General features: G+C 36.3%; 1 protein-coding gene across 1 annotated transcript; it reads left to right on the top strand.

The window, feature by feature from the left end:
• The first annotated feature begins 150,383 nt into the window (after positions 1 to 150,383).
• On the top strand, positions 150,384 to 503,962 carry LOC128645900 (vascular endothelial growth factor receptor kdr-like). The gene is made up of 30 exons (XM_053699216.1): positions 150,384 to 150,807; positions 248,784 to 248,880; positions 256,237 to 256,463; positions 288,671 to 288,798; positions 307,595 to 307,760; positions 329,218 to 329,351; positions 330,724 to 330,883; positions 335,278 to 335,395; positions 337,351 to 337,526; positions 365,195 to 365,345; positions 381,385 to 381,511; positions 406,149 to 406,260; positions 417,421 to 417,714; positions 418,771 to 418,917; positions 419,257 to 419,385; positions 419,546 to 419,652; positions 421,689 to 421,824; positions 426,645 to 426,749; positions 428,911 to 429,024; positions 447,888 to 447,976; positions 453,783 to 453,936; positions 457,888 to 457,985; positions 460,285 to 460,407; positions 462,608 to 462,719; positions 472,111 to 472,210; positions 476,428 to 476,533; positions 478,201 to 478,325; positions 479,360 to 479,438; positions 483,793 to 483,893; positions 496,325 to 503,962. Exons 1-30 carry the CDS (start codon positions 150,747 to 150,749, stop codon positions 496,533 to 496,535), a joined length of 3,987 nt encoding a protein of 1,328 aa, XP_053555191.1. The 5' UTR covers positions 150,384 to 150,746; the 3' UTR covers positions 496,536 to 503,962.
• The last annotated feature ends 72,754 nt before the right edge of the window (positions 503,963 to 576,716 follow it).

The raw sequence follows: 576,716 nt of genomic DNA, 5'->3' as shown, positions 1-576,716 counted from the left end.
TAGTTATATCCACTCTATATAAATATTTAAATATCCAGTGAATTGACTGGACTATTATATTACTATAAGTAGCCTGGGTACTTAAGTTTGTATCTTACACACTGTCTTCTCCTTCTTTAATCCTGTGTTCTACATTTGTTCTTAAGGTATTTCACAGAAAAGGCTTGAAAATAAGTAGATTCATTGAGCCGAGAGGGTTGGGCTGAATTCAACAAATAAATCCACATACACTGCGCTTGAAGTAATTATTATTAGTAATTTATTTCCACCTCTCATCCCTAACTGAATTTTGTGTATACCAATATATTTCAATTTTCCAATTGTTTGGAATGGTGGTGTCTTAGAAAATGACTTGCAACTGAGGTTATATTCTTTCCATCTTGAACATCTCTGGCTATAATTCTGATGTTCCTAAGGTGTTCATGTAATCTCTTTTTCATCTTTCTTGTGGTCAAAAGCAAGTTTAATTGTAGTGAAAAAAAAGTTTAATTTGTAATTGATGCAAACTGATCATTTATAGCAGCCCCAGGAGTTTGCCTGTCTACTTCTCCCCTGTGAAATTCTGTTTCCCAGAGAGCCTCATTACTTTCTCTGGAAGGCATCTCGTATTTCTCTGGGACTTCCAGGTTCTGCCCTTTATTGTTATAGAATTCAGCCCTTGTGAAGTCTGCACTATAATTTCTCTCCATTCTAGAGAATCTTTGCTTATCAAGCCCATAGAAAGTAACAAAACTATCTGGGAAACTGAATCTGTTAGTTTTCAGTTTTATTTTAAAAGAAGAAACACAAAGTGCAATGTAATTTGTAAAAGATATGCATAAATATACAAAATATGATCCTAATTTACACAGAAAATGTTAATTAATAATGAGAATTTGTAAAATCACAATCTTAAATACACTGCAGTATACAAAATAAAATACAAAGTTTAAATGTATTTAAACATAATCAAACATGTAAAGTAATATTAAATACAAAGCACAAAGTGTACATGATGCAGAGATATTATGTCATGAACTGCTATATTGCACTGGGCTTGTCTCACCTTCACATACAGAAATGCAGGGAACGCCCTTGTAGAAGTAAAGTAAAATCTGTGCTTCTCTGTATTTTTATGAGCTTTTTAAGTCTTTACAGCTACGTCTCTATCATATAAAGATTTTGAATATAAAAACTTCACGTTATTGCACTAATGGTCAAATTACCTATAAAAAAGTCAGTGTGGCAACAGGGGGGTAAAAATCATTTTTTGATTCATATAAACTAAATAAATGATTTCACATTTAAAAAGTAAATTTAAAACAGCTAAATAGCGGATATGCCAATTTTTTTGTTCAAATGCAGCAACCCATGAAATATTTGCAATCTCTCATTCCATAATATTTTGCCAACTCTGGGCCAGATAACAAGTGGTGCGCTAATGATAGCACGGTCCCAATATGCAATATCACTGGACTGCGCTAACATTAGTGGGCAACTTGCTATTACAAGTCCATGGCCTAGCACAACCTATACTTTCAATAATGAAACATGCTCTCATATTACAAGTTGAAAGTTATAGTTTGTGCTCAAACGAAAGCCGAAACTGCAATATAAAATTTAGTGTAACTTGAGACTTGACGTAATGTGTAAAGGTCAAAAACAATGTTGAACAAAACACATCAAAAACGTATAAAAAAAAAAGTATTACACCTGAGTAATTTTCTTGTGCACTAACTTTATACTTTAAACTTGTAAGACGCATGCTATTGCAGCTGAACTAATTTGTTTACTTTAAGCGTGGTTAGTGCTCATGCGGAAAAAGATTAGAGCACCACTTTTAATCTGGCCCTCTGTCAGAGCAGAGAAGGGGTTAAAACTAAATATTTATCCAGTTAACCTCATTAGGTACTAATATAACTCAGCACCTTGTGAAACAGTATAGTCTTCAGTAATAAGAGTCTGTTAAGTTGACCTGCATCATGTGTGGTATAACTTGACAAAGACTATATTGGTGTGCATGAGAAACAGTGTGAGAGAGCATTCTGAAATGCCACAGTTTAAATGCCTGGGCCAGGCCACTTGGGCAATACTCCCTAAAGCTATTGTGTCAGCAACAGATCTGCAAGAGTTGATAGTTATGTAATATAGCCCTGCCCAGTTCACAGTTTTATGTTACTAAGTTATTTATTGACTGCCAGGACAATATAGTGTCTGAGGATTATATAATTTACAAACAATTCTGAAGATAAATTTACACTCGTGGTTCTCACCGCCCTAGTAACAGGAAGTGCTCTAAAGAAAATGGAAACAATTTCAGTTAATGTGTTAATTGTTTGCAATGGCAATATATGTGTGGAATGTTATGCAGCATTTAATATAAGAATTCATGAGAATGGCTTCTAGGTAAGTTTCATTATATTTAGAAAAACACTACAAAGGTCACCATGCTTTACTGAACTGATCTAAAATACATTATGCAACCTTGATGAATTCAAATTATTTCATAAGACACCAATACAATTTTGAATTCTAACCTGCGATCTTTAATCCAATAGCCATATTAAAAAAGTTACTGACAAAATGTCTGCATTATTTACAGTAAAATATCATTGTCAGTCTCATCATTACCTGATTTTTACATCCATAAAAATACTACTCTACAGAAGGACCTTTGTGGGAACTTATTGTTGCCTTCAAGGATGTGATGGAAAAGGAAGATGTTGAGGAATATAGGATGAACCCCAAAAGTGCCAAGTCAGCAAAAACACAATTCATTTGTACTTGCAAAGAAAACATTTAGCATATAAAAAAATATATAAAATATAATGTTTAAACAAATAATAATAGTTACTTGTTCTGCAGAAAATGTTCTGAAAATGAATAATTTAGACAAGTCGCATGGCAAATCTAATGCGAAAACCCTGCACGTGATATGGCTTTTTCGCATTTTGCATAGCGCTGCCATTACACGTTTGTAAAAAAAAAAGTATTTAACGCGCACGTTATGCCGGATACCCCACAGAAACCGTTCTGACTTGGCGTGCACCTGCATGTATTTCCCCATAGAGATCAATGGAGAAAAAATGTTGAAAAAAAACCTTACAACCGCTATTGCGAAATCGACATTGCATTTTCGCATTCCCTATTGAAGTCTATAAAGATTTTTTTTTAGCAAAAATCTAACACCCTACCATAAGCCCCTAGTCTAATACCCCCTAATCTGCCATCCCCCCACATCCCAAAGACTAAATAAGTCTATTAAACCTTAAACCGCCATCCCCTGACATCGCAAAGACTTAATACATCTATTAACCCCTAAACCGCCATCTCCCCACATTGCAAACACTAAATACATCTATGAACCCCTAAACCACCATCCACCCACATCGCAAAGTATTAAACTCATAACTAAACCCCCTAACCTAACACCCCCTAACTTAACCAAAATTAAAATACACTTAAATTAAATTAAAAATATACTAACTACCTTTAAAAAAAAAAAAACTTACCTGTTAAACGGCTAGATTACGAGATTACGAGTTTTGCGGTAAGTTTTGCGGTAAGAGCGGTGTGGTATTAATTTGCACATTATTGTCACCGCTCACTTTCCTACAGCGCTGTATTACAGGTTTTCATAAACCGTGCATTAACAGGCAAGAAGTGAGCGTAGAGCAAAATTGTGCTCCATACCGCACTCCAATACCAGCGCTGCTGAAAGCCACGGTGAGCTGGTTTTATGTGCTCGTGCACGATTTCCCCATAGACATCAATGGGGAGAGCCAGCTGAAAAAAAGTCTAACACCTGCAAAAAAGCAGCGTAAAGCTCCGTAACGCAGCCCCATTGATTCCTATGGGGAAACAAATTTTATGTTTACCCCTAAGACCCTAACATGAACCCCAAGTCTAAACACACCTAATCTTACACTTATTAACCCCTAATCTGCCACCCCTGACTTCGCCGACACCTATATTATACTTATTAACCCCTAATCTGCCACTCCGGACATCGCCGCCACTATAATAAACATATTAACCCCTAAACTGCCGCTCTCCCGCCTCGCAAACACTAGTTAAATATTATTAACCCCTAATCTGCCGCCCCTTACATCGCCCCCTCCTACCTACATTTATTAACCCCTAATTTGCCGCCCCCAACGTCGCCGCCACTATACTACATTTATTAACCCCTAAACCTAAGTCTAACCGTAACCCTAACACCCCCTAACTTAAATATAATTAAAATAAATCTAAATAAAACCTACTATTAATAACTAAATAATTCCTATTTAAAATGAAATACTTACCTGTTAAATAAACCCTAAGCTAGCTACAATATAGCTAATAGTTACATTGTAGCTAGCTTAGGGTTTATTTTTATTTTACAGGCAAGTTTGTATTTATTTTAACTAGGTAGAATAGTTATTAATAGTTATTAACTATTTACTAACTACCTAGCTAAAATAAATACAAATTTACCTGCAAAATAAAACCTAACCTTACACCTAACTTTACACTAAAATAAATTACCTAAATTAAATACAATTACCTAAATTACAACAAAACCCCCCACTAAATTACACAAAATAAAAAAAGAAATTATCAGATATTTAAACTAATTACACCTATCAAAATTAAAAAGCCTCCCCCAAAATAAAAAAAAACCTAGCCTAAACTAAACTGCCAATGGCCCTTAAAAGGGCCTTTTGTGGGGCATTGCCCCAAAGAAATCAGCTCTTTTACATGTAAAAAAAAATACAAACAACCCCTCCAACAGTAAAATCCACCACCCACACAACCAACCCCCCCAAATAAAATCCTAACTAAAAAACCTAAGCTCCCCATTGCCCTGAAAAGGGCATTTGGATGGGCATTGCCCTTAAAAGGGCATTTAGCTCTTTTTCTATTGCCCAAACCCTAATCTAAAACTAAAACCCACCCAATAAACCCTTAAAAAAACTAACACTAATCCCCAAAGATCCACTTACAGTTTTGAAGACCGGATATCCATCCTCAACAAAGCCGGGAGAAGTCCTCAGCGAAGCGCCAAGAAGTCCTCAACGAAGCCGGGAGAAGTCTTCATCCAAGCCGGCAGAAGTGGTCCTTCAGACGGGCAGAAGTCTTCATCCAGACGGCATCTTCTATCTTCATCTATCTGGCGTGGAGCAGGTCCATCTTCAAGACATGGAGAATGCTTTTCAAAGAAGTCTTCTTCCCGAATGAATGTTCCTTTAAGTGACGTCATCCAAGATGGCGTCCCTTGAATTCCGATTGGCTGATAGAATTCTATCAGCCAATCGGAATTAAAGGTGAAAAAATTATATTGGCTGATGCAATCATCCAATAGGATTGAGCTTCAATCCTATTGGCTGATCCAATCAGCCAATAGGATTGAGCTTGCATTCTATTGGCTGTTCCAATCAGCCAATAGAATGCAAGCTCAATCCTATTGGCTGATTGGATCAGCCAATAGGATTGAAGCTCATTCCTATTGACTGATTGCATCAGCCAATAGGATTTTTCACCTTTAATTCCGATTGGCTGATAAAATTCTATCAGCCAATCGGAATTCAAGGGACGCCATCTTGGATGACGTCACTTAATGGAACATTCATTCTGGAAGAAGACTTCGTTTGAAGAGGATGCTCCGCACCGGATGTCTTGAAGATGGACCCACTCCGCGCCCGATGGATGAAGATAGAAGATGCCGTCTGGATGAAGACTTCTCCCGGCTTTGTTGAGGACTTCTTGCTGCTTCGCTGAGGATTTCTCCTGGCTTCGTTGAGGATGGATGTCCAGTCTTCAAAGTGGATCTTCGGGGGTTAGTGTTAGGTTTTTTTAAGGGTTTATTGGGTGGGTTTTAGTTTTAGATTAGGGTTTGGGCAATAGAAAAAGAGCTTAATGCCCTTTTAAGGGCAATGCCCATCCAAATGCCTTTTTCAGGGCAATGGGGAACTTAGGTTTTTTTTAGTTAGGATTTTATTTGGGGGGGGGGGGGTGGTTGTGTGGGTGATGGGTTTTACTGTTGGGGGGTGTTTTTTTTTTTTACAGGTATAAGAGTTGATTTATTTGAGGCAATGCCCTGCAAATGGCACTTTTAAGAGCTATTGGTAGTTTATTGTAGGCTAGGGTTATTTTTATTTTGGGGGGGCTTTTTTATTTTGATAGGGCTATTAGATTAGGTGTAATTAGTTTAAATATCTGTATTTTGTTTATTATTTTCTGTAATTTAGTGTGTTTTTTTTGTACTTTAGCTAATTTAATTTAATTAATGTAATTGTATTTAATTTATTTAATTATAGTGCAGTGTTAGGTGTTATTGTAACTTAGGTTAGGTTTTATTTTACAGGTACTTTTGTATTTATTTTAGCTAGGTAGTTATTTTCTATATTTTGATAGGGCTATTAGATTAGGTGTAATTAGTTTAAATATCTGATAATTTCTTTTTTATTTTGCGTAATTTAGTGTTTAGTTTTTTTTGTAATTTAGTTAATTGTATTCAATTTATGTAATTGATTTAATTGTAGTGTAAGGTTAGGTGTTAGTGTAAGACAGGTTAGGTTTTATTTTACAGGTAAGTTTGTATTTAATAGTTAATAACTATTTACTAACTAGTCTACCTAGTTAAAATAAATACAAACTTGCCTGTAAAATAAAAATAAACCTAAGCTAGCTACAATGTAACTATTAGTTATATTGTAGATATTATGTAATCATGCAATTTTAAGCAACTTTCTATTCTACTCCTATTATCATTTTTTCTTCATTCTCTTAGTATCTTTATTTGAAAAAGCAGTAATATAAGCATAGGAGCCGGACCATTTTTGTTTCAGCACCTAAGTAGCCCTTTCTGATTGGTGTCTAAATGTAGCCACCAATCAGCAAGTGCTACCCACTATTGTCAATTTTTCTTCGTTCTCTTAGTATTTTTATTTGAATGTAAGCATAGGAGCTGGCCCATTTTTATTCCAGCGCCTGGGTAGCACTTGCTGATTGGTGGCTACATTTAGACACCAATCAGAGGCCTAGATTTAGAGTTCGGCAGTAGCCGTAAAAACCAGCGTTAGAGGCTCCTAACGCGGGTTTCTTACGCACTCCGGTATTTAGAGTTTATTTACCGCCACTCAAAATACACCTAACGCTCACCTTTCTACCGCCACCTCAGACCCAGTAGTAAACATATACCGACAAAAAAAACATCCACGAATCACAAAACAAATATTACACAAAGTACACTTACACTCATACAAACACGACACTATCTTTATTTTTCATATTTTTTTTTTTTCGTTAAAATACAAAGGATTAAAGTTGCGAGATCTCGGGTGTTTGAAAAAAATCCACTCTAATCCATTTTCCCATTGACTTACATGGACATACGGGAAAAGACCCTCATATACCTACATCTAACGAATAACATTATCACAAACATACACTCATCGATGCATACAAACAATATACACCACATGACATACACAAAATATTTATTTATTACAAAAAGAACACGATTTATTTACTTTTTCACACAAGATCATGACGTCACTCACTTTACGAGGAAAACCAGTCTTAGAAAAAAAAATTAGAAATCTTTTGAGCCTCCATTGACTTCTATTGGGAAGACGTGCTCGTGCACGCGAAACCCTCATTTCCCTAACGCACGCAAATAGCGTAGACTGAAAAACTCCAAATACCAGCGCTAGAAAAGACATGATTTCATGCGTTAGACCCAGCTATGATAAATAGATCAAGAAATGACTATTTCCCTATGGTGGACTTATGGTTTTTAATTATTAAATATTCACCACACCATAAATATTTTTCACACTTTTAGATTACATCAACTACAAATCCACATCACTAGTAACACATTATTATTTCAATAAAATTACATTTACAATTAAAATAAAATTCAATACACATTTCTGGATTCACAAACACTACACAATGGGAAACATCTCTCATTTACCTTTATTATTGCATTTCAGTTATTCAACTCATATGCTTGCAGCAACTGCATATCTACATAGGCTTAACACATAATCACTCATGGATGCACATATATTACTTTTAACATTCACTCATACATGTGCATTCAAATGATGGGGGACAAACACATTACATTCTCTACAGGAATCACAAAACACAACATATGGATTTGACTGTACTTGTAACATCATGATTCCATCACCAGAAACCATTAGGAATTACGTACAACACGAACATCATTACACCAGATTACAGATGTCACTTTATGGGAAGGAACAACAATGCCACACCACTATATAGAAGTCAGCATATGTGGGACACAATCACAATATATACGTACATGTACATAACACGCATCACCCATCACGCAACCACAAAGCACACATTTAGATTTTATTCAGCACACAATAACAATGTAGCACAATACAACAACACAATGAGGATTTCACAACTACATAGGCAGGTTAATAATATCATGACGTCATTAGAAGATTCAACCATACACATCACAGATTCACCACTGTACCGCCCCTTTAGGAACTTTAACACTCAATACTACAATACAACATATACGTAAACCACACTTTTGAACAACATTATTATGGAGATTTCAATGGGACAATTAAGAAATATTGTCAGATCGCAAATCAATTATATATACAATACTACAGATGACAGCCGGAAGTTATTCAGTATTCGTGCAATTTTTATGGGACGCATACAATATTGTCAGATATAAAATCACTTATATATATAATACTACAGATGACAGCCGGAAGTGCTTCAGTATTAGTGTCATTTGAAAGGGACGCATACAATATTGACAGCTCGGCAATCACTTATATATACACAATACTACAGATGACAGCCGGAAGTTATTCAGCATTAGTGCGATTTGAAAGGGACGCATACAATATTGACTGCTCGGCAATCACTTATATATACAATACTACAGATGACAGACGGGAAGTTCTGAATTCTTATTGCGATTTGAAAGGGACGCATACAATATTGACAGCTCGGCAATCACTTATATATACAATACTACAGATGACAGCCGGAAGTTATTCAGTATTAGTGCGATTTGAATGGGACGCATACAATATTGACATCTCGGCAATCACTTATATATACAATACTACAGATGACAGCCGGAAGTTATTCAGCATTAGTGCGATTTGAAAGGGACGCATACAATATTGACTGCTCGGCAATCACTTATATATACAATACTACAGATGACAGACGGGAAGTTCTGAATTCTTATTGCGATTTGAAAGGGACGCATACAATATTGACAGCTCGGCAATCACTTATATATACAATACTACAGATGACAGCCGGAAGTTATTCAGTATTAGTGCGATTTGAATGGGACGCATACAATATTGACATCTCGGCAATCACTTATATATACAATACTACAGATGACAGCCGGAAGTTATTCAGCATTAGTGCGATTTGAAAGGGACGCATACAATATTGACTGCTCGGCAATCACTTATATATACAATACTACAGATGACAGACGGGAAGTTCTGAATTCTTATTGCGATTTGAAAGGGACGCATACAATATTGACATCTCGGCAATCACTTATATATACAATACTACAGATGACAGCCGGAAGTTATTCAGTATTAGTGCGATTTGAAAGGGACGCATACAATATTGACATCTCGGCAATCACTTATATATACAATACTACAGATGACAGACGGGAAGTTCTGAATTCTTATTGCGATTTTAAAGGGACGCATACAATATTGTCATCTAGCTAATCACGTATAGATACAATACTACAGATGGCAGATGCTAACAATATTGCAGCAACATTGATCGATCACATTCGATGCACATTATACACAACTATGCACTTTCATTCATGTTAGCCTGGACGTGTGCTTGTTACTATAACATCGCGTTTAAGAAATATTGATTACGCATATGAGCAAACATTACAAACATGCACTGTATGTGTGATATTTGACACTTTCACATTGAGATTCATTGTTGGAAAATAACATTTCAGCAAACAACAAATAAACGCCCACTGTGAAAGCATTCGCGCCGCTCACATACAAACAGGTGAATACAATCAGCAATCATTACAAACTCACTACCATTGGACTAATTGTACTATAAATCCCCCAAACAACATGGCCAATGCATCACTTGTGATCCACATCAGATCAAGTGCTTACCTTGTTACGCTGTTTTGAAAGATGGATGACGATGACATGGTAGACGCTGCTGGTGGTGCTATTGGCGAACTAGCTGTTGGTCGAATCAGGCAGCCTCGGCGGCTCAGACCGAGACGAAGGGGTCGTCTGGTTCGAGGTCCTCGTGTCTACAGGGTGAGACCCACCTTGGAAAACATGAGCGACTTTGAGGTTTTTGATAAGTATCGGCTCGATCGCGAACAGCTCATTGGCCTTTACGATCTTCTTAAACCTCATTTGGAGCCACGTATACAAATAAGGACTGCTGTTCCCCCCATGAGTAAGATGCTAAGCTGTCTATACGTCCTGGCCTCCGGGAGTTTTCAATCCGGAGAACTGTACATGCATGGCCTGGCTCAAGGTACATTCTCTGGGGTGTTTGATAACTTTCTGGACGCCATGGTACGTATCAGTAAGCAATACATAGGATTCCCACAGAATGATGGTGATTGGAGGCGCCTGAAGCGGGAATTCTTTGATATTGCTCAATTGCCCAATGTCTTGGGAGCCATTGATTGTACCCACATTGCGCTGCGTGCTCCAATTGATGACTTGCCCTTCAGAAATCGCAAACATTTTCATAGCCTCAACGTGCAGTATGTTTGTGACGCACGGATGAGGATTATGCATGTGTATGCGAATTTTGGAGGGGCTTGTCATGATGCCCGCATCCTCTCTCTGTCGTCCCTGTGGAGCCAGTTTGAGGAAAGACAAATGCCCCCTGGTTATCTCGTTGGTGAGTATTTGTGCTCAACATGGTTCATTATTTTGACAATTGCCCCTGTATTTTTTAACTGTTAGCGTCATGTTCAGCTATAGGATTAAATTTAACCATTTCTTATTTACCGACGCTAATGTCTAGTTTTATTGAAAAGCAGATATGTAGCATGTCTTACCTTAAGTGTTCAGATAGAGAATGCAATGTAACCATGTAGTTAGCATTTTACACAAGGTTTGGTTTAGGAGAAATACGCATATGTAGCATGTCTTAGATGAAATGGCAAGATATTATCTCATGCAATTTAACGCTGTCATTGTCTTTTTCCGCTAATGTCTAGTTTTATTGAAATGCAGATATGTAGCATGTCTTACCTTAAGTGTTCAGATAGAGAATGCAATGTAACCATGTAGTTAGCATTTTACACAAGGTTTGTTTTAGGAGAAATACGCATATGTAGCATGTCTTAGATGAAATGGCAAGATATTATCTCATGCAATTTAACGCTGTCATTGTCTTTTTCCGCTAATGTCTAGTTTTATTGAAATGCAGATATGTAGCATGTCTTACCTTAAGTGTTCAGATAGAGAATGCAATGTAACCATGTAGTTAGCATTTTACACAAGGTTTGGTTTAGGAGAAATACGCATATGTAGCATGTCTTAGATGAAATGGCAAGATATTATCTCATGCAATTTAACGCTGTCATTGTCTTTTTCCGCTAATGTCTAGTTTTATTGAAATGCAGATATGTAGCATGTCTTACCTTAAGTGTTCAGATAGAGAATGCAATGTAACCATGTAGTTAGCATTTTACACAAGGTTTGGTTTAGGAGAAATACGCATATGTAGCATGTCTTAGATGAAATGGCAAGATACAGAATTATATATAAATTTTTTTTTTTTTTTTATGTTTCTGACAACTTTTAATATGGATTATGTTTTTAAAAAAATATATTTCTACAACAATATACTAGTTTAAGTATTCTGTTTGAATTATGTTCTGTTCTAAATTTATAGGTGATTCTGGGTACATGAGCCGGCCTTGGCTCATTACCCCCTTGCGTAGCCCAACTGATGTGTCTGAGGAGCGCTACAATAGGGCTCATAAGAGAACCAGGGCGGTGGTTGAAAGGATGTTCGGGCTCCTGAAGATGAGATTCAGGTGCCTGGACCGTTCTGGAGGAGCACTCCAGTACAACCCAAAGAAGGTGGCTAAGATCGTTGTAGCCTGTAGCGTCCTGCATAATATTGCACAGCGGGCTGGGATGCTGCAGGCCGTCCCGGTGGACAGAGACCTCCTCAGAGATGAGGAGGATGATCCTGTTCTAGAGGGGGAATTCCAGGACGAGGGACTTGATGTCAGAGCAGACGTCATCAACCGCCACTTTAGACGGTAAATAATAGAAGTTACACTGGAGTATTTTCAATAGATGTGAACTCTATGGAAATGACAAGTAGAGAATTGTGCAAACATGTTAGTATTGATCAAATGTTAGAATAATCTTTATTTTTCATAATATAGGTGATGCTCTGGGCATTGGGTCCTATAGCGAGTCTTTGCCACCTGGTTTTTAAAGAGGACATCAGATGGTAAGTAGAAATGTATGGACTGTTGCTGGCATGATTTGTACACAAATACATCATATGGCATACATTTTAAAAAATATAATTTTGTTTACACATTACTTAAAATGTACATAATCAGAAAGGGATACTCTAGAATGACTATGGTTCAATGTCACACAGAGGTTTGTTCTGCTCAATATGACTCATCTTCACACTTGATAGAAAATAACACAGGTTCATACACAGGCTTAGTAAGCTAGTGATAGATATTTATTATGAAATGGGGGGTGGGAGAGGGGTACAGAACTGATTCACACACTTGTATGAAATCTTTATATATAATTTCTTACATTAGGGAGATGACTTAATCTAAAGACTGAAAGGGAACAATTTGAAGCATGACAGTGAAGATTTCCAAGACTGACAGTGGGGAAAAAGCCAAGATTGAAATTGAAGTATACCAATGGGATCATGTCTGGCATTATATTTCAATTCTGCTGACCTTGAAAACCATACAAATACATGTTCACATGGTAAGTGCAAACTATTTGATAGAATAAGGCTGTGGAGACATCCTATTGGAGACACTTAGATGATTTTCTATTTTGTAGATGGTATTTCCCAGTCCTCTATTTAATGAACTGATGAATAAGACACCTATTGAAGATCAACTGTTTACCCCTGAATTGACTTTCAAAGACCATGCATTGTCCAGGTTGGTGTACCAATGCATGCTAGTGAAGACTGTAGAATATTAGTAGCTTACATACATTAGTCATATTTAGTTCTTAATGAGATATTTAGGGATCACAATCAGACACTTAGATGATTGTACTTTTTTAGATGGTATTTCCCAGTCCTCTATTTAATGAACTGATGAATAAGACACCTATTGAAGATCAACTGTTTACCCCTGAATTGACTTTCAAAGACCATGCATTGTCCAGGTTGGTGTACCAATGCATGCTAGTGAAGACTGTAGAATATTAGTAGCTTACATACATTAGTCATATTTAGTTCTTAATGAGATATTTAGGGATCACAATCAGAAAAAGGAATACATATTATAGTTGATATAGAGGTATTTGAATGGACATGAAATATTACATTTATGTTCATCATACATATATTGTTTACATGTGATATACATTATTATGTATAATTTTAATTTTTGATATTTAAATATAATTTTTAATCAACAATATAATGGTGTATGTATTTAATTAATTTAAAATCAATGTAATGATTATCTTTAAAAAATGTTGATCAAAGTTAGAGCATAGACACCATATGATTTTAAATGTATTTTATGAATATTTTACAACGTGTGTATTAACTTTGTTCCATTTTTATTATTTGTCATTTCAGATTGGCATCTGATGACTTCCTGGAATATTTAATTATTTTCTATTAAATATATGTTTATTTTTAACAGATTCTAATATATATCAATATAATCTGTAAATAAAACTTGGACTCCCTTGACTGGTAGTTGGCTATTTGACAAGCACATGCATAAGAGAAAATAATGCATTAATAGTAGAAAATAAAAATCTTACGAGAATATTAAAATATATCTTTTAACATTAATTGGGGAGTCAGATTCTTCAATGCTTTTATATAGAAAAAGTATATATTAAAAATATTTAGGATATGTAGTAATATTATGATTGTTTTAACATTTAATAAGGTGAAGTGGTTCAATTACATGAAAGTGACAGTGTTGTTGAATGTAAAAAGAATTGTATAAGATCATGTATCTTCCTTAGGTATCTCAAAACATTATTAGAAAATATTTTACAATTATTACATTTATAAATGGTAGGTCATTTAACTTGATATTTTTAACAAATTAGTTATTGGATGCCAGGTTAATCTATGTAATTTTCTAGTGGAGTCATTTAACTATACTTAGTAATATTATGTATTTATTACAATCTTACCTCTTGGGTTAGACATCAAATATCTATATAGAATGTAATTTCCCCTTTAGTTTATTTTGTCAATGTTAAATCAAAATACAATATGTTTGGGTCCTTAAAGGGGTCATTCAAAATGTATATTTTGTATAGATTGTTACAAATATCATACAAGAATTTAAACATATTTAGAATGTACTATAGAATTACATTCAGTCTTTAAATATACTTGTTAAAATAAAAATAAATGCACATATCTTAGTCAATGATATAAGGCATCTATATGCAAACAACAATCAGCATCAAAATAGCCTATGTAGAGATGTATTTAATCCACGAATATATATAATTACAATATAATGATTGAATAACAAAACATATTAAGTTGGTCAAATATAAGATTATTATACAAAATGCATACATAACATATAGCTTAATGTCCCTCTACGCTGAAGGCTAAAAAAGACCTCATTTAATAAATATATTTCAGTCAGTGTGTAAAACAATCTAGAAGTTAATCTAAATTTGCTTTACTCATATGTTAGACTCATTTAGCAAAAGGAAGGTGCCTAGGTTTATGATATATTAAGCATTATTGTGAAATGTTTATTTAAAGGGACATGAACTCAAAATATACTTAAAGGTAGACAGTTAAAAAATTAATGATTTATACATTCTGAATGAGTATTCTATTTTAATCAACTTTAAAACTTGTCTCATATTATGAATGCTCATTGTGATGTTGCTATCATTACTTTAAAAATAAGGCAGTAAATAGCTAATTTATTTGCTTCAGTACTCTGGACAGAACTTGATTGTTTGGAATAATTGATGCAACAATCGTCAAGGACAACCCAGGTTTTTATTAAACAATTGTCCGTAATATAAAATATCATTATTGATTTGCAAAGAAACATAACAAGATAACTGTTAACATTTGATAATCGGATTAAATAATAAAGTTGATTAACATTTCATGCTCAATCACCAATGGTAAATTTGTTTGGACAGTGTCCCTTTAAGAGATTTAAAGAGTGTATTTACTTCTCTTCCTATCTTGACATACTTTGCTTGAAAAGCATATCGAGATAGGCTCAGTAGATGAAGATTGGAGGATGCACAGAGATGCCTTATGTGATTGTCTCAACCATGTGCATTTAAATTTCTTCTGTTCAGGATATATAAATACTAAGAGAAAATGATTTACATTTTAAAGTCTAAACAATCTTCTATCTCTACAGATCATTTGATACAATTGTTTGTAATGTCTCTTTAAAACTAAAGACGCCATTGCACAATAACATATATGAGCACTTCAGACAAATACAAGCTCGAGGTTTATTTGCGAATAACAAATCTGTAGTTTAACATTTATAAACAGATTATCCAAGTTACTGACATTCTAACCGGAATTTTAACATTAATAAATATTGCGTGGGAAACGCATCTTCAAACACCAGATTAGCATATTTAAACATTGTGTGCTATTGCGTGACATTAGACTCTAATCAATGTGCATTATAAATACATTTAATAGAGCAATGTCAATACTTCACAATAAATTTATTTAAAGAACAATAAAGACATACAATATTAAATGTGTATTTGTATTAAAGAAACAGACCGTTATTAAACCGAGAAATGTCTACAACATTAATAATGTGACAGTATTAGATTTTAAAGAGTATTTAATCATTAATATTTCACGGATCACGGATATTAAATCTGCGTCACACATATCCGCATGACAGGCCCATGAGTTACAAATAAGTCTACATGAAAAATGAAGTTACAGCACCACCAAGCGGTATGTGTAAGGAAGTTACTAAGATATGAAACATTAAGGAACGGCCAATCAGAGTTCATCACACAAACACAACTTGAGTCAGGATGGTCTCACAGACATTATAACAATATTTCAAACTTTTATCCAATCAGATGTACAGATAAATTGTCCCATGGTGCATCTCATGTTTACTTCACCATATAAAAGTCCATTACACGTTGCCATCTTTGTCAGTTCTCTAATGCCTGCAGGCAGTATATATATTTATATATTTATATATTATTATCAAACCGAGCAGGCATGTCAGTTCCCAGGTTCACCAAGGAGGAGAGCGCTGCACTGGTCCACGCCGTCAAGGACTTTTATCCCCAGCTGTTTGGGAACAAGAGGAGCTCGACAGATGCGCCTGTTAAGAAGGCCCTCTGGGAGTCTATCACCAATGCGGTTAGATTGGTGTGTGACGTCCAGAGGACCCAGGATCAGATCATGAGGAGATTCGGAGATATGAGGTTGCGTTTATCGAAAAAAGTCAACCTCATAAGGGACTGGGTACAAGCCCGTAAGAGAGGGGGCCAAAGAAAGGCCCCGCGGAAACTGTACCTACTCCCTTATGAGGTGACTTTATGCGAGCTCCTCAATCTCCGGGTCCCCAAAAGATTTAGATCCTCGCCATCCTCGGCCTCCTCTTCTTCCCTCCCAGCTGCGGGATCTGAAAGTCCTGACGCGGGGGACAGGGCAGATGCTTCTCCGTCCGGTGGCCTGGGAGGAGCCGATAGAGAATCTGAACCAGGTAATTATCCAACTTCATATAATATTTTTTATTTTAAAAATCAAATATGTGTATTTAGTCAGATACTAAACCTATACAGATCTCACAACATACACTACATATGATGTTTAGATATCTGATTTTAGATTATTGACACATGAAATAGGAATGATGTTTCTTGCGCTCTACAGAATATGCGTCACAGAGCGGAAATGTAATTTCGCATCCACGTTAACATGGGTTTGCGGAAAGTGGCATTGCTTTATACATGTTGTTCAAATGACGGATGCGTAATTCCGCTTGGAATCATTGCGCAATGATCGCGAAAATGGCATTTCTCATCCACGTTAACATGGGTTTGCGGAAAGTGGCATTGCTTTATACATGTTGTTCAAATGACGGATGCGTAATTCCGCTTGGAATCATTGCGCAATGATCGCGAAAATGGCATTTCTCATCCACGTTAACATGGGTTTGCGGAAAGTGGCATTGCTTTATACATGTTGTTCAAATGACGGATGCGTAATTCCGCTTGGAATCATTGCGCAATGATCGCGAAAATGGCATTTCTCATCCACGTTAACATGGGTTTGCGGAAAGTGGCATTGCTTTATACATGTTGTTCAAATGACGGATGCGTAATTCCGCTTGGAATCATTGCGCAATGATCGCGAAAATGGCATTTCTCATCCACGTTAACATGGGTTTGCGGAAAGTGGCATTGCTTTATACATGTTGTTATAAATTAAATGGAAATTCTTAGATTAGTGAAGAATACAGTATTCTTATTTTAAATATTATAGCTAATAAAAAACGAATAATACAAATAAATTATAACATATGGCCATCAATTGATGATTATGTAATAACAAGCAGATATTCTTAAAGATACAGTAAACAACACAACTGATTGAAAATAAGAGTCCAGGATATATTTATCATTAATTTAATTCCGGAAACTATTAACTCATGGGACTACCAAAGGATTAATATTTTTCTATTGATTTGTTATTAATGTAAATATTTTAAACATGGCATGATTAGTATTAATGATATGCAATCCTCATTTAATATATTACAGATATGGATGTGGCTGCTGGATCCTCAAGCCAGGGCTTGTCACAGTATGGTATGTCTCATTTTAATTGACATTTGTCTTCGAAACATGGACTGAACATTACATACTAAATACACATTGTTCAATATTTATATGTAATGTCTATTTAATAGATGAAAATTATATAATTATTCGGATATCCTTAAATAACATATTTGATTTTAATTGCATGCTCAATACCATTCATTACATCAACATATGGAGTAGATAATTCATTAACAAACAACAACATTGTGGAATCTATTTAATTTTAGATTAAAGGGATACTGAGCTACAATTATTAATATTGTCTTTCACATACAGTATGCAATATTAATAAACATAAAATATAATACTATCATCATATGTGACATATTCTATTGCTAAATGTAGTTTAAAATAAAGAAAGTACGTTTATGTGCATCTAAATATTTGTTGACCAACCTGGGTTTATATTGATGATTGGTGGATACCTTCAACAAACAATATTTATTGAATCCAATATTCCTTATCTGCCTTTAAGATTAATATCGAGCAACATTCTAATTATAATAGGAGTCAATGTTAAATCATTTTTTACAGTTTGAACATAGAAATCAATTATTTAAATTAATCATGTCAGTGTCCCTTTAAGACAAAATAGATTCATTCATCTTTACATTCTTTTTATTAAAAACTATTGATATATAAATCTAATTATCTGTTGGAGTTACTTTATAGATATCTGCATACTCTAACAGCACCATGATTACATATTTGTAATAATCAATTTTGTTATGTATTGTGATAAAAATGTGTTGTGTCCTAAACAAGATTACTGTCCATTGAAAAAATGGGTCGATGTGACACATGTTTGTTTAGATTTGTCAACAGATGCTCCTCAATATGTGGTTTGTGTGTATTCTTGTAACTTCTTAAGGACATATGACGGAATTATTCCGTCATAAAACAATTGAGCTAAGTGAAAGCTGTGTCCTTAAAGGGTTAAGAACATTGATCATTGGGTATATTTAGATATGCAATAGCAGCATCTGAGATGAATTTGATGTCTAATGTAGTCTGACATTAAACATATGTTCAATACAGATATGTTTACAGAATCCCCTTGATTCAATCAAGCATTTTCTGGTGTAATGACTGCTCTATTCTTCACATTTTAAAGTTGATTAATGTTAAAATTCTAGACAGATGTGATTTAGTGATATCCAAAATGTGTTTAATAATATATATCTATATCATTCATAGAGAGAGTTGGTGTGGGAAGCCCACAGGAATCCAGCAGTGACATAGAGCCGCCTTTGCGGTCTCCTGGTAAGTCCATTGACTCATTTATATGTAATTGAAGGTGTATTGCTAATCAATATTATGATCATGATTCCGATGAAGCATAACATTATAAACAATCATAAAATTTATCTTCTGATTATATATTTCTTTTTTCTATTGAGCGATTAATAATTTCAACTTTATTAGTCTACACATTTGTTATTCATAAGATGTATAACATATGTTTTTCTCTATTTGATTTTTTGACAACAGTCATCAAGTGATACACACATGAGAAATCTTAAATGTTCTATGTACTATGCTTTTATGAATTTAACATTAAGACAAACAATACATTAAAATTCTGATTTATTGACAATAACAAATCTATTGTCATTTGTATGCTCCATCAAAATGATGTAAATCATAACTTTGTGTGTGTATATCTTTAATGCAACATTGATGTGCGTATTTGAGCAACAGTAACATATGTTATAATATCTGATCTTAAGGTGTACACAACATGTTATGTTTTACAGAGATTGATGTCACATGTGGGATGGAGGAGGAAGAGGCTGCCTTGGAGTCTGATGGTATGTGAAATATATCTATCATGTTTCCAACATGTTTCTTTTTTGGAAATCATTTTATTGAAGACATTCAAAGTCTACAGCTTTTTCCCTTTAAAAAGGAATATTATTTGTCTGTTCAAATACACTACTGCCCCCTTTCTATATCAGGCAGCATGAAAATCTGCTTGTATATTTTTTTTTAAGAATATATAATTCATGCCATCATTATGTCACATGCATATTCCATGCCAAAACACAATAATAAGTTTCAAATTGTACAGACAGTCATTGAGATTCATCTGAGTGCCTATATAGATACCATATCCTCATTTCAGAATAGTTTACAGATTCAAACACACTTCGAAGTATATTGAAAACATAATCAATTTGAAATGCGTTGATTTGATGTCAGGATGTATGAGATGTTAATATATTTTATTTACATTTTCAGATGGATCCACCACTTCTGGTCATCTGGATTCCGCCCCTGCCCAGTCACAGACCCCTCCCCATGCACACACCCCTGACCATGGCCACACCCCTGCACACACCCAGAGCCCTTCCCATCACCAAACTCATGAACATGCCCCGACCACTGCCAGCCCTTCCCATATTTCATATCCTGTCCCTCCCGAAACACGCCCATACACCCCCCTTCGCCGCTCTCCCCGTATTCTGGCCCGTACAGCTGCCCAGACCCAAACTCCCCACTCCCCAGCTGTACGGCCTACCCTGGAGCGGCAGCTCACCACTCCCCAAGCCATTCCCATCCCTCCCCAAGCCAATCCCATCCCTCCCCCCTGTTTAAACCTTCATTGTCCTGGGTGTCAGATTGTCCTTCCCAGGCACAGCTGTAAGTATCATTCTAAATACACTTTATAAGATACTTAAAGGTACAGTGAAGTTAAATTGTTTAAATTGTGATTCAAATCCAGCATGCAATGTTAAGCCAATGTATAATAGAATACTCTTATGAATTATTCGTCATTCTCTTGATATATTTTTGGAAAACAACTTATTCCTATAATTAGTTTAAACAATAAAATAAATGTGGCCATCATTTCTTTATTGTTGGATGAATGTATCCATCAACCAGCATGCACAAACAAAGTTCATCAACAAATATTGGCTTCCATAAAAAGCAACATTCTTGCATTCAAAATCTAGCTTGAGAATTAAAACATATAATGAATATGTGTAATTTCTAAAGATTTGTCATGTCATGCTCTATCTGAATCAGTCCATTAAATATTTAGGTTCAGTGTCCCTTTAATTGGATATCACTACATATACCAAACACCACTACTTGGATCCAAAATTTTATGTACAAATGTGGATACATTATCTCTTGTCTAACCCAGTGGGAATGTAATTTCTTCTGGTTGCTATGTTTACACAGCTTGTCCTCAATGCCAAAATGTTTAAGGATAGGTGTGCCTACCACAGTCTAAATTGAATTTTTAAATTGCTGATGTAAGTACAATGTAAATCCTTTAACAACATTTGATACACTCAAGCTGTATAAGTGGATCATCTAAAACCAATTAAAGGGGACAACATGTTTGAGTAACATGAGCCTTTAATGATTTCTGTCTGTCTGAATAACCTAATTCATGTGTAAAGAATATATGAAAATTAATTTTGGTAAATAATTATTTGTCTTTATGATGACAATGTATGTATAAAAAATTTTTATTCTGTTGTGTAATTATCCTTAATATTTAATTTTATTTTATTTTAGGCTGTGACTCAGCATGGCTCATGCTAGAAGGGATAGCAAGAGTAGAGCAGGCCGTGTTGAGGAACGCAGCTGTCCTGAGAGGGATGAACGACACCATGCAGGCCCAGCTCCGGGTTCAGGACTTGACTCTGCGTGAAATTATGCAATTACGTTCAAGGCCTGAATCTGGAGCTGGACATGCACAGGACAATGAAGAGGATGACCAGTAAGTGGAGGATCTGGATATGCTCCATGGTGGCAGATAATAATCCTCCGTCCACATGTTGAATTTGTATTTATATTGTTGCCATTTGGCCTTTTTATCAGTTTATTGTTGTGCCTGTTGCACTCTTTTACCTTGTCATGTGTCTCCAATGGGGCTATGCTGGCCCTTGGCAACTCTCTTCATGGACTGTGATGCACTGTGTTACCTTGTCATGTGTCTCCAATGGGGCTATGCTGGCCCTTGGCAACTCTCTTCATGGACTGTGATGCACTGTGTTACCTTGTCATGTGTCTCCAATGGGGCTATGCTGGCCCTTGGCAACTCTCTTCATGGACTGTGATGCACTGTGTTACCTTGCCATGTGTCTCCAATGGGGCTATGCTGGCCCTTGGCAACTCTCTTCATGGACTGTGATGCACTGTGTTACCTTGCCATGTGTCTCCAATGGGGCTATGCTGGCCCTTGGCAACTCTCTTCATGGACTGTGATGCACTGTGTTACCTTGTCATGTGTCTCCAATGGGGCTATGCTGGCCCTTGGCAACTCTCTTCATGGACTGTGATGCACTGTGTTACCTTGCCATGTGTCTCCAATGGGGCTATGCTGGCCCTTGGCAACTCTCTTCATGGACTGTGATGCACTGTGTTACCTTGCCATGTGTCTCCAATGGGGCTATGCTGGCCCTTGGCAACTCTCTTCATGGACTGTGATGCACTGTGTTACCTTGTCATGTGTCTCCAATGGGGCTATGCTGGCCCTTGGCAACTCTCTTCATGGACTGTGATGCACTGTGTTACCTTGCCATGTGTCTCCAATGGGGCTATGCTGGCCCTTGGCAACTCTCTTCATGGACTGTGATGCACTGTGTTACCTTGTCATGTGTCTCCAATGGGGCTATGCTGGCCCTTGGCAACTCTCTTCATGGACTGTGATGCACTGTGTTACCTTGCCATGTGTCTCCAATGGGGCTATGCTGGCCCTTGGCAACTCTCTTCATGGACTGTGATGCACTGTGTTACCTTGTCATGTGTCTCCAATGGGGCTATGCTGGCCCTTGGCAACTCTCTTCATGGACTGTGATGCACTGTGTTACCTTGTCATGTGTCTCCAATGGGGCTATGCTGGCCCTTGGCAACTCTCTTCATGGACTGTGATGTACTGTGTTACCTTGTCATATGGCTCATATATTCCTTATTTTTACAAGATTATTTATAAACGTTTTGTATGTTTTCTTACATACTAATAAAATACATTTTATTTCACAAATCTTTGTCCTCATTCTTCCTGTTATTTTTTGAAAGCTCTAGTTTATGCTGTTGATCCTTAAAGGGACCTACCAAATATATTTGTTATAATGAAATCATATATGTAAGACAATAGTAAATGACTTTAAGATTAACATCTAACATTGTAATCTTATTATTTGTGTTTATATTATTTTCTCTTAGCTCTATCATTGCCTGATTATGATTAGCAGAGTAATTTCTTTATATATGTATATATATTTGTATTTGTGTATATATGTATATTGAAATGTTCTGATCCATGTGTGTATTTATAAACTCTGCATGAATTGATGCACCTTTACCAAATGATCTGAGTATTGATACAATGATATAATCCCTGTAAAGTGTTCATTTTATTTAAATAGTATTGACTATGTGTATGCTCTTTTTAAAAACAAAATAATGTCCCTTTAAGTGATGTTGATCACAATTGTTAATGAATGTATTTCCATTTGTAAAGCGTTTTTGTCCTTTTTACAAGAACAAGGACATATAATTTTATTAATAAACAATCTTATTGTAATGTTGACAGCACCTGTATTTCATTTTCAAATCTATATTATTGTCAAAGTGTAACCAAATAAATCTCTGTGTGTAATGCAAATAATGTAGATGATGAATATTAGTTAACTAATATGTTAACTAAATACATCTCCTCCCATTTATGGCTATAGGTAGGCTGACAATAATTAAACTTGAATAAATGACACGTTTAATCAATCCATGTATAACTATTGTTATTCAACAACAATCCAAACATATCTTAAAACATCAATGGCATATGTATTTCTCATGTGTATCTTTTAAATGTTAAAGATATACACCATAGCTATAGTTCAAGGGACAGTCAAGTCCGAAAAGATGATTCTGGATTTGTTGTCATTCCTAGATAGCAATCTACACACATACTAGTTCCTAAAATATAAATACGTTTCTTAGTGATATGCCAAGATGTCACTGAGTCCTTGTATTGTCTGCGGTTTTTCAGCGATCTCGGATGCGCCATGTTGCTTAAGACGTCACCTGCCAGGCTGTCCAATGATTCCTTGTATTGACTGACGTTCTTACGTGATCAGGAATATGCCTTTTATTGGATTGCGTTTTGACGCGATCAAGGATGCGCCTTTTTTTTTGGGCGTTCTTACGTGATCAATAATGTGCCTTTCATTGGATGGCGTTCTTACGTGATCAATAATGTGCCTTTCATTGGATGGCGTTCTTACGTGATCAAGGAAGCGCCATGTTAAGACGGCACATGTAAAGGTAAAAAAACGTCTGATTGGATTGCGTAGTCCCGCAATATTTGTGCACGTTAAAAACGTTTGTGACTGCATGCAATTTTAAAAAGCTTGCGAATATGTATTATTTGCATCATGTTACATTGTTGACCCGTAGCTGATAAAGACCACCACATTCTCTTTTGCTGGATGTCTGGTTGAATCAACGAACGAAAGCAAAATGTTTTCATGCATAGGATATTTATAGGCAAGTGCAAATCTCTACAGTCCATGTTTAATATGTTTGTCAACAATGTTCCTTTTTCTGAAAAATTACTGTTGTGTTTAATGTTGAACATATCTAATTAATAAATATGCGCTATTGTGTTTGAATAAAGTAATCAATATGCATTTATCATATGCTAAATATATGATGCCGACTTCTTCTAAATGTAATTTCGTTGTATATTTTATTAAAGGTTCATTAGACACTCACATTATAAATCAAAATCTTGGATTTTGTCTCTAGTTAGATAGTCCATTGTTTAACCAATAGGTTTATTTTGTCTTGTGTTCTAAGAAAATGTAAGTAATTTTCTTACTCCTCGCAAAGCCTCTGAGTTTCATGTGAGTACCATCTCCAGCTTTGTCCAGTTTGTGTAAAGGGTCTTTTCAGATGTTAATGATGGTGTATTGTGTTGTTTTACGGTTGTAATGGTGGTTCATCTATATTTTCAATATAGCTAACCCTATTTTATTTGCAAGTGTTTGAAGCTTTTTAATATTGATATCAGTATATGTTAATCTTGTTGTTTGTAGTAGTGTCTATTACATACAGTTATGTAAAAAATATAGGATACTGTCCCTTGAATGCAAATGTTGTTTTTTGTATCATGTATGAGATCCACATAGTTTAATCTTCAAATATATTTTTGTTAGCATATTTCCCCCCCCCCCACTCCTAAAAGGACTTTAAACCATATTCATTGTTAAAATAAAAATATTTACAATAAAATATTAACACAATAATGTCTCTTAAAGAAAATAGACTTTATTTAACACGTCAATATAAATGTGATTTTAAAATTTATTTTTTGACAAAGTACATGTAGATATACCAACAAGCTTAAAATATGTGTTAGCATATGTAATGTTGTTAAAGGGACAGTTTAGAAAAATTTAATTTTTTAAAATTATTCGAAAAGTCAATTCTGTAATATCAAGGATATAAAATGTTTCTCAACAATTGAACATTTGTCTGGGTTTATTTAAATTTGCTATCTAAACCTATGAGGTTGGTGTGCTCATTTCTTCAATCTTGAAGAGTGCTTGTAATCATTATACAATTTGAGCACTAGAGGGCATTTGGATAGCATTTGTATATGTAAAACCTTGTGCTCATACAGCATATTATTGACCATGTATTGATAATTGATATCTAAAATGTTGTTATGTCAGAACAACAAATAAGTGGTCATTTTTCATAGTCATAGATACAAGGGTAAGCACATAAGTCACACATGTATTTCTCCATGTTTTGTTGTTTCCAACTTTATAATGCGTAATACAGTGTTTTCTTTGTAATCAATAATTTTCTGACTGTCCCTTTAAGCTGTGTTATTGGCATTCAAACAGTAATATGCCATCATGGATAATTGTTATGGTAATTTAGTTAGCGATTCGGGAAACAGTTTGGACATCACATCACAGAAACCAATCAATATCATGAACAAGGATAGGTATGTGATGATGTGGTTTTCACACACTTATAACCCACACTCTGCAAACAATCTTCCTCCATGGACCCGGTCCCATAGAAGTCGATTATATACAGAGTGTGGTCCACAAGTGTATGAAAACCACATCATCACATACCTATCCATTACACATTACATAAAAAAATAATTTGAAGATGGAAAAAAATACTTACTTCCTCTTCCTTCCCCTCTTCCCACGGGGCTGAGGCTCTGGGAGAGGCAACTGCCGACTCCGAAGAGTCCTCCTTGGAGCTGTTGTGGGAGGAGTGGAAGGAAGAGTACTGGGACGACCAAGGTGAGGAGTAGATGGCTGAGGAGGAGAAGATGGATGAGGAGGAGAAGATGGCTGAGGAGGAGGAGGAGTAGATGGCTGAGGAGGAGGAGGAGTAGATGGCTGAGGAGGAGGATGAGATGGGCCGGCAGGAGGAGATGGCCCAGCAGCAAGAGGCCCAGCAACAAGAGGCCCAGCAACAGGAGGTAGACCAGCATGCGCCTCCCGGAAAAAAGTGAACATTTCTTGATGAAGCTGAAACATTCTTGTTTGTCCTTCTTGTATTCTATTCAGTATGCTGATTATTTCATTTTGTCCTTGAATAATTTGATTCTGGCCATCAAGTATTCTGTGTCGTCCTTCTATATTTTCTATCCGGGAGGTACGCATCTGGTCTATGTACTCCAGTAGAACTCGCACCTCCGCTATTTCCTCTTGTTGTGCCTGTTGAACCCGTGCACGGCGGGGTGCCCGTGCACGGCGGAGTGCGGGTCTTTGAGGGACCTCGGGTTCCGCGGGTTCAGCGGGATCCTCCTGTGCTTCCGGGGCCTCTTCATCATCTCCCGTGCGCTGTTCGTCACGGGGGGCCTCTTCCCTCCGAAGTTGGAATTCCTCACCACCACTCTCATCCCGGGGAGATGCAGGAGGCTGTGCTGCCTCATCCCCAGACTCTGTATATAAAAAAATAATTAAAAAAAATATATATATATATTAGCATATTTGCAAATAAAGGTTTAAATGACTTAGCTTGCGATACAATTACAAATGCAGAATCATTAATCCACTTTGAAATCTAACAAACAATCAATACGATTTCCGCTTTTTCTAACCCGTGTTTGTGATATCTGTGGTCAATGTGAATGTTTTAGCGTTTGTTTTCAGTCTGTTTAAATGCACACCTAACCTATAGCCTAGATACTGATGTAACCGCAAAGTAATAGAATGCGTGTAAACAACGTTATAGCATTAATCTGATCCTTAACACATGAAACCCAATGTTTTATCTTTCATGATTTAGAAGCATACATTTAGTATCAACTTTCGAATGTACTTTTCTTATCTAATTAGCTTCATTCTCTGGATATTCTTTGCTGAAAAGCATATCTAAATATGCTTCTAAGATGCTGATTGTTAGCTGAATATAGCTGCCTCCTGTGATTGTTTCACCGTGTGCATGGCTATTTCTTCATTAAAATATATCTCAAGAATGAATCTAATTAGGTAATTTAAGTACATTTGAATGTTTTGTCAAATTGTATTCGCTACCTCAATCATGAAAGTAAATGTTTGCGTATAGTGTCCATTGAAATACATTCGTATGTGAAATTATTGTTCAATGAGCTTACCGTCAGATGAGAGTGGCAGGTTCCCGGTATCGATTCCTCCGATACCGACTACTTCCACCTCGGAGATGCTGGGCCGCAACATTTCCTCCCATCGGCAGTACTCCATTTCAAGGGCAGGGCCGCCACCGGTCCCTGCGGCATGTCGGGCCTCCAGGCTTAACTTTTTTTTAAGTTCAAGTTTACAGTCCCGGTACCGATGTTTGATAGAATCCATATCCCGGTTCCGGCCACCCACTGCATTGACTGCATTCCTAATCTCGTTCCAGAGCCTCCTCTTGTCAGTCGGGGTGGTCTTTTGGTGCTGCAGCATCCTATGCCTGGCCATATAGGCCTCTACGAGGGCCTCCTTCTCCTCCATCGTAAACCTCGCCTCCCTAGTCGCCTTGGCCTTCCCCTGTGACGATGCCCTCTGTTTCCGGGACTGTGAAGCCCTACTCTGACCGCCACTGGGCCCAGCCACTTGGTCATCTTGAACCAAGTGGCTGGGTCCACCCACCGCTTCCACCCCCGCTTCCTGCCCCCCTTCCTGCCCCCCTTCCTGCCCTGTTCCTCTCCCCCTCCCTCTACTCCCCCCTCTACCTGTCCCCTGCCTGGCCTCCATCTCCTCCCTAAACTAAACCCCAAATAATCAAACAAAAAGTGAGTGTGATGAAATGAAAGGGGCTCAAAATAAAGAACTAAAAAGACAAAAAAGGTGCTTAAAGTGTGAAAGATGTAAAAAAACAAAGAGGGTAAGGAGTATTTAAATAAACGAAAAGAATAAGACTAAAAGGAGGATATGTAAACTAAATGTAACTAGGGGATGGGTATGGGATGGGTATGGGGTATGGGATAAGAGTAAATGGGATGAAAGGGAATGGGACTACAAGGAATGGGGTATAGAGTGTAGTATGAGGGGGTAGGGGGTATGGAGTGTATGTAGTGTTATTGATAAGTGTATGTATGTATTGAATGTGTTTGCGTGTAAATGTGTTAAGTGTACAGATAAATCACTCGCTCGCTAACTCACACTACTTCTAATTCTCACTAACAAACACTCCCACTAACGCTCACTAACTACCACTAACTGACGCTCCCACTAACAACTCTCACTAATAACTCCCACTAACTCACTCACGCTCCCACTAACAGACTCTCTCCCACTCCCACTAACTCCCACTAACTCACTCACTCTCTCACGCTAACACTACCAACTGACTCTCTCACGCTAACACTACTAACTGACTCTCTCACGCTAACACTAACTCACTCTCAAAAATTCTCTAACTCTCTATTCTTAAACCTCCAATCTCCAAAGACCCACCAGCAACACAGTCAAAGAAGCCATGCTTGTGTGGTGCTTATATACCCTTTGTAAATGTTTAATGATGTCCCAATTTCCATTGTAATTAGTGTTCAGGTGTGCTTTATTAGCAATTAATATTATTGCAATGTGTATTAGGTGTGTGAATTTGCGCATGCTCATTTCGAGTTGGTATTTGTGGAATGTGTAGAATGCGATGATGTCATAGTGTTCGTTTTAGCTTTCATTGTCCAAAAGTATTCTTATTAAATGTGAATTTGCGATGGTGTGTTCTTCGTGAAGTGTTGTATATGTATGTTTTTCATAATATATAATGATATTGAATGCGATTTTGTTTCTAGTGTATGTATATCTTTTTTAATCCTTGTTGTTATTGTGCGATTTTCCGCATCTTAAAGTATATGCGTATTCCCCGTATAAATAGTATTAAAACTTCCCCCGCTTGTGAATGTGTAATGCTTGTGTGCTTTGTTGATTGATTGTTGTTGTGACATTTGCGGCGTGTTATTGTTGTGCATGATGTGGTATGCGTCATATGACCGAGCTGTGCGTATTCTCGCGAGATCGAGTGTTAGATTAAAAAAGGCAATTTTTTTGCTTTCCCATTGATCTCTATGGGAGACTGTCTAACGCGGGCAGGATTACGCGTGTGACATACACGCGTTAGGAGCATCGTTAGATGGTCTTATCTTAACTCTAAATACCGGAGTCAAACATTGACGTGCGTTAGACATAAACACGCGTGGCGTTAACAGCCCATCTACCGCCGAACTCTAAATCTAGGCCAGAAAGTGCTACTTAAGTGCTGAAACAAAAATGGGCCAGCTCCTATGCTTACATTCCTGCTTTTTCAAATAAAGATACTAAGAGAATGAAGAAAACATGATTATAGGAGTAGAATAGAAAGTGTCTTAAAATTGCATGATTTGGGGACGATTTATCAAGCTCCGTATGGAGCTTGATGCCCCTGTTTCCGCGCGAGCCTACTCCGAGGTCGCCTGCTCTGAGGCTGCGGACAGAAATCAACCCGATTGAATGCGAACGGGTTGATTGACACCCCCTGCTAGCGACCTGTTGGCCGCGAATCTGCAGGTGGCGGCATTGCACTAGCAGTTCACAAGAACTGCTGGTGCAATGATAAGGGCCAACAGCATACGCTGTCGGCATTTAACATTGCACAAGCATTTCTGGTGAACTGCTTGTGCAATGCCACCCCCTGCTCACTGGCGGGCAATCAGGGGGTTGTAATGTTAGGGGGTTAGTGTTTTTTTTTTTAAATAAAAGAGCGGAACGCTTTAGGGAAATGCCCTACAAAAGTCCCTTTTATGGGCTATTGGTAGTTAATTTTTAGAATAGTTTTTTTTTTTCCAATTTTAGGTTGTGTTTTTTTTTTTTAAGGGGCATTAGAATAGGATTATTATTTTTTGTTTTTGTTAATTTTCGGCTAGATTACGAGTTGTGCGTTAAGGTAAAAAACCAGCGTTAAGAGGTCCTAACGCTGCTTTTTTACGTCCGTTGCTATTACGGGTCTTGAAGGTATAGATGTAACGCACACTTGTTTGGCCTTACCGCAAAACTACTTACGTAAACTTCGTAAAGTCTTTTTTCTATGGGACTTCCATAGCGCTGGTATTACGAGTCTGTCCTGGGAGGCCAAAAAGTGAGCGGTACACCCTCTACCTCCAAGATCCATAACGCATTTTAAAGTCAGTAGTTATGAGTTTTAGCATAAAACTCATAACTAAAGTGCTAAAAAGTACACTAACACCCATAAACTACCTATTAACCCCTAAACCGAGGCCCTCCCGCATCGCAAGCACTATAATAAAATTTTTAACCCCTAATCTGCCGCTCCGTACACCGCCGCCACCTACATTATATTTATGAACCCCTAATCTGCTGCCCCCAACATCGCCGACACCTACATTATATTTATTAACCCCTAATCTGCCGCCCCAATGTTGCCGCAACCTACCTACACTTATTAACTCTTAATCTGCCGCCCCCAACGTCGCCGCCACTATAACATATTAACCCCATAAACCGCCGCACTCCCGCCTTGCAAACTTTAGTTAAATATTAACACCTAATCTGCCGTCCCTAGCATCGCCACCACCTACCTACATTTATTAACCCCTAATCTGCCACCCCCAACGTCGCCACCACTGTACTAAATGTATTAACCCCTAAACCTAAGTCTAACCCTAACCCTAACCCTAACATCCCCTAACTTAAATATAATTAAAATAAATCTAACAAAAAATTCCTATCATTAACTAAATAATTCCTATTTAAAACGAAATACTTACCTATAAAAATAACCCTAAGATAGCTACAATATAACTAATAGTTACATTATAGCTAGCTTAGGATGGATGTCGGAACTTCAAAACTGTAAGTCGATCTTCAGGGGGTTAGTGTTAGGTTTTTTTAAGGGTGTATTGGGTGGGTTTTATTTTTTGGTTAGTGACTTTGGGCCGCAAAAGAGCTAACTGCCCTTTTAAGGGTAATGCCCATCCAAATGCCCTTTTCAGGGCAATGGGGAGCTTAGGTTTTTTTAGATAGTATTTTATTTGGGGGGTTGGTTGTGTGAGTGGTGGGTTTTACTGTTGGGGGAGTTGTTTGTATTTTTTTTACAGGTAAAAGAGCTGATTACTTTGGGGCAATGCCCCACAAAAGGCCCTTTTAAGGGCTATTGGTAGTTTAGTTTAGGCTAGGGGTTTTTTTTTATTTGGGGGGGGGGGGTTTATTTTGATAGGGCTATTAGATTAGGTGTAATTAGTTTAAATATCTGTATTTTGTTTATTATTTTCTGTAATTTAGTGTGTTTTTTTTGTACTTTAGCTAATTTAATTTAATTTAATTTAGGTAATTGTATTTAATTTATTTAATTATAGTGTAGTGTTAGGTGTTATTGTAACTTAGGTTAGGTTTCATTTTACAGGTACTTTTGTATTTATTTTAGCTAGGTAGTTATTAAATAGTTAATAACTATTTAATAACTATTCTACCTTGTTAAAATAAATACAAACTTGCCTGTAAAATAAAAATAAACCCTAAGCTAGCTACAATGTAACTATTAGTTATATTGTAGCTAGCTTAGGGTTTATTTTATAGGTAAGTATTTAGTTTTAAATAGGAACAAATTAGCTAATTATAGTAATTTTATTTCTATTTATTTAAATTATATTTAAGTTAGGGGGTGTTAGGGTTAGGGTTAGACTTAGGTTTAGGGGTTAATACATTTAGTATTGTGGCAGCGACGTTGGGGGCTGCAGATTAGGGGTTTAGCGGCAGGAAACGCGTCGGATGTGGCTGTGAGGTGTGTGTGGAGTGGTGTTCACCTGTTTGTTCATTCGAATAAATCTACTGCAATGATTTAATGCTCTGTCTCTTATAAGACTTTTATTTTAACATATGGTGAAAATTGGTTAAAAATTGCAGCATTTGGAGGTTGCTGCCAAAGGAAATACAAGTCACAGGCTTTCCACAGGTAATGCTGTCCGGTGAAACGGTTTACTACAGTAACTCCGCCATCTTGCATGAGTGAGGCCGGATAACAGTGAGTAACCAAGCTTGTCCATTGTTTACTTTTTGAAAAAGTTGACTTCAAATATTATCACTACTTCTGTATATCAAGAGTGATACAAGATCCTATACCTGTAATAAGAAGTATGAATATACACCTATAACGAGAAATGTGACAAACCTTGTGTTTTGCTTTTACTTAATGCATTTGCTTAAATACCTGAAAAAAACCGAAGTGGAATATCCTGTGCAGTGGTTTCTAGTCCTGACAATATACCGGCTATATTTACACTGTTAGAGAGTGACAGTGTTATATTCTATTACGGATTACAAAATAGCTAAAGGCATTGTATCATATTTTTCCGTGGTTTGTAACACAGAGTGCATGAGTTTGTATGTTTATGCGTTAATAAATGTAGGTAGGTGGCGGCGATGTTAGGGACGGCAGATTAGGGGTTAATAATATTTAACTAGTTTTTGCGGGGCGGGAGTGCGGCGGTTTAGGGGTTAATATGTTTATTATAGTGGCGGCGACGTTGGGGCGGCAGATTAGGGGTTAATAAGTGTAGGTAGGTGGCGGCGACATTGGGGACGGCAGATTAGGGGTTAAAAAATATAATGTAGGTGTCGGCGATGTTGGGGGCAGCAGATTAGGGGTTCATAAGTATAATGTATGTGGCGGCTGTGTCCGGAGCGGCAGATTAGGGGTTAATAAGAATAATGTAAGTGTTGGCGATGTTGTGGGCGGCAGATTAGGGGTTTATAAATGTAAGATTAGGGGTGTTTAGACTCAAAGTTCATGTTATGGTGTTAGGTGTAGACATAACTTTTATTTCCTCATAGGAATCAATGGGGCTGTGTTATTGAGTTTTACGCTGCTTTTTGGCAGGTGTTAGACTTTTTCTCAGCCGGCTCTCCTCATTGATTCCTATGGGGAAATCATGCACGAGCACGTACGACCAGCTCACCGCTGACTTAAGCAGCGCTGGTATTGGAGTGCGGTATGGAGCTCAATTTTGCTCTACGCTCACTTCTTGCCTTTTAACGCCGGGTTTGTAAAAAACCTGTAATACCAGCACTGTAGGTAAGTGAGCGGTAAGAAAAAACTGCATGGTAGCACCGCACAGCTCATAACGCAAGACTCGTAATCTAGCCGTTTGTGTCTTTATTTTTTGTAATGGTAGGGGTTGTTTCTTACAGAACTATAACTTTATTTAATAAAACAAGTCTGACACTACAACCAATTATAATTGAGAACACAATCTGACATAAGAAAGCTCTGTAACCTAACCTCATGTAGTGTGTGCTGCATCCATCACTATGTTGTTTCCCACCAGACTTATAAATAAACAGTATGTGCAGTTTTTTTTCTGGGAGCAGTCACAGGTTTAATCTAGCTTTTCCTTCCTTCTGCTCCTGGAAGGCCTTATCCAAGAACACATCAGTATCTTCCTGTTACATCCTTGCCTGTCCTAAATAAAGCAGAATCCAAAGTCCTTGGAAGCGTAGGACTTCCTGTTTTTTGTTTGCAAAATTGTGTTATCCTATCAATGTCACAGAAGGTTCAAAACATTTACGTTCCCATGCTTTAAATTCTGCAATGTTGAGGCTGAAATAATACGAAATAGATGACAAAAAAGTAAATTCTTGGACCTGTCTATTAATATATCAAGAAAATAAAAAATGACAGTAGGGTTTGTGTACTTCCCTGAGTTTAAAGTATAACTGGTGATGGCAATTGTTGTTTGTAATGGAAAATATTAGATGATTGTGACAAGGATATTATTTCTTATTGTAAAGTTACATTTTGTTAACAACACTGTTTGGGGTATGAAGATATACTGGCCAACTTCAGTACTATTTTTGGCCATAGAATATTTGTTCAGGGAGTCTGTCCCACATGTGCCCTGAGGTATAGGCTTGGTAATAATTCTTTGGCTTGAGTATTTGTCTATCATCGTGACCTAAAGATCAAAGGGTAGAAGGTTCAAGAGTAATTAGTGGAAGCACTTCTTCAAAGAAAGGGTTGTGGATTCATGAAATAAAGTTACATTAGAGGTGGTAAAAAAAACACTACTGGGGTACTTCAATAATACCTGGTGTAATGAAAAGCTATCATACAAACTCATTTAACAAAACTGTGGGTAGACTTGTTGTGCCAATGGTTCTTATTTGTAGTCAAAATATATATTTCTAGGTTGAGATAAGTGAGGGTCTGCATTTGTGTGTGCAGTTGAGTGTTTGTGTATGCAATGAGTGTACTTCTTTGTGTGACAGTGATTGTAGATAAGTATACACCTGAGTGCACATGGGTAGAAAATGTATGTGGGCCCAGGAAAACATAGAACCTTAAAACACCAATGAGCATGCAATAAAGTTAATTGCCAGCATCAAGGACAACTCTTGGATTTCCCTTTCTGACAAACACATATAGATTGATGATTAACCCACCTTACAGGCAGTTACATAGAGCAGTGTTTACCCTCTAAACAACCCTTCTGAAAAAAACAAACCTCACCTGCACTATGACTGTGACCTTTATGTACATGTCACAATTTATCTATGTGTAGCACAGAGCAACATTAGCTGAATGAGGCAGCATGGGGCAGTTTGTTAGGGAATACATGCAGAGAACATGCAACCCTCCATCTACAAAACACCAGGGAGAATATGGTGAAGTGGTTGACAAACCTCCAATAAAGATGCTGAATTGTGGTACTTTATATAAATGATGTTATTGTGCAATCCGTGGTTTATTAATGGTGGCCCTTTGCAAGAATACCTAAGTTACAAGATGGAGATGTGGTGCTGACCTAATGGCGTTAGTAAGGGATTAAATGACTTTGTAAAAGCTGCAGGCACAGGAAGACAATAAAATAGCCTTGTCGGTAGTAGCCATGTAATTGTACCCAGCAGTTTAATGTCCCTTTAAGTTCCTGCCTTTAGTGATACCATAAGCAAAACATTACAATCTCAGAATCTGCAGTTAGCTAAATTTCAAACCTCCATTTATCCATTTATTAAACTGTAAAACATGACACTTGTATGTGCACAGTAAATGTCTACATACCCCATGAAGACTCATTATATATACATATACCTTAAAGCAGGTGCATGCCTCTGAAGCCTATTTTCTATGCACATTTGCTGTCGCTCATCTCCCCAATAAACAAGCTTCACAAGGTACCATGAAAAATGTGTAAGGAGCAATAAAAAATAGATTTATTTTTACTATGGGGGCACACCACCTCTACTGTGATAAAGAAGATGGATTTGAATATGTATATAAATTAGTAATGTTATATAAGTTTCATATTTGTAATCATAAACAAAGATCTGAAATAATGTGTTAATCTGTACATATAAAGTAGGTTACACTAAAAATAAACATCTAAACACAATATACAGTATATGTGTCTGATAACAATGAATACAAGTTGACAAGAAAGGATATAAAACAAGTCCCAAAGTTTGTATGGTAAACAGGGTTTAGGCAAGGTCGGCTCCAAAGGGGGGGCATTAGGTGGCAATGCCCACCCAAATGGAATGCTGTGCCCCCTCAAAACATATTGATATGATCAAACGCTTTAAAAATAATAAATAAAATAATGAATTGTTATGTAATGCTGCATGCTGGGGGCAGAGTTAGTTACCGAACTGTGAGGTTGCATCACGCATCTACAAGGAGCACCGTGTCTTAACCTCTTATTTGAAATTGGAAGTTAGAGACTTTTTGGACTTGTCTTTAACCCTATTAATTTTACCTATCGTCAGTTACTCATTAAACAATAGACCATTATAAGAATATGACTGTATCATATAAATATAAGTCTATAAATGGCTATCAGCTTCTATCAATGCCTCAAAAGTGCACTGTGATCTTAGGCTGGTCGATAGAAGCCGGTAGCCATTTATAGACTATTTATATGATACAATCATATTCTTATAGGTTCACAGTACATAGGTTGTATTAATTAGCCTGATATCCTTTAATTATTGTGAAACAGGTATAGCTAAATCCAATCTACAAAATTACCACTATCTGAAAACCTAGTATCCTCACTGCTATTGCTAATAAAGGGGTAAATTGCATTGGGGGGTTTGGGGTGCATGGCAGTTTAGGGGACATGATTGAGATTTGAGAATGAGTTTAAGGGTTTTGGATCATGGTGATTAAGCGGTGAATTGTTTTTAAGGAGCTATTGCACTGGAGGTCTCAAGTTTAATGTCTCTGTTTTAGTACACTGCATAGGATTTAGACTTCATTCTTTTACCTAGTGATTTAGCACATATTCTCCAAATGTTAATAGTAGGGGATAAGCCAGTCAGAAGCTACACTTTCCTGCAGAATATGTAAGTCTGCTCTTATTTTGACTCTCATACATGCTTTGTAAATGCGTGCCCCCTTGTGAAAAAAAAATACCCCCCCCCCATTTAATTCATTCTGGAGCCGACCCGGGGTTTAGGTAATGCTGAGAGGCTTCTCCGCTTGATACCACAGGTGAAGAGGTCAATGTGTATGTATAAAAAAAGAAAGAAAATGTTGTGAAAATGTTAAAAATCCCCAAACAATAAGAATTCACTCTCACAGTTGTGGTGGCACCTGAGGGAAGTCGGTGCAACTGGGTTACACTTGCAGTTGTCAGTTTGTTGGACACTTGTGACGATGAACTCTGAGATCTGGTGCGTGACTCACTGGATGCAAACTCTGTGAATCTGGTATCACTCACTGTGGTACAACAGATGATTAATGATATGTCTCAGGAACTACAATCTGTGTTAAGATCTGAATCGGTATGTGTGCATATGACAAATAGAAGGGTGAGCGCACACCCCAGTGACAAGTTGTATTTGGATATGCTAAAATTATAACAACTTTAATGCTGGTAGCAGAGGATGGTTACTATACATCAAACTCTGGGTTATGGGCCCATAACCCCATAAAACCATTAAAGTTGTTACAATTTTAACATATCCGAATACGACTTGTCACTGGGGTGTGCGCTCACCCTTCTATTTGTCATATGCACACATACCGATTCGGATCTTAACACAGATTGTAGTCCCAGAGACATATCGTTAATCATCTGTTGTACCACGGTGAGTGATACCAGATTCACAGAGTTCGCATCCAGTGAGTCACGCACCAGAACTCCGATTTCACCATCACAAGTGCCCAGCGAGTTGACCGTTGCAAGTGTTAGCCGGCCCAGTTGCACCTACTTCCCTCAGGTGCCACCACAACTGTGAGTGCAATACTTATAGTTTGGGGATTCTTGATATTTTCACAACATGGCTACGCTATGAGGCACCCCTTTATTTATTTTTGTTTTATATTCACGAGGTACCATGTCCACTATGGGGGCACAGTCATTCATTCCTATCATTCAAAAATGCAGTTGCATGTAAAACCTCTTTCTTCTCTCTCATTGGTGCTAATTTTCCCTGTATGCTGTGTACTGCCTCACATAACACAGGACCAATCTAAACATACTGGGCTAGATTATGAGTTGAGAGATAATTATGGCTCCTGCAGTGCGCACATTACAAGTTAAAAGTAAAAAGTTTTTGCACAAGATTATTAACGCATTCCCCCGTAGGGGCCGAATTATCAAGCTCCGTATGGATCTTAATGCCCCTGTTTCCACACAAGCCTTCAGGCTCGCCGGAAACAGTAGTTATGAAGCAGCGGTCTAAAGACCGCTGCTCCATAACTTGTCTGCTGTCTCTGAGGCTGCGGTCTGCAATTCGCCCGATCCTACACGATCGGGCTGATTGACATCCCCTGCTAGCGGAAGATTGGCCGCGAATCTGCAGGGGGCAGCATTGCACAAGCAGTTCACAAAAACTGCTTGTGCAATGATAAATGCTGACAACGTATGCTGTCGGCATTTATCAATGTGCGGTGGACATGATACACTACATCGTATCATGTCCGTCCGTACTTTAATAAATCGGCCCCTAAGTGTGCTATCCTTATGAGCACTGTGTTATTAACTCTGGGCAGGTTTTGCTGGGGTGTGGTTTGCCTTGACTAACCGCTGATATATTGCCCTCTCTCCCAGTTTGTTTCATTCTTTAGTGGGGCTTGCTTTGCGGTTTAATCTCCCAGCTTTGGGGTTATGTAAATTTATTATGATATTTGTACTGAAATTGTATGCTGACAGCAATAGGAAATATTTCTCTTGATCTTATAGAAGTGATATATACTTTCTAAGAGTGCTTGATTCCCTGAGGCCTACTTATCAAGCCGCCAACCGCAAATACGCTGGAATTCCGCAGCGTAATAGTGGAGAGCTTGATTCCCCTTAGTTATCAAAGCCTACAGACCGGCAAAAGTTGAAATCTGTGACATAACATATGATCCGCCGGTCTCAGTCCGACACATATCGATGCTTACGTCATTACAGATGTTCTGAATGCAAATTCGGCACTATCTGACTACTTTTGTTAGTTAACAAATACCTACCAGGTACGCACGCTACTATTCTGGCCCAGCGTACCTGCTTTTCAATCCGCCGCCCTGGAGGCGGCAGATGCCATAGGAATCAATGGGAGTCTGAAAGCAGCGAAAGCTCATGTTCGCTGCTGCCCGATATCCCATTGATTCCTATGGGAGAATAAAACTTAGTATTGTACACAAATAGAGAGTTAGTAAGGGAGACAGGTCAAAATAGAAAAATTTGGAGAATACACTTCTAAGTACAATTGGACCTAGAACGAAGGGACCTTATATGAAGGTAACAGTGTGCAGACCCTTGAGATAAGATAGTTACCTACGATAGGGTAACTATCACACAAGACAGGGATTTCAGCACAACCTTATATGTATATGCTTTAAAGAAGCAGTCTCACCATTAGATATGGTTTATTGTGTATTTTCCCAATCTCGCATTCACACATCAGTATGAGAAACAATCCCAGCCCATGAATTGACAAAAGAACCAAAGAAAAGTGTACACCAAAGGTTAATGCATTTGAAACAGACTTACAGTCACTTTATTTACAAAGACAAAGAGCACATCTTGCTCTATGACCTCAGCAGATGCAACACAATACAGGCAATGCCTCCACTAGAGGATGAGCGCTAAATCTGACCATCATAGTGATCCATGAGGATCTATGCCTGTAGAGATTAGGACAAACTTAAATACATAAGCAAAGGAATGGTAATCAAAAAGCCCAACAAATATAACTTATATCAATATACTGCAAGTAAGTTATATGTATTGTGCACAATACCTATATATCAGTATTACACAGGACCTTAATGATCCAAATAAGAAGACATCACGGACTTAGGGAATGTATACAACTCCAATTTCAGCGGGCACCACCATTAGAAATACGGTATAAGGTGTCATGAAATACAAATGTTACAGGATCTATGTATACAGACCCAAAGCTAGTCCCAATGTGTCTTAAAATAGCTTATGTAAGTACATTATAGCGAGTTGCGTATATCACATGTACAAAAAATTGCAGCTACAAAATGCAGAGGAGACAATTCACACATTCATAAGTGAAAGCAAACTGACAAGTGAAAGTTCCAAAAAGTATCCATGTGTTTTAAAGGCAGTTGATACTTTTAAGCTGTGAGATTCTTTCTAAACAATGTATCCATCAAGCTCAACGGAAAAGATAACAGTTCTTGTGCCAGAAATGTATACAGCCGTTCAGGCGTTATCCTCCTTCATTGTGCCGAAGTTGATTTGCAACGGACTCAGTCACAGCAATTCCCTGTATCCACAATCTGGCAGGTGTTACGGTAAGTAAGAAATCCACTTTGGAATGATGCCACAAAACAGCGTGGTGTTAGAGACGCCAATGTTGTCTGCAAACGAACACATCAACCTCCAGGTACGTCACTGCTGAAGCGCGTTTCACCCCCCACGTGACCTCAGAGTCATAGGGGTTTCCTCAGGGCAAACGGTTCTTCAGGGGTTAGTGTTAGTTTTTTTTAGGGTTTACTGGGTGGGTTTTAGTTTTAGATTAGGGTTTGGGCAGTAATAGAGCTAAATGCCCTTTTAAGGGCAATGCCCATTCAAATGCCCTTTTCAGGGCAATGGGGAGCTTAGGTTTTTTGTTGTTAAGTTTTTATTTGGGGGGTTGGTTGTGTGGGTGGTGGGTTTTACTGTTGGGGGGGTATTTGTATTTTTTATTTACAGGTAAAAGAGCTGATTTCTTTGGGCAATGCCCCGCAAAAGGCCCTTTTAAGGGCTATTTGTAGTTTATTGTAGGTTAGGGTTTTTTTTATTTTGGGGTTTTTTTTTATTTTCATAGGGCTCTTAGATTAGGTGTAATTAGTTTAAATCTTTGATAATTTCTTTTTTATTTTGTGTAACTTAGTGTTTTGTTTTTTTTGTAACTTAGTGTTTGTTATTTTTTGTAACTTAGTTTTTAGTTTTTTGTAACTTTGTAATTTTTTATTGTAGATTTAAATTATTTGAGTAGGGTTAGGTGTTTAAATATATAATATAGTTAATTTAATTTGTAGTTTAATGTAATTTTAGTATGACAGTTAGGGTAGATTAATTATTATTATCCATAGACAACTGCCGCTCCAGTCCGTTGCTGGCTGTAGACGCCACCGGAAGTCACAGGGGGAATGCAATTGGTGTGAAGCCACAGGGGGTGCAAGCCGAAAAAGCGGCCGGTTCCGCCGCAAAAATAGCAAAAGAAAAAAGGTAATCAGCTGCACTAGCGGTTGTAATATAAAAATCCAAAATTTATTAATTCAGTTTAAAAACAAGGTACAAGCAGGCTAGGCAGACAGAACATCCTAACATGTTTCGTGCCAAACACGGCACTTAATCATAGGACAGGTGTTCAAGGTATGGCCCCTTCCTTTTAAAGGGGCCATATCCAATAGTATGCTAAGTACAATTTAAAAAGACAGTACTTGGAAAACCTATGCACTAGAAGGGAAACAGGGGGAGACAGATGCTGGGGCCAAATGGGGAAGTAAAAAAGGACATCATATGAATCACCCCATAATGTAGTGCAACAATAAATAAGTAAATACATAAATGAATTACATTTAATAATGCTAGTATATTATGTCTAAGGGCAATAAGACTGCTATTACTCTGATTTAAGCCTAAGGTTCTCTTAGAGCAACATAAATGGTGATGATGTAATAGAGTAAATGCACAATAGGGCTTGCTATAGCATGTGTATTGACTATGGTGCTTTAAGTATATATATTTGAATAAATGAATAATAAAAGAAAATAGATGATCAATGAATTATTATTAAATTAAAGGCCTGTCATTATCTATTTCTGATTGGGATACAAAAATATACAGATATATACAACAATAACTCCTTGGTGGTACCCCAAATGAATGGTACCGGTATGTTTAATGTTTTGGGGTACCACCAAGGAGTTATTGTTGTATATATCTGTAATCAGAGTAATAGCAGTCTTATTGCCCTTAGACATAATATACTAGCATTATTAAATGTAATTCATTTATGTATTTACTTATTTATTGTTGCACTACATTATGGGGTGATTCATATGATGTCCTTTTTTACTTCCCCATTTGGCCCCAGCATCTGTCTCCCCCTGTTTCCCTTCTAGTGCATAGGTTTTCCAAGTACTGTCTTTTTAAATTGTACTTAGCATACTATTGGATATGGCCCCTTTAAAAGGAAGGGGCCATACCTTGAACACCTGTCCTATGATTAAGTGCCGTGTTTGGCACGAAACATGTTAGGATGTTCTGTCTGCCTAGCCTGCTTGTACCTTGTTTTTAAACTGAATTAATAAATTTTGGATTTTTATATTACAACCGCTAGTGCAGCTGATTACCTTTTTTCTTTTTTTTTTTTTTTAGATTAATTATTAGTTTAATATAGTTTAATGTAATTTTAGTATAATAGTTAGGGTAGGTTAATTATTAGTTTAATATAGTTTAATTTAAATCTAAAGGTAAGTTTAAATTTATTATAAGATAGGGATGAGTTAATATTTAATATAAAGTTAGCGGGTTGTTAGGTTTAGGGGTTAATAGTTTAATTTAGTTTATGGCGATGTGGGGGGCTGGTGGTTTAGGGGTTAATAGGTTTAGTAAGTGGTACTGATGTGGGAGGCCAGGCAAGGTTGATACCTTTAGTTAGTTGCGGTGGGCTCCGGGAGCGGCGGGATAGGGGTTAATCACTTTATTAGAGTTGCGGTGGGCTCCGGGAGCGGCAGGATAGGGGTTAATAACTTTATTTAGTTGCGGTGGGGTCCGGGAGCAGCGGGATAGGGGTTAAACAGTTTAGTATAGTGGCGGTGCTTAGTGACAGTATACAGATAAAGCTGTGAAAAAGCTGAAGAGCAGCGAGATCGATGACTGTTTAGTTAACAACAGTCAGCTGCTCATCGCCCCGTACTTGGTGCGCAGCTTTTTGAGAGCTTTTTATATAAATATGGAGATCGTATTCAGGTCAGCAGCCGTGATGTTAGGTGATGTCAGGCGAGCGTATTTGTGCCGTTGAATGCAAGTAAGTTGACGGCTTGATAAGTAGGCCTCCCTGTCTTCATATGAAGGATTTAATTTTATCCATCAGTGTGTCGCTTTGTTTTTGAAAATCATAATCTGGCAAATACTGTACATGTCTCTGTCCATGAGTGAATGAGACGAACAATATAAAGATAACTTATAAATGAACCCACATAACATATACATAATACACAATAAGAATATCAACATAACAGCTCATGTAGTATTGGAGGTTTTTCAAAGTACATAATAAAATTTAGATGGTTATCATAATCAAATGTTATTTATTTATTTTTTTGTAATATATTTGATATAACAGAGGTCAAACAACAGGGATTAATTAGAACATACTGTACATAGTTGTGAATTCTCCTTCCTGTACAGCTGTCATCATGAGTTAATCGTCTGCCATTATGACATGTTTGAGGAATAATATTTGGAGTGTATTGACTAAATCATTTAAGTGATGCAAACTCCAACTAATCAACTCATTCCTTTGTAGAGTTGTGAAGGAAACCAGTACACTTTAAACTAGAAAATCCCCCAAATGTAAACACTGATGTCAGCTGTATTACTAGACAATTGAACCCTAGCAAAGTCTATAGAGATTTCTGGAAATTGCACTAATTATAATATGTTTTTATACAAGTTGCTTGCACATGGGGTTTAAAGACATGGTGTTCCCCAGTGTTTAGAAGTTAATTTAAAAACAAACAAACATTAACCCTTTCTCTGCTTAGCCACTCCTGTGCTGAACCCCTTTATACTCATTGATTTAAATCATGATTTCTGTGTCTTTTTTTTCTAAGGAACACAGAAATTCTACATTGTTTTCTTAGCAGACCAAACACAGGGATAATAACTTTATTCTGCAGAAATGTACAAATATGGAGGGAAGTGACAAAATAAAGTGCAAAAAAAGCAAAAACAAGTTTGAGTATTTTACGGTGCAATTGATAAACAACAGAATTTGAGTTATTGTTACCTTTATTTCAAACACACATTTTTGGTCCCACATTTTACATCAGTTAATCTTCCCAAAACTCACAAATTTAGAATACTATATCTGTGTGGCCACAGTGACAACCTAATAAACACTTAAACATGTGACCCCTCATTTGAAAAAGACATCTACCCTTTTTCAAAAGTCGGGTCACTTGACCAATAGAAAACATATATGGGGGTTTCAGAGTCTTTTTTAGCACCCTAAAAATCACCTAGTAGACAGTAGTCTCATGTCTCTTGAAGTTTGAGGTTTATGCCATCTTTAAGGGATTTGGAATCTTTGGAAGCCACTATACTCCATAATGTAAATAAATTTTATAGGTGCTTGTAGATCGTATGGCACTCATCTACTAATAACAAGGGTATGAGACCCTGAATGGGGGAGTGATCTTCTTTCCAAAATTGATTATCGGGTTAGCGATAATCCCCCTCCCCCGTTAAAACTCTCTTATTTCTAATATAGCAGCCATTACCACTGAGATAACATGCAAAGCAGAAGGGGATATAATCCGTCTATCAAACATTATTTCAGATAAGGGAGTCTTATCTCTCTGTAAGCGAATTAGAGGGAGAGAAAGCAGCTGAATAAGTCCTTCCTACTCCATAAAAATTGACATCTCATTTGTAGGACAACAGTGAGTCAGTGCTTTTAAATAAATAATAGGCTACACAGGGGATATTTATAAAACAGGGGATATATATAGCCCCCTCAAAATAAAACTGATTTTACCAGCATTCTAGAAGTTTACCTCTCTCCTGACACTGAAAGGTTCATTTCACATTGAGTAAAATATACATAGAAATACTTTATGATGCTTTATTTGTCGCACAAAAACATCAAAAGTAGAATCAGAAATTGTACAAATCACAATCCTAAATTCCATCCTATATATAAAACCTAAATTCATTAAAACACAAAATAGAAAGTACATGATGTCATTTTAATTCAATTTAAAGCAAAAGATCTGAAGTCTAAAGAAAAATAAAATAAGAGGCTCACTTTGTAAATGTAACAAAACTTCCATGTCTTGCAGTGCTATATTGTACTTTGCTTGAGCAATTATATTAGTGTGCTAACTGCTAAATGCTCAAACACAAAAGCAGCATTATAATCTGTTACAGTGCTGGTGTAATTGTTATTTTAGAAAGCAATGAGCCATGTGAGGTAGGCAGTGCAGCCATGTGTGTAAAAGAAAATACATATTAGTAACCAGTGAACCACATAATCAGGCACTGCCTCCCTTTTGCTTTTACTGTGCCCATCAGTGGCATCTTTAGGTTTTGTGCTGCCCTAGACACGGACAAATCTACTGTCCCTCAACTTCCTATCTAGATCCATTGTAGCTCATTTTTGTCTCATATAAGTTTATTGGTACCTATGCACAAGTAACAATAAACACATGCTTATATAATATGGCATTTTGAATTGTGCAAGGTGTAAATAAAATGCAACCAATATCTGGTGGTAGCAGTCAGGTGTATAATGATACAGAGATTCCAATGTTTATCCCAGAGAGCTTAAAGGGACATAATACTCAAATGCTAAATAACTTGAAAGTGATGCAGAATAACTGTAAAAAGCTGACAAGAAAATATCACCTGAGCATCTCTATGTAAAATAAAAAGATATTTTACCTCAAGAATTTTTTTAGCGCACCAGAGTAAGTGCTGTGTAAACAGTTAAACTTCAGCAGCTGTAAAGTTGCAAGTTGAAATAAAAAACAAAAAACAAAAAAAAAACAATAGCCAATCAGCTTTAGCAGTTCTGAGGTAATGCTTTACCTTTGCTGTGTACTTAAAGGGACAGTACACTGTAAAATTGTTTTTATATGAATGTATTTTCAATGACTTGTTATACCAGCTGCAGAGTATAAAATGTATGAGAAATTGCATTTTCAGGTTTATTTGTGTATATGAAGTAGCTGGTTTTGTGCATTTAAACCACAGCCTATTACAATGGATTGAGCTTCAGGTACTATCAGATCTCATTATGTTATCACTTTGTGTACACACACTTGCTTCCTTATCTTATATTTGTCTGGAAAACTAAAGCTCAATACATAGAGAGAACAAAAGAAAATAATCATTTTATTACTTAACTATCCTGCACCCCACTGGGAGTGTTATTTCTTATGTTGGCTGTGTTTACTTAAGCTATTCAATAGCTGAGACTCCAGTATCAAAACTTTCAGTTTAGGTTGGGACACCACAAGCTAAATCGGCAATTTCAAAGGCCAAAATAGGGGTAAAGGAGCTACTTGTAAACAATGTAATACACTCCAGCAGATAAAATGGATCATTGGGAACAATTTAAATGGGAGAAAATATTTGGGTGAACTGTCCCTTTAAACTGAATAGAAAAATAACATGCCTGTGCCTGCAAGTGACAGATGCACACCCCCCTAGCTTATCTTGGTACAAGTGTCCTGACAGGCTCTTTACAGTGGGGTGTGAATACTTAGGAAAAATGAAGTAAAATATCTTCCTTTTTTACAAAGAAATTTCAGGTGATATTTTGTAGTTTTCACAGCTATGCTACATCATTTGTATGTGCTTCAACATTTGGTTCTCATGTCCCTTTAAGAGCAGTGGAAGTGCTATGTGGATTCACAAGGATACAAAAGCACTCTAATCTTTTACTTTTCCCCTATTGAGCTGATTAGGAGGGTAAAAAAATGGCCCTATCTGCTGCTGTCCTTCAGCCCTAGCCACACCCCTAGATTTATTAGCCACACCCTAAACCTCTAATCCAAACTCAAAGATAGCCCAGCTCCTCCTACATAACAACCAATGACTCCACTTCTATCCACAAAAAAATTGCCAACAGCCTCCCTGACTTTGCCCCCAGTTGTCTGATCTCTGCACAGAGCTCTGCAGTACATAGCGCAGAAATACATTTTTGAAACCACCACTGCTGTAGATAGGCCAGATGATATGGCTATACCTATTTGAGTACAGGTAAGTCAGCATTTGTGTCTCATCAAGCATGTCCTTTCTCCACTCCTATAAACAGTGGACATGGATTGTTACTCATAAGTAGTAATGTCAAAGAGAGTAACTGGAGAAAGCTTGGCTGATACGTTATTCTATAGCAGCTCAACATAAGAGTCTTGTAATTACAAGGTTTTTACTGTCTCTTTAAATAAATCTATCTGCCATGTCTTTCATACACAGAATACCTATCTCTTATCTTCCCTTCTGTGGGCTAGATGATGAGTGGTGCACACAAGGGTTTATCGTGGTTCTTCGCGCACGTCAGAAATAGCCTGTGTATTATAGGTTGAAAGTAAACGTGTTCACTTGAGCGCAATTTAATTTAATGCACATTTGGTGGTTTCAGAGCTCTGGTTAACTGTTACACTTGACTGAAAAGTTGAACAAAACACATCAATATTATATTTAAAAGTACAGTTACACAGTATGGAAAATGAAAAACAAAAACAAAAAGGGTAAATTTGAAAATTCAACTCACCCTGTACTATATTGAAAGCACATTATTAACACATATATATATAAGTATAAATATATATTTTACCAACAATTCATTATATATATATATATATATATATATATAAACTTTTCATGTAGAGAAGAGGCACACACAGGTCTTAGTAAACATGACTGTGAGGACAGAAACGTTGACTGAATTTATGAACCAATAAAATGTATGTTTACTAAGACCTGTGTGCGCCTCTTCTCTACGTGAAAAGTTTCTACCTATCTACCATAGAGAGTACCCAGGCATTTCAACAAACAGTGAGTGCTTGGATCCCAAAACCATATATATTTATATATATATATATATATATATAAACAAAATTTAAAGGAAAAATCTAGTCAAGATTAAACTTTCATGATTCAGATAGCGCATGCAATTTTAAGACATTTTCTAATTTACTCCTATTATCAATTGTCTTGGTATTTTTATTTGAAAATGCAGGAATGTAAGCTTTGCAGCCATCCCATTTTTGGCTCAGTACCTGGGAAGCACTTGCTGATTGGTGGCTACATTTAGACATCAATTAGCAAATGCTTCCCAGGTTCTGAAGCAAAGATGGGCCGGCTCCTAAGCTTTACAATAAAATAAAGATACCAAGAGAACAAAGAAAAATTGATAAAAGGAGTAAATTAGAAAGTTGCTTAAATTTGTATGTTCTATCTGAATCAGGAAATTAGAAAGTGAAATATTAATATTTTAAGTCGGGTTAGTGCACTTGGTTAAACGTGATCAGGTTTGCAAGCTTCTCACACTCCATTGAAGTCTATGGGGTCAATTTATCAAAGTGCGAGCGGACATGATACAATGTAGCGTATTATGTCCGCCGCACATCGATAAATGCCAACAGCGTTATCATTACACAAGCAGTTCTTGTGACCTGCTTGTGCAATGCCACCCCCTGCATATTTGGCTGGGGGTGTCAATTAGCCCGATCGAACAGGATCGGGCGTATTGATGTCTGCAGCCTCATAGCAGGTGGACAAGTTATGGAGCAGCGGTCTTTAAACCACTGCTTCATAACTGCTGTTTCCGGCGAGCCTGAAGGCTCGCACAGAAACAGGGGCATCCACTTGGAGCTTGATAATTCAGCACCCATATCTCAATCCCAATAATAATACAGAGTACCAGAAAACCACCACTACGGCCGCAAGTGGTTTGGCACAGTAGAGACAGTACTGGTAGGAGGGGACTTAAAACTAGATTGCTTCACTGCAAGATGTATTACTGGTCACATTATTGTGGCATATCCATGATGTTGCGACTTAGCGTGATACCAAAGCTCCCACTTCAACTGCAGACTTGCGTTTCACACCTTAGTGGCCTAGATTACTTTAAATAAAATACCTTCATGTTAAAAGATACTCTAATATTTGTTCTTCTGTCTTCATATATTCTATACATTTTTATTCTGCTTTCTTCTCTTTAACAATCATTTAATTTTGCATTTTGCAAGCATCACATCCGCACTATAATGAGCATGAGCAATGTCTGTTGTCTCACTGTTCGCTGTGGCTTTACTGATAAGAGGCCAATTAGGTCTTAATTTGAGGTTGTCTACTAGGAGGATAGAAGAATTGTCAGTTAAACATGTGCATTGCTATTTGAATGAATCCAAAATATTACTGCTGTATTCTTTACATTTTTTTTAAAACAAAAAAGAGCGGCCTCTTTAATGAATAATCAAAGGAATAAATAATGAAAGGAGTCGTTAAAACTGTTACTTTAAAGAGGAGAAAGTTTTTCTTTATGCAGGAAAGGGCTCAAAGGTTCAGATTTACCCTATAATTCAATAACTATATCCAGCAATTTCATTTTCAGTTGATTGATCCCTGTGTCAGTCAACAAGAATGTTCCACTTTTGTTCTTGGCCAATCCTGACCCCATAAAAAAATACACTAGTGCTACTGCTAGCTACTACTTTAACTTTATTCAAGTGTAAGCTGCTGTCCAGCTGCTCCTCTGCTGCCCTGAAGAGGTTGCCCATAGAAAATAAAGGGTTAATACATGTCTATTAACAAAGAAATAGAGCCAGATTACAAGTGGCATGCTGATGAAAGCGCAGGATGCAATAAACAATATCACTGGACCGCACTAGCATTAGTGCCCAATCCATGGTAAATCCCATTTACCAGAGAATGGTTAGCGCAGATTAAATCTTTCTCTAGCGCAATATATACTTTCAATGGATATCGTGCTCATATTACAAGTTAAAAGCTATAGTGTGCTCTCAAGAGCAAGCTCAAACCGTGCTATTTACAACAACTTGAGACCTGAAGTAAAGTGTAAGAAAAATCATCAAAAACATATTAAAATAAATCACTACAATTATATATAAACTTTTAAATAAAAATATAATTAATTTAAATATTAATGAAAAGGTTTTAAAAGGGTTAAAAGGGATATGGTATATGAAAAAAGTGTTTGACTAGAAAGTGCTCCAATGTATGTATATATATATATATATATATATATATATATATATATATATATATATATATATATATATACTGTACAGTATATATATATATATATATAAATATATATATATATATATGTCTAAATATGTTTATATGTGTGTATACATGTGTATTTATGTGTTTATATGTGTAAATATGTAAGGCTACTCTCATAGGGAAATCAGCAAACAAACTGGATACTTAAGATGTGGTATTCAAGCTGTTATAAAGAAATTTGAAGAATCAGGAGAGGCTAAGGACAAAAAAAGGACTGGAAGGCCAAATTTTTTTTCAAAATCTGATGAGAAGTTTCTTCTTTGAGAGACCGGAAGGAGTCCAGCAAGGACCTGGCTCAGCATCTGGCAGCTTCATCAGGATGCCAAGTTGATCCTTCTACAGTCCGAAGAAGCTTGATCAGGAATGGGCTTTGTGCAACAATGTTTCTTTAACAAATGGTTGAAAATAATAAAGACTTATCCGCTTCCCACACAATATATACTCACCAAAGGATTTCAGAAATCTGTATACTTTGAAGGTCTAATCTTACGTGACATATTCCCAGTATCATGGTACTAATAATCTATCTTAGAGGGTGGAGGGGATGGGGAGAGGGGGGAGGGGGACGATGGAGTGGAGAGGATACCTTTTCCTTTTTTTTTTTTTTAAATCTTCCTTCTTTTTTCTTTTTTCCTTTTTTTTTTTGAGTTTATTTTAGGATTTATGTATGAAAAAATGTGTCAGCAATGTACTAAGAATCTATAAATATGCTTATTATGTTTGTTAAGATATATATAACCTTTTCTTTTTATTTTGTATATCCTCTGTAAGCGTATACTTTGTTTTTCATTGCTGACCTTAAAATAAATGATTTAAAAAAAAGGAATGGTCTTTGTGGACATGTAGCAGCTAAGAAACCACTTTTTCAGAAGGGTAACAGAGTGAATAGGATAAGAGATGCTAATGCTCCCAAAGATTGAAATGAAGATCAGTGGAAAAGAGTATTATGGAGTGAAAAATCCAAGTTTGAAATTCTAGGGTCCAATAGTCGACAATATGTGAAAAGAAGAGTTGGAGAGAGATATAAGAATGAGTACTTGCGACTTTCAGTGAAACATGGTGGAGGTTCTGTCCTGGTTTGGGGCTGCATTTCTGCCAGTGGTGTTGGCGATATTGTCCGAATTGATGGGATCATGAATGTTGAATACTACAGACAGGTTTTAATTCATCATGCCAATTCTCCTGGAAAGCGCCGATTGGGAATGGTTTTATTTTTCAACATGATAACTATCCTAAGCACACTGCTAATGCAGTGAAATCATATTTAGAGATAAAAACAGCTGATTAATTACCGACAGTCATGGACTGACCTCCACAGACTCCAGACCTGAATATTATAGAGGCAGTATGGGGGTCACCTGGACAGAGAAATAAATAAAAGACAACCTAAATCTAAAGAAGAACTCTGGGAAGTGCTGAAAGAAGGAAAAACAAAGGAGTTCAACGGTTTCTTCATGAAATAAAAGCAGCCTTTATTGGATTCCTTAAAAACACACAAAGCAGCAGACATGGAGGATGCGATGGGGTGCTGTGTGTCAGACTGGCTTACGCATTTCGGTGGAAGCCATAATCATAGCCTAGTTAAGCTGCCACACAGTACCTATTTATACTCAGGTAATGCTGTGTCATTGGCTACAAACTAATTGAAAAAAACACACACACACATATAAGCAGATAAGTGCACAGTGCAACATTGCCACATAGAATAACAGCACAATATATTTCCTTACAAAAATGAAAAAGGATATAGATAGATGATAGAAAATAATAAATTAATTGTACCTGTTCATCATAACGAAAAATTATTATAGTATGGAATACAATTAACTGATTTACTGTATATACATGAATTAAATCCATACTTAAATGAATGCAAACAAGTGGAAAAGATATGTGTATGAAGCACACATATAAATAATTCATTAATATATACATAACACATTCTAAGATGAACCTATTATATACAAAAGACCAACAGAAGCATATATATGCATACTTATATGTTCCATCACAGTGTAGTAATAATAATAATCAAGATCAAAGAAACATACACATACTGTATATGCTTTTTCCTAGAAGTGGTAATAAACTCCTTAAGTAAAAAAAAAAAACATTAAACACTCAATCAAGTACAAACACACAATAATTGATTGATACTGGGAATTAAAGATAAACAAATTAAATTAGTATAAGAGAAAATAGAAGATCAGGGAGGCTAAATATAGCATCAAGTCACAAAAAGACACAAAGATATGCACATGAGAGCACTAAAATACATAGGTCAATTACAGATGTATATAAACAGTATAATACACCTGTATGACACCATATACTTCCTAATCAACGTATAGAAATGAATTTGATATTGTGATCTTAAATGTCAACCTGATAATCCATTAATCAGTTAGAGGGAAATTCCAAAAAACCTTTGAATACTAAAAAATACACACAAGCTCATGAGTGTATATTTGCATGTAGGAGAGGCAGGAGATACTACTGCAAGTAATTGATCAAATCATACTCTGAGTTTAATCCCCATGGGTTACGAGTTCTCAATTTAAATATCCAGTACATCTCCTGCCTCTCCAACTGCTTAATCCTATCTCCTCTCCTGTCCACAGCTGGTATGTGCTCAATAGCACACCAAGCTAGACTGTTGCTGTTTTTTTGATGTACCTGCACAAAATGTTGCACAAGTGGAGATTTCGCCTTTCCAATATGAATTGTTGAAAGGTACTCTCTAATGCAGGAATTAACATTGTTTTTATGCCTGAGGAAAAGACCAGTTATTGGTCTAGAAACGCGTAGCAATTCTTATATGGATTAAAGATTTCAATTTTTATCTTACGGAAGTTGTCTTTGGCTTTCATTTGATCCTTCCTGGAAGGGTGTTCTATCTTTTTACCTACCGCAGTCTCTAACACACAAGCTGCACAGACATCCTGTCACTTCAAATCAAGCCATGCAGAGTACCACCTGTATGCAGTATACCTGAGGCCACCCAGTGTGCTAACCACTGAGAGTGTTAGTCTGCCTGCTAGCACCGGTTACAATACGGTGCATAACCTTTTGGTAAGCCTTTACAATTATTCTCCCTTATTGCTTTGAGTCAACAGTATCACGCTATGTGGCGCCCTCTTTTCTACTTCTAATTTCCAGAAATCTTCACGCCGAGGACCAGAGGAGCTTTGCCGCTTGTACATTCGGCTGCACATTGTCTTTTTATCACCATCCGTCTTCACGAAGGTTTATGGTTTGTGCACAGTTTTGATTGATTTTATCCTATAGCGCACCCCGCTCTCGGTTCCCCTCGGGGTTCCTTATTTGTCATGAGACCCACATATTGTAGGGCACATAAAATGCAGGTAATCAAATTAACCACATATTTACTAGTGCAGTTTAGACAAGCCTTTATGGAAAACTCTTCCCCAGTGAATGTGGTTGCAACCAAGAGGAGTCACTTTTCTTTTTCGGGAGCTTTGAAGGTGACACATAATTAGCAATCATTTTAGATCTTTTATATGCACATCTGATTCCCTTTTCTACTGTTGTTACCAAATGGTCATCAGCCTCAAGAATTCCAAAATGCTTTCGGTCTATCTTGCACACTTGGTCATATTGTGTGCTTTAGGTAGTGACAAAAGTTACCCCCTTAAACCTGTGTTTATCAGGGACTTCCTTGTCCTGTAAAACCTATCAAGGCTGTCTACCTGTCTTTTCGCACGAGTAATGACTGACCTTTCGTTACTTTGTTCTTGTAAAGGTTTGCTTAAATTCTGAACTTTTTCAAAATGGTCATTATCTGCACAATTTCTCTTAATACGAGTAAAATGGCCTTTGACTACAGCATGCTGCACATGTCTCAGATGACAGCTATTTGCTCTTAGTAATGTGTTACCCGAAATGGTCTTCCTGTAAACCTCCGACCTGATTTTTCCATCCGACAAACCTGTTAGTTTTAAATCAATAAAACTGATGGACACCTTGTTATAATCAGAGGTGAACCTGAGGCCCAGATCATTGCTGTTAAACCATTCCACAAACAAACTAGCCTGTTCTTGACTGCCTGTCCATATAAATAGCAAGTTGACTATATATACTATATTCATGTGCTGTAAAAAATGTTACAATATGACCAGAGGACACTGTTGTACAAAAAGGAAAAGACAACATGAACACAATCTCATCACAACATTTACCCCTCTACATAAGGTACTTGAAGAATCTATTAGAAAGAATTGGGATATTGTGAAAACTGACAAACTACTTCAATTTACACAAGCAGATGCTCCCCATATAGTATATAAGAAAGCTCCCAACCTGAAAGACATCCTTGTACACAATGATCCAGTTAAATGCTATCAGAAGGGCACCTGGATTGATGGCAAAAAGAAGTTGGGTTGCTATAGATGTGAGGATTGAACCACATGCAACAGCATGCTTACAGGACCCCAGTTCCATCATCCCCGGACAGGGAAAAAGTCTAAAATCTTTCATAGATTATCATGCACCAGCACTTTTGTGATTTATTTTCTGATGTGTCCGTGCTCCCTTGTTTATGTCGGTAAGACCTCAACCACTTTTAGGGAGTGGATGGCCAATCATCACCATGCCATAAGAGCTGCCATTGACAAACAGACATCAGACCAACCTGTGGCCAGGCATTTCATGCAAGCAGGACATACTGCTGCTAGCCTTAGAACTATGATAATTGATTATGTGCCACCTTTGAATAGAGGTGGAGACAGGCATAAAAAGATCCTACAATTGGAAGTGTCATGGATTTATCGATTGGATACTGTGACCCCTAGGGGGTTAAATGTACAGCTGGACTATAATGTGTTTCTGTAGCTGGATCTTTCTATGATTGGATGATCTAGGTTTTTTCTGGCATCAGGCAGAATAGTTGCCAGTGAATACTCTACATCTTTTTTTCAACACATATTCAATCAACTTGGGCTATCATAATCAATGAGTGTGTATTCCGCCTTTAATAAGTTTCTATCATACTGCAGTAGACACAAAGCGAATCAGCCTCCACAACGTTAGGTGTTTTCTTCTTCTTTTTTAGATCTTCAGATATTTTAAATCTGGAGTATAGTTTAGCAATTAAAGTCTTTATCTATGTATCAAGTTTTTAATTTAGGATTAACAGAGTTCCGGTAACAGCCGTGCTAATGTGAGTATTGACCGCATCAAAGTAGATGAACAGTGACGTATGTGATTTTTCATCACTGGAGGCGAGGCTATGCAAATTAGCCATGCGATCTTATTGCAAGCTGTGTGAGTGATTACCAGTGATGTGGCATACGCGCAGTAGCATTGCGTGACCGGAAATCTGAGCACGGTGGGGTTTATTAAGGATGAGGTGTGTGTGGGTTTGTTAGAGAACACTTGGGACACATATTGAACACCCATTGAAAAAGGTACCAGTATGGTACCGAAACGTTTGGGGTATTTGTACTTTTAAGATGCTAATTTGATGTGAGTGCAGCATTTTATTCTTGAACAGGATAAATGTTATTGATGTATTCAGTATACGCAGCACCCTGGCTGTTGTCACTTTGTAACAGTGGGTGTACTTGAAATTGGACGTCTGGGGTTGTTGCTTCCCTTGTTCAGAGAAGAATTGCCTGGTATTTCGGCGCTGGACTGTTATTGGACAGGATCAGACTGATATGCTACAAGATATTTTTTGTCTGTGAAGGGGCATAGTGTGCTAAAAGAACCTGCACCCTGAGTTGTAAATATAAATGAACAGGCATGGAAGTTATTCTAGCTTTTGTTCTATCTCAGGAGTGCTGTTCTCTTTCTCTTTTCACACACACACACACATATATATATATATATATATATATATTTATATATATATATATATATATATATATATATATATATATATACATATATACAATATACTGAATATCTGTTTATACAATATATCTGTATATATTCATATATATAGGTAGAGATATATATCTTACAAAAAATATACAGAAATATATAGAATATATTTTTTTATATTATAAAGAACGTTTTCTTACAGTGAAGAACATAGGAATGTAAGGTATTCCTAGCACACCTCCGGCTTTTGCACAGTTTATCTAGCACACTGTCGAGTTAGCACACAAGCGATAAATAGAAAAGGCTCTCTTTAGTGAGCCACATAGAGTTAGCGATATCCATATCCATATTATGATCTATGTAAGAAGAAAAATTTGTACATTATATCAATGTTTTACTGGGTTTAGGTGCTGTGTACTATATACTAAATATACAAAAACAGTACTGAAAAGAATGTACAACTTTAAGCACTCACTTTCCCTATGGCTAATACTTGAACAAGTAGAACGGAATGCAGAGTTGAAATTAAAATTAAAATATAACTTTTATTAATGCAATGTTAAAACAATGGTAACACATTAACCCATTAGTGATCAGATCACTTTTAAATTTTCTTACTGTTAAGGACCAGAGCTGTTTTTACATTTTTGAGGTCTTTGTGTTTAGTTCTAATTTTCCTCTTACTCATTTACTGTACCCACACATATTATATACCTTTTTTCTCGCCATTAAATGGACTTTCTAATGATACCATTATTTTCATCAGATCATATAATTTATTATAAAACAAAATTATAAAATATGATGAAAAAATTGAAAAAACACACTTTTTCTAACTTTGACCCCCAAAATCTGTTACACATCTACAACCACCAAAAAACACCCATGCTAAATAGTTTCTAAATTTTGTCCTGAGTTTTGAAATACCCAATGTTTACATCTTCTTTGCTTTTTTTTTTGCAAGTTATAGGGCACTATATAGTATAGGGCAAAAGTACAAGTTATACGGCATAGTACAAGTAGCACTTTGCTATTTCAAAATTAGCGATAGTAACATTGTAACACTGATATCTGTCAGGAATCCCTGACAATCCAAAGTATTGATCTAGGCCCGTTTTGGTATATTTCATGCCACCATTTCACCAACAAATGCGATCAAATAAAAAAATTCTAAACTTTTTCACAAACTTTAGGTTCTCACTGAAATTATTTACAAACAGCTTGTGCAATAGCAGACATATATGGCTTTGGCATTGCTTTTTGGTAATTAGAGGGCCCCTAAATGCCGCTGCGCACCACACATGTATTATGCCCAGCAGTGAAGGGTTTAATTAGGTAGCTTGTAGGATTAATTTTAGGTTTAGTGTAGAGATCAGCCTCCCACCTGACACATCCCACCCCCTGATCCCTCCCTGACCCCTATCAACCAGCTCTTTTCTCTCCCCCATCTTAAGGCTGCCAGTACTAAAATAAAAAGCTTTTTATGTATATATATATATATATATCTATATATATATATATATATATATATATATATATATATATATATATATATATATATATATATATATATATATATATATATATATATATATATATATATATAGGGAGTGCAGAATTATTAGGCAAGTTGTATTTTTGAGGATTAATTTTATTATTGAACAACAACCATGTTCTCAATGAACCCAAAAAACTCATTAATATCAAAGCTGAATAGTTTTGGAAGTAGTTTTTAGTTTGTTTTTAGTTATAGATATTTTAGGGGATATCTGTGTGTGCCGGTGACTATTACTGTGCATAATTATTAGGCAACTTAACAAAAAACAAATATATACCCATTTCAATTATTTATTTTTACCAGTGAAACCAATATAACATCTCAACATTCACAAATATACATTTCTGACATTCAAAAACAAAACAAAAACAAATCAGTGACCAATATAGCCACCTTTCTTTGCAAGGACACTCAAAAGCCTGCCATCCATGGATTCTGTCAGTGTTTTGATCTGTTCACCATCAACATTGCGTGCAGCAGCAACCACAGCCTCCCAGACACTGTTCAGAGAGGTGTACTGTTTTCCCTCCTTGTAAATCTCACATTTGATGATGGACCACAGGTTCTCAATGGGGTTCAGATCAGGTGAACAAGGAGGCCATGTCATTAGATTTTCTTCTTTTATACCCTTTCTTGCCAGCCACGCTGTGGAGTACTTGGACGCGTGTGATGGAGCATTGTCCTGCATGAAAATCATGTTTTTCTTGAAGGATGCAGACTTCTTCCTGTACAACTGCTTGAAGAAGGTGTCTTCCAGAAACTGGCAGTAGGACTGGGAGTTGAGCTTGACTCCATCCTCAACCCGAAAAGGCCCCACAAGCTCATTTTTGATGATACCAGCCCAAACCAGTACTCCACCTCCACCTTGCTGGCATCTGAGTCGGACTGGAGCTCTCTGCCCTTTACCAATCCAGCCACGGGCCCATCCATCTGGCCCATCAAGACTCACTCTCATTTCATCAGTCCATAAAACCTTAGAAAAATCAGTCTTGAGATATTTCTTGGCCCAGTCTTGACGTTTCAACTTGTGTGTCTTGTTCAGTGGTGGTCGTCTTTCAGCCTTTCTTACCTTGGCCATGTCTCTGAGTATTGCACACCTTGCGCTTTTGGGCACTCCAGTGATGTTGCAGCTCTGAAATATGGCCAAACTGGTAGCAAGTGGCATCTTGGCAGCTGCATGCTTGACTTTTCTCAGTTCATGGGCAGTTATTTTGCGCCTTGGTTTTTCCACACGCTTCTTGCGACCCTGTTGACTATTTTGAATGAAACGCTTGATTGTTCGATGATCACGCTTCAGAAGCTTTGCAATTTTAAGAGTGCTGCATCCCTCTGCAAGATATCTCACTATTTTTGACTTTTCTGAGCCTGTCAAGTCCTTCTTTTGACCCATTTTGCCAAAGGAAAGGAAGTTGCCTAATAATTATGCACACCTGATATAGGGTGTTGATGTCATTAGACCACACCCCTTCTCATTACAGAGATGCACATCACCTAATATGCTTAATTGGTAGTAGGCTTTCGAGCCTATACAGCTTGGAGTAAGACAACATGCATAAAGAGGATGATGTGGTCAAAATACTCATTTGCCTAATAATTCTGCACTCCCTGTATATATTGCAGTGTAGGATCCCCCCTTACCACCCAACCAAACTGATCCCCCCAAACAGCTCTCTAACCCTCCCCCCTCTACCTATTTGCCGCCATCTTGGGTACTAGCAGTTGTCTATCAGTACCCAGTTTGCTAAATTGTATGCTTTTTTCATAAAAAAAATATAAAAAAACAAATTTATTCTGTAGTGTAGCTGCCCCCCTCAATACCCTACCCCCTCCCAGATCCCTTTCCCAATGCTTATCTCCCCTCTCCCTCCCTTTCACTAAAAATTCCATAGTGTAGCGGTCCCACCCGCTCCTGCCCCCTCGCGCAAGTTCCCATCGTCATCCTAGGCCATTTAAAGGGACAGTATATACCTTTTTACTGCATACCCTTCATTAATTAACACAACTAATGTAGTTGAATACACAAACCTGGTCTAACTTTCTTTCCTTGTGGTTTTAATGTGTTACCATTGTGTTAACATTGCCTTAATAAAAGTTATATTTTAATTTTAATTCTTCATATTACATTCTACTTGTTCAACTACTAGCCATAAGGAAAGTGAGTGCTTGAAGTTCTTTTCAGTCTTGTACTGTTTTTGGAAAAAATAGTAAATGAAATCTGGCCCATAATCGGGTAGAATCCAGTTTTTGTTTGTTTGTTTTTCAAATTGGAACAATGGGATCATCCTTTAATAATAAAAAAAACCAGTAAATGAACCATTTGGTGTTGCAACTTTCCCAACAGCTCCTGGTCACAGAGTAAATAAAGACAACCTATAAAAGTAAAAGTCTCTGGCGCTCTAACATCTGACGGTCTTATAGTGCGACCATGCTAAAATGCCTCTCCCCATAGACTTTTATGGGGTGTGCTACAAAACCCTGTTCTGTCTTTTGCTTGAGTGCTAGCCTGAAGGTGCATTAAGTTTAAGTGCCTTAAAGCTGAAGGTGTGTTAAGAAATAGTTTAAATAGCATTGTTCTCCACTCAGCAGAAAATTTTATTTTATTATTTATATATATATATATATATATATATATATATATATATATATATATATATATATTTATATGTGTGTGTATATATATATATATATATATATATATTTGTATGTGTGTATATATGTATATATATATTTGTATGTGAGTATATATATATATATATATATATATAGTATATATATATATATATATATATATATGTGTGTATATAAACATACGTAAAATACACATACATACACACACACATATATATATATATATATATATATATATATAAAAATAATATTTTTATTAAGGTTTATATATGTCGAGCATATATATAGCATGACATACAGAAATATGCCAAATTGAAAACATCTGCTTTAGACAAATACATGGTATAAATATCATTACACTATAACAATATAAGTAGAGGTAGTTATATTAAATCTGGTACATCAACCTTAACAATTTCAAAATAAACACTAATTATGTTTATAAGCTCAATAAGGTTGTTAAAACTAAGTAGTAGCACGCTCTGTTAGTGAAATATAAAATGTATGTTTATTGAAACACTTAAAATTACAGTGGTAAACCAAGCCACCACAATACAAAAGACACTGTGAAGAGCGCAGCACAAAGACTTACGCGTTTCGAGAGAGTCCTGTAATCATAGGCTATGATTACGGGACTCTCCTGAAATGCGTAAGCCATTGTGCTGCGCTCTTCACAGTGTCTTTTGTATTGTAGTGGCTTGGTTTACCACTGTAATTTTAAGTGTTTCAATAAACATACATTTTATATTTCACTAACAGAGCGTGCTACTACTTTGTTTTAACAAGTTTATTTGTCCGGCATCACGCTCTGTCACAGCGTATCTGGCATACCGCAGGATTTGACAGTGAAAGACCCCCCCCCCTCCAATGGAGACCGTAGAGTTCACGGAAGCAAGATTCACAGTGGGACTAGCACAAAGGAGCGCCTAATCAAGAGCCCATGCAGGACGAACTCCACATTTGGAATACAAGGTATAGCCTGTTTGTTCTTTCTAGTCCATGCTTTTGGAAGGCAGCACGTTTGAAAAATTAGCTCATGAAGTGCACATCAGAGGCTTTGGAACCAGCGGATAACACAGAGAGGTATGTGTCCTGTACAATAATCAGTGAAAAGATTGCCTTTTCAGACACGAGATTGTCTGTCACCTGAATCGTACAAGGAGTGCGAGTAGGAATATATCCTGGGGTTAACACTGTATACTTCCAACCTATGACCAGTCCTCTGCCTACTTGCTCATACCTACGACATTTTTAGGGTGTGTGTGAAAGTTATATCCTGTGTTTTCTGTTTGACTGTTATTAATATATGCTCTTTGGCTGAGCTAGCGACTAACCTGCATCCTAACTTTACTTGTATTCTATAAGCTCAATAAACCCGATTTTTTAATAAGTTTAAAACCTTAGATATGTAAAGAGTCTCTCTAGACCTTAGCGCTGTGGAATCTGTCGGCGATCTACAAATAACCGATAATAATAATAAATAGACCTACTTGACGGCCACTAGGACAGAGTAAAAAACGATGCAAGCGAAAAATAAGAGGGAGTTAAAACTAATAGATAAAGGAGATAGGGGAAAGAAAAATTTGAAGGCTTCCTTTGGACCCAAACCAAATGTATAGCAAGGTAAATAGCGCCGCAAACAAAACTGTCTATTGATATTAGAGTAGATTGGTAAACTATGTGATCATAAAATTATGTGGTATCTTATTGAGGATAAATATATGGTGCAAGATCGTACAATAGTTAAAGTAGTTGCGACTGTAAATGTAAAAGCAAACTTCTTACTATATGAATGACCACAGAGGACAGAAGGACCAAATCTTGTACCAGTATAAGAGCGATTACAAGAATATTGAAGAAATTTGGTTTGGACTGTTATTCCCTACCTGCTGCCCCTGCCGTAGGCAGCAGATCCAGGGATATATTCATCCAAGAAGGACAGTTTCTAATCTAATTTGAATTAAGACACTCTAAATCTGTAGGCGGGGGGGGGGGAGAGGGTGACTTTCACTTCAAACTCATTATCTTGTTAAAATACCAGTATGGAGAAAAAGAGAATGCAACATCTATTACAAGCTTTTAAATAGTAGTAGCACTAATAATTAGGTCTTAGCCCTTATGTTAAATGTAAGGCTTGAGGGGGAACAGTCTCCCAACAATAGCAAATTGCCATCAAAATGTAGCAGGTGATGAAAGAAAATAAACAAAGATTGTAATATTGTTAAGAACATTACACTAGGGGGCATCCTGTTTTAAATCAGCCGTCTAGGATATCAGCCCTTCCTAGTCTTATTTCATAAACACATTGAAATGGGATTGTAGAACCTTTGTAAGAATTAGTTAAACTACAATATTAATGTAAAGTAATAATGCGTGATAATGATCAAGTTAGTTCAGATCAGCCATTTCATCCGTTTGTAGGTACGCTTGAGCTAAATAAATTTGAGGGATCTTGAAAAATGTAAGATACAGAAGAAATGCAAGTATTACATTTTCAAAATAAGAGTATTTCAGCTTACGTTTGCTCTATATGGAGTGATCAAAATTTCCCAGGACTGCTTTAGTAGTGGGTTGCCTAGTCTGTACCAAATCTGGGTAGGAGACATAGCTGTAGGCTTGGTATTCCGGACTGATATTAGCCCGTTTTGTAGATAGTGGCCGGATAGCATTTTATATGTTGTAAACATCCCTATTTGTATGAGTGTCCTGTTCGGCGAGCTGCTGTGCTTGTCTTCTACTAGTCAGTTGCAGTGAGGTCAAAGTTGCAATTGCATAGTGATTCCCGGAAAAACTGTACAATGGAGGGATTATCTCATTAAAGTATTGATATTATTACGGTATCTTGCAGTTGGTATGTTGGAATATCAGCTGCCTGACAAAGCATCTGGTATATTAGGGTGCTGTTCCCTGTCATGGTAGAAGTCTGATCTAGTGTAGGCTCCCCATATACTACTCTTGGCTGTAGAAAACAGAGAGAGAGAAAACTGCGCCACCTGCAATTCAAGTGTAAAAGGTAAACAAACAAGTGGACTGCTGTCATGTTAGCACTGGTATTACAAATGGACTGCTGTCATGTTAGTACTGGTATTACAAACTGCTGTCATGTTAGCACTGGTATTACAAGTGGACTGCTGTCATGTTAGCACTGGTATTACAAATGGACTGCTGTCATGTAAGCACTGGTATTCCAAGTGGACTGCTGTCATGTTAGCGCTGGTATTACAAGTGGACTGCTGTCATGTTAGCACTGGTATTACAAGTGGACTGCTGTCATGTTAGCACTGGTATTACAAGTGGACTGCTGTCATGTTAGCACTGGTATTACAAATGGACTGCTGTCATGTTAGCACTGGTATTACAAGTGGACTGCTGTCATGTTAGCACTGGTATTACAAATGGACTGCTGTCATGTTAGCACTGGTATTACAAATGGACTGCTGTCATGTTAGCACTGGTATAACAAATGGACTGCTGTCATGTTAGCACTGGTATTACAAGTGGACTGCTGTCATGTTAGTGCTGGTATTACAAGTGGACTGCTGTCATGTTAGCACTTGTATTACAAATGGACTGCTGTCATGTTAGCACTGGTATTACAAATGGACTGCTGTCATGTTAGTGCTGGTATTACAAGTGGACTGCTGTCATGTTAGCACTGGTATTACAAATGGACTGCTGTCATGTTAGCACTGGTATTACAAGTGGACTGCTGTCATGTTAGTGCTGGTATTACAAGTGGACTGCTGTCATGTAAGCACTGGTATTACAAGTGGACTGCTGTCATGTTAGCACTGGTATTACAAGTGGACTGCTGTCATGTTAGCACTGGTATTACAAGTGGACTGCTGTCATGTAAGCACTGGTATTACAAGTGGACTGCTGTAATGTTAGTGCTGGTATTATAAATGGACTGCTGTCATGTTAGTGCTGGTATTAAAAGTGGGCTGCTGTCATGTTAGTGCTGGTATTACAAGTGGACTACTGTCATGTTAGTGCTGGTATTACAAATGGACTGCTGTCATGTTAGTGCTGGTATTACAAATTGTCTGCTGTCATGTTAGTGCTGGTATTACAAGTGGGCTGCTGTCATATTAGTACTGGTATTACAAATGGACTGCTGTCATGTTAGCACTGGTATTACAAGTGGACTGCTGTCATGTTAGTGCTGATATTACAAATGGACTGCTGTCATGTTAGTGCTGGTATTACAAATGGACTGCTGTCATGTTAGCACTGGTATTACAAGTGGACTGCTGTCATGTTAGCACTGGTATTACAAGTGGACTGCTATCATGTTAGTGCTGGTATTACAAGTGGACTGCTTTCATGTTAGCACTGGTATTACAAATGGACTGCTGTCATGTTAGCACTGGTATTACAAGTGGACTGCTGTCATGTTAGCACTGGTATTACAAATGGACTGCTGTCATGTAAGCACTGGTATTCCAAGTGGACTGCTGTCATGTTAGCGCTGGTATTACAAGTGGACTGCTGTCATGTTAGCACTGGTATTACAAGTGGACTGCTGTCATGTTAGCACTGGTATTACAAGTGGACTGCTGTCATGTTAGCACTGGTATTACAAATGGACTGCTGTCATGTTAGTACTGGTATTACAAGTGGACTGCTGTCATGTTAGCACTGGTATTACAAATGGACTGCTGTCATGTTAGCACTGGTATTACAAATGGACTGCTGTCATGTTAGCACTGGTATAACAAATGGACTGCTGTCATGTTAGCACTGGTATTACAAGTGGACTGCTGTCATGTTAGTGCTGGTATTACAAGTGGACTGCTGTCATGTTATCACTGGTATTACAAATGGACTGCTGTCATGTTAGCACTGGTATTACAAATGGACTGCTGTCATGTTAGCACTGGTATTACAAGTGGACTGCTGTCATGTTAGTGCTGGTATTACAAGTGGACTGCTGTCATGTTAGCACTGGTATTACAAATGGACTGCTGTCATGTTAGCATTGGTATTACAAGTGGACTGCTTTTATGTTAGTGCTGGTATTACAAGTGGACTGCTGTCATGTAAGCACTGGTATTACAAGTGGACTGCTGTCATGTTAGCACTGGTATTACAAGTGGACTGCTGTCATGTTAGCACTGGTATTACAAGTGGACTGCTGTCATGTAAGCACTGGTATTACAAGTGGACTGCTGTAATGTTAGTGCTGGTATTATAAATGGACTGCTGTCATGTTAGTGCTGGTATTAAAAGTGGGCTGCTGTCATGTTAGTGCTGGTATTACAAGTGGACTACTGTCATATTAGTGCTGGTATTACAAATGGACTGCTGTCATGTTAGTGCTGGTATTACAAATTGTCTGCTGTCATGTTAGTGCTGGTATTACAAGTGGGCTGCTGTCATATTAGTACTGGTATTACAAATGGACTGCTGTCATGTTAGCACTGGTATTACAAGTGGACTGCTGTCATGTTAGCGCTGGTATTACAAGTGGACTGCTGTCATGTTAGCACTGGTATTACAAGTGGACTGCTGTCATGTTAGCACTGGTATTACAAGTGGACTGCTATCATGTTAGTGCTGGTATTACAAGTGGACTGCTTTCATGTTAGCACTGGTATTACAAGTGGACTGCTATCATGTTAGTGCTGGTATTACAAGTGGGCTGCTTTCATGTTAGCACTGGTATTACAAGTGGACTGCTGTAATGTTAGTGCTGGTATTACAAATGGACTGCTGTCATGTTAGCACTGGTATTACAAGTGGACTGCTGTCATGTTAGCGCTGGTATTACAAGTAGACTGCCGTCATGTTAGCGCTGGTATTACAAGTGGACTGCTGTCATGTAAGCACTGGTATTACAAGTGGACTGCTGTCATGTTAGCGCTAGTATTACAAGTGGACTCCTGTAATGTTAGTGCTGGTATTACAAATGCACTGTTGTCATGTTAGCACTGGTATCACAAGTGGACTGCTGTCATGTTAGTGCTGGTATTACAAATGGACTGCTGTCATGTTAGCACTGGTATTACAAGTGGACTACTGTAATGTTAGCGCTGGTATTACAAGTGGACTGCTGTAATGTTAGTGCTGGTATTACAAATGGACTGCTGTCACGTTAGCACTGGTATTAGAAGTGGACTACTGTAATGTTAGCGCTGGTATTACAAGTGGACTGCTGTAATGTTAGTGCTGGTATTACAAGTGGACTGCTGTAATGTTAGTGCTGGTATTACAAGTGGACTGCTGTCATGTTAGCACTGATATTACAAGTGGACTGCTGTCATGTTAGCACTGGTATTACAAGTTGAAAGCAAAATGTTAGTTAGAAAGCAAAAACCTAAAGTGTTTACAAGTATATGGAGTAAATCAAATGAAATATGCTTTTATATATTCAATTGTGCTTTGATTTATTGTGGTAGAACAGTGTCCATATGTTTACAATATTGTAATGGGGGGATCATATTTTCATTAGTGGTAAAGAGGGCATGTGTGATATTTTATTTGATTGTAAATGTTTCAAAACATGTTTAACTCTTAGTGTTCCTCAAAACAAAGCACAAATCATATTTTGTTGTTGGTGAAATTAGAGGAATTTTGTGCACAATTTAACTATAAACAAATCTTTAGGTAGGTAACTTGCATGCAAACACTTTTTTTTATATCTAGAAACAGTGTTTTCCATATTTTTTGCTGTAGGATACCAATGATGTACTCCCTGCATTTTGTGACATACCTGATTTATATTTTATATGCCTTTAATATCCCAAGAACTATTCTTCTGTACTATTCTTCTGTAAATATATTAAAAGAACTGTAACTACTCTAGAGGATCAGTACAGAAGCTCATTTACGTATGCCCCTAATTGTCTACAACAAAGGAGATAAGATAAACAACACTCAAGAATTTTCAAGGGTTTTCAATGGAAAACAAAGCAGATTTTCCTAAAAAATATAAAGATAGATATTTAATTAACTAGATAAATAGATAGATAGATAGATAGATGATAGATAGATAAACATCAGGAAAAAGGATTAGCTCCATGAAAGTTAATTCATGTTTTTAATATATATATATATATATATATATATATATATATATATATATATATATATCCATATATATATATATCCATATAAATTGTGAGGAAATATCTGCAAGCATCAAGAAACTCTCAGGTACATGGCAAGTTCAATTTACTTTAAATGAACATGAAACCCAAGTTTTTTCTTTCATGATTTCTCTCACCTATTGGTTGAACTCGAGCAATTTTAACACACAATAGTACTAATATTTTTGCCCTCCACTTGTAATTTAAGTGAAAAAGTCTATATAAAACTATATTAATAGGCTTTGTCACATATTGAGATAATTATGTACTGGTGATAATTTATCCATATAAAGTGCAAATGTAACTTCTGAGTGTGTTACTGTTTGTCTATTCTTTTTTAACAGGTGTCGTCCTACAGTTCTCAGCTTTTGTAACAATGGGCACACAGCTGATCACTTGATGCCAAACTTTAGCATTACCGGCTTGTTCATTCTGACCGTTTTATGCCTTTCTGCTCACCTGGTCATGTGGTATAATCTCATGAGCAGTCATGTGATGTCTAACTTGAAGTTTCCTCTTGAGTTTGACAGCAAATACCAAGCTCTATTCATTGAATTACAATCAAGTGTCTATTAAAATATCCTCTGTTAGTACGGTCAATGCTATAACACCAAGGTCATTTGCACAAAGAAAACAAGATATGAAAAGGATTAATTTGGTAAGAGATAAATCTTAACAGCATGCACTGACCTAGGGTGCAGCCTCATTTAGCCCACATTCATAAAGGAGAGTCCAGCACTAAAATACCAGGCCATTCTCTTATGAAGGATTTCCACGGCTAACCCAGGAAATTTGTTGCAATGCCGCCTATATGGGTATCGCCATATTAATATTTTGAGGTGAGAGGTCTAGCAGAACTGTTGCTTGACCATAAAATTTTGTGTACAAAATGGCATTACCTATGGGACCACAGAACAGAAAGCACTGCAACCCTTTTATTTTTAGTTATTCTTTATCTCATATCAAAAGTTGTTACTCTAAACAGATGGGAACAATTATGTGTAACACTCAACATTCAAACCTCAAACCTCAACATATATGTTACACAAAAGGTTTGCCACATGATAAATTTGACCAAATTTGTGATTAATTATCTGAGGTCTCTCCAACAGTAATTAACTACAGAAGTCATTAATGTTTTGATGAGGAGTAGATCACCAGTACAGAGAGGTCATGAACATTCTCTTGGCTTCTTTCCTAAAATAGCTTTTCTGCATTATCACAAGCTTCTCTATGAAAAATTAAGGTTAAGCTATAAACTTTGATAACTCTCTTATTTTTGTTCAAAATCGACCTGATTTTCCCCTTTGAGGAAATGTAGAAGCGCTTAACTGTTCCAGCAGAGAATTTGATGATGGAGTAATTTATTTTATGCTAACTCTACACACAGATGTAAACAAAACACATACTCATTTTTGGTATGTAGCAGGGTAGGTAGGTAACAGGGTGGACTGGGACAAAAAATAGGCCCGGTCATTTTAAGGAAGAGCAGCACTCCAAACTGTTATTTGATCATACACCAATTATATATATTGATATATATGAATCATGCCCCTAATCAATGTACAGGCCCTCACAGCATAGGAGTGTATGCCGCTGAAAAACTGTAATTACTTTTACTCAACGTGTTTTTGCTAATAGAACAATATTGCACAAATGCTTCTATTTAAAACTGAATTGTACCCATGCATATTTCAGTTTTGACATTTATATCCTTTTAACTAATACTGCCTGTCCAGCACACATGTTTACATTATGGCTGGGCTGAGTAAGGAAATGCAGAGAGAGAAAGATAAAAAATGTAATTATAGTCCAACTGTAAAGTGTTGTAAAAGGTAATACACATACTTTCATACAAAACACACACCACACACACTCATATAACACACACCACTTACTCTCATACAATATACACCACAAACACTCTCCTACAACACACACACTCTCCTACAACACACACACAAGTCACGACCCAGTAAACATTGTAATGTGACCCACTAGTGGGTCCCGACCTGTGGTGTGAAGAACCCTGGTATAAACTTGCTCACACTAGAAAAGATATTGGGGGATATCTATCAAGCAGTCAACTGTGTTGCATTCGACGGCATCAATACGCTCGCCTAACATCACCTAACATCGCAGACGCGTATCTCAATACGCTCTCCATATTTATAAAAAAAGCCGGCAAAAAGACGTGCACCAAGTACGAGGCAATGAGCATCGGACTGCTGTTAACTAGCAGTCATCGATCTTGCGTCTATTCGGCTTTTTATCAACTTTATTTATACCCTGTCACTAAACGCCGCCACTATACTAAAATGTTTAACCTCTATCCTGCCGCTCCCGGAAAAAAATAAAGATATTAATCCCTAAACTTCTGGCCTCCCACATCACTACCACTAACTAAACCTATTAATCCCTAAACCGCTAGCCCCCCACTTCGCCATAAACTAAATTAAGCTATTAACCCCTAAACCTAACAACCCACTATCTTTAAATTAAAATTACAACATCCCTATCTTAAAATAAATTTAAACTTACCTGTAGAATTAAAATAAACTATTTTTAAACTATTAATTAACCTACCCTAACTATTATACTACAATTAAATTAAACTACTAATTAAATAAACTAAATTACATATTAAAAAAACCTAACCCTACTCAAGTACTATTAAACCTTATTACAAATGACTAAATTACCAAACAAAATAAAAAAACCCCACAAAATTACAGAAAAAAACACATGATCAAAAAATAAATAATTACACCTAATCTAAAAGCCCTATAACCCCCCCCCCAAATAAACCCCCCCTAGCCTACAATAAACTACCAATGGCCCTTAAAAGGGCCTTTTGTGGGGCATTGCCCCAAAGAAATCAGCTCTGCTACCTTTAAAAAAATACAAACACCCCCCAACAGTAAAACCTACCACCCAACTAACCAACCCCCCAAATAAAAACCCTTTCTAAAATAACCTAAGCTCCCCATTACCCTGAAAAGGGCATTTGTAGGGGCATTGCCCTTAAAAGGGCATTTAGCTCTTTTACCTGCCCAGACCCTAATCTAAAAATAAAACCCACCCAAAAAACTTAAATAAACCTAACACTAACCCCCGACGATCCACTTACAGTTATTGAAGTCCCGCTTGAAGGATCCATCCAGCCGACAAAAAGTCTTCATCCAGGCGTCCTCTTCCTTCTTCATCCAGCCGACGAAGTCTTCATCTAGACAGCATCTTCTATCTTCAACCATCCGGCACGGAGCGGGTCCATCCTGAAGACATCCGGCGCAAGCTCCTCTTCAATACGGTCACTGCCGTAAACTGGAACTTGAATGCAAGTGACGTCATCCAAGATGGTTGGCTGAAAGATTTCAATCAGCCAATAGAATTAGAGCTGCTAAAATCCTATTGGCTGTTCCAATCAGCCAATAGGATTTGAGCAGCTCTCATCCTATTGGCTGTTCTGATCAGTTGTCAAAAGATATATAGATTTTGCGCTAGTGGGTATAAGCTCCTTTCACTATTAGAAGCTTCCTCTATGCTTTTCAGGGGGCATTGTAAGAAGAGTAGTTTATAGGAAAGGGGGCTCTAAATAGAGCTAATACCTTATGGAGATTTTTAATATGTGAAAAATATGAACATATAAAAAATATATATAAAAATTGTAAATAGAAATCTATTCTATGACACCAGATAAGATTTTGTACAGAATAAAAATGTATTTTTTATTTTAATAAAAACAAAAAAGTTTTTTTAAAACATGTGATTTTGAGATTCTTATGTACAAATGAGTCTGATAGGTTGGCCAACCTTGCAATCTCAATAATCTTAAATTGATCTAATATTGATTTCTTGCGTAACAGTATCAATATTTGACAAATTTCAATACAGCAATATTTGACAAATTTCAACAAAGCTATTTTCAACAAAGCAATTTTAAAACCCACAGTTATATGATAGGCTGCTGATCTAATCAGGAGTTTAAGACTGTATACCTGAATTAAAATTGTATAAACAAAATTGCAATTTTCAAATGAAGTTTATAGAGTATGTATAAAAAAAAGAGTCAGTTTTTTTAAAACGTGATTAAAAGTCCATCTTGAGGTAACCCTTAGGTAGTATCCAATATGAGAGTCTATGATGTTTATAAGAAATTTTCTTGGCTGCAGCCTAAGTTTATAGAAGATATTTTTTAAGGTACTATGTACCAATATCAAATGCGGTAAGGTAAGCAGGTGTGTAGATCTAACCTTATTATCCTTGCTGAGAGGTGTTTTTGTGACCAGCTTTTCTTAATTAATTTTTAAGTGGTGTGATACACAAATTCGCCTCCTATGTCTTATGGGGGCTGAGTCTTTGTATATTATGTTGCAGGTAAGGGACTTCCGCACTTCTACTGTTATTTCCAATAGTAGGTATCCTGTAGGACTTTGGATTGTCTGTAATAAAGAGTAGATGGACTAGTTCACTTCTACAGATGACAGTCCTGGAGAGTTTTTGGAAGCGTTTTTGGCAGCATTTGGTGGCAGCGTATTCTTAGCTTACTCAGTCTGCTTATGCTTCCTCTGCTCTGCGGCTCCTGTGTGAACCAAGTGTTAGGGATGAAGGATCAGTGCAACGCGTTTCAGCTGTGATAAGCAACCTTTTTCAATCATCATGCCAATAGGATGAGAGCTCAATCCTATTGGCTGATTGGAACAGCTGATAGGATTTTAGCAACTCTAATCCTATTGGCTGATTGAAATCTTTCAGCCAATTGGAATGCAAGGGACGCCATCTTGGATGACGTCACTTGCATTTAAGTTCCAGTTTACGGTGTCGACCGTATTGAAGAGGAGCTCTGCGCCGGGTGTCTTCAGGATGGACCCGCTCCGCGCTGGATGGTTGAAGATAGAAGATGCCATCTGGATGAAGACTTCACCGGCTGGATGAAGAAGGAAGAGGATGCTCGGATGAAGACAGCTGGATGGATTCTTCAAGCGGGACTTCAATAACTGTAAGTGGATCGTCGGGGGTTAGTGTTAGGTTTATTTAAGGGATTTTTGGGTGGGTTATATTTTTAGATTACGGTTTGGGCAGGTAAAAGAGCTAAATGCAATGCCCATACAAATGCCCTTTTCAGGGCAATGGGGAGCTTAGGTTATTTTAGATAGGGTTTTTATTTGGGGGGGTGGTTGGTTGGGTGGTGGGCTTTACTAACAATATGAGAAGTGTGCGCAGAGCCCAAACACCAAACTTCCAAAAGTCCTAAAAATCCTCTAAGATTAGGATATGAAAGTAATGATAAAAGATCTAATAAGATGTACAACCAAGGGAGTTATTTACATATTACAATGTACTTGCAAATTAATTTACTTTGGTGAAACCAAACGAATGCTAAAAGATAAGATTAGGGAGCATATCCTCTGTATTGAAAAAAAGGTAGACGATACAAGACTGTATAAACACTTTAAAGAGGTTCATGAGGGGAGAGTAAATGATTTGAAATATTGGGGCATACATAATGTAAAATTAAACTGGAGGGGAGGTAACATAGACAAATATCTCTTATTGAAAGAAGCAGAATATATTTATAAGTATAACACTCTATATCCAGTAGGCTTAAATTCTGAACTGAATATATCGCATTTCCTACTAGATTGAAAATGTCCCTTAAATGTTGTTCCTCTATATACATTTTACTTCACAAATATCTTTTAATTTCATATATTAAAAGTCTTAGATTGTTTTTATAGACACATTGCACTTAATTATTATTTTTTGAGTAAAATTCACATTAAGTTATTTTGTTACTATTATGCTACAACAAAAGTGTAACATTAGATTTTGATAACATTGTCTTTATATTTATATTTTTTATTTTTTATTTATGTTAATTATTATGATAGATTTAATGTTTCAGTTTCATTTTTTATTGTTAACACCACCTTTTTACTGGTTTGGTGTAATACGCCAATATCAAGTTTTTATCTGTTTGGTACAATATTGCCAATACCACCTTTTCACCTGTTTGGTGTAACATTGCCAATACCACCTTTAATATTAATTAAAGAATCATGACCAATGGAAACGTTTGCCTACATTTAAAAGGAAGTACTGGACTGCAATTTCTTCATCTTGAAAAAGCCCTCACGTAGGGAGAAACGCGTTGATGTTTTGCTCTATGCAGCAAGAATAGTTGTCACTATTTGCAATTTCTGCTAAAGTACTCTGTGTTAAAAATAGAGGCTTTATTGGGACTTTGTCCAAGACTTTCATCCAGGTCGGAATACCGTAAAATCTGGTATAACATCCCCAAAACCTGTGACAACACTCACAAAGCCTGCACTGTTTGGTGCCAAAGACAAGTTCAAGTTTTGCTGAAATTTCTTTATACACTTTAAAGGATCCTCTAGTATCTAGCGTACTATTGCACTAAGAGCGGATACATTTTTAATACTGAGAGCGGATAAGCGGACCAGCTGAAGTGTTTGAATGTAACACTATCTAATTGGACCGGAGCAGCTTACAAGATCCGACACACGTGACCTAACAGCGAAAGGCACAGTACATATGGAGTTTAAGCAGCTAGTAAGTTTTGTTTGTGCGATCCTGTGCTTACTATCACTCCGTCATCCAGGTACTGTGTAATATTATTATTTACTTAACGCCTGCTCACATATATTCACTGATTTATGCTCTGGATATATACAATTGCCTGGGACATAAAATATTCAGCAACATTGTATACCCCTTGTTCTGGATTTATACAATTGCCTGGAACACCAAATATTCGGCAACTTTGTATACTACATCTCATTGACTTTTTAGTGGTGGCAATATATATATATTTTTTATATGTTCATAATCAGAGACGTCCGATTTTTTACTGTTTATTGCTACAAATGCTCAATATACATAGTTTGTAGTGCTGCTATATATATATATATATATATATATATATATATATATCTTTTACACATCAGGTAAAATAAATATTAACTTTCTCTGTATCTTGGGTCGTTTATAGTTTCCATATAGAGCAATATAGCTATACCTTTTTTGGTAGTTTATTGTAGGCTAGGGCTTTTTTTATTTGGGGGGGGGCTTTTTTATTTTGATAGGGCTATTAGATTAGGTGTAATTCTTTTTTTTTATTTTTGATAATGTGTTTTGGTTTTTTTCCATAAGTTAGTGTTTTTTACTTTTTGTAACTTAGCGTTTATTTTTTTTGGTAATTTAGTCATTTTTAATAATGTTTAATAGCAGATTTAATCATTTGAGTAGGGTTACGATTTTTTAATATGTAATTTAGTTAATTTAATTGGTAGTTTAATTTAATTGTAGTATAATAGTTAGGGTAGGTTAATTAATAGTTTAAAAATAGTTTATTTTAATTCTACAGGTAAGTTTAAATTTATTTTAAGATAGGGATGTTGTAATTTTAATTTAAAGTTAGCAGCTTCTTAGATTTAGGGGTTAATAGCTTAATTTAGTTTATGGCGATGTGGGGGGCTGGCAGTTTAGGGGTTAATAGGTTTAGTTAGTGGTAGTGATTGGGAGGCCAGAGGTTTAGGGGTTAATACATTTATTTAGTGGCGGCGGGGTCCGGGAGCGGCGGAATAGGGGTTAATAACTTTATTTAGGTTGTGGCGGGGTTCGGGAGCAGCGGGATAGGGGTTAGGTTGCGGTGGGGTCCGGGAGCGGCGGAATAGGGGTTATTAACTTTATTTAGGTTGCGGCGGGGTCCAGGAGCTGCAGGATAGGGGTTAATAACTTTATGCAGTGGCGGTGGGGTCCGGGAGCGGCGGGATGGGGTTAATAACTTTATTTAGGTTGTGGAGGGGTCCCGAGCGGTGGAATAGGGGTTAATAATATTATGTAGGTGGTGGCGATGACGGGGGTGGCGGATTAGGGGTGTTTAGACTCGGGGTTTATGTTAGGGTGTTAGGTGTAAACATTACATGTTTTCAACCATAGAAATCAATGGGATATTTGGCAGCATCGAACATAAGCTTTCGTGCTTTCAGACTCCCATTGATTTCTATGGCATCCGCGAACTCCAGGGTGGCGGATTGAAAACCAGGTACGCTGGGCCAGAATGTGTATTCGGAACATCTGTAATGACGTAAAGCATCTATCTGCGTCGGATTGAGACCGGCGGATCGTATGTTACGTCACAAATGTCAACTTTTGCCGGTCTTAAGGCTTTGATAACTAGGTCGGATCAAGCTTGCAATAATTACACTGCAGAAATCCGGCATATTTGCGGTTGACGGCTTGATAAATATCCCCAATTGACACAATAAACATACACACTAGAATACACACAAATATGCAAAAAGTAAATTATGCAGAAAGTATACATACATGTAAACACACACTACACTACATTTACACTAATTCACACACACATAGAACACACTACACAGCAAATTTACACACTCATATATACACATACACACTTATAAATACATTTACACATACTCATATACAGGGCTAGAATACAAGTGAATCGCTAATTTATTGTGCACCCACAAACGACAAATTTAGATAAATAACCAGCCATTAAAAGTGGTTGGTTATTACTTCATATTAAATATGAATATTGCATAAAAATTATTTCACATGTTTTAATCTACTTAACTGCAAAGGACTCCAATGCACTTACATATATCAGTGGAAGGGACAGTGTTTGGTCCTGAAACGTTACTACACGGAATAAAAATTTTCTGTTGACACTGATATCTGAAGACCAGTGAGTGCTTATTACTACAAGGTTTATATATATATATATATATATATATATATATATATATATATATATATATATATATGTGTGTATTTATGTGTTTATATGTGTTTGTGTTTTACTGTATATTTTCTGAACATATTTCCCATTCCAATGTTCTTCACTTACACAATAATTTTATTTTTATTTTTAAATACATATATATATATATCTATGCCTGAATGTGAAAAACTTTCGGCTAGATTACGAGTTGTGCATTAGGGTAAAAAATCAGCGTTAAGAGGTCCTAGTGCTGCTTTTTTACGCCCGCTGGTATTACGAGTCTTGAAGGTTTAGGTGTACCGCACACTTCTTTGGCCTTACCGCAAAACGACTTACGTAAACTTCGTAAAGTCTTTTTTTCTATGGGACTTCCATAGCGCCGGTTTTACAAGTCTGTCCTGGGAGGCCAAAAAGTGAGCGGTACACCCTACCCTGTCAAGATCTCTACCGCATTTAAAAGTCAGTAGTTAAGAGTTTTATGGTACAATGCCATAACATAAAACTCATAACTAAAGTGCTAAAAAGTACACTAACATCCATAAACTACCTATTAACCCCTACTGAGGCCCTCCCGCATCGCAAACACTATAATAAAATGTTTAACCCCTTATCTGTCGCTCCGGACACCGCCGCCACCTACATTATATTTATGAACCCCTAATCTGCTGCCCCCAACATTGCCGACACCTACATTATATTTATTAACCCCTAATCTGCTGCCCCCAATGCCGACGCCACCTAGCTACACTTATTAACCCCTAATCTGCCGCCCCTAACGTCGCCGCCACTATAATAAACATATTAACCCCTAAACCGCCGCACTCCCGCCTCACAAACATTAGTTAAATATTATTAACCCCTAATCTGCCGTCCCTAACATCGCCGGCCCACCTACCTACATTTATTAACCCCTAATCTACCATACCCAACGTCGCGACCACTATATTAAAGTTATTAACCCCTAAACCTAAGTCTAACCCTAACACCCCCTAACTTAAATATAATTTAAATAAGTCTAAATAAAATTACTATCATTAACTAAATTATTCCTATTTAAAACACAAATACCTATAAAATAAACCCTAACATAGCTACAATATAACTAATAATTACATTGTATCTAGCTTAGGGTTTATTTTTATTTTACAGGCACGTTTGTATTTACATACAGGTAGCCCTCAGTTTACGCCGGGGTTAGGTTCCAGAAGGAATGGTTGTAAATTGAAACCGTTGTAAATTGAAACCCAGTTTATAATGTAAGTCAATGGGAAGTGAGGGAGTTAGGTTCCAGACCCCTCTCAAAATTGCCATAAGTAACACCTAATACATTATTTTTAAAGCTTTGAAATGAAGACTTTAAATGCTAAACAGCATTGTAAACCTAATAAAATAATCACAAAACACAAAATATACAATTAAACTAAGTTAAAAGAACAAAAACATTTGCTAAACAGCATTATAAACCTAAAAAAATAATCACACAACACAGACTTCACTTGCATTTTTCTGCAAACAGTTCTTTCTATGCATTCCAATCTAGACTGATTTATAGACAGGAAGATCTTGTTCGTTTGAAATCTGCTTGATAGCTCAGGTCTGGTTAAACTGATCAATTTCAGCTTGCTTGGCTTTGCTGCAACACAAGCGGACAGCTCCACCTACTGGCTATTTTAATAAATGCACTGCTTCTCAATGCTTTTCAATAGCAGTCACATGACTGGAAAAAAGGTTGTTATTCTGAAACGGTGTAAATTGAAACGTTGTAAAACGAGGGCCACCTGTATTTACATATTTTACATATTTACATATTTTACATTCCTATGTTCATCACATAGAAAATAATTAACTTTTTATTAAATATATATTTCAATAGATATATTATATTGTTCATGTAATATATTTATCTATACCTATATATCTATAGGAATGCATATGCAAATATGGGTATAGACACATATATAGAAATATGTATTTAAAAATAAATAAGACATTATGCAGTAAGTGAAGAACATCGGAATGTTAAATAGGTACAGTAAATATACAGTAAAATGCATAAATACATATGTACACACACACACACACACATATATATATGCATACATATTTAAATATGTATATGTATGTATCTCTATGTTAAAGCCTTTTTCATGCCTTTTTTTTTCTAACACCTGAGACCGCATATCTATGAGCCCTTATACCTTTTGTATGCATTTTTTCAAATTAATTTTATTAGACAGTGTTATTATGAGTATAACTGTACGTTTAAATACATTTTTGATGATTTTTGTAACACTTTTTATTTGAGCGTAACAGTTAACCAGAGCTCTAAAGTCGCACTAACCTGACGGGCATTAAATTTAATTGCTCTCGAGCGAATGTGCTTGCTTTCAACTTGTAATACGAGCACTACCTCTGACGCACGTAAATACCCTGTACGTCTGTACGATTTTCTTCTAATAATAGCACAGGTCTTTCTGCAGTGGCAAAATACCTCACTATTAAGTAAACAATCCCCATAGAAAGACCAGCGATGAGCAAAGTAAGTCGCTGGTCATTAAGAAATTAATTTAAACTTACATAAACAATTGTTGCCCCCAACTTGTTCTCCAAGTAAAATGCAATAAATTACAATGATATTTGTCTATTTTTAATGCATTTATATCTTGTTTGCTGTAAATGTTTTTCAATTGCCAAACTCCCCAACACCTTCGCCACTTTCCTTATTTGGAGAAGCCAATCCAGACTTGATACTGGAATATACACAGCTAGTCACAGCTTCTTATCTGATTATCTCTGCTGCATGCAATTAGGTACAGCTATGTAGCAGGGATTGGTGTGAGGTACAAATAAATCATTTAAGTGTAGAGAGTTGTATTACTATGCAAATTAAACATTTCAAATTACAATCTCAAAATATTTCATGTCTGCTTAATATCTCTTCCATTTTTATCAATACAATGTGATTGTTAGCATCATACTTCCAGCATTTCGGTGACTAGTCCTAAGACGGTTGAAGCAATAAAATAAATTCTATTTAAAACATCTTCCTTGTATATAGTCGGCATTTTATTTATAATTCTGAGGAAGACGTGTGTACTGTAGCAATGTCTCAAATCCTACAAGACTTCCTGAATAGATTCTTACACACGGAGCTAGCAGGATGCTGTAGTTTGTACAGCATCCAGCCTGGCACCAATAGTTTGCGCAATTTATTCCTACCTTACCTTGACCGCATGGTTTTGTGTCACATACTAAGGGAGTTGCTTCATCCTTGCTTGTTACGTTGCCACAGACAGCCAAACCCATCCTGTCTTGTTATATAAAATTAAACATTTTATCCCACTGACGGAAACCATATTGGTTGTCAAGTAGGTCAGTGGCAATGACAAAAATTACATTTTCTTTAAAGGAATTGATTTTCTTTATAAACAACACGGATTATCAATATATAAACCTTAAACATCCAACAGAAATCCATAGCATGGCTGTAAAAAAAGGAGTCAAACTATAAAGAAAAAAAACCCAAACGTTCATCTTAAAGGGGCATGATACACAACATTGAAGCACTTGAAAGTGATGCAGCATAGTTGTAAAAATTTTCCTCAGTAGTCACATCCCGTTGTAAAGGGACAGCCTATCAGGATTCTAGTCCCTGGGCTTGAAAGGGAGCATGCATCTAGCATGTGAAGCCGCTATAATTTTATCCCCCCCCCCTCTGTTTAAGGAATTTTACTATGAGATCTTGTGAGATTCATTGAAATCTCACAAGAGCACAGTAAAGTGTGACATCAGCACTGATAAAACTGGTTGGCTGTTTTTTTACAACATGCAGCTGACAGTAGCTGAAGGATAACTACTCACAGAGCACTTACTCTTGTGTGCTGAATACATTTTAAGGTAAAGGGGTATATTTATCAAAGTGTCAATCTCAGTGCATTCACTGGTGTCAATACACTTCCCAGACATCACTGCCACGGATCTGCATATGATACGCTTATTTAAAAACGTCAAAAACACGCGTGTCAAGTACGGTGCGATAAGCATCGGACTGTTGTTAACTAACAGTCATCGATGTCGCAATTATTTGTTTTTCCCCCAACTTTATTTATACCATTTCATTACTGTCCATTAACAAGCACATTTCTCTAAAGCTAATCTTTTATTTTTCATCTGTTAATGTCCAAGAAATAGCTACATTTATACCTCAACAAACAATATCTCATAGAAAGTTATTTTTATATTTATTTGTTATACCAAAAAATCTGTTATATGATACTTTCACATAAATTAATATGTATTTGTATTTCTAGAAGCCATGATATGTGTTAATTTCATGTTGTTGTTTTTTTATAAATGATTATTAATGCTAGAATTTGTACATATATCTTTGCACATACTTGTGTATATATACAGTATATATATATATATATATATATATATATATATATAATATATATATATATATGTGTGTGTTATGTCAGAAATCTTTTGCAAACATATTTACATGTCCCTAAATTCCTTTTTAGTTCAAAACAATGTTGTCTTTCATATGTCTGTGTTTATTTATACCACTATATGTATATAGTGTAAATTTATTATTATTCTGAGCGGGAATAATTGAGAATATAACATGTAATCAGAGTATCATATGTATTTATTTGCAATCAATGGATATTTTAAGAGCTGGGCCAGTTTTCTCTCTGTACCTGTGTAACCCCTCCTGATTGCAATCTAGTTTTAAAAACCACTCCTTCACAGGTGTTATAAAATGGGCTGGCATATAAGATGACATTTCTTACTGAAAAAGAAATGTAAGAGAAGGAAGAAATACACTGAAAATACATGACAGTAAAGAGGTGATTTTAATTTCCGCTGTATCTGAATCATGACAGTTTAATGTTAGGTGGGCTATCCCTTTGAGCTGTCAGCTTAAGATTATATTCAATCAAACATCAATTCGAATTTTAATATCATTGTCTAAAATATTACACTGTGTGAGGTTTATCTTTAATACTAATTTCAAATATACATACTTTCAAAGTACAATACACAATGTAACAAATGGCAGTTCTGATTAGTGATCAATGACACAAGTATCAAGCAATTTGATTAGTTAGTGATAGTTTAAAATGTATATTTGAATCAGATTGTCTGATGTCATAAATCATGTGATTATGCATATTCCAATCAACAGTGGTTTAAAAATTGTGTGTGTGTTGTTTTGGAGTTTGCGTCATAATTGGTGCAAAAAGTGTTGAGTCAAAATCGGTGCGAAGTGGAGAGTGTGACCTTGTATTACATAGCTTAAAAATGGTGCACATAGATTTTTCACAAAAAATAAAAAGGAAGTTAGCTATATTATGTTGTGTATTTATTTCATTTTTATCTCTATATCTATTAGTGCGTCAAGTTTGGGGCAAAACTTTTCAACAAATTTGTAGAAATAATATTGTCCCCTTGCTTTGTAATGAGAGAGAAATTTGTAGCATAATCCATAAGTAGTAATGTTATTTTCATTATTATCCCTATATCTACTAATGCCCCAAATGTGGAGCAATAATATGGTTTGATTTAGAAAGGGTATACAATTTTAATAGAGTTTCTAATTTTCTTTTATTATGTAATATACTTAATTTTCTTGCAGGATCGAACATAAGCTTTCTGTGTTTTCAGACTCCCATTGAGTTCTATGGCATCCGCGACCTCAAGGGTGGCGGATTGAAAACTAGGTACGCTGCGTCGGAATACACGCGAGCGTACCTGTTAAATGTTTGATGAAGTGGAAAATGGGTCAAATAGAGTCGAATCTGAATTTGAAACAACTGTAATGACGCAAGCATCGATCTGGGTCGTATTGAGATTGTGGGATCATATATTATGTCACAAATTTCAACATTTGCTGATCTTGACACTTTGATAACTACAGCTGATCAATCTTGCGACAAATACGACTCGGGATTTAAGCGTATTTCCAGTTGACACTTTGATAAATATACCCTATAATGTCTTCCTTCTTAACACAGAGATATTTTGTTGTCAGCCTTTTACAGTTATGTTGCTTCACTTTCAAGTGATTTAGCATATGGGTATTATGTCCCTTTAAGGATTGAAAATACAACTTGACTTTTGTCAAGTTTTAAAATAAAAGCAAGTAAAAAAAACTGTAAATACCAGCTGAAAGTATTCTTAACTTTTTAATAGCATTTTTTCCAAATAAAGTATGTCAGCAATTACATACAGAAATCTATATAATTGTGGTATTGTGCCTACACATCAGAAATTAAATAATGCCTTCACAATAGTATTACTCCATTTTAATTCTCATTTTCTATTTATTTTGTTCACAGTTAGTAAACTAGTCTTTGACAGAAAGATCAGCTATAGTCATTCTAAAAATAAATCAATAAAATAATTTAAAAAGAAACATCTTGGAATATACACACTACATTCCCTATAAAAATATGTGCTGAGTTAACATCCCAATGATAAAATAAATACGATAAACATAAGTTAGTGTGTGGAGTATGTTTATGTTAGTTCACCTTGTGGGTCAATGATGAAATTATCTGTGTTAGAAGGAAGGTCTCATATCTACAGAGTTATAGGTGAACCTCTAGAAGGAGTAAGTTATGTGTTTTATATATTCCCCTGCTTCTTCAATATGCTCTGGGGCATTTATTGGATATTTTGAAAGATAAGTAATATATATGGGCATGTACTCTTAAAGATAGAGAATTTAATAAATGTATCAAATTTAGGCATGACTGTATGTGTTCCATATTTAACATTGCCATGTATGTCACATTGTTCTACAAGCATCTGTTTTGTAAGGTCTCCTATCAGGTAGGGGGTTTATCTGAGTTTAATAGTTTGAGAGTTTGTTATATTATGTTTTTTAAGAACATACTGTTTATAAACTGGAAATGGTCTGGAGAAGTTACTTTAGATACCTACATGTGTGGCAGGTATAGTCAGCATTTTCTCCCAAAATGTATGCAAAACCCAGGTTCTTTGTGAACAGGCTTTCTAATGGGATCGCACCTTTGTTATCGCAAAGCCAAAACACGTTCATAACAGTGTAGCTTTCCAGTTCTTGCACCTACATTATTGAACTGCTGGTCAAAAAGCCGTGATCCTGTTTGAGTGGTCAATAATGTAGGCTCGAGAACTGGAAAACCATTGTGGACACTGACCATTTTGAATAAAAAGGAAAAATATTTATCGGGAGCAGATAGCCTTTAGAATTTGATTAAACGCAGAGGGGGATATTTATCAAAGACTCATCTTTGTTGCATTCGCCGGCACCAATACGCTCGCCTAACATCACGGCCGCGTATCTCAATACGCTCTCCATATTTATAAAAAAAGCCAGCAAAAAGACGTGCACCAAGTACAGAGTGATGAGCATCGGACTGTTGTTAACTAACAGTCATCAATCTCGTGTCTATTTTCCCAACTTTATTTATACCCTGTCACTAAACGCCGTCACTATACTAAAATGTTTAACCCCATCCCGCTGTTCCCCGACACCGCCGCAACCTAAATAAAGTTATTAACCCCTATCCCACCGCTCCCTGACACCGCTGCAACCTAAATAAAGTTATTAACCCCTATCCCGCCACTCCCCGACACCGCCGCACCTAAATAAAGTTATTAACCGCTATCCCGCCGCTCCCCGACACCGCCGCCACTAAATAAACGTATTAACCCCTAAACCTCTGGCCTCCCACATCACTACCACTAACTAAACCTATTAACCCCTAAACCGTCAGCCCCTCACATTACCATAAACTAAATTAAGATATTAACCCCTAAACCTAACAACCCGCTAACTTTAAATTAAAATTACAACATCCCTATCTTCAGATAAATTTAAACTTACCTGTAGAATTAAAATAAACTAATTTAAACTATTAATTAACTTACCCTAACTATTATACTACAATTAAATTAAATTATACTACCAATTAAATAAACTGAATTACATATTAAAGAAACCTTACCCTACTCAAATTATTTAAATATACTATTAAACATTATTAAAAGTACTAAATTACAGAAAAAAACAAACACTAAGTTACAAAACCCCCCACTAAATTACAAAATATAAAAAAACTAATTATCAAAAATAAAAAAGAATTACACCTAATCTAATAGCCCTATCAAAATAAAAAAGCCCCTAAATAAAACTAGCTTAAAATAAACTACCAATGGCCCTTAAAAGGGCCTTTTGTGGGGCCCCCAAATAAAAATGGTTGGGTGGTGGGTTTTACTGTTGGGGGGTGTTTGTATTTTTTTTACAGGTAAAAGAGCTGATATCATAGATGTAAAGTGTAAATTTCAAAAGAAATACCTGAAACTGATGGCTTGATCCATAATATCAGGTGCTAGATTACAAGTGGAGCGCTAGAGTGCTAATTGCCCTAGCGGTCAACCCCATTGTGTGAGTTGGGTTGTGCTGTTATTACATTTTTAAAGTTAAAAATGATTGCTCTAGCGCTAACCCGACTCGCAAAAAAAACACCCAACTCGCTTGCTCACCCAAATCACCATAAGCATAAGAAAGCTTTCATTCTATTGGCTGATTTAAATTTGAAGAATCAAATAAGCCAATAGGAATGCAAGGGTACCCCCATAAAAAGGGGTACCTCACCTTCACAATTCAGTGTGCGGCTGGGCACTGCATAAAGAGGAGCGTCCTATACTGCGTGTCAAGATGAGGACCACTGTTGCCTTCGGGAAGAAGATGGACCAGGGAGTAGAAGATGGATGAAGGAGTGCCGCCACAGCCATCATCATCGGTGAGTACCAACTTGGGGCTTAGTGTTAGGTTTTTATTTTATTTTTGTGGTGTTTTTTTATTTTTTAAAAAAGATTCGTTTTCTTATTTAATTTTACTGGGCAGTAGAAGAGCTGAATGCCCAGCCAAATGCCCTTTTCAGGGCACTTTGTAGATTAGTTTTCTTTAGATAGTTTTTATATTTTGAGTGGGGGGTTAATGTTAGAGACGTTAATGTGTGTTTTTTTGTATTTTTTAAAGAGCTGGCTTTAGGGCAAAAGGCCCTTTTAAGGGCTATTGGTAGTTGAGTTTTAGAATAGGGTTTTTTTTTTTATTTGGGGTGGGGGTTTTTAGAATCGGAGTAATTTTTTTTTGGTAGTTACTTTGTTATTTTTGGTAATGTAAGTTTTTTTTAAATTTATTATAATGTACGTTTTATTTTTGTAATGCTAGGGTTTTTTTTTAATGCTAGGTTTTTTTATTTTTAGTAATGGTAGTTTTTTATTTTTAGTAATGGTATGTTTTTTTTCATTTTTTAAGGTAAGATTAGGTTTTTATTTAATTTTACAAGTAATTTTTTGTTGTAAATTTTGGGGTATTTTATTTTGGCTTAAGTTAGTGCGTTTCGATTACTTAGCGATGTGGGGGGATAGCGATATATGGGTTAATAGTTTATTTAGATAGTTTGTGATCTGGGGGGATGGTGGTTTAGGGGTTCATAATATATTTTAGGTATTGCAATGTGGGGGGATGGCAGTTTAAGGGTTAATAGTTTATTTAGATACGGCTAGATTACGAGTCTTGCGTTAGGGTTAAAAAGCAGCGTTGAGAGGTCCCAACGCTGCTTTTTAACGCCCGCTGGTATTACGAGTCTTGAAATGACAGGCTCACCGCTCACTTTTTTGGCCAGACTCGGAAATGCCGCAAATCCACTTACGTCAATTGTGTATCCTATATTTTAAATGCGACTTGCATAGCGCCGGTATTACGAGTCTGAACAAAAGTGAGCGGTAGACCCTCTCCTGTCAAGACTGGTACCGCATTTAAAAGTCAGTAGTTAAGAGTTTTACACTACAACGCCGTAGCATAAAACTCTTAACTAAAGTGCTAAAAAGTACACTAACACCCATAAACTACCTATTAACCCCTAAACCGAGGCCCTCCCACATCACAAACACTAAAATAAATATTTTAACCCCTAATCTGCCGAACCGGACAACGCCGCCACTATAATAAATATATTAACTCCTAAACCGCCGCACTCCCGCATCACAAACACTAGTTACATATTATTAACCCCTAATCTGCCGTCTCTAACATCGCTGACACCTACCTACATTTATTAACCCCTAATCTGCCGCCCCCAACGTTGCCGCCACTATATTAAATGTATTAACCCCTAAACCTAAGTCTAACCCTAACCCTAACTCCCCCTAACTTAAATATAATTACAATAAATCTAAATAAAATTACTACAATTAACTAAATAATTCCTATTTAAAACTAAATACTTACCTATAAAATAAACCCTAAGATAGCTACAATATAATTAATAGTTACATTGTATCTATCTCAGGGTTTATTTTTATTTTACAGGCAACTTTGTATTTATTTTAACTAGGTAGAATAGTTACTAAATAGTTATTAACTATTTAATAACTACCTAGTTAAAATAAAGGCACATTTACCTGTAAAATAAAACCTAACCTAAGTTACAATTACACCTAACACTACACTATAATTAATTTAATTCACTAAACTAAATACAATTAATTACAATTAAATAAAATAATCTAAAGTACGAAAACCCCCCCACTAAATTACAGAAAATAATAAAATAATTACAAGATTTTTAAACTAATTACACCTAATCTAATCCCACTAACAAAAAAAAAGTCCCCCAAAATAAAAAAAGCCCTACCCTACACTAAATAACAAATAGCCCTTAAAAGGGCCTTTTGCAGGGCATTACCCCAAAGAAATCAGCTCTTATACCTGAAAAAAAAGTACAAATACCCCCCCAACATTAAAACCCACCACCCACACAACCACACAATTCTATCAGCCAATCGGAATTAAGGTAGAAAAAATCCTATTGGCTGATGCAATCAGCCAATAGGATTTAAATTCAATCCTAAATTCAATCCTGTTCCAATCAGCCAATAGAATGCCAGTTCAATCCTATTGGCTGATTGCATCAGCCAATAGGATTTTTTCTACCTTAATTCCGATTGGCTGATAGAATTCTATCAGCCGATCGGAATTGAAGGGACGCCATCTTGGATGACGTCATTTAAAGGAACCTTCATTCAGTCGTCGGATGAAGAAAGAAGAGGATGCTCCGTGTCAGATGTCTTGAAGATGGACCCGCTCCGTGCTGGATGGATGAAGATAGAAGATGCCATCTGGATGAAGACTTCTGCTCGTCTGGAGGACCTCTTCTGCCTGGCTTGGATGAAGACTTCTGCCCGTCTGGAGGACCACTTCTGCCTGGTTGGGTGAAGACGTCTCCCGGTAAGGTGATCTTCAAGGGGTTAGTGTTAGTTTTTTTTTAAGGGGGGATTGGGTGGGTTTTAGAGTAGGGTTGGTTGTGTGGGTGGTGGGTTTTAATGTTGGGAGGTATTTGTACTTTTTTATTTCAGGTAAAAGAGATTATTACTTTGGGGCAATGCCCCGCAAAAGGCCCTTTTAAGGGCTATTTGTAATTTAGTGTAGGATAGGGCTTTTTTTATATTGGGGGGCTTTTTTATTTTGTTAGGGGGATTAGAGTAGGTGTAATTAGTTTAAAAATCTTGTAATTATTTTATTATTTTCTGTAATTTAGTGTTTGTTTTTTTCATACTTTAGATAATTTTATTTAATTATAGTTAATTGTATTTAGTTTAGTGAATTAATTTAATTATAGTGTAGTGTTAGGTGTAATTGTAACTTAGGTTAGGTTTTATTTTACAGGTACTTTTGTATTTTAGCTAGGTAGTTAATAAATAGTTAATAACTATTTAATAACTATTCTACCTAGTTAAAATAAATACAAAGTTGCCTGTAAAATAAAAATAAACCCTAAGCTAGCTACAATGTAACTACTACAGTAGTTATATTGTAGCTATCTTAGGGTTAATTTTATAGGTAAGTATTTAGTTTTAAATAGGAATAATTTAGTTAATTGTAGTAATTTTATTTACATTTATTTAAATTATATTTAAGTTAGGGGGGTTAGGGTTAGGGTTAGATTTAGGGGTTAATAACTTTATTATAGTGGTGGCGACGTTGTGGGCGGCAGATTAGGGATTAATAAATGTAGTTAGGTTGCAGCGACATTGAGTGTAGATTAGGGGTTAATAAATATAATGCAGATTAGGGGTTAATAAATATAATGTAGGTGTCGGTGATGTTGGGGGCAGCAGATTAGGGGTTCATAAGTATAATGTAGGTGGCGGCGGTGTCCGGAGCAGCAGATTATGGGTTAATAATATAATGTAGGTGTCGGCGATGTCAGGGGCGGCAGATTAGGGGTTAATAAATGTAGTTAGGTTGCGGCGACATTGAGTGTAGATTAGGGGTTAATAAATATAATGTAGGTGTCGGTGATGTTGGGGGCAGCAGATTAGGGGTTCATAAGTATAATGTAGGTGGCGGCGGTGTCCGGAGCAGCAGATTAGGGGTTAATAATATAATGTAGGTGTCGGCGATGTCAGGGGCAGCAGATTAGGGGTTAATAAGTGTAAGATTAGGGGTGTTTAGACTTGGAGTTCATGTTAGGGTGTTAGGTGTAGACATACAATGTATTTCCCCATAGGAATCAATGGGGCTGCGTTAGGAGCTAAACGCTGCTTTTTTGCAGGTGCTAGGTTTTTTTTCAGCCGGTTCTCCCCCATTGATTCCTATGGGAAAATCATGCACGAGCACGTTTAGCCAGCTCACCGCTAACGTAAGCAGCGCTGGTATTGAGGTGAGATGTGGAGCAAAATTTTGCTCTTCGCTCAATTTTTTGCGGTTAACGCCGGGTTTATAAAAACCCGTAATACCAGCGCTGTCTGCAAGTGAGCGGTGAGCATAAACTGCTCGTTAGCACCGCACCCCTCCTAACGCAAAACTCGTAATCTAGGTGATAGTTTGCTATGTAGGATGATAGTGGTTTAGGGGTTAAAAGTATATCTTTTTTTTTGGTTAAATTAATTTTTATTCGGTTTTAGAATGAAAGGTAACACTTGGGGACACGCAGGACCCCTGTTCAAACATACACAAACAAAAGGATCGGACACGCAGGTCCGGTTGCAATAGTTGTCAAAACATTGATATATCATAAGTAAATTGCAGGGATTTGTGGTGAAAATAATTCACCAAGATTGAACCCTGGTGTGGGCTCTGAATATGGGGGGGGGGAGGTGATGCTTATAAATTAAATGTAATGCTCCAAAGAGCAAGTCAGGATAAGTTGCTGTAATATGTATTAATGGGTTTGTCCATATAGATTGAGGAGCAGGTTCTGCCAACATCTTGAAATGTAGGTAACAAAAAATTCCAGAGACAAGTGAGATGCACATTGTACCTAGTACACACTGTACTTAGCACCCACTGTACCTAGCACTCATTGGGCCTAGCACACACTGAACCTAGCACTCACTGCACCTAGCACCCACTGCACCTAGCACTCACTGCACCTAGCACCCACTGCACCTAGCACCCACTGCACCTAGCACCCGCTGCACCTAGCACCCACTGCACCTAGCACACACTGTACCTAACACTCATTATACCTAGCACACATTGTACCTAGCACACATTGTACCTAGCACACGCTGCACCTAGCACATGCTGTGCCTAGCACACATTATACCTAGCACACATTGTACCTAGCACACATGATATCTAGCACCCACTGTACCTAGCTCACGCTGTACCTAGCACACGCCGTACCCAGCACCCGCCTTGCCTAGCACACGCAGTACCTAGCACACATTGAACCTAGCACACATTGTACCTAGCACACATGATACCTAGCACACACCGTACCCAGCACACACCGTACCCAGCACATACTGTACCCAGCACATACCGTACCCAGCAGATACCGTACCCAGCACACACGGTACTCAGCACACACGGTACTCAGCACACACAGTACTCAGCACACACAGTACTCAGCACACACAGTACCCAGCACACACAGTACCCAGCTCACACAGTACCCAGCTCACACAGTACCCAGCTCACACAGTACCCAGCTCAAACAGTACCCAGCTCAAACAGTACCCAGCACAAACAGTACCTAGCACAAACAGTACCCAGCACAAACAGTACCCAGCACAAACAGTACTTAGCACAAACAGTACCTAGCTCAAACAGAACCTAGCACAAACAGTACCTAGCACACTCTAATCCTAGCACAAGCAGTACACAGCACGGTTCAAACCAAGCACGAATAGTACCCAGCACACACAGTACCCAGCTCACACAGTACCCAGCTCACACAGTACCCAGCTCACACAGTACCCAGCTCAAACAGTACCCAGCTCAAACAGTACCCAGCACAAACAGTACCTAGCACAAACAGTACCCAGCACAAACAGTACCCAGCACAAACAGTACTTAGCACAAACAGTACCTAGCTCAAACAGAACCTAGCACAAACAGTACCTAGCACACTCTAATCCTAGCACAAGCAGTACACAGCACGGTTCAAACCAAGCACGAATAGTACCTAGCACAGATAGTACCTAGCACAAACAGTATCTAGTACGAATAAAAGCTATCACACACTATACCTAGCACAAACAACACCTAGCATAAGCCATACCTATCACAAACAGTACCTAGCACACGCTGGAGCTAAAAAACCCCAGTTCTTATCACCATTATCATGTAATAGTAAAGTCAAGCTAGAGCCACCTCATGAGAAATCAAACAAGTAGTGTAGAGAGACAACATAAAAGGGTTATATGTTATAGAACACGTCCAGTATTATGTGAATATTTAGACTCTAGGTGCTCTAAACCCAAGATACGAAATTGGTGTATCAACAGCCTTATCTGCTTCACTATCCCTGTACATTTCTTCAGGGGCCACCTACCAACCCCCGAAGACTGCTGACATGCAGAAGTGATGGTAGGGTATTAAATGAAAAGCCCTATGTATAATGTTACCTACTTGTAAGTTTGACACTAGAGCATCATATTTATGTTCTCTATAATTTAACAGCTAAATGATATTTCACACTTAGAGGACTTAAATGCACTAAAAATGTGCTTTACAAGGTATCATAGAAGTATCTTAAATGGCGGCATATGAGAGAAGTTTGTCTACATATATGGATCATAAATCAAAGATTCTACTAATATATCACGTATACATTTCACCTTAAAGGGGCAGTCTAGTCAAAATGAAACCTTCATGATTCAGACAGGGCACACAACTCCAAACAACCCCCCAATTCACCTCCACCATCCAACTCGCTCAATACCCCAGCCATCCCCCGCTGAAGAAACAGCAATGCACACGTGTGAGCCAATCACACAAGGCCTCCACGTGCAGCAACCAACCAGCAGCTACCGAGCACATCCAGACACGCCCCTCAGCAAGCGATACCAAGAGAACAAAGCAAATGAGACAACAGAAGCAAGCCAGAAAGCTGCTCAAAACGACACGCTCCCCCTAAATCACAAAAGAAAAAACCTGGGCCCCATGTCCCTCTAAGCTATTACTGAATTGTATATGATATTAAGTAAGAAGGTCTAACTATACATATAGCCACTGATAACTTCTACAGACTGTGATATGTGATCCCCCTACTCCCTCGCTGGCTGCATGATCAGTAGAAAGAAAAACAGCTTCCCCACTATGTAAAGAAGCATGCAACAGCCTTGTAAGATAATGTTGCCTTAAGCTATATGTAACAATAAGAAAAAAAATACAGTATAACAATAATTGTCAGGATGTCATTACACAATATAAATAGCTTAAGTATGGATAATGGATATATACAGCCACAGTGAGTAGACTAATATGCATGGTAAATAAGTTTACCTTGTAACTTTAAAACTTTAGCATAATAATGAAAAATTAAAAAGTGGAGATCTCACTCAGTTGGTAACAGGTTATATGGACAAGTTATTACAGTATCAGCAAACTTAAAAGTGTTAGATCTGTCCTCTAGCAGTTTGATTAAAATATGAACTGATGAGCTAACTGACTCCTGCCCTTACATAGTGTGTCTTCATTATTTTCTGTAAGTCCTTATTGAAAGCACTGTCCATCAAAAAATAATAGATCTCTTCAACCATCGATTAGATATTGTGATAAAAGTACTCAGTTGCATAAGAATTGTCAGGCCAAAATTGTGAACTTTCAATGGCTGGCCCTTCTATAATTTGCCAGGAGCCCTCAGATATCTGGCCTCGCAAATGTTCTCTCGTCTCAATGAAACCCTTGATGATGTTATCGCCAATAGAATATTTCTCAGCACTTGGCTGAATCAGATCCTCAGAAGTTCTTAAACTGCCATTGCGGTCTTTTATACTTTCTTCCGGCATGCTCTGAAATGAATTACAGGCATATCTAAGCTCTTGAATAAGAGTGTATTGATGGCTGTCAATGATGTTCATTAAGTTGCGCAGTGTGCCAGCAATCTGTGACTCCATACTGAGTAAAAAATATGACTGCTTATAGAACACGCGTCCGTGAGCTAAAGGGAGAGGTGTAAGTTACCAGCTCATTACCCCGGCAAACCAGGGGGGTAATTTACACTAGGAGCCGTAACGTCTGAAGCACTAGATGATGTAGCGTAGGGGTATTGACTCACTGTATGCAGCAATGGAAAATAATTTCAATCCAATATGGCGGCTCGCATTGCTTCAGGGTTGTCTTCTCCATTTGAAGCCGTGGTATGTTGAGCTTTAGTTATATGTTGTCTCAACGCCCCAAATAGATTGTCCAAAGTTCTAGGACCCAATATTGCTGAGACTAGTTTAGAGAAGGCTTTTTCTTTACTAACAATATTGGGGTTTTTTAACTTCCAGGCTGTGAGCTCTAGACAAGCAGGTCTTGTTGGTTCGGCTGCTGGCTCCTCCCCCCAAAAGTATATTTTAGGTATTGCGATTTGGGGGGTGGTGGCGTTTTGGGGTTAATAGTTTATTTAGATAGTTTCCAATGTGGGGGAATGGCAGTTTAGTGGTTAATAGTGTAGTTTAGTGTAACTGTATCATATGGACAAACTCTTTACTCGAACTTTGATGTTGCGTAAATAGTTTGAGTGGTAAATGTGATTGCACTTGCTTTCAACTTGTAATATGAACACAAATTAGTGCTTTATGCTACTCACAGAAAATATGGGGAGTGCAAATTACTGCGAGTTTACGCAAATAAATTTACCATAATTATGATATCTCGCCACTTGTAATGTGGATTTAAGCGTAAAGAATACCGTGACCTCACAATCATGTTTATGCTCCTAGCGCTAACAATATCACTCCACTTGTAATCTAGCCTCAAGTGTTTAAAAGTTAGGTTAGGTTTAAAAGTTAGGTTATAATTATTATTTAAGTAGAACGGTTCATAAAATAAAGGTACATTTTCGAGCCATTTCACTTCAAAATCATCAATGAAGGAACATTTAATTATTTCTTTATATTCAGGCTAGCATCTGAATAACACTACAAATTACTTTAAGCCATTGTGATCTGCATAGATAAGGCTGGATAGAAAATCTTAAGGTGCAGAAGCAATGATCTGTAAAATCTGTTAAAATATGATACAATAATGAGCTGTAAATAGTATAATATTATAATTTAATTAGGAAAATAGTAAATCGGAGATGTTAGGCGAATCATTTGGTGTTTTATAATATTTACTTATTTAGATATGGAGTTTTACCTTTTGGGAGTGTTTTAATAAGTAATTCAGTTACTATTTAGGGTATTTAGGGTTTGTACTTGATGGGATGAGTATTCTTTGCCAATTTTCTTTTTAATTATTTGCCTGCCTAGGTGATGATCACATTTGGTTATGCCATTCTTTTAAATGTACTTGGTAATACATAGCATTGGGACCATTCCATTTAAATAACTTCAGTCTGGATGCTTGCTGAGCCTCTTCATACAAAAGTCTACAGTAGGCTGAAATTTCTAAATGCCTGCCAAAAGTTCTGGAAAGTAATTCTTTACCTGCTTATTTCCACAAAGGAGTAAGATTTCATCATGTACTCTTAATAGTTGGATGTTGTCTGGAAATTCAAATACTTAATTATGATCTATCAATTGTCATGATTGATATTGGTTGAATTGAGCCAACTCACTTCTTCCTTTACAAGCCAATTATGCAGACTCTCTGGCTGAATAGGTAGAACATGAGAGGAAAATTAAAGAAGATACACATTTTTAACAGGTTCTGAGAGTCCCACCTGACAAATGTTGTTTCTTAAGCACCTATTTTCTAGGTCATCTTTTATGGAGGGAACTCTATTAAGTGAGATTTTCAGTCTTGCAAGTGTATTAATTGTGTGTATCTTTCACATTAGAAATAAAAGGCTTCTCTTATTCTAGTCTGGTGGTAAATAGGTTAAAGTCTTTTCAGATTTTGCTGCAATGGATGTGGTGCTCAGGGTGTAAATCCTGTTCCTAAATATATACAGTATATATATATATATATATATATATATACTGTATATATAAGTGTTTTAGGTGGGTTCAGTCAAAGATGTGTATGTTTTACCCCTCTTTTACGGGGCAGGCTAAACAAAGCCTTTTTTATCTATCGCTTGAGCGCTGACCCGAAACTGCGCTAGACCAATTGTGCTAAAGCTGAAGGTGCGTTAGGAATACTTCACATTCCTTTGTTCTTCATGAAGAAAATATTCTTTTCATTTATCAAAAAAAAAATATTACTATGTATGTATAAATATATCTACTAGATAGATTAGATAGATAGATAAAGATAAATAGTAGATTTAATTTTGGACAAAACTTTCATTCTGAATATTCAGGGAAATTTGTTTCCTGAATATTCAGTGAATTCTTGTACTGAGCACTTATTAATGCAGCAGAGTCTATAGGAAATATCTACGCCTCCTTATTTCCACAAATTATAGTAAAGTAGAATGGGGGCTTCCCCCTCCACTCACCTAAACTCTGCAGCTCCGGTCTCTGAAATGTCCACCGTCCCAACAACTGGTGGCCTGTCCACAGGGAAAACAAACCGGCTACCTCAAAACACTGGTCCAGTCGTAACAGACAGGTAAGACCTCCGGTTTCTTTGCTCCCCTCCTAGGTCCACTCCGCAATGGTGTGTATGGCGTGTGACGTCATCCGGATTCTCTATCTTCCGGTAGTCTGCCTTGTCTTCACCGGAATAACTGCTGATGAGGTAAGTGAGAGAAAAGTGACTCGTGCAAGGTTGAAATCCCAGCAAATGCCGTGCAATCCTCCGTTTCTGGATAATCAATGTTAGGTGTAGATAAGGAGCACCAGCACGCAGGATGCAGTTAAAAAGCTTTTATTGTGAGTTCAGAAAAACATCCTTATAAAAGCAGGAATACACACAAGTGACAATGTGGGTGACATAGAGGACCCTCAAAGGACTGTCCGCTGATGCGTTTCAGCCTGAATGGTAGCTACGATTACGGCCATTCAGGCTGAAAAGCGAACTCACAATAAAAGCTTTTTAATTACATCCTGCGTGCTGGTGCTCCTTATCTAACCTAACTTTGATTATCCTGAATATTCAGTGGCTGCATTATTTGTTTTTGTTTAGTTAAACTTAAACTTAAAAAAATTAAACGAATACTGAATATTAGTTAGAGCGCTCCCAAGAGCATGTTAAGGTAAGTATTAACCCCTTAAAAAATTAAAGGAAATGAATGAATACTAATGATTTTGTCAGTATTTTTTCATTTTCCTTAATTTTCTTTAGACGTTCATTCAGAAAATCTGATTTTCTTCACAAATGTGTATTCATGACAAAACAAATACAAATCGAATATATATATATGTGTGTTTATATTTGTATATATGTATGTGTGAGTGCAAATACATATTTATAATATAGATACATATATATATATATATATATATATATATATACATATTGGTGCCCTTTCCAATCAAACACCTTGCCATATATCATATCCCTTTTTAACCCTTTTAAAACATTTTTTTATATACATTTTTTTTTAAATTGTGTATATATGAGTGTAATACTTTTTCTATCGCGTTTTACAGCTTTTTTTTAAAAACTTTTTTTAACCATTAGAGGCCGAATTATCAAGCCGTCAACTGTGCTGCATTCGCCGGAACCAATACGCTCGCCTAACATTGCGGCCACGGACCTGAATACGATCTCCATATTTATCAAAAAAGCCGGCAAAAAGCTGTGCACCAAGTACGGGGCGATGAGCAGCGGACTGTTGTTTACTAACAGTCATCGATCTCGCTGCTATTCGGCTTTTTCCCAACTTTATTTATATCCTGTCACTAAACACCGCCACTATACTAAAATGTTTAACCCCTATCTCGCCGCTCCCGGATCCCACCACAACTTTAATAAAGTTATTAACCCCTATCCCGCCGCTCCCGGAGTCCACCGCAACTTTAATAAAGCTATTAACCCCTATCCCGCCGCTCCCGGACCCCACCGCAACTTTAATAAAGCTATTAACCCCTATCCCGCCACTCCTGGACCCCACCGCAACTTTAATAAAGCTATTAACCCCTATCCCGCCTTTCCCGGACCCCTCCGCAACTAAATAAATGTATTAACCCTTATCCCGCCGCTCCCGGACCCCACCACCACTAAATAAATGTATTAACCCCTAAACCCCTGGCCTCCCACATCACTACCATTTACTAAACCTATTAACCCCTAAACCACCAGCCCCCCACATCGCCATAAACTAAATTAAGCTATTAACCCCTAAACCTAACAAGCCGCTAACTTTACATTAAATATTAACTCATCCCTATCTTATAATAAATTTAAACTTACCTTTTAGAATTAAAATAAACTATATTAAACTATTAATTAACCTACCGTAACTATTATACTAAAATCACATTAAACTAACAATTAAATTAACTATATTACATATTTAAAAACCTAACCCTACTCAAGTTATTTAAATCTACTATTAAAAATTACTAAATTACAAAAAAATAACATTTAAGTTACAAAAAATAAAAAACACTAAGTTACAAAAAATAAAAAAACTACAGTATCAAAAATAAAAAAGAATTACACCTAATCTAAGAGCCCTATCAAAATAAAAAGACCCCCAAAATGAAAAAAAAAAAAACTAGCCTACACTAAAATACCAATAGTCCTTAAAAAAGCACTTTGCGGGGCATTGCCCCAAAGAAATCAGCTCTTTAATCTGTAAAAAAAAAAAAAATACAAACACCCCCGCAACAGTAAAACCCACCACCCACACAACCAACCCCCCCAAATAAAAACCTATCTAAAAAACCTAAGCTCCCCATTGCCCTGGCATTTGTATAGGCATTGCCCTTAAAAGGGCATTTAGCCTTTTTTACTGCCCAAAGTCCCTAACCTAAAATTAAAACCCACCCAATACACCCTTAAAAAAACCTAACACTAACCACCGACGATATAATTACAGTTTTCAAAGACCAGACATCCATCCTCATCCAAGCGGTAGAAGTCCTCAGCGGAGCCGGCAGAAGTCTACATCCAAGTGGGCCAAAGTCTTCATCCAAGCGGGCAGAAGTCTTCATCCAGTCAGCATCTTCTATCTTCATCCATCCGGTCGCGGAGCGGGTCCATCTTCAAGACATCCGGCGCTGAGCATCCTCTTCTTACGATGGTCAAAGACGAATGAAGTTTACCTTTAAGGTACGTCCCTTACATTCTGATTGGCTGATAGAATTCTATCAGCCAATAGGAATTAAAGGGGAAAAAAATCCTATTGGCCGTTGGTTATGTGGGTTGTGGGTTTTACTGTTGGGGGGGTGTTTGTATTTTTTTTTTTACAGGTAAAAGAGCTGATTTCTTTGGGGCAATGCCCTGCAAAGTGCTTTTTTAAGGGCCATTGGTAGTTTAGTGTAGGCTAGGGTTTTTTATTTTGGGGGGGGTCTTTTTTTATTTTGATAGGGCTCTTAGATTAAGTGTAATTATTTTTTATTTTTAATACTGTGGTTTTTTATTTTTTGTAACTTAGTGTTTTTTATTTTTTGTAACTTAGTTGTTATTTTTTTGTAATTTAGTAATTTTTAATAGTAGATTTAAATAACTTGAGTAGGGTTAGGTTTTTAAAAATATTTAATATAGTTAATTTAAATGTTAGTTTTATGGAATTTTAGTATAATATTTAGGGTAGGTTAATTAATAGTTTAATATAGTTTAATGTAATTTTAGTATAATAGTTAGGGTAGGTTAATTGATAGTTTAATATAGTTTAATGTAATTTTAGTATAATAGTTAGGGTAGGTTAATTGATAGTTTAATATAGTTTAATGTAATTTTAGTATAATAGTTAGGGTAGGTTAATTAATAGTTTAATATAGTTTAATGTAATTTTAGTATAATAGTTAGGGTAGGTTAATTGATAGTTTAATATAGTTTAATGTAATTTAAGTATAATAGTTAGGGTAGGTTAATTAATAGTTTAATATAGTTTATTTTAATTGTAAAGGTAAGTTTAAATTTATTATAAGATAGGGATGAGTTAATATTTAATGTAAAGTTAGCGGCATATTAGGTTTAGGGGTTAATAGCTTAATTTAGTTTATGGCAATGTGAGGGGCTGGAGGTTTAGGGGTTAATAGATTTAGTTAGTGGTAGTGATGTGGGAGGCCAGGGGTTAATAATTTTATTACAGTTGCGGCAGGGTCCGGGAGCAGCGGGATAGGGGTTAATACATAACCTGTCTGCCTGCTCTAAGGCGGAAGACAGACATCGCCAGAAAACACCCCGATCCAATACGATCGGGTTGATTGACACCCCCTGCTAGCGGCCTATTGGCCGCGAATCTGCAGGGGACGGTATTGCACCAGCAGTCCACAAGAACTGCTGGTGCAATGATAAATGCCAACAGCATATGCTGTCGCCATTTATCGATGTGCAGCGGACATGATCCGCAATATTGGATCATGTCCGCTCGCACAATGATAATTCGGCCCCTAAGGCTAAACTTTCTGTATGCTCAAGGTCTGGGTCCTCCAGTCTACCACTCTACAACATATCTGTGAAAGTTAATACCCACAAAGCTACCAGACTTAATGAGGGTCATAACTCTAAGTTTTTGTTTAGCATATATTTGCAGGTTTTTTGTTTAAGCAGTGAGGCCTACTTTACTATGGATACCCTGCCCCATTAGAGTAACGACTAGATGAGTATCTGTGCTGCAAATACCCACTAACCTTAGGAACTGCCTATGATGACTTTAGTGTCAGATGACTTAGATTCCTAAACCTATATGGGACAGTTACCTTACACAATGCTGACAACTTTTGCTATATGGTTTGTTTTAGAGCATCAAAGTTATCTGTTTCTATTTTACACATATTACAAATGTATGCTAAAATGTTTAATGTAGGAGAAACTCATATTGTTATAACTTCTTAAGAAATAGTTTTAATCAAAGATTATCTCTCTTTAATGGCTTAATAGTGTGTCAAGCTGTCGGTGGCTGAGACAGTGCGAAACAGAGAGTCATTGTATACTGATCTACGTATATAGAGAAATAGTAGAGATGTATTTTACTAAGCAAATGTTTCTCCTTGCATAAATATACTATAACTAACCCCACTGAGGCTCTAATATATTTTATTGCACAGTAGAAATATTATTCTTGATACATTATGAGAAACAACACCACACTGATATGGTGCACGGTAGTTATTATAGCCTGCCACCAGACTTACTCTAATATATGATTACCTTACCTATGGTAAGATATACATCAGTTAACAGACGGCTTAATATTAATATGATACAGGGGCAGATAACCATATTTTTGTCTCAACCTCATATATAGTTAATAGACACTTCCAAGGAATTTGCCCCCCCCCCCCGATTCTGACTAGGAAAGTAGTCATAATTTAGTAACATCTAGATTACGAGTTGTGCGTTCGTGTTTTAACGCTGAAAAAAATTGTAATTTCAGTGTTAAAACAGCACTGCAGCCATTACAAGTCTTGTCGGTATAGCTATATCGCAAGACTTTTAGCCTGTAATGCAACGTCAGTCCCGCACACGTAAAAATTACGTTTTTTCATGGGAATTCCATAGCGCGTATTGCAAGTTTTGCGGTGAGGCTAAAAAGCTTGCGTTGCAGCCTATACCGACAAGATCCGTTTCACAATCTGAGAGCAGTAGTTATGAGTTTTATGCTACAAAACTGTTACATAAAACTCATAACTAAAGTGTTACAAAGTACACTAAACACCCATAAACTACCTATTAACCCCTAAACCGAGGCCCTTCCGCATCGCAAATACTATATTAATGTTATTAACCCCTAATCTGCCGCTCCCGACATCGCCACCACTAATAGAATTTATTAACCCCTATTCCTCCGCTCCCCGACATCGTCACCACTATAATAAAGTTATTAACCCCTAAACTGCCAACCTCCCGCATTGCAAAACCTACTTAAATATTATCAACCCCTAATCTGCCGTCCGCCCACATCTCCCCTACTATACTAAAGTTATTAAGCCCTACACCGCCGCCACTATAATAAACCTACTAACCCCAAAACCGCAAGCCCCCCAAAACAAAATATACTAAATTAAACTATTAACCCCTAAACCAAAAGCCCCCCACATCGCAATAAACTAATTTAAACTAGTAACCCCTAAACCTAAAGCCCCCCACTAACTTTATATTAAAATTACAATTTCCCTATCTTAAATTAAATTAAGACTTACCTAAAGCCCCCCACTAACTTTATATTAAAATTACAATTTCCCTATCTTAAATTAAATTATGACTTACCTGTCAAATTAAAAAAACTAAGTTTAAACTAATTTAAACTAATTAAACTAATATAACTATTTAACTAATATTAAACTAACTACCAATTAAATTAAACTAAAATACACATTAAAAAATCCTAACACTACTCTAAAAATTACAAACTATCTAATTACAACAACAAAAAAATACTAAATTACAAAAAATAAAAAACACTAAATTAAGAAAAAATAACAAATTTATCCAAAATAAAAAAGAATTACACCTAATCTAATAGCCCTATAAAAATAAAAAACCCCACCCAAAATAAAAAAAACCCTAACCTACATTGCCCTAAGTTAAACAGCTCTTTAACCTGTAAAAAAAAATACAAAGATCCCCCCAACAGTAAAACCCACCACCCAACCAACCCCCCAAAATAAAAAAACTAACTCTAACAAAAACCTAATCTACCCATTGCCCTGAAAAGGGCATTTGTATGGGCATTGCCCTTAAAAGGTCATTTAGCTCTTTTGCTTTGCCCTGAAAAGGACATTTAGCTCTTTTACCAAAAGGCCAAACCCTAAACTTAAAGGGATATGAAACCCAAAATTTTTCTTTCATGATTCAAATAGAGCATTCAATTTTAAACAACTTTCTAATTTACTTCTATTATCAATTTTTCTTTGTTCTCTTGATATCTTTTGTTGAAAAAGCAGGGGCGTAAGCTTAGAAGCCGGCCTATTTCTGGAGCACTATATGGCAGCACTTTTGCAAGAATGTTACCATTTGCAAGAGCACTAGATATAAGTACTATTTCCTGCCAAGTAGTGCTACAGATGCCTACCTAGGTATCTCTTCATCACAGAATATCATGGGAACAAAGCAAATTTGATAATAAAAGTAAATTGGAAACTTTTTTAAAATGGTATGCTCTGTCTGAATCACATAAGAACATTTTTGGGTTTCATATCTCTTTAAAAAAAAGCCCACCCCAAAAAACCCTTAAAAAAAACCTATCACTAACCCCAAAGATCCACTTAAAGTTTTTGAAGTCCCGCTTGAATGATCTTCATCCAGGCGGTGAGAAGTCTTTATCCAAGCTGCCTCTTCTATCTTCATCCAGGCGGCGAAGTCATTATCCAGGCAGCGAGAAGTCTTCATCCAGGCAGCTTCTTCTATCTTCATCCAGGCGGCATCTTCTATCTTTATCCTGGCGGCGCGGAGTGGGTCCATCCTGAAGATATCCGGCGTGGAACATCCTCTTCATACGGTCGCCGCCGTACACTGAATCTTCAATGCAAGGTACACAATTCAAGATGGCGTCCCTTACATTCCTATTGACTGATTTGATTTTGGAAATTCAAATCAGCCAATAGGATGAGAGCTAATGAAATTCTATTGGCTGATTTTAACAGTAAATAGAATTTCAGAAGCTCTCATCCTATTGGCTGTTTTGAACAGCCAATAGGATTTCAGTAGCTCTCATCCTATTGACTGATTTGAATTTACAAAATCAAATCAGACAATAGGAATGCAAGGGATGCCATCTTGAATCGCATGCCTTGCATTGAAGTGTCAATGTGAAGAGGATGCTCCGCGCTGGATGTCTTCAGGATGAAGATAGAAGATGCCGCCTGGATGAAGATAGAAGAAGGGGTGGGTTTTTATTTTTAGATTAGGGCTTTGGCATTTCATAAAAGAGCTGAATGCCCTGTTAAGTGCAGGAAAAAGAGCTAAATGCCCATACAAATGCCCCTTTCAAGGCAATGGGTAGATTAGGCTTTACTTTATTTTTATTTTGTGGATTTGGGGGGTGGGGGTTTGTATACTGTTAGAGGGTGTTTGTTTTGTTTTGTAGCAAAAGAGCTGTTAACTTTAGGGCAATGCCCTACAAAAGGCCCTTTTAAGGGCCCACAAAAGTCCCTTTTAAGGGCCCTTGGGAGATTATTCTAGATTAGGCTTTTTTTTTTTTTTTTTTTTTAAAGGGTATTAGAATAGGAATAATTTTTATTGTTTTGGATAATTTCATTTGTTATTTTTTGTAATGGTAGGTTTTTTTATTTTTAGTAATTTTAGTGTTTGTTATTTTTTGTAATGGTAGTTTTCTCAATTTTTTGTAATGTTAGGTTTTAGTGTAAGGCAGGTTAGGTTTTATTTCACAGGTAAGTTTGTATTTATTTTAACTAGGTAGTTAGTAAATAGTTAATAACTATTTACTAACTAGTCTACCTAGTTAAAATAAATACAAACTTACTTGTGAAATAAAAATAAAACCTAAGCTAGCTACAATATAACTATTAGTTATATTGTAGATAGCTTAGGTTTTATTTCACAGGTTTTTAGTTTTAAATAGGTATTATTTAGTTAATAATTGTAAGTTTAATTTAGCTCTATTTTAATTATGTTAAAGTTAGGGGGTGTTTGGTTTAGGGTTAGGTTTAGGGTTACGTTTAGGGTTACGTTAGGGTTAGGTTTAGGGGTTAAAATATAGTTTGATTTAGGTTGTTGCGATGTGGGGGGCTGGCGATTTAGGGGTTAATAGGTTTATTTAGTAGCAGTGATGTGGGAGGCCAGAGGTTTAGGGGTAAATAACTTTATTTAGTGGCGGCAATGTCGGGGAGCGGCTAAATAGGGGTTAATAGATTTATTATAGTGTGGGCAATGTTGGGGTGAAATTCTATTGGCTGATTTGAACAGCCAATAGAATTTCAGAAGCTATCATCCTATTGGCTGTTTTAAGGGCTATTGGTAGTTTATTCTATATTAGGTTTTTTATTTTGGGGTGTTTTTTTTAAATGGGTATTAGAATAGGAATAAATTTTATTATTTTTGATAATTTGTTTGTTATTTTGTGTAATGTATTTTTTTCGTTTTGGGGTGGGCTTTTATTTTTTGATTAGGGCTTGAGCATTTCATAAAAGAGCTGAATGCCCTTTTAAGGGCAGGAAAAAAATCTAAATGCCCTTTTAAGGGCAATGCCCATACAAATGCCCTTTTCAGGGAAATGGGTAGATTAGGTTTTACTTTATTTTTATTTTGGGGGGTGGGGGTTTGTATACTGTTAGAGGGTGTTTGTTTTGTTTTGCAGCAAAAGAGCTGTTAACTTTAGGGCAATGCCCACAAAAGGCCCATTTAATGGCCCTTGGTAGTTTATTTTAGATTAGGCTTTTTTATTTTGGGGTGTTTTTTTTTTTAAAGGGTATTAGAATAGGAATAATTTTTATTGTTTTGGATAATTTCATTTGTTATTTTTTGTCATGGTAGTTTTTATTTTTTTATTTTTTGTAATGTTAGGTTTTAGTGTAAGGCAGGTTAGGTTTTATTTCACAGGTACGTTTTTATTTATTTTAGCTAGGTAGTTAGTAAATAGTTAATAACTATTTACTAACTAGTCTACCTAGTTAAAATAAATACAAACTTACCTGTGAATTAAAAATAAAACCTAAGCTAGCTACAATATAACGGTTACGGTTAGGGGTAGGTTTAGGGGTTAATATATAGTTTAATATAGGTTGTTGCGAAGTGGGGGCTGGCAGTTTAGGGGTTAATATGTTTATTTAGTGGCAGTGATGTGGGAGGCCAGAGGTTTAGGGGTAAATAACTTTATTTAGTGGCGGCGATGTCGGGGAGCGTTGGAATAGGGGTTAATAGATTTATTATAGTGTGGGCAATGTTGGGGTGCAGGGGAATAGGGGTTAATAACTTTAGTATAGTGGCGGCGATGTTGGGGGTGGCAGATTAGGGGTCAATAGCTTTATTTAGGTGGCGGCGATATCGGGAGCGGAAGATTAGGGGTTAATAACTTTATGTAGGTGCCGCTGATGTCGGGGGCAGCAGATTAGGGGTGTATAGACTTAGGGTTTATGTCAGGGTACAAAACAAACTAACACCTTACCCTGCTGGGAATGAGTGTCAAAAGAAAGGGAGGTGCGCCAAATACAACAAACAATTGGAACAATATGTAAAAGAAATTAAGTCCAGATAGAATGAGTGAGTGACAAAAAGTCCATACAAACAATTCCTGATGCTGGGGAATTTGGCAGCTCTCTCCACAGATTATCGATACAAAAACAGTTCCTGAAACACAGAAAAAAGAGAGGCGCTCTTCATGTAATATATCCTAAAACGGTGTCACCAGATATAGTATGCAATGGAAATATACTCACAAGCGACCATGCACCCACAGTGCAATAACGAGCAGGCCGAAACTTCGGAGCCGTTCGGCTGACTCACTAAGGCGATAGGCGCTTGGGATCAGAACGAGGCTCACCAGAATGACCACTTCCGTTGGCGTGTGGGACCCAGGATACCAAACTGCTGGCAAATGTGAATGTTACCCTTGGTATGGGAGCTCCAACCAGGCGGAGGTCCCAATCGTTAAAGGGAAAAATATAAATCCAATGTCCAGAGCAAGGATAAAACAGTAATTTCTTTATTTAAAAACAATTAAAAATTGTTGCTTAGCAACGCGTTTCTCGGCTAAGTGCCGTTTCCTCAGGCTAATATTGAGACACTGATTCCTTGCTCTATTTGTACGCCCTTGACCAATCAAGGTTTAAACATAACTTTATTATTCCCTATAGACATCAATGGGGCTGCATTACGGAGCTTTTCATTCTGTGATCGCAGGTTTTAGGCTTTTTCTGACCAGCTCTCCCCATTGATGTCTATGGGGAAAGCGTGCACGAGCACGTCAAAACAGCACTTGTATTGCGTGCGGTATGGAGCGCAACGCAGCCATATCGCACGCACAAGACGGCTGTTTGAAAACATTTAATGGCTGTGCTATAGGGGGTTAAATAACGCAACTTTTGTTGCGTTCAATAATTTCCCTATAGCGTGCATAACTTGTAATCTAGGTGTAAGTTATTTAAAATTAAAAAGTGTGTGAGCCTGGACTTAATTTATATTATTTCCTAATGACACAGATTTTCATCTGGTACACTACATTCTGTTCTATTCTATATGGCTCCCTAAACTCCTATAGTACTATTCTGCCAATCTTACTCCCCCCCCCCTCCACAGATACAGATTACTAGATAAGCCTAGGAAAATGCATCCTACCAAAACCTTATCTTTTTTCCTTGTTTCCCCTGAAATCCACCCCAGTTTGATAACAAGTTAGAGGTCCATGAGAGACCCTAGTCTACTATTCAGAGATAACATTTCATATACTGGTTACTTATAGTTGAAGGGGATATGTGATTCTATATACTGTTTTAAAAAGTATATAATTCTATATACATAAAATGAGGTACTGAATCACGTGCTTAAGTACTTCATACAGACCATCCCATCTTGAGACAGTCCTATACTCTTGGATATTGTATAGACCAAATCTTCTAGATTGTTATATTTTGTAATATTTATGCTGTTTCATGGAATCTTTACATTCGCAGATATGATGAGATACATTGTATCATCTATCACTTGCTCATTTGCGTAACAAAGTTTACTAACGGTTCTCCTGCATATTCATTGTGTCTATTACAACTTGCTTACGGAATTTAACACCATATGTTCTCTGATGTTTATTTATTTAGTATTAAGTTAACTTATCTTGATTCACAGTCAAAACTGTTACACTCGACAATACTAATTCACTCTCATCAGTCCTGCTACATTTATATTGGACATATTGAATTGATATGTTTCATTATCCTTCAATATTCTATAACCTATTATTTTACTACTTAAGTATCACCCAGATTTATTATCATATTATCTGGGATTGCTTAGCTAGCTACAAAACCAAATTTCTTTTTTTTTTATTCATGTTGTGCAGGTGAGAGCCTTACACCCCGTTGCATGATATTGTATCGGAAAGGCTTTGTCCCAATATTTCAGTGTTTGTTGAGATGTAAAGTGCGTCTCCTGTAACATAATAATGTGGCCTTACTGGCTTTGTAATCTATAATAGCTTTTTTCCTCTTTGTGTATGTATGTAAACCTCTAACATTATGAGATAAAATTTTACTCTATGTCATTATATGTGAGGGTAGTTATGGGTGATAAAGAGGTGACTAGGAACAAACTTACAGTTAAGACGTACATGTTCATACTGGGGGTGTCTCTCCTTCCTTTGAGGTGGGCAAAACCTGGTAGGAACCTGAACTGTTTCTTGGTCACCCATGGATGTTAGGTAATCCATGGGTGACCAAGAAAATAGAGAAGAGTATTGGGGAAAGAGAAGAAATATTAGTAAAAATTAAGTTAAACAATAAGAAACAATAGTATCGGTATGTGATACTTGAACATTTATAACAACTTCACTGAGATAACGATGCAAATAAAACAACAATTACATAACTATAAGTTATTGCAGACTGAGTTTTGTTGTTTTTTTTCCGGATTTTTCCTCTATGTGGGATCACTAAGCACTATTTTTTATTTAAAATATATAAATTTAAGCAAGGAATAGGAAGGTCTATTTCTAATGGACTTTTACTCATAGGGCTTAATTAGGACCCTGAAGTTGCTTCTACCTCTGTGAATTGAGGTGAACAACGTTGGACTCTTTCCAATCTAAGGGTATTACATAGGATAAAATTATTTCCCCCCCCCCTTTTTATGTACTGTTTTTTTATTTATGTTACTTTTTGTATTATTTTCTCTTATAAATGGCGTCTACCTTGTGGGTTGGCTGTAGAAAGAGTCAGTTTGTCTCAGTTAACACAATAACATTTGTAGGTGAACACCACTCAGCAAACCAAGGAATGGGACTAATGGATTGACAATTTTCCATAGCTACAACAATAATAACTTTAAAACATATAGAATCTTAAAAGAACAAAAATATATTGAACAGGTGACCAGTATATAACTATGAAGACAAAATCAGAATGTTTTTGGAGATGGAATAATAAGAAGTCCAGCTCCTCTTTGCATTTTTCAACATGAAATCAGTCAGGAAGACTACGACCCCTCGAATGAGAACATTCTGAACAATGACTAATTATTCTGTTATACATTTTAAGGCACCAAAGTGTCAAAATAACAATAAACCTTTATCAAAATACTTCTTGAACCTCAGCCTGATAGAGCAGTCAGGAAGACTACGAGTCCTTGTGTAAGAACATTCTAAGCAATGACTAATTATTCTGTTATACATTTTAAGGCCCAAAAGTGGCAGAATAACATTATATCTTTATCAAAATATTTCTAGAACTTTAGCTTGATAGGGAAAGTATAAATGAAGTATGAAGAGGACTACAGATTCAGTTCCAAGCCTGGTTCATTGCCTTCACATTAGGATTAATTTGATGGGAAATGAACTCTCATTCAATCAGGAAGAAGTTGTTGATGTGGAGTCTCTGGAGACTTTGTTCCAAAGGCGCTGGACAGATTTTTGAGGGGATCTCTGAGGAAGAGGTTTCAATTGGTTATCTTCAGATCCTTGAAGATTAAGTCTCTTCAAAAGTTCATATCCTTCTTCAATGTTGGTGCAGGAGTATGTACTCTTGTTAGCAATGAACATAAGACGAAAAAGGTAAGCCCAACAGTATTTAATTTGTGCTTTCATCAAGGTGGATGTTATAGGTTTAAGTTCTCTTCTTTTCCTTAATGTAATGGGAGATAAGTCCACAAAATATTGGAGTTTGTTCTCATCAAATTCAACATGTTGAGCTTTTCTTGTTTCTAGCAGTAATGATTCCTTTGTTGTGTAATAGTGGAACTTGATGATGAAATCCCTGGGTGTATTAGGGGATAATGGTTTGTTTAGTGCTCTATGAATTCTGTCTACTAAATAAAATGATTCCTATACATTAGGTATTAGTTGGTGTAAAATTTCTTCCAGTACCTCTTTTAGGTACACGTAGTCTTACAATTTGATCTGCGCGACCTGTTCTCAAGGTCCTCTAGTTGATTTTCAAGCTGCAGGAATTTTTAAGCTCCTGTAAGGTGTTGTCTATGCTTGGTAGGACTCCAAATATTTCGTCCACTTTGTCCTCTAATTCAGAGGTTCTGTTACCAATTTCCAAGATGTCACTCCTTAATTCTTTTATTGCAGACTTCAATTCAGTTTGAAATATTTATTTTATCTGCTGAATAAAGTCTCTTGGAAAAGGATGTAAGTGATCAGAGGATACTATTTCTGATTTGGATTCTAAATCATCAGGCTCCATTGTTGCTGTGGATTTGGTCACAGTGGTTTTATTATTTGCCTGAGCATCAGAAAGACAGTCTTTCACTGATTGTGTTTTGCCTTACAGTTTTATAAGTATAATTCTCAGGGGCAGGAGTACCCAGCCGTTTGTGTGTTGAATTAGTAGAGTATTTTAACACTAACACCCAGGGAGGGGGCTCGGTACACTCTGCAATTTATAGGATTCAAATAGTCATGCCCAGCGATTACATAGTAGACATTTTATTATGTTCCAAGAAGATTTACCAAAAAGGATGATAATCTCAGGTACTGGCGAATGAGATGTCTGGTGATCTCAATATCAATGCCACTGTGAAATCAAGGCAGATGTAGTATATAGGTGGATATATCCAGTAGTTTATATTGTCACATTAGTTAGTCTCCGGGTGGGGAGCCCAGATTTGCTCATGTTATGCTTTATAAGGTTGATGTAAGGTTTTGACTCTGATGTCGTTTTGAGCTGAGTCTGTGTACCGATTTAGAATGGTTGTTTAAATCTTGTGTATCCTTGATCAATTTAATATGAAATGTATTTTGAGTTCAGCTGTTTACTAGTTATGCTTATTTATAAGCTGCGTGAAGTGAGTATCTAAGATGGTGGAATTACTTCCCAGTTTCTGCTGCGTCACTTGCTCTGCAATTAGCGTGTACAGTCTTTCACTCCTAGGCACTTGTTGTACCATGGAACTGGGGTTCGTTGGCTATTGTAGGATCAAAAACTTTGTGTGTGTGAAGCCAGCGGTATATGCGAGAGATGTGTCTTACCCCACTGTTTGCAGCTGCAGAAGAAGTGTAACTCACCCCACTGTTTGCGGCGGTACTTCGGTATATGTTGATGGCTGCTGTCAGGTACCTGTAAGTGGTTCTTTAGCTGAAGCCAGTAGATCCAGGGCACCACCGGAGTGGAGCATCGACCCTCCGGTAGTGTGATCCTTCCTGAACTCGATTCGTTGATACTGCAGGCTGAGTAGGCTGTAAAATGTCCTGACTCCACCGGCCACAGACAAAGCTCGAAAATGTTGTAGACAATACCTCTGCAAAGTTAAGGTGCTCCACAGAGATTAAAGTGTAATAAAAAAATGTTGGATGGCTCCAAAAAGTATACTTTTTTTAATAAAAACTAAGAGAGCTCTGTAGAGAGACGTCCTCTCACACTTGTGGCACTGGCTAGCTGCATACAAATATCCAAAAATACAAAATATGCTGCATACAAATATCCTGTATTTTCTAGTTGTATTCTAATAAAGAGACTGAAAAATAATTATTTATGGTCATTATACCATTGCTAAAACAACAAATCTAATAGTGGTCTAAATCTTTTGTACAGTACTGTATACATATATATATATACATATTTAGGCATATTATCACATTTAAACAACCGTGATAAACCCTTTTCCACTCACGCGCAACAGTTAGACCGTCACTCATAATCTAGCCATAAGTGTGGCTTATACAGAATATATTGCTTTAGATCATCTTAAATTTCCTGTTTTTATTGAAATATTATATAAGGTTAAAAAGATACACTTTATTAACATATATGCAACACATTACATTTAAAAAACACAGCTAGTGTCCCAGATGCTAGTGGGTAAATCACTTCCACTTTCTAAATGCTAATCTGGTGTCCGGCTGCTAGTTAAAATAAGGCTGCGTGAACTGTGAGAGACTCTGGAATAGTAAGTGCCAGTATAGGGATACAAACAAGCATACAAATTCTATGCACTCAAAGGCTACCTCCTTCCTGCCTACTGCTGTGATTGAACACAGTTATCCGATTTCTAGCTGTGGTCCCTAATACTTAAAGGCATAGATTCAAAGGATTTCTAGAGCTTAAGTTAGCGCTCCCTTATCATGGAGTGTATCATGTAGCTAAACGTAGCAGCATTACACGGAGTAACCCTTAAAAAAGATACACATGCTCTGAATCAGACACATCAGAGGAGGAACAAACACCCATAGCATCAATAGGTGCCTCAGCTCCATTAAATGAACCTGTAATTATAAGGATTTTTTTAGAGAAAGATCTGTTCCCCCCAAGGAGGACACTAAGAACAAGGCAGCAATACAGGGGCAGACAACACAACAAACAACAATAGATAATAAAGATTTTCAGATAATTAATCTGGCTGGGGTCCCATTGCGACAAGAACATCATACACTATTGGCTAAGAGATTATCTTTCATACCAACAGCAAAATACAGTACATTTGATTGGGTTAAAGACATGCATCTATTTGCAAGAAAATTGGCATTACACAAATATCACAAAAATATAAGAAGAAATAAGCTTAATGATCTAGGGATTGAAGTAGAAGATCATGATATGGTCCAGGCTATGCTCGAGCTACTAAATGAAAATTAGAACCCCCTAGAGGATGGTAATAAAAGTGTAGTCAAAGAAAAAAGTACATTTATGCCAATGATCTCTAAATACCCCATGATTGAAAAATGTGTTTCCCTAGTAACAACTGAATTGAAAGCTCTAAACACAAAAAATACATCTGGCAAAAATCTGAGTTTTAAAGAGAGAACAGCTCTTATGGAATTAAAAATTAATACAAACATCACATTAAAAAATGCTGATAAGGGGGGCAATACAGTAATTATGACTAACGAAAATGATCTGAAAATGTGTAAAGATATACTAGATAATAATGAAAATTACTGTGTTATCAGAACAGATCCAAGGAAAAAAGATGTGGAGCCGCTGTAGAATAAAACCAATTGTTTATTTGAAAATCTTTAAGATTTGGGAGGCATCCTATGAAGCATGCTATGACTACGGCCACTATGGTCGAAACATGTTAGCAGCTGTGCGTTGCCTACCTATGCTTTGGGATGCCTCCCAAATCTTAAAGATTTTCAAATAAACGATTGGTTTTATTCTACAGCGGCTCCACATCTTCTTTTTTCCTTGTGCTGCTACTAGCTCCGGAACCGCTGTGCCTGCCTGGTCGGGTCTGCTGCAGTTAGCCCAGGTACCTTGTTCCTTTTCTGGTCTCCCCCCCCCCCCCGCGCACATACGCCATCGTGGACGTCAGTGGAGCCTCACTTCCAGATTTCAAAGACGCATTTGGAGTGCGCACGCCGAGGACAAGCTGAACTAGCTGCCGAGTGTATCTCAGCCAGCGGAGGATACAGACACAGTCGGGCAGAGTATTTTAAAGAGCCTTGGTGTCCTCTTCGCATCTACTCAGATCAGCCTTCAAGGTATTCCTTCTTATTTCTATATTGAGGTAGGGGGGGGGGGGAGCAAGGACAGTGCTTATGTATATTAATAGGTCCTGGTGAAGATAATCACTATCATTGGATTACTCTTGATTTATCACGAACCAATGCAGTGTGCCTACTCTCTTCTACTTCAAATCAGAACAGATCCAACAGAAAAAAATACAAAAGAACTGACTTCTATGTTAGATTGGGGATTCAATGAGAGATTGATCACTAAGGATGAACACCAATATATGACTGCGATCTATGTAGAAGTATAGATTTTGTCTCTACTTCTAAATTATATTTTTAATCAAATGATGATAGGGAAAATAGAACATGATTTTCTTAAGAAAAACATATCCCAGTATGACTATGCTTCGATATAAGAAGCTTTATAAAGGCTGTCCTCAAATGTTCTTTATTGAGTAAACAGATCAAGATATTCAATATCTGTAGATTAAAGTGTTAACAAGACTGACAAACTGTCTTAAATATGTGAGTGTTCTCTGACTATGCTCCATAATTTGATCGCCAGGCAGTAAACACTTCTACCCACGTGACAGGTTACTATGGAAACATATACCTATAAAAGAAGCAGAGCTGGGTGACACCGCCCCTAAGCCCTGACGAAGTCACGCACAAGAAACGAAACGCGTCAGTGGGCGAGGCTGTGAGAGGCGTGAATGTTTACACTAGAGCTTACTCAATACATTTGATATATTTTGTAACAATGTGTAGCTTTTAAGCATTACTCCGCTGATTGACGATTGAATAAGCCTGCTAATGTGAATGATTGTGTAATGCTGCTACGTTTAGCTACTTGATACACTCCATGATAAGGGAGAGCTAACTTAAGCTCTAGAAATTCTTTGAATCTATGCCTTTAAGTATTAGGGACCACAGCTAGAAATCGGATAACTGTGTTCAATCACAGCAGTAGGCAGGAAGGAGGTAGCCTTTGAGTGCATAGAATTTGTATGCTTGTTTGTATCCCTATACTGGCACTTACTATTCCAGAGTCGCTCACAGTTCACGTAGCCTTGTTTTAACTAGCAGCCGGACACCAGATTAGCATTTAGAAAGTGGAAGTGATTTACCCACCAGCATCTGGGACGCTAGCTGTGTATTTTAAATGTAATGTGTTGCATATATGTTAATAAAGTGTATCTTGTTAACCTTATATAATTTACTATAATAAAGTGCAATTCAGCACTGGGCTTAAAGCCCCAAATCCCTTTTTTTTTGGATCCCTAATGTAATTTTATTGAAATATACCAGATTCAGCAACTGCAATAGTTTTTCATTACATTGAACAGATGGACTATATTATTAGTATTATTATTATTTTATTACTCTTCTTCTTATTTTGCATCAGCCTTTTTTTATTTTTTTATAATGGACAGGTAATTACATGATTACTATATAATATTTTGAAACATTTGGAGCTTTAAATAAAATATTAATACACATTGTGTCTCAAATGTCTGTGTTTTGTTTATTTTTTTCATTAAACTCTTAAAGATTAACAAACAAGATATAAAGTTTAATCAAAGAAAAAAAAAACAGCCCCCCCCACAAACTGTCCATAAGAACATTATGGTGAGGTTTTCTGTTGTCTAGTTAAAATAATAAAAAACAATTACAACAGTACATATGCAAATACAAATCAAATTAGTTACATTTATGATAGCCTAGCTCCTCTATATAAATAAGCATTTGGCATTCATTATTTTAAGCAAGGAAATTTTTTTTATTTGTTTTATTGAGGACAATATAAATATATAAACAACAATAATAATAGACCGTTTTACAACAATCTGGCATGTTTGATAGGTTGCTTAGGGAAAAGAACTAGGAAAGGGAGGTATAGTTTATATAACAGATTAAAATCTATTTTAATTAAAATCCAAAAAGTGAGGAAACAGAAAAATACATACATAATCTGTCCAAAAAAGAGCTGTGGACTTCTCTCCTCCAATTGGCAAAAAAAAGGCCTTGTTTAGGAGGGCGCCTTTTTTCAGGACTTTGAGAAGAGCCAGCAGGACTGATGTCAACACACTGCCGGACATGCCAGAGGAAAATGCCCCCAAGATTCCCGGCCGATAGCTGGTTACCTCGGCATCGGGTGGGGACACCCTTCACACACCTCCAACAGACTGAAAATGAGTTAAACATGACTTTTGGAGTGAAGGTGACTTTTCAGTCTTTTCTTGGTTTAAAAAAGGCCCGTATAATGGCCGAAACGTGCCACCTTGACTCCATAAGTCCTGTTTAACTCTTTTTCGGTCTGTTGGAGGTATGTGAGGGGTGTCCCCACCCGATGCTGAGGTATCCAGCTATCAGCCAGGAATCTTGAGGACATTTTCCTCTGGCATCTTTAGCAGTGTGTTGCCATCAAAGAATGGAGGTGGCGCCTACGGCCATCTAACAATATATGGCAATCACTAATTAAGTATAGAAAACTATATAGAAAACTATTAAGAAAAACTGTTAGAACAAAAAATAATGATAGTAATAATATAAAAAATAATAATAGCAATAATATAAAAAAGGAGCACATGCAAATTGCTATACTGAAAAAATATATTCACGTTTATCAGATTATCAGAATTTTTAAAACTGTATAAAACAATCATTCATTGCGGACTAGATAATAAAAAGTATCTCCAAATTTAATAACACCGGTGTTAAACTAAAAAATAGAAAAATGTCTAAAATTACTTCAAAATCACATCTAATCGCATTCAATAGTAATGCCAGTACAATTTCAATCAGTTAAAACTCTAAAATAGTAGAATAATAAAGTGGACCTCTCTAGATCACTCTGATATACTAATATGCAAATAGGCCATATACAGATGTATTTTAACGGATGGCTGGTAATTTATCCAACAATATAATGATCACTGAAGAATTAAACAAAGTCTTTAATTGTAAGCCGGTTCTTGCAATTCATATATCGACCACAGTGGTAATAATCCTTATTTTAAAACTTCAATTTGTTGTGAATGTGAGTCTTCTTGGATATTGGGTTAAACAAAAGTCTCAATATGTCTGGTAAAAGAAAAGCCTCAAGCGGTGTCTCACACTTGCCTAATAAATTAGCTGTGGGGCGGAGTTTCTATTTCTGCCGCTTGTGTTTGAAAAAGATCCAATTTAATTGAAATGTAAGGCTTTTAACAACGTCTCTATTTTTTAGTGTGCACACTTACAATTATTTTTTGTTCTAACAGTTTTTCTTAATAGTTTTTTATATAGTTTTCTATACTTAATTAGTGATTGCCATATATTGTTAGACGGCCGTAGGTGCCATCTCCATTCTTTGTTTGTTTTTCATAAATCCCCCTTTTTAACTGCACAAGTTGTGAGAAGTGCAGTTAGTGAGGTTGGCAAGTCTAACATCAGCTTAAGTCTCAGCTCTCACAAATCTTTGTTACCTGAGTGTGTTGCCATCAGTTCTGCTGGCTCTTCTCAAAGTCCTGGGAAAGGTGCCCTCCTGAACAAGGCATTTTTGACAAGTCCACAGCTCTTTTTTGGACAGATTATGTATTTATTTTTCTGTTAGCTTACTTTTTGGATTTAAACTCAAATATATTTTAATCTGTTAAATAAACTTTAGTTTTAAAAATAGTTGCACCCTATAGCTCCCTTTACTAGTTCTTTTCCCTAAGCATTCAATTACCAAGGAATTGGTAGCACCAGGGGATTCTTTTTTACCCCTGTCATTTCTATAGTAATATGTTAATCCTGTTATTTCCCTAAATTGTGCCACTTCTTCCCCCTCCTTCTCTAATGTTTGATAGGTTGCAAGATTTTATCCAAGTCCATAAAGGAGAGTTCAGACTTGAACACAATAAGCAAGATGTTGCATAAAGAAGAAGAAGAACTGAAGTTTTCATTGGATATCTGTAATGAGATATAGAATAATAAAATGTTCTTCTATGGCAATAAATCATGTAATTATCCAAATATATTTTGTCATGTTATTTTTATTTTTAAGTGGTCATAGTATATTTTTAACCATGCAAACCAATATCCATGTAGGGAGAGGGATGGTTCCAAATGGAGAGTATTTGTTCATGTATCAATGTCCCCAGAATGTATATATTTCAGAGAATTAGTTAAGCTGTTTAACACAAAATATTTTATTCAACAACATTGTTTAACTTTTAGTCAAAATACATCGAGATATATGTAATGAACTTATTAGAGAATGTAAATACATCTACACACAAAGAAAATAAAAAAAACTCTCCTTCCTTAATTACTATAAAAAAGCCCCTCCCTCTCCTCCTCCCAATCATCACTCCGCTCCAACCTCTCAAAAAAAAACTTTCAAGTAGCACCTCTGAATCTGCAGGAGCAGATCAAGGTAGAGTCTGTCTTAATGTAATGTTCCCATTTTTTTAAAAGGGGCATAATCTTATTGAAACATATAACTTAACGTCATATTTTTATATAAACTGTTGTTTCAACAATCTACGTTTAAAACCTGCAATAGTAGGTGCTTGTTTATCTGTCCAGCAGTACAGAATGCAGAGTCTGGCTATTAGGATGCAATGTGTCAATATGGGATGTAATTTGGCAATTGTTTTTTCCCAGTCAAATAAATAAATCGTCATATCATTCAAAGATATAGATATTTGGAAGGTATTTTGAAACCAGTATTGCAATTGGCACCAAAATATTTAATTTTGGGAAAATCATAGAAATAATAATAAAAATCTGGGGTTGTCATATGACACAACAGATTGATTAGGAACAAATTATTTTCTTAAGGTGGAGTATACGAATTTGGGATTCCCTAAATTTGTTTGAGAGATTAGACCCCTTAACTTTGTCTAGACTATTTCTAATTTCCTGGATGGAGAGATTCACAATTCTTAGTTTCCATGTATCTAGAAGTCCCAACGAAGAAAAATACCAGTGCAAGAAGGGTGCATATATGGCTATCAAAATAATGCTCTATCAGAGCCGTGCTGTCTTCATGGGGGCCGACTTATAAGGCAATTGTTTGTCATGCAAAATTTATTTCAAATATGTGGCTTACCCGGTCTTAGGGGAGAGACTAACCATACATACTCTGGGACCACTATTGTTTTTTCAAGATTGCCATGTCCTCACTTGGCCTTCCTCCCCTCTTTCAGGTAATCATCCATTGATCCTGCCCGGACCTCTCTTTTCCCAGCACACTGATGGTCATGTGACTTAGTTTACTAGCATAACTACTGGCTCTCTGTCAAGATCATAGCCAATAGGAATTAATATTCACTACTGCACAGCGAGAATGTCAATAAAGTGGATTCTCCAAAACGGTCCATATATAAAGATTACAATCCAAAAAGGAAAGGAGATCCACAGCAGTATGGTGCCATAAAAATAAAAAATCCTTTATTCCACAAAGTTAAATGGTTCAATACAGACAATCCATCTTGTGTAGTGTCAAGCAAAATCAGCTAACATGTTTTGGCGTTTGCTGTACTCATAGCGGCCTGTATATTTATCTAAAAGTGTCTCCTGTAACTTCAACATATTGGAACACAATAAAGTTTGGTAAATTTCTGAGAGAGAAAATGAACCCATACAAAATGCAACAGGAGTTAGAGCGAAGGGAGATTGATCCCAGAAATGAGGATCATCTCCTCTGAGATTATCAATAAAGTGTCTAACCTGAACGTGGGACTGCTATGGGGGCAAAATTTGCCCCCTCCTATGCTAACCTCTTTATGGGGTGGTGGGAGCGGTCCCATGTCTATGGAGGTACCTGTATCTACTCGGCTACATGCATTGTTAAATATATGCGCTATATCGACGATCTGCTGTTGGTATGGTCGGCAGATTCATCTAAAGCAGCTGAGTATGTTGATTATTTGAACTCCAATGATGTTGGTTTACAATTTACATATGAATGGCAAAAAAGCACGGTGTCCTTTTTGGATGTGTCCTTAACTGGGTTATCTTGTGAAAATAAGATGGTTTCAGCTCTATATAGGAAGTCCATTGCTGGTAACAATTTGTTGCATGCAAGAAATAATCGCCCTGGGCATGTCTTTAAGGGCATAGCCAAAGGGCAATTTTTAAGGCTTCGCCGTAACTGTACCAGAGATGAGGTCTTCCTTGAGGAGAGTAAAAACCTTAAATCTAGATTTAGGGAGTGGGGATACCCTAATAAGATTGTGGACAAAGCATTTGCTATGGTTAAAAAAATGGATAGGAGTTCCCTTTTGAATGTCTCTAAGCCTAAGAAACAGATATATCAAGTGAGACAAAGGAAAACTAAATTCATTACTGCCTATTCTAATCAGTATGAACAGATTTGTCGAATTTTGAATAAAAACTTACTGATACTTATGGGTGATAAGAAACTCAGACATACTATTTAAAATTATTGTATGTTTGTAGCTAAAAAGAGTGCCTCTTTGGGTAATATTCTGTCCCTGAGTGTGCTCAAGGATGGCACATCTAGAAATTGATGGCTACGTTGCCAAGGTACCTATAAATGTGGTAGACGGGTGTGCACTTCTTGTGACCATGTCCATGTTGGTAAAACCTTTACGGTTCTTCACACAGGAGAGATTGTACACACTAAGGGATGTGTCAATTGTAAGAGTACTTTTGTCATCTATCTAATTGAATGTACACAATGTCATCGTTACTACGTGGGTAGGACCACTAGAGATGTAGGTAACCGTATCAGAGAACATCTCTCGTATATATCAGGAGAAAAACAATGCTCCGCTTTATCCAGACATTTTTTGGAAGTACATAACCAAGATGTGAGGACATTCAGTTGGAGAGCAATTGAATAAATTAGAAAGCCAGTCAGAGGAGGGGACAAATTGTCAATACTTTGTTGTTAATTCAATTCTGAATATAATATCTTTAATTATTGGCAACACTAACTATTGTTAAGTTATATGTATAAAGATGCTGAGAGTAAGCAATTCTTTGTTTTGGTGCAGATATTTTACCAACTTTATTGTTGGTTTGATATATAATAGTATTTATCATTTCCCTATACTGTATATTTAGCAAGCTATTATTTATCAAGTAGGCACTGTCCTTATTATAGTTACTAGTTTAGTTTTAAAGCTCTATGATCAATTAATATATAGAGGGATTACAAGGGGTGGGTTTGAATTACTCAATAGGGGGGCTAATGTCCTGATGCAGGATTTTGCCTCCTTATTCTAATAAGTATGATATACACATTTATTGCAGGATACCATAAACTTTATATATAGCATTTAATGTTTACTTAAGAGCATATAATGTTTATTTCTAGCCCATAGGTAGTATGCTATTTATGTTAAATTTTGGATACTCTATAAGTGTTATTAGATATTGTGCAACTGTTATATCTATCCCTGGATTTGAATTCTACTCGTAATTGATCAAGTATATGTACCATTAAGAAACCGTTGTTAATCTCTAGCCATTGTTCTTATCCAATCATTCAATAGTGTTTTAGCTTTAAATAGCACACACCTGTGCTTTTCTGGTATGCCTATGACTACGGTCTTTTTGACCGAAACCGGTCAGATGTGATTTTTTGGCTTGACTAAGTATTTTCCTTTTTCCAATATCCTGTAATCTATGCTTTAATTCATCTGAATAAAATGGACTTTTATACATTGATTTGCGAGTGAAGACTTCTGTGAATCCTTCCTTTTCTATGTCTAACCTGAAGTTAGGCAAAAAAGTGGGTCCATGCTATGTCAAATTGTCTAGCCAGTTCTTGGAAGGTTTTCAAAGTATGTAAATTGTGATCTAAAAGATCTCCAATTGTTTTAATTCCTATTTCCTTACATAACAAAAACTGGGTGTGGTCTCAGAGCCCACTGGGAAATCCATGTTGCCTATAACAGGCATGAACCTAGGAGTCGGGCTACTGACACCGATAAGGCTGGTTACTAATCTCTATGCATGGAGTGAATCTTTGTATAGTGGGTGTGTTTTAATATGTGGAGGGAGTTTAGTAAGGTTAGCATATGGGAGGTAGGTTAAGCCATTGTCTCCCAAAATAGCTTGTTCTAATTCTCAATGACAGAAGTGTGTCGCATCAAGTTGCCAGTCTAGACATATTAGGGTTGCCTAATTATATAGCTGAAGGTAATTTTTTAGCTGCTATATGTGTTTTTTTTTTTATCTTTTCAGATAAAGGATCTATTCGATTTTTTAATCCTGAATAAGTATTTTTTGGTAAGTAAAAAAAGGTAACATTAATAATGGGTATAGGATGTGAGGAAGAATGACCATTTTAACCAAATCAATCTGTCCTGTTAAAGTTAGAAGGCATTTAGCCCAGTTCTGTAGTTGAGTACATAAATTAGAACATTGTTTGGTTAGATTAATATCATATAAACCATGAGAATCTGCATGTAAATGGATACCCAAATATGTAAGAGTAGAAGTGACTACCTTGAAGGGATAGGAGATGTTTTCCTGTGAGTTTTTATATAGCCATAAGAATTCAGATTTGAACATATTAACCTTGTATCCTGAGAAACTGCCAAAATCTTGTATCATTTTCAAAATAGTAGGTATATTTTGTTTGGGATTATCTATGAAACGCATCATATTATTGGCATAAAGTTCCAAATGTTGCCGTGAGCCTTGAATGTTGATGCCTGGGTAAGATTAACAGAGTTTGATTGCCAAAGGTTTAAGAGCTAAATTAAAAAGTAATTACAAAGTAATTAAAATGAAATTAAAAGGTAATGGGGACATTGGGCATCCTTTCTGTAATTGAATGTCATTAGAGAAAACTCCATTAGTCATTACTCTAGCAGTCGCAAGAGAATATATATTGTTAATAATGTTAAGAAAAGGGCCTTGAAAATTAACATGTTTCATAGAAATCAAAAGATGATCCCACTCAACCCGGTCAAAGACCTTTTCCACATCTAACGATAATGGAAAGGCTTCCAACATCAAGCTCCCCAGACCTTCCACCCTGTGGGACCAATAATAATTAATAATATGGAGAACCCTTCATAAATTGACCCCTGAGGATTGTTTAAAGACAAACCTGTTTTGTCAGAGTGCAGTAGAGAGGGTAAAATCGGTTTAAGGTGATTGGCTAATAGTTTCATGAAAAATTTGTAATCAGTGTTTAGAAGTGAGATTGGGCGAGAGAGTATGATCTTTACCCGGCTTATAATATGGATCGAAGTAATTATTAAAAAGTCTTACCAAGGAAGGGGAGAGCTGCTGCTGTAGGATCCTATAACATTCTATGGGAAGTCCATCTGGACGTGGTGTTTTGCCCAAAGCTAAAGAGGAAATGGTATTCTTTAGTTCTTCTCCAGTGGACGTGTATTTAGTAAATCTAATTGATCTTGAATGAGTTGTGGTTTCTTAAGAGAACTCCAAAATATGGAGCTTTTCTTCGATGAACATTTCATCTGCTTAATGTATAGCTCTGCAAAGAAATTATGGATCCTGCCAGAGGACACAATACCCAACACATTTCTTCCAGTATCGTCTGGACTTTATCAAGGTTACACTTTTTCATGCGTGAGGGTTCGTAATATTTATAGCTGTTAATCTTAATCGTAGTGGTTTAGCAGAACTACCCCCTGCTCCGCATAAGGAATCATATGGATACCTTTATTTTATAATAAATTAACATTTCTATATGACAGCAAATATATATTTATATAGAAACAACAAAAGTATATTTTATATTAAAACCTAATTCTCACTTAGGTTTAGTTGAAATTTTGTTTTCACATTTTAAATAATTTAGATTCATATAAAAGAGCATTGACCTTAAAATGTAAAAAGTTATTATTATTATTAGAGAAATAGGAATATTGTTAAAAAATAAAAATAGGAATAAAAACAAGTCAAAGTGAAAACAAATAAATATTAGATCGGTTTATTTTCATTTTAAACAAGTCCAACATATATCTTTTATAATCAATCTAATGTATATGGTATTTCACCATTACATCTATTTTGTCTTTTCTTAAATCAATTATCAGCTTCTTATATGTAGGATTATAATCTTAAACCATTCCACAGTTATCTAAATTATATATATTAGAAAGTACTTTTCCTTTTCCACTTTTCTGTTTTTTCTTTTATTTTTATCTTTCATTTACTGTATTTAAATTTATTTTATTATATTTAGTTAATACATGGAGTTATCCACTGTCCTTACAAGCTATACTACCTCCCCATATGTTTATATAAAAGTCTGAATGTCCAAATCAATATTGAAAAACCTAGGATGTAAACTTTTCAATTTTTGGATCCAATCAATAACTTGTATGATTAATCCTCTATTAGATCCTCCATGTATATTCTTAAAATGCTGGGACACACTATGATTATCAAACCCTCTTTTGATGTTATACAGATGTTCACTAAATATTTTCTTAACTTTCCTTTTTGTGCGCCCTATGTAGATTAAATCTCATCTACACTTTAAAAGGTACACCACAAAGGTGGATTCACAGTTGCATCTGTGTTTAATATAGAATTGTTTTGAATTATCAAAATTTGGAAAACTGTCTCCTTTCTGTATATAATCACACATATAACATGTTTTTTTACCACATGTATAAGTCCCATTTGGTACAGTTAACCAGTTGCTAAGGGAATTGTTTTTTCACAGGAATTAATTTACTGGGGGCTAAATCATTTTTTAAATTCATATTTTTCTTAAATGTAACCTCTGTTTTTTCTCCTACTACCCCCCCGTAATATAGTATTCGAATTTCAGATACAGTACTGACAATTTGACAATTTGGATTCTTAAAGCGCCTTATTGAAATATTACATATAAAATAGTAAAAAATGTATATAAATAATTAAAAATGAATAAACATACTGTAAACTATATAGATATATTATATGGATTATTTTGAATATTTTACAATATGTTTATTCATTTATAATATTTATATATATATATATTTAAATATTTTATATGTAATATATCAATAACGTGCCTTAAGAATCCTAAGTTTTCATGTGCGCTAACCTGAGCACGTTAAAATCTAAATTGAGAAACGCAATGCTCAAAAGGCATATGTTACATTCTTATGTCTTTCACATAGAAAATAATGTCCTTTTTTTTTTAACGTATTTTATTTGAGGTTGCAAAAGTGATACAGGCAAAAAGATAAGAAAAAAAGAAAAGCAAAAGCAAAACTTCACAGTTTCAATAACATAAGAGAATAACTGCACTGTTTACATGTTGAGCGTCATTTTGAGTAAACGATTAAACGCCCGATCATACAAATAGATGTTAACCTCTAATTTTTCTATTAATAAGAGATATCCCCTTACAACCTGGTAAATAGTCAAAGATAATAATTTCCCTTACTGAAACATAGAGGTCTCTTTTGTACCTCCTGGTATAGAATTAAATCAGGGTAGGGAATATTGGGGGAAAGAAATAAAATAACAGATGGGCCTCTTTTGGACCCCAATTGGAGACAAGTACTTATAATGTAGATTTGATACAGAATGAGAACATTTAAATGACCACAGAATAATTTGCATTATACTCTATTAATAAGGTAGGGAGAGAGAACTTTCAAAAGGTCTGTCCTTGATGTATAAGTCTGTTATGCAGCTGCAATATTTAAGTACTCAGCCCAATAGCTAGTGTTAACACAGCTATGGATGGAGTTAGGAGGCATGGACCTACATTGTATGTCCCTATGAAACGATATGGAGAGATGAAAGCAGGTCTATTAGACCCTAGTGGAACTTTTATAATAGCAGGGCTGAGTGGGTATCATATAAATAGAGCTTTACTTCTATCTGGTGAAAATACTTGGTGGCTATGTAAGGTAGCTTGCTTGCCACACCATCTACCTAGGGATCAAAAAGGTAACGGTAAGTAATGCATAAGGGCGTGAGCGTCTTGTCAAATAGTCAGCCCCAATTCACAGTTCAGAAGCAAACTTGAGTACATATGTAAAATAAAAAATGGTCACTAAATGGCTAAAGAGCAGATTTACAAAAAACGAAACCCAAGTATATGACACAAAGAACTCAAAACCGCCATTGAAGTATTATTCTGTGTTTCCTACCAAAGGTTGCAAGGGCAACGCAACTTTAGGCTAATCAGGAGTGTGACTTAACAATATAGCCTGTGGAAATTATATGTCCCGATGGTAACATACCTATTAGTAAAGTCACAGTTATAAAATCTTCATAGACAGAAGGGTGCATTGACTAAAACAAGGTTAATGCAAGCAACCCTTCTCCATAGGTACATATAAACATAGTAGCATAAGCCAGGGTATCAGTCTTTAGCACCTCGTCTCACCTAACCCACGCCATGTCTCACACATTGAGGAGCACTCTCTAGGCAAAAAACAAGGCTGCATAACATTAAAGATTTCCCAAATGTCACACAACATAAGCCGTTCACCCCCTTCAGGGCATCCCCAAATATCTCACATGGCTGTTTTGAGGTACAGGTGGCCCTCGTTTTACAATGGTTCAATTTACACAGTTTCAGAATAACAACCTTTTTTTTCCAGTCATGTGACTGCTATTGAAAAGCATTGAGAAGCAGTGCATTGATTAAAATAGCCAGTAGGTGGAGCTGTCCGCTTGTGTTGCAGCAAAGCCAAGCAAGCTGAAATTAATCAGTTTAACCAGACCTGAGCTATCAAGCAGATTTCAAAGGAACAAGATCTTCCTGTCTATAAATCAGTCCAGATTGGAATGCATAGAAAGAACTGTTTGCAGAAAAATGCAAGTGAAGTCTGTGTTGTGTGATTATTTTATTAGGTTTATAATGCTGTTTAGCATTTAAAGTCTTAATTTCAAAGCTTTAAAAATAATGTTTTAGGTGTTACTTATGATAATTTTGAGAGGGGCCTGGAACCCATCTCCCTCACTTCCCATTGACTTACATTATAAACTGGGTTTCAATTTACAACGGTTTCGATTTACAACCATTCCTTCTGGAACCTAACCCCGGCGTAAACTGAGGGCTACCTGTATTTTCTTTCACAACCTGCGCGAGGCTAGGATCTGTTAAACCCAACCGCTTCTTCTGAAGCACAACACTCCAGCCAGTCTGGGTGAATACAGCCGTCGCTCCTTCGCAGGATCGTGACAGACGCTCCGCTTCAAAAATTACAACTGGCGACCCGATTCCATACAGCACACTGCTTCCAGCGGAGGTATAGTAAGTTAGTGCAGCACTTGCTCTCTCGCTCTGTATTGAAAGCCTTTGTAAATTCGAAAGGATTAAGAGGCTCCTGCTTGCTGACTTAAAAGGGATCTCTTTTCTGTCCAGGGCCTCATTCCGGTCTCCATTTTTTGTTTTAAGTTGTGCATCCAGTAATCTGGCAAAAGTAGCCATTAGTGATGTATCTCTATCATCTATTTTGTATCAATATGTGTGATATTTTCTCCCACAAAGTTAGGGCACTGGCCGTGCAACAATGGCACAGCAGGTATGAGGACAGATGAGGCCTCAGTGATAAGGGAAGGCCTCATGTACAAAGTCCGGTACTGATGGCACGCAGGCCACACTGCAGTCCAAAACCCCTGTTTTTGGGTCAGAGTGCCTTCAGCCAAGCTTCTCCACCTATTTAGATTGTCTGTCACCTAGATTTAAGTGAGATTTTAGATAAAACTGGTGAATAACTCAGGAGCTGAAGCTCAGTGCAACCAACAAGATGGCCGCTGCCCGGAAGTCCCCAATAATGTCCTTTTTATTAGGAAATATATTTATATATATCTCTGATACTGTTCTTTTAAAATATATATCTATACCTATAAATAATAAAAGGAGTACCCAATAAGAAAATAAAAAGATTATGAATGTGAATAATCAATCAATTAAAAGTGGTTTGGATAAACAGTGCACAAGTTCTATAACTATTGTTTCTCCTCGGCCCAGGCTGCTCCTTGGTCAGGGACATAGCTAACCTTGATGGCGAAGAAATTTAAAACACAAAGGAAACAATGGAGGAAAAATGGCCTATTACAGTCTGTATCAAGTCAGACTTGATGTTTGCAGCATTCTGTTCCAGCATGCAGCTAATGTTGTACACTTTTTTCCAAGCATTTGGAACGGCCTAATGAAAAAGTCTGTGAGGCTGAGAAATGTGTCGCCTTTTAAGTTTTCAATAAAGATTTTTTGCAATTACACCTTGCCACAAAGATCCATTTTATTGACATCTGATGATTGAATATTGGAGTACCTGTGTATCCTACCACTTGGAGTACCTTTCTATCCTGCTACCTGTGATCAGTCAGCTGGTTACTAGGAAGTTACAGCTCGCTATTAGAGCGCCTCCTGGAGGTACTCTCTTTTTGCGAGTATTCTGTACACAATTTCATAACTTTTTGATTAAGACTGTGCTAGGCCATTTTGGCACCCTTGTTTCCTTTATGTTGTAGATATCTATATCTATAGGAATAGATATGCATGTATACATAAACACACACACACACACACATTTATATACATATATATATATATATATATATACATACAGTATATATAAAATATGTATTAAAGTATAAAAAGGATATTATCCTGTAAGTGAACTTTGGAATGTGAAATATGTACAGTAAATTTACAGTAAAACACATAAATATATATGTACACACACACATATATATATATATATATACAGTGTGTATATATATATATATATATATATATATATACAGTGTATATATATATATATATATATATATATATATATACAGTATATATATATATATATATATATATATATATATACACATTCATAGGTAGACACATAAGTGTTACTTGAAGTATGATGTTTGGACATTAGATAAATATTACAAATTGGGAATAGTCCTTCGAGGACTAAGGATTAATACGTTTCCAACATTCATTACAGAAGATACAGAATTCATCAAAGTCTGAAATAGGACTTTGTTGGACTGTTCCTTCAAATTAATGTTGCTATTGATAGATTACAAAACAAAAATGTTAAAGGATGTGCCCAGGCAAATTGATACTATACAGGCTTAATTAGGTCATCATAGTCAGGAAAGAAAGTATGCAAGCTTTGATCAGATTCTTAAAGAAACAGTATTAGAACCCAATAAGCTACTAATGGAGATCAAGCATGGGAAATATTTAAGAGACCAATCTGACTACGATACCAATAGAGTTTACATTTGGAATATGAGGGAGAGAACACAGTTTAGGAGGGAATTAGATAGAGGAAGAAATTACAATAGAGGACGATCCAGGAGAAGAAATAATATTGGCCCAGATAGGCAGAACAAAGAGAGATCTTCTACCCCTCATGAGAGGATGACCTTCTTAGAAAGTGAAGTGGCTCAACCAACTATAGACATAATGCACTTTTGTACACCCATGATAAGGCATCAAAATACCAGTTAGGGCTATCTCAAAGAACAGGGACCACAGGTATATTGAGAGATTCAAACCAGGCTGATATAGCTCAGGTTTTTTTCCAAATCCCTAGGAAGACCAGAAGGGGGGGGGGGGGAGAGGAAGAAATACTCAAAGACAGGACAGATATCCCATCAGGAGGGGTGCCGCATTCAGATGAAATACAGGTAAACCTAGTAATTCATCTATCTAATCACTCTCTGACAGATGTTGAAACAAAGGTTTTGAATTGGGATTGAGTGTTGTTCCAGCACAGGATTTTGATTTATTTCAAACATTGCTGGATGTTAATAAATTAATAAAAATCTCACTTTGAAGAAACATTTTTCAAAGAGTGAAACCATCGACTCTGCAATTTCAGGGAGACAGACACCAAGAGTAAGAGAAAAACAATTGGTGAATCTTGTGATTTGGCAACTCTCAAGGAACTACTTGTTAAAGGGGATACCTCTGGAGGTGGGAACCCAATGAAGATTCTTCCAAAGTTCAAAAATCCATCAGATCTTTATCCCATACAAAGTAGAGGCCCTGTTCGGAAAAAAATCAGAAAAGGGTAGAAAGTGATTTGACACAATTGGCATACACCTCTAACAATAGAATTGAATTTAACAAAGATTGAGAAACAAGCTTTGAGAAATCTAACCAATAACCACGATTTAGTGATCAGAGCAGCAGATAAGGGGGGCTCAATAGTGGTAATGAACCGAAAAGATTTCATTTTGGAAGCTTTTAGACAGCTGAGGGATATACAACAATACACTATATTAAAGGTGGATCCAACTTTAAGATTTCAAAGTGAATTAATTCAACTGATTGATGATGGTTTTGAGGAAGGATTATTTGACCTTCATACTAAGGAATTTCTATATGTAAGAAATCCCACAATTCCAGTTTTTAATTACTTGCCCAAAATTCATAAGGGTTTGCAAAATGTTTTGAGCAGACCAATAGTGAGTGGCATTGGATCATTGACAGAACATCTCTCACAATGGCTAGATGAGATACTCCAACCTATTGTGCAATAACACTCAATAGATGACAGAGTAACTTTTGTCACAAAGTATCGCAACTAATATTACTAGATATGTGTGCAGATAACAAACTCATTGAAATTTCCAAGAAGGGCTGCAGATATGCCTTTAAAAAAGATAGCTCTATAGGCAATCAAGTGGCACCTACAAAGTTGAGGAGCAAGGTGGAAACGTCTAGCCCATGGCTTAGATTTAAAGGGACATTATCTATTTATAAAGCCCATAAAGTTTTTTTTTTAAAATAAATGTATAGTTTTGCTTATTTTTAAATAACATTGCTCTGATTTTCAGACTCCTAACCAAGCCCCAAAGTTTTATGTGAATGCTGTCAGCTACCTTCTCCGGCTTGCTGCTGTTTGTGTAAAGGGTCTTTTCATATGCAAAAGAAGGGGGAGGGGGGGAGTGTCTTATTTGCCACTTGCAGTGGGCTTTCCAGCTACCTTTTCAACAGAGCCAAACTGACAGCTTCTAAGTTAGTTTTTAAACAGTTTTATACTGGATTTTTATATCAGTATCTGTGCGTCTTATTCTTTATAGTAGTGTCTATTACATGCAGTTATATGAAAATGAGTGTATACTGTCCCTTTAAGGGTATATATCACTGCAGCAATCTTTCTTGTAAAGCATGTGAATTTTTGACCATTGGAAATTCCTTTAAAAGTATGAATACAGGGGAAGAATTTCAACATCAAATGTGAGCAAATTGTAGGTCAATGTATGCGGTTTGCCTTATAACCTGTGTAGAATGTAATCTACAATATGTATGACAGAGAATAAGAGAACATGTAACTAACATAAAAGGGGAGTCTTTCTAAACTCACCTAGTTCAACATTTTAAATTACAGCAACAAAAAAAGTCCAAACAGTATGAGATGGACAATTATTGAAGTAGTGCATAGTGGAAATAGGGGACAAGACAAAGACTCCAGACTGGCATAGAGATAAGTCTATTGGATACACAGGTTAAAAACCAGAGTGCCGTTAGGATAAAATTCAGAATATGAAGTCATACATTTTTGGCATTAATATTGTTCTTGTAAACCAGTTTTCTACTTAACAAACCATTTTAAATGAGTACACTAATCGATATAGAAATTTGGTAGTATCTTTTATTGAAATTTTCATAATATTTTATACAGATGAGGCAGATGTTGGTGGTAGGAGACTCTATTATTAGAAAGGTTTATAGGTTAATTTGTCATCCAGACCCTTTAAATAGAACAGTTTGCTGTCTTCCAGGGGCTTGTGTTAGGCATATTGTGGAGCATATTGATAGATTATTAGAGGGATGTGGGTGTGATCCTGCAGTCATGGTACATATTGGTACTAATGAAGGAATCAGCAGGAGATGGAGAGTCCTAAAAATGACTTCAGGGAGTTAGGTAGCAAGCTTAAAGCAAGGACCTCCAAAGTAATATTTTCTGAGATATTACCAGTGCCGTGTGCTAACTCAGTAAGGCAGAAGGAGTTAAGGTCTGTTAAAACATGGTGTAAAAATGAGGGGCTTGACTTTTTAGAGCACTGGGCTGACTTTTCACTTGGGTACAATTTGTACAGTAAGGATGGATTGCACCTGAATAACATGGATGCAGGAGTGTTGGTGGAAAGGATGGTAGCATGTTTAGAGAATCTTTTAAACTAGGCAAAGGGGGGAGGGTCAGTTAGAACACAATAGAACAGAGAGATCAGTCTGTGAATATGTCACTCCTATAATATCTCAAGGAAGGGATAACTTAAGAAATGTCACATTAGAAAGTATGGAGGAAAGCACACCAAGTATCAGCAGAAAGCACATGAAAATTAAACTTATAACAACAAAATTGGGGATCTGGAGCTCTTAGTTGCAGAAGAGGACTATGATATTATCAGTATAACTGAAACTTGGTGGGATGATTCACATGACTGGGCACTTAACTTAGAGGGGTATACTTTATTTAGGAGGGACATAAATAATAAAAGGGGTGGAGGAATCTGCATGTATTTTAAACCTAACCTTTAACCTACAATAAGGGAAGATATTTATGATACAGGTGACAATGTAGAGACCCTGTGGGTTGAAATAAAGAATGGGGGGGAAATCCTAAAAACATATTACTTGGAACATGCTGCAAGCCCCCCAACATTAGTGACCTGGAGGAAACTCAATTACTAATGCAAATAGGTAAGGCTGCTAATAACAGTGCTGTAATTATGGGAGATTTTAACTACCCTGATATAAACTGAACCAATGAAACTAGTAATTCAGCTAAGGGGGATAGATTTTAAAATGTTCTCAGGGATAACTTCTTGTCACAATTAATAGAGGACCAACTAGGAGTAAAGCTATTTTGGATTTAGTGCTATCAAACAATACAGATATAATATCAAACATAGAAGTCAAAGAACATTTGGGTTACAGTGATCATAACATAGTCACATTTGAAATATCTTTTCATAAGCAGTGTCTTAAAGGGACAGTCAACACCAGAATGTTTGTTGTATTAAAAGATAGATAATCCCTTAATTACCCATTCCCCAGTTTTGCATAACCAGCACAGTTATAATAATACACGTTCTACCTCTGTTATTACCTTATATCTAAACCTCTGCAGACGGACCCCCTATTTCAGTTCTTTTGACAAACTTGCATTTTAGCCAATTAGTGCTCACTCCTCGGAAAATTCACGTGCTCAAGCTTAATGTTATCTATATGAAACCCATGAACTAATGCCCTCTAGTGGTCAAAATGTATTCAGATTAGAGGCGGCCTTCAAGGTCTAAGAAATTAGCATAAGAACCTCCTAGGTTTAGCTTTCAACTAAGAATACCAAGAGAACAAAGCAAAATTGGTGACAAAAGTAAATTGGAAAGTTGTTTAAAATTGTATGCCCTATTTGAATCATGAAAGTTTTTTTGGACTTGACTTCCCTTTAAAGGTTTAACAAAGACTTTTAATTTTAAGAAAGCAAAATTAAATGATTTAAAGTGTCAGTAAACGTAAAAAATAATGTTATATAATTCTGCACATAGTGCAGAATTATATAACATTATATTAGCCTTATCGTTATAAAACCTTATTTGCCCTTTGAATTTTTTAAAAATATGACAGGTTTTCAGACCCGCTCTCTGCTCTCTGCTGAGTGGGTCTGTTTTTTTTACACAGCGCATCGGGCCAGCTGTATAGTCACAGCCCGGCCCGACCGCGCCATAACACTAAGTGCAGCTCGCTCCTGCTGTCAGACAGAGTAGGAGCGAGCTGCACTAAGTATTATGGCGCGGTCGGGCCGGCCTGTGACTATACAGCTGGCCCGATGTGCTGTGTAAAAAAAACAGACCCGCTCAGCAGAGAGCAGAGAGCGGGTCTGAAAACCTGTCATATTTTTAAAAAAATTCAAAGGGCAAATAAGGTTTTATAACGATAAGGCTAATATAATGTTATATAATTCTGCACTATGTGCAGAATTATATAACATTATTTTTTACGTTTACTGTCCCTTTAAGGAAATCATTAAATAACATAAATTGGGACAAAGTATTCTCTAATAAAAATACAGAGGATAAATGGATAACATTTAAAACTTTGTTAAATACATATACATATCAACAAATACCATATGGTTATAAAAATAAAAATAAAAAATCCAAGCTAATGTGGCTAAATAAAAATGTGTTAAGAGAAATTAGGAAAACACATAGGGCATTTAAATTATTCAAAGAAAATAGTACAGCGTCAACATACCATATGTATAAGGAATATTAAAAAGCATGCAAAAAAATCAAATCAACCAAAATTGAAATGAAAAATTAATTGCAAAGGATTCTAAGTCTAACCCTACAAGGTTCTTTAAGTATATAAATAGCAAAAAATCTAAGAAGGACAATATAGGTACATTAAAATGTGTGGAGAGTAGCATGGTTAACAGTGACAGGGAGAAGGCTGAGGTACTAAACCAGTTTTTTTCTTCAGTATACACAAGAGAGGAACCAATGGACGATACTTTGGAACAAACTAGAACATGCCAGCCCATACCATTAACTGGGATATGTATAGAGGATATCAGAAGAAAACTGGATAATATTAAGGTAAATAAAACTCCAGGCCCAGATGGAATACACCCAAGGGACTTAAAGGGACAGTACACTGTAAAATTGTTTTTCCATAAATGTATTTTAAATGACTTGTTATACCAACTGCAGAGTATAAAATATTTGAGAAATTGCATTTTCAGGTTTATTTGTGTATCTGAAGTAGCTGGTTTTGTGCTTTGAAACCACAGCCTATTACAATGGGTTGAGCTTCAGGTAATATCAGATCTCATTATGTTATCACTTTTATGTACACAGACTTGCTTCCTTATCTTATATTTGTCTGGCATACCAAAGCTCAATACATAGAGAGAACAATGGAAAATTATCATTTTATTACTTAACTATCATGCCCCCCACTGAGGGTGTAATCTCTTCTGCTGGCTGTGTTTACTTAGGCTTGTCAATAGCATATACGCCAGTATCAAAACTTTCAGTATAGGTTGGGAAACCACAAGCTAAATCAGCTATTTCAAATGCTGAAATATGAGTAAAGGAGCTACTTGCAACCAATTTAATACACTCTAGCAGGTAAAAAGGATCATTGGGAATAATTTAAAGGGGAGAAAGTTTTTGGGTGAACTGTCCCTTTAAGGGAACTTAGCACTGTTATAGACAAACCTACTCTTAATTTTTCAACACTCATTATCCTCAGGCATGGTACCCCAGGATTGGCGTAAAGCTGATGTGGTGCCACTCTTCAAAAAGGGAAGCAGGGATAATCCAGAAAACTATAGATCAGTTAGTCAGACATCAATAGTGGGGAATATATTTAAAGGGATTATAAAGGATTAAATTGATGAGCACATTCGTGTAAACAAGATTATGAGTTCAAATCAGCATGATTAATGCACAAAATTAAGGCACTGGGAATAGCGGAAAATGTTAGCTCATGGATAAATAACTGGATAAAAGATAGCGAGCAATGAGTAGTAGTGAATGGATCATACTCAGATTGGACAAAGGTAATAAATGGAGTTCCCCAGGGATCAGTACTGGACCCTGATCTTTTAAATATTTTTATAAATGACTTGGAGCAAGGATTAAGTAGTGACATCTCTATTTTTGCAGATGATACTAAGTTAAGTAAGATCATTAGGTCAGAGCAGGATGAACTTTCGCTAGAAAGGGATCTGCAAAAATTAGAAGTATGGGCAGGTAAATGGAAAATGAGATTTAATACGGGAAAATGTAAGGTTCTACATTTTGGAAGTTAAAATAAGCAGGCATCGCATTATTTAAATGGGACAAGACTTAGCCCAACAGAGTGTCAGGGTGCCAGGAATCAGACAAGACGAGAAGTGCAAAAATAATCACACCTTTATTAATAGCAAAAAATAATAAAAAGTCCACAAGTCAAATAACAAGCCATGAATCAAAACCAGAGCTGGTAGTCAGACGAGCCGAGTCAGGATCCAAAGCGAGTAGTCAGATGAGCCGGAATCAGGAACAAGGAGAACAGCAGAGTCAGGAACAAGCCAGGGATCAGAACCAGGAGGGACGTCAGACAGCCAGGTAATACACAGGAGCTCTCACAAACAGGTCTGAGACAACGCAAGGGCAAAGCATACTGAACAGAGGCCCTTTAAATAATAAGTGATGACATCACAATTATGAGACTGCACCCTGTCTCACACGAATGATGTACACCAGTCTAGCCATAAAAGGAAGTGCAGGAAATGAGCAGCATCACACAGTATGCACCAGAGTCAGCAAGAGAGGTGAGTAAAATGTCTGCTAGCAGCACATGGCAAACAAAGCAGGGAAAAAACCCTGACAGTACCCTCCCCTCAACGACCCCTCCCCCGCAGGAGGACAAAAGGCTTATTGGGGGAAACGGGCATGGAAGGCATGGAGGAGGGCGGGAGCATGATCATCAGAGGAGGGAACTGATGAACGCACCGTAGCCCCTCCAGTGAACCAAATACTGTACGCGGCCCCTGGACATATGAGAGTCAATAATGCTGCTGACCTCATACTCCTCATGGTTGTCAACAAAGATAGGATGGGGATGAGGCAACACAGTGGTAAACTGATTACAAACCAATGGTTTCAAGAGGGAGACATGAAAAACATTGGAGATGCGTATTGCAGGAGGAAGGTCAAGAGCGTAGGCCACAGGATTGACCCGTTGGAGTATTCAAAAAGGACCAACATAACGGGGAGCCAGTTTATTGGAAGGCACACGAAGGTTCAAGTTGTGGGAGGACAGCCAAACTCTCTCACCAACCTGGTAGGAAGGTGCAAACAGACGCCTACGGTCAGCCTGGAACTTTTGGTGCTGCATAGAATGATGAAGGCAATCCTGAATCTGCACCCATGTGGAACGGAGTTGCCAGAGATGCTCCTCCAAAGTTGGAATACCCTGAGACATGAATGAATCAGGCAAAAAGGATGGTTTAAACCCATAATTCGCCATGAACGGGGATAACTTGGAGGAAGCATTAAGAGCACTATTACGAGCAAACTCTGGCCAAGGTAACAGTTCAGACCAATTATTGTGGTGATCTGAGACATAGCAACAGAGCAACTGTTCCAGAGCTTGATTAGATCATTCCGCAGCCCCATTGGATTGAGGGTGATATGCAGAGGAGAAGGAAAGCTGGATCCCCATTTAAACACAAAATGAACTCCAAAATCTGGAGACAAATTGGCTACCCCGGTCCAACACTATCTCCTTGGGTAACCCATGTAAATGGAAGACCTCCCGGGCAAAAATTAAAGCAAGCTCCTGAGCGGTAGGCAACTTCTTCAAAGGAATGCAATGTGACATTTTAGAAAAACGGTCAACCACCATAAGGATAACAGTATTGCCATAGGAAACAGGGAGCTCGACAATGAAGTCCATGGAAAGATGTGTCCAAGGATGCTCACCATTAGCAAAAGGGTGAAGAAGGCCCACAGGAAGTCGTTGAGGAGTCTTACTCTGTGCACAAACTGAGCAGGAGGCAACATACGCAGCAACATCAGAACGAAGACCTGGCCACCAGAATTGTTGAGTGACAGACCAAATCATTTGGTTCTTGCCTGGGTGACCTGCGGCTTTAGGATAGTGGTAAGTGTGCAAAAGTTTAGTTCAAAGATTCTCAGGAACAAAACACTTACCACTAGGTTTCTCAGGAGGTGCATTGGTTTGTGCAGCCAGGATCTCCTCCCACAAGGGAGAATTCAAATTAGTACGTATGGTAGCCACAATATGGTCAGGAAGTATAACTGGAGTAGGTACAGACTCCTCCTTGGACAGAGGCAAAAATTGTCGAGAGAGGGTATCAGCCCTAACATTCGTACTACAGGCAGGTAGGAGACCACATAATTAAACTGAGACAAAAATAGCACACATCTGGCCTTTTGGGGCGACAAACATTTTGCTTCAGATAAATAAGTTAAATTCTTGTGGTCAGTAAGAATGAGCACTGGCACGCTAGTACCCTCGAGAAGATGCCTCCATTCCTCGAGTGCCAAAATTATGGCCAGTAATTCCCTGTCGCCAATTTCCACTGGAGACAATTTCTAAGAGAAGAAACCACATGGATGCAAGGAACCATCAGGCGTAGGACGTTGAGACAAGAGGGCACCTACTCCAGTCTCAGATGCATCGACCTCAAGAATGAAAGGCAGGTCAGGGTTAGGATGAGCCAGAACTGGAGCGGCAGCAAAGGCAGTCTTAAGACTATCAAAGGCCTTAATGGCAGTAGGTGACCAATGGAGTGGATCATTCTCTTTACGGGTCATGTCTGTGATAGGTTTGACCAAGGAAGAAAAGTTTTTAATAAACTTTCTATAATAATTTGCGAACCCCAAAAAATGTTGAATAGCCTGAAGACCAACTGGGCGAGGCCACTGCAGAACTGCAGATAACTTGTCAGGATCCATGGAGAACTTTGCAACGGAGATAACATAACCTAGGAAGGTTACTTGAGTCTGATGGAACTCACATTTCTCGAGTTTACAAAACAGGCTGTTCTCACGTAGTCTCTGAAGAACCCGTGTAACATCAGAACGATGAGCCTCAAGTGTGGGTGAGTGTATGAGGATGTCATCTAAGTACACCACAACACACTGTTGCAACATATCTCGTAGGACATCATTAATAAATTCCTGGAAAACAGCAGGAGCATTACATAGGCCAAAGAGCATTACAAGATACTCATAATGCCGGCTCCTGGTGTTAAATGCTGTTTTCCATTTGTGGCCATCCTTGATCTTAACAAGATTGTACGCTCCTCTCAAATCAAGTTTAGTAAAGACCGTAGCTCCCTTGAGGCGGTCAAAGAGTTCCGTAATGAGCGGAATAGGGTAAGCATTCTTAATGGTAAGACGATTAAGACCCCTATTATCGATGCATGGTCTTAACTCGCCACCCTTTTTCTTCACAAATAAGAAGCCAGCCCCTGCAGGAGAGCAGGATTTGCGGATGATCCCCTGCGACAGAGCATCGGCAAAATACTACTCAATAGCACAATTCTCCACAACAGACAGAGGGTAAACCCCGCCCTGAGGATGAATGGCTCCGGGTTGTAGGTCTATGGCACAATCGTAAGACCAGTGAGTAGGCAACGTACCGGCATGCACCTTGTCAAAAACGTCTAGGAACTCTCGGTACTCCTCTGGCAATTGAGATACCGAAGAAGTGCATACGACTTTAACTAATTTCCGAAGACAAGAGGAAATACATTGCGGAGACCACTACAAAATTTTCGGACCTGTGCCAGTCGAGACTGGGATTGTGCTTTTGGAGCCATGGATAACCAGGAACAATCGGAAAATGCGGAGAGTTTATCACCTGGAACTGGAGGATTTCAAAACAGCCATGGATAATGGAGCAGTTTCGTGAGTAACGAGTGCGGGCTGAAGGGGCCTGCCATCAATGGCCTCAATAGCAAGCAGAACGGACCGAGGCAAAACAGGAATGGAGTGCTTTGATACAAAAGCACTGTCAATGAAATAGCCCGCAGCACCGGAGTCAACAAGAGCCTGGGTGACTATGGAGGAGTCCACCCAGGAAAGGACAACCGTGACCAAAGGTTTCTCCTTTAGCGGTTCCGGGGACAAGGATAAACCACCAAAGGTCTGCCCCCGATAGGACCTTAGGTGTGAGCGTTTCCCGGTCATGTAGGACAAGACTTCAAAAGGTGGCCCTGTAACCCACAATAGAGGCAGAGCCCCTCCCTCCTCCTAAAGGCCCTCTCCGCCACGGAGAGATGCGTGTGAATCCCAACTGCATCGGCTCAGCAGTACCTGGTGATTTGGGACCAGGAGGCATGGGAGGAGAGGGAGGCATGGGTGGGAACGAACACATAGGAGACAATGGTACAGGAGGCTTCCACAAGAGCTCCTTGAAAGAGGACCTCTCACTTAGTCTGATGTCAATTAGGATCAAAAGAGACACCAATGCCTCAAGATCTTCTGGTAAATCTCTGGCAGTAACTTCGTCTTTAATCGCATCAGAGAGTCCATGAAAGAAGGCGGCAACAAGGGCTTCATTGTTCCAACCTACCTTTGCGGCAAGCGTATGGAACTCAATGGCATACTGAGATTTTGGCAACAGATCTTGTACCTTGCTGAATGGAAATGAGTCATTTAGCAGCAGAGGAGGAGCGAGTCGGAACATCAAATACCCTTTGAAAGGAGGCCACAAATTCAGGGTAATTTGAAATCACAGGTTTATTAGTCTCCCACAAGTGATTAGCCCAGGCAAGAGCTGTGTCAGAGAGTAACAAGATGAGAAATCCCACCTTAGCTCTTTCAGAGGGAAACGCCTGAGGTAACATCTCAAAGTAAATGTCCACCTGGTTCAAAAACCCTCTGCACTGATTAGGATTGCCTCCATATCGCTGAGGTAGAGGTGCACAACCGGACATGCTCCTGGTAGGACTAGGTGCATCAACGGAAACAGGAGCAGCCATAACTTGCGGGACACTTTGGTCCAAATGTGCAGTGCGAGTCAGCAGGGTTTGCAGGGCTAGTGCAAATTGATCCAAGCGGTGATCCTGTTCATCCATCCTGGAAATTATGGCAGGTAAAGGTGGATTATCAGCACCATCAGGATTCATGGCCCTTGCGTAATGTCAGGGTGCCAGGAATCAGACTGAGACAAGAAGTGCAAAAATAATCACGCCTTTATTAATAGCAAAAAATAATAAAAAGTGCACAAGTCAAATAACAAGCCAGGAATCAAAACCAGAGCTGGTAGTCAGACGAGCCGAGTCAGGAGCCAAAGCGAGTAGTCAGATGAGCCGGAATCAGGAACAAGGAGAACAGCAGAGTCAGGAACAAGCCAGGGATCAGGAACCAGGAGGGACATCAGACAGCCAGGTAATACACAGGAGCTCTCACAAACAGGTATGAGACAACGCAAGGGCAAAGCATACTGAACAAAGGCCCTTTAAATAATAATTGATGACATCACAATTCTGAGACTGCATCCTGTCTCACACGGATGATGTACACCAGTCTGGCCATAAAAGGAAGTGCAGGAAATGAGCAGCATCACACAGTATGCACCAGAGTCAGCAAGAGAGGTAAGTAAAATGGCTGCCAGCAGCACATGGCAAACAATGTAGGGAAAAAAACCCTGACACAGAGGAGGAAAGGGATTTGGGAATAGTAATAGATAACAAGCTAAAGATGGGTGCACAATGCAGGGCTAATAAGATACTAGCATGTATTAAAAGAGGCTTTGATTCAAGGGAGGAAAGCATAATTCTGTCTCTATATAAATCCCTGATAAGACCTCACCTTGAGTATGGAGTGCAGTTCTGGGGACCGATTGCAAAAAAAGATATTGCACAACTAGAAAAAGTTCAGAGAAGGGCCACAAAGCTAAAAAGGGGAATGGAGAATTTAAGCTATGAGAAGAGGCTAGCGAAACTGGGTCTGTTTTCTTTAGAAAAAAGGCGCTTGAGAGGTGAAATAATTACTTTATATAAATATATTCAAGGCCCATATACAGAGATGGCCGAAGCTCTGTTTATTCCAAGAAAATTGTTTGTGACAAGAGGTCACAATTTAAGGTTGGAGGAAAGGAGATTTAATCTCCTGCAACGGAAACGTTTTTTCACTGTAAGAGCACTGAAATTGTGGAACTCATAACTAAAGGAGGTAGTGAATGCCAATACCCAAGATACATTTAAAATTGTTTGGATACATTTCTGTATATAAACAAAATTCATGGATATGATTGCTAGTATTAAATGGGTCACCTTTCAGTGGGATTATTTAATTTTAACTGGAGCTTTTTGTAAGTATTTTAGATTTGTATAGGTTGAACCCGATGGACTTCGGTCTTTTTTCAACCTCATCTACTATGTTACTATGTTACTATGTATTACCAACTATGACACAATACTTGTAGTATGTTCTGACATGTCATATACATCTTCAGATCAGGTACTTAATAATTAAATGCTTTCTTATTTTAAGTTATACAGGTTACCATAAGAATAGTATAGAATTTGCTGTATCATCTGTTTACAATAATTGCAGATACAAAATTATAACAGTTTGTGTGATATGTTGGAATCATTGACATGGTGTATTGTGAATACTTTGTTGAGGTTGGACTGATAATTATGAGAAGGAGAACACAGTGTGTGGAAGAGAGTAACAATGACATTGGTTACTGATGTGACCAATAACAACAGTGTTTGGGTTTTAAATAATTGAAAAGTGAGCAGAGTCCTTTAGCTATGATTATGGCTAATGCCGAAACGTGTTAGCAGGATCTGCACCTACCTCCTCTCTTAGGAATATGTGCTTTTACCAAGTTTTTTAATCCTTGCTGTCATTGCTGAATAAAAGTTACATTTTAAGGACCTATTGTCCGGTGCTCCTTATGGTCTCTCTCAATATGTGTATGTATGTATGTATGTAACTAAAATGGTGGATACTATCCACCACAAAGGATACATATATTTAGCACTCTAGGTTCATCAATGTATCATATTAAATCATACCGTGTGTTCAAACTGCAATAAGGTGTGTTTTGGTGCAACTTAAAACACAACTTTTACTGTCACAAAATTAAAAATGGGAAAACCATAAAAAAACCATCTTTAAAGGTACTGTAGAAGAGGCTAAATTATTTTGTTTGAATCTCAATGATAATTCAATGGGTATTCAATTCACTTCCAATATTCAATCAGAAAAGATTAAATTTTTGGATTTAGTGCTGACTTGGGATAAAGAAAATAATATATCTACATCAACTTTCTTCAAGTCTGTTGACTGCAATAATTTTCTTCATTATACCAGTAACCACCACCAACAGTGGAAGAACAATATACCCTACAGCCAATTCTGTAGGATAAAAAGGATCTGCAGTTCAATGGAAATGTTTTATGATCAATCTAACATCTTAATTAAAAGATTTGAGGAAAAGGGTTACCCTTTGAATGTTATTCTGAATGGATTTGAAAAAGCCTGTAAATTAGATAGATCCTCTATCGTTCAAACAAAGAAAAAAACAGATAATACCGAAAATACTATAGACGATACAAAACAACCTTGTTTTGTCACCCAATTTAATTCAAACCATAAATGCATAAAAAAGTCTTACAAAGACATTGGCCTATTTTATTGAAGGATCCTATATTGAAAAGAAATTTAAACAACAGACCTAACATTGTTTATAAAAGGGCGCCTACAATTAAACAATCTCTGGCCCCGAGTAAAGTAGTTATCTCTAAAAAATCGATTAAAAATAGAACATATAAGAATTCAGCAGGTCGCAAGGGAGTATATAGATGTGGAAAAACAAGATGCCACATGTGTAAATATATAACACACCGAGCAAAAACAATTAAAGCACATACGACTGGCGAGACCTTTCACATTGAAAACTACCTAACATGCAGCTCATCCTATGTTATCTACATATTATCTTGTAAATGTGGACAGCAATATTTGGGGCGCACTATAAGAAATGTCCGCACCCGCTGGAGTGAACATCTCCGTAACATTAAGAACAAATCAAATAAACATAGTGTATCTCACCACTATATACATGAACATGAGGGAGAAAATTGTCCATTCACTATTACACCACTTGAAAGCATTCCAGCTTCTAATGGTTTCAATAGGTTTACTAAGTTGCGTCAAAGAGAGACCTATTGGATATATAGGTTTAATTCCTTATTTCCCAATGGTCTGAATGAAGTCATAGACTCTGCAGCCTTTTAGTCGAAATTATGTCCCATTTATAGATATAACATCAAAATATACTAGTCACTTTAATATTTTTAATACACTTATTAACTATACACATTAATATCACCAATGTTATATTTGTTAACCAGTGTTATAAATTAAATTTCCTTAATATTGTTAAAATCACTTCTAAATAATGTTATTGTCAATGTCATAGAGACAGATCCCACTTCAGTTTTTATCCCCTTGGCACATATCACTATTTGTATAAATATTTAATTTAAATTTTAAAACACCCCAATATTTTGATACAGGTTTAAATAACCGTAATCTCTTATTTATAGATTCCACATGTTATTATTAGTTACCCATATATCACACTAGATATGTACATCACCAGAATTATCCATAACGTAGTTCACTGATCAGATCACAAACTTAGAATTAGTCACATATATAGAAAGTTAGACTGCAATTATTAAAGTGATAAGAGCTATACACATGTTCATTACATTTTTTATATAATTATATGTTATGGATATCAGTATAGGAGTTTCCGTATCCACTACTGCATAAAGTTATTTGTAAAGGTACAAAATATCGGGTACTCTTTAAGTCATTAATATCCCTACATCGGGTTAGATCCGACAATTAGGGTTCAAGTTCAGATATCAAATAGTACTATTATATAGTAGAGCGTCCTAAGGTTATAACTTTTTCGGCCATTGAGTATGGTATTTTATATTCAATATAGCGTAGTCTATAATATAGTCTGAATATATACATGATTTGTGTATAAAATTCTGTATAAAATTGTTTATCCCAATGGGAATGTCACAGAGTTTATATGATGTACCGGAGTAGTGTGCAATCTCATATAGCGAATGCTGGGGTTATGCTTATAGGTAGAAAAATAAGCATTTAATGACAGTAAATTTTGTAGTATATGAACCCCTCATCTCTTTTGGATATTGTAATCCGTAGCATCTGGTATTGCACACTCCCCTGGAGTCCTACATTCACATTGGTTAGTTGGTACACACCCTTCTTAGAGGTGTGTCATTTTCAGTCTGGTAGTGGCGGCAATAAAAGCCGGTTTTAAACTGTGTTAAGTATGCCTGATGAAACAGCCAGGAGAGCCGAGAAACGCGTTGCAATTGTTATATACCAAATCATATGCTTGTTATTTTTTATCTTTGCTAAGGCTCAATTTGCAGAGCTTGCAATAAAAAGTTGTTTTTATTACAATTGGTGCAGACTTGTTTTACTTGTAGCGCTTTTGTATGGGTTGACCTATAGCTCCTGTCTAAAGCGGGTCCCCAAATGCCCGCGGTGTGCAGTATAGTTTAGAGATATAATTAGATAGGAGCGCCAAAGGAGGCAAGGCCAAAGGTTAAGGGAATAGTTGGTTTGATGTAATCGGGATTGGGATTAGTCCTGTGTGAAGATAGACCATAGAGGTTGGGTTAGTCCTATCTGATGTGTTAGTAGATTTATTGAATGCATGAAGTCCAAGCGTATATTTCCTTAGACTGGGGGTTGTGATAACATTCACTAAAAATGCAAGTTTAAATGCAAGTTTAAAATTAAATGTATATTATAGTGAAGAATTGCTTGATAGGAACAATAAATGGCACAGAAAATACGTTTTCCAAATAAAATATCACAATTTAATACAAGTTACATAAGAAAATATAGATCCATATCAATATTAGTATTATCTTAAAAACAATATTTCGGTATAAACCTAAAACATTTAAAATGAGTGAAGTCTATCTGACAAGATCTTCACGTATACAAGAAAGGGGGAGCGAAATATGTTGTCAGGTTATTCTCTAATAAAAACCTGCTGGATGTCTAAATGTGCAGGAGTGTAAAGTTGGCAGTGATTAAAACATATGTGTGAAGGTAGAGTGGGCTAAAATTAATAGATAGTGTAAACCCTAAGGTTGGGGAATTTACCTATAAGTAGTATACTTTGAAAATCAGCATGTAAGCGATATGCTTTGGGAGATCAGCATATGAGCATTGTAATCTGTTGTGACAATTACATAACAGCTGTATAACAAATACTAAATGTTCTAATAAAATAACAGTATAGATATAGCAGTAAGAAAACAGATATGGTGTGGAAAAATAATGTGATCTCTAGATAACAGTGGTGAAAATCCAAATTGGTGGGAGGTAGTTCAATCCGTGAGAAAACATAAAATCCAAAGGTTATGCAAAGAAAAATAAAATCCACACAGAAATGTATTTCCAAAATATATATTTCCTTCAAAAATGGTGATGTCTCAAAAAAATGGAAAAAATATAAAAAATGTAGCTAGTGTGTGCACAAACTAGTGAACGTGATCACTGAGAAAACAATAGAAAAAACTTCAAAATATTTTAAAAAACTTCAGAGAGCCTGTGATTCTCGAAAAATAGTTAACAATCAGCTTCCTGATAGTATATATTCCTGAGATGGCTAAAACAATAGTTCAGAAAAAGAAAACAAATAGAATTAAAAAAATAGAGTTCAAAAAATAAAATTCAAAAAATAGAATTCCAAAAATAAAATTCAGAAAATAAAACAAAAATAGAAGAAAATGTCTTGGGGAATCCTCAAAACCTGTAAACAAAAGATAACAACATAGTGTGATATTGTTATTGATATCCAATAGTTAGAAGGGATAATGCTCACCATATACTTGTCAACGCGTTTCGGCCTGCAATAGAGGCCTTTCTACTATGTTGTTATCTTTTGTTTACAGGTTTTGAGGATTCCCCAAGACATTTTCTTCTATTTTTGTTTTATTTTCTGAATTTTATTTTTTGAATTCTATTTTTTGAATTTTATTTTTTGAACTCTATTTTTTTAATTCTATTTGTTTTCTTTTTCTGAACTATTGTTTTAGCCATCTCAGGAATATATACTATCAGGAAGCTGATTGTTAACTATTTTTCGAGAATCACAGGCTCTCTGAAGTTTTTTAAAATATTTTGAAGTTTTTTCTATTGTTTTCTCAGTGATCACGTTCACTAGTTTGTGCACACACTAGCTACATTTTTTATATTTTTTCCATTTTTTTGAGACATCACCATTTTTGAAGGAAATATATATTTTGGAAATACATTTCTGTGTGGATTTTATTTTTCTTTGCATAACCTTTGGATTTTATGTTTTCTCACGGATTGAACTACCTCCCACCAATTTGGATTGTCACCACTGTTATCTAGAGATCACATTATTTTTCCACACCATATCTGTTTTCTTACTGCTATATCTATACTGTTATTTTATTAGAACATTTAGTATTTGTTATACAGCTGTTATGTAATTGTCACAACAGATTACAATGCTCATATGCTGATCTCCCAAAGCATATCGCTGACATGCTGATTTTCAAAGTATACTACTTATAGGTAAATTCCCCAACCTTAGGGTTTACACTATCTATTAATTTTAGCCCACTCTACCTTCACACATATGTTTTAATCACTGCCAACTTTACACTCCTGCACATTTAGACATCCAGCAGGTTTTTATTAGAGAATAACCTGACAACATATTTCGCTCCCCCTTTCTTGTATACGTGAAGATCTTGTCAGATAGACTTCACTCATTTTAAATGTTTTAGGTTTATACCGAAATATTGTTTTTAAGATAATACTAATATTGATATGGATCCATATTTTCTTATGTAACTTGTATTAAATTGTGATATTTTATTTGGAAAACGTATTTTCTGTGCCATTTATTGTTCCTATCGAGCAATTCTTCACTATAATATACATTTAATTTTAAACTTGCATTTAAACTTGCATTTTTAGTGAATGTTATCACAACCCCCAGTCTAAGGAAATATACGCTTGGACTTCACGCATTCAATAAATCTACTAACACATCAGATAGGACTAACACAACCTCTATGGTCTATCTTCACACAGGACTTTATTACAATTGGTGCCTTTGATTCACATACAACAAGCAGCCTCACTTCCAGATGCTGAATTCTATCCAGGATAGCTGCAGACCGGAGAGAGCCAGCTGGTCAGCTCTGATTACCAGCTCATATCCACAAGCACACTGGTGTGCTTTGAACTATTGTGAGTACCCTGTGTAAAGATCATCTGTAGTTCGTCCTCACACTGTGCTTTCTGATACACACATTTGTGCGCCTCTTCTCATCCTTGTTATAAAAATGACCTCTCCTGCTTCTGAATAGTTAAATTGGATTGGTCATGGTCTCTTATATTTAAATAATTGAATCCTCAAATGAGGAATTCCACACTAAATATGTGGAGTTTAAGATGTTTTGAATCCCTTATAAATATCAGTGCTCCAAAACTGAAGTTAAATCTGATTTGCCTGTAATCCTAAATATTGTATCTTATTGCTTCATGCCACCAATAGATCAATGAATAAATACATTTTCTTATTGATCAAATTAAGGATCATACTGAGCAACCATATACATTAAATAATACCCTCTGGCTATAATTACTAGTAGTTCATGTCCCTCCCAATATGATAGTAATGGCCAAGGAGTAATACCACTTTAAATAACTGGGATCATTATAGGATTCACATATAAATGAATGCTGACCTTATCAAAGTAATCATTACAAAGCTTGATAACATAAGCTGGTTATAGCTATGTTGTATCTTCAAACATTACAAGGCTTCTATTATTAAAAATATGCCCCAGCAAATAGCCTGCAAATATATTGTTTGAACGTAACAAACTGACTTCTCCACGCTTGTAATTGCTGTTAATAAACCCAAATTCTTTCTTTAATAATTCAGATAAAGCATGCAATTTTAAGCAACTTTCTAATTTGCTCCTATAATCAATTTTTCTTTGTTTGCTATCTAAAAAAACAGGTATGTAAAGCTTAGGAGCCAGCCCATTTTAGGTTTAGCGCTTGCTTATTGGTAGCTACATTTAGCTACCAATAAGCAAGCATAACCCAGGTTCTGAACCAAAAATGGGCCGGCTCCTAAGCTTTACATTCCTACTTTTAAAAATAAAAAAATAAAAAAGATAGCAAGAGAACAAAGAAAATGGGATAATAGAATTAAATTAGAAAGTTGCTTAAAATTACATGCTCTATCTGAATCATGAAAGAAAAAATTTGGGTTCAGTGTCCCTTTAAAGAAAAAAAAAATTTGGTTTAGTATCACTTTAAGGGATTAAATATATTTGGCAGCACGCCCAGAAGGAAATTGTTACAAGTGTATCAGACTGGCGTTTGTTCAGGCAGCCATAGAAGTGTCAATTTGTCTTTGATATTTAGGAATCTTCCCTTATTATGCAGCTGCTTCACTTGTATGTAAACGAACTAAGTTTTAAATATAATATAAATATCAAGATCTCTTGCAGTGATACTGCATCGCATATAGCATAGCGTGACAGCTCCCCACAATCTTGCAGTGCTCTATCTTCAAAGAGGCTCTAATTATATTAAAGGGACAGTACACTGTAAAATTGTTTTTCCATTAACGTATTTTCATTGACTTGTTATACCAGCTGCAGAGTATAAAATATTTTAGAAATTGCATTTTCCGGTTTATTTGTGTATAAGAAGTAGCTGGTTTTGTGCTTTGAAACCACAGCCTACTACAAGGGGTTGAACTTAAAGGTTATATCAGATATCATTAATGTTATCACTTTGTGTACACACACTTGCTTCCTTATCTTATATTTGTCTAGAAAACCAAAGCTCAATACATAGAGAGAACAATGGAAAATTATTTTATTACTTAACTATCCTGCATCCCACTGAGAGTGTAACTTCTTCTGCTGGCTGTGTTTACTTAAGCTTGTCAATAGCATATACTCCAGTGTTGAAACTTTCAGTATAGGTGGCTATAACACAGACTAAATCAGCTATTTCAAATGCTGAAATAGGAGTAAAGGAGCTACTTGTAAACAATTTAATATACTCTAGCAGATAAAATGGATTATTGGGAATAATTTAAAGGGGAGAACATTTTTGGGTGAACTGTCCCTTTAATACTAAAGTAAACCGAAGCTTAAGATTCTTTAAAAACAAGTTTAAGAGCCCCCATCAACCCTTCTCACATCCTAAAAACATGTTTTGCTGCATACGCGGTTTTCTCAAAATACATATGTTCACACATATAAATATAAATAAATAATATTTATATATACTGTATATATACATACATCATACCTCCCAACTGTCACGATTTATGCAGACAGTCACAAATGTAGGGGTCTGCCTCGCCAAGTTAGCCTTCCATCCTGCATTGCACCCTCCCCGCACACCCCGTTTAATCTGCTCCAGAGAGCTACAGTTGTTTACAAAAAAAAAAAATGCTGTATTGGCTCCTTGTTAGATTAGCACTGCAAGGACCTAATCCTGGGACACATCTTTTATATTGAAATTATTTTTAAGGCTCAATCTAAAGTAGACAAGAGGGCTCACTGATGGGAGGGCCGGGGATGTGGGTTATTAGGAGCAGGGTTGGGGGGCACACACAGTGCAGCCTGCAGGTCCATCATTTAACAAACACTACGATTTACCATCACTAAAGATCAAGGGGAGTTTCACTAATCAAACTTCTAAAAAAGGGTGCTAAACTCACCCTTTCTGTGCCGTTACACAGCGCTAAATTCAGCGTCACAGGCCGCCCACGGCACAACAATCTCCTTCAATGAGGTGACGTTTGCAACTTTGAACCAATAGCCAATGGTTTAGAGGTACAAGCGGCAATTCATTGGTAGAAGATCGTTGTGCCGTGGGCGGCTAGAGCCGCTGAATATAACGCTGTGCAATGGCACAGAAAGGGTGAGTTTAGCACCTTTTTGTACAAGTTTGATCAATGAAACTCCTCTTGATTTTTAGTGATGGTAAATCCTAGAGTTTGTTAAACGCTTGGATTTAGCATCCCTTTAAGTACCTTCCTTTTTTAAATATAATATATAATTGTGTAAGTAATTATTTAGTGAAGCAGTAGTTGACTATGTAAAGTGTGTTGCTGCCCCGTGAGAATCCTGTAAATAAAGAAAAACGTCTGTGGATTTGTCATAAAAACGTCTGATCTCCTGTTGCACTGTAATGAACCTATTGTATTCCAGAGAGCCACAGCACACACTGCTTGTAATGTCTAATCTCCTGAAGCACTTTAATTGCGCTCAAGTGAACCCGTTTACTTTCAACTTGTAATACGCTATTTCCGATGCACACAAACATCCGGGATAAACCCCTTATTGCTCGTGTGTAACAGTTAGAGCTCCAGTCGTAATTTGGCCCTATGTGTTTAACACCTGAAATGGAGCTAAATATATATGCAAAGTAACTCTTGTGAGCTGTAATGCATTAAGGCAGTGACACACTGCATGCGATGCAGCGCGAGGCGAAGCAGCTGCTTCGCATTGTGTCGCTTCTGAAGTTCAGATATATTTTATCTCTAAACGCTCAACTATGCGACCTGACAAAGCAGAGTGCTCAGAGATGAAAAGGCAGGACACACTGAGCGCGCACAGCTGCATCTACACGCTGCGCACCGCTCCGCTTGCAGTGTGTCACAGCCTTTATGCTCATGTGTGTAAAACAAGTGAGCCAATCAGGAACAACAAATACAAGAAGCAGCCATTCACTGACTGTGTCTGCTCAGCCTCTGGAACCGCTTGGGAGCTGCATTATTACAGGGCTTAAAGTAATAAAATGCTCTAAAGAGTTAATATACAGTATATATATATATATATATATATATATATATATATTTTTTTTTTTTTACTATAGACTTTCCCTTAAAGCCTGTATGAGTTTTTTTAACTTTATTTATCTAAAATCTGTACGATTATAATTTACTATGTAAAATATGTTTTAAAATTAACTCTTGGCAGAAGTGTTAATATTAAAAATATACATGGGAAGACTATTGCTCCTGGGATTACAGGAAGTAGGATTTTAATTTTAAATAGACTCTGGCTTACAACAGAAAAGTATGAAAAAATGCACTGGACAATTTTGTTTCAACAAAAGAAATGTTAAAAATAGTACACATTAGAGTATATTAATCATACAATATTTAAATGATGATACTTCTGAACACATTCCAAATTTATGTATGGTTTATTTTCTTTCTCTTTTAGTTAAGTCATACAGCATGCTTGCTTACAATAATAATAGACAAAACCTTGCTTGTAACCCTACTGAGGTACTAATCATTATAATGGTAGATCAGGAATATATATATATATATATATATATATATATATATATATATATATATATATATATATATATATATATATATATATAATGAATATATGATAAGCAGCTTTGTAAGCAAATATGCAATCAGTAAAATACAAATTACGCCTACATCATCACATATTAATACTTCATATATTGGTCATATCACTTTTATATACACACTTTCTTTTTAAAACAGTTTAGCTTTATATACTAATACTGACATATAAATATGTATGATGTATCGTTATATAATTGAACAAAGTTAATTGTTCAATCAGTTCAGCAGAGTAAGGGTTAAACACCTTGGGCTATCAGTGCTGAATACCTGCAATCTGCCTGTCAGTGATCCATCTATGAGGGCACAAAAGGGCAGCATAAAGATTTCAATGAGACCCTTAAAAAGTTTTTTTTTTTTTTTTCTTTGCAATTTTTGGCTTTGAGAAAGCTGGGAGAATCTGTCTTGGAGGCAAAGGACACAGCAGGTTACAGTGACTGGCTCTGACGTATCTCTTTCCTCTTGTATAAAGCGTCTCCGCTTGTAGCAAACATCCCAAGAGCAAGACACCAGAGGGGCGAGCAACTTCTGGTCATGCACAACAGAAGCCTGGATTTACTGCTCTCCCCACGTAGAGCTGTTAGTCAGGGGTCTGGCATCTGACAGAACTTGTGAGGCAGCGCTTGCATTGTGGGATGATCAGCACCTGCACTTACTAGGAGCCGCTCTGCCACACCAAGGAGCACACAGACTGACTTCCCACATGCCTGGAAGAACTCGTCCAATACTTGCTGCTGAGTGAGATACATTTTACAGGAATTCACTGGAGTCAAAACTACTTTTTTGTTTTTAATCTTGAGTTCTGGGGATCATTGATCTGATACTCTGTTACTGTCTAGTGATATAAACCTATACGATGCATCTGCAGAGCGTCCTATGCCTGGCTCTGCTCTTCTTGCAAGGACTCTGTGCAACAGGTAAGGGATTGGCTGCTCCCATTTATCTCTTTTATGTTCAGAGGTTTGATTAGGTCATTGCAGGTAAAAGGTACATTTGCTGTCTGGTGATAGGATGCTTGAAAATGAACAAGTAAGGGGTTAAACTATTCCTGAAATATATATGTATGCCCTTTATTGTGAAAACTGACTCATATTTATGTAAATGATGGCCAATTCAGGATATAAACCGCACTGCTATTGGAGTCGTTTTAATGAAAGACACCGAAGACCAAAGGTCACATATATGAATAAATGCTATGTACATTGTTATTATATGTTTTATATACGAATGCATTATTAATGATGAAGTCTGTACTTTGTTTGCAAAGCTGTGCTTTGTTTTAAAAAAAACTTTTTAAAGGTTAAGCATTAGCTTGGGTTGTATTACGCATGGGAAATAGATGACATTTTGTAAACTATTGCAAGATTGTTTAAAGGGACACTACAACCATTTTTTCTTTCTTTCATGATTTAGATAGAGCATGCAATTTTAAGCAATTTTGTAATTTACTCCTATTATCAATTTTTCTTTGTTCTCTTGCTATCTTTATTTAAAAAGAAGGCATCTAAGATTTTTTTGTTTTGTTTAAGAACTCCGGACAGCACTTTTTTTTATTGGTGGATGAGTTTATCCACCAATCAACAAGAACAACCGATGTTGCTCATACAAAATGGGCCGGCTTCTAAACTTACATTCTTGCATTTCAAATAAAGATACCAAGAGAATGAAGAAAATTGGATAATAGGAAAAAATTAGAAAGGTGCTCTATCTGAATCATAAAAGAAAAAATGTGGGTTCAATGTCCCTTTAAGGTGAGTCTTCCCTTGTTCTCTGTTCAATGAGCAATTTCTATAGTCTTCTTCGGTACAATAAAATCACACTATAGATACTTTTGTGCAATAATCAGTTACTTCTATACATATATATATATATATATATATATATATATATATATATATATAAATACCTAAACGTAATAGATCTCTGTACTGTATTTTGGAGGTATACAGTTAAACCATTAATTTGTGCCCCCTTTATTTTTGTTTGGTGAAGACATTGTGTAAAATGTTAACCCCTTACACTTTGGATTTCTGCATATTCCATCTGATAGCAATTTGGGAAAAACAGTCACAGCATTTTGCAGGTCTGTTTGACCTGACATAAATCACCTACAAAACGTGATTATATCACAGAATACATACTCTTCTTCATAGGTTTTGTAAACTATTGTCACAGAGGGAACAGCACCTTGCATGTGATACAAACTGCTTGCACTACAGCATTATATGCAGCGTTTGATAGAAGTATTTATTAATAATTATTAGTGCAAAGGGATTTACACACCCTGCAACATGAGTGGACCTGTTCTGACCTTTAGTCAAGTTCTGAATTGCCACAATATTATATTTGTTTTTCGTTATGAATAAAACTATTTTTCCTAGTTGGAATGGGACTTCCCCCTTCTGGATATGTTTTCAATTACTGCTAAACATTTTTCTGAACTATGATGCACAGTTAGTTCTCATCTACTAGGTGGCGTAATTGTTTTCTTTCTTATAATTCTTTGTAACCGTCCCATATCTAGTTGTGGAAGAAGAAAAAATAAGAGCTGAACTGTTGTGCCTAACCTTTCATTGTAAAAGTGACCCTGTAATGATTATGAGACAATTTCATGCTTTTATATACTAATATGGATATTAAACACTGAGATTTTTTATATAAAAATGTTTAAATATGTGCAGTAAAAAACATTGCAATATACTTTTCATTATCTATTTTGTTTTTTTCCCCCTGTAATTTAATTCTGAACAATGCTGTAACTTAGTTTCCCCAGTTCTTATATTTTATTTCCTCTTAGCTAAAAAAACACTGACAAAGTAACTTTATCACAAGTCCTTTTAACATTGTAATATTCCACCCAGCTATTGTATGCATTGTATCTCTTTTATATCTGTCACTAATCAGCCTCAACAGAAGAAATTAGATAATAAAACAGGTTTGCCCATTGCTTTACCAAACTAAAAGTTTACATTTATTTTTTTAATACTAAACAACCAATACCAAACGACAGTGAAAATAGTTGTATACACAAGTGATTGGTTCTTTGAAACTTGGGAAATGTATTAAAAAGTCTTTCTGCAGAATTTAATTAAATTGAATTTTATATAGTCTGGAAATTCAGTTATAATTTTCAGTCTTTTTCAAGAGTAAATACTGTATTTATTTTAATATTGAGCTTCTGGCAAACTGTACTACTGAAATATGCAGCTTATGTTAAAATATATACTTTGAATTACTGTAGTGGAAATGAAACAAGTGCATTGAACCATTTACTATGATTTTCTTATGTGCAAACACCTTTCTTCAAAATACATAAACAAGTTATTAAAGTTATTCTGATTCACTGTTTATTAAGCATTATTTATATTGTTATAAATTGTAACATTTAGTTTGAGTACCTTTTATTTTCCTAATATATATATATATATACACAGTATTTTGTCTTGCAGACTTAAAGGGACATTATACACTACATTTTTCTTTATAGATGATCCATTTATATAGCACATCTGGGAGTGTTTTTTGTAATAATGTATAGTTTTGCTTATATTTTTAAGAACATTGTGCTGATTTTCAGACTCCTAACCAAGCCCCACAGTGTCAGATGTATACATGTGTTTACAGACTCCTGCTGGCTCCTGTTTATGTTTCTTTCTTTTTTTTTAATTCTTTTTATTAAATATTGAGTCAAAAACAATATACATAAACAAATTTTCCAGTTTGACACATCCAAAAGAAGAAAATAAAAAAACAATTCTGCAGTTCTATAAAAATTCAAGCAAATCATAATCATATCAACAAAAAAAGGCTTATTAGACATATCAACTGCCTGTAAATCTTCTCTCGAACATTCTTAAATACAAGAGTCAATCTTTTTATTATATTAAACACATTGTCTCCTCTGTCCTAAAACAAAAATAAAAAATAATACTATTTTATCTTGCATTTTCCACCCTAAACTCCCCTCCCTCCCTCTGTCTTTAGAAAAAAAGGGGCAGGGATCACTGAAAAATCTATCCCCAAAACAAGTCACCTCTTATTATAGCATTTTGAACCTTATCCGTATTAAAGAAGGGTGTCACATATAGTTTCCGTAAATTTAGAGGTAATGATTGGATAAAGTGTCCCTATTTACTGAAAAAAAGCCTGGATATCTAGTTCTGAATTTAACATAAAATCATATTTTTCAATTTTTATTAATGATTTAAATTTTTCTATAAAACTAGTTGTTGTTTTTCTTTCCAGATTTCCAGGAAGAGAAAATTATGTTTCTGCCATTTAGAATTGCTACATTTATAAATTTCACATTTACATTGCAAAGAGACTAAAATTAAAAAAAATATTCAACATCTTAGGAATATTTACCTGCAAATTACTAATAAAAATTAATAAATCATCCGCATATAATGCTATTTGTATTTCTTTCAGCCCTAACTTAATTCCTTCAATATTATATATAATTTTAAAAGCCAAAGGTTTCTATACTAAGATTAAATAGTAAAGATGATAAAGGGCAGCTCAGTCTTGTCCCTTTAAACAAAGACAAGCTTGAAGACATTAACTGTAAGTAACAGTGTTGATAAGGGTTTATGATATAATAAATTAATATAAGAAGTAAAAGAGCCCCAGAACCCAAATTGCTTTAGTGAACTATATAATTTGTCTCTATGAACTAAGTCAAATGCCTTTTCAGCATCAATTGAGATGATTGCCCTGTCTATCAAATCCTCTTTCTTCCCCTTTAACTGGTTCCAGTAGAAATCTGTTGTTAAATATTCCTTCCTTAGATTACTAAATGATTTTCTACCAGCCATAAACCCTGTTTGATCTGCATATATCAGTTCACTCATAACTGATTTCAATCTTGTGGCTATGATACTTGCAAGGATTTTATAATCTGTGTTTAGTAGGGAGATTGGGCTATAAGAATCTGGATTTTCTGGGTCCTTTTCCTTTTTTAACAATTAAAGATATAACAGAACTCATAAAATACTTCCACGTCTTAATTTCCTGTGTATAATAGTCGCTATATAGATTCCTTAATGGAGAGATTATCTGTCCAGCTAAAATAAATTATCTGGGCCAGCCACTTTATTAAGAGCAGATCTATCAATGGCTTTAACCAGGACCGTCTTTAACACAGGGCAAAAGGGGCAGCTGCCCTGGGCACAGTCTCTGTTGAGGGGCCCAAGAGTCCTTAAAAAAAAAAAAAAAAAAAATTTTTTTTTTTTTTTTTAATGGTTCATACCAGACTGCTGATTTGACATGGGGAACACACACATTCAGTCCTAATACTGTCACAGTCAAAAGTACTCTGCTTATATATAACTGTGCCAGACCGTGCCGGTGTCATGTGACAAGCCAAGCTAGTGCCATGTGCTGTTTTAGATGTGCACTGTGCAGCACTGAATGCAAAGCCCTTACTCGGCATCCAGCCATTTCCCACTGCATCAGAAAAGGTCCTACTGGGGTTACCACTGTTACCAGGTAACTGCTCTGGTGGTGGGGATTGTTTCTGGGTAGGGCTAACTGTGGGCGCATGCAGCAGAAAGCTGGAGCGGCAGGCACATGAGGATTTGAGCATCTGTGCAGCTGCATACACTGCTCTCTTCAGTCTTGAGGCTGTGTGACTCATCTCACACTGTATCCATGCAGCCTTAGACAGACAGCATCCAGTCTACTGGCCCCCTTAGCCCTGCTCTTTCTGCTGTGGCCCTAAGATCAACTAACTGAAGTTTGTTAGGGGAATAGTGCTTTGTAGAAAGGTGTCAGTGGGAAGAATAAGTGAGTGCACACACGCCCCTCCCCATGCAGCATTGTCTAGTTCAGGGTGAGAGGGAACTTGTTCCTAGCAAAGAAGCGACATGTGCTGGTGTGGCTGATGTATAGCGTCATGATGATACTTCCCACATTAATGTAAGGTTTATTTTTATAGTTTTTATTTTCTCTCTGTCTCAGATTTTACAGCTTCCCATAGTAGTTCTGCTGTTCCAGTCAGTAAACTTATATTTGTCTGCACCTCCATGCTTCCTCCTTTACCTTGCTTTGCTCCTGTTGGCTGCCCTAAATCTCTTTAACCAGCTAACCTCACACCAGAATCACATTCAAAAGAATATTAAATGAATCCACAGTGGAGGAATTTATATATTTATTTACTTATTAGTACTACTTAGGTCCAGTTTCACATATTGAATTTTTTTTTTTTTAAATGATTAGCCCAGCAGTGGATGATCCACCGCTGGGCTAATAATAATAAAAAGAATTGATTTAGTTGTTTTTTGGGATGTTGGGGTGGAGAGCAAAATTGCATGGGGTGGGGTGGGGGGGCCCAAGAAAATGTTTGCCCAGGGTCCAATCAATATTAAAGACGGCCCTGGCTTTAACAATTTCTTCTTCTGATATAGGTTTGTTCAGATCTGATAGTTTGTCAGATGATATCTGAGGCAGTTTACAGTTTGCTGGAAGTCTTCTTGACTTTCTATACATATCCCCTCAGCCTTATAAATATTCTTAAAATATTTTGTTAGTTTTAATTTAATATCTTCACTTCGAGTTAATCTTAAATCATGTACTTTAAAACCCTCTATAAAATTAGACCCTCTATCTTGCCTGTTTAAATTAGCTAATAATTGACCCATTTTCCCTCCAAATCTATATAGTTTAGCATTCCATCTCAGCAGCTCCACTGATGCATTTTGCTGCATAAATATCTCCCTCTTCTTCTTTACAAGCAAATATGAAGCCCAATTTTTCCTGGAGGGATCTCTCAAGTACACATTATACGAGTTGACTAAGTGATTAGCTATCTGGGCATTTCTTAAATTGCTTTTCTTTTTAAACCTGCCCATAAATGAAATAATCTCTATTTTTAGAACTGATTTGGAAGCCTCCCAGAATATCTCAGAATGATTTACTGAATTTTTATTTAAACTATTATACTCTAACCATTTTGCCTTCAACTAATTCTTAAATTTGATATTAGAATACAAGTACATGGGGAAATAAAACCCCTTGATCTGTTATCAATCTTATATAATGGTATACTTCACTTGATTGGTGCATGATCTGAAATAATAATAGGGACAATTTCTGATTCCAGACCTTGACCCAAAAGTTTCTCATTCACTAAAAAGAGATCAATTCTTGAAAAGGATTTATGGGATTTAGATTCACATGTAAACCCCTGTAAGTCTGGATTTTGAAATTTCCCTCTTAGGTACTTTATCCTGAAGTTTACTTGGTTTAAAATGATCCAATGGAAATTGCGCAATTAGATTGAAATCACCAGCTACATTCAGGTTGCTATCTGTGAAATCCAACAATTTATTCTGTAATTTACCACATAAATTCTTATCATAACCATTGGGACCATAGACATTACAGAAAATATAAGTTTGACCATAAAGTTTTAACTGTAATAAAATATACCTCTCCTCTACATCTTTTTTCTGTGACAGAATCTCATATTTTATATTCTTGTTGAATAAAATTGCAACCCCTTTCTTTCTCCTGGATCATGGTGTGGCAATCAGCTCTCCAACCCAGCCAGTTTTTTATTTTATAATTTCCTTTTGTTTCAGATATGTTTCTTGTAAAAACCCAACCTGAGTTTGAGCTTCTTTAAATGATTAATTATCATCTTTCTTATTATTGGGGTGGAGCTGCCCTTTTATATTCAATGAGATTATATTACAAGCTAATATAAAAAAATGGTTGTATTAACCTCATCACCAAAAAATACACTTAGAGGATTGAAAAAAAAAAAAGGGATAATAACAATAATAAAAAGGTGGTGGAGAGACAGAGGATACACTCCCCATACTGCAACCAGAAACCCAAACCAAACATTTGCAATTGACCATGGCATTCCAGAGACTTGAACATCCTAGACTACAATCATTCATAGTTTACTTAAAAAACTTTGGTTCCTCTATACTATTCAAAAAATATTTGAATCTTAATCTTTGCAGGAACATAAACACATTCAAACCTTTTTGTATTAGAGTAGAACAAAATGGGGCCATCTCTTTTCTGTGATTAATGGTCTCTGCTGAGAAATCCTGAAATAACATCAATCTGTCTTCTCCAATAGTCAGTATTCTCTTTTTTCCTATAAGAAAACATTTGTACTGTGTCTTGAAAATTAAGCAATTTAGCTACAATTGGTCTTTTTTCCTACAACATCATCTGACTTTGTCCTAATTTTGGCCTACTAGATCAGCATGTTCTACCACTATCTTTGAGGCTGTACTGGGCATACCCAATAGCTCTGGCAATTTTTCGAATATAAAAGTATTTAAATCAATACTGAGGGAGTCAGAAAGTCCTACTATCCTTATATTATTCCTATGTGTGCAGTTTTCCATTTCATCTATCCTTTCCTGTAATGTCCTAATCATCTGAGAGTGATGAGAAACATCTTTATCTTGTGAGTGCACCCTATCTTCTACTTCAGATATTCTAGATTCAGCTAATTCTAGTCTATAAGTGAATGAATGTATTTCATTGGACAGACTAGCTAAATCAAATCTCAACTGATCAAACTGTGGTCCCCTTATAGCACTTCAAATTAGCATGCTAGCAAATATACAGTTATCAAATGTTCTAGCAGGGAAAATATTTGTCTCTGTTCCAGGATCTTTTCACTTTCTTTTCAAGTATTGGCCTTATTTCTTCTTTTCCCCTCTTCCTCCTTCTTACACCTCCATTCTCCTTTTCTTTCTTAAAATAGATCCAATTAGCTTTTTGTTCTTCCCACAATATTCACAGGGATCTATCCATTAGCCTTTGGCTACTTCAACCTTATCAGGGCAAACACTTTATAGCCAGTAGTTTAAGATGTACTCCAGAAAGCTATGTCCTGTTATTAGCTTAAAGGGCCATTATACACCATTTTTTCTTTACATAATTGTTTTGTAAATTATCTATTTATATAGCTTATCTGGGAGTGTTTTTGTAACAATATATATTTTTGCTTATTTTTTAATAACATTGTGCAGATTTTCAGACTAACCTAACTCCTCAGTGTCAGAAGTAGACACACTTTTCAAGTCTACTGCTGGCTTGTCTTTATATAATCTGTCTTTTCATATGCAGGGAAGGGTGGGGGGTCTGATATTAGCCCCTTTCACTGGGTGTTCCTACCAACCTAATCAACAGTGCTAAACTTAGAGCTTATAAGTAATTTTTTAAAAAGGTTTTATACTGGATTTTTAGATTAGTATCTGTGCATACTCTTCTTTACAGTAGTATCTATTACATGCAATTATATGAAATTTGGTGTATACTGTCCCTTTAAGCTAGAACATTAAACTTCTAGACCAGTAGCACTAAGAGAGTGATCAAAAGTTATCAGGAGAATACCCTGTTATTTAGCCCCAGATAAAAAACAAATTGCTTCACTGAGATCTACCGATAAACTGAAGCACACCACCATTTAACTTATATGTTCCAAAGAAGAACAGGGCCCAGCCCAAACTGCCAGGGATTATTACACTGTTAAGTCACTTTTGTCAGTAAAACCACACAATCCTTTAGCCAGTGTACTCATCTCATATGTCCATCAAACTTCCCCTTGTGTGTCAGGGCTTCTGGCCTGTGCCTTGGGAAGGAAAAACCAAATATTTAGGTCTAGGGTAATTGAGAGTGCCTTTTCTATTTCGTCCCTGATCGCTAAGCAGTAGGATTGAGCGATGGGGCAGGTCCACCAAATATGAGTTGGGGTACCTTTTATGTTGCAACCTCTCCAACAGGTTGGGGAGGTTGTGGGGAAAATTATATGTAGACGGGAAGGAGTGTGATACCATCGGCATCAGAAGAACATTCATCTTTAGTGTCTATATAGAAGAAGAGGATTTGGTCATGGAGGAAAAGATATGTTGCCATATTTTTAGAGCCTGGTGTGCACCTATCTCTTTTTCCCATTTGTCTGCGTAAGAAGGGGGTGAGGTGGTATAAGATTGCATGAGAATTTGATATGAGGTTGATAGGAGACCCTTATTTAAGGTTTCTCTGATGCAGATGTTTTCAAAATTAGTTAAGTTGCGCGTGAGTTGGGTTGTGTGCGGGATTCTCATGAGGAAATCTGATATTTGGTGTAGCAAAACCAATTTTCATATGCGGGGCCTAAATGAGGGATAATCTCGATTTGGGTTTGCCGTTGTCTATGAGGACATGACAAAGGATAGATTTGATAATATGAGGTTGCGGTGTTGTTAGCTCTGGTTGTTGGAAGGGGAAATCTAAATTTTCTGAGATGGGGGTCGGGGGGAGGGTATTGTGGATATGTAGCTATGTTTTTTAATTAATTTATCCCATAAGTGAAAAGTTTCTGCAATAATTGACGAAAGATGGGTGGGTAGGATATTCCAGCAGATCTTTCCATGTATTTAAATCATGTCCTTCATAGTATAGAGGCAAAAATATGCGTTGTGCTTTGTTTAATTTCCAACCACAACCTGGGTTTTTGTCAGCAGTAGGTCTAAGGCAACTAGACAGTATGCTAGATTATATGACTCTCCACCATCTGCCACTGGATGAACAGAAACCGCCGATCATGACGTCTCCACAGTGGGCACCGACCTGATACACTCCACAGTGAGCCAGACTCAGATCACTCTTTGCACCATTGCTGTCTCCCCAAACCTTCGGTTTGTGGTTAGAGATGTCAGCGTCTTCTTGCAGGAATCGGTGCACACGGGACAGTCCCATGATTGGCCTCAACTGGAAGTCATCTCTTGTTTGTGTTTTCTGTATTTTCATATGCAGGGGAAGCATCTGCTATTCCTGTTTTCCCAGGCCATTTCAGTGGGTGTCGCAGCCTAACCTTATCAACAGTGCTAAACTGGGAGCTTCTAAGTAAGTTTTTAAAGGGTTTTATACTTGATTTTTAGATCAGTTTCTGTACATATACTTCTTTATAGTAGTGTCTATTACATGCAATGAAAAACAATGGAATCCAGCCTCTTGTCAAAATTAATAAAACTTCTTTATTGCTTCCACATCATGGGAAAAAGGACAGAAGCTGGAAAAGATAAAATGTAATTCTCAATTAGTAAACATAAAAAAACGAAACTCATCTAGTGATATAGAGCAGATCAGTTTATTATTCGAGTTTAAGATGTATTTGAGTTGGTAGAAACATAGATTTTTATAGGAAAGGAGAAGGAAGAAAGGGGGAAGGAAAATTGCAGGGCCTGCAGGAAAAATAAATAGTGAAATCAAAAATGTTTTATAATGCTGAAATAAACATTTTGGGTAAGATTATGAGTGGTGCGCTATTTAGCGATGACGCGCTAACTGCACTAGAAGTAAACGTTTTGCCCGTGTCAGGTAGTACTAGTAGTGAAAGTAAAAAGTTATTGCTCACGTGCTAATCCAATATGCACAAAAATCCGAAGTTAGAACATTGCATGCACGATAACCTACTCTCCCATGGAAGTCAATGGAGGACAAAACCTGAACGCATGTTCTCAAGTGCGCTAACCCGACATAAAAATATTAATAACTCCATCATTACCCCTACCCCACATGCCTGATGTCTTGGGGTCACACTTGACTCAGATCTTTCTTTCACTCCTTACATTCAGTCCTTGGCTAAATCCTGCCACTTCCATCTTAAAAACAATTCTAATGTTAGACATTTCCTTACCCAAGACACAACTTTATCTACTCTCTCATCCTCCTCGATTACTGCAACTCTGTCCTCTCTGGTCTCCCCAGCTGCCGCCTAGCTCCTTTACAATCCATAATGAATGCCTCTGCCAGACTCATCTTCGTTACACTTCGCTCTTCATCTGCTGCACATCTCTGCCAATCTCTTCACTGGCTTCCTCTTGCCTCTAGGATTAAACACAAAATTCTCACTCTGACATACAAAGCCCTCAACTGCACTGCTCCCCCCTATATCTCAGACCTTGTCTCCAGATACTCTCCCTCCCGTCCCCTTCGCTCTGCTCATGACCTCCTACTCTCCTCCTCTCTTGTTACCTCCTCACATTCCCGTTTGCAGGACTTCTCCAGACTGACTCCCATTTTGTGGTACTCTCTGCCTCGCTCCACAAGACTCTCCCCTAGTTTTGAAAGCTTCTAAGGCTCCCTAAAGATTCTACTGTTCAGGGATGCATACAACCTACACTAACCTTTCTTTATACCAGTTTCTCTCCTCCATTGCTATCCCCTGAACCCCCTTAGCATTTATGCCTAGAGTCCAGCTGTTTGTAGATCACCTTCTCAAGAGCTGACTACAACAGTGCGACTCTTGGCAGGGCCCTCTACCCATCTGATCTCTATAAAGGTTTCCTTGTATTCCGCCTATGTTTATAGCGTTGCAAAATCTGTTGGCTCTACAAATAACTGATAATAATAATAATAATAATAATAATAATAATAATAATATCTCACATTCCAATGTTCGTCACATAGAAGAAAATATTTTATTTATTTATAATTACATATTTCTACAGATATATGATGCTAATTTGGTACAATATATATATATATACCTATATACCTATATATAGATGATTATATATAGGTATATATATATATATATATATATATATATATGAATATCTATATATAAATACTTAGAAAACATTCTGCTATTCACAGAACATTGGAATGTTAAATATTTACAGTAAATACATAGTTAAAACCTTTATTAAATATGAATATTGCATAAATATGCTTTTATGTCTTCTTGACAGAAAAGGGCTCCAATACACTTATACATATATGTATATGTACATATGTATTAACCCAATAACGCTTGCATTCAAAAAACAATAAGGCACCATTTGTAATCTGGCCCTTTATGGGTAATTAAAGATTGGATTTAATATATATTCATTTCCCCACTATTGAAGATAAATGTGCAAATCTCTTTACCACAACAATTTAGCTTTATCTCTGTTATTTAATGATGTACTATATTGTCTTACACATGAGCTTGAGTGTTTATAATTCATTGAATTAACAGACTGGTTTTTTTTATGCATATTTCTATGTTCTCAACTGACAGAGTCTGTATTTCTTACAAGCTGATGTTTTGTTTTGTTTTTTCTTTATATCATGTGTTACTTTTCTGGAAGAAAAACTTTTAAGATGAATAGAGATATATAAAACAGCGCTTGGACTTAAAACACTTTTGCCTCTCTCTGTAAACCCCCTTCCTGGTCAACGAATTTTAAAGATAATTTGTAATGGAGAGTGGCGCTAGTAAAAGCTAAAAAGTGTTAAAAACTAGGAGACCAAATAAATTAATTATCTACTGAATAAGCTTTAATTGTATATACTTTAAATAATTTACATAGAAAAATAAATATAAATATGTATATACCACTGTTATAATTGGATAGATTATATGAATAGAGTACATCTATCAATCCTCAATTTATATTTCTATCCAATATTCAAATAACAGTTATTTCAGGATTTGATTTACTTCAGTCTATCCAATTATAACAGTGGTATATACATATTTATATTTATTTTTCTATGTAAATTAAAGTATATACAATTAAAGCGTATTCAGTAGATAATAAATTTATTTGGTCTCCTAGTTTTTAACACTTTTTAGCTTTTACTAGCGCCACTCTCCATTACAAATTACTTTTCTGGAAACCAGATTGGTTTCCTTTAATTTTACAAACATGCCTAGTACAGTGTGTGGGTACTTTTGCATCTAAAATGGTATTCTTCATGCATTTCCACTGTTCCTTTGTTCCCTTAAATGGACACAAAACCCATTTTGCATGATGTATCTGATTATTTAATGAATCTGATAGAGCACGCAATTGTAAGCAACTTTCTAATTTTACTCATATTATCAAATTTTCTTCATTCTCTTGCTATCTTTATTTGAAAAAGCAGGGATGTAAGCATAGGAGCCGGACCATTTTTGGTTCAGCACCTGGGTAGCACTTGCTGATTGGTGGCTACATTGTGTGTCCCTTTAAGCAGTGTGTGCACATTTAAAGAAATCAGTTCAACATAGAAATCACCCATTTTGTATGAACATTTTCTTATGTCTTTGGTAAAGTAAATAGTCTTTATTTTTTTATGTAGAATCACTAAAATCAAGAATGATACCTACCTGCTTGTAACTGTTTATCTAAGTACAGCAGAAATGTTTTGCAGACAAAGTCCAGTTACTGACATACAAATAACACTAAATACATACGGCTAGATTTAGAGTTTTGTTGGTAAAGACCCGCGTAGCTAACGCCACTTTTTTCCCCAACGCACCCTTAAGACAACACTGGTATTTAGAGTTGTCTGAAGGGCTGCGTTAGGCTCCAAAAAGGGTGCGTTGAGCCTAATGTACCGCCACTTCAACCCTCAATACCAGCGTTGCTTACGGTAGCGGTAAGCAGCTAAAACGTGCTCGTGCACGATTCCCCCATAGGAAACAATGGGGCAGTTTGGGATGAAAATAAACCTAACACCTGCAAAAAAGCTCCCAAAGTAGCCCCATTGTTTCCTATGGGGAAACACTTTCTACGTCTGCACCTAACACCCTAACATGAACTCCGAGTCTAAACACCCCTAACCTTACACTTATTAACCCCTAATCTGCCGCCCCCGCTATCGCTGACACCTGCATTATATTATTAACCCCTAATCTGCCAATCTGTACACCTCCGCAACCTACATTATACCTATGTACCCCTAATCTGCTGCCCCTAACATCGCTGATTCCTAAATTCTATTTATTAACCCCTAATCTGCCCCCCCCCAATGTCGCCGCTACCTTACCTACAAATCAGCCAATCAGATTCAAGTTCCATCGGATTGGCTGATTGGATAGATTGAGCTTGCATTCTATTGGCTGTTCCGATAACCCAATAGAATGCGAGCTCAATCTGATTGGCTGATTGGATCAGCCAATCCGATTGAACTTGAATCTGATTGGCTGATTCAATCAGTCAATCAGATTTTTCCTACCTTAATTCTGATTGGCTGATAGAATCCTATCAGCCAAACGGAATTCGAGGGACGCCATCTTGGATGACGTCATTTAAAGGAACCTTCATTCGGCAAGTAGGCGTCGTGGAAGAAGGATGGATCCGCGTCGGCTGGAAGAAGATGGCTCCGCTCCGCTACGGATGGATGAAGATAGAAGATGCCGCTTGGATGAAGATGTCTACCGGTCCGGATGTCCTCTTCTGCCCGGATAGGATGAAGACTTCTGCTGCTCCGGATGTCCTCTTTTGGTCCATCGGTGCCCGGCTGGGTGAACACAACTCAAGGTAGGGAGATCTTCAGGGGGGTAGTGTTAGGTTTATTTAAGGGGGGTTTGGTTTAGAGTAGGGGTATGTGGGTGGTGGGTTGTAATGTTGGAGGGTGGTATTGTGTTTTTTTTTACAGGCAAAAGAGCTGATTTCTTTGGGGCATGCCCCACAAAAAGCCCTTTTAAGGGCTGGTAATAGAGCTGTTAACTTTTTTAATTTAGATTAGGGTAGGGACATTTTTTATTTTGGGGGACTTTGTTATTTTATTAGGGGGCTTAGAGTAGGTGTAATTAGCTTAAAATTCTTGTAATCTTTTTTTATTTTTTGTAATTTAGTGGTTTTTTTGTAATTTAGTTAAGTTTATTTAATTGTAGATAATTGTAGGTACTTGTAGTTAATTGATTTAATTTATTTATTGATAGTGTAGTGTTAGGTTTAATTGTAACTTAGGTTAGGATTTATTTTACAGGTAATTTTGTAATTATTTTAACTAGGTAGCTATTAAATAGTAAATAACTATTTAATAGCTATTGTACCTAGTTTAAATAAATACAAAGTTGCCTGTAAAATAAATATAAATCCTAAAATATCTACAATATAATAATTTGTTATATAGTAGCTATATTAGGGTTTATTTTACAGGTAAGTATTTAGCTTTAAATAGGAATACTTTAGTTAATAATATTTAATTTATTTCGTTAGATTAAAATTATATTTAATTTAGGGGGATGTTAGGGTTAGGGTTAGACTTAGCTTTAGGGGTTAATACATTTATTAGAGTAGCGGCGAGGTTAATAAGTGTAGGTAAGGTAGCGGCGACGTTGGGGGGGCAGATTAGGGGGTTAATAAATATTATGTAGGTGTCGGCGATGTTAGGGGCAGCAGATTAGGGGTTCATAGGGATAATGTAGGTGGCGGCGGTGTGCGGTCGGCAGATTAGGGGTTAAAAATATTTATTATAGTGGCGGCGATGTGGGGGGGCCTCGGTTTAGGGGTACATAGGTAGTTTATGGGTGTTAGTGTACTTTATAGCACAGTAGTTAAGAGCTTTATAAACCGACGTTAGCCCATAAAGCTCTTAACTACTGACTTTTTTTCTGCGGCTGGAGTCTTGTCGGTAGAGGCTCTACCGCTCACTTCAGCCAAAACTCTAAATACCAGCGTTAGGCAGATCCCATTGAAAAGATAGGATGTGCAATTGGCGTAAGGGGATCTGAGGTATGGAAAAGTCGCGGCTTGAAAGTGAGCGTTAGACCCTTTCCTGCCTCACTCTAAATACCAGCAGCCAGCCAAAACCAGCGTTAGGACCCCTTAACGCTGCTTTTGACGGCTAACGCAGAACTCTAAATCTAGCCAATAGTTTACTTTCTCTTTCAGGTGCTATACCCTCAATTTGCCACTCCCCTACAGGACCTAGCAACCATTCAGGAATACAGAACTCATAATGTAATATAATATCTAAATTGTATTCCTATGTAATTTCCTGAATTTCCTAATAATGAGAGCAGAGGTACATTCTGAGCATAGAAAGAGAAAATCAGGGCCTTTGGCCTTCCTAAGTTGTTAGCTTTGTTGGCAGAACTACTTTGAAAGTGCACATTTACATACAAAAGTTACCAATAGCATATTATAGCTACTACACCATTCTACTTACAACTGTAGATAGACTTGATAGTTTCAGGCAAGAAAATAAATACATTTAGCTTCACTACAGCATGGGTGTCCATTGCTTGCTATGTGTGCACCTTTTAAAGCCCTACATCTCCTATGTGTTTTAATTATATCTGTTTATCATTTCGACAGCCTGATGGATGAACAACGTGCTGCTTCTCACTGTTGCCTAGTTAACAAATACGCTTTTCTCTGTCCTCACTGCTAACCTCTTCAGTACTGAGAAAAGCAGATGTAAGTCTGACAGTTATACACCAGACTTTTATAGCCTTACTTTCACTTACGTAAGATAGATGTGACTTTTTGTAATTTATATATTTATCATGTAAAATTAAAGCATGGGATGCAATGGTTTTGTATTTTTTCTTCATACTTATTTCTTACACAAGTATTTGATTTATTAAGACTCTCTTTAAAAATGGTCCATGAGTCTCACAAGAAAAAAAATCCTTATTTTCCATTTTATCAACAAAAAAACTATAAAATATTTTCCTAACTATATATATATATATATATATTTATATTTATTTTATTTTTTTTAAAGTATGTTTTTGGACAGTAACAAAGAAAGATAGAAAGATAAGTTATAGCATGGCTAACATTTAAAAAGTCTCCACAAATCACCTTTAATAAAAAGTGTAAATATATTGGCAGGCAACAAGTCCCCAAACTACAATCTCCAACAGAAGAGCTTTGCGGTTACACCAGCTAAGAAGGCCACTACCCATTTTCCACAGCAATTTGTACTCAAGTATCACTGCCTGTGACACACTGAGATTAGCCGCACAGCTTCATCCATCCCCTTGTGTTCTTGTTCCCACCTTTTTTTCTGAGGGCCTAATACCCTGCCAAAGCATTTTCTTGACTTTGTTACTGCACCCAGCCAGAAAGTGTGTCTGTTAGAGTCCCCCATCTCTGATAGTTGTCTTGTGCAACTTCACTGCATGCCAGGACAGAGCATTAGTGGCCAACACAGGCAGCAGGGTTCCCTGGAAAGAATTAAGTGCCTCAAAAGTACAAGCATGAAGCAACTGACTCATTACTCCAGCTAAGGAGGTACTCAAGGCCTAGCTTCCTCTCCACTGGAGCCTTGGAGAGAAGAAACTCCTTAGTCAATGTGCCTAAAAAAGTAGATACAAACAGCCAAACCCAAGAACAGCAAACAGAGGTGGGACACTCGCAGAAAGGGGAAAGGGAAGAGCCTCCAGCAATCTGCCTTTATACAACCTATTGCCTCTCCTACCCAGGCAGCAAGCAGGCCTAGCTTAGCTCTGTGGTAACTACAGCTACAAGACCGTAAATGACCAATAAATAGAGTAGAATTAAATACTTAACAAATACACAATAAAAAGACAATACAATAGCACTTTCTTTTAATTTTAAATGACAGTAGAATATTTTCTGACTTATTTCAAAGTTAATACAATTTCCCCTTACCTGTATCATGTGACATCAATCAGCTAATCACAAAATGCATATATGTATATATTGTGCACTAATGGGCCATGGTTCTAAACATATCTACATTTTTCCACTAACAATTACAAGTAATACAGTTCAATACATAGGGTGAAATACAGTATTATGAATCACTACTGTGCAAATAAAGAGTTTTTTCCCATCTTGATTGTAGAAAAATAAAAAATAAATGGTGTAGTTTATGCATGCTGTGAGGTTTGATGATTATTTTTTTTTCACAATCCTTGTAAATGATTAACTAACTGAGGAAATTTAGGAAACATAGCTAAGACTGTAAAATAAGTCATTTAAAAGTGTAATTTTTTTCATTTATAAAAAATACCTTAGAGACACAGATTGTGTCTGCATTTAAGAGTAATGTCAGTCATATTTAGCAAAACGAATTGACTTATTCTGTATATCCCATGTGTTCTTACTGAAAATGTTTTCAAATATGTTTGCTGAATAGCTGTTTTGTGTATTAAATACAAATTTAATGGCAAATACACTTTTGTAAGCTACATTTTGAAATACAGACTGGATTAATATTCTAAACAGTACAGTATTGTGTAAAATGAGACAAATAAGAAGGATTCAAACTACCTATCAGGTTTTGATAGCAAATTGGGTCTCAGGGGTCTGTTTTTCAGAATACACATGAAAAAGACTTTAACCAACCTGGAAGTCTGTTAGCTATTAGTTTCTTATCACTAGGTATGGGCATACATTTGGAATTTTTCTTTGCACTGCTATTTGTGTGTTGCAAAACACTAATATATCCGGGGCCCAAAATAACTGAATACTGCTGCACGCGACTATATTTGGCATTCATTTGTGAAAGGAATTCCCGAAATCTGAATTTATGCACATAAATACTAATCAGAATATTGCATCTAATTAACATAAAAGTTGGGTCTGAAATGTTTATCACCTTGTTACTGCAGTAGTCACAGTTATTATCCATTGTTTTGCAGTTTCTTATCTTATAATCTCTGCTGAAGCCAGTTAGGGACAAATACAGTATCTCACAAAAGTGAGTACATCCCTCACATATTTGTAAATATTTTATTATATCTTTTCATGTGACAACTGAAGAAATGACACTTTGCTACAATGTAAAGTAGTGAGTGTAAAGCCTGTATAACAGTGTACATTTGCTATCCCCTCAAAATAACTCAACACACAGCCATTAATGCCTAAACCATTGGCAACAAAAGTGAGTACACCCCTAAGTAGAAATGTCGAAGTTGGGCCCAATTAGCCATTTTCCCTCCCTGATGTCATGTGACTAGTTAGTGTTACAAGGTCTCAGGTGTGAATGGGGAGCAGGTGTGTTAAATTTGGTGTTATCGCTCTCACACTCTCTCATACTGGTCACTGGAAGTTCAACATGGCACCTCATGGCAAAGAACTCTCTGAGGATCTGAAATTTAAGAATTGTTGCTTTACATAAAGATGGCCTGGGCTATAAAAAGATTGCCAAGACCCTGAAACTGAGCTGCAGCACAGTGTGCAAGCCCATACAGCGGTTTCACAGGACAAGTTCCACTCAGAACAGGCCTCACCATGGTCGACCAAAGAAGTTGAGTGCACATGCTCAGCATCATATCCAGAGGTTGTCTTTGGGAAATAGACATATGAGTGCTGCCAGCATTGCTGCAGAGGTTGAAGGGGTGGGGGGTCAGCCTGTCAGTGCTCAGACCATACCATACGCCACACACTGCATCAAATTGGTCTGCATGGCTGTCGTCCTAGAAGGAAGCCTCTTCTAAAGATGATGTAAAAGAAAGCCCACAAACAGTTTGCTGAAGACAAGCAGACTAAGGACATGGATTACTGGAACCTGTGGTCCAATGGGACCAAGATAAACTTATTTGGTTCAGATGGTGTCAAGCGTGTGTGGCAGCAACCAGGTGAGGAGTATAAAGACAAGTGTGTCTTGTCTACATTCAAGCATAGTGGTGGGAGTGTCATGGTCTAGGCCTGCATGAGTGTTGCTGATACTGGGGAGCTACAATTCATTGAAGGAACCATGAATGCCAACATGTACTGTGACATACTGAAGCAGCGCATGATCCCCTCTCTTCGGAGATTGGGCCGCAGGTTAGTATTCCAACATGATAACGACCCCAAACACACCTCCAAGATGACCATTGCCTTGCTAAAGAAGCTGAGGGTAAAGATGATGGACTGGCCAAGCATGTCTCCAGATTTAAACCCTATTGAGCATCTGTGGGGCATCCTCAAATGGAAGGTGGGGGAGCACAAGGTCTCTTACATCCACCAGCTCCGTGATGTCGTCATGGAGGAGTGGAAGAGGACTCCAGTGGCAACCTGTGAAGCTCTGATGAACTCCATGCCCAAGAGGGTTAAGGCAGTGCTGGAAAATAATGGTGGCCACACAAAATATTGACACTTTGGGCCCAATTTGGACATTTCCACTTAGGGGTGTACTCACTTTTGTTGCCAATGGTTTAGACATTAATGGCTGTGTGTTGAGTTATTTTGAGGGAACAGCAAATTTACACTGTTATACAAGCTGTACACTCACTATTTTACATTGTAGCAAAGGTTATTTCTTCAGTGTTGTCACATGAAAAGATATAATAACATATTTATATATTTGGAGGAGTAAAGAGGACTCCAGTGGCAACTTGTGAAGCTCTGGTGAACTCCATACCCAAGAGGGTTAAGGCAGTGATGGAAAATGATGATGGCTACACAAAATATTGATGGCTCACCAGAAACACAAGGTATGAAGCAGTGGTCTAAAGACCGCTGCTCCATAACCTGTCCGACTGCTCTGAGGCGGCAGACAGACATCGCCGGAAATCAACCCAATCGAATACAATCGGGTTGATTGACACCCCCTGCTAGTGGCCGACTGGCTGCGAATCTACAGGGGACGGTATTGCACCAGCAGTTCACAAGGACTGCTAGTGCAATGATAAATGCTGAGAGCGTTAGCTGTCAGCATTTATCGATATGCAGCAGACATGATCCACTATATCAGATCATGTCTGCTCATATCATGATAAATAAGCCCCTTTGGGCCCAATTTGGACATTTCCACTTAGGGATGTACTCCCTTTTGTTGCCAACGGTTTAGACTTTAAAGGGACATAAAACCCAAGTTTTTCATGATTCAGATAGAACATACAGTTTTAAACAAGTTTCCAATTTACTTCTGTTATCAAATTTTATTTGTTTTCTTGTTATCCTTTGCTGAAAAGCTAGGATGTAAGCTCATAAATGTGCACGAGTCTACAGCACTATATGGCAGCAGTTTTGCAACAATGTTATACGTTATCAGGAGCACTAGATGGCAGCACTATTTCCTGTTCTGTAATGCTTCAGGCATGTGCACCTAGGTATCCCTTCAACAAAGAATAAAAAACAAAGCAGATTTGATAATAGAGAATACAATTTAAAAAAAGTTTCCAATTTACTTCTATCTGAATAATGAAAGAACATTTTTGGGTTTAATGAGTTATTTTGAGGGGATAGCAAATTTACACTTTTATACAGGCTGTACACTCACTAGTTTACATTGTAACAAAGTGTAATTTCTTCAGTGTTGTCACATGAAAAGATATAATAAAATGTTTACAAAAATGTGAGGGGTGTACTCACTTTTGTGACATACTGTCTGCAATGTGTTTTTCAATTTAATACGCAAGGGTGCGCTAAATCCCTCACATTTAAGACTCCTATAGGGAGGAACTGAAAATATATGGTATATATATATATATATATATATATATATATGTATACACACACACACACACACACACACACATATATATATATATACACAGAGAAAAGCGCACTCACAGGAATAAACATCCAGCTTAATTAGCCTGATCTATGGCAATTTCCCGCCTGGGTGCAGCTTCTTTTAGCCCAGTAATGCTTTTCACAGAGTAGAACTTTCCTGTAGTATATCAGTCTGATCCCGCCTATTACGGTCAGTCCAGCACCGAAATACCAGGCAATTTCTCACTGAACAAGGAACGCAGAAGACGATAATTTCGGCCTACACACACACACATATACACACTTACGACCGCTGCTTCTTAATTAAGTTTCAGGCGGACCGGAAACTTCAGGGGTAGATCGCAGCATCCATAGCTTGATAAATCTATCCCAAGGTCACAGTTATGCTCCACTTGTAATCCATGCCCTATTTATTGAAGCCTCTGCTCTTGATAAAGGGAAAGATGTGAGATTTTCATATTTGATATTAAGATTATCATATTATAGTCACTAAAAACATTATGCCTTATCGCCATAAACTGCTATAGCTGTTAACATAAGACTTGTTATTTGAGATGATAAAGTCATCAGGTCCTTTCTCTGGAAATTACAAGTCTTGTCTTTATATTAGGATGAAACTTAGATCCACTTATCTCTATTACCAGGAGCCTGAAGACCTTGGGCAAGATTACATATGCAGCGTCGCCCACAAAAGTCGGCGATGCCGGTTTTTACGTGGTTTCACCTGTCGCCCGTAATTTTTACTCCCATAAGCTAACATAGAACCGCGTCGCAAATCGGTATCACATATTCAGCGCAAGGACTTATGCGGCGAAAACTGAGAAATTTGACTCCATTTTCACCTCGCCACACATAGGCAGGCGCAGCAAGCCTTACGCTGAAAATGGGAGCACCGTAACTCCCATAACTGCCTAACAATATTAGCTAACACCTAACGCATGCACAATATCTATATACCTGTCAACCGCCAACCCCCACTGCAATAACTAATAAAATATATTAACCCCTAATCCGCCATTAACCCACATTGCAATAAACCTAATAAATGTATTAACCCCTAATCCGCCATTAACCCAAATCACAATAAACCTAATAAAACTATTAACCCCTAATCCGCCATTAACCCAAATCACAATAAACCTAATAAAACTATTAACCCATAATCCGCCATTAACCCACAACGCAATAGACCTAGTAAAACTATTAACCACTAATCTGCCAAACCCACACAATGCAAAAATAATAATAAATCTATTAACCCCTATTCTGCCAAACCCCCACAATGCAAATAACTAATTAAATTACTAAACCCCCTAACCTAACACCCCCTAAATTAACCACAATTACCTAAATTAAAAAATACAAAGTTACAATTAAAATAAAAAAGCTAACATTACTTAAAAATAAAAAAAACTAAGATTAAATTAATCTAAGATTACATAAAAAAAAAAAGTCTAACATTACATAAAATAATAAACCAAATTATCAAAAATAAAAAAAATTAAACCTAATCCCTATGAATATAAAAAAGCCCCCCCAAAATAAAAATCCGCCCTAATCTAATACTAAACTACCAATAGTCCTTGCTAAGAAAAGGGTACAGTGGACTTCCAGTGGGCGGAGCAAGCACACATAGTGTGCGTACAGCAGGATCACGCTTCCCCACAGCACGGCATTACCTCCAAGAACCGCCGACTCGCCTGCTTCCTTGACCGAGATACTATTCCCTGGCCCGGATACATTGAAGCCCCACATCGGTGGGACCTGGCGAGCGGAAGTCTACACCTGGGCTGATTGCCGGTTAGCCGCAGCACACCATATCCAGACACCTTTATTTATGCTCTGTCACGCATAGGAGCTTGGAAACAGCGTTAGACTGCAGACCGTCAGAGTTTTATTGAGCCGACTGCTCTAAGGCAGGTAACGGGTAAAACCCAGAGAGGAGAGTCGCCCGACACAGGTGGTGTAAACCAATAGTCCTTAAAAGAGCCTTTTGTAGGGCATTGCCCTAAGTTAAACAGCCCTTTTACCTTAAGAAATACTAAGTCCCCCCTCTAACAGTAAAAACCCCCACCCACCAGACCCCCCAATATTAAAAGAAAATCTAACACTTAACACATCCTAAACTACCCATTGCCCCTAAAGGGGCATTTGTATGGGCATTGCCTTAAAAGGGCATTCAGCTCTTTTAAGAGTGCCCAATAAATCCCTAACCAAAAAAAAAAAAGCCTAAGTCTAACCCCCAAATAGGTACTCGCTGTTCCTGAAGTCCTGTTCCAGGCGGTGAAGTCTTCTTCCAAGCGGCCGATATCTTCTTCCAAGCGGGACCTCTTCCTTCTTCATCCACGACCAAGCCGGCGCGGAGCGGAGATAAGTGCGGAGCAGGACCGGCGACCGCAGAGCCATGGAGCGTGGAGGATCCTCTTCGTATGATCGCTGCCGTACACTGAATAGTGAATTCAAGGTATGCATGTAAATATTTCAGTAGCTCTCATCCTATTGGCTGATTTGATTTTGAAGAATCAAATCAGCCAATAGGAATGCAAGGGACGCCATATTTAAATGCGTACCTATTCAGTGTACGGCGGCAATCATACGAAGAGGATCCTCCATGCTCCATGGCTCTGCGGTCGTTGGTCCTGTTCCGTGCTCATCTCTGCTCTGCGCTGGTTTGGTCCTGCTTGGAAGAAGATGGACCTTCTTTCCCGGACTTCAGTAACAGTAATTACCTGTTTGGGGGTTAGACTTAGGCTTTTTTTAGGGATTTATTGGGCACTTTTAAAAGAGCTGAATGCCCATACAAATGCCTCTTTAGGGGCAATGGGTAGTTTAGTTTTTTTTAGTGTTAGCTTTATTTATTTTGGGGGGTTTGGTGGGTGGTGGGTTTTACTGTTAGGGGGGACTTAGAATTTTTTAAAATGCAAAAGAGCAGTTTAATTTAGGACAATGCCCTACAAAAAGCCCTTTTAAAGGGCTATTGGTAGTTTAGCATTAGATTAGGGGGTGTTTTTTTTTTTGGGGGGGGGGTATTTTCATAGGGATTAGGTTTAATTTTTTTATTTTGGATAATTTTGTTTATTATTTTCTGTAATGTTAGACTTTTTTATTTTTGGTAATTTTAGATTAATTTATTTTAATTTAATCTTAGGTTTATTTTTCTAATTACTGTTAGGATTTTTTATTTTAATTATAATTTAGTATTTTATTATTTTATGTAATTTGGGGTTAATTTAGTCGGTGTTAGGTTAGGGGACTTAGTAATTAAATTAGTTATTTGTGTTGTGGGGGTTTGGTGGATTAGGGGTTAATAGGTTAATTAGGGTACTTGAGTTGTGGGGGGTTGGCGGTTTAGGGGTTAATAGTTTTAATAGGATTATTGCGTTGTGTGGGTTTGGCAGATTCGGGGTTAATAGATTTATAAGGTTTGTTGCGATGTGGGTTAATGGCGGATTAGGGGTTAATAGTTTTATTAGGATTATTGCGTTGTGTGGGTTTTATTTTTTTTAGGGAGCGTGGGACAAAGCACAATTTTTACACAAATGAATTAGGTGTTAGATGTCCCTTTAAACACAAACTAGTTAATAGTAGGTATAAGTCTATGTTGTCTTTGCTGCTTCCCATAATCAGAACTAATTTTTAAAATAATGTAACGCTGGTCTCTCTCGTGGTAACATTTTGTGTTTAGTTAGTGCCAACATATGCTTTTTTTGGAAGGAAGTGCTGACACTCCGGAACCATTGCTTCTGTCTTGCAATTCCACCTAGCATTTCGCAGCCCTTGCTTTGTTCCTGGAAAGTGTGGGAAAGATGCTGGGAAGGAAATGCACAGGGTGTTTGTACAATCACGCTAGGATTTTGCTTCAGCTCAAGGTCACACAAGTGGGACACCTCAGACAATATGCTGAGTCTGGAGAAGCCCTGAGAGTCTAGGACACAATGGGTCTTTTTTTTTAATCAAAGGTTAACTGCTTGGACCATATGTATATTAGGGAATAAACACAATGAAGGAATTAGCAATCTGAGAAATGATATGATCTTTGTTTTTCATGGTTTTTTTATACAGTTGGGAATTTATCTCCCCTAGTGTTACATTATTAATTTCTATTTGATGCAAATAATTTCCCATGTACTGTACAAGTGGGGAGCCACTTAATTTGCCAATGATGTGTAACAAATGAATCAGCAGTGTCAGTCAGACAATCCTGACAATTAGTGTATGTGCCTGTTCAGGACCAGCACTTGTCTTGGTTTTTCACTATGTGTTTAACACCATTGTAAGGGTTAAACACATATACTTACAGGGTCAGTAGAGCTTTAATTACCTGTACATTTTTAGCTACAATATCCCTTTGATAGAGGAACATGAATAATATAAAACCTTTCTCCAGACCTGGGAACATACATACAAATGTATACATACAAACATATATCTGCACACATACAAATACACACACACACACACACACACATACTATATACCTTTATATATAAATTGCAGTATATATATCAATAGAAAAACATAGTTTAAAACTCCGCTATTTGACCTATAGCTTAGTGTACCTTCGACTTAGCACTCAATTGATAGCCTAAATCATAGAAGTCTATTATATGAAGGATTTAGTGCACCTAACACTATCCAACATGCAGATAAAAAATGCACCCTTTGCTTGACTGCTAATTTAATACTTTGAACTTGTAATATGAGCATAAAAATAAAAGTGTTATTGAGTTAACTTCAGTGCTGTTAGCGCACAATAGCGTTAATATTTTTGTATTCCACTAGCAAGTGATTAAAGAACAGTGTCCCAGCATGCACGTGTTCTTAGGCTATAACTATAAATTTCATTACTGGAAAAGTGCAAGAACACACAAACATATTCTTCTCACCCACACAGAATCATAAGTTTAGCACAGGTAATTGCTCAAAACTGAAGAAAAGTGACAGAATAGAAAGGATTCCAGTAAAATTAACACAATAAAGTAGGAAATATTGACAATAGTACAGTAATTGCAAAATAATGTCAATTATATGAGTCATGCGCATACTTTAATTAATACATTATAAAGACATATTTACAGTGGTAAAAGTTTCACATGTACTTGCAATGAATGAAATTATTTGATACATAATTTCCCTTTACAAGACAATTTTGTGATCATCTGAATTTTCTTTGCAGATTTTTATTGCGGCTTTTATAATAACTGAAATGGAGTAATAAATGGAAGAGGCCAGTTTGTATGTGGGCGTTTTGTGCTTTTAATGCAATTGCATTGAGCTAATGAAGAATTACTTCATCTTATAAAAGTTAGCTTAAAGGGACAGTCTTCACCAGAATTTTTATTGTTTAAAAAGATAGATAATCCCTTTATTACCCATTCCCCAGTTTTGCATAACTACAACACAGTTATATTAATACACTTTTTTCCTCTATGACAGGGGTGTCAAGCTCAAATTCATCGTGGGCCGCATCAGCAGTTTGGTCACCCTCAAAGGGCCGGTTGTATCTGTAGGACTATGTGTCCACTCTTTATTATCATAAATTATTGTCACTGCATTCAATTATTACTGTTTTTTGTAATAATGTAAGTAATAGCTAGCTCTGAAAGCAGAAACATAGTCAGAATAATGGCAAGTAGATATTCAAATGTACAATTATTGTACAATTTATTGAAAAATGATTTTTGGTAACAGACAGTAATTTATTTTTTTTTAAACATACAAATATTGCCAAACACTGTTTATTACACATATGGCAAACACAAGGCATTAACTTTTTTTTTAACTTTTCTGACTAGATGGCTGACATCGTTTTCCTGAGGTCAGTTTATGGTCCCTATACCACTGTAAAGTGACACGGAAGTGGTCAGTATATCCAAAGTTTACCGCTCAGACTTTTAAGCAGAATAATAAGCAGACCCCCCCTCCCCCCCCACATACATCATAGGTACTTACAGTACAGGAGAGAAGGGTTCAGGCAGCCGTTGGATCTGTCACATCACAGGATGGCATGCGCTCAATATAAAAACAAGTGGAGGTTTCCTGAATGCATGTAAAGTGGAGGTTTCCTGTGTAGAACGGCCGGCGCCGCTAGAGGGCTGGCTTGAAGGCTGCCGCGCATGCGCTGAAGAGGCGGCTTTCTTTTGTCAAAAAAAAAAAAAGCGAGAATAAAAGGTGAAGGCTGTCGGCCGGCGGCGGCTACACGGGCACACCTGTGCTCTATGACTACCTTGTATCTAAGCCTCTGCAGACTTCTCCCTTATTTCAGTTATTTTGACAGACTTTAATTTTAGACAATCAGTGCCCTCTTATAAGTAACTTCACAGGCGTGAGCACAATGTTATCTATATGGCACACATGAGCTAATGCCCTCTAGCTGTGAAAAACTGTCAAATGCATTGAGATAAGAGGCGGACTTCAAGGGCTTAGAAATTAGCATATGTGCCTACCTAGGTTTAGCTTTCAACTAAGAATACCAAGAAAACAAAGCAATTTTGATAATAAAATGGAAAGTTGTTTAAAAATGCTTGCCCTATCTGAATTATGAAAGTTTAATTTTGACTAGACTGTCCCTTTAATATTTACAGCTTGTCCTTACAAACAGAAGGAGATGTGCAAAATGTACTGAGACTACAGAGTTGTAAGGAGAAATTTTAAGAATACACACATTTCTAGCCAAATCATATTCTTCATAGTCTCAAGTTCTAATGTGTTATTAAATCTATTTGATAATAAATGATTATCACTATCCTTAAAAAAAATCTGTATTATATTGTTACACAGGATAAATATAAAAAGACCTTATAGTGACAAAATAACAAGATGTCATTCTATCACTAGCGACACTACAAATCTATCTGTTTAATCTCCACAAATGGGGTTAACAAATGGGGTTAAAGTACTATTCAGTACGAACAGTAAAAATAAATATTATAAAATACTTGTTAAATATTAAAAGTGACAATATAGACATTGGACAATAGTAGCTAGTATACCCATAATTGTAATATTTAGTATACCTATCATGCCTAGATACAACTTGCATTCAGATTGATAAGCAGTGGTGAGGATGGAAATGTATTGCAATAGATTCCTTTTGAACTCACGATTGTGCGATCCCATTTGAAAGCCTGGTATATGAAGACGCCAGTACTTTTAGTGTCAATCACAGCAGTCAGAGTGTGACCTTAGGCCCGATTATCTAAAGGTCTCTGGTTTGGTGAGATTCTATAAGAATGCTCACCAGTACCTCTATTTCCCTGTTGGAATGATCTAAAGCCACTTGTTACCCTGAAACCAGGATGTCTAAGGGACATATACTGCATTTTCATATGGAGATGAGATGCAGGCATTACAAAAGTGCACAGTAAATATTTTTTTTTTTTTTTTTTTTACAAAATGGATAATTGAACCATTCACACAAAAAAGTGCAGATTTTTTTTTTATTATTAAGGTGCATCAAAAAGCGTAACAAAATTCTTCACCAAAAATGTAAATTTTGTATGTAAATAATAAGGAATAAATCATATTAAAGGGACAGTAGAGTCAAAATTAAACTTAAATGGATTGGATAGAGCATGGAATTCTAAACAACTTAAAGGGCCATAATACCCAAATGTTTAAACACTTGAAAGTGATGCAGCATAGCTGTAAAAAGCTGATTAGAAAATATCACCTGAACATCTCTATGTAAAAAAGAAAGATATTTTACCTCAAAAGTTCCTCAGTAGCCACCTCCCATTGTAAAGGATTTCTAAGCAGCAGTTTAGTGTGTCTGTCCTGGGACATCTGAAGGGACTAGCATCGTGCACTCTCATATTATTTCACCAATCAGGTAAAGGAAGCTTACTATGAAATCTCATGAGAGTTAAGTGAAATCTCATGAGATCACAGTAAGAGTTCCTGACCTCAGCACTGCTGATGCTGATTGGCTGCTGTTCATTTCTTCATTTTTTTAAATTTGTTTACCTGCAGCTGGGAGCAGCTGAGTATAACTTTTTACACAGAACTTACTCTGCTGAGCTGAGGAATTGTGAGGTAAAATATCTTCCTTTTTTACATAGAGAAGCTCAGGTGATATTTTCCTGTCAGCTTTTTACAGTTATACTGCATCAGTTTCAAGTGATTTAGCATATGAGTATTATGTCCCTTTAATTCTCTTGGCATTCTTTACATGCATGTATCTTTAGCCATCTGGCAGCAGTGTTTGCAACATTGGTAATACCAATGAAATGTAAAGTTTTAAACAAAGCTACCATAGACTGCTAAAGACACATGTACACTCCTAAACTTTTATCAGCCTACATAGATTTACTTTTCAACAAAGGATACAAAACACATTTGTTAATAGAAGTAAGTTGTAAAGTTGTTTAAAAATGCCTGCTGTATCTGAATCATTAAAGTTTAATTTTGACTTTACTATCTCGTTAAATATGCACAGCGTACAGTGGATGTGCAAAAATCACAGAAATTTCTACTTTTAAAGGGAAAGTATACTATAATATTGTTTTTCCCTTAATGTGTTTACAATTACTTTTTTTCAAGAGCGCTGCTCCATAACCTGTGCGCCTGCTCTGAAATATCAAAGCCCTGTCTCATTTTTATTTTAAAACAAATTATGTTATTTTTCTAAGTCTTTAACCTGTCATTAAATTCATAGTCAGAGTGGCTGTGCCCCTCTAGGTGAGGACACAGCCAGTGAGCAAATTAGAAGGAATGCACGTGAATCCTCTAATCACCGACTGTATCCACATCTGGCACAGAAAAGGGGTGATCCAGATGTGACACTTTAACTACACGTTTAACCCTAATTAATTAAGCACATAGTAAAAGTGAATTTGATTTCAAAATCAAGATGGACTAGCAAAATATTCAAGTTCACTATTTTTTTCAGTAGAATGTCCCTTTACATTGTGACAAAAATGAAAAGTAACAAAACTGTTTCATAGCTGCTTTAAAGATAAGCCCATTAAGAAAATATTTATTTACAAAAGAACCATGCTCAAAATGCCTGGTGCCTACACTCTTATACTGAACATAGAGGGGCCGATTTATAAATGTCTGTCCGTCATGATACGCTGTAGCGTATCATGTCCGACAGACATCGCTGAATGCAGACAGAATACGCTCTTGGCATTTATCATTGCACAAGCAGTTCTGGTGAACTGCTTGTGCAATGCCGCCCCCTGCAGATTCCCGCTAGCAGGGGGTGTCAATCAACCCGATCGTATAGGATTGGGCGGATTGATGTCCGCAGCCTCAGAGGCAGTGGACCAGTTAAGTAGCAGCGGTCTTAAGACCGCTGCTTCATAACTGCTGTTTCTGGTGAGCCTGATGGCTCATGCGGAAAGAGGGCGATTAGGGGCCATTCGGCCCTTGTTATATCGGCCCCATACTGTAATATTTTTACTTTAACAGTTTGTGCTTCTTATATTTCTGCAGTGGAAATTAAACCTCTGAGAAAGAAAATGGATTCTTTCCTTTCTCAACAGGAGTTCTAGGCGCTGATGTTAAAAGGATCGTCAGACCCACAAAAAAATCCCTTTATGGCCTTGCCATTCTCAAAATCTGTGGGTCCAGAAATATTTTAAAATGAAGTGGACTGACCCTCTCTGTTCAACAGGGTTGCAGATTCAGTAAATGTCCACCAATTCCACCAGTTACCTCAGAACTCGGCGGTGTGTGTGTGTGTGGGGGGGGGGAATGTGTATTCAAATTATGTTTACACATAATAGACTGTGCATTCACAAAAAAAATAATTCTGTGTAGTAACACTTCAGATAATGCATATTTAACTTACGTTTCACTGTACATTCATTAGATTTCTCACAATGGAAAATCTCGCCATTGAGGGCTCGATTTATCAAGCCGTTCACTGCATTAAGTATTTATCAAGCAGCGATCATCCTATTCTCCACCTCACCTCTTAGGGGGAGAATTTCAATCTCCCGCTGGCAGGAGGCGGTATTGCACACAAGCGCAAAATAGTGCTCACGTGCAATGGTAAATTCCGCCAGCGGATTGTTGCTGCCAGAGGCGAGCTGGGGCAGACAGGGATGAAAATGTTCACCCCTGTCCACCCTAGCTTGATAAAAACTTGCAGGACTAATATGGCTGAAAAGGTACATATAAAATAGAGGATAATCCTTTTAAAATTAGAAACTCACTGCCATTTTTCCCCATTAAAATACAAGTTACTTCCATGGAATGCCTCTATAATCATTATGTCTGCAATCTCTATTAATAAAGAACAAAAAAACAACAGCTTATTATTAACCTATAGGTCCTTGGAGGTGTGGGTATATTAAACTTGTGTATACAGTATTTTATTTATATGTATTTTATTGTATAATGCTATTTTGCTTTTAGCGTGTTTTTTTCTTTTTTTAGGAAAATTTTGTGTTAACGATATTAAATTTTCATTGAAGTCTGTAGCCGTGACTTTCTAGTTTTATTTTTTTATTGCTGATATAGGTTATAACTGTTCTGAACATGTTATACTTATAATATTGTTACAGCACTGTAACAAACGTCTTATTAATAGAGAACACACCGAAAGCAAAATACACGATTTTATAAATCACAAGACTTAAAATACATATTATAGCATTATACAATAAAATACATATAAATAAAACATTGTATATACATATAAAATATATCTACAATCCCCCTGCTCCTATAGGTCTATTATTGATGTCCTCGGTACACTATTGCATTGTAACAAAAGTGGTTGAGTTTCTGTTGACATGTACATTGTATTGCTGTAAAATATTGTCTAAAGGGATCATTGACATTACTCAATATAGGTGGCGCTGCTGCTTTCAAAATTTTATCAGAAAAGCATCATGACCAGTGTTCCCTCTAAGGCCAGTTTTGTGTGTGGCCCAGCAGTGAAATAGTTAACTAGATTAATTAGCAAACACTATACAATGCAGACTGCAAGGTGTGGTTTCTTAAATTAACTATTTGACTGCTGGGCCACTCAACAAATCTGGCCTTAGAGGGAACACTGATCATGACCCACAGAAATGTATAGTAAAACACCTCTCAGCGAGACAGCCTTCAAACACTGCTTTCTGCCCTTTCTAATGATTTACAGGCAACCTCTATTGCTCAATGGATCTCTTTTTAAAATATCACCTTTGCCATGATGCTTTTAACATCAGGGCCCAAGACTGCAACTTGACCTGAGGCCACTTATTATCTCCAAATGGCATCCACCACATATATTCTATGGAGTCTGTGCACTATACTAGCTAGGCTCACAAGTGGGTTTTGTTTTATTTAAATTTCATGTTATCTCTCTGCTGTCAAAGAACTGTAAAGTATTAATTGTCAAAATGTTTTTTCACTTTTTTATCTTTAGTGAATATAGTGTATTTTTGCTTTTCATACCTTCACTTAACTCCTTGTATCTGGGAGATATTAATAACTAAAGCTAAATTCCATAGTCCTCAATTAATAATCTTGTATTTTGTCCATGTATAGTCTTTGACACCCAACTCCTGCATTTTCACATTACAAACAAACTGAGAATGCAGAGTCAAAAGGCCAGTATAGAGCATCCAACTGACCAGCAGCCAAAAAACGGCAGATACAGTCTGCAAGAGGAATTTGGGGAATGCTGGAGCCTCTCTGTCATTCTGATGTATGCCTGGGAAACGGCTGTAACTTAAATTAAGAGTTATGACTGAAGAAAAGCGAAACCACGCGCTTAGTCTGAACATCATTCATGTCTAACATAACTGATTTCTCTTGTTATAAATTAGCATAATCCTCTTAACACATGTGAAGAAGTACAGCACATGGCCCACCTACTCTAACTGTTTTTTATCCTGTAATCCAAACTAAGCCTCTTTAAACTCTATTTAAAATCCAAGATAAATTTAGGGATGCTACTTTAGAGGAAGGATGGTACATTTGTGAAATAGCCAAGGTTAAATGTATTTTCCAGCATTCTTAAGAAGGAGAATGTATGGGGTTGGGGCATTAGGTGACCCCCCGGGTTAGTGAACATGTCTAGATTCTGATACTGGGAATATGCAATAAAAGGCTGTGTAATTCAGCCCCCTTTGCAACTCGAGGGGTGTGTGGTCCCTCATTGGAAAGAGGAGAATCTTCTCTTTCAACTGAGGGAGTTACATGATCCGATGGTTATTATGTGGTCAATGTCAAAATGCCAATTTTCTCACCGATTAGACACCAGGTTTAGATTGATTTAAATTGGAGGTTTCTGAAATAGTGCCTCTATCTTAACAATGCATAACACCATAAACCTATGAGGCAATTAATTTAGAACAGGATTATCTCCTGTTTCAAATGTGGGTGTCAAGACCCTCTAGATTGCACAAGAGAATTATAAAACAGTCATAATGTCTTTATTTGAAAAGCAGGAAGTTAAGCTTAGGAGACAGCCCATTTTTGGCTCAGGACCTGGGTAGCGCTTCCTGATTGTTTGCTAAAAGATACCAAGAGAAAGAAGAAAAATTGATAATAGGAGTAAATTAGAAAGTTGCTTAAAATCACATGCTCTATACAAATCATGAAATATAAAAAATGGTTTAATAATTCTTTAATAAATGTTTTAACTATGTATTTATTGTAAATATTTTACATTCCTATGTTCTGCACATATGTTCTAAGTATTTTTAAATAGATATTCATATATATATATATATATATATATATATATATATATATATATATATATATATATATATATATATATATATATCTGTATACATCTATACTTATATATTCATGTGTGTGTGTGTGTATAAATATATATATATATATAGGTATAAATATATATTGTACCAAAAAAACCTCAGCTATCTATAAATATTTATTTATGAATAAATAGAACATATTTTTCTATTTGAGGTACATTGGAATGTGGGATTGGGTATGTGCGCTAGTTGGGTGATTTTTTTTCCACGTTTTTGCTCCATTGACTTCTAAAGGGAACACGTTATTGTGTGCGCAATATTCTATGTTCAGCTTTTTGTGCTCGTCAGGTTAGCCCAAGAGCAAAACAGTTTACTTTCAACTCATAATTTGAGGGCACTCCGATGTACCCAAAAAGCTTACTTGTAGCATTGTTAATGCTCGAGTGGGAGCGTTGAATAACACTCCACTTGTAATCTGGCCCAAAATGTCTGAACTTGTTAGATAGATATAACTAATGATTTATTTTGTTCTTATTTACATTCCAAATCTCTGGTTTGTAAATTGTTAAATAATCTAATGGCTAACTTCTGTTCTTTCTATGCTAGTGAATCAAAAACTCTGCTATTAAATCAAAATTTATTTCTAGGTTCAATCTTCTTAGTATGATCTCCTGCTATAAAATATGTTCTGTTTGTCTCTCTGAACATGAATATCAGATACTTTTCTTCCTATGCTATTATTGAGAAATGTTTTCCATTGCAGAAGTTGAAGGGTTTTGTAATCAAGAAGATATGAATTAAAAGATGGTAATGTCTCTATTTTTTGCTTCATTATATCTTATGTTGGACAAAACACATCCCTTCCCTTTATTGGCATTTATAAAACAAACAATTCAAATTGATCTGTACCTAGAGAATTCCAAAAATAGCTACAACCACAATATGCACTGTAATATGAGGATGGAATCAGGCTGAGTGCATGCAGAGTCTAATACTGAAGAGAGCAGTCCAAATGGGCTGTGGTTAAAGAGGCACTGTTGTATAATTCCTAGCATGTGTGTATGATAGAGATACATATTGCTTATCTAAGTCTTGTGTTCCTTTGCATTCTAATCACCTCAAAATGCACATTCATTTTCCTCTGAATAACAAGTAGTTTTGTGCTCGAACCATTATTTTCACTCTGCAATAGATCCGTTTAGAACTGTGCAAAATGAATGTAAAATAATATTTTGTAAAAGACCAGTATTGGGCAATGTGTGTTGTTTATGCAGATTGTGAGATCTTGAAATTCCAGCATGGTTTTTTTATGCTTGCATTGTTTTTAAACAAGAGTTTAACTTAATGAGTGTGTGTAGACGTGTTTGTGTATTTGTGTGTGTCTGTGCATACTCGTGTGTGTACTTTTGTGCATATGGGTGCAAGTGTGTGCGCTTGCGTGTGTATGTATGCTTGAGTGTGCGTGTGTACTGATGTATGTGTGTATGTATGTGCTTTTGTGTCTTTGTGTGCCCCTGTGTAAATGTATGTGCTTGTGTGTGTATGTGTGCTTGTGTGTGGGTGTATGTATGTGTGCTTGTCTGAGTGTGTATATGTATTTGTGTGTGTTGGTGTATGTGTACTTTTGTGTGTGTACTTTTATGTATGTGCACTCATTTCATTAATGTTTGCTTGTGTATGTATATGTGTGTGTTTCACAGCAGTGATGTTTCAATTTCCATCACTACCAATGCAATACATCCCACTGGCAGCAGATGCAGTGCTTGAATTAAAGTGCACAAGACATATGTACATATGATCACTAAACCCAAAGTTTTTACTAGAAGATTGATAAATTTGTATTCCTAATTAATATGTATTGCACAAATGGTTCTGTTAAAAAATGGAAAGGATGTCTTTTAAGAAAAATGTATATTATTAAGCACTACTTCAAAATGTCCCTTTAACAACAAAGAATGTTGTTTCTTTTTTTGTCAGTAAACAAAACCATCTTACTTTAATAGTTTGTAAATATCTAATTAGTGAGGCACAAGACATAGATGCAGTAACATTACCCTTTATGCACACATCATTTATAGGCTACAAAACCATGGTTTACATATTTTATCCTGTGGTAAACAGTTTTATTGGCAATTAAATGTTTTTTTTTTTCTGATATAAACATTTTAAAGCCTTTTATGAGCCTTTTAGTAATGAAAGAACCATTGAGTGGTTGTGTCCATACAACAGGGCACAGTGACAGAAATGCACCCACTGACCAATATTAACTGATTAATTAACAAGATATAAAATACCTTGCAATTACAAGATGTTTCTGAAGTATTGAATTTGCATTAAAATTAACATACAATCGGCTAGATTACGAGTTTTGCGTTAAGGTGAAAAAGCAGCATTATCCGGTTATAACGTTGCTATTTCACTACCGCTAATATTACGAGTCTTGCAGATTTAGTGGCACGGCAAACTTTTTTGGCCTTACCGCAAATCAACTTACGCAAATTGCGTATAGTCTTTTTTCAATGGGACTTCCATAGCGCTGGTATTACAAGCTTGTCCTGGGAGGCCAAAAAGTGTGCGGTACACCCTATCCTGTCAATATTCGTAACGCATTCTAAAGTCAGTAGTTATGAGTTTTACATTACAAAGCTGTAGCATAAAACTCATAACTAAAGTGCTAAAAAGTACACTAACACCCATAAACTACCTATTAACCCCTAAACCGAGGCCCTCCCGCATCGCAAACACTAAAATAAAATTATTAACCCCTAATCTGCTGCTCAGGACATCGCCGCCACTAGAATAAACATATTAACCCCTAAACCACCGCATTCCCGCCTCACAGACACTAGTTAAATATTATTAACCCCCTAATCTGTCGCCCCTAACATCGCCGCCACCTACCTACATTTATTAACCCCTAATCTGCCGCCCCCAACGTCACCGCCACTATTCTAAATTTATTGACCCCTAAACCTAAGTATTATCCTAACACCCCCTAACTTAAATATAATTAAAAGAAATCTAAATAAAACGTACTATCATTACCTAAATGATTCCTATTTAAAAATAAATACCTGTAAAATAAACCCTAAGCTAGCTACAATATAACTAATAGTTACATTGTATCTAGCTTAGGGTTTATTTTTATTTTACAGGCAAGTTTGTATTTATTTTAACTAGGTAGAATAGTTACTAAATAGTTATTAACTATCTAATAACTACCTAGCTAAAATAAATACAAATTTACCTGTAAAATAAAACCTAACCTAAGTTACACTAACACCTATCACTACACTACAATTAAATTAAATACAATTAAATACAATTACCTAAATTACAAAAACAAACAAACACTAAATTACAAAAAATAAAAACAAATTACAAGATATTTAAACTAATTACACCTAATCTAATAGCCCTATCAAAATAAAAAAAGCCCTCCAAAATAAAAAAAACCCTAGCCTAAACTAAACTACCAATAGCCCTTTAAAGGGCCTTTTGCGGGGCATTGCTCCAAAGAAATCAGCTCTTTTACCTGTAAAAAAAATACAAACAACCCCCCAAAAGTAAAACCCACCACCCACACAACCAACCCCCAAATAAAATCCTAACTAAAAAAACCTAAGCTCCCCATTGCCCTGAAAAGGGCATTTGGATGGGCATTGCCCTTAAAAGGGCATTTAGCTCTATTGCAGCCCAAAGCCCTAACCTAAAAATAAAACCCACCCAATAAACCCTTAAAAAATCCTAACACTAACCCCCTGAAGATCCACTTACAGTTTTGAAGATCCGACATCCATCCTCAATGAAGCCGGGAGAAGTACTCATCGAAGCGGCAAGAAGTCCTCAACGAAGCCGGGAGAAGTCTTCATTCAAGCCGGGAGAAGTGGTCCTCCAGATGGGCAGAAGTCTACATCCAGATGGCATCTTCTATCTTCATCCATCCAGCATGGAGCGGTCCATCTTCAAGACATCCGACGCAGAGCATTCTCTTCTTTCCGACGACTCCCGACGAATGAAGGTTCCTTTAAATAGAATTTTATCAGCCAATCGGAATTAAGGTTGAAAAAATCCTATTGGCTGATCCAATCAGCCAATAGGACTGAGCTTGCATTCTATTGGCTGTTCCAATCAGCCAATAGAATGCAAGCTCAATCCTATTGGCTGATTAGATTGCATCAGCCAATAGGATTTTTACCTTAATTCCGATCAGAATCTAAGGGACGCCATCTTGGATGACGTCATTTAAAGGAACCTTCATTCGTCGGGAGTCGTCGGAAAGAAGAGGATGCTCCGCGTCGGATGTCTTGAAGATGGACCTGCTCCGCGCCGGATGGATGAAGATAGAAGATGCCGTCTGGATGAAGACTTCTGCCCATCTGGAGGACCACTTCTCCCGACTTGGATGAAGACTTCTCCTGGCTTCATTGAGGACTTCTTGCCGCTTCGATGAGGACTTCTCCCGGCTTCGTTGAGGATGGATGTTGGATCTTCAAAACTGTAAGTGGATCTTAGGGGGTTAGTGTTAGGATTTTTTAAGGGTGTATTGGGTGGGTTTTATTTTTAGGTTAGGGCTTTGGGCTGCAATAGAGCTAAATGCCCATTTAAGGGCAATGGCCATCCAAATGCCTTTTCCAGGGCAATGGGGAGCTTAGGTTTTTTTAGTTAGGATTTTATTTGGGGGGTTGGTTGTGTGGGTGGTGGGTTTTAATGCTTGGGGGGTTGTTTGTATGTTTTTTTAAGGTAAAAGAGCTGATTTCTTTGGGACAATGCCCCACAAAAGTCCCTTTTAAGGACTATTGGTAGTTTAGTTTAGGCTAGGGTTTTTTTATTTTGGGGGGGGGCTTTTTTTATTTTGATAGGGCTATTAGATTAGGTGTAATTAGTTTAAATATATTGTAATTTGTTTTTTATTTTTTGTAATTTAGTGGGTTTTTTTTGTAATTTAGGTAATTGTATTTAATTTATTTAATTGTATTTAATTTAGGTAATTTATTTAATTGTAGTGTAGTGATAGGTGTTAGTGTAACTTAGGTAAGGTTTTATTTTACAGGTAAATTTGTATTTATTTAGCTAGGCAGTTATTAAATAGTTAATAACTATTTAGTAACTATTCTACCTAGTTAAAATAAATACAAACTTGCCTGTAAAATGAAAATAATCCCTAAGATAGATACAATGTAACTATTAGTTATATTGTAGCTAGCTTAGGGTTTATTTTATAGGTAAGCATTTAGTTTTAAATAGGAATAATTTAGGTAATGATAGTAAGTTTTATTTAGATTTCTTTTAATTATATTTAAGTTAGGGGTGTTAGGGTTAGGGTTATACTTAGGTTTAGGGGTTAATAAATTTAGAATAGTGGCGGTGACGTTGGGGGCAGTAGATTAGGGGTTAATAAATGTAGGTAAATTGCAGCGACATTGAGGGAGGGAGATTAGGGGTTAATAAATATAATGTAGGTGTCGGCGATGTTGGGGGCAGCAGATTAGGGGTTAATAAGTATAATGTAGGTCGCGACGATGTTGGGGGCAGCAGATTAGGGGTTCATATGTATAATGTAGGTGGCGGTGATGTCTGGAGCGGCAGATTAGGAGTTAATAAGTATAATGTAGGTGTCGGGGGCGGCAGATTAGGGGTTAATAAGTGTAAGATTAGGGGTGTTTAGACTCGGGTTTATGTTAGGGTGTTAGGTGGAATCATAAATTTAGTTTCCCCATAGGAATCAATGGGGCTGCGTTACTGAGCTAAACGCTGTTTTTTGCAGGTGTTAAAATTTTTCTCAGCCGGCTCTCCCCATTGATGTCTATGGGGAAATCATGCACGAGCACGTACAACCAACTCATCACTGACTTAAGCAGCGCTGGTACTGGAGTGCGGTATGGAGCACAATTTTGCTCTACGCTCACTTTTAACGCCGGGTTTATAAAAACCTGTAATACTAGCGCTGTAGGAAAGTGAGCGGTGAGAATAAAGTGAAAGTTAGCAACGCACCCCTCTTACCGCAAAACTCGTAATGTAGCCGAAAGTTAGGGGTCGATCACAGTATATAGTCCAATTTATTGGTGCGTTATCAGCCAAATTGCACTTTTGAGGTGCATACTGTTTGCATTTATCATTGCACAAGCATTTTCTAATTCGCCGTCAATCATCCTGACCGCTGCTTCTTAACTTCCATTTCAGGCAAGCCTGAACTGATTGGCGTAGAAAGCAGCATCCACTGCTTGAGGAATCTATCCCTCTGTTTCAATGTGATCACAATATTGGGAATGCAGCTGTTTCTGAGAATGTGTTCCCAAAAAACCCTAATTTTAACCTGGAGATTAAATCAAATCCATTTTCTTGATACTTTTAACCAGGTTTTCTAGACCATTTTATACCCAAAGGCACTTAAAGGGACACTGAACCCAAATTTTTTCTTTCGTGATTCAGAGAGAGCATGACATTTTAAGCAACTTTCTAATTTACTCCTATTATCATTTTTTCTTTATTCTCTTGGTATCTTTATTTTAAATGCAAGAATGTAAGTTTAGATGCCAGCTCATTTTTGGTGAACAACCTGGGTTGTCCTTGCTGATTGGTGGATAAATTCATCCACCAATAAAAAAGTGCTGTCCAGAGATCTGAGCAAAAAAAAAGCTTAGATGCCTTCTTTCCCAAATAAAGATAGCAAGAGAACGAAGAAAAATTGATAATAGGAGTAAATTAGAAAGTTGCTTAAAATTGCATGCTCTGAAAGTGAGATTCGGAGGAGGAGCTAGAGCGTAAGTCACGCTAGCTCCCCACAGCCTCGCAATTGCCTCTAGGTGGAGAAATCGCGTCTCCAAGCCCACGTGACTTGGGCATACTCTGCGGATGAGCAAAGAACGCTCGTGGATCTCAGCAAGGGGAAACCATTCACCTTGGCGGGGGAAATAGAAAAGGCCTCCGGGGCGCTCTCCTGCAGCATAGACGAACCCGGCTCGGGGAAGCCAGGCAGTCTCTCCCTCCCACTGGTGCTGCGTGAGGGAGATTGATAGCCTGATAACGGGTCGACTTCTGGCAACGGGGTTCCACTTTTGGCTGGGTCACTGCACCCGCTCCTTCTGATCCATCCTGCTGTGAGAGTTGAAATACCCCCCTTCCCACTGGTGCTGCGCGATGGGCAATAATGGTTGGAACTCAATCAGGCATAGGATCCATTCCCTGGAGATAACTACAACCAGAGCTGCTGGTCCTTACCCCGCTTCACACTGGAGCGCTTCCCTGGCAGAGAAAACCTTGGTGCTCAACTAAGACTCGTTGTCAGTAAGGTAACTCCTTCCCCCTTCATCACATAGGAGACCCTGAAGGTGAGACTCTTCTTATGCTTAAAAACTGGTTTTGCTTACCCCTTACTGCTCCCTACTGATTCCACTCTGCTGTTTGCCTTCTAACCCACTAAGAGCTTTTTAGCCGCTACTAATATAACTGCTTATATTAACTTTGCAGCCCAGCACAACATTACATTTGGCTGGGGTTCATATTGGTAAAGAGCAAAGGAGGGGAGAAGGAGAGGAAACGTCAGGAACAAGCTATACTAGATCTGGCTGAAAAAGTTTACTATCAACTGCTGACATAATGCTGACATAATGCTTCCTTTACTTACTTGCTAAAGCTATACCTGAAAGACTCATGAGAATCTCAGGACTTGCTACTTTCTCTGCACATAAATTGTTTTATTGATCTTAAAAAACGGAATTGTTTACTCCTTGCTGCTCCCAATTGATTCCACACTGCTGCTTCCTTTTCTAACCCACCAAGAGCTTTTTTTTTCTCTTTCTGTTACTAACATAACTTGCTTTATTAACTTTGCCGGCTCAGTACAACTTCATATTTGATTGGGGTTCATACTGTCAAGGAGCAAAGAGGGGAGAAGGAGGGGAAATGTTAAAAACAAGCTATATTGGACCTGGCTGGAAAAGTTTACCATTAACTATTGAGTTAATGTTCCCTTTATTTACCTGTTAAGCAATAGCTGAAAGTCCCCTAAAATTTTTGGACTTGCTATTTTTTCTGCACATTTCCTCTTTCATGTAAAGAGAAAAAAAGCAAGGGGGAGAGTCATTAAAGGAGCATCCCTCTTTCTGTCATAAAGGGAAGTTGAAAAGAAAACATCTTCAATCCAAAGTTTATGCCTCAACTCATTACTGAAATTCTAACCATTTAAAAGGAGACTGAAGGAACTCTTTTTGTGTTTTTTTGTCTAAGCTCAAAACTTTTCTTATCTAGATTCTTTCTTGAGATTATTATCTCATCTAAACCTATAAAAAAAAAATTGAAATTGTCATATTACTACAATGCTATATATTGAGCGTAAAAGGATTAATTGATTAGAGCATTACCTGAAATGTCAAGTTTGTAAATTGTATATCCGATTCTAAATTAACAAAAGTGATCTCTCATGTTATATATTTGCTAACAGTCTTATTATTGATAAGCTACAACTCAAACTGGAAGACCTGGAAAATCGTTCCAGGAGAAACAATATTCATATCATAGGTCTCCCTGAAAGCAAAAATCAGGAAGACTTGATTAAATTTATCTCCATCACGTTGGTACAGTCATTGGGTATCCCGATTCCTCAGTCACCTTTTCTGATTGAGAGAGCACACAGAGTGGAAAGCTCAATTATGACTGGGAAAACAAACTCCAAGCCAAGACCAATCATAGCCAAGTTTCTGATTTTTCAGGACAAGGTTTTTTTTATGCAACACAATCGCAGAAATCAACCTATTTTATTAGATGGGTCCAGAATACTACTCTTCCAGGATTTTTCTTACGAGACATCCCTTAAGAGAAAAGAGCTGTCCCCGCTCTGTACTAAGCTCATCAATCAAGGGATACAGGCCACCATATTGTATCCAGCTAGATTTAGAATATTAGTCCAAGACCAATCTTTTTTTTTATAAAATCAAAGATGCAGAAGAGTCTCAGGTAGTTAAAAATATAATTGCAGGAACTAGTTAAAGGGCACAGGTTAAGCTGTTCCCCGGTATAACAACTCCCATGCAGTGGGTCTTTTCTAATTTTATTTGGGTTAAGAGATATGAGCAGTGGCCATGTGTGGGGGGGATGGGACTGGGGGTTTATTATTTCCCCCCCCCCCCCCCAGGGTGTTGGCTTATTCTTATCTCTCCCTGAAGAGTTTTGAGTAGAATTACCTCATTAAATATTATTTCCTGGAACATAGAAGGTATCACGTCCCCTATTAAGCGGAAAGCCATAATAACACATCTTAGAAAACTGAATGCTGATATCGCAATTCTCCAAGAAACTCATTTAGACATTGAAGAAATAAAAAAGCTAAAATTGTCTTGGGTAGGAAACATAATCGCCACACCTAGCTTGAATAGAAAGAGGGGAGTGGCTATTCTAATCGGAAAAAAATCCTCCACAAAGTTATACAGGTGGACACAGACCCGGAAGGCAGATACCTTTTTACTAGAATAAAGTTGGATAACATGATGCTTACAATTTGTAATGTGTATGCTCAGTTGAGGATTTTGCAGTTCAGACAGGGCTACTTTTTACTGGGTGGGGATTTTAATATGGCCCCTCAATCTCTCCTTGACAGATTTAAATATAAGAAGATTTTGACTAAAACTAAAAGAGATCGGTTAGAAATCAAATTATTTGAAACCATTTTTAAAAATCTCGCTCTGCAAGACATATGGAGGACACAAAATCCTGATTTTAGAAGTTATTCTTGCTTGTCAAAAGCTCATAAGTCACTTTCTAGAATAGACTTATTTCTAGTTGACAACAACATTGCCAGGCTATGAGTCAAAGCTAGCATTTACCCCATATGCTTGTCTGACCATATCCCGATCCTCCTACAAATTCACTACAGAAATTTTAAGGCTCATTTCTCACGTCTCTACTTCCCTAAATATCTATTTACTAACAACAAGTTTAAAAATTGACTTAAAGCCAAATACAATGAGTTTCTACATTATAATAGAGAACACCTTGATAAGCCCGACGTATTTTGGGAAACGAGTAAGGCGGTTCTTAGAGGTGAAAATTTGGCATATAACGTGATTTTGAAAAGGAAACACTTAGAAAGAGAGAAACAGGTTTCTCGCCTTGTTGTTAATTCATACAACAGATATCTCCAGTCAAAAACATCAGCCAATTGGCTCAATTATAATAGAGCTAAAAAAGAAAGAGACTCTTTTTTGTTAAAAGAGAATACTCGGAAAGATCTTATGGTTCAAGCCAAATACTACAGGCATGGAAACAAATCAGATAAACTATTGGCTTTCCTAGTCAAAAATAGCAATAAATTCTCTGTAATTGAGAGATTACAAAAGGAAGGTGATAGTGTTGAAACTCCTGATTAGATTCTGGAGATTTTCACTGATTATTACTGGGAGATTTATACATATAAAGAATCTAACCAAGCAGATAGGGAAAAATATTGAGAGACAATAACTAAACCTTCGCTACCATCAGATTTAGCAAATGGCATAAACTCCCCTATTACTGAGAATGAGATAACTAGAGCGATTCAAAATCTATCTTTAAATAAAGCATCTGGACCTGATGCATTGTCAAATGAATTTTACAAAATTTTAACACAGCAAATAGTCCCTCATTTGAAAAATCTCTTTAATTATTTCTATATTGACAATAAACCAATGTCATCTAACTTTATGGCATCTCTCACGACTTTATTGTTAAAATCAGCAAAAGATGCACTAAAGAAAGAATCGTACAGAGCCATAGCCCTTCTCAATACCGACTACAAGTTGTTAACGTCCATCTTAGCCTCCAGATTGCAATCAGTATTACCTATCATTAATCATAAAGATCAAGCAGGATTCCTCAATAACAGAAATACGGCAGCCAAAAATCAGGGAAGTGTTTTTAACCGTTGATTATTTTAACTCATTAGATAATCAAGGCTTAGCAAAGGAAACTGGTGAATCAGATGCAGTGATTATTTCAATCGACGCAGAAAAAGCCTTTGACTCAGTGCATCACAACCACATTGTAACATCATTAATTCATTTTGGCTTTAAAGACAATTTTGTCGAATTTATCAAAAGAATACATCACAATCCTCACACAAAAATGATTGTTAACAACTTGGAATCGGTGGGGATAACATTGGGTCGGGGAACACGCCAGGGGTGTCCTCTCTCACCACTGCTATTTGATATTGCGATCAAGCCCTTGCCCGTTATGATAAGACACCAATTAGATGGGATTAGGATTAGACAAGTTGACTTGAAAGTAGCCTTATACGCGGATGATATCCTTCTATTTCTATCTAACTTTAATTCCAACTTTCCTAAACTCTTCTCTATTATCGATAAATTCAGCTCCTTTTCTGGCTATAGAGTCAACGCTTCCAAATCAGAGATCCTGTGGCTAAAGAAAAATCTGGACTCTCTTTCTGATATTCCTTTTCAGCCAGTAACCAAAGCTTTCAGATATCTAGGTATTTACATCTCTCTCCACCCAGCATTATGGTACAACCTTAATATCAATGGATAAAGGGTGTGGTAATCTAGCGCTAAGAACTCCCTAAGCTGTAAACCATAAGAGGGGGGTCTAACCTCCCCCCACAAGAGTATAAGTAATGGAAGAAGGGGATGGATACAGCGCCAAAGGCCTAGGGGTGGATATACAAACTGCCACTAAGTAAAAGTACAGATTTATTACAATCAGATAAAAAACAATAGATGACAATAGATAGTTAAAATGAAATAAAATCAAATGATGGTATATACAAAATTAGCAATAGGTCTAGAGAGTAAGCTAGCTACGTATACAATATAGACCAAATATTTGAAATTCCTTAAGCGGAGAATTTAAAAGCAATAAATTAGTCCCAAACGCAGAGACTATCTGAAATACTGATAATCAAAGAGGTGTAAAAATATCTATGACTGACCATGCCAGCTAAGCACTCAGAGGTAGTGGAGAAGCTGAAAATGGGGCTGCTGGTCAGATGATAAAGTGTGTCAGTTATGGATCCATAATATAGTGTGCAAAGTTAGTGAAATGACAGGGAGGTGCGTGTAGGATGTTGTAAGTGAACCCAAATACAGAACAAGCCGTGGTACAAATGCATAAAAAACAAATAATTGGATAAACACTCCAATGCAAAACACAATAAGAAAAATAAAAAACAAGAAAAATACAAAAATAGTATATTAAGGGGAGACCTTGGTGGGGAGTGGTTAATGTCCCATATGAATGCCGAGTGGTTACTAATAACACAGGAGACTCTGACACAACTCCAAAAAGTCAGACACAGCTCCAAAAAAAAAAAAAAAAAAAAAAATTTTTTTTGGTGAAACAAATCCAAAACTGTTGTTCAACAAAGGGTGGCAAAGAATAATGTTAGTGAAAAAATAGTAAAAACAATAGTTAATTTGTAATCCAAGTGTAGTCAAATCAAAAAGTAATAAGTGGTGTACAAGGAAAAAACCCGGGATCCAAATATGACTTTGTGGCAATCAGCTGCTCCTTGTAACGTCCCTAGTTGATTCCTGTAACCCAGATATATTTGGATCCCGGGTTTTTTCCTTGTACACCACTTATTACTTTTTGATTTGACTACACTTGGATTACAAATTAACTATTGTTTTTACTATTTTTTCACTAACATTATTCTTTGCCACCCTTTGTTGAACAACAGTTTTGGATTTGTTTCACCAAAAAATTTTTTTTTTTTTTTTTGGAGCTGTGTCTGACTTTTTGGAGTTGTGTCAGAGTCTCCTGTGTTATTAGTAACCACTCGGCATTCATATGGGACATTAACCACTCCCCACCAAGGTCTCCCCTTAATATACTATTTTTGTATTTTTCTTGTTTTTTATTTTTCTTATTGTGTTTTGCATTGGAGTGTTTATCCAATTATTTGTTTTTTATGCATTTGTACCACGACTTGTTCTGTATTTGGGTTCACTTACAACATCCTACACGCACCTCCCTGTCATTTCACTAACTTTGCACACTATATTATGGATCCATAACTGACACACTTTATCATCTGACCAGCAGCCCCATTTTCAGCTTCTCCACTACCTCTGAGTGCTTAGCTGGCATGGTCAGTCATAGATATTTTTACACCTCTTTGATTATCAGTATTTCAGATAGTCTCTGCGTTTGGGACTAATTTATTGCTTTTAAATTCTCCGCTTAAGGAATTTCAAATATTTGGTCTATATTGTATACGTAGCTAGCTTACTCTCTAGACCTATTGCTAATTTTGTATATACCATCATTTGATTTTATTTCATTTTAACTATCTATTGTCATCTATTGTTTTTTTTTTTTTGTTTTTTTTTCTTCCTTTTTTCTTTGTTTTTTTTTTCTTTTTTTCTCTTTCTTTATTTTTGTCTTTTTTTTCTTTTCTTTTTTTTTTCTTTTTTTGACAAAACTCCCCCCTGATGTGATTTACTATCGTGACATTTTTGTAAAAAAAAAAAAAAAAAAAAAAAAAAAAAAAAATATGGGAAAAAAAAAAAAAAAAACCCCACCCCCCCCTAAGTTAAAACCCAGGGGGGGGGATACATGGTATGGTTATTCAGAATAATTGGTAGCAAGCTTGTCTCTTTCTGTCATCACATGTTAGAGTTTGGAGATGTCCCTATACAGTTATTAAGAATTAACTCTTCCCGAGTATTAGGCTTTTCCAGCAGCTTTCTCCTAACTGGGACTTTTATCCATTGTGGGCCCCTTAGTCTCTGTGTTACACTTATATTGGATGGATTGATAATCTCCCCTCTCTCTTGATTGTTGGAACTGTCTGATACAGGAGTACTGATTCCTAAAGTGTCACAGAAAGTTTTGAGGTCTTGTAACGATTTTAGGGTCGCAGACTTCCCATCCACTGTGGCTCTTAGGCCAAAGGGGAATCCCCATCTATAGGGAATTTTTAGATCATTAAGGTGCAAGGTGAGAAATCTGAGTTCTTTTCTTTTTTGTAAAGTCCTTGGGCTGATATCAGTGAAAATTTGAATGTGATGGCCTTCAAACGTAATATTTTGATGTTGTCTTGTCGCTTGTAAAATGGCCTCTTTGTCTTTAAAGTGTGCAAATTTAATTATTACGTCTCTGGGAGGTTCACCCTTATTATATCTGGGCTTTAAAGCTCTATGGCACCTTTCTAGAGTCTTATCTGAGTAATTTTCCATCCCTGTTAGGGTAGTGAAGAATTTTAGCAGGAATTTTTCAAGGTTTACTGGGGGTATGTCTTCTGGTATTCCCCTAATCCTTAGGTTAGACCTCCTCTGCCTATTCTCCATCTCCTCTAGCTGATTTTGTAGGGATGTTATAGCTTCACCTTGCTGATGGATCTGAAGAGACATGGTGTCTATATGGTTAACCCATACTTCTTTGTCTTCCTCCAGTTGGGCTACTCTGCTCCCTATCTCCCCTATGTCTTTTTTAATTGCGCTGAATTCATTTTTAATGCATAATTTCACTTGATTGAGTTCCTCCAGCAGAGTTTGAATATCTGCTTTTGTAGGTAGACTTTGCAGATCAGCTTTCGTTAAAGGGGGTATAATTAATTCGGGAGAACTCATAGAAGTATTAGGTGAGGCCCGTTCTATTGATTGATTCAGTGAGGAAGATTCGGTGGCTTTAAAAAAGGAATCTACCTTTGAAACATGAGTTGACTTAGATTTCCCATTTTTATCCTGTTTAGCTGTTCTCTTTGAGGTCATTCTGAACCCTTATTATTATCTGTCTCCTGGGAAGCTGAGGGTGTATGGGACCCTTTTACCTAAGGCTTAAAATACTATAAGCAATTTAGGTTTTATCCCTCTGTGCTGGAATTTTAGCAGGTTGGAGGCATACTGGCTCTAATGTGTTAACACATATATAGGTTCTGCTGAGTTTAATAGAGGAGTTTTTTAAACAATCTTATATGTTCCCTTCTATAGACCTCTCTGTTGCCTGTAATGTCTCAAATTTACAATAGTTGAGGCAGCCAAGTTTTTAAATTGTCCCAGTAGGGGGGAAACCAGGGGAAGAGAAAAACACATGGGGGGAGAAAAAAAGAAAAAGACCTTTACCTTTCTTCTCTTTACTTCCTTACTCTCTTCCTCTTCTCCCCCTCCTCCTGCCCCCCCTCCTCTGGGGACAGGTAGATGAGAGATGTACCTCCTCTGCAGCTTTGGTGGCCCCCTTAGGCTTTTATCTGCCTTAGTGCCGCTCTGCTTATTTGTAATCCAAAAGTAAACAATGAGAGGGCCCCTCGCTGGTCCTGAGCCTGTAAAGATGTAACAGGATTTTCCTCCGTGGGTTATCCTCTTGGCTGTGATGCCACTGTCTGTCTGTGCTGAGGGTCTCAGTGTCCGCTGCTCCTCGTTATATAAATCCGTATCCCCCCTGCTACCTACTCTCTTTCATAGGTAGCACGGAACAAATGCTTACTTGAAGGGATGTATACTATTTTATCTCCGTGCTGCTGTGCATGCGGTGTGACTCAGGGACTACCTTTTCCAGGTTCCCCAATTGCTAGAGAGAGAGCTGTGTGATAGGCAATGGTGAGGTCTCGATTCTTCCGACTTCTCTCTTGTACTACCCAGCAGCTGCAGAAGATTATGCCTCTCTCTCCTTCCTCGTGAGCGAGGCTCTCTCTACTCCCCTCTTTCTCCTGCAGCAAGGAGGAGAGCCGGTTACTTTACCAGGGGGAAATCCTGCCTGTCCACAAGTGCAGTTCTTTATGTGCGGCTTCTAACTCAGTGTGGTAGCCACAGGTAGCGAAGATTGTAAGCGGATTGACCTCTCCGCCTCCTATAGTGTACCTCCGGGCTCAATCCCCTCCTCCTCCTGCAGCGTTTCACCGGGCTACTTAGAGAGCGGTATACCTTCAGGTCTTGCCCTTCACTGGGGTGATAGCTGTATCGGGGTTGCCGGTAAAGTCATGCTCACAAAAGTACTCCCGCATACAGCAAAGAACGCTCCCGTCAGCATAGGCTGCACCTCGCTCCTTCCACTGTGCAAAGCACTTTCTGCTTCTTTCCTCCTCCTACTGCTTTGGAACCAAGGAGGATTATCGAATACCTTGCACAGGTGTAAGTCCTGCCTACCCACAGGTGCGTTTCGTTGTATACAAGTTCTGTTTGTAATCCTTTTTACAGCTTACGGGTCACAGAGTTTATAAACTGGGGTTTAGCTAATTTGACATATACTGAAAAACCTTAAATTAGGACATAGAAAGGCTTTTTAAATTGCCAAATAGAGGACGGTTAAGCAGGAGCTCTAAAGGTGTGCGGCCATTCTCAACCTCGGCCGGCTCCTCCCCCCCCTCATCTATTGTTTTTTATCTGATTGTAATAAATCTGTACTTTTACTTAGTGGCAGTTTGTATATCCACCCCTAGGCCTTTGGCGCTGTATCCATCCCCTTCTTCCACAACCTTAATATCACACCGGTCCTAGAAAAGATTAACGGATGCATGAAAAACTGGCAGAATTTTCCACTCTCTTTATCTCGGAGACTTGCCTTATTCAAGATGATTCTTTTACCAAAGTTTTTGTATGTCCTTCAGAACACTCCGGTCTTACTTAAGAAAAAGGATCTAAGTGAGATCAACACGGCACTTCATCGCTTTATTTGGCAAAATAAAAGGCCAAGAATCTCCTTGAACAAACTTTTTTTGACAAAGGAATCGGGAGGGCTGGCTGCTCCAGATTTGAGACTCTATAATTTGGTGTTTTTGTCAAGACTTATACCCAACTGGATATTGGAATCTGACTATTTCACCAACAAAGCTCTGGAACGTAATATAGTCCACCCTTATTTTCCTATTTCCCTTGTTCACTGTAGAGCTAAATTTATACCTAAAACCATCAAACAGCTCAAAACAATTTACAGCTCCTCTCTTTATTAGGTGTTGATCCTCATACTCAAGGTTTCAAACCATCAAAGGCAACCCAGAATTTCAGCTAGGGTTTCAGTCTCCCCTATTTACCAGATGGGAACATCTGGGATTATGTAAGGTCTCTGCATTAGTTGACTTAAACCTACTATCAATCAAATCATTTGATTTGATTAAAACTGAATACAACCTTCCCAATAGCGATTTTTTTGCATATCTGCAAGTGAGGCATTATGTGTTTAGTCTTGCTAGTGAACATGGATGGATTTGGTCCTAGGGACATTTTGAAAAGTGGTTAACATTAGTTAGAATTGAAATACATTCAATCTCATTATGGTTTCAACTTCTACTCTCCAAAAGAGGTGATCAAAATCTCTTTGAATTATCCCAACAATGGAATGCCCATAATTTTCAATTCATTATTGATCAGGGGATAATTCAAAAATCTATTGAAGTAGTTGCTAAGAACGCGTTGTCCTCAACATGGAGAGAGTCCCACATGAAACTGTTGCACCGGGCTTACTACACCCCAGCTAAAGGAGCCAGATGGGGGAACTCGACTTTCTGTGCATGTCCAAAATGTTCCTTCTATGCGGCAGACTTGATTCACATGTTATGGGGGTGCCCCAGAGTTAGACAAATGTGGCAGAAACTAGAGTACTGGATCTTCAGGGTTTTGATGCTGTCTTATAGTGGCTTCTCCTTATTTCATATCATCTTTCTCTGGGGAGGAGAGCAAAATCATACACACAAGAAATTAGTCAACATGATCATCCTCTCAGCTAGAAATTTAATTTTTCGTTATTGGAAAAAGGGTAATATCCCCAGTCTCGTAGAAATTAAAGGTTATCTGGGAAAACAATGTATTATTGAACAACATGATACAGATATGAATAATGATCGTAATGTAAGTCTTTTTTCCAAAAATGGTCCCCATATTTAAAGAGTTTACCTCTTGGAGAAGTTGATCATTTGATATTTCCATTTCGGAACTCAGAATTAGTTTTATTAGGGATCTGGTGACTCAACTTTTTTTTTCTCTCTCTCCTCTTCTTTCTTTCTTTCTTTCTTTCTTTCTTTCTTTCTTTCTTTCTTTCTTTCTTTCTTTCTTTCTTTCTTTCTTTCTTTCTTTCTTTCTTTCTTTCTTTCTTTCTTTCTTTCTTTCTTTCTTTCTTTCTTTTCTTCTCTCTTCTCTCCCCCCCCCCTCCAGTGGCCACTATTTAGTTGTACTGTCCCACTTTTTGGGACACTATCCATGCTTATGGCCACCTAGTTTTTTACGAATTTCAAGTGCAGCTAGGTTTGTTAATCTAGGTGACTAGTTAAAATCTTTTCCTATGTTTATTTAAAATCTTGGAAAAAAATAAAAAGGAAAGGGAAAGGAAAATAGAAAAAAAAAAAAGAGGGAAACAGGTTTAGTTCTTTTTTTCATATGATGCATCAAGAGCAATGCACCATAACGTGTAAAATTGAGGTACTATAGCCAAATTAGGCTTTTTTTGTTTTAAAATTTTACTTGCGACGCAACAAAAATGTTGTCGCTGTTAAACATAATTGTCAAGATTTTGTTGTTTTCATCCTTGTGTTCGCATGTTAATAGGTTTACTGCCTCTGTAATGCTCAAAATATCAAGTACACCAGTTGTAAATTCTCTATATTGATATTTATTTGCCTTGTACAAATCTGTGAACTTCAATAAAAAGAAAAATATAAAAAAAAATAAAAAAATTGCATGCTCTATCTGAATCACGAAAGAAAATTTTTGGGTTCAGTGTCCCTTTAATAAAGTCCTAAACTGGCATTTTCGAGATCTTCTGTAAGTAATTCCAAGACAGTTTGGAATAATTCTACTATGCAGCACATGTGCAAGACATTCTAAAATGGCCACAAGCCTCATTTCAAAGGTGTAATTATATGCACAGACTTAATTTATTAAAGCTCTCTTCATCGATATTGCATAGTCAGTCTGCAGTGATAAGGCCACACATTTACATAAGTAGGTTATATATAAGTAAATTTACATATGTTTATATATTTAATGTGTGATATCTCTTACAGCTAAGGGGATCTTCAGAAAAACTGAGACTGGGAACTTAAAATCTAGAAATGGTGTGTAGCAATCACTTTCTGTAAATGTTTGTTTCTAATTCACACTGCATTATTGTGTTTGTCACTTTTAGTACAGCTGTCTTCATAACCAGGCTTTCAAACAGGATCACGCCTTCATGAATTTCACTTTGTGTGGGTTTTCAAATTGGATTGTGCATTTGGGACGGCCTTTAAAATGGGATTGTGCCTTCGTGAACAGGCTTTCAAATAGGATTGTGCCTTCGTGAACGGACTTTCAAATAGGATTGTGCCTTTTTGACGGCCTTTCAAGTAGGATTGTGCCTTTGGGCCTGCCTTTCAAATGGGATTGTGCCACCGTGAACAGGGTTTTAAATTGAATCACGCCTTTGTGACCATGATATCAAACAGGATTTCACCTTAGTGACCACAAAGACAAAACCCATTCACGGTTTCCTTTCTTTGCGGCTACATTACATCCCAGTAATTAAGGCACAATCCCATTTAAAACCCTGGTCATGAAGGAGTAATTCTATTTGCACTTTTTCTTTTTATTGCAACATTATTGCAATGAAGTGGCTATTATTAAGCACTACTCTAAATTGTACACTTAACAACAAAGAATGTTGTTGTTTTTTTCAAGTTTTTTTCTCAGTAAACAAAACTATCTTACTTTAATAGTTTGTAAATAGTCCATTAGTGTAGTGCAAGACATAGATGCAGTAACATTACCCCTTATGCACACATCATTTACAGGCTACAAATCCATGGTTTATATTTTATCTTGTGGTAAAAAGTTTTATTGGCAATTAAATGTTTTTTTTCTGATATAAACCATTTTAAAGACTATGATCCTTTTAGTAAGGAAAAACACCATTGAGTGGTTGTGTCCTGCTTTGTACTATTTAGGGCCATCTCTGTGAGATTCATTGCAACATACAACAGGGCACAGTGACAGAAATGCACCCACTGACCAATATTAACTGATTCATTAACAATTACAAGATGTTTCTGAAGTATTGCAATAAAATTAACATACAGAGTTAGGGGTCGATCACAGTATATAGTTAATTAATTTTTGTCGGGTTTAACGCCAAATTGAGTTTTTGTTTTTAATTTGATCACAACATTTTTTTTTAGATGATTTTTATCAGACTGTTGATATGAGTGTAACTGTACTTTTACATGTATTTATGTTTTATGCAACTACTTTTTTCTTCACCTTTCCTTTAAGTTCTGAGGTCACGCCAACCTGATACCTGTCAAAAATTCTATGGTGCTCAAGTGAACTTACTTTCAACACGTAATACGTAAGCCGGTCAAAACCACAGTTAGCGCTCCACTCATAATTTAGCAATAAATGAGTTACAGGACTTTTCTGATTGATAAACATGATCTTGGCCGACTAAAAAGCCAACATGCTTTTGTATTTGTAGCCAGTAATATGTATAGGCTATAATACATAGGACAGTTATTGATACACTAATAGAACATATAGATATAGTGTTTATTAATATTGTAATCCCACATTCAGCTCAGACCCAAAAGAAAACATACACTGCACTAACCAGTCACATACTACTACATGTAAAAACAAGGTAAGTGCAAAGCAGGTATGGAGGATACTAAGATGAGGGATGATGGAAAACAGTAATGAGAATGAAGGGTCTGAAGGCCTATTAGCACCTATATGAATTATATCTTAACTGTGCTTAAAGGAACACTGTACTGTATAATGTCTTTTCCCCTAAATGTGTTTCCAATGACTTGTTACAGGGAGATTGTTCTCTCTCTATAGCAGTGCTTTCCAAACTGTGTGTCGGACACACTAGTGTGTCGGCAGCAGTGTGTAGGTGTGTCCCTGTTTCAGCACAAATTGAAAAAAAAATTTTTTTTTTTGGGGGGGGGGGGGGGGGGGGGGGTTCTGGCTTTCCGCCGTGGTTGACACGTGATTGATACCTAGTGGGTCACTGATCATCTTAACCTATTGGCGCAGCTCAGTGGGAACTGAAACTATTGCCATTGGCGGCTTTGGCAGCACATTGGCTCCTGACTTCACGTGTAGTCTCCTTAATTGGCTAGTGACTGTATGTGTAGTCAGTGAGTGGGATAGCAGTGCGTTTGTAGCACAGGCGGTAGTCAGCCGGACTCGCAGAGCCCTGAGGGCAGCTGCTTAAACGCTGAGCTGAAGTCAAAAGTCAAAGTGTTTTTTTGGGTTTTTTTGCAGCAAGCTCCCAGTAGTGCATTGCTGCTCCAGCTCTTGATATATGGATAGGAAGTGGAAGCTTAAAGGGACATTAAACCCAAATATTTTCTTTCATGATTCAGATAGAGAATACCATGTTAAACAACTTTCGAATTTACTTCTATTATCTAATGTGCTTCATTCTCTTGATATTCTTTCCTGAAAAGCATATCTAGATAGGCTCAGTAGCTTCTGATTGGTGGCTGCCCATAGATGCCTCGTGTGATTGGCTCACCCATGTGCATTGTTATTTCTTTAACAAAGGATATCTAAAGAATGAAGCAAATTAGATAATAGAAGTAAATTGGAATGTTGTTTAAAATTGCATTTTCTACCTGAATCATGAAAGACATTTTTTGGGTTTAATGTCCCTTTAAAAATCTCTGTTTTTCATCCCTCTTTTCCTCTTATTCCATGTCCGTCACATCATTAATCCTTTATGTTTTTCTAGAATAAAATCTTTACATTTTCTTCTTAGTTTCCCCATTCCTGGCTTGGGGCCAGTTGATAAGGCTTTACTGAGCAGCTGTTGACAAACTGATCTAACTCTTTAGAAACCATAGAAACCTGAAAAGAATTAGCTATCTTAGTCACTGTTTTTGGCCTCTGTACAATCACAATAGGACACCACAAGCGTGGCTGCTGAAACAGTCAGTGGGAAGAATGTTTTCTCATGGTAATCACATGTGGATGCCAATAATAAGTAATGTTTGGCCACATGAAGTCATTTGTTGCTAAAAATAATCTTTCTTTTTTTTAAAAACAGTGGTATTACATATTGAAAAATCAACACAACCTGAAAAGCTATTTTTCATTGATGAAGTCAAATGTCAAAAAGCTTTGATTGTGTTAATTAACCTGATGCCTCTACAGTAATACACACTCCCACGTCATTTTTGTATTTTATTAATAAACCTCATGCCTTTACAGTAATACACACTCACATGCCATTTGTTCTACTCACTAGTAGTTTTCCAGCATAATGTGTTTGCTTTAATGACTGGTTTGTAGACAGTGTATTGTACTGCACCCAGAGACTCACAGATGGACAAACAGGTAATAGAAAAGACAAATAAACAGTTAAAGGCAATGTACTAGCTATTTGGGATGTTTTGCTCTTAGTAATTTCCTAGCTAACCATACTTGGCTAATATAGTAATCATTGTTATAAAGATTTCTAAGCTGTGTTGCGTTCAGTCTCACCAAACACATCCCATTTTGGATGGATACTCATGTTTTTTGGACTTGCAGTATCCCAAGAGCATGCTGAGGTACAAAGTGATTCATATCTTGGAAATTCTAACCATTACATCTTAACTCACTCAAGCATGAAGCTCCAGTTTAGTGTATTAGTTATTACAATACACACTGAAGACATTTTTGGAACCAATCAAACGAAAGCCTTTGTTGATGTGGTATTTTCATGGAATAGTCATATTTAAAGACATTACTTTTATTAACATTCAAATGAAAGACACATACAAACTTAAAGGACACAAGACTTATTACTTGAAAATCAAATTTACATTACCTTTAATACTTACCTTTAACATTGTGCCCAAGAAAAAGTGTTGTTAATGTATTTTGCAATAAAACAAACCCCCTATAACTCCAGTTACTATGCATGCATGGCCATTTTTCTGTCTTCAAGAGGCAGAGCTCTAAACCAATTAGAAGCTGTAGCTCTCTTCCTCTTGCATGGATGTGCACACTGTCATAGCATGGCAGTTCTCTCATTTGAGAACGCAGAGGCTGATTGTCTGTAGTTCTCAGCTTCTTGGATAAAAATAAAATGACTAGCAGGCCTGGGACTAATGCACATAAGGTAAGTGAGGGTAAAGAAGTGTTGATTTTATTAGAAAAAAGTAAATTAGGTCCATAGTTTAGATACTCATTTTGGCAGACAAGATGCACCTGTTGGTTGCTCTGCCATTAATGCATATGTATATGGGTGTGCAGTATTAATGGAGTGTAGGTAACTGTCTTGTTCCAAGTTCTCATAGGTTTAAGTTAGTAGGAAAAATAAAACAGAGATAGAAAAGAAGTCTCCCAAATATACATAAATAAAAGACAAAAAATCAGAGTAGCAGGAACTCCTTGTACCTTATATAATATAGAGTTTTGTTTTCTTAGAGTGGGATGTAAATTGTGTAAATTTATATCCTACTCGCTAACCACAGATTATGCTATAGTGATGAATTTAGGTTTAATGAATCCTGACCATATATTTTTTTTATAAATCTAAAATGGTAAAATGGTCCCACACACCTGTTGAAAAGTATTGATTATGACTGTCGAAGTCTCTGCTGTCCATGATTCATGTGGGTGACTTTTCTGATATCCTATCCAATATTTTTTCAATAGGTAAACAGTGATATTGTTTACATTGTGATCATTCTGATGTTGAAAAATGCATATTGGGAGCCGAACAAAAGCTGATCAATAAAGTTATTAGCTTCAAGGGTCTATGGTGGTTTCTGCGTAACAATCTAAATCATATAAATCTAATGGGTTTTTTTGTGTGTGGGTCTGAAAGTTTATTACCATGTGATTCTTATGCTGAAGTTTGATTAATGAACACACCAAAATCATTACCCTGTAGAGGTTATGGGGCAGCATGAAGTAATGGCGTAGTTCTTTTGAAGTCTGTGTATAGAAACCTTTGAACAGACCATAAGTCAAGACTTTTTTTTCTGTAGAATGCATTTACATATTTTTACAATCTGGCATTTCAACCCTATATTTTTTTTTTTAGAGAAAGTGCCTCTTGGAACATAATTGGTTATTTCCTCACGTTCAGTCTTCTGAATGACTATCTTAATGTTACTTTAATGTTGTTTTTAGGATATTTTGCTTTTAACAGACTTCATTGGCCTCTAAACAATCAGTGCTTTTTTTTTTTTTTTTTTAAATCTTCTAAAACTGCTTTAGTGCAATGTCTAATAGGGTTCTAAACAGAGCCTACCTTTTCAGGCACCATATTTGTGAGAATTTACCCTCATGGGACCTGCAATTTGAATCTGAACTTCCTTTAATATTTCTTTATAATGAAACATGAAGCTGTGTGATTAAAAGGAGTATATCACTTCAAAACTATTTGGCTTTTTTTTTTTTTTAATTTAAAGCAGTTTAATATTTTATGTAAAATATACCTGTTTACCTACCTAGCCACACCGACATTCCTCCTTGCGTTTATTCATAACAATCAGTTATACATTCAGCCCTATTGGGAGATCACAATTATTCAAATTTAAAGATGAATTTTATTTTTGTACTGTATTGATTCAGGTTATATTATTTGTTGAATGTAGCTCTTCCTCTACATAAAATATAGTTGCTAGAAAACTGGATAACCTGGCACCTCTTTAACTACAGCTTGCCAATAGGAAAATTAGCTTTTTAACGTTGCAATTACAGCACTCTTTGAATGCTTGTCATTTACACACTGGCTTCTAGTTATCAAGCCGTCAACCTCAAATACGCTGAAATTCCGCAGCGTATTTGTGGCGAGGCTGATTCACCTAAGTTATCAAGCCCTACACACAGGCAAAAGTAGAATATAGTGACGTAAGCTTCGATCCGCCGAACTCAGTCCGACACAGATCGATTCTTACGTCACTCCAGATGTTCCGAACGCAAGTTCGGCACAATCTGACTACTTTTGGGAGTTATAAAAAAACTAGCAGGTACGCTCGGCACTTTTCCGGCCCAGCGTACCTGGTTTTCAATCCGCCGCCCTGGAGGCGGTGGATCCCATAGGAATCAATGGGAGTCTGACCATAGCGAAAGTTCATGTTCACTGCTGCCCGACATCCCATTGATTCCTATGGGAGCTGTCTACACCTAACACCCTAACATGTACCCCGAGTCTAAACACCCCTAATCTGCCCCCCCCCTACACTGCAGCAACTTAATAAATGTATTACCCCCTAAACCACTGCTCCCGGACCCCGCCGCAACTATAATAAATATATTAACCCCTAAACCACCGCTCCCGGACCCCGCCACAACTATAATAAATATATTAACCCCTAAACCTCCGCTCACGGACCCCTCCATCACCTACATAATACCCATTAACCCCTATCCTGCCCCCCCTATACCGCAGCCACCTATAATAAATTTATTAACCCCTATCCTGCGGATCCCGGACCCCGCCACAACTAAATAAATTGTTTAACCCCTAAACCGCCGCTCCCGGACCCCGCCGCCACCTATATTAAACTTATTAACCCCTAATCTGCCCCCCCCTACACCACCGCAACCTATAATAAAATTATTAACCCCTAAACCTAAGTCTAACACTAACCCTAACACCCCCCTAACTTAAATATTAATTAAATAAATCTAAATAAATATTACTCTTATTAAATTAGTTATTCCTATTTAAAACTAAATACTTACCTGTAAAATAAACCCTAAGATAGCTACAATGTAATTAATAATTACATTGTAGCTATTTTAGGATTTATATTTATTTTACAGGTAACTTTGTATTTATTTTAACTAGGTACAATAGCTATTCAATTTATTAACTACCTAGCTAAAAGAAATACAAAATTAGCTGTGAAATAAATCCTAACCTAAGTTACAATTAAACCTAACACTACACTATCATTAAATAAATTAAATTAATTAACTACAATTACCTACAATTAAATACAATTAAATAAACTAACTAAAGTACAAAAAATAAAAAAAACTAAGTTACAAAAAATAAAAAAAGATTACAAGATTTTTAAGCTAATTACACCTAATCTAAGCCCCCTAATAAAATAACAAAGCCCACCAAAATAAAAAAAATGCCCTACCCTATTCTAAATTACAAAAGTTAACAGCTCTTTTACCAGCCCTTAAAAGGGCCTTTTGCGGGGCATGCCCCAAAGTAAACAGCTCTTTTGCATGTAAAAAAAAATACATCCCCCCCCAACATTAAAACCCACCACCCACATACCCCTACTCTAACCCAAACCCCCCTTAAATAAACCTAACACTACCCCCCTGAAGATCTCCCTACCTTGAGTCGTCTTCACCCAACCAGGCCGAAGTCTTCATCTGATGGGGCAGAAGAGGACATCCAGACCGGCAGAAGTCTTCATCTTCATCCAAGCAGCATCTTCTATCTTCATCCATCCATCGAGGAGCGGCTCCATCTTCAAGAACTCAAGCGCGGAACATCCTCCTTCCCCGACAACTACCCGACGAATGAAAGTTCCTTTAAGTGACGTCATCCAAGATGGCGTCTCTCGAATTCCGATTGGCTGATAGGATTCTATCAGCCAATCGGAATTAAGGTAGGAAAAATCTGATTGGCTGATTGAATCAGCCAATCAGATTCAAGTTCAATCGGATTGGCTGATCCAATCAGCCAATCAGATTGAGCTCGCATTCTATTGGCAGTTCCGATCAGCCAATAAAATGCGAGCTCAATCTTATTGGCTGATTGGTCCGGATGTCCTCTTCTGCCCGGATAGGATGAAGACTTCTGCCGGTCTGCATGTCCTCTTCTGCCCCATCGGATGAAGACTTCGGCCCGGTTGGGTGAAGACGACTCAAGGTAGGGAGATCTTCAGGGGGGTAGTGTTAGGTTTATTTAAGGGGGGTTTGGGTTAGAGTAGGGGTATGTGGGTTTTAATGTTGGGGGGGTTGTATTTTTTTTTTACATGCAAAAGAGCTGTTTACTTTGGGGCATGCCCCGCAAAAGGCCCTTTTAAGGGCTGGTAATAGAGCTGTTAACTTTTGTAATTTAGAATAGGGTAGGGCATTTTTTTTATTTTGGGGGGCTTTGTTATTTTATTAGGGGGCTTAGATTAGGTGTAATTAGCTTAAAAATCTTGTAATCTTTTTTATTTTTTGTAACTTATTTTTTTTTATTTTTTGTACTTTAGTTAGTTTATTTAATTGTATTTAATTGTAGGTAATTGTAGTTAATTAATTTAATTTATTTAATGATAGTGTAGTGTTAGGTTTAAATGTAACTTAGGTTAGGATTTATTTCACAGCTAATTTTGTATTTCTTTTAGCTAGGTCGTTATTAAATAGTTAATAACTATTTAATAGCTATTGTACCTAGTTAAAATAAATACAAAGTTACCTGTAAAATAAATATAAATCCTAAAATAGCTACAATGTAATTATTAATTACATTATAACTATTTTAGGGTTTATTTTACAGGTAAGTATTTAGTTTTAAATAGGAATAACTAATTTAATAAGAGTAATATTTATTTAGATTTATTTAATTAATATTTAAGTTAGGGGGTGTTAGGGTTAGTGTTAGACTTAGGTTTAGGGGTTAATAATTTTATTATAGGTTGCGGTGGTGTAGGGGGGGCAGGATAGGGGTTGATAAATTTATTATAGGTGGCGATGGTGTAGGGGGGCAGATTAGGGGTTAATAAGTTTAATATAGGTGGCAGCGGGGTTAGGGAGTGGCGGTTTAGGGGTTAATATATTTATTATAGTTGCGGCGGGGTCTAGGAGCAGCGGTTTAGGGTTTAATAACTTTATTTAGTTGCGGGGGGCTCCGGGGGTGCCGGTATAGGGGGTAGAACAGTGTAGTTTAGTGTGGGTGCTTAGTGACAGCTTATCAATAAAGCTGGGAAAAAGCTGAAGAGCAGCGAGATCGGATGAGTGATAACTATCACAGTCCGCTGCTCATCGCCCTGTACTTGGTGTGTGGCTTTTTGACAACTTTTTTGATAACTTTGGCGAATGTATTCAGGTCCGCAGCGGCGATGTGAGGCGAGCTTAGGCGGGCGTATTGGGGCCGGCGAAGGCAGGTAAGTAGACGGCTTGATAACTAGAGGCCACTGTGTACAGTAGATACCTTTGAGATCAGGTTCCTATTGCTTAAATGACAGGCATGTAAAGAGTGCTGTAATTGCAAAAATTAAAAAGCTAATTTTCATACTGGCAAGCTGTAGTTATAAAGAGGGCGCGAGAGATGCACTCACAGGAACGAACAACCAGCTCAATACCATTGTTAGCCTGTTTTATGGCGATTAACCACATGCTTTTTAACCCAGTAATGCTTTTCACAGAGAAGAACATTCCTGTAGTATATCAGTCTGATCCCGCCTATTACGGGCAGTCCAGTGCCGAAATACCAGGCAATTCCTCTCAGAACAAGGAACACAGCAACCCCAGACAATCATTTCAGCCTTCATTGGGCCTCGTGAGTGAGGTGTAGCCATATTCCTCTAAGCACACTGAGCAAGGAAGCAAGGAGTCCACGTCTGGTTGCCCCTTTTTCCCATAGGGAGACTAAATACATACAGAAAGAAGTGCACTCACAGGAACGAACAACTGGCTCAATAACATTGTTAGCCTGTTCTATGGTGATTTACCACCCGGGTGCAGATTTTTAGTCCAGTAATGCTTTTCACAGAGAAGTTGCACCCAGGTGGTAAATCGCCATAGAACAGGCTAACAATGTTATTGAGCTGGTTGCTCATTCCTGTGAGTGCATTTAGTCTCCTTATGGGAAAAAGGGGCATCCAGACGTGGACTCCTTGCTCAGTGTGCTTCGAGGAATACTGCTACACCTCACTGACGAGGCCAATGAAGGACGAAACGATCATCTGGGGTTGCTGTGTTCCTTGTTGAAAGAGGAATTGCCTGGTATTTCCTTGCTGGACTGACCCTAATAGGCGGGATCAGACTGATATACTACAGGAAAGTTCTACTCTGTGAAAAGCATTACTGGGCTAAAAGAAGTTGCACCCAGGTGGTAAATCGCTAGAACAGAACAGGCTAACAATGTTATTGAGCTGGTTGTTCCTGTGAGCGCATTTCTCTGTGTGTGTGTATATATACATATATATATATATATATATATATATATATATATATATATATATATATATATATATATATATACACATATTTATATTGTTTGGTTTGGAAGGAGGGTAAAAGTTTTACCAGAAGTAGTGCTAATCCTGATTTTATGAGGGTATAGGTTAGTACACAGAATTATAGATGTGTTGCTTAAATGGATTATAATCATGTACCAGTCCAACTCCAAACCATAAAAGCACACAAATCTATTAGTTCTTTTGCTAAGGAACAATATGCAACACAATGTAGGCTGTGTGAGGCAGTCTTAAGTAAAATTCTGTTTGAGGTATGGATACACTATAAAAATGGCAAATATGGTATTCACATCAGACATATGAATCAGATGTCTACTTAAAGGAATACACCTCAATCGCATGAGGTAAGGAATGAGCCCAGCGGAGAGTCAGGGATTATCTTGTGTCCCACAATAGAAAGAACAAGCAGCAATCCCACACCCTTACTTCCCTTACTTACCTTAGCCTCTGCTCTAGTGCTCTTCTTCCCTCCTGACCTGCCCGCAGGGACGAAGTGAGGTGACTTGTCACTACCACCAGGATGATCACTTCCTTCCTCCTCCTCTCGATGAGCCATGATCGCCAATCGGAATGTGCGACTGTGATGTCACCACATTCCTGAGCGCACACCACGTGACGGGTCGCAGAATCCAATTGAACAGCTCAGCAGCCTGTCAGATTTTTTAGCCTTCGCCAAATCGCTGCTGTTCTTTTATCAAGTGCTGCATGGATGTGACAATGACATTGAGACAACTGAGAGCAGTGGTGGAGCTGAGCGCACCTCTCATGCGCCCCTAAGAATTATGCGCCTGGGGCAACCGCCCATGTGGCCCCCCACGCTACGCCACTGCACACAGTATATGGTTTAAGTTGGTCAGGGGAAAATGCTATGATGGTTAAAGTTGCAAATTGCTTTTCACTTCAAATTAATTTAATACATTTTGAGGTATCTGTGTTTAATCTCACTGAAGGAGATATTCAATAACACAAAACAATTCAAGGACATGAAACCCAAACTTTTTCTTTCATGATTCAAACATAACATGATTTTAAACAACTTTCCAAATTACTTCTATAATCACATTTGCAAATTACTTCTATAATCAAATGAAGCAAATTTGATAATAGAAGTAAATTGAAAAGTTGTTTAAAATCACATGCTCTTTTTGAATCATGAAATAAACATTTTGGTTAATGTCCATTTTAGCTAATTTGTAACCAGATTTGGAAACTAGAAATGAGAGCTATTCCTATTAATCTAAAATCACCATCTTTCTAAATGGTTTCCCTCAAGTGATATTCTAGTCCAGTTACACATAGATTAGCAAACATGGTTATAGTCAAATAGTTCTCTGTTTTAGTGATAGCTTTATGGGCTCCATGTACTAAGCAGCAGATGCAGCTTTGGAGCCCTCTGAGATGGTGTAGATTAATCACCCCAAACATGTTAGTTTGGGGTGATTGACAGGCCCTATTTTTGTACTATATTTCATATGGACATGTCTGTCTCCCATTGCTATTTTGTTTCTACAATTTCAGTAATACCTTTAATACAATTAAAGGGACAGTCAACACCAGAATTTTTGTTGCTTAAAGGGACAGTCAACCATAGAATTGTTATTGTTTTAAAAGATAGATAATCCCTTTATTACTCATTCCCCAGTTTTGCATAACCAACACAGTTATATTAATGTACTTTTTACCTTTGTTATTACTTTGTATCTAGGAACCTTCTTCCAGCCCCCTGATCACATGACTGTGACTGTTTATTATCTATTGTCTTAAATTTAGCATTGTATTGTGCTAGATCTTAAATAACCCCCTGTGCCTGAACACAGTGTTATCTATATAGCCCACGTGTACTTTCTGTCTCTTTGTGTTGAAAAGAGATTTAAAAAGCATGTGATAAGAGGCAGCCCTCAAAGGCTTAGAAATTAGCATATGAGCCTACCTATGTTTAGTTTAAACTAAGAATACCAAGAGAAAAAAAGCAAATTTGATGATAAAAGTAAATTGGAAAGTCAATTAAAATTAAAAGTCCTATCTGAATAATGAAAGTTTAATTTATACTTGACTGTCCCTTTAAAAAGATAGATAATCCCTTTATTATCCATTCCTCAGTTTTGCATAACCAACACAGTTATAATAAGACACATTTTACCTCTGTGATTACCTTGTATCTAAGCCTCTGCAGACTGCCCCCTTATTTCAGTTCTTTGGACAGACTTGCATTTTAGCCAATCAGTGCTCACTCCTCTGTAAATTCACGTGCGTGAGCTCAATGTTATCTATATGAAACACATGAGCTAACGCCCTCTAGTGGTCACAATGCATTCATATTAGAGGCCGCCTTCTAGGTCTAAGAAATTAGCATATGAACCTCCTAGGTTTAGCTTTCAACTAAGAATACCAAGAGAACAATGCAAAATTGGTGATAAAAGTAAATTGGAAAGTTGTTTAAAATGACATGCCCTATTTGAATCATGATTTTTTTTGGACTTGACTGTCCCTTTAAATAAATAAAATGTGCAGGATTCACAAAATCTCTGCAGAAAGCAATCATGATTAATGTGTGCTTTTCCCCAACAGCAGTAAAGATAAAATGCTGAGTTTGACGTGGACTTCTGTTCCTTTAAAATGTGAACATATTTACAATATATTTACAGTTGTAGACACCGTTCTCATAAAAGAAATCACTGCTTCTCTTATAAATTTTAAAGTGTGTGCAACAAGCTGTTGCCATCTGTGCAAGCTCTGAATGATCGTCTGCACGGTGTGAGCGTCTTTTGTGGAAGTGATAACTTATAAATGAAATATTTGTTCAAACTGTGAGTATATTGTAGAAGAGTTTCTTAACACTATAAAATGCACTGCAGTAAATTTCAGATTTAGCTTTTGTGCCACGTTATTTTGTAAGCAGCCTCCATCCATTCTTTTACCTATTTCCTGATAAATAATAGGAAGACATTGTTGGTAGCCAGAAATCCTCAACATGATTTTCAGTGTTTTTTTCTTCTTTTTTTTTAACTCTTTTCTGCTAATAGTGAAATAAAGACAAACAGTTTTGAGTGTTCTCGAGTGGTTAAGATGAGTAATGTTAAATGACTATTCTGCTATTCGGCATGTGACTTTTCCAACAGTTCTATGGACATGCAGTGCAATTTACTGAAATGTACTTGTGACTCTGACCGCATAGAACGTAGGTGAGAAAAAGGACAGAGCATAAAGTAATTGATAATAAATAAAATATAATAATATTAAATCAAGAAATCACAGAGAGGTACAAATGAAAAATCTTACTGCTAGATTTAGAGTTCTGCGGCCAAAGGGGTGTGTTAGCTACGCATGCTTTTTTTCCCCCGCACCTTTTAAATACCGCTGGTATTTAGAGTTCACTGCCGATCGGAGCTCACCGCTACTCTAACGAAATAAATTAACTCTTATTAAATAAATTATTCCTATTTAAATCTAAATACTTACCTGTAAAATAAACCCTAATATAGCTACAATATAAATTATAATTATATTGTAGCTATTTTAGGATTAATATCTATTTTACAGGCAACTTTGTATTTATTTTAACCAGGTACAATAGCTATTAAATAGTTAATAACTATTTAATAGTTACCTAGTTAAAATAATTACAAAATTACCTGTAAAATAAATCCTAACCTAAGTTACAATTAAACCTAACACTACACTATTAATAAATAAATTAAATAAACTACCTACAATTATCTACAATTAAACCTAACACTACACTATCAATAAATTAATTAAATACAATACCTACAAATAAATACAATTAAATAAACTAACTAAAGTACAAAAAATAAAAAAGAACTAAGTTACAAAAAATAAAAAAATATTTACAAACATTAGAAAAATATTACAACAATTTTAAACTAATTACACCTACTCTAAGCCCCCTAATAATATAACAAAGCCCCCAAAATAAAAAAATGCCCTACCCTATTCTAAAATTAAAATAGAAAAGCTCTTTTACCTTACCAGCCCTGAAAAGGGCCCTTTGCGGGGCATGCCCCAAAGAATTCAGCTCTTTTGCCTGTAAAAAAAAACCATACAATACCCCCCCCCCAAAATTACAACCCACCACCCACATACCCCTAATCTAACCCAAACCCCCCTTAAATAAACCTAACACTAAGCCCCTGAAGATCTCCCTACCTTGTCTTCACCACACCGGGTTCCGATCTGTCCAGAAGAGCCTCCGATGTCTTGATCCAAGCCCAAGCGGGGGGCTGAAGAATGACGTCCATCCTCGGGCTGAAGTCTGGATCCAAGCGGCGGCTGAAGAAATCCATCATCGGGCTGAAGTCTTGATCCAAGCGGGCGCTGAAGAAGTCCATAATCGGGATGAAGTCTTCTATGAAGCAGCATCTTCAATCTTCTTTCTTCCGGAGCCATCATCTTCCAGCCGACGCGGAACATCCTCTTCTACCGACGCCTACTCACCGAATGACGGTTCCTTTAAATGACGTCATCCAAGATGGCGTCCGTCGAATTCCGATTGGCTGATAGGATTGTATCAGCCAATCGGAATTAAGGTAGGAAAATTCTGATTGGCTGATGGAATCAGCCAATCAGATTGAGCTCGCATTCTATTGGCTGATCGGAACAGCCAATAGAATGCAAGCTCAATCTGATTGGCTGATCGGATCAGCCAATCGGATTGAACTTGAATCTGATTGGCTGATTCCATCAGCCAATCAGAATATTCCTACCTTAATTCCGATTGGCTGATAGAATCCTATCAGCCAATCGGAATTCGAGGGACGCCATCTTGGATGACGTCATTTAAAGGAACCGTCATTCGGCGAGTAGGTGTTGCTTGAAGAGGTTGGATCCGCGTTGGCTGGGAAGAAGATGGCTCCGCTCCGCTCCGGAAGAAAGAAGATTGAAGATGCGGCTTGATAGAAGACTTCATCCCGATGATGGACTTCCGACTTCAGCCCGATGATGGAGTTCTTCAGCCGCCGCTTGGGTCAAGACTTCGGACCCTCTTCTGGACTGATCGCTGAACCCGGTGAGGTGAAGACAAGGTAGGGAGATCTTCAGGGGCTTAGTGTTAGGTTTATTTAAGGGGGGTTTGGGTTAGATTAGGGGTATGTGGGTGGTGGGTTGTAATGTTGGGGGGGTATTGTATGTTTATTTTTTACAGGCAAAAGAGCTGAATTCTTTGGGGCATGCCCCGCAAAGGGCCCTTTTCAGGGCTGGTAAGGTAAAAGAGCTTTGAACTTTTTTAATTTAGAATAGGGTAGGGCATTTTTTTATTTTGGGGGGCTTTGTTATTTTATTAGGGGGCTTAGAGTAGGTGTAATTAGTTTAAAATTGTTGTAATATTTTTCTAATGTTTGTAAATATTTTTTTATTTTTTGTAACTTAGTTCTTTTTTATTTTTTGTACTTTAGTTAGTTTATTTAATTGTATTTATTTGTAGGTATTGTATTTAATTAATTTATTGATAGTGTAGTGTTAGGTTTAATTGTAGATAATTGTAGGTATTTTATTTAATTAATTTATTGATAGTGTAGTGTTAGGTTTAATTGTAGATAATTGTAAGTATTTTATTTAATTTATTTATTGCTAGTGTAGTGTTAGGTTTAATTGTAACTTAGGTTAGGATTTATTTTACAGGTAATTTTGTAATTATTTTAACTAGGTAACTATTAAATAGTTATGAACTATTTAATAGCTATTGTACCTGGTTAAAATAATTACAAAGTTGCCTGTAAAATAAATATTAATCCTAAAATAGCTACAATATAATTATAATTTATATTGTAGCTATATTAGGGTTTATTTTACAGATAAGTATTTAGTTTTAAATAGGATTAATTTATTTAATAATAGTTAATTTATTGCGTTAGATAAAAATTATATTTAATTTAGGAGGGAGGAGGGTGTTAGTGTTAGGGTTAGACTTAGCTTTAGGGGTTAAAAAATATATTAGAATAGCGGTGAGCTCTGGTCGGCAGATTAGGGGTTAATGTTTGAAGTTAGGTGTCGGCGATGTTAGGGAGGGCAGATTAGGGGTTAATACTATTTATTATAGGGTTATTGAGGCGGGAGTGAGGCGGATTAGGGGTTAATACATTTATTATAGTAGCGGTTCGGTTCGGTCGGCTGATTAGGGGTTAATAAGTGTAGGTAAGGTAGCTGCGACGTTGGGGGGGGCAGATTAGGGGTTAATAAATATTATGTAGGTGTCGGCGATGTTAGGGGCAGCAGATATGGGGTACATAGGGATAATGTAGCTGGCGGCGGTGTACGGAGCGGCAGATTAGGGGTAAAAAAAAATTAATAGAGTGGCGGCGGTGTGGGGGGGCCTCGGTTTAGGGGTACATAGGTAATTTATGGGTGTTAGTGTACTTTAGAGCACAGTAGTTAAGAGCTTTATGAACCGGCGTTAGCCCAGAAAGCTCTTAACTACTGTTTTTTTTCTGCGGCTGGAGTCTTGTCATTAGATTTCTAAAGCTCACTTCAGCCACGACTCTAAATACCGGCGTTAGAAAGATCCCATTGAAAAGATAGGATACGCAAATGGCGTAGGGGGATCTGCGGTATGGAAAAGTCACGGCTGCAAAGTGAGCGTTAGACCCTTTCCTGACTGACTCCAAATACCAGAGGGCGGTAAAAACCAGCGTTAGGAGCCTCTAACGCTGGTTTTGACGGCTACCGCCCAACTCTAAATCTAGCCGTTATTTTGTAAAAAGGACAATTCAATATGACCCTCTTAGTAATATCAAGAAGTAAATAAGATGCATTTTTCTTCTCCTCATTTATTTGTCGTGCGTCAACAGATTCCAAAGAACAAGTTATTTTGCTACTTATGGCTACTGGTGTGTTTGTTCTGACTAACAAAAAAGTAACAATGGGGCCTAGTTATCAAGCCGTCAACCTCAAATATGCTGGAATTCCGCAGCGTATATGTGGCGAGGCTGATTCGCCTTAGTTATCAAAGGCTCGAGACCGGCAAAAGTAGAATTTTGTGATGTAAACTTCGATCCGCCGGACTCAGTCCGACACAGATCGATTCTTACGTCACTCCAGGTGTTCCGCACACAAGTGCGGCACAATCTCACTACTTTTGCTAGTTATCAAAAAACTAGCAGGTACGCTCGGCACTTTTACGGCCCAGCGTACCTGGTTTTCAAACCGCCACCCCTAGAGGTGGCGGATCCCATAGGAATCAATGGGAGTCTGACCATAGCGAAAGTACAAGTTCGCTGCTGACAGACATCCCATTGATTCCTATGGGAGCTGTCTACACCTAACACCCTAACATGTACCCCGAGTCTAAACACCGCTAATCTGACCCCCCCTACACCGCCGCAACTAAATAAAGTTATTACCCCCTAAACCGCCGCTCCCGGAGCCCACCGCAAGCTACTCTATACATATTAACCCCTAAACCGCCGCTCCCTGAACCCGCCGCAACCTATATTAAATGTATTAACCCCTATCCTGCCCCCCCTACACCGTCGCCACCTATAATAAATTTATTAACCCCTAATCTGCCCCCCCTACACCGTCGCCACCTATAATAAATTTATTAACCCCTATCCTGCCCCCCACTACGCCGCCGCCACTGTAATAAAATTATTAACCCCTAAACCTAAGTCTAACCCTAACCCTAACGCCCCCCTAACTTAAATATTAATTAAATAAATCTAAATAAATTAACTCTTATTAACTAAATGAATCCTATTTAAAACTAAATACTTACCTTTAAAATAAACCCTAATATAGCTACAATATAAATAATAATTATATTCTAGCTATCTTAGGATTTATATTTATTTTACAGGAAACTTTCAATTTATTTTAACCATGTACAATAACTATTAAATAGTTATTAACTATTTAATAGCTTACCTAGCTAAAATAATTACAATTACACCTAACACTACACTATACTTTAATAAATTATTCCTATTTAAAAATAAATACTTACCTGTAAAATAAACCCTAAGATAGCTACAATATAATTAATAATTATATTATAGCTATCTTAGGATTTATATTTATTTTACAGGTAACTTTGTATTTATTTTAGCTAGTTAGAATAGTTATTAAATAGTTATTAACTATTTAATAACTACCTAGCTAAAAGAAATACAAAATGACCTGTAAAATAAATCCTAACCTAAGTTACAATTAAACCTAATACTACACTATCATTAAATTAACTAAATAAACTACCTACAAATAACTACAATTAAATACAATTACATAAACTAACTAAAGTACAAAAAATAAAAAAAGCTAAGTTACAAAAAATAAAAAAGTAAGTTACAAACATGTTAAAAATATTACAACAATTTTAAGCTACTTACACCTAATCTAAGCCCCCTAATAAAATAACAAACCCCCCCAAAATAAAAAAAATCCCTACCCTATTCTAAATTAAATAAATTTCAAAGCTCTTTTACCTTACCAGCCCTTAAAAGGGCCATTTGTGGGGGCATGCCCCAAAAAGTTCAGCTCTTTTGCCTGTAAAAGAAAAATACAACCCCCCCAACATTAAAACCCACCACCCACATACCCCTAATCTAACCCAAACCCCCCTTACAAAAACCTAACACTAATCCCCTGAAGATCATCCTACCTTGAGTCGTCTTCACTCAGCCGAGCCACCGATGGAACTGAAGAGGACATCCGGAGCGGAAGAAGTTAATCCTCCAAGCGGCGCTGAAGAAATCTTCCATCCGATGAAGTCATCATCCAGGCGGCGCTGAAGAAGTCTTCGATCCGGCCGATGTCATCTTCAAAGAGGCGCTGAAGAGGTCTTCTATCCGGGCGAAGTCATCTTCCAAGCCGGGTCTTGAATCTTCCTTCCGCCGACGCGGAACCACCTTCTTCACCGACGGACTACGACGAATGACGGCTCCTTTAAGGGACATCATCCAAGATGGCGTCCCCTCAATTCCGATTGGCTGATAGGATTCTATCAGCCAATCGGAATTAAGGTAGGAAAAATCTGATTGGCTGATGGAATCAGCCAATCAGATTGAGCTCGCATTCTATTGGCTGTTCCGATCAGCCAATAGAATGCGAGCTCAATCTGATTGGCTGATTGGATCAGCCAATCGGATTGAACTTGAATCTGATTGGCTGATTCCATCAGCCAATCAGATTTTCCTACCTTAATTCCGATTGGCTGATAGAATCCTATCAGCCAATCGGAATTGAGGGGACGCCATCTTGGATGACGTCCCTTAAAGGAGCCGTCATTCGTCGTAGTCCGTCGGTGAAGAAGGTGGTTCCGCGTCGGCGGAAGGAAGATTCAAGACCCGGCTTGGAAGATGACTTCGCCCGGATAGAAGACCTCTTCAGCGCCTCTTTGAAGATGACATCGGCCGGATCGAAGATTTCTTCAGCGCTGCCTGGATTATGACTTCATCGGATAGAAGATCTCTTCAGCGCCGCTTGGAGGATTAACTTCTTCCGCTCCGGATGTCCTCTTCAGTTCCATCGGTGGCTCGGCTGAGTGAAGACGACTCAAGGTAGGATGATCTTCAGGGGATTAGTGTTAGGTTTTTGTAAGGGGGGTTTGGGTTAGATTAGGGGTATGTGGGTGGTGGGTTTTAATGTTGGGGGGGGTTGTATTTTTCTTTTACAGGCAAAAGAGCTGAACTTTTTGGGGCATGCCCCCACAAATGGCCCTTTTAAGGGCTGGTAAGGTAAAAGAGCTTTGAAATTTATTTAATTTAGAATAGGGTAGGGATTTTTTTTATTTTGGGGGGTTTGTTATTTTATTAGGGGGCTTAGATTAGGTGTAATTAGCTTAAAATTGTTGTAATATTTTTAACATGTTTGTAACTTACTTTTTTATTTTTTGTAACTTAGCTTTTTTTATTTTTTGTACTTTAGTTAGTTTATGTAATTGTATTTAATTGTAGTTATTTGTAGGTAGTTTATTTAGTTAATCTAATGATAGTGTAGTATTAGGTTTAATTGTAACTTAAGTTAGGATTTATTTTACAGGTAATTTTGTATTTCTTTTAGCTAGGTAGTTATTAAATAGTTAATAACTATTTAATAACTATTCTAACTAGCTAAAATAAATACAAAGTTACCTGTAAAATAAATATAAATCCTAAGATAGCTATAATATAATTATTAATTACATTGTAGCTATCTTAGGGTTTATTTTACAGGTAAGTATTTATTTTTAAATAGGAATAATTTATTAAAGTATAGTGTAGTGTTAGGTGTAATTGTAACTTAGGTTAGGATTTATTTCACAGGTACATTTCTCTTTATTTTAGCTAGGTAAGCTATTAAATAGTTAATAACTATTTAATAGTTATTGTACATGGTTAAAATAAATTGAAAGTTACCTGTAAAATAAATATAAATCCTAAGATAGCTAGAATATAATTATTATTTATATTGTAGCTATATTAGGGTTTATTTTAAAGGTAAGTATTTAGTTTTAAATAGGATTCATTTAGTTAATAAGAGTTAATTTATTTAGATTTATTTAATTAATATTTAAGTTAGGGGGGGCGTTAGGGTTAGGGTTAGACTTAGGTTTAGGGGTTAATCATTTTATTACAGTGGCGGCGGCGTAGTGGGGGGCAGGATAGGGGTTAATAAATTTATTATAGGTGGCGACGGTGTAGGGGGGGGCAGATTAGGGGTTAATAAATTTATTATAGGTGGCGACGGTGTAGGGGGGGCAGGATAGGGGTTAATAGGTTTAATATAGGTTGCGGCGGGTTCATGGAGCGGCAGTTTAGGGGTTAAACTATTTATTTAGTTGCGGAGAGGTGCGGGATCAGCAGGATAGGGGTTAATAATTTTATAATAGAGGGCGACGGTATAGGGGGGGCAGGATAGGGGTTACTAGGTATAATGTAGGTGGCAGCGGTGTCCGGGAGCGGCAGTTTAGGGGTTAATACATTTATAAGACTTGCGGCAGGGTCTAGGAGCGGCGGTTTAGGGGTTAATACATTTATAAGAGTTGCGGCAGGGTCTAGGAGCGGCGGTTTAGGGGTTATTAACTTTATTTAGTTGCGGGGGGCTCCGGGGGCGCCGGTATAGGGGGTAGAACAGTGCAGTTTAGTGTGAGTGCTTAGTGACAGGCTAGCAATAAAGCTGGGAAAAAGCCAAAGGGCAGCGAGATCGGATGAGTGATAACTGTCACAGTCTGCTGCTCATCGCCCCGCAGCTTTTTGACAGCTTTATTTAATAACTTAGGCGTATTTTTTCAGGTCCGCGGCAGCGAAGGTAGGCGAGCTTAGGCGGACGTATTGGGCCGGCGAAGCCAGAAAAGTAGACGGCTTGATAACTACCCCCCAATATCTGTTGATAATTAAAGTGAATTTAATTGTGATGAGCCAGTGCCCGTTTTTTTAATAATCCTATTAAAAACAGGGGCACTTTCATTCATCAAACTTTACATTTCACTAATTCCAATTATCATTAAGGGAGTTTGATATCATATTATACTAAAAAATAAAAAAGAGTTTTTTTCAATAAGGGTCCATGAGTGGCCCTCTCCAACTTATGTTCACCTACTTTATATTCTATTTACGATAACCCCATATGGCCCAAAAGTGGCCGCTTGGATCATATAGTAGGTCTTCAGCTAACATGGTACTTACTGTATAATATGAGACAGTAATTGTCATTCAATCGTTTGGTTTACTTACTTGACACATATGTTTGCAGCTTATTCTGTAATAATCTTCTGGTTTTTTTTTCTTTATATTGTGTATTGACAATTACCAATTGTTTATCTTGACAAAAAAACCTCAATAAAAAGTATTATAAAAAAAAACAAAAAAAAAACAAAAAACTTTACATTTCATTGGTTTTGTTAAAATACTTACCTTTTCTTCGTGAAAGCCGCTCCAACGCTTCCCCCACCCGTCGCAATCCTCTTCCTATGTCAGAAATGACTATCCCGGCCTTCCTCCAATCACGGCGTTGCTTTAGGCAATGATTCCTCCGGGGGAAAGCCGTGATTGGAGGATGCCGGAATTGTCATTGCTGATGTATGAAGTGACGAGCGACAGGCGGGGGAAGCGCTGGAGCAGCTTTCAAGAAGAAAAGGTAAGTATTTTAACAAAACCAGTGAAATGTAAAGTTTGATGAATGAAAATGCCCGTTTTTAATAGGATTTTTAAAAACCGAGTATTCATTTCGCAAACTTTGCATTCACTTTAATTGATATGAAACCCAAACTTTTTCTTTCACGATTCAGATAGTGCATGTGATTTAAAACAACTTTCTAATTTACTTATATTATCAATTTTCCTTGCTCTCTTGGTCTCTTTTGTTGAAAAGCAGAGACATATGCTTAGGAGCCCTGCCATTGCTAGAGCAGTATGTGGCAGCAGTTTTGCAAGAATGTTATCCATTTGCCAGAGCACTAGAGGGCAACACTATTTCCTGTCATACAGTGCTCCAGATGCCTACCTACAGTAGATATCTCTTCAACACAAAATATAATAGGAGCAAAGCAAATTTGATAATAGAAATAAATTGGAAACTTTATTAAAATGATATGCTCTGTCTGAATCACAAATAGAGAATTTTTGGGTTGCTTATCCCTTTTTTTATTTTATTATTTTTTAATATCTTTATTTTCAAAACTCAGTCAGAGAAATACACAAGAGACTTTGGTAATCTTGTACCAGGACAGATGCGGTACTAAGAACATGCACATTTACATAGTTATAACTAGTTAGATAGCGAGGTACATAGGCAATTTTGCATTAGTCTCATCAGAGTTTATTTTTTAAACAATTTTAATTGGTACCTAACCAGGGGAGAAGGGGGAGAGGAAACTAGAAGAGGGAGTTTTAATGGGGGAGGGGAGAAGGGTAAAGGTGCGAGTGGGTTAAAAAATGGCTCAGTATCGCGTTTAGTTACTCCTGACTGTATTGTCAGATACTCATGGTTAAGAGCCTGTTGAGGCTTGAAACGTTGTAATTTTCTACTCAGGACCCTATGTGAAATAAAGGTCTTTTAAGAAATTGGAGGCTGGAATATTCTTTATATTTGGTATTGTCAGATACTCATTATTATTATTATTATTATTATCGGTTATTTGTAGAGCACCAACAGATTCTGCAGCGCTATTCATGGTTTCTCTAAGTAGCTTTTTGTGGAATGCTGTTAGTCAGGCTGGTGGTTAAAATTTGACACATTCATTTAAACCTGGACGACTTGCAGTTGCATATCCCTTTAAAATACATTCATAGAAAAAATATGTAATGATTTTTCTACAAAATTCAACAATAAAGTATCTGTGGATATTTGTAGAGAAATCATTTTGTAAGCTTTTCTAAAGGATTATGATTGACCCTAATATCCATGAGCAGTACATGAACACTATAACCCTTTAAAAGGACAGTCAAGTCCAAAAAAAACTTTCATGTTTCAAATAGTTTAGAACAGAAAAGAACTTCAGCCAGCCTCCAGACATATACAAAATGTATACTTTATTAGTTTGACAAGAGCATAAAAAGTATTAAAAACAAAAACACCTCAGCTGTTAGGCTGTTTCAAATAGGGCATGTAATTTTAAACAACTTTCCAATTTACTTTTATCACCAAATTTACTTTGTTCTCTTGGTATTCTTAGTTAAAAAAGCTAAACCTAGGTATTTCATATGCTAATTTCTTAGACCTTGAAGGCCGCCCCTAATCTAAATGCATTTTGATAGTTTTTCACCACTAGAGGGCATTAGTTCACGTGTTTCATATAGATAACATTGAGCTCATGCACGTGAATTTACCATGGAGACAGCTCTGATTGGCTAAAATGCAAGTCTGTCAAAAGAACTGAAATAAGGGGGCAGTCTGCTGAGGCTTAGATACAAGGTAATTACAGAGGTAAAACGTGTTTAATTATAACTGTGTTGGTTATGCAAAACTGGGGAATTGGTAATTAAGGGATTATCTATCTTATAAAACAACATAAATTCTGGTGTTGACTGTCCCTTTAAATAACAAACATTAGATACAAATGTTAAGGAGCTTCCTTGTGGCAGATGTTTAGCTATTCCAGGAACAAACAAATAAGCACCCTTCTAGGCACACGCTAGTGTCTAGCCTTAAAGGAATACTGAACCCAATTTTTTTTCTTTCATGATTCAGATAGAGCATGCAATTTTAAGCAACTTTCTAATTTACTCCTTTTATCAATTTTTCTTCATTCTTTTGGTATCTTTACTTGAAAAAGCAGGAATGTAAAGCTTACAAGTCGGCCCATCTTTGGTTCAGCACCTGGGTAGCACTTGCTGATTGGTGGCTAAATGCAGTCACCAACCAACATGAGCTATCCAGGGTGCTCAACCAAAAATTGTCCGGCATGTAAGCTTACATTGCTGCTTTTTCAAATAAATATACCAAGAGAACAAACAAAAATTGATAATAGGAGCAAATTAGAAAGTTGCTTAAAATTGCATGCTCTATCTGAATTATGAAAGAAAAAATTGGGTTCAGCATCCCTTTACTGTAATGAGTGTAAACTATAAATCTTTTATTTTTATCAATTGGATGTTATTGTGAATGTCTTGTGATAAGAAGGTATACACATTATTTTCTATAGGCAAGGGGGCTTCATTGCTAATGGGGTAAATCATAGATACAAGCTGTCAGTAAGAGCAGAACTGAACTATTAGCAGGTAAACTATAATAAAGTACACATAAAAAAAGATATTCCATATTTAATCCATATTCATGACATATGAATAGATACAGTTGTTGATCTTTATTGGAGAATATAAGAACACAGAAAGTACTGGGATTCATTAATTTACTCCGACAATACCACTCAGTCTGCCATTGTGCACATAATCTGAGTAAAATACCCAGAATTACACTGAACAGTGAGAAAGCAGACCTGGGTGTTATTAATATTATCTTTATTTGTAACACACCAACAGGTTCCACAGAACTTTCTAGAAAAAAAGAGAACGGTGAGGGATAATCACACTGAAAGACTAGAGGACCCTACTTATAGTTTACAGTCCAAGAAATGTAAAGAGGTATAACTATGACTGAGTGCTATAACATTATCCTTTTATTTACACCATCCTTAAAGGGAATATGAATTACTTAGAGACTGTTATATAAAATATTTAATTATGTTTATTTAAAAAATATCACATTATTATATATTTTGTCTCCATTTCCTGTAATTGAATTCTAAAAATTGTAGGCTTTCCAGTTCTAGAGTTAGAAGTGCACACTGCAGACTTCCCAATCCAAACAGTGCTATATTCTACACAGCCATTGTTTGCTTAATCTAGTAATATGGTCCCTAATTAGCTGTACTAATCACAGTAGTATAAAAGGGCTGCTGTAACTTCAATATAAATCCTTCCTCTGTTTGCCTCCATTGGCCGCCTCCACTGTAGCACTATCTTTTTCTTCTTTCCTTCAGAGGATGCTACAGCCAATAACAAGGTTATCAATCGTACTATTACACTGAATGCAAGCGCACTCTCGTGCCTCCTTAGCCTATCCGAAATGACATCTAATGCATGTGCACATTATGCCCTCACAGACACATACACACACACAATATAAATAGTATGTGTATAGCAGTGTGATTCACTGTTTACTAATGTGGCGGTTTGCCAGTACTGAGCGAAGAGAATCCCTTTCTGATTCACAAGTAACTATATAAAACCAAATTGAAAGCTAAGTGAAATCGGGCAGACAACAAGTCACGGGAGCAAGAAAAAGAGGCTGTAGCGCTCACTGGCAACAGTCCAAAGCTTGAAGCTGCTGATGGGGGCAGACAACTAAGGATTACAGGGGCCAATACAGAATGTATTATAAAATGTGAATCTTTTAATATAGTATAGTTTAAGAAATAAATGTACAAACCTAATAAGATGCACATATGCAGCCTGATTTCTAAAGTTTACTGGCATTTTAAATATCCATGGTCATACAGGATAATTGTAATCTGTGGTCTTAATGCATTACTGGGGAGAATAGTTAAGGATTTATATCCTCAAATTATCATAAAGCATTAGTATAGTCTACTCTTGCAAATCTATTTTACAACATTGTATTTGCTGCACTCACCCCATTAGGGGACTGCTGTGTATTAACACAGTATTTGAAGCAAAAATCCTGAGAGGTTGCATATCTAATTTGCATATCTTTCCCAGAATCCTCTTGTGCATCGGTTATAATGTATATGGAGTTTTACTGGGTAAAGGCAGGCGGGGATACTTACCTAGATGTGCTAATTGCCTGTGCAATCATTTCTATTGATTTACTTTTGCGATTTGGAGGATTTTAATCTCATGCTTTTTTCTCCACCATAATTTTAATGAACAACAATATTGCAAAACACATTGATGTATAAAAGTTAGGGCAATGCTATCAAGTGCAATTTTTCAAGATTTTTAGCAGTATTTTTGCCTAATGTGGGCCAGATTGAGTGGAGCGCAAACGTTTACGCGTAAGCGATAAGGGGTTATCGTAGGGTTTTGTGCTTACCGCTGCTATTACGAGTCGAAAGTAAACATAATCGCTTGGGCGAAATCACGTTTTACGCAAGAATGATTACCGTGATTTCAGAGCTCTGGTTAACTGTTTTGTGAAACTAGAAAGTTGCACAAAACACATCAGATATACATTACACAATACAGTTACTGTACACTCATAATAACATCATCTAATAATAATTATTTAAAAAAAATATTGCACAAATAAGATATAAGGGCTCAAAGATATGAGATCTCAGGTGATAGAAAAAAAAAGGCAGGCAAAGGGCTTTTACATAGACATACATACTGTACATATACATGTCTAGAGACGTGTATTTACAGACATATATCCAAATACAAGCAAGGGAATTTCCAGCCGTGAGTAGATTAAAACTTGTAACTTTATATATACAAAACATGGGGAAGTAAAAAGGGCATCAGATCAGGTCAGGTCTTACGCGTTTCAGCTCCGTTGAGCCGTACTCATAGACCTCTGATCTGGTGCAGTAATTGCACAACTATATACACTTCATATGCATACATCTATACATATGTGTGTGTACATGTATGTATAGATGTATGCATATAGACATAAATGCATACTTATACACATATATACATACACACATACCAGTACACAGACACATATATAGTATATATGTGCATGCATGCATGTGCAAAAAAAGTATTCTCACAAAAGCTATGATATATTTTATTATTAACATTTAGATCAATGTATTACACAAATGTTTATGTTTATATTTTAAATACACAAAGGTACTTATTTAAAATTGGAATTTCCTGTCCCTTTAAACATTGTGTGGAGCCTCTGAGTGTATATTGTGTAAGAAGTCCTACAAATATATACAGAGAGATAAGGAATGTGATTTTAACTTTTGACATAAAACCAAAGCATGGCATTAATTCCCTAAAAATGATTAACAACACTGTACTCAGGGAAATAGCTTGTCTGAAACTGACTTGAAACTATGTACATGAATAATATTAGCTCAAGAGGGTACAGATGTTGTGTAATTGTTATTCATCTGTATTGTTTTTTATTTATAAAGTGCCAAGAGATTACTCAGACCTGAACAGTGGAAATGAACTTAGGTTACTTCAGGTTTCATTACATTGCAGCAATTTAAAGTAGCAATTGTGGATTCATATGTATATGAGAATAATGAGGTCCCTGATTTGTTTTTTTCAAAGAACTTACATTCTTACTTCCCTTTTTAACTAAAACTTGAAAAGGCTGCAGAAAAGTTGAGCATAAGTTAAAGTGTCAGTAAATGACGGTGTGTTACGGCTCACATATAGTTAGACTGTAATGTTCTGAGCACTAACATATAATTTTTTTTAAATACGATATATGTAAAAATTCAGTTAGAGATTTTTAAAATTCCCTAAAACGATAGTTATGTAATTCCTATCTCGCCCCCCCATCTAGCCGATCCTGCAGTGGGAGTGTTATCTCGGCTCACAGTTCGTCCCATGGGAAGAGCTAATAACGCCCCTAGTAACTCCCATTAATCCTCGTACACAGTCTATTTGCAGACAAGCGATTCTTGCCGTGAACTCAAAGGGGGGTAGTTATCAAGCCGTCTACTTTTCTGGCTTCGCCGGCCCAATACGCCCGCCTAAGCTCGCCTACCTTCGCCGCCGCGGACCTGAAAAAATACGCCTAAGTTATCAAATAAAGCTGTCAAAAAGCCGCGGGGCGATGAGCAGCGGACTGTGAGAGTTATCACTCATCCGATCTCGCTGCCCTTCGGCTTTTTCCCAGCTTTATTGCTAGCCTGTCACTAAGCACTCACACTAAACTACACTGTTCTACCCCCTATACCGGCGCCCCCTGAGCCTCCCGCAACTCAATAAAGTTACTAACCCCTAAACCGCCGCTCCTAGACCCTGCCGCAACTCTTATAAATGTATTAACCCCTAAACCGCCGCTCCTAGACCCTGCCGCAACTCTTATAAATGTATTAACCCCTAAACCGCCGCTCCTAGACCCTGCCGCAACTCTTATAAATGTATTAACCCCTAAACCGCCGCTCCTAGACCCTGCCGCAACTCTTATAAATGTATTAACCCCTAAACCGCCGCTCCCAGACACCGCTGCCACCTACAGTATACCTAGTAACCCCTATCCTGCCCCCCTATACCGTCGCCCTCTATAATAAAATTATTAACCCCTATCCTGCTGATCCCGCACCTCTCCGCAACTAAATAAATAGTTTAACCCCTAAACCGCCGCTCCATGAACCCGCCGCAACCTATATTAAACCTATTAACCCCTATCCTGCCCCCCCCTACACCGTCGCCACCTATAATAAATTTATTAACCCCTATCCTGCCCCCCACTACGCCGCCGCCACTGTCATAAAATTATTAACCCCTAAACCTAAGTCTAACCCTAACCCTAACGCCCCCCTAACTTAAATATTAATTAAATAAATCTAAATAAATTAACTCTTATTAAGTAAATGAATCCTATTTAAAACTAAATACTTACCTTTAAAATAAACCCTAATATAGCTACAATATAAATAATAATTATATTCTAGCTATCTTAGGATTTATTTTTATTTTACAGGTACCTTTCAATTTATTTTAACCATGTACAATAACTATTAAATAGTTATTAACTATTTAATAGATTACCTAGCTAAAATAAAGAGAAATGTACCTGTGAAATAAATCCTAACCTAAGTTACAATGACACCTAACACTACACTATACTTTAATAAATTATTCCTATTTAAAAATAAATACTTACCTGTAAAATAAACCCTAAGATAGCTACAATATAATTAATAATTATATTATAGCTATCTTAGGATTTATATTTATTTTACAGGTAACTTTGCATTTATTTTAGCTAGTTAGAATAGTTATTAAATAGTTATTAACTATTTAATAACTACATAGCTAAAAGAAATACAAAATTACCTGTAAAATAAATCCTAACTTAAGTTACAATTAAACCTAATACTACACTATCATTAAATTAATTAAATAAATTAACTACAAATAACTACAATTAAATACAATTACATAAACTAACTAAAGTACAAAAAATAAAAAAAGCTAAGTTACAAAAAATAAAAAAATAAGTTACAAACATGTTACAAATATTACAACAATTTTAAGCTACTTACACCTAATCTAAGCCCCCTAATAAAATAACAAACCCCCCCAAAATAAAAAAATGCCCTACCCTATTCTAAATTAAATAAATTTCAAAGCTCTTTTACCTTACCAGCCCTTAAAAGGGCCATTTGTGGGGGCATGCCCCAAAGAAAACAGCTCTTTTGCCTGTAAAAGAAAAATACAACCCCCCCCAACATTAAAACCCACCACCCACATACCCCTAATCTAACCCAAACCCCCCTTACAAAAACCTAACACTAATCCCCTGAAGATCATCCTACCTTGAGTCGTCTTCACTCAGCCGAGCCACCGATGGAACTGAAGAGGACATCCGGAGCGGAAGAAGTTAATCCTCCAAGCGGCGCTGAAGAAATCTTCCATCCGATGAAGTCATCATCCAGGCGGCGCTGAAGAAAAGTCTTCGATCCGGCCGATGTCATCTTCAAAGAGGCGCTGAAGAGGTCTTCTATCCGGGCGAAGTCATCTTCCAAGCCGGGTCTTGAATCTTCCTTCCGCCGACGCGGAACCACCTTCTTCACCGACGGACTACGACGAATGACGGCTCCTTTAAGGGACGTCATCCAAGATGGCGTCCCCTCAATTCCGATTGGCTGATAGGATTCTATCAGCCAATCGGAATTAAGGTAGGAAAATCTGATTGGCTGATGGAATCAGCCAATCAGATTCAAGTTCAATCCGATTGGCTGATCCAATCAGCCAATCAGATTGAGCTCGCATTCTATTGGCTGATCGGAACAGCCAATAGAATGCGAGCTCAATCTGATTGGCTGATTCCATCAGCCAATCAGATTTTTCCTACCTTAATTCCGATTGGCTGATAGAATCCTATCAGCCAATCGGAATTGAGGGGACACCATCTTGGATGACGTCCCTTAAAGGAGCCGTCATTCGTCGTAGTCCGTCGGTGAAGAAGGTGGTTCCGCGTCGGCGGAAGGAAGATTCAAGACCCGGCTTGGAAGATGACTTCATCGGATGGAAGATTTCTTCAGCGCCGCTTGGAGGATTAACTTCTTCCGCTCCGGATGTCCTCTTCAGTTCCATCGGTGGCTCGGCTGAGTGAAGACGACTCAAGGTAGGATGATCTTCAGGGGATTAGTGTTAGGTTTTTGTAAGGGGGGTTTGGGTTAGATTAGGGGTATGTGGGTGGTGGGTTTTAATGTTGGGGGGGGTTGTATTTTTCTTTTACAGGCAAAAGAGCTGTTTTCTTTGGGGCATGCCCCCACAAATGGCCCTTTTAAGGGCTGGTAAGGTAAAAGAGCTTTGAAATTTATTTAATTTAGAATAGGGTAGGGCATTTTTTTATTTTGGGGGGGTTTGTTATTTTATTAGGGGGCTTAGATTAGGTGTAAGTAGCTTAAAATTGTTGTAATATTTGTAACATGTTTGTAACTTATTTTTTTATTTTTTGTAACTTAGCTTTTTTTATTTTTTGTACTTTAGTTAGTTTATGTAATTGTATTTAATTGTAGTTATTTGTAGTTAATTTATTTAATTAATTTAATGATAGTGTAGTATTAGGTTTAATTGTAACTTAAGTTAGGATTTATTTTACAGGTAATTTTGTATTTCTTTTAGCTATGTAGTTATTAAATAGTTAATAACTATTTAATAACTATTCTAACTAGCTAAAATAAATACAAAGTTACCTGTAAAATAAATATTAATCCTAAAATAGCTATAATATAATTATTAATTATATTGTAGCTATCTTAGGGTTTATTTTACAGGTAAGTATTTATTTTTAAATAGGAATAATTTATTAAAGTATAGTGTAGTGTTAGGTGTCATTGTAACTTAGGTTAGGATTTATTTTACAGGTACATTTCAGTTTCTTTTAGCTAGGTAAGCTATTAAATAGTTAATAACTATTTAATAGCTATTGTACATGGTTAAAATAAATTGAAAGGTACCTGTAAAATAAAAATAAATCCTAAGATAGCTAGAATATAATTATTATTTATATTGTAGCTATATTAGGGTTTATTTTAAAGGTAAGTATTTAGTTTTCAATAGGATTCATTTACTTAATAAGAGTTAATTTATTTAGATTTATTTAATTAATATTTAAGTTAGGGGGGCGTTAGGGTTAGGGTTAGACTTAGGTTTAGGGGTTAATAATTTTATGACAGTGGCGGCGGCGTAGTGGGGGGCAGGATAGGGGTTAATAAATTTATTATAGGTGGCGACGGTGTAGGGGGGGCAGATTAGGGGTTAATACATTTATTATAGGTGGCGACGGTGTAGGGGGGGCAGGATAGGGGTTAATACATTTAATATAGGTTGCGGCGGGTTCAGGGAGCGGCGGTTTAGGGGTTAATACATTTATTATAGTTGCGGTGGGCTACGGGAGCGGCGGTTTAGGGGTTAATATGTATAGAGTAGCTTGCGGTGGGCTCCGGGAGCGGCGATTTAGGGGGTAATAACTTTATTTAGTTGCGGCGATGTAGGGGGGGTCAGATTAGTGGTGTTTAGACTCGGGGTACATGTTAGGGTGTTAGGTGTAGACAGCTCCCATAGAAATCAATGGGATGTCTGTCAGCAGCGAACTTGTACTTTCGCTATGGTCAGACTCCCATTGATTCCTATGGGATCCGCCGCCTCCAGGGGTGGCGGATTGAAAACCAGGTACGCTGGGCCGTAAAAGTGCCGAGCGTACCTGCTAGTTTTTTGATAGCTAGCAAAAGTAGTGAGAATGTGCCGCACTTGTGTGCGGAACATCTGGAGTGACGTAAGAATCGATCTGTGTCGGACTGAGTCCGGCGGATCGATGCTTACGTCACAAAATTCTACTTTTGCCGGTCTCGAGCCTTTGATAACTAAGGCGAATCAGCCTCGCCACAAATACGCTGCGGAATTCCAGCGTATTTGAGGTTGACGGCTTGATAACTAGGCCCCAAACTGCGAATGCCTTGCACTGGAGCGTAATGATAAACAATGCCTGTCAATCAAGGAACGCGCATCCTTGACACTCAAGGAGCTGCACGATCGATTCATAGGGGATAGGTTAGGCAGATGCAGCCTAAAAAAAAACCCATAACATAACCGGCATTGGGCAGCTAGAGTTAAGAATATGGAAGTAAGTTTACTGAATATTTTAATAACTTTCTACAATGTTTGGAAAGGTGAAATGCAGCTATATCATTATATTTACATGTGGCATTTAGAATTATTTAAAGAAAAAAGCTAAGTTTACTGTCCCTTTAAAGTGTGCTGGTGTATAGAGACTGAGGGGTAGATTTAGCAAGGTGCGGACGGACATGATCCGCTGTAGCGATCATGTCAGCCGCACACCGATAAATGGCAACAGCATACGCTGTCGGCATTTATCATTGCACAAGGATTTCTGGTGTGCAATGCCGCCCCCTGCAGATTCGCAGCCAACCAGCTGCTAGCAGGGGGTTGTCAATCAACCCGATCGTATGTGATTGGGTGGATTGATGTCCGCAGCCTCAGAGCAGGCGGACGAGTTAAGGAGCAGCGGAAACAGCTGCATCAAGCTCCATTCGGAGCATGATGAATCGGGCCCTTAGTGTATGGGCCCTTCCCAGTCGAATACCTTGAAACATGCAATATCATTTTTATTCAATGTTAATGCTTTTAATGTGTTTTGAATATAAATATTTGAAATTTCTATGTTCTTCACATATAAAGAAAAGGTTATTTTTATTTTTAAATAGATATTTCTATATATATCTGTATATGCAAAATATATCTATATCTGTATATATTCATACATATATATATTTAAAAATGAAAAAGAACATTTTCTTCTAGGTGAAGAGCAGTAATTTGAAGTACTCCTAACAGTGTCAGGTTAGCGTAAGAGAGATAACTAAAGGTTTCTTTTTGGGGTGCCCCATAAAAGTCTATTGGAATAAGAAAATAGCACGGTCGCAATATCCAAAGTCCTGAAGTTAGCGGGCCTGAGTCTTTTTCTCCTGTGCTAACATTTTACTTTCAACTTGTAATATTCGCACCTTAATGTTTTTACTTAGATCGCAAAAAATGTATTTAGCGTGACACTTGTAATCTGGCTCATAGTAAGCTAGTCAGCTAGGGTCAGTAATGTACAGATTGCCTGCACTAGCAAATTAAAGCAAATCATTGTTGCATTAGTTTGGCCCTTTGATCTAGAAGTGAAAGTATTAAGGTGGCCGGCAGATGTGAAAGTGGAAAATAGATTTTTCTGTATCACTGCTGAGGAAGGGCCTATTCCTTGTCACATATATTTTTGGCAATATTATATAACATGCACTTGACAGAAAACATATTGTTATTAATGGAACCCTGAGGTTGCTGGTGGGAGTAGAATATGTCACTTTCAATATTCTGAGGGCAATTTCTCAACACAATTCATGTCCTAGAAGCCAGTAGGTTAAAAATACCCACTCCACAATAACAGCAGCCAAAATCTCTGTCTTTCCAAGTTACGCCATGAGGAGTGGCTGTCACATTTGTATGCTTGCTTAGTCAGCCTGAGTTAAATAACGCTCTGTAGCTAATAGAGGATGTGTCAAGGTTATACAAATGCCATCCGATCAGTTGTTTCATGGCTGCTGTTTAGGGAGTGGGGGAAAATGACAATATGGGAGGTATCATCACATTAATCAGACTGAGTAGCTCCCCAGTGCCCCTATTCTGTCAGCAGTACCAACAGCAATGTGTCATAAACCAGTTATGCTCAAGCTATATGCTCCAAGGTGACAGACATCTGTTATACCAAGAAGCCTCTTTTACAAGTTAAAGAAATGTTAGTACATAATGTATATACAGTAGGATGCCATTGGAATTGTATTTTTTATTTCATTTTTTTATATTTTATTACAAAAAAATTACAATACATAGCAATAAACCAAAATAATGTGTATACAAATACATTAACCACAAGTTATAATAAAAGGGAAAAAAAAAGAAAGAAAAACGTGCAAAAACGTGAATATAGGTGAGAGACGAAAAATAAGAAAAGAAAAAAAGGGTTAATACTCTGTAAACGAAAAGGTGGATAACAGGGTGAGTAAAGAAGAATGGCAAAAAATAATAATCCCCTATTATGGGTCAGATCATGGGGCCGATTTATCAAAGTCTGATGGACATGATACGCTGTAGCTTGGTGGTTGTAACATGTTTTGTGTATTGCTTCTCCCGAGTCCTGGGATTTTGCCTGTGAAAGCTTGAAGAAAGAAAAATTAACAAAAAAATTGGACAAAAACATTTTATATTTTTTGTTCTGCAGTAGACTCAATGGTTTATGTAACTATTCCAAAGGACAAAATGCCTACTGATATGAACACCTGAGACAACACAGATTTTCATCACCAAGAGGATAAAGAGAGTCCAGGATTTTCCATTGCCTTTCAACAAACGATACCAGAGAGTCCAGGATTTTCATTCAAAACAACTTACCATTGCCAGGAGTCCCCCGGAAACAAAGATCCCAAGGGTTCCACCAAAAGAAAGATTCCTCCAGCAAAGAACAAAGCAAAATCGACCGGACAAGAGCCAAAGAAACATCTCTAACCCAAACAAGTCTACAACTTACCTCATATGATTGAGGTTACCTCTGGTAAGCACAAAATCACTTACCTCAGACAAAGAAGTGTCGAATATTCTAAAGTATAATACTGAACTTTTTTACAATAACAATGCAAGGACATTATTATTATTTATTATTTTTTATGCCCTCTTCCTGTATTCCACTAATATAACAACACTGTTTAGAAAGTAACAAACTTACTTTACAAATAGCCAATATCTATTCCAGTGCCAAGCTGTGCGCCCTCTTGATTTCCTCTTTTCTATTCATATATATATATATATATATATATATATATATATATATATATATATATATATATATATATATATATATATATCTACACCTATATATAATAATTTATATATATAGGTATACATATATATTGTACAAAAAAATAGATATATGTAGAAATTTTTATTTATGAATAAATAAAACATATTCTGTTATATGAAGAATATTGGAATATGAAATATAAATTGTTTCATTTTGGGTTAGTGCACATTTCATATTGAATATGAAATATAAATTGTCCAGGAAAACATGGCTGAGGTGGCAACCCTAGTGAGGAGGTTCTATTTAGGAGAGAAACCTAAAAAAATCTATATTATGCATATGAAAGAGCACAATTTAAACATTAAAATATATTTTGAATAAAAAAGTTAAAGGTTCAAGTAAAAGCTGTTTAAATTTGAATAAAAACATTCTATTTGTGAGTTTTAATTTAATTAGGTCTAGCTGTATCCCCTGCTTTAAGCAATCATTGTCTAGTGTATAGTTGGTGTAGGCAATTTGCATCATTCTGAAGGAAACATACGGCTAGATTACGAGTCTTGCGTTAGTCTTAAAAAGCAGCATTGAGGGGTCCCAACGCTGCTTTTTAACGCCCGTTGGTATTACGAGTCAGACAGGAGAGGGTCTACCGCTCACTTTTTCCCCGCGATTTTAGCTTACCGCAAATCCCCTTACGTCAATTGCGTATCCTATCTTTTTAATGAGATTTTCCTAATTCCGGTATTACGATCACCTGAAAAAGTGAGCGGTAGACCCTCTCCTGGCAAGACTCCTACCGCATTTAAAAGTCAGTAGTTAAGAGTTTTATGGGCTAACGTCGGAACATAAAGCTCTTAACTAAAGTGCTAAAAAGTACACTGACACCCATAAACTACCTATTAACCCCTAAACCGAGCCCCCCCCCCACATCGGAAACACTTAACTAAAATGTTTAACCCCTAATCTGCTGACCGGACATCGCCGCCACTTCAATAAATTTATTAACCCCTAAACCGCCGCACTCCCGCCTCGAAAACACTAGTTACATTTTAATAACCCCTAATCTGCCATCCCTAACATCGCCGACACCTACCTACATTTATTAACCCCTAATCTGCCGCCCCCAACGTCGCCGCTACTATATTAAATTTATTAACCCCTAAACCTAAGTCTAACCCTAACCCTAACACCCCCTAACTTAAATATAATTTAAATAAAACAAAATAAATAGACATGTGCAATTCGGTTCGGTTCGATTCGGAAATTCGGAAAATTCAGCAAATTCGGAGATTCGGATCGAACCGAATTTCCGAATTAAAATACTGCCAAATTTACTGAATAAATCCGAATTAGTTCGGATTTATTCGGTAAATTCGGATGGACATGGATTACACTAGTATTGTACAGTATATTAGGTTATATCACTCTGCTATGGGTTACACCTAATATATAGTACATAAAACTAGTCTAATACACAGCACACATACCGAAATTCCGAATTTCCGAACCGAACCGAATCCAGCCGAATTTTTTCGAATCTGAATGAATCTGAAACAAATTCATTCGAAGTTTTCCGAATTCGAATCGATCCGAAACGAAATTCGAAAACCTCCGAATCGATCGGAACCGAACCAAAACAAATTTTTCGATCATGCACATATCTAAAAATAAATTTACTACTATTAAATAAATTAATCCTATTTAAAACTAAATACTTACCGATAAAATAAACCCTAAGCTAATAGTTACATTGTAGCTATTTTAGGATTTATTTTTATTTTACAGGCAACTTTGTATTTATTTTAACTAGGTACAATAGTTATTAAATAGTTATTAACTATTTAATAACTTCCTTGTTAAAATAAGTACAAATTTACCTGTAAAATAAATCCTAACCTAAATTACAATTACACCTAACACTACACTATCATTAAATTAATTAAATTAATTACCTACAATTAAATACAATTACATTAAATAAACTAAAGTACAAAAAAACCCCACAGAAAATAAAAAAAGAATTACAATTTTTTTAAACTAATTACACCTAATCTAATCCCCCTAATAAAATAAAAAGCCCACCAAAATAATAAAATTCCCTACCCTATACTAAATTACAAATAGCCCTTAAAAGGGCCTTTTGCGGGGCATTGCCCAAAAGTAATCAGCTCTTTTACCTGTAAAAAAAAATACAATACCCCCCCAACATTAAAACCCACCACCCACACACCCAACCCTACTCTAAAACCCACCCAATCCCCCCTTAAAAAAACCTAACACTACCCCCTTGAAGATCACCCTACCTTGAGCTGTCTTCACCCAGCCGGGCACAAGTGGACGTCCAGAGGGGCAGAAGTCTTCATCCGATCCGGCCAGAAGAGGACATCCAGGCTGGCAGAAGTCTTCATCCATGCGGCATCTTCTATCTTCATCCATCCGGAGCGGAGCAGGTCCATCTTGAAGACATCCGACGCGGAGCATCCTCTTCCATCCGACGGCGACTGAAGAATGAAGGTTCCTTTAAGTGACGTCATCCAAGATGGCGTCCCTTCAATTCCAATTGGCTAATAGAATCCTATCAGCCAATCGGAATTAAGGTAGGAAAAATCCTATTGGCTGATGCAATCAGCCAATAGGATTGAAGTTCAATCCTATTGGCTGATCCAATCCTATTGGCTGATCCAGGATTGAGCTCACATTCTATTGGCTGATTGGAATGCGAGATCAATCCTATTGGCTGATTGCATCAGCCAATAGGATTTTTCTTACCTTAATTCAGATTGGCTGATAGGATATTTTATCGATAATATTTAGTTTTAAATAGGAATAATTTATTTAATTGTAGTAAATTTATTTAGATGTATTTAAATTATATTTAAGTTAGGGGGGTGTTAGGGTTAGGGTTAGACTTAGGTTTAGGGGTTAATAAATGTATTATAGTGGCAGCTATGTTGGCGGCAGCAGATTAGGGGTTAATAAATGTAATATAGTTGCGGTGACGTTGGGGGGGGGCAGATTATGGGTTAATAACTATAATGTAGGGTTCGGCTATGTTGGGGGCAGTAGATTAGGGGTTCATAAGTATAATGTAGGTGGCGGCGGTGTCCGGAGCGGCAGATTAGGGGTTAATAATATAATGTAGGTGGCGATGATGTCGGGGGCGGCAGATTAGGGGTTAATAAGTGTAATATTAGGGGTGTTTAGACTCGGGGTTCATGTTAGGGTGTTAGGTGTAGACATAACTTTCATTTCCCCATAGGAAACAATGGGGCTGCGTTAGGAGCTTTTTTGCAGGTGTTAGGTTTTTTTTCAGCCAGCTCAGCCCCATTGTTTCCTATGGGGAAATCGTGCACGAGCATGTTTTGCCAGCTTACCGCTACCGTAAGCAGCGCTGGTATTACAGTGAGATGTGGAGCTAAATTTTGCTCAACGCGCAATTTTCTGAGGCTAACGCCGGCTTGAAGAAAACCTGTAATACCAGCGTTGGCTTAAGTGAGCGGTAAGAAAAAAAGGCTTGTTAGCCCCGCACAGCCTTACCGACAAAAACTCGTAATCTAGCCGATAATTTGCTTTTAATGATCTCTAAGAAGTATAGGACATGAACTATTTAAAAAAAAAACAGAAGAAATATAATTTACAGCAGAAGCAAGCAAAATAATATATTTCAAAGTTGTTGTTTTTTCTGTGCACAATTAAACCTCAAAACCTTTCATGTCCCTTTAATAAATTTGCAAAGCCAATGTGTTTTTTTGGGGTTTTTTTCTATTTGCGCATAGTCTTACAATGTTACATGACAACTATCTCTTTAGGGGAATCCAGTAGCTAACACTCTGGAAGATTAGTTTTCTTAACAGTGCTGGGATCTTAACTCATATGACAGGACTCAATTGTATTGTATGTAGCGCAGACCTTGCCTGTTTCCTGTGTCTACTACAGATTTTGGTTTACAAGACAATTCAAGCCCAGCTGGGGCTAAGCATAGATCTGCAGTGAAGAGGGCCAAGAGGCAATGGATACACTAAACTACTTATAAGAAACTCCAGTGATACAATAACTTTCACTGTACCTCCTCGACACATTAGAGGAGGGTTTTTTCTTTTGATATTAACCCCTTCGCTGACAGAAATTTCAGAGAAAAACTTGCCCAAGGAACCAGAGATATTTTAGCATTTCTGTTTAAACAGAAATAGAACCCTTGTTTTTTTTATTTACCTATGAAACCTATATATATATATATACATTTTTAAAGTAGAAAACTCAAGCTATTGATCTTGGCTCATTTTGGTATAGCTGATGCCACTATTTGAACGCCAGATACGATCATATATAAAAAAAAGTTAAATTTTTCTTAAACTTTGGGATTTTCAATGAAATTATTTACACACAACTACTGCAGTCATAAGACATATGGTTGTAAAAGTTTGGGATCTTCTTTGTTTAGAAATAGCAGACATGCATTTCTTTGCCATTGGTTTTTGGCAACTAGAAGGCCACTGATTGCAGCTACGCACCTCGCTTGTAATTCCTGGCAGTGAAGGTGTAAATCAGTTGTAAAGTTAAGTGTTCCTGTAGTGTAGAGATTAGCCTCCGCTGAAACCTTTCACCCACTGATCCCTCCCAAACAGCTCTCCCTCCACTAGTCACCACCATCTTAGGTACTGGCAGACAGTCTACCAGTATGCATTTTAGGATTTATTTATTTTTTAAATATATTTATTTATTTATTTCTGAATTGTAGGGTTCCCTTCTTACCCTTGCACCTCCCTGATGCCTCCAACAGCTCTCTTGCCCTCCCCTTTCTCACTGACCACTGCCATGTTTGTTACTGCCAGCCATTGGCTTAGTGCTTGAGCAATAGGTTAAATGAGTTTTTCAGCACACTCCTATAAAAGTCCATTATATGAGGGATTTGCTTTCTGACATCCAGATGTTTGTTAGTGATCCCTAAACTTTTGCTTAAGTACTAACACATTTCTTTAATTTTTGCAGTCCACTTGTAATCTTGTCAAATGTGTTTTAAACAAGGCTTGTTTAACCTAAGAGCCCATTTTTGGTTAAGCACCCTGGATAGCACTTGCATGATTACATTTAGCCGCCATCAGCAAGCGCTACCCAGGTTCTGAACCAAAAATGGTCAGGCTCCTAAACTTACATTCCTGCTTTTCTAATAAAGATACCAAAAGAACGAAGAAAAAGTGATAATAGGGGTAAATTAGAAAGTTGCTTAAAATTGTATGCTCTATCTGAATAATTAAAGAAACAAAAATGGCTTTCATATCCCTTTAAGGGAGACATTCAGAACAATGAAATTTAATAAATTGTTACATTGAATTTAAGAAAAAATATAAAACAGGAAAATGCAACATTTGTTTAAACCAACAGATTAATATCATTATTACTGAGGCAAAACATAGCATTACAAAGGCATTTTTATTATTATTATTGTTATTATTATTATTATTTTTATACTCATCTTTTGTTTGCAAACTACAAAAAAAATTCTCAGCACTTTACATGGAAGAATTTCAAAGATAACATACAAGAATAAAAAATTAAATAGACATAAAAATGCTAAATGTGTTAGAGCAGGTCATTATTTCAGTATTGCTTTCATTAAACTATGTGTTTAATTCCTGCAAAGGTGTTAAATATATAGTTAAAGGCAGCTCCAGAGCAGCAATGCACTACTGAGAGCTAGCTGAGCACATCTGCTGAACCAATGACAAGAGGCATATATGTGTAGCCACCAATCACCATATATCTCACAGTAGCTCAGTGGTGCTCATGAGCCTACCTAGGTATGCCTAAAAAAAGATTCAAAGAGAACAAAGTAAATTTGATATAAGAAGTAAACCGAAAATTCCCTTAAAATTGCATGCTGAATCATGAAAGTTTCATTTGGCTTAGGTGTAAAATTACTAAGGAGGAACTAATGCTAAAGCTCACAAGAAAATGGCTTTGGCTGTATTGTAACTTTCTTTTACTGTGAGTGGCTTGAACAACAGATTTCCTACAGATGAATTTCAAGTCAGCTATTTACGAAGTCGAGAATTCTGCTCCCTGTGGTGTCTGTAATGCCATGACATGGCTCGGATATTCTTAAAGCAGAATATATGGGGCTAATTTGTGGTTTCTTTTATAACTCTCCTGTTTGGAATAAAACAGAGACGATTTAAGATACAAATTAGTGTAGACAGTATTCACATAAGCAATTAAAATTGCTTAACTTTGACTTCTGGAATTACCAAGGTTAACCATTTGATTGCTCTGAGTGCTGTCAAGGGCTGTTACTGATTAGTAATACTTTTCCATGATAAAAGTTCCATCAAACCAAATCACTTTATCCCGTTAGCAATGCAATCTGTAAGGGTGATTTATGCATTTAACTGGGTGTGTGACAACATGTCTGGTATGCCAGAAACCTCTGTTTAATACAAACACACAAAAGAAAAATTTCTTCAGCTGCAAAAACATAAATTTGAAGTAGACAAATGCCTCTCCTGGAAAAAAACAATGGAACATGGTCAACCAGGAAATGCCTGGTTTGTATCGTTGTATGTTAGCAATCCTTAACAAAACAAGGGTATGCAAACACAAGCTGCTTATCAATACAAATAAATACCTTTTGCTTCTTGTGGCTCATTTTAATGCGCTAAGGCACTCAGATAGTCTTGGTGTATGTTGGTGACTACAGCATATGGTGCATTATATGATTGGCAAATCCAAGTAGGCTGGGGCTGTGGCACCTCAAATTCATATTCTGGCTCCTAGCTTTTAGAATATTCTACATATATTCCTATATAAAACATAAATATGTGAGGTTGGTTGTTTTGTGATCTGCACATATCCTAACTTTTAAATACAATTTTCACCCGATGTATCTTTTACAAACCTGTGAAGGTTAAAGGAAAAAAAAGTGAAAGATATAAAGTCAGTTTTAGAGCAGATTCTGTATATTAAAGGAACAAAATTAAACTTTAGTGGCAAAGAATGAGCACAGAATTTTTAACAACATTCCAATTCTCTTCCATTATCTAAATTAGCACATTCTTTTTATTTACACAGGTTCTGGGGCTCCAGCTCCTACTGATTATGTGCTAGATTACACTGTATACTTACATATATGAGACAGTGTTCCGCTGATGTTGTCAAATGATACAGAAGGTGGGGAAATTAAAGGAAACTTTGAAATTTGTCAGAAAAAATACTGCTCATTAGAAATTCACAGTAAGGGTTATTGCCTTGTCTTTTTTATGCATTATACCATATTCAACATCCCTTTAAGGAAACATTGAGGGCTAGATTACGAGTGGAGCACTAATTAGCGCTTTCACTAGAGCGCTAACTGCGATAGAAGCAAACTTTTTGCATGTGTCGTGTTGCACTGGTATTACGAGTTGAAAGCAAAAAGTTATTGCTTCAATGATAACCCGACACTCTCAAAAAGCCAAACTTACAATATTGCATGCACGATAACCAATTCCTCCATAGAAGTAAATAGACCAGAAAAATTTGGAAAAAAACCCCCTACTTGCACGCTAACCCAAATCGCCATTAGACCCCTCTACTCTAATAACCCTATGATCCCACATAGCCCACCACAAAGTCCCCACTACACTACTAACCACCAAACCACCAGCCCCCACATCGCAAAGTAATCTACACTATTATTATTTTTTATTATTAATAAAAAATAAAAACTGCACTAGGCAGTTTTGTGGCTTTATAGTCGGCAGGTGTGAGGTGTTAGAAAAAAACGTGATTAAAGGCTGAATGTAGGCCCGAAACGTTGTCTATTGCACATATTTTGAACCCTGCCATGTTTGAATAAAGGTCCCTTTTAAATATATTCGGTGGCTGGACTCTCAATTTTATTTCTATTGTATGCTCACCACCATTAACAGACAGCTGCACAGCTTACAGCGACTCAGGCAGTCTGGGTGCAAAGCCCATAGGGAAACTTATTAACACAACACATAAAAAGTCTGTCACACTCTTGCAAGCACACAGCTAGGACCATGTCAAGGCCTCTTCCTCCCTGGGTCCCTAACCTACAGCCACACAATGCCTTCAACCAAACGCAGTGAGTTACAAACAAGGGTGACACAATCCCTATGCAATTTCTTTAGACATATACAAAACACATATTTGGACTGCACTCTCAAACTGGACTGGGTACACATTCCATGACCGTGCATAGCCCACAGCCCTGGGTGCTCACCAGCACTCACAGACAGCTGAACAGCTTTCAGGGACTCAGGCAGTTAGCCCCAGACAAGCCTGGGTCCAAAGCCCATAGGGAAAATTACTAACACGGGACAAAGAAAATCTGGCCCTCTCTTGCAAGCCCACACCTAAATTAAAAGCAAAATGGAAGAGTTAGTTACAGCATTTGGCTAAATAGGCATAGGCCCCGGACCACGTCAAGGTCTCTTCCTCTCTAGGTTCCTAACCTAAAGCTACGCAATGCCTGCCTTCAGCCAAATGCACTAAAATGCAAACAAGGGCGATGCTGTTAAACATTTTAACTGTGATATAATGGATATTGTATATAACAAGGTGTTTGACTGGGAAGGGCTCAAATGTGTATATGTATGTGTGTCTAATTGTAGATATTTGTAGATATGTGTGTGCATGTATATATGTGTGTGTGTGTGTGTGATTAGAGCGCACACTATCCTATACATTTAAGGTATAGAGTTTGCTAAAAAAATGTTGGCCACTTAAAGATTCTCTGAAAAATCGTTTTTACTATTCACTTGTAATACTAGATTGTGCTCGATTCTTAGAGCAGGGTTGCAATGTAATCTTTGAAATCTAGACCTATGTGTTTAACATCTGCAAAGGGGTTAAAAACATTGTTAATGTCAGCTTGAGAGGAGCAATGCACTACTGAGAACTAGCTGAACACATCTGGTTAGCCAGAGTCAAGAGGCATATGTGTGTAGCCATAAATCACAGCTATCTCCCAGTATTGTATTTCTGTCCCTAAGCATACCTAGGTATGCTTTTAAACATAGTGTACAAGGGAACAAAGCAAATGTGATAATAGAAATAAACTGAAAATTCTCTTAAAACGGCATTCTCTCTCTGAACTATGACTTTCATGCCTCTTAAATATTATATAAAAACAGGAAGTACCATTATTTCCCATCTACTTAAAGGGGTAGTAAAGTCAAAAGTAAACTACACAAGTCTATAATTTGTTGATAGCTGTCACATGATACAGGGGCAGTGAAATAGAAGAACATTTTTAAATTTGAGTTAAATTTGTGTTAGTGTCTTTTGATTATGCATTAGTTTATTATGCAATTCTACTGCATTTAATATTTCTTTAAATGCATTTTACTTCTCAATGAAAAGATGGATAAAGTTACAATAAAAATGTATTTTTTTAATTGTAGATCTTATTTTTTCTTTAATAAAAAGCTCAATTATTTACTGTGTGCATTAATGTGCAGTGAAATTAGTAGTTACAAGAGACAGTTTAAATAAAAATATCTGTATTAAACCTAATATTATAAGGAACAATATATTTACCTTGCTTTAAAGAAATCTTCTCTCTCTTCTCACAGGGCTTCGGAAAAATCACAAGTTATCAGAACCCAAACTAAGCCCAGCAGACGGCCATATTGTAATCAACGTAGGACAGTCATTCACTGTATCCTGCAGGTAAGGGCAAGTACTGTGCTCTTGTGTCATGTATCTAGATCACGTGCAAAAAGTGTTATCTCATTGAAAATTAAGGTAAAAATTAAAATCGAAGATCATTTAAATCATTAAATAATTTACATAATAACAAGTTAACACATTAAAGGGACAGTTTACTCAAAAAATTTCTCCCCTTTAATTTGTTCCCAATGATCCACTTTACCTGCTGGAGTGTATTAAATTGTTTACAAGTAGCTCCTTTACCCTTATATTGGCATTTGAAATTGTTGATTTAGCATGTGGTATCCCCACCTATTCTGAAAGTTTGTGGCCGCGCGTACCAGCTATAGATAAGCTTTGTAAACACAGCCAGCAGAAGAAATTACACTCCCAGTGTGATAAAGCTGAGATAAGGTAATAAAATGTTGATTTTCCATTGTTCTCTCAAAGTACTGGTGATTGTTTTAAGGACAGATATAAGATAAAGAAGCAGGTATATGTGCACAATGTGATACAGTAATGAGATCTGATTATACCTACAAGCTCAACCCATTTTATTAGGTTGTGGCTTCAAAACACAAAATCAGAGCTTTAATATACACAAATAAGCCTTAAAAAGCAAATTTTCATACATTTTTTACTCTGCAGTTGGTAAAAAAAAGCAACTGTAAACACATTAAGGGAAAAACTATTTTACAGTATACTGTCCCTTTAAGGGCTAGATTACAAGTGGCATGTTAACTGTTGAGTGCGAGCGAAAAGCAGTTTATCGTGGCTGTTTGCGCACATCCGGTATTTCCCTCGTATTACAAGTTGAAAGTAAATACAAGTATTATCATAAAAATGGCTCTGTATTTCTATATTACAAAACATACTGTTTATTTTAACATTTCAGTTACTAAGTCTGTAGGGAAGAAGTGGACTAACAATGTTCAGCTAGACTACAATGTGCTGCTGAACAAATAGATTGCTGTAGGCTTTGCTCAATATGGCAGAAGGTCCGTTCAATAAAGCATCATATGGAGAAAGAACCAAATGCTCCACAGTTATCATTTTTAATATGTAAGAACACATTGTTATGGGTCATAATGAAAGAAGAATAAATATATTAATAGAAATGCTTGTAAGGGTTCTGTTAGGCTTAGCTAACATTGTATCAGGCATAGCTTTAGTATTTTCTACTTGCAGGGCCAAAACAGTCAAAAAAATGACATGCTATAAATTCATTAAAGTATATAATCTTATGATTATTGACTACGCACTACTCTATGTTCAAACCCCACAAAGGGGTTAAACACACAGTAGAAGTACTGCTCAGGACTCACAGAGTGCTGTTGGTCCCAAGCAGAAACCACCACTGATCCAATTAGCAGTGCTAGCAACACATCTGATTTGTGCGACTAGCGCTTCTGATTGGATCAATGCCATTTTCTGCTTGGGACCAGAAGTGCTGTGTGGATCTCGAGGGGCAATTCTATTGTGTGTTTAACCCCTTTGTGGGAACTAATAACTAAATGCTCATGATTCCGATAGAAAGTATAATTTTAAAAAGCTTTCTATTTTACATCTGCTATCAAATGTACTTCTTTCTCTTGGCATCCTCTTTTGAAATTTAGTGAATGTAAATTTTGATGCTAAAGTGCCCGGTTTGTAAAACTTCAATTAAAAACAGGGGCACTTCAATTCATCAAAATTTACATTTCACTCCTGTTGTGAAAAAAAAATTACCTTTTTAATCTTCACAGCAGCTCCAGCTTCCTCTGGTCTCACAAGCCATTTCTGATGTCAGAAATGATTGATAGGTCATCCTCCAATCACAGCTTCCCCCCCCCCCCCCCGGGGGAATCAGTGTCTGATTCAACGCTGTGATTGGAGGAAGCCGGATGCCTCATTTTAGACCCAGGAAGAGGCTTTGCGATGGGTGGAGGAAGCTGGAGCTGCTGTGAAGATTAAAAGGTAAGTTTTTTTCTCAACAGGAAAATGTAAATTTTGATGAATTAAAGTGCCCCTGTTTTCAATCGAAGTTTTAAAAACCGGGCACTTTAGCATCAAAATCTACATTCACTTTAAGGTCATACTGAGGTAGGCTCAGGAGTGTGCACGTGCCTTGTTACAAACATTGTTACTCATAGTATCCAAGAAACATGTGCGTTTATGGTCCCGTCTCAGTGTGCTCTCATAAAAGAAGCTATTAACATAGGAGATGAAAAAGAAGAAAATTTGATAATATAAATAAATTGCTCTAAAAAAAACAAGACCATTTAATAATAGAAATACATTTCTCTGATTCAAGAAAGCTTCATTTTAACTTCTATTTCTTCTCATTTTTAAGCTCCATCAAATGTAGCCAAGCACTGATAACCAAAAAAGATAGACAAACTCTATTTTCCATTGGTGCCCCTAACAGAACATACGTTACTACAACTCAAGTTCTACAAGTGGTTAGTTGGTGTGGTGTGTATTATTGATTGTCTACTAAAGAAATAAATAATTTCAAGATCTTACCAAGGGGAATGGGAATTATTCTCATTAGGAGTAAATGGTTGCCTTGTCTTGGTCAATAATACAATTTTGCTTAGGTGGAAATGGCTACTATATGGTGGTTATGAGTTGACACAGTTGGTGTGTACATCATTCAGTGACTGGAAGTGTTCTTAAGATGATCATCTCCGCAGTGGTATGAGCCTCAGGAAGGCTGCAGGCAGACAGTCTGAGCTGAGAGCCAGAAAGTCCTTTCTGGGAAGGAACTGGGAGGAGGAAAGGTCTACTGGTCATTGCACGACCAAGACCTTATTAGAATAAGAGTTGCTCATTTATGTTTACGTGCCCCATTAATGGATTTCCTGTAAAAGTAATGTCTCTCCATCTCAGGAAGAGGCCAATAAAACATGCATGCAATGATCATAATCAACAGGTATCAAAAAGGCACTAATAATTAAAAAAGGAAGCTGCACTGGGGACTTGAGCACATTTCTGAGTACAAATAACAGAGTTAAGACTTTATTAAGCTCGGATAATGTTTGGACAATGCATACTCACAACATCTATATTTAGATTTTAAATTACACTACATGACCTTTCAGTTTATAGCAACATAATATTACACTCTATTATTGGCTTGTTTTCACATATTTGTTCTTCTCATTTATTTTTATTTTTGTAACATTAATTAAAGGGGCATTTAAGTCAATTATATTCCCATGTTGCATTATAAAGAAGGCATTTAAAAATGTATGACACTTTCTATGAGTTGTGTCAATGAGCAGTTAGTTCTTAGGGATGAGCTGGGCATTCATAAATTATCTGTTATTTTCATTATTAACCTTAACGTAATCTTTTAATGCATACAAATAACATATTTAATAGTTCATTATTAAAGTAAAAAAAAAAAATCTGTCAAAATTACAAGCAACATGATGCCCCATTAATATTTTCCCAGAGTTCATGGTTTTATCTGGAGTTTTACATTTCTCACTGTTAAATTATTTAAAGGGATATGACCCCCCCCCCCCTAAAAAAATAAATAAATTGTGATTCAGACAGAGCATACTCTTTTTAAAAAAGTTTCCAATTTACTTCTATTATCAAATTTGCTTACAACCAAGGATATTCTGTGTTGAAGAGATACCTAGGCAGGCACTTAGAGCATTACATAGCAGGAAATAGTGCTACCTTCTAGTGCTCTTGCAAATGGATAACATTCTTGCAAAGCTGCTGCCATATAGTGCACCAGAAATGGACTGGCGTACATTTCTAAGCATACACTCCTGCTTTTAAACAAAAGATACCAAGAGAACAAGGACAAAAATGATACTAGAAATAAGTTTAAAATGAAATGCTCTATCTGAATCATGAAAAAAGATTTGAGTTTCATATCCCTTTAAATAAAACCAGTTGCAATGTGTTTGTGAACCTTTGGTAAGATTACATTATTATACAATGTTCAATGCTCTTACACATAATTACTATAACCTCTAATAAAAAAAATGTAAGTTGATGATAATTATTCCTATTAAAACTATTCATTGGGACATTATTTCTATTATCTTTGTACTAAGTATAACATTACTATGTCTACCACATCGAGGGAGTGGGTTAAAGCTTCACATTTCTTTTCTTTTTTTATCATAATACACTAGATTTAAAGCACAAACTTTTTGTGATTCTAAGTCCCTCCTGTATTGTTAAATTATATGAAGAATTTATGTCATATAGTTCTTTTTTTTCTCTAGTCTTTATTTGATTATTAATCTTTCCTAAGTTGCCCTATTTTATTAATGCTTTGCTAAAGGAATAAGAAGCTCATTATTTTTTCTTACTTGCATCTAAAAAGTGGGTATTTAAAATATATTATTATTATTATTATTGGTTATTTGTAGAACCAATGGATTCCGCAGCATGTTTGTAAATGTTCATACAATGCAAAAAAATATTCTTTTAGTTTTTATACTTGAGGGGTGTGACTGTGAGAGCTGATCTTATCAGTTATCATGCAATGAGCAATGTGTTGCACAAACGCACACTTCCAATTATTATCAAAACATTTTTTTTTTAATTTTTATTTGAGATAAAGTTTTGCCATACAAATAAAGTATTACAGCATTTTACATTTGCATTCCAAAATTGCTTGCATCAAGGTACATTGAATAGGTTACATATTAAAAAATAAAAGTAATAAGCAATGTCTGCTATCCATATGGTATATAGCTAATAATATTTACAGTTGCTGTAAAAAGAAGAAAAGAAAAAACAATTCAACAGTACGCCAGTGAATTTTTTTTTTTTTTTTAATCTTCTTAACTTTTCAAAAAGGCCACTCTTGGACCTCACACCGTATGTAGTAAATGATAAAAAAAACAGAAGGTTACCCTAACTATAGGAGACCACTTTTTGGTCTCAATGTCTGGACCTCAGGTTTCATTTTTATTTTGCTGTATCTTTGAGCCTTACAATGAACGCAAGGAGACACTTTTGGACCTCATATAAAGCATTAAGAAGGCAGAAGGCTCCTTGGGATATAGGAGACCACTCATGGATCTCACCTGGTAAACCTCATTTTTATAATAGAATGTTTGAACAGATAAGGTAAATACGGTAATTCAAGAGGAATAATAATAAGAACCATGTGTGGTATTTTAGTAAGGAATTATATTTACATGGCAGCAAGCTACTTAAATAAGTAATAGAAAAAATAAAATAGATATTATATGATGTAAAAAATGACTAGAGCCTGTGGGGAGCTAACCTATAAGTTTCCCAATAGGGGTTGAGAAGATATGAGAGAGGCAAATACCCCAAAATGTACGATTGCCAATTTTGGGAGTGTAAAAGAATGGAGCAATGGATAAGTCATAAGCCTAATCTATATGTTCAAAGTCTTAATAAGCAAACCATGCCATCTCGGCCGCAGATGGCACGGATTAAAAAAGAAAATTGATAGGGATTTGAGGAAAAGGCTTGCAAAAATATTTTAAATGCACAACATGCTCTTATGACACACTGAAATAGTAAGGTATGCGTTGACTAAAGAGTATAATTCCATACGGTGTTAAACAAATTACACTTAAAAATAATATCTATTAACTTTCACCAGTAACTATGGTATATGTGGAAATTCATCATTATAAGCACACAACGTGGTCTAATTGCACAAGGAGATAGTAAGATATGCGTTAACCTATTAATATAGCTCTACATAGTGCTAAATAAAGTGTAATAAAATAAAAACAGCAACTTATACTGACTTTCACCAGATGCTACAGCATATATAGAAACTCAACAATAGTTAATGGAGTTCCCTGAGTAAGGTCAGTTACATCTTTCATAGGCAGGTATAGATCAGAGACCTCATAAACATTGGCAAAAAAAGAGTATAGCTTGGAATAAACTCTCAAAATGACTTGCTATAGAAGTTTACCCCACTACTCTTCTGTTGGAGGTTCTCTTATATATCATTGTGGGGTAAAGGGTAGAGAAAGCGGCTTGACATGGGGATTGTGAACTTTAATAACGGTGGCAAGAGAGTCCTGTATGAGGGGAGATATTGCGAGGGTATTGTAGCCTTTCTGCTGTCCAACGGCTACTAAGATGGGACGGTTCCCTTTACCAGAGTTCAGTATGGTAGAAATAGAAACAGCACAACAGTGGAGCGGTGCACGTAGGATCTGAGGACACTGCCAGGACCCCAAGGAATATGTAAATACAGTTAAAGAAATCCTCATTCCTCCAATTTTTTTTATGGCAATTTATTGTTACCAAGTAGCGACGTTTCGGGGTCACAGCCCCTTATTCATGCTTATATATTCATCCTTATATAAAGCATGAATAAGGGGCTGTGACCCCGAAACGTTGCTACTTGGTAACAATAAATTGCCATAAAAGAAATTTGGAGTGCTGAGGATTTCCTTAACTGTATTTACCAGAGTTCAGGTACGGCAGAGAGACGGGAGGTAAGATTTGCGATCAATGGCACGGGGTCCTGCCCCTAAAAGTCACAAGCAGGGTGGTATCTGATTTGGACCCGGCTGCAGTGGAACTAGGTCCAATCTCACATGGTTTCCTAGGTAGCCTTAGGGGTTATATCTCCTCCTCCCCATCGCCGGCCACAATCTCCAGAGGTACAGCCCCTACTCCTAGGGCCTCGCTGTCTGTGTCCAAACTTCCCTCCGTGCGTACAATACAGGGTGGTAGCTGGAGTGATCCCGCATTGGCAACATTGCTAGGATACATGGGTGAGGAAACAAGTCCATCATGCAGTCTGAGGGAGCCGAAAGCGGCTTGTAAGGTCTCTCCAAGTGCGGTATGATGGTAAGCCAGCTGCTCCCGAATCTCCATTAGAATACAATCTTCTATCCACACAGGTTATTAGGATATTTAGAAGAAGATTGCGTTTTAATATACCAGGGGTATAATACAGGCCGAGTTCTTGTAACGGCTTCAGGCACCGATGCCAGCAGCAATTCTTATGAAACAAAGCACAATAGATGCAGAATTCAAAATGCAAAACAGCTCTAATAAAATATTAAACGGATCAATGTATTGACATGTGAATTTCTGTATTTTTCAAAGAGAAGCTGCAGCAGCATGCAGCTATGCAACTAATCGTGGCCACTGCCCGGAAGTTCCCCCTCTATCAAAATTAATTTAAACAGCTTTAACTTAATAATTTTGTTTAGAATGTATCTATCTATCTATCTATCTATCTATCTATCTTTGTATCTGCCTACCAGTCTGTCTGTCTATTTATTTATATTTAGCATGTTTAGATATTGCTCTTTCTTCTGCTTTACCTGGTTAATATTAATAAACATATTAACAGTGCTTCATTTATTTCACTACTGTTATAGCTGCTTGCTGTGTTTTCTTCTCTCTGTACAGGGGGGCTGCTCCATTAACGTGGCTCTGGGAAGAGAATGCCTATTCCACAAACGGCAGACTGAGCGTATTGGAGCAGCAGTGTCGTGGTCCTGATGAAAAGCACCTCACTTGCAGTCAGTTAACCATCCATGATGCACATCCGAGTGACACTGGATACATCACATGTCTATATAGCCAGGCCCTGCACAGCCACAATCTGAAAGCCACGAGTTACATTTTTATCAAAGGTAACAGCCATACCTGGAAGCATATAAACTAATTGTACTGGTTGAGTAATGTTCAGTTTTCATACAAAACATATGAAATAGTTAAACATTTCATTCATAGTAAGGAGTTAAGATTTTTTGTAAAGCAATCTACTTTATCCTACATTCCTTTTATAGCATAAAACAATAACTTGTATTTTTTTCTGATTTCTTTTTAGATTTCACCCTGTTATAATAAACAACAGAGGGCTAGATTACATGTGGCGCTCTTAAGTTAGTGCACGCACAATATTGAAGTTGAAATATATTAACTTGTGCGCATATTACAAGTTGAAAGTAAACATCATGAGTGCAAACTAAATTTGTGATTGTCAGGTTAGCGAGACTGCAGACCTAGTGTTAGATTTATCATAGGTCAAGCTGACATGATTTGCTGTAGCGAATCATGTCTGCTTGACGTCGCTAAATGCTGACAGCATATGCTAGTACGACCGCTGCTTCTTAACTTCTGTTTCAGGCGAGCCTGAAACAATGGGCGTAGAATGCAGCATAAGCTGCTTAATATATCTACCCCCTAGAGTTAAGTGTTAGAGCTAAATTAGAAGTTGCATCAAACAACATAAATACATTAAAAAAATACATTTACACTCATAAATACACTATCTATTAAAAATTATTCATATATATATTATTAAAGAAAACCTTAACGGACACGTTACAAACACGATTATAGTATATATATATATATATATATATATATATATATATATATATATAGAGAGAGAGAGAGAGAGAGATAGATAGATAGATAGATAGATAGAGAAATATATATTTAAAAAGAAATAGAAAATTTTCCTCTATGTGAGGAACATAGGAATGTAAAGTATTCCTAACACCTTTGGGTTTAGCGCAGTTGGTCTAGCGCAGTGTTGGGTTAGCACACAACTGATATTTTTTTTCATGGCGCACCCCTTAGAATTCGATAGGGAGAAGAAGTTAGCATGGTTGCGATCTCCAAAGTCCTGACATAAGCACACCTAGGCCTTTTGTATGTGCGTATTTTACTTTCAACTTGTAATATGCAGTAGTCTTTTACGTTGAATGCACTTAGCGCGCAAGCAAAAAAAAAGTGCGCCCCTATGGGCCAGATTACAAGTGGAGCACTAACAGTTATGCGCCGCCAGCTATAAGGGGTATATTGCAGGTGTTTGCGCGTTTCGAGTTTTCCGCTCGTATAATAATTTGAAAGTAAACGCGATTACAAAGTACACTTACACTCACAATAACAATATCTAATACAATTTGTATTTAATATTTAAATATTGCACAAAAAAGTTATTAAAACGGCTCAAAGATATGAGGTCTCAGGTGTCAAACTTACATGCACCGAAACAGAATCTGCTGTATTGTTGCATGTTTGGGGTAATCCCTTCCTAGTATTTGACAACTTATCCTCCCTTACAAGGAAGCGTGATTCAGTGAAAACTGAACAGTAGATGCTATTATTTATATTTACTGGATGTCTGATGCCAGGACTTTAGATTTAGAACTTTAGATTTGATGTCTTTCATTCACAACCACTAATACTGAATCAGCAAGATATATTGGCATATTAATTGAGTCCTTTGCATCTGATTGGGTAGACATGCAAATGCACGGTTTAAAAGTATTTATAAAAGAATTCAAAACGTAAAATATAATAAAGTGATGTGTTCTTTCAGTAATAGATAGATAGTTAGATAAAGATAAATAGATAGATAAAGATAAATAGAGATAGATCGATAGATAGATAAATGTTTCCTTGTATTCCGCTTATGTTTATAGCCCTGCGGAATCTGTTGGCGCTCTACAAATAACCGATAATAATAATAATCGATATATAGATATATAGATACATAGATAGATAGATAAGACACACAGAAGAGATAGATTAGACACATAGATAGATAAAAATATAGATATATCAATTTCAAAATGATAATCTATCCTATATTATAAAAGACAAGAGTTTGTCTGAAGCCGTCATGCGCAGTTCAGACAAACTCTTGCAGCTGATCGCACGCGCACCCACCCGACAGCAGCGCGAGGACCGGTCAGCAGAGCTGATCGCACGCGCAGGGGAAGCAGCGCGAGGACCGGCAAGTGAGGGCGCACAGGGGAGAGAGAGAGAGAGAGAGAGAGAGAGAGAAAGAGAGAAAGAGAGAAAGAGAGAGAGAGAGAGAGAGAGAGAGAGAGATTGAATAAACTTAAATATAACACAACACGGCCCGTGTGAACGGGCTTTAGGACTAGTCTATACATAAAAGGACATCTGCCTGGATACAGGGTAACATTTAAGCATGATATAGGTAATTTTCTCTGTACTTGCAGGATTTTTACACAAAGTGATAACTTTATTTTGACGTTTCAGGTAATTATTCCCCTTCTTCAGAAAACAATTGACAGAAAGCAGTGTCACACATGTCATCTATATAAACTTACCACCTTCCCATTTGTGCTGGAGAAATTCCTATCAAGCGACATTCATTTAAAGCTTAAATGTGCACCCAAATAACTGCCATTTGCATGGTCATGATAACTATTACTGCTGCTACCCAGAACCACTATAATGTGTCAGTAGTGTCAGTATATTACCATAGAAACCAGTGTATACAAAACCACTTAGTATTCATCTCAAGGTGAGAGCCAATGCTGTCCATACACACACACACATATACATATAGCTATAGTGTCCCATAGAGTGTCTATGGATATTACAGTGTCTTTTCCTTCTTCAAATGTTCCAAACTTTTTTAATTGGAGTTGAAGTCCAGTGATTGTGGAGGGAAAGCTGTGCAAAATAGCATTCCTTGCTCTCCTTTGGACTGCATATACGCCTTGCACAGCATCAATGTTATTGATGCAACTTGATTCCAAAATAGATAGGATGTCTTCATTTTTTTAAATTTCAGTACATTTTCTTAATATATTTTTAATAATATTTTTCTTAATATAGTGATCTTGCAAATGGATAACATTCTTGCAAAACTACAACCATAGTGCTCCAGACACGTTTACGCCCCTGAGCTTACGTCCCTGCTTTTCATTAAAAGATAGCAAGTGAAACAAAGAAAATTTGATAATAAAAGTTAAAGGGACAGTCAACACCAGATTTTTTGTTGTTTAAAAACATAGATAATCCCTTTATTACCCATTCCCCAGTTTTGCAAAACCAACACTGTTATATTAATACACTTTTTACTTCTGTGACTAACTTGTATCTAAGCATCTTCTGACCGCCCCTAATCACATGACTTTTAGCTATTATCTATTGACTTGCAGTTTAGCCAATTAGTGCAGTGTCTGCCACTAGCCACGGGCGTGATCACAATGCTATCTATATGGCCTACATGAGCTTTCTCTCCCCTGCTGTGAAAAGTAAATAAAATAGAGGCGGCCTTCAAGTGCTTAGAAATTATCATATGAGCCTTCCTAGGTTTGCTTTCAACTAGAATACCAAGAGAACAAAGCAAAATTGTTAATTGGAAAGTTGTTTAACATTACATGCCCTATTTGAAAAACGAAAGGTTTTTTTGGACTTGACTGTCCCTTTAATTAGAAAGTTGTTGAAAATTGCATGCGCTATCTGAATCATGAAATAAAAATGTTGCGTTTCATGTCCCTTTAAGTAATTTTATATATGGAAAAGTGCATTTCTTTGAATAAATGGAGGCAGATGTTTGTAAAAATGCTTTTTAGTTCCACAGATATAAAGATTTAAAGTAATATTTTAATGATAGATGTCAGAAAATAATACATATATTGTGTTTTCACTGTTGTATAATTCCTTAAACTATCCATTTAAGTTTAAATTTTGACTTTACTGCCCCTGTTCTATCATTCCAGCCAATTCATCAGACTAGTGAACGGAAGTGACGTTCCATCAGCTGTCTGATGAAGAATACGCACCGCGCATGCGCTACACTTTCTTTCTAGCATTACCCGTCACAAAGCTGATTTTTGGACAGCGGGCGCACAGCCATCAGATTGTAGGACAATTATTTTAGCAAAATACTACCACATTTGCAAACACCTTTATGTATATTCAGATCATTTTTTGATGGGAAATGCTAGAAAGAATGTGTAGCGCATGCATGGTGCGTATTCTTCATCAGACAGCTGACGGAACGTCACTTCTGTTCGCTAGTCTGATGAATTCGCTGGAATGATAAAACACCCCTTTTAGATTACTTGCTTTACATGCTGGAAAAGAAAAAAAAAAATCTTAAAGGACCACTAAATGCAGTAGAATTACATAATTAACAAGTACATAATAAAAAGACAATGCAATAGCACTTACTCTTACTTTAAAATAAGCAGTAGATTTTTTTCTGATATGTTTTTTTCTTCCATTTTCCGGGCCCCTGTATCATGTGACAGACATCAGCCAATCACAGACTAGTATACATATACCCTGCGAGCTTGTGCACATGCTCAGTAGGATCTTGTTCCCCAGAAAGTGTGAATATAAAAAGACTGAGCAAAATTTGATAATAAAAGTAAATTGAAAGTGTCTTAAAACTGCTGCTCTGTCTGAATCATAAAAGTTTATTTTGACTTGAATGTCCCGTTAAGTATTAAAATGTGAATTAATTGCATACTACACATTTTGTAAGCTCTGTCTCGTCAGCTGGTAAGTATCTTGAACATGAAGACATCAGAAATCAGTTTAATAGATAGCAATGAATTCACACGTACAACAACAAAAATATTATTATTATTATATAAAACAGAATTGAAAATGCATTCACTGGAAATCCTTCCCATATTTGTATTTATTTTACATTATGCCACACTGCCAGAGTTTTTGAGTTTGGCCCGTTGCCATTGCAGGTTTTTTAACAAATTCCATCAATACCAGGAACGTTTTTGTTGCTTGTAAACATTGGTGATACATCTGTAAACTTTTTTAAAACTTGCTATGGTTTTATAGTTATATGAATTAGGATTTTAAAATGTATTAAATGAACATGTTTCATTTATGCTAACAGTTTAATATAATCACCTTTAGCACCTCCTACTTTATCTATTTTTTTATGTAAACAGAAATTAACATTTTTCCCAATAACATTCCTCCTGGCTTATTATCCAAAGGCCTGGTGATTTTATTAAACTTAAAGTACACTATAACTAATCTAATTTTTATGTAAATATGGATGAAAGCATGACAATGGCAACCATCACATCAGGCAGCTGTTGAAACCACTGACAAGATGAAAGAGATAACATTAATTTCTGTACATTATTAATCTGCAACAATTCCCATCAAAGCCACCACTACCAGCTAATATTAGCTGCTTGTCTAAAGGCAAGCAGGTTACACACATCAGTATGCATCAAAGAAGCCAATGATAATCTTAACTCAAACTGTCCTTGTCCTGCCAACTCACTTGTAACATACTGGGCCAGCTGCATGGAAAGGGAAGCTCACATCCATTGGCCCCCATTTACAGCTCAAACTCCCTACTGTTTTAATGCTGAGCTTAAAAGGATATGAAACCCAATTTTTTTTTCTTTCATGATTCAGACAGAGCATACAATTTTAAGCATCTTTCTAATTTACCCCTTTTATCAATTTTCTTCCTTCTCTTGGTATCTTTATTTGAAAAAGCAGGAATGTAAGCATACATTTAGGGGCCGATTTAACAAGGGCTGAATGGCCCTGAATGTAACGCCGGAAACAGGAGTTAAGAACCTTAACTCATACGCCTCCTCTGAGGCGGCGAACATCCATCGGGTTGATTGACACCCCCTGCTAGTGGCCGATTGGCTGCAAATCTGCAGGGGGCGGCATTGAACAAGCAGTTCACCAGAACTGCTTGTACAATGATAAATGCCAACAGCCTATGCTGTCTGCATTTATCAATGTGCGGTGGACATGATCCGCTACAGCAGATCATGTCTGCACATGCTTTGTTAAATCAGCTCTTTAGCCACCAATCAGAAAGTGGTACCCAGGTGTTAAACCAAAAATGCTCCGGTTTCTAAGCTTACATTCCTGCTTTTCAAATAAAGATACCAAGAAAAAGAAGAAAAATTGATAATAGGACTAAATTAGAAATGTGTATGCTCTGTCTGAACATAAAAAAAAAATGTGGGTTTCATATCCCTTTAATACAATATTTTTTAATGGCTACTTTATCAGGCGTAGTTCCTATTACTGTTGTAAACTTTATGGTTGGCAACATAAAATATATCCATAAGCTTTTATAGAGATACTTGTGCAGCCAAGAAAATTTAGTTTCGGACAAAATTTTCATTTACAATATTCAGTGAAATTAATTTCTCAGAATTTTCAGGGGCTGCACTATTCGGTATTCATTTTGTTTAAAATACTGCATTTCCATTAAACATTTACTTTGTTTTTTGTTAAAATTAATGTAAATGTTCCAAAGCTGCAGGTGAAAAGTTCACCTGTAGCTACAATACTTACCTTAAAGGGATACTAAACCCACATTTTTTCTTTCACGATTCAGATCATGCAATTTTAAGCAAATTTCTAATTTACTCCTATTATCAATTTTTTTTAAAAAAGTTTCTCTTGCTATCTTTATTTAAAAAAGCAAAAATATAAGCTTAGGGGCCAGCCCATTTTTGGTTTAGAACCCTCTGTAGCGCTTGCTGATTGGCTACATTTAACCACCAATCAGCAAGCGCTACCCAGGTCTGAACCAAAAATGGGCCGGCTCCTAAGCTTTCATTCTTGCTTTTCAAATAAAGATACCAAGAGAACGATGACAAATTGATTATTGGAGTAAATTAGAAAGTTGCTTAACCCTTTGGCTGTTAAGCCATTTCCCACCTGTGTGCTAAGCTGGTTTTGAGCTTTTTGCTGCAGTTCACGTTTAAACACTTTTAGAAGTAAAGTCTGTGTGAATATACTATACAAACGATATATTGTTTTTTTCAGCAGACCCAGCAGATTCAAAATATACCATTATTATATGTGTATCATCAGGTTTAAAAAATAGCGCATAAAATATGAAAAAAGTGTATTTTTTTTACTCCTGACTCAATAAATAATAGTATGTAATTTTATTTTTCTAAGCTCTTTCATCAAAACCTGTGTGGATAAACATTTTTAGTAGGTAACCTGTCTGAAATAAGCAAAAATTGAGAACATTTCACAATTGTTTTCCACTGTTTTATTGCAAAAACAGCATCTTACAATTTACTGTACTATTTTCAGCAATTAAACAGTTCTATCCACCTGAGAAATTAAAATGGGATACACAAAGCACACATTTGCAGAAAGTACACCCCTTTGGTGCATCAAATGAGGGGCTATAAGTATTTCTAGCATGATTTTGTGGTGCACAGCAATTAATGGAATAAGTTGCATTGCTTAAAAAAAGATCTTAGCAAAGAGCCATATTCCACTTATTATTACATTGTCTATTTTTGTGCTAGCAATACATGTAGCCCCTCATTTGATGTGTCAAGGGGTGTACTTTCCAAAAATGTGTACTTTATCTTAGTTTCCCAGGTTTCTACAGCTGTCTGATTGCAGACATAACCCATACAAGTTGAAAGGCTATTTTGTAGACTATTTCAAGATTGCCATGTCTGCAATTAAACAGTTCTAGCCACTTGGAAAATTAAAAAATGGTACACAAAGCACACATTTGTAGAAAGTACACCCTTTGGTGCATCAAATAAGGGGCTACATGTATCTCTAGTACATAATTGAGGTGCGCAACAATTAATGGAATATGGTGCTTTGCATAAAATGTTTTTTTTTAGCAAAGAGCCATATTCCACTTATTATTACATTGTCTATTTTTGTGCTAGCAATATATGTGGCCTCTCATTTGATGCGGCTTGGTGTGTACTTTATAGAAATATTTAGTTTATATACCATCAGTGAAGGAATCAGAGTCTGACTTTATAGAGAACTCAGCTGCTTCCTCAGCACTGAGACACTTAGCCATAATTCTCTTTTTAAAATAAATAGATATTTTTAAAGAAATTCTGTCGCTAGAAAATATATAATTTTTATTGCAAAAAATAAGCTTCTTTGCAGTAAAAATACAGAAGTTTTAAAAGATGGAGAGAGCTGCGTAAAGAGGGTGTTTTATTCATCTTCCACGCACTCTAAAAGACTGGTTATAAAAATATTAATTGGTGTGTTTTTTTTACATAGAATTCCTCTACCATTTATTAATTTTTAACCACATTATCCAGGTGCTCATGGGATTACAAATATAATATCGGTCCGTATTTTAAAAAGGAATGCGACATTTATCAGCTAGGTGATCACTGCAGTAACGCTGCAAGTTTATTTATATAAAATGTATTTTGGGTGTCGTTATGTTACGACACACGAACAAAGGCACCACACGGGCTATTTCCCTGTTATTGTATAATTCTAAACTCAATATTTGTTAATTTGTGAAGTTTATATTATGTAGGGAATGGTGCTAAATGCATAAAAATAAATTTTCCAAAAAGACAAAGAAGACTCTCACAAAGATGTGGATATCTCCTGAAAGTATGCACATGTAAGCACTCTTAGCCTAGACTTTGAGGCAGTTTATCCAGACCGGGTAAAAATAAAATATAACTTTTATTATGAATTGCACTTAAAATAAGGGTAACACACAAATTAAAATCGACACTAACACTTTCATGTGATTAGACTATATATATTCTCTTGGGTGGAGGACTGTAATATCAAAGGCCTGAAATATTTATCTTTGTACCCCCAGAGTAATACTATTTTGGCTATACTTAGACAAATGGGTCCCACAACAACGTGTATGTTAAATCAATCTTATAACATACATTCTCTATATAATTATTTGGGTACCCTGGTAATCCCAGTATGTGTCCTGTCAGCCAGTAATAATTCTTTATGCACCCTCTCTGGTTGTTATACCTGAGAGTTGTTATTTATTTATAGAACAGCAATTGCAGTTTTTCTGTTTGATACGGTAGTGTTAGTTAAAGCGCTATGTGGATTTTTTATTTTAGAGTTGTCAGAGAATTGTTACACTGAGATGTGTAAATTCGCGTTATAATAGGTGATTTTAGTTTAAGCGCAACTCAGATATTATGCTAAATCTTGAAACGCTGTCTGTTATAATTGTTATTACACTTTTTTACTTAAGCGTTTTTAAAGCCGTAACTTTCTCAGCACTTCCCCAAAAGAGCACAGTTTATATTTTCCTCTGTATGTGTTAAAAAACATTCACTTGCCCGTATCTTTATTTCTAGAGAACAAATACCTATATTGCCAATGTCAGTATTGTATATCTTAGGTTGTATATGCCTCTTTAGTTTTTTGGGCAGTGTTTTAATTGTAAGGAAATATTTTCTCTCTGTTGCCTCTTGGGACACTGTTGTGTTTGGCTCTGTGTACGCTATTCACCGTGCCTTAGGAGAACAAAGTTACGTTTTTCACACAGCCTTTGATTCAGTCAGCTTCTATTACAGATATCTCTGTTGATGTATTTAGACTGCAAATGCGTTTACTGAGCTTTCTATATAACTAATCCTCTCTGGTAAAGTATAGGGGTGAATGTTAGGCTAAATGCCTAAGTACTAAATATATTAAACCCTGGCTAAGTCTGGCACAACCCAGACTATTCAACAAATTAACTAAGTATAGCTATAGTCGTTATGTGTCTAATTTGACATGAAGTGTAGGCAGTTAAAATTGGAGCGCCGGAGGGGCGAAACTAGTCAGGAGTCTATATGAGCGTTTGGGCGCTCCAATTTTAACTGCCTACACTTCATGTCAAATTAGACACATAACGACTATAGCTATACTTAGTTAATTTGTTGAATAGTCTGGGTTGTGCCAGACTTAGCCAGGGTTTAATATATTTAGTACTTAGGCATTTAGCCTAACATTCACCCCTATACTTTACCAGAGAGGATTAGTTATATAGAAAGCTCAGTAAACGCATTCGCAGTCTAAATACATCAACAGAGATATCTGTAATAGAAGCTGACTGAATCAAAGGCTGTGTGAAAAACGTAACTTTGTTCTCCTAAGGCACGGTGAATAGCGTACACAGAGCCAAACACAACAGTGTCCCAAGAGGCAACAGAGAGAAAATATTTCCTTACAATTAAAACACTGCCCAAAAAACTAAAGAGGCATATACAACCTAAGATATACAATACTGACATTGGCAATATAGGTATTTGTTCTCTAGAAATAAAGATACGGGCAAGTGAATGTTTTTTAACACATACAGAGGAAAATATAAACTGTGCTCTTTTGGGGAAGTGCTGAGAAAGTTACGGCTTTAAAAACGCTTAAGTAAAAAAGTGTAATAACAATTATAACAGACAGCGTTTCAAGATTTAGCATAATATCTGAGTTGCGCTTAAACTAAAATCACCTATTATAACGCGAATTTACACATCTCAGTGTAACAATTCTCTGACAACTCTAAAATAAAAAATCCACATAGCGCTTTAACTAACACTACCGTATCAAACAGAAAAACTGCAATTGCTGTTCTATAAATAAATAACAACTCTCAGGTATAACAACCAGTGAGGGTGCATAAAGAATTATAACTGGCTGACAGGACACATACTGGGATTACCAGGGTACCCAAATAATTATATAGAGAATGTATGTTATAAGATTGATTTAACATACACGTATTTTGGGTGTCGCTAGGCAATTTTGATCTTTATTTATGTGCCTTTAGAGACCCCCGAATCCTTTTTTAACTTTTTTTTAACTTTCTATACCACTGGAAAGGGTAGATGATTACCTTTCCAATGGTGGGTCTTGGGTGTCTGTAGCTGCTTAGATTCCTGAGATACAGGCATCTAAGCAGCATGCCCCCATCTCCCTATAACTGACAATTGTCAGTTTTAAAAAAAGTTACGCGATGATGTCATCACCTTATTGCGTGTGACATCACCACGAGGGAAGGGAAGCCCCAGCGATGCCTTTGAGTATCCAGGCCAGATCGCTGGGGTAGGAGTGGATGGGGGTCCTCAGACCTCAAACAAGGTGGGGGAGTGCTAGCGACGGCTCTGAGCCGTCAATAGCACCTGAGTGTGAAAACTTGTGACAACTCAGAGCCGTCGTTAGCACTCAAAGGGTTAAAATTGCATGCTCTATCTGAATCATGAAAGAAAAAAAATGGGTTTAGTATCCCTTTAATGTGCTCTCCAGAGCATGGGTAGAGAGCTAATGTAAGTATTAAACCATAAAAAAAAATAAAGTAAACAAATTAAAATTGATGATTTTTTGTCAGTATTTGCACATTTTCTTTATTTTTGTTGGTGCATTCATTCAGATTTTTGTTTCGTTAAAACAAAACGAAAATCCGATTTTCATGACGAATGCACATTAATCCTAAAATAAATGTACATCTCTACTTGTTACTACCATAAGTGTACACAGTTTACAACATCAACGGGAAACTAGGCCTAGAGGTCTTTCATGGTTCTATAATGTCATTTATTTGCTAGGTCAACTGCTTAATTATTTATTCTATGCTTTTATACACATGCATGGCAGAGATCTTGTCCATTTAAAGACAGAAAGGGGTAAAATCATGCAAATGTAAATTCAATTTTTAGAGAGAAACTGTAGTTTTCTAATAACATAAAATATATAAGCAGTGTCATTATGATGCGTCACTCACTATAGCAATTGTATTTTGAACCAATCAATTTTGTGGCCATCACAGTTTATTTTAATAACTGTAATTTTTGCCTGGAAAAGGAACCCATGAATTGCATCAGTACCACTTGTTTGAAATTAGAGGAAAATCTAAGATACTGATGTTGATATCTAAAGTATGTTATAAAATATGTAAAATATGTGTTCCCGCTCTACCAAAAAGAATTACAAAACTGTACTAGTAAAATACAGCAATATTTTTAATGACATAACTATCAAAATATATTGATTCAAACTCACTATCTTTATCAACAACTATAACTGAAATTATCCAACAAAAGCACCCTATATATTAATATTTACATCACTAGAGGAATAATCTTTTAAAAACACATCAGTTATTTAATTAGTAACACTTTCTTATATATATTTAGACTCACACCATGGCTGTCAAACATATGTGTAATTGTATTCATGCAGGCACAAGTATAAATATTTTTACAGATGTACTTGTGTGTATATATATATATATATATATGTGTGTATATATATATATATATATATATATATATATATATATATATATATATATAAATAAACTTTTCATTCATTTATATTGATGTCTACAATAAAAAAAAATAATTACAAAAATATGGATTAATAATGTATGTTTTATACCATATGATTGACAACAGATTTACTTTTGTTGAAGTGTTCGAATGAAACATCTGTATTGCCACATCTAATATAAATTGTATAGATTTGTGTCTACAATAACATCTATTATATAATTTGGTTGTGAAAAGATTACATTTGAATTAATTCTTTTTGAAAAGTCACATATTTAATAAATATTGGTAGATATAACATTTCTCTGTATTTTTTAGTGCTGGAACATATATTTGGAAATACCATTTTAACAACATAATTGCTGGGTTCCTTAGTTCGGTGCATAGCATAAAATAATATAGAGAGGTGATCCTGTGTTTATATTTAGATCATTTAATATGCCCTTTATTAAATATGTAAGACTTGCATCCTCTTTTTAATGACCTAATAAATCCAACATTTTTCTTTCTGACACATAGCCAAAATGGTAAGCCTCCGTTATGAAAATAAAAAAATAATTGTCTTGGACACAATTCCACTTCTCTAAGGTACACAATTTTAGGAAACCTTGACCTTTTGTGAGGGAAAATTGGGATAGTCTGGTCTTTCCTTCCTGCAAGCAGTGAGACTTTTTCCTTAAAGTGATTGTAAATTTTAACGATACGCTCAACAATGTTTGTAATAAAAATGTAATTGAAGGGCACTTTCATTGATTAAAATCATTGCAGACGCTGAAATATATTAATAATCACCCTTTCAGTTTCTTATACATTCCGCAGTTCCTTCTCCCACAATGCATAATCTATTTCAGTGTAAAATGACGAATCACGCTGTAGCCAATAGTAACGCGCCCCCTTTGGCGTGTTACTATTGTATCGTTAAACTTTACAATCACTTTAAGATGGGGCCCTGGTCTGAGTCCTAATTCTAACCTTTATTAGTTTTATTTTAAAGGTTTTTAGGAGTAAACTATATATTTCATGTATTCGTTTTCTAGACAATATGTAATTTAGAGGGATAGTAAACACCTTGAGGTTTTATATAAAATGTTTAGCTATGCAGAATTAAACGTTGCAATATAATTTCATTATTTTGCTCCCTTTTGTGTAATTTCCAATAGCTTGGAAAACTGTGTTTTCATAATTCTTACAATTTTTTTTTTTTTTTTTTTTTTATATTATTTTTTATTGAGGTTTTTTTTGCCAAAACAAACATTTGGTAATTGCCAATATACAATAAAAAGAAAAACATTAGAGTATTACATAGTAAGCTGCAAACATATGACAGACAGGTAAACCAAATGATTAAATGACAATTACTTTCTCATAATAAACAGTAGACATAAATAGAACATAGAGTAGGTGGACATAAATTGGAGCGGGCCACTCATGGACCCTCATTGAAAAACCTCATTTTTTATATGAGAATGGTCATATGAATAGTCTGAATTGTTGAGAGTAATCTATACTTTTATTTCTTTACCTTATTTGAACAATACTCACATTGGATGGCCAGTTAGTCACCTATAGACCCACTGAGCCAAAAGCATTTGGAAAATATACCTTTATAGTTAAATGCATCCAGAAAGACCAACCACAGAGTAGCTAGAAAAGGAAGAGAAGAAAAAAAAAAAAAAAAAAAAAAGGGGGGCGAAAAGGGTGGTGGGGATATGGGTGGGCAGGGGAGGAGGGGAGGGAGAGGAATTAGTTGGACCATGGGGCCTACAGCAACTGCTCCCTGTGACTGCCCTGGAACAGGGTCAGTATAAGTGCTTCCATATATCCCAGATTTCCGAATGTAAAAGGACTTTGTTGCGTTGGGTAAAGATCGGACTCTCCATGATTTCCAAATAGGACATGGTTTTGACTACTTCTCCCCATGTAGGTGGTGTTTGCTGTCTCCAAAGTCTTGCTATAGCTAGCTTGGCTGAGATAAGTATATAGACTGAGAGTAAGGCCTTTGGGAGTGAGGCTGTGTCTAAGTTTAAGTGCAATAGGGCTGTTTGCGGGGAGTTGTGTAAGCAGGGAATTAGGTTTCTACATTTGTGTGAGACAACTTGCCAAAAGGAGGCCAATTGCGGACATTCCCACCAAATATGGGCCGGCGAACCCACCATCCCACACTGCCTCCAGCACAATGGAGAGTTGGTCTGAGAAATTTTGTATAATCTCAGTGGGGTGAGATGCCACTGTGTACAGATTTTAAGATATAACTCTAGTAGAGTTACGCAGTGAAGTGCCTGTTTGGTTAGGGCCACCGCTTGGACCCATTCGTCTTGTTCCGTTCGAAAATGAAAGGCCTTTTCCCAGGCCAATGTGTAAGCTGACCTGTAGAAAAGGGGGGAATTCATCAAGTCTTTGTAGGAGATTGATAGCGACCTAGGTATCCTCACGTTGCTACTCCATCTTTTTTCCCACATAGTGGGTGCTCTGGGAGTTTGGTTTAGAAATCCCCAGGACTTTAATAGACTTCTAAGCCTCCAGAACTCAAATAGGAGAAGTTGGGGCGGGTTATAGTTATTGGTAAATTGTGTGGTCGTGATAAATTGGCCGTTGGGAAACAGGTCTGCCATACAGTGGATTCCGTGCTCCTGCCACAGATGGGGGTGGGAGTCTCTGAGGGCCGCTAGCAGGCCCGTTAAAGAGTGAACGGGAGAAGGATGTGGGGCTATCTGAGGGAGTGAGCGTAATCTATCCCATAACCGGAGGGCATGAGAGATTATTGTGTTCTGGATTTTGTAACGCGACCTGACATGCTTGGGCAACCAAATCAGGTCATTTAGGGTAAGAGGACTAGGGAGCATTGCTTGCTCTAGCATTTGCCATTTGTTTTTGCCGTCAGTGATCTTCCATGCTAGGACTTGAGAGAGCCTTGAAGCTTCATGGTAATATGATATGTTAGGGGCGCCCGCGCCCCCACACAAGAGTGGTTGCTGGAGTATTCTAGTAGCAACCCTAGGGCGCTTATTTATCCATATATACTTATTGCAAATTTGCTGAAATTTGCCAATCAAAAATTTAGGAACAGGGATAGGGAGTGACCGGAACAGGTATGTGAGCTTGGGAAGCAGGAGCATCTTGAATGCAGCAATACGTCCCAACCAGGAAATACACGGAACACTCCACCTATCAGTGCAGGATTGAAACTGCTGGAGGAGAGGATAAAAATTAGACTCTATTATGGTGGGGATGTTCCAAGAGAGGTAAACTCCGAGATGTTTGATCCTCTGCTGGGACCAATTGAATGGATACCGTTGCTGAAGTTTTGTAAGATCAGTGCTTGACACGTTAATGGAATATGCCTCCGTCTTGTTGAAGTTGAGCTTGTAGTAACTAATCTGTCCAAACTTATCCAGCAACTTAAAAAGGGCGGGGAGGGAGTGGAGAGGATCGCTTAGGAATATGGTTAGGTCATCCGCGAATAAGGCGGTTTTTTGCAAGGTGCCCTCTAGTTCTACTCCCCGGACGTCAGGACTACTTCTGATCGCCTCAGCCAGCGGTTCCATAACTAGGGCGAAGAGCAGTGGGGAGAGGGGACAGCCTTGGCGCGTCCCATTGGTGATCGGAAAGGTCGGGGAACGGAATCCCAGACCTCTAACCGAGGCCGATGGGGCCGAGTAAAGAGCTCTAACACAAGAGCTAAATCCCTGAGGGAAGCCAAACTTATTAAGGACCTCAAATAGGTATGTCCAGTTAACCCTATCAAAAGCCTTTTCGGCATCTAAGGCTAAGGTCGTACAGGAGAGATTACGCTGCTTGGCTTCGAAGTATATATTGAGGATCCGGCGGGTATTATCTGGCCCTTCCCGGCCTGGGGTGAAGCCTACTTGGTCGCCGTCCAGCAATGACGAGAGAACTTTATTTAATCTAAAGGACAGAAGTTTCGCCATGAGCTTCACGTCAACATTGATCAGCGAAATGGGGCGGAAGTGTTCGCATACGTTAGGGGCTTTACCCGGTTTCGGGATGGTCACTATGGTCGCATCTAAAAGCTCAGATGGTAGGGAGCCGGAATGTCTGGCCAAGGAGCAGACTCTATTAAGAAGTGGCGATAGCTGGAGTCTAAATATTTTATAGAACGGAACTCCAAAACCGTCAGGACCCGGAGCTTTGTGGGATTTTAGAGTTTTAATGGCATGCAAGACTTCTTTAATGCTAAATGGAGCATCAAGCAGATCTCTCTGATCTGCCGTCAAGGTCGGCAAAGATATGGTGTCTAGAAAGTCCTGAATAGACTGTGTAGTCGGGACACATTGGGTGGGGGAACTCGCCAGGTTATATAATGTAGAGTAATAAGAGGCAAAAGCTTTCCCTATGTCTGCCGGAAGCCGGACATTTCCCTGAGGTGTTTTGATATAAGGGATGCGGGCTTCTGCCGTCTTTTGTTTGAGTTTATTGGCCAGTAGCCTATCTGCTTTGTTTCCCTTGGCATAAAATGTTTGCTTGAATTTCTGAACCTGAGACTGTTGCCTTTTTAATTCTAGGGCTGCGATTTTTGTCTTAGTGGTTTCAATTTGGGTGAGAATTTGCGGGTCCAATGATGCTACATGTAAGGTGTTTAGGTACCTCAGAGAGACCTGGAGTTGGGCGAGCGAGCTACCCAGTCGTTTCTTATACTCCGAATTCAGTTTAATGAATACTCCTCTAAGAAAGGCCTTGAGGGTGCTCCACAAACAGAAGTCGTTAACTGCACCATTATCGTTTATGTTTAGAAACTCAGAAATCTCTTTCTGGATCAATGCAACCTGGTCTGGACTAGAAAGGAGGTGTTCCGGAAGCGTCCAGGAAGATCTAAAGGGAGTATTATTTGGGTTATTTAAAATGAGCTGAACTGAGGAGTGGTCAGACCATGTACACTCAGGCATAAGCACCGATTGAACCGAGTCCAAAAGTCTTGGTTCACAGAAAAAGTAATCGATCCTGGTGTAGGTATTGTGTACTTTGGAGTAATAGGAGTAGTCCCTTGAGGAAGGATGGTGGGAGCGCCAGATGTCGAACAAATTATTTTGGGCCAAGAGGTTATTGAAATGTTTTGCTGTCCTAATGGCTTGTTTGTCGCAGGGTTTAAGTTTAGGAGAGCGCCTATCTAGTGTTGTATCTAGAAGCATATTGAAATCCCCTGCCAGTAGTAGATTTTGGGTTTTATGAGAGGCCAGCAATCTTAAAAACTTCCTAAAGGCCCTTATTTGACCGGAGTTTGGACCATAGTAATTGGCAAGAGTGTATGGAGTGTCGTCTAACCTGCAAGTCAGTATCAGGAATCTACCCTTTGGGTCTCTGAAGGATTCAACTTTCTCGAAGAGAACGGATTTATGTATTAGAATAGCTACACCTCTCGATTTCCCCGGGTATGAGGCTGTCTCCACTACCGGATATTGTTTACATTTAAAGGGTGTAGGGGTTCCATCTGCCCAATGGGTCTCCTGGAGAAAGGCTATTTTAGTTTTGGTGCGAGTTAAATAACTAATTAATCTACTTCTCTTGCTAGGGGTATTTAGCCCTCTAGTGTTAAGTGAGGTACAAACAAGGGACATGTTAAGGTGATGCTGAGGAGAGGTGGGGAGCGGAAAATCAGAGGGGAAAAAAAAAAAAAAAAAAAGAAAAAAGAAAAAGGAAAAGGAGAAGAGCAGGGGAAAATAAAGGTAGCACTAAGAAGGGAAAGAATGAAAGAGAAGTGCAAGAGCGAGAAGACAAAGAAGGTTGGTTGTTCCTAGACTTCTAAAAGAGTACAAAAAGATGTAGCATTCAGTCAGATTTATGGTTGTACAGGTAAATTGGAGAATAGGTATTGCGGTATAGTCAAGAGAAACCGCGTTAATCGTCTTCCCTAATAGGGGAAGCACATTTAAATGGGGGGATTAAGGGGGCTTGGATTTGTGGGGGGGGGGGAGGTTGTTAAGAGCTTTTAAATGGAATACTGTTAACAGCGGGTCACGTAATCGGGGGGTGACTGCCGCTCTAGAGTTTATCAGTAGCTTGCTAGGGAGTGATGAGTAGGCGAAAGATAAAATAAAATAACGGCCTTATAGCCTGTCAAATGAAGAGGTGGTATGACAAATAGAGTAATGAGACAGTGACAATAGAAAACTTTCAATGTGCTTACAAGTAAACAGTGATTCAATACATAAAACAGCAACCAGAACAACAAACAACTCGTAACTACAGTATTATAACAATCAATCAGGTATGCATCTTGGTGTAGACCACATAGGATAAATTAAGGAGTCAAGACTGTGGTGTCCTGATGTGGGCAGTGGACTCAGCTGATGTTCAATTCCAGGTGCGTGGCCTACCAGTCTTGCTACTGCGAGTTTGTAGTGGGCAACAGAAATTTAGAACCACGGTAGAGTGCTCTGATGAATAAGGTGAAGTGTTCTGTTGACAACTAAATGTTCAGGACTCTATGTGAACAGGTGTGCTATATGGGTTATTCAGGTGTTGTATGCGCAGGGGATATTTTTCTAATGTGTCTGCCTAAACCTCGGTGCTAATGTGTACAGGGAGTGTGCTACAGCCGGGCCCTCGCCGAGCACATGATACCTATAAATTAGTGTGATCCTGGGTGGGGGCAGTAAGTGTTGAGAAATAGGTTTGTGGGTGCTTAACTGTAAATTGTGGTAGAGATGAAACCTGAATATCTCAGAAACATAGCAATGATGACTATTTAACAAACAATAAGGTCTCTGTACAGATATGCAAACAATGGTCACAATGATATGGGTACTGTATATTGCAGATGAACATAATAAAAGAAAAAATACTTATCGTCCATAGTTCCTCGAGATCTGCAAGCCAGAAGCAAGAGTCCAAGTAGTGCAAGATCACCTGTATTCAACTTATATTAAAAGAGGAGAAAAAAAAGAAAGTAACTTCACAGAACCAGTGTTCAGAAAGAACAAACTACAGCTTAGGGTCTGAGACGCATTCCCTAAGGAGCTGGCGATCCAGATCTGTGTCTCTGTGTGAGGATTGGCCACTCCTGACCTTCACGGTGTTTTTGAGGGCCAAACCTTCTTGTTGAAGGGGTAGTCCAGTCTCCAGCACTGGAGACATCTGATTTGCTCCGTTGATCCTCAGGGGCGGGGGGACCCGCCCATTCTGCTGCTGTGACTCTCAGTTGGGTTTGGCTGGTTTGTGGTTTTTCCTTTTGAGAAGGGTATAGATTCCACAGCTTGAGTAGTTCGTACCCTCTGCTAGGGGTCTGTATGGTAAACATCTGGTTGTTCCGGAAGATGAGTAGCTTTATGGGGTAGCCCCACCTGTACCTGACCTCATTTTTCCTTAAAATGGATGTAACTTCTGTGAAGGTTTTTCTCTTTTGTAATGTCCTTGCAGAAAGGTCTGGAAAAATTTGTAGCTTTTTAAATTTATCTGGGAGGGAAGGTTTCTGGAAGTGAGCCCTTTGGATTCTCTCTTTATAAGTGAAGTAGTGCAGCCGGACTATTGTGTCTCTAGGTAGGTCATCTGAGAGACCTTTGGGCTTAAGAGAACGGTGTGCACGATCCATCAGGGCCTCAGCCTCCGTGGCGGGAGGCGCTAGTGCAAGAAATAGTTCCTTTAGATATGATTGCAGTTCTCCAGCAGAGACAGACTCGGGGATACCTCGGATCCTGAGGTTGTTCCTCCGAGATCTATCCTCCAGGTCCGCTATCTTATCGTCGACAACATCTAGGTAGTCTGCGAGTCGTTGTGTGTAAGATTGTAGGTTAGAATGCTCCACAGCGGCATCCTCCTGCTTTCTTTCCAAAGTGTCCATTCTTTCATTTGTTGAAGAGATCTCTTTTTTAAGCTCAGCGGTAGAGGCCACCAATTGGGTAGTGAATGAAGCATGATGCTTGTCCAGGAGGGATTTGAGGGAATCCATAATGAATGAGGGAGTGACAGCCTCGGATGAGGCTTGTTGAATGTTCTGAAAGGCCGCCAATGCGAGATCCGAGTTGTCAGACCCAGGGGAGTCTGGTGGTTCTATATCACTCTGTGCTAGCCCTCCCGGTGGCCCAAAGTGGTCCATCACAGTTTTTTTGGGTAAGAAAGGTTGTTTGTTTTTTTTCCCCCTGGCTGATTGTGACATGTTGGGAGGAAAATAGGCTGGATCCGTAACTGGAGGGGTCTTTGAGAGGCTAGAGGTCAGGTATGGTAAGGCGGACCTACTCAGTGATAAGGAAAGGTCACTATGTGGTAGACAGGCTTAAGTGGCCTAGAAGTGCTTATGCCATGTTAAGCGAGTGTAAGTTCAAGGGAAAATGAGAATGTCACTGGCGTGGGATAGCCTGGTTGTGTGTGAGGTAGATTTAGGGCACTCTCCTTAGGGAAATTGCCACCTCTGGGCCAGGCCGGAAAAGGGGTGAGGGGTATGACCTACTGCAACAGAATGCAGCAGGAAAGGGGACAGGAGAGTGCACTCCAACTATGACACAAGGGCGAGATGTATTGCAGCTTTTAAACTGCTGTGGATGGTGCAGCACAGTCCTACTTTGTGAGAGAACCTTGTTATGTTTATTGGGTATGCATAGTGATTCCACCTAGGGCTTGAGGGAGCAGTTACAGTGCAGATCTAGGGGCCCACACGTTGCTGGGGGTAAACAACTTATTGTCCAATAAAGTCACTGTCTTCTTCAAGGTAGGTATTGATAATGAAGAAGCAGAGAATAACTGCTGCACAGAAAGTATACAGGCCCCTGTGTAGAGAAGTTCCACGTGGCAAGCAACAAGTGAGTAGGCGACAGGCAAGCTAATTACAGTTATGCCTGTCTTAGTAGGTAATAGCCCCCACTTAGGTATAGCCCTTTATGGTGCCTGTGCTGAGGTTTCTGCAGGCACACTATGCAGTGCTTTGAGGGAGGCCGTGCTGACAGGTTGCTGTGCTGATTTGGGAAGAAGTTGAAGATGGCGTTTTCGCGCCACTATGTGGGGAGAGAATAGCGTTATTAGCTGGCACCCGGCCAGTGAGTTGGTGCCGGTTAAGTAAACCCCAATCTGTCTCAGAATACCCCTAAGCTAGGGTGTTTGTGGGTAAAGTTAATTTTGGGTAGGCAATATTATCTCCTGCAGACCAGGCTGCAAGTACTTACGGGGAGACGCTCAGCAGGATTCCACGTGGGAGCTGCTCGGATGTGGAGCCGTAGTTGTGCCGTGTCACAGGCGGCTACCTGAAATGGTGAGGGAAAGCAGGCTCCGGAGCAGGTATTAGGCTCCCCGTATTTATCGCACTAGTCCGGTTCAGCTGCCGTGGGGTATATAGTGGTGCGGGGGTCTCACTGCGACACAGCTCCTCCTTTGTCAGATGTGGAGGGTCCTTCAAGCCTCCGGTGCCGCTGGGCCTGAAGCCCCTGCAATCGCGGTTGTGCTACCCAGTGAGTTTTTAGATGTTGTGCCGTTGGAGGTACAGGCACAGGGTTTAGGATAAGTGACCAAGGGTAAGGTGAATCGTCCGACCGCAGAAGCGGTGCTGGTAACTCTGTGTCTCCCACCGGCAACAAGCAAGGTTCTTCAAACGGTGTTTCTATGATCCAGCAGTGGTTATGGGAACACAAGTTGGGGAAAGTAGCTTGATTTTAAGGGAATTTGCTAAAAAAATTACGTTTTCTAGCTAACTGAAACTCAGAGCTCTAACTAGATGCGACCGGCCAAGATGGTGGTTGGCTCCGCCCCCAATTCTTACAATTTTAAATGCTCTAACTTTAGCTAACAACTGCAAATCAATATTGTCTGCAGTCTCATGCCAGGATACCATCCTGCAGATAGGCTTCTTCAAATAAGACAAGTGCATGATGTTTGGAAATTGAAAAAAAAAAACAACAGAAAACAAGATTATAATTTGTTTTAAAAAAAAAACATTAATACATGACTGATATGTTATTCTATAGCAACACACAGAAATGTCTTGTAGTTACAAGGTGTTTACTGTCCCTTTAAAAGGTTATTGAAAATCTTTTCTCCTTAACAGGGATAGCTCAGATTACAGAATGGGCGCAGGCTGAGTGATTTCCTCTGTACCATTCAGGAACTGCACTAAATTCTGATTAAGATTTCCTGCCATTGCTCCTGTTTTATTGCTCTAGCTTGCAGTGAAATACAATAGGACAGGATCTGTCAGCAGATACTCCATATCACTTGATCCCTAACCCCAGCATGTTTGCACAGGGCTATGAAATGAAGACTAGGGCAGTTTACAGGAGGTACCCAAGATGTTTTTCCTTCTGCATCTGACAGCAAAAGAGTTCAGCGATACAAATCTTAGAAACAATAATAAATATGTTGTCATCATAAAAAATTAAATTGGTGTTTAATGTTAATGTGTTCTGTGGCAGTTTTATTTAGGTCATTTTTTTTTTATTTTATTATAGTTCTGGCAGGAAAAAAGTTATCTTTATATAGCTAACTGATTTTCTAACTGGAGAGTAAAAATATTAGCTCCATTGTGCTTTAACATCACTCTAGCGCCAGTAGAGGACATATTCAACAGAGGGACCTGGTGTCTTTTTTTGGGGGGGGGGGGGGCTCCCTAAGGTAATTCAGTAGTAAGCAATAGTAATAATATACATGTTGTTCTGTGTAATGATTTTGAGTAAAAATAGTTGGGTCCTGGTGCCACCGCAACTGTTGCACCAATGGGAGTCCCATCCCTGTCTAATGCGATCAATATGCGCATATATTTTAGAAATTATATTACAACTCCAATATTTTATCGCTCAAACAAAAGTCTAGGGTTTGTTGACATCTGTTTATCAGAGAGCATGTGTGCGCTAAAGCTCTCACATAATAGTATTAAAGGGAAGTGCACAGTAACATTTATTTTAAATATTTCTTGATTGCTAAGCCGAAGATACACTAAGCCTATAGTGCACAAGAAGGGCAGTTCCTCATTTAGTTCTGTGCCATACTATTAATAATAATAATAATAATCTCTTCTTTGTATATATTAATAATAATAGTTTACTACATTTTTACAGTGGTATTTTGGATTGGACTTAATGGGACAGTCTACTCAAGAATTTTTATTGTTTAAAAAGATAGATAATCCCTTTATTACTTATTCCCCAATTTAGCATAACCAACACAGTTATATTAATATACTTTTTACCTCTGTGATTACCTTGTATCTAAGCTTCTGCAGGCTGACCCCTTATTTCAGTTCTTTTGACAGACTTGCATATTAACCAATCAGTTCTGACTCCTCGGGAGTGAGCACAATGTTATCTATATGAGTCACATGAACTAGCACTGTCTAACTGTCAAAAAACTGTCAAAATGCACTAAGCTAAGAGGAAGCCTTCAAGGGCTTAGGCATTAGCATATGAGCTTACCTAGGTTTCACTTTCAAAAAAGAATACAAAGAGAACAAAGGAAATTTGATGATAAAACTAAATTGGAAAGTTGTTTAAAATTGTTTGCCCTATCTGAATCATGAAAGTTTAATTTTGACTAGACTGTCCCTTTAACTCTTGTAATACATGTAAAATGAGCGCGTTAATAGTGCTTCCTGCATTATCCGTTCAAAGTACAGAGCAGTAAAAAAAGTTTCGGCCATGTTAAGATGCTTTGGTTAAAATATTTAACCATCCACTTGTAATACCAGATCCCACAAAAGATAAAGAAACTTGCGCTAACAAATATGATCTAAGCAATAATGGCTACCTACAAGGGTTAGCTGCATTTTGGCGCATTCATTGCATGTGATCTGTACCCAGTTTATTGCGGATAGGGTTGTATAATGAGAGAGCAGTGGGAGAGTGATAAGAGGGTTACGTTTGACTTTAAAAAAAAAAAAAATATGTATTAAAATAGGTGACAATGCTTTAAATAGCAGGAAGATTGCAAAGGAGTTATTTTCTGCTAGCGCCAAAATGTGCTTTTAATCCCTTCACTATCAGGACTTTCAGAGAAACACTTGTCCAAAATACTGGAGAATGTTTAGCATTTTTGCTATCACACCATTTAAACAGAAATAGAGCCTTATTTTTTTTATTTATTTAACTGTAAAAACTATATATATATATATATATATATAGACAGCCCAAGGTATTGATCTAGGTCTATTTTGGTATATTTCATGCCACCATTTCACCGCCAAATGCATTAAAAAACAAATTGTGAATTTTTTCACAAACTTTGGGTTTCCCACTGAAATTATTTACATATTGCTTGTGCAATCATGGTGCAAATGGTTGTAAAAGTTTCTCTGGGATCCCCTTTGTAAAGAAATAGCAGACATACTGTATATGGCATTGCCATTGCTTTTTGGTATTTAGAAGGCCACTAATTGCAGCTGCGCACTACACTTCTGTTATTAACGGCAGTGAAGAGGTTAATTAGGTAGCTTAAAAGGTTAAATTTAGCTTTAGTGTAGAGATTACCCTCTCATCTGACACTTTCCAACTCATGATCCCTACCTGATCCCTCCCTCCCAAACAGATCTCTGCTCTCCCTCACCCACCACTGGTCACCCCCATCTTAGGTACTGGCAGACAGTCTGCAGTATGAAAATTTAAGGCATGTTTATAAAATATATATATATATATATATATCTTTTTAAAAAAAAATATTTTATGCAGTTTAAGATCCCCCAAACAACTCTCTAAACCTCCCCCCTCTAACTACTAGCTGCCATCTTAGGTACTGGCAGCTGTCTGCCAGTACCTGTAAACCGTTTATTTTTTTTAAATATTATTATATTTTTTTAATTTTTTTTTAACATCATCCTTAGGGCCCCCCACACCCCCATATCCCCTTTTCTGTATTGTAGTTGCCCCATCCCTCCCTGTACCTTTGTTTTTTTTTCTGTAGCGTAGGGCCCTCCCACTCTTTCCCCTTCCCTCCCCCCCTCCGCTGCTGAGCCTCCCACCCACTTACCGCCCACACCTACCATCGGCACCGGCAGAAGAAAGTTACAGACGGTGACACACACAGTGTCACCGTCTGTAACGATGAGGCATCTGTCCTCATATGGAACCGGAGCACTGATTGCGTTCTGACTCCATATGCGGCAGATGCCTGGAGCTTCAGGAACTCCAGCTCTCGGCTGTAACTTAACAGCCGAGACTGCTGGAGCTTCCTTAAAGGGACAGTCTACACCAGAATTTTTATTGTTTTAAAAGATAGATAATCCCTTTATTACCCATTTCCCAGTTTTGCATAACCAACACAGTTATAATAATATACTTTTAACCTCTGTGATTATCTTGTATCTAAGCCTCTGCAAACTGCCCCTTTTTTCAGTTCTTTTGTCTAGACAATCAGTGCCTGCTCCCAGATTACTTCACGTGCACGAGCACAGTGTTATCTATATGAAATATGTGAACTAACACCCTCTAGTGGTGAAAAACTGTTAAAATGCAATCTGAAAGAGGTGGGCTTCAAGGTCTAAAAAATTAGCATATGAACCTCCTAGGTTAAGCTTTCAACTAAGAATACCAAGAGAACAAAGCAAAATTGGTGATAAAAGTAAATTGGAAAATTGTTTAAAATTACTTTCCCTATCTGATTTATGAAAGTTTATTTTGGCCTAGACTGTCCCTTTAAGCTAAGACGTTTATATACGCCTTGCAGTACAATAGGCTAGATTACAAGTAGCATGGTAACTGTTGTGCACGTATTACAGGTTGGAAGTAACCGCATTCGCTTGAGCGCAATTTAATTTAAAGCGCGTCTGGATAGCATGACTTCAGAGCTGAGGTCAACTGTTAAGTGAGACAAAAAAGTTGCACAAAACACATCAAAATCATATTTAAAAGTACATTTACACTCATAATAACACTGTCTGATAAAAATTATTTAAAAAAATGCATTAAAAAGTTATAAGAGCTTAAAGATATGAGGTCTCGAGTTTGCAGGTGGAAAAAAAGGCATGCAAAGTACTTTAACATAGAAATACATATACTGTATATATGTCTACATATGTATATTTATGTATTTATATATGTATATCATATGTATTGATATATTTACATGTGTTTTTGTATTTTCAGACATATATACACATATAAACATATAAATACATATGTATACATAAACATATTTATAAGTGCATTCAAACCCTTTGCTGTCATGTAGCTGAAAACATGTAAAAGCATATTTATTCAATATTTATTTTTTAATAAAGGGTTTAACTAAGTATTTCCTGTAGATATATCACATTCCAATGTTCTTCACATAAGGGAATATGTTCTTAGTATTTATAAATAGATATTCCTTTATATATCTGTATATACATATATATATATATGCAAAGTAAATATATATATATATATATATATATATATAGATAGATAGATAGATAGATAGATAGATAGATATTTTACTTAAAACCATCATATACATAAAAATATGTATATATGTATAAATAGAACATATTCTGCAATGTGAAGAACATTGGAATGTGAACTATTAAGATTTCATGTCAGGTTAGCGCACTTGCGCTCCATTGAAGTCTATAGGGGAATACGTTAATGTGGTCTGGATATTCGAAGTTTGGCTTTGTGCAGTGTTGGGTTAGCACTCGTGAGATAACTTTTTACTTTCAACTTGTAATACGCGAGCAAAAGGCCTCCTTCTAGCGGAGTTAACGCGTGAGTGGCAGTGATATATAGCGCTCCACTCGTAATCTAGCCCTAAATGTGTAATCATTGCGGTGAGGTACAGTGGCCGTATTGTAACCAACCAATGTCAACATGATGAAGCTTTTAAAAATGGGGCCCAACTATATTGTAAAATAATAGTTTCTAATATGCACTGTTGTGTATTTTAAATATCGCTTATGTCTCAAAATAATTTAAGCTGTACATTGTAGGTTAGATATGGAAATAGATGCTTCTCTGAGAGCTTTGGTAGAAAAGGGGCTAATGAAATGTTCTGTTTTATATTGTATACAATAATTTAATAAGTGAAAATCTCAGTTCAATATCATTTTTCATTTTTCTCTGATCTCGGTTTACTACATATCCGTGTGCAAATAAATGCGTAAAATAAAAGTTGATGTTGATGTGAAAACCAATTTCAAACAATCAATAAATGTTAGTTGATGTTTTGTCTTGAAGAACTCTGCATGCAGCGGAAAAGGTCATAAGTTTTTAAAATGTAATACCTACATGCAAATAAAACAAAGACTTTAAAGTGACAGTAAAGTCAAAATTAAAAAAATTCATGGTTCCGATAGAACATGCAATTTTAAACAACTTTATCATTTACTTCTGTTATCTAATTTGCTTTGTTTCCCTTGGTATCCTTTGTTGAAAAGCATACCTAGATAGGCTTAGGAGCAACAATGTACTACTGGGTTCTAACTGCTTATTGGTGGAAGCACATTTATACCTCTTCATTGTCTCATCTAATATGTTCCACTAGCTCCCAGTAGTGCATTGCTGCTCCTTCAACAAAGGATACCAAGAAAATGAAGCAAATTTGATAATAGGCGTAAAATGGAAAGTTTTTAAATTGTATGTTCTATCTAAATCATGAAAGAAAAGAAAATGTGGGTTTAAAATCCATTTAAAAGGTGATGAGGAAAATTTTGCAACAAAAAGTTTTTTTTTTTCCATGACATCCCAGTGTAGTTCTAAGTATGGTATATTAGCAAGGCCTTGTAAAGAGGGACAGAAGATCTTATATGTGCCTAGTGCAGCTTTAGTTTTGCAATAATATGTTATAGATAGACTTAAAATAGGAGTTCAGGATAGGAAAATACTAGAGGGGGTAATTAACATCAACATAGTAATAAGCAGTTATGTTGTGTTTGGGGGCAGCAGAGCATAATATAATGAATGTTCATTTGGTTGCATCTTGCCAACCGCCCAATTACAGATGAGTTACAGACTTTTTCATATTGCACTGTAACACAGAATGACAGCGGCAATAGTAGGGTTAAAGGGACATAAAACAAGTTGGGATAGAGACAAAATATAATAATATGTACTTTAATTACTTTACCTGCAGTGCCTCTCCATTAACCCTTTATTTTTAGTTTCAGAACTCCCCCCACACAATTCCTTCTATGGCTGTATCTATATCTATTGTTGTTTTGGTAGAATGCAAAAGTGAACAGGGATTATCTGCTGGAGCATGCCTAGAAAGCTGTGAACTCGATTGAAATACAATGCCTGTGTCTAAACACTGATAAGAGGGGAGGAGTTGGCTGTTCCAGGCAGCTAAGCTATGTAATTAATTTTGCTTATTTATTTAAATGATTTTAAAATACTTGCCAGCAATTTTTAAACAATTTTTTTTATGCAAACTATTTTTAATGAATTAGCCCTTTTAGGATATGCACAGATCTCAACCGGTTGTATGTCCCTTTAAACTAATGAACACAGCATTGTTATTATGGGAGATGGAATGTAAGAAGAGGTTGGGAATATTGTCTCTTTGTAAACTGGAGACAGGCAAATTAGCCAGTCATAACACATAAGTGTATGCAAATCACACCGACCCTTGTAATCTGACACAAGTACTTGCAAATTATTTCACTCAACAACAAAGAGCCCTGAAGGGCAGTTCACTCATCTGTGCATGTTACAGGTCTGAATGAAAAAAATAGTAAACCAAGGCTATACTTATAAACATACTCAACTCCTAGACAAGCACCAAAGTATATTTGTAATTTAGCATTAATTCTGTGTGTTTAAAAAGTTAATGTAACAACCAATAAATAAATAGAATAAAATAAAACTTATTCTAAAATGTGAATGCGCTTCTTAAAACATCATCAGAATCTAAATATTCATAAAAGGGATACGAAACCCAAAAATGAAAAATGTTCTTTTGTGATTCAGACAGATCATACAATTTTTTTTAAAGTTTCCAATTTACTTCTATTTTCAAATTTGCTTTGTTCCCATGGTATTCTTCATTGAAGAGATATTTAGGTTGGTGCCCGGAACACTACATGGCAGGATACAGGGCTGCCATCTAGTGCTCTTGGAAATGTATAACATTCTTGCGAAACTGCCTCCATATAGTGCTCCAGAATCTTAGGGGTCGATTTATCAAGGGCCGAATGGCCCCTGATGCCGTTGTCTCCGCGCGAACCTTCAGGTTTTAAGATTCAGGTTTTAAGACCGCTGCTCCCCAACTTGTTCGCCTGCTCTGAGGCTGTGGACATCAATCTGCCCGATCTCATACAATCGGGTTGATTGACACCCCCTGCTAGCGGCCGATTGGCTGCGAATCTGCAGGGGGCGGCATTACTGATCATGTCGGAAAGACAGTTGATAAATCGGCCCCTTGGTGTCCTTTGTTGAAACATATCTTCCCTCCATCACAGCATACCAAGGTTGGCTCAAGAGTGTGCACATATATATCCTGAGCCTACCTCAGTATGCCCTCATCACTAACTGAATCATTTAACTTTAATTTTGACTTTATGTTCTTTTATCAAAATGAAGAAATTGTGTACTTTGTAGTTTCTGCGTAAATTGATATATTAGTGATTTCACATAGGAATGCAAAGAAAAACAAGCTAGAAATAAAGCTTACAAGCCACGACCACATAGAAAAAGTAAAAAAGATGGTGGTCACAGAAGCGACTTTAGACCAGAAACTAAAGTTAAAGCGACACTGTACGCAAATTTTTTCTTTTGTAATTCAGAAAGAGCATGCAATTTTAAGCAACTTTCTAATTTACTCCTATTATCAAATTTTCTTCGTTCTCTTGCTATAATTATTTGAAAAAGAAGGCATCTAAGCTTTTTTTTGTTTTCAGTACTCTGGACAGCACATTTTTATTGGTGGATGAATTTATCCATTAATCAGCAAGGACAACCCAGGTTGTTCACCAAAAATGGGCCGGCATCTAAACTTACATTCTTGCATTTCAAATAAAGATACCAAGAGAATGAAGAAAATTTGATAATAGGAGTAAATTAGAAAGTTGCTTAAAATTTCATGCTCAATCTGAATCACGAAAGAAAATTTTTGGGTACAGTGTCCCTTTAAGCATGTCTTGTAGGTTGTTTATCTAAGTAACGTGCTACAGAGTGAGCAATCTGTCTTTCAATGATACCAAATACACCAAACTTCACAGAAGCATTATGTCATTAGATAAGCAACAGCTCACTAGTTCTCTCGAACCTCTCTTCTCATCCATCACCTCCTTTTCCTGCCCTGACCAATCTATCTGCCACTATAATTCCACCCTTACATTGGTCCTTGACAATCTGGCCCCTCCTACTATAGCTCGGAAATCACACACTCACCCTCAGCCCTGGCATACTCCTCTGACACGGTACCTACGCAGATGTTCCCATACTGCTGAGCGGCACTGGAGAAAATCTTGGAGTTCTGCTGACTTTCTTCACTACAAGTTCATCTTAAACTACAACTACTCTGCCCTTAATCTTTATAAGCAACATTACTTCTCTATTCTTATCTCCACTCTTTCTTCAAACCCGAAATGTCTGTTCTCCACTTTCAACACTCTTCTCCGCCCACCCCCACCTCCTAATACAACTTCTCTGTCAGCTCAAGATTTTGGACAGCCACTTCAATAACAAAATTAATTTAATCAGAAACTAAATCAGCTCTCAACACACTTCCAGCCTCTCACCCCCTCAAAAACTTGCAATAAACCAAAACCCACATAGCCATATATTTAGCTCTTTCACCCCTGTTACTGAGGAAGAAGTTTCTGCACTTATACTGTGCTCTCACCTCGCTACCTGTCCCCTCAAACCCATCCCCTCACAGCTACTTCCCTCCCTCTCTTCTACCCTTACCCCTATACTCACACACATTTCCAACCTCTCCCTCAGCACTGGTATATTTCCCTCATCTCTAAAACATGCACTAGTCACACCTATCTTCAAAAAACCTTCTCTCGATCCAACCTCCCCATCTAACTACCGCCCTATTTCCCTACTCCCTCTTGCCTCAAAGCTTCATGAAAATCTAGTACATGCACGCCTATCCCATTTACTTACATTACAATCCCTCCTTGACCCACTTCAATCTGGATTTCGCCCCCATCACTTCACAGAGTCAGCGATTGTTAAAGTTACCAACGACCTACTTACAGCAAAATCCAAAGGCCACTTCTCTCTGCTTATCCTCCTTGATCTACTGCAACTCCGTCCTCTTTGGTCTCCCTAGCTGCCGCCTAGCTCCTTTACAATCCATAATGAATGCCTCTGCCAGGCTCATCTTACTTACACGTCGCTCTTCATCTGCTGCACCTCTCTGCCAGTCCCTTCACTGGCTTCCTCTTGCCTCCAGGATTAAACACAAAATTCTGACATACAAAGCCCTCAACTGCACTGCTCCCCACTAAATCTCAGACCTTGTCTCCAGATACTCTCCCTCCTGTCCCCTTCGCACTGCTCACTACCTCCTACTCTCCTCCTCTCTTGTTACCTCCTCACATTCCCGTTTACAGGACTTCTCCAGACTGGCTCCCATCTTGTGGAACTCTCTGCCTTGCTCCACAAGACTCTCCCCTAGTTTTGAAAGCTTCAAGCGCTCCCTAAAGACTCTACTGTTCAGGGATGCATACAACCTACACTAACCTTTCCTAATAACAGTTCCTCTCCTCCATTGCTATCCGCCACAAACCCCCTTAGCATGTAAGCCTAAGAGCCCAACTGTTTGCAGATCACCTTCATAAGAGCTGACAGCAACAGTGTGACTCTCGGCAGGGCCCTCTACCCATTTGATCCCTATAAATGCTACCTTGTATACCGCCTATGTTTATAGCGCTGTGGAATCTGTTGCGGGTCTACAAATAACCGATACTAAATAATGAATTAATAATTGATTTAATTCAGGAAATGCAAAGTCAAAATGGATGAGGTTGATCTTCTTTTGTGCGAAGCAAGCTCATAAATACATTTTTTAAACATATTTTTTGGTATTTTAACAATAAAATGTGAGTCTTTAGCTTCTTTGGCACATAATGCCTGGTAATATGAATTAGGCTTGTTGTAGTTTATGGCATTGGACAGAACTCTTAAAAATAAAAATGACCATCCTGACATGAATTGCATTGCTTCCATCAGATGATGAACAGCCCTTTGTGAAGATGAATACAGATGTCCCGGATATAGTTTATATCAACATTAAGACAGATGATCTTGTGATTCCCTGCCGTACCACCTCCCCATACTATATGGTCACTTTGAAGCTGGTAAGTAAAAAAAAAACAAGCATATTACATCATTTATATTGCGTCAAAATTTTTTTATTAACTGTAAATATAATTCACCATTTTTAGAGACCCTTTTTGTTTTTCTTATTACAGTTTCAGAAGTAGGTCCCAGACAATCACAGAGCTTATCATGCCTATGTTAGAGATATATTGTTTTGTTTCCACAAAAGAAAACAGGTTTTACTTAAATAACAATAGACAGGAATATTTATTTCTGAATTGTATTTCAGAAGTAGTTAATTTTTCTCATAAGCTACAAACAATATGTTATTTTCCCCTATTTAAAAGCATGAACCATTGCAGGAAATTGTACCAGATTTCCTCCTATTGCTAATAAATCTGTGAACTTTACCTGTACTGTAAAAATAACAATGGGGTTTGTATTTAAGTGAATAACCAATGATGGGCCAGATTACAAGTGGAGCACAAAATACCGCTTTCGCAAGGGCAATATTTGCGCTCCACTTAGTAATACCAGTGTACACAAATGTGCGCTGGTATTACAAGCTAGTTGCAATCCATTGGCAAACACAACTGAAGCTGTGCAAAACAGAGTCTAATATTCCCCTGTAGATACAGAGGATAGATAGAATCAAACTGGTTTAGAATATTCAGCTGTATTACTTTACCTAAACACTGCCCTTTTATTCCTGGTTACTTTTCACCATTGTTCCAGAGATGGTGATCTAAGGACATACAAATAATGTAAACTGAGAATACATAATAATCCATTTATCTCCCATTGACACCAGTGCTTCCTTTTGTACTAGATTTTATTTGTGTCATCTTTTGCTATCTTCAACTGCCTTTTACTAGATACAGCTTAGGCCGCCCTAATGTCACTGGTTATCCCTTTATAATCTATCGCTTTTTAGCAACTGACTGGATTAGTACAATTTTCATGCATGCTAATTCTCCAAATCTTTTAGCAAAATTTATTTTTGTGCCATATTGGGAGGGACATCTGGGAATGACTGGAGACATTGAAGAATGGAAAGTCATTTTGTAAAATCAGTCTCCAGATGTACCATAAATAAAGTAAATATAAATGAATCATGTGTGTATGCTTTCAATAACGTGCACACACATAATCCCTTGTGTTCTGAACTATATTTCAGTTTATCTTCCTATTTAAAAATATGTTTATAGATACAGTAGATCTGTTTTTAACGGTCAATACAGTTGCTTGTATGTAGTTATTTTATTTGTCTTTTCATATGCCGTTTTATATCGTTTACATTTTTGTCAGTCCTAATTGTCCTTGTTGACAAAAACTATCAGGTTTTCCTGATTCCTGAACTAATTTCTATGACACAACTGTGTAGGAAAGTTTGTTTCATTTATTTAAAGGAAAGAATATCTCATATTCTTCTATATCTTCCTCAAGATACCCAATGAATGTGACACGTCACAAAAAATGGCATTGTTCACTGCTAAGTCTGCACTACTTTTGCAGATGAGAAATGAAGAGGTCACAGAGATTTTGCCAGGCATTATAGTAATAGTATTCTGATATTTTGTTGTTAGATTCTACCAATTTATTTTTAGTTTTTTTCTTTACTTTCTTAGTCATAATTCATCAGGAAATATATTTCTTGAAAATTATATCTTTCTATACAATTTATCCATTTTGAACATATTTTCAAATTAACACAAAAAATAAGCCAAAAAGTTTTATGTTAGCTTCTCTTTAATATCATCCATTTCATAAATACATCTGAAATATAACTACTGTGTTGCAAAATCTCTGCATAAGAAAATAAAACGTTTTTATATATATATTAAATTTATAGCTTTACATTGTGTTTCAGTCCAGAGACACACCCCTTAAATGTATCTTGAGTGTGATTTACCATATCTCTAGTGCTGGCTGTGGCCAATTAGGGACGGATATAAATTAGCTCCTTCACATATAGGCCAATAACTGTGCAGCATTCAGGAGGATTAGGATTCTGGAATTATCCAGGATTCTGGAGTGTAGAAAACAGCTATTTCAAATGATAAAATAAAGGTAAATGAGCTGAACTCTTGTGAAATAAAATGTTTGAATTGTTTTCACATATATGCAATATTTTAATGGTTAGGTATTATAGCCTTACTTATTTGCTTTATTTTTATTTGCATGCTCTATCTGAATCACGAAAGAAAAAATTTGAGTTCAGTGTCCCTTTAATACAAAGTTAGTGCAGTAACACTTAGGGGCCGATTCTCACCAGCGCTTTTATTCCCCTGGTGGAATTCTATAAAGCCACTTTTTACCCTGAAAATAGGGTTTCTCGCTAAGGGGCGTATACTGCATTTTCGTATATGAAGGAGATGCATATATTACAAATGTGCACAATTAAATTCAGAGTTTAAAAATCATAGAAAACAAATAATTGAACCATTCAGACAAAAATACACAGTAAAAGAATTGTATTGTTCAGGTACATAAAAAATCTTAACAAAATTCTTCACCAAAATGTATCAAAAATGTAAAAATTTCTATGTAAATTACACAGGAATAAATCATATTTAATATGCACAGTGTAAATCATGGTTTGAGTACACTGGATGTGCAAAAAACAACAACATAGAAAGTCGTACTTATTAGTACAAAATACAAAGCGTAATTGTTGCTTTAGCGAAACAATGGGCTGAACATGGAAGTTACAAGGCATATAAGTAAAATTGTCTCTCAGATCCCAGTGCAATTCTGTAAAGATTTCCGGCCCAACAGATCTCACAGTTTTTTTCTCACAAAAACTTAAAATACTTAAAGGGCCAGTAACCCCCCCAAAATAATGTTAGATAATTCTGCACATAGTGCAGAATTATATAACATCAGCTTAGCGCCAGCTTTCTACCTGAAAGGATTTCAGAGACATTTTCCTACCAAAATGACTTTTACAGAACGCTACATTGAGTTTAATGGCGCGATCGGGCTGGGTCGGGCCGGGCCGGGTCTGTAAAAGTAATTTTTGTAGGAGAAATCCTTTCAGGTAGAAATCTAGCGTTAAGCTGATGTTATATAATTCTGCACTATGTGCAGAATTATATAACATTATTTTGTGGGTTTACTGGCCCTTAATACTCCAAAAGAAAAACACATTCATACGAAAATAGAAATGATTGTATGTTGCTCTATGCAGAAAGCGTAATGTGATTTATAATGGCTGCAGTATTTAATTTTTAAAGTGCCCCCTGCTCCCTGCTAACTTTGCTATATGGAGTAAAGTTTCCCTTTCCAGCGAGCTCCATAACTTTCTATAGGAGACATCTCACCACTCACAGGGACTGCCCCTTTTTTACAATAATTCTAACATGGCAGCCCCTGCGAGGGTCAGCGTGAAAAACCCATCTGATATGGAGAGCTTTAGAGAATCGTCTCCCTTAGTCTCAATTTCAAATGAATAGTAGATTTGTTATGATAAATTTGAAAGTTACTTCTATTTCCCTGCCCCTTGTATCATGTGATAACCATCGGTCAATCACAAAACACATATCTATATACTGTGAACTTTTGCACATGCCCAGTAGGAGCTGGTATCTGATAGTGTGTTTAGTAAAAGATTGTACATATTTTGATAATAGAAGCAAATTGGAACATTTTATTTATTTTTAATTGCACGATTTGCCTTACTGGTTCTATTGTTACATGGAAAGGAAAGCATGAAAGCATGGGCAGCTTAACCCATAAGTAGATATAGTGACAGAAGAGAATTTCTTTAAAAAACAATAATAATAAAATCAAAGTAATCAAAATATTTGTAATTAATGGCATAATATAAATTAATATTTCCAGCATTAGTGTTGGGATATTTGGTAATAGCTGTTGTAGTTAAATTAATGTTTTATAAATGGCACTATCTGTTCAATTTGTGGCTGAGCAAGGTATAGTACAATTATTTTTTTTAATTAATTATTTTACTGATTGTCACTGTATGTTTCTTTATTAACCATGCAAGTGCCAGAATGACAAAAAATATGTGCCAGCAAAATAAGGAAGGGTAGATCTGTTCCTTTTTTCATTGCTATATTCATAACTTTAATGAATAGTGTTCTATGTTTTACACCAGCAATTTTTACTCATAAATCTACATCATTAATTTATCTACAGAAGAAAAATAATATTGCAGACAAGACATTTAATGTTAGTGAAAAAGTTATCAATATTTTAAAAAACAGCGTTTATTTTTTTGTCAGGCTACTTATTATGAAATTACTTTTTAGTAGACACATTCATTCTGAGGTGAACAAAACCTCTGATTGCGGAAGAAGGTGATTAAATGTCGAGTGATTAATGTTCGTTCGACATCACTAAATGCAGACCGCATACGCTGTCCGCATTTATCACTGCACAAGCATTTCTGGTGAAATGCTTGTGCAATGCTGCCCCCCTGCTCACTGGCAGCCAGTCGGTTGCTCGCAGGGGCTGTCAATCATCCTGATCGGATCGGGATGATTTCATTCTGCCTCCTAAAAGGTGGCGGACAGGTTAAGGAGCAGCGTCTTATGACTGCTGCTTCCTAACTCCAGTTTTAGGCGAGCCGGAAATGATGGGACTCCGAAGCAGCTTCTGCTGCTTAATAAATGGAGCCCATATACTTTTCAGTGGAAGTATAAGGGACCGTCTAATCTTAGTCTATGGGGCCGATTTATTACAGTGCGGACGGACATGATACGATGTAGCATATCATGTCCGCCGCACATCGATAAATGCCGACAGCATACACTGTCAGCATTTATCATTGCACAAGCAGTTCTAGTGAAATGCTTGTGCAATGCCGCCCCCTGCAGATTTGCGCTAGCAGGGGGTGTCAATCAGCCAGATCATATAGGATCGAGTGGATTGAAGATCACAGCCTCAGACACAGCGGACAAGTTATGGAGTAGTCTTTAGACCGCTGCGTCATAACTGCTGTTTCGTAAACAGGGGCATCAAGCTCCTTTCGGAGCTTGATAATTTGGCCCCTATCTGTTCACCTTTATGAAATAAATGAATAAGCTACATAATACAAAGAACAACTAAACAAATAAATAATACAGAAGTCTGTTGTTTCTTACTATAGGAAGGCACCTCCTGTGTTACTCCGTTTCCAGTTTGTAAACACATTAAAGGGATATGAAGCCCCAAAAAACTTATTTTGTGATTCAGACAAATCATATGATTTTTAAAAGTTTCCAATTTACTTCTATTGTTAAGTTTGCTTAATAGCATTATACAAGTCTGCATTGGCTAAACACAATTGGAATTAATTTATACAGAAACCTAAAAGATTCTGAACATGTCAGGTATTTAGATACTGATGATTAATACATCACTGGTTAATGTAAAACACCATATTGAATGCTGTTTTCTGATGGAATATTCCCTTTAAAACATGTGACATTTTTGTTTTCCTTCCAGTGACCCAGTTTAGTCGGCAATTACAAGCCATAAATCGTCTTGAAGTGGCAGCCTGTTGATGTAATGTTTTTATTCAAGATTGTTTAATTACATTAAAGGCATTTTTCTACGACGCAGCTATGTACAGTCTGTCGGAATTGGCAAACATTTTCAAGAGGAATTTTGGCCTGAGTGATTGCAAATTTAGTGTTCTGGCACAATTTTGCTAGAAATTACCTAGAAGGACACCATAATGCCTGAGAGCAGAAAAGCACTGCTTGGCAAATATAACCTATGTTACTTCCTCCGCTGTTTAGTTAACCCTTTGCAATGCTGGGAAAATATATGGGGAGTTTTTAACAATAATTTTTGGCAAGTTAGTGAATATGGTCTTAGCACAACTGCCTGATTGCTGCAAGTAATGTCTGGTTTTATATTGTTGGTTAAATGGACAATATCACTTTTAAAACAATGTTGGCACAAAAGCTATTAAAAAAATGAGCATACAATTGGACTACACATTTTTGTAAGTTAAATTAAACATTTGTTGGGGAAAAAATACTCACCAGACTAATTGGAAGAATTATATAAAATCACCTGCAGGGGCCATTTAAGACATGTCCCCAATGGACTAACTACATAGATTCTCATGAGGTTGCCAAGATACCTCATTGTAAAGACAAAATCATGTTCAAAATTAAGTATCACATCATGCAGCTTTCTAAAGCATTTTTGTTTTCAAAGTATGTTATGTTGTAGCAAAAACTTTAATGGTTCCAATTCAAATTCATTAGAAGAGAAGTACAAACGTATTGGTGATATTACAATGTGATATTTGGCTTAATTTTCTAATCCATTCCTATTTATCTTAATGCTTGTCAGAACAAGATGTCTAATATTTAAAATGATCACGTGCAAGAGAAGTATTTTCTAATGGACTGGAATACTGCTGTAAAATGGTTTACTATGCAAATTGTTAGGGTAGTTAATGTTTTACAGTAACTTGAAAACCAAGTGATAAGCAAGTAATCAAACATTTTGGAATGGCTTCGAATTTGAGATTCCCAGGCAAAGTTATGCATAGCACATAAAATGGATTGGTTCAGACCCCTTTAAGACTATTTGGCTTATTATATATATAAATATATAAATATATATATATATATATATTGATACTTTAAAGTAAAGCTTATGCTAGTTGTAAAGTATAAACACCAAGGGCTAGATTATGCGTGAAGCACAATTTTGTGCTTGCGCACGAGTGTTACATACACTAGACGAGTAGACGTCATTTTTTTGCACTCAACGGTTCCTGAACGTATTACAAGTTGAAAGTACAAGTAGCACTTTGCTATTTCAAAACCATTTTTTTTCCTTAAAATTACCCATAGTTATATTGTAACACTCATATCTGTTAGGAATCCCTGAATAACCCTTCACTTCTACATATTTTTTTTTAGTAGACAAACCAAATGATTAATCTAGGCCCATTTTGGTTTATTTCATGCCAACATTTTACCGCCAAATACGATCAAATAAAAAAAATCATTAACTTTTTTACTAACTATTTCACAAACTTTTGTTTGGATTCTCACTGAAATTATTTACAAACAGCTTGTGCAATTCTGGCACAAAAGGTTGTAAATGCTTCTCTGGGATCCCCTTTGTTCAGAAATGGCAGACATATATGGCTTTATTGCTTTTTGGTAATTAGAAGGCAGCTAAATACTGCTGTGCACCACACGTGTATTATGCCCAGCAGTGAAGGGGTTAATTAGGGAGCTTGTAGGGTTAATTTTAGTGTAGTGTAGTAGACAACCCAAAGTATTGATCTAGGCCCATTTTGGTATATTTCATGCCACCATTTCCCCGCCAAATGCGATCAAATTTAAAAAATCGTTAACTTTTTAATAAACTTTAGGTTTCTCAATGAAATTATTTACAAACAGTTTGTGCAATTATGGCACAAATGGTTGTAAATGCTTTTCTGGGATCCCCCTTGTTCTGAAATAGCAGACATATATGGCTTTGGCATTGCTTTTTGGTAATTATTTTAACAATACATAGAACATATTCCCCTAAGTGAAGAACACTGGAATATACAATATTTCCAGTAAATACATAGTATAACACTTTATTAAATATGAATATTGCATAAATATGATGTCTCATGTTTTCAGCTACTTTACAGCAAAGGGCTTCAATGCATATATATATATATATATATATATATATATATATATATATATATATATATATATATATATATATGAGTGTGTGTTCGTGTTTGTACATATATATTTACGTGTTTATATTTATATATACAGTATATGTCTGTATATAAACACATAATATATATATATATATATATATATATATATACAGTATATACACACACACACACACTTACGTATTTAGACATGTGTTCTTTGCAGGCTTTTTTTTCCTAACACCTGAGACCTCATATCTTTAAACCTTTACAACTTTCTAATGCAATTTTTATTTTTCAATAATTTGTATCAGACAGTGTTAAAGTGAATGTCAATTTTTATGCTAAAGTGCCCGGTTTTTAAAAATTCGATTAAAAACAGGGGCACTTTAATTCATCAAATTTACATTTCACTCCTGTTGAGAAAAAAAAACTTACCTTTTAATCTTCACAGCAGCTCCAGCTTCCTCCGGTCGTTGCAAGCCATTTCTGACATCAGAAATGATGGATAGGTCATCCTCCAATCACGGCTCCCCCCCCGGGGGAATCAGTGTCTGATTCAACGCCGTGATTGGAGGAAGCCGGATTCCTCATTTTAGACCCAGGAAGAGTCCTTGCGACGGGCAGAGGAAGCTGGAGCTGCTGTGAAGATTAAAAGGTAAGTTTTTTTTCTCAACAGGAGTGAAATGTCAATTTTGATCAAAATTGACATTCACTTTAAAGTGAATGTCAATTTTGATGCTAAAGTGCCCAGTTTTTAATTTTTTTTATTAAAATCAGGGGCACTTTAATTCATTAAAATTTACATTTCACTCCTGTTGAGAAAAAAAACTTACCTTTTATTCTTCACAGCAGCTCCAGCTTCCTCCGGTCGTTGCAAGCCATTTCTGATGTCAGAAATGATGGATAGGTCATCCCCCAATCACGGCTTCCCCCCCGGGGGAATCGGTGTCTGATTCAACGCTGTAATTGGAGGAAGCCGGATTCCTCATTTTAGACCCAGGAAGAGGCTTTGCGACGGGCGGAGGAAGCTGGAGCTGCTGTGAAGATTAACAGATAAGTTTTTTTTTCTCAACAGGAGTGAAATGTAAATTTTGATGAATTAAAGTGCCCCTGTTTTTAATAAAAAAATTAAAAACCGGGCACTTTAGCATCAAAATTGACATTCACTTTAATATGAGTGTAACTGTACTTTTTTTATGATGTGTTTTGTGCAACTTTTTTGTCGAGGTAATCATTCTAGCGTAAATCGCATTTGTGCTCTCACGTTCACATTTACTTTCTACTTGTAATATGAGCAGTATTTAAATTGCGAGCAAACGGGTGCAAAAACACAATATTGATTGTTTGCAACAGTTAGTGTGCTGCGCGTAATCTAGCCTCAAATGGGTTAAACTATGATCTCTTCAGCTTAGTTGCAAATCTGTGGCTGTTTAAAGAAAGTGAAACAGTTTATACGGAGTGTGTGCTTTACGAATTCTCTCTTTCGCCCTCAAGAAGTTAAAGTAGGTGGTAACCCAGCATAGTAAATAGTACCAAAAAAAACCATCTGCATTTCAGTAATTGTTTGGTATAGAAAAAATATACACTATGCTTTCTGTTTTAAAATTGGAATTCACATGGATGCATTTCAGTTTTGAATAGAAGCATTTTTGTAAGTTATATATGTTCTAATAAAAGCTATAGATGTTTCAAAAATGTATTTAAGTATGCACCGTGCACCAGCATTTGAAACACAGCATTTTCTCAGAGAGTCTAAGGTGCTTGTACCATCTGTTAATTGCTGACATGATACAAGCCACACTGGTGCTCTGAGCAGCTGCAGTATTTAAAATGCTGGTATACTGAGAAAATTTAGCAATGCTTCACATGCACGTGCAGAGAAAAATGTTATCACTAAAACTTTTATTAGAATCATTTTTGCCAATACATGTATATTACAAATATGTTTCTAATCAAAGATGTAATTCATCTACATGCATTTCAATGTTGAATGTCCCTTTAAAGGACCAGTAAACACAGTACATTTGCATAATCAACAAATGCAAGATAACAAGACAATACAATAGCATTTACTCTGAATTTCAAATGAGTAGTAGATTCTTTTCTAACACATTTCAAAGTTATGTATATTTCCACTCCCCCTGTACCATGTGATAGCAATCAGCCAATCACAAATGCATATACGTATAGTCTGAGTTCTTGCACATGCTCAGTAGGATCTGGTGACTCAAAAAAAGTGTAAATATAAAAGACTGTGCACATTTTTTTTAATGGAAGTAAATTGGAAAGTTGTTTAAAATTACATGCTGTATCTGAATCATGAAAATTTAATAAAACTGAGTGTCCCTTTAAGCAATTGCTTATAGATGACTGTAGATGTCTGACATTTAATTGTAATTTTCACTTGATTATTAATCAACTAAAGTAATTTAATATCACATGCAAAAAAAAGAAAAGAATTTTGTTATATTGGTCCCACAGAGAATATTTTTTCAGTTGATTTCAACACTCTTTTATGGACCAGTGTATTCATAAGATCACTTAGGGCCAGATTATCTAAAGGTCTCTGGGCTGGGGAGATTATTTAAGAAAGCTCACCACTACTTCTATTTCCCTGGTGGTATTATATAATCATGAGACTTTCCACCCTGAAAACAGAGTGTCTCGCTAAGGGGCGTATACTGCATTTTTGTATGGGAAGGAGACGAATACATTTACAAAAGTGCACAATAAAATTCATAATTTAAAAATACAAAAAATACAAATCATAATTGGGCGTATATGATATTTTTCTCAAATCCCAGCGTAATTCTCTAAACACATCTCTCTGTTTTTTCTCACAAACGAAAAGGTGGCGAGGTTGTGACAAAATACTTAATGCCCTATTATGAAAACACATGCATAGGTGATTGTAAGAAAGCAGAGGAATGGGATTTATATTGGCTGCAGGGTTTAATTTTTAAAGTGCGCCCCCTGCTCACTTCGCTCTACACAGTAAGTTTTCTTTTCCAGTGAGCTCTGTTACTTTTAATAGGAGACATCTCGCCACTTGCTGGTACTACCCATTTTTAAAGATAATTCCACCAGCGCAGCCCCTGCAAGGGTCAGTTTGAAAAACCACATCTGAGCTGACGAGGTTTTAAATATAAGGAGTCTTATAGGGTAGCTAAAACTTTTTAAAATAAATTCAGAACTACAAATTAACAGATACTATGGGGTGGATTTAATTAGCAGCGGATGCTGCTTAATCGGTGCAACGTTTCTGGTGATCAGGAAACTGAAGTTAAGAAGCAGCGGTCGTAAGACCGCTGCTCCTTAAATTGTCTGCCACCTTTTAGATGGCGAACTGCACTTATCCCGATCAGATACGATCGGGATAATTGACACCCCATGCTAGTGGCCGATTGGTTGCGAATGTGCAAGGGGCGGCATTGCACAAGAATTTCACCAGAAATGCTTGCGCAGTGTTAAATGCTGTCGGCATTTAGCGATGTCGGGAGGACATGGTTCGCTATAGCAAAACATGTCTGCCCGACATTTGTTAAATTGACCTCTATATTTGAATATTTTCTACTAAATAATAATATTATCTATCTATGTTTCTCAATCATCTGTTACTGCTTCTATAGAAACAAATAGTTTTTGTCTGTTTTGGCCCTAGCAGCAATTTGGTCTCAACCCTTGCAAGTCTTTCTCTTTTGGAAGGTTTATCTATCTTCCAATTACAAGTCCTCCTGTCCCTTTTCAGGTACTCTGGTCTATCACAGTGATTGTCTATATTAACCAGGAAGTCAAACTGAGCCGCAAGGCGACATGCTGACGGCTTCCTGTATGTAGAGGAAGCCCGGGGAGGGGAGTAATCTTCGAAGGTTAAATTTAGAATATCCGATTCTAAAATAACATTTCAAACATTGCTTGAAAACAAAGGAATATATCTAATTGTTTGTTTTTTTCTGAAATATTTACTACAAGTTTTACGCACCAGTCTCAGCTTTTCTAGGTAAAAGTGAAAAAACTTACTGTCAAATACGTGACAGAGAGTACGGGTTAAGGTTTCATGAAATTCTGATTTTTTTGGTATTCCTCAGTTACAAATAACATTTCCTTATAGAAAATAAAAATTAAAAATTCCTCTTTCTTTGTCTGCAAACTAAAACTGATGTTAAACAAATAAAAAAAAACATATTGAGATACAGCCTCTGTTATAAGGAAATACTTTCTAAAAGACATGGTTATTTTTACTCAGTTATTTAAGCTTTTTATTATACAAACATAGTTCACTTTAGCATAACGTTTTTTGGATTTTTGAGATAGTTCTTTTAAACAGTGTTAAAAATAAGTGATTCATCAGATCATTACTTAGCATAAAATATTGTACAGTTTGAGTCATACAGCTTATACATCTGGGGTTCCCAGAGACAAGATGGCGTCTAGGTTGTTTCTGTGAATTTTGTTAATGGAATGTATCAGTGCACATTATAAACTTAAAGGGACAGTACGTTTACTCAATGTAAAAAATGGCACAATTTATTAATGACAGCATATACATTTTGCATTACTGACCCTAGATAACCATTTAATGCAATTAAAAAGATAGTCCCACTTGGCAGCTGCAAGGCTTACAGCTCCTGGGCAGAAAAAAGGCCAGCAATTGGCAGGGCCGTGCAACTACTGCTCCTGATTGGCTGACCAACCATGTCCTGCTTGGAAACTGCAAGGCTTGCAGTTAGCAGGTCTTTACCTATGTGTTTAATACTGTTGCAGGTCAGTAATACAGCAATTACATAGTCTAATGCACATGTAATTTATAAATATCCCTTAAATATTTATCTTTACCAACCAAGAATTTACCTCAATTTTACACCCCATGTAATATTTATTACAAATATATTAACAGTACATTGAGAACTGTGCTGTTTTAATCTGCAATATTTAATGTCCCTTCCAGGATGTTTGAACTTGCAAGTATTGGTTACTGAATGTTCTAATATTCTTGTTCTGAATCAGGAACTAGTAATACAAAATAACAAGCATTTGTTTCCAGAATACACTTGTGTGAAAGACATTTATACATTTCTTTTAACTTGATGACATATGACTGTGTGTTGTAGGAAAATTGGCAAATCCCACAACAATCTTGTGTTCATGTCAGCACTTAAAGATCTACTTACCTTTTGGGTATATCTGTCATAGTTTCTTCTTCTTGTAGTGTCTGCAGTGGGGCTGCCCACATTAGCAGAAAATCACTGAACCAGCATAAGATAAAAAGTATGTCTGATGGGTTAGTGGTTGTAGTTACTCTACTGCAGAGTTCACATGGTTCAGAGCTGTTGTTCTGTCAGTCTGTGGTGAGCGACAGCTCCTTAGAGAGGAGCTCTGTATTTACTTTGGATGTGAATATGTATTATAAACTGAATACCTCCAGCTTTGTGCTTATGACTGCAGTGCATCCATATACTCCTCTGTGCTTAGTGAGTGACAGAAACTGGAAGGAGTATGGAATCAATTAAAGTGTTATAGAAGGGTGGGTGACATGTGATCTGTCACTCACACCGAATGTGAGATATAGGTGAAAGGAATTTCTCTCTTTTAAGATAAAAAAAATATATAACTTCAACATGTCCAGGGTTCTATTTTTTTTCGAACTGTGATAAGCATGTTATTATTACTGTGCAGCGTCTGTTAATAAACTGGCATTATATTTTGCCTGCAGTGCCTTCCATATAATCTAATTATTTTCACACTCGTTCTTGTATGGTGTTCTACAGAGAATAAGGGAATTTGCAAGGTCTTAGTTAATGTCTAAGTTTGTAACCTACAATCTTTAAATGCCACTCAGCGTTCAAATGAATGTTACATAATATTGCTCTGTGTGCAGAATTATGCAACATTAACCTTGCAACACCTGCAAAAGAGAAAAGGATTTTAAAGATTTAAACCCGCAAACACGTACTTACCTTACCTTCCTCCCCAGCCTATTCTGGTTTCTTCTTCTAATCACAGTGCAATTGGTCATCCAGTTGAACTACATGTAGCGCTCTTCTGCGCTGGGTTAAGCAGCCAACAGCTTTACCCAGCTTGGGAGCTCGCTACATGTAGTTCAACGGCACGACCTGAAGCACTGTAATTAGACAGCGCACCTGCTATTGAAGAAACCAGAAGAGGCTGGCAAGGAAGGTAAGGTAAGTACGTGTTTGTGGGGGTTAAATCTTACAAATCCTTTTCTCTTTTGCAGGTGTCGCTAGGTTACATAATTTTTGCACACAGTGTATGTAACATTATGTAACATTAAAGGGACATAAAACAAGCTAGTATAGACACAAAATATAACAATATTTACTTTAATTAAATACCTGCAAATGCATACTGCAGTGACTTGCCATTAATCCTTTTTTTAGTTTCTGATTTTTAAAGCTCTAACTCCCCCCACACATTTTCTTCTTTGGCTGTATCGATATCTATTGTTCTTTTGGTAGAATACAAAAGTGGATAGGGATTATCTGTTGGAGCATGCCTAGAAGCTGTAAACTCAGTTGAAATACAATGCCTGTGTCTAAACACTGATAAGGGGGGGTGGAGTTGGCTTCTCCATGCAGCTTAACTATGTAATTCATTTTGCTTATTTTTGAAAATTATTTTAAAATACTTGCCACCAATTTTTAAACAATTTTTTAATCAAACTATTTTTATACTATATATATATATATATATATATATATATATATATATATATATATATATATATATATATATATATATATATATATATATATATATTGCAGGTAAATTCAGATATTGGGTAATCCTAGCATTACCCGGGTAATGCTAGAATTACCCAAGCGGCTGTGGGTAAATCCCAATGTAAGATCATAAATCCCCTCAGACTGATCGAGTCACCACATCAAGCCAATAGGATTTTTCCTACCTTAATTCTGATTGGCTGATAGAATCCTATTAGCCAATCGGAATTCAAGGGACACCATCTTGGATGACGTCATTTAAAGGAACCATCATTCGTCGTGTAGTCGTCGGTCTGGATGGATGCTCCGCATCGGCTGGGGTTCAAGTGTTCACTTGGGGTAGGAGCCAAAGGATCGGCGGGGCAAAAAAAATATAGTGTATATGGGGGAATTACAATACATCTGGCTTTATCCACAGCCGCTTGAGTAATACTAGCGGATTTCTGACTTTACCCCTAACATATGTATATATAGTATACTGTATATAGTATATAGGTAAAAACAAAAAGTGTTTGAAAGAGCACAAGCTTTACAATTGTTTTTTCTGAAATTAAAAAGGTTTAACTTTTTTAAAAAGTGTCTATTTTAGTTATTGTATTAGTATGTACTCAACTGGATTTACTTTTCCTTATCTATACTGGAAAACTGTGGTACATGTTTCCTCTATACTGAGTTTTAAAAATTACATAAATTATAATTTTTTTTAAAATCAATTTAGCAAAATGACACATTATAGATATAACATGAATTATGAATTAGAGTGTGTTGCTTTAAATCTGATTGTCAGAGCATCACAGAAACTATTGTAGCAAATATTTAATTCTGAGCATATTTTAAACTAATAGTTTTTATGATATAGCAGAAGAGTTGTCATAGCTCTTCAAAATCCCAAAACCTCCTTGTAAAAAGAAAATTGTCTAATGTGTAATATTTTTTTATTGTATCATTGTTTGCATATACAATCTGATAGATTACGAGTCTTGCGTTAGCCTTAAAAAGCAGCGTTGAGAGGTCCCAACGCTGCTTGTTAACGCCCGCTGGTATTACGAGTCTTGCAGGTACAGGTGTACCGCTCACTTTTCTTCCGCGACTCAAGCTTACCGCAAATCCCCTTACATAAATTGCGTATACTATCTTTTTAATGGAACTTGCCTAACGCCGATATTACAAGTCTTGGAAGAAGTGAGCGGTAGACCCTCTCCTGTCAAGACTCCTACCACATTTAAAAACCAGTAGTTAAGAGTTTTATGGGCTAACGCCGTAACATAAAGCTCTTAACTAAAGTGCTAAAAAGTACACAAACACCCATAAACTACCTATTAACCCCTCAACCGAGGCCCCCCCACATCGCAAACACTTAAATAAAGTTTTTAACCCCTAATCTGCCGACAGGACATCGCCACCACTTTAATACAGTGATTTTTAACCTTTTTTTTGCCGTGGCACACTTTTTTACATTAAAAAATCCTGTGGCACACCACCATCCCAAAATTTTAAAAAAATCACACATTGTAGCCTAATACAGCATATATATATACACATACACACAAACACACACATACTGTATGTATTGTGCTGTTATGCCATGCCTTCTACAAACTACCCCTGCACTGGGAGTAAAAAACAAGCAAAGTTTAAAAAATATGTCACACTGTTGACAGTCTGCCGTGGCACACCTGAGGATCTCTCACGGCACACTAGTGTGCCACGGCACACTGGTTGAAAAACACTGCTTTAATAAATATATTAACCCCTAAACCGCCGCACTCCCGCCTCGCAAACACTAGTTGAATTTTATTAACCCCTAATCCAATCAGCCAATAGGATTGAGCTCGCATTCTATTGGCTGTTTCAATCAGCCAATAGAATGCAAGCTCAAGCCTATTGGCTGATTGCATCAGCCAATAGGATTTTTTCTACCTTAATTCCGATTGGCTGATAGAATCCTATCAGCCAATCGGAATTCAAGGGACGCCATCTTGGATAATTTCATTTAAAGGAACCATCATTCGACGTGTAGTCGTCGGTCTGGATGGATGCTCCGCGTCAGCTGGCTTGAAGATGGACCCGCTCCACTCTGGATGGATGAAAATAGAAGATGCCGTCTGGATGAAGACTTCTGCTTGTCTGGAGGTCCTCTTCTGCCCGGATCGGATGAAGACTTCTGCCCCTCTGGAGGACCACTTGTGCCCGGCTGGGTGAAGATGTCTCACCTTAGGGTGATCTTCAAGGGGGTAGTGTTAGAGTAGGGTTGGGTGTGTGGGTGGTGTGTTGTAATGTTGTGGGGGGGTATTGTATTTTTTTTTACAGGTAAAAGAGCTGATTACTTTGGGGCAATGCCCCGCAAAAAGCACTTTTAAGGGCTATTTGTAATTTAGTATAGGGTAGGGATTTTTATTATTTTGGGGGGCTTTTTTATTTTATTAGGGGGATTAGATTAGGTGTAATTAGTTTAAAATTCTTGTAATTATTTCATTTTTTTCTGTAATTTAGTGTTGTTTTTTTTCCGTTCTTTAGTTTATTTAATTGTAATTAATTGTAGCTAATTTAGTTAATTTATTTAATGATAGTGTAGTGTTAGGTGTAATTGTAACTTAGGTTAGGGTTTATTTTACAGGTAAATTTGTACTTATTTTAGCTAGGTAGTTATTAAATAGTTAATAACTATTTAATAACTATTGTACCTAGTTAAAATAAATTCAAACTTGCCTATAAAATAAAAATAAACCCTGAGATAGCTACAATGTAACTATAAGTTATATTGTAGCTATCTTATGGTTTATTTTATAGGTAAGTATTTAGTTTTAAATAGGAATTATCTATTTAATTGTAATAATTTTATTTTGATTTATTTAAATTATATTTAAGTTAGGTGGGGTTAGGGTTAGACTTAGATTTAGGGGTTAATAACTTTATTATAGTGGCGGCGACGTTGGCGGTGGCACATTAGGGGTTAATAAGTGCAGTTAAGTGGCGGCGACATTGGGGGCGGCAGAGTAGGGGTTAATAAATAAAAAGTAGGTGTCAGCGATGTTGGGGGCAGCAGATTAGGGGTTCATAGGGATAATGTAGGTGGCGGCGGTGTCCGGAGTGGCAGAATAGGGGTTAATAATATTAATAATATTATGCAGGTGTCGGCGATGTCGGGGGTGGCAGATTAGGGGTTAATAAGTGTAATATTAGGGGTGTTTAGACTCGGGGTTCATGTTAGAGTGTTAGGTGTAGACATAACTTTTTTTTCCCCATAGCAATCAATGGGGCTTTTTTTTTCCAGCTGGCTCTCCCCCATTGATTCCTATGGGGAAATCATGCACGAGCACGTTTTGCCAGCTCATCGCTACCGTAAGCAACGCTGGTATTAAGGTGAAATGTGGAGCTAAATTTTGCTCTATGCTCACCTTTTTGCGGCTAACGCCGGGTTTAAAAAAAACCCCTGTAATACCAGCGTTGTCTTAAGTGAGCGGTAAAAAAAAAATGCTCGTTAGCAACACACCCTGGTTACCGCAAAACTTGTAATCTCGGTGTATGTGTTTAAGCCTTGGGAAAGGATTAAACCTATAGTTAAAGCGACACTGAACCCAATTTTTTTGGTGATTCAGATAGAGCATGCAATTTTAAGCAACTTGCTAATTTACTCCTATTATCAATTTTTCTTTGTTCTCTTGCTATCTTTATTTGAAAAAGAAGGCATCTAAGCTATTTGTTTGGTTCAGGACCATGGACAGCACTTGTTCATTGGTGGATGAATTTATCCACCAATCAGCAAGAACAACCCAGGTTGTTCACCAAAAATGGGCCGGCATCTAAACTTCCATTCTTGCATTTCAAATAAAGATACCAAGAGAATGAAGACAATTTGATAATAGGAGTAAATTAGAAAGTTGCTTAAAATTTCAGGCTCTATCTGAATCACAAAAGAAAAAAATGGGTTCAGTGTCCCTTTAAGTTTAGGTCCAGAGCAGCAATGCACTACTGGTATCTAGCTGATCACATCTGCTACTGGCAAGAGACAAATGTGTGTAACCACCAATCAGCAGCCAGCTCCTAGTAACGCATAGCTGCTCCTGAGCCTACCTACACAGGCTTTTCAACAAAGGATACTAAAAGAGTGAAGTGCACTTGATTATAGAAGAAAAATGAATACTTAAACCATTAAAGTTTTAATTTTGACTTTCATTTCCCTTTAACAAACGTTTTGTTAAATGCTCCTTATGAGTTTTTGTTAAATGCTCCTTATGAGATGAGGCGAGCAATAAGCTATAAAACTGAGATATATATTACATTTGGAATTTTTTTTGCTGTCAAATATATTTGGAATAAAAAGTAAACCGTTCCTTGTGAAATATATGTTGTATGAAGGAATGTTTTCACTTTATTTTTACAAGTGTAATGCTAAGGAATGAAATGTATCTTATTGTACAGGGGAAATAACTTCTCCCTTCTCTCCCTGGGCAGTATAATGACTTTCCAGTGGAATCTAAAGGAATAAAGTGGGATCCCAAAAGAGGATTCATCATTACATCACCCTCCCATGACATTTCTAATATGTTGAAGTGTGTTACAAAAGTAAATGGAAAGACATTCTACACTATGTATTTAGCAATTCGCGAAAGTAATCAAGGTAAGTGAACATTAGAAGACAAGCTAGAAACATTGTAATTTCAACAGACCAGATACATCATATTGAAACGTCTCATGTCCTCTAAATTGTTTGTGTTGTTCTGCTTACAGTGAGGGAGATTACAAGTTGTGCCGTATGGCTATACCACGCAATTTGTAATCTCGCTCAGTGTTAGATAATTGTGAATGGAATTCATAGGTGTATTAAAAGCAGATTATGGTAAGATTACAAGTGATGCACAAAAATGGAAGCGATAATAGCCCCTGGTATTCTTATTTTAAACTAAACATAGGTAGGCTCATATGCTAATTCCTAAGCCTTTGAGGGCTGCCTCTTATCACAGGCTTTTTAAATCTCTTTTCAACACAAAGAGACAGAAAGTACACGTGGGCTATATAGATAACACTGTGTTCAGGCACAGGGGGTTATTTAAGATTTAGCACAAAACAATGCTAAATTTAAGACAATAGATAATAAACAGTCAGAGTCATGTGATCAGGGAGGGGCTGGAAGAAGGTTCCTAGATACAAGGTAATCACAGAGGTAAAAAGTATATTTAACTGTGTTGGTTATGCAAAACTGGGGAATGGGCAATAAAGGGATTATCTATCTTTTAAAACAATAGCAATTCTATGGTAGACTGTCCTTTTAACCCTCTAACTACTGTTATCCACTAAACCATCTAAATACAGTTATCCACTAAACCATCTAACTTCTATTATCCACTAAACCATCTAACTACTGTTATCCACTAAACCCTCTAACTACTGTTATCCACGAAACCCTCTAATTACTATTATCCTCTAAAGCCTAACTACTGTTATCCACTAAACCCTCTAACTACTATTATCCTCTAAAGCCTAACTACTATTATCCACTAAACCCTCTAACTACTGTTATCCACTTAACCATCTAACTACTGTTATCGACTAAACCCTCTAACTACTGTAATCCACTAAACCCTCTAACTAATATTATCCACTAAATACTCTAACTACTGTTATCCACTAAACCATCTAACTTATATTATCCACTAAACCATCTAACTACTATTATCCACTAAACCATCTAACTTCTCTTATTAACTAAACCATCTAACTACTATTATCCACTAAATACGCTAACTACTGTTATCCACTAAACCATCTAACTGCTATTATCCACTAAACCCTCTAACTATTGTTATCCACTAAAACCTCTAACTACTGTTTGCCACTATACCCTCTAACTACTGTTATCCACTAAACCTGCTAACTATTATTATCCACTAAACCATCTAACTACTGTTATCCACTAAACCATCTAACTACTGTTATCCACTAAACCATCTAACTGCTATTACTCACTAAACCCTCTAATTATTGTTATCCACTAAACCCTCTAACTACTGTTGTCCACTAAACCCTCTAAACTACTTTTATCCACTAAACCTTCTAACTTTTATTATCCACTAAACCCTCTAACTACTGTTATCCACTAAACCCTCTAACTACTGTAATCCACTAAACCCTCTAACTACTGTTATCCACTAAAACATCTAAAGTAACTACTATTATACTCTAAAGCCTAACTACTATTATCCACTAAACCCTCTAACTACTGTTATCCACTTAACCATCTAACTACTGTTATCCACTAAACCCTCTAACTACTGTAATCCACTAAACCCTCTAACTACTATTATCCACTAAACCATCTAACTTCTATTATCCACTACACCATCTAACTACTATTATCCACTAAACCATCTAACTACTATTATCCACTAAATCCTCTAACTACTATTATCCACTAAACCATCTAACTTCTATTATCCACTAAACCATCTAACTTCTATTATCCACTAAACCATCTAACTACTATTATCCACTAAATCCTCTAACTACTATTATCCACTTAAAGGGACAGTCTAGTATAAATTAAACTTTCATTATTCAGATAGGACTTTTAATTTTAATCAACTTTCCAATTTACTTTTATCATCGATTTGCTTTTTTATCTTGGTATTCTTAGTTTAAACTAAACATAGGTAGGCTCATATGCTAATTCCTAAGCCTTTGAGGGCTGCCTCTTATCACAGGCTTTTTAAATCTCTTTTCAACACAAGAGACAGAAAGTACACGTGGGCCATATAGATAACACTGTGTTCAGGCACAGGGGGTTATTTAAGATTTAGCACAAAACAATGCTAAATTTAAGACAATAGATAATAAACAGTCAGAGTCATGTGATCAGGGGCTGGAAAAAGGTTCCTAGATACAAGATAATCACAAAGGTAAAAAGTATATTAATGTAACTGTGTTGGTTATGCAAAACTGCGGAATGGGTAATTAAGGGATTATCTATCTTTTAAAACAATAGCAATTCTATGGTAGACTGTCCCTTTAACCCTCTAACTACTGTTATCCACTAAACCCTCTAACTACTGTTATCCACTAAACCCTCTAACTACAGTCATCCACTAAACCATCTAACTTTTATTATCCACTAAAACATCTAACTAATGTTATCCACTAAACCCTCTAACTACTGTTATCCACGTGACTAAACCCTCTAATTACTATTATCCTCTAAAGCCTAACTACTGTTATCCACTAAACCCTCTAACTACGATTATCCTCTAAAGCCTAACTGCTATTATCCACTAAACCATCTAACTTCTCTTATTAACTAAACCATCTAACTACTATTATCCACTAAATACTCTAACTACTGTTATCCACTAAACCATCTCACTGCTATTATCCACTAAACCCTCTAACTATTGTTATCCACTGAAACCTCTAACTACTGTTCGCCACTATACCCTCTAACTACTGTTATCCACTAAACCCTCTAACTACTATAATCCACTAAACCCTCTAACTACTGTTATCCACTAAAACATCTAACTACTATTATACTCTAAAGCCTAACTACTATTATCCACTAAACCCTCTAACTACTGTTATCCACTTAATCATCTAACTACTGTTATCGACTAAACCCTCTAACTACTGTAATCCACTAAACCCTCTAACTACTATTATCCACTAAGTACTCTAACTACTGTTATCCACTAAACCATCTAACTTATATTATCCACTAAACCATCTAACTGCTATTATCCACTAAACCATCTAACTTCTCTTATTAACTAAACCATCTAACTACTATTATTCACTAAATACCCTAACTACTGTTATCCACTAAACCCTCTAACTACTGTTATCCACTAAACCCTCTAACTACAGTCATCCACTAAACCATCAAACTTTTATTATCCACTAAACCATCTAACTACAGTTATCCACTAAACCCTCTAACTACTGTTATCCACTAAACTCTCTAATTAATATTATCCTCTAAAGCCTAACTACTGTTATCCACTAAACCCTCTAACTATGATTATCCTCTAAAGCCTAACTACTATTATCCACTAAACCCTCTAACTACTGTTATCCACTTAACCATCTAACTACTGTTATCGACTAAACCCTCTAACTACTGTAATCCACTAAGTACTCTAACTACTGTTATCCACTAAACCATCTAACTTCTATTATCCACTAAACCATCTAACTGCTATTATCCACTAAACCATCTAACTTCTCTTATTAACTAAACCATCTAACTACTATTATTCACTAAATACTCTAACTACTGTTATCCACTAAACCCTCTAACTACTGTTATCCACTAAACCCTCTAACTACAGTCATCCACTAAACCATCTAACTTTTATTATCCACTAAACCATCTAACTACTGTTATCCACTAAACTCTCTAACTACTGTTATCCACTAAACCCTCTAATTACTATTATCCTCTAAAGCCTAACTACTGTTATCCACTAAACCCTCTAACTACTATTATCCTCTAAAGCCTAACTACTATTATCTACTAAACCCTCTAACTACTGTTATCCACTTAACCATCTAACTACTGTTATCGACTAAACCCTCTAACTACTGTAATCCACTAAACCCTCTAACTACTATTATCCACTAAGTACTCTAACTACTGTTATCCACTAAACCATCTAACTTCTATTATCCACTAAACCATCTAACTGCTATTATCCACTAAACCATCTAACTTCTCTTATTAACTAAACCATCTAACTACTATTATCCACTAAATACTCTAACTACTGTTATCCACCAAACCATCTAACTGCTATTATCCACTAAACCCTCTAACTATTGTTATCCACTGAAACCTCTAACTACTGTTCGCCACTATACCCTCTAACTACTGTTATCCACTAAACCCTCTAACTATTATTATCCACTAAACCATCTAACTACTGTTATCCACTAAATGTGCTAACTACTGTTATCCACTAAACCCTCTAACTACTGTAATCCACTAAACCCTCTAACTACTGTTATCCACTAAAACATCTAACTACTATTATACTCTAAAGCCTAACTACTATTATCCACTAAACCCTCTAACTACTGTTATCCACTTAACCATCTAACTACTGTTATCCACTAAACCCTCTAACTACTCTAATCCACTAAACCCTCTAACTACTATTATCCACTAAACCCTCTAACTACTGTTATCCACTAAACCCTCTAACTACTTTTACCAACTAAACCCTCTTACGACTATTATCCTCTAAAGCCTAACTACTATTATCCACTAAACCCTCTAACTACTGTTATCCACTTAACCATTTAACTACTGTTATCCACTACACCCTCTAACTACTCAGTGGCATCACTAGGGTTGGTGTCACCCGGTGCGGTATGTTATGGTGTCACCCCCCCCTCCCCCCAGAAAGCAGACACACAAACACAAACACACAGGCACACACACATACAAACACTCAGACACACTCAGACACACTTAAAAACACACTCGGATGCACACACAAACACTCGGAAACACACTCAGACACACGCACAAAAACACTCAGGCACACACACAAACACTCAGACACACACACACAAAAAACACTCACACACACACACATACAAAATATGTAAACTGCACTGCATTAATTATAAAGATCATGCCTAGAGATGCTCCCTGGCTCAGCAGAGCATTAAATGAAAGATAAACAGAGCACTCTATAAGGAAAAGACTTAGGCGTGCAAACTATTAAAATTCTGCTCTCTGACTCTGTTCCAAGTCTGTCAGTGCACAGCCCCGGGCCGCGTGTCTACTGCTTCTTATGGCCAAGCAACTCTGCTCTCTGCCCACCCCCAGACCCCCGCCTGCCCTCCCCTCCTACCTGTTCAGTGTGAACTTAGTGTACCGTAATCAGACTGGTCTGGTGGGCATCATACGTGGCTCCTTACCTTTAGAGACAGTGTCAGACAGTCATGTGGTCAGGTGCCAGGCATCCCCCTCATGATTTCCCAGTTCCCGATTAGAGAGACAGCACAGCAGTGAGTGACTCAACTGCTTCACACGCCACTGAGCAGTGAGCACAGATAGGCAGGCAGGTTTAGGCTAGCAGCGCAACTTTGCAAGCCCCACAGCACACCCATAACATTCATAGTGAAATTGGGCAGAAGAGGAGCAAAGTATAAACAAGCAAAAGCAGCCGGGAAAACTATTTGTGGAAATTGCAGCGCTGGATCAAAAAAAGTGTCTACAACTTCCCCAGTCCCACTAATGTTCACAAATGCTGGCCTCTCTAATAAAAAAAAATATGCATCTCTACATTGTATTTCTTTGAATTTCAATAAAATAAAAAATAAAAAATTTTTTTTGATTGTGTCATCCCCTGGAGGGTGTCACCCAGGTGTGGCCCGCACCCCCCTAGTGACGCCACTGTAACTATTGTTATCCACTAAACCCTCTAACTACTGTAATCCACTAAACCCTCTAGCTACTATTATCCACTAAACCCTCTAACTACTGTTATCCACTATACCATCTAATTGCTATTATCCACTAAACCCTCTAACTACTATAATCCACTAAATCCTCTAAATACAGTTATCCACTTAACCATCTAACTACTTTTATCCACTAAACCCTCTAACTACTATTATCCACTAAATCCTCTAAATACTGTTATCTACTTAACCATCTAACTACTTTTATCCACTAAACCCTCTAATTAGTATTATCCACTAAACCCTCTAACTACTATTATCCACTAAATCCTCTAAATACTGTTATCTACTTAACCATCTAACTACTTTTATCCACTAAACCCTCTAATTAGCATTATCCACTAAACCCTCTAACTCAGAGCTTTCCAAACTTTTCATGTTGGTGACACACTTTTTAGACCTAAATCATTTCGCGACACAGTAATTAATTTAGTTGTACTATCAAAAAGGAGGTTAAACTAACTTGTTTTAAGAGATACAGACACATACATAAATTATATAATAATTAAATGTATTTACAAGTAACAGTATGTATGTGCAAGAATTAAAAAAAAAAAGTTTAATAACACCAATAGCTACTTACTATTTTAATGGGGTGTATGAGGTTGATGGGATGAACACAATTTCTGAATATTTGGTAGAATGTTAGATAAAAACACTCGCATTTCATCATCAAGCATTTTTAAGCTTCCACTTCCTATCCATGTATCAAGAGCAGGAGCAGCAATGCACTACCGGGAGCTAGCTGCAATAAAACCCCACTGTGACTTCTGACTTAAGCTCAGCGTTTAAGCTGCCACCCTCAGAGCTCCGTGAGTCTGATTGACTACTGTCTGTGCTGCAAACACACTGCTGTCCCACTCACTGACTACACATGCAGTCATGAGCCAATTAAGGAGACTTCACGTGCAGTCAGGAGCCAATGTCCCGCCAAAGCCGCCAATGGGAATAGTTTCAGTTCCCACTGAGCTGCGCCAATTGGTTAAGATGATCGGTGACCCACTAGTTATCAATCACGTGTCAACCATGTAATATGCGTAGCAGGCAGGCGGAAAGTCAGAAACACAAAAAAATAAAAATTTAAAAAAATTTGTGCTGAAGCAGGGACACACCTACACACTGCTGCCGACACACTAGTGTGTCCCGACACACAGTTTGGAAAGCACTGCTCTAACTACTATTATCCACTAAACCATCTAACTTCTATTATCCACTAAACCCTATAACTACTGTTATCCACTAAAACCTCTAACCTCAATTATTCACTAAATCATCTAACTACTACTATCCACTAAACCCTCTAACTACTGTTATCCACTAAACCCTCTAACTAACTACTATTATCCACTAAATCATCTCACTACGGTTATCAACTAAACCATCTAACTACTCTTATCCACTAAACCCTCTAACTAATATTATCTACTAAACCATCTAACTACTATTATTCACTAAACCATCTAACTTCAATTTTCCACTAAACCCTCTAACTACTGTTATCCATTAAACCCTCTAACTACTGTTATCCATTAAACCCTCTAACTACTGTTATCCATTAAACAATCTAACTTCTATTATCCACTAAACCATCTAACTACTGTTATGGAATAAACCCGCTAACTATTGTTGTCCACTAAACCATCTAACTGCTATTATCCACTAAACCATCTAACTACTGTTATCCACTAAACCATCTAACTACTATTATCCACTAAACCATCTAACTACTGTTATCCACTAAACCATCTAACTACTATTATCTACTAAACCCTCTAACTACTATTATCCACTAAACCATCTAACTACTGTTATCCACTAAACCATCTAACTTATATTATCCACTAAGCCCTCTATCTACTATTATCCACTAAATACTCTAACTTCCATTATACACTTAAACCTCTAACTGCTCTTATCCACTGAACCCTCTAACTACTGTTATCCACTAAGCCATCTAACTGCTATTATCCACTAAACCATCTAACTGCTATTATCCACTGAACCCTCTAACTACTATTATCCATTAAACCATCTAACTACTGTTATCCACTAAGCCATCTAACTACTATTATCCTTTAAACCCTCTAACTACTATTATCTACTAAACCCTCTAGCTACTATTATCCACTAAACCATCTAACTGCTGTTATCCACTAAACCATCTAACTACTGTTATCCACTAAACCCTCTAACTATTGTTATCCACTAAACCATCTAACTGCTGTTATCCACTAAACCCTCTAACTACTATTGTCTACTAAACCATCTAACTACTATTATCCACTAAACCCTCTAGCTACTGTTATCCACTAAACCCTCTAACTACTGTTATCCACTAAACCATCTAACTACTGTTATCCACTAAACCCTCTAACTACTGTTATCCACTAAACCATCTAACTACTGTTATCTTATAAGCCTTCTATTATCTACGTAATCCTCCTAATTGCTATTATACACTACCCCCCAACTGATATTATCCACTGAACCATCTAACTACTATTATTCACTGAGCCCCTCAACTGCTATTATCCACTAAATCATCTTACCTTCCTCAATCCCACTACTAAAAATAGTTTACTATCACCCCCCCCATCTAACTGCTGTTATCCACTAAACCATCTAACTACTGTTATCCACTAAACCCTCTAACTATTATTATACACTAAACCATTTAACTGCTGTTATCCACTAAACCCTCTAACTAATATTGTCTACTAAACCATCTAACTACTATTATCTACTAAACCCTCAAACTTCTGTTTTCCACAAAAAACCCTCTAACTACTGTTATCCACTAAGACCTCTAACTACTGTTATCCACTAAACTCTCTAACTACTATTATCCACTAAACCATCTAACTGCTATTATCCACTAAACCCTCTAACTGCTGTTATCCACTAAACCATCTAACTACTATTATCCACTAAACCATCTAACTACTATTATCCACTAAACCCTCTAACTACTGTTATCCACTAAGCCCTCTATCTACTATTATCCACTAAATCCTCTAACTTCTATTATCCACTAAACCCTCTAACTACTCGTATCCCCTAATCCCTCTAACTAATGTTATCCACTAAACTCTCTAACTACTATTATCCACTAAATCATCTAACTGCTATTATCCACTAAACCATCTAACTGCTATTATCCACTAAACAATCTAACTGCTATTATCCACTATACCCTCTAACTGCTGTTTTCCACTAAACCATCTAACTACTATTATCCACTAAACCATCTAACTACTATTATCCACTAAACCCCCTAACTACTATTATCCACTAAACCATCTAACTACTGTTATCCACTAACTAAGCCATCTAACTACTATTATCCTTTAAACTCTCTAACTACTATTATCTACTATACCATCTAACTATTATTATCCACTAAACCATCTAACTACTGTTATCCACTAAACCCTCTAACTACTATTGTCTACTAAACCATCTAATTACTATTATCCACTAAACCTTCTAGCTACTATTATCCACTAAACCTTCTAGCTACTGTTATCCACTAAACCCTCTAACTACTGTTATCCACTAAACCATCTAACTACTGTTATCCACTAAACCCTCTAACTACTGTTATCTACTAAACCATCTAACTACTGTTATCTTATAAACCATCTATTATCTACTTAATCCTCCTAATTGCTATTATCCACTACCCCCCCCAACTGATATTATCCACTGGACCATCTAACTACTATTATTCACTGAGCCCCTCAACTTCTATTAGCCACTAATTCCCCTTACCTTCCTCAACCCCACTGCTAAAAAAAGTTTACTATCACCCCCCATCTAACTGCTGTTGTCCACTAAACCATCTAACTACTGTTATCCACTAAACCCTCTAACTATTGTTATCCACTAAACCATCTAACTGCTGTTATCCACTAAACCCTCTAACTATTGTTGTCTACTAAACCATCTAACTTCTATTATCTACTAAACCCTGTAACTTCTGTCATCCACTAAACCATCTAACTACTATTATCCACTAAACCATCTAACTACTATTATCCACTAAACCCTCTAACTACTATTATCCACTAAACCCTCTATCTACTATTATCCACTAAACCCTCTAACTACTATTATCCACATCTAACTACTGTTATCCACTAAGCCATCTAACAACTATTATCCACTAAACCCTCTAACTACTATTATCTACTAAACCATCTAACTACTATTATCCACTAAACCATCTAACTACTGTATCCACTAAACCCTCAAACTATTGTTATCCACTAAACCATCTAACTGATGTTATCCACTAAACCCTCTAACTACTATTGTCTACTAAACCATCTAACTACTATTATCCACTAAACCCTCTAGCTACTGTTATCCACTAAACCCTCTAACTACTGTTATCCACTAAACCATCTAACTACTGTTATCCACTAAACCATCTAACTACTGTTATCCACTAAACCCTCTAACTACTGTTATCCACTAAACCATCTAACTACTGTTATCTGATAAACCATCTATAATCTACTTAATCCTTTTAATTGCTATTATCCACTATCGCCCCAACTGATATTATCCACTGAACCATCTAACTACTATTATTCACTGAGCCCCTCAACTGCTATTATCCACTAAATACCCTTACCTTCCTTAACCCCACTGCTAAAAAAGTTTACTATCACCCCCCCCATCTAACTGCTGTTATCCACTAAACCATCTAACTACTGTTATTCACTAAACCCTCTAACTATTGTTATCTACTAAACAATCTAATTGCTGTTATCCACTAAACCCTCTAACTACTATTGTGTACTAAACCATCTAACTACTATTATCCACTAAACCCTCTAGCTACTGTTATCCACTAAACCCTCTAACTACTGTTATCCACTAAACCCTCTAACTACTGTTATCCACTAAACCCTCTAACTACTGTTATCCACTAAACCCTCTAACTACTGTTATCTTATAAACCATCTATTATCTACTTAATCCTCCTAATTGCTATTATCCACTACCCCCTCAACTGATATTATCCACTGAACCATCTAACTACTATTATGCACTGAGCCCCTCAATTTCTATTAGCCGCTAAATCCCCTTACCTTCCTCAACCCCACTGCTAATAAAAGTTTCTTTCATGTAATTAGCAAGAGTCCATGAGCTAGTGAAGTATGGGATATACATTCCTACCAGGAGGGGCAAAGTTTCCCAAACCTTAAAATGCCTATAAATACACCCCTCACCACACCCACAATTCAGTTTTTACAAACTTTGCCTCCCATGGAGGTGGTGAAGTAAGTTTGTGCTCGATTCTACGTTGATATGCGCTTCACAGCAGGTTGGAGCCCGGTTTTCCTCTCAGCGTGCAGTGAATCTCAGAGGGATGTGAAGAGAGTATTGCCTATTTGAATTCAATGATCTCCTTCTGCGGGGTCTATTTCATAGGTTCTCTGTTATCGGTCGTAGAGATTCATCTCTTACCTCCCTTTTCAGATCGACGATATACTCTTATATATACCATTTCCTCTACTGATTCTCGTTTCAGTACTGGTTTGGCTTTCTACTACATGTAGAGGAGTGTCCGGGGGTAAGTAAGTCTTATTTTGTGACACTCTAAGCTATGGTTGGGCACTTTTATATAAAGTTCTAAATATTTGTGTTTAAACATTTATTTGCCTTGATTCAGGATGTTCAACGTTCCTTATTTCAGACAGTCAGTTTCATATTTGGGATAATGCATATGAATAATTCTATTTTTTCTTACCTTAAAATTTGACTTTTTTCCTGTGGGCTGTTAGGCTCGCGGGGGCTGAAAATGCTTCATATTATTGCGTCATTCTTGGCGCGGACTTTCTTGGCGCAAAAATTTTCTTTTCATTTCCGGCATCATACGTGTCGCCGGAAGTTGCGTCATTTTTTTGACGTTTTTGCGCCAAAAAATGTCGGCGTTACCGGATGTGGCGTCATTTTTGGCGCCAAAAGCATTTAGGCACCAAATAATGTGGGCGGCTTTTTTGGCGCTAAAAGATTTGAGCGTCATTGTTGTCTCTACAATATTTAAGTCTCATTGTTTATTGCTTCTGGTTGCTAGAAGCTTGTTCATTGGCATTTTTTCCCATTCCTGAAACTGTCATTTAAGGAATTTGATCAATTTTTCTTTATATGTTGTTTTTTCTATTACATATTGCAAGATGTCTCAGATTGACCCTGAATCAGAAGCCACTTCTGGAAAAACGCTTAACTGAGTTTCAGTTCTACCAAAGCTAAGTTCATTTATTTTAAATGTTATAAATGTTTATCTTTAGCTATGGTTTGTAATAAGTTATTATGATATACTTTTACATGCAGAATCCATTAGTATTTATGCTTTATATATTGCCATTCTTACATCTTATGTACAAGAAATATTTAGAAATATTTTTCTGATTCTATTTTAAAGGCTTTGTCTGACTTCGTGCCTTTTAATAAAAATTTTTAGGTCTTTTTCACTTCTTTTTTAATTATTGAAGTTTCAAATGACCAACAACATACTGATTTATCCTTCTCTGATGATGTTTTTTCTCTTTCAGGATTTTCTTCATCAGATATTGACACTAACAAATCTACTTTTTTATTATTTTTTTATTAAAGTACATTTGTTCTTTGTTGAAAAGGTGTTGATTATTTTGGATATTAAGGTAACTAGTTCTTTAAGACTAGCTGACACTATTTCTGCCTATTTATTCTTCTGTGTTTTCAGAGGTTTTCTTTCCAATTCCCCATACTAGGGAATGGAATAGGCTGAGAATTTTCTTTTATTCCTTCTTCAAAGGTTTTAAACTATAATCTTTGCCAGCAGTTAAATTCAATTTGGAGGGTTCTCCAATTTTTTTTGGGCTATCTCTACTCCTACTAATTATGCTATTGTTTCTATAGCAAAATAGTATTTATTTTCCTTTAGATAGTTGTATCTTATTTATGGAAAATTATTTAGTTTCAGGTACTTTTCTTGGTCCTGTGATTTATTTGGATTTTACAATTGCTTCATTTTTGTTCTGTTTACTTTAAGATCAAGTATCAGATTATGATTTATTTTAGCATTGTTAAGGGACAACATTTACTAGACTAGGTGCTGTTGCATTTGTCTTGTTATTTTGCATTTATTGATTATGCAAGTCCACTGTATTGACTGTTCCTTTAAACTGAACTATCATGCTAATAATTTCATTTGTGTCTTCATTTTATTGAATATTTTCGCAAATGAGGGTTAATCTATGTCTTTAGCTATTTTAGCTAGAAGAATTTTGTGATTTTTATAAAATCCATATTTCTTTTGTTCTAAGATAATCAATTATTTGTTTTATAATTGGATTCAATTCTTAACTGATACTCTGGGCTTCAAGATTGAGTTCTAAGACTAAAACTTCAAGCTTATACTAGTTTGGTTGTTCTTATTAAGGAACGAATTCCTGAATTCTTTCCCAAGTAACATGTTTATAATTGGAAATTTTTCAGTTCGAAATCAGCTCCCTAATATTGCGATGTACGTGACGTATTCCAGCTTGGCTGGCAAGGGGCAGGTTAAGACTTTTTTGAAATTTATTTGGTTCTATTCGGTCCAAATTTCTTTGATTTTATTCCAGTAAGGCTAACACTTTCTTTAAGTGTGTTTCGGTCCTATATATTTTGGGTACTAACAGGAGAAAAAAGGCAGGCACTACTCGGGGGTTTAAAAAAACACAAAAAGACTTTTATTTGATAAACATAAGCCCAACAAAAGAAAAATAGGCTTAAAAGTTACCAACAGCAATACAGCAGATAGAATGACACAGAGGGACAGACGGCCTGACGCGTTTCGCGCCCCCTAGTACTGTTGAAGCATGGCTTGGCACCCATGGGGTTCAAGCGCTGCTCAGACCTGGAATCTTCTGGGGTATTTCTTCCAGTTCCATTTTTGGGAACTAGGTTTTGGAGTTTTATTCAAACTATTCTGCCTTTTGGTCAGTGATAGCATTATTTGTTTTCATTAGATACAATAAATGCATATTTTCATTTTTCTGTTTTCATTCAGATTATTTTCTGAGGATGCGGAATCTCATATGATTCACTTGCTCTTCAGGACATAGAGGATCTTTTTTTCAAAAGCTCTTGATGCCTCACACAAGGGTCACCTTTTTTAGGTTTCCAGATATTTGTGTCTCTGTCTTTGTCTCTATCAGACAAGGGACAATTTTTATCGTGTTCCGTTTGTCGGTACCTTTAGTCTCTATTATTTCTTTCAGTTGCTATATATGCATAGAAGTTTTAGGTCTTATGGCCACAGCATTGGATTTAATTCCCTTTGCTCATTTTCAATAGAAAGAACCTTTTCAGTCTTTTATGCTGAATTATGGTGCAGGGATTCTAGGATTTCGCATTTTAAATCTTCGAATCCTAATATTTATCTCTCTTGATTTGGTGGTTAAGATCACCATCATTTAGTTCTACAGGTCTCTTCGTTTCTTTCAACCTGGACTGTAATCTCAACAGATGCGAGTCTTTCGGGTTGGGGAGCTGTATGGGGATCTCTGACAGCGCAGGGGGTTTGGGAATTTCAGGAGGCGAGATTACCATTTGATATTTTAGAAATCCATGCTTTCTCAGAGTTTTTTCAGTTTGTTTCTTTTTGAAGAAGAGACGTTTAATGTTTTTCAAACAATATCACTACTATGGTGTATGTCAATCATCAGAGTAGGACTATCAGTCCTTAGGTTGTGACAGAAGTGTCTCGGATATTAGCTTGGGCTAAATCCAGCTCCTATCTAAATTCTGTGGTTTTTATCCCAGGTATAGATATTTGGGAAGCGGATTATCTCTGTTAATCAAGCTTTTCTTCCGGGAGAATGGTCTCTCTTACCCAGATATGTTTTTCATCTCATCTGAATAGAGAACTTCCCAGGGGCCTATTAAGGTCCGGGAATCTTCAGGCAGAAGTAGTGTATGCATTGACATTTCTTTGGAATTATCTTTTTGCCTATTTCTTTCCGCCTCTAGTTCTTCTTCCAAAATTCTTATGGAGTATTTGTTTGTTATGCTGGTAGCTCCAGCATGGCCTCTCAGGTTTTGGTATACAAATCTCATTCGGATGGCCAGTTGCCAACGTTGGACACCTCCGTTTAAACCAGACCTTTTCTTTCTCAAGGCCATTTTTTCCATCAGGATCTCAAATCCTTAAATTTGAAGGGATGGAGATTGAACGCTTGGTTTTTAGTCATAGAGGTTTTTCTGACTCATTAATTAATACTATGTTTCAGGCTCATAAATCTGTCTCTAGAAAGATTTATATTAAGTATGGAGGACCTACATTTCTTGGCATTCTTTTAAAATTCATAGAATTTTATTATTTTTTCAGGTTGGTTTGGGTAAGGTTTTGTCTTCAGTTCTTTGTTAGGACAAATCTCTACTCTTTCTGTTCTTTTTTCACAGAAAGATTGCTAATCATCCTGATATTCATTGTGTTGTACAGGCTTTGGTCCATATCAAGCATGTCATTAATTCAATCTCTCCTCTTTGGAGTCTCAATTTGGTGCTGAGGGCTTTACAGGCTCCTCCGTTTGAAACTATGCATTTTCTGAACATTAAATTACTTTCTTGGAAAAGTATTGTTCCTTTTGGTTATTTCTTCTACTAGAAGAGTTTTTGAGTTATCTGCTCTTTTTTGTGAATATCCTTTTCTGATTTTTCATCAGGATAAGGGAGTGTTACTTCCTGATATTCATCATTTTTTTCTGGTTTTGATTGGTATCAAACCTGTCATTAAGCCAATTTCTCCTACTTGGAGTCTTAATTGGGTTCTGAAGGTTTTTCAGGCTCTTCTATTTTGAGCATATGCTTGCTCTGGACATTCATTACTTTCATGGAAAGTATTGTTCTTTTTGGACATCTCTTCAGTTAGAACAGTTTTTGAATTATCTGTTTTTTCTTGTGAATCTCCTTGTTCTGATTTTTCATCAGGATAAGGTGTTTTTTTTGCTGTCCTCATTTCAATTTTCACCTAAGTTGTGAATTCTAACAACATTAATGGAGGAATTATTGTCTTTTCCTTGTGTCCTAATCCTAAGAATTCTTTGGTAAGATTCTTACATTCTTTAGGATGTGGTAAGAGTTTTGAAATATTATGTTGAAACTACTCAGATTTCAGACAGACTTCTAGTCTATTTGTTATCTTTTCTGGTTTTAGGAAAGTCAGAAGGCTTCTGCCATTTCTTTAGCATCTTGGTTAAGCTTTTGATTCATTATGCTTAGTTGGAGTCGGATTATTCCCCGTCTCAGAGGATTACGGCTCATTCTACTAGGTCAGTTTCTACTTCCTGGGCTTTTTAAGAATGAACCTTCTGTTGATCAAATTTGCAAAGCAATGACTTGGTCTTCTTTGCATACTTTTACTAAATTCTACCATTTTGATGTTTTCTCTTCTTTAAAAGCAGTTTTTTGGTAGAATAGTCCTTCAGGCAGCTGTTTCAGTTTGATTCTTCTGCTTATAATTATTAAAATTGAAACTTTTGATTTGGGTAGTGGATTTTTTTTTCAGCGGAATTGGCTGTCTTTATTTTATCCCTCCCTCTCTAGTGACTCTTGCGTGGAAGTTCCACATCTTGGGTATTTATATCCCATACGTCACTAGCTCATGGACTCTTGCTAATTACATGAAAGAAAACATAATTTATGTAAGAACTTACCTGATAAATTCATTTCTTTCATATTAGCAAGAGTCCACGAGGCCCACCCTTTTTTGTGGTGGTTATGATTTTTTTGTATAAAGCACAATTATTCCAATTCCTTATTTTTTTGATGCTTTCGCTCTTTTCTTATCACCCCACTTCTTGGCTATTCGTTAAACTGAATTGTAGGTGTGGTGAGGGGTGTATTTATAGGCATTTTAAGGTTTGGGAAACTTTGCCCCTCCTGGTAGGAATGTATATCCCATACGTCACTAGCTCATGGACTCTTGCTAATATGAAAGAAATGAATTTATCAGGTAAGTTCTTACATAAATTATGTTTTACTATCACCCTCCCCCCCCCCCACAACCACCACTATCCCGTTAATAACTCCCAAATAAACAGATAGGATACACAATTTTTTTTTTCTTTCATGATTCAGATAGAACAATGCTATTTTTAGTAACTTTCTAATTTACTCCAATTATCAATTTTTCTTAATTCTCTTGGTATCTTTATTTGAAAAGGCAGGAATGTGGGCTTAGGAGCTGGCCCATTTTTTGTTTAGAACCCTGGGTAGCGCTTGCTGATTGGTGACTATATTTAGACAGCAATCAGCAAGAGCTACACAGGTGCTGAACTAAAAATGGGCCGGCTCCTAAGCTTTTCAAGTATAGATACGAAGAGAACAAAGAAAAATTGATAATAGGAGTAAATCAGAAAGTTGCTTAAAATTGCGTGCTCTATCTGAATGATGAAAGAAAAAAAAATTGGGGTTCATATCCATTTAAGTCTCTAACTGCCATAACTCTACCCCAATAACCCCTGACACTAAACCACTAACTACCAATTTATCACTAAGTCCACCAGACTCCCAGCACAGCTAACCTCCTAGCTACACCAGCCTCCACCATTAGAAAATAATTTGATAGTAATACCACAATCCATACCACTAATCTCCCACACTAAACACTTTTACTAACTTAACCCATAACATAAGTAAACCCTATCACTATAAAATTATATATATTTACTGTATGTATATATATATATATATATATATATATATATATATATATATATATATATATATATATATCTGTATATAGAATTATTATAAAATTACAACATAATATATATATATATATATATATATATATATATATATATATATATATATATATATATATATATATATATATATATATATATATATATATATATACTGTATATAGTGATTATAAAGTTAGGATTCTTTGTCTGTCTTCTTCCTCTGATGAACAGATGGCATTGAGATTGTTGGCTTAGTCCTCCATCATGCTATATTCAGTATAAAAATGACTCATTAAATAATATGGAGTGATGACAAGATAGTGTTAAGTTTCACTGATAGAACATTTATTCAGAGGAATGGCAAGAAAGCAAATAACTGGATGATCTTAAAGGGACACTAAACCCACATTTTTTCTTTCATGATTCAGATAGAGCATGCAATTTTAAGCAACTTTCTAATTTACTCCTATTATCAATTTATCTTCATTCTCTTGCTATCTTTATTTGAAAATCATGAATGTAAATCTTAGCAGCCAGCCCATTTTTGGTTCAGCACCATGGATAGCGCTTGCTTATTGAAGTCAGACATTTACCCACCAATAAACAAGCATAACCCAGCTTCTCAACCAAAAATGGGCCGGTTCCTATGCATCACATTCCTGCTTTTTAAATAAAGATAGCAAGAGAACAAAGAAAAATTGATAATAGGAGTAAATTAGAAAGTTGCTTAAAAATTCATGCGCTATCTGAATCATTAAAGAAAAAAAAATAATACTGTTAGCTACATCCAGAAACCTAATTAGATTAGATATTAGTATCCCATATAAATATTGTTTAAGTATTTAAACTATTGTTGGGGTGTAATAATTATAGTGCAATAATAGAACGATCTATTGCTCTAGAATAGTTTATTATTGCACTACTGAGTGCCTCTAAGTATGTGTTTAACTCCTTCAACTCAATTAAACGTGTAGTTAAAGTCCTCTTCCACATATGAGCAGGACACGGCCTGTGATTGGTAGTTACACACATATGCCACTCCTAATTGGCTTACCGACTGTTAAGCTTAGGGCTAGATTTATTAAAGCTGAGGTGGCGAAGAGGTTAGGGAAGCGGCGGTCTGGTGACCACTGCTTGATAAATGACGGTGAGCAAGTTCTTGTGAGAACTTGCAGCCGTAGGGCTTTAATAAATCTAGCCCTTAGGAACTCAGGAGTGGACTTCAACTATGTGTTTACATTATTTGTGGGTCAAACAGAAATATAACTGATTTTTTAAATGTTGTAAAATAGTAAAAAAACCCTCCTAATAATTAAAATAAAATACAATAAAAAGATGTTAGTCTTACAACAGAATTATATAGAATTAATCAAGTACATTTTGTTAAGTTATTGAGTAAAATAGTTTACCTTTTTTGTGACAGAAAATCTTTTTTGCTATATCTGGACTTACCCATACCGGCCCCATTCTTATTGTTTCTGCAGAGGAAATACCAACTAATCTTTTTTTTTTTTTTCTTCAGAGAAACATAAATTATTCTCCTGTAACGTGATAAAGAGATAACACAAGAGAGCATAAAAGCTGCATAAAAGTGCTGTATTAACAAAATGTTTATATAAGGTGGTGGTGCTGTATATATTTTTAACATGTTTGCTTTCTTTGATATACTTTCCTGATTTCACATCAGCTAATAGTATGCATTTATACTGAAAACCTTTGAAGAAGTAATAAAGTAATATTTACATATGGAATATAACTAAGTACAATTATTAAAACATTTTAATATTTATCATTCTCTTTCCAGAACAGTTTTTTCTAATCCTTTTTCTTAAATAAATGTTCATTTGTTAGATTCTCCTATTACATCTGAGATCCTTTTAAAGGGATGTGTTTGGTGATGCATTTCAGTGAATTCATTAGAGTTCCTTTATATTACTGCATTATAGAGTGTTGTTTAAAATATACAATTTGTTTCTACATAATTTAAATGAATCTCACCCTATAGCTGTTGCCTCTAGCTGGTGCCAGCACTGGGGCATTTTGCTAAAGTAGAATGCAGGTTGTGCACCCTCACAAAGGTAGCAATTAACTTCAATTTAAGGACACTTAAAGGGACGTAAAACCCCAACATTTTCTTTCATGATTCAGATACAGCTTGCAATTTTAAACAACTTTCAAATTTACTTCTATTGTCAAATTTTCTTTGTTCTCTTGGTATCTTTTATTAAAAAGCAGGTACGTAAGCTCAGGAGCGTGCACGTACCTGGAGCACTATATGGCAGCAGTTTTACAAGAATGTTATTCAAGAGCACTTGATGGCAGCACTATTCCTTGCCATGTAGTGCGTCAGACACCTAAATAGTTATCTCTTCAATAAAGAATACCACGGGAATAAAGCAAATTTGATAACAGAAGTAAATTGGTAACTTTTTAAAAATTGTATGATCTGTCTGAATCACAAAACAAAACATTTTGGTTTCCTATCCCTTTAATGATAAAAAGAAGGTAGCGAGATGGACTAAAGACCTGGGCATGTGTATATTTTAAGACACCCTGTTGTGTCTGCAAAGCAACCAAATATGATGCCTTAGGCATGGTGCACCACTTCCACATCGCTGAGGCAGCATTTTTTTTAAATCCAAACCACAGGGTACACTAACAGGCCAGGGTTTCAGAATTACCTTGAGTGAGAGCAGGTAATAATGATGGTTACAAATACAAAGAGAAAGAGATGCGCTCTACTAGGAACAAACAACAGCTCAGTAGCTTGTGCTATGACACATTACTACTGAGGAGCAGTCTCTTTTAGCCCAATTGTGCTTTTTACAGAGGAGAACATTCCTGAAGTATAACCATGGTTACTGCTCAGTTGATTATTTCCATTAAGGCACAGGTGCCACAGTCTGTCTTCTCAATTCAATTCCATTGTGTCTCTCTCAAAATGTAATTTAATTCTGATGAATTAAACACATTATCAATCATTTAAAGGACCAGTGTAGTCAAAAATCAAATCACAATATTTTAATAATGAATAGTGTATAAGAATAATCGCATGTATTAAATATTTTGCAGCTAAAATTCTTATAAATAAGAGTAAAGTTTCCTGCTTTTGCATTCCTGAAATCAGTTTTTTAGTATGTACGTAATTTCCACTTCCCACACAGCTAGTCAGATATACGATCAGCCGACATTGGCCTAGATTAGAAGTGGAGCGCTATTGATAGTGAAGGGTGTGCTATCATTATTGTGGGCCCATGCTCAGAAAAGAGCACAATCTGGTATTACAAGTCCATGGTAAAACAGAATTACCAGAGAATATTTAGCATGGCCAACACCTCTTTTATTGGATATCATGGACATGCTTAACATTACTCATATTGCAAGTTGTGAGTTATTATAGAAATAATAGTATAAAAAGAGTTTTAATATATGGTATATGACAAGGTCTTTAACTGGAAAGGGCTCAAATGTGTGTGTATGTGTGTGTGTATATATATATATATATATATATATATATATATATATATGAGTGTGTATATACTTGTATGTGAGTATGTATATATGTGTTTATATGTGTAGCCTTGTTGTTTGCAGACGCAAGCTAAGATTGGCTCCTCCAAATAAGGCAACTGGTGGCTGGAGTTTGGCTGTTGAAAAACAATTGAAGTAAACAAGAGGTTATTTATTTATTTGTTTTTAAATGTTTATACATGTAGGATGATATGTTATTTTATACCAAGACAACAAAAATGGCTTGTAATTACAAGGTGTTTACTGCCATTAATTATAACTGCTGTTTCATATACATGAGTAGGTATTTTTGTAATGAAGCTGTGTCCTGGCTGTTCTAATGTGTTAGCTGATCTACTCTGTTTCTTGTTACTATAGAAAGAGTAATCAATACTTTGAAAGTAAAGGCCAATGCCCCAAAGCTTTTGGTTGGAGAGTCACTGACATTGACCTGTACAGGAGAGACAACCTACAATGGTCGGAGGGAACTGAAATGGATGCACCGTGGCAAGGTAAGGGAAAACAAGAAAAGCACTATCAAACTGTTAAATAAAACTTTATTCCCCTGACCTTACAATACCTTCTTACTAATGTTTCTCAATTATCATTTATATTGACAGACAGTGGAGGGTTAATCTAATATTCAGTCTGACATCTATGATTAAAACTAAATAAACTCTTTTATTTACACAAAAACTGAGTGATCCAAAAGCTTTTTGTCACTTTAAAAAATGGCATTTTCAAATCTAAGTCCTTCCCTCAGGTACAATGCATAAATAAATACATAATGGTTTGGCACATTAAGCCAATCACAATCTACACAGCATATCTGCATCAGATTTCATGCAAAAATCCTTTCTGCATCAGATTTCATGCAAAAATCCTTTACTTTAGAAGCTGGTCCAAAACCAGCATACATATCTCTTAATGCTACACAATTAAAATCTTTAAGGTTTTTATGATAGCATACCTAGGTAGGCTCAGGAGCGTGGACATGTCTTAATGAAACAGTCTACTCCAGAATTTTTATTATTTAAAAAGATAGATAATCTCTTTATTACCAATTCCCCAGTTTTGCATAACCAGCACAATTATATTAATACACTTTTTATCTCTGTTATTACCTTGTAGCTAAGCTTCAGCAGATTGCCTCCTTATTTCAGTTCTTTTGACAGACATGCATCTTAGCCAATCAGTGCTGACTCACAAATAACTCCACGGGAGTAAGTACAATGTTATCTTTATGGCACACATGAACTAGCGTTGTCTAGTTGTGAAAAACTGCCAAATGCACTGAGATAAGAGGCAGCCTTGAAGGGCTTAGAAATTAGTATATGTGCCTACATAGGTTTAGCTTTCAACAAAGAATACCAAGAGAACAAAGCAAATTTGATGATAAAAGTAAATTGGAAAGTTGTTTAAAATTGCATGCCCTATCTGAATCATTAAAGTTTAATTTTGACTAGTATAACATTGTTTGCTGCAAACACAGGTGCAATATAGTACTCAAGACTCATGCACATTACTGAGCCTATGAGCCTATCTCTGTATGTTGTCCTAGAAAGTTGCTAAATTTCAACAAAAGATAATAAAAAAGGTAAATTTGATAACAGAAGCAAAAAAATGTATGTGCTGTGTAAATCATGAAATTTTCATTTTGACTTGCATGTTTCTTTAAATTATGCTAATCACCACCATGCAAAACTGTTTCTGAAATGTATTAACTGTCTAGTGCAGGGATGGGGAACCTTGGCACTCCTGAGGTTCCCCATCCCTGATGGTGAAAGGGGCAGACTCATTCCTTTCAGATTGAATGTGACTTGCACAATACTTTTGAAATAATGGCTGTTCTATGTTCAGTTGCATAATAATATGTTCCTTTAGTATGTGGAATCCTCGTTGTCTTTGAAAATGGATATCTCGGTGTACAAAGTAACAGCAGTCCTGACAATTCCACACATGGCAATGCAAGACCGTGGTCTTTACACCTGTAGGGATATGGAAAATCATTCACTTGATACAAACATTTCAATAGCAGTATTTGGTAAGTTTCTTCTGTGTATTTATGTTATTACTTATTGTATGCTTGTGAAATAACCCTTATCACCTTTCTCCTAATGGGTTTTTTATGAGGAAATATCAGTAAAACAACATTTGAATGGTGTAACAAATATTCTTATGAGCAGCATATGTTTACCCTTTTCTCTTTCTATAGAATGGACAGTTACAAAATTACTACTTTAAAAAAAAAAATCAGAAATATAGATTTAAAGGGAGATAAAGGTGCAAAATAAAATGCTTCTATGCATTAGAGTATTCATAGTTATATATTGTTTGCATTTAAATATGTGTTTAACCATTGCAAAGCTACAGAGTGGCATTGCATTGCTGATCGCAGTCAATAACAAGTAGCGTATATGTATGGCCACCAGTCATCTGCCATGTTTAGCTCTGAACCAAAGTTCATTGCCACCTGAGTTGACTTTAGTTATGGAATGGTGAAACACATAGGGACCAATCACAATTCTTTGGAAAGGTTTATGAAATGATTTTTCTACAAAAGCTACCATTAACGTCTATAGGGATTTCGTTTATAGATAAATAAGCTTCTCTAAAGGATTGTGATCAACTCCATAGTTGTACTTTTCCTTCTAATATTCCAATTCACTCTATCTATGAGAATCAACATTTAAATGTAGCATTCAAATGTAAATGTTTTGTTGATAGTGGTGCATTAATTATAATTTTTAAACCAATTAATCACGTGTAACATTAAAAACAGCTAGTGTCTGAAGGTTCATCAAAACGTCAACATTTGTTTAGAATAAATAAATGTGTTCAACATTTTATGTTTCCAAAAGATTGCATACAAAAATATCAGTTCAGGCAACATCAATTCCCATGAACAGGCACAGACAGACACAGTCAGTCTCCAAAAATGTACAAAAGAGTATGTCTAGCCTGCAGAGTCTTAAAAATTAACCTTATTAGCTCACATGGGTCAGCATAAAAGTGTCAAAATGTCAAGCCTATACACAGCCCTTAATCATGTCCAGACATGAAACATTGTCATTTTTATGCTGACTCATTTGAGCTAATAGTAATAAAAGTAATTTTTAAAATGTTTTAAAAATGTATGAAAACTCTTACTTATCTACTGCTTGGGAACAGCTTACCTCAAACTGTCCCTTTGATCCCATATTATATCCATCTTTTTCTATAAATACTTTTATAAATATTAATTTTTGTTTAGTAAAAAAAGATTGGGCAAAATATTGGTAAAGTAATTAACAAGTAGTTTAACATCCCGTCTACTAGCAAGGCCTACATTGCACTACACCGCAGTCGTTTCTGTCAACAAATGACAGCCAATAGCAGAGAAATAGCGGGGTGAGGGGGAACTGTTAATGCTAATGCAAAACTGAAAACATTAAAAGCCAGTCTTAATTTTTTCCGCTACAGTATAAATAATCATGCTGTCTTCATAACTTTAAGACCATCATTTTATATTACCTGGAAAATAAAACAAATAATTGTATCGTTCTCTGAAAGAGAGATAAGAATCACTTTTAAAACAGAAAATAGTTTCCTAAAATAGAGTATCACCACCAATGTTTACGTTAAAATGAAGTAGTCTGACTGATATTTAAGTGCAGCTGTGCTGTATTTTCTCTTGAAACACTGTGGTATTGTGACAATAATGTTTTTTTAAAATTGAAGTTTTCTTTTATCACGGTTATTTCCCCATTCATTAAAAATGTTTAAGGCTGAAAATGACAGATTAGATATAGTTTTCTGAGCTGATAACACCAAACTAGTGTTTGAAATATGAGTAAAAAACATGAGTTAAAGGTATTTAAAAAAAAGAGAGAGAGAGAAAAATTATACTAGTCTGTTATATTTCACTTTGACTGGAAATATCTGTAAGAAAAACAACATAGAGTGCCAGAAAACTCAAATACCAGTGATATATTTGAAATGCATTTACAATTCTATTCACATTCCATCCAATATTTTAAAAAAGTCATCTCAAAAATGGGTGATGAGATCGGTTCAAGATGGAAGCTTCCGATCAGCCTAAAGTCACACTATCAGCATATAGCCAAAGATTAAACGACCAATAAACACAGTAGAAATGAATAAATAATCGACAAATGCTTAATAAGACGACAATACAAAAGCACTTCATTTTATTTCAAACGAGTATAGAGTTTTTTCTGACAAAATTCAAAGTGAATTTAATTTGCCACCTCCCATGTGACAGCCATCAGCCAATCACAAAATGCATGTATGTATATTCTGTGAATTCTTGCACATGCACAGTAGGAGCTATTGCCTCAGAATGTGCTTATATATATAAAAAAACATTGTGCACATTTACATACTAGAAGTGAATTGGAAAGTTATTTAAAATTGTGTGCTAAATAATGAAAATTTGATTTTGATCTATTTTGATTTTGAACTGACCTGAGTTAACCACTTGTCTTATGATGCTGACTTGTGATACCTTGATTCTGATTAGCTGTAAAGAACTGGCTTGGTTCCACTGATTTTACTAACTTTCATTCATTTCATGCAGGGTGTTAATCAACTTATATAAAAAACAGCTATTCCCATGTAATAATTGTGTTTAAATTGCCTCTACCTGTATAAATTGTCCTAATAATTGACACATATATTTGTCAACACAACTAGAGATTATGTTTTTTTGTTGACTAAATATTACAAGTGGCAAATCACTATCTTGAGATGTTGTCAGAGGTATGCTTTGTGGATAGCCAGTAAGCTCTACTTGTACAAGGAAAGTAGTTGTATTTTATTCTAGAACAATTGGCTGAACCAACTTTGATCTCCAAGTTAGCTATTATACCTATAATTAAAGAATTTGGTACTCATCCAGTCTAAATTTTGGGAGTTATGGTGTATGAGGTGTGCAATTAATCACTGCATATAATTCTCTGCATTTTTATAATTAATATGTTTACATTTCCAAACTCTTCAATATTAATTAATTGTTAAGTTTCTTATGATTAAATTGCGCACGTTTTATATGGGTGTGATTTAACCTTTGTTTTGTAACTTCTTATTAAAAAATGGTGTTTATTAACATATGAACTAATTGTGCTGAAGACTTAAAGGGACATGAAAACCAAAAATTGTCTTACATGATTCAGATAGAGAATACAATTTTAAACCACTTTCCAATTTACTTCTATTATCTAATTTGTTTCATTATTTAGATATCCCTTGTTTAAGAAATAGCAATGCACATGGGTGAGCCAATCACACGAGGCATCTATGTGAAGCCACCAATCAGCATCTACTGAGCATATCTAGATATGCATTTCAACAGAAGATATCAAGAGAATGAAGCAAATTAGATACTTATAGTAAATTGGAAAGTTGCTTAAAATTGCATGCTCTGTCTAAATCACGAAAGAGAATGCTTGGGTTTCATGTCCCTTTAAGCATTGAAACAAGCAGGAAAAAAAGTTTATTTTAAAATTTGATACAACAAATTATTTATACACGTCACCTTCTTTACACAGTCTAACTTAATACATTTAACACCTTTATGCAAATCTAGAAATTATATTTCTCATTTAAAGTGATGGTAAACTCTCCTCTTTTTAAAAACAGATCTGGAACGTTAGTGATATTTTAGATGGAGTTTCATTCACCAGTTGTAATGAATTTGTGCTATAACTTACTTTTTTAATATAAATATGAAATTCAAATACCCCACACTACACCGCCCACTTCAAAAGTAAATTTTTATGTGAGCTAACGGTTTGACTTGCTCTCCAATCAGCGCTGTAGCTACAACAAATGTGCCATATGGGGATAGCGTTGATTGGACAAAATTTCAAACCATTAGCTCACAGAAAAATTTACTTTGGAAGTGGGCGGTGTAGTGCGGGGTATTTGAATTTCATATTGGTATTAAAAAGTAAGTTACAGCGCATCTTCATTACAAATGATGTTTTAAACTCCATCTAAAATATCACTGACAATCTGTATCAAATTTTAAAAAGGGGAGAGTTTACCATCATTTTAAGGCACAGTGGGAGTAAGACTTTAAACTCTCAGATACATCAACATTATTAACTAAATAAGAGTACAAGAGTACAATATTAAATGTTTGAAATGAAGATGTTACATGTTGTAAAGAATTAGGGAGAAAATGTTATAAGATCAGATAAATTAGGGAGCCTGGAAGACTGTTAAAACGTTTGGGCAAATAAGGAGGAAGATCCATCTGAATGTGAAAATCAAAACCCTTGCAATGAGTTGGGCATCTGTGCTCATTACTATTCATCTAAGTAAATAAGAAAAAGATAGATCCTAGACTTATGTTTGAGCAGGTGTGCACCGTTTTTCACAATATTGAAGGATTCTGCTTTCTCACAAAAAAATGCAATTATGTTTGTTTTTTAGATAAGCCTTTCTTGAACATCATTCCTCCAAACAAGACAGTACATGAGGTAAATGAAAGCCGGAGAGAGTTAAAGCTGTCCACCAGGATTCGCGCTTTTCCTTTGCCATTTGCCACCTGGTGAGTGATTACTTCACGATGTAGAAAAAAGATATTAGACTCTCTATAATAATAACCCATATGATATATTGCAGTATTTGTTTTCTTCAACCATATAGAATGTTTAAGTGTCAGGTAGGAAGGACCTATACAGAGATATATAAGACATTTTTATTTTTTTTAGAAGCCAAAGTTATGTTTTTAGGATCTCAACCTCGATAGCTACTGGTTTTATCCCCCATTTTAGACAAGTGCATTATATGTATGTCTATCTAAAGTGGAAGTGCAGGGAATAGAAATGGAAGGGTTTTGCCTCACATTTTCCTCAGGACCAATGTTTTCTAATTGATTATTCTTCTGGATTAGATACAGGGATTTTTCTTTTAACCAAAGTATTGCGTGCATTATAGCGCCCTCTGTTTACTTTGTATACAGGTGACTGTTGTTTTTTCTAATTGTTACCCTCTTAATAAACATCCTAATTTACGCAGTTTTATTTTGTTTTCTGGAATCATTTATTTTTTAATACATTTTTTTAAAGGTTGTTTCAACGCACACTAAACAACTGGACACATCTTCTGATAAAATGTATTTACTGAGGGGCCACAGCAGAGATGGGTAGCCAGTATTATTTGCAGAGCTGCAGTTGTAGCTGCAGGGGTCCTCAAAGGGTAGCGCTGTAATTGCAAACATTATAGCGTACCCTGAAAATCCCCTCTAAAGACAGAAGAGATTGAATTATGGGGAGAAGAGGGAATATGTTGTGCAGGAGAAAAAATATAAATATTATTTCTTGAGAGAAAATGTGAGGCCAAAGAGAAACAATACAAGGTTATGTGTGACCCCTGCATATGTAGTTGACCAATGAAATGTGCACAAGTGCATCATCTTCTTTCTTATTTTCACAAAGGTTCTGTTCAATTTTATTGCGCTTATCCACTTTAATCATGAAAGATAAGACTACAGAAAAACAAGACATAGGGGTAGGTTTAATAAGCAGCGGATGTTGCTATCTACCCCCGTAGTTTCCGGCTCGCCAGAAACAGAAGTTAAGAAGCAGCAATCGTAAGTCTGCTGATCCTTAACTTGTACGCTGATACGATCAGGATGATTGACACCCCCAACTAGCGACCGATTGGCCGTGAATGTGTAGGGGCAGCATTGTAGCGAATCATGTCTGCCTGGTATTTAATAAATTGACCCCATAGTATGCCTCTCTACCTTTGTGCATTACAAGTTATAGTACGTTTGTTTTTAGCTTTTATGTACTCAGTTTAACTCTTACTAGAACATTTTCTGCACTTTAAAAAAATTAAGCTATAATTCTGCATCAATTCTGGTTATGGAAAGAATACAGATATACATATACATACTGTATAATTCATACATATTCAACATAGATAGATATATAGATAGATAGATAGATAGATAGATAGATAGATAGATAGATAGATAGATAGATAGATACACAGTATACACATAATTTGATCTTTTAAAATCCAGAATAAAAATGCATTGAAACAATCTATCGAGGGATTAGACTAAGATGATGCATATATACATCATACAATTATATAAAGAGGAAATATGTAATGCTGTTAAATGTGACTCTGAGATGCAAACAAAAATAAATGTAACAGATAGATAAAAACAACATGCGTCAGGAATTAATGACAGCTGGATAGTAGTATTTGTTTGTTTTTGTTCCCTTTTTTCTCTCCAAGAAAATGTTTTGTGAAATCCAGAATAACTATAATAAAACAAAACAAAGTGTGGCACAAAGTACTGTTAGTCATACTGTGATAGTGTGCTGTTTATTCATTCTGCAGGTTAGCTAGCTGGTATTGTAGGTGTTAATAGATACATTTCAGAGCTCACAACCCATCCCTTTAGTATCTTTTTCTTCAAAAATGTAAAACTGTATCACCAGCTATAAACTATTATAATATGTCTAATTATTCTGTCTTTTGTTTAAGGTACAAAGATGGACAATTAATTGGGCCAAATCATACCTGTTACAGTTATAACCAGGACAACTACAACTTAGTTATAAAAAACCTAAAAGAGAAGGATTCTGGGATTTATACCCTGGTGCTAAGCAACTCTCTCCATGGTCTGGTAAAATCAGTCAACTTCACAGTAATTGTCAATGGTAAGTGAATAACCCAATACATACAGTGAATAGGTAGTAAAACACTGGTTGTGTGGAAGCCACATCATGTTTATCCATAAAAATGTACATTGATTAGATTCAACTCATATTGTGTCAGGCGAATTACATTTCATCATTGTTTTTTTTAAATATACAAAGCACAACAATACTTTCTGTCTTGTATTTATTTAGATTTGCATTACATTTGTATACATTTATATTTAGCTTTCTTCCTTGTCCCATTCTAAAATTAAAGAGAGATGAAACCAAAAATGTTTTGTTCATGATTCAGACCGAGCATACAATTTAAAATAAAAATGTCTTTGTTCTCTTGCTATTCTTTGTTGAAAATCAGGGAGGTTAACTCAGGAGTGTGCATGTTTCTGCAACACTAATGACAGCAGTTTTGCAAGAAAGCTATACATTTGCAAGAGCACTAGATGGAAGCAGTATTTGCCATCACGTGGTACGTGCATGCTACCTACCCAGATATCTTTTAAACAAAGGATATCAAGAAAATGTAAGGCATTTCCTAATAGAAGTAAATTTGAAAGCTGTTTAAAACTGTATGCCTCTGTTGGAATTAGAAAAGAAAAATGTTGGGTTTCATGTCCCTTTAAAGTTTTCCAGTGTTTTCTGGCAGTGCAGGGCATGCGCCCATGTGCTGGTAAAGCCGTCTCCCAGTTTAATGCAAAATAATCTCTACCAGGGCATTGGTTCACTGCTTCAAAGTGCTTCTGTGCTCTTATTTCAAAACAGGTTTTGTAAGTGATGCAGCTGCTCTAGTAATTCATTTAAACCATGTTTTGAAATAAATGACATTAAAATATTTAATCAGTTATGGTAAAATGACAATGCATACTACTTTATTATTTAGTTTGTGTTTCAACTCTCCCCAAAGAGTTTGGAGTGTATACTTTCCTTGCTACATGTTGCATCACAGTGATTGGTTAGATCAATGAGGAAGATCATTCCATCTGGTCTCTGATTGGTCTCAGCAAAGGAAATTATTTTGCTATCAACATGAGCATGTTAAATATTTTTAAATATTTGTATTCAGATTGAAGGCAGATGCAAAGCTGACATTGCTGTTATCTATAATCATTTTCAGTGTCCCTTACAAAACACTTGAAACTGAACATTGTTGTAATTTATTTAACAACAATAAAAAAGTGGGTGCTATAGCATATGAAAACAAAACAATGATTATGCTTAAATTCTGTGTTGAAAGTAATGCGCTATTTGTAGGCATTCTTTGCTTCTTTCATAATATGGTAAATGCAACATGATTAGTGTATATTTAATGGATATATTACTGATACATACAGGGGTATATAAACTTAAAGGATGGTACATTTTTCCCTTTGTATAAACAGATACTAAATGTTAACAATATTTTAGATGGAGTTTAATTAATCAATTGTAATGAAGATGCACTTTAACTTACTTTTAATAGAGCGCTGAAATTCAAATGCCCCACTCTCCGCCACCCAATTCAAAACTATTTTTTTTGTGAGCTAAAGGTTTTAACTGGTTCTCCATAGGGCACTCTAGCTGGAAAAAATAAATAAAAATAATGAATGCCGTATGGCTAGAGCACTGATTGGACAGTTAAAACCTTTAGCTCAAAAAATAATTAGTTTTGAAGTGGGCAGCCGGAATGCAGGGTATCTGAATTTCAACGCTACATTTAAAAGTAAGTTAAAGTGTATCTTCATTAAAACTGATGAATTAAAGTCCATCTAAAATATTGCTAAACATTCCAGATCTGGTTTTATACAAAGGGGAAGTTTTACCCTCACTTTAAACAGGGGTATAGGCCCAAACCCTTTTGTGTACTATGACAATCAGCCAAAGGCTCTGTAACTAAGCTTATGGTCTCTTGACTTGGCTGCACCATGTTGCTATGTTGTGAGTTGCAGGCCTTGTTTGGCAGATAAAGGACCTGTTTCCTTCACAGTTTGTTTTAACTTCCACTGATGCTCTCTATTGTGAAACAAGAGAAAAAGTCTGGGCCTCCCTGATCACATCCCAAACCTGACTCCCAACAGAAACATAAAAAATGGCAGATGAACCTGTTTTGTATTAATGCAGAGGCCTTATCGTGCATCGCACCTCATTAAAACAACATTGCTTGAAAATTCAAAGAATGCAGCCTGATCTCATTGTTTTGTACATTGCACTCTGTTTTTTTCTGACAGCATCAAGTTTTAAAATTAAAATAAATACAATTCTATATTTAAATAGCATAGTTTAATTAAGTGGTTATTTCAACAAAATTGTAAAATGTTAATTGGCAAATCCTAGTCTCAAAGTAAATGTGTAAAAACAAAAGCCAGTTATTCCTTGAATAGGGACCAATTAATGAAAGTCAATCACCCAGGTGCAAGCACTGATACTTCTGAGGGGCACAGCTGATGGGCGATTCAGCAGCAGGCATACTTACATATCCATCATTAACTGAATTGCCCTGCTCAGGAACATTATGGTAGCACACCATTGTGCAATATTAACTTCTTATAATTCTCCTTAAAAAAGTAGAACAGATTTTAAACAGAAAAGATCGTTTAATATCTTGTAAAACCACTGGGTCTAGTGATATTAAAGGTTACCTTAGAATTGTGGTCATAAATCACAACTGGAAGGTAGTGTAGCATATTGCTTTGAAATGTGGTTGCAGACCTCCCTTGGGAGGCAAGGGGTTAAAAATGGTACTGTTTGTTTGTCAGAAACATAATCCTTGTTGTTCTTAAAATCCCATAATAGTCATAGCTTAAAAGTGCAGGGGACACATTTAGATTTTGAATACAAGAATTTTTGCAACATAAGTGTATCTACAAAAATAGCATCTGGTAAAAGCTATCATTGTTTTAGTGACATACACGCATTTGCTGCTTATGACCTGTGCATTCAAGCACTGCTGCTGGTCAGAGAGTTGGTGATAGTTTGTGTGATGCAAAGTGAGTCAACACTGACTCAATACTCACCTCCGCAGGCTCTCTAAGCAGGAATAGTGTTTAAATGAGGGTGTCCAGCCAACATATTTCTTGCTATTTCAATGTTGAATATCACAACCCTTTAAGTAGATCATGTATTTTTAAGTGCTCTGTGTTTTTTATTTCTCTCATTTAATAATTTGCCAGTGAACCCTTTTACCTACTGGGTTGTATTAAATTGTATACAAATAGCTCTTTACCTTTATTTTGTCATTTGAAATAGCTTTTTTGCCTGTTGTATCCCCACCTATACTGAAATGATCAATACGTATATTGCTGTCGAAAGGTATACGTAAACAAGGATGTTTTTAGAAAAAAACATGATCCTAGTGGGGAGTTGGATTAGTGGGACCTCAGAGCTCTGGTTAACTGTTTCGACGAAAACAAAAAAGTGTCACAAAACACTCATAAAAATACATTACAATGTACAGTTACACTCATAATAACACCATCTAATAAAAAATATTAAAATAAATATTGCACAGAAAAGTTATAAGGGCTCAAAGATATGAGGTGTAAGAAAAAAAGGCAGGCAAAGGGCTTTAACATAGAGATACATACATGCATGCCTAAATATGTATATGTAGGTATATATATAATTTATATGAGTGTACATATGTATTTATATGTGTATATATGTATCTACAGACATATATACACATAAATACATATGTAGACATATATATATATATATATATATATATATATATATATATATTATATATATATATATATAATATTTATATATATATATATATATATATATATATATATATACATATATACTGTAAGTACATTGGAGCCCTTTGTAGTTAAGTAGAATGAAAACATAAAAAAAACATATTTATGCAATATTCATATTTAATAATGGTTTTAAACTGGTGTATTTACTGTAAAAATTTGATATTCCAATGTTCTGCACATAGCGAAAACATGTTCTAAGTATTTATAAATAAATATTACTATATATAGCTGTATATATCATACCTATATATAATAATCTATAAAAAGATATAGGATATATATGGTACCAAAATACATCATATATATGTAGAAATATGTATTTGTGAATAAATAGCACAGCTCATTCTATGTGAACAACCCTGGAATGTTGTGATATTTTCATGTCGGGTTAGCGCACTAGAGACTATGCGATCAGGTTTGGTGCGTGAGTAGGGTGTTTTAATTATCCACTTTTTGGCTCCATTGATATCTACAGGGGAATAGGTTATCGCACGTGTGATATTCTAAGTCAGCTTTTTGTGCACCTTGGGTTACAGTGAGGAATAAAAACAGTTCACTTTTAACTTGTAATACGAGCGCAACTCGACGTGCAAAAAGATTACTTCTAGCGTAGTTAACGCTTGAGTTGAAGGGGTAGATTTACCAAGCAGTGGATGTTGCTATCAACCCCATAGTACTTCCCAGGCTTGCTAGGAATTAAAAGTTTAGAGGCAGCGGTCATAAGCTGCTCTTAACTCCTCCACCACCTCTGAGGCGACGGACAGCAATTAGCCTGATCGGATTCGATCGGGTTGATTGACATTCCTGCTAGCAGGCCGATTGGCCACGAATGTGCAGGAGGGCAGGCATTGCACAAACATTTAACTAGAATGATTGTGCAATGATAAATGCCGACAGCGTACGCTGTCGGCATTTATTGATGTTGCGGCGGGACATGACGCACATTGTTTAAATCTACCCCGAAGTGTTAAATAACACTTCACTTGTAATCTGGCCCTATAATAGGAGAGCCATGTGGCTCTTAACTGTGATTATATTCTGTTTTCATAGGCCTGTTTATTATGAGCGTTGTTTACAACCACAAACTGTGCAATTTCTATTTTCTGTCTACTCCACATGAGATTCTTCTTGTAATTTCAGCTGGTTTGAAACTTTATTGTGAATCATTTTGTCTGTTCCTTCACCGTGCACATCTTGCAAATAAATAAAACAAAGAATTATAATGTGATAATGAGGTAAAGTCGTCCTTAAACATAAGGGCTTTCACCTACAAACAAATAACCTTTGCCACAGAGAGCGGAATATTTCCAATATTATGTTAGGATGTTTGTGAAGGAATCGCTTCAGGAGGATAAAATAATCTGGCCAACTTTGTTTCGTGTGAACAAAAGGATCCGCGGCTTACACTTTATTAATTTCTCCTTCCTCTGGGAGATGAGTCTGTCAGTTTTACTTGGAAAAGGAGCTCTTATTTTTTTTCTTCAGACCATCTGCTTTTTTGATGTTGTACTCATATATTATTTATATTAAGAATTAAAGACTATTTGTTTATACTTATACATTAGAAATAATTTATAACATATTCTCTTATTTGAAAAGAGAAGTTTAATCCTTTAGGTGGCAGCAAACTGCGGCCTTATACATGGCGTACTCAGAAATTTTTCCGGGGGGGGGGGGGGGGGGCAAAAACATAAATAATATCATAATAATATCATGGCAACAGGGGAAGCAGACAGAGTTTCTCGTTGCATTGCATGATCTACACATAATTGTATAAATGGTAGCGCATTGTCAAAAGGGGTGAATCAATTGAGTGTTTATTTATACTTAGATATAAGGCAGGGGCTTTGCATATATGATTGAAAATCTGGGAGCCAGACCAAAAATACATTTTTAAAGGCAGCAAAAATGATGAGAAAATATTATTATATATATATATATTATATATATATATATATATATATATATATATATATACTATATATATATATATATATATATATAAGGCAAAATAACGTGTATAGAGAAAGAGTAAAAAACCCTTCCTTCATATATATATATATATATATACATTGCATATATAGTCTGTCACCCTATTTGCAAGCACACAGTTAAATTAAAAGCAAAATGGAAGAGTTTGTTATAGAAGAAGCAATAAGCCTCAACAAAATCCATTTTTGATGTGCAAAGTAGAAAGACTTACTTCCAATCTGTATTCTCACTGGGAGACAATGATTTTATTGAGAAAGATATAAAAAGTTTATTTAACCATCTTGAAAGATTACTTTTGACGGACTTACGTTTAATGTGGGGATATTGTGGCCTTTGAGCATTATGTACAATCAAAAAGATTTCCTAGAGGGATTAAGGATAAAGAAGTTTCCTTCCTATGAACTAAATGATGATGATCTAACAACTGAGTGGATAGATGCTCTCACTACTTGCTCATTGACAATTATGGACATTCTCATAAGAAGTAAAAAGTCCCAAAAGGGACTCTTTAAAGGCACAAATCCACAATATCAAGTAGGAATTAAAGACACATAAACAAGAGGAGGAGGTACTCTGAATTAAAATCTAATATGAAGAAGAGAATACAAAAATCTGACAGTGAATTGGCCTCACTTAAAGGGCAGAAAATTCAATAGGGATCAAGAGGACTATTTAAAAAAACAAAGTATAATGATTGGGTCTAGATTTATTAGGCAGACCCACGCAGATTCTCTACAAGCCAACTGAGGGACTATGATTCCAGTGTAAACACGGATGGTGAAGGAGATAGCCTAAACTTCAATAAAATAAAAAATAAAAATAAGAGTAAGAACAAAAGTAAGAACAAACATAAGAACAAGGGCATATGAGGCAAAGGCGTCAACATCAGCAATGAAACCTAAATCTATTCTGAAGAAGAAAACATAGAACAAAAATAAAAAAGTGGGTTTTCTCATCAACAGAATTAGACAACCTCTGATCAAGATGAAGTTTCTTCAGATGAGAGCTCCTCTGATTCTTCCTCTTCTTCTTCCTCCCTCTCTCCCCCCTTCCTCTTTCTCGTTACCGGATACATCACGTGACCATCGAGAGAAAAAAGAGAAAAAGGAAAATGATGTTCGAGCCAAAGTAAAAAATCAAGAGATCCCTTTAGGAAAAGAAAAAGGACGCGCAGAGCTGGATCCAGGCGAAGGAAGAAGACCTCAAGGAGGCATCAAGGAAGAATTAGCACTTAGTGTGGTTAACCTATCTGACTTTCAACTTACTACTGATCATATTACTGTTTTATCCAAGGGCCTAGGCTTTGCTCCCACACACACCTTTTCAGTATTTAATACCTTACTGGATGTCAACAAATTTGTTAGGAAGCTCACATTGCACAAGCATTTTATAATGCTACAGAAAGAATGATGTTAATGATGATCCAATAAATAGGTAGTTGAGAATGATGTGAATTCATCTGATCCCAGCATATTCAGTCAGACGTAAATTTATGTTCAGATTAGATCTTGATTTCAATGACATATGTACCTTAGAACAATTAAATTATTGGAAACAAATAGTGATGGGATGATGATTCACATATCCCAAAACCAAAAAAGAAAAGATTCTAATTTCTACCCCACTCAATCGAGGGTACACACATCAATTGTTTCAAAAGCAAGTTGAAAGAGATGTCATAGAATTGGGCAAACAAATGACACAAAGTAATCTTAATAGCAATCTCACTAATAGACAAAAAGCTGCCATTAAACAACTTGAAAAACAACAAAAATTTGGTCATTCGTACATCTGACAAGGGTGGGAACGTGTTATAATGAAACAAAACCCAATATATTGATGAAGCCTACAGGCAATTAAATGATGGTATTACATATAGGAAATTATCCTCTAACCCTGAGAAAGAATTCTCTAAAAAGCTTGACAGACTACTTGAGATGCACTTGCATTAGGTTTTATATCTAAGGAAGATCATGCATCCTTAATACCACAACATCCAGTGACGCCGGTCTTTCACCACCTACCTAAACTACATAAGAACCCAGTCAAACCCACCGGGGTCGCTCAATATATATCTGGGATTGGCTCACTTTTTTTGAGCCATTGTCTGAGTGGGTTGACTCGGGTTCTACCAACCCTTGGTTCAGGGTCTAAGTAGTTACTTAAGAGATTCTTTCCCATCTTTTAAAAATTATAAACAATATCAAGTGGAAAGAAGATTAATAGATGGTGGTGATTGATGCAGGTGTCACTGTATTTGCGTATCCCCCATGCCCTGGGCATACAGGCCATCAGTTTCTTTTGGATAACTACACTAATTATTCGAGTGAGTTTAAACTGTTTTTCTGTGAGACTGTCGAGTTCCTACTATCCCACAACTATTTCAGTTTAATGGAGAATATTTCTTACAAATATGTGGCACTGCGATGGGGGCGAAGTTCGTGCCCTCGTTCGCAAATTTATTTGTGGGGTGGTGGGAACTCGGCAGTCCTTCTACAGTGGCAGTAACCCTTTCTTGAAAAATATCTGTATGTATATGAGATTCTTGATGATCTAATCTTTTGGGTTCAAAGGTGAATTTGTCTTTGAAAATTTCCTTGATTTTGTGAACAACAATAGATTTGCATCTGAAGTTCACAGAGAAGTCCAAGACAAAGAAGTCCATTTTTTGGATCTCACCTTATATGGTTCAGTTGAACTAAATGGGGTCATCACAGATACATACAGAAAACCAACATCGGGTAATACGATTTTGCATGCAACACCTTGTCATCCGAAACATCTGATAAAATCGATTCCCAAGAGTCAGTTCATCAGAGCTACGCGCAGAAAATTCTAACTCAGAGGATTATTTAATTCTCAGCTAATAAACTAATGGATAGATTGACTGCCCAGGGGCTATGATCCAGACTTAATTGCAGCGGTCATTGGAGATGTAAAGAGAATTATAAGCCTTCATGTGGGAAGGACGTTAATAGTGCGAAGAACACATTTGAAAAGGATATGGTGGTCTTCTCCACAGAATTCTCTTTGCAATACAATGACATTTGTAATATCATTAGAAGGAATCTGCCCCATACTTAAAGGTGATGATGCCTTAGTAGATGTTGTTGACAAAATCAAATTTGTGTCCAAAAAGGCAACCGACATTAGCTAAAAAGCTTTCCTCCGAGTATGATTAATAGCAATGTAAAACAAGTAGGTACCCAATGGCTTAATAAGAAAGGGACCTTTAAATGTCTATCAAAAAATTGCCTTACATGTCACAGATATCCATGGGTACAGACTTTACTAGTCATTCAACTAATGAAAATTTCAAGATTAATCGTTATGCTAACTGTGGTACACCCCTTTATAGTCTATCTTATTGAATGCACCTTGTGTTTCGAACAATATGTAGTCAGACCTCACGTGCTCTAAGATCCAGAGTTGGAGAACATAGAAGGGATATCCAAAATTATAACAAAGACTCCAGTGTAGCCAGACACTTTAATTGTTTTCACTTCACAGAATCAACCTAGGTTTACTGTAAAAGTAATAGATATAGGCGAAGAGACCCATTCGAGGTGGTAATATTTATTCCATACTTTCTAAGAAAGAATTATACTGGATATGGAAACTCAATACGAGGGGTAACCCCATGGTCTCAACAAAGAATGGGACATTAGCTATTTTGTAGAAGTGATCTTATAAAGGTAGATGAGTATTGTTACATAAGACCAAGGCTACATATGGTTTTTTTTATCTTGAATCATAAGTTATTAGTTATTGCATTCATTGTCTTATCTTCACCCCAGTATGACTAAGAATTGCTTTGTATATTAGTATGATCTGATGTTTACAGTCACGCCTTATAGTGTATTATGTCTTCACATTACATAATATTTATGTGTATGTTATATATCAGAACATACTTGCTTCTATTGATACTACTATTCTTCTAAAGGTACAGTCTGTGGTTACTTATTCATTTATGACTGTTTTCAAGCTCCAGATCACACCTAGTATACTGAATTATATATGGAATTGCATATGGAAATAATATTCTGTGAGCATTTATCTATTTATTTGCTTTTATTATTTGCTGCACATCATTTTATTGAAACAACAACAGGGTCCTTTAAAAACAACTAATTAATACATAAATTAATAAATTATATGATTAATTAAAAATTGTTTATTAATATTGGCCCAGTTTAGGTTTGAGGCTTATTTAGAATTGTGTAGCCAAACTCTCCATGGCAAACATATTTATATGATAGGTGAATTTAATTATACGTTCACATATAGTTACTGAAATTTAGCATTGAGAGTTTGTACCAATATGTTTTTCATTTCACACAATGTTTGTTTTTAATCATACTTTTTTAATATCACTTTGTTACAACGATTCTTTACTTCCTTGCAGTGCACATTCAATACCTTGGGATGTACTTTTGTGGGTGTGTCAAACCTCTTAAATGTACTACACTGTGATTGGTTGGGGACACCCCTCTAAAGGTGCACTGCACAGGTGGTGAGCTATCCTATGATTAAGTGCTGCATAGCACGAAACATGTTAGGACTTGACTCCCCTCTCCTATTTTGACTTTGCATTGTGCTGTGCGTGCAGTGTTGCACATATTTTGTTTTTAAGTCTATCTAAAATAAAGTTTTGGATTTTATCTCATGATTTTTTGGAGTGCTGCTTCTCTTCACCTGTGTCTCATGAAGTTTGATTTCCTTCAAGCTGGCACCCCGCCATCCGTGCTTTTCGTTGTGCTGGCCGATTTTTCAAGGCTTTGATTGGTCAACAGCTTACACACCTCCATGGGCTGTAGCTACGTCACCTCCCCCCAAGAGTTTGTTTATAGGCACTTGGCCAAAAAAGCGATAGCCCACCACCCTGGGTCCCAAACCTACAGTCGCCCTCAATGCTTGCCTTCAAAGTAAAACACATTAGATAGAAACAAGCGTTAAACAGGCCTTTTGTAATTTCCCTAAACATACACAACATGGAAATGGACTGCACTCTCAAACCAGACCCTGGGCACTTCACACCAGTACTCAAAGACAGCTGCACAGCTCTTAGTGACTCGAGCAATTAACTCCAGGCCAGCCTAGGTGCAAAGGCAAAATTTTGAGGGGGGGCCGAGAGCCCCCCCCCCACACACACACACTGCCTTCGCTATTTGAACACCCATGGCCTTGATATAACTATGTTAAGGCTGTACATTCAGTTCACATATGGCAGCAGACAGAGGCTGGGCACACAATTTATATGGCAGTAGGCAGAGGCAAGAAGGTTACAATATACACACAAACACACATGGGCAAGAATGCACATATAAGCACACACAGAGGTGGGATACACAGACGCACACACATATATGTAGGGCTTGACACAGACACACCAACAAATATTTTGCAGAGACACAGGGATAGGACACACAAATTCATGCTGACATATAAACATACAGAAATAAATACACACACACATACATGCAGACAGACACATACAGGGATAGGGCACACTTATATGCAAACACACAGACACACAAACAAACATGGGATTACACACATATAAAAGCAGACCCAAAACATACAGGGACAGACACACACATACTGCATAGAGACACATACAGGATAGACACACTTATATGCAGAGACACACACACATACATGTAGACAGACATATACAGGGATAGACACACACACATGCAGACAGACACCCAAATGGATAGGCACACACACTTACATGCAGACACACTTACCATGGATAGATACACACATATACATGCAGACAGCACACAGAAAAGATAGCTTGAAATGGACAGTCAAACAACAAAATTGGTTATTGTTTAAAAGAATAGATAACACCTTTACTACCTATTCCCCAGCTTATGCACAACCAACATTGTTATATTAATATACTTATAACATTTAAAACCTCTAAATTTCTGTCTGTTTACAAAGGCTCTATTGTCAGCCTCTTGTCACATGTATTTTTATTAGCTTTTCACAACAGAGAATTGCTAGTTCATGTGGGCCATATAGATAAGATTGTGCTCATGCCCGTGGGTTGTGGATGACACTGCACTAATTGGCAAAAATTAAAGTCAATAGTAATAAATAAAATAAATAAATATCATGTGATCAGGGGAGCTGTCAAAAGAGGCTTAGATACAAGGTAATCACAAAGGTACAAATGACATTAAAAAGCAGGGTTAATCTGTAACTTTAAAAATCATAATACACTTTTATTGATACACACATACAGGGATACACACACACATATTCATGCAGACACACACATACAGGGATAGGACACACACACATGCAGACACACAGACACACAAGCATACAGGGATAGACATACATGCAGACACACAAACATACAGGGATACGCACAAATACATGCAGACAGACACATACAGGGATAGACACACACACACACATGCAGACCACACAAACATACAGGGATAAGACACACAGACACACAAACATACAGGGATACACACTCATACATGCAGACAGACACATACAAGGATAGACACACAGACATGCAGACAGGCACCCAAAGGGATAGGCACACACATGAATGCAGGATATCATTAAAGATGAAGTTTTTAAAAATATTGCGCTCACTGGAAGCGTAACCTGCTACCCACGCAAAAAACTATCTTACCCAAAACTGTATACACACTTGATAGTAAAGAAAAATAAAGTGGACTTGGCACTAAAAAGCAAGGGTTAATCCGTCACTTTAAAAATCTCAATACACATTTATTGCTAAAATAATAATATGGCAGAGTATTTCCCTGGTTAAACAGGTCAATACGCATTTATTGCTATAATAATATGGCACAGTATTTGCTTGGGTGCAACATAAAATTTCATATAAAGGAACATCTATTCAAAAAGTACAGTACTATGATAATCAATTTTCTTTTTAATAGAATAATTGCCATATTTATTTAGCAATAAATGTGTATTGAGTCACTTATTTTTAGCATCGATACAATTTATTTTTCTTTACCCAAAGGGTAGACACACACACATGCAGGACACACAGACACACAGACACACAAGCATACAGGGATAGACATACATGCAGGACACACAAACATACAGGGATACACACAAATACATGCAGACAGACACATACAGGGATAGACACACACACACATGCAGACACACAAACATACAGGGATATAACACACATACATACAGGGAAAGACACACAGACACACAAACATACAGGGATACACACTCATACATGCAGACAGACACTTACAGGGATAGACACACAAACATGCAGACAGGCACCCAAAGGGATAGGCACACACATGAATGCAGGTAACATTAAAGATGAAGTTTTAAAAAATATTGCGCTCACTGGAAGCGTAACCTCTACCCACGTCGAAAAACTATCTTACCCAAAACTGTATACACACTTGATAGTAAAGAAAAATAAAGTGGACTGGCACTAAAAAGCAGGGGTTAATCCGTCACTTTAAAAATCTCAATACACATTTATTATTGCTTTTAATTTTGTTTATTGACCACTACTGTTTTTTCTGTATATATAGATAGATAGATAGATAAAAATTAGCAGGTCTGCTCTTCCCACGGTCAGCCCATTTAAATGGGCATTTCCTTATGACATTTTTTTTTGTTTTAATGAGCAAAAACAGCTATTCACAAAAAATAAACATGAAGGAACAATTTCCCGTGGATTTAATACTCAGCAGCAGGTATAACTCATTTGGGATACATTAAGGGAAAACACATTTTACAGTATATTGTCTGATTCAAATAAGGTTTTGTTCTGATGAAAATTCTGCAATAGACTTATTTACACGTTCTCTTGTCTTGCATGGAAACTAACAAGGTATTCCATTAGGGTATCTGCAGTAAGTTGTGAATAATAAGCATTCTCTAGATATAAAATAACACTGTTTCGCAATTCAGCACTAAATTAAAGTTACAAAGTGTTTGACTTCTAACTCTCTAATCTGTAAACAGAAATATTTGTTTTTTCCTTATCTTCCTTATGGAAATGGCAATGAAAATTGCTGTTCATAGCATAATTTTAATACTGTGTGCACAATGATACATCTGGAAAACAACCAGTCGGTTAAAAATGGTTGCAATGGCATAATTGTATAGACACATATGAATCAACACTTTATTCTTGATGTACAAATGCTGATTAGTCTACATATGGGTTTATGATAATTACAAATACTTATTTGGACTTAAAACAACTACCCTCATGAGCTATTCTCAGTTTCATAAATTTGGGCCATAGTGTGCTTATCTTTTTTGCACTGTGTACCTGTACATTAGTGGCATTTACCTTTTTATCGGATTGTACATTTTAAGTTTTTTTCATATAGAAGTAGATATTATTTTTCTGATGATCCAAATTTTTAAAATTGGCTCCAAGGCCATTTAGGGTCAGATTACAAGTGGAGCGATATTTAACATATTACAAGTTGAAAGTAAAAAGTTTTCGCTCAAGCACTAACCCGACGCACATAAAAAGTCAAACTTCGAATATTGCACGCATTAATGTATTCTCTCATAGAAGTCAATGGAGCAAACAAGTGGAAAAAAACCCTAGCACCCTACTTGTGCGCAAAACCCAACATGAAAATATAAATATTTCATATTCCAATGTTCTTTACATAGCAGAATATGTTCCATTTATTCATTAATACATATTTTTTACATATATCTGATGGTATTCTGGTACTATATATATATATATATATATATATATATATATATATATAGGAATATCTGTTTAAAAATACTTAGAACATGTTCTGCTATGTAAAGAACATTGGAATGTGAAATATTTACAGTAAATACACAGTATAACACTATTAAAAATGAACATTGCATAAATATGCTTTAACATGTTTTCATCTATTAGACTGCAAAGGGCTCAAATGCACTTATAAATATAAAATATATATATATATATAAATATATATATATATATATATATATATATATATATATATATATATATATATATATATATATATATATATATGTCTTATTTTAATGAAGGAAGATAGAACCCTTATAAGGCCAGCAACAGACTATATCACATCCTATATAATAAAAGGCCAGGTATGTTTGTCAGATGCAGTCATGCGCAGTAGAGACAAACATACTGGCCTTAATCAGTGTCGGCTTGGAGGCGAGGTCTGCCGCGTGAGAAGCGGCCACGAGCTACCAGTATCGGCTTGGAGCGAGGTCAGTGACAGCTTAGGGAGCGTGAGGTACACAGCATACAAGCTGAACAGCTGTGAGGTCTGGCGCGAGCTAGGGAGTGCGAGGTACACAGCATACAAGCCGTGATGGGGGCGTGACCGACAGGCATGGTAAGGGGGGCGTGGCTTCACGGGAGCGCATGGGAGGGGCGTGGCCTCACGGGAGAGACCAAAACAGAGGAGTGAAAGAAAAAAAAGAGAGCAGAAGAGGGGGAGAGAGAACGCAAAAGAGTGAGAGCGCAAAAGAGGGGGAGAGAGTACAAAAGAGGGGGAGAGAGCTCAAAAGAGAGGGGGAGAGCACAAAAGAGAGGGGGGAGAGAGCACAAAAGAGGGGGAGAGAGAGCTCAAAAGAGAGGGGGAGAGAGAGCTCAAAAGAGAGGGGGAGAGAGAGTGCAAAAGAGAGGGGGGAGAGAGAGTTTTAAAGAGAGGGGTGAGAGAAAGTGCGCAAAAGAGGGGGGAGAGAGAGCGCAAAAGAGGAGGAGAGAGAGCGCAATAGAGGGAGAGAGAGAGCGTAAAAGAGAGGGGGAGAGAGCACAAAAGAGAGGGGGAGAGAGCACAAAAGAGAGGGGGAGAGAGCGCAAAAGAGAGGGGGAGAGAGTGCAAAAGAGAGTGGGGAGAGAGCGCAAAAGAGGGGGGAGAGAGAGTGCACAAAAGAGGGGGAGAGAGAGCTCAAAAGAGAGGGGGAGAGAGAGCGCAAAAGAGAGGGAAGAGAGAGAGAGCACAAAAGAGAGGGGGGAGAGAGAGAGAGCGCAAACGACAGGGGGGGGAGAGAGAGAGCGCAAAAGAGAGGGGGAGAGAGAGAGAGCGCAAAAGACAGGGGGGAGAGAGAGAGCGCAAAAGAGGGTGGAGAGAGAGCACAAAAGAGAAGGGGGAGAGAGAGCGCAAAAGAGGGAGAGAGAGCGCAAAAGAGGGAGAGAGAGAGAGATCGCAAAAGAGGGAGAGAGCAAGCACAAAAGAGAGGGGGGAGAGAGTGCAAAAGAGAGGGGGGGAGAGCGCAAAAGAGAGGGGGGAGAGAGAGAGCACAAAAGAGGGGGGGAGAGAGCGCAAAAGAGGGGGGAGAGAGCACAAAAGAGGGGGGAGAGAGAGAGAGCAAAAGAGGGAGAGAGAGAGAGAGAGAGCAAAAGAGAGAGAGAGAGCAAAAGAGGGGGAGAGAGAGAGAGAGAGCAAAAGAGAGAGAGAGAGAGCAAAAGAGGGGGAGAGAGCAGATGAGGGGGGGGGAGAGAGAGAGAGAGAGCACAAGAGGGGAGAGAGAGAGCAAAAAAGGGGGGGGGGGAGAGAGAGAGCACAAGAGGGGGGAGAGAGCAAAAGAGAGGGAGAGAGAGAGCAAAAGAGGGGGAGAGAGAGCTCAAAATAAGGGGGAGAGAGAGAACTCAAAAGAGAGGGGGAGAGAGAGGGAGCAAGGGTTATAACCGCGGTACCTAAAAAATTGGCCCGTGTACACAGGCTTTAGGACTAGTCTTAATATAAATCTCTTCACCAAAGTAATGTCATAAAGACAGTTATTTAGCATAGTGCGGTGCCTGCATGAACGTTTTTTCCTACTTGGATTACAAATATACATTTGATATATGGCATTTTTGGTTTGGGATACACTTTACCGGAGCAAATGAACTGATATCTGGACTTTAAAGAGTCAATTTGTCAACCCGGGTTGATTTCAACATAAATATATATATATATTTTTTGATGTGGGGAGATGTTATTTTGTTATTTGAATATATGAAATACAAATTGATTGTTTTGAAAATTATACTTTGTTAGTGTCTCTTTATGACATTACTTTGGTGAAGAGATTTATATTAAGATGTGATATAGTCTGTTATAAGGGTTCTATCTTTCTTCATTAAATTATATCATTACATTAACCCTTACCGTGCACTACATAGAAAGTGTATCCCCATATGGGGAACACGATTATATTTCTGTTGATAATACTAGTGGTGCTGGCACATATATTTATATATATATATATATATATATATATATATATATATATATATGTCTATATATGTGTACATATGTATTTATGTGTGTGTATATGTCTGTAAATACATAAATACACATATAAATACATATACACACATACATCTCTATTTTAAAGCCCTTTGCCTGCCTTTTTTTTCTTTGAGCCTTTATAACTTTTTGTCCAATTTTTGTTAAAATAATGTTTATTAGATAGTGTTATTATGAGTGTAAATGTACTTTTTAATGTATTTAACAGGCAGTAATCATTCTAGCGTAAATTGCGTTTCCTTTCAACTTGTAATATGAGTGCTATAGACGACACTCAAAATCTGACCCTTAGTAAGAAACAATTTACAATGTGGCCAATTGTTTGGAAGTTTGGACAATTCTATTGCAAACCTTCACCTATAAGCATCTAACAATTCAAAATTCATATTATTTACCCTTTAATTTCCTTGCCAACTGATGGGCTTGAAAGTCCAGTTCACATGATGTGTTTATAACGAGCAATGCTAAAACAGCACACCCAAATTACTAGCAAAAAGTTATATAATATCATATAAACCTAAATTAATATTTATGTCTTCTCAATACACTGCCCCTGTCCTTTTAAATGGGTTCTGCGTAATAAGGAGTATTGGATGTACTGGGCATTCTGCACAAACAGTTGGTGACTGCTAGAATGAGACAACCAAGGAGCGAAGAGGAATAGAGGTTAGAAGGCACTGTGCCTGGTCTCAGACATTTCTTATTTAGGACTTGGACCAATAATTACATTCTTTCTAGCTCCACAGTGGCTTTAATGCATGCTGTGCATACCCCTGCCTGGGAAAAGTCTGAATATGTGCTTCCTAATAAATATACTCTTGCGTTTCTTTATAATGTTGTTATAAGAGTTGTGTTTAGCTTCATTATATGAAGAGAATGCAGAGAAATGGTCTAATTTATATAAATATGGTTGTTGGTTTTTTTATCAGTTATTGTATCATCTGGACAAAATAACAATGATCTAATGTATCTGGTTCAATTCTTACATGCCAGAGTCTAGTTATAGAAAATTATATGGCACTAAAATATAGTTTGATTACTGGGACAATGTTATTTATATAATAAACTATTTTTTTTCATCAGATTGACCTTGAAATATAATCATATATAGCCTTTTTAAACATTCCCATTCATTGTCAAAACATACTATTCAAAGCCTTTATGAAACTGTCTTGCAGGTGATTTTAATGTTCACATTTACCACTTTCTGGGTAGACTAATATAATGAGCAGTTAAATTTTAGTAAATTATTTAATCAACTTTTAATGAAAACATAATAATCAGATCAGAACAGACCCATCAGGAGCAAATCAGACGATTCTGTTTACTTTCCCAATGTGAATCTGAATTGCTATTAAATTCATATCTTACTTGACACATTTTGTTTTTCATTAGTTAGAGAATAAAAGTAACACACATTTCAAGTCATACTTTGTAGGTGGATGTTTGTTTAATGTCATGTGTCAATGGACTAGCCATAGGTTCTTGTTAGACTGCTTAGGTGCCTTGCTCTGAAGACGAGAAATTCCTTGCGCCTCACTTCACCTATCTTTCTAAGCTCATTTAGTGGGCATTGCGTTATGTGCCCAATACATGAAATTGTGTGTATAAAATAAGAACATATTGTTATGCGTTTAAAACAATTATAAGTGAAGCAACCACAGAAACACTCTAAATGTAAGTGTTCGCAAGTGGACAATAATTCAAAGCTGGAGAGGTTGTCTTGTTTTATGTTTCTTTCATTTTATTTTCTTTGTCTTAGTTGTTTTGAGTGCATACGTAAGGGTGGTCTGTTCTACTAAGGGGGGTTCTCCCCATTTTGCTTGTTTTGTACGACTTTGAAGGTATTTTTGTTGTCCCTGCATCCTTAACAGTGAAACTGATTTTGCTCTCACAACTGTAACAAGATGCGGTACAAATTACTTTGAATTTCCCAGATTGTAAGGATTTTCCCCACAAGATTATTAGTTTCTTAAACTGTTTTTTTTATTGAATATAGGCCAATGTCCATTTAGTTCAAGGGACATAAAAGCCAAACATTTTCATGGTTCAAATAGAGCATACAATTCAAACAAGTTTTCAATTTACTTATTTTATCTAATTTGCTTTGTTCTTTTGGTATACTTTGTTGAAAGCATACCTAGGTAGGCTATTATCCGGGAACAAGCTTCTGATTGGTTCTTGCACATATATGCCTCTTGTTATTAGCTTACTGTGTTCTGCTTGTTCCCATTAGTACATTGCTGTTTCTTCAACAAAGAATACCAAAAGAATTAAGCAAAATTAATAATAGAAGTAAATTGGAAAGTTGATTTCAAATGTATCTGAAAAATGACTGGAAAATGTTGGGTTTTATGTCTCTTTAATGATCACTGGATAACGAAATGCAACACGCATTAGGTGCTAGGACCAGAATGAAACTATATGTTCAGACAGACATGGGTATTTTTCAAACCAACTTATTGAGCTGCAATATTTAGTACAAACTCTGATGCAGTGAAGCAATATACTGAACATCAGAGGCCTCGAATTCCAGAGACACAACTGTCATGTCTGGTTTTATATTATCTTCAGCATTTAACACATTTAAAAACAATTTCAAAGAAAAGTACAATATGCAGACACCTTCCAAATATCTAATTACAGATAAATGTCAGTAATTTTCACCCCTGCCTCCAAGAGAATTGGTTGCCTTGAGGTATATTTCTAAACCTTGACCCTTCTCAGCTGCTTTCTTTGATGTGCATAGGGTTCTTTTAAAACAGAAAAAAAACATTATACCAGTTTCGTTATAAAGGGTTACCTGTAATTAAATTAAAACCTGTATACCCCTTCCGAAAAAATGTAGAGAATGCGCTTGTTTTTATTCCTAATTTCCTCTCTGCATGATATTTGTCTACCGGAAAAAAAAACAGATGTTTAAATGACGTCTTGGACATTAGCGCCAGTCTCTTCATAAAATACATTTGTTGGCATGATTTTGCCAAAAGCTATACAATCGCTAGTGTGTATATTTATTTCACCTTAGTAAATTTAATCAAGCATTCTTATAATAATTATGCTTTTTACAGTGATGGCTGATCCTTGTTTGATATAACTGTGAAACTGTAGAGTTTACATTGTGTTAATCTTAAAATAAAGCTCTCTAAAATATAAATGTTTAAAATGAAATTGAGAAATTGATCTAATAGATGGGCCTACCAAGACTGCAAATTCTCTCATGAATTTTTTTTTTTATCATAAACCATATGGAGATAACAGGGATTATTGAACTTTTTTTTTGTAATTGTGTAGATTTCTTTTCTTTTTTTTTTACTATTAATAATGGCCCAATTTAAGACTAAAGCTCTCTGGGGAAAAGACACTTAATTTATATATTTTGTTTCTTGATTTTGTACCATGTTTCTAGTACACCAATTCTAAACCAAATTTTATTGGTTCCAAATAAAAAATAATCTATGCATAACCCATTGCATATTTCCCATGCTCACCCAGCAAAAAAATACTCTGTACATTTTACACGTCCTCTGGCAATAATCTGTCATGCAAGCAGATAAGGTGCATGACTAGGAATATTACACAGATTATCTTCATGGCTGAAGGGGGCATTTGAACTGGTGAACTTTTAATTAAAGGTATTTAGTTCTAGGACAAACATTTTGGTTTGTAGCATTTAGTATAATGTTGTATAGCACAAATCATGCCCAGACAGTAATGGGGTCATAACCTTAAAATAATCTCTTCTTTGATTAGATATTAAAGCAGATAAAGGTTGCTTCATCATTATGGTTTGCATAGACCAAATAAAGGAACATTGTACACAAAATGGTTCTATTATGTATATGAAAGAGGATCAGACATTTATACATTTTGAAAAATGTTTCTTTGACTGAAAAATTTGAAGCAAAAGGTAACCAATACGGCTATTTTGGTTTGGTACTTCTTACTAATCCTCACTGGCTGATAATAGGACAACTGGTAGAGAATGTCTCTCCTTTAAACTATGACAGGAACATAATTTTTCCCCAAAAAACTAAAATGGTAATCCCATTTTGAAATGCCATTTTAGATTAATCAAAAGACATTGACTACTATGTACCTTTAAATGGAAGTTATTTGCTTCAGTGATTATAATTATATCCACTATGGTTTCTCAGAGAGACGATTATAATAATAATGTCAACACATTTCACTTTGCAGTGTTAGAAGATAGGATGTCAAATCTTAGGCATTCAGCAATGCACTGTGGTTCTAGTCCAGAGAGGGTTAATGTACAGAACAGATATGAGAATGGAATGAGAGATGATGTAATACAAACAAATAATGTTTATCACTGCATTCCACTGCATACCATCTTCTGTTCACAGAATAGTAAGATGAATAAAGCCAATTTTCTCACTTTTCTTCCATTTTTAGTTTCCAACTATTTGGATCCAGTTCCAAAGAATGCTGGGGTCAAAACAAAGAGTTTCATTCCACCTAGCGTGCAATCCAATTTTGGTCTCTTTTCAGGCCCAGGTCACACTAGGGTCTGGGAAGAGACACACTAAGGATATTTGGTCATTTATATGAGAATGTGCCTTTGGATTTATAGAACTTTTTTACTCAGTCCAAAATAGCTGTTTTCTTTTTATTTGAAATATTTCTTTGCAAGACGAGGCACATTTTTATTTTTTTATTAAAAATGAGAAAAGGGTCACAACTATATATCTGCACTAGTTCCATAACCCAGAATTCTTTGCTGTGGTCCTTTCGTTGTGTGGAAGGATTTCAAAGCAAGTTTGCCAGAAGCAAGTTTGAAGCCTTGTTTTCCTAGATATTTCCCATTTTAATTAAAATGTAAATCTTGTGTTTGAACTTCTAATTTTCTGTAAAATATGTAACATTTTAATATCCATCTGGTGCAATATGCTGCTGTGGGACCTAAATATGCTAAGACCTTACAAGAAAAATATTATGTACATTTTATTTGAATAATGTAACACACAACCTCACCCTGGTTGCATTTTGTGGGAGATTTTGGGTTCTGTCATGATTGCTTTACTACTAACTTTTGTGTGCACAAACCTGGTAATAAAAGGCTATAAAACAATTATTTATGCACATTAATCTAAACATGCCAAAAAAATATCTGCCATTTTTTCCAAGTTCCTGGTATATTTGCTTTGCATTATTTTTAATGAAAACATAGGACTTCCGAATAATTTTATGACAACACAGCTTAATGCTTATCTGTAAGAGACAATGCAAAAACAACCTGTTTATTAATAAAAAAATGTTTTATATTCTTTTGATGGTTCCTCAGCTTTTAAAGAAAAATACTAGGTTAAAAAGTTAAATAAAGTAAAAAAAATAGATTATGTCCCCAAAGAAAAATTAGTATTGTTTCTAGGAGTCATTAGTCCCTAATGAATGATTAGTGTGCCACCACTCATTTAAGACAATGAGTGAAATGATACACTTCCTGTACAGATCTGTCCATTGAAAACAGTTTGCTTAATTGCTTAAGTAGCATGTTAATCGGAAGCCTTTTCCCTTGATAACCATCAGCTGGCTTGGTCTGTGGATACCACAACTTCTGGTTATTCCTGAAACTCTTTGCCAAAATCTGAATCCCCAAAAGCATATGCTTCCTTCTCAAAGCCATATTAATAACTTTATCCTTGATTATGAAACATAAATCCCGGATTACTCCACTGAAACATAAGCATATATAGTAATGTGTAGCAGTACTTCTACCTAGAATAGCCTAACTCTTCCCTCCCCCACCCCACTTTTGTGGGAAAAAAAAGATGATGGAAAATACACAAGGCAGGATTTTGTTTTGCAACTGCAAGATCTTAGTAGTATAAATAAGTTCAGCCGTTGGATGTGAATGTTTTTTATCTCTTAAAATAAGTGAACCTGGATGAGACTTGAGTCAGGCAACCTGGTTAAGAAAGGGACTCAATTTCCCCCCCCCCCATGATTTAGAGCATGCAATTTTAAACAACTTTCTAGTGTATTTCTGTTATTTAATTTGTTTTGTTCTCTTTATATCCTTTGTTTAAAACATACCTAGGTATGCTCAGGCACAGAAATGCACTACTGGGAGCTAGCTGCTGTTTGGTGGCTACACATAATGGCTATTGTTATTGGCTCACCTGATGTGCTCTGTAAGCTCCCAGTAGTGCAATGTTGCTCCTTCAACAAAGGATTCACAAAGAATGAAGCAAACTCGTTAAAATAAGTAAATTAAAAAGTTGCTATTTCCTCTATTTATTTCCCAATTACTGTCCAAATACTAGAACCACTAAATCCCAACCCTGAAATCCACCGACCTGACTATCACATCTTTATCCTGGAACTACCTAGTCTCATGCGATTGATGGAGAGTCTAGTCTGTACACCCTGATCACTCACTCATTATTAATTCAATCATCTGCCCAAAACAAAACACAACTTGTGTGTGTAGGTAATATACAAAATTCCATGCCGTCCTAACTGCACTGGGCTTTAATGTCCTAGTCGCTGTACTGAAGCAGCGACGACTTACTAACTGGGATTGCGGACTGGAGCGCATGCCTAGCTTCATAGTCACTCCCCCAGACATGACGCAATCGCATGTACGATTGCGTGATTTAAATTTTTTACTAATTTGGTTACATTTTAACTTTTGTATCAATTTAATAAATTAGTACAGTACAGTAGTACAGTAGTAGTAATTTTTATTATGCACTTGTTAATTATGCCATTCTACTACATTGAGTGGTCCTTCAATAATGACAACCATACTCACCCGTAATTGCCAGGTTTATTTACTAAACATGTATAGTAAAACTGTGGTTTCTAAACTATAGAGTTAAATATTTTTTCAACATAGGAAAAAATAATTGCAGTCTTAAGAATATACAATTCAAGTGTCATATCTAATGGAGCCACTGTATTAATATAATAAGATCCCTTTAGGATTATATTTGTTATTGGTGGTGTGAAAAATCATCCGTGAGGAATAAATGATGAGATATCCAACATAATGCATAAAAGCACTATTGACTGTAAGTTTGAGAGGAGGGGATATTAAAGATTGTGCATGTATTGAACATATGGACAGAGCCAGAGGACATGTACTGACTGATCTCTGTGCCAAAGCACTCAACTAGAAAGTTCAAGAACTTTGTCTGACTTTTATTGTCTTGGATACCAAATATAAAACATATTCCATTGTATATTTGCTTAAGTGGCATCTGATGTGTTTTGAACCTCAGTGCACAAAGCATGATGGGAGTGTTCTGCATGGTTTGACTTAAAGGGACATAAAACCCTAATAATTACAACACTTTGTGTAGTGTACCAATAAATTAGCATAAAGGAAGACTTTATGAATACACTAACACTTTGCTTCAATATTTTTTTCAAAGGACAAAACTCCCCCATCACTTTCATTATTTCAAGGAGTCCCAGTGGACTTCTTACTGGAGTAGACAAGGTTACCAACTGCCATTTTGTTTTGTTTTTTTGCAGTATCTCATCTAATTCTCCTGCTAAGGTTTGTTGAGTCTGCAATGTGAATTTCTGTTTCTAAAAATTGGAAACAAACAATTGTTATTTACACTACAGCAAAATGAACTTATATTGCAAAGGTTTTCTGTGGCTATTAAAGGGACAGTCAACTCAAAAATTGTTATTGTTTAAAAAGATAGATAATCCCTTTATTACCCATTCCCCAGTTTTGCATAACCAACTCACTCTAAGAGGCCCATTTATCAAGCTCCGAACGGAGCTTGAGGGCCCGTGTTTCTGGCGAGTCTGAATACTCGCCAGAAACGCGTTATGGAGCAGCAGTCTAAAGACCGCTGCTCCATAACCTGTCCACCTGCTCTGAGGAGGTAGACAGAGATCGCCACAATTCAACCCGATCGAGTACAATCGAGTTGATTGACAACCCCCTGCTGGTGGCCGATTGGCCGCGAGTCTGCAGGGAGCGGCGTTGCACCAGCAGCTCACAAGAGCTACTGGTGCAATGCTGAATACGCACTGTCGGATCAGGTCCAACAGACCTTTGTTAAATAGGCCTCTAAGCCTCTTCTGACAGCCCCCTGATCACATGAATTTTTATTTATTATCGATTGACTTGCATTTTAGAACTGTGTTGTGCAGAACCCACGGGCGTAAGCACAATATTATCTATATGGCCCACATGAACTGTCAGTCTCCTGTTGTGAAAAGCTAATACAAAAGCATGTGATAAGAGGCTGTCTATAGTGGCTTAGAAACAGGCAGACATTTAGAGGTTTCAATGTAATAAAGTATATTAATATAACAATGTTGGTTGTGCAAAGCTGGGGAATGGGTAGTAAAGGCGTTATCTATCTTTTTAAACTATAACAATTTTAGTGTTGACTGTCCCTTTAATAATTAAGCATTGTATATTATAATCCCAAAGTGTTTCATGTCTTTTTAAAGGAGCAATGTATTAAGCAAGCAGCAAGCAGTGTTTGTTGTGTTCAAAGCAGTTGCAGGAACACCCTTTAAAATGGAAAGTTGATTTTTACTGAGGTATCTTGTTTACATAACTTTTCTATTACTTTTCAGTATAGGTAGTAGTTTTAACGGCCAAAAGCAGCTATCTCAAATGGCAAAATAAAGGCAAAATAGCTATTTCTAAGCAGTTTAACATTCCAAGAGGGTATAATGAACCATTGGGAATACATTACAATACAATGTCCCTTTAAACACTTCTGAATAACATAGGAGGCATCTAATTCTCCATTTGTAATGCACACAAAGGTCGCTTTGGTTATGATATACAAAAATTAGAAATAATTAATGATTGCATTTCATACTGTCAGATATCCATTTTTGTTTAATGTAACTATTTGTCTCAGACAATTTAATGATCAAATTATATTATTACACATACACACTCACACATGCACACACACACACGTGCTCATGCACCTATACACACAAGTTAATAGTATTTCAGATTTTAAAAAATCTGGATGAGAATGAACAACATAACTATAAAGTAACCTATATTTAGCAAGGTAACTGTCATAACAATAGCCCATCCTTTCAACCTATTATGCACTATACTGAGATATCTGTATGTAGTTTACAGGCTATTTCTCCGCTGTTTTTTAGAGATAAGAGTTCCATAGTTGCCTGTATGCAAGCTGATGATGATACACCAGTACAATCTCTTGAGGAAGCAAAAAGATACTAATACATACAGGTTCTGAAACAATCTGTCTTGAATTTACTTTTCCACTTTATTCCTTACATTTGTTACTGATTTGGACTTGAATAGTCCAACATCCCTAATTTCCATTTCCTGTTTAGATATTTTGAACTAAACATCTGTGTATGCTCAGTAAAGACACCTGCCCCTGGTATGCACAGAAAATCATGCATCGGAATGCTCTGAGGTCATGCGCATGAATGAGCACCACTGGGGATCTATGATGCTGCATCTAATTATGGACTAATAACTTGAAATTTGTTATTGTCACTGGAAGCTATTAACCAATAAAATTCTTTTGTATAGTGAAATTCTAACTAGTGGTAAAGTTGTTGCAGCAAAAGGTTTGACTGCCAAAGTATGTTTTATAAATGTTATGGTTCTTCGTCCCCATTTATTCTGCATATCTGGATATACTTTACTGAATTCCCATGGTAACACATTAAAATCATATGGAGGTCAAAATGCATCTTTCATGTTCCAGATAGGAGGTGCCACTTAAAGGGACAGTGAAGTCAAAATTAAACTTTCATGATTCCGATTGGGCATGCAATTGTAAACAACTTTCCAATTTACTTTTCTCAAATTGCTTTGTATTCTTTGCATTCTTTGAAAGCTAAACCTAGGAAAGGAGCAAACTGATTTCTAAGCTGTTGAAGGCCTCCTCTTACTCAGAGCATTTTGACATTTTTTTTACAATTAGACACTGCTACTTCATGTGTGACATATAGATAACATTGTGCTCACTCTTGTCGAGTTATTTATGAGTATGAACTGATTGGCTAAAATGCAAGTCTGTCAAAAGAACTGAGATAAGGGGGCAGTCTGCAGAAGCTTAGATACAAGGTAATCATAGAGGTAAAAAGTGTTTTAATGCAAGTAAATTAGATATTTTTAAAATGGAAACCTCTATCTGAATCAAGAAAGTTTATTTTTTATTTTAATGTCTCTTTAATTCATATCCATGAGACCATACTGAGGTAGGTTCAGGAATTCGCATGCATCTTGAGCATTGTATGGCAGGTGTGCTTGGAACAATGTTTGAAACAATTTTATGCATTGTTTCAAACACTGCTGTGATTTAGAGACCAATGATCTAACCCTCTCCTCAAACAATTTTAGAAAGGCAAATGTTAGCTTGAGAGCTGTGTGTCCAACCCCCTCCCATATATTATTCCTGGAGATGCCTCTGAAATAAGCATATTTTCAACAAAGGATATAAAAAGAAAGAAGTACATTTAAGAACATAAGTAAATTGGAAAACATATTTTTAAATTGCAAGTTCTGTAAACCTTGTGAAATTGTATTTTGACTTTGATGCCCTATTAATTAGCAAACATAATAACATGGTTCTAAAGATGAGATATAACAGTATATTACAGGGATCCTCTTTTCTATTCTAATACTGTCTTGCTTTTGTTTATATTTTAGTCAAACCGACCATCTATGAGAAGGAGACAGATTTTGACAGAGTAGAATCTGTTCTGCTGGGTGAAATACAAAGCTTCCACTGCACAGCCTATGGAGTGCCCTCTCCCAAAATCCAGTGGTATTGGCAGCCCTGTCTGCAGGAAAACATACTGTAAGTAACACATTTTATATCTTAGAATCCTAAATAAGCAGAGTAAGCTCAGAATCATACTCGCTGGAGACATTCTGTTAAAATGTACCAATAAAAAAAGATTATTACCTTTCATTCCCCCCTCCCAACTAATTACACAATGAAAGAGCCAATTGGGAAGAACTTTTACAATTAATTGTAAAACCAATCTGAAATCAACTAGTCCCCTGGTAATTTTTGTGTTAAGATGCCCAAATCCATCAGTCAATATAATCAGAGGTCAATGTCTGGCTAAGCTCAAAGCCACAAATGTATTATTTCCAACAAAAATGAAAAGGAGAGTGTGTTTGTTTAAGAATCACTTGGTCTTAGGATAATGTACTGCTGCATGGGTAGTTCACATTTCTCTGTATACACAATAAATATGACATCATGTGAGAGCTTGGCTCATTTTCCCATCTGTTTCTACATACAATTGCTACATAAAATTGCTGCAGTCATTTTTGTTATCTTTTCTAAACAGTTCCAGTCCATAAGAAGAATCTGAGTTAGAAAAATGATTGAATTGAATTATTATTCTTGTTTTTGATAATGCACTTACAGTTTCCGTACTGCTATATACAAAGTGAAAATAGGAGAGGCATACTGTGTTTTTGTTTAATTAACTGCGCTAGGCTGTTTTTCGGGTCTAAAGTTGGTGGGAGTGGGGTGTTAGAAAAAAAAAGGTCTATGTGAACTGTGTGTTCCCATAGACCGCAATGTAAATATATATGTATATGCTTATATACATATATAGGTATGTGTTTGTTTGTGTATATATACACTCAGAGTAGCTTCACAGCACAATGACTGCAACACTGTTACAAAACAAAGAGTAGTGTTTAATTATGCTATAAATTGTATCAACTTCTTAATGCCTTTATATACCATCACTTCTACCAACAAGTGTATTTTATAAAAATCTACGTGCACTTTATATTATATGGACATTGCTTATGCTTTATATTGATTAATGTTTGTTTATATACACATATTAACACACAAATATATATGTATATAGTCATATATATATATATATATATATATATATATTTAAAAATGCTGCCCATAGCTGTGCTACTTACCTCTTTGCTGCATGAGGTTAGCAATGCAAATGCGAGATCATGTTTGCATTGCGATTTACTTTGTAATAATAATGTACACTGGTATTACATAGTGGAGCATTAACATCGTTTGCTCGCAAGCGATATATGCAGCGCTCCACTTGTAATCTGGCCCAAAGTGTTTACAGACTGATTGGACTACCATTGTCAAACTGTCCCCTTGCAAGGTATAGTGGGTGTTTTACTACCACAAATGCATTTGAAAACCTTGTGTTAAATGGGCTATAGTGAGGTTTTTCAGCAAATTGTAATTTGCTTGAATTTGAAAACCTCCCAAAATGTATTGTCATACACTTTAACCTCTTAACGACCGAGACGTACCCTGAACATCGTTGGTTGTTAAGGTATTGTGTGCCTATAATAGCACAGGTCTTGCCGCAAGTGGCAAGACCGTGCTATTAGTTCCTCCCTCTACTAAGATGGCAAATAGCTCTGGCGGTGAGACCGCTGGTCATTAAGGGGTTAAAGGACCACTAAATAGAGAAGAATTGAATAATTGACAAATACACAATAAAAAGACGATGCAATAGCCCTTACTTACTGAACAGTAGAATATTTTATGGAAATATTATGTGACAGCCATCAGCCAATCACAAAATGCATATACATATATTCATTTTGCACATGCTGAGTTGGAGCCTCAGAAAGTGTGCGTATAAAAAGAATGTGCAGGTTATAATAAAGAAAGTATTTTTTTAAATAGCATGTTTTATCTGAATCATGAAACTTTTATTTTGACTTTATTAGTCCTTTAAATGGAAATTCTTATAAATTACGAAGAGGGACCATGTGTTGTACCTTTTTATCTGTTTTTTTGAACTGTAGTAAACTCTACCTTGGACTGTCAACTTTATGCATCCACTGTAATCACAGTTACTTGCAGCAAAGCCTTTCACTAACCACACAGCATAACCTGTTGATTTTGTTTTTTCTTTCAAATATTCTTTCATCCTTTACTTTAATACCTTAGGGCATTTCCGTATGCTTAAAAGGGCATAAAAGGTTAAAAGTGTTGTGTAGCAGCTGCACCTAAATAGTATTAAAGGGATATGATACACAAACATTTTCTTTTGTGATTCAGACAGAGCATTCCATTTAAAAAGAAATCCAATTTACTTCTATTATCAAATCTGCTATGTTCCCATGGTATTTATGTTTAAGAGAAACCTAGGTTGGCATCTGGAGTACTGCTTGGCAGGAAACAGTGCTTCTATCTACTGCTCTTGCAAATCTGCTACATATGCATATATAGTGCTCCAGACACACACATGCTCCTGAGCTTACGTACCTGCTATTCAACAAAAGATACCAAGAAACAACGAGAAAAATTTGATAATTAGAAAGTTGTGTCATGTCCATTTAAAGGAAAGTTGTTTAGCCTTTTTTCAAACATGTAGATTGGCATCACATGCACATGCCGGATGCTGATCTCATTGTTTATCCAGATGCTGATTGGATGCTGAACATGGATCATACCCCAATTAACTCCAAGATTGGCACCCAGTGCATGCACATTTGTTTATTTAACCCTTTAATGACAGGGTCGATGTAGACAAATTGAAATCCCGCAATCATGCACACGATCGCAAGATTTCAATTATGGGATTGGGTCAAGGGGGCGTCTCTATGATGCTAGGAACTGATGCTAGGAACGCCCTCCAGACCGCGATCAAATCCAGGAAGCGCAGTTGGCTTCAGGACATCCTGCGGCTATGGATGTTATGTTTTGGTGCTGGTCTTTAGCGCCGTTAGGACAGACTACGACGGCATAACGGCTGTAAAAGGTTAAAAAGCAAGCCAAAAAAACAAAGCAATTAAACAGAGCTATAATGTTTAGTTTTTACTGTGTAGTGTGTATGTGTGAATACATGTAACACATACAAAATCATGTTGCTGCAGAGTCTAAGACTATCCCAGCCTGCAGTGCAGCAATTGTGTTTGCAAGCTGAGAAATTCCCAATTCTCCTTTCAGATTCTAGGGGGCATATTTATCAAAGTGCAAGAGGACATGATACGATATTGTGTATCATGTCCACTGCACATCGATAAATGCCAACATCATACGCTCTCTGCATTTATCATTGCAACAGCAGTTCACCAGAACTGTTTGTCCAATGCTGCCCCCTGTAGGGGGTGTCAATCAACCTGATCATATTAGATTGCGTTGATTTATGTCCGCCGCCTCAGAGCAGGCGGACAAGTTATGGAGTAGCGGTCTTTAGAAAACAATGGGCATCAAGCTCTATTCGGATAATTCGGCCCCTAGGTCTTTATTGTATACAGATTTCCAAGAATACCTTTGCCTGATTTAAAACGAATGTGTCAACCTGACTAGTATTTTTTTTAATTAGCTTTTTACATTTCAGTAGAAAATCTAATGCCCTTACCAGAAATACGTTATTTAGTGTATGGCATGAAAACGCCTTATAATTTATTAATACCATTTCAAGTGTGTTTAAAATGTTTTAAGTAAAATGGGAATATAGAAAAATACATACACAATAACTAATTACTAAACATACTAAATGTATATTGTTTTCCCGTACAGGAAGAAAAAAAACAATGTTCAAATATTTCCAAGTGCCCTCATGCAACAAAGAAACAAATACTTGAATGTCCTTTTAAGTGTTCTCTTCTCTAAGTTATTGACTGTCGTATGTGAATTTCATACACTGTCTCATTTTATTTCCTAGAATTGAAAAACAAGTTACAAATTTCCTGAGAAACTATATACATTTCAGTGCATATAAAGTATGTATTGCTAAAAGTAATACATCTATTTAATGTATTCAAAATACTGTACTAGGTATCTGGCTAGCAGACTCTTAAAATAGGGCTGAAGAATTTTGCTGCTTTGCACTCTAGGGGATTCCTTTTTTATAACCCATTACCCTATAATAAATCACACGAAGCATAATAAATGCTCACAATGTTTATTCTGAAATAACAAATGTGAGTGTTTTTTTTAAGTTGCTCCATGCCGTCTACAAATCATATGCCTGCTTAAGTTTGTACATGCACTGATAGGCTGCCTGCTGTCGCGCAGGAGCTAGAGATGGTCTGTATAATGCCCCCTTTTGAGAACATTATTATGACTTATGTTTAACCGCTTGACTGCCAGAATAGCAGTCATATGCCTGTATTATAATATTTTGCAGCTATTTTTGGCTGCCATGAGGTTAAGTAAAAATTCACCAGATGTGTTTCAGCTAAGTCCCAATAGTGCATTGCTGCATTGGAGATGACTTTAACATTCGGCTAGATTTGGAGTTTTGTCGGTAACGACCCGAAAAACTAACGCTGGCTTTTTTCTGGCCGCACCATAAAAATAACTCTGGTATTGAGAGACCACATAAAGGCTGCGTTAGGCTCCAAAAAAGAGCGTAGAGCATTTTTAACGCAGCTTCAACTCTCGATACCAGAGTTGCTTACGGACGCGGCCAGCCTCAAAAACGTGCTTGTGCACGATTCCCCCATAGGAAACAATGGGGCTGTTTGAGCTGATAAAAAACCAAACACCTGCAAAAAAGCCGCGTTCAGCTCCTAACGCAGCCCCATTGTTTGCTATGCGGTAACCCTTCCTACGTCTGCACTTAACACTCTAACATGTACCCCGAGTCTAAACACCCCTAACCTTACACTTATTAACCCCTAATCTGCCGCCCCCGCTATCGCTGACCCCTGCATATTATTATTAACCCCTAATCTGCCGCTCCGTAAACCGCTGCTACTTACATTATCCTTATGTACCCCTAATCTGCTGCCCTAACATCGCCGACCCCTATATTATATTTATTAACCCCTAATCTGCCCCCCACAACGTCGCCTCCACCTGCCTACACTTATTAACCCCTAATCTGCCGACCGGACCTGAGCGCTACTATAATAAAGTTATTAACCCCTAATCCGCCTCACTAACCCTATCATAAATAGTATTAACCCCTAATCTGCCCTCCCTAACATCGCCGACACCTAACTTCAAACATTAACCCTTAATCTGCCGACTGGAGCTCACCGCTATTCTAATAAATGTATTAACCCCTAAAGCTAAGTCTAACCCTAACACTAACACCCCCCTAAATTAAATATAATTTAAATCTAACGAAATTAATTAACTCTTATTAAATAAATTATTCCTATTTAAAGCTAAATACTTACCTGTAAAATAAATCCTAATATAGCTACAATATAAATTATAATTATATTATAGCTATTTTAGGATTTATATTTATTTTACAGGTAACTTTGTATTTATTTTAACCAGGTACAATAGCTATTAAATAGTTAAGAACTATTTAATAGCTAAAATAGTTAAAATAATTACAAATTTACCTGTAAAAGAAATCCTAACCTAAGTTACAATTAAACCTAACACTAGACTATCAATAAATTAATTAAATAAACTACCTACAATTATCTACAATTAACCTAACACTACACTATCAATAAATTAATTAAATACAATTGCTACAAATAAATACAATTAAATAAACTAGCTAAAGTACAAAAAATAAAAAAACTAAGTTACAAAAAATAAAAAAATATTTACAAACATAAGAAAAATATTACAACAATTTTAAACTAATTACACCTACTCTAAGCCCCCTAATAAAATAACAAAGCCCCCAAAATAAAAAATGCCCTACCCTATTGTAAATTACTAAAGTTCAAAGCTCTTTTACCTTACCAGCCCTGAACAGGGCCCTTTGCGGCGCATGCCCCAAGAAATACAGCTCTTTTGCCTGTAAAAAAAAACATACAATACCCAAGCCCCCCAACATTACAACCCACCACCCACCTACCCCTAATCTAACCCAAACCCCCCTTAAATAAACCTAACACTAAGCCCCTGAAGATCATCCTACCTTGTCTTCACCTCACCGGGTATCACACCGATCCGTCCAGAAGAGCTCCTCCGATGTCCTGATCCAAGCCCAAGCGGGGGGCTGAAGAGGCCAATCAGATTGAGCTCGCATTCTATTGGCTGTTCCGATCAGAATCAAGTTCAATCCGATTGGCTGATCCGATCAGCCAATCAGATTGAGCTTGCATTCTATTGGCTGATCGGAACAGCCAATAGAATGCGAGCTCAATCTGACTGGCTGATCGGATCAGCCAATCGGATTGAACTTGATTCTGATTGGCTGATTCCATCAGCCAATCAGAATATTCTTACCTTAATTCCGATTGGTTGATAGAATCCTATCAGCCAATCGGAATTCGAGGGACGCCATCTTGGATGATGTCATTTAAAGGAACCGTCATTCGTCGTTCAGTCGTCGGCCAGGATGGATGTTCCGCGGTGGAGGTCTTCAGGATGCTGCCGCTTCGCTCCGGATGGATGCCGCTTGGAAGAAGACTTCAATCGGATGGAAGACCTCTTCTGCCCCGCTTGGATGAAGACTTCAGCCGGATCATGGACCTCTTCAGCCCCCCGCTTGGGCTTGGATCAGGACATCGGAGGAGCTCTTCTGGACGGATCGGTGTGATACCCGGTGAGGTGAAGACAAGGTAGGATGATCTTCAGGGGCTTAGTGTTAGGTTTATTTAAGGGGGGTTTGGGTTAGATTAGGGGTATGTGGGTGGTGGGTTGTAATGTTGGGGGGCTTGGGTATTGTATGTTTTTTTTTTACAGGCAAAAGAGCTGTATTTCTTGGGGCATGCGCCGCAAAGGGCCCTGTTCAGGGCTGGTAAGGTAAAAGAGCTTTGAACTTTAGTAATTTACAATAGGGTAGGGCATTTTTTTATTTTGGGGGGCTTTGTTATTTTATTAGGGGGCTTAGAGTAGGTGTAATTAGTTTAAAATTGTTGTAATATTTTTCTTATGTTTGTAAATATTTTTTTATTTTTTGTAACTTCGTTCTTTTTTATTTTTTGTACTTTAGCTAGTTTATTTAATTGTATTTATTTGTAGCAATTGTATTTAATTAATTTATTGATAGTGTAGTGTTAGGTTAATTGTAGATAATTGTAGGTAGTTTATTTAATTACTTTATTGATAGTCTAGTGTTAGGTTTAATTGTAACTTAGGTTAGGATTTCTTTTAAAGGTAAATTTGTAATTATTTTAACTATTTTAGCTATTAAATAGTTCTTAACTATTTAATAGCTATTGTACCTGGTTAAAATAAATACAAAGTTACCTGTAAAATAAATATAAATCCTAAAATAGCTATAATATAATTATAATTTATATTGTAGCTATATTAGGATTTATTTTACAGGTAAGTATTTAGCTTTAAATAGGAATAATTTATTTAATAAGAGTTAATTAATTTCGTTAGATTTAAATTATATTTAACTTAGTGGGGTGTTAGTGTTAGGGTTAGACTTAGCTTTAGGGGTTAATACATTTATTAGAATAGCGGTGAGCTCCGGTCGGCAGATTAGGGGTTAATAATTGAAGTTAGGTGTCGGCGATGTTAGGGAGGGCAGATTAGGGGTTAATACTATTTATTATAGGGTTAGTGAGGCGGATTAGGGGTTAATAACTTTATTATAGTAGCGCTCAGGTCCGGTCGGCAGATTAGGGGTTAATAAGTGTAGGCAGGTGGAGGCGACGTTGAGGGGGGCAGATTAGGGGTTAATAAATATAATATAGGGGTCGGCGGTGTTAGGGGCAGCAGATTAGGGGTACATAAGGATAACGTAGGTGGCGGCGCTTTGCGGTCGGCAGATTAGGGGTTAATAAGTGTAGGTAGGTGGAGGCGACGTTGTGGGGGGCAGGTTAGGGGTTAATAAATATAATACAGGGGTCGGCGGTGTTAGGGGCAGCAGATTAGGGGTACATAAGGATAACGTAGGTGGCGGTCGGCAGATTAGGGGTTAAAAACAATTATTTGAGTGTCGGCGATGTGGGGGGACCTCGGTTTAGGGGTACATAGGTAGTTTATGGGTGTTAGTGTACTTTAGAGTACAGTAGTTAAGAGCTTTATAAACCGGCGTTAGCCCAGAAAGCTCTTAACTACTGACTTTTTTCCTGCGCCTGGAGTTTTGTCGTTAGATGTCTAACGCTCACTTCAGAAACTACTCTAAATACCGGACTTAGAAAGATCCCATTGAAAAGATAGGATACGCAATTGACGTAAGGGGATCTGCGGTATGGAAAAGTCGCGGATGAAAAGTGAGCGTTAGACCCTATTTTGAGTGACTACAAATACCGGCGGTAGCCTAAAACCAGCGTTAGGAGCCTCTAACGCTGGTTTTCACGGCTAACGCCAAACTCCAAATCTAGGTGTATGTGTTTAACTAAGGTGACCAGGTGTCCTGATTTTTCCAGGACAGTTCAGAATTTGGGAAGTCTGTGCCTAATTTTTCAGGTGTCCCAGATTATTTTCCAAATTTGCCTTGCAGAGTGTTGTGCTACGTATTTTGCATGAGATGGCCCAAAAAGAGCCCTACTTATTAAGGGTGAGATTGCCAAAAATGAGAGCTCCTAATCTAGCTCAAGAAATCACTATTTCTTATAAAGTAGTGCACACTTGCTCCTTATAGGGGAAAACGATTTCTTGAGATAAATAAGAAGTGCTCATTTTTGTGCCATCTCGCACTAAATAATAAGTAGAGCACATTTTTGTCAATCTCGTGCAAATTAAGATGTTCAACACTCTGCAAGAAAAATGTGGGACAATCCGGGACACCTGAAAAATTACTGTCCAAGAAAACTCAGGATGCCTGGTTGCCTTACTTAAATACATAGTTAAAGTAATCTCCAGAGCAGCAATGCACTACTGGGATTTAGCTGCACACATCTGGTGAGCCAATGACAAGAGGCGCAGGTGTGTAACCACCAATCAGTAGCAAGCTTCTAGTAGTACATTGATGCTTCTGTGCCTATAACAAATGATACTAAGATAATAAATTAAATTTGATTCTAGAAGTAAATTGAAAGGTCTCTTAAAATTGCCTAACCTTTCTAAACCAAAGTTGAATTTTGACTTTGTGACATACAGGGTTAAATAAATCTAAAAAACACAGTACTATATTACCAGTCTCTACTGTAATGTGTTTCAAACATTAGACAAAGGCAAAACGTAATAAAGGAACATTTATTATGAACAACAACAAAAGGCACAGTACATTTATAAAACAAAAATAGAATTAACAAACAATTACACACAGCAAAAAGTTTTTAAAACAAAAAGGAGAAAATAAAAGAACCTATAACTTTACCAGAATAGTGCTCCAGGGAGATGGAATGAAGAATCTAGTAAAAAGAAATCAAAAGATAGGCTTTCTTTACCACCTCCTCAACATTTATGCGTTGTCCTGAATTTGGATCTAAGGTGTCCTGTATTTGGGTCCAGGAAATCTGGTCACTTTGGTTTAACGAATGGGGTTAAAAACATAGTTTTAATTATTGCAATACTGGATGCATATAAAACGTTAGAACATTTTCTTTTTGCACTTTTATGTTCCTTTAAGGTCAAGCTTTACAAAATAGTATTTGGTTGTTTATCTAGACATAAAGTGATAATATTATTTTGGAACAAAAGAGACAATCTGAAAAAAAAAAACATTTTTAGATAGCATTATTGAGGTCTCAACTCGATGGGGTCTATTTATCAAGTTCCGAACGGAGCTTGATGCCCGTGTTTCTGGTGAGCCTTCAGGACCGCTGCTCCATAACCTGTCCGCCTGCTCTGAGGCGGCAGACAGACATCGCCGAAAATCAACCAGATCCAATACGATCAGGTTGATTGACAATACCCTGCTGGCGGCGAATCTGCAGGGGGCGGCGTTGCACCAGCAGTTCTTGTGCTGTCAGCATTTATCGATGTGCGGCGGACATGGTTCGCTATAGCGGATCATGTCCGTCCGCACAATGATAAATGGACCCCTATGCAAAGGGGTTAAATGCATAGTTAAAGTCCCACTCAGAGCTACAAAAGCTGCACCCACTGAGTTGCACACAGCTGGTGATTGGGCTGTTCTTCTGCTGCGGCAGATTAGCTTACCACCTGTTAACTGCTCAGGACCAGTCCATAGAGATAATTTAACTATGTGCTTAACCTCTTTGCAGTAGTGAAAAACAGATTTGGATATAATATTACAAACATCACATAGAATGTTCTTGTAAAGTATTTGTTTTTGTTGTTGCAAATAATAGAAGTCAATGTAAAATATTTTATAGTTTTGTTTTTCGTAAAACAGATCTTTACTGAAAAAAACAGTTATAAGCTTTAGGAGTTTTGCTTATTAGCCTGTAAGTTTTTATACTAGTAGTATAGACAAATAATATGTATTGCACAAACATGCTCTTACAGTTAGCTTCAAAATTGCAGTAGTCACAAAACAACATAATTGTGAAATGCACATGGAATATATATATATATATATATATATATTTATATATAAATATTTTTTGCATCTATGACAGGGTGAACTGTCATTTAGTAATGCACACTAGGAAAAAAATACCAGATGTACCCACTGAGACCTCATCAATAAAGGGGAATTTATTATTTTCACAAGTGCAGAGTTATGATTCTTTGTGTCTAATATTTGAGGCTGGGTGGGACCTTTTTTTCTTACACTTGAGATTCAATTTTATCATGGAGAATAAGAGCTATGGATTTCCCTTTCTTTAGCCCAGTGCTTGTTAAACCCGTGATTACAGTTGCAGTCTCCACCCCTTAATACATTGTGTAGGTCAGAAGGTTGTGTAAACTTTGGATGATAGCCAACCTTAAATGAAGAATGACCACCAGATCAGTGAGGAACGCCTAGTGTTGCTATAGAGAGGGTAATGCTGAGTTGTACTTCTTGTAGGAAAGGCAATATCTTGCAATGTGTAGTGTAAGGCTAAGGTTAGGCTGGTGGTCAAAAATGTTCTTATCTTTTGTACACAGGAGCTTTTGAAGGATTCCTGTGTGATATGACGCATGGCTGTATTTCCTGCCCTTGTCTGGTTTCCTCTTCTCTGTTCTCCCTCTCTTAAAACTCAAAAGGAGATCCAAATTGTTTCTATTGTTCTCCTTCAAACTTACAATCGTTTCCTCTCAAATCCCAGCCATAAACTTCCACTACCCTGTGTCAGACCAAGCATTGCTCTTTTTCCGTCCGTGAACCACCCGAAGCACATGTTAATTAGCCCCTAAATCCACACAACATTTTCAAAGGCTCTTGATGAGAAAATATATTCTCTGTCTGTCTGATGTTATTATTTTTTTTGTATCCAGGAAAAAGAGCAATCAAGACAAGACATGGTAGGTTTGAAAAGATTTACTTAAAAAGCGTACGCTGAGTCTTGGAAGTGTATAGATCATGCACAACACATTGCAGCAAGTCGGAGATTTCCTTTGTTTAAACAAACAACTAGATATTTGATCATTGTTGAAAGCATTACCATTAATAGCTCTTAAACATGGAAATAGTTCCATTCTTAACAAGTATCCTACAACTAACATTTTCTCTTGCTTTACCAATTAGTATAAGGCTTGAGTATTTCCATATATTTATGGGAAACATTCTTTACATCACTTTGTATATAGTATTACATGAGTGCTTCTGCAGTCACTTCAAATGAATTACAGGAAAAATCTAAATAAAAGTAGAATGATGCTGTTTTATAATCATATTTGTGGATTTATTTAACTTTCAGTAATATCTTATTAAAAAGTGGCATTTAAAAATATACAGTGAATTCAATGTTTTTAGTGTTAGATGCAAAAGCAGACGGACAAATATAATATTCTGTCAGAATAGTTAGAAAGGTTGGTTAAAAAAAACATATATATTTAAAGGGAAAGCCAAGTCAAAATTAAACTTTAATGATTCAGATAGGCTATGGATTACTTTTATCATCAAATTTTCTTTGTTTTCTTGGTATTTTTTGTTAAAAGCTAAACCTAAGTAGGCTCATATGCTAATTTCTAAGCCCTTGAAGGCCACCTCTTATATCAGGACATTTTGACAGTTTTTCACAGCTAGATTGCGTTAGTTCATGTGTGCCATATAGATAACATTGTGCTCATGCATGTGGAGTTACCTGGGAGTCAGCACTGATTGGCTAAAATGAATGTCTGTCGAAAGAACTAAAATAAGGGGGCAGTGACTTAAAGGGACACTGAACCCAAATTTTTTCTTTTGCGATACAGATAGAGCATGCCATTTTAAGCAACTTTCTAATTTACTCCTATTATCAATTTTTATTTGTTCTCTTGCTATCTTTATTTGAAAAGGAAGCCATCTAAGCTTTTCTTTTGGTTAAGAACTCTGGACAGCACTTGTTTATTGGTGGATGAATTAGTACATAATTAGCAAGGACAACCCAGGTTGTTCACCAAAAATGGGCCAGCATCTAAACTTACATTCTTGCATTTCAAATAAAGATACCAAGAGAATAAAGAAAATTTGATAACAGGAGTAAATTAGAAAGTTGCTTAAAATTTCATGCTCTATCTGAATCACGAAAGAAAAAATTTGGGTTCAGTGTCCCTTTAAATACAAGGTAATCAGAGAGGTAAAAAGTATATTAATATAATATATATTAATGTTGGTTATGCAAAACTGGGGAATGGGTGATAAAGGGATTATCTATCTTTTTAAACAAGAAAAATTCTGGAGTATACTGTCCCTTTAATTCTCTGATAGTGCCTGAGATTATAAAAACTGTGTCATGTAAGACATGGTCTATTGTATATTTAAATTTTAACTACACATTAATATTATTGCTATTAATAGTAGTAGAAGTCAGGAGTCAGATCCATGTGGTATCTTTTGTTGAAGAGCATGCAATTAAAAAAAAGAAAAACAAATATTCAATTATCTTCTGTCATCAAATTTAGTTTATTCACTTAAAGTGAAGGTAAACTTTGGTGAATGAAAGCCCGTTTTTTAAAAATACTATTAAAAACAGGGGCACTTTCATTTATCAAAGTTTACAAAGCAGCCATTTTTTTCACAGCTAGAGCAGCTTCTCCCACCTAGAGATCCTCTATTCACACGTCACCAATGACTAAACCTGCTTCCTCCAATCACAGCATGGCCTCAGACAATGACTACCCTGGGGGGAAAGCTGTGATTGGAGGAAGCAGGATTAGTCATTGCTGACGTGTGAGTAGAGGATCTCTATGTGGGGGAAGCTGCTGTAGCAGTGAAAAGAAAAAAAGGTAATTTTTTTTACCAAAACGGCTGCTTTGTAAACATTGATGAATGAAAGTGCCCCTGTTTTTAATAGTATTTTTTAAAAACGGGCTTTCATTCACCAAAGTTTACCTTCACTTTAACATCCCTTGGTAGATAACATACCTAGGTAAACTCAGGATCATTTCTGTGTCTATCTGGCAGAATTATTTTCAACAAAGTTGGTAACAATGTTTTACATTGTTGCAAAACTCCCTTATAGTGCTCAAGAAACATGCATGCTCCTGACTAAGCCCACAACTTATTATACTTATTATATCAACAAATTATACCAAGTGAACAAATTCTCATGTAAACAGGGATCTGACTCCTGTACAGGAATGTACATCTGCTTTTATCCTCACAATATATTTATTGTTAACCTATATATAATTGCAGAATATGCTTGTATTTTACACATTATTATTACTAGTGGTACTTCTACTACTATTAATAACAATAATATTAATGTGTAGTTAAAATTTAATTTAAACAAAACACTAATTTTAAATATTTGATATAAAACGTTTTGTTTTACCTTTTCCCAATGTCATGCTTAATTCCTGATATATTGTATAAATAAAATTACTTTAATGTTCCTTTAAAAAGGAAAATGCAAAGAGTTTCTAATTTCTGATATTATATGGTAACAGGACATAAAACTAGCCAAAGTTATCTATATAGACTTTTTCTGTAATAATTAAAACTTACATTTTATAATTCTGTAACTCACAGCCAGTGCCGGCCCACTCAGAATTATTCCAAAAACCTTTTTTTTATATTAGTCAATCAAATTATGCATCATCTGAGACTAACGTTGTTTTATTAGCATTTTAGCAATTGGTCTAATTACATTTGAAAGTAATTGTGAGCAAGATCCTTGTACTGAGTGACAACTTTGTTTCTTTCAAGTAGGCCCAGACTGACCATAGGGCCTTGCCCCCCCCCCAGTCACCAGCATTATTATTTGTGCATGATGTAGGGCCAGACAATGGACAGTTGTGTGACTACAGGGGTCTCAGAGGTCTCAATTAAAGGGACATAATACTCATATGCTAAATCACTTAAAACTGATGCAGTATAACTGTAAAAAGCTGACAGGAAAATATCACCTGAGCATCTCTATGTAAAAAAGGAAGATATTTTACCTCACAATTTCCTCAGCTCAGCAGAGTAAGTCCCAGCTGCAGGTAAAAAAAATAAAAATTGAAGAAATGAACAGCAGCCAATCGGCATCAGCAGTGCTGAGGTCATGAACTCTTTTACTGTGATCTCATGAGATTTGACTTAACTCTCATGAGATTTCATTGTAAACTTTCTTACACTGAATAGGGAAATAGCATGAGTGCACGAGGCTCAATCCTTCGGCTGTCCCGGTACAGACATACCGATATGCTGCTTAGAAGTCCGTTACAATGGGATGTGGCTACTGAGGAACTTTTGAGGTAATATATCTTTCTTTTTTACATAGAGATGTTCAGGTGATATTTTCTAGTCAGCTTTTTACAGCTATGCTGCATCACTTTCAAGTGTTTAAACATTTGGGTATTATGGCCCTTTAAGATAGGCCCCACACATCTAGGGGCTCTTCAGTAAGGCTCTACCTGAATCATGTCTGGTCCCTCTGCGTGCTCCCCCGGCAAAAGAAGGACTGAAGTATATGGAAAGTGTATGAATTTACCTTTAGGGTGGCATAGTTTACAATATGACTGCCACAGTGTTGTTATACTGGAAAACCTACCACCATATTTGTACAGGAAGGCTGCACATGTGCACATCTTCTGTCATGGGTCAACCAATGGGGAAGGAGGACAGTCACAGAGAAGCAGCTCCTTTTTGATGCTGTTGATGTCTATGTGTGTTACTGTCATCTAATAGTGCAGCTTACGTGTGATGACAAGTGCACAGGTGTCTGTTATTATGAGTGACTGTGACAGAGCATGATGATAAATAAGTGATTATAATGTTTTTAAATATGAATTTCTATAGCTCTTTTTTTATTACATTTTATTATTTGTACTATTTATTTATGACGACCACTTTTCAAAATACAGGGAACGAAGAGAGTTACAAATTTTAAATGTTTTTGTAAATCAAGCTAGTACATTGTCAGGTTTAGGGTATGGTTACATTACAAAAAAAGGAGTGGGCTTTAAAATGTTTGGACCTGTTTTTGGTCCCAGTCCAGCCCTGCTTTCAAATAAAATGAGTTTAGAGAGTTACAAAATAAATTAAAAACCACACATATACTGTATGTTAGGGTATTTTTAATTATAGCTATTTTTTTTTTTTTATAAATACACATATAAAAAAATGGTGTTGCGCTAGAAAAATTAAATATGTTTAAAATGATATTGGGATTAACAGGAAAAGCATGTTTGTGTACATCTGACAATACAGCAAGCAGAAAAACAACACAGAAATTTAGAAAGAACAGGGAATCCCATGCAAAACTGCAGTATGTTTTTTTTCTCCATTTGTAAAACAAGTGTGTTAATATTTGTAGAGGTTTGTGGGAATTGTCCTTATCAGCCATTTAGCAACCTGCTTTTGGGTTTAAATAGTACACATATATTTCTCCTGTAACCTATATATGCTGTAAATCAGATCATTTTGAAGAAAACTAAAGTCACAGAATTAGCTTTTTGGTCTCTCTAGGGGGTGTGGGAAAAGCACAATTTTAGTCAACAGCTAGAAGTGTTTATTAATGATCCGTTAACAGAATTTGCTATGTTGATATACTGAGTTATCTGCGTTTCTGTCTCCTATTAGGTGTGATGTGGATAAAACGTTAGAAAGGATTCCAGTTTTCCCAACAAATCATGCTTTAAACCTGTCTGTTAACATCATGACTGCAGCTGTTGCAGAAGTTAATATGATTCATGATGGGAAAAATAAGGTGGGTAGTGCAAATTGCTGTGTCTGTATTTGTAATGCACTGAAATGCTATAAAACGATGCATCAAAATCTTAACTTTTGCTGTGTGTTAATAACATTTTTTTTAATATCTTGTATAGGATAATAGGTCTGTGTGCACCTTTGTAGAGAATTTGTCTTTTATCATCTTGCTGCTTCTTAAAGGGACAGTAACCAGTCCACCGTGATTACAAGACATTTCTTACTGCAAAATAACATCAGCCAAGTCTAAACAAATTGGCAAGGGAGCAAAACAAATGACTGTCAAGTTATTATATGATGCACATCTAAACATTTTATACTAACATTTAAAGGGTTTTCCTCTCCCTTTAAGACTGCAACATACATTTACTCGTCTACATTCAAAAATACTGGAAGAAATCTTTTGTCATTTGACTACAAAATATAGGGAGTCTGTTTACTCAGCATGGAGACATTATAAATTGGCAGTGAATAGACTGTATAGCTGCAGTGTCCAATCTTTTCACATGAGGAGGCACTTTTTAAAATTGAATTAAAGGACCAGTAAATACAGTAGATTTGCATAATCAGCAAATGCGTGATAAAAAGACAACACAATAGCACTTAGGGGCCGATTTACTAAGATGTGAATGCAGCATAAATACAGTAGATTTGCATAATCAGCAAATGCGTGATAAAAAGACAACACAATAGCACTTAGGGGCCGATTTACTAAGCTGTGAATGCAGCATAAATACAGTAGATTTGCATAATCAGCAAATGCGTGATAAAAAGACAACACAATAGCACTTAGGGGCCGATTTACTAAGATGTGAATGCAGCATAAATACAGTAGATTTGCATAATCAGCAAATGCGTGATAAAAAGACAACACAATAGCACTTAGGGGCCGATTTACTAAGCTGTGAATGCAGCATAAATACAGTAGATTTGCATAATCAGCAAATGCGTGATAAAAAGACAACACAATAGCACTTAGGGGCCGATTTACTAAGCTGTGAATGCAGCATAAATACAGTAGATTTGCATAATCAGCAAATGCGTGATAAAAAGACAACACAATAGCACTTAGGGGCCGATTTACTAAGCTGTGAATGCAGTATAAATACAGTAGATTTGCATAATCAGCAAATGCGTGATAAAAAAACAACACAGTAGCACTTAGGGGCCGATTTACTAAGCTGTGAATGCAGCATAAATACAGTAGATTTGCATAATCAGCAAATGCGTGATAAAAAAACAACACAGTAGCACTTAGGGGCCGATTTACTAAGCTGTGAATGCAGCATAAATACAGTAGATTTGCATAATCAGCAAATGTGTGATAAAAAAACAACACAGTAGCACTTAGGGGCCGATTTACTAAGCTGTGAATGCAGCATAAATACAGTAGATTTGCATAATCAGCAAATGCGTGATAAAAAAACAACACAGTAGCACTTAGGGGCCGATTTACTAAGCTGTGAATGCAGCATAACTACAGTAGATTTGCATAATCAGCAAATGCGTGATAAAAAAACAACACAATAGCACTTAGGGGCCGATTTACTAAGCTGTGAATGCAGCATAAATACAGTAGATTTGCATAATCAGCAAATGCGTGATAAAAAAAACAACACAGTAGCACTTAGGGGCCGATTTACTAAGCTGTGAATGCAGCATAAATACAGTAGATTTGCATAATCAGCAAATGCGTGATAAAAAAATAACACAATAGCACTTAGGGGCCGATTTACTAAGCTGTGAATGCAGCATAAATACAGTAGATTTGCATAATCAGCAAATGCGTGATAAAAAAACAACACAGTAGCACTTAGGGGCCGATTTACTAAGCTGTGAATGCAGCATAAATACAGTAGATTTGCATAATCAGCAAATGCGTGATAAAAAAACAACACAATAGCACTTAGGGGCCGATTTACTAAGCTGTGAATGCAGCATAAATACAGTAGATTTGCATAATCAGCAAATGCGTGATAAAAAAACAACACAGTAGCACTTAGGGGCCGATTTACTAAGCTGTGAATGCAGCATAAATACAGTAGATTTGCATAATCAGCAAATGCGTGATAAAAAAACAACACAGTAGCACTTAGGGGCCAATTTACTAAGCTGTGAATGCAGCATAAATACAGTAGATTTGCATAATCAGCAAATGCATGATAAAAAAACAACACAGTAGCACTTAGGGGCCGATTTACTAAGCTGTGAATGCAGCATAAATACAGTAGATTTGCATAATCAGCAAATGCGTGATAAAAAAACAACACAGTAGCACTTAGGGGCCGATTTACTAAGCTGTGAATGCAGCAGTTTCCGCGCGAGTCTTCAGGCTCGCTGTAAACAAAAGTTAAGAAGCAGCGGTCGTAAGACGGCTGCTCCTTAATTCATCCCCCACCTCTGATACGATCGGGATGATTGACACCCCCTGCTAGCGGCCGATTGGCCGCGAATGTGCAGAGGGCGGCATTGCACAAGCATTTCACACTAAATGCTTGTGCAATGATAAATGCCGACAGCGTATGCTGTCTGCATTTATAAATGTCGGGCAGACATGATACGCTACAGCGGATCATGTCCGCCCGACACTTGATAAATAGGCCCCTTAGTCTGAACTTCAAATCAGTAGTAGATTTTTTTCTGACAAATTTCAGTTATGTCTATTTCCACTCCTTCTGTATTATGTGACAGCCATCAACCAATCACAAATGCATATATAAGTATATTCTGTGAATTCTTGCACATGCTCAGTAGAAACTGATGATATAAATATAAAAAGACTGTGCACATTTTGTAAATGGAAGTAAATTGAAAAGTTGTTTAAAATTGCACACTCTATCTGAATCATGAAAGTTTAATTTTGACTTGAGTGTCCCTTTAATGGAGCCACTTATTGTTTGTTGTTTCCATATTGCTGGCTATAAATATTATAATACCCCTTCCTTGTACAGCTGTGAACAGGTATCAGAAAAATGTCCAAGGTTACCTTTAATTTATAAATACCGTAATGTCTATATAGAGACATTTATTAAAGGGACATTAAACACTTTGAGCTATTAATATAACATGTTTAATTGTATGTACTAAAACAACTTTGCAATTTACCTTTTATTTTGTTCCCTTTTACTGTTAATTAATTATGTATATTGTGGGCTTTGCAAATTCCTGTTAAAAGTGGGAGTGCAACACAGCTGTAATCCACACAGTCATTGGTTGCATACTGTAAGCCATTTAAACCTGTCCCTTATTGGTCTTAGCAGAAAAGTTACTTTATGGTGGGGTCCAATTCTTATTTCCTCAATATTTATAAAACTAATGAAATTTTAAAAAACACATGTTTATATTATTCTCAGGCTAATATTTGCTCTTAATACATCAATCTATTAATGATTTATTTAGGGCCAGATTACAAGTGGAGTGCTAAATATTGCTTTCATAAAAGCGATATTTGCACTCCACTGTGTAATAGAACGCACACTAATGTGCTCTGGTATTGTAAGTTGTCAGCAATGCGACTGCCAGCTCATGTTTGCATTGCTGGGAAGTGTTGTGCTCACAAGAGCACTCTTCCATAGGCTCCAATGGGAGCCTCGTTCTGATGCGTCAGAGACAGAATCAGAACCTAGGCGCAGTGAAGGGGGCAAGTAGCGCAGCTATGGCAGCAAATGTAAATATATATGTATCTGCTTATATAAATATATATGTGTGTGTAAATGAATATATATCTATATTAACACATAAATATATATGTATCTGCTTATATAAATATATATGTGTGTGTAAATGAATATATATCTATATTAACACATAAATATATATGTATCTGCTTATATAAATATATATGTGTGTGTGTGTAAATGAATATATATCTATATTAACACATAAATATATATGTATATGCTTATATAAATATATATGTGTGTGTAAATGAATATATATCTATATTAACACATAAATATATATGTATCTGCTTATATAAATATATATGTGTGTGTGTGTAAATGAATATATATCTATATTAACACATAAATATATATGTATCTGCTTATATAAATATATGTGTGTGTGTAAATGAATATATATCTATATTAACACATACATATATATGTATCTGCTTATATAAATATACTGTATATGTGTGTGTAAATGAATATATATCTATATTAACACATAAATATATATGTATATGCTTATATAAATATATATGTGTATGTGTAAATGAATATATATCTATATTAACACATAAATATATATGTATCTGCTTATATAAATATATATGTGTGTGTGTGTAAATGAATATATATCTATATTAACACATAAATATATATGTATCTGCTTATATAAATATATGTGTGTGTGTAAATGAATATATATCTATATTAACACATAAATATATATGTATCTGCTTATATAAATATATATCTGTGTGTGTGTGTAAATGAAAATATATCTATATTAACACATAAATATATATGTATCTGCTTATATAAATATATATGTGTGTGTGTGTAAATGAATATATATCTATATTAACACATAAATATATATGTATCTGCTTATATAAATATATGTGTGTGTGTAAATGAATATATATCTATATTAACACATACATATATATGTATCTGCTTATATAAATATATATGTGTGTGTGTGTGTAAATGAATATATATCTATATTAACACATAAATATATATGTATCTGCTTATATAAATATATATGTGTGTGTGTGTGTAAATGAATATATATCTATATTAACACATAAATATATTTGTATCTGCTTATATAAATATATGTGTGTATGTGTGTAAATGAATATATATCTATATTAACACATAAATATATATGTATCTGCTTATATAAATATATATGTGTGTGTGTGTAAATGAATATATATCTATATTAACAAATAAATATATATGTATCTGCTTATATAAATATATGTGTGTGTGTAAATGAATATATATCTATATTAACACATAAATATATATGTATCTGCTTATATAAATATATGTGTGTGTGTAAATGAATATATATCTATATTAACACATACATATATATGTATCTGCTTATATAAATATACTGTATATGTGTGTGTAAATGAATATATATCTATATTAACACATAAATATATATGTATCTGCTTATATAAATATATGTGTGTGTGTAAATGAATATATATCTATATTAACACATACATATATATGTATCTGCTTATATAAATATATATGTGTGTGTGTGTGTAAATGAATATATATCTATATTAACACATAAATATATATGTATCTGCTTATATAAATATATATGTGTATGTGTAAATGAATATATATCTGTATTAACACATAAATATATATGTATCTGCTTATATAAATATATGTGTGTGTGTAAATGAATATATATCTATATTAACACATAAATATATATGTATCTGCTTATATAAATATATATGTGTGTGTGTGTGTAAATGAATATATATCTATATTAACACATAAATATATATGTATCTGCTTATATAAATATATATGTGTGTGTGTGTAAATGAATATATATCTATATTAACACATAAATATATTTGTATCTGCTTATATAAATATATGTGTGTATGTGTGTAAATGAATATATATCTATATTAACACATAAATATATATGTATCTGCTTATATAAATATATATGTATGTGTGTGTAAATGAATATATACCCATATTAACACATAAATATATATATATATGTATCTGCTTATATAAATATATATGTGTGTGTGTGTGTAAATGAATATATATCTATATTAACACATAAATATATTTGTATCTGCTTATATAAATATATGTGTGTGTGTGTGTGTAAATGAATATATATCTATATTAACACATAAATATATATGTATCTGCTTATATAAATATATATGTGTGTGTGTATAAATGAATATATATCTATATTAACACATACATATATATGTATCTGCTTATATAAATATACTGTATATGTGTGTGTAAATGAATATATATCTATATTAACACATAAATATATATGTATCTGCTTATATAAATATATATGTGTATGTGTAAATGAATATATATCTATATTAACACATAAATATATATGTATCTGCTTATATAAATATATATGTGTATGTGTAAATGAATATATATCTATATTAACACATAAATATATATGTATATGCTTATATAAATATATATGTGTGTGTAAATGAATATATATCTATATTAGCACATAAATATATATGTATATGCTTATATACATATATTTACTGGGAACGCACAGTTCCCATAGACCACAATGTAAAGGCACTTTTCAGTGCCGTTTTTTGTTTTTCTGAAAGTTATTAATTAAAAAAATAAAGATGCTGCTATCTTTATTTTATAATAAAATACACTACACAGTATTTTGGGGACAGTTTGGGCACATTTATAAAATTAACTAGAGATCTGATCCATTTGGTTTAATTTTATAAGCACTAATTTATAAAAATTTATAAAATTAACCAGAAATCTGATCTTTGGTTAATTTTATAAGTGCTAATTGCTATTGCGAGCTTACGGTAGCAATAACCAGCCACTTGTAATGGCTGATTAATTATCGTGCGCCTGCAAAAGGGCAAATTTGCCCATTTGCAGGTGCAAAAAAATGTAGCGCTCCACTTGTAATCTAGCCCTTGGGGCGTGATCCGATATAGATCGTAGTTTGCGGCGCAAGCGAGGGAACCCGTGTCGCCCGCAGTTTCAGCTCGCAACTCGAGCTATCCCATATAAGGCGCCGTCAGATGCTAAAGTGCCGTAAGTCGGATAAACCAGCGATGTCCAGAAATCTGCGCAAGTACTAATTTCTGGTGTCGCCAGTGACTTACGGCACGTTAGAAACTGCCGGCGCCTACAAAACCTGACTAAAGTCTAAATCACCCGCAATGTTTTTTTATTTAGGGGGGCTTTATTATTTTATTAGGGGGCTTAGAATAGGTGTAATTAGCTTAAAAATCTTGTAATCTTTTTTTTATTTTTTGTAATTTAGTGTTTGTTTTTTTTGTAATTTAGTTTAGTTTATTTAATTGTATTTTTAGATAGATATTTGTAGTTTCTTTAATTTATTGATAGTGTAGGTGTATTTGTAACTTAGGTTAGGATTTATTTTACAGGTAATTGGGTAATTATTTTAACTAGGTAGCTATTAAATAGTTAATAACTATTTAATAGCTATTATACCTAGTTAAAATAATTAACAATTTACCTGTAAAATAAATATAAACCCTAACATAGCTATAATGTAATTATTAATTATATTGTAGCTATCTTAGGGTTTATTTTATAGGTAAGTATTTAGATTTAAATAGGAATATTTTAGTTTATAATATGAATTAGATTTATTTAATAAGAATTTAGTTAGGGGTGTTAGGGTTAGAGTTAATATAGTTAATATAAATACTATAGTAACTATATTAACTATATTAACCCTAATATAATTAGGGTTAATATAGTTAATGAAAAGAGTGAGTGAAATAGTGCGCTAGTGTTGGGGGAGGAGATCAAACACCTTACTGGGTATGCTCAGATCCTTCAATCTAAGCAACAGTGATAAACTTAGAAAAGTGTGGATAGTAAGGGCGCTAAAAGCTAAAGATCATAGGGGGTGGTGGTATAATGTAATAACTATATTAACTATAATATACTTAGGGTTAATATAGATAATATAGCTGGCGGCGGAGTAGGTAGATTAACCCCTTAATGACAACTGACGTACCAGGTACGTCATGCATTAACTAACAGTCAATGACAATGGACGTACCTGGTACGTCAGTTGTCAAACAGAGTGCTGGAAGTGATCACAATCGCTTCCAGCAGCTCTGAGGGTATTGCAGTGATGCCTCGATATGGAGGCATCCTGCAATACCACTTTACAAGCCTCCGATGCAGAGAGAGCCACTCTGTGGCCCTCTCTGCACCGGTAGCGATAGTGCCAGTGTCCGCCAGGTGCACGATGCGCGTGCGTGTGCACGATGCGCGAGTGTGCACGTGAGCGTGCATGTGCGCGTGCGCGTGCGCGCGTGCACGTGCACCCATTAGCCACACTGACACCAATGAATGAGGGCAGAAAGGGGAAAAAAAAGGGATTTTAAAAAAAAAAAAAATATAAAAGGATCTGGGTGGGGATGGGGGTATTGTGGGGGGCTGCTACACTACAGAAATAGTTTTTTAAGTAAAAAATAAAATAAAAATACTTTTTGGGGGTTTTTTGGGGCCAAACTGGGTACTGGCAGACAGCTGCCAGTACCCAAGATGGCGGTAATTAGGTAGGGGAGAGGGTTAGAGAGCTGGAGGGGGGATCAGGGAGGTTGGGGCTAAGGCAGGGGTCCATCACAGCTAAAATACTTTATTATTTTTATTTAAAAAAAAAAAAAAACCTCTTTAATTTAGTACTGGCAGACTTTCTGCCAGTACTTAAGATGGCGGGAACAATTGTGGGGTGGGGGAGGGAAGAGAGCTGTTTGGGAGGGATCAGGGGGTGGGATGTGTCAGGTGGGAGGCTGATCTCTAAAATTAACCCTGCAAGCTCCCTACAAGCTACCTAATTTAACCCCTTCACTGCTGGGCATAATTAACGTGTGGTGCGCAGCAGCATTTAGCGGCCTTCTAATTACCAAAAAGCAACGCCAAAGCCATATAAGTCTGCTATTTCTGAACAAAGGGGATCCCAGAGAAGATTTTACAACAATTTCTGCCATAATTGCACAAGCTGTTTGTAAATAATTTCAGTGAGAAACCTAAAATTGTGAAAAATGTTAAGGTTTTTTTTTATTTGCTCGCATTTGGCGGTGAAATGGTGGCATAAAATATACCAAAATGGGCCTAGATCAATACTTGGGGTTGTCTACTACACTACACTAAAGCTAAAATTAACCCTACAAGCTCCCTACAAGCTCCCTAATTAACCCCTTCACTCCTGGGCATAAAACACGTGTGGTGCGCAGCGGCATTTAGCGGCCTTCTAATTACCAAAAAGCAACCCCAAAGCCATATAAGTCTGCTATTTCTGAAAAAAGGGGATCCCAGAGAAGCATTTACAACCATTTGTGCCATAATTGCAGAAGCTGTTTGTAAATAATTTCAGTGGGAAACCTAAAGTTTGTGACAAATTTTGTGAAAAAGTGAAAATTTTTTTTTTTGATCGCATTTGGCGGTGAAATGGTGGCATGAAATATACCAAAATGGGCCTAGATCAATACTTTGGGTTGTCTTCTAAAAAAAAATATATACATGTCAAGGGATATTCAGGTATTCCTGACAGATATCAGGGTTCCAATGTAACTAGCGCTAATTTTGAAAAAAAGTGGTTTGGAAATAGCAAAGTGCTACTTGTATTTATTGCCCCATAACTTGCAAAAAAAGCAAAGAACGTGCAAACATTGGGTATTTCTAAACTCAGGACAAAATTTAGAAACTATTTAGCATGGGTGTTTTTTGGTGATTGTAGATGTGTAACAGATTTTGGGGGTCAAAGTTAGAAAAAGTGTGTTTTTTTCCATTTTTTCCTCATATTTTTTTTTTTTTTTTTTAGTAAATGATAAGATATAATGAAAATAATGATATCTTTAGAAAGTCCATTTAATGGTGAGAAAAACAGTATATAATATGTGTGGGTACAGTAAATGAGTAAGAGGGAAATTACAGCTAAACACAAACACTGCAGAAATGTAAAAATAGCCATTGTCATTAAGGGTAAGAAAATTGAAAAATGGTCCGGTCATTAAGGGGTTAAATTAGGGGTTAATAATTTTAATATAGATGGCGGTGGTGTAAGGGGTTCACATTAGGGGATAGATCAGTTAGATGGTGGCGGTTTTAGGGGCTCACAGTAGGGGGTTAGTTTATGTAGATGGCAGCGGTTTAGGGGTTCAATACTTTATTAGGGATTGCGGCGGGGCATCGCGGTTGACAGGGAGATAGACATTGCGCATGCGTTAGGTGTTAGGTTTTATTTAGCAGATCGCGGTTGACAGGGAGATAGACATTGAGCATGCGTTAGGTGTTAGGTTTATTTAGCAGCCAGTTTAGGGAGTTACGGGGCTCCAATAGTCAGCGTAAGGCTTCTTACGGCTGCTTTTTGTGGCGAGATGAAAATGGAGTAAGATTTCTCCATTTTCGCCACGTAAGTCCTTACGCTGTATATTGGATACCAAATTGCACGGGTTTGGTATACCTGCCTATGGCCCAAAAAACTACGGGCGACGGCAGAAATATACGCGCGTAACTTCTAGGTTACGCCGTATATAGGATACCAAACCCGCGCAAATATTGGCGTTGCCGACTTTTGCGGGCGACGATTTTCATCGGATCGACCCCCAGATGTTTAATGTTCCTTTAATAATATTCATTATAATATTCTAGCTGCAGCTTATAAATCGTCTGCAGTTAACTCAGTATTCAAATTATGCCAGGTTTCTAGTCATCATAAAGTAACCACGTTCTATTTTACAAAATAAAGGAGGAAAAACTAACTGTTTCTTATAATCACAGTTGTGAAAGCATACACTAACGCCTAGATTTAGAGTTTTGTCTGTAACGACCCCGCGTAGCTAACGCATGCTTTTTTTCCCCCGCACCTTTTAAATACCGCTGGTATTTAGAGTTCAAAGAATGGCTGCGTTAGGCTCCAAAAAGGGAGCGTAGAGCATAATTTACCGCCACTGCAACTCTCAATACCAGCGGTGCTTATGGACGCGGCCAGCTTCAAAAACGTGCTCGTGCACGATTCCCCCATAGGAAACAATGGGGCAGTTTGAGCGGAAAAAAAACCTAACACCTGCAAAAAAGCAGCGTTAAGCTCCTAACGCAGCCCCATTGTTTCCTATGGGGAAACACTTCCTAAGTCTGCACCTAACACTCTAACATGTACCCCGAGTCTAAACACCCCTAGCATTACACTTATTAACCCCTAATCTGCCGCCCCCGCTATCGCTGACACCTACATATTTTTTTTAACCCCTAATCTGCCGCTCCATACACCGCTGCAACCTACATTATACCTATGTACCCCTAATCTGCTGCCCCTAACACCGCCGACCCCTATATTATATTTATTAACACCTAATCTGCCGCCCCCAACGTCGCCTCCACCTACCTACAATAATTAACCCCTAATCTGCCGACCGGATCTCACCGCTACTATAATAAATGTATTAACCCCTAAAGCTAAGTTTAACCCTAACACTAACACCCCCCTAACTTAAATATAATTTAAATCTAACGAAATAAATTAGCTCTTATTAAATAAATTATTCCTATTTAAAGCTAAATACTTACCTGTAAAATAAACCCTAATATAGCTACAATATAAATTATAATTATATTGTAGCTATTTTAGGATTAATATTTATTTTACAGGCAACTTTGTAATTATTTTAACCAGGTACAATAGGTATTAAATAGTTAATAACTATTTAATAGTTACCTAGTTAAAACAATTACAAAATTACCTGTAAAATAAATCCTAACCTAAGTTACAATTAAACCTAACACTACACTATCAATAAATTAATTAAATACAATACCTACAAATAAATACAATTAAATAAACTAACTAAAGTACAAAAAATAAAAAAGAACTAAGTTACAAAAAATAAAAAAATATTTACAAACATTAGAAAAATATTACAACAATTGTAAACTAATTACACCTACTCTAAGCCCCCTAATAAAATAACAAAGACCCCCAAAATAAAAAAAATGCCCTACCCTATTCTAAAATTAAAATAGAAAAGCTCTTTTACCTTACCAGCCCTGAAAAGGGCCCTTTGCGGGGCATGCCCCAAAGAATTCAGCTCTTTTGCCTGTAAAAAAAAACCATACAATACCCCCCCCCCAACATTACAACCCACCACCCACCACTTAAATAAACCTAACACTAAGCCCCTGAAGATCCTTCTACCTTGTTTTCACCACACCGGGTTCACCGATCGGTCCAGAAGAGCCTCCGATGTCTTGATCTAAGCCCAAGCGGGGGGCTGAAGATGTCCATGATCCGGCTGAAGTCTTCATCCAAGCGGGAGCTGAAGAGGTCCATGATCCGACTGAAGTCTTCATCCAAGCGGGTGCTGAAGAGGTCCATGATCTTCAATCTTCTTTCTTCCGGATCCATGTTCATCCCGCCGACGCAGAACATCCATCTTCACTGACGATTTCCCGACGAATGACGTTTCCTTTAAGGGACGTCATCCAAGATGGCGTCCCTCGAATTCCGATTGGCTGATAGGAGTCTATCAGCCAATCGGAATTAAGGTAGGAAAATTCTGATTGGCTGATGGAATCAGCCAATCAGATTCAAGTTCGATCCGATTGGCTGATCCAATCAGCCAATCAGATTGAGCTTGCATTCTATTGGCTGTTCCGATCAGCCAATAGAATGCGAGCTCAATATGATTGGCTGATCGGATCAGCCAATCGGATTGAACTTGAATCTGATTGGCTGATTCCATCAGCCAATCAGAATTTTCCTACCTTAATTCCGATTGGCTGATAGAATCCTATCAGCCAATCGGAATTTGAGGGACGCCATCTTGGATGACGTCCCTTAAAGGAACCTTCATTCGTCGTCGGAAGAAGAGGATGGATCCGCGCCGGAGGTCTTCAAGATGGAGCCGGTCGTCATCGGATGGAAGAACATAGAAGATGCGGCTTGGATGAAGATGTTTGCCGGTCCGGATCGACTCTTCTGCCCGGATAGGATGAAGACTTCTGCCCGAAGATGGAATTCTTTAGCCACCGCTTGGATCCAGACTTCAGCCGGAGGATGGACGTCACTCTTCAGCCCCCGCTTGGGCTTGGATGAAGACTTCGGAGGCTCTTCTGGACCGATCGGGACCCGGTGTGGTGAAGACAAGGTAGGGAGATCTTCAGGGGCTTAGTGTTAGGTTTATTTAAGGGGGGCTTGGGTTAGATTAGGGGTATGTGGGTGGTGGGTTGTAATGTTGGGGGGGGTATTGTATGTTTTTTTTTTTTACAGGCAGAAGAGCGGAAATCTTTGGGGCATGCCCCGCAAAGGGCCCTTTTAAGGGCTGGTAAGGTAAAAGAGCTTTTCTATTTTAATTTTAGAATAGGGTAGGGCATTTTTTTTATTTTGGGGGGCTTTGTTATTTTATTAGGGGGCTTAGAGTAGGTGTAATTAGTTTAAAATTGTTGTAATATTTTTCTAATGTTTGTAAATATTTTTTTATTTTTTGTAACTTAGTTCTTTTTTATTTTTTGTACTTTAGTTAGTTTATTTAATTGTATTTATTTGTAGGTATTGTATTTAATTAATTTATTGATAGTGTAGTGTTAGGTTTAATTGTAGATAAATGTAGGTATTTTATTTTATTAATTTATTGATAGTGTAGTGTTAGGTTTAATTGTAACTTAGGTTAGGATTTATTTTACAGGTAATTTTGTAATTATTTTAACTAGGTAGCCATTAAATAGTTATAAACTATTTAATAGCTATTGTACCTGGTTAAAATATTTACAAAGTTGCCTGTAAAATAAATATTAATCCTAAAATAGCTACAATATAATTATAATTTATATTGTAGCTATATTAGGGTTTATTTTACAGGTAAGTATTTAGCTTTAAATAGGAATAATTTATTTAATAAGAGTTAATTTATTTCGTTAGATTTAAATTATATTTAATTTAGGGGGGTGTTAGTGTTAGGGTTAGAATTAGCTTTAGGGGTTAAAAAATGTATTAGATTAGCAGTGAGGTCCGGTCGGCAGATTAGGGGTTAATACTTGAAGTTAGGTGTCGGCGATGTTAGGGAGGGCAGATTAGGGGTTAATACTATTTATTATAGGGTTATTGAGGCGGGAGTGAGGCGGATTAGGGGTTAATACATTTATTATAGTGGCGGTGAGGTCCAGTCGGCAGATTAGGGGTTAATAATTGTAGGTAGGTGGAGGCGACGTTGGGGACGGCAGATTAGGGGTTAATATTTGAAGTTAGGTGTCAGCGATGTTAGGGAGGGCAGATTAGGGGTTAATACTATTTATTATAGGGTTATTGAGGCGGGAGTGAGGCGGATTAGGGGTTAATACATTTATTATAGTGGCGGTGAGGTCCGGTCGGCAGATTAGGGGTTAATAATTATAGGTAGGTGGAGGCGACGTTGGGGACGGCAGATTAGGGGTTAATAAATATAATATAGGGGTCGGCGGTGTTAGGGGCAGAGGATTAGGGGTACATAGGGATAATGTAGGTTGCGGCAGTGTGCGGTCGGCAAATTAGGGGTTAAAAAATTTTAATAGAGTGGCGGCGATGTGGGGGGACCTCGGTTTAGGGGTACATAGGTAGTTTATGGGTGTTAGTGTACTTTAGAGCACAGTAGTTAAGAGCTTTATGAACCGGCATTAGCCCAGAAAGCTCTTAACTCCTGACTTTTTGCTGCGGCTGGAGTTTTGTCGTTAGATTTCTAACGCTCACTTCAGCCACGACTCTAAATACCGGCGTTAGAAAGATCCCATTGAAAAGATAGGGTACGCAAATGGCGTAGGGGGATCTGCGGTATGGAAAAGTTGCGGCTGCAAAGTGAGCGTTAGACCCTTACCTACACGACTCTAAATACCAGCGGTAGCCCAAAACCAGCATTAGGAGCCTCTAACGCTGGTTTTGATGGCTAACGCCAAACTCTAAATCTAGGCCTAAGATAGTCAATTAAAGTACTAATTTATCTATTGAAAATCCTGATAGTATTTACATATATCTTTAGTGCCACCAGAATATTTTAATCCATCAGTATTTCTTTCTTTTGCTTCTAATTTAAAGGGGCATAAAACAAGTTGGGATAGAGACAAAATATAATAATATGTACTTTAATTAGATTACCTGCAAATTTATACTGCAGTGCCTCACAATTAACCCTTTCTTTTTAGTTTCTGAATTGTAAAGCTCTAACTCCCCCTACACATTTCCTTCTATGGCTGTATCTATATCTATTGTTGTTTTGGTAGAATGCAAAAGTGAACAGGGATTATCTGCTGGAGCATGCCTAGAAGCAGTTGAAATACAATGCCTGTGTCTAAACACTGATAATGGGAGTGGAGCACAGTGGTCTAGACAGCATGACTTTGTAACTCATTTTGCTTATTTTTGAAAATTATTTTTAAATACTGGCCAACAATTGTTTTATGCAAACTATTTTACTTAATTAGCCCTTTTAGGATATGCACAGATCTCAACCTGTTTTATGGCACTTTAAAGCATTGTTTTGTATATAAATTCCGTTTGTCAGATAGATTTAGCCAACTTTATTGAGTATCAGCGTTATGAGTACAAAATTGTGGCTCAACCTTTAGTTTGAGTTTTGAAATTCCATTGAGAAAGAGCTGAAACCAGCAATTTCACAGGTTTAGTTAATTTGGAGTTTTTTTAACCATGAGTTTAAATTCTGAGATAAACTTACATTTTTTGTCATTTGTATTGCTATATATGTTATACATTGATTGTACCTCCTATAAAAATGTTTGCCTTTATTTGAGTATTGGGTAGGACTTCTTAAGAAACCTATTACATTTTATGCTGTATAGCCATCTTTTTCAATAATGTGTATATAACATTTTAGTATACCACCTAATATTTGAATATATTGGAGGTTTCTAAGGGGTTAGACTGACTCTGTCTGTACAGTTACAAAACATAGCTTGGTAGCTTTATTAGATAAAGAAAATACATTTTCTAGTAAGACCATTGTGTTTATTGCACTTGTTTCCTGTACTCAATTAGGACTCACTGCTATATTTCTTAAAAGGGGAAAAAAGGGGAACATGTTTGACCTGTCCCAGTATGGTGGTATATAAGTTCCTAATCAGAAAAGTAGCACCGCTTCTGAGACTTTATCCAGTGCGTTTACTAAGGTTAGATTGGCCTACCAGGATATCAGGAGATGTTTCGGTGGGCTGCAGTAGCTGGGGCTGGAAAGCTATAATTTAAAGGGGTAACTAATGGGATCAATTGGGTTGTAGGGTGTCTATATAACAACAACCTGACACTTTTTCTTAATATAAACTAATAGAATTCTGAAAAAATATTCTGTGGGAAGGAATATGCCAGTAATCCCATTTGAGAAAAAGGGGGTATGCACTTTTTATTGACTCAATGGAAAATAGAGCTGGTCTCCAAATTTTCAAGGGCTGCTTTTTGTATTTGCAATTTGGCCCTGGCAATTACTTCTTACATGTATGTAATATTCCCTTTTTTTCGTAAAAGTAACCCAACTGCATTGTTTCCTTTCCTGAAGGGTATTACCAAAATTTTTGCTCCAGGAGCTATTGCCTGTATCAAGCTATTGATAAATTGACCTGATGTTTTACTTTATTGTGCCTTGTATTACATTCAGCCATGCAAAGTTGTTGTTTTTTTAATATCCACAAAAAATCCTGTGAACACTTCTGCATTATTCTGATTTAATGAGCTACAAATAATCACAACCAGGAGTCTGTTTTGATTTGGAACATTATTCTGGGGTACCTGATCCCTGGAGAAATGACCTGTAGAGTCTATATGATCTGCCTTTTATTAACTATCTGTCAATAGTGGTTCAAGGGAAGAACTGAGATACATGCTTGAACAGTAATGAAATTGCCAGGAAAAAAAATACCAGATGAAAAGTGTCTGTGAGTCTGGTTTGCTTTAGGATTCAGAAATTCATTGTGAGCCCATTGCTTACTGTTCATCCCATATGAAATCTGTTATAAATTAAGAGTAAATCAAAGGGATCCTGTCAAATGAAAATTGCATTTTTTGCTATGAGGTTTTTTCATAGGTATTTTTATGGTTAATTAAGTGCCAGAGGAAGAAGAACTTGCTGATGAGAGAAATTACACTTTTGTGATTTAGATAAAGCATGAAATAAAAACAACTCAAATGTACTTCTATTAACAAATGGTACAGTGTTTTTATATGCTGTGGCACCAGCTTTACTGAGCATGTGCAAGAGTTCAGTGAATGTATGAGTCTGAGATTGGCTGATGGCTGTCACATGAAATAGAGGGCTGGAAAATGAAAGGACATTTTGAAACTTTTTCTCAGAAAAACAAAATATTTACTTCTCAACTGAAATTCAAAGTTAGTGTTATAATTTTTTAGCAGGTAGACAAGTTATGGAGCAGCAGTCTTTAGACCGCTGCTTCATAACTTCTGTTTCAGGTGAACCTAAAGGCTCGCTCTAAACAAGGGGCATCAAGCTCTATACGGAGCTTGATAAATTGACCCCTTAGAGTAATTATTTTGCATGCAGAAGCAATTCATTCAAAAAGGCAGCACCACAGTGGCATTTTACTGTTTTTTGTTGTTTTTTTATTTTTGTTAAAGGGACACTCAAGTCAAAATTAAACTTCATGATTCAGATAGAGCAGGCAATTTTAAGCAACTTTCCCATTTACTTCCATTAACAAAATGTGCACAGTCTTTTTATATTTAAACTTTTTGAGTCACCAGCTCCTACTGAGCATGTGCAAGAATTCACAGCATATATGTATATGCATTTGTGATTGGCAGATGACTGTCACATGATACAGGGGGAGTGGAAATAGACATAACTTTGCAATTTATTTAACAAAAATCTACTAGTCATTTGAAGTTCAGACTAAGTGCTATTGCATTGTCTTCTTAGCATGCATTTGTTGATTATGCAAATCTACAGTGTTGACTGGTCCTTAAATGCGTTTTTTTCATTCAAATTGGTGTATTTTTTTCTCATCTGCATATAAAAATAGGCATTTTAAACAAACAAAAATTGTGTTTCTTTTGTTATACAGATGTTCCTGTAGTGAGAAAAAAATAATACAAAAAATGACTTTAATGCTCTGGAAGTCAGGGGTCATAACCCATAAATCAGTGGGAATGTTGCCTATCAGTCAATGAGCAATCACTTACTGTTAGTCTCAAAGTCAAAATAAACAGTTTTAACATAAACTTTTGTTCATGAAAAAAATAAATAATAATTATATATATATATATATATATATATATATATATATATATATATATATATATCTCAATAGTAAAAAATGCATGTGTGCTATTTTTTAGCATTCTTTGTCCCTTTAACTTTAGAGCAGGATTGTTTTAGTTCATCAACTTTCTTGTGCCAGATTTATTATGCTTTTAAATTACCTCTGAATCTCATTTCAGTGTCCTTATGACACACCAATGTCATAAGCTCTATTTATACACATGAAATTCCTTTACCTTTATAATGTAGGCTGTTTCAAGTTCCACCGCTGCATAATCTTTCATCTTTTTCTTAGATCTACAGTTTGGGGTACTCTTTAAATGGGCCAACATATAGATACACACAAACACACACACTCAGATTTTAAAAGGAATTGCAATTTTAATCTTTGATTTCCCTTATATCCCTGATAAGGAATCACATTCCCTTCCAAAGACATAAAGTATCTATAGTTGTTGTTTCCTATATTCAGAGAACTACCTTTAAGTTGTTGACTAGAATTTCCTCTCAGATGGGATCAGCCTGTGTATAGTGAAAGCTAAATGGTTAAGCACCTTTAAGCAACCAGAGCTATTTTTTAGAATATCTAAAAATCTTGATCTCTTGTAGTTTGTCCAGGGTCGGCTCCAGAACAAATGAAATGAGGGGGGCATTTTTTTTTCATGAGGGGGCACGCATTTACAGTCAAAATAAGAGCAGACCTACATATTCTGCAGGAAAGTATAGCTTCTGGCTGGCTTATCCCTAACTATTAACATTTGGAGAATATGCGCTAAATCACTAAGTAAAAGAATGAAGTCTAAATCCTATGCAGTGCACTAAAACAGAGACATTAAACTTGAGACCCCCAGTGCAATAGCTCCCTAAAAACAATTCACCCCTTAATCACCATGATCCAAAACCCTTAAACTCATTCTCAAATCTCAATCATGTCCTAAACAGCCATGCACCACAAACCCCCCAATGCAATTAACCCCTTTATTAGCAATAGCAGTGAGGATACTAGGTTTTCAGGTACTGGTAATTTTGTAGATTGGATTTAGCTATACCTGTTTTGCAATAACTAACAGATATCAGGCTACTTAATACAACCTATGTACTGTGAACCTATAAGAATATGATTGTATCATATAATAAATAAGTCTATAAATGGCTACCAGCTTCTATCGACGCCTCAAAAGTGCACTGTGATCTTAGGCTGGGCCTAAGATCACAGTGCACTTTTGAGGCGTCGATAGAAGCTGGTAGCCATTTATAGACTTATTTATTATATGATACAATCATATTCTTATTGTGGTCTATTGTTTAAGAAAATGAGTAACTGACGATAGGTAAAATTAATAGGGTTAAAGACAAGTCCAAAAAGTCTCTAACTTCCAATTCCAAATAAAAGGTTAAGACACGGAGCTCCTTGCAGATGCTTGATGCAGCCTCACAGTTCAGTAGCTAACTCTGCCCCCAGCATGCAGCATTACATAACAATTCACTATTTTATTTATTATTTTTAAAGTGTATGATCATATCAATATTTTTTGAGGGGCACAGCATTTCATTTGGGTGGGCATTGCCCCCCAATGCCCCCCTTGGAGCCAACCCTGAGTTTGTCACAATAATGATTACAGTGCATTCTGTATTTGCAGTAAGAAAACGGCATCTATAGAAATCATCTGCTTTTTGCTCATCTAAGTAACCAACTAAGACACTTTTAAAAAAAGGTTAAGAACTGTAAAACAAAACAACCTAGGGGCATTAAGGCATTAGATTGCAAATTGTATTTGATTTCCTGGGCATACATCAAGATTATTTCGGATTTACATTTCTGGATATACAGATACATTTCTGTACACACGTATCCAAATCACAATCTCCCACACATACATTACACACACTACATACACTATACACACTACACATACACAATGCAAAGCACTAAATTATGTTATTGAATAAGTAAATTGGGCCTAATTATTTTTTCCATAACATAATGTGGAAAAAAGGGTATGTATGTGTATATATATATATATATATATATATATATATATATATATATATATATATATATATATACACACACCTTTTATAGGATATTGGCAACAATATTATAGATGAAATGACAAGGCAAATAAAACAATGCAAGTCATATAATAGTGTTAACTGAGTATTAATGGGACTGTTTAGTTTTCACCTTCTTTTGCCCTGAACTAGATAAGTGCCTGTGCAGTTATTACACTACAAAACTGTCCTAGCCTGTAACATATAGGAGCTGTTGAAAAGCAATAGATATAAACACCAGCTTGGAATGATATGAATTTTAATGCATTTTGCCCAAGGGAAAGGTTAAGAAGAGATTCCCAAGTTCAAGGAATTATGCTGCCCATGTATTTAATTCAGGTTGGTTATATTGAACCTAAGGTTCAGATATCAGTTCACAGCTGAGTAGCAGCTGCGGAAACATCTGTAGCTTTCTGATGAGGAATGCAGAGTACCTGAAACCCTGCACTGAAGCAGGAAAATAAAAATTATACATGCAAATTTTGTTGCATTCTTTGCATTCATTTGAAAACGCAAAACAAGCAGCCTCTTTAATGAATAAACATTTGTTAAAGAGATGGTAAACTGTACATGTTTTAAAATCAGGTACAGAATCTAAGAAATATTTTAGTTGGACTTTAACTGATCGCTTCTAATGAAGATGTGCTGTAATTTATTTTTTAATCTAGCCGTGCCATTCTAATCCCCCACTCTCTGGCCGCCCACATAAGAACTTGTGTTTTTTTGTGAAATAACGGTTTAAACTGTAATCCAATCGGTGCTCTAGCTACAAAAAAGTGCTGTATGACTAGACAACTGATTTGAGAACAGTTCAAACCATTAGCTCACGAAAAAAAAAAATATGAAGTGGGCGGCTGGAGCACGGAGTATCAGAATGGCACGGCTAGATTAAAAAGTAAATTACAGCACATCTTCATTAGATGTGATCAATTAAAGTCCATCTAAACATTATTTTTAACAAATTTCAAATGACCCCATGTAAGATAAAAATGAAGCAAAATCAGTTTTTTGTATGACAAGCAATTTGCACCAAATTTTTTGACTGTAATGGCTGGTTATTTATAGTGTGCTCCTAAACGGGCGAATTAGCGGGTTTGCGGGCAAGCGATAAATTAGCGCTCCACTTGTAATCTGGCCCTAAATTTATATTTAGTGATGGTTTTACCATAGGGTAGTGATCTACAGATCACACACAGAAAGCAATAGACATGCAAGTGCTGAATCAATTAGCAGTTTGCTTGGCAACAAGTATCCTGTTTATTAAAGGGCTGTCTTCTTTGGCTGCAACTTAGTCCTTGGTTTTTCCAGCTGTTAATGGTAAAAGATGTGAAAGCAGTTTCACAGAGAACAAGTGTACTGCAGTAATATAGCATATGTTATCAGTATGTTTGCAGTGTTTGATCAGATGTACCTGTCAGAAAAGAAAATAACATTGTTAAAATGTAAAATCCTTTTTTTTATTCTTTATTTTCTATTACTAAAGTAGGTAATCCCAATAGAGATCAGATGCACCCAACCGCTAATTTACTGTTGTGCTGTATTTGACTCCCAAGGGATTTAGCATATAACAGTTATATTACGTCAGATTAGCTTTCTATTTATTTGTCACCTGCAGATGTTAGATGTCCTTGTGTGCAGGTTGTTTATCTGCTATCTCTAGGTGGGATTACATGCAATACCTAAAGCAATCATGTGATCCAGGATACAAAAACAGCATGCTCTAAATTGTTATGCAGACACCTGTTTGTCAGCTATAAGGATTGAAGCTCTTGATCAGAACACAGTCTGTGTGCTAGTCAGCAGCAGCAGCAGATGCATGTAGCCATCATCAGTGGTTTCCCTGCTTGGGAGCTGTTATGCTTAAAGGGACATGAAACCCAACATTTTTCTTTCATGATTTAGGTAGAACATACAATTTTAAACAACTTTCCAGTTTACTTCTATTATCAATTTTGTTTCATTCTCTTTGTATCATTTGTTGAAGGAACAAAAATGCATTACTGGTTTCTAACTGAACACACGAGTGAGCCAATGACAATCAGTTTATCTATGCAGCCACCAATCAGCAGCTAGAACCTATGTTCTTTGCTGCTCCTGAGCTTACCTAGATAAACCTTTCAGCAAAGGATAACAACACAAGGAAGCAATTTAAATAATAGAAGTAAATTGGAAAGTTGTTTAAAATGTTATGCTCTGTTTAAATCACGAATGTCTAATTATGCCTTTACTGTCCCTTTAAGGCTTTCGCAGTGGATTTTACCTATGTGTTTAGACCCTTTGAGGGGTTAAATAAATAGTAAACTAGGATCAGTAATGCAAAAATGAAATGTTCTAATTATTTACAACATTCCAGCCAGCAAACAGGGAAAAAAAACGTTCTGTCATTTATCAAATAATTGTCCGGGATTGGTGAGCTAGTGGAATATATATATATATATATATATATATATATATATATATATATATATATATATATATATATATATATATATATATTAGTAATAAATAGTATAGCCAACCTACAGTAATGACAGCTTTGGTAAATATATTGTTAACACATGTTAAGAATATGGACATAGACAAATTATATGTATTTAATACATCTATTAATAATTCTGCTATCAAATAGAAGTCATATAGTGTTGAAACTGACAGTACTAATTTTAAACAGAAAAGGCAAGAGATGACACGGAGATCTAACCTTCTATATAAATAGTTTGATTATCTTTCATGGAAAGGGAATGTTATGCAAGTTTTTAACACAATCTGAGATAAATAGTCACAAACAACATGACAGCTTAGTGTATTTCTATATATTCCAGATGTCTCAGTGTATGAATGTATTGTGCCTTACATAATGATTTCATCTGCATCTCATGGCTGGGAAAATTTAGCAAACTTCAATGTGTTGTAGATTAAAACAAAATACTTTTATGCAATGCAGTTTTATTAGGATATAGCCAAAAGCTGACTGCGTCCAAAAGGCTGGACAGAGAGTCTCAATATTTAACCCAGTTAGGCTATGTATATATTGGACTAGATTACAAGTGGAGCGCAAAATATCGCTTTATTATTATTATTATTATTATCGGTTATTTGTAGAGCGCCAACAGATTCCGCAGCGCTAGAGTGCGCTGGTATTACAAGTTATCTGCAATGCAAACGCAACCTCACGTTCGCATTGCATGGAAGCATTGCGTTCGTGAGAACGTGTTTCCATAGGCTCCAATGGGAGCCTCGTTCTATTTGCCATGAGACACGGCATGAGAGCATAACGCAGAGAAGGGGGTAAGTCACGCAGCGATGGGCAGCAAATGTTAAATATATATATGTATAAGTTATAAAAAATTAAATCACAAAACAGAACTGCACACACTGGATTTATCTAAAAAAATAGAAAATGTATTTACATACGGTGACAATTCGGGGTCCACAAACCCCTTCCTCAAACCAATATACACATATTAACACATAAATATATCAAGGAATTGTACTTATAATATACTGCCTTGTCCTGAGAATAAAATGATAACAACAACTATCTTTTTTTCAACTGCAGTCTAAACCCAACCATTGCACTGCATCTTAAAGGCAAAAGATATACACAGGCATATAGAAGTGACTTTTGTACTTTTATTTTTTTAAGGCAGCCATTTTCTCTCCATTTCCTTCCCCTGTTAAAGTGAATGTCAACTTTCAAGAATGAGTGCCCGGTTTTTAAAAATACTATTAAAAACTGGGGCACATTCATTCATGAAAGTTTGCATTTCACCGGTTTTGTTAAAATACTTACCTTTTCTTCTTGAAGCCGGAGAAGCGATTCCCCCTCCTGCCGCTCGTCTATTCTTACGCCAGCAATGACGAATACGGCATCCTCCAATCACGGCTTCCCCCTCAGGGGAATCATTGCCTGAGGCAACACCGTGATTGAAGGAAGCCGGATTCGTCATTGCTGACGTAAGAAGTGAGGAGCGGCAGGAGGGGGAATCGCTTCTCCGGCTTCAAGAAGAAAAGGTAAGTATTTTAACAAAACGGGTGAAATGTAAAATTTCATGAATGAGAGTGCCCCTGTTTTTAATAGTATTTTTAAAAACCGGGCACTCATTCTTGAAAGTTGACATTCACTTTAAGTGCAGCCTGGGTCTAATGGTCCCATCAGGACCCATTATAGAACCAGCCCTGAATATCTGTAATAGAAAAACTTTTCAATATATTTTTTAATATTTATTTTGTCCCCATTTTTCTGTAATTTAACTATGAATATTCTAACTTTCCAATTGCTGTTAAAATTGGAAGTGCAGACTTCAGGCATAATATAGTTATATCCACCACAGTCATTGGTTGCACACTTTAGTTACCCAATTTTTCCTGTCTCTAAGGAGAGAAGGAAACCTAAGTTACAACATGGCCACCCTCAATCTTTTATGAACACTAACATTTTATGCTTATTTTTTAATATTTAATCAATTAATACAATTTAAAAATGCATCTGCATTTTATTCTCAGGTTAATCTTTGTTTTGAATATATAATTTATCTACCATTTATTTAGGGTATAATATACCTTTAAACGATTTCTGTGTTTTGTTTTCTTGCAGACTGTAAGCACACTTACCACCTCTGCAGGCAGCAATGAGTCTGGGATCTACTTTTGTGTGGCTTCAAACAAAGCTGGTTTTGATGAAAGAACCATGCGCTTCATCCTATCAGGTAATAGTGTTTTCCGTATGGCTAGAGCACTGATTGGAGAACAGTTCACACAAAAAATGAGTTATGAAGTGGGTGGGAGCTGTAGTGCGGGGTATTAGAATGACACAGCTAGATTAAAAAGTAAGTTACAGCGCATCTTCATTAGAAGTGATCAATTAAAGTCCAACTAAAATGTTGCTTAGGTGTTGCTTAGGTTCTGGACCTGATTTAAAAACATGTAAAGTTTATCATCAATTTTACATTTATATTTTACTATATGGTCCCATTTATTTGTATCTATGTGGTTCTATTCTGTTAGCTCTGTATTTATTTGCTGATATTATGTGAAATAATTGCATTAATTTCTAAAACACCAACAAATTTAAAGTGAAAGTAAATCCTAGCGTTTTACAAATGCTAGGATTTACTATTGAAACAAATAAAGGACACTTTCATTCATGAAGTATAAGATACTTCATGTAGAAAGCTCCTTTATTTGATTCAATCGATCATTGCTCTTAGCTCCTACAGCAGAGCATGGCTACAAATTATTTTGGCTAAGAGGTTACGTTTTCACCTCTTAGCCAATAGCCGTGCGGTAAATCCAGCTCCCATGGGCGCCAAGTCGGATTTACAGCACGGCTATTGGCTAAGAAGTGAAAACATCACCTCTTAGCCAAAAATTTTTTTTAGCTGTGGGCTGCTGTAGCAGCTAAAAACGGTGATCGATTTAATCAAATAAAGGAGCTTTCTACATGAAGTATCCTTTACTTCATGAATGAAAGTGCCCTTTATTTGTTTCAATAGTAAATCCTAGCGTTTGTAAAATGCTAGGATTTACTTTCACTTTAAAGGGAAAAATTACTTATTTTTTGTTGTTATACTAGGTAATTTAATCTCTTTATTATTATTATTATTATTAAAACACTTGGGAATGTTTGATGTACTGACATCAGTTTTATAAAAGGTGTATTACTGTCTCATCACAGATCATATAGTTATGTTTAAAAACCAAAAACAAATTAAATGATAAAAAGAGTTAAAAAATCTTCTTAATTAGGCACCACTTTCATTTACGCATGCATTTCAAATCTAATGTCATTTAAATGAAATTTGCATCAGGCCAGCATGCGTATGAAAGGATCACTAACTACCCATAAGTCTTTGACATTGTCCATGAGCCACTGCTGCACATATGACTCATACTGTCTCACTGTTTCCATAGAAACTGGAGACCTCTGAAACAGTTATTTTACAGTTACTATGGAAACAAAGATGAGCTTGCAGATTTACCAAACCATTTGTGTGTTCCGTTTTTTATTTTTTTATAAATAATTTGTTTCCAGTTTTCTAAATTCTAAATCACTATTAATTTATATAACTAATAATTTCCATAACTATGATGTAAATGGTTTTCTTATTTTCCCCCAATTCCAGTCCATCAGAATTTCAATTTGATAAAATTGCAGACTCTGGACCTCTGGACTTAACACTGCTATGTTTCTAAAAACAAAAACAAAAATAAAAAAATCTGCATATTGTTCTTAAGCTTATGTTTGTTTTGAGTACATTATTCTGGCTAGCAATCACTTAGTGTTAATGTCCCTTTTAAGGTTTTGTGTAGGTTAAAGGGCCATAATACCCAAATGTTTAAACACTTGAAAGTGATGCAGTATAGCTGTAAAAAGCTGACTAGAAAATATCCCCTGAACATCTCTATGTAAAAAAGAAAGATATTTTACCTCAAAAGTTTCTCAGTAGCCACATCCCATTGTAAAGGACTTCTAAGCAGCAAATTAGTATGTCTGTCCCGGGACAGCGGAAGGAGTGAGCTTAGATGCACTCTCATGTTATTTCCCTATTCAGTGTAAGGAAGTTTACAATGAAATCTCATGAGAGTTAAGTCAAATCTCATGAAATCACAGTAAAAGAGTTCATGACCTCAGCACTGCTGATGCTGATTGACTGCTGTTCATTTCTTCATTTTTTTTTTACCTGCAGCTGAGCAGCAGCTGAGTATAACTTTTTACACAGAACTTACTCTGCTGAGCTGAGGAAATTTTGAGGTAAAATATCTTCCTTTTTTACATAGAGATGCTAAGGTGATATTTTCCTGTCAGCTTTTTACAGTTATACTGCATCAGTTTCAAGTGATGTAGCATATGAGTATTATGTCCCTTTAAGTAGAATGCTGAGTAACACAATTGTTTTTTGGTTAAATCATAGGTTAAAACTACAACTCAGATCACTTTTAAGTTATGAAATTTGTATACAACTTATCATGGTATCAAATTGAGTGTACTGATATTAATTTAAATGATTACTTTCTGTTATAATTTTTAAGCTAAACAACTAACATATTAAAGTTAATAAACATTAATTAAAACCTACTGGCCTATATTTTCTCCAAAACGAAGTTTCATAACGTTCTAAAAGTTATATCTTTTATTCGCCGATGATGTCACGTTATCCTGCCCACTATTTTCAGCACTGAGTGTTCAAAATACTTAAACCAATAACTTTGTGTTTAATGCGCCATTTTGAAACCTAGGTATTGTAAACGGATTGGTACAGAGCAAAGGATACCCACGGAGTGGGTTTGGAAAACAATTAAATTTGCAGACAAGATTTCTGATATACGGTAGAGATATGTTAATGAAATGCTATTGATAAAAAGTGTATTTGGGGTAGTTAGTTAGTAACAGGCATAGAAAATATTTACTTACAGTGGCCCTTTAAGTGAAAATAAATTGTATTCAAACACATCAGGCAGTCATCATCATCAACATTGTATCAGTTATCTGTTGTATCATTTGCTACCATGAAAGGCTGTAAAAATCATGAGAAAGTCTCATTGAAAAACCTGCATTTCTTAAAGGGATATGAAACCCCAAAAATGTATTTTGTTCCCATGATATCCTTTGTTGAAGAGCTTCTGGAGCACTACATGACAGAGGAAAGTACTGCAATCTAGTGCTCTTGCAAATGGATAACATTCTTGAAAAACTGCTGCCATATAGAGCTCAAGAAATGGCCGGCTCCTAAGCTTTATGACCCTACTTTTCAACAAATAATACCAATAGAACAAAGAAAAATTGACAATAGAAGTAAATTAGACAGTTGTTTAAAATCCTATGCTCTTTCTGAATTATGAAAGAAAAAATTGTGGTTTCATATTTCCTTAAAGATGTTAAAATGTTGTATTCATGTCATTCATGTAGATTTATTAATTCAAATATTTGCTCTTCACCTGAGCATCCTTCCGTTTTTTTACAGCACTTTTGTGACATTGACACAGGTTCAATTGATTGTTAAAGGGATACCCACATTTTTTCTTTCATGATTCAGATAGAACATGCAATTTTAAGCAACTTTCGAATTTACTGCTATTATTAACTTTTCTTCATTCTCATGCTATTTTTTATTTGAACAAGCAAGAATGTAAGCTTAAGAGCCGGCCCATTTTTATTTCAGCACCTAGGTAGCTCTTGCTGATCGGTTACTAAATGTAGCAAACCAATCAGCAAGCTCTACCAAGGTGCTGAACCAAAAATGGGCTGGCTCTTAACCTTCTATTCCTGCTTTTTCAAATGGAGATAGCAAGAGAACGAAGAAAAATAGAGAATAGGAATAAATTAGAAAGTTGCTTAAAATTACATGCTCTGTCTGAATAATGAAAGAAAAAAAATTGTGTTTTGTATCCCTTTAATCAATAAATGCAAGGTATATCTTTATATTTAGCTCTATCTATCTATCTATCTATCTATCTATCTATCTATCTATATATATATATATATATATTGTGTGTATATATATATATATATATATTGTGTGTGTGTGTATATATATATATATATATATATATATATATATATATATATATATATATATATATATATATATATATATATATATATATATATATATATATATATATATATATATATATATATATATATATATATATATATATATGTGTGTGTGTTGTGTGTATACAGTGATAGTTATACTGAATGCCTATATTTGAGAGTGGATATAGGATTTTGATATAGAGCATCCTGTAAGCTGTCCTGTGGTTGTTGGTTGAGAGTGCTGATCAATTGAGGAGGGTATGTGTGTAATAAATAAATAAGTAGAATGCAAATTAACACAATTGTTTTTTTGGTTTAATCATAGGTAAAAAGTACAACTCAGATCACTTTTAACTTATGATATTCAATTAGTTACGTTTGGTGCCCAATACATGATATTGCACATATCAAATTAGAACAGATAGCAATGCGTTTAAACAATAATTATAATCACAACCCTTAGGAAACACATTGCAATATGATTATTTAAAATATTTGTATAATTGTAATCTATGTGTATAGTGTTTTGTTATGATAAAGTTATCTCACTGGATTAAATAAAAGGTACCTCTGGGGACTGGATGTTGCTATTCACACTTACACACTTACACCTCAGCCCAACATGCTGAATTCATACAGCCTCTATTGCGCTTCTGAGATATCTTGTCTTGTGGTTGTATCTCATTATTTCAATGCTAATGAGATTGCCTCATTTTTATTTATGAGTTATTAGAGTGGACTGTTTTGTAGAGGGATTTTTTTTATTTTTATTTATTTGTTCTGTAAGGTTTTGAATACATTTTAATGATGCGGGTATCTTTCACAGTAAAACTTTTCTATGTTCTGAGAAGTGCTTGTTTACAGGGCAGACCTATCTCTATTTGTTAGAATCGAGCTGATCTCACAATTTTTTTATGCAAAAATTGTAGATAATTTAGCGCTCTGGGATAAGCACAGTGCAGAGTTTATTTAGGAAATGATTGCATCTTTACATGTGTCTAATAATGCTGATTCAGTTTTCTAGGTACTTAGTAATACAGTATAACCTTAGCAGCTGTAATAAATAATACTCCTGAAGTATTTTACTCTGTTTGGATTCAAATAACCAAAATGTTCCTGTCCTAAGAATATCTGTCTTCTTTCAAAATAAGCTTTACCATCTTATCATTTTCATGTCTGCCAATGAGGCATATAATCTGCTGAGAAGATCTCTAGTATACGTTTACAGTTCACATAAGCTTTGAATTATAAAGTTGATTTTTACCTGGCTTAGTATATTGTACAAAATTAATTATGTTTGCTTAGATGTGCAATTAAACTGTGATTTATTGAAAGCTGGAAACCTGTGTAGAATCTTTTGTCATGCAACATTTAAAAGATGCCAAAAAAAAGTTCTGAGCATTTTTTTGTTAACTTTTCGCACATAAATGTAATCAGCCTGTACAATTTATTGCTTGTTATATCCATAGATGTCAGCTGAATTATTTTTTTTTATTGGGGGAATAAAAACTCTTTGACTGTAATAATTTTAATGTGTGTTTACCATATGAACACCTACCACATTTTAGAGTTAGAGCATTAAGTAACTACCATTTTTACAATGACTTTGTAATATTTAGATTGAAGCTTCAATACCTTAATAAGACGGAGACTTGTCTGTAAAATAACTAAATCAATGCTACAGTGTAAAGCACTCATTACATTTTGCTAATATGTGGCAATTAATGTGAGTGTGTTTTGAACATTATTTTTATTAATGAAAAATTGGAAATAGGAATACAAATTTAAAAAATGTGGTCATACAGCCGCTATATACCACTAAATAATAGTCCTGTTGTATATTAATTTGTATATTAATATTCTAGACTATGCCCTTGTTTTAGAGCATACAGTGTTTGTATATTACAGTAATAATCAAATCCCGGATTCTAAATTGTAATGGTGGTTTAATCTATATTTGTTTATATTTGAACTTTAATATTTGAACTTTATTTATTGGCGATATGAATAATAACCATATTCTAGTTTGAGATATCTTGTATTATTCATTGCTAGAGCTAAATATATTATAAAATAAAACACAATAGGACCAGATTACAAGTGGCGTGGATTTTTTTTTTTCTTGCGCGCAAACACATCTCAATGTAAGCTTTTAACACGGACAGGTTAGTGTGCATATTACAAGTTGAAAGTAATTTGCATGCAAGCAAAACCCGATGCATGCTAACGTTAGGACTTCAGATATCGCAGTTTCAATGGATCGTGTTTTAAAAAAAATTGCTTGTATGCTTACCTGATACTACTTAAGATTTACAGCACTAAACCTGAAGGTAGTTATGAATATTTCACATTCCAATTTTCTTCACATAGAAGAAAATGTTCTTGTTATTTTTAAATATACTGTATATATATATATATGTATGATTATTTTTTGTAAAATATATATATCTATACCTATATACATATATATATATATATATATATATATATATATAAACACAGATATATATATATATATATATATATATATATATATATATATATATATATAAACACAGATATATATATATATATATATATATATATATACATAGAACATTTTTGGAAAACATTGGAATATGCAATATTTACATTAAAGCACAGTAAAACATAATACAAAAATATTTAAATCGAATAAATATTCATTTTCACGTTTAAAGGTATTTGTCTGGGAAGTATATACAGTATATGTGTGTGTGTGTGTGTGTATTTTTGTATATTTATGTGTTCTTATGTGTATATATCATGTATGTATGTATATACATATATCAGGGGCAATCAAGGCACTTATCTAGGGCAGCAGATTGCGAGGGCTAAGCACTCTTTGAGTCTCTGTTTTATTTATATATATATATATATAATTATTACTGCTCACGTGTATACTGTGTACACATGTGCTAATTCATATAGACACATAAATACGCATGTATATATATATATATAATTATTACTGCTCACGTGTATACTGTGTACACATGTGCTAATTCATATAGACACATAAATACGCATGTATATATATATATATATATTATTACTGCTCGCGTGTATACTGTGTACACATGTGCTAATTCATATAGACACATAAATACGCATGTATATATATATATATATATATATATATATTATTACTGCTCACGTGTATACTGTGTACACATGTGCTAATTCATATAGACACATAAATACGCATGTATATATATATATATATATATATATATATATTATTACTGCTCACGTGTATACTGTGTACACGTGCTAATTCATATAGACACATAAATACGCATGTATATATATATATATATATATATTATTACTGCTCGCGTGTATACTGTGTACACATGTGCTAATTCATATAGACACATAAATACGCATATATATATATTATTACTGCTCACGTGTATACTGTGTACACATGTGCTAATTCATATAGACACATAAATACGCATGTATATATATATGTATATATATATATATATTATTACTGCTCACGTGTACACATGTGCTAATTCATATAGACACACAAATACGCATGTATATATATATGTATATATATATATATTATTATTACTGCTCACGTGTATACTGTGTACACATGTGCTAATTCATATAGACACATAAATACGCATGTATATATATATATATTATTATTACTGCTCACGTGTATACTGTGTACACATGTGCTAATTCATATAGACACATAAATACGCATGTATATATATATATATATATATATAATAACTGCTCACATTTATACTGTGTACACATGTGATAATTCATATAGACACATAAATACGCATATATATATATTATTACTGCTCACGTGTATACTGTGTACACATGTGCTAATTCATATAGACACATAAATATGCATGTATATATATATATATATATATATATATATATATATATATATATAGTATATACACACACAAATACATATTTAGAGATAGTTTTTCTCTTAGTTCCATTTTTACTTTGACACATATCTATAGTAGTGCCATTGGTTCCTCATACATAAATGTGGACGGAGTCTACATTTTCATAAAGTATGTCTAGTTTGATCTGATTATCCATGTGATAAGCATAAGGAAATCTAAGTGCTGGATCACTCTTTTTTTTAAATTGAAGCCACTGTATACTTGTACAAAACACATATTTAAATTTTCGTTTAAAGGGACACAAAATCCAAAATATTTATTTTGTGATTTAGGTAAAGCATGGACTTTTAAACAACTTTCCAATTAGCTTCTATTAGCAAATTTTCTTTATTCTCTTTTTGTATCCCTTGTTGAAAAGCAGGAACGTAATCTCAGGAGTGAGCATGTGTCAGCAGCATTCTATGGAAGAAGTTTTGCAAGAGCCATAGATAGCAGCAATTCTCCTGCCATGTAGTGCTCCAAAACTGTGCACACTACCTATCTAGAGATCTCTTACACAAAAGAATGACATGAGAACAAAGCAAATTTGATAATAGAAGTAAACTGGAAGCTTTTTTAAATTGTAAGCTCTGTCTGAATCGCAAACAATAATAATATGAGTTTCATATCCATTTAACTTGAGCCCTTACTGTCACTACTGATCTACTTTTACAGGAGTAGTGATATTTTAAAGGCAAAGCTTTTGATGTGCTTTCCTTACTTTTGTTTGGTTTTAAGATACAAGCGATTGTTTGTGTAATCTTAAAGGGGCATTATATAGTTAATACATTTAATAAGTTATTCCCTGCCTTCTTCTAGTCATTGGTTCACCATGTTGAAATCTACCTTTCAATGCATTCAATGTGTTTGCTTTTGTGCAGTAACTCATCTTCTGAAACCTACAGTGATTTCCAAAATGGAGAATACTCATCACAGACATTATGGCTACAAATAACGTGTTCTTAAATGTTTAAGATCATGGGGCCGATTTAAGAAGTAGCGTATGCTGCAGTTTCCGCGCAAGCCTTTGCCGGAAACTTAAGTTAAGAAGCAGCGGTCTTACCTCTGAGGTGGCGGACAGCAATCATCCCGATCGGATACGATTGGGATGATTGACACCCCCTGCTAGCAGTCGATTGACCGCGAATGTGCAGGGTGCGGACAACAACCCAAAGACACCCCTCTGAAATCCATGGATGCAGTGCCAGATACATGTTATGTTGCTAAAAAATAAAAAATAGTCTTTGTCAAACAATTTAAAAAAAAAATGAATAAATAAAATCATAACATTAGAGGGACACTGAACCCAAATTTTCATTTTCCTAAGAGGAAACTCTAGTTTATTGTGTGGCTTTTGCTACAAAATTGGTGGATTTTACCTTAGTTTTTCAGTAAGTAGACGTGGTGCCTTCAATTTTTATTGTGTCTTTCAAAAAATGCATTGTATACATTTTCATTATTTATGTCATAAGGTTTAGATCATTTATAAATATTACACTATCTAGTGAAAGAGACAAAAATGTAACAATATTTATTTTGGCCAGCCAATCAGAACATGTATGTAGATATATTCTGAGCAGAGCAATGTTGTAAATATCTTTTCTAATATTTTAGCTTAGTGAGTGTTAACTTTTACCAAAAGCATAAGTTTTTATTTTTTTATAATTTTAATACAAAAAAATGTATTTGGATATTAAATAATGTAAATGGAAACCCCTTTTCCCCCTTTCAAGCCTGTGTATTAGGTCTAAAAATATATATTTGTGTGGGAGGCACAATATTTTTTAAACACAATCCTCCTAGTGGTATTTTCAATTCTAGGTGCATACATCAGGTGGATAATTGAGGAAGGGGGGCAGTCAAATTCTTCATAGTGTATTTACATAACTAGAAACAGTTCATTCTTAAATATTTCCCAAAAAGCACAGATTTATTGTCCAATATGATTTGAGTTTAGTTTCTGGCTTCCTTTTGAAGACAGTGAAATTGTTACCTCATGTTTGGGCTAAATAATAAATATATATCTGTATAATAGGTTCCAGAGCACAGTAGCCCTGTCAGAACTGTATTCGTATTCCTATAACACACAAAGCTTGCTATGTGCTTTGCATGCACTGCCTACAAATGTAATAGGGGCATACATGATTTGAGCGGTATTATATAATACAGATTCAAATGATTATCTAAATCTTTTCATTGTGGTGATTTGCATCAATAGCTAGCTGCAGATAATTGATAACATGTCTGAAGTGACATACAGTGACTGCAAATGATTTTTTGCCGTTCTATTTAGACATCTTGAGCACAAGTAAAGTGGCTCCAAATACTGAACTGAACTTAAAGGGAAACTTTGTATATACACATTTTTCTATCATTCACATGAAAGAACATTTAAACAATGTCAATATATTGTCTGATAAAAGTGTGAGGTAAAAGCTGTAGCAATTGACAGCTGTATCAGTTGTGTACTTCCTGCTAATACTCATTAGCTGATTGTTACTTCTTACTAAATGCTCATTGGCTGATAGGTACTTCCTGCTAATGTTCATTTGACTATGAGCATTTTTACCTAAAATCTAATGAGTCCTAGGCCTCTATTTATCAAAGGTCTTGCGGACCTGATCCGGCAGTGCGGATCAGGTCCGCAAGACCTCGCTAAATGAGGAGAGCAATACGCTCGCAAGAGCTGCTGGTGCAATGCCGCCCCCTGCTGACTCGCAGCCAATCGGCCGCCAGCAGGGAGGTGTCAATCAACCCGATCGTACTCGATCGGGTTGAATTGTGGCGATTCCTGTCCGCCTGCTCAGAGCAAGTGGACAGGGTTATGGAGCAGCGGTCTTTAGACCGCTGCTCCATAACTTGTGTTTCTGGCGAGTCTGAAGACTCGCCAGAAACACGGGCTCCATACAGAGCTTGATAAATATGGGCCATTGGATGAAAATACCCAATTAAGGGCTAGGTTACAAGTGGAGCACAAATTCTTCCTTTTGCGGGTGCGTGATAAATAACCAACCAATAAAAAATCCATTACCGCTCAGAAAATGAACCAGAGAGCAGATCTCTGTTTAAATCTAAAAGCGCCCTAAATGCCTCCAGGATAAAGGGTGTTTTAGTTTTTAATGAAAAAAAATAGCATTTTTTTTCATAAAAAAACTTCTGCACTAGGCATTTGCAGTCTACAGGAACTGTAAATATATATTTATATGTTAATATGTGTATTGGATCTGATGTCTGGTTAATTTTATAAATGCTAATTGCTACCGCAAGCTTGCAGTATCAATAACCAGTCACTTGTAATGGCTGTTTAATTATCGTAATGGGCAAATTATCATTTATAACTTTTATATAAATAAAAAATTGTTGTTTTTTTTTTACAGAAATTAAAACTAGAGTGATGACAGAACCAGAGACAGCTATTCTGATTGGAAGCGATGTAAGCTTGGTCTGCATGGCAGAAAAGTATGTATATATGAAGCTGTCCTGGTTTTATCCATCAGGAGAGTTGGTGCCTCCAAATCTCACAGAGTTCTGGTATGAAAGACACACTGTCTTCCTGTCACTTACACTGAAGAATGTGACTCAGAAAGAGGCTGGAGTCTATAAATGCAGAGCTCTGCACCGCTATCATAGCAAGGAAGTGGAAACGAGAGACAATCACCTTGTGGTTTTAGGTGAGCAGTGAGATATACAAAAAAGTCATTACTCTGTGATTAAAGTAACACATTTGCCGTGACATTTCTTTGAAATACCATGCTAGTACTTAGTATTAAAGTAACACTAAAGTCAAAATTAAACTATAATGATTCAAATAGAGCACACAATTTTAAACAAATGTCTATTTACTTCCACATCATTTTAAATGGGGACTTTATGAGGCACAAGCTCCAACCGAATATGTGCAAGAATTCACAGAGTATATGTATATGCATTTTGTAATTGGCTAATGGCTGTCACATGATGCAGCATGAAGGACATTTTTTTTTAAATTCAAACTTAGTGCTTTTGCATTGTCTTTTTATTATGAATTGATTATGCTATTCTACTGTGTTTAGTGGTCCTTTAAGCACTTGTCAGTTATTTTGTTTTATCGGTTCAGAGTCATTTTTTAAACAATATTCTAACTGAAATCTGATGTTTGTGATATGTATAAGGTCATAATCACACTTAATATCCAATGCTCAGCTTTTTAGCCAAGGTACTCCAAACAATTATTTTCATGCCTGTTTTGGTTCCTTTTGGCTTGGTTCTATTTTTGGGCTGGACCACTAAATAATGTGCTTGTATAATATGCAGAAATCTGCCCATCCTCCCTCACTTGTGCTTCTTGTTATTGTTCTGTAAGTGATAAAATGATTAACATACACATTGTATACGTAGATATGAATTGCATCTGTTATTAGCTATCTTTACATAACTTCCACTGCACACATTAATTCAATAGGCCCAAAAGGTGTAAACATATATTTGAACAAGAGGCCAGTCTTCCATTAAAAAAAAATAAGATAAGTAACATATTTTGGTAATGAAATATATTCTAATATACTATTGCTTTAAAAGCCACTGAATAACTTTATAGGAAATGGAAACACTTCCAGTCAAAAGTTTATTTGAGTCCTAAAGCATAATACATCCCAAATAAAAAGCCTTTCATGTTGTCATCCTTATTGAAGTGAGACTGCTGAAATATTCATTATTTCACTTTCTGATGTATGAATTTGTACTTGCAGAAAAGGAGGCTCCTCAAGTGGTTCAAGAGCTTACAAACGCTATAGTTAACAGCAGCAGCACCTTGTACTTGGAATGTAGGGTCAATGGAACCCCCACACCCAACATCACCTGGTTGAAGAATGGCTATGTGATCAAACCTGCTTCCGGTATGGACTCTTTAGTTTCTTGAGATGCCAGTGACACCACCCATTTTAAAGGAACATTGCTTTGTGTGCCATACTATATTAGAAATGCTTTAGAAGAGATTATAATGGTAATTGATGAGAATGAGCATAGGAGAGCTATTATGTGCTACTTAAGAGGTTAAAAAGTTAAAATACATATAAATCAATTTCACTTAGATAACTTAATAAAAATATGTTATTAGAAGTAGAATAACTCTGTGCCAGCTTTATGAATATGCTAGAGTCAATCACAATCATATGTGACCCTTGTAGATCTCACAGACATCTTGTAATTCAGTTCTGTGATCTCCTACCTTGCAGGAATTACTCTTCTTTACAACAACAGCCTGATCATTGAGAGGGTAAAAAAGGAAGATGAGGGAGTGTACGAATGCCAAGCAACCAATGAGATGGGATTAGTCAGCACTTCTGCCTTCATCACTATTCAAGGTCAGTTGTATTACCCACTTCATGTCATCTGTTAATTTTGGTCACCGGTAAATAATGGTTTACATTGAATAAGGGTTGCATCATTGATAATAGATATAAACTTGTTGATATTTAGAGCTATATTACATCCATCTAATATTTACTGTACCTCTGTTTATAGGCACAGAGGAGAAGTCTAACATTGAAGTCATCATTCTGGTGTGCACTGGTGTGGCAGCAACACTCTTTTGGTTACTTCTTACTCTGTTTATACGAAAACTAAAAAAGGTGAGTGATGCTCTCCATAGCTTTAGCATCCTCCTGTGATTACAACTTTAAGAGATATAAAACAGTGCTCCTTTACTAAAAAAAAATATGTTTAATCAAATTGAAAAACAGATTGTGTTAAAAACAACAAACAACGTACTTGTTTTCTTGCAAAATCAGCACTTAGAAATTTCCAGATTAGCCCCTGTGTATAGATAAATAAGCAAACAGACATGCTGAAAACTTAAGTTACACTTTTTTTCAGCTGCAGAAATCTCTGTTTTTTAAAGGAATACAATCAGATTATTAGTGCTAACAATTTCCATAAGTACCAAAGTTGTAAAATAAATTGCACAGGATAAATAAGAAATTATGATTTGTCTAGCTTTAATTGGACAGTCAAGTAAAAAGTAAACTTTTATGATTCAAATAGGGCATGTCATTTTAAACTACTTTCCAATTTACTGTTATCACCAATTTTGTTTTGTTTTCTTGGTATTCTTAGTTTAAAGCTAAACCTAGGTAGGTTCATATGCTAATTTCATAGACCTTGAAGGCCGCCTTCAATGTGAATACATTTTGAAAGTTTTTCACCACTAGAGGGCATTAGTTAATGTGTATCATATAGATAACATTGAGCTCATGCACGTGAAGTAAGCACTGATTGGCTAAAATGCAAGTCTGTCAAAGGAACTGAAATAAGGGGGCAGTCTGCAGAGGCTTAGATACAAGGCAATCACAGAGGTAAAAAGTGTATTATTATAACTGTGTTGGTTATGTAAAACTGGGGAATGGGTAATAAAGGGATTATCTTTTTAAACAACAAAAATTCTGGTGTTGACTGTCTCTTTAACATTTAATGGACTAGTAACTTTTTAATATATTCACTTTTTCATTTCTATACTTGATTATGCTGCCAGTTTACCAAAACTGTCTTCTTTATCAAGTAAATGCTGCAGAAGTAGCCATGGGGAGACAGATCAGTGAGCTGTAGTGAAGGGAAGTGCTTGTTGCATTATGCACAGAGCAGCTGAGGGCTATAAGAAAAGAATGACTGATTAATGTTCATGCTGATCCCGCAAGACTGTTAAATCCCCCTCTTATTTGTAGAAAGCAGGAGGAATTATTACCTGAGCCCATATACACACCTCACCAATGCATTAACCTCAACTGCACCATTACCATTTCATTGCAATAACCCATATCCCACTATAACCCATCAGCAAACCATTAACCCTTATCAAACTTAATTTTTGCTTAAATCAGTGGATCTTTAACTGAAAAAATAAAAGGCCTTCTATCATGATTAAAGGGACACTCAAGTCAAAATTAAACTTTAATGATTCAGATAGAGCATGCAATTTTAAACAACTTTCCAATCTGCTTCCATTAACACTGAGCATGTGCAAGAATTCACAGAATAATAAGAATATATGGATTTGTGATTGGCTGATAACTGTCACATAAAGCAGTGGGAGTGGAAATAGACATCAGAAACAAATCTACTATTCATTTGAAGCTCAGACTAAGTGCTATTGTATTGTCTTATTGTGCATCTGTTGATTGTTCAATTCTACTGTATTCACTGGTCCTTTAATGTACCTCATCATGTACAGCCAGGGTTCCACACGTAGCTTCTCCACTGTGGCAACTGACACCATGGGAAATCTACATTTACAGATTTGTTTTCAGTTTAAGATTTTATTGTTAATGAACCAGGTAATCTTCTAGTTTTTGTATATTCAAAAATAAAGAGATCTAGAAATTATCTGCAGAAATTATTAAAAAAAAGCCCTCCACTAAAGCTTTGCTGGCCTGGCATTTGCTGCTTTATGTCAAAGTTGGATAAATCCTTAGTGATTTTTGACTAAATCTGGACTCCAGGATTAAGTCCCAATTCAAATCTACTTTCAAATAAAGCTAAATATTACTGAATTGCTTGCTTATGTCAGCTGTTTATGACAACACTACTTATCTTGTAAGAAGCATTACTGATAGAACTGAGGGTGCTATTTTTTCTCCTGCTAATGCTTTTATCTGAATTACTTTATCTGCAGCCCCATGCATCAGAAATGAAAACAGGGTATTTGTCCATCATCATGGATCCAGATGAAATGCCACTGGATGAACAGTGTGAGAGGCTGCCTTATGACAGCAGCAAATGGGAATTTCCTCGTGACCGGCTTAGTCTAGGTACGATTATGCTTCAATATGCATCATGCCAAACTGGTGCAGCCCATATAACTCAACTGTTTTTACTTAGAGGTGTATCAATTCATCTTACTGCACACTAAATGGAGACTCTGTATCAGAGCCCGCAATAGTTTTCAAAGTTTTCTTTTCATTGTTTGTTTGTTTTTTTGAATTCCTATTTTTTCTAATCATGGGAATTTCAGAATTCACTTAATATAGCTAAACAATAACATGAAAAGATGTGTTTTTATTTAAACATTTTGCTTAAAATTTGACTAAGACAATTACAAAGGTTCAATGTTATTATGCGTTTATTTTACTTTATGTAGACAATTGTATCTGTTACTCATTTATTCAGTCATGTTATACCTTCAAACCTAATGCTCTGTACAGTAAGACTTGTTACATTAGTGTCTACAGACACAGGTAGAGACTCGCGGGTCTACAGTAGAGCAGTCATGTCACGCTATTTGGAGTTTCTTCTGTAGATCACACTATAGATAAGCATTAACACTATGAATAGGAGCTCAGAAGTCATTTTCAGTTTATGAACACGTTCTTTAATTTATGTCAGAGCAAAGCAAACATGGCTCTTAACTTGAGGTGTTTGTATTACACTGAAAGTAACAAAATACATATATTAAAAAGATCATTAAAATATTGATCTAAATTATATAACAATACAAGCTAGTGTTTTAAACATTTAGTTCCAGTTTCATCTTTGTTGGTTCAAAAATAAATCTGATTAGTAGCAAGTTGTGATTTATTTATTTTCTAATATTCTAAATGTTTTCCATAGCTTAAATGGACACCCACAAAAAAAAACAAAGCAATATGATTTTTCTGTAATCTTGCAATAAATTAACTTACCGGCACAGTATGAACAATTTCTGAATAGCATAACAGCTTGTTTGTGCAGTTATTTTTCAAACACCCCCCCTCCACTTTTGTCATTTGAAGTTGAAAAGGCTTGCCACTATTATTTTGTAACACAAAACATACATTGTTTTGCAGTATCTTATCTTATTACCTCTACTGGGGCCAATCAGGGACAGATATGTGGCAGAAATAGTCATGTGAAGCCTGCAATATGCACCTCCAATTCTTAGAATTGGAAAATCATCAATTTTCCTTACAGTTAAAAGGGCAAAATAAACCATGACGGTTTATTGAAAAGCAGTTTTGCTATGCACAATTAAACACTTTATATTACAATTTCAAACAGTTTAATTTACAAAGTCATCAGTCATTTCTATTAAGTATTACAAATTTTGTTTATTTTAAAAATAATGATGTTAGATCACTGTGTACTGTTGATGATTAGATGAGCTAATGTTTTCAATGAAATTATGTATACCTCCATTTCATGATCATGTGGGATCCTTATCAGCTCAAGACCAGGGTACTTTGGCTAAACTTATTAAGTTGGTATTAGAGTACAATATGTTCAGGATATGAAAAGTTCAGAAAAAGTGCAGTCATTTCCAAACCCAACTTATAATTCTAATACCTTTTTTTCCTCAGTATAAGCAGCTTTCTTACGTATTGATCTTGCATTGCATGTTATTCTGCGTGGGAGCTGTCAACACACTTCTGATGTTTGCCCTTATCTCATGTTTGCCAGCTTTTGGTTTCTATCACATAGGAGTTTTTTCGGCTGTAAACCCATCACTGAGAATTTAAGCATGACCTACGCATTCTTTCACCTTTGTGTAATTGCATTAAATCAATTCACTCTACATAGCTACATATAAATATTATAGTGGCACAAATAACAGGCTTTTAACCTAACCTAATGTATATAATATGGTAGGAAAATTACTCGCCAGTATGGAATCTCACCTTAAAAAACAACATATGCCCACACTAAATTATATGAAGCCATACTTGCTGGGACATATTAAACCGAGACTAAATACAGTTAACACAGAACAATTGGATTTTATGTATGTAAAATATACAGTAATTTAATTATCTATCTGATCACAATATTCACTATTAAAGATTTGTATTTATTTTTTTCAAAATGATTGTGGTCAATACCATTATTTTTTAATAATGTTACTTGCATATTACAACAAAGTTTATGATATTCTATATAGTGCCGTTTTACAGAATGTGTAGTATTTAATTTGGGTCACATTATTCTTAAATGAATAATAAGAAAATATTGCAACAAAAGTGTTGTGTATGTAAAATAACCACTTAAGGACTGGGAAATGTAGAGAAAAAATTGCATAAGGCACCAGAGAATTTCTACCATTTTTGCTATCACTCCATTTAAAGAGAAATAAAGCCTTGTTTATTTATTTATTTTTTATTTACCTATCAATACTATATATTTTTTAAGTAGACAACCCAAGGTATTGATCTGCACCCATTTTGGTATATTTCATGAGACCATTTTGCTGCCAAATACAATCATATTATAAACATTTTTTTACTCTTTTCCAAACTTTGGGTTTCTCACTGAAATTATTTGCACACAGCTACTGCAGTCATGAGACAAATGGATGTAGTTTCTCTAGGGTCCCCTTTGTTCAGAAACAGCAGACATGCACAGCTTTGCCATTGTTTTTGGCAATTAAAAGGCAGCTAATTGCAGCTGTGCACCACACTTAAGGTAACATAAGGTTTATTTTAACTGTAGTGTAGCGATTACCCTTCCACCTGACACCTCCCACCTCCTGATCTTTACCTGATCCCTCCCAAACAGCTCTCTTCCCTCCTTCACCCCCCACTAGTCACCACCATCTTAGGTACTGGCAGACATTCTTACAGTATTCAGTTTAGGTAGAGTATTTTTTTAAAATATTTTTTTAATCTCTGTAGTGTATGGAACCATACTCAAGTAACTACCCGCCTCCCTGATCCCCCGCAAACATCTCTCTAACCCTCCTCTCTCTCACTAGGTGCCACCACCTTAGCTACTGTCAGCTGCCAGTACCCATTTTGTATGTTTTTTTTATTTATATTAAAACAAATCTGTAGTGTAGTGATCCCCCTCCCGATTGTATGGAGGAAACCCCTCTCCCCTCCCTCACCAGTTTCCATAGGGTCATTTGATGATCATCAAACTACTTAAGTAGTCATTTGCACATCATCAGGCTTGAAAAGTCATCAGCTAAGGTTAAACATTCTGGGTGATGTCTTCAGAATGATTAGTCGATTACCTTACTGATTCCTTCACAAACATGAACAGCCGGTGAATGACTCTAGAGTCATCTTATTTAAATATTTTGGCCTGTGGGAATATTTCAGGATGGCTTCTGATGACTAGTCTGGAGTTATCAATTACTTCAGAATGACTCTAGGAAGATCATCCTTTTTGAATAGGGAACATAACCCTCCCTCATTAAAAAAATAATATTTCTGTAGCGTAGGGAATCTCCCCTTCCTCCCCTCCTCCTCCTGCAATGTGCCACCCACCCACCTCCCTCCTTCCCTCCCAAACCACCCATTGCAGCACCACAAGCTGATGCATACAGTGACAAAGAGTGTCACTATTTGCATCTGTGATCTACCTTCACAAGAGGTAAAGAGGGCACGATCAGCGCTCCCTTGCCATATGAAGGCAGTTGCCTTCTGCCTCTGGCTGCAGTCTTAACTATCAAAGCTGACAACCCGGGACTGCAGCATGAGGTAGAAGGTCGGATGTAGCTACTATGTCAACAGGGTATGCTGAGCAAAGTACCATGTGATCTAGTAGCTACGTCCAAAAACCTTAAGGATTAATTTAATCTGTTAATGAGATGTTAAAGTCAATCTCTTTGATGTATAAAAAAATAATCCCTTTAAAAAAAATTACAGTTTTCTTTTTGTAAAACACGTGTTCATGTACTGAGAGAAACATCACTATTTATTTTAATATTTTTGTGATACGTTGCTGTCCACCAATAGATCTGAGTGAATTTTTGGTTGATGACCCAGTGAGCTTCTCTTTTATGGACCAGTTGTGCACAAATATTCACTTCCTAGTAGTTTTAAAATCAAAATAAAACAACATTAATTTTACCCTTTTCTGTGCAAAATATATTTTAAACGTGTTCAAATAACGTTTTTTTCAAATGCAAACTACATTGTTTTAGACCAGTGATGGGAACTTCCTAGCAGATTAATATTTTAGAAGCCTTAATGGCAACATATCAATGTCTGGCTATTAAAAAACAAATAATATAAAATGATATAGTTATATGATAGATTTACAGAAGGTTGCAGGCTACCCTCTGTCTGCTGTGCTTTGGGCTCTTCTGAGTTGTGGTCACCCCAAGCACAAATTTTTAGTTACAATTTTGCTAAAAAATAAATAAATCTATGCCACATTTTTAGTTCTGGTTTTCCTGAAGGGCTGCAAAAAAACTAGTGCCAAGGTCCTCGGCTGCCAGTTGGCCATCCCTGTTTTAGACTTATTAAATTTAAATTAGAGCAATACCAGGTTGAATTATTATTATTATTATTTTTAAAAAAATTGTGAGAACTGGGATACTATTCAGATTATCATATTACTTATTATATATGGCCATTGGGAATCAGTCAAGTTTGCCAAGCTATTTCTATACTTTATAGGAAAAAAACACAATTTATCCTCACAGAATTCTGAAACAAAAATGCTCATGTTAATTTCCAGTGATTGCTTTTACTACCATAGGATAATAACTCCGGATAGAAATACTACAGCTCTTTCTCTATACACTCACGCATGTTGTTTGTTTGATTCTGTTTACTGTGTGCTTTTGCATGACTCCCCATATAGTTGGATGACTTTGCATGCTGCACCACTGTTGAATAGGTGACTGCTCACCCTTTACTTTTACCTCTAGGGAAGACTCTTGGTCACGGTGCTTTCGGGAAGGTGGTGGAAGCCTCTGCTTTTGGCATTGATAAATGTTCAACCTGCAAAACTGTTGCTGTAAAAATGCTTAAAGGTATTCGTCCATTTTTTGTTTCACTCTTTTTGACAGAAGCTGACAATGGTACATTAGAGTTCTACAACACTATAGACTGAAATGATTTATTTACAATTTGGTATAGTTGTTATAAAAAGCCCTGACACAAATGAAAGTTGTTTTTTTTTTTAAACATGTTAACTGACAGAGGTTTGTGAACTATTATGTCTTCTATATGGTTTTTCAACCCTAAAAAAAGTGTGTCATGCTGTACATAATCAGTATAGTAATGTACTTGGGTTGCATTGGCAAATACTTAGTGGTGTTAAAAACATAGAAGCCACCAATAATATTAAGAAGTGAGTCATATAGTTGTGTCAGGAGATATAAAATGATTTTACATAAGAATGTATGCAGAAAACCCTAGCATCCAAAGACAAAAAATAAGAATCACAGCTTCCTTACTCCTGGAATTTCTCAATACCTGACCTACTATTATTTTGTCCTGTTCCAGCCAAACACAGAATATTTTAGTCTTAAGTCATTTTCATTTGTTATAGTTCAGTAGTTATGTTCTAACTGTCCTGTAAAACAAACTATACCCACTGTTTATTGGTGTATTGCATTTAATTTAATATATGTCTGATATTAATGCATACTAGTTTAGTGCTCAGTTTCAGATATGGAATACATAAAATGTATGTCAATATGACACCCATTTGTTATTAACAGAAAAAAAGCTGTTTGGGTTCTGTTTATTTCTCAAGTCACTTTGATTTTCAGTGACTACTTTCTTCAATCTTCTGCCTTTGCACAGTTGTGGGTGTGGGGTTCTTCATAAATTGAAGTATTCTTGTAATGTACACATATCTTGGGCACATGTCTGGAGTCAGATACCAGATACTGGGGATAGGCAGTACAAGAGCCCTTATCTTATATCTTCTGCAATTAAGAGGTGGATGTGGTCTCTTATTCAGTAGCAGAAAATCTCCTATTTCACCTGAAGAGTCACTTGACCCACTGATTATCATGCAGTTAGACAGAAATTGTGGTTTTCTAACCTGTTAAACACCAAGGTTAATTAATAAATGTAGGATGGATCTGGATCTGTTTCTCTACCTTCGCCAAAGAGACTCTTGGGACCACTTACTAGAAACAGGAAAATCTCCTCTTTCAATTGAAATCTAGAGAATAACCGTCTCTTTCACCTCTCTAGATATGATATGCATATACAAAAATATATCAATAGTTAACCAACTAAACAAGTTCAGAGCAATCAAATTATATGGATGAAACTTTTTCATCCTATCTACAAACATAAACCAGCCTATATATGAAACCTTACTTTATATGTAGCAGAATCTATTTTCTTAATATTAGGGGCCATGCGACCCTCTTGGAGATCAAATGATTGTGATAAAAATGCCAATTACTCATTCTGCTAGATAAATATTTTAGCATTTATAAATGGAGTGGATGTTAAAATTATAATTATATATTGTACTTTTGGTCTGCGCAGATGTTATTACCATCAATAAATGTTTCTCCCAATATATATTTTTGGGGATATCTTTGATTATTCTATATTCTCTTTTGCTTTCCTTCTATAAACAGTATTCACAAAATCATATTAAAGTACTTACTTATATCTGACGTATTTTCACATAACCTCAGCAATTAATGTCGGTAATTCAGTGGGTGAACAGCTGCAAAATAATTCTGCCACCAAATGTATCATTTTTACTTCATCTAACGCTTCTTTAGTACGTTTGTACTAAAGTGTTGATGCCACCATATTAATTTACAGATGTCTTTTTTTAATAAACAAACCAAAATAATCTGAATTCCTGTGGTAGATATCGATGTTATATTTGCTGAGTGAGGAAATATTATCCAAAATAACAAGCAATGAATCCAATTTATGTTCTGCACTAGGCAGTTATCATATATCGAATCTGCACGCCTCATAACGTTATAGCATATTTTGTACGTGTTTTGTCACCAAATAAATTTTACATTAGAGATGCCAGGAAGGAGCAGCTGACCTGAGGGGGTGTCTTGTAGTTTGTTTTCCTCAGAAAGGGCCTTGACTGTTTTGCTTTTGTCTTTTTGATGTTTCCTCTTAATTAAACAGAGTTTAGTTGCCCTGTAAAAATATCCCATTGTAAGGATTTGACTATGTCCTGTTTATGTTATACAGAATGTGCCACAAATAATGAATGCAAAGCCTTAATGTCAGAACTGAAGATTCTTATCCACATTGGACATCACTTGAATGTGGTTAATTTGCTGGGAGCTTGCACTAAGCCTGGAGGTAAGTCATCTAATGGCCAACGCAACTAATGCTGGATGTTTATTGTAGAGCTGAAGTTTATCTACCATCCCCACCAACAGTACATAACAGACAATCCTTACTGAATGAAAAGAGTTAAACAGTAAAATTCCAAACAAATAACCACATGCTCTCCTCAATTGCAGCTCAATTACCAAATTCTTAAGTAAATGCTCTGGGGTCACTTAGAAAACAAACAAACACTGTATCAGATTTAACAAAGTGTGTACTTATGTGCCGCAAGCACATCACACAAATCCCACTGATATTGTTTTTAAAATAATTATTATGGCAGAGTGGATTTCTAAGTGTGATTTAGCACGTTCAATATCACTGGTTTTGAATATGTTTTCACTCAAAGAAAATAACCTTTTTATTCAAAGATATATTTTATAATTATTGTATTTTTTACAATGGTTCCTATTCCTATTTATTTATTTCTCTTCTGAAAATAGAATGTGCAACTTGGGTTAATTGTCTAAGGTATTTCAAACCATTTAGAAAAAAACCTGAAATACTTTAGAATATTTCTGGGTAAAGTAAATGTACTAATATTTGTGAATTAATGTCCAGGTTATTCAAAGTTATCAAAGAAAATAGTTGGTGGTTCTTCAATAGAGAGGTTGGTTGTTGGTCTTCTGAGAGATACAGAGGATGCATCATCTGTTAGGAAGCCTGGAGAGTAAAACATGGAAGATGCAATTCTGTTTATCTCTTACAATCATGTGAATTATTTATGCAGTGCAAATGAAGTACTTATTATAGCATCCAAGCAGTCTGTGAGCATGAGAACAGCAGAGCTCACCAAAACAAATCACAACTGTCAGGGTATTGGTGAGTGATATTTAATTGATATATATATATATATATATATATATATATATATATATATATATATATATATATATATATATATATATAATATAATATAGGTAATACTTCAATATTATATGAAATGCTTAGACCATTGCTAAATGCAAACCCATTTTGTCAAGATTCTGAAGCTAGACTCAGAAATCAAACCCCCCTCTTTCTGACCAAATACACATCCCAAAACTACAAAGAGAACATTTGTTCCCCAACTAGAAAGTAGGAGATTCAAACGATTATTTACCTCATCACATAATGAGATAAACCTGTTAACTAGATCACAGTAACCCCTGTGGACAGCAGGTCTGGACTCATGTTTGAAGCTCAGGATCTTCAGGAAAGCAGTTAATTTACACTATGGGGTATATTTATTATTGTGCGAGTGGACATGATACGAAGTCGGCATTTATCATTGCACCAGCAGTTCTTGTGAACTGCTGGTGCAATGCCGCCCCCTGAAGATTCGCGGCCAATCTGGAGTGTCTGCCTCAGAGCAGGCGGACAAGTTATGGAGCAGCGGTCTTTAGACCACTGCTTCATAACTTCTGTTTCCAGCGAGCCCGAAAGGCTCGCCGGAAACAAGGGGCCTCAAGCTCCATACAGAGCTTGATAAATATGCCCCTATGTATGTATATACAAGAGACTGTAATTCCTGCAACTCTTGAATACACAATCCTTGTCTGGAAAGGTGATAGCTCAGATGCCATCATATGGGAGGCTAAGTCTCATGAAATGACATGCATAGGTTTCATATAGTTAAGATACTCAGATTGTATTAAATATATATATATATATATATATATATATATATATATATATATATATATATATATATATATACATATATATATATATATATATATATATATATATATATATACATATATATATATATATATATATATATATATATATATATATATATATATATATATATATTGGTCTGGGAGATATACCTTATACCTGATATACTATATCAGATAAGTGTCTGCTGTATTGGTGAATTTAAAATGTTTGACATTGTCAGAATAAAACTACATTTATTTTTCTTTGTTTCAGGAATCTGGTGTGAAAATGAGGTTCCAAATATGACTAGTAGATACTGGTATATAAATGCCTATGTAATGTGTGCCATGAATTGTATCATATAGTTTTATGCACTCAATATTAAGGGGATATCCACAGATATCCCTTATAGAAACGTGACTTTTGGGTACATCTCTTAAGACATTATCAGTGGGAAGGATATATATATATATATATATATATATATATATATATATGAGGGTGCAAGTAGAATGTGTCCACTCAGTATACTGAGTAGATATAAGCGTTACTCTATAGTAGGCGCTAGTCAGTAATGGGTAGGATATAAAGGCAGCTATATAAGACAGATACTGGATGAGGTGTGCACCCCAGGCAGTAGGAGTAAATGTGGGTACAAGGATTATAACAGCGCCTATATATCCACTAAAGCATAGAATATGTACAACAATGTGGATGGAAAATTAAAAAACAAGATAGTTCAATATAAGTCCTTAAAATGTATTTAGTCCTTGGTATATCTCCAACATACAGTTGATATGTAGTAATGGATGGTATATAATACCCTTACCAGATATTACCCCAATCTGATGAGGTAAGTATGCCGCACTGGGGGTATGTGTAGATAGTTAGAGCTTCTCCTTGTATCCAGTGAGATGGCTGTTTCGGTTTTCGTTAGCCTCCTGGAGTATGCAGGGATGTGCCTCTGATGGTAGATGTATCCCTTGAGCTTCCTGTGGATTAGTGGTTGGCCTTTTGGAGTACTTTTTCTGTCTTGGTATAAACGAGTCTTCCTGAGTCCAGACAGTCCCTGCATTCATTCACGCTGCGCAGACAGCTCCTGCCATCCACTAATCCACAGGAAGCTCAAGGGATACATCTACCATCAGAGGCACATCCCTGCATACTCCAGGAGGCTAACGAAAACCGAAACAGCCATCTCACTGGATACAAGGAGAAGATCTAACTATCTACACATACCCCCAGTGCGGCATACTTACCTCATCAGATTGGGGTAATATCTGATAAGGGTATTATATACCATCCATTACTACATATCAACTGTATGTTGGAGATATACCAAGGACTAAATACATTTTAAGGACTTATATTGAACTATCTTGTTTTTTAATTTTCCATCCACATTGTTGTACATATTCTATGCTTTAGTGGATATATAGGTGCTGTTATAATCCTTGTACCCCCATATATATATATGTAGTATAGATTTAATGTTGTACGCAGGTCTAGTGTTTGAATGTATAAGAATACATACCAAATCAATATACTCATGCTTAGTCTTAAAGTGTACATGCTCAGTTGAGCCAGATAGTCACATATATGTTGACCATATACAGGGAGTGCAGAATTATTAGGCAAGTTGTATTTTTGAGGATTAATTTTATTATTGAACAACAACCATGTTCTCAATGAACCCAAAAAACTCATTAATATCAAAGCTGAATAGTTTTGGAAGTAGTTTTTAGTTTGTTTTTAGTTATAGCTATTTTAGGGGGATATCTGTGTGTGCAGGTGACTATTACTGTGCATAATTATTAGGCAACTTAACAAAAAACAAATATATACCCATTTCAATTATTTATTTTTACCAGTGAAACCAATATAACATCTCAACATTCACAAATATACATTTTTGACATTCAAAAACAAAACAAAAACAAATCAGTGACCAATATAGCCACCTTTCTTTGCAAGGACACTCAAAAGCCTGCCATCCATGGATTCTGTCAGTGTTTTGATCTGTTCACCATCAACATTGCGTGCAGCAGCAACCACAGCCTCCCAGACACTGTTCAGAGAGGTGTACTGTTTTCCCTCCTTGTAAATCTCACATTTGATGATGGACCACAGGTTCTCAATGGGGTTCAGATCAGGTGAACAAGGAGGCCATGTCATTAGATTTTCTTCTTTTATACCCTTTCTTGCCAGCCACGCTGTGGAGTACTTGGACGCGTGTGATGGAGCATTGTCCTGCATGAAAATCATGTTTTTCTTGAAGGATGCAGACTTCTTCCTGTACCACTGCTTGAAGAAGGTGTCTTCCAGAAACTGGCAGTAGGACTGGGAGTTGAGCTTGACTCCATCCTCAACCCGAAAAGGCCCCACAAGCCCATCTTTGATGATACCAGCCCAAACCAGTACTCCACCTCCACCTTGCTGGCGTCTGAGTCGGACTGGAGCTCTCTGCCCTTTACAAATCCAGCCACGGGCCCATCCATCTGGCCCATCAAGACTCACTCTCATTTCATCAGTCCATAAAACCTTAGAAAAATCAGTCTTGAGATATTTCTTGGCCCAGTCTTGACGTTTCAGCTTGTGTGTCTTGTTCAGTGGTGGTCGTCTTTCAGCCTTTCTTACCTTGGCCATGTCTCTGAGTATTGCACACCTTGTGCTTTTGGGCACTCCAGTGATGTTGCAGCTCTGAAATATGGCCAAACTGGTGGCAAGTGGCATCTTGGCAGCTGCAGCTTGACTTTTCTCAGTTCATGGGCAGTTATTTTGCGCCTTGGTTTTTCCACACGCTTCTTGCGACCCTGTTGACTATTTTGAATGAAACGCTTGATTGTTCGATGATCACGCTTCAGAAGCTTTGCAATTTTAAGAGTGCTGCATCCCTCTGCAAGATATCTCACTATTTTTTACTTTTCTGAGCCTGTCAAGTCCTTCTTTTGACCCATTTTGCCAAAGGAAAGGAAGTTGCCTAATAATTATGCACATCTGATATAGGGTGTTAATGTCATTAGACCACACCCCTTCTCATTACAGAGATGCACATCACCTAATATGCTTAATTGGTAGTAGGCTTTCGAGCCTATACAGTTTGGAGTAAGACAACATGCATAAAGAGGATGATGTGGTCAAAATACTCATTTGCCTAATAATTCTGCACTCATTGTAGTTTATTAATACTGGGGAATAATAAGTATTTTAAATATACATTTTAAAAATATATTAGGGAATATATTTTCCCTGTAGCTAAAAAAATGGAACTACACTTCAGTTGCCTGTTGCCCCCTCCGGTATCTAATATGAGAATTGCAGCCAAAGGTATTCAATTGGGAAATTAAATAACCAGTGGATTAGCCAATGAAACCTAAGGGCGTAATCAGAGATTTTTCCATTGGGTGATTTAGAATTGAAGGTGGAGTCGGTCACAGACAAAAAGACTATGCAAAGAAGGGAAGAGAGACAAAAAACACACTTTTGGTTTGGGGCCTGGTTTGGTATAACTCTCTGTGTTTGTGATACCCTGTTTGTAAAAATACCTTCACGTATGACTTTGGAAAACTCTGATTGAAAAAGCTGAACTCTCATATTGTATACTTGTAATGTATTAGTGATTGTTATATTTTTAATGTTTTGAATCAAAGGTATTCTATAGCTATAGTTAAAGGGTAGCTATGATTTGTAAGTGTAATTTATAGTTAAAATTTACATTTTAGAGACCTGGTGTAGTCTATAAATAATCCTATCTAGCATCAAGCAATTTACTGTTGAAAGGAACGGTTTTGTATTCCATATTGATAAATTCATTTTTATTTACCGTGAACTCTCTTAAGAATTGCACACAAATTGGCTATTGTGTTTAATTGATAATTGAATAACAATCTCTGGGTTTAAGTGAAGTATATTAGATTATATTGGGTTAAAAATAGTGAATTATATTTCCCTGGAAATTCCATTAGATTGTGGGAGTTAAGTTAAGATTTCATTGTAAGATTTGAACATAGGTGAGTACAAATGTTGTTAAATAAGCTATAAATATTGAATTGGTTAAACTTTCTGGCTATTTAAAAATTGTTCTAGTATAATTCATGTGTGATATTTAATAAGCAATTAATTTTTAGTTAAAGGGACAGTAAAGTCCAGAAAAAAATTCATGTTTCAAATAGGGCATGTAATTTTTTATTTTATTTTTATTATTGTTCAGCATAATAGATTCAAACTAATTATTTATGCCATGCAAGGCACACATTTAAACATAAACATTGTTAACTTCAAAACTTATCTGCATTGTTATATTGTTAATACAGATTAAATTAACAATTACTAAGTTATCAGATAACAACCCAATAGTAATGTTAGAGTAGTCTGACTCACAACTTAACCAAATTAGGTAGTTCTCAGCTATGGCCTTAGTTATCTATTTTATGCTGCTGAACCATTTTTATTTCCTAAACAAAAAAAGGGAGGGGGGAAGGGGAAAAAAAAGGGGGGGGGATAGATTAAATTAAATTATCCTCTTCTCCCCCGGCTCCCCTCACCAAATTCCCAACAAGACTAATTCTGAGTTTTGAAAGGGGAAAATCATGTATTCTATTTCATCCTCCGGGAGAGTTTTAATATACCCTGCCCACTTGCTGAAAAAGTTCTTAAAGGGACACTGTACCCAAAAATTGTCTTTCGTGATTCAGATTGAGCATGAAATTTTAAGCAACTTTCTAATTTACTCCTATTATCACATTTTCTTCGTTCTCTTGCTATCATTATTTGAAAAAGAAGGCATCTAAGCTTTTTTTTTGTTTCAGTACTCTGGACAGCACTTTTTTATTGGTGGATGAATTTATCCACCAATCAGCAAGGACAACCCAGGTTGTTCACCAAATATGGGCCGGCATCTAAACTTACATTCTTGCATTTCAAATAAAGATACCAAGAGAATGAAGAAAATTTGATATTAGGAGTAAATTAGAAAGTTGCTTAAAATTTCATGCTCAATCAGAATCAGGAAAGAATATTTTTGGGTACAGTGTCCCTTTAATATCTGCTTTATTATCTATGTCTGTATCCCTTTGTTCCAGTATACACTGTTTTTTGAGACAATTCTTAATTTCAGAAATACTGGGCACTTTGCGCATTTTCCATTTTTTACATATTAAATATCTAGTGGCTAGGATAGATAATATTACCAACTTATCATTCACATACCGTTCTTTTGATTTCCCTAGACATAATATAATCTGATACGAAGATAAAGTCAGTGGGGGGACTTTCAACACCCCATTCAACCAATATTCTAATTTATGCCACACATTTCTTATTCTAGGACAATGCCATAACATATGTTCTAGGTCAGCTGCTGGGAAAGAGCATTTGGGACATCTATTAAACTCCAAGTTATGGATCCTGTAAGCTCTTTCCGGGGTAAAATATGCCCTGTGAAGAAGCTTGAGATGTGCTTCCCGCCAGGTAGCAGAGAGCGTGGTTTTTGCTATCTTATCTATTGAGTACTGCAAGGTTTTTGAATCTATAGTATTCTGTGCTGAGATTGAGGTCCATGTTAATGCTAGGTTTGCCAAAATAGGGACTCCCTTATTTGTAGCAAGAAGTTGGTAACATGGGGAGATAGAGAATTGATCATTTCTCGTAAGTGTAAGCCAGTTTTCTAATTTACCTAGCCCCCAACACCAGCTTGCTTCTTTAGTTAATTCTGAAACAAAATGCCTTATCTGCAGGTAAGCAAAAAAGTCTTTGTTAGGTAAATTAAACTCTGCTTTCAATCTCTCAAATGTTTTAACACTTTTTCTGTCCTTATCTAACAGATAAGATAGTTTATTTAGGCCGTTTCTATGCCATCTTCCAAAGACCTCAGAATTTAACCCAGGCTGGAATTTTGGGTTCCCTATTAGGGGAAGATAATTCGATATTCTACTATTAACTGACAAGAGTTTTGATATTTTCCACCATGCCTTAATGGGATTGGAAATCGTTTTGAGTCCCTTAATTTCTGTTGGTAACTCTTTGGGAGGGGAATGAAGCAATGCTATTGGAAGATATGGGTTACATATATTTGTTTCAAGTAGATTGTTTAAAACATAGTTTTTAGCAAACATCTAATCGCTTCATATACGTGCTAAGAAACTGAGATTATATGCTCTTATATCTGGCAGCCCCATCCCTCCAAATTCTGTTAGGAGAGAAAGTTTAGTGAGCGAAATCCGAGCTCTTTTCCCCTGCCAGAGAAATTGTCTAATTTAACTATTAATCAGATGTATATCCTTCTCTAGCAAGAGTAGGGGGACATTCTGAAGTACGTATAGTAATTTCGGGAGAGGACCATTTTGAATAATGCTATGCGCCCCGCAATTGTCAGAGGTAGATTCTGCCAATTTCTGAGTTTATCCCTAATTTTATTTATTATTGGAGGTATATTAAGCTTATACAGATCTTCAGATTTAAGCGGAATGTTTATTCCTAGAAATAGGGCATGTAATTTTAAACAACTTTCCAAGTTACTTTTATCACCAATTTTGCTTTGTTCTCTTAGTATTCTTAGTTGAAAGCTAAACCTAGGAGGTTCATATGCTAATTTCTTAGACCTCGAGGGCCGCCTCTAATCTAAATGCATTTTGATAGTTTTTCACCACTAGAGGGCATTAGTTCGCATGTTTCATATTTATAACATTGAGCTCATGCACGTGAATTTACCATGGAGACAGCTCTGATTGGCTAAAATGCAAGTCTGTCAAAAGAACTGAAATAAGGGGGAAGTCTGCTGAGGCTTAGATACAAGATAATTACAGAGGTGAAACGTGTATAATTATAACTGTGTTGGTTATGCAAAACTGGGGAATTAGTAATTAAGGGATTATCTATCTTTTAAAACAACAAAAATTCTGGTGTTGACTGTCCCTTTAAGGTTAATTTATAGAAATATTTCATTCATTCATGGGCTAATAGACAATATCTATTGAATAGTATATTCAAATATCTCTATAGCCTTCTTTATATTTGAATATTGTATTAATAAATTGATAGATATAACTGGTCATAGGGGATATTCAGCTACTACATAAATATAATCAAGGTGTATATAAAGATTAACTGATCAGAATTTAAGAATATTTTATATTGAGATTAAATATTAATTTTTAATAATAATATTGTCAAATTTATAGATATCTAAATACTGATATTTTGGGGTACACTATAGAGATTTAACATCTTACTGGAATGTATTGACAAAATTCTACTATATTAATTATAGATATCGCTGACAATAATGTTATAATGCTATTAATTATTAATATTCATAATTACAATACGTAACACGTTGGTGGCAGCTGCTGCTGATAAATACACCAACATTACTGGAGGACACTCCTGAGACGTATCAACACAACAAACACATGCAGGCCCATTTATCAAGCTCCGTATGGAGCTTGAAGGGCCGTGTTTCTGGCGAGTCTTCAGACTCGCCAGAAACACAAGTTATGAAGCAGCGGTCTAAAGACCGCTGCTTCATAACCCTGTCCGCCTGCTCTGAGCAGGCGGACAGGAACCGCCGGAAATCAACCCGATCGAATACGATCGGGTTGATTGACAGCTCCCTGCTGGCGGCCGATTGGCCGCGAGTCAGCAGGGGGCGGCGTTGCACCAGCAGCTCTTGTGAGCTGCTGGTGCAATGTTAAATGTGGAGAGCGTATTGCTCTCCGCATTTAGCGAGGTCTTGCGGACCTGATCCGCAGTGTCGGATCAGGTCCGCAAGCCCTTTGATAAATGGGCCCCTAAGTGTAACACTCAAGACTCAAGAAATATATATGAGAGCCAACACCCAACAGGACACTGCACAACAAAGAACCCAAACTGATACTGAAGAAAATATAACTTTAAGTCAGAAACTAAATATATTATCTCCTGATATTGATGTTATTATCAAGCAATAATGGTTTTCCATAAAAATATATTGGACAAATAGAAGACTATTAAGAAGCATTTAAGAGCTTTGCATATAAACTACAAGAGACAAACTCTGCGTGTGGTTTCACAAATATACATTTTAAGCTTGCATTTAAAAAAAAAAAATATCAGTTGTTTAAATATTAAAAAAACAATGTAACGTTTTAGCGTCCTTAAAGAAATGTATGCCATCATGTTGTAAACTATTTTCGTTTTTTCCTGAGGCCAATTAGGTCACAGATATAAATGGCTGACTACTCTAGAGTGTGCAACCAATGTGGAATATAGTAGCGTCTGTAGTTCATACTTCATTTTCTGATGTTTTCTTGTCAGCATTTTATAGTTATGCTGCATCACATTAACGCATTTGCATATGAGTTAAGTGTGTTGGCATTTTACTTCATTTTTATGGTGACAAGAAAATGCATATACCATGACAAAAATATCCCTTACTATAAATAAATATTCTAACCTTTTATTCAACAGTTATTATAGTTATCTTTTGTTATATGTAATGTATACATGTTAGTATAAGATTATGTGGACAATAAGCATCCTATAAAACTAAATAGTCATTTCAAGGTTTATGTGCTGTAAGAATGGAATCTTAACATTACATTTTTATTCAAGTACATATATATGTTCTCATATATGCAGTTTTATAATGCAAACTGTGATATAAATCACAATATATATATATATATATATATATATATATTTTATATATATATATATACTATTACTTGTGTTTTTTTTCAAAATATAGCTTTGTTGTTATATATATATATATATATATATATATATATATATATATATATATATATATATATATATATATATATATATATATATATATATATATATATATAACACATAGAAACACCCAGCACTCACCAGCTAGCTCACAGCTAAGATAAAATCACAACTGGAAAGGTTAGTCACCGCATCTGGCCAAATGGGAAAGCTCAGGCACCACGTCAAGGTCCTTTCCATTGCCTGAGTCCCTAACACAGCCACACCATCATGCGAGCTCACAAAGCCAAACAAACTGAGAACAAAGAAGGGGTGCACAGGTGGATGTAATCACCCATAGAAAATACAAAACATGGAAGGGAACTGCACTCCAAGACCGGATCAGGTACACATCCTGTGACTCAGCAGCATCCAGCCCCGGGTGCTAAATAGCACTCCAAAAAAGCTGTGATGTCACCAGAGCCACAGGCAGTTAACCCCAGTCCGGAATGGGTGCAAGAAACAAGGGGGATTACAAATAAAAAGTAATACAACACATAGAAACACCCAGCACTCACCAGCTAGCTCACAGCTAAGATAAATCACAACTGGAAAGGTTAGTCACCGCATCTGACCAAATGGGAAAGCTCAGGCACCACGTCAAGGTCATGCCTGAGCTTTCCATTCTCTCCAAGTATTGTTCTTTGGTTTATGGACAGATATAAGATAAAGAAGCAGGTATATTTATACAATGTGATAAAGTAATGAGATCTGATTATACCTACAAGCTCAACCCATTTTATTAGGTTGTGGCTTCAAAACACAAAATCAGCTAATTCATACACAGAAATAAACCTTAAAAAGCAAATCTTAAACATTTTATACTCTGCCACAGGTAAAAAAAAAAAAAGTAGTTTGAAACACATTAAGGAAAAAACTATTTTACAGTATACTGTCCCTCTAAGACCTAGATTACGAGTGGAGCACAATATTGCACTTTTGTGAGCGTGATATTTGTGCTCCACTCAGTAATACCGGTGCATGTAAATGTGAGCTGGTATTACAAGTTAGGCGCAATACGAATACGTGGCCTCGCGTTCGCATTGCATGGAAGCCTTGTACTCACAAGAGCGCGCTTCCATAGACTCCAATGGGAGTCTCGTTCTCATGCTGTGAGACTTGGTAAAGGACCTAGCACAGCACAGGGGGAAATTGCACAGCGTTGGGCAGCAAAATAAAAATATATATGTATGTGTATATATACATATATATTTATATGTGCATATACACATATTAACACATAAATATATATGTATAAAAGCATATACATATATATTTACAGTAAAAACACAGTCCTCATTCACCCCAATCTAAAGGTACTTTCAGTGCCATTTCTTTTCCCAAACACCCCACATGCCCTCACTTTAACCCCTTATAACTGTTTTGTGCAGTTTTTTTATTTCAGAAAAAAAATTCTCATATTTTTATTTATTTTAAGGAACAGTCCACTTTATTTTGGGGCAAATTGTTTTCATTAACCAGGGGTCTGACCTCTGGTTAATTGCTCTAAGTGCAAAGTGAAACCGCAAGCTTGCGGGAATATTAATCAGCCGCTTGTAATGGCTGATTATTTCATTTATACAAGGTAATACACAATTTATAGTGGGATTCACAACAAAACCTTTTCACGAATGGTCGAGGTTATGATTGGAATTTTTTTGTAACTTTTAAATAAGGAAAATAATCTTTTTAAATAATTTGAGCAAATCAAAAAATAATTCATGTTGCCTAATCATCATTTATTTGCCTATTATCAAGTAAGAAATTATAGTTTGAATTTAATTAATCAATTTGGTTATAATTGGAGTTGTGAATTCAAGTATAGAATGTTTTCCTCACTTGAAATTTTTTTTTTTCTATATCTTATTTATATACAATAATAAAATGAGTATGAAAAGTATGGAATCTGTTTGCACTCTACAAATAACCGATAACTGATGATAATAATAATAATAATAAAAATAAAAAACAAAAACTGTTAAGGAGCAAATAGGAAAAAGTACTGAATATTAACTTTTTCAGATAATATACTGACTCAGCATTAAAATTGTCAGTAAAATCTCTGTGACCACATATCATCAGGCAGCAGAAATTAAACTAATACATATGACCTAGTTAGCACCAGATAAAATGGATAAAGTTACTAGAAAAGAAGAATCTTTGTGCAAAGAATGTGGGTTAAGGAGCGCAAATTTGTTGCACGGTTTATGGTATTGCCACAAGATTAGAAGGTTCTGGTTTAGATTTACGCCTAGATTTAGAGTTTGGCGTTAGCCATCAAAACCAGCGTAAGGGGCTCCTAATGCTGGTTTTGGGCTACCGCTGGTATTTAGAGTCAGTCAGGAAAGGGTCTAACGCTCACTTTGCAGCCACGACTTTTCCATACCGCAGATCCCCCTACGCCATTTGCATATCCTATCTTTTCAATGGGATCTTTCTAACGCTGGTATTTAGAGTCTTGGCTGAAGTGAGCGTTAGAAATCTAACGACAAGACTCCAGCCGCAGCAAAAAGCCAGGAGTTAAGAGCTTTCTGGGCTAACGCCGGTTCATAAAGCTCTTAACTTCCATAAACTACCTATGTACCCCTAAACCGCCACTCTATTAAAAAATTTTAACCCCTAATCTGCCGACCTCACACCGCCGTCACCTACGTTATCCCTATGTACCCCTAATCTGCTGCCCCTAACACCGCCGACCCCTATATTATATTTATTAACCCCTAATCTGCTGCCCCCAACGTCGCTTCCACCTACCTACAATTATTAACCCCTAATCTGCCGACCGGACCTCACCGCTACTCTAATAAATGTATTAACCCCTAAAGCTAAGTCTAACCCTAACACCCCCCTAAGTTAAATATAATTTAAATCTAACGAAATAAATTAACTCTTATTAAATAAATTATTCCTATTTAAAGCTAAATACTTACCTGTAAAATAAATCCTAATATAGCTACAATATAAATTATAATTATATTGTAGCTATTTTAGGATTAATATTTATTTTACAGGCAACTTTGTATTTATTTTAACCAGGTACAATAGCTATTAAATAGTTAATAACTATTTAATAGTTACCTAGTTAAAATAATTACAAAATTACCTGGAAAATAAATCCTAACCTAAGTTACAATTAAACCTAACACTACACTATCAATAAATTAATTAAATAAAATACCTACAATTATCTACAATTAAACCTAACACTACACTATCAATAATTTAATTAAATACAATACCTACAAATAAATACAATTAAATAAACTAACTAAAGTACAAAAAATAAAAAAAGAACTAAGTTACAAAAAATAAAAAAATATTTACAAACATTAGAAAAATATTGCAACAATTTTAAGCTAATTACACCTACTCTAAGCCCCCTAATAAAATAACAAAGCCCCCCAAAATAAAAAAATGCCCTACCCTATTCTAAAATAAAAATAGAAAAGCTCTTTTACCTTACCAGCCCTTAAAAGGGCCTTTTGCGGGGCATGCCCCAAAGAATTCTGCTCTTTTGCCTGGAAAAAAAACATACAATACCCCCCCCCCCAACATTACAACCCACCACCCACATACTCCTAATCTAACCCAAACCACCCTTAAATAAACCTAACACTAAGCCCCTGAAGATCTTCCTACCATATCTTCACCACGCCGGGTATTACCGATCGGTCCAGGTTCCGATATCTTGATCCAAGCCCAAGTGGGGGCTGAAAACGTCCATCCTCCGGCTGAATTCTTGATCCAAGCCCAAGCAGGGGCTGAAGAAGTCCATCCTCCGGCTGAAGTCTTGATCCAAGCAGCGGTTGAAGAAGTCCATCATCAGGCAGAAGTCTTCATCCTATCCGGGCAGAAGAGGAGATCCGGACTGCTAGACATCTTCATCCAAGCGGCATCTTCTATCTTCTTCCATCCGACGACGAGCGGCTCCATCTTCAACACCTCCGGCGCGGATCCATCCTCTTCTTCCGACGTCCTAACACAGAATGAAGGTTCTGTTCCGATCAGCCAATAGAATGCAAGCTCAATCTGATTGGCTGATCCAATCAGCCAATCGGATTGAACTTGAATCTGATTGGCTGATTCCATCAGCCAATCAGATTTTTTCTACCTTAATTCCGATTGGCTGATAGAATCCTATCAGCCAATCGGAATTCGAGGGACGCCATCTTGGATGACGTCCCTTAAAGGAACCTTCATTCTGTGTTAGGACGTCGGAAGAAGAGGATGGATCCGCGCCGGAGGTCTTGAAGATGGAGCCGCTCGTCGTCGGATGGAAGAAGATAGAAGATGCCGCTTGGATGAAGATGTCTACCGGTCCGGATCTTCTCTTCTGCCCGGATAGGATGAAGACTTCTGCCCGATGATGGACTTCTTCAGCCGCCGCTTGGATCAAGACTTCAGCCGGAGGATGGACGTCTTCAGCCCCCGCTTGGGCTTGGATCAAGACTTCAGCCAGAGGATGGACGTCTTCAGCCCCCGCTTGGGCTTGGATCAAGACTTTAGCCGGAGGATGGACATCTTCAGCCCCCGCTTGGGCTTGGATCAAGACATCGGAGCCTGGACCGATCGGTGATACCCGGCGTGGTGAAGATAAGGTAGGAAGATCTTCAGGGGCTTAGTGTTAGGTTTATTTAAGGGGGGTTTGGGTTAGATTAAGGTTATGTGGGTGGTGGGTTGTAATGTTGGGGGGGTATTGTATGGTTTTTTTTAAAGGCAAAAGAGCTGAATTCTTTGGGGCATGCCCCGCAAAAGGCCCTTTTAAGGGCTGGTAAGGTAAAAGAGCTTTTCTATTTTTATTTTAGAATAGGGTAGGGCATTTTTTTATTTTGGGGGGCTTTGTTATTTTATTAGGGGGCTTAGAGTAGGTGTAATTAGCTTAAAATTGTTGTAATTTTTTTCTAATGTTTGTAAATATTTTTTTATTTTTTGTAGCTTAGTTCTTTTTTATTTTTTGTACTTTAGTTAGTTTAAATAATTGTATTTATTTGTAGGTATTGTATTTAATTAATTTATTGATAGTGTAGTGTTTATTTTCCAGGTAATTTTGTAATTATTTTAACTAGGTAACTATTAAATAGTTATTAACTATTTAATAGCTATTGTACCTGGTTAAAATAAATACAAAGTTGCCTGTAAAATAAATATTAATCCTAAAATAGCTACAATATAATTATAATTTATATTGTAGCTATATTAGGATTTATTTTACAGGTAAGTATTTAGCTTTAAATAGGAATAATGTATTTAATAAGAGTTAATTTATTTTGTTAGATTTAAATTATATTTAATTTAGGGGGGTGTTAGGGTTAGGGTTAGACTTAGCTTTAGGGGTTAATACATTTATTAGAGTAGCGGTGAGGTCCGGTCGGCAGATTAGGGGTTAATAATTGTAGGTAGGTGGAGGCGACGTTGGGTGCGGCAGATTAGGGGTTAATAAATATAATATAGGGGTCGGCGGTGTTAGGGGCAGCAGATTAGGGGTACATAGGGATAATGTAGGTTGCGGCGGTGTACGGAGTGGCAGATTAGGGGTTAAAAAAATATGCAGGGGTCAGCGATAGCGGGGGTGACAGATTAGGGATTAATAAAAGTAAGGTTAGGGGTGTTTAGACTCGGGGTACATGTTAGGGTGTTAGGTGCAGACTTAGGAAGTGTTTCCCCATAGAAAACAATGGGGCTGCGTTAAGAGCTGAACGCTGCTTTTTTGCAGGTGTTAGGTTTTTTTTCAGCTCAAACTGCCCCATTGTTTCCTATGGGGGAATCGTGCACGAGCACGTTTTTGAAGCTGGCCGCGTCCGTAAGCACCGCTGGTATTGAGAGTTGCAGTGGCGGTAAATTATGCTCTACGCTCCCTTTTTGGAGCCTAACGCAGCCCATCTGTGAACTCTAAATACCAGCGGTATTTAAAAGGTGAGGGGAAAAAAAAGCCAGCGTTAGCTACGTGGGTCGTTACCGACAAAACTCTAAATCTAGCCGTTAGTAAATTACATCAGATAAGGATACATTTCAAAATTCAGGATATATTTTTTTTAATTTAATGCTTTAAAATTTAAAGGAAGCACTAGGTTTATAAATAAGACAATATTGACTGTTAGGAAAACTATTTTGAAATTGTGGAAATCTCGGAGAAGCCCATGACTGATAAATTTGATTTATGATCTTTGAAATCAAGTTATAATAGAAGGTTGACACTCTTTACCATGTGGAGGGACGAATGTTTAGCTTTTTTTCCAGAAATGGGAGAACTTTATTCTATCTCAGAAGAGGGGTTTTCAAAAACAAATCATATACCCCTTTTCCAATTCTAAAATAATAATGGAATTTAGAGCAAGAGGACAATGGATATTTGTAGATTAATGAAGGTCAGGGGGATTTATTTATTTATTTTATTTTATTTTTTGTCTTTGATTTTTTTTCAAAGACACAATAATTATTAGTAATTGAATGTTGTTATATGGCATGTTATAAGGAGAAAAGAATTACAATTACTATTTCTGTAATATATACTCACAGGCGGTAATTTCTTTTAGTTGGTTTGTATGGATTTGATCATTAAAAGTAAAGGTCCTTAACCCCTTGAGTGCTAACGACGGCTCTGAGCCATCACAAATTTTCTCAGTCAGGTGCTAACAACGGTTTAGAGCTGTTGCTAGCACTCACCCACCTTGAGGGCAATCTGAGGACTCCCACCCCGGCGATCTGGCCTGAATAGTGAGAGGCATCATTGGGACTTCACGTTTTGCACAGTGATGTCACGCGCAATGACATGATGACGTCACCGCGCAACTTTATTCAAAATTAATAATGGACAATATAGGGAGATAGGGGCATGCTGCTTAAATGCCTGTATTGCAGGCATCTAAGCAGCTACAGACCCTCAACCTTTAAGACGGTATAAGTCTTGGGGATCTGGAAAAAAAGTAAAAGTGTAAAAATATAAATATATTTATAAAAGTAAAAAAAAAAGATCAAAACCAGCTTAGCACCCAGGTGGGAAATGTCTTAGCAGCCAAAGGGTTAATTAGTGTTACATAATATGATTTATTTGGTAAATATAGTGAGTATTAAAGTTTCTGCTCATTTATGAATGTTTTCTTTGTTATAACTTACAATAAATTTAAACTGCTATATATTGAGTGAAAATCTTTAAATACATAAACCTAAGGTGTTTTAATTATGTGTAGCAATATAACAAAAGGATGGAGGTTATATTTTTTGGTCTAATTTGATATATTGCTGGATTATTTTTGTCTCTCCCTGGTGAGCTAAAACAGTTATATTGTGAAGAGCTGTTTGACAAATAGGCATAGACTGCCCAAAAATAGGGACTGTCCCTAAGAAAATAAAAATATGAACAGATTGTCCAAGGTCTTTCCCTACAAAATATGGATATCTTTAATAAAAGTGCAGTATTCACTGCAGTGCAGTATTTGCTTCAATTTAAATTTAAATTTAATTCAATTTTAATTAAAACTTCTAAGTAAATATGAAAAGGAATTCTGCATGACCCCCTCTTCCCAAAATTCACTAGAAAAATGCCTGTTTAATTTAAATATACAAAGGCATGTGTAGTACTCATATTCTGTATATGTTTCCCACTTGACATAAAGGTTAAAGAAACAAATATATTTTTATTCTTTTCTAGTTTAAAATAAATAACAATAATTTTCAGCCATGTGTCCATCCACTGAATGTGGAGATCGAAAACCGTTTTAGTTTTTACTGAAAGGTTATATGTGGACATTGCTGCTCTGTTCAGGGGTGATTTATTAAGTGAACAGGAATTTTAGTATCTGCGTCAGAGCGGAAGAGACATATAGAGTGAAAACAAGATAAAACGCGTCAGCGAAGCACTTTAGTGTGAGCAGTAGAGACGGATCAGCAGCACGCACTCTGTCACAACTGAAAAAACGCAGAACATTGCCAAGAGTGCATATGAGCGCAATGAGAGATAGATAAGCCAGACAGTACAATAAAGAGATTACCACCTGCGTAAAAAGAGAACGTTATCCAGCTGTCACAGATTTGGGCCTAATACGACTGGTAATAAATGCCTACAGATTTATCAAAACTGATAAGTTTCTAGCAGTGTTTTTGTTTCTTTCCATATTGGGAAGGAAGTAATAACTAATCTTCTGGAGTGAATTTAAACACGCTCTAACTTCAAATAGGTTTTACATATTTTAGTTTCATCTTTTACCAAACCCATAGAGGATTATCTGATCTGTTAACACTCTATAATAGATACTTATAAAAACAAGTGAAAAAAAGTTTAGTATTTAAAATAACAGAACAAAAAAATATTATATCCAAATATTCCAATGCAGTGTTTTAAATGTGGGGTCCAATTTTTCTAAGGTTAACCAATATCTCTTGATAATATATGAAGTTAATAATATCAATTATAACCAATGTATTTCTTTTCTTGATTACAGGACCTTTAATGGTTATTGTGGAGTATTGCAAATATGGAAACCTCTCCAACTATTTAAGAAGCAAAAGAGGTGATTTTATAGCATATAAGGTAAACAAACTGAATCAGAAACAGATTTGCTGAACAAAAACTGATGGCAGAAAATGCCAGCTTAGCGCTTTGCTTATCCAGGTTTACTTAATATAGAGGAGTCAAATCTGTTTTAGTGCCCTGAAATTAATTTTATCTTTACTTGCTGTACATTGAGATAAAATGTCAGGGCTAGGTCAGTTCATTTTTCCTTAGTAAGCTAAGTTTTTTTATTTCAGAAATGCACTGAATTAGAGATACACTTAAATTTATTTTATATGATTTGATATTTATAAAATGCAATGTGTGTGTATTTGTCTTTGTGTATGTATATCTGTGTTTGTGTGTTTGTGTTTGTTTTTTGTCTATATGTGTTTGTGTATCTATATGTATGTATGTGTTATTGTCTTTGTGTGTGTCTATATGTGTGATTGTGTGTGTATTTGTATTTGTGTATGTATATCTGTGTTTGTGTGTTTGTGTTTGTTTTTTGTTTGTCTATATGTGTTTGTGTATCTATATGTATGTATGTGTGATTGTCTTTGTGTGTGTCTATATGTGTGATTGTGTGTGTGTTTGTCTTTGTGTGTGTCTATTTTGTGTGTGTTTTTCTTTGTGTGTGTTTATACGTATATATGTGTTTATCTTTTGGTGTGTTTATATATATATATATATATGTGTGTGTGTGTGTGTGTGTGTGTGTTTGTGTATGTGTCTTTAATAAGTTATGTGCATGTGTGTGTGTAATATATTTTCTTCCAAAATGTTGATAAGGATAAATACAAATAGTGGTTTTGTGCATATTGATTTTTGTGATTCTGTCTTATCCTTGTGTTAGGATTCAATTACAAATAGCTTTATTACATTATAAGCTCTATTTTGCCAGCGAATCTAATGACATAAAATTAGAGTTATTTAGTAGTTAGATAACCAGCTTTCACATGGGAAATCAAATTTTCCCTTTAAATCCTGCTGCAGAATTTAGAGAGGAATTTCCAGATAGTTATGCATGAGATACTTACGGCTGATTTTCTAACACAGAGGGCACGTAAGATGTGGGCATTAAGTATTTAATACCATCTGTCTATGATATGCCTGCGTGTATCTCAAATTATTTGTGACATGTTAAATACAAACAAAGCTCTGGTATTCTAACGACTCAAATTTACAGTACATGTTTGAGGGAAATTGGAGGCAATTATAGAAAAATTATGCTGTATTCAGTAATAGGCAGAGAATGAAAATGTACAAAAATATTCCTAATTCTGGAATAGGAGTCACAGGGGGAGAATTACTAAGTAGCGGATGCTTCTTTCTACCCCCGTAGTTTCCGGCTTTCCGGAAACATACGTTAAGAAGCAGCTGTCGTAAGACCGCTGCTCCTTAAAGGGACATGAAACCCAAAACTTTATCTGAATCATGAGAGAGAAAAAATGGGTTTCATGTCCCTTTAACTTCTACAGTCATCTCGATCCGATAAGATCGGGATTATTAACACCCCCTGCTAGTTGCCGATTGGCCGTCAGTGAGCACGGGGCGGCATTGCACAAGCAGTTCAGAAGAAATGCTTGTGCAAAGTTAAATGCCGACAATGTATGCTGTCTGCATTTAGCGATGCTGGGCGGTCATGCCTGGCATTTAATAAATTGACCCCTCAGTCTTTACACTACAAGAATGACTGATCATAACTATTGCAAGTGTATTAAAAATGTTTCACTAAGGGCCTGGTGATCCAAAGCTCTGGTCTGTGAGGTTATCTAGTGAGCTGTCCCTCACATAATTATAGAAAAGCAAATATTAGCTTGAGAGCTGTTTATGTCACTATGCTGGTTATTAGCGTGAAGGAGACACATACACTACAATATAATGCTCAAACAAACACCCACAGATTCTGCATCATTTCTCTACATGCTGGGGAGATTTTAATCGTCAGGCCCTTAGTCTAGTTGTATTCTGACATGAAGTAATTTGTCATTTGTTTGTTAAAGGGACATTGTACTGAAACATTTTCTCCCCTTTAATGTGCTACCAGTGATTTATTTAACATGCTGGAGTGTATTAAATTGTTTGCAACTAGCTCCTTTACCTTTATTTTGTCATTTAAAATAGATGACTGTGCCTGTTAAAACAACTACTTATACTGAAAATATGAATATGTCTTTATTCTATAAAAAAAAATAACTATGTAAGCAAGAATCAATAGCAGCCATTGGGTGGTGAGAGTGAGAGATATTAAACTTTTCACTTTCAATTGCTAAAAGCCTATGTGTATAGACAAACAAATAATATACAGGGGTATGGGTGCATAGGGTAATAGATAAGGATTTTTGTGTTTTCTGTAAGTTTAGACCATTTAAATGGGTTGTTTTTTTAGATGAGCAAAAACAGCTATTTCATATACAATAAAATACCTAAAGGATTCTTGAATATTTTATACTCTGCAGTTGGCATATTGCATCATTAGAAAACAGATTAAGGGGAAATCAATTTCTCCATACAATGTCCCTTTAGGGAGAATCTGTTCATCTATGGGGAACGTCTTTACAGTAGCAGAGTAGCAGCTGAACAGCAGCATAAACTTAAATAAAGTTAAAGTAGTAGCTAGCACTGATGATACAAGCCAGCAGCAGCACAAACAATTTTTTTTTTACATTTAATTGTTTTTAACAAGGTCAGAATTGTCAAAAACAAAAGTGAAGCTTATTTTATTGTTTACCTGTTCAGAAGCATATTTATATCTAAACCTTGTGTAATTTCATATAAGCTGGACAAGGCACCTTGTTATGATATATACTTTTATACAAAATTGAGGTTCAATTTGGGACTCTTTTTCCACTGTATAGACTTTAATTGAGATGGATAATGCTCATCTTCTTGTACTGCCCTAGTACAGAACATAGCTGATCACTCTGATGTAATCAATACATCGTTCTCTGTATTGTCTGTTTTGTACTTTCTCTTGTATTTTTTATTAAAGAGACAGTCAACACCAGAATTTTTGTTGTTTTAAAAGATAGATAATCCCTTAAATACCAATTCCCCAGTTTTGCATAACCAACACAGTTATAATTATACATGTTTTACCTCTGTAATTACCTTGTATCTAAGCCTCAGCAGACTGCCCCCTTATTTTAGTTCTTTTGACAGACTTGCATTTTAGCCAATCAGAGCTGTCTCCATGGTAAATTCATGTGCATGAATGTTATCTATATGAAATACGGGAACTAATGCCCTCTAGTGGTGAAAAACTATCAAAATGCATTTATATTAGAGGTGGCCTTCAAGGTCTAAGAAATCAGCATATGAACCTCCTAGGTTTAGCTTTCAACTATACCAATATTCATATATTCAAGAATACCAAGAGAACAAAGCAAAATTGGTGATAAAAGTAAATTGGAAAGTTGTTTAAAATTACATACCCTATTTGAAACATGAAAGATTTTTTGGGACTTGACTGTCCCTTTAATGATACCTCAATGAAAACATTTATAATAAAAAAAAACTTACATTCTTATTGGCTGACACATGAATAGTCTAGACTCAATACCTCAGTACTTTATTACTTATTGTTACATATCAGACAAGAATATTGCAACGGGTTCCACATCTATTACTTTGTAAGAAGTACATGAACATAATTTTTAAGCAGCTGAAAATGGCCGCCAAGCTCCGCCCACATCTTTCTTCTTGTCCAGTTAGCTTTTTTTTGTATGACAGTTTAATATTTTTCAGTTAACTATTTCAAATTGCACATGCACAAAGCAGCATGTGCAAGTAGGAAAGTGTATTCACGAATCGATTGTGATTGGAGAAACTTAACATACCAAATTATACATGTAATAGGTGGGCGGGGCTTGGTGGACATTTTCAGCTCCTAACAATATATGTATATTTAAATGTTTTATATACTTCTTACAAGCTTATAGATGTGAGACCAGTTGCAGGATGCTTCTGTGTTATGCAACAATATGGGCTAGATTTATTAAAGCCCTACGGCTTCATAAGAACTTGCTCGCCGTAATTTATCAAGCAGCAGTCACCAGACCGCCGCTTCCCTAACCTCTTCGCCACCTCTAAAGTGGCGAAATTCAATCTCCTCGGTCTAGTCAGACCAAGGAGATTGACAGCTCCTGCCTGCACTTGATTGGCTGCGCGAGAGCAGGGGGCGGGATGGCACGCAAGCGCAAAATTGCGCTTGTGTGCAATGGCGAATACCTGCGGGTAATTTCACCCCGCCACAGGCAAGCTGAGGCGTACAGGGGCACGTATACGCAGCCCTGTCCGCCTCAGCTTTAATAAATCTAGCCCTAAGTGTTTAAACTTATGTATTTCGGTCTAGACTGTCCCTTTAACTGACAAGTGCAACACAGTGCCAACCTGTGAAGTTGAAGTCTTTATTATCTGCAGAAAAGACTTTCCCACCTTCAGAGTCCCGTTTTAACTGCATGAACGAATCAACTAAATTGTTTGTGCTGCATAAATTTATTCATTCATTTATTTGTGAAACTTACACTTATTTTGCATTTTAAGCAGATGCAAAGAATACAGCAAAATTAGTGATTTGTTTCCATTCAGGCAAATCCAAATGCACATGCCTAACAATTAATCCTTTATCTACTAAGCTATGTTTAAAATTATACAATTTTTCTACACTGACATAAGAATAATCAAATAATTGGTACAAATAAATAGTTTTTTTTTAAATAAAGCTGCCTTTGCTCAATGTTTTATATTTAAAGCAGTAATAAAATGCTATCAAAATGTTAGATAATTTTATTATTACATGAATGTCCCTCAGTAAGCCACACAGGGTTAAACACATAGCTAAAAGGACAGGAAAGTTAAAATTAAACTTGATTCTGATAGAGCTGTTATTTTAAACAACTTTGCTATTTACTCCAATTATATAATTTGCTTAGTTCACTTGGTATCCTTTGTTGAAATGTCCAGTCTAGGGAGGTATAGGAGCAGCAATGCGCTACTGGGAGCTAGCTGCTGATTTTTGGGTGTACATATTTGCCTCTTGTCATTGGCTCATCCAATGTGTTCAGATACTTCTAAGCAGTGCATTTATGTTCCTTCAACAAAGGATATCATGAGAATGAAACAAAGTTGATAATATAACTAAATTGGAAATTATTCAAAATTGTATGCTCTGTCTGAATGATGAAAGAAAAGTTTTAGGTTTCATGTCCCATTAATTTCGCATTCAGAAGCCCCAATGCATTATTGCTCCTTAGCATGACATAGCCAGTTAGCCAATCAGGACAAGACTATGTATATAGCACTCAGAACTGGATTGGAAGTATGTCAGGTGTACAACTTTAGTTTCTAAAGGAGATTTGTGTAATAGTAAAATGTTCTATGGAATTAGAGCATTTTAATATCGATTTAACATGTCAAAGTAAAGCTATACTCAAAGGTCTTAACATATCTGCATTTTGTGGGAAAGTCTTGAAATGAGCCCAAGGCTTTTCTGACTAGAAATCTGACCAAATCTTAGCCATTTGAACACTATAGCCCAAGGTTTGTATTAATAAATATTGGGAGGTATAACGTACAGTATTATATACAGACTAAGTTGGCCTTCAGCAATAAGTCCTTAAAATAGGCAATGCATGGGATATAAAAATAACATTCCTAAAATTGCAAAATTATTTTCCAAACTTAATAAACTTTAGTTTAAAATAAAATAATTGGATTTATTAGTCTTTAATATTAGGTAGCTAAGAGTTTAAACTATTAGAATATTCAGTGGATTTTATAAATGGCGTTTTGTTCACTACCACAGTTTTGATAATAAGCTGCTGCATTTCTTACTTTTCAGTCTCAGGAAACTGAGAAAATGCTGAACAGCTCAGACAGTGACCTCTCTGAGCTCATCAAACGGCGACTAGAAAGTGTGGCGAGCACTGGCAGCTCAGCCAGCTCTGGCTTTATTGAAGATAAAAGCTACAGTGACTCAGAGGAAGAAGAGGAAGGTAACTAAAGGCTTAGGTCTTGTTGTCTAAACTTGCCCACACCAAGGCTACATTTTGATGTCTTTAAAAGGGATATAAATCTGTTTCTTTGCTGTTAATAAAAATTCAGTAAGTAGTGGGATATACTTAAAGTGATGTTAGTCTGTTTCAACTAGCGATGTCCAGAAATGTGCGTAAATACAAATTTCTGGAGTCGACAGTGATTTACGGCACTTTAGAAACTTCCGGCACCTAAGAAAATAAAAAAATATATAAAATCTCATGTAAAAGTCTAACCCGACTCCCAAAAATAAACTTGACACATAAAAACCCCTATATCCGCAATCCCCTACATCGCAACTAATAATAAATATATTAACCCCTAAACCGACAACCCCCCACAACGCAATATGCCAAAATAAACTATTAACCCTTAATCCGCCATTCACCCACATTGAGATCTACCTAGTAAAAGGATTAACCCCTAAATTTGCCAACCCCAACATTGCAAACTAACTAATAAATGTATTAACCCCTAATTTGCCATTAACCCACATCGCAATAAACCTATTAAATGTATTAACCCCTAATCTGCCATGTACCCACATCGCAACAAACCTAATAAATGTATTAACCCCTAATCCACCAAACCCCCTCAATAAAAAATAACTAATTAAATTACTATGCCCCCTAACCTAACCCCCCTAAAATAACCCCAATTACCTAAATTAAAAAATACTACGTTACAATTAAAGTAAAAAAGCTAACATTACTTAAAAGTAAAAAACCCTAAAATTAAATTAATCTAAAATTACCAAAAATAAAAAAGTCTAACATTACAGAAAATACTAAACAAAATTATCCAAAATAAAAAAATTAAATCTAATCCCTTTGAAAGTCCCCCAAAATAAAAACACCCCCTAATCTAATGCTAAACTACCAATAGCCCTTAAAAGGGTTTTTTGTAGGGCATTGTCCTAAGTTAAAAAGTTCTTTTACCTTAAAAAATACTAAGTCCCCCCTCTAAAAGTAAAACCCACCACTCAACAACCCCCCAAAATAAAAAATAAATAAACTACCCATTGTATGGACATTGCCCTTTAAAGGGCATTCAGATTTTTTACTGCCCTTAAAAGCGCATTCAGCTCTTTTAAGAGTGCCCAATAAATCCCCAATCTAAAATAAAAAAATCCTAACTCTAACCCCAAATAGATACTCACTGTTCCTGAAGTCCGGCGGAGAAGGTCCTGTTCCAGGCGGTGAAGTCTTCTTTCAAGCAGCTGACATCTTCTTCCAAGCGGGGACCACTTCCACTGGCTGTTCAAATCAGCCAATAGGATTTCAGTAGCTCTCATCCTATTGGCTGATTTGAATTTGAAGAATCAAATCAGCCAATAGGAATGCAAGGGACGCTATATTTAAACACGTACCTTGAATTCACTATTCAGTGTATGGTGGCGATCGTAGGAGGGGGATCCTCCACGCTTCATGGCTCCATGGTCGCCGGTCCTGCTCTGCTCCGCGCTGGCTTGGTCCTGGATGAAGAAGGAAGTGGTCCCCGCTTGGAAGAAGATGTCAGCCCCTTGGAAAAAGACTTCACCGCCTGGAACAGGACCTTCTCTGCCGGACTTCAGGAAAAGTGAGTACCTATTTGGGGGTTAGAGTTAGGATTTTTTATTTTTTTTTTATTTATTTTTTTTAGATTAGGAATTTATTGGGCACTCTTAAAAGAGCTGAATGCCATTTTAAGAGCAATGCCCATACAAATGCCCCTTTATGGGCAATGGGTAGTTTAGGATTTTTTTAGTATTAGATTTTTTTATTTTGGGGGGTTTGTTGGGTGGTTGGTTTTACTTTTAGAGGGGTATTTTTTAAGGTAAACGAGCTGTTTAACTTAGGGCAATGCCATATAAAAGGCCCTTTTAAGGGCTATTGGTAGTTTAGCATTAGATTAGGGGGTGTTTTTATTTTGGGGTGGCTTTTTATTTTCATAGGAATTAGGTTTAATTTTTTATTTTGGATAATTTTGTTTATTATTTTCTGTTATGTTAGACTTTTTTATTTTTGGTAATTTTAGATTAATTTAAAGGGACACTGAACCCAAATTTTTTCTTTTGTGATTCAAATAGAGCATGCAATTTTAAGCAACTTTCTAATTTACTCCTATTATCAATTTTTCTTTGTTCTCTTGCTATCTTTATTTTAAAAAGAAGGCATCTAAGCTTTTTTTCTTGGTTTAGAACTCTTGACAGCGCTTTTTTATTGGTTGATGAATTTATCCACCAGTCAGCAAGGACAACCCAGGTTGTTCACCAAAAATGGGCCGGCATCTAAACTTACATTCTTGCATTTCAAATAAAGATACCAAGAGAATAAAGAAAATTTGATAATAGGAGTAAATTAGAAAGTTGCTTAAAATGTAATGCTCTATCTGAATCATGAAAGAAAAAATTTGGGTTCAATGTCCCTTTAATTTTTTTAATTTTTAAGTAATGTTAGCTTTTTTATTTTAATTGTAACTTAGTATTTTTTAATTTAGGTAATTGGGGTTAATTTAGGAGGTGTTAGGTTAGAGGGCTTAGTAATTTAATTAGTTATTTGCGTTGTGGGGGTTTGGCGGATTGGGGTTAATAGATTTATTAGGATTATTGTGTTGTGTGGGTTAATGGCGGATTAGAGGTTAATAGTTGTATTAGGTTTATTGCGTTGTGGGTTAATGGCTGATTAGGGGCTAATACTTTTATTAGGTTTATTGCAATGTGGGTTAATGGTGGATTAGGGGTTAATACATTTATTAGGTTTATTGCGATGTGGGGGTTGGCAGATTAGGGGTTAATATACTTTATTAGTTATTTCTGCAGGGGATTGCGGTTGACAGGTAGATAGATATTGCGCATGCGTTAGGTGATAGTTATTTTCAGGGAGTTACGGTGCTCACACAGTGCTTGCTGCGCCTGCCTATGTGTGGCGAGGTGAAAATTGAGTAAAATGGCTCCATTTTCGCAGCGTAAGTCTTTGCGCTGAATTTGTGATACCGATTTGCGACGCGGTTCTATGTTAGCTTATGGGAGTACAAATTGCGGGCGATGGGTGAAATATACGCGCCGCATTTATATCCGGCGCCGTATGTGATACCAAAACCGCTTTAAAAACGACATCACCGGCTTTTGCGGGCGATGCCGCATATGTAATCTTGCCCATTGTGTGTAGCAGTGTTAGAAATTGCTGCGAACACTGCTGCCATAGAGTAGTAAAGACTTGTGCACGCTCCTGAGCCCCTATGAGCCTGCCTAGATTTAATCTTCAATAAAGAATACCAAGAGAACAAAGCAAATTTGATAAAAGAAGTACATTTGAAATTTGTTTAAAATTACATGTTGTATTTGAGTTAATAAAGTTTAACTTTGACTTTACTGTCCCTTTAATAAAAAAATATTCAATATATATTAGTCATAATTTTAAAAGGATTTTACCTTTTAATTATTTATTTTTTTAAATGTATTTGTGCAGAATCCATTACTCCCGTCAAACACACCCACACACACATATTGTAGATAGATAGATCTTGATATCATAAATCTTCAAGAGCAACTTGAGCTGGCTTTCTCTTTTGGTTTCTAGCAGACACATGCACTAGCATTCACTGAACAGTAACAAGAAGTCTGTTTCTTGTCCATGCTCAGTAGAGAACTGTCACACAAAAATCATATGACAGAAGGCAACTGAAGAACTTAATTTATCAACATGTCAGCTCCCTTGTTTCACTATAGGAAGTGGCTACACTTAAAGTTTCTAAATGCTAATTTTGCAAGAAATCAAGTTGTTTATTTTTTAACACAATCTGTTTCTTTTTAGGCTTATTTTGATTTACCTTTTTTTTTACAAAAGAAACACTTTCATATACCTTTAAATTAAGTGATGTCTTTTTTTTAAATGATTTGGTATGTTTATGACTTCATATGATTTCTATAGATACAGAAGATGTGAGTAAGCGCTCTCTGACAATGGAAGATTTGATATGTTACAGCTTCCAGGTGGCCAAAGGCATGGAGTTCTTGGCATCCAGAAAAGTAAGTTGATTTTACTGTCACAGTTACCTACAGATTTATTTCATGGAGATTTGAATTATTACAAAGCTAGTGGAAGTGAGTCATTGTGAATAACAAGCTTACTGCATACATTTTTTATGGGTATAATTAGTATTAGATTTTATGTGTAAAGGGGCTATGTGTTATACAGATTTTTGTTGTCACAACAATGCCAGGTAACAAAATTGTGAGTAATTATGGATCTACTTAGAAGTGTGCAGTTTACCCTTCACTTCAACACTGGTCTTAACCACCATTTTTTTATTCTCCATCCCTTTAATTTAGATCATTTTATAGACATTCTGCTCTTTATATGTTACCTGTACCTATAAAAGTCATATGTTAATTTCTTTAACTAACTCCGTGTTATCTGTCTATCTATCTGTCTATCTATCTATCTATCTATCTATCTATCTATCTATCTATCTATCTATCTATCTATCTGTCCATCAGTCAACCTGTATATGGATATTAGACTATCCACAATGTTCCTTTTGTTGGATATAGTACAATTCAAAATATCTAATGATATTTAATTGCTTAAATCTGCTGCAATTGTACAGCCAAAACAGAAAATGTCTGTAGTAGTCAGTGATGGAGAGATGAGGATGTGCCTAAGAATAATACACTTTAATACTATACATTTTCTAAATTATTTCTATGATCTGTCAATGTCAGAGAAACAGGAAGGGGCATTTAATAGAATATATAGAGCTAAAACCTTGAATAAGAGATCTGGGTCGGTGAAGATGAAGTTAAAGCTTTGAATATTACTTGTGTATATTTAAGAATCATAATATTGATTTAAGTGATGCAATTGGCAAGAAGCATAAAATATAGGTTTTATTGTTATGTGTATATGAATACTAAAGAAGGCCATTCATGTGCCAAACTTACCAAAAGTAAACTAATGACACAATTAAGTAAAAGTGGATTTATTTAAAAAGCCTTTAGATTCCAAAGTTAGTAAGGTATTTAGTAAAGTACCCTACTTGTAATAATTTCATTGTCAGTGCCATTCACTTCTCATTTTCTGTTTCTCATTGGAAAGTCATAATAAACCTTTTAATAACCAGTCATAATTTACCACTTAAAGAACAAATCATTTTCCCTGTTATGGCATGCATCACTAATATACTGCAATAATAAGATCATTAAATGTTTTCAAAATAATTGTAATTATTTTTTTATTCTTACTTATTCAGTATAAAAAAGCAAATAGTAGATATTTGTTTATAATTTATATATATATACACTGACAGATGGGCAGACAGACAAACAAGCAGACAAAAAGATATTGATTATTTTATTATTATTTTTCTAACCACATCACTGTTGGTTTAGTGATAGATAGATGATAGATAGATAAATACTGTAGATAGATAGATACTACAGATAGATAGATACTATAGATAGATAGAGAGATAGATAGATACTATAGATATATACTATAGATAGATAGATAAATACTGTAGATAGATACTGTAGATAGATAGACACTACAGATAGAGAGAGAGAATATAGATAGATAGATATGGATTATTATTGTTTACTTTTTCTAAGCACATTATTGGTGGTTTAGTGATCCCCCTTCTCCCATCTAACAGGTGCTAACATTAGTGCAATTTCTGCTGCTGCTGCTGCAACTTTGAGAAGGTTAAAAAGTTAGAAAAAATAATGTTACAGTAATGCTGACTAGTCCACAGTCGCTACTGCACATCCTAGTATTTTTTTAAAGGGACATGAAACCATAATTTTTTATTTCATGGTTCAGATAGCACTTACAATTTTATATAACTTTTCAATATATTCCTATTTTCTAATTTGTTTTCTACTCTTTGTATCCTTTGTTGAAAAGTATACCTGGGTAGGCTCAGAAGCTGATGATCAGTAGCTGCACATATATGTCTCTTGGCTTTCACCTAGCTGCCAGTAGTGCATTACCCCTCCTTCAACAAAGGATACCCAGAGAATGAAGCAAATTAGACAATAGAAGTAAATTGGAAAGCTGTTTAACCCTTTAAGGACACAGCTTCCATTTTGCTCAATTGTTTTATGACGGAAAAAATTCCGTCATATGTCCTTAAGAGGTTAAAATTATATGTTGTATCTGAATCATGAAAGAAACATATTGATTTTCATATCCCTTTAAGTGTTATCACCTCTGCTAGACATGTGTTACATGTATCAAACAGCTATTCAATAGCAAAGAAAGTTAATGTCTTGCATAATGCCTATGTATAGTTTATCTAGACAATATTTCTTGTTATTTATTTTATAGTGCATTCACAGAGATTTGGCTGCTAGAAACATCCTTCTGTCTGAAAACAATGTTGTTAAGATCTGTGATTTTGGTTTGGCCCGTGACATATATAAAGATCCAGATTATGTGCGCAAAGGAGATGTAAGTATTACCACAATAATATTCATGTTACAGAAGAATTAAGATCAAAACTAATGGACCACAACGAGTTACAAAGTAACTTTAATTTACAGGTATATTTGAAATACTCAGCAGTGTTTGAGAAAATGTTATGTTTAAAATCTGTTTCTGCTTGAGTGATATCAACAGGCAGCCAAAAGCTGCTGATAAAGCGGTATGGTATGTACGCACGCATTTGTCACCTCAGCATGTTCTGAGTCATAGCTGTGATGTGTTGCATGATGTAGGGTTGCAATATTGTTGCTCTAAGGGAGGACACTTATGAAATATACATATGTGTCAGGGACTGTTAAAAGAAATGTTTGAATAATGTTCCATTATAAGAACCCTGACGTGTATTTTTTATGTGTTCCCCCTTAATGGGACATTGTACACTAGATTTTTCGTTGCATAAATGTTTTGTAGATGATCCATTTATATAGCCCATCTGGTAGGGTTTTTGTAAAAATTAAGTTTTCCTTATTTTTTATAAACATTGTGCTGAGTTTCAAACTCCTAACCAAGTCCCACAGTGTCAGATGTAGACTTAAGTCTACAGATTCCTGATTGCTCCTGTTTCTGTAATGGAGCCTTCGTATACAGGGAAGGGGGGAGAGCATCAACAGTGCTAATTAAACTGGGAGCTTCTAAGTAAGTTTTTAAAGGTTTTATACTGGATTTGTATATCAGTATCAGTGCATATTCTTATAGTAATGTCTATTACATAGTTATATAAAAATTGGTGTATACTGTCCCTTTTAAGCAGCAATATGGCAACCGTAAGCATGTGTGGAATGCACATAAAGCTGGATTTATCAATGTTAGCAGTGTTTATATATTTTAAAATGATCATTTTTTTCGAATGCATGTACAGAATTTGAATTTCCCTATTGTACATTTCAAATATATTTTTTATTTCCATTTATTTACACTCTCTTTTTGAGTTTTTTGTCACAGTTATTGGCCTAAATTAAATCCAACCCATTCGTAAAACTTATATCTCACAGAAAAAAAAATTGTTAACCATTGGAACCTAAAAATTGTACAATTCAAATAAATTTTTACTCGCCCCCTCATCTTATCTGCAAGTTGCCAGTGAACCTCCATTACAATCAATTGAGACGCATTTATCTTATGATTGCTTATTACTTGGCGCTAAGAAGGAGCTGCACTGCGAAATATATTGAAGTCACAAAAGCTTATTCAATCCATCACAGGACAAATTAGGGGCGAAAAATGCCACAAACAAAACAGTCCACTGATAAAAGAAACATAAATCACTGATGTAATTTAATTAAAATATTTTAAGCACCACAAAGATATTAAGTATGGCAGTTCCAGCTGGGTTATAGTTTTTAGAACTTTTGACATAGAGACAATAAAATGAAAACTGCTTATTCATTTTCAACAATGATATAATCATTTAATATATTATTTTATGTGATTTTTTTCATTATGGTTTCATTGAAAAATGTCCCGATACTTAACATTTTCCAGTCAGATTTGTCTAATCACAATATAAATTTTACAGTAATAAAATTAGCCAAATCCATAACTCAACAAACTCATATTTCCAGTATAATGATAATTGCCTCTTTAATAAAGGATGCCAGGAGAACTAAGCAAAATTGAAAAATTGTTTAAAAGTTCATGCTCTATCAAGTTCATATAAGTTTAATTTTGATTTTACTGTCCCTTTAAAAGCGATCAATAAACATAAAGACCCTTCAACCTCTGAGATAATCACTATTCCCACCAAATCACCATTTTGTTTTTCATTAATCATGCACATTTCATTTTTGGTTTACTAAATTAGGAGATTAACTAAGCAGATAATGATTTCATGTGCTTTTCGAGAGGTAACAATTTCCAGCTTCAGGGGTATTAATTGCAAAAGCATTTTCGGATTGGGATCACTGAAAAACACACTGACAATGACAAATCGTTATCGACTGAAAACAAAAGCAAAATTGAAATCAACTCCTAATTTGTTTCACAGAATATTTCCTTAAAATATAAACCAAAACAATTTATTCAATTATTGTATAGCCAGACACAGTTACAACGGCGTTACGTTCTCACAGTGTGTAAAGTTCAGTAGACGACGGTACTTGGCAGAGGCTATCTGTTATGTTTTCCAGGTGTGTCAGCACAAGGTTGATAGATGTTTTCCTACTTACAGGCTCGGTTACCTCTCAAGTGGATGGCGCCTGAAGCTATTTTTGATAAAATCTACACTACACAGAGTGATGTGTGGTCCTTTGGTGTTCTGCTGTGGGAGATCTTTTCGTTAGGTAAGTGATAGAGACTTGCTTCAAGTAAATAAATTAAACTTAAATGATTTAGATGGAGTATACAATTGGGTATAAAAAACTTTCAAATTTTATTTTTAACTTCCCTTTGTTAAATTTTATCTCCCTTCCATCCTGAGGTCTCAGCAGTGTGCATCAGTGTTTACAACAATGTAACAATCTTATTTATAATATAATGCCTAAACACATGCACACTGCTGAGCATACCTCAGTATGCTTCCATGGTGCCATGAGAGAAGCTAAGTTTCAACAAAGGATACAAGAGAAATAGGTAAATTAGATCATAGAAGTAAATAGTACACTCTGTCTGAATCATGGCAAATGTAATGTCCATATCCCTTTAAAGTGATATGCAGAGATCTTATTTGTTATCATCAATGTAAATGTAATACGTTTATACTGTAAGTATGTTGGTTTCATATAAAACAAGGGGTTTGATATTTATTAAATTTTACGTTATTTGTAAATAACATTTTGTATTAGGAGGATGAGAGCTTGTGTGTTTGTGACAAGGAAAGGCAAAAGCATCCAACATAAAGGCAAAATGGAGCCGCAACTAGGATCATTTTACAGAGGAATTTATTACAATAGACTCAGATGCTAAAACTGCAATGTGTGAATCTAGATGAACTAATCTGGAACTAGGGATGGGCGAATGTGTTTATATTCGAATTCGAATGTTAGAATGAATGTTATTGTAGAAATTCGATTTACATAATAGAATGTTGATAAGAACGAATATTCTTAAAAATTAGATTTTCGAATGTTATTTACAGTTTTCGAATGTCACATTCAAATATTACATTTATAAAACACAGTATTAGACTAGAAATACTATTTAGAATATCACATTCGAATATCACATTCAAATCGAATATCACATTCAAATCGAATATCACATTCAAATCGAATATCACATTTATTAAACACAGTTGTAAACTAGAAATACTATTTCAAATTTGAATGTAACATTCGAATGTAGCATTCAAATTGGAATATCACATTTATTAAACACAGTTGTAAACTACAAATACTATTTCGAATTCGAATGTCACATTCGAATATTACATTTTAAACACAGTATTAGACTAGAAATACTATTTCAAATTTGAATGTGACATTCGAATGTAGCATTCAAATTCGAATTATTAAACACAGTTGTAGACTAGAAATACTATTTCGAATTTGAATGTCACATTCGAATATTACATTTCGAAATTGAATGAATGCATAGCTAAACATTCTATTATTTGAACAAATATTTTCGAATTTTATTGAAAAATTCGAAAACGAAAATTCAAAAATAGAATGTTAGAATGTTATATAAACATTCGAAATTCGATTCGAACGAACGAATGTATCAAAATTCATTTTAAATTTAAAATTTTTAGAAACATTCGCCCATACCTATCTGGGACTAAATTGTCCTCAGCATAGCAAATTATGATATATGTTGTTATCTCCTAAGAGCTAGATGCAATTTACAAAGTAATATATGTTACAAAGTGATATATGTAACAAAGTGATTACTGTATGTAACAAAGTGATATGTTACAAAGTGATATACTGCATGTTACAAAGTGATATATGTAACAAAGTAATATATGTTACCAAGTGATATATGTTACAAAGTGATATATGTAACAAAATAATATGTTACAAAGTGATATATTTAACAAAGTAATATATGTAACAAAGTGATATATGTAACAAAGTAATATATGTTACCAAGTGATATATGTTACAAAGTGATATATGTAACAAAATAATATGTTACAAAGTGATATATTTAACAAAGTAATACAGGTGGCCCTCGGTTTACAACGGTTCAGTGTGCACCGTTTCAGAATAACAACCTTTTTTTCAGTCATGTGACTGCTATTGAAAAGCTATTGAAAAGCATTGAGAAGCAGTTCATTGACTAGAATAGCCAGTAGGTGGAGCTGTCCGCTTTTGTTGCAGCAAAGATATGCAAGCCAAGCAAGCTGAAATTAATCAGTTTAACCAGACCTGAGCTATCGAGCAGATTTCAAAGGAACAAGATCTTCCTGTCTATAAATAACTGTTTGCAGAAAAATGCAAGTAAAGTCTGTGTTGTGTGATTATTTTATTAGATGTATAATGTGGTTTAGCATTTAAAGTCTTCATTTCAAAGCTTTAAAAATAATGTATTAGGTGTTACTTTTGACAATTTTGAGAGGGGCCTGGAACCAAACCCCCTCACTTCCCATTGACTTACATTATAAACTGGGTTTCAATTTACAACGGTTTTGATTTACAACCATTCCTTCTGGAACCTAACCCCGGCGTAAACTGAGGGCTACCTGTATATGTTACAAAGTGATATATGTATCGCCCAAGACACCACCTAGGAATTCACTAACTCTTGCTAGTAAGATTTCACACTGAAAGTATATGGCAGCATGAAACACCAGACAGACTCCATCTGTACAGGTCATACTGGTGTAACACTATATACGCTCTTGAGGCAGTAGGGTCCTGTAATCCTGCTATCTATCTGCCTTCCCTAGCTCATATATTGGTAAAGGTGTAGTTAAGCATCCCAAATTCGAAAAAGGTACCACATCCCGCTGTGGGGGGGGGGGGCCATAGATAGGTTCCCAGCGGCGGTTGCGGCGCCCGGGAACAATATTGGAAAAGAGTGATCTGTTCCAATACCTGCTCCGGGCGCTGCAACCGCCACTGTGATCCTATACATGCCCCCCCCCCCCTCACATTACAGTACCTTTCTGAAGTAATTCCCACAGTAAAGTGTATATTTCTGAAGTAATTCCCACTGTAAAAATATAACATGTTTAGGTAAATATGGAGTTGATCGCTCTTTTTCAATATCATTCCCAGGCGCCGAAACACTCTGTTCCAATATCATTCTTGGGCACCGCAAATGCCGCTGGGAACCTATCCATGGTACGCTCCCCCACAACGGGATGTGGTACCTTCTGAATTTGGAATGCTAAACTACACCTTTACCCATATTTCTGTTGCATTACAAATACAGATAATAATAATAATAATAATTACTCTTCAGACGTTTGTTGCTATTGTTATAGTTTTTCTTTCTAAAAATAGAAAGAGATAGGAAGATAGAATAACATCAAAGACAAATTGCCAGACCAGCTTATTAGGACTTGGATTTCCCCACTATGGAAAATGTGTGGATTTTATGGATTTATGTGAACTACTGCCACCTAGTGGCTGCAGTGGTTATATAATTCTTAATAAAAAGTACACCAAAGTAGACATAAACAGGGTTAAGAGGCCTAAATACCAAACCGACCAACTATGGAATTTGGCCTCCTGATTTATTGTATAATTGTCCAAGGAAGTCTGTCTCACATGGTGAAAATCCACCCTGATGTGTGGGCTTGGCATGGTGGTAATCAGAGATAAGGTCTTTTTGTTGGCCTTATGTATTTATTTGTTGTCATACTGCAGCATTTGAAGCTCCTGTCATTAGACCAACAAAATTAAAAACATATTTTTGGTAAAATGTTATATGTGCATCTCGTGCAAGTTACAGATTAGACTGAAAATGCATTGTTTAATATATTATATTATGCATATTGTGTGCAACCTATATTAGGTGAAGAGTAGGTGTAACTATGGAAACCACATGTGAGTGCGGTCAACCCTCGCATATCCTGCTTACTAGATTCATCTGCTGAAATGTGTCCCTGGAAATGTTTTTTCGAATGTTGCTATTTAGAGTATAAACATTTACCCACAAAACATTAGTTAGCATCAGATTACCTAGGGATCTTATTCAGGCCTCTGAGCATTTTACTTCAGCTAATAGGGTTGCCACTTGTCCTCCAGTAGGTGATCTTTACAAGGAGGTAGGCGCCTCTGTTAGTTATATTGCCACGTGAGCCCACAGATCAGACTTACATACCTGTGGCCCACCAGCCAGATGTCAAAATTTGGATTTCATCAGTTAAATAACCAGGATTTTTAAATATATTTGACTGGAAAGCCAAAATACTGGGATCTTTGCAACTTTACCTGCTTATATCAAATTATCTGTAACACGAGGTCATGTCCCACCTCACACACCTGCTATATTTTACCTCATAAAGTGCATGCTCTCACTTCCAATTCCTTTATCTTATTAAAACACAATTAGACATATTTCCTCTGAATGCAATGCAGTATACAACCATTATGAGAAATAGGGGCCCTTTTTGTGGTCCTTAAAGTAATTTAAATAATCATTTATTTCAAATTGAATTTATGCACATTTCTTTATAACACCAGCTTTATTTCTATTTTACGTTTTATTTATCTTTCTTGATCTAAACATAAAAACACTGTCTGGGTAATAGCCATAGTTGTATGGATTTCTAAAAAGATGAGTTTGGAAGAGAAACAAATATTAATACAAATGACCATTTTGGACTTTATTTTATAGGTGAAATTGCAGATAGTATGGCGGATTTTTATAGCAGATAAGAATTTAACTAACTAAAATGTCAAGACCTAGCTATTTAAAAAAAATAGCATGTTGCCCTAATTATCTTTACAGCCAAAAGCTGTGACAACCTAGGGCGTTCTGATACCATATTTATTTGAAAGCCAATGCTTTAGAAATAACTCAATTGTATCTAGTTATAGAAAAGTACATTGTATTAGCCAACTGGAAGACATGATTAATGGAAAGAATAGATAGAATCAATTTGTGGTTGAGTTTCATTGTTAACTTAAAGCACTGTGGTTTGTGGTGTGGTGCACTCATCTTGGCTTGCCCAGATAAATATTCTGACAAGACAAGTGCTGGCAAGCTTTACTGTATGTAACCCACAATTTTTCTTTCATGATGCAGATAGAGCATACCAATGTAAGCAACTCTCCATTGTACTAATTTTCTTTTGTTGAAAAGCATATATAGCTAGGCTCATAAGCTTTGAGCTAGCTGCAGACTGGTGGCTGAACTTGTATGGCCATTTTAATTGTAATCAGCTAGCTCCCAGGACATTTTCACCAAAACAATAATGAAAAAAATTGGTGCCGAAAAATAATGATAATGGCTGATTGTGATTGGCTCAGCATGACAAATGGCTTATCTGCAGCTGTTAATATGCTGATAATTATTGGGTTCAACTTTTAAATTAGCTACTTTTAAAAACAAATCAGGACAAAAAGCTTTTCCATGATGCTGTGTGAAATGCACACGTAATTAATAAATGTGACAATGACATGTAATTAATAAATGTGACAATATGTAATTAATAAATGTGACAATGACATGTAATTAATAAATGTGACAATGTTACACTTTTAGAACACTACATTTAAAATTAAACTTTCATGATTCAGACAACACATGCAATGTTACAAAGCTTTCTAATTTACTTCCATTACCAAAATATCCACAGTCCTTTTTATATGCACACTTTCTGAGGAACCAGCTTCAAATGAGCATGTGCAAGAGTGCACTGTATATATGTAAATGTATTTTGTGATTGGCTGATGGGTGTCACATGATACAAGAGGAGGTAAAATACTACTAATTTGAAATATAAAGTAGGTGCTATTTTATTATGTATTTGATGATTATGCAATTCTACTGTATTTAGTTGCCCTTTAAATCCTTAACAAATCCATTAAAAGACAACCTGCATCTCATCTGAGTGCAAAGAGGTGTCACCAACCCCTGCAATTTTGCTCTGTGTAGTCACTTTTTTATATCAATAAGCCACCATTTTTACAAAAAAAACTATGTGTAGCATATGTAGCAACAACTCTCTTCTGCTGTACATGTTGCACTTAGATTATTTTATTTAGGGCATTTCATTTATTTGCACCCGGTAACGAAAAAGTGTAACCCAATAGCATAATCATCTGAAGTGCCTTTGCAAGAACAAAGCACATAGATCCCTTTATTCCATTTGTGGCAGTAATACACATAGAATGATGACTTAATGCCAACCCTCTTGACCACCAGCAACAAATACAGATCAAAGTTTTCACTTTGGATCAGATTTTACTCCCTTTTCTGCCAGTACCAATTTTGCAAGTGACACAAAGAGCTGTCAATTTACATCCTGTGTTGACAGTAGCACATAACCTCTTTGTGCAACAACACACAGAAAGATGTGATTTACCACTCTCTCCACTTAATGTGGCAACAGCACACATATTAGTAATGTAATACCTTTTTAAAGGGACAGTAAAGAGAAAATTATATTTTTATTATTTAATATTATATGATTCAGAGTACCCCATTTTAAACTTTCCAACTTCTATCACCAAATTTACTTTGTTGTCTTGGTATCCATAGATGAACATAGTAGGTTCAGCAGCAGCAATGCTGTTGATTGGTGGCTGCACATATATGCCTTTTGTCATTGACTCATCAGAAGTTTTCAGCTTGTTTCCAGTAATGCAAAGCTGCTCCTGAGTCCATTCTTGGTTTTTGTGCCAGTCCTGTTTTTCTGATCACAATCCAAATTCTCAATGCATTTACAAGGCCATTTGTCACTTCAACAAATAAAAGGACTTGATAAACCCTGGACCTTTTTACTGAGTACACACAAAGTTTTCAATTGTAACTTTGATATTTTTTTGCATATTGGATGACATCACAAAACAGATACAAATAATCAATTGAAGTAAAAAAATTATAATAATGAGCAACTTTTACTTAACATTTATAAACAAACATGACTATTATACCAATGATGCTCCTGTTTAAATCCCATAGAGATATATACCCATATATCTCTATGGTTTTGGAGTACGACAGATTAATTGTACATGTCACTTAGCATCACTACACACTATTAAGAAGATCAATCAGTTTACAGGCCCTTCCACCTCTGATGTAATCACTCCCGATCACCATTTTGTTGGTCATTAATTGTGTGCAGCTCTCTTCGAATAACTAAATCTCAAGGTGAACAACGCACATAACTACCTTGCGTTATCATTGGCAGGTAATTCATTTGAGCTTCAGGTGTATTAATGGTAAAAGCATTTTAGGATTGTGATCATAGGATAAACACAATGACAATAACATCCAACGTTCAGAAATCATTATCTGCCGAAAACAATCTCGTGATTATGATTCACTCAATAGTATTTAAAATATCTTCTAAGAAAATGAATATTATCTTTGCCAGCAAAGTGCATAAAATGATTGGCTTATCTTGCAAAAAAATAAATGAAATTCTCTCACAGGTGAGAATCTAATTACTTCAGAGCTGAAGATCTAACTCCAGAAGAAACTTTGATACATTTTTGTATTCTAATCAGGATAGTAACTGTAAAACTGCTTTCTGACTCGGAATACTGGCTTTAAAAAATAATCAATGCATTTGCACACTGGTATATCTCATTTACATTTAAATGGGATTGTGAAGGTTAGAGAACTACTGACAAGGGAGATTTGTGCCAAACATCTGCTATCGATTTGAAATCTAGTTTTCCTACTGCAGGAAAAGCAAACAGTATTTGTAGTTAAAGGGACAGGAGATATTTTTACATTCTATCAATAATTAATTGTCATAGTGCTGGGTGTATTAGGCCATGTTGGTGTACTAGGTGGAAGAATCTGTAAACATTGACATCAAATCCAAACTTGACTTAAAGGGACACTAAAGTCAAAATTTAACTTTCATGGTGGGCAACAAGCCATTATGCAGGTAGTGCTGGTGCTCCCCCCTGGGTTCCCTTTAGCAAAGCCAAGGATCATCCATAGGCACCAGCTGAATGATAACAGATACTGATGGGGGATAGGAAGTCCACTTAGCCTCAGCGCAGGTTACATCTTGCAGTAAGTTAAATACCAAAGTTGACTATGTTGGTATGAAGACAAATATAATAAAGCTTAGATTATAGTCATCATTATACCGATGCAATCGTAAATGTATTTTATAGATAAAGGGGCTCACAAAGACAAAAGTGCCTGTGGTCCATGAAAGTCATAATGCGGCACATCACTTCCTACATTAAACTTTCATGATTCAGATAGAGCATAACATTTTGAACAACTTAACAATTTACTTCTGAGCATGTGCAAGAATTCACAGACTATACGTATATGCATTTGTGATTGGCTGATGGCTGTCACATGATACAGGAGGAGTGGAAATAGACATAACTTTGAAATTTGTCAGAACAAAATCTACTACTCATTTGAAGTTCAGACACAGGGGCCTATCTATCAAGCTCCGAATGGCTCGCCAGAAACAGCAGTTATGAAGCAGTGACCGCTGCTCCATAACCTGTCCGCCTGCTCTGAGCAGGCAGACAGACATCGCTGGAATTCAACCCGATCGAGTACGATCGGGTTGATTGACACCCCCCTGCTCGCGGCTGATTGGCCGCGAGTCTGCAGGGGGCGGCGTTGCACCAGCAGCTCTTGTGAGCTGCTGGTGCAATGCTGAATACGGAGAGCGTATTGCTCTCCGTATTCAACGAGGTCTGGCGGACCTGATCCACACTGTCGGATCAGGTTCCGCCAGACTTTGGCAAATAGAGGCCTAAGTGCTATTGCATTGTCTTTTTATCATGCATTTGTTGATTATGCAAATCTACTGTATTTACTGGTCCTTTAATCCTTTAACTGCTGAGCCATTTTCACCCTTTGCTGAGCTGTTTTGAGTTTTTAGATGCTGCTCACATTTAAACCTTACTGTAGGTCATTTTTAGTGAGAAACCCACACATATTGTATATTGTTTATTTTTCAGCAGACTATACCATTATTTTAAGTAAATATCATGACCCGTGAGAACAAAATGTGTTAAAAAAATCAATATTTTTATTACAATTTTAAAAAACAAGGTTTGTTAAAAAGTGTGTGTATTTTTCTAAACTCATGTGTAAAAAGTAGGTGTTATCCACATAAAAAGGCCCTGATCTGCACAAAGGGACTCCCATGAGCCTCTACTGAAATACATAGTCATCACTATTACCACACTGGTCACCTGGCTATTAAAATGTATATGACATTTTAAAAAAGGGGCTTCTGAGCTTTAAGTCTAGGAGTCTTCAGGGTGTCTAGGCCATTTTGTTGGTCTGTTACAGGCCCATAGAGACCCCCTTCCTACAAAATGTGTATTTTTTTTATGTGGTTTTATTTTATACCCCCAAATTACTCGCCTTGTGAAAGAGGAGGGCTGAAATTGAGGAGTTTGAATGCTTTCCTCATCCATGCAGCTCCCTTAAGCCCTCTGCAGAAGCCAGGCACTTCCAAATTTCCCAGGGTCAAATGACATCACCATGCATGGGCTTGTCTAGAAGGAATGGGTTATGATATACTACTGAAGATTTGTAAATCCCATTGAATATCTTTTGGTGTCCATTTATTTGTTGTTCAGTGAATAATAATGAGCTCTTGTTCTCTTCCGCCAGGTGCTTCCCCATATCCAGGGGTCCAGATAGATGAAGACTTTTGCTGCAGACTGAAAGAAGGAACTCGTATGAGACCCCCAGAATACTGCACCCCAGAAATGTAAGGACCTCATTTTGTGCTTGACTCAAACAAAACGGTGGATTTTTAGGAAATTAATAGATGTTATTTTCCTTGTGGAATAGTATATTAAAGGGACATGGAAGTCAAATTAAGTTTAATTCATTCATTCATTAAGCTTAAATAAATTAAATTAAACTTAACATAATTAAAATTAAACTTAGATTATAATTATTGTTGCAAGCACAGCTTCCATTAAGTGCTCAAGTCACATGCACACTCTTGAACCTATTTTCGAATGTCCTTGGAAAGTTTTATTAAAGTAAACCAATAGAGGGTTAGATTGTGAGTGACATACAAGCAATATCGGGTTTTTTCCAATAGATGATATAAGGTGTTATAAAAAACAAAAAGGACTGCCATATATACATATCTCTAAATATGTGTACTGTATGTGTGTGTATATATATATATATATATATATATATATATATATATATATATATATATATATATATATATATATATATATATAAATCCAGAAAGAAGCAGGCACTCTCCGTTTAACATTTCAATATTTTACTTATATTAAACTACTAAGTAAAATATTGAAATGTTAAACGGAGAGTGCCTGCTTCTTTCTGGATTTATTGGTTACTTTTGCTGTGCACCCCGGACTTGATTTGAGAGTGCTATACCACTGACTGTTATATATATATATATATATATATATATATATATATATATATATATATATATATATATATATATATATATATATATATATATATATATATATATATATACTGTATATGTGTACATATGTATTTACGTATTTGTGTTTTACTATATATGTACTGTACATATTTAACATTCCAGTGTTCTTCACTGCACTTTTTATTGTAAATGCATAATGATATATATATATATATATATATATTTCCATAGATATATAGGTATAGATATCTATTTTACATGACATTATCAGATATACAGTATATATAGAAATTTATATTTAATAATAAAAAGTACATTCTGTATAATGGGAAAGTACTGTTATGGTAATGGGTATGTACCTTTCCCCCTCCCCCCCCTTTTTTTAATTAAATAGCACTAAATGACATACAGAATTAAGCAATACACACAATGGTGATTTCTGACTTTACATACTCTGTTTTGCATTAAGCCCTTTCATTCTGCCAAAGTTTTAATTTGCCAAGCAAAATTGTTAGCCTAAAAATATCCAGCAGTGCAAACAGGATTACTGGTAAAACTGAATACTGTCAAGTTACAGATTTGACATCAGTTTGATTTACGCTTAAGGAAAACATTGGCATAAGAATTATTTATAATGCGTTTTTTTGCCAGTGTGGATCATCTCTTCAACAGCCTTCTGATGACAGCAAATGATTGAATTTTGTATATGTAAGCAAATATAAATTGCACACCTACACAAGATATCAATACGAAAATATTAAAATATTGCAGTAATACAAACTGACTTCAGATCCTTGTCTTGCTAAATTTATAGCTCACCTGTGATGAACTTGAAAAAGTCAATTGCAATCAATGAAGTCAAATAACCAATGATATTCTGTCCTTTTAAAGAGACGTGAAGTCAAAATTAAACTTGCATGGTTAAGATAGCGCATGCAATTTTAAGATACTTTTTTAGATTATTTCTGTTATCAGTTTCAATTTGTTCTCTTGCTATCCTTTATTGAAAAGCATACCTAGGTAGGCTCACAAGCAGCAATGTACTACTGGGAGGTAGCAGGTGATTGGTGGCTACACAGATATTGATTCATGTTATTGGCTAACTCCCAGTAGAGCATTGCTGCTCTGGAAGTGAATTAGAACTACGCGTCGAACGCTTTTGCAGGGTTATATGCAAGCAACAGCGCAATCATAAAATGCGCTAAGACATTAAACATGTTCTTTTTGCACTTATATGCCCCTTTAAACAAAAAAAAACTGCAGATTTATTTACTAGTTGACATAAACACATTTGGTACAAGTGCAACCAAGCAGTCAGAAAATACTCTCCTGTGTGTGTATAATCTACTGAAGGTAGCCTCAGTCGCTGCATATTTATCAGGCCTGAACCTAACTTAAACTCTGCAGTTAGAATGGAAACCATTTTAGCACAAATAATAATTCTAAATATATTTATACTGATTACTTATAAGGGGAATTGCTGTCCTATTAACAAACAGCTTGTTCTCATGCAAATTATGCCCCTGATGTTTACATTTAAAAAGGAACATTTTTTTTATATTAAATCACACATTTTTACCACATTAACCTGTGTTCCAATCCATCTGAATGACCTTTCCGATACAGTACTTCTAAGGGTAAGAGAGTGGCTTAAAATTACAAATACTTATTCAGCAAAGAAATTTCTTTAGAGATAAAATTTCGGGATCAAAAAAACCTCTTGAATTGTACTTCCTTATAATTGCTTGATCCTGATATTAGTGATATATTTAATAATCTCAAAGAAACTGCATTTCAAAAAGGATACAAATGTGAATTTACTGACAAGGAGACTGTGGTCGCACTAATGACACTGAGGACCTATACCTTTGATACCTTAAAGTATAGGAACAAATTCATATTTGTCGGTAGTCATTATCTATCTAAATTTACCAATGATCTATAGCTAGGAATTACCTCTGTTGTGGCATAGGACTTGATGGTATTGATACATACTGGAGTATGATTATCTGGGGAACCTGAATCCTAAATTGGAGTATGGAGTATAGAGATAAATGCTACCGGTAAGTAGAGTTTTACACTCCAGCTCAACTATGGATCAATATAATTGAAATGTAGGTATTGGTGCACTAGTAGTTCTGCATTATTATGAAATACCTCTACCTTTAAGTTTTAATTTTTCCGCTGTAAGGGTATAAAGGTACCGGCTTCAAATAAGTACTACAGTATTTGGAATATTAATTGTTTGGTAATATCTAGGGATGGATACCCTTGGTTCCAATATTTGTTTATAGGAATAAATTGTCACTGATAGGTAGTGGTTCCAGTGGCATCCCTGCTCCCTCTCCCCCTTTTTAAATAGCATCTGCTCATTCATGCTTTGACGGTATTAAAAGGTATAGACTTTCCCTCATTCAGAGCTACTTTTTACTGACATGATTATCTCGATCTATCTACTTAATTATGATCTCCTCTGGTATTTAAAAGGTATAGGTCTCTGGTTTAGCTGGAGTGACCACAAACTTAGGAGTGACCAAAATTAAGGATTCAGGTTCCCCAGATAATCATACTCCAGTATGTATCAATACTATCAAGTCCTATGCCACAACAGAGGTAATTCCTAGCTATAGATCATTGGTAAATTTAGATAGATAATGACTACCGACAAATATGAATTTTGTACTCAAGTTGCTTTTTAATATTTACCATGAATTTATCAAAAAGATTGTAATCCAGGTTTTAGCGTATCTAGTTGAAGCCATGCAACTTGTTAGAGACACAGGTGTAGGCTGTGCGGACTCTGATTTGTGCCAAACTTGCTTTTGACGCCTAAAATAGTGTTTCTTGCAAAAACTGGTCAAGTGTTGTGATGCAATTGTAGAATACAGTATGTGCGAGAGCTTAACTATTTCCTGTGGTTTATCACTATCTATTGTCTATGTTTATTTTGTCCTTTAAGACGCCTTAAAATAACAGTGGTTTTATGAGATAGCTATGACCCCCCCCCATACACTTGATCTTCTCTAACACCTTACAGTGATGGGGATGTGTAAATCTAAGTTGGGTCATTAGAGAAAAGATCAGCAATCACTAGTAGATTAGGAAGTTCACCCACTTTAAAGGGACATGAAACCCAAAATGCCTCTTTATTGATTCAACAGAACCAACATTTTTAAAAAAAAGTTTACAAAATACCTCTGTTCTCAGATTTGCTTTGTTCTCATGTTATACTTTGTTGAAGAGATACCTAGGTAGGTAGTGTGCACATGTTTGGAGCACTACATGGCTGGAAAAACTGTTGCCATCTAGTGCTCTTGCACTGTACAGCATTCTTGTAAAACTGCTGTCATATAGTGCTGCAGACACATGCACATTCCAGAGCTGCTTTTCAACAAAGGATACCATGAGAACAAAGACAAATATGATAATAGAAGTAAATTGTAAAGTATCTATCTGTATCATGAAATAAAAAATATGGGTTTTATATCCCTTAAGAGAGAAACTAGGCACCACTAATACAATAATGTTATCTTCTATCCTAGCTACCAGACCATGCTTGATTGCTGGCAAGGAATTCCCACAGACAGACCTACGTTCACAGACTTGGTGGAGAGCTTAGGAGATCTTCTTCAGGCCAATGTTCAACAGGTTTGATTTTTTAATTAAAGTTCCCCCCGCTTGAAACACTAGATTCTCCTCTAATTGGAAACATTTACATATTAAAAAGCATGCTTGTAATAAATGAGAATAACGGTAGATTTTGGAATTATTGTATGTGTATGTGGCCTATCACTGATCTTATCTGGAAAAATACATTGTGGACTTTAATAACCAAATTTATAGAAAACCATATTGATTAGCTTTTTTTTGCTAGAGACTTTTCCTTAATGGCTCTTGTGAGCTGCTGGTGCAATGCTGAATACGGAGAGCGTATTGCTCTCTGCATTCAGCGAGGTCTTGCGGACCTGATCCGCACTGTCGGATCAGGTCCGCAAGACCTTTAATAAATTGGCCTCATTGTGTTCATCTAGTTCCCAGTAATACATTGCTGCTTCTTCAACAAAGGATGTCAAGAGAATGAAGCAAATGTGATGATAAAAGTAACTTGGAAAGTTGTTTCAAGCTCTATCTGAATCATGAAAGAATCATTTTGGGTTTAATGCCCCTTAACTACAATTTTTTTTTTAAAAGAATGAAGACCCTCAGAACAGTAATTATGTTTCTATATCAGATGAGCCACTAGACCATAGGGACACTACTCTATATTTGCCTATTGTCTAGACCAGTGTTTTTCAACCAGTGTTCCGTGAGAGATCCTCAGGTGTGCCACAGCAGACTGACAACAGTGTGACATATTTTTTAAACTTTGCTTGTTTTTTACTCCCAGTGCAGGGGTAGTTTGTAGGAGGCATGGCATAACAGCACAATACATACAGTATGTGTGTGTTTGTGTGTATGTGTATATATATATGCTGTATTAGGCTACAATGTGTGATTTTTTTTAAATTTTGGGATGGTGGTGTGCCACAGGATTTTTTAATGTAAAAAGGTGTGCCACGGCAAAAAAAAGGTTAAAAATCACTGGTCTAGACACAAAGGCATTTAGTGCAACTTTATTCTGTTTGCATTAAAGGGACAGTCTACACCATAATTTTTATTGTTTAAAAAGATAAATAATCCCTTTATTACCCATTCCCTAGTTTTGCATAACCAACAGTTATATAAATATACTTTTTACCTCTGTGATTACCTTGTATCTAAACCTCTGCAAACTGCCCCCTTACTTCAGTTCTTTTCACAGACATCCATTTTAGCCAATCAGTGCTGGCTCCTAGGAAACTCCATGTGCGTGAGCACAGTTATCTATATGACACAAATGAACGAATGCCCTCTAGTGGTGAAAACTGTCAAAATGCATTCAGATAGGAGGCGGCCTTCTAGGTCTTAGAAATTAGCATATGAGCCTACCTAGGTTTATCTTTCAACTAAGAATACCAAGAGAACAAAGCACAATTGGTGATAAAAGTCAAATGGAAAGTTGTTTAAAATGACATTCCCTAGCTGAATCATGAAAGTTTGTTTTGGACTAGACTGTCCCTTTGAATAGTAGTTCCAGAAAAGTTTAAATGATAAGCTACATAAAATAAACTGCACATCTAGCAACAACCTTTTTTTCTATCATGTTAAATAGTGATTTGTTATATGCATGTGCACTTTTTACAAATGATTTACATTGTTAGTTGTGTTTTTGGCCTACATGCATAATTACTGTATGATCTTACCGAAATCTGTTTCTCTTTATATTCGCCCTGCAGGAGGGAAAGGACTACATTCCGCTCAATACCAATTTGTGCATTGATGGTGAAAGCAATGTGAAAACTGCGAGTGAAGAACAAAGCAAACGAAACTCAGCTACACGATGGAGCACAATGGAAATTGGGTAAGTAAATCTTAGATAAATGTAAATGCAAACTACTTTAGTCTGTCTCTCTCAAAATTCATGATAGATAGATAGATAGATAGATAGATAGATAGATAGATAGATAGATAGATAGATAGATAGATATATAGATAGATCAGACAGATAGATAGATATGGATAGATAGATAGAGATACCATGCAGTTTTAAACAATTTCCCAGTTTACATCTATTGTTTAATTTGCTTCATTCTCTTGGTGTCCTTTGTTGGAAAGCATAACTAGGTAAGCTCAGGAGCACCACTGCACTACTGGGAGCTAGCTGCTGATTGGTATCTGCAGATATTTTCCTGTTGTCATTTGCTTGCCCAACGTATTCAGCTAATTGGTATATATTAGAAACGTAATTGGTAAATATGAGAAAGCAGCATTGCTGCGCCTTCAACAAATGATACAACAAGAATGAAGCAAAATTGATAACAGAAGTTAATTTGAAAGTGATTTTAAGTTTGTATTCTGTATTTAGATCATGAAAGAAAAACTATGGGTTTAATGTCCCTTTAAGTAACAGTTTTAGAATTCCTTATATGATAACTGATATGTAATATAAATAATTAACCTGTTAGAACACAAACATAAAATAAAACCAACTCAAATAAATGTGTCAGTACATAATTAAATGAGTCCCAGACAGGCTCTGTGCAGGAATACAGTGGATGATTTCCAGGGATGGCACCTCAGGAAGAAACAAAAACGGCAAATAGTGAAGTCCAGACAAGCAGTTTTTGTTTCTTCCTAAGGTGCAGCTTTTTGTTATTATATCATATTATATTTTTGCAAAACCCTGTTTTCCATATTGTTTTACATCTTTTTAGCACTTTAGGTAAAGAGTGCAGTATGATACTACATATTCTGTAAAGCAATACATGCAGACATATAACTAACATTAAAGGAGACAAATCATTATATAGATTCTTTTCTATGGTGGTTATGGGAAGCAAATCAAAGGGACACAAGTGTCAGCCTCACCCTGCTATTCTTCCTTCGTGTTTTCAGAAACAACAATAAGAACCGACCTCTCAGTGTGAAGACATTTGATGAAGTGCCAGTAGGAAAGGACAAAGCGTTCAATGAGGTAAACACTTGCACAAAAAGGCAAGGCTGCTTCCATTCTCACTTTCTTATAGAATGCTGTACTTGTCAACAAAATGCAGCGGAAATCTCTTAGTGTGTAACTGAAAACACACAGATGGAAGTTTAACTTTCACCTTCAGCAGACATCTTAAAAGGATATAAAACAGTATGTTTCATTGTTGTAATAAAAAAACACTAAGTAATGGCTTGTACTTAATCAGGGCCAGATTTATAATTAGGCAGAGTAGGCATGGCCATGGGAACCTAACCATGGGTCTCGGACAGAATGCGGACAGAAATGTCCGTCGGATAACAGTCCAGTCTGTCTGAGAACCTGTAAAAGCATGTTGTGGGACCCACGGTTAGGTTTCCAGAGGTGGTTGCGGCGCCCGAGGCTCTGATTGGAACAGAACTCTTTGGAGCCTATTTGCCCTTGGGCATAAATGCATTTGTCCGTGTCTCTGAGGTCAACCGGGTGCACAACCAGTCGAATAATGGATAGGGTTTATCGCTATAGCCTAGTGGAAAAAATGGTTACAGCTAAATCCTGTTCAGCTAAAATACCTCTGATGTTAGAGCTGGCTGCTTTCTGTGCTTTCTTTCATTTGTTAGCAGCAGTCATGTGCCTACTCTGACATAACAGGTGATTTAGGTGGATGAGAACTATCTGCTACCCAAACTATGGTGGCTTCATGTAGTTAATTATAAGCACATTATTATTTAAACTGATTCCGGCGCGCTAATAGGGTCTGCACCATATTATATATGTTAAAGAATATGATATGAATTTTTGTACCCCCGACAAATAGAAGTCTGTAACTATAAGCACAGTTGTGCTGTTTTTTTTAGCACAATCTGTTTCTTTTTATGTTTGTTTAGTCTTCATAAAGTAATGGTTTCCTTTATCTTCTCTCCTTTACTGAGGCCAGTAAAGCACAAATATAAAAATGTTACTACATTGATCAAACAATGGCTGGGAAGAATATAGCATTGTTCAGTTTGTGAAGTCTGCACTTCCGAAATGCAGACGCCAGACCTCATATATTTAACAATGCTATATTCTTTATAAGTCTTCCCTTCTGGAAAGAATTGAAAAGCCCACAGTTTTAAAAGATGCAGGGACCTTAGGGTCACTGCCCTGGACCCCAATATAATGATACAAAAATAGGCAGAAAGGTGACAGCAGAACTATTTAATGATATATCAGGAGACAAGGACAAGCGACATTTCGGGAACTTATTGAAGGCATGAGGAAGGGATAATTTCCCGAAACGTCGCCTGTCTGTGTCTCCTGATATATCATTAAATAGTTCTGCTTTTACCTTGCTGCCTAGTTTTGTATCATTATATGTGGATCAACCAGTCAGCAGATAGATCCCACTAGATCATTGCTGTTCCTAAGCCTTCCTACTTATGCTCTTTTAGAAAGGATAAGATGAGAAAGAAGCAAATTAGATAATACAATTCAATTAGAAAGTTGTTAAAAATTGTATGGTCTATCGGAATATTGAAAGAAAAATTATGGGTTTCGTGTCCCTTTAAGAAAACAATTGTAACTGGGCACTGGGGCACTGAAAGACATGTGTGAGTTTTGGTGAGCACAGGGCGAACTCTTGTGACTGCCCTTGTGGTAGAGTATGTTTTAGTCACTGCTTTGCTTGGCCTTTGATGTTTATTTATGCAGATCCGTCCTTAGTTCGTTAACTTTAATGACATAAAAGCTGTTATGACTTTGCAGACATTAATAGGTTTTTATTTATTTGAAGAAGCAATCAAACAACCACACAGAGCTCAGGGACTCTTGACCCTCCTTCAGAAACTAGATCTAACCACTAAGCACTGAACAAAACAGATCTAGCTAAGCATCCTGTTTCTATATTCATTACATCTTTAACGGCAGACAGCGAGGATGTCTTTGTGTAAATAAGCAAAGCATCATTTTGTTCCACTAAGCTGGTTTGCTGTATCCATTATTAATGTCTTCCACAGAGTGCCTTTGATGTTCTTCAAGGCTATATCTCTAATGCAAAATCACCTGCCTTTGTAAACAGAGCCAAAAAGGAATTGAGTGTTTTCCATAAAATGTAATTAATAACTTAGCTGGTCTCCTCACAGTGTAATTGTAGGTATTATGCAAAAATATGCTATTTATATTCATAGAAAGGGTTTTCTTATGATGTATCAAAATAAGCAGCAGTTCATCTCTCATTTTCTTGTAAACACAGTTCTCAATGTGCTTTGTGGTTTCAACTCAAATTTTAATAAACCAGTAAATGTTTAATTTAATTATGATTGTAATATGCTTTCATTATTTATTGTTTTCCCCTTTTCCTATCTTTTAAAAATCTCTATATATTTTTTTTCTCCAATAGAAGTTGGAACACATAGTTCCTTTGCCCAAAAGATAATTAGTTTGGACATATAAATTACAGACAATATCTCCATAAGGTTTAAATTAGTATATGACATTTCATATTTATTTGATTGATATCTCTGTTAAAGGGACATAATACTCATATGCTAAATCACTTGAAACTGATGCAGTATAACTGTAAAAAGCTGACAGGAGAATATCACCTGAGCATCTCTATGTAAAACAGGAAGATATTTTACCTCACAATCTCCTCAGCTCAGCAGAGTAAGTTCTGTGTAAAAAGTTATACTCAGCTGCTCCCAGCTGCAGGTAAAAAAATTAAAAAAAATGAAGAAATGAACAGCAGCCAATCAGCATCAGCAGTGCTGAGGTCATGAACTATTACTGTGATCTCATGAGATTTGACTTAACTCTCATGAGATTTCATAGTAAGCTTCCTTTACCTGATTGGTGAAATAATATGAGAGTGCACGATGCTAGTCCCTTCAGATGTCCCAGGACAAACACACTAAAATGCTGCTTAGAAATCCTTTACAATGGGAGGTGGCTACTGAGGAACTTTTGAGGTAAAATATCTTTCTTTTTTACATAGAGATGTTCAGGAGATATTTTCTAATCAGCTTTTTACAGCATCACTTTTACAGCATCACTGCATCACTTTCAAGTGTTTAAACATTTGGGTATTATGGCCCTTTAAGTGATAGTTGAACCTCTGTATAAACGTACCTTCTTCTAAAACTAATAATGTTGTATCTCTCATTTGCAATTTCAAATACTTAGTGGAATATTACAGTATCCATTTTTTTTTCTTTCTTTGAATTTTGTATACTTCACTAATTTTATTATTATTATTCTGTAATGTTTGTTTATTTTTTATGAATTTGTTTTACACAGATAAGAAAGGGGTAATAAGTAATCATATATTTGTTAATTTTTCCATTCTTGATTGACTGTGTGTGCCTTTAAATAAGAGGTGATGTTATTGATTTACTAGCTATGAGTAAGCGCCGAGTACAGCACGAAATGTGTTATACTCATGTTTTATTTTTTTTACTACGACTCAGTAAAACGTTTTTAAATTTTCCTACCTTATTGTGCTCAGAACTTTTTCTTTTCACTAGAAAAAATTACCCTGCAGCAAGGAAATAAGCTAAATATACTTATAGCTGAATAACAATGTCCCTGCAAAACAAATACATTTTGCTAACAACATACAGTTTAAATGTTTTAAAACATTTATGTTGAATGTCGCTATTTTGTATTTTATTGCTTAATTGCTAAAATATGCTATGTATTTATATAAAAAAATAATAGTATACTGTTCCGTTCAGTTGCCACATGTTTTTCTAGACAGCTATGAGTTTGTATAACCTGCAAAATGTCAAAGACGGACATGAATAGTGCTGTCCACCCTACAGCATATGTATCTATAGCCCTCTAGGAAAACATAGCCATGGTAGCAACCCTATCTCAACCACTGCATTTACTCTACCAAGCTCCATTATACACCCTATTTCCAGCTTGGGTGCAGCTCTTTGTCTTGCTAATGTATGGTAGCTCCCTCTGTCATAATACAGCTGTATGAATTATTAGGCTACAATAGCTTTAATTTATAAAACATGATTAAAGTATGTGTCCTACTTAACGCTTTGTATTTTCTGCTCTCTGTCCCTTGCCTTCCTCTTCTAATGGCCTGATACATTGTCTTGGGTAACATGCGCATCACATCACCACTACTTCAGCAACTCCAACAGCGTCCTGGAGATACAAAAATTAAAAAAGGGGGTAAAAGAAAGACTCTAATAGTAGACTAAACATGCAATGTATATACCAAATAACAAATAAGGATTGATGACTGAAATCTGCTGAATTCCTCTGAATATATTAAATATGCCAATAAACCTTTAAATAACCTTTACTAAATACAGGTATTTAATATGTTTGCTGTTTTTGTTAATACTTTCCTATTTTTTTAACACAGGAAAGTGAATCTGACAGTGGTATGGTCCTCTCTTCTGTGGAGATGAAGAGTCTGAAACGTCAGGAGACGCGGTCTTGGCCTTTTGGGATCATCGCCCATGCGTAAGTGTCATGTGATCGATACGTTTGTGTTGAATTTACTAAAGCATATAATGTAATGGGCCTGATCCTCCATCTTAGTACTTTTGCTGCAAACATTTTAACATCTTTAAAAAATATTTTTTAATATATAGCTTTGTTGACTAAGTAGTGTAAATAAATATATATTTATATAAAGGGATAAACTATCATTATAATTAATAATGGGTTCATTACTTCTTTAAGCATGATACCGGGCCTCATTAGTACTGATTTTATAAAAAAAAATATTATAGCGTGCCTTTTATTATTGTAAAAATTATGCACAGAGTGGATTACTCCCCCAGCCTACAAAATCATTTTAGAACTCAAAACAAAATAATGACATTTTTATATAAACAGCATTGAATAGCAATCCTTCAGAAATTTATATGGCATTGCTTTTGCAGTAATAATCACTCATGGCATAAATGAGTAATCTGTTTTGGGTGTACCTTTAAACTTAAAGCATATCTATATAGTAGTTATTGCTATAGAGAACAATGAAAAAATAAAATACATAATTTAATAATGGATGGGATATAATCTAATTGTCTAATGAAATAAGGATTCCTTTGTCTGCATAGGAACTGATTGCGCACTTACAATGCTGATTTATTGGAAAACACATGGACTATATAAACAAAGATCACAATGACATTGGTTCAATCTAAAGAGAACAATATTAGTTATCAAATGTGCCCAATAAGGGCTAGATTACGATTGGCACGCTAAATATTGTGCACAAGCGATAAGATGTTTATTGTGGCTCTTTGCATGAGTCTTAAGTAGCGCACGTATTACAGGTTGAAAGTAAACGCGTTCACTTGAGCGCAATTGAATTTAATGCACTTCGGGATAGCACAACTTTAGAGCTCTGCTTAACTGCTACACTTGACAAAAAAATACATACTATAAAGTATTTAACAAATATTTAAAAAAAATATTGAATTAAAAAGTTATAAGGGCTCAAAGATATGGGTCTCAGGTGTTAGGAAAAAAAGCAATGCAAAGGGCTTTAATATATATATATATATATATATATATATATATATATATATATATATATATATATATATATATATATATATATATACAGTATGTCTAAATATGTATGTGTGTATATATATATATATATATATATATATGTGTTTATATATCTGTACATATGTATTTATTTAAAGACATATATACATATATAAACACATAAATAATTAAGTGCATTGTAGCCCTTTTGCAGTCAAGTAGCTGAAAACATGAAAAATCATATTTATGCAATATTCATATTTAATAAAGTGTTTAACTGTGTATTTACTGTAAATATTTCACATACCAATGTTCTTCACATAGGGGAATATGTTTGAAGTATTTAAAAAAATATGTAATCGTGTGTATACATATACTTTTGTGAGTACACCCCTCACATTTTTGTAAATATTTTATTATATCTTTTCATGAGACAACACTGAAAAAATGACACTTTGCTACAATGTAAAATAGTGAGTGTACAGCCTGTATAACAGTGTAAATTTTCTGTCTCCTCAAAATAACTCAACACACAGCGATTAATGTCTAAACCATTGGCAACAAAAGTGAGTACACCCCTAAGTGGAAATGTCCAAATTGGGCACAAAGTGTCAATATTTTGTGTGGCCACCATTATTTTCCAGCACTGACTTAACCCTCTTGGGCATGTAGTTCACCAGAGCTTCACAGGTTGCCACTGAGTCCTCTTCCACTCCTCCATGACGACATCACGGAGCTGGTGGATGTTAGAGACCTTGCAATCTCCCACCTTCCATTTGAGGATGCCCCACAGTTGCTCAATAGGGTTTAGGTCTGGAGAGATGCTTGACCAGTCCATCACCTTTTCCCTAAGCTTCTTTAGCAAGGCAGTGGTCATCTTGGAGGTGTGTTTGGGGTCATTATCGTGTTGGAATAATGCTGCCCAGTCTCCAAAGGGAGGGGATCATGCTCTGCTTCCGTATGTCACAGTACATGTTGGCATTCATGCTTCCCTCAATGAGCTGTAGCTCCCCAGTGCCAGCAGCACTCATGCAGGCCCAGACCATGACACTCCCACCAGCATGCTTGAATGTATCTTTGTACTCCTCACCTGGTTGCCGCCACTCATGCTTGAAACCATCTGAACCAAATAAGTTCATCTTGGTCTCATCAGACCACAGGACATGGTTCCAGTAATCCAAGTCCTTAGTCTGCTTGTCTTCAGCAAACTGTTTGCGCGCTTTCTTGTGCATCATCTTTAGAAGAGGCTTCCTTCTGGGACGACAGCCATGCAGACCAATTTGATGCAGTGTGCGGCGTATTGTCTGAGTACTGACAGGCTGACCCCGCACCTCTTCAACCTCTGCAGCAATGCTGGCAGCACTCATACATCTATTTCCCAAAGACAACCTCTGGATATGACGCTGACCACGTGCACTCAACTTCTTTGGTCGACCATGGCAAGGCCTGTTCTGAGTGGAACCTGTCCTGTGAAACCGCTGTATGGTGTTGCCCACCATGCTGCAGCTCAGTTTCAGGGTCTTGGCAATCTTCTTATAGCCTAGGCCATCTGTATGTAGAGCAACAATTCTTTTTTTCAGATTCTCAGAGAGTTCTTTGCCATGAGGTGCCATGTTAAACCTCCAGTGACCAGTATGAGAGAGTGTGAGAGCGATAGCACCAAATTTAACACACCTGTTCCCCATTCACACCTGAGACCTTGTAACACTAATGAGTCACATGACACCGGGAGGGAAAATGGCTAATTGGGACCAATTTGGACATTTCCACTTAGGGGTGTACTGACTTTTGTTGCCAACGGTTTAGACATTAATGGCTGTGTGTTGAGTTATTTTGAGGGGACAGCACATTTACACTGTTATACAGGCTGTACACTCACTAATTTACATTGTAGCAAAGTGTAATTTCTTCAGTGTTGTCACATGAAAAGATATAATAAAATATTTACAAAAATGTGAGGTTTACTCACTTTTGTGAGATACTACAGGGAGTGCAGAATTATTAGGCAAGTTGTATTTTTGAGGATTAATTTTATTATTGAACAATAACCATGTTCTCAATGAACCCAAAAAACTCATTAATATCAAAGCTGAATATTTTTGGAAGTAGTTTTTAGTTTGTTTTTAGTTTTAGCTATTTTAGGGGGATATCTGTGTGTGCAGGTGACTATTACTGTGCATAATTATTAGGCAACTTAACAAAAAACAAATATATACCCATTTCAATGATTTATTTTTACCAGTGAAACCAATATAACATCTCAACATTCACAAATATACATTTCTGACATTCAAAAACAAAACAAAAACAAATCAGTGACCAATATAGCCACCTTTCTTTGCAAGGACACTCAAAAGCCTGCCATCCATGGATTCTGTCAGTGTTTTGATCTGTTCACAATCAACATTGCGTGCAGCAGCAACCACAGCCTCCCAGACACTGTTCAGAGAGGTGTACTGTTTTCCCTCCTTGTAAATCTCACATTTGATGATGGACCACAGGTTCTCAATGGGGTTCAGATCAGGTGAACAAGGAGGCCATGTCATTAGATTTTCTTCTTTTATACCCTTTCTTGCCAGCCACGCTGTGGAGTACTTGGACGCGTGTGATGGAGCATTGTCCTGCATGAAAATCATGTTTTTCTTGAAGGATGCAGACTTCTTCCTGTACCACTGCTTGAAGAAGGTGTCTTCCAGAAACTGGCAGTAGGACTGGGAGTTGAGCTTGACTCCATCCTCAACCCAAAAAGGCCCCACAAGCTCATCTTTGATGATACCAGCCCAAACCAGTACTCCACCTCCACTTTGCTGGCGTCTGAGTCGGACTGGAGCTCTCTGCCCTTTACCAATCCAGCCACGGCCCATCCATCTGGCCCATCAAGACTCACTCTCATTTCATCAGTCCATAAAACCTTAGAAAAATCAGTCTTGAGATATTTCTTGGCCCAGTCTTGACGTTTCAGCTTGTGTGTCTTGTTCATTGGTGGTCGTCTTTCAGCCTTTCTTACCTTGGCCATGTCTCTGAGTATTGCACACCTTGTGCTTTTGGGCACTCCAGTGATGTTGCAGCTCTGAAATATGGCCAAACTGGTGGCAAGTGGCATCTTGGCAGCTGCACGCTTGACTTTTCTCAGTTCATGGGCAGTTATTTTGCTCCTTGGTTTTTCCAAACGCTTCTTGCGACCCTGTTGACTATTTTGAATGAAACGCTTGATTGTTCGATGATCATACTTCAGAAGCTTTGCAATTTTAAGAGTGCTGCATCCCTCTGCAAGATATCTCACTATTTTTGACTTTTCTGAGCCTGTCAAGTCCTTCTTTTGACCCATTTTGCCAAAGGAAAGGAAGTTGCCTAATAATTATGCACACCTGATATAGGGTGTTGATGTCATTAGACCACACCCCTTCTCATTACAGAGATGCACATCACCTAATATACTTAATTGGTAGTAGGCTTTCGAGCCTATACAGCTTGGAGTAAGACAACATGCATAAAGAGGATGATGTGGTCAAAATACTAATTTGCCTAGTAATTCTGCACTCCCTGTATATATATATATATATATATATATATATATAGATATAGATCTATATATAGAGAGATAGATATATATATATATATATATAGAGAGAGAGAGATAGATATACACTTTACAAAAAAAAATCACACACATATATATGTGTGTGTGTGTGTGTGTGTGTGTATTTATGCATACATAGAACATATTCTCCCATGTGAAGAACACTGGAATGTGAAATGTTATTATTCCATGTTCGTTTAGCAAACTTGAGAAAATGCGATTGGGTTTGTGTGACTTGTGGCTCGCAAAAAGCCTCCGTCTAATGAAATTAATGTGTGAGCGGTAGCACAAAGTACCGCTCCACTCGTAATCTAGCCTTAAGTGAGCTGTATAAAGGATGCACGTAGCTAGGTAAACATTGGTTCCCGTGATATGGCTTATTTAATAGCAGATCAATGATACAATGTTTAGTACACAATGTCAGGCTAAAGTAAAGATTGTACTGTTGACCTCACATAAATGTAGTATAACTTAGCTTTATTAGGTACGGATCAACATTTAATTTTACACACCCTTGGTGGTTTGTGCACATCTACTGTTGGTGTGACATAATGGACATGTCCCAAACTATTATGGCTTGATGTACATCAGGTCTGAACTTCTGGGGGCTTGTCAAGATTGGCCAATGGGTAGTGTTGATTGGTGAGTACCTATATTTAAGGAATTTAAATGCCAGTAAGGGGGTTTGATCTCCATTTACATTGAAAAAGGCGCACAACTGGGGCCAAAATATATATATTTTTTTACTTATTATAGAGTGGTATACACCCCCCAGCACACACACATACCTGACGCTGTGGTTTCTGTTATCAGCCAGGAATTTGAGGTGGTTGTGTCACATTTAGGTCCCCTATTTGCTTTTTATTTATTACTTTTTTAATAGGGGTTTAATAATAAATTGTAATAATCATTTTAATAGTATAGTGCTCAAAACCCTCTCTTTTTTCCCCTTTTCTACTACTTTTGTCCTTGGGGCATAACAGGATTTCTAAAAACACTCTCATGTACACCCAAAGCACATCTGGTGTGTTATTTATATATCTGGGCCTTGACCCTCTGTATAAAATATATTTTAGGCAAGAAACTTCCCAAATTCTAGAAGTATATTTAAAGAAACGTTTTTATTTAGAAATAATTGCAAACTGTTCTATACCAATATCCTTTATAATATTTGTTGAATATCTTTTTTTATTAGTCAGGATTTTCCCATGGTAAATCAAGCTAACTGTTAATGTTCACTAGACTTAATCTGTCATAAAAAAGACCAAAATACTGTCATGCATGGGAGTTGACTTTAAAAATAGCTGAGAACTAATATCATTTTATTCACACTGTTTCCAAAAGCAACAACAAAGAACGGGTGAACTGCAGAGGAAACAGACAATGTAGCACTTGAGAGTTGCATACATTACAGGATACATCAAAAACATTTACCCTGGATGCTTTTCAGACATTTTCTCTTTTTGACACAAAAGCGCCTTGTGGATCATTACACGACGCTTTCAGAAACGGACAGTTTTGTTTGTCAATCTTCTGCCAAATCCAGCTGTTCTTTTTATTTGTGGCTTATTAACTTTCTGTGCTTGGCAAACTGGCTGAGTATCGGGTCATTTACTGAGCCAGAACATATAAATCCAAATGCAGATAGCCTTGTAATCTAAAACGGTAATCTATTTAGGCAGATATGATTATGTTGCCAATATATACTGCCAGCTGACCAGATCTATCTGCAATATTTTGTATTTGAACGTAATAGCAATAAAAATACTTTTATACTTGTTATGAATTTGTGCTCCATTTCATTTATTGAGTTCTTTTGTGTATTCAAAACCAGAACACATTGTTCTCAGTAAAGGTAATATGCTTAGGGAGAGCTGCAGTTTTTATTTACTTGAGTTTTCTGTTTTGCGAGAAACACAGCATAATTATATTATTCAATGAAGGACATAGACTAAAGGGATCTATATTGTCAATAATGGCATATAGCTAGATTATAAAATAATTTGCTTGACGGTTGTGTTTTGATTTCCTAATATATTAGTGGTATTTATAAGCAAATAAGTATCATTCATTATTCATGTACGATTTAAACTCATCTAGTATGAGTCAGTTTTATGTTTTGGTCAAGTAAGCATCTGTTTAGTGGGCCTTCTCTCAAAGAAGCTTCTTTCTGTGCTGTCAAGTTGTAGAGCTCTAATTTTAATCCATCGCCCATCCTTGTGCAATCTTAGTGGACATGGTGACCCCACTTTTTGTAAGCAGATACAGTTGAATGCAAAACTTTGGGCACCTCTGATTAAATAAAAAAAAAATTCTTTAGTGAAAACAAATTGATGCAGGAAACAAACTTAAATTCAATATGTTTCTGCAAATTTTAATGCACAGTTACTAATAATTTGCTGAATTTAATTTATAAAAATAAATAAAATAAAAATTAAAAGTATATGTTGCCAAAGTGTGGGCATCCTACCAGCTGATCCAATAGTAATTTCTTTGTATGGGCTCAGAACCTTTGTTTAAACTGACATTTTGGGCCTTGACCAAAGTCTAGTGGTGACCAAAGATATTCTCTGACTCTTGGAACCTCTGAGTGCTGTGCTTACACTCTACAACCATGGACTCCTCTAAGCATCTGACTGAGGATCTGGCAGTCAGGCTCTATTTTAATGATTGATTAAAGGGACAGTCTACTCCAGAATTGTTATTGTATAAAAATATAGATAATCCCTTTATTACCCAATACCCAGTTTTGCATAACCAGCACTGTTGTATAAATATACTTTTTACCTCTGGAATTGCCTTGTATCTAAGCCTCTGCAGGCTGCCCCCTTATCTCAGTTCTTTTGACAGACATGCATTTAGCCAATCAGTGCTGACTCTTAAATAACTACACAGGAAATAGCAAAATGTTATCTATATGACACACATAAACTAGCAGTGTCTAACTGTCAAAAACTGTCTAAAAGCACTGAGATAAGCAGCAGTTCAACAGCTTAAAAATTAGCATATCAGCCTACCTCGGCTTAGCATTCCACAAAGAATACCAAGAGAGCAAAGCAAATTTGAGGATAAAAGTAAATTAGAAAGTTGTTTAAAATTGCATGCCCCATTGCATTTATGAAAGTTTAATTTTGACTAGACTGTCCCTTTATGCACAAATGTGCAACAAAGTACTGAATTCCAAATGTCAAACATGCATGTACCCTTAGGTAAAATAACAAAACAATGATATATAGATTTAATAATTTTTTTTAAATATATAAAACGTATTTTATATATAAACCATATTTATATACTTATTATGGAAGTTACCCTGCTAGACTACTGAATATACTACCCTTCAGCTTGGGATCATGACCCCTTGTTCATGTAAAATACTCACAGCCTCAGTTTTACTAAGCCCCTTAATATACTTGAAAGTTGCTATCATATCACCTCTTTCCCTTCTCTCCTATAAGCTATACATATTTAGGTCAATGATAGAAGTATCTCGCTAAAAGAAATGTATATTTCTGAAAGGCACTTTATGGCTTAGCATGCCTGACACAGGTGTTGTAAAAAAACAAAATTGCTGAGGATCTACATAAGATGGATCAATTATTGTGGCTAGGTCAGTTTTAATCTGATTTGAGGTACCACACTTCATTGTTTAAAACGTCCTATTCACATATTGAGGCCAAATTATCAAAGGTCTTGCGGACCTGATCGGACAGTGCGGATCAGGTCCGCAAGACCTTGCTGAATGCGGAGAGCAATACGCTCTCCGTATTCAGCATTGCACCAGCAGCTCACAAGCAGTGCCGCCCCCTGCAGATTCGCGGCCAATCGGCCGCCAGCAGGGGGGTGTCAATCAACCCGATCGTACTCGATCGGGTTGAATGGCGATTCCTGTCCGCCTGCTCAGAGCAGGCGGACAGGTTTTGGAGCAGCGGTCTTTAGACCGCTGCTTCATAACTGCTGCTTGTGGCGAGTCTGAAGACTCGCCATAAACACGGGCCCACAAGCTCCATACGGAGCTTGATAAATGGGCCTCATTACTTCACCCATATACACAAAATGATTTACTTGAATAAACCCAGCAAATAAATTGTTAATTATAACAACCTTAAATAGCAAGGGGGAATTCAGTCATAATTTGGTGAGTCTCCTCTGCTTATAATCCTGTCATGTCATCCGCACTCATGCTTTCCTTATAGGCAATCAATTTTATTTTATACTGGCGCATTCGTTTGAACCATTGCCAGAAAACACAGGTGCAAGCTAGGCGTGAGCTCCGAAATTCCCTTTGCGCTGCCACATTGAAAGACCTAGTGACATTTGCATTCAGTCCGTGTAGATTGGAAAATGTTTTACAAAAGTGCATTCAAGTGGAAATGCATGTCCATTAAATGTCTTCGGTACAAAATGTTTGTGCTGTAAGACTTTTCAAGTGCAGCTTTATAACTGTCAAAGTAATCCTGATATTGATAATTAGAGATGAAGTATGTAACGCTGCTTCTAACCTAACTATGGGAGAGCCGTGTTAAATAAGCTTATGCATGAAAAGGCAGCTTGAAGGGAAGGAGTAAAGGTCCCCAAATTGCTCTTGTGTGGCCAAAATCATCTCTAATTACATTTCTATTATCCCCCACTGGCTGACGGTCAGGCTGTCATCCAGCAACATGAATACTTTGCCAGCTGCCTTTATCTCTCTTAACAACACAAATACCTGAAAAATGGAAACAGAGAAAAAGCGAGAAATCTAGGGCAGTCTTTTGCACTCCTTTAAGTGACCATAAACTAATATTTAAGTGGCAATTAATAATCCTCAGTAAGAGGTTTAGTAAAATAAAATAATTATCATAAAATGACTGGTAGATTATGCAGCTAGAACAATTACAATGCTCATGTAAATACTTCAAAATCATAAGCTTATGTTGCTATTATTATACACCTTATTTTATTAGGTCTTAGAAATGTTATGGATGTTAAAGGGACATAAATTGTGTAAAGAAAATGCTGTGTTGTGTAACATTGTATCATTGTTCTATTGCTTGTGTATAACTATTCAACTCCTGGAAAGAGTTAAAACATAGAGAGCTACATTACATATATAACAAATTGATAGTAAACGCAATCGCTTGAGAGCACTTGAATTTAATGTATATTGGGTTGGCACAACCTCAGAGCTCTGGTTAACTGTTACTTGAGACAAAAATGTAGCACAAAAAGCATAAAAATATATATTGCATAGTACAGTTACACTCATAATAAAACTGTGTGATAAAATATATAATTCCATTAAAAAGTTATCAAAATAATTTAATAATTAAAAATTTATTAGGTGCATTAGGTTAGCCAACACCTTTATAGACAAATAAGCAAAATTATCTAGCAAAATTTGAATCAAAATTCATTAAACCAATTGGGCAATTAAAAGTAGTGGGGTTAGGTATACACTGTATCTTTAATGGATCTGCTTCCTATTTGAGGTAATTCCTCCTGAATATAGGGATACAGCAGTTCCTATAACTGTCATATGCAGTGTTCCATATAGACAAAACTTGTCACTGTGTTATGCTAGCTCCAGACTTTACCCTAATAAATGCATTTACCAGACTGATTATTCAAACGGAACTCAACTGTTTAGAGCAGAGCTTTCCAAACTTTTCATGTTGGTGACACACTTTTTAGACCTACATCATTTCACGACACAGTAATTCAGTTGTACTAGCAAACAGGAGGTTAAACTAACTTGTTTTAAGAGATACGGACACATACATAAATGATATAATAACAAAATGTTTTTACAAGTAACAGTATGTATGTATGTGCAAGAATTAAAAAAAAAAAAGTTTAATAACACCAAGATGTATGAGATTGATGGGATGAACACAGTTTCTGAATATTTGATGGAATATTAGACACTCGCATTTTTAAGCTTCCCCTTCCTATCCATATATCAAGAGCAGGAACAGCAATGTACTACTGGGAGCTAGCTGCAAAAAAACCCACTGACTTCTGACTTCAGCTCAGCGTTTAAGCTGCCGCCCTCAGAGCTTGGTGAGTCTGATTGACTACTGCCCACGCTGCAAACACACTGCTGTCCCAGTCACTGACTACACATGCAGCCACAAGCCGATTGAGGAGACTACACGTGCAGTTAGGTGCCAATGTGCCGCCAATGGGAATAGTTTCAGTTCCCACTGAGCTACGCCAATAGATTAAGATGATCTGTGACCCCCTAGGTATCAATCACGTGTCAACCATGTGATATGCATAGCAGACAGGTGTGTAGGTGTGTCCCTGAAGCAGGGACACACCTACACACTGCTGCCGACACACTAGTGTGTCCCGACACACAGTTTGGAAAGCACTGGTTTAGAGTATTGGCAGCCTATGTCGGTGCAGTTTCAGTTGAGGGATATCATATAAGTTGCCACTAATTAATCACAGTAATTATCATAGGGGACATTTATATTTGTATTGTGCCATCATGATTAGCAGTAAAATATTACGTATACAAGGAACTATTGCTGACTGACAACAGTAAAATTCTCTTCTATCTCTAGGCAGTGATTTAATTAAACTGCCGAAGAGGTTCTATAGTGATCCTTTATATAAAGTAGGACATCACAAGAGGGTAAATACCTTGATCAGGTGATTCTCAACCTCACTAGGTTCTTGGTACCATTTAGATGTGCTTGAGGGTTAGTTTACAGATGTGTATTCAGAGTCCTCCACTCAATTCAGTGATTGGGTCAGCTAAATCCCCTCTCCCAAAGTAAAAACTGGATTCCACACCTGCAATTCTCTGCCAGCTCCAAACTGTGGAGTTCATTACCGGCCCAAAATATACAATTACATAATATATTCAATACCACCAACGCACTGCATAATTTGAGGGGAAACATATATTACATCATACACAATCACCTTAGCTCTGTCACAACACATATAAACACATAAATACATATGTATACATATATATATATATATATATATATATATATATATATATATATATATATATATATATATATATATATATATATATATATATATATATATATATATATATATATATATATATATACATATATAAGTGCATTGGAGCCCTTTGCAGTCAAGTAGCTGAAATCATGTAAAAGCATATTTAAACAATATTCATATTTAATAAAGTGTTTAACTGTATATTTATTGTAAATATGTCACATTCCACTGTTCTTCATATAGGGGAATATGTTCTAAGTATTTTTAAATAGATATTCCTATATATATATATCTGTAATGGTGTTAGGTTGTTTTCCACTTTTCGCACTCCATTGAAGTATATGGTGGAATATGTTAACATGTTGTGATAGGCCAAATTCAGCTTTTTTTGTGCACAGGGAATTAGCGCTCATGCGTAAACTTTTTACTTTCAACTTGTAATATACGGCCTACCTGATGCGCACAAAAAGCTTACTTCTAGAAAATTTAACAAGGGAACGTGAGTGCTAATTTGTGCTTCATGTGTAATCTAGCTCATAGTTAGCATCAACTCCAGCGCAACAAGTCGCTAATGGGACCAAGTTGAGCACACTTGGCGAGCCAATGACAAAAGTCATATGTATTCATCCACCAATCACCAGCTAGCTCCAAGTAGTGCATTGCTGCTCTTGAGCCCACCTAGGTATGCTCTTCAACAAAAGATAAGAAGAGAAAAATTTAATTTTGATAATATAAGTAAATTGAAAAATTCTTATAAAATTGCATGTTCTATTAGCACGAGATTTTTATGTCCCTTTAATGCTCATATACTTACAAGTAGTGTTCTATCCCATTACAGGATGAAAGCTGTCAGCAAAAGCAAAGAGTCTGTGTTATGGGAGAATGAAAGAAGCTTAGTGAAGTACCACCCAGCTGCTCAAATTAAAGAAGACCCACTGGACCTTATGCTGGAGGAGCTTGTTCTTCCACCCATGGATCTTACTCTGGAGTGTCACAGCCCCCCTCCAGATTACAACTCTGTCATCCATTATTCCACCCCTCCAGTGTAGCAAGAAGGTGTGCACAGACATATACTGTCTCAACTAACATTACCAGAACACTATTGTAGCTACAGTGATTTGCCACTGAAGGGTTCAATGACTGCCAACCCACTTGTAAAATGGATAACACATAATATTATGTCATGATCTTACTCATGATGAAACTACTGTTTGATGGAGCAACCGTAAAGTTATTTTATGGATGATGATGTCAACATCAATCTGATGAAAAATAAAGTACAATTACAAAAGCAATGCCTTAAAAGCAAAATACTATATATATATATATATATATATATATATATACACACATTGCTTACTGATAAAGTGTTTTCTATTCAATGTGCAATGCAGTGTTTGAGATTATCATAGTGGATGGCCATTTGGTGCTAAAAAGATTAATATGCAATAAGGGGCGGGGCCATTGCGGAATGATATATATAATAACTAATTATTATGCATTCACAATTGAACTGCAAGAAAAAAGTGTTTTAAAGAATTGATCTACAAAATAAGACATTGTTATAGTAAAGAAAATAGTTCCATCCATATTTATACTATACTGCGACATATCAATCTATGTTCACTGATCATCTGTGTTTGAGCCAAACAGTTTGTTGAGATGAATATAACATTGCTACACAATAGAAGAAACAGGGAGACTCGTCAAGACTCTTAATAATGTAATCTCTCTTAAAAAGAAAAAAAAAAAGTCCCCCCACTGATAGTGCACTCATTTTATAGACTTTATTTTAGAATATAGATTTGACAAAGACTTAGTTGCTTCTTGTTAGTATTTCGGTTTCTTTATATCAGATTACAAGTTCACATATTGCAATGTTCTTTGTTCTAGGGAAAATGACCTGTAATCGATAAAATTGTTTTGGCATCTAGGACAGTAGGGAGTTTCTAAACAACTTTCTGTTTTCTTAGCTGGATGGTCAGCAGTGATTATCTAGGGAAGGACAATATATCTCCTTATTACAAAATGTGCTTGGATATATCTATTTATAGAATGACTTTATGGCTTCTTGCCATCATTGTAACCTGTGTATTCCTGGTATTTAAACCTCTGTCCTTTCAACAGAATTGCTGAGAGTGTAAACATGGAGATTTGCCAATGCTGGAATGAGCGACTTTGTCAGAGGAAGAAAACAAAGTTTATTGGCTTTCATATAATATTTATATGTTACTTGTCAGGCAAATGATGTCCTTTGAATACAGCTGGGACTAATTGGCAAGCAAAGCCAACCAATAAGCTAATATGTGCCCCTGCCTACTCTTTTGTATATTTTTACACGCACATCATCCAACATGTGTTATGTCTTAAAGTTTTTGCTTTCAATTTTATATGAAAGGCAATAAAAGTTATCAGCACAACCCATGTTTTAATGCTCTGAAAAACATAACATATAACCTGAGATAAGTATATGATCCTATAAATGTAATTAAAAGATTTAATCAGACCCCTCTGTAAATAATATTTCAGTGCCTTAGCAATGTTGAATAGCAAAGAAGACTATTATTAATGATGCCCTCTGTCACAGCACTATTATAATAAGTATATGTACTTATGTAAAGACTTCTGAAAGGTTATATTCATTGCATGTCATCAATTACTGATTAATAATGGTTCATGCACTGATGTTATGAATTATACTATTTGTTTCCTTTGATAGATGATTCCCTATATATAGGATGTCATATATAAAACATATTGGTTTCTTGTTAATTTGGCGACTCAGTATTCAGTATTGGGTTTGCACTATATTTTTAAACTGTTACAAAGTGTTTCATATTTAACATGTATTTTTTAATATAACAACTAATTTGAATTTCCATATGTTTTGTTGATATACATTTCTTTTATTAGTTATGGAACCTGCAAAGATGTTTGAGGATCAAAAGATTGCTTTTGGTTTTTACTTTTTATGCCGTTACATCAACCAAAAGTTATGTGTGCTTTTTACTTTTAAAAATAATTTTAATATTATATTTTAGTAAAAAAGAAATATAAATATATATATAAATATTGCCTATATTGCCTAAAGTATTATGATATGTTATGATTTACTAATATTTCTGTGACTTTTTATTTTGTAATTTAAGTATTGTTTTCTACCAGTGTTGTATAAAATTTATATAGCACAAATTTTATACATTTTTATATTTGCCATTTTGAAATATAAAACTCCTGGCTGCCGTCTTATACTTGCAAGAAAAGTCCTTGCTTCTAGATTTGTAGTAGGGTCAAAAATGATATTTGTCAATGTGAATATGCTTTAACTTAAAAGGGTTAAATGTACTCAGGCAATCAGCTGATATAAATTAATTATATTCAAAGCTGTTACATGAACACCCTTTCAAATTGACGATCTCTTCCACTCCCTGCATGGAGATTAATTTCTGCTGCTGTCTCTTGATTACATAATGTTGAAATTTTAGTATAGGTGGTAATTTCAACAGACAAACATAGCTATGTCAGATGATAAAATAAAGGCAAATCATAGCTTTTTGTAATCAATTTAATGCCATCCAGTTGGTAAAATTGATCATTGGGAACACATTAAAGGAACAGTCTACTCCAGAATTGTTATTGTTTAAAAAGATAGATAATCCCTTCATTACCCATTCCCCTGTTTTGCATAACCAACACAGTTATATTAATAAACTTTTTACCTCTGTGATTACCTTGTATCTAAGCTTCTGCAGACTTCCCCTTATTTCAGTTCTTTTGACAGACTTGCATTTAGCCAATCAGTGCCCTCTCACTTGTAACTCCACGGGTGTGGTCACAATGTTATCTGTATGGCACACATGAGCTAACGCCCTGACACACTTGCATTTAGCCAATTGTGCCCTCTCATTTGTAACTCCACGGGTGTGGTCACAATGTTATCTGTATGGCACACATGAGCTAACGCCCTGACACACTTGCATTTAGCCAATTGGTGCCCTCTCATTTGTAACTCCACGGGTGTGGTCACAATGTTATCTGTATGGCACACATGAGCTAACACCCTGACACACTTGCATTTAGCCAATTGGTGCCCTCTCACTTGTAACTCCACGGGCGTGGTCACAATGTTATCTGTATGGCACACATGAGCTAACCCCCGGACAGACTTGCATTTAGCCAATTGGTGCACTCTCACTTGTAACTCCACGGGCGTGGTCACAATGTTATCTGTATGGCACACAAGAACTAAGACCCTCTAGCTGTGAACAACTGCCAAATGCATTGAAATAAGAGGTGGCCTTCAAGGGCTTAGAAATTAGCATATGAGCCTACCTAGGTTTAGCTTTCAACAAAGAATACCAAGAGAACACATCAAATTTGATGATAAAAGTGAATTGGAAAGTTGTTTAAAATTGCCTGCCCTAAATCATAAAAGTTTAATTTTGCCTAGACTGTCCCTTTAAATGGGAGAATTTGTTACAGTACAATGTCCTTTTAACTTGTTAGACAAATATTATTTACTAGTTTCTCCATTTCTAGTGGTGCATTTGAGGATTTTACAAGTTTCCGGTTAGGTTAACCAGAAGTGCATGTTGTTTGTTTTGTTTTTTTTACCATTCTTTGGGTTGTTAGTTACAGAAACGACTCCATTACTGCAGTTATGAGGGCAATCTCTCTTGTATTTTACCTTTTTTTTCTTCTCTAGCACTTTCTTTATAGGTATATCTTGCTCCCAACCAGCCCTTATTTAAGACATCTATTTCTTTTGCACTTTAATACATATATAGTTGCTCTAAATCATAACTGATTCAAATGTTAATCCAAAACACTTAAAGGTGACACAGATGCCACTAAACCTTCTTTTTATCACCACAGCTTGCAGAGTCAGATATATGATTTGAGAAAAAATGTGATTCATACTTCTTATTCAACAGCCCATTGGCTGCCTTTGAATTGTGTAATAATTGGCCAACATGTCTCTGATTGGTTAGCTGGTACTAAACACACAGCACAGTGCCGTAGCCATAAATAGCTTGTGTTTATCATTTTATACTAACTTCTAACTGTAAGCCAAGTGCCAGGACCTGCCAAATCCAACTGATTTGTGCATGTTAAATGGAAATTACAATGGGTTGTGGAACTATATTTAAAGTGACATGAAACCCAACATTTTTCTCTCATGATTCAGATAGAACATACCATTTTAAACAACTTTCAAATTAACGTCTATTATCAAACTTGCTTCATTCTCTTGGTATCCTTAATTGAAGGAGCAGCAATACAGCACTGGGAGCTAGATGAATACATTGCTTGAGCCAATAACAAGAGGTATATATGTGCAGGCACCATCAGTAGCTTGTTCCAAGTAGTGCATTGCTGCTTCTGAGCCTACCTAGGTATACTTTTTAACAAAGGATTCCAAGACAACAAATCAATTTAGATAATTGAAGTCAATTAGGAAGTTGTTTTAAATTGTATGTTCTATCTGAATCATGAAATAAAAAGTTGTGTCAAATTGTGAAGGAGAACTTTTTCGTTTAATGTCATCCCACCATCCACTCTTCCATGAGCCAAACGTTGCATTCCCTATACGGAAATAGACCCGTCCCTTAAAATACAGAACACTTATAAGTTACACATGCTGCAGGGTGTGCAGGGAGGAATGCACACCCTGCAACATGTGTAACTCATAAGTGTCCAGGGAAACATGGCTGAGGTGGCAACCCTACTGGCAAATATACATTACCTCATGACCATGAGCATAAAATGTTAGTGATGTTGTATAGGGAGCTAAATAGTAAACAGGTTCAGCATAAAGGGACCTGGAACAGTAATCAATTACACATAAGATTATCGCTCTATGGTAAGAAGACCTATAATGAAACTATATTTACTACACTGTACAATGTAATGTAAAGAGACAAAACTGAAATGCATATTAGTGCATTTTAATTTTGAAGCATTTTTGCAATACACAACATGTTGTTAGCAAATATTCTTCTAATAGACGCTAGCACTATTTTTAGCTTTTACTGTGCATATACATTTATAGCTTATGTAACTATACTTAATGCGCTGGCATTTTACAGCAAGTCTGCTCAGAATGCTGGCAGTTGTTTGTTACATGTAAATTAAGTCATCGTCGGTGCAATACAAGGCACCACCTCTCTAACAAGGCTGGTGCATGGAGCATATCTAGATTTGCTTTACATGCACAGTCAAATCTCTCACTGAATAAAACAGTGACAGTTTTTATTAAAAGCATTTTTGCCAACACAAGTATTTTGTAGTAGTTTGACAAATCTGTTTTCAATTTAATAATACCTCTTTAATATCATTGTCTATTAGATACGTGCATTTGGAGGAAGAAGGAGGCCGCTCGTATCATTCGGCTATTTTCGCAGCTAAATTTGCTCTTGTGAAACTGCAATACACTAGGATCTGAATTTTCATGTGTTGCAGTTTCACACGTCCACCTTCTTCCATATTCAGAGGTATCCGAAACCTCTGAATACACATATCTATTGTCTATTTTATATGGAATGTAGTTTTAATTTTGACATACATATCTCATGACTTAAAGGGATATGAAAACCAAATTATTTTCTTGAAATTTTAAACCACTTTCCAATTTACTCCTTTTATAATTTTTTTTCATTCTCTTGGTATCTTTATTTGAAAAGCTAAAGGTAGCCATCAATCAGCAAGCTCTACCCAGTGTCCTGAACCAAAAATGGACCTGCTTCTAAGTTTACATTCCTGATTTTCAAATAAAGATACAAAGAAAAATTGATAATAGGAGTAAATTAGAAAGTGGCTTAAAATTGAATGCTCTATCTGAATCATGAAAGAAAAAAATTGGGTTTAATATCCCTTTAATGATGTGGTGTGGTTCACTAGCGCTCAGTTTTCTTGCTATACTGACATACAATAGTGTTTGCAATGTTTTTGCTAAATCCCCCAATAGAATAATATCAGATTAATAGTTTGAGAAGGCTCAGTATATGTTAAAAAGTGCTTTCTGTTCATGAGTATCTTCTCAGGGATTCTTAATACATTTTTATGTTGATAAAGATAACTTACAGGGTGAGCTGGAATCAGATTCAGGTGCATATTCCAAGCTATATTCTGATGCAGCTGCAATACAGCTAGATTAAAGTTCTCTCATGGGAACGGAAATTTATTGCAGAGCACAAAAAACAGCAAGATGAGTCCTTGCTTTAAAACTAACAAAATATTATTCTTTAGCGTACTTAACGGTTTTTGTTCTTAGCATTTCCTCTTAATTATTCTCTTGTAGTATATAGTTTGTTAGGTCTTGTTCAAACTAAGAATTAAGGTTTATTTTCTAAAGAAATTAAGCTTGTGTTATTTCAATAGGATTAAGAGAAACTGAACTTGTATGTACAACTAAAGTTAGCATATACTCATTAACCACTAGTGCCTTGGTATAGTAAGCACACTTACTAATACAAATTTATATACTGTTATCAAATGCATTTACACATATTCATATATACCCTATTTAAATTATGTAGATATTAGCATGAATTCAATGGTTGTTCCACAGCCAGATTTTTAGGAACTCATTTTAATACACTATACAGATTATCAAATGAGATATTTGACTGTTAAAATCCACTGATCAGATTTTGTATCAAAATCTCTGTCTTATTAACTTTTCTGTAAACTGCATTAGTGCATATAAGTGATAACTAAAGATAGCTATCCTACAAATTATAGTTTAATCTTATGTGTCCTCAATGCTGAACCAGCAATGCTGCTGCCAGTCTGTTAATTGTTATTGCGCAATAATGACTGTGGCATAATGAGAGAAACCTGCAATGTTTATTGATAAACAATTCAAACTACCCATTTTATTAGCACTTTTTGTTCAGTTGCCTACTAAGAATGTCAAGTCAGTCAGTATTCCAATTGAGTGTGCTGTAACTATGGTTGACTGTTCTGTTGAGTTTGAACTTCTAGTCCTACAGCAAACAAATGCTTTGCAAACCATATCAGTAAATCTGTACATTTCCATCAATTCCAAGTTTACTGTACATTGTTTTATTTTGCAGACTACATGCTGGAAAATATTCTGTACTTGTTGTGTAATCAGTTTTGCAACCTTTTCCATAAAGTATATAATAAACCAATGTCAATAAAGCAACTTTCGCTTGATAGCTAGTAATCGATTACACAGTAAAATGAAGAAATGTACCTGCTTTATTTCCTACATTTTAAAATAAAATTAGAAGTGCCATGTGCATGAATCACTGTGGATTGTATAGTTCTTATATTGTAAAACCCTTATGTTACAGAGATACCTATAATGTGATGTGTTTCTCTCAGTAATCATCATGGATAAGAATGTGTGCACTGAAACGTTTTCAGCTTCTATATGTACTCTTGAAAAAATGTATTTTATGGATTAGCCAAACAAAATAAAGAAAATAATATATATATATTTATACAATCCTGGATCTGTTGTAATTTGTATGAGTCTTTCAGGCGTCTAAGGTCATCTAACAGGTTTTTGCATGAGTGTTTATATCTTTCCCTCCCCAACATCCCATCCATCCCAAATTACTTTACTTTTATTGACTCACTGAGATATTCCACTATCCGACCAAACTTGGCCAGTAGTCTTGTTATCCTGGAGTCAAGCTGGAATAATAGGGAATATCCCAGAGCAGAGAAAGTTTGCAAGATGAGGTAAGTGGAACTCACTATAGGCAGGATAGTCTTTGGCGGCAACAGGCAGGGAGTAAGCAGTTAGGTAGTTCAAGGGTAGACCACTTGAAGGACTGAAGACAACAGGATAGCCTTTGACACAACAGGTAGAGAAACCAGTGGTAAGGCAGTTCAAGGGTAAACCACTTGAAGGACTGAAGACAACAGCATAGCTGTTGACGGTAACAGGTAGAGAAACCAATGGTAAGGCAGTTCAATGGTAAACCGCTAGAAGGGTCAGGCAGGCAGAGTTTGGTAACAGTAAGGCAGTCCAAAGGTAAAGCACTAGAATGGTCAGGCAGGCAGGGTTTGGCAATAGTAAGGCAATCCAAGGGTTCAAGGGATAAACAGGTAGAGTGGTCAGACAGTCAATGTTCAGCAACAGTATGGCAATCCAGTATTTTAGGGTTTAAGCAAGCAGAGTAGTCAGACAGGCAGAGTCCATTAACAGTGAGGCAATCCAGTACTTTAGGGGTTAAACAAGCAGAGTAGTCAGACAGGCAGAGTTCATTAACAGTGAGGCAATCCAGTACTTTAGGGTTTAAGCAAGCAGAGTAGTCAAACAGGCAGAGTTCGTTAACGATATAGCAATATATATACAGTAATATATCACACCCAGGAGCACACAAAGTAACATCTATACTTTGACAGAAAAACATAATTTATGTAAGAACTTACCTGATAAATTTATTTCTTTCATATTGGCAAGAGTCTATGAGCTAGTGACGTATGGGATATATATTCCTACCAGGAGGAGGCAAAGTTTCCCAAACCTCAAATGCCTATGAATACACCTCCCACCAAATTTGGGTAGGCAGGCAGTTATTCTGAAATGGTATGAAAGGGGCATAACACCGCATTTTTTTAACAATTGTACAAAGGGCAATAACGAAATTGTATCATATCACTTACCAAGAATATTTGAAATACTGTAAATATTGTATATCAAGCTTGATCTGCTATTGTGACTTGTTCCTTCCACTGTATGAACAGTATGGGTTATAGGGTAAAATCCTTATGTCCTACTAGTGAGGTAACCCATAGCATAATACATAAAGCTCCAGGACCAGAATCCAGTATGACAGTACTATAACCCGCGCAACTTTATTTCTTTAATAGGGTTAGCAAGAGGGCATTTGTGACAGGTAGTTGTTTACTGTCACAGTAATCATTTTTGAATCTACTGATTCACCACTTTAATAACCTAAAATGGTAATTTCTACCTCAATATTAAGCCCGCAAATTAAAATTATAAACAAAACAAAAATAAATGCAATACTTGTGCATATAACTATATTTACTGGTATATATTGCTCTTTAACAAAGGATAGGAAGGTGGGGAATTAATGAAAATGAGTATGTACCTACTAAATGTGATTTAAACACTGAGTCAATACCAAAAAGAATCTTCCATATCCATAAGTAAAAGGTTTTACACACAGCAGGTTTTTGTATATGAGACATATAAAATGGATGTTTGTTATTTGGAATATGCATATACTTTTTTCATAACCATGTCTATAAGATAACTTAACAACTAGCATAGCTAGCTATTGTTAGCATTAGCCCTTTTTACCTATCATATGTAAAGGAACTGAAGAGGTTAATTGTGGCAGGTAATAATTAACCAATGGGAGTCAGGTAGTTTCTATAAGAGATGGGGATTTATTCCTCAATTTTATCAGCTTTGACAAAGGTAGCAAGCCAAAACTCGTCAGATGTGTGCTGACTCCCTTTGTATCATGCATCCTATGTGAATAAGGACTTTTACTGATGTTGAAATAAAGTTTAAACTTTTTATCGGTGCTCCGCTTCAATCTTTTTTTTCTTGGATGCTATCAGAAACACATGAGACTATTCCAATATGATCTTGGAAATCACCCTTGGAAGAAAAAAACAGAGGCAGAAAGATGTAGTCAGGTTGCAAAACCAAGACACTGCTAATGCATCCACCATTCCTGCCTGAGGATTCCTGAACCTGAAAAGGTACCTGGGAAATTTAGAAAACACATCTGTATAGAGATACCACTCTCCCGGATGTAAAGACTGACGGCTGAGATAATTTACCTCCCAAATGTCTAAACCTGAGATAAAAATCGTAGAAATTAGACAGGAGATGAATTCCATCTAAGAACGTATTCAAGATACTTCTTAGTTGTAAGGAACTGCAAGTCCCCATTTGATTATTGACATATGCCACAGTTGTGATATTGTCTGTCTGAAAGCAAAATGAAAAGTTCTCTCCTAAAAGAGGCCAAGCCTGAAAGAGCTCTGAAAATAGCATGGAGTTCTAAAATATCGATTGGGAACCTTGCCTCTTGAAGTTTCCAAACCCCTTGTTCTGTCAGAGACCCTCAGACAGCTCCCCAACCTGTAAGCCTTGTATCCATTAAGAATACAGTCCAGGAAGGATGAACAAAAGGAGGCCCCCTGAATAAAACAATGATAGTCTAATCCCCAAAACAGAGAGAGTTGAGTGTTAGGATTTAAGAATATCAACTGTGATACCTGAAACAATCCCTGCACCATTGATTCAGTATGCAAAGCAAAAGAGGTCTCAGATGAAAAACAAGCAAAGGAAACCACGTCCGTGCTGCAGTTATGAGACCTAAAACTTCCATGCACATAGCCACTGAAAGGAATGTTCTGGACTGCAAGTTAGACAGGCTAACACCAATTACAATTGACTTTTGTCCAATAAAGACAAAGACATGAACACAGAATCCATCTAGAAACCCAAAAAGAGGTGACCCTTGTCTGTGGAATCACAAAACTCTTAGGTAAATTAAATCCTCTAACCATGTCTTGAAGAATCAAAACTAGTTCCAATAAAAGAAAAGATTAAGCTAATACCAAGATACCATCCAAATAAGGAAACATTACAATACCCGACTGTCTTATTACAGAAAGAAGGGCACCCAGAACCTTTGAAAAGTTTCATAAAGCTGTCGCTAGACCAAATCGAAAACCGAAAATTAGTAAGGCTTATCTAAAAAACAGAATCTCAGAATCCACAAGTGGTCTGAATGAAATAAAATATGAGGATAAACATCCTGTAAAATGGAGTGGACATGAAATGACCTTGCGGAACAAAAAGGCATAAAAGTCCTTATAATCACCAACTTGAAAGTTGAGTCTCTATCAAAACAATATAAAGTCTTCTGATCCAAGATTGGACTGAATAAACCTTTCTTCTTTGGGACAAAGAATAGAATTGAATAAAAACTAAATCCCTGTTCCTGCTAAAGAACTGGTATAATCACTCCTGAAAAAAATTCACAGAGTGTACTGAGAAAGAAAGATTTTTCCCATAGAAGGTCTCATTCTAAAAATCTATTCAAACCTTAAGAATAATAAAGATTTTGGACTGAGTTCATCCAAAAACAATCTAATCTGCCCCCCACCAGAAGGACTGGTTTAAGAACCACACCTTCATGCAGACTAATAACTAGTGATTATAAGATGTTTTTCTCCCAGACGGATACAAAAAAAAAATATTTTTCAGTGCTTACACTCAGAGTTAACCAAATTAACAGCTGATAAAACAGTTGTTTATTATTACCCAAATAAATGGTACACAATAAATTGATCTCAAAAGGCCGAAGGGCTGTATTAACCCTGCCGGGATATGAATCTATGACCCTTGGATCTAGAACAAGTGTTTGTAGTCAGGACATTCACCAAATGATCTACATCACCGGACTAAAAGTAGGGCACAAAAAACTCTAAACCTCCAAATAGTGGAGATAATAGAAATCAAACAAATTATTATCCTTACAAGCTAGAGATAATAAAAAATATTTGAAATCATAATAATAGATATAGTAAACAAAATAAAATGAATACATCAGAAGTAAATAAACAGAGTTATATACTTAAAAAATCTAAAAATGCTTATGCTAACTGTTCAACAAAAGGTTGAGGGAACAGCAATGCCAGCCACAGATAAAGCTGAGCTAAAAATATAAACAGTATGTGAATATGCTCTACTAAGGTTATATTCAAACTCTAAAGAATCCTAAAAATAAGTACCAATTTCCATAGAAATAGTTGTATAGTCCCAAAAGGGAATCAGGATAAACCATTCTTTAGAACATAATACAGATAGAATCTCGAATAGGAAAAAACCTCAGGAGCAAAATTTAAATCTTAAAATCCAGATTTTAAAATAACATACGGTGAGATTATGGGTCTCACCGTATGGATCAGCCAATAGAATGCAAGGTCAATTCTATTGGCTGACCCAATCAGCCAATCGGATTGAACTTCAATCCGATTGGCTGATAGCATCAACCAATCAGATTTTTCCTACCTTAATTCCGATTGGCTGATAGAATCCTATCAGCCAATCGGAATTCGAGGGACGCCATCTTGGATGACATCATTTAAAGGAACCGTCATTCATCGTTAGTTCGTCGGCCTAGAAGGATGTTCCGCGCCGGAGGTCTTCAAGATGGAGTCGTTCCTCGTCGGATGGATGAAGATAGAAGATGCCGCTTCGATGAAGCCTTCTCCTGGTCCAGATGTCCTCTTCTGCCCGGATAGGATGAAGACTTCTGCCGGTCCGGATGTCCTCTTCTGCCCCATCGGATGACCACTGGTGCCCGGCTGGGTGAAGACGGCTCAAGGTAGGGTGATCTTCAATGGGGTAGTGTTAGGTTTTATTAAGGGGGATTGGGTGGGTTTTAGAGTAGGGGTGTGTGGGTGGTGGGTTGTAATGTTGGGGGGGTATTGTATTCTTTTTTTTACAGGTAAAAGAGCTGATTACTTTGGGGCAATGCCCCGAAAAAGGCCCTTTTAAGGGCTATTTGTAATTTAGTATAGGGTAGGGCTTTTTATTATTTTGGGGGACTTTTTTATTTTATTATGGGGCTTAGATTAGGTGTAATTAGTTTAAACTTCTTTATTGTATTTAATTGTAGGTAGTTTAGGTAATTTATTTAATGATAGTGTAGTGTTAGGTGTAATTGTAACTTAGGTTAGGATTTATTTTACAGGTAATTTTGTACTTATTTTAGCTAGGTAGTTATTAAATAGTTAATAACTATTTAATAACTATTGTACCTAATTAAAATAAATACAAAGTTGCCAGTAAAATAAAAATAAATCATAAGATAGCTGCAATGTAATTATTAATTATATTGTAGCTATCTTATGGTTTATTTTACAGGTAAGTATTTAGTTTTAAATAGGAATAATTTATTTAATTGTAGTTATTTTATTTATATGTATTTAAATTATATTTAAATTAGGGGGGTGTTAGCGTTAGGGTTAGACTTAGGTTTAGGGGTTAAGAACTTTATTATAGTAGCGGCGACGTTGGTGGTGGCAGATTAGGGGTTAATAAATGTAAGTAGGTGTTGGCGATGTTAGTGCAGGCAGATTAGAGGTTAATAGAAATTAATTAGTGTTTGCGAGGCGGGAAGTGAGGCGGTTTAGGGTTTAATACATTTATTATAGTGGTAGCGATGTACGGTCGTCAGATTAGGGGTTAATAAGTGTAGTTAGGTTGAGGCAACATTGGGGGCGGCAGATTAGGGGTTAATAACTATAATGTAGGCGTCGGCGATGTTGGGGGCATAAGATTAGGGGTTCATAAGTATAATGTAGGTGGCAGCGGTGTCCGGAGCGGCAAATTAGGGGTTAATAGTATAATGCAGGTGGCGACGATGTCGGCGGTAGATTAGCGGTTAATAAGTGTAAGATTAGGGGTGTTTAGACTCGGGGTTCATGTTAGGGTGTTAGGTGTAGACTTAGAAAGTATTTTTCCATAGGAAACAATGGGGCTGCGTTAGAAGCTGGACGCTGCTTTTTTGCAGGTGCTAAGTTTTTTTCAGCCAGCTCAGCCCCATTGTTTCCTTTGGGGAAATCATGCACAAGCACGTTTTAGCCAGCTACCGCTACCGTAAGCAACGCTGGTATTACAGTGAGAAGTGGAGCTAAATTTGCTCAACGCTTACTTTTCTGAGGCTAACGCAGCCATTCAGAAAACTTGTAATACCAGCGTTGTTTAAAGTGAGCGCTGGAAAAAAAAGGCTTGTTAGCACCGCAAGGCTTTACCGACAAAACTCGTAATCTGGCAGATAGTTAATAGGAGGACTAGGCTCCTAAAAGCTAAAAATAACAAATTGTCCTTAACAAAGAACAAAGAGTGTTCAAATGAGAAATAAGGAGAATTTTTAACAAAACTGTCTCTGATACAGGATCCTTTGAACCAAAGAAACCCTTCATCAGTAGAATAAATTTAAGTATGCTGTCGTTGAGAACAAAATGAATTAAATCTTAACAATTTTGAAAAGACCTTGTAAGTTTATTTAAAGGCATAATAGCAGTCATAATCTTTTATGATAAAAGCAATAACATGTGATGTTTGCAGATGAAATCAAGTACATGAACTGAGTAAGTAAAAACAGTAAATGTCATTGTACATGTAGAAACATTATTAGCATAAAATATAATAAAACAATGCCACATAATTGAGATGAAGAAATAACAACAGCTTAATAATGAAAGGAACACACTTAGAATAGTGTTTCAGGGCATCATAGTTTCTACAGTAACATCAGAGTCAGGATCAGAATGAGACATCTCGCAAAATGTAACAGAAAAAGAAAAATAACATTAGGCAAAACATTCAATTTCCCCAATGTAACAGTTTCAGTAGATAGAAAAACAAAGATAGGATTATTATTTTTTTTAAATAAAAAAAATAATCAAAAAGCAGGCATAATAGCTTTCAAATTCATGAAAACAGCGAGCAATAGAGGGAGAGGAGTAAAATAAAAAAATTTGGCACCAAGAATGACACATTACGCAAAAGAAAGTTAAAAAATTTTCACGCATCGAAGTCTGGCCAAGCAGGGAGATGGCCGCACACTGAGAGGGCTCCAATCACCCATGTAGGCAAAAACAGCACAAATCCAGTTTTATTCCCCATAACCCTTTCCCAAAATAGGGGACACAGCGATTAACAACCAGAGTATAAGAATCGACAAGTTAAAGGCACCGGAGAGGTAATTTGCAGCAGTAGAGGAGTGCATTCATCTCCTCCATATACATCAGGCCTCACGTGGCAGCGGGACTACTTAATGAACGACAGAGGCGCATAACAGAGAAAACATCTGGAAACATAACGGATCTTACCAGCTCCTTTCCTAACCCGCCGACCTCCTCATCATGACCGCAAGGCTACTGAAGTGCGGGTAAGAACTAACTAAGAGGGAATCCTTAAAGAAGGAACACTTCTTGCGCGCTTTTTGCGCTGTGACACAGGGACATAAGTAGGAATACACAATTCCCCAAAAGGGTTTTTTTCGGCTAACACAAGCTGCATAGCTGGCTGAGGAGCCCTTGATACCGGTGCATAAAACACTTCAGTGACCCGGTGAGAACAGAGGCATAAAGGCAGAAACACTGAATAGCAAGCTCTAATACACACGTGGCTATCTGATCCATCTCACAAACAAAAGGGCAGACAAACTCTTCCTAAAAGCTCATATACAGACCCTCTATAAGCCTCTTTTTAATACATCATCCAGAAATATAACCATTAGCTACAGGACAGTACAGCCGTTTTCTCCTTAAAAGACACCTTACAAATAACACCAATCCTTGCCCCCTTAAACACCAGTGTTTAATGTAATGCCTTGTAAAAGGCAGAATAAATTAGGGAAAACTACTTCCTCCAATTCTCTCAGCCACTATCTAAAGCCATTAGAAAACAGGACAGAAAACTCTGTAGACAGCATGGCCAGCAAACAAGATGTCACTACAACTCAAGCCTCTCATAATGATGCATCACAGTCTCCTTTCATCACAAAAAATGACATACAACACCTTTCCTCAAAAGAGGATATCCAGGGAGTCTTGCAAGAAATGAGAAATCTTTTTGGGGATCTCAGAAAAGATTTAAGTGCTCTGGATCAAAGAGTAAGAACAGTGGAGGGACAACAAGGTTCCATTACAGAGAATATAAAGCACAACACTGAGGAGTTAAAAAGTCAAGCTGAACAAGTTTATTACCTAACTGATAAAATGGAGGACCTAGACAACCGTTGCAGACGCAACAATCTCAGATTTAGGGGCATATCAGAAACTGTACATCCTCCTGCAATAGAAGGATATCTCCAGGCCCTTTTTAGGGTGATAAAGGGTACTCCTACAGTTAATGAGGTTCCAATTGAAAGAGCCCACAGGGCATTTCGGACTAAGCCGCCGCCAAAAGCTCTGCCTAGAGACATTATAGTTAAATTTCTAAGTTTCAAGGACAAGGAGGAGATCCTTCGGAATGCCAGAACCAAACACCCTATTACGCATGTAGGGGAGGAAATACAGATTTTTACAGATCTATCTCCAGTCACACTACAGAAACATAGAGAACTATCCCACATAACTTCTCACCTTCGCAGGAACAAAGTACAGTACCGATGGGGTTTCCCGTCTCCATTATTGTTAATCATAACAATAGGACAGTCATCTACAGGCTAGGCACCGATCCTCAACTTTTCTACAAGGATTTGGCTCTGTCGGACAGTACAGAAAAAACTGTGCAGCCCCCGCCAAGGGGGGAGACAAGCAGACCTGCCGAGACCATGGATGACCACGACTCAGATGAGTAAACAAAAGTTTTGCTAGAGCAATTATATGAAGGACTATGTAAAAGGACACTATGAGACTATCCGTTAAAAGATTTGTAGTTTAGATGGGTTTGGGTTTGACTTTAAAGGGCCCATATCTTCTCATAGTCATAATGATAAAATAGAGAAATGTTTATACAAGATGATAGGTTGATAGCATTTTAATTGACCTGAATGTTAGGTTGTTCATATATTGTTTCTTTTATTAGAGAGTTACTTAGATAGAAAATGCTCACGATAATGTTTTATAGAAAGGTTCCTATATGATTGCACAATCAGTATATTCTACCTCACTGCTGAATGTCCCCTCCCCTCTTCCCCACTGCCTCTCCCCCCCATCCTAACCCCCCACCATCCCTCCCTCCTTCCCATCACTCCTCATTCAACGCTGGATTTGTATTATTTGTTAAATTAATGTTTGTTATTTGCCGTACAAGGGTCTACTACCCCTAATTGTTGCATTAGTATTATTTGCTACATTTGATACATTTTCTGTTCACTTACGTCTATATTTCTTGGATAGTGATATCTAGATATTAATATACCTTTGAAACAACTTGTAACTTAACCCACTCTTGGGCTATTCTTCATCTCACTTTTTCTAATATCCTTCTCCCCTTGATCTCTATCTACCTGAATATCCATTCCTTCCTCTTTTTTTTTTTTTTCTTCCCTTGATCCCTCCATCCTCTCCTTCCACATACCAAGATGCAACCCAAAATTAGTAAATTCCAGGATCACACACTACAAATCACTACAATTAACGCTAAAGGCTTAAATAACCCTGGTAAACGCTCCATAGCGTTTAGAGAACTAAATAAACTTAATAGCCACATCTTAATGTTCCAAGAAACACATTTTCAGAGGGGAAAAGAACCTAAATGGCATAATGCTCAATACCCCACAGCCTATTTCGCCTCTGGTTCTAACAAAAAAGCCGGAGTGGGCATACTGTTCCACAGATCCCTACCGGTGAATATACTCCACACGGAAAAAAACCCTGAGGGCAGATATCTCCTGCTTTCTGGTCTACTATATGGCCACCATATCACCTTAATCAATATATACGCCCCGAGTCAGACTCACACCGGGTTTTTAAAAAAAAATCTCTAACCTATATCTGGACCATGCCAAGGGAGTAGTATTCTTGGCGGGGGATTTTAATGTCTCTTTGGAGCCCCATTTGGACTCCTCCAGGGGGTCATCGAGTATTCTTCATAAGAAACTAAGAGCCATCAAAAATATCTTCCACAGCCTCAAACTTCACGACATTTGGAGGACTTTGCATCCCCTAGACCGAGATTATACATTTTACTCTAACCCTCATAACAGTTACACCAGAATTGACCATATATATACAGACACACAAGGATTATCTATCACAAATGATTGCGACATAGGAACCATAACATGGTCCGACCACGCCCCAGTCACCTGCAAGGTGATCTGGCCTGACGTCCCGATCTCCCACAAAATCTGGAGATTGGATGACTCCCTCCTAAACAACTCAAAACTGTTAGAGACAATTCAAAAACATATTGTCGAATATTTTGACTTGAATACACACACTACTTCCTCCCAACAGGTAGAGTGGGAAGCCCATAAAACTGTACTCAGAGGGATAATAATAAAGCACAAATCCAAACTAAACAGACTATCACAAGAAAAACACACTGAACTCTTACAAAAAGTTAGCTCCTTAGAGTCAGCTCACAAACTAAACCCAGCCAACAATAAAATCCTAACAGAACTCTCTGACACAAGGGTAGCATTGAAGCAACACTTGACTGAAATACATCAAAGGACAGCAATATTTCTTAAACAGTATTATTTTGAAGGGGGAAACAAACCAGGTAAGATTTTAGCCAGAACCTTGAGGAGGAAACAATTAAATACCTATATCCACACGCTAGAGACACCAGATGGTAAAATAGTAAAAGATAGCTCTTCAATTGCACATACCTTCAGGAACTATTATAGTAAATTATACAACTTAAAAGACAACAGGACACAGGAAGATGAATTACTTGAAGAAAACTTAAACCAATACTTTAAAGACTTAGAGCTCCCTAAAATAGCCTCAGACACAGTCAACTCATTATCAGCTAATATAACCATAGAGGAACTGCAACAAGCCATTAAAGACACGCCGTCAGGGAAAAGCCCCGGCCCAGATGGTTTTACACCAACATATTACAAAAAATGTGGGGAAGTCTTAGCCCCTCATATGTTACAATTATTTAATAAACTTAGAGAAGAACCAAGATTAGCTAGGAATTAACGGTTCTTACCAAACCAGGACGACCAGCAACATGCCCAGGAAACTTTAGACCTATCTCTCTGATCAATACAGACATGAAAATATTGGCAAAGATTCTAGCGAATAGGTTGAACAGAACATTACCCAACTTAATTGCAAACGACCAGGTGGGGTTTGTCCCAGGGAGAGAGGCGAGGGACAATATAACTAAAGTCATTCAGTTAATAAATCACGCAAAAGTAGCAGGGATCCCTATGGTATTATTCTCGACAGACGCAGAGAAGGCCTTTGACAGGGTGGGGTGGCCTTTTCTGCAAAGAGCGATGAAAGAAATGGGAATTCCAAAGGCTTTTCTCAACATGACAATGGCGCTTTATTCCACCCCAAATGCGAGGGTCCGGGTCAATGGGACGCTCTCCAATTCATTCAGCATTAGTAATGGGACGAGGCAGGGATGCCCACTCTCACCATTACTGTTCGCCATATCTATTGAGGTGTTAGCACATAAGATTCGATTAAATGATAAAATTAAAGGCATTGTGGTAGGAGATAAGGAACATAAGCAATCGCTATATGCAGACGATGTCCTTTTCACATTAACCGAAGCAGAATCCTCAATACCCGAGCTATTGAAAGAACTAGATTCGTATGGGGCAGTCTCTAATTTCCTCCTAAATTTAAATAAGTCTGAATTAATGAACATCAACACACAGGCCCAACATATACACCACTTGAAGGAGAAATATCATGTACAGATAGCACACCATAAACTGAAATATCTAGGAGTATTCCTGACCCCCTGTATACAAAACCTTTTCAGATATAATTACATCCCCTTAAAAAACAACATTGTCAGGGACCTATCTAGTTGGAAAAATAAACCCTGTCATGGCTGGGGAGGATAGGCGTATTCAAAATGAATATCCTCCCTAGAATCCTATATGTTCTTCAGGCCCTCCCAATCCCTCTACAAAGAGGTTATATGAAGGAAATACAAGCTATAATAGAACAGTATATATGGGCAAACATTAGACCCAGGGTTCCAAAAAAGACCATGTACATGCCAAGAGATAGGGGAGGATTAGGCCTGCCAAATCTAGAAGCGTATAGGAAAGCAATACTACTACAACGAATAATCGAGTGGTCCCACAATAGAACAGATAAAGCTTGGCTACAACTAGATATACAAATATTCTCAATAAATAACATGGGCACACTAGCATGTACCTCCCCTTTACATAGACCAAAGCTGGTAAACAAATACACCATAACAAAGGAAATTCTCACTGAATGGGATAAAACACTAGCCACAAGCACCCATATCTCATCCAGACACTCTCCCCTCACACCGATCATAGAAAACGTGGAGCTCCCGTTCCATGGCATAGGCTTCCGTAATAAACCACCGTACAGCCTTAAAACAGGATCCATGCAATTCCTTAAGGAACACAACAAGATTAAAACCCATGCCCAAATAGCTGAGGAGCATGGAGAGATTTTCTCTTCATGGCTAAATTTCCATCAGTTACTTCACTTCATATCCCATCACAAATACCGGAACGAACTAGGCCGAGAAATGACTCCATTTGAAAAACTATGCATTCTCTTGAATAGACCGAGACACCTCATATCACTAGTATATAAAATAACCTCCACTACAGACCAGACTACTCTGCCTTCTTACACGATGGGTTGGCATAAAGAATTATCCCAGGACATCGATCCTGACTCATGGGCTAGGGTTTTTGAGCTAACAAAACGCTCATCGGTGTCTTCCACTATTCAGGAAATTCATATAAAGTTACTGAGTCGATGGTACCTTACCCCATCTAGACGCCACAAAATGTTTCCATCCCTAAGTAGCACCTGCTGGAGGGGCTGTGGAGAAGAGGGCACACTGACACATGTTTGGTGGTCCTGCCCCAGACTGCAAACTTTCTGGGAGAATGTTTTTCTCATTATGTCACAAATACTGAACACACACATACCGAATACACTAGAAAGCATCTTGTTTTGCTCGCTACCCAAAATTGCCGAACCAGCAAAGCTTGCACTTCTGTCGATAATGATCACAGGAGCAAAAAAACTCATTCCCAGGAGGTGGAAGACGCAGAGCGTTCCATCCGTTGAGGAGTGGAGGAGACAAGTACTGGAACTCATCACGCTAGAAAGATACCATTATCTTAAAATAGATAAACTTGATACCCATGAGATGATCCTGGCAGTCTGGAATGGCACCATATAAGATTCCCTCTCCCCACCGTCCCCCTTTCATTCCTCTCCCCCCCCCCCCCCGTTTTTTTTTTTTTTCCTCTCTCTCTTTATTCTTTCTTCTCACTCTTAGAGAATCTTCTTACACATGCCTCATTTGGAATGAGGTTACTTTAGATGTAGTTATGATACTCCAACTACAAGGAACAGAACACATATCTCATATGCAAGAACTCTTTGGAAAACTGAAAATGAAAAAAGAGCTAAACGCACATATGATCACTATGTAAATTTTATATTTGTTATGGAATGTTTTTGATTACAGAAATTGTATGTTTGACTTATTTTCAATAAAGCTCTTTGAAAAAAAAAAAAAATTTTTGACGCAAAACCAACACCAGAAAATGACACAACTTGCGTCATAACAAACGCGATTTTGCGCCAAAACAACTAGCGTCAAAAAAGACGCAGGAAATTACAAAATTTGCGCCATCAACTTCGCACCCAAAAAATTTTGCGCCAAGAATGACGCAATAAAAAACAGCATTTTGCGTTCTCGCGAGCCTAGATTTGCCCGCGAAAAAAAATGAAAAACAAGTCAAATTAGAAAAAGACTGAACCCCAGGTAAGAAATTTTTTAAAATAAACTTCCCAACATGATTCCTATATTGAAACTGTTTAGACTGCAAAGGGAAATATACATAGACCTGACTCATGGCAACTATAAGTAAAATACATATATTTAAAACTTTATATTAATACATAAAGCGCCAAACCATAGCGGAGAGTGTCTTAAACAATGATACATACTTACTGAAAGACACCCATCCACATATAGCAAATAGCCAAACCAGTACTGAAAACTATCAGCAGAGGTAATGGTATATAAGAGTATATCATCAATCTGAAAAGGGAGGTAGGAGATGAATCCCTACGACCGATAACAGAGAACCCTTGAAAAGATTTCCTTTGAGAGAAACCACAAAATCAATAGGCGATACTTTCTTCACATCCCTCTGACAAACACTGTACTCTGAGAGGAATTGGGCTTCAGAATGCTTAGAAGCGCTTATCATAGAAGAAATCTTAAAAATCAAGCACAAACTTACTTCACCACCTCCATAGGAGGCAAAGTTTGTAAAACTGAGTTGTGGGTGTGGTGGGAGGTGTATTTATAGGCATTTGAGGTTTGGGAAACTTTGCCCCCTCCTGGTAGAAATGTATATGTCATACGTCACTAGCTCATGGACTCTTGCCAAGTACATGAAAGAAATGTAAGTAACTAAGGTACTTACATAGGTGTAGATTTGTGCCAAGGAGAGGACCAGCCAGCTTCAGAGAGAGTAGCATGCAGCGATGACGTCAGAGCTGCACACAACAGGAGCCAACACAGCCCCTGACAACGAACAGGGTAGCAGACACCGCGGCATGACATTTACCAAACTAAATATTCAAATTTTCTCTCATACCCTATGCTTCTGATTTCATCCATAGTCCTCACACTACATGCCACCTGCCAGAGAATGAGAAGAGAAATTCATAGAAAGTCAAATTGTTTAATTTATTTACACAAACTCCTTCACACTGTTCTTCATACACACACACACACACATGGAGTTAATTTTTGATACTTTTGAATTATTAGAACCTTTGTATTACAATCATACTGTTGAAAAAGTATCTGATTTTTTTAAATTGTATTTATATTTATATGTGAACATTAAGTAATACTTTGGGTGTATCAGTTAGAGATTAAAACATTATCATTATTGTAGGGCATGTTACCCCTTTTCTGCCAGTAACACCTACAGAATATAGATATTAACTCACCAGCTTGCAGTAACACACACAACAATGATGTCAGTCCTAATCTGCAGTGAACACAGGAAGCAGTGATATTAACCAATTAGCTGCCACTTACACACAAAGAGCAGTATTATCAACCTCCAAGATGCCTGTAACACACATAGAACAATGGTATTAAATCCTGAGTTGTCTCAAATACACAAAGAGTAGTGATATTAACTCCAAGCTGTTAGAAAACCACACAACACATATTAACCGCTGAGCTGTCAAGAACATATAAAGAGTGCAGTGTTATTAACTACTGAGCATCCAAGAACAAAGAGAAAGCAATGGTGGTAACCACTAGAACCACAGAAAACTGCTTAAACTCCTGCATATGTACACACTATCCCTCTCCTTATCTTAGTCCTTGTTGGTAGTTCCATGGTGAGATATGAGCCATAGGGTCTGATGACTTCCATAATGTTCTTTGCTCAGATGGGATGATCCTCCAGCACTGAGAGATCTCGCACAAGATTCTAGACAAACAAATTTTGCTATACTTTTCTAAAGGCTGTTATCTGTATTTCTGTATGTGAAGGAGAGACAAGCCCAGTGCAATGTAGCACTGCATGACATGAGGGTTTTGTTATATTTACAGTTAGTATTTTATATTACTTTACAGTAAACTTCAGATTGGGTCCTTTCAGTTTTATTACATTTAATCTTTGCACTCTCTCTTTTGTATTTTAATGCATTTAGATTTAGATATAGCAGTGATTTTACAAATTCTGATTATGCTTTGAAAGTTTAATGTACAAATTTAACAAATTAGGATCATACTTTGTATATTTCTGTGTATCGTTTACAAATTACATTGCAGTTTGTATTTGCTCTATTGTAAAATAACATTGACAGCTTCAGAAAGTGTGAAGATGGAGTATACATGGGAGTTCCCAGTGTATATCTGAAGATCTCTCACTATTCTCATGAATGCTGTAAGCATTTTACACAAGCTGGTCTCTCTGAATTATGTTGCCAGCTAAATGCAGGTGACGTTTGCTTAAAATTCACAATATACTTCTTTAACTGACAGAAAAGTAATATATTCTAAACTAGAGGCAGAGTAGTTGGAGTAAAAATATTTCAGATTGATTTGTGTTTGCTGCAAACTGAGCTTTTATATCAGTCCTAGGTGTTCTCCTTTTAACTTCAATCTCCCCTTGAAATTTTGTATTCCAGAAATTCTTATTACTTTCTATGGAAGGCATCTCTCATCTCTCTGGGGATTCTAGGTTCCACCCTTTTTCTTATAGAAGTCAGTGAGTTCAGCCCCTTTGAAGTCTGCACTATAATTTATCTTTAAACTAGAGAATCTTTGCATATCATGTCCATAGAAAGTAATGAAGCTCACTGGGAAACTGAATCTGTCATTTTTATTTTAAATAGAAGAAATACAAAGTGCGTTATTTTATAAAGGAGATACCTATATATATATATATATATATATATATATATATATATATATATATATATATATATATATATATATAGTATGATCATAATTTGTTAAAGTTACACAAACTATCAAAGCATAATCAGATTTGTAAAATCACAATCTTAAATACACTGCTGTATACTGAATCTATATATATTAAAAATACAAAACAGAAAGTTCAAATGTAATAAAACTTGATCTGAAGTGTAAAGTAATATAAAATACAAAGCACAAGGTATAAATGCAGCAGGACCTAGTAAATACAAAATAGAAAGTTAATTAGAAAATGCTTTAAACCTGAACATAATATAAACTGATACTAAATAGCAAAACACTCCCCCATTTTCTCAAGATGAAAAATGTAATAACTACTTAAAGCAGCTGAAAATAAATTTTAAACACACAAGAGGCTGATAAACATCCCAAAGTAAAAGATGTGAATGTCCAAATGCAGGAAAAGAAGGTAATAAATAAAAATAAAATGTCAAATACACTAAGTACATTTTCAACTATAAAAAACCCCATCTTTACTTGAAATAAATAGCATACATGAGAAGTCTATAAAATGATAATGTTTGTTATCTCATTAAAGTTAATTTTATATATTTATCCCTCTGAGAGAAGTGGGTAAACGTTAAAATATATAAAATTGAACAAGATTAAACTTGATAGACTACTTTAGTGGCCTCCAACTATCAAAGATCATTGGCGTAAAATGTGTGCAGTCAAGAACATTAAAAAATACTCCCATTTATCAAGTGTTAGCAGATATGGTGAAGATATCCTTAGTTATACACATTCGATTAAGCTGGTATGTGGCTTTATCTATAATCGGTGAAGAAATTACCCCCTCAGATTTTCCATGAGAAATGCATTTAAAGTGATGGCAAATGTTCCCCTTTTTAAAAACAGATCGGGAATCTTAGTGATATTTTAGATGGAGTTTAATTCATCTGTTGTAACAAAGATGAGGTATAACTTATTTTTTAATATAGATATGAAATTGAAATACCCAACGCTTCGCCATCCACTTCAAAAGTACATTTTTATGTGAGCTAAAGGTTTGAATTGTTCTCCAATCAACACTCTCCCCATATGGCACTTTTGTTGCAGCTAGAGCACTGATTGGAGAACAATTCAAACCTTTAGCTCATAGAAAAATGGACTTTTGAAGTGGGCAGCGGAGTGTGGGGAATTTTAATTTCATATCTTTTATCATATCTATATTAAAAAAAGTTAGTTAAATTAAACTCCATCTAAAATATCACTAACAGTCCGGATCTATTTTTAAAAATTGGAGACTTTACCATCACTTTAATGGGGGTTTTTTGTGGAGTTTTTACATACGATGCCATTCCAAATTCTACAATAACCAATTGTTCTTCTGCTCCTCGAATGTTTTCAGGCCTTGAAAACATCCCTATAATTTGCATAAGTAAACTTGACAACAATATTCCAGTCAATAAGAAAACATTTTACATCAGCTTCTGTTTTTGAACAGATATATGCCATTAAGGAGAACACACAAATTACAGCCCTATCATAGAGTAATTTAAAAAAATATATATTTGTGTGTTACTGGCAACCAAGAAAGGTAAATCAAATCTCTAAAGCATGTGTAAAATTGGTACAATGGGTTGAATAATTGTTTTTTGGTTGCAACTGTCAGTTAAAGAATACTGATGAATCAATTATATATGTGTTTTACTGGCACAAAGGGGTTGACACATTGCTCTGTTTGTCTTACTTGTAGCTAAGGGGGTAAAATTACTGATAATAGTCTTACTGGCAGAAAAGGTTATTTATTGCTCTATTTATGTTACATGTAGTTAAATGAACACAACATAATCCCATTAAAAAAAAAAGAATTAAGGAAAATAAAAAACAACAACATACATTCTTTATTTATTTTACCTGTTTTGCTGTTCAATGCCTTTTTGAACTGTGCCTATTCAAATTGTTCCAGAGAGCCTTGATTGCCTCCATCATACTTCCAGTTGATTGAATACTCCATACAGTGGCTGCATAGATCAGAGCACACACCCCTTTACATCTGCCCTTTATAGGCCACAGCAAAGGAAACCAGGAACATTAATTCCAGCAGGCTTTTCAAGGGATGTTTCACTGAACTAACTGATCTGCAAAACCTTATGAATTGTGATAACAAAATGACATTCAAATAGTTGTTTTGTATATAGATCTCATACAATGCAGTTTGTTATTGATATAAGAAATACATATTTAACAACCTTTTAAGGTGGTAAAGTAACTGGTCTGTGTGTTATTGTCACAAAGGAATTAAAGTTATTGCTCTGTGTAAATAGCATCTATGTGGGGGGGGTACATTATAAAGGTGTGTTATTAACAAAAAGAGTCTTATCATTGATCTGTGTGGAAGCTAAGAGCAGGAGTAAATTACTTATCTAGGTATATTTCTCTTCATAAAAGCGTTTAATCACTGGTCTATCTATTTTACTGATCTGTATATTGTTACTGGCAGCTAAGTGAAAAAACAACAACTGGTCTATATATTATTACTGGCAGCTAAGAGGGTACTGAAAGCCTAAGGGGGGGGGAAGATATCACTGATATTGTGTATTAAATTACTGTTCAGCTGGTAATGTGGGATTTTGGGGAGGGGGCATTGAAAGTGCCTACCTGAAGAAGATTTTGCATCCTACGAATGCCCTTTGCAAAATATGTAAGCTGCAGAGAAAGAATGTGCTAACCAAATCTTTTACATTACAATACAAATATTTTATATTTATATTTTCATACAGTCTATCATAGGACTGTATGACATGTCTATCTATCTATCTATCTATCTATCTATCTATCTATCTATCTATCTATCTATCTATATGCCTGTCTGTCTGTCTATCTATCTGTCATCTGTCATCTGTCTGTCTTTCATCTATCTACACTAGTGGATACATTGTGGAAACCTTTTTGAAAATTTGTATTTCTGATGTTTGATGGTTTTTAGAATAATACTATAAAATTATGTATCATTAGAAAGATAATTTAATGCAGAATGTAATGCAACATACTTTATTTTAAAAATTGCATTTTAAAAGAAGTTATACCCAGAAATCTATGAGCATAGTAAATCATGGAAAAGCGTATTTTATAACTTCTCAACATTTCTGTTAGTACTGAGTCTGGAAAACTTTTGCCACAATTACAGCCTTACAAAGGCGTCCCATGGTGTGAATTAAAGGGACATGAAACCCAAACGTGTAATTTCTCGATTCAGATAGAGCATACAATTTAAAACAACTTTCCAATTTATTTCTATTATTTAATTGGCTTGCTTCTCTTGTTATCCTTTGCTGAAAAGTTTATCTAGGCAAGCTCAGGAGCAGCAAAGAACCTAGGTTCTAGCTGCTGATTGGTGGCTGAATATATATACAGATTGTCATTGGCTCACCAATGTGTTCAGTTAGAAACTAGTAGTGCATTGCTGCTCTTTCAACAAAACATTTTATAATAGATGTAAACTGGAAAGTTGTTTAAAATTGCATGTTCTACCTAAATCATGAAACAAAATGTTGGGGTTTCATGTCCCTTTAAGTGTTTTAGTTCATCAGGGGTTAACATGTAAAACCAAGATGTATGATTACTTCAATCAATTGTCTTATATTCATTGGTTGCTTCTGACTAACAGGTTTCTTTAATCGGCTCCACAGCTTTACTATTGTATTCAGGTCAGGGATCTTACCTGGCCATTCTAGCAGTTTAATAAGATTTTCTCGACACACTTTTTGCACACAGCAGCAACATGACAAGGAGATGAATCCTGTTGAAATAAATAGTCTTCGTTACCCTGGAAAAGATCAGAAAGTATATCACAGATATATTTTTTGCCATTTACAGTACATTTATAACACAAACTCTGCCCACACATTTTGCTGTCATACAACACTAACTGGATGCTTCATGGTAGCTGTAATGCATTCAGCCAGCAAATCTTCTCCAATTCTTCTTTTATATACAAATATTGATATTCTGGTCTCATCACTCCATTTGACTCTGCCCCATTCTTCTTTAGACCAATTAACATGGTTTGAAACCCATTCTAATCTCTCTCTCCTTTATTTGGGAGAAAGAAATTGCTTTTTCTTTGGAATTCTAGAATTTAAACCAAAGTTTTTGAGTCTGTGTCAAACAGTCATAGTACTCATCTTCAAACCACATTGATACAATTCATAAACTCTTGCATAGCTTAGAAATACCTCCTTAGTTAGATTTCCACCTCTTTTTCTTATGATTTCCTCATAAATGTAACCTTCCTTAAGCAAAGTTATTATTTTACATCACTTTCTAGGTGACCAGTCAATTCTTTTCACTCTGTCATCTTACTAAGTTACAACCCCAATTCCAAAAAAGTTGGGAAAATGTGGAAAATGCAAAAAAACAAAACAAAAAGAGTAATTTCAAAGTTCAATTCACCCTGTACTATATTGAAAACACATTAACACATTATTTGAGAATTTAATGTATTTTTTCAAATCTACACTCATTTCAAATCTACACTCATTTCAAATCTGATGACTGCATCTCAATCCATAAAAGTTGGGACAGTCGACTGTTTACCACTGTGTAGCATCACCTTTTCTTTTAATAACACTTATTAAGTGTTTGGGCACTGAAGACACCAGTTTGTTAAGTTTAGCAAGAGGAATTTCCCACAATTCCTCAATTATGCATGCCTTCAGCTGTGCAACTGTACGGGACCTTCCTTGCCTTATTTTGTGCTTCATAATATGCAACACATTCTCAAATCAGAGACTGCAGGTAGATTCCTTGAATCTTTTAATTACATTGTGCACTGTAGAAGGTGAAATGCACAAAATCCTACAATTTGTCTTTGGGGAATGTTGTTCTTAAAGTGTTTGATTATTCGCTGATGCATCTGTTGGAAGATTGGCGAGTCTCGACCCATCCTTGCTCTTGAAGGACTAGGCCTTTTTTGGAGGCTCCTTATATACTATGATTACACGATTTCCTCACCTGTTTGACATCACCTTCTTATTTCAACTTGTCACATCGCTATTAGTCCTAAATTGCCACCTGTCCCAACTTTTTAGGAACCTGTTGCAGTTATCAGATTTGAAATGAGTGTCCCAACTTTTTCGGAATTGGGGTTGTACACTGGAATAGAAAAATGTGTGACCAACAAATCAGTAAACAACCCCCCCCCAAAAAAAAACCAGTGGCCAGTTTAATGACACGCAACTGAATATGAGTCCTATTATTAGCTCTAATGCATAGAATTGAGAGCTGATTCATACTAACACCTTATTGGTTTCATGCTGTATCATAATAATACTGATTGCCTCTCAGAAAAATCAGTCTCATTTGTCATTTTTTTGTTAAGGAAATTCCCTTCAAGTTCCTTCTTGGGTTATTCAGCTAAAACTTTTGATAAAATAAAGATAATTCAACACAATTTTGCATTCTTATGATATATAATTTTATGGCATTATTCTAAAAAAGACTGATGTCCATTAAACCTCAGAAATACCATTTTTTCAAAAGGTTTCCATAATTGTGGCCACTAGTTTATCTATCAAATCTGGCCTGTCTGTCTATCATCTATTTATCTATCGATCTATCTATATATTAATTACCTATCATCTATCCATCTAAATTTCCCAACCATCCCACATTTAGGGCATGGTTGGTAACCCTATCGGCTGTTACTCCTGTAGGTTTATAAATATACAAGTTTTACAGAGGAACACCTTACCATGCCCTAATCTGCCTTTACTATTCCTACATAATTCTAAACTCTACCCATATTCTGCCCTCATGTTCCTTCTGGGTTCACCCCTTACCTGATGTGACTCCACTTTTGGGTTGCCATGGCTTCCCCCCCAGATCTCCCTGATGTAGCCAGAGCTTACACACAAAACTGCAACATAAAGAGACCACTTATAGCACTCCTAGGTCTGTAAATGAATTAAATCTAACTGGATGATACAAATTATTCCCTAAGGAATAAGTGGAACGGGAGAAAACAGATTACAATTAAAATATAACTTTTATTGGGTTTACGTTAAAAGTAGGAATACACTTAAAATCACTCTTAAGCACCGATTTTCCTGATGTCAGCAAATTAGTATAAGTCAAGGTTATTGCTCCTAGTACTTAGGTGTTGATTGTGGGCTGGAATAGGTGCTGCTATATACTTGTATCAGGAGACCAGATATACCAATTTATTGAAGTCCAAAGTTACTAATTCTTATGTGAGAATTAAGTATATGATATATTCTTTATATCTCAATAGTGATATATCTTAGCGTAGCCTGATTTAGATTAAATACTGGATATATAATTTTTAATATTTCTGCTTGTTGCCAAGGTGGAATTATATATACCCAATTGATTATTTGGATTCTGAATAGAATCTCTTGACTCCGCTTTAGAGTATTAGCAGTTGCCTACCTCCGGATTGAAGAGTAGGTTGTTCCCTCCATTATAACAAAAGCTAACCTTCATATATGTTTTTAAATTGTATTTGAATAATTGAGCTACAATTTTATCTTTATTGAGACAATGTATATTGTTGTTGTACTTAATAGACTTATGTGTATTGGTTTCTCTGCGATTGTGAATAACATTCGTTGCTGTTTGGTGTGCTTAAACAATATTTTCAAAGATTATATTCTTTAATCTTTGCACTTGAACTGTATGTGCTTCCGACTTGTGAATCATACACAGTTTGTATATTATGAATTCACAAGTCGGAAGCACATACAGTTCAAGTGCAAAGATTAAAGAATATAATCTTTGAAATTATTGTTTAAGCACACCAAACAGCAACGAATGTTATTCACAATCGCAGAGAAACCAATACACATAAGTCTATTAAGTACAACAACAATATACATTGTCTCAATAAAGATAAAATTGTAGCTCAATTATTCAAATACAATTTAAAAACATATATGAAGGTTAGCTTTTGTTATAATGGAGGGAACAACCTACTCTTCAATCCGGAGGTAGGCAACTGCTAATACTCTAAAGCGGAGTCAAGAGATTCTATTCAGAATCCAAATAATCAATTGGGTATATATAATTCCACCTTGGCAACAAGCAGAAATATTAAAAATTATATATCCAGTATTTAATCTAAATCAGGCTACGCTAAGATATATCACTATTGAGATATAAAGAATATATCATATACTTAATTCTCACATAAGAATTAGTAACTTTGGACTTCAATAAATTGGTATATCTGGTCTCCTGATACAAGTATATAGCAGCACCTATTCCAGCCCACAATCAACACCTAAGTACTAGGAGCAATAACCTTGACTTATACTAATTTGCTGACATCAGGAAAATCGGTGCTTAAGAGTGATTTTAAGTGTATTCCTACTTTTAACGTAAACCCAATAAAAGTTATATTTTAATTGTAATCTGTTTTCTCCCGTTCCACTTATTCCTTAGGGAATAATTTGTATCATCCAGTTAGATTTAATTCATTTACAGACCTAGGAGTGCTATAAGTGTATACTTTCTCTTTCTTTGCTAAATACGGTTTTATACACAGCACCCACATCCTGACAAATTATTAAATAAGTGTAGGAATAAGGTCATATACGCTAGTAGTGCCATTGGTTTCCTTTCAAATCTCGATAATTCCAATACCTGATTCTCAGGCCTCTTACCAATAGAGCACACACACTATTTAATCTAACTTACCATCATGTCTTCAAAATGGGAGCAAGACAGACAATCTAGACAAAGAAAAAGAGAAACAGACCTTAATGATGTATTCAAAAATCCACCCACTAATGCCTCAAATATACAAGATAAAATGAACTCAACCCTCAGGGAAGTACACAAATTAATGTTTAAACAAGATAAGTTATGGTGGAATCATCATTTCTTCGAGAAATATATAGAATTAAAGTTAATCCCAAAAGGATTGAGAATACAATTATTCCCAGCATTCGAGTTCCGTAACCCATCACACAATATTGAATGGGAAGAAGCATTAACAGAATGCTCAGGAAAATTGATGAAAATACTCATAAAACATGATAAGGAAGAATATGACTGTTTGGAAATCAAAGTTCAGGAATTAAATAAACAATTAGAAGAATTTGAATCTCTATCCAATTTTGAAGAAACATACAAACAATATCAAAAGGAACTGGATAAGTACGAAAATGAAATAAAACAAACAAAACAAGGCAAACTAAGCAGAGATAAAACAGATTATGCAAATCAAAAGGTGTATAAATGGAAAATTAGAACCAATACTAACAAAGGGCGACAATCTAGGGTAAACTTGGTTCAAAGTGATGTCTCAGACACAGAGGGAGAAGAATCTGAAACCCTAGAATCAGATGTGGAACCACAAACACCAAACTTGGAGAGAAATATAAGAATAACAAGAGGAAAAAGGAAAGATTTTTTAGGGGCAGGAGCCTCTTCGAGCGTAGACACACCAGAAGAGGCAGGGGGAAAACCAAAAAGACAAAACAAAAGTCAAACATCAAACAGAACCAACAAGAAAAACTGGAAACCCTATCAAAGGGCTCCCAGCCCCTTCTCGCAAATCAAAATGACTCACTGAGAATTATAAACTTATCACAAAAACTTCTATCGGAAGCACATACCCAAGTTTTATCCAAAGGTATGTCATTCTGCCCTACACCAAAACTTGATAAATTCGAATTAATCAAAGATGTACACCTATTTGTTCGTAAAATAGCACTAAAGAGAATCTACAGTAGAAATAAAACTCAATCAGAACCTACAGAAGCAATCTTAACACAACACTGGACAGAAGATGAGAGAGAAACTTTAGAAATACTAGAAAATCTATTGACAGAGAATACGTCTGGACAAGATCAATCAGCTGATTCCTTGACAGAAAGAAAATGGCGAGATAAGATAATAAACAAGTCATCTTTTATGCCCAAGATAAATCAATGCCCTCAACTGCAGGTGTTCACTGATGTAGTTTGTAATGAAATACTGCAGCTATCAGATAAAGTAATTGAAAAAAACTTGACAACTCAGGAACAAAAGGCATTAAATGACATGAGAAACTGGGATGATGTCATCATCCGAAACTCAGACAAGGGGGGAAATATAGTTTTGTGGCCCATTGATATGTACAAAAAAGAAACAGACAAACAACTCAAGGACACATCGTGCTATAAGAAGTTAAGTTTTAATCCAAATAAAACATTTCTCCTTGAATATATGAATATCATAGAAATGGCTAAATTCGATAATCTACTCACAAACAAAGAATACCAATATCTCAAAGTGAAGGAACCAACAGTAGCAACTTTCTACCTAATCCCTAAAATTCACAAAAATCAACAACAACCCCCTGGACGGCCAATTGTATCTGGCATTAACAGCCTTACGGAAAAAGCGAGCAGATACATTGACTTCAGACTCAGGAATTATCTCCGTCAATTGTCATCTTATGTACAAGACACCACTGATGTCTTGGTTCAGCTACAAAATGTACACCTTTTACCATCTACTTGGTTAGTTACAGCTGATGTTGAATCACTATATACCTGTATAAATCACAATCTTGGTATAGAAGCTGTACAGTGGTTTCTCTCCATGGGATCTGAGGAAAACCCAGCTCATGACAGTTTTATTCTACAATTGTTAAAATTCATTTTAACACACAATTTCTTTACTTTTGATAATGGCTTTTACCTTCAAACCAGAGGCACGGCAATGGGCACCGCCTGTGCCCCCACCTATGCTAATCTCTTTCTAGGCTGGTGGGAGCAAAAACATGTGTTCTCAGATGACAATACTGAGGATTTAAACAAAATACCATTATGGATGAGATACATAGACGATGTGCTCTTCCTATGGGAGGGCACTCGTGCAGAATTGGACCAATTCATGGCCAAATTGAACACCAACACACTAAACATCAAATTGACCTATGAAGCAAGTCAAAAAAGTATAGACTTTCTGGATTTAAAAATTACAAAAACAACAACAGGCACAGTGGAAACAGATGTCCATCGTAAGAAAACTGCTACCAACAGTCTACTTTTTAGTACAAGTGCTCATGCCCCCAACACAGTAAAAGCGCTCCCCACAGGAGAATTCCTCAGGATGAGACGCAATTGCTCCACAGAAGAGAATTACAAAATAAGAGCAAAAGAACTAACGGAGAGACTAATCTCAAGAGGTTACAGCAAAAGAACAATAAAAAAAGCAGAATTTAGAGCTAAAAATACCATGAGACATGAACTGCTGAAAACGAAAACTAAATCAAAACAGGAACAAGTGAGATTTATCTCCACCTACAACCCCAAAAGCTCTCAAGTTCTTAATATTATGCAGAATAATTGGCACATCCTAACCTCTGATCCTGTAATCTCCAAAATCGTAGGAGAAAAAGTACAAACTGGTTTCAGAAGGACTCGTAATCTAAAGGATCTTATTAGCCCCAGCCACTTACAGGGACCAAGAACTGTGGGAGCCTTCAAGAAAGGATCATTTAAATGCGGAACATGCAGCACCTGTAGCTTCATGGTCAACAAACAAGAAATCACTGACCACTTTGGGAAAATCCATAAAATTGAATCCTACATCAATTGCCATACAGAAGGAGTCATATACGTCTTACAATGCAAATGTAACCTGGTATACGTTGGTATGACAACAAGAAAAATAAGACTAAGACTCCAAGAACATCTGAGGAATATAAAAAATGCAACTAAAGATCTGCAAGAAGGGAAAAATTTGACATCTGTAGCCAGACATTTCTTGAAAAGACATAATTCCAAACAGTCGGATCTAAAATGCTTTGGGATCCAGAAAATACATTTGGGCATAAGAGGTGGTAATGTAGAGGACGTCCTGCTCAGAGCAGAGAGCAAATGGATCTTTCTCTTGAACTCAGTCCAACCATATGGATTAAATGAAGTAAATAATTTTACTCCTTTTTTGTAAAATCTGATTGTCTATGGAAGGTAGACAGCTAATCACAGAAACAGTACGTTGTCAACGTTACACGTAATACACACTCACACACTAAGTCACTAGACAAGTGATGGTGCACTCACTTCAACACCACGGAAAGTGATTTTTTATTATGGTTTTTTCACGCCCCTATACTATTGTATATATCCCCTTTATTTCATATCTCCTCTACAATGATTATAACCACACACGAGATTAAAATCCCCCCTGTTCACAATATAATGTACACAGCAATTCCAGTCAGGTTGATGTCATAACACACATTCTCCCTCCCCCCTTTTTTTGATTCATTCCTGCACTGTACTGATGAATCCTTTTATTTATTATTTGTCATCTTATGTTTGGAATCACGATGCAACACGTTAGTTCACAATATAATCATCCCCATATACTATATATTGGGTTTCACATAGATCACAATCATAGGTATAGTTAGGTATAGTAACAAAATAATAACACTTCAGGATAAAAAAATATGTATATCATAATGATACTAACTTTTGCACAGAGTAACTGTGGTTAATACAATATCAGCCACCTCTGTCAACATATTTGGAAAATAAAACTTTTCAAAAAGACTAATTGCTTTTTCTACACCATATTCGCATCAGTATTTAATTTCAGGCTTGGGAAGAACTCAAGAATAAGCTCATAATTAGAATTAAGTGAACTGCTCTAACAGTAGTATTCAGATGCGTCTTCACACGTCAATCATTAGTTCATCTCACATCATTGGTCTGAATTACATTACACGCCTATTGGGGGCGTGTTTCTAATGGCCTTAAATAGCCGCGAATATTGCGGCGCGTTCACCTTTGAAAAAGCAACGTTTAGTTGCGAAACATGTTAGGGACGATAGGGCAATGGTGAGGAGTCCTAGGAGCTCCTGTGTTTTTAGACAGCCTTAAGCTACCGCAAATTACTGTAGTCAGCCACGGTTTCACTTGAAAATGAACGCTCAGATCTAATCAGGTGTTGAATATATGGTGCTGGTACTGAATATTATTGCAAGTACTATCTCTCCTATATGAGCTAACTTAAATTTGCAAAATATATAAAGACTTAATAATAGAACTTTGTTTGGCGCTACTGCCTAATAATTTAACTCATTTCGAGCTGTATTTGGTATACATCCATATCCATGATACCGCTTGTTGTAAGATAACTGTGTTTTACATAACTAAGGTGCACAAAATATATTTAGAGTACTATCATATTAGCTTTGGACTAGATGAGTATGTGCAGCTTGATCAGGTATGCATAATTTTTGCCGTTAATACAGCTTATACAACAAAACAGTGCACAAACCTATTTCCGGGGCAATCCTGTCTGTATGCAAAGTGAAATGTACACAGATTAAGTATAATTTACTGCAAGTGTGAAATTGATATGAACATTAGGTTATAATTTTAGAGACTCACAAAATAAGCGGAATGCTTGTACGTCTATCTGTTTAAACTTTGTTGTCACTGAGAACAGATACGTTCCATTATACTAAGAAACTACATTATTTAATCACTAGTATATTATGAGTTATCCAGATGGGTATTTAATCATTCTGTGATGATAGAATCAGATAAGCTCCAAAGTTGCGACATATAAGGTTATCTACTATCGCATCACAGAGAGCTATTTAAACTGATATTAAAGAAACTGTGAGCAGATAAATCTTACCGAAGTTCATTCATAATATACAAACTGTGTATGATTCACAAGTCGGAAGCACATACAGTTCAAGTGCAAAGATTAAAGAATATAATCTTTGAAATTATTGTTTAAGCACACCAAACAGCAACGAATGTTATTCACAATCGCAGAGAAACCAATACACATAAGTCTATTAAGTACAACAACAATATACATTGTCTCAATAAAGATAAAATTGTAGCTCAATTATTCAAATACAATTTAAAAACATATATGAAGGTTAGCTTTTGTTATAATGGAGGGAACAACCTACTCTTCAATCCGGAGGTAGGCAACTGCTAATACTCTAAAGCGGAGTCAAGAGATTCTATTCAGAATCCAAATAATCAATTGGGTATATATAATTCCACCTTGGCAACAAGCAGAAATATTAAAAATTATATATCCAGTATTTAATCTAAATCAGGCTACGCTAAGATATATCACTATTGAGATATAAAGAATATATCATATACTTAATTCTCACATAAGAATTAGTAACTTTGGACTTCAATAAATTGGTATATCTGGTCTCCTGATACAAGTATATAGCAGCACCTATTCCAGCCCACAATCAACACCTAAGTACTAGGAGCAATAACCTTGACTTATACTAATTTGCTGACATCAGGAAAATCGGTGCTTAAGAGTGATTTTAAGTGTATTCCTACTTTTAACGTAAACCCAATAAAAGTTATATTTTAATTGTAATCTGTTTTCTCCCGTTCCACTTATTCCTTAGGGAATAATTTGTATCATCCAGTTAGATTTAATTCATTTACAGACCTAGGAGTGCTATAAGTGTATACTTTCTCTTTCTTTGCTAAATACGGTTTTATACACAGCACCCACATCCTGACAAATTATTAAATAAGTGTAGGAATAAGGTCATATACGCTAGTAGTGCCATTGGTTTCCTTTCAAATCTCGATAAAGAGACCACTACCTGCTACAGCAGCTACACAAGATAATTATATTTTTTGCTGATAAATCTTAATCTGTTTTTCTGCTTCTAATCCTTGCACAGATCTTGGGACATATAGTGTATGTGGAATATTGATGTGATATTTTGTATGATTAGAGGTTTCAAAAGGAGGGCAAAGTCTGTGGCAGGGCCCCCCTCATTTGAACAGCAACATTTCCAAAAGCAAGCTAATAAGCAATATATATATACAGTATATAGATGAACAGTCTTCCTGCCTCTGATATAGAGTTGGCCTTTAGTGTATAAAGCACAACAACCAACAACCAATATACAGTATATGCTGTCACAGCCTACAACACAGTCTAGAGATTCACTGCACACTGTGATATTCAGAAGTACCCAGGAATTCAGATGTGTAAATATGTATTCCAAATTCCCACTCGTAAATAAATGTCACCATCTTAGTATATAGTGGGATATTACCCAATCACAAAATATATTGTGAGAGTTACTTTCTTTAATAGGTTTAAGGACATTACACATTAGGGAAATATTAGTTTGTTTATATTGATTTGTATTTGTGATTAAACTTATTATACACATATACACATACAAATAAACACACATATATACACACACATACACACATACATGCACACTTATACATACAAACACATGCACACACACACACATATACACACACAGACACATACACACATTAATAGATAATCAGTAACCCTGTACTGAGCTCAAACTTATTTAAAGCGATGAAAACAAGAGGGAAAAGATGCACAGCCTAGCAAACACCCCATAAAAAACACTACATCACTAAGAAAAACTAAACACTAAAACATCTATCTACACCCGCAAACTGCTTGCATTCTGGGCAAAGCTTTCTTTCTTCCCCCCCCCCCTTGGTGTTTCTCAGTCACTACAAGTTTAGTGACCTCTAATGCTGATTAGAAAAACTGAAGCCACATAACAAGCTACTCTAACATCTGATTCTGCTTGAGCAGAAACAGGCCCCCTAAAAGGATTGGCAAGGTAGCAGTGGAGACCCCTATAGTTATGCCCCAGGGTTTCACAAATAATCATGTTTGTCTCTTTTGAAAGCTTGTGTAGTTTAAAAGAATCTCAATTAAATTTTAATTGCAAAAGTTTTGTGTAGTGCTGAAATAAATTAGCTTACAGGCAGATTGTAAAATCTTTTGAAATAGATTAACACCTTGATTAGTAAAAATGCTTTTCAATGGACAGATATGTAGTAGGGTTTGGATAAGAAAGTATGCTGTGAGTCAACAGTTACAGGAAAATAAATAGTAATCTATATTAAGAAGGTTTGTTTGTTTTATTACACATAGTAACATAGTAGATGAGGTTGAAAAAAGACAGACGTCCACTGATACAAATCTTAATATATTTACTATAAAAGCTCTAGTTGAATCCTATTAAAAAGGTGACCCATTTAACACAAGCAATCATATCCCTGAATTCTGTTTCTAGCCAAAACTGTATCTAAACCATATTTAAATGTATCTAAGGTATTGGCATTTACTACCTCCTTAGTTTATGAGTTCCACAATTTGATTGCTCTTACAGTGAAAAACCGTTTACGTTGCTGGAGATTAAATCTACTTATCTCCAGTCTTAAATTTTGACCACTTGTCACAAACAATTTTCTTGGAATAAACAGAGCTTCTCTGTATATGGGCCTTGAATTTATTTATATAAAGTAGTCATGTCACTTCTCAAGCGCCTTTCTTCTAGAGAAAAAAGACCCAGTTTGGCTAACTTCTCCTCATATCTTAAATTCTCCATTCTCCTTACTTTTGTGGCCCTTCTCTGAACTTTTTCTAAGTCAAAGAAACAAGCGGCTAGATTATGAGTTGTGCGTTAAGGTAAAAAAGCAGCTTTAAAAGGTCCTAATGCTGCTTTTTTACTACCGCTGCTATTACGAGTCTTGCAGGTTTAGGGGCACCGCACACTTGTTTGGCCTTACCTCAAACCGACTTACGTAAACTTCGTAAACCCATTTTTCTATGGGACTTCCATAGCGCTGGTATTACCTGTCTGTCCTGGGAGGCCAAAAAGTGAGCAGTACACCCTATACCGACAAGATTCGTAACACATTCTAAAGTCAGTAGTTATGAGTTTTACATTACAACGCCGTAGCATAAAACTCACAACGAAAGTGCTAAAAAGTACACTAACACCCATAAACTACCTATTAACCCCTAAACCATGGCCCTCCTGCATCGCAAACACTATAATAAAAATTTTAACCCCTAATCGTCCGCTCCGGAGATCGCCGCCACTAGAATAAACATATTAACCCCTAAATTGCCGCACTCCTGCCTTGCAAACACTAGTTAAATAATATTAACCCAAAACAAGCGAAATTCTGAGCACTCAGGGGCAAAATTTTAAAAGCAAAATTACTGCAGGTAGACAAGGACAGCAATCCTGACGTGTTTTGCGCCCCTAGTGGCGCTTAGTCATAGAAATGAGAGCTGAGGGTGCCAAAGTGTAATTAAGGGTGCAAGGAAGCAATCACTAACCAGTAAAGGGTGTAATTGTACCCCGCCCAAAAAAAACACTGACAGCACCCTAAAGACATTATAAAACAAAATCAATGCAATAAAAATGAAGGTACAAAAAATCCTTGTGTGCATACTGACAGGCTGATTAAAGTTAAACACATAAGTGGAGAGTGTATTTAATTCTGTATTTATGTATATGTCCTATTGGGTTGCCTAAAAGATTTGTCTTAAAGTGTGCCTAATTTGCAAAGTAAAAAAAACAAATCCATAGCTTTAAATATTAACAATGTGCCTAGGACAATATGTATCTAATACTCGTAATCAAACGGGCATACTGGCAAATCTAGGACAAATATTAGTAATGGTTCATACACAGATATGCGTTAAGTGGGTTAATGTTATTTTTCAATATTGAACTATTTACAATCATGAAAGCAGGAAAAATAAATAGAAAAAATGTAATCAGTTAATAAACTATGAAATTTGCTTTATCTGAGATGTAAATAGTATGAAAAATGACATTTGGAAAAAATATGAAAAGAAAAGGGAATACAAAAATGTGAGAAAGGAATGCTTTAATCTATGAAATAGGAAATATCCCATTCTAGATTAATACCTTTGGGATATCTGGTATCCAACTTCAGAATCCAGAAAAGCTCCCTTTTGGTGAGCAGTTTATGACTGTCTCCTCCTCTGGCAGGCTTATGTACCACTTCAATTATCTGCACTCCAAAACTGGGGACACCAGTTAGGTGCAGGCCATTGAAGTGCTTAGCTACTGCCGAATTTTTGTTGAAATTTTCAACATCTTTCAGGTGCTCCCTAACCCTGTCTCTGAATTCTTGGGAGGTTTGACCTATATACTGCTGTTTGCAAAGATTACAGTTGAGTACATAAACAACCCATTTGGTTCTGCAAGTGGCATAGAAATGGATTTCAAATGTTTTAAGTGTACTGTTGGAATAAAAGTTGTTGCCAATAATAATTGATTTACAAGCTTTACAATTGAAATTGTGACACTTGAAGTTGCCCTTTCTGTTGCCATGTAGCCATGTAATAGAGTTGGAATGTGTTGTTTGTATCATGCTAGGAGCACGTTTAGAGCCCAAAGTTTCCGGCTTTCTTGAAACAAATTTAAAATTTATGACTGAATTTGACAATAAGGGATCATTATGTAATAATGCAGTATGTTTCTTAAGTATGTTAACTATTTCATTATACTGATTGGAATAGGGAGTGCTGAACACTACTGAGTTTTCTGAGAAGACTTTTTGTGTTCTTTTAGATTTGTTTGCATATTCAATATTGGCTTCATGTTGAGCTTTTTCCAGGAGGTTTGAATCATATCCCCTAGCTAACAGTCTTTTTTTGAGTTCATTTGATTGTCTACAATAAATTAGATCACTGTTAATGTTTATTTTTAATCTTAAAAATTGACTCTTTGGAATAATAAATAAATAATAAATAATATTAACCCCTAATCTTCCGCCCCTAACATCGCCGCCACCTACATTATATTTATTAACCCCTGATCTGCTGCCCCCAATGTCGCTGCAACCTACCTACACTTGTTAACCCCTAATCTGCCACCCCCAACATCGCCACCACTATATTAAATTTATTAACCCCTAAACCTAAGTCTAACCCTAACCCTAACACCCCCTAACTTAAATATAATTCAAATAAATCTAAATAAAATTTCTATCATTAACTACATTATTCCTATTTAAAACTAAATACTTACCTAGAAAATAAACCCTAAGCTAGCTACAATATAACTAATAGTTACATTGTATCTATCTTAGGGTTTATTTTTATTTTACAGGCAAGTTTGTATTTATTTTAACTAGGTAGAATAGCTACTAAATAGTTATTACCTATTTAATAACTACCTAGCTAAAATAAATACAAATTTAACTGTAAAATAAAACCTAACCTAAGGTACAATAACACCTAACCTTACACTATAATTAAATAAATTACCTACATTAAATACAATTAAATAAATTAATTTAAATGAGCTAAATCACAAAAAAACAAAAACACTGAATTACAGAAAATAAAAAACAAATTACAGATCTTTAAACTAATTACACCTAATCTAATCACCCTGGCGTCCCTTAGATTCCGATTGGCTGATAGAATCCCATCAGCCAATTGGAATTAAGGTAGAAAAAATCCCATTGGCTGATTGGAACAGCCAATAGAATGCGAGCTCAATCCTATTGGCTGATTCGATCAGCCAATAGGATTGAAGTTCAATCCTATTGCCGGATCCAATCAGCCAATAGGATTTTTTTCTACCTTAATTCCGATTGGCTGATAGGATTGTATCAGCCAATCGGAATCTAAGGGACGCCATCTTGGATTATGTCACTTAAAGAGATATTCATTCAGCAAGAAGACTTTGTTGGAAGAGGATGCTCCGCGTTGGATGTCTTGAAGATGGACCCGCTCCGGAAGGATGAAGATAGAAGATGCTATCTGGATGAAGACTTCTGCCCGTCTGGAGGACCACTTCTACCCGTCTGGAGGACCAATTTTGCCGGCTTCGTTGAGGACATCTTGCCACTTGAATGAAGACTTCTCCCGGTAAGTGAATCTTCGGGGGTTAGTATTAGGATTTTTTTAAGGGTGTATTGGGTGGGTTTATTTTTTTAGGTTAGGGCTTTGGGCCTGCAATAGAGCTAAATGCCCTTTTAAGTGCAATGCCCATCCAAATGCCCTTTTCAGGGCAATGGGGAGCTAAGGTTTTTTAGTTAGTATTTTATTTGGGGGGTTGGTTGTGTGAGTGGTGGGTTTTACTGTTGGGGGTGTTTGTATTTTTTTTTTTACAGGAAAAAGAGCTGATTTCTTTGGGGCAATGCCCCGCAAAAGACCCTTTTAAGGGCTATTGGTAGTTTAGTTTAGGCTAGGGTTTTTTTTTTGTTTTTTTTTTTTGGGTGGGGTTTGATAGGGCTATTAGATTAGGTGTAATTAGTTTAAAAATCTGTAATCTGTTTTTTATTTTCTGTAATTTAGTGTTTTGTTTTTTGTGATTTAGCTATTTAAATGAATTTATTTAATTGTATTTAATGTAGGTAATTTATTTAATTATAGTGTAAGGTTAGGTGTAATTGTAACTTAGGTTAGGTTTTATTTTACAGGTAAATTTGTATTTATTTTAGCTAGGTAGTTATTAAATAGTTAATAACTATTTAGTAACTATTCTACCTAGTTAAAATAAATACAAACTTGCCTGTAAAATAAATAAAATACAAATAAACCCTAAGATAGATACAATGTAACTATTAGTTATATTGTAGCTAGCTTAGGGTTTATTTTATAGGTAAGTATTTAGTTTAAAATAGGAATAATGTAGTTAATGATAGAAATTTTATTTAGCTTTATTTTAATTATATTTCAATTAGGGGGTGTTATGGTTAGACTTAAGTTTAGGGGTTAATACATTTAATATAGTGGCGGCGACGTTGGGGGTGGCAGATTAGGGGTTAATAAGTGTAGGTAGGTTGCGGTGACATTGGGGGCAGCAGATTGGGGGTTAATAAATATAATGTAGGTGTCGGCGATGTTGGGGGCAGCAGATCAGGGGTTAATAAATATAATGTAGGTGATGGCGGTGTCTGGAGAGGCAGATTAGGGGTTAATAAGTATAATGCAGGTGTCGGCGATGTTGGGGGCAGCAGATTAGGGGTTAATAAGTGTAAGATTAGGGGTGTTTAGACTCGGGGGTTCATGTTAGGGTGTTAGGTGTAAACATAAAATGTGTTTCCCCATAGGAATCAATGGTGCTGCGTTACTGAGCTTTACGCTGCTTTTTGGCAGGTGTTAGACTTTTTCTCAGCCGGCTCTCCCCATTGATGTCTATGGGGAAATCGTGCATGAGCACGTACGACCAGTTCACCGCTCACTTAAGCAGCACTGGTATTGGAGTGCGGTATGGACCTCAGTTTTGCTCTACGCTCACTTCTTGCCTTTTAACGCCGGGTTTGTAAAAACCTGTAATACCAGCGATGCAGGTAAGTGAGTGAGCGGTGAGAAAAAAACTGCTCGTTAGCACCCCACAGCTCATAACGCAAAATCTGGCCGTAAGCATTTTCTGTAACAATCTCAGAGCCAGATTACAAGTAAAGCACAAAATATCGCTTTCATGAAAGCGATATTTGCGCTCCACTGTGTAATACCAGTGGACGCTAATGAGCGCTGTTATAACAAGTTTTCAGCAATGCAAACGCGACCTCACATTTGCATTGCTGGGAAGCATTGCACTCACAAGAGCAAGCAACCTAAGCGCAGTGAAGGGGGTAAGTAACGCAGCAATGGTAGCAAACTTAAATATATATGTATATAAGCATACTGCAGTAATTGTATTAAAAACAAAGATGCTGCTCTTTATTTTAATAAAATACACTAGACTGTAGTTTGGGGGCATTTGAGGCACATTTATAAAATTAACCTGAGATCTAATCTCTGGTTAATTTTATAAGTGCTAATAACCAGCCACTTGTAATGGCTGATTAATTATGGCGAGCCCAATTTAGCGCTCTCCTTGTAATCTAGCCCTCAGTCTTTAAATTAAGCAAGAAAACTGCAGATGCATCTCTACAGTTTGGGGCAGCAGGAGTGGTGGAAGGATTGTATAATTCTGGTGAGCAATAATTTTTTCTCTTTTAGTGAAAAGTGAGGTTTCATAGTCTCGATAAGGTGCTTTGAGGTCCCGAGGCTTTATCAGTACCACTAAAGCCTTTAAAAGGTCCAGTAGATTACATTTTTAATAGACACTGCTCTAGACTAATCCTAAAGGTAACACCTTATACTAATAATAATGCAATAACCTTTGACCCCAGAAGAATCTTGCAGGCTCTACTTTTCTATTAATTGGTAAAAACCCTGAGGCATGATGTATAATATCTATGTATATAGACACTGCTGGATATTTTGAAAACAATTAGAAACATTAGTCTGAGTATGTCACAGTTTCTATTTTTTTTTCTATTTAATTATTATTAGATAGTACTTATAACATGGATTGTAACACATGGCATAGTAAGAGCTTTGTAGATGTCTCTTGTTAAAATGTTGTTTCATGGTTTAGATAATGCATGCAAGTTTAATTAGCTTCATTCTTTTGGTATCCTTGGTTGAAGAATAAACCTAGGTAGGTTCATAGGCATAGACTCTATAGCAGGGGATAAGAAAGGCAGTGCCAAGGAGCTCATATGGAACAGAAACTATGTACCAGAAATGAATAAGGCACCACAACAATTGTCCTCATTTAACCCCTACAGTGAAAAAGAAGCTGACAAAAAACAAACAGATATATCTTTTGGGACTCTACATATTCTGCATCAGATATAATATGGATAAGCATAAGACAGAAGTGAGTTAATGAATATGCATATTGTAGAAGAAGTTTACATTATGACACCTTGTTTGACATGGTGTACTCTGACAGCTTGGTATGATCTAACCTTCTATATGATGTTCTTTTACTGAAGACACATAATCCCTCTTTTTCATTTATTTATTCTCTTTATAGCTTCTGCACCATTGCTGTCACACACACGCCTAGATGACGAGTTTTGTGCTATAGAGGGTGCAAAACGAACGCAACAAAAGTTGCGTTATTTCACTCTCCATAGCGCTGCCATTACAAGTTTCTGAAAATCCTCCTTGTGCATGTGAAATGGTGGCGATAAGCTCCATACCGCACAAAATCCAAGTGCTGAGAATACGTGCTTGTGCACGCTTTCCCAATAGACATCAATGTGGAGAGAGTGCAGAAGTGAAGTGCGGAATGGCGATCCCCGTAACGCAAGTAATGTTTAAACACCCTAACATAAACCCCAAGTCTAAACACCCCTAATTTGCTGCCCCCGACATCGCCACCACTAATAAAAAATATTAACCTCTATTTTGCTGCTCCCTGACATCGCCACCACTAATAAAAGTTATTAACCCCTATTACGGCGTACCCCCACAATCCCCCCAACAAATAAAAATTGATAACCCCTATTCCGCCACTCCCCGGCATCGGCGCCACTAATAAAAGTTATTAACCCTTGTTTCGCCGCTCCCCGACAACGCTGCCACTATAATAAATTTATTGACCCCTAAACCTCTGGCCTCCCACATCATCACCACTAAATAAACCTATTTGAATAGCCAATAGAATTTCATTAGCTCTTAACCTATTGGCTGATTTGAACAGCCAATAGGATTTCAGTAGCTCTCATCCTATTGGCTGATTTGAATTTCAAGAATCAAATCAGCCATTAGGAATGCAAGGGACGCCATTTTGAAAAGGCTCCCTTGCATTGAAGATCCAGTGTACGGCGTGGACCATATGAAGAGGATGCTCGGCGCCGGATGTCTTCAAGGATGGATCCGCTTTACGCCGCCAGAATGAAGATAGAAGACGCCGCCTGGATGAAGACTTCTCGCTGCCTGGATGGGGTTGGATGTCCGGACTTTAGAAACTGTGAGTGGATTTTTAGGGGTTAGTGTTAGGTTTTTTTAAAAAATCTTTTTGGGTGTTTTTTTTTTTTAGGGTTTGGCCTTTAAGTAAAAGAGCTGAATGCCCTTTTTAGGACAATGTTAAAGAGCTGAATGCCATTTTCAGGACAATGGGTAGCTTAGGTTTTTGTTAGAGTTAGGTTTTTTATTTTGGGGGGATTGGTTGGGTGGTGGATTTTACTGTTGGTGGGTCTTTTTTTCCAGGTAAAAGTGCTGATTTCTTTTAGGGCAATGCCCAACAAAAGGCCCTTTTAAGGGCTATTGGTAGTTTATTGTAGGTTAGGGGGTGTTTTTATTTTGGGGGGAATTTTTATTTTTATAGGGCTATTAGATTAGGTGTAATTGTTTTATTTTTTATAATTTCAGTTGTAATTTTTTGTAATTTAGTATTTTTTATTTTTTGTAATTTTAGACTTTTTTTTAGTAGTGTTATTTTTTTTTTATGTGTAATTTATTTATTTTTAATTGGTATTTTAATTCTAGTGTAATAGTTTTTAGTATAATAGTTATGTTAGGTTGTTTAAACTTAGGGTTTTTTAATTTCACAGGTAAGCTTTTATTTATTTTAAGATAGGGATATTGTAATTTTAATTTAAAGTTAGGGTATGATAGGTTTATGAATTAATAGGTTTATTTAGTAGTGGTGATGTGGGGGGCTGACGGTTTAGGGGTTTATAGGTTTAGTTAGTGGCAGCGTTGTCGGGGAGTGGTGGAATAGGGGTTAATAACTTTATTATAGTGGCGGTGATGTGGGTGGGTGGCAGATTAGGGGTTAATAGGTTTAACCCTTTGAGTGCTAAGCACTTTCCCACCTGGGTGCTAAGGTTTTCTTAAAGGTTTTTTTTTATTTTTAAAAATATTTTTTTTTACTTTTTTTTAAATTTATTTCAGATCCCCAAGACTTACACTGTTGGAAAGGTTAGGCGATTACCTTTCCAACGGTGGGTCTTGGGGGTCTGTAGCTGCTTAGAAGCCTGAGATACAGGCTTCTAAGCAGCATTCCCCTATCTCCTATATTTATATATATATTTAATTGTTAATGTTAAATAAAGTTGCACGGTGACGTTATCACGTTTATTGCGCGTGACACCACGCAAAACGGAGGCCCCGGCGATGCCTTTCATTATGCAGCACCGATCGCCGGGGTAGGAGCGGGTGGGAGCCCCCAGATCTCCCTCAAGTTGGGAGAGTGCTAGTGACGGCTCTGAGCCGTCATTAGCACCAGAATGGGAAACTCTGTGACGGCTCAGAGCCGTCATTAGCACTCAAGGGGTTAATATAGTAGTTACGATGCAGGAGGGCCTCTGTTTAGGGGTTAATATGTAGTTTATGGGTGTTAGTGTACTTTGTAACAGTTTAGTTCTGAGTTTTGTTAAACATTTTTGTTACACAAAATCCATAACTACTGGTCTCAGATGGTGGTATGGATCATGTCGGTAAAGGCTGTAACGCAAGCATTTTAGCCTCACCGCAAACCTGTAATACCGGTGCTATGGAAATCCCACGCAAAAACATAATTTGCGGGATTGACGTTGCGTTACAGGCTAAACTACTTGCGGTACAGCTATACCGACACGACTTGTAATGGCTGCGTTACTGTTTTCCGTAACGCAAAACTCATAATCTAGTTGACCGTTTTTTCTTTTTCCCCTCCACCTACTTCCTCTCTGCTCCTTTTGTTTTTCCAAAAGAACTGCTAATTTCATGTCTTCAACTCCATCTCTTTTTCTTTTTCTTTCTTTCTTTCTTTCTTTCTTTCTTTCTTTCTTTCTTTCTTTCTTTCTTTCTTTCTTTCTTTCTTTCTCTCTCTCTTTCTTTCTCTCTCTTTTTCCACTCCACCTACTTCCCTCTTTATTATGCAGTGGATGCTGCATTCTACGCCCATCATTTCAGGCGTTACGACCACTGCTTTTCTTCCACCTTTTAGGTGGTGAACTGAAATCATCCCAATCCAATATGATCAGGATGATGGACACCCCCTGCCGCGAGTGAGCAGGGGGCGGAATTGCACAAGCATTTCCCAAAAAATTCTTGTGCAATGTTAAAAGTGTATGCTGTCTGCATTTAGCGAAGTTGAGCGGACAGAGAATAATGACTGCTCGACCTTTATGAAATCTACCCCCATGTCTCTCTTTAACTCTCTTTCTTACTCTTTCTTTCGCTCTTTCTTTTTTCTTTCTTTCCTGAAAATATATTCTAAAATCCTATCATGTGTTAAATTCTAATAAGAGACTATAACATAAGCACAAATGACAATGCTAAGGAAGAAAACCTTGAAGAGAAAGCCTACAATAGTCTAGGAAGTTATATGCCCCCCCCCCAGCTGTATTGATTCAGTGAAATTGACTCACTCTGGAAACCATGTGTTCTCTCAAAAGATAATCAAAAGCATAAGTACAAGTGTAGAGAGATTGATGTAAGCGATTCTGCAGGAACAGCAATAATAAGAGACTGACAGCAGGGATGCAGAGTTTGGAAACCAAAATCTGATTAAGGTACTTACTTTATGAAGACAGGAAACACACATACTCTTCTTTTCAAAGAAAATGAAAGCAGAAGACATATTGATTACTAAGATATGGGCTGCAAAGTTTCTCTCGATAATTAAGTTGTCCTCACTCAAGTAACAAAAACACGTAGCATTAAAGTTTGCTTAAAATAACATTTTGGCTCAATAATGTGATCTGCTGTTCTGTTATTTCAAAGTCTTTTGGGCTAGGTCAGGACAATTGACTTAAATACCCACATGCAGGGCTTGTACATAGTAATAACATTAGGTTTATGATCCATCCATGTGTATAATTCCACCATGTGCACGATAGTAGTGGACAGGATAACAATCCAGATTACACAGCCCATGAAGTGATCACGTGACAGATGTGAAGCATTTCATGTTATGACCAATTTTCTTGGAAGTTTAGCATTATTTTAAGACATAAGATATTTTCCAGTCATAATCACAGAGTGTAATCAAATATCATGCATTTGATACACACAAGTAGACAGGGCCGGATTTCCCATTAGGCACAGTAGGCATGTGCCTACAGGTGCCTTGCAGTGAGGGGCGCCTGCCTGTCAGTAATAATTTTTTTTTTTTTTTTTTTTTATCAGGGCATTTATTTTAGTAAGAATTGTGCTGCCAGGTGCCTACAAAGTCGAGTGTTTCATTGGGAATATGTTACAGCAGTTGAGGGAGCCATGAAGGAGAGAGGGGCAAAGATTAAAACTAAACCCCTCCCATTTTCGCCAGGCATGTTTAGTTTCACTTTTATTTTATGTACTTCTGTTGCCTCACACAGCCAAGCTCCATGCTGAATGGGGTGCAGAAACTTTTTGTTGAGGAATGAAAGCTTCAGAACAGGTTAGGACTGTACAAGGCTTCTAATGCTGCCTAGAATGAAAACATAACAAGCAGAGCACTTTAACCCCTTGGCTACCAGAGAGGTTTGTGCTGTATTACTTTTTTATAGCCAGGAGTTTAAATTCTGCTTCAGGATGAATGTTTTTGTTCTATAAAGGCCTTGGAGGTGTGGAGGTTATGTGGGACTAGCTGCTCTGCTCTTTATTACATGCTGCCAATTGTGATTTACAGCCTTTAGGGCACTTTGACAACAAAGTTTGTAGACTGTAAGGCTGTAAAATGTGTATGTGTGTAAACCACTCACATGGCATATTTGTTTGTATGTATGTATATGTATGTGTGTATATATATATATATATATATATATATATATATACACATACACACACATCACACACACACATATATATATATATATATATATATATATATATATATATATATATATATATATATATATATATATATATATATATATATATACATACACATACACACACATCACATTAAAAATTGTTAATCTGTTCTTTTATCAAGTAAGTGTGGTATTTTTGTATTGTGGTAAATTGAATTTCTAAGTTCTAATTTTAAACACATTTGTTGACCCCTGGATTACATATAATCTACAACATTCCATGTTTTCCATTGAGAGCAACAACATATGATATTTATATTTCAGAACAAAATAAATGTAACATCTGTGTGTATTTGTACCAAAAATATCAGAGTTTACAAGATTTTTTTCATGTAGTGGAAAAAAATACCTACATTTTATATTTTCTTCCACTGGCTGCACAGGTTGTTGATGGTGATGAGCTTGCATGCTGCTAGTTTTAATATTGCTATTGTTTACACTAAACTGTGTTTAACTCCAACAAAATGTTAAGCACATAGTCAAAGTCATCTCCAGAAAAGCAATACACTAATGGCTTGTCAATAAACATGTCCTATGAGCCCATCTGGGTCTGCACAGATGTGTATTGCTATCTCAGAACTGACATTGACTATGTGTTTAACTATTTTGCAAGAGGCTAACACACTTCTGTGCAAGCACTAGTGCAATAATAAAATGCCCAGCAAACGGTCACATTTTATGTCCCTTTAAATAGGGTTTTCTTTAGAATATTTGCATTAAAAGTTTAACATGATTTGTTTTTGTTATACATAATAGAAATTGTATGGCCATTTGAGTCAAGTGAATATTGATTTTTGGTGTAGCTTCCATTACTACAAATAATGCAATTGGTGTATGTATTTGTGTATCTCCATAAAAGGGAAAATGTAATTTTACATCAAATATTTATTTTTACTTGTCCTAAATAATAATAATAAAAAGTCCTCATTTTTTTCCACTTCAGGCTTCAGGTTTTTGTGCCTACAGCCATCTGAGATGTAAATCCGGCCCTGCAAGTAGATATATATATATATATATATATATATATATATATATATATATATATATATATATATATATATATATATATATATATTAAAAGATTGGGTTTAACCATAAAGGATTATGTTCTCAACCTTTAAATTCTGTTAGAATTAAAGGGACATGAAACCCAAAACATTTCTTTCATCATTCAGATAGAAAATACAATTTTAAACAGCATTTTAATTTACTTTTATTATTTAATTTGCTTAATTCCTCAGATATACTTTGTAGGAAAAGAAATAGCAATGCACATGGGTAAGCCAATCACACAAGGCATCTATGTGCAGTCACCAATCAGCAACTACTGAGCCTATTTAGATATGCTTTTTAACAAAGGATATCAAGAGAATGAAGCAAATTAGATAACACAAGTAAATTGGAAAGTTGTTGAAAATTGCATGGTCTTTCTAAACCATGAAAGTAAAAATTGGATTTAATTTCCCTTTACATTTTAGCGTATACTGCATTTGCTTTCTTAGACCCTGATATTCAAAACATCGTCAGTCTGATGACATATTTCACTCAAGTGGGCTGAACCTCTCTGTTCCGACAAGTGGCGATGTGTCTCTCATGGGAAATAATGGGGATCGCAACTCCAGCAAAAGTATGACCACATTGCCACTCATCTGCGATATCAGCATGGAGGGGTTTGGGCTGTATTTGAAGTGTTCCTAGACAACATAGACTGAGTTCACTGAAACAAAAAAGCTTTCTGTGTTGTAACACTTCAAATAATTCCTGCATAAATTTAGTGTCACTGTACATTAACTACATTTCACGCACTGTAAATTTTTGCCAATGAAAAGCTGGCGAGACTGATATGGATGAAAAAGATGTATCTAACATGGAGGGCAGTTCTTTGAATATTACACACTAACGGCAATGTCTCCCTTTTAAAATATAGGTAATTCCCATGGAACACCTATCAAACTCCTACGAAACTCCTATATATTTGTTAGATCTGCAATCTACCTTGCTTATAAAGAAATAAACACAACTCCCTATTAAAACCTATAGCAGCTATGGGGATACATGTAGATACAAAGCCAGATTACATGTGGGGTGCTATGTAACATTCCAGCTCACGCATTAACTCAGCTCGAAGTAAGCTTTTTTTCGTGCATCGGGTAGCACTCGTATTACAAGTTAAAAGTAAACTGTTTTTGCATGAGCACTAACCCAATGCGTGCAAAAAGCCAAACTTAGGGCTCATTTCTATTGAGCCGTTAAAAATAGAGCTATAAGCTACCAAAGTTGCCGGCAGCTAAAAGTAATTTACAGCTCCAATTTAGTACTAGGTTTCCATTAAAATGGTTTGCGGATTGCTTGCAGTCGCTCTTTTAGTGTAGGTGTAAGTTAGCGTTGTGTTAACGCTTCCACCCGATGCCAGATTTCTTGAAAATTAATTAGTTACTACTGTATCCTGACCTTACACTACACTTACTCTTGATCACATATATGGCGCCGCATACAAGTGTGGCGCGTATATTTTACCCGTCGCTTGATGCTATGATAACAGCAAACACCTAACACATGCGCAATGTCTACCTCTCAACCGCCATCCCCCACTGCAATAATACATTTATTAACCCCTAATCCATCAACCCCCATATTGCAAAGTATCTAATAAAGTTATTAACCCCTATACCTCCATCCCCCCACAACGCAACTAACAATAAAATATATTAACCACTAAACTGCCATCCCCACAATGCAAAGTATCTATTTAAACTATTAACCCCTAATCCGCCATCCCCCCACAACGCGATTTACCTATTTAACCTATTAGCCCCTAAACCCCCACCCCCCCACAACATAAAGTATTAATCTAATTACTAAGTTCCCTAACCTAACACCCCCTAAGTTAACCCCCATTACATAAAATAAAAAAGACTATTAAACTAATAAAATAATTAAAATAACAAAATTAAAAATCCTAATGTAAAATTAAAATAAAAATGCCCACATTACATAAAAAATAAAACCTAATATTTAATTTAAATACAAAATCTAAGAGTACATAAAAAAATAAACAAAATTATCCAAAATAACATTTTTAAACCTAATCTAATACCCCTATAAAAACAAAAAAGCCACCCCAAAATAAAAAGACCCCCTAATCTAAGTCTAAACTGCCAAAAGCCCTTAAAAGGGCCATTTGTAGGGCATTGCCCTGAAGCAATCAGCTCTTTAACTTAACAGTAAAACGGCGGTGAAATGGTGCCATGAAATATACCAAAACAGCTTAGATCAATACTTTGGGTTGTCTACTAAAAAAATATATATACATGGCAAGGGATATTCAGGGATTCCTGACAGATATCAGTGTTCCAATGTAACTATCGCTAATTTTGAGAGGAAAAAAAATGGTTTGGAAATAGCAAAGTGCTACTTGTATTTATTGCCCTATAACTTGCAAAAAAGCAAAGAACATGTAAACATTGGGTATTTATAAACTCAGGACAAAATTTAGAAACTATTTAGCATTGGTGTTTTTTGGTGGTTGTAGATGTGTAACAGATTTTGGGGGTCAAAAGTTAGAAAAGTGTGTTTTTTATAGTAAATTATAAGATATGATGAAAATAATAGTATCTTTAGAAAGTCCATTTAATGGCGAGAAAAATGGTATATAATATGTGTGGGTACAGTAAATGAGTAAGAGGAAAATTACAGCTAAACACAAACACCGCAGAAATGTAAAAATAGCCCTGGTCCAAACGGTCAGAAAATTGAAAGGTGGTCTGGTCATGAAGGAGTTAATGGATCATTTAGAATGGCAGCTCCTAAGGGAAGTCCATGATTAACTAAAGGAGAAAGGAGGACCACCTTGAAATCCTTGGAGAAAGTTCAGATGAACTCTCCTGGGAGCAACACTGATAGGGTAAAAACCCTTTGCAGACTCTGAAGCGCAGTCAAACCCTGTTTAGGATTAGTAATAGACTCGCAAATGAGGTACAAAGCTGAACCGGGTGACACACCTGGAAATCCTTACAAAGCAAACACAAACTAGAGGGGAGCTAAAGTAAAAGAGGATCTCCTTAGATGATCAGCTGATGGGCCAGAGGCCTAAGCTGCACCAGTTTGCCCCATAGTACCAATAAGGAAATAGATTAAATATCAGAGATAGACTGAAGAAAATAATCAGTATAAAGCACTCAAATTGTTAACCCTGACTTGAAGAAAAGGCCCAATGTAAAACTGATTGACCCTTTAAAGGTAAACAGTAAACATAAACATAAGGTACTGACCAAATAAGCACTTAAAAAGCTGTAAAAACAGTAAAAAAAAGCAAATGACGGGGGGCGGAGCCGGCGCTCACAGGAGATGGCCGCACTTTGAGTGAGCTCCGGATCATCAGCCCAGTTAGCGGTCTAAAAAGCCCAGCAGTAACCATCACAACAGATGTCCTGACCACTGGGAAACAGTCCGGTCAGAAGGGCAGCAGCGGACCAAGGTCTAACGTCAAAACTGACAGTTTGGAGGATTCAAGCGGCACAGCAATACAAGGCCTTCATTAATGGCGTAATCAGCAGCCGGAGCAGCATTAAGTTAATCATATGTGGTGAGTCATAGCTGCCTTTGACCCATGTGCATGCAGGACAGAACTCCGCTATAGGCAAAACATCCCAAGAGATGCACATTATCAGACACGAGGCTTTGATCACGCAGAACACGCTTATACCTGACACCATCTTAAAACAGCAGGGAAGCTGCATTCATAACTGATATGTAAAAAGAACCGACAGAGAGGGTAATGAGATACATTACTCAGGGTGAGAAAAGCCTTTAATCACAATATAGCGAGGTCATCATGAGTTGAACTGTTGTGACTACTTTATGCCCAAACCAGATTGCTATAATTGCTCAGTGCAGAACATGACGGTTTGACTTCTAAATTTCATTAATAACACAGCGGTCACTCACACGCTCGAAATAAGGGCTACCTCTACTAATCATCCTCACATTTATAAATAAAAACCTGTCCTGGGGACAAACCTACAATATATATAAGGTTCATTACTGAATAGGCATGCCACCCAGAAAACTGCATCCAAAAGATAAAGAAAAGCGCGCCAAACCCAGCGCTGCATCTACGCCATCAGTGGATCATTTTTTTAAAGCAACTAACTCACAATTAACTGACATGTCTCTGTCTGCTTCTCCCAAGAACACACATGCTTCATCTCCCTCTGAATCTGATTCAGATGAGGAACATGCAACCGTATGTGTCCCCAAATCTATATTGACCTCTCTACCCTCAAAAGAAGATTTTGCTTCATTACTAGTTCAAGTTCAGAAATGCATTAAAGATGAGATTGCAGATTTAAAAAAAGACATTACAGATATGAACAGCAGAGTGGAAAAGCTTGAAGATGATTGGAGCTCATTTAATTCTAATGCCGCAGAAATGAAAACACAACTAGACATGCAAGATGAAACCATACAACAATTAGAAAATAAACTGGATGACTTAGAAAATAGATCCAGAAGGCAGAATATAAGAATAAGAGGCGTCCCTGAAAAAATCCAAGCAGCAGATTTACCTATGTATTTACAATCTCTCTTCTCATTTATTAGCAATCAAGATGAACCTCCACCTGTTGAGATTGACAGAGCTCACAGAGCTCTAAGACCTTCTCCTCCAGAGGGGGCCCCACCAAGAGACATTATTGTCAGGATCACCAATTATTCCGTGAAGGAGCAACTCATGAAAGAGGCTAGAAATAAACAACCGATACAATTCGAGGGTGTCCATATCCAGATGTATGCAGACCTCTCAACCAGAACCCTGCAAAAGAGGAAGGAACTGGCTCCACTGACATCCCACCTGCGTTCCATGAACATCAAGTACAGGTGGAACCACCCTTTCCAATTAATGGTAACATGGAACAACAGGAGAGCGATTTGTGCTGCCCCATCAGAAATGCTAGACTGTTGTCGAAAATTAGAAATCCCTCCTGTGGCATTGGAAACAGAGAACACTTCGGTACAAGGAGAGAAGAAGGGACAGGGAGCACCCCCTAAACCTCAACGTCCAGAATGGCAGAAGGTGCAGCGGAAAAAATGATAGAAGACCTTAACAGAGACACTATCATGGTTAAATCTGTGATGGAGTTTGTTGCCGCAATGACTCCTAGGAGTATCCTTTTGGGCTATTGTGCCTAGTTTAGTAAACAAACAAGACTGACCGTATTATTGCTATTGTTATCAGCTGTAATATAATCTTAACGGAACATGCATGCTTTACACATTTGTTTTTTCATTATCCACCGTTGACTGGGCTGGTAAGGGTTCCTAATGGGATTCTTATCAGTTTTATTCCCCCCAGAAAGTTATTTGAGATCAGTTCTAGTTTCTCTAACTGTTCTATTTGTTCTTTTTGTTAATTATGAATGTTTGTTATTTATAGTCGTAAGAAATGTCAGCATGTGCTATTTGATGAATGATTTCTACATCACACAGCTCAATTATATTATTTATGAGTGATACCAAAATATGCTTTTTGTCACAAAACGTAAAAGGGTTTAACAGCCCTCACAAAAGGGCCCTGGCATTTAGGGATATTATACACAAAAAAGGTGAAGTTATAGGATTGCAAGAAACTCATTTTAAAAGAGGTAATTTACCACGACATCTACACAATAACTATTCACATCACTTCTTTAGTGCCCATCCAAAGAAAAAAGTCAATGGCGTAAGCATCTTGATCCACAGGTCTATCCCTTTCACGCTTATAAACCAAAGCAAAGACAAGGAAGGGAAATTTCTGGCCATTAGCGGTTTGCTCCACAACAAACCAACCACCATAATTAACATTTATGCCCCTAATCAGAAACAAGCCAGTTTCTTTAGATCTATTATCCCATTGATTCAAGATATACTTGTGGGTCAGTTGATTTTCCTGGGAGATTTTAACATCCCAATGTCCCCCAACTTAGATAGTTCTAACCGCAATATACACACTTCCAAAAGATCTCTGAAGGTAGTATGGTCCCTTTTAAGGACATTTGGTTTACACGACCCATGGAGGTTATCTAACCCAGAAAAAAGAGATTACACATTCCTTTCGGCCCCAAATAAAACATACTCGCGAATAGACTATATCTTAGTAGACCACCTCACACTCTATCTAGTTCAAGATGTAAATATTTTGCACACGGCGTGGTCAGACCACTCCATGATGAAATGCAATATTACTTGGCCATCTGCTCCAGTTAGAGAATTTAACTGGAGATTGGATAATACGCTGCTATTAAATCCTGAGACTAGCAAACTAGTCACAAATGAGTTAAAAGAATTTTTTCATATTAATGTACAAGAGGGCATGGCTTCCTCTACGGTCTGGGAAACCCATAAAAGCTATATAAGAGGGGGGCGGAGCCAACTAGCTATCAGAGTAGACGTGTGGGACCACAGCTCCTGCCATAAATATATATATACGAGCTCAAAACTAATATTATTTAACACAAACTGTCCTAGAGCACCCATGTAGCTGAAAGGCCAGCCTGGATATCATTGAAGTGCCTGCAGGAGACGAGATTTATGGAAATTTGAGGGCCCTGGTAGCTCTGTAGCATTAGGCCCTCAGGTCGAGATTGCCAGAGCCGACGAGACTCCTTGCTGCAATTGAACCCTCATTGCCAGAGGGTTAGAGATATTAGCCAAGAGACATAAGGGCTATTGAGGCCGTCAACAACCAGAAGCGGATACTTGATCTACTACTGGGGAGAGGTTAGCCCTACACAGCACTACGTGGCGATACCTCCTGCACTGGTAGGAACAATATACTCTTCAGGATGGCGGATCTAATGAGCACACTGCAAGCTTTATTGAAGGACCATGAGACTGCAATGTTGGCTAGATTTGATAGCCTTTTGCTGAAAATGCAGTCTGTCGGTGGTCGGGACTCCGTTGCTACGGCAATGGCGGCCGGGGAGGTGGACTCTGAGAGACGGCAAAGGAACACGCCATACTGTGCCGGTCAGGCACCACGAATCAATCAAGATATGATCCTCGTGGGGGCGAGTAGATCCGACCACTTACAGCTTCTTCCTCATTCCGACTCAATAATGGGAACTGTCCCTGAGCTTGAAGCAGCGGATCATGGGGAGCCCACAGATGACTGCGGGTATCAACAACCTATCCTCTCTTCACCGCCCAAAGAGAACGGGGTTATTTACCCCACGCTGCCTATGGGTTTACAGAAAGGAAGCATCCGGAACTGCCCTGAGCCATTTCGAGCCCTACATAGGCTCTTGCATAGGAGACAAGCAGCGTCTGAGGGTGCCTTGGCAGGATGTGTGAAGACTAGCCGTGCACCTTTTTCGCTAGCCTGTAGGACAGGAGTAGGCTGAGGAGAGACATTGGAGGTGGACTTGGGTCACAGGACGCTAAGTTATTCTTGCTGAAGGTGTCTGGTGATTTTAATTTCACAAATTCTTAGAGTACAGTTCCTGACCATTCTATATTGTGTTTATGAAGTCCTTGGGCTGATTATAAAAACTATATAGGTACCACTGTATTAATAACTCCTAAGTATGCTGTAGGCCTATTTTTCGTGAACTGCTAGGGTGTGTAACTTGAGAACTAGAGAAAGAGATGCTTATATAGCATGCACTTTAGTCATATTGAACAAACCTAGTTAATCCTACTACGTGAACAGACCTCTACACCTAGCACCCTTAGTGCCCTTATTAAGTGTCCTTCTGTGACTCCTTTTCCACTTACAACCTGTACAAAGTCTGCTCCCTTATCATTCTGGCGGTCCCCTCCTGATATTATATGTTGGCAAGAAAGAGAGTATTTACACCTAAATATAGCTTGGGATACATTGCTTGTTCACAGTAGGGGACTCCATTACCAGTCTAGGATTCGCCCCCCTCCCTTTCCCTTTCCCCTCTCCTCTCCCTTTTCCCTCTCCCTTTCCCCTTTCCCCTTCCCTCCCCCCCTTCCCCCTTCCCTCCCCCCCTTCCCCCCCCCCTCCCTCTCACCCCCCTCCTCCCTCTCACCCCCCCTCCTCCCTCTCAACCCCCCTCTTCCCTCTCACCCCCCCTCCTCCCTCTCACCCCCCCTCCTCCCTCTCACCCCCCCCTTCTCCCTCTCACCCCCCCTTCTCCCTCTCCTCTTTCCACCCCCTCTTTTCCTGTCCTTTTCCCCTTCCCCCTTCTTTCTCTTTTTCCCTTTTAATTTTTTTTTTTTCTCCCCCCTTTCCCCCTCTTACAAGTGTATGGTAAGGGATAAATAACTTATCCTCCATACTCCCTTTTGGCAGAGTTATGCTGTCTCTGCCCTGTCCATAGAACCACTGTCGTTGTTTATCCCTATATAAGTGTAAAAAGGGTTCTCTGGATTAATAATGAAAAGATTCATTAAGAATATTATCCTGTGTTCAAAGTCTACAGACTGTCTATCATCATAGTTTCAGTATGGATGTTAGCTCATTAATGTAACTGATATACCTGTCACAATTACTGGCGAGATGGTTGAGGGTCACAGATTTTTGGGAGATTAAAGCTCCCCTCCATGGTGCTACGTTGCCCCGAGGGGACTACAGAGTTTTGTAGCTCTGTTAGCTTTATATTGCAGCTAGTTTATAGATCTCTTTGAGCTTGTTATCTTTCGTTTTTTTTTTGTTGTTTTTTTTTGTTTTTTTGAAGACCCTATGCCAGCTGTATTAACGTGAACAGTCATTCTCTTTTAACTATCGATGCTTGGAAGTATGTGTGAAGCAGTCCCTGTAGTTTCTTTCTCTGACACAGCGTTGGGTAATTGTATCATTAATGTTGTTATGTAAATTTTATCATCCTCCTTCAACTTTACTATTAGCTTTATGGACCTATCCATGGTCCTAGATATCATATGAAGGAGACTATAAAATGCAGGTCTTGTTTAGGCCTGTACTACTTAAAAACCCTCTGAGTAGTACCTTTAATTTCGGGAGGTCCAAAAGTGGCCTTAGCAATATTGGAGGGAAAAGAGGGTGATTTGGGGTTTGCTTTATAACTTTTACACATTTGATTTTCATTTCAACTTGGGAATATTATGTGAATGTTATGATTAGGGATCTTTCTCTAAATATGTTATGTTTATGTATGTAATGTTTATGTTTCCATATATCTTATGCGTCATATGTCTGTAAAAGCAAACTTTTTTTTTTGTCTTGGAAATTGTCATTCCCTCAATAAAAAAATGAATTTAAAAAAAAAAAAAAAAAAAAAAAAAAAAAAAAAGCTATATAAGAGGAGTATTGATAAAAGCAAGAGCACACAGAAATAAACTTATCAGAGAAGAATACACACACTTAGCCAAAGAAATATCCCAGTTGGACTATTTACACAAGTTACAACCTACTGACAACAACATCCGAGAACAGTTAGAGTTTTATAGAAACAAATTAAAGACTCACTTACAGATAAAAGCGCAATCCATTGCCCTCAAATTAAAACAAAAATACTATGCTGAGGCAAACAAACCGGGTAAATTATTGGCAAGATCCCTCAAGATCAAACAAGCGAAACATTACATTCATTCAATAAAACAGCCGAATGGTAGGGTAGTGGAGGATAGCAAACAGATAGCAGAGACTTTTAAAAACTACTTCCATTCTCTATATAATTTATATCCCAATAGAACACGAACCCAACATTTCACACAATGCTCCCAATATTTAGAGGAGGTCCAGTTAACTCAATTATCAGAGGAAGAGAAAGTAATGCTAGACTCCACAATATTACAGTCGGAAGTATTGGAGGCAATTAAAACACTCAAAACAGATAAGGCCCCCGGCCCTGACGGGTTCTCCGGCCTCTACTACAAATCATTTCAAGACATATTACTTCCTCATATCTTAAATGTATTCCATCAGATAGAAGACACAGGTATCTTCCCAGACAGCATGCTCCAAGCATGTATCACAGTTTTACCCAAACCAGGGAAAAAAAATGATCAACCTGCAAATTTCAGACCTATATCTCTTCTCAACTTAGATTTAAAAATATATGCCAAAATTCTAGCCATTAGGATCAACAAATTTTTACCAAAATTAATATCCCCCGACCAAGTAGGCTTCGTACCTAGAAGGGAAGCTAAAGATAACACGATTAAGATCATAGACATAATAGACCATGTAAATAAACATAATTCCCAGATGATACTTCTATCAACAGATGCTGAAAAAGCGTTCGATAGGCTTGACTGGTCCTTCTTAGAACTTACCTTAAATAAATTTAATTTTCCCCCCTTACTTATAAAACAGATCATGGCCTTATACACTTTCCCATCTGCACAGATTAACATAAATGGAACCCGGTCAGAATTATTCGAAATTAGGAATGGAACCAGACAGGGCTGCCCGCTGTCCCCTCTTCTCTTTGTCTTATCACTTGAGGTCTTAGCATCCAAAATAAGACATAATGATTCCATCCAGGGAGTAACAATTAAAGACAAAATGTATAAACTATCCATGTTTGCTGATGACATTCTCATGTCATTGTTATCACCAGTGGAATCCATTGTAGCTGTACAGAGTGAATTAGCAGATTATGGGAAAGTTTCAAATTTCCTAGTAAATATGACGAAATCAGATATTTTACCCTTTAATATCCCCAATAACACTTTATCCCAAATCAGGAATAGCTGCAGTTTCAATATCCAATCCAAATCTATCAAATATTTAGGCATAAGCATAACACCCAATATAGATTCTCTACGTAATACAAATTATAAAAAACTGACTATAGACATTGCAAAACTGACTGACACATGGCATTCCAAAACGACTTCATGGTTAGGTAGGATATACTCTACCAAAATGGTTCTTCTACCAAAGATTTTATATATACTCCAGACAATCCCTTTACCTCACACTGAAGTCCACATCATTAAACTACAAAAAATAATAAATTGATATATTTGGAAAAACAAACCCTCTAGGATAAATAAATCAACTATGTACACACCTAAAAGCCAGGGGGGCTTGGGGGTTCCAAATCTCCTGCTATATAAAAGAGCAATATCTATGCAAAGGATTGTAGAGTGGTGTAGATTCAATAATGATAACGTTAAACACTGGATTCATATTGAACATGACATATCAGGAAATTTACAGCTAGGGGGCGCCTGTTGGTTACCTAACACCTCATATTTTAAGAGGGGGGAGGCGTTGCAAACAGTGAATAACACGATCTCTGATTGGAAATTAGTGTGCTCTCTTAGTAATGAGATATCGAGTAGATTTTCCCCTCTTACTCCTATTATTGCAAATCCAGATCTTCCATTTGGAAATCTATCTAACATAAACCCAATTTTATCCCTTGAGAGAATTATGCCAATAGTCGCATTAGTTCACGAAAACAAACTAAAACCTAGATCTGAATTAGAATCATGGGGAGGGGGTGTACTTGCTCCCTGGTTAAGATATCATCAAGTGAATCACTATATCAACACTCACAGGGATAGGCACAATCTATTAAGACCTTTAACCAAGTTTGAAAAAATGTGTTACACTCCATATCCAGCAAGGGGTCTTATCTCACTTATCTATGAAATAGTAATAAAGGCCACCTCCCCAAAGCCACACAAATACACTAGGGAGTGGGAAAGAGACTTAGGGGATATTCTCCTCAGTAAGGATTGGTCAACTATTTTCACCAACATAGCCCACTCGGCTCACTCCACCATAGGGATAGAAACTAACTACAAGATTATGATGAGGTGGTATCTTACCCCATCTAGACTCAAACACATATTTAATAGAGCTTCAGACAGGTGCTGGAGATGTAACTTAGAAGTGGGATCTATGGGTCACATATGGTGGTCATGTCACATTATTCAAGACTATTGGGAGAGAATTGTAAGGGAAGTGAATTTGGTTTTATCTAGCAACCTTACGAACACACCGAAAGTTTGTTTATTCAGCACATTTAATGAGACAAATTGCATAATAAAGAAATCGTTAGCTTTGATTCTATTTAATGCAGCAAAAATTTTAATAGCCTCTCATTGGAAAACTGGAACAGCTCCCTCTATAGATGAATGGAGAGAGAGGGTACAAAGTCTCCTTACCCTAGAGAGATACTTCTTTTTCAAAAATAACAAATTGCAAATATACTATGATATGATGCTGTTTTGGGACTCGTATAAGGGAGCCAGATGTACTAATATTACATATGCCTAGGCTACAGTTTGTAATGGAGTTATCAATAATATTACAGGTCAATAATAACAGGAATTGTTCATTGGAAAATAGAAACCAATAACACTAACACAAGTGCTGACATAGTTCATTTTATTGTCTATTGTTATATTATTATTTCTTATTTATCTTAATTTTCAGTTCGGAGTTAGTTTAGTTTTTTTTTTTTTTAGGTTAATAGAAATTTCCGTCATTTTTAGGCAATTTCTTTTTTGAACCAAAGATGTAATCAGCAAGAACTTACATATATGTAATTGTCAAACAAGTCAATGTACCGCAAATTCTATATGTACTGTGTAAAAAAATTTCAATAAAGAAATAATAAATAAAAAAAAAAAAAAAAAAAGCAAATGACAGCACATAAAGAGTTAAATAAAATTTGCTGCATGCATCTAAAATATAGTGTCAACTTAACCTCATGAAAGAGTTTGAAATGTCCAATACCATTCCTATATCCCTGCCTGTCTAGTTGCCTATGATGAAAAAAATAATATGATTACTAAATATTCAATCCTGACTTTGTGTAACATATTGGTAAGATGATGTATCTATCTTAATGAAACACTCAATGTACTCATTCTGTGCATAACTTGTTGTATGGGTATATATTTATTAGTCAGCCTTTAAAACAATATATACATATAAAACATATATTTAACATACAAATTAATTGTAGCCATTGAAGTCACTATTCATAGTTGTCCTATTAACAATGATCCTGAACTTAATAGTCCCCAGAGCCTTATTTCAATTGTCTGGATTTTGCTGGTCATCCTCATAATCATAATTGAGACCAGAGTCCCCAGAAGGCCATTGTGTCATCTGACAGCAGCAAGATAAAATAATTTTACTGACTTTCTGGAAAGAGTACAGTAAGGACCAACAGGAATGGTTCAGACACCAGAGTCATAATTTGGGAACACCAAAGGTACATTTAATCAGAGACATTCACCTTTGATAGGCCATAGAATAAGATATGCACAATGGAACTGGATTAAGTGTGACAAGTATGAGGAGCCAAACCCTACATCCATACCACACATTTTTTTTTAAAAGTGTCAAAATTGCATATATTACTATAGCATACATATGTTCAGATATTAATAAAATGTATAGCAAATGTATAGTATATTAAAATATATTTCCATGGGGGGAGGCGTGTCCGACCAGCAAACAAGATGGCTGATTTCTAGCTATGAGTGAACATTGGAGTCGATAAATCTGCTCTTTATCTCTCCTATCACCCGCAAATTCTGTTCTAATCAAGAGAAGTGAGATGAGTACTACCTGTGGCACAGATTTACGCGACTTTTATATATATATATATATAGATAGATAGATAGATAGATAGATAGATAGATAGATGGATAGATAGAAAGACAGGTATACTCTGCACTCAACCATCATTGATATCCAGACTTGGTTATATAAAACTCCAAATTTTATTCGTACATTTAAAAGTTCAGGATCCACAAAAGTACAAAATGTAAAATCAACACATGTAGCAAACTGCTGTACGCATTTCAGGGTCCTCCCAGCCCTTGCTCACCAGCTGTGTACTGCTCTCTCAGGTGAACACCTTTATACTGGTTTGCCAATTACTTTAACTCTTAACTATTGTCAGTATATGGTCGGGTTATAATACAATTTATTTAATAATTATTCTTTAAAACAAACCCCCAATAAAATACATATATGAAACAATTAAAATCAACATTTTATTCCTAAAATATTTATATTAAAGTTATAAACACATTGAATTATATTTATAGAAAACCAGATTATGAATCAAATGATCCACACTTATGCTATTATAATATTCTATACAAAGATCATAAAAATATACCTTTACAATTTACCTTATTCACAATGAGCACATTAAAATACCACAATAAAATACCAGAGTATGGATTGCTAACTTTCACAGTGCCTAGTTAAACAATATAACAAGATACTTTAACAGCCAATTTATATGCCAAGTTATCTGAGCTGAAATAAATCTTATTTTAGCTACAATGAAGGCAAGTTCTAAAATATATATACCGTTGCAAATATGAATTACTTAGCACTAAATATGACTAGTTAAACTACACAGGACTATGAACATGATCTTAAAATACAAATTATGCCCTTTTAAAATTACTAACTGCAGTCTAGTTATAGTTACCAAATACCTTTGATTTAAATATTATATATATATATATTTATCAATCGAGTATACTTTACCCCCAAATAACCAAATGTTTCAGTTTCCAGAATTTCCTGTTTCACCTCATATGAATAAAGGTATTGCAATATGGATAATAAAAGGTAGCCCAATTTTGCTTATAATGACTGTTTCCCAATATGGCAGCAAAGTTATCAGTCAAAAATTTAGCAAACAGACAGCCTCTTCTATTCCTTTGCATGAGGTTATAGCACCCCTTTTTATTCACCCCTTTTTTTTCTAATCATTGGTGAAATTGGTATAATAGGCCCTTGGAGCTTGTCTTTGGATTGGCCCTAACGGAGCTTGTCTCTGATTCACTCTGGGATCTGTAAATCTCATAGGCTATTTGGTTTGGCATATGTTTTAAACAGTCAAATTATTTGGCTGTCATACCAGTCTCAATCCCCTAGGGGGCAGCATACAACCATAAATGCAGTCTTACCATCAATGCTGCTACAGTTTAATTATCTAACCTATAAAATGTTTCAGTATTTATAAACTTATCTGGCCAACATATATGGGACCATATAGTGTCATTCTCTCTGATTATTTTAATATTAAATATGATTATACTGACTTCCGGTGAGCGGCTCTCAAAGATGGCTGCAGGACTCTTCTGCTCTGCAGAAACTCTCTCCAAACTTTATTTTGCAGTCACTAACTATTGCCATCTACCTCTCCCTTGACAAGTAAGTGTCCGGGAACTTTCAGTAGATAGAAGAAATTAGATCACTTCTACTCCGGAAGGCATTTAATACTATAAATGGCTGTTTCTGCCTCTACTACCCATGGGGCAATGGATACAGAAGAGGACTTTGCTGCAATGCTACTAAAACTGTTCTCAACTAAAATGGATCGTCTACTTAGTAGCTGTGAGAATCTAATAGGGATAGTGAAAAACATGAATCGATTGTGTCTTTTGGAAGCAGATCAAGTTTATTTCCAACAAAGCTATTCTGCACTGGAATCCACCCTCCTCTGTGTGTGAGTTTGGCGCTAATAAGTCAGTGCATCCTCGTGGTATGCAGGGGAGCCTGGATTGCTTACTTGCTACGGAGCCACAATGTTCCGGTTTGGAGATATTGCTGAGGGACTTGTCGTGGTTCACTCCGGCTGCGGAGACTTTTCTTGAGTGCCCCACGGATAAGAAAGCTAATTACGAAGCAGAACCAGGAGAACATGCCACTGCTGACCCCCTTTTGTAATAAGGGAAAGTTATCTTGGCATAATTTGGTCCCCCCAACATTGGCATATGAGATGCCCCAAAGCGCTGGAAACAACACAACTAAGGTGATTCAGTTGATGCTACGTTTTTCATGTACCAATTCCCTTACAGGACTTTAAACGCATAGGGGTTGGCTAGGTTATAATGGAAGCTTCATATAACAGTATGCTATTTTGCATAGTACTATCAGCTAAAGCTGTGCTTTTCTTGCTCTGTTATTAATCCACCATGTTACATTAATATTGCTTATTATGACTCTGTGTATTTCATTATCTTGTGTCACTCCTACATGTATAACCTTGGCTATTGCCTCATGCTTTGACTGAACTATACACACAGCCATAAAACTCAGCCCATAACTGTCTTATAATACATATTGAAAGCAACTTAATTTGAAATACATAAATAGGCATCTAACTTGTTTTAGTTTTATAGCCCTGTTGGCTGTTATAATATGTTTTTTGTTATGTTCTCATGTCTTCATCTCTTTACATTTATAAATAAAATAACAATCTAGCGATCAATGGGTAATTAGGTAGATGTCTTACCCTCCTCTTTTTCAGCACTACTTTATAAGCATAAAAACTGCTTTGTGACTCCTTAACTCATTCTGTGGTTACTGTAGCTTAGTGGCTGTTGTGAGTCACAGAGAACTCTAGTCATATACACACCTTTAACATGAGCACTGAATGGGGGTCTTATAGCTTACATTTGATAGGCTTTCTTAATATCTAAACTCACTGTCCTCAAGAGCTCTAATGCTCTAATGCTTAAAAACCCTACACTTAACTCTTTATATCGAACCTAGTAATTAAAATGTAAGATTGTAGTAACTCCACATAACATGTATTTGCTGAGGGAGGCATAGCTTTCTGAATCTCTACCTTTTATAAATTCTTCAATAGCTAACATGAGAAACACTTTTTGAATCCGTTATTGTTGCTCTCTTAGTATTATAGTCGTTTAGTTTGTTTTGTTTGATGTTATAAATTGAGACACACTGGTTCTTTCCCCCAGGTTAAGAAACGTCATAATATTCCCAGATTTGTTGTCCTTTTCATGTATAAAATCCCTTCATGAAGAACAATCTTAATACCTTGAAAAATGGCACTTATGATATTCTGTGTTGATATGGTTTCCACTTATGAGCTGTATGTTTCTTTCATTTAATACTGCCTGTGTATTATTGGTGATCTGTGAACCACACTTATATATCATGGTCTACCATGGGGGAAATAACTGTATAATTGTACAATGTGACCACTCTTTGTCTCTGAATAAAAATCAATTTAAAATTTGTTTCTACTTCTAGTAATCATATTAATAAGCAGCTCACTGTTAACCATCCTTCTTCACAGAATCATAGCATTCAACATCCTGGTATTGTATTGCATCTTAGATAAATACAGCACATTTCACGTTCCTAATAAGTTTTGAGGGCATAGATTCATGTTTATGATAAATAATCATAGGACAGCTTGTTTAAAAATCTCATTTTCCCATCAGTTTTTCCTTGTAATTTTCACTAGATTTATGGAAAACAAAGAAAAATGTGTTTATCTTGAAATAAATGGGTCAATATTTATATATACCAATGCAGTTATTATTCAATATAACAGATATATATATTTAACATAGTATAATTTTCAGATCTCTTTCTCTCTCCATATATATATCATATATATACATATATGTATACATATATATAGATATTTAAATATGATTTGTGTATTTTAAATTATTATGAGGATTTAGACACAATTTCTTTATCTGAGATCTTGTTTCTCATGTGCTGTAGGTAACTCAACAACTGAGAATGTGTATCAGATCTTTGGCTAAATTAATTTAGAAATTTCAATCTGGGAAGGCTATCCAGCAATCATTCTTTAGAAGTTATCTCTCTTCTGAGACCATGATCAAAGTCCCTTTAGATGTGACATTAAGTTTGTTTTTCTTTAGAAGTCCTGTCTATATTTCTTTTGTTCTACAAGTCTGTAGTTGAGAGCAAATGGGAGGGGTTGATACAACCCATTCCATTGTTTGCTCACAATACAGCTAAATCAATTCATAGTATTAGCTAAATGAAATATTAGATTCTACAATGCATCTGTAGTTTATTTAATGTTACTCACAGATACCCTGACATAAGTCCCCCTTCCAATTTTAAATAGATGTAGGACACATGTATTTGAATTGGCTTAAAGTCAGTGGTACTTGGTGAGTGTATTGACAGTATGCATCATAGACAGTCTTCTATGAAGAGAGTCTGTTATTTGTAGGTCATCATGATCGTTAGTTAGGCATCTTTAAATTATAATATTTCTTTAGTGCATCTGAGGAAATGACACTTCATTCTCCCTCTATGACTTGTAGTTGGGATCTAGGATGGCACACTCACAACTGATTAATATGGACCCATTTATCCATAAAAGTATTGTTTTTAGGGATCCTAATTTTATAGGCGACTGGAGATATTTTGTCAGTAATGACAAAAGGACCCTTCCAGGATGGAAGAAATTTCTTCTCCTTAACCTGATCGCTTCCAAAATTATAAAGATAAACTTTATCATTTATTTCATATTCCTTTTTTGGATGTTTTGAGATCATAATAGGTTTTAGTTGCAGTTGCAGTCTTTTCTAAGTTCCTTTGAGCAAATGCAAGGCATATTGCAGGTGCTTCCTTAAGTTATCCACATATTGATGTGTATTGGCAGCAAGTTCTGGTCTGATGTACGATACAGTAGATGCTGAGGTAGAACTATTCTTCTACCAGTCATCAATTCAAAAGGTGACATCTTAGTAGCCCTACTTGGAGTTGCTCTTAATGCCATTAGGACTAGAGGTAATTTTACATCCCAGTCTTCACAAACTTTTTGAGGATTTTCACAATGGACTGGTTGCAATGCTCTACACCACCACTTGAGGCAGCTCTATATGCAATATGTAGCTTTCTTTTGACCCCTAGTATTTTTCACATTTTTTCGCTAGTGAAGTGGGTTCCCCGATTGGATGCGATTCTCTAGGGTAAACCAAATCTGGAAAACACGTGGTTGATGAGCAGTGCTGCGCATGTTTCAGCATTATTGTTAGGTGCACTGATGCACTCTACCCATTTAGTGAACAGGCATGTCACTGTTAACATGTATTTGTTACCTCTTGATGACCTTGTTACTGGACCATTAAAATCAATTTGTATATCTGACCATGGCATTACCATCACCCTTTTTTGCAATGGCGCTCTGTGCGTTGACGCCGTGGGTTGGAATTGTGGACAGATTAAACGTTCTTGACAGTAGGTTTGAACATCCTTCAACATATGTGGCCAAAAGCTGTAGTCACGCAATATTTCATACGTTAATTTGGAACCACGATGGCCAGATGTCGGAGCATCATGGGCATATTGAAGCATGAGACCTCTGAACTTGGTGGGTACCACCCATTGCTGGATGCCAGTTTTGGAGGTTCTAGTTAACAAACCATCCTGTAACTTGAATTGTGATCTGGATTTCATTAAGATTCTAAGATCTTCCTTGCCAACACCGTCCTCTTTTGAGATGGGGTTGCTTTCAGGATCTTCTATGTGTTTATAGAAGATGCCTACAATGGGTCTTCTTTTTGACTAGTGATCAGGTCTTCACTAGGAGAATCCTGATTCCATTGTACCAAGTTAGGCTCACTCTGTTGTTTAGCCTGGTTTCTGGTAATGGCTTATACCTGAACTTCACCCATTAAGTGGTCAATATTAAGGAGTTCTCCAGTTATGGCTCCTTGTTTGGCTAATGAATCCGCAAGATCATTGCCTTCCTTATCAGGACCTAGAACCCTGGAATGACCCTTGGTCTTTTTCCAGTGTATGGTTAACCCATTGGACACCACTAGATTATCAATCTCACTTGCCATGTTTGACTGGTTTGTTGTTAGTTTTCTGCATGCCATTTCTTTTCCAAGTTGGCAGGTATTCAACAAAACTGTCACGCACATAATTGGAGTCAGTAATGATCACAAAATTATGAATACTATGTTCAATAGCCATTTCAATGGTTTTTAGAACAGCAGTGAGTTCTGAAACTTGACTGGATCTTGGTCCAATGTTGAAACCTACAGAAATATTTGGGAATCCAGTTGTCCAAGTTATACCAATGCCGGTGACTAATCTGCATTCATTATCAATGGTGGCATGCTAAGAGCAACCATCAACATATACCCAAGGTAATGTTTGACAATGGTCCTCATTATATATTTTATATGGGGAGTAATTGTTCCTCCAGGAAATCATCTTCTGATAACTCTTCCCCATGATCCTTTGCCGTACAGTCGTAGAGAACCTGTGTGACTGGATTCTTTTTATTCTGCTTGTAGCGAATTTCCAAAGGTCAGCCTTGTAAGGAAAGGGTTCAAGCTGTTATGTGGCAATTAGACACATTTCCATCTCTTATTCTCTCACTTTACAGATATAGCAAAGGCTGGTGGGCCATTTCTACAATAATTTTCTCGCCCTGTTTATAGCTGCGGAAATTTTGCAGAGCCCATACAGTAGATAAGAGGGCTTTTTCGCAATTGCTAAATTTTATTTCTACTGGGGATAGAGATTTGCTCGCATAAGCAATGACTTTGCTTAAATTATCATGCTTTTGGTGTAAAACAGCACTCATGCTTATATCTGTGTAACCTGTTTCTAAGTAGAAAGGTTTACCCCCTTCAAGGTACTCTAAGCAAGGTGCTTGAGTGAGTTTTCTCTTCAGCTCCTTGATGGATGTCTCTTGAGTCTCAATCCAGTACTATTTTACATCCTGCAGTGGTTTAGCTAATTCTGCATAATTATCAAATTTGCGAGAATAATTCGTCATCCCCAGGAATGATCTCAATTCCTTTAAGTTGGTTTGGTTTTTAGAATTTATTATAGTTTCCACCTTTTTCTTCTGAGGATTTAACCCTTCAGAAGTAAATTCATGTCCTAAGAAGTTTACACGAGAGTGGCACCATTGAGCTTTTTGTAGGGATAATTTGACACCTGCCCTATTAAGTTGGCTGAGGACATGTTTAAGCTCTGTGATGTGTTTTTCAAAGTCTGTGCTTTTGATTAAAACATCATCAACATAAGATAAAGTCAGCCTTTCCATTGCATCAGGCATAGCCTTATGCATGAATACAGCAAATTCATGTCCTGAATTTATGTATCCAAACGGGTGTCTTTAGAATGCATACTGGACCTTTTGGAATGAGAATGCAAGCTTATACTGGTCCTCTTCATGTACCTTTATGTTCCAATATCCCTGTGCACAATCAATGGCAGTGTATATTTTGGATCCCTGCATCTGCGCTAGGCATTGGTCAATATATGGCACAGGCCAGCCAGTCAGCACACAAACGCCATTGTCCATTGGGCTTAAGAACACCTAGAATAGGATTGTTATAAGAGCTATGCACCTGTGTGATAATACCTCTTTCTTCCAAGTTCCTTATGATTTCTGCAAGAGAATCATATGAGGCTAAAGGAAGTCTGTATTGTTTAACAAAGACAGGTGGTGCATTGGGATCTGTTTGGATTCTTGCAATGTGTAAGTCTGTAGTCCCACAGTCATAAGAATTCCTAGCAAAAATATCCTTGTACTCCATCAGGAATTCTCGTAGCTGTTGGCGTTCATCATCACTGGAACAGCCATTAGCTAGGGAGATTTGCTCTTCGACTATTTGCTGAAATCCGGGAAAGATTTCAGGCTGTCCTATCTCATAGGCTTCTTCCAACCTAGAGGTGAGAACCCCTTGATTATAATTTACATTGACCCCATGACTCTGGGTATTGGGGTATTCTTGATCTTTGATCGGCTGATCAAATACTAGAGAGGCTTCTTCAATTTTACAGATGCCTTCCTCTGAACAGAAGGGATGAATAGACTGAATTGTGAATAGTCCCTCTGGCAAAGGATTGTTCTATTAATTGTTCTTCAATTAAGTATCCTTCAGGTATTAGCCCAATTACATTATTCTGGAGTCCAAAAGTGTAACAACTTGATTCATGCACATATCCTATGGTAGTTCCCTTGGATAAGGTGATATCCTGTGGGGTCATGTTATGCGCAATAATATGTATTGGAATAGTTCCAATATTTACCATAGGCGTACGGGTCATTGTTATACCTAGATTTTGCATTCTATGGGAGAGGCAAATTAGTGTTTCAGAAGTTTTTAATTTCTGACCTCTTTTTATCTCTAAGGGAAAGAGGTATTTATCAGCCCTAGCAGGGATTACAACATCGTTAGATACCTGCATATTCACCGCATATGGCATTTCCTGGTTTGATTTCAGGGCTGTATTTTCATCCTGAAATACTTCAGGGTTCACCTTTAACCTGCTCCAGAGACAAAGGTTAATCAAATCTATTTGTATGGCATATCTATGTAAGAGATCATTGTCAACGTATATTTGATTATGGCGAGTATTTAAAACTAAAAACAGGTGCTTCGCTTATTTATTACCTATGGATATAGATAATAAACACTTAGCTGTGATATTATAGCATTCAGACCTGTCATCCAGGCCGTGGACAGAGTGGTCTTGGGGAGAAAGATATTTAATCACCTTAGGTTCAGCAATCTGCGCTAATAAGACTTGGCTTATATAGCTAGCTATATAAGTTCAATTTAGCATATTTGGTTTTACCAAGGTCATGCACTTGCATGGGGATAAATAGATCATCCTTAACTCTCTCAATTCCTGAGAGGTATTGAGTGTGGCCTCCCCCTTTAGGGATTTTATGATCTCCCTTGTGGAGAGATATGGTTAATACATCGCCGTCTAAGGAAATATTTACTATCTTTCCAGGCAAAATTTTTAAAGTATTACCAATTTACCATCAGAGCCACAAAGGAGTCTGATCATCTATTTGTAGGATAGTGATTTCAGGTATAGAGTCATTCCTGAAATGAATCTCCACAGCATCTGGCTTCTCTTCCACCACCTGGCAATTATGCCTGGCGTGAGATATACCGGATCGCTTTATACTTGTGACTAAATTACATTATTTATGCAATCAATTATGGTCCTTAATCACTTCAGAAAATCACTACTAATAATTAAACGATAAGTTGGCAGATCCACTATAATGACAGGGTGTCTTATTACCCTGTTCCCCAGTTTAAATTTTAACCATGCAGTACCGTAGACTTTGAGAGCATCACCCCCAACACCTATTAGTGAACCATCAAATACTTTTATTTTAGGTTTGTGGGGTGTTAGCTAATTTAGCTGTGTGTAGTACCTGTGGGATAAATTAATCAATTATCAAGTATCAATTAATCCCATGATAGGGTTGGAGACTGAATACTGGAGCTCAGCTAGAACATAATATCTCACTACAGTTTCTACCATTTCACACATAAAATTGGCATGATTACACGTCTGTGGGCTTCGCCAGGAGTTATCTGAAACCGCCATGTAACCTGATGCAGAAGAAAGTTAATTATTACCAGTCCATCCCTCTGTAATAGGATCGACAGGGTTCCTGTGTACTGCATCTGTGGAAATAAGGTTAAGAGAATACTGCAAAGGAAGAGGTTTGTTTGAGTTTTCAGGCTGAGGTTGCTCGTCATCACAGCTAAATCGTCCGTTCCTGGTCTGTAGGGATAGAATATGATTTGGTACCATTATTGACATTTATCATTTTCTTTGGTATATCTCTCCCCTCTCTCTCAGGTAATACTGCATTATTTATGACTGTGCCTGTGGCCCGCTACTGACAACTGGCTGTACCTCTAAAAAATGATTGTTAGGGATTTGAGCCATCAATGCTTGACTCATATTAGTAAATAGTGTACATAATTGACTTACTTGCGTACTGAGTTGGCCAACTTGAATGGACAAGCTATCTTTACCCATGGACCGATTTTTTGATGTCCCAGGGTATTGATTCCTGGATCATTGGGATCCCTCAGAATCATAGCTATTGTTCCTATTTTGATGCTGTTGTCTTTGGGGTTCAACTTGTTCAGCGTTAATATTTTGGAGAGCACTATTTACTTGGGATGTCTGGTTACCCTGAGAGTATTTTTGCCACTTTTGGTATTTACTTTTACGGGGATACCGATAACCTTGTGGGTTTTAATCTCTTTGGGAATAATTATTTACCTGGGTATGCCCACCATTTTGAGTATTTTCTCTCTGCACCTCGGCCCGTGATTGGGGAGGGGTGGAGTTAAAACTTTGTGGGGAAGGCCTGTTTTCTCAGGCCACTTCCACATAAGTTTTCTTATTAGACTCCAAATTTTGGGGGCTAGGTGATACCCTAGTTTCTGCCACAATTTTGGGACTGGGTTTTGGTTCCCATTTAACACCCTGTTCACTGGACTGCTGAATATAGTATAACTTTGCACTCTCTTTGATCAGCCAGTCCAATGAGCAGTGCTCATCAAAATCTCTAGCTAAATTCACTTTGATGTGCGCAGGCAATGCTTCGAAAAATAAATTTACAAATTCTGAGCTTTCAAATATAGTGCAGTCTTCGGCCATACTGTACGCCCTTTTCAGTACAGAAAGGAATTCTATAGGGCTTGAATTTGTGCCGCATTTCAAATCGTATACAGCTATTTTTGCTGCAGATTTGGTGCAATATTTCCCAAATTCCTTTTTGCACTGATTTTGCCTTTCATTCCAGGAATAAATATTCATATCCTTTAGTGAAGCAAAGAATTTGTGATGTTTACCCTCAAATACCCAGGGCAGAAATTAAATTTTCGACTGCTCACTAGTAACATTCATTATGGATAAAGCCTTTTCAAAGGCCTCTAAGTGGTCAATTATAGAAGTGGTTCCGTTTTTTGGAAAATTTAGGTACTGCAATCCTTTAAATAAGTCATTATTTCAGGTGTGTCATATACCTTATTAGATGTATCTTGGGCTTTCCTAGGGACCTTATTTTTGGGGCTGGAGCATTCCCTATCTGTCCTTCTACTATGGGGAGACCCCCTACGTGCATTACTACTACTATTTGGGTAGCTGACCCCGCCCTCTGACTCACTACTAGAGATGCCCCCCCTCCTCATCTGAGGTATAGCAGTACCGTAGACTTTGAGAGCATCACCCCCAACACCTATTAGTGAACCATCAAATACTTTTATTTTAGGTTTGTGGGGTGTTAGCTAATTTAGCTGTGTGTAGTACCTGTGGGATAAATTAATCAATTATCAAGTATCAATTAATCCCATGATAGGGTTGGAGACTGAATACTGGAGCTCAGCTAATACATAATATCTCCCTACAGTTTCTACCATTTCACACATAAAATTGGCATGATTACACGTCTGTGGGCTTCGCCAGGAGTTATCTGAAACCGCCATGTAACCTGATGCAGAAGAAAGTTAATTATTACCAGTCCATCCCTCTGTAATAGGATCGACAGGGTTCCTGTGTACTGCATCTGTGGAAATAAGGTTAAGAGAATACTGCAAAGGAAGAGGTTTGTTTTGAGTTTTCAGGCTGAGGTTGCTCGTCATCACAGCTAAATCGTCCGCTCCTGGTCTGTAGGGATAGAATATGATTTGGTACCATTATTGACATTTATCATTTTCTTTGGTATATCTCTCCCCTCTCTCTCATGTAATACTGCATTATTTATAACTGTGCCTGTGGCCCGCTACTGACAACTGGCTGTACCTCTAAAAAATGATTGTTAGGGATTTGAGCCATCAATGCTTGACTCATATTAGTAAATAGTGTACATAATTGACTTACTTGCGTACTGAGTTGGGCAACTTGAATGGACAAGCTATCTTTACCCATGGACCGATTTTTTGATGTCCCAGGGTATTGATTCCTGGATCATTGGGATCTCTCAGAATCATAGCTATTGTTCCTATTTTGATGTGGTTGTCTTTGGGGTTCAACTTGTTCAGCGTTAATATTTTGGAGAGCACTATTTACTTGGGATGTCTGGTTACCCTGAGAGTATTTTTGCCACTTTTGGTATTTACTTTTATGGGGATACCGATAACCTTGTGGGTTTTAATCTCTTTGGGAATAATTATTTACCTGGGTATGCCCACCATTTTGAGTATTTTCTCTCTGCACCTCGGCCCGTGATTGGGGAGGGGTGGAGTTAAAACTTTGTGGGGAAGGCCTGTTTTCTCGGGCCACTTCCACATAAGTTTTCTTATTAGACTCTAAATTTTGGGGGCTAGGTGATACCCTAGTTTCTGCCACAATTTTGGGACTGGGTTTTGGTTCCCTTTTAACCCCCTGTTCACTGGACTGTTGAATAGAGTATAACTTTGCACTCTCTTTGATCAGCCAGTCCAATGAGCAGTGCTCATCAAAATCTCTAGCTAAATTCACTTTGATGTGCGCAGGCAATGCTTCGAAAAATAAATTTACAAATTCTGAGCTTTCAAATATAGTGTAGTCTTCAGCCATACTGTACGCCCTTTTCAGTACAGAAAGGAATTCTATAGGGCTTGAATTTGTGCCGCATTTCAAACCGTATACAGCTATTTTCGCTGCAGTTTTGGTGCAATATTTCCCAAATTCCTTTTTGCACTGATTTTGCCTTTCATTCCAGGAATGAATATTCATATCCTTTAGTGAAGCAAAGAATTTGTGATGTTTACCCTCAAATACCCAGGGCAGAAATTAAATTTTCGACTGCTCACTAGTAACATTCATTATGGATAAAGCCTTTTCAAAGGCCTCTAAGTGGTCAATTATAGAAGTGGTTCCGTTTTTTGGAAAATTTAGGTACTGCAATCCTTTAAATAAGTCATTATTTCAGGTGTGTCATATACCTTATTAGATGTATCTTGGGCTTTCCTAGGGACCTTATTTTTGGGGCTGGAGCATTACCTATCTGTCCTTCTACTATGGGGAGACCCCCTACGTGCATTACTACTACTATTTGGGTAGCTGACTCCGCCCTCTGACTCACTACTAGAGATGCCCCCCTCCTCATCTGAGGTATAGCAGTTCCCTGAATTTATAACATGAGGTGATTGTCTATGTGGGAAGTTTATTTCTTTGTTTAAATTATTCTCTAAATTTCTGCAGTTCATTTCTGATTAATTCCTTAAAGGATTTAGAATTATCTGCATTATACTCATTGCTAATAGAGGGGTTTTCATTATGACGATACAGCCTTTTTAAACCACTTAACGTTCTTTGGCTTTGTGTGAGTTGTTTATTCAAATCTTCTATATGAGCTACTAAACTCTGGTTATATTTTTGTAAAGTGGCTATGTTTTGGGCAAATCTTAACAATATAAAGGAGAAGGGGGAGTGGGACAAGAAGGGGTTAAATAGCACTCTTTCCTATTAAGAGGTAATAATGCTGCATAATCTCAGCTAAAAGGTGGTATTGACAAGTTATTGTTTATTTAAAAACTAATTTTATTAACAAATTAAGGCTAAAATAAGGGATGTAATAAACATTACAACAACAAATGAAGGTGAAACCTAGTCATCCTATTGAAAACCGATTCCTAACTAGAGGTATAGAAGACAGGACACACAGCCAAACACCCCCCCCCCCCCTGTATTCCTGGCCGATAGCTGGAAACGTCAGCCAATTTCTATGCTAAGTTATCTGAGCTGAAATAAATCTTATTTTAGCTACAATGAAGGCAAGTTCTAAAATATATATACCGTTGCAAATATGAATTACTTAGCACTAAATATGACTAGTTAAACTACACAGGACTATGAAGATGAGCTTAAAATACAAATTATGCCATTTTAAAATTACTAACTGCAGTCTAGTTATAGTTACCAAATACCTTTGATTTAAATATTATATATATCAATCACGTATACTTTACCCCAAATAACCAAATCGATGTTTCAGAATTTCTTGTTTCACCTCATATGAATAAAGGTATTGCAATATGGATAATAAAAGGTAGCTCAATTTTGATTATAGTGATTGTGTCCCAATATGGCAGCAAAGTTATCAGTCAAAGATTTAGCAAACAGACAGCCTCTTCTATTCCTTTGCATGAGGTTATATCACGTGATATACCCCACACATTTGTATTCTAATCATTGGTGAAATTGGTATAATAGGCCCTCAGAGCTTGTCTCTGATTCGCTCTGGGATCTGAAAACCTCATAGGCTATTTGGTTTGGTATTTGTTTTAAACAGTCAATTCATTTGGCTGTCATACTAGTCTCAATCCCCTAGGGGGCAGCAAACAACCAGAAATGCAGTCTTACCATCAATGCTGCTACAGTTTAATTATCTAACCTATAAAATGTTTCTTTTAATTACTATAATTTTCAGTATTAATAAACTTATCTGGCCAACATATATGGGACCATATAGTGTCATTCTCTCTGATTATTTTAATATTAAATATGATTATAATTCTAGAAATCATATTAATAAGCAGCTCACTGTTAACCATCCTTCTTCACAGAATCATAGCATTCAACATCCTGGTATTGTATTGCATCTTAAATAAATACAGCACATTTCACGTTTCTAATAAGTTTTAAGTGCATAGATTCATGTTTATGATCAAGATTCATAGGACATCTTGTTTAGAAATCTAATTTTTCCATCAGTTTTTCCTTGCAATTTTTACTAGATTTCTGGAAAACAAAGAAAATTGTGTTTATCTTGAAATAAAGTAAATAAGTAAATATGTATTTATACCAATGCAGTTATTATTCAATATAACAGATATATGTATTTAACATAGTATAATTTTCAGATCTCTTTCTCTCTCCATATATATCATATATATACATATACTGTATACATATACTGTATATATATATATATATATATATATATATATATATATATATATATATATATATATATATATATATATGTGTTTTAAATATGATCTGTGTATTTTAAATTATTATGAGGATTTAGACACAATTTATTTATCTGAGATCTCACTTCTCATGTGCTGTAGGTAACTTGAGTTCAGATGCCTTCTCAACTGAGAATGTGTATCAGATCTCAGCAGGGACAATTTAACACCTAGATGAGGACAGCTTTATCCTCTGAGTAAATTTGTATATTCCC

This window comes from Bombina bombina, chromosome 1 (genome assembly GCF_027579735.1).
Source record: "Bombina bombina isolate aBomBom1 chromosome 1, aBomBom1.pri, whole genome shotgun sequence".
Taxonomy (NCBI): Eukaryota; Metazoa; Chordata; class Amphibia; order Anura; family Bombinatoridae; genus Bombina; species Bombina bombina.
Note: the sequence above shows the minus strand (reverse complement) of the source record. Positions and strands in the feature narration are given on the sequence as shown.

Bases quoted from the DNA above. Each gene is read 5' to 3' on its own strand.
- LOC128645900 (XM_053699216.1), top strand. From the start codon at position 150,747: ATGCATCTGCAGAGCGTCCTATGCCTGGCTCTGCTCTTCTTGCAAGGA. The intron at 462,720-472,110 runs GTAAGTGATAGA...CTCTTCCGCCAG, and splicing joins GTGGGAGATCTTTTCGTTAG to GTGCTTCCCCATATCCAGGG. The intron at 478,326-479,359 runs GTAAGTAAATCT...TCGTGTTTTCAG, and splicing joins TGGAGCACAATGGAAATTGG to AAACAACAATAAGAACCGAC.